The sequence below is a fragment of the Aptenodytes patagonicus genome, chromosome 4 (genome assembly GCF_965638725.1).
Source record: "Aptenodytes patagonicus chromosome 4, bAptPat1.pri.cur, whole genome shotgun sequence".
NCBI lineage: Eukaryota > Metazoa > Chordata > Aves > Sphenisciformes > Spheniscidae > Aptenodytes > Aptenodytes patagonicus.
In genome coordinates, this window is record NC_134952.1 from 7,121,301 (window position 1) to 7,698,016 (window position 576,716).

The 576,716-nt window shown below is 39.9% G+C and overlaps 5 protein-coding genes and 2 long non-coding RNA genes across 30 annotated transcripts; 2 read left to right on the top strand and 5 right to left on the bottom strand.

The window, feature by feature from the left end:
- Nucleotides 1-3,158: 3,158 nt before the first annotated feature.
- LOC143160008 (transmembrane emp24 domain-containing protein 11-like) lies at nt 3,159-8,731 on the bottom strand. The gene is given in 6 exon segments (XM_076337566.1): nt 3,159-3,308; nt 4,178-4,324; nt 6,568-6,693; nt 7,425-7,525; nt 8,414-8,599; nt 8,602-8,731. Coding segments are annotated over 6 exon segments (840 nt in total).
- A 5,516-nt stretch (nt 8,732-14,247) lies between these two features.
- SPON2 (spondin 2) lies at nt 14,248-21,013 on the bottom strand. The gene is made up of 6 exons (XM_076335746.1): nt 20,811-21,013; nt 19,786-20,011; nt 19,204-19,427; nt 18,744-18,935; nt 17,481-17,655; nt 14,248-15,296 (listed from the first exon to the last, which is right to left on the bottom strand). Exons 1-6 carry the CDS (start codon nt 20,976-20,978, stop codon nt 15,118-15,120), a joined length of 1,164 nt encoding a protein of 387 aa, XP_076191861.1. The 5' UTR covers nt 20,979-21,013; the 3' UTR covers nt 14,248-15,117.
- Nucleotides 21,014-81,613: 60,600 nt separating this feature from the next.
- Nucleotides 81,614-124,430, bottom strand: LOC143160009 (uncharacterized). Of its 3 annotated transcripts, none has more exons than XR_012995292.1 (4): nt 124,372-124,430; nt 123,122-123,232; nt 84,078-84,177; nt 81,614-82,091 (listed from the first exon to the last, which is right to left on the bottom strand). It is a non-coding gene; the product is annotated as an uncharacterized LOC143160009 (long non-coding RNA). The 3 variants fall into 3 exon arrangements; XR_012995293.1 differs by lacking the exon at nt 124,372-124,430 and adding an exon at nt 123,489-123,567; XR_012995291.1 differs by lacking the exon at nt 124,372-124,430 and having other exon boundaries at nt 123,122-123,567.
- A 21,105-nt stretch (nt 124,431-145,535) lies between these two features.
- Nucleotides 145,536-155,480, bottom strand: LOC143159235 (uncharacterized). Its single transcript, XR_012995154.1, has 5 exons — nt 155,422-155,480; nt 151,379-151,545; nt 150,604-150,920; nt 147,792-147,932; nt 145,536-147,710 (listed from the first exon to the last, which is right to left on the bottom strand). It is a non-coding gene; the product is annotated as an uncharacterized LOC143159235 (long non-coding RNA).
- Nucleotides 155,481-170,287: 14,807 nt separating this feature from the next.
- On the bottom strand, nt 170,288-428,202 carry CTBP1 (C-terminal binding protein 1). Of its 18 annotated transcripts, XM_076335756.1 has the most exons (12): nt 242,547-242,734; nt 241,940-242,101; nt 223,074-223,179; nt 218,666-218,754; nt 213,230-213,384; nt 198,283-198,427; nt 194,081-194,287; nt 187,918-188,132; nt 183,813-183,943; nt 181,457-181,584; nt 177,910-178,027; nt 170,288-171,757 (listed from the first exon to the last, which is right to left on the bottom strand). In XM_076335756.1, exons 4-12 carry the CDS (start codon nt 218,697-218,699, stop codon nt 171,571-171,573), a joined length of 1,320 nt encoding a protein of 439 aa, XP_076191871.1. In that variant the 5' UTR covers nt 218,700-218,754; nt 223,074-223,179; nt 241,940-242,101; nt 242,547-242,734; the 3' UTR covers nt 170,288-171,570. The 18 variants fall into 18 exon arrangements, with proteins under 18 accessions (XP_076191871.1, XP_076191869.1, XP_076191866.1 ...); XM_076335754.1 differs by lacking the exon at nt 223,074-223,179; XM_076335751.1 differs by lacking the exons at nt 218,666-218,754; nt 223,074-223,179; nt 241,940-242,101; nt 242,547-242,734 and adding exons at nt 367,326-367,486; nt 428,185-428,202.
- MAEA (macrophage erythroblast attacher, E3 ubiquitin ligase) lies at nt 427,135-483,135 on the top strand. 5 transcript variants are annotated; one of them, XM_076335770.1, is made up of 11 exons: nt 427,135-427,273; nt 434,998-435,095; nt 444,587-444,769; nt 449,740-449,943; nt 465,879-466,001; nt 466,883-466,996; nt 469,020-469,096; nt 475,599-475,707; nt 480,481-480,614; nt 481,332-481,527; nt 481,945-483,135. In XM_076335770.1, exons 3-11 carry the CDS (start codon nt 444,662-444,664, stop codon nt 482,038-482,040), a joined length of 1,161 nt encoding a protein of 386 aa, XP_076191885.1. In that variant the 5' UTR covers nt 427,135-427,273; nt 434,998-435,095; nt 444,587-444,661; the 3' UTR covers nt 482,041-483,135. The 5 variants fall into 5 exon arrangements, with proteins under 5 accessions (XP_076191885.1, XP_076191882.1, XP_076191881.1 ...); XM_076335769.1 differs by lacking the exon at nt 427,135-427,273 and adding an exon at nt 427,365-427,419; XM_076335767.1 differs by lacking the exon at nt 434,998-435,095.
- A 19,194-nt stretch (nt 483,136-502,329) lies between these two features.
- Nucleotides 502,330-566,988, top strand: UVSSA (UV stimulated scaffold protein A). The gene is made up of 13 exons (XM_076335771.1): nt 502,330-502,507; nt 502,776-503,106; nt 507,483-507,603; nt 508,776-509,210; nt 510,413-510,522; nt 511,143-511,271; nt 526,990-527,101; nt 540,254-540,431; nt 541,697-541,846; nt 548,047-548,230; nt 549,100-549,211; nt 554,974-555,157; nt 563,700-566,988. The coding sequence occupies exons 1-13, from the start codon at nt 502,410-502,412 to the stop codon at nt 563,791-563,793; spliced, it is 2,238 nt and encodes a 745-aa protein (XP_076191886.1). The 5' UTR covers nt 502,330-502,409; the 3' UTR covers nt 563,794-566,988.
- The last annotated feature ends 9,728 nt before the right edge of the window (nt 566,989-576,716 follow it).

The window sequence follows — 576,716 nt, forward strand, 5'->3', positions numbered from 1 at the left end:
TGGGCAGCTGAACTGGACTAACCACCAGGGCCCCGCGTAGGTGCTTCGCCACGAGCTCTGTCCTCCTCACAGGGGCGGCCATGCGGCAGGGGCTGCCATTGGGACAGCAGGTGTGTGGAAAATGGTAGTGGCTTTTCACTCTTTTAAATGCAGGAATCTGGGAAGGTTATTAATTTACTGTCACAGGTTTGTTGTTGCTTCTTTTGGTGGGGAAAAAAGTACAAAACAAGGATTTTTGATTTTCGTTTCTTACATTGAAAAAATCCCAGGGCTTGCTAATTTCCCTTGATGAAAATTTTAGGGGAAAATTCCCTTACAGACCTCCTTGCTGTGCAGGCTGTAGCTCTGAGTGTGACAAAGCCACGGACTGCATAGGAGGAACCTCCAGCTTTTAACTTCATAAAGACTACTGCCCCCAAAGTGCTTCCCAAAAGAGCTATGATCCAGATTCTGCTTTATAGAGTTAATTAAAAATCTTGAAGGAGACTGAAAACATTTAATCAAAGCAAAGATATTTATTATTATTATTATTATTATTATTATTATTATTATTATTATTATTATTATTATTATTATAGATAAAGAATGAAGCATTCGCAAGCTATAGTCAGGGCTCCAAGTGTCCTTGCTGGTTTGAGTATAGACCTAATTAATACTGAGGAGCATAATCAGCTCTGTTATAAAATCTGACATGGTGCCTGCCCTTTTGGTTTAAAAGCATAAGTGTACTGTAAGTGAGATGAGTTAAGTTTGTCATCGGGATGTAGTTAGGAGCCTTACACTAAATATCAGCTAAAGTCTGAACCACAACCTTGCAGCAACCCTTTATTAAACTTTCTTCTTGGACTTCATATACCATATGGTTGCAACACATCTTTCCTTCTTTCCCACCACCAAAGATGTTATTTCAAGACATGTTGGATGTCAGTGCTCTACAAAAGTGAATTTAATAACACTTATTTACTGGGCATTTCAAGTGACAATTTTAAAGTCTCAGAATTTTTAAATATAGGACAAACCTCAGTGAGTAGCTTTATGAGATTTTATTCTGATTGATATGGTCTGTAGAGCATTACTTTTTGTCTCTACTTTGTATCAACTTCATGGATTCTTACATACTCACAGCTGTATTTTCACTCCCATACTGTAAACATACGTGAACTTAAAGGGCAATGTCATTTCCTTGCTAATGAAAACAAAAGGTGAGAAGATAGAAAAAAGAAAGCAAGCAGTGCCTTTAAAACAATAATTGGTCTACAGATATTTCAGCTTTCACTACCTTTTAGACCAGCGAAGGGTCTGGAAAGACAAGTAGGAAGCCAAACCACAATATTCTGCTATCATAGTGCTCTCTAGAAACTTTTTCAAGAATGTCCCTTTACATGTTAACCAGGTGCTGAGATGGGTCATGTTACAACCACCTCCAATTCCTTCTTACACTACTGCTGCTTTGTCAAGCTAATTAACTGAATTTTTAACCACAGCTTTTGACTTGTAATTGCGTGATACTGTAGCTACTCTGCTAGTTGTACATAAACTAGCTAAATTAAGGCATAAAGATATATTCAATCAAGCTGCAATAAGTGAAATGGAAATACTTGGTTAAGTCAAAAACTGGTAAGTTCCTTAGACAGTCATGTTACAGTTGCTGAATAATGAAAATAAAAATAATTCTCCAACACAGAAACAGACTGAAGAATTTAGTGTAGGAATAACTTAAAATATATAGGCACAAATTCAGTGTTTACCAAGAAGCCTGTAATTTGGTTTACTTTGGCATACTTCATAAAGACTATAATTTACATAAACAACTGTGGGAAAGCTCAGATCTCAACTGTATAGCCTGATGTTTACGGCTTATCTGGGAGTAAAAAGTAAGTACAATTCCAAATTGTTTGTCTGGCTCTCTCTCTTCCACAGTAATTGCTACAACCACTGATCATAATATTAAGGGCGGGCTCCACTGTCACTTAAAACTTTGAAAAAGAAAACAGTCACAATTATATATAAGGAAAAGCTAGGTGTTACACATACATAGGTTGAGGTCAAGACACTCTCACCAAATTAAGCACCATAAGGGAGATAGTTGTTTCTCTGCCTACTATCTGAACCCTAGTCAGTCTGAAACACTGAACTGCTCACGCTAGTACAGAATAAGGTTACTAAGCAAGTAGATGTACTGGTTTTGGCTGGGATAGAGTTAATTTTCTTCACAGTAGCTAATATGGGGCTATGTTTTGGTTTTGTGCAGAAAACAGTGTTGATAACACAGGGATGTTTTAGTTATTGCTGAGCAGTGCTGACACAGAGTCAAGGCCTTTTCTGCCTCTCACCCCACCCCACCAGCGACTAGGCTGGGGGTGCACAAGAAGGTGGGAGGGGACACAGCCGGGACAGCTGACCCAAACTGACCAAAGGGATATTCCACACCATATGACGTCGTGCTCAGCAATAAAACTAGGGGGGAGGTTGGCAGGGGGTCTGCTGCTCAGGGACTGGCTGGGCATTGGTCAGTTGTTGGTGTGCACTTGTTTTCATTTGCATCACTTGTCTTCCTTGGGTTTTATTTTCTCTCTCTTTGTTGTTTTTTCCTCTTTTCCTTACAATTTGTTTTTACTACTACTACTACTACTACTACTACTACTACTACTACTATTGTTTAATTATTAAACTGTCTTTATCTCAACCCATGAGTTTTCTCACTTTTACCCTTCTGATTCTCTCTCCCATCCCACTGGGGGCAGCGGGGGAGTGAGTGAGCGGCTGTGTGGTGCCTAGTTGCCAGCTGGGGTCAAACCACAACAGTAGAGAACTTTGAAAAATTAGGAAGCTTTTTTTAGATTTCTATTTTAGATGTAACAATCCTGAGTTGAACTTAAATGTTTCCTTAGTCATTGAGCCCTTCTTCTAGATTTAGCTTTACATCTGCAGAGGAAAAGAAACACATAAAAGATGGGATTCAAGGAGTAAAATGTAAGGGGATGCCAGAGGCTGTGATATAAATGGAGAAAACCAGAGTTAGAGTAAGAACCAGAGTAGAAGATGAGAGAAGCTTGAGAGTTATATACAACCAATTTTCTCATAGATACTGGGTTTCTTTGGATGTTAGGTGTTACATGGTGTGCAATTTTCAAATCTGTGCATTTACTTTATAAAATTTAAACAAGCTTCTTAGATATAAAGAAATCTCTGAGAGATTTGATTTGCCAGATTCCAATGGAGATGAGGATTAGTGTTTGTACAATAGCCCACCACAAAATATTGCTGTTAGTTTCTTCACTTGTCTTCCGAAATTTTTCTTCACGCTCCTGAAGAAAAATCAAAAAGCATAATTATTACCTTTTGGCATCTGTATGTTTCATGCTGCTATCTGGGTAACTAGACAGGCATCCCTCTTCTGCATGGTAGTGAACAAACACTTTTTTCATGTCGATAAGAATGAAAGTTTGTTCTTATCCATAAGGTGGATATCTTTACAAATCAAAACCGAGAAGCAGGCACACTGTATCTTGAAGCAGAAAGGCAAACAGAGCTTTCCCTTGTTCATAAAATATATATTGTGCTAAATATGTTCCACTAGTACAAGCTTAAGCCTTTTTAGGCTTACAGTCACTTTCATATTGCAGTCAAGAACCTTTTTGCAGCCAAATTTCTTTTTTTAGGTAACTAGTCGATATATTTCAAACACAGTCTGACTGCCTGCATATGTATAGAAAAGTGAAAACAACGGGTGTACACTTGTTTGAAGGAGGGCTTTATTTCTACCTGCATGGAGATATATAAATATAGGCTCAGTCATTTCCTCACCCACTCCAATAAAGTTTACGCACACAGGCCACCATGGAAACAACAGCTGGCAACATCACCAGCAACGGTACCTGCCACCTGCTCAGCTGCTCTTACTGACTCTGACCAAGAAAACTATATTTGGAAATTCCTGCTTTAAAATAACACCTGTTGCACCTAAAAGCATGAGTTCACAGGGATTAATTAGTTTTTATGTTACAGCTTAAAAATATTTTGCAAGGTAATGTAAGCCATATTGGTTAAATACCAATAGATTTTTATGAGTTAGTTAAAAATAACACTGCAATTAAATAATAAACCTCATAATACTTTATAAATCAATAAACCTATGTACAATATTTTTAACATTTCCATTAGGGAACATACATACTCTTTCATAATTTTGTTCTTTGGATATGTGATGAATTTGCTCAATTAGATGTTCTAGTCTAGAGTTAACTTCATTCACTTTGTCTTTAGCTTGAACAACAGATTCATCCAAAAAATGTTCTCCAACTCTAATGTCCAAATGGATACGCTGCGAACAGAAATAATATTCCATTACTGTGTCTTCTGTGTTTTCAAAATTCCTTAGAAAAAAAGAAACAATGGATAATTTCCATTTAAGCTCATTACAGGAAAATAGTTTTAATTGCTTATAGAAATCCTTCCTAAAATTAGAATCAGATGGGATATTTAAAGTGTTTCTTAATTTTATTTTTAAATTCATTATATAAATTTAGAATCTTGACTACTGTTAGGGCATTATTTTATGCTAGTATTGATTCAACCACCATGAAAATGTTTTCTGTTCTTTGTCCAAACTAGTTAAAAAAATGAGTACCATTAGGACTGCTCATTGTGTTTCACATTCCATCCTAACATTGCAGAAATGGCACTCTTCAGTAGTACTGCAGGAAGCTTTTTACTGATGCATTTCTATGTTTCCTCCACTAACAGTTAGGAGTATAAGACTGGAAGGAGACCAGTAGAATCATTATTTGCAGTTTATCATAGGTATTACAGCAGAACCATCCATAAGGTATCTTTTTTCTTTCTCCACACACGGTTTATCCGGTATGAAATACCTCCCAATAGCCTATAAGCTATTGTACGCTCTATAGCAACAATGCCCCAAAGCTGCCAAGCAACAGAGCCGTAGAAAGAAAAGGGAAGAATGCAACTTGCAATATTATGCAACTTATTTTGGCATGAATGAAAAATTTTACTAAAATTAATAGGAGAAAGTTCTCCTAGAAGCCAATTTGTACCTAAGAGAAAATAAAAAAGTTTTAGCCAAACAGATAATCTGCTGAAATCCTAGAGCTTGGTATTACCACAATAGAATTTGGTCTACTCAGACATCAACCACAAATGAAGGGCACATCTCCTTTCAGCTCTCTTAGAATTAGCTAACTGAACATCTGGACATCCATCTCACAACCTTATGGTAGCCTTTGTCCTTTAAATTATTGAACTTTGGTTTGAAGCAGTTCAGATCACCACCACTGCATCTGGTTCTTACAGAACACATAAAGATTTAACTTACCTAAAGAATGTTTTTCCTTTTGTGATCTTTATTCCTGCAGATATAATTATGAAGAGCAATATTTTCCTTTTTTATTTCTGTGTTCTTAAGCTAAACAAACCACCCTATTTAATATTAGTGCTATTAATGTTCTCCTTCCCTGCACCTGTTCACTTGTTTTAAATGGGATGACCAGAACTGTACATGGTGCATGCATCATGTAAAATGATATTAATACATCTCCACCTGTAGCAGATAAAAATCGCCTGGTGTATCCTCAGAATCGCATTCATGGTGTGAAGTTAACTATGACCAACCAATGCTTTATCCCCCTTACCCTCTCTAGTTGCCGAGTGCCACAATTTTTTTTATTATTAGAACCTAAGTGCTTTTGCAATGTGTATGATTAAATTTCCACTCATTTCCATAAACCAATCCATAAGAACACCTACTTATTCCAGTGTAATAGTCCCACTTCAGTATTGTTAAGTCTTCTTGCTTCTGTGTCATCTACATGTTCCCAAAGCATACATCTAGGATGAAATTTGGCCTACCTCACTTAACACATTTACGAGATTTTATATCTAGCTGGTTATCTAACTCTTTTGCAGTCAACTAGAAAAAAAAAAACACCTCTAGAGAGTAATTCTCACCTGTTCAACTATCGTTTGAGAAGTGGTATATAGATACAATTTTCAAAACAGTGTTTATGAAATTGTTTGCTGAAATAGATCAGAGCCATGATATCACCTCTGATGGCCTCTTTTTTTTTTTTCAAAATCTGTATTAAGACCAACTTTGTCGGTAGCAGACAATATCAAGTATGCTAATATATTCTTAATTTGAATATCTTTCAAGAATTAAAATGTTAAATTTTCTTTAGGAATTCAATCAAAGTTAGTGAAGACATGGAATATCTTTACGACAAGTGTTTGTGTTAGTCAATCTTACATATTTATCTTTTTGAACCAAATAGTTGTTCTGATTGATCAGAATCTTTCACATTCAAAGCACTGTACAAACATTAAATCACTCTATAGTTATTTGTCTTGCCTCTTTAATCTTGACTTCTTAAATATCAGAACAGTCTTTTTATCTCTTCATCTTCATAATTCTAGGTTTGTCTTCTTTAATCATTAAAATGTTGAATTATCTGCTAGAAGTTAGACCACCTTCTAATCTAATTTGTAATCTCTGCAGTTTGTAAACAATTGATACTATTACAACAAAGAATATTTAAGAAATATACCTACCAGTTTACTTCCTGCAAATGCCATAAATCTTGTTGAGTTAGACTGTAGGCAGATAACATGCTCCCCAGATAGATAGGATGTAAAAGAAAATGTTCCTTGTGGCCCATACAGTTTTGACAATAGTACCTGCAATTTAGATATTATATATGTTGGGTATGTACATTATAAATATCAATAAAACAATCAAAAAACAGTACTGTGAATTGGATGTAAAAAATAATCAGTTAACCTCCTGACAACATTAAATTTACCTGGATTTCAGAATAGATTTAGAGAAAAATAAACGATTTTAACTCACAGTGAACATTGAAATGCTATAGATTTCTGCAATGTACAAAAGCCAATGCTTTCTAAAGCATTTAAAGTTTGAAAACTAAGACTTTGTCTAGGCACAGAAATAAATTGTCCGTTGCTGAAAAAGCTCAGGACCTTATGGCAACGCAGGCAGTTGTTATGCATGATGGCTATATGCAGCCTCAAGGTAATCTTGACTTTTGCAGTTTAGTTTATCATCAGCCTTCCTTTCTGCCGCTCAAGTGAATTTTCATTTTTTTTAAACTTAATTTTTTTTAAAAATCTAACCTGTTTTCTCAGTTGTCACTTACTATTCTTAATGACACAGTTTCCCAAATCCAGTAGTAATGCAAAAATTGTCCACACACATCATTATCAAACATTGTCTTTTCTATTTATTTTGATAGAAATCACAAGGTGCTTATACCTTTCAGCACCAAAATACTGAACTAGCTGATAGACTTACTTTTCCCCCAAAAGTGTCTATTATTTTTATAGTGCTGCCTGTCAGTGCCAAAAGTCAACTCATAAATCCTACAGAACCATTTGTAAAGCATATTTACCTCAGCAGAAGGAGTTGTGACAGTCACAAACATTCCCAAACCGGGAGCAGATTCAAGAAAGTCTTGTTTATGTATATCCCAGCGTTGTACTTTGTAATTCCCTGAATAAAAACAGATAAAAATCTGTTAAATAAAACATAGCTTAATATTAAATATCTTTATTGCTTTTCCAGCAAAAATATAAAGATAAATTATTAACAATAAAACAATATATGTATTTCATGTGCTTATGATTAAAATTGCTTAGGGGGCACTTTGTAACAGTGTGAAATGCAATAAATTTTTACTACACTAGAAAATGTTCTAGAATGCTACAAAAATGGTTGATTAACAAGTAATGCTTTCTGATTACTCCTAATGCTCTGGCAAGATTAGCATACAGAAGGCATGCTGAGACCTCCAAAAGCATGTGTGCTGTATTCAAATTACATTTTTAGGATTGTCTTTCATATTTATCACATTATTTTTAAAAAAGGTGATTATATAATATTTTTTACTGTCCCCTTTCAATCTTACATTTACAGTCTTGTAGACGAACTTAAAGTGCTTGTGTTAGCCCAGGTGAAACGGAACTTTAGTACATCTTGAATTGCTTCTTTCCAGACCAGTGTTAATCAAAAAAGTAACTCTTGCATTCATATGGGTAAAAACATGTTACAGAAATTCTGGTATGAATGAGTAAATCAGCCAGAATGTATAGAAGCACACACTGAAGAAGCAGTTCCACTGCTGTAGAATTAGAAGACAGTCTTTTTATTTGTCTAGTCAGTTAAGCATTCTGCAAACCTGCCTTTCTTTGTGTGAGGGATACACATAATGTGTGAGGACATTATAACTAGCCCCTGCTGCGGGGAATTAGTTTCAGTGTGCCCTCTTTCTTATCACCAGGATTTTACCATATTTATCAATCACAGATTTTCCTGTTACATTACAAGCTATCTTCATTATTGCATAGGTTAGATCATTGTATAGCATTGACAGATACCTACCAATTACCAATGTGTCACTGGGAACATCTTCGATTATACATTTCTCTTCTCTTTCTCCACTGTGAAAATATAAAGCGAGTGAAAAAGAAATCCAAAAGTTCATAAAAAATCCTATTAATTGGCTTTTCATGGTTTTTATGTATCCCAGTTGTACTGCTTTTGGAGATAACTATTTACAAATGTACATAGTCCTGTGGTCGTTCCTTGTTTGCTGCTTATCAGTGTATTTTTGAGGGCAAAAAAAAACTGTGAGAAAAGGCAGCTGGTGGTTACACACTTATAAATAACTACAGTATGTTCTGCAGAATGAGATAACATGAAAAAGATAACTTGTAAAATCTTTCTTCTTTCCCAGCATCTAGATTAAAATTTTATTTTATACACATAGAAGAACACGAAACTGGAAAGAACCTCTCAGGTACTTGAGATCAGTTCCCTAGATTACTGTAAGCAACTGCATTGGTTATCTCTTTCCATAAACTGCTCAATTTTCAACTTAAATGAACTTGTTAACTTATTTATTCTGGGTGATTATTCCAGAGCTTCACTCCTCTTTTATTAAGAAAACTTGTACCTAAATCATTGGACATATGTATACACCTGTACAAAACCCATAGGGACCACATAAAAGGGCTGAAAGAAATATGAAGAAGAAAGTCAAAAGAACTTGGACAATAAAAGACTCTGAAACACTGATGAATATGATACAGCAGGAAAAAAAATAAAATTAACACTTTCTGAATAAGATTTTTTTAGATAAGAATGTCTTTCTCTTAGATACTGCCTAATAAATTCTCTAAAGAAAGTTATAGTGTAAATTAAATAATGATAGAGGGTTTTATTATTCCCCTTTGTACTAATATAGACCAAACAATCTATATGCCTGATGATGAACTCAGTTACTACTCAAGTGTTCCTTGTCCTATAAACTGAGATCACTGTATCTGGAAGGTTGGCCTCAATGGGAGAGGGTATGTGGTCGTTTTCCAGCATAGGACCCACCTATGGGATCATTTCCAGTAGGCAGGAACCACCTTTGAGCTCATTTTCCCCTTCAGAAGCTCACTACACTCCTGTTGTAAGACTGTAGTTTGATCACTGACTCTCTACAACCCTGCCATGTTCCTCAGCAACACCTGGCATCTGCAGATGAAATTGTTGTAATGTCCTTGAATGTGTCTTGAACCTCTTAGTTCACTTCAGAGTTCTGTCATGTTGACTTCAAGGTATGGGATATAAGCTACACACACATGCCATATAGGTGGTATGCAGTGCCATAGACAGGGAAACCACCATCTCCTTGCTGGAATTTTATCAGCATTTATTTTGCCTGAAAAGGCGGTAGTTGGATTTTATGTTTTGGTTTTATATAGCTATCAAAAGCTCAGCTGCATAAGTTGCATCCTTAACACTATACACCCACCGAAGGATCATGACTAGCCCTTTTCCCTTATTGTTCAACACCTCCTCTGAATTCTTCTTTCAATTTCCTCATAGAATGTCCCATTTGCATTTACTGTTATTTGGTGACACCTATTTATTAGTAAATAAAACTATGTTGCTCTTCCTATCCATTTCTGAGCAGCCCTTCTGAGAATCTCTTTAGCAGGAGATGCATTCTGCTAGCGCTGGTAGCCATAGAATTGGCTCCATCATAACACAAGAACATGTATTTTCCTAGTATCAAGGAAGATGGATGGACAGCAACTCATCCTCAATATCTGTAACCTAAATACCTAAAATTTCAGGATGGATTATTTCACATCTACTGGTCTATTGCCCTTCACTGCACCTGCTATCCATAAAGTTGTCTCAATAAAAAAATGTCTTTGTCTAACACGGACAGAGGCTCACAACCATCATAAGTTCAGTCCATTCCACAGCATGAAGTATCTTCACAGAAGTTCTAGCACAAGTATTCGTTCACCTCCAGCAAAATACAACATCCCTATACTGATAAAGAGATTGTCAAAGACGAGGAGCCTTGATTCCTTAAACATTACTTCTTTTTCTTTGACTCCATATGGTTAAGGATAAAGGGATACAAATTGCATCTCATGGCCATTGAATCCTTAGGAGTCTCAAAGGTGATATTAGGACTCCATTACTACTTTAGCATTTATCCATCAGAAATAATTTTAGATTATACAGAATCTCATCATATAATTAGATTCTTACTCCTCCACCACAGGGAGATCTTGACTGACATGCTCCTGCATAAATTCTCGTGCCATACTATACCTGCAAGAAGTATAGATTTGTCTGCAGACTGTGAGCTGCTTAAGCAATCATCCTTTTAGCTTTCCATTGACTAATGAAATTTCCAGAATTCCGTGTTCCAATGGTAGGACGCAAGATGTACAAGGGGACGCCACTTTATCCTTCACTTTGCCCAGACCAGTTGGGACAGACACATTACTTCTGTACTTTTGGCTAGCAAATGCTAACATAGTAGGGCTGCTGGACTTCAAACAAACAAAAATAAGTCAGCCTCCAGGTGATCAGGTTGTCATGCAGCATATTGAGAGCTTTTTTGTCTCAGGCATTCACGGTACCTGTAAATTACCACGGACACAACTTCTGCATACTACATCCCATTAAACAGGATTTGGCCAACTTCAGAACTGCTGTATCAAGTGTTAGATTTATTTTCTGAGCATGTTAAATATTGTCATGGAATAGTCTGAGTTACTTTATTATGTTGGATCATTCATAACAGATCAGATATTCCCAATGTATTTCAATTACCTGGGACTGGGAATATCATAGAATCATAAAATCATAGAACAGTTTGGGTTGGAAGGGACCTCTAAAGGTCATCTAGTCCAACCCCCTGCCGTGGGCAGGGACATCTTCAACTCGATCATGAAATGGACTTTTTTGCCTTCAATACCATCAAGTACTCTCAGATCTTTTGCTCACATTCCAGTTATGTCCTGATGGGGACCGTGCTCATTCACTGATCAGAAAAGCTGGCATGCTTTCCGTTCCATTCTAGAAGTAAGGCACACATTAGTTTCTATGACCATGCTTAGTTTAGGCAGTGTGGCTAGGATATTAGAGCTGTTTATCAATGAATCTAAGACTGTGTCTCCCAAAAAATGATCTTTAACAGCAGACCCTGTGCCATTTTGACAATTGCCTGCAACTCTTCATAGCAGGCTCGGTGGACGAGATTTGGTCAGTTAGAGTTGGCCCGCTTATACAGTACACTTATACAGTGTAGGGTTGGCCCTCTGACACAGCTTCTCCTCAGTTGTGGGAAGGCATATTTACTGAGCAAAATGCAACAGGGCCTCAAACTGCAGTTAGTAAGTTTGTTTCACACACACACACCCTGGGCATCCATCCCAGTCATTTTGGAGTATTTGGTAGAACAAAATGTCTGCCCTCTCCTTTAGTCCACCTAAGGCTCACACAACCAACATTTATGCTATGGTACCTGGGAGAGCTTTTCAGTTCGGTTCGGTTCAGTTCAGTTCAGTTCAGTTCATAGATCACATCAGTCCTTCCTGTATCCTGACTTATCTACAGAAGTACTCTCTTTTTTCCCTAGTCATTAACCACCAAGGTGCTGTACTGGATGTCTGCAGAGAAGCCACAGCCCATAGAAAAGCATAAATATATCCACAGCTTCAGCTGGCATTCCTACCTATTGGAGATAATAGGAAGAGCTTTCATACGTTCACAGCTAATTGTCCTTAAATTCCTTAAGGTACTGGACAAGTTGTTCTCAGTAATGAGGTTCCCTATTCCACTATAGGAATTGAATTTGGTGTTTGTGGTTTTTGTAGGACCACAGTTCAAGTCTATGGTGACTTTTTTTGCTACTTCACTTACCTTTAACCGTGTCTTCCATTCTGCAAGAATATCTGCCAAGACATCAAAGCTGATTTTTCCTACAAAACTTTATTGCTAAAAAAATTTTCTTTACAAATCCATTTCAAGTTTCCTCCCAAAGTGTTTTCTGAGATTAGTTTAACCCAGAAATTAATTTACCTACTTCATTCCCTAAATCTCATGTATTTAGGACCACAGCATCTTGGCTGCCAGCCATCTGTAACACTGGATGTAAGGGAAAAGGAAGGAAGAGTTTCTCTGTGTTTCTTCGCTGTCCAAAAATTTTTAAGACAAATCCAAGACTGCTGAAAGTAAAAGCTACAAAGGCCTCACCATATCCGCAGAGGGATCACATACCTCACTAATCCATTTAATAAAAATATGTTAGGAGAAATGTGCTACATCATTAGAATGTGCTTCACCATGCTTCACCAGAACTCACTGTATCCACAGTCTTGCCAAGAAATGTCTCCATCCCTGGTGTTTGCAAAGTGAATACCTGGAACTATATTTATGGCCAAACATTATACTGCCACAAGGGCATCCTTAAAGGATGCCATATTTACCAAGGTCTCCTGAAGTCACTGCTTACAAAAAAAAACATATCCAGGTAACTGACTGCATAGGAAACTTCTGCTTGAAGGAACCTGCAGTGAATATTCATGTATGTAAACACTCTCAAATAGAAAAGTTATTTATCAATAACTGGAGTTTCCTGAAAGTGTTGGCCTTTTACATATTCCCTTCCCTTTCTACTCCACCTCCCCCTCTCATCCCTTTTCCTTCAGTGTCCTTTGGGAAACTTTTGGCTTCAGGAGTTTGAGTAAACACTGGGACTGCTCCACTATCAAATCATAACTTGCAGGACTGAAATCCTAGATTTGGGTTATGTATACAATTGCAGATGCAGATACTCTTCTACTGGACCTAGCCTTTCAGTTGTTCTGGACATGTGAAGAAGTAAAACCCTAGTGTCTAGAGAACTTCCAGGAAGGTTCCTCCAAGGATACCTTGTGGTTTGTGGGTTTGTTTTCCCTAAATCATAATTTTGACTTGCATCTGATTTCTGCCCAAGACCTTTATTGAGTTTAGTCTATCACTAGTTGATCAATCAATTTGAAATTAGTTCCTGTCCTCAGAGAATATTTAAATATATGCTTCAATATACGTTTAGTTTTCTAAGATGGTGATAACTGTGTAACTATATAGTAAATAAGTTTAGCAGAAAAAAAAGCATAGAATAATAAAAATTAATACAAAAAGAAGAAAGAAAAAAATTGAAAGGCAGAGAAATTAACTAAACACAAAATATGAAAATGATAGTGTAATAACACCATTTCCATTATAGAATGGAAACAGGGGAACCTGAAAAAAAATAGGTATAATAAAAAGAGTAAGTGAAACGATTTTGAAAAACAGGCAACTGTGGGAATCTGAAGAATGTAAGATGTAGAAATTCCTATACTTAACCCTAACAACTGTGTGTTTATCAGCATTTGCAGTACCAACTTAGTCTAGGCTGATAGTTTCAACTTTCTTTGGGTCTTTGCAAGATTCATCTCCTGGAAAAAAATATTGAGAACATTTTAAATGTTTCAACCCTACAGAGAATACAGTGTGCTCCTTTAAGTACATAATAAATTTTCCAATATTTGGCATATTCCAAAAAGAACCTACTCAAATCAACATCTCCTGTTCAATATCTGTGCTGTATATTTGTAAAATCGCAGTGTCCTGTAAAAGCTTTGTGGGCTGACTGTAAACATATTCTATTGGAAAGTGTTATTCCAAAATCCTTTTCCAGGTTTGTAACCACAAGTCTTTACAAGCCATATGTTACATTCGTTTTGTAACGGTTATTTGAGCATTAAAACTTGCAGTCAGGAAGAGTTTCTGACATACTGTGTTTTGTTATATCTGTGCATACCTCAATTTTAGATAATATTAAAACATTGGCAAGTTTTCTCTGTAAAAAGGTTACGATGACACAAATAGCAACAAACGCATTTAATAAACATGGACATATTTACTGCATATATAAAGACAATGATATAATTTATGTTATGGTCAACAGTGTTAACTTTGAGATAGTTGTCTCATGAGGGACACACACCAACAATCAGTCAGTTTTTAAATCTCAGCTAACGCTTTTAATTAAGTTCAGAGATTTTCTACTAGTATCCACACTTCTGATTTTTCCTAGTAATTTTGTTGGCCGAGTGTCCTCATGACAGATATTCTTCTCACTTTTGAGAAAAACAGAAAAGGAAAGACATTTTCATGTATTTATAAGTCTCAAGACAAGTTTACTCAGTTATGTTATTGTCTTAACCACACTGCAAACATCTGGTCACTCTGATTTATGTAAGTAGTTTCTGAAGAAACGCATGTTAGACATGTTTAGAAAGACAACAAAAATGCCAATAAATTATAAAAACATAATTTAGAGAAAGAATTAATTTCTAGGTATAAATAGCTGTAGATCAACAAATTACAGTATTTAAGAACGTTATTAGTTTAGATTTTGTAATTGAAAGATTTTTACGTGTGAAGTATAATCTTTCCAAATATCTTCTTTTCTGCCACTAGAGGGTACTCCAAGAACTTACAGTGTATTTATGGCAAGGATTTATCTGGGGGTTTTTGGTCTGTAAATGATGAAGTACTGTTGTCATACTAAACCTTAGGAGTTTAATCCCCCCAAAATCTTGATATTAAACAACTTTCAAAACCAGTCTGATATACCTTTTCAGCAAAATAGTGCAGCTTACCCAAATGATAAGGAACATTGACTGACATGTAGTTTAGATTTAGTTAAACTTATCCTACTTTTAAATTATCTAATTTATTATCTTTTCTTTATTTCAGACACAATTCTCTGGTTCACATCTTGTTTCTTCATCCAGATTTGGACAAGGCATTCCATTATTGGCAGGCTGAAGAAGTACAAAACGAGTTCTGATCTTGGTCCCTGTCTTTCTGCAAAGACCTCTACAGAGACCCCAGGAAGACCATTGTGAAACCTCACAGTCCAGTGGTGTTTCTGCAATATACACCAAAAAGAAAGGTAACTTTACATAAATTTGTGCTTAAGGCAAACACATAGCTGGCAAAGCATTAAGGAATGATGATCAAATAGCGTCCTTAAAATAAAAATCCATAAAATCCATATGCTGTCTCATAAATTAAAATATTTGGTTTCAGCTCCTAAGCTCATTGACATTGGTATTATTATTATCATTATTATTGCAGTCTAGAGACTGAGGTACTATATCAGTAGTGCAGCATATTATTTATTGAATTGGAAGTATAGAATTCCTGTCAAATAAAACTACGCTTAAAATAATTGCATTCAAAAGATTGCATTAAAAAACATTTACTGTCAATTTTATAACTCATTTGCCTTTGCATGGCTTACTAAAAACACCAGGATTAAAACCAGCTTTTCTCTGGTTTATTTAGGTACACTTATATTTCTTTGCAGATAGATATTGTTTCTATAGTTGTTCATATCAAATTCCATTTAACTTTTGATCCAATTTTCTTCAGAAATAAAGAAAAGTCCCATTTTTTATCATTAAATCATCTTGCTATTGTTTGGTATGTACGCTACAGTTCTCTTTGCCAATAAATATATTCTGTCACTAGAAGCTTTTTAATACTAAAAGGGTTTTCAATATAGTTTTAATTTACTGCAAGAAAAGAAGTCAAACTCTAAAATACTTTTCATAATGTATACTTCCATTGAAAATATCTCTCATAAAAATATAGGTGATTATTCCTTAGCAGGTTAAATAAAAATATTGCTTGTCACAGGAAATTGCATCACAATTGTGTATTACAGCATTTGTGGGTAAAATAGGTGTGCACAAAACCAGTTATAAATGCTGTACTAAATGTGTGACCTCTGGTATAAATTTCTGGTATTACAGTGGAACTCACCACTTCTGTTGTGATCACTCATTCCCATGTTTCTAGTCAGAATGAGGGACACAGTTTGGTAATTAAATCTGTCCTTTTGATTCTGGAATATGTTTTGAACAGACTGATTTACTGATTAATATACAATAAAGTGGGGATATATGATTAAAAATTATTTTTTAAATACCATACTTTAAATGCATTATTTTAAATTTATATCCTAAAGAAGGCCAAATCTTCCTTTCAAATGTCGTGGGAAAGGCATATGACTGAAAATGGGATATGTAGCACTCACTTTGCATATGTCTTGTTTATTAATAGAAATACATTAAAACACTATAAATTGATAGAGAAAAGCATTTGTGAAAGTATAAATCATGCATTATTAGCTGTGTAGGGAATAAGCTTTATTTTAGTGATTGTGAGGTGATTTTAGCACAGAGCTAGAGGCATACAATCTTCAGACTTACTCTGGAGAAGCTCTTCTTGGAACATAGCAGCTATTCTAGGAATACATTAGGGATTTAGCCTATTGCTGTCTCTAAAATAGTATTTAGGATGTCAGTCTTCTTATTCTTAACCCTTCCTCTTACACTTTGTAAAAATCCAGTAGAAAAGTATAAAGATAAAATCTTGGTGGACACTGTCCAATGGCTATCTTTCCCTTAGAGCAAATAAAGTATTTGTTAATTTGGAGATTTGAAAATTACCCTTAAATTGACTTGACTCAGTAGTTTGTATGTCTTCCTACCTAAACAAGGTTATTAGCTAATATTTTTAAGAAAACAAAAATGAGAAAGAACATTATTTTTTGTATGTTTTTATCACAAATATGTCCAAATCAATTGAATTATATCAATTCTTATTGCACATAACTTTCAAGCCCTCTGACCCGGAAAGAGACAAGGATAGTTCTTTTGCTCCATTGCCATGTAAAAACTTAAGGATGAGTATTTACTTCAAAGTTGCAAAGAATTTGGGAACTCTGATTCTGGTCAAATGTTATTTATTTCTCATAAAATTCACTGATCTATGCTGATTGCTAAGGCTTGAGAAACCCTCACTGTGGATATAACTCAAACCTTTGAACCATAGCTCAAATATGAAATCCCTTCCTTATTCTTTCAGGGATTCTCTTTTATGTCAACTGGCTTGTTTTATTTCCTATGTGTGAGTTTGGAACCTATTCCTATGCAGATAGGAGAATATTCTGCCTAATCACCTATTTCATCCACATCACTGGCCAGATATTTTCTGAATGAATGGGAATAACAGAATCGAGCATGTCAAAGTACTAATCACTTACCTGAGACAGAGTCTATTATTTCATTGCTTTTAGCTGGAACACTAAGATAAGGTGCAGGAAGACCCAGATGGTTTTTCTTTAATTTCACCATTGTTACTTGAGCAATAGGTGGCAAATTTTTGAGTTTGGGATAATAAAATGAATTTGCTGGGTGACTTGGAGAGGAACAAGTGATCTGTGAAATAAAAAGGGGAATCTTAAAGAAACTACATCATATTAGTAAGAAGATAACTGTAAAATCACGTTTACACATCATGCTAATACTTTTCAGCAAGTAAAATGCATATAACCAGTTTCTATGAACCTCAGTTCACACAACTACTGCTGGTAATCCTAGAATTTTTATGCATAATGCTTTGAGACTGGGCACAATGAATTGTGCCAACCTTTGGATAGAGGACTGCGGTGGGAGGTACTGAAAACAGTAATGTATGGAATGGTTTGATGGGACGAAGTGGATGTTACTACAAGGGAGAATACAAGAGTATTAAATAATAATATTAGGTATGCTACAGCAGCTGTCGTACGGATATAGGAGGCCAAATGTATTGTTTTCCAGCTTCTCTGTTCCTTTTCTCATTACTCATTAGCACAGCATTTGGCTCTAGAAAAACTGACCTTAAAGAAAGGACTGACTGAATGCTTACAGTATTCAAAACACTTGAATCAAAATGCTCTGTTCCCCAGCACCCTTAAATGACAAAAGCAAAGTATGAGGCATGTAGAGTATCGAGCGAGCAAAGGAGATTGAAAGGGGGGTCACCGCAATAGCAATGGAGAAGTTCTCCTCTGCTTTCCCTTAGCTCCTTTCCCTCAAATGTAACAGTTTCAGGTTTCAGCAATGCTTTTAAGTGAAAACTCCTCCCCACAGCAGTATTCACTACTAAGAATTTTCCTGTTTAGGTACATATTTAGTAATGCTAGGACTTTTTTGAATATTTTTATTTTCCTGGTGTTTTAAGAATTGTTAAAAATAATCTAAAAATAGCTTTTACAGAAAATACTTTAAATGTAGAGGCAAGTTTTCATGAACCATCTGCATTTACCTGATAAATTTGAAAGATACGGGAAATAAACAAAAGCAGTAACATTATCAGCTATGTAATAAATCCATATATAGAGAGCATCAGCAGCCTCAAATACTGAAATCAGTTTCACGAGAGTCTATTGTCTACTCATAGAATAGTTATCTTTTAAAGGGAGGACTCATACATACATACATACATATAGGTATGAAGTGCTAAACTATGTGTATACACCTACCTCTGTAACTGTGTCCTGTGGAATAGTGGCAAAGTTTGGGGAGGAAAATGTGAAACCACTGTCAGTTCCAGCATCATATGGAAATAGGTCTACTGATACTTCTTCCATCCAGTGGTCGTCTTCACAGAGATTTAGGCTGTCAATACCCACAAACCAGTCGGGGCTTGGAACAATTCGTACAACAAATGAAACCTAATGAAACAATATGATCCATCAGGATTGCATCACTTATTTTGAAATGCTCCAGTCCTGCTCATAGTAATTTTAACTTAAAATTTTTGAAAGAAATGTCATTATGCTCTTCTACTTTATAGAACCTGTACAGTGCTCCCTGCAATGTGACATGCTTTTTAGTAACTCTTTGCATTATATTGTTCCTACAAGTGAGAACTCAAATATTTAATTTTGAGTGCTAGTGACATAAAATAAACTTTTAAAATTAATATGTACATTTACTTACTAAGGGATGTCTTGAATGCACTTCTAATTCAGTGGAGGTTTGTCCTGTACCACTGGAAATGGCAGGAGCAGAGAAGATTCCATGTACACTCTGAATTTTCTCTCCAGCTTCTTCTATTTCTTTCATTAATACCCATGCTTCACCCTTTTCAGCAAAATCACGTACACCATTGCTGGCATATTCATTTTTTTTCCACATGCTGTAGTCAGAACTATGAGTAACACCTATTTGAGTGAATACATGGCATGACATAAAAGTCTGGTTTAGATTGTCCCTATTTCTTCAATTTCTCTGTTTTATTTCTGAGGTTAAAAAAATTGTGTATGAAAATGAGTGAACACTAAAACATTTGGCTTATCACTGTTTATTTCAGCTGCAGCCAATTGAAAACAGAAGTCAATTGAAAACAGTTGTAGACTTTTTAAAGCATTGTAGATACTCCAATTTCTGCATTTCATTCTTAATAACTTTGGCTATTTTTTTCCTTTTTCATTAGTTATCTTAAAAGTGACTACTAAGAAGAAAAGGATTACAGCGGTCAAGAGATTTATCTGTTCTTAAAACTGTACATACTTCACTTACCTAGCATTGATGACCATTGTGCTGGGGGCCTGTAAAGTGGATACTGCTTAGGGAAAGCAGTCTGACTCCATTTCCCTGTGAAGATTATGCTGTACTTAGCAAGTTCTTCTGCTGTGCAAATAGAATCATCACCCACAGGCAAGCTGCTGGCATAACCAAGTATTGTTACAAGTAATGTCCAGATAACTTTACAGGAGCGGTAGACAAACATCAGGTTTTCCATTGCCTTCCACACAAAAAGAAAAAAATATGTTAGCCATATTAGTCACTCTAAACTCAAAATTGAATAACAGTTACCTAATAAAATGTAACGTACCGTAAGTTATAACCAAAAAGAAAGCATATATCCGAAACACTAAAAATTGTTGTGCTTCTAAAAACATTATTATAATGCTTTTGGTTTTGATATTTCCATGCTATATGCTACAAATCTGTAACTCTACCTGGGACAAGTATTTCTAATGAAAATAAAAATATCTTAACCTTGTCCATAGTACTACCTTTGAGAAAAATCTGTTTCTGATTTTCTTTTGAAATCTTACTAGAGTCACATCTTGAATTAATTAGAGTAGCAACTGTTTCTGTGGAAAACATTAGTGGTATATTTATTCTTCTAAAGATTAAATTGCAGGTTACTTTGCCAAAAGAAATGATTTATTTTAAATTTGTGTTCTACAAAGGCATTTTTATGGCATAACATTTAAAGTCAAATACATTTCATATTTATATAAATTACTTTGCTGTCATAACTTGTGCATTAAAAAATACATTGTAATTGCTTCAGATTGTTTAAGCTACACAGTTGTTAAAAACCAATATTTTTTAAAAGTTGCTGTCATAGGTTGTGCAAATTTTGTTTTTAAATTAATATGGTAATTGCATCAGGCTGTTGAACTCCAGCAATTGTTTAAAATAACAGCCTTAAAAACTTATTTTTAAATGTTTTTGTCCTTTGAGAAAACTATACAAATATAACTAAAATGCTAATAAGATATTAATTTGTAAAAAGAGCTGTGAATACTCACTAAATATTTCCTCTGGAGCACTGGTAGGGGGAGAGCACCTGCTTTTGCTGGCAGCTGAGTTGGTCTGCAAGAGAAGACAGTAGGAGTCTTGCTATTTATGCCTGAAGAGGGTCCCTTTGGTCCAACAATTATTGTAATCTTTAGACTTTCCAGGTTTGTAAAAAGCATGCCATCTTCTTGTTTGCAATCTTTTTGGATGGACTATGACAGGTTTCCTGTCTGTCAACTGGTTCAGGTTCCTATCAGAAGACTGTGATGCCGAATAGACGAAATGCTTTAAAAAAATACCTTGGATTCTTAGCAACAGTTCGAGTTTTCTGGTGCCTTTACAGTTCTCTGCTCTTATTAATGCCTCCAAGCTATACAAATGAACTGATTCCAACACTGAAATAGTTCTAGTGAATACACTTTAAATGAGAAACATGTTTTCTTGTAAGTTTTATTGTCTGACAGATGCTCCTTCCAAACATTTACAGAGAGCTTGCTCACTCTCACACACCATATGTATGTGTTCAAATAAAAGGGGTGAGGCAGCTAAAAAAGTCAAGAGGAAAAAAAAGTTACATTTCATAATTGCACATACTCACACAGACTGCCTCCTGCAAATATGAATTAATTTAAAGTAGTACAGTGTATATTTTTGTGTTCTACAGTACCGTGTGCTGGATGATGAAAGGGCTCTGTAACATTGTGGTTTCTTTGGAAAGAGTGGTTTTGGGAAGCTCTGAGATTTTTCTTAGCTGTCTTCAGAGTAAAAACCCCAAGTAAAAATCTTATTATTACAGTTAAATCATACATCTTCTGTAGCACAGTACATATATTTACATCACTAAAATTATTTAAATTGTCTATGAAAAATTATGCATCATACAGTGACTCAATTAAGAGATAATGTTTAATATTTATTTTAAATTCTTTTCCCCACCACTTTTCAAATAAGGGAAAACAAGGGCTTTGCGCTATGCCTATAAGGTTAACAAATGCTATTGTGGCTGATCAGAAAGGAAGTTAAGTTCAAAAGTTTACAGCGAACCATGAAGAAAGTCTTTCATAGAGTCTTCTTTTCAAATTGTGAGGAATGTCACTTAAGTACTTCCACAGATCTCTAATATGATGGTACAGCACATGGAAAAAAAAAAACAGTTATTTTTCAGATGAAACTCCCAGGCCATCATAGGTATATAGCTTAAGTGACACACTATTGTCCACCAGGAGGGGGTTACCAAACAACCAGTTTGAGCTTTGTGGCACTTTAACTGGAAACTTATCCTTCCCTTCTGCCCCCCACCCCGTGGTAAATCAACAAGAAAAGCCAAGAGATGAATAAACTGGGATGTCTGAATGGAATTTCCATTGATTATTCTCCTGGCAAAATGGAATCTATTGCAAGTTTCAGCATAGATGGATTTGGCACCCATAACCACAGTTTCTGTGTATCTGGATAGATTATGGGAGTTCTGTAGCAGATTAAGCCATCTAGACATGGACATGCCCTTTATTTCCAAGGCCCCTTCCTCCATCCTATGTTAATGCAATGTTTTCCGTAATTTATTTCTGTTCCAGGAGCCAGACCCCACTAAGAAAAAGAACAAAGAGACTTCATGGATACTTTTATACCAGTCCTTTGAGTGTTGAAGGATGATATTTGAATTACATCCAGCTCACTCCCTCCTATGCACAGAATTCCAGATGCACAGGTTCCTTAGAGAATTGAGTCTACTTACATCAGAAGTGGGTGATCTTTCCAGCCCATGCAGCCCTCTAGAAGAAATATACAAAAGTCCCACAAATTTTAAAGTATATTTCTCAGAGCACTGTTAAAATTACTTAAGGCTTACTTAGTTATTACTAAGTAGCTTTAAACTTCAGTAGGTTTTATTGTTTATCAACACAATTACTGAACCAGCTAACTTCACATGTTGAAATATATTGTGACACTTCCAGGACAGCACTTAAAATGAGAACAAAGCAATTAGCTTTGGATCCAGCACAGAATTATTTAATATATCAGACTAGCCTTTTCCTTTCGAAGAAAAATTACAGCCAGAAGGCACATCACCAGACTAGATCATTCTGGTTCCATGACTACATGTTATGAATGTATCCAGGAACAGGACAATACATGCAGGCTGCATAGTTTGGCACAGCTGTTATAAGAAAAACTTACTAAATGATAAAAGAAACTGAATTGTTGGAAGTCATTAACTTGGGAAGTCATTTGAGGTTTCTAAGTACAGAGGAGACAAACAAATGTCAAAAATCACAAACGTTACAGTTGATTCTCCCTTGGAATAGGAGTGCATGATGCTTTGTACTGAGCATCCAAGAGGCTTTCCAGCTCTACAGTTCTGTGTAGTTTATCAGTTTATCCTTCTTCTAGAGCTCCATTACTCTAATTTCTTGAGGTTATCATACTCTCCAACATCAGATATGGAGTTAATGGAATATAACTGAGTCTAGATCTTTTACTTTCCTAACTTACCAGTGTGGGAATGAGAGACTTTGAAGCATTTTAGTCTGAAAAAACGAAGAGGCATTCTTTCCCCAAAGGCTGCAGATACTTACAGGGAAGCTGGATTATAGTCCTTATTCTTGTTCTCTGATCCTGGTCCAGAATGGAGGTTTTCTTCCTTATGATTCCTGCACTGGACCTTTCCCTGTTTTCAATGAGGGCTCTAACCGTGACAGATTTCTCAGGAAGGATTAAAATCTTCAGGACCTACAGCCTTATTCTTATCTTTGTTGGATTCATAATTAAATTGTTGGCAAAATACAGCGACTGTAAATTTTATTTAATTATCTTCTCTGCTCTCCCTGCCCCCCCCCCACCCCCATGGCTGAAGAAGGGGGAAAACAGAGAAAAACATACCTAGTAATGTTGTCAGAAAATACTAACTTGAGGAGTCCCAGTCTTATTTCTTTAAATAGAAACTGTGCTAAGCATAGTCAGTCTCTGACATTGTGAAGGACATCAAAACACCAAATTTAGTATCTCATAGATGGGAAGGAAAAAAAAAAAACCAGAAAAAAAACCCAGATTTCCACTCAATGGATTACTTTCATGGCTGGGAAGCCACAGATGCCAAATTTCTGTGGGCCAGCAGTTGGAGAAAAAAATTGCTGTGGGATCAGAACCTATGCTTGAATTCCTTCTTCAGTTTGTATGTCCCATTAGAAAGCAGCTGAAAACTCATGTAAAACTCAAAAAACCCTCTTCCATTTAGAAACCATTTTACCTGTATATAGAATTGGACTTTTTTCTTTCACTTTTACAGCAAAATAGCTTTTGTTTTTCAAGCTTGTGTCTCTTCAGGTACACCTATTTTCTATCCATATACATACCTCTGTAGACCCCTAATGCTTGAAGGAGTAGGCATACAAAGCTTTTTTTATTTAAGTGTCAGTGCCAAAGTGTGCCTTGTGTTTAATTTTACTTGCAGAAGTGTGCAACTTCTGCTGTTTCGTGTCAAGAAGACAACAGTCTTACAGTTCCTGCAGGCTTTACCAAGATTCACAGGATGAAAGCTGGAAAGTATAAAACAAAAACGGTGTCCAGATATTTTTGTTTTTTAAATAACAGTCATAACTGTGTCTAAAATATTCTGTATTTTTGCTAACCAAAAATAATTAATAAATAATTAATAAAACAAGAAAACAAGGAAAAAAGCCCTACTTAAAAATACAGCAGTACAGTCAATATCATGCTGATTCTTGAGTCATTTACACCATACAAAAACGGTTATATGAACATGTTTAGGCTATCACACAGGAATATAGCACATTAAAAGGGTGTAAATTCCATTTTGATTAGTCAGAGAATAATTTAGCCCTTTCTTTGGTAAGCAACAAGATTGGCATGATTAGTTATGATTTTCTATTAAACTATAAGATTAAGAGAAAGAAGATTTAACTAAAATGATTGATCTGAAGGTAGTTTGCCCACTTTTATTCAAAACAGAAGCTCCAGAAATTTTGTAGCTGTATTCCTGAACTATTACCGCACATTAAAATTCTACTAAAACAATTTCCATTTTGCTGGTAAGGAGTATATGTGCAACTTGGATATTCACAGGCTGTTTAATATGCTTATGACTAGATAGCATCTCTTTGTCTACCAGGAAAAATGTAACACTGTATTACTTAAGAAGGATTATATACCCATACTTTCCCTTCTGTAGTTACCATGGATACACATACGATTATGGACACTCAGCAATGCCAAAAAGTTTACATTCAGTCAAAACCCTCTGAGCTCTAAGTTGTAAAATCTCAGTACCAGCGTGGCGAGCAGCAGAGTATTTTATCATGGAGAAATTGTGGGTTTACATAGCATTTACATAGGAGAATAAAGTATTCCCAATATTGGATGGCACAACAGTAGTGAAGGTAGCTTTAATCTCTATTTATCTTTTGGGATAAAAATTTAGTTTGCAGGTTAAGGTACCTAAAATGAGTGTATACATATGAACTAGGTATGTAAACTGCCACTATATATAATGGAGATCTAGTCATTATAGTCGATAGAATCTAGAGAACTGTTCAGCTCACCCTTTAATCCATACCTGTATTTGACCAAATGAATAACTGATGAGTAGCTCTCTGGTCTCCACTAACTATATTGATAAGGTGTCCATTGACCAGACACCTAGCTCTCATGTAAGCATCTACACATAAGTACCTGATTCAGGCATCTCTATCTTTTGCTGAATCTGAATCCAAGTGGACTTCATTAGATGTTCTCACTGATTACTATAATCAAGGTTCAACCAGCTAGTAGGGAATTGCAAATTCACTCTGTATTTTGAGTTTAGAAATTTCCTTTGTAAGGGGGTTGGGGTTGGCGCAGGGGCGTGTGTGATTTGTTGTTGTTTTTTTTTAAGTTCAGGCTCACCAAGAATTCAAGCCAAGGTAAGGAAAAGGATAAGGAAAAATCCCAGTTTTATGGACCACAATGCCACTCATCAGCAACAAAAAGCTCTTCTATCATCTTCCATATTCTTCTGTCATCTGCATTTAAGTCACTTCTAGTACTGAAAAACCTAATATGTAGGCCAGCACTAGATAACCAAATCAAGGTCCCTTATGACAGTGACAAGACACTGTACTTCTCTTTGGGCTTCTTCCCCTGCCCACAGCTTAGGTTCACCCAAACTGTGCAACAATAGCAACCATGTCATCTTTTCTCTTTTCCAAAAGAATTTGCAAGAAGATACTAAAATCCCACCCTTTTCTGCATCCCAGCTTCTTATTTTTAGTCATAGGTTGGAAATTTAGGTTGGAAAGACCTTTAAGATCATCGAGTCCAATCATAAACCTACCACTACCAACTCCACCACTAAACCATGTCCCCAAGCACCACATCTACACGTCTTTTAAATACCTCCAGGGATGGGGACTCAACCACTTCCCTGGGCAGCCTGTTCCAATGCTTGACAACCCTTTCAGTGAAGAAATTTGTCCTAATATCCAATCTAAACCTCCCCTGGTGCAACTTGAGGCCATTTCCTCTTGTCCTATCGCTTGTTACTTGGGAGAAGAGACCGACACCCACCTCGCTACAACCTCCTTTCAGGGAGTTGTAGAGAGCGATGAGGTCTCCCCTGAGCCTCCTTTTCTCCAGGCTAAACAGCCCCAGTTCCCTCAGCCGCTCCTCATAAGACTTGTTCTCCAGACCCCTCACCAGCTTCGTTGCCCTTCTCTGGACACGCTCCAGCACCTCAACGTCCTTCTTGTAGTGAGGGGCCCAAAACTGAACACAGTATTCGAGGTGCGGCCTCACCAGTGCCGAGTACAGGGGCACGATCACTTCCCTACTCCTGCTGGCCACACTCTTTCTGATACAAGCCAGGATGCCCTTGGCCTTCTTGGCCGCCTGGGCACACTGCCGGCTCATGTTCAGCCGGCTGTCGACCAGCACCCCCAGGTCCTTTTCCGACAGGCAGCTTTCCAGCCACTCCTCCCCAAGCCTGTAGTGTTGCATGGGGTTGTTGTGACCCAGGTGCAGGACCCAGCACTTTCATCTCCTTTACACCAGTAAAAAGTGGCTACACAGTGAGACAAACTGAAGAACTGACCCAGTTAATAGCAAATCTTTCTAAGTTAGCTTTCAGTCAAATTAGTTCCTTCATTTGACTCACTGTTTGACACAAGAAACACACCAGAACAAGCAGCTCCCAGAACAAGCAGCTCCCAACAGAGAAGAGGATGGGAGCACCCATGTCAGTGGCAATACAGGATTCAATTTACATGAAAGTGCCAGTGTAACCATAGATTACACATAGGTTAGTGAGACTAGGGATTGTATCTGTCAGTGCATCCATTGCCTTGGAGTTCTTTGGCTATTCCAGTTTGCTGAGCTCTCTAGTACCCAAGGTGTTTGACTTTTCTGGATAGCCACCTTCACCAGCACTTTTGGTTTCCTAATCTATCATTTATCTTATTAACACAGAAGCTGTCTTCCACTGTATAAGTATCCTTCAGGAATAGACTACTGTTAGTAACGTCAAAGCCATTTTCTCCTGTTTCACCACAGTCCTTCAGGCATAATATGCACAGCTGGTCGTTCTTGACTCTCACGGGTGCTCAGCAGTTGGAACATCCTGATGACCTAACCATCAAGGTTATCTATCCAATTCATCTGTAGCAGAAACCATGAAATCTTGTAATCTCCTTTATGAGTAAAGAAGAGTTATCTTGGCAACAATGAACTCAACTGGAAACAAATAATTTGTGCCTTCACCAGCAGTATTAGCTCACTGGACTGTATAGCGTGCATGACTTAGCAGAACTTTGAAACAAGCTGAATATTTAGAAGATGCTGAAGGCAAATCTTGCAGACCTGAGTTGGACACTTGTGGGAATCCCTGCTTTTAAATTTACTTTGGATATTTGCAGGAAAACCTCTAACTGAAACAAAAATAGCTCTGAAGAGAATCTAACATGTACTTTACTACAGGTTCATTACAGTACAAGACAGGATATTTTTCTGGTATTGTGCACACACACAATGTAAAAAAAAGTGGTTTAATTACCATATGATTTAATTCCATCATTCTTTGGTAGGATTGAGTATACAGCCTGTGTAGAAATCCCTGTGGTCATTCCAATATGGTAGTTTTCAAGTTTACTGTACTTGTTTAACTTACCAGTTTTAGGGGTTTGTTCCATTCTTTCCAATGTGAAGAGATTTGGGCTTTTTTTGTTGGACTTTATTCTTCTCACATCCTTTTGTTGCTAATGGAATTGCCTTGATTTCTAACCTTCACTTGTTAATAAATTCAATAGTTTTCTATTACATCATAGAGAATATTTAAGATAGCTATCTTGTAAACAACAGTTTAAGAAGAAGAAAACTGAAAACTGGCTAAGGAAAATGGGGGACAAAACTACAGCAGGATAATTAAAAGAATAAAAATTAGTTCTCATTTTGTGGAAGGTATGGATTGCATCTTCCAACAAATCAAATCTTCCTATTATATCTCCCACTTCAATTGTAAAGTGGAATGAACCTGTACCATTAACAATTGTACTTCGTTTGCCATTGAATTTCCACTGCAGAAAGATTTAAACACTAAATAATTCTACTCATACCACTACAAAGGCTACTTTTCAAGTGTTGACTTTCTAAGACCAATTTGATGCTTTCTTTGCCTTGTAGAAATGTCAGTCCTTTATCTCTCTGGCAACACTGTAGAAGACCACCAAATTATATTTCTGAAGTAGTCACTATCAAAGCCACTCTTTGCTTATATTGTTTCCTGCTTCACAGTCAGTTTTGTCGGTTTCTCTTGTATTTTTTTCAAAGGTCTTAAATATATTAAATGTTGGCTGTGGAGCTATTAGAGTTACATCTTTAATTCATGTGAATAATGAGGTACTGTAAAAAATGAATTGATCTTTTCTGGGAAGTCATCCATATATCACAGTCTGCACATAGCTCTAGTTCAGTAAAAGATCCATTATTTGCCACCATAGTACAGTATCTTCTTCCCATCCCAGTACTGGTGAGGAGCCAATGCAGACTTAAGGGTAGCATTGGAATGAGGACTTGTGGTCCACTGGCGGTGTGGGACCACATTTTTGGGACCAAGATATATTTTTTACCTTCGCCCATGGAAATTATACAGGAAAATTGGTACAACTTTCCTGTTTACATATATAATTCTGTCATCATCCCTTAGCTTGATTATAAATATGATCTAATCACACTAAGAAAAACTAGGAATTTCCAATTTAATGACAGCTGATAAAAAAAGGTTATGTCATTCAAGAGCATAAGATCTTAGATATGGTAAAGACCTCAGGCACTTGCAGTACTGCATTCAGCATTCATTAGACCTTGTCTAGAATGTTGTATCCAGTATTGTGCCCCTCCTTAAACTCCATACAAGAAAGACATGGATAAACTTGAGTCAGTTCAGTGAATAACCACCAAGTTTTGTTCAGGCTGGAGAAGGGAAGGCTTTCAAGGGAACCCGATAGCAGCCTTCCAGTGCCTATAAGGATGTCATCAAGAAGATGGAGCTAGACTCTTCACAGTGCTGAATGTTGGGAGGATGAGTGACAGTGGGCATAAACTGAAGCAAGAGAGGTTCAAACTGGATATAAGGAAAAACATTTTCACCATCATAACAGTCAAGCGGTGGAGCAGTTGGCCCAAAGATGCAGTGCAGTCTCCTTCCTTGGAGGCTTTAAGACGAGACTGCATAAAGCCCTGAGCAACCTGATCTGATCTCAAAGCTGACCCTGCTTTGAGTAGGAGATTGGACTAGAGACCTCCTGAGGTCCCTTCTAACGTGAACTATCCTATGATATTATGAAGCAAATTTGTTTCTGATCTTATTCCAATGCTTCAGCAAAAAACTTTCACCTGTCTAATAATCTCATAGCCTCTCTCCACATCTGGGATTTCTCTTTCATAAGTAATACCAGGAATGTAATTGCAAAATTAAGGTTTGTAAAGGAGGGGGATGTAGGGCTGATTTCTATGGATGACGTGAATACATGTCTATGCCTCACAATGGAATTCAGTGCAGAACTCCCTGAGTTAGCACCAACCAATCTCTCTCCAAAACTAGAGATACTAAAGTTAAATGAACATGGTGAACATGGAGCTAATTAATTGACTGAGAGACGGGATCTATTAATTTAGAAACAGGGTCATGCAAACACGGTTACGTTGCTTTTGAGTTCTGAGAAAAGCTCCATGCAGCTATCTCCGCACATTGATCAATGACAGCAGCTTCCACAGAGGTTTTAATGTGCTTGTGGAGGACCTCTGAATGAAACACAAATAATACTGTAGAGAACTAAATGCATGCCCACAGAGTTTATTATGGGAAACATCAAGTCTTTTGTGACCCTCCTCACAATAAGTAATATTACAAGGCTTTTTTTTACAGCATTTTATAAATGTTGTGACGTCAACCCCTATCAAATGGATATTCTTAATTAACAATACTCCTATCATTATGCTGAAGGAATCAAATAGTCAGCCATCCTCATTTAAGATATTTGGAATTGGGAGATTATCACAGAGACATTGTGCTGCACATATAAATAATTGTTTTATAACTTGGCTATAAATATGACCCAATGCACAGAAAGAAACTTTCAACAGGGTTACCAACTCTGATAGCAGAAAAAAAGTAGCTTTCATGACACACATACCCAAGAGCACAAAAGGTCTAAAAAGTAGTACAGAGCAGAAGAAACAAGACTATTATATATAAGACATTATTGTTTCTGACCACAGGACAGAATCTCTTGTCTACAACAAAAAGCTTGCTCTTCTCCAGAAATAATGAATGAAATAAAATGTTCTATTTGCCCTTTGGTTCTCAACAAAACTCAGGGGTATGCAAAATGAAAGAACAATTTTTTTCTAAATCAGTATTTTTGCCAGTATTGCAGAAAGTAAAATTATTAAAAAAAAAGTTTGCTATTTTGAAATTGAAAAAAGTTGCTGTTTAAATAATGGGTTATATAATTCCTTGTAATTGTTACTGCTGTTTCAGATCCCTGCACTATTAATAATCATAAGTGCCTGAGTGGGAATTTTATTTATCAATTATTACAGTGAAAAAGTGATCTCAACAATGAGATGACAAATTTAAGTTTTCTCCATTATATTCTGCATTAACTACAAATTAAGGATAAATTGATATCAATTTATATTTCAGGAAGATGTACTGCTCGTTTACTTCTTTTACTTCTAAAACTAAATCAATGCCAAGTATGCTAGGAGGCACTGTATTGCTAGAAATGCTTGAATGGATTTTTAATTCTGAAACACTGGTATAAATATGAATTAGCATCAACAGAAACACTCTACGATTATGCCAGTGTGAACATAATTAGAACCTGACCTATTCTTTTAAAAGATGTAGAGCTCATATTGTAATTTCTTTTGTCAATAGAAAAGCTGTTGCCCAGACCACATTTTAATTAACAACCCTGAATTCTGTTTGCAGATTCAATTGGGAAAAGATATTATTCTTCACTGCTTGTCCTAACCTGTTCTTTAAAGTTACAATGCAGTTTACTGAATACATTATCATTTATGGGTTCTAGGAAACTGTTCTAGCAGTTGTTTGGACAACATTTTATAATTATGAATAAAATGCGTTATTAGAAGAAAAAAAAATTGCATTAAAGTATTACAGTTACCCTTAAAACTAAGGGTAAATGAGCACAGAACTGGGGAAAGAACTCAGTGATCGTTTACAGTCTTCTCTTTCTCAGTCCCCACATTTAGTTTGCTGTATGAACAGTAATAGCCCTATATGATCATTATAATATGACATATTTCTAACAGTCTCTAGAATCACTATATTAGAAAAAGCCAGAACAGTCAAAAATCATTAAAAGCAATGATTTACTCATCTAAATAACGGTCCCAATATTCTGTAATGAAATGCTCAAAAAAAAAGCAATGGAAACTAAACACTAATCTTGGATGTCTATAGAATGTAAAATAATGTTCTTTAGTGATAATTTTGACTCAGTAAATCTGTGTGGTAAGCACAAACATTTATTCCTAAATGTTTTGTGAACAATATTTAATCAATTTATTTTACAGAATCATAGAAACACCAGTTGGGAGGGACCTCTGGAGATCTCTTGTCCAACCTTTTATTCAAAGCAGGGCCTGACCTAACTAGGTCAGGCCAGCTCTGACTTTGTCTGGCTGAGTCATGAAAAGCACCAAGGGTGGAGATTGCCACCACCTCCATGGATAGCCAGTTCCAGTGCCGCACCACACTCCCTGTGGAAAAGTTTTTCCTCCTCCAGTTGAACCTCCCAAGGTGCAACCTATGGCTGTTGTCCCTTACTACATCATCTGCCATTACCAAGCGGAGTTTTGGCTTTGCTGTCTTTGACAAGAAGCATGCTTTAAGTGACTGCAGGCTGCTGTTAGGTTGCCCTTGACCTCCACTTCACTAGACTAAACAAGCTCAGATCCCTCAGCCTCTCCTTATATGTCATGTACTTTAGTCTAGCTTGTCTCAATAGCCCTCCACTGGACCCTCTCCAGTCTCTCAACATCTCTCTTGATTTGGGAATCTAAGAACTGAATACAGTATTCAGTGTGGCCTCACCAATGGTGAGTACAGGGCATAACAACTTCCCTCAGTCTGCTGTCCTTGCAACTCCTGATGTCGCCTGGTATGCATTTTGCTTTATTCACGATGAGTGCACACTGCTTGCTCTCATTCAGCTTGGCGTCCACAGTAATCCCCAAGCTCTTTTCAGTGGTGCTGCTATTCAGCCAGTCAGTTCCCATCCTGAGTTGATGTGTGGGATTATTTTGCCCCAGGGGCAGAGCTATAGACTCCTTGTTGAAGTTTTTGATGGTGGCTTCCTCCTCAAGATTATGAAGGTCTGCTTGGAGAGCAGATTCATTGTTTGTCTTGTTGGCCACTCTGCTGATTTAGTATTGTCATCAAATTTGCCGAGGGCACCCTGTTTCATCAAGTGCTAGATGCTTATAGCACACTGTAGTATGATGTAAAGAAAAAGGCTTTTACTTTTTTTCAAGTGTGGATCCTCTGCCTTTTCTGGAAGTCCTGAAGTCTTTCTCTGGGACTTCTCCTTTTAACAAGCCTTTGATAGTTACCCATACTCTATTTCTTTTCTGTTGCATCTCCTACTTTTCATGCTCACTATTTTGAACATTACATCAGCATTTGCTTTCCCTGCTGTTCTAATGCAGAAGCAGATGTCTTTATCTTAATAGTGATTTTGACACTTCTCTTGGCTAAGTGACTTTTGGCAAATTAGATTGTGTAAGCAGCTTACCACTTGTGAGCAAAATAGTCAGAGATACTGTGATGCCGGCAGTGAAAGAATTCTCAGAAGCATCAATTTGCCAAACTTTGGATCATAACCAACAACAATATCAATATTTTTCCTTTAATAATTATCCCTGTGTTATAAAAACTGATATAAATACAAACAGTCATGTCCTTGCATTTTGCAGGTAAGTAGACCTTTCCCGATTCTTAGCATGAGAAGTTACCTTTACAGATGCTTACAATGGTGACAGTACTGCCTGACCTGCCTTTTTCCCACCATAATAAAACAAAATAACAGATTTCTGAAAACAACAGTTTGTAAAATCTACTGTGAACCACATAGTAATTTTTGAAGGTAAGTCTGGACATGTTATATCACAAACCCCAAACCATTATCACAGGAATCCCATAACTTCACAGTATCAAATTATTTACACACTTTCTTTGTCGGACACCTCAACAAAGTCCCATCAAATACGGCAAATCAGACAATCAGAATTGTACTTATTGCCAACCATTACTCTCTTACACCAATCCATTGGCATCTCAGCTAGCTGGCATAATATAACAGGTATTAACAAAGCGAAGTATGGTGCAGCTTTGTTCAATAGAGACCATGCAGGTAGGACGTAAGTCACAATGCTTCTACAAAGCATGTGGCATCTGGATTGCATTTTGAGCTCAGTAACACTGTCAGTTATCCCAAAACAGGAAGGGAAGGGGGGTAAAAAAATGCATAATGCTTTATGCTCAGTTTACAGAGGGATCAATGTCTTTTGTTGATAGTTTGGTCCTATAGCTTATGCATTTGTTTTCCTGGTTTGTGCTAGGATTGCTTGAGGCGATAGGACAGCAGAGAACTTGGCTGACTGTATGGGGGCCCACATGTCTATGAATTTGTAATGTTGAACCACAGATTTTATACATAAATGATCTCTTAAACAGAATAGAAAATATACTTTGTTTGCAGTGTGTATTATATGATAGGTGCTTTCTTGGAGAACTGAAAGGTTTGATTTTGGCATCTAGAGATAGAAAAGCAGGTAAAAATTGAGGGAAACAGAAAACAGTATTAGAGTATGCTCTTAAATATCTCGTACTAACTAAAGATTATTGTCATCACTAATTAGATCAACTTCAAGAGTTTAAACAGCAAGCTTATTTTTCCATGGCTTCTAGTCCATTACAGTAGCTATTTGTCTTCTTCTACCAGCAGGACTGGCCAAATAAATTACACCAGGGATAAGTTACTAATATTTCTGTAGTAATTTCCAAATAAGGAAGAGAGGCCCTCCATCCCAGAAAGCTTATGTATAAACATTTGCCTTTGTGGGGTTTTGATGTGAGTCTGAGGAGGTCTGAGCCTTGAGGTAGTACTAACCAATCTTATCTGTAGAATGAGCATACCCCAAAACACTAAAGTAACTCTAATCTCTATGTTTTCTTAGAGCACAGACAACCCCTTAAAATAGAGCAAATACAGATCTTCTGGATGATGTAGATAAATAGAAGTTTTGAAAACAAATCTTCCCCGTTTTCTATTTCCTTTCAGAATGAGCCTCTCCTTCCAGATGCTCTGGGGTCCAACAATTTGCACTGCCTTCCTGGGTTGCAGCAACCTTCACAGTGTCTCCCTCTGGGTCTCTAGGAATGTATCCTCTCCTTGACCTCTGAGGTTTGGCTGTAGATCTGCTCCTTTGCAACAAGCAAGCCATGTGCTTTGTCAGGAGTCTTTCAGTCTGCAGGCAGACATTGTAATCTCCTCCTTTCCCTCCCCCCGTCCACCTGATGCAGACTGACCCAGCCAGGAAAAGCAGAGGCAGCCTTTCTCTCTGCTGTTCTGTCACACCCTTTTAAAACAAACGAGAAGGAAAAAAAAATTCCAACCATAAAATAGAGACTAAACCATGAACAAAAACCATCAGTTTTGTGATCTGTCATGAAGGCGAAAAGCAGCAGAAATTGGAGGCACTCTGAGTGCCTCCGTCTAAACTGCAAAGGCTTTCCCAGCTTCCAGGCTCAGATGTGCACCCTGTTCATTTTCCTGCCTCAGGTAAGACCTGAGGTGAGACCTGGACTCATCAACTCTCCTTAGGCCCTGGTTTCTGGGGAGAGAAGATGCAGGTGTGTGAGCTAGAATGGTTCAGGCTTACGCTCATCTTCCAGAGTCTGGATTACACCAGCGTAATCCAGAATGAGGATGATATGAATATCTTGGCAGACACCAAGTCATTCATGTTCATGCCCAAAATGTCAAAGATGACTGTATTTCGATAGAGACTTTCCATATGCCATTGATAGTGATTTTTCACTAAAACCCACTATGGTACTGCCATTATGAAGCCATTGATAGCATTTAGGATATATGTCAGGTTGTATCAGCCTTTAACAAAACAGATTTCCAACTCCAACTTTTGCATTGTAACAGCCATTCATAAACTCCATACATTTCTGAAGAGATAAAGACTATTTATTAAAAAGTAAAAAAAAAATCCCCATAAGTAGAAGTTTGTAAGATCTGTAGACCTCTTCATTTCATTTCCCAGTCTTCCCATTTCTCAAGCGAAACCCAATACAGATGTTTCAGAGATTGGACCAGAGAACATAGAAAATGTCCCACCTTTTATACCCACCTGTTCAGTATTCAGAAAAGGGAGACAGTGTTTCTGCAGAGAAACTAGAACAGAAGTCTGTGGTAGAAGAACACAAAAATTATATGTGCTCTTTTAAATTTTAAATTTTTAAATTGCATCCAAGGTAACAGGTATATAGATAAGCAGTCTAGGAAGCCTTGCTGTTGATAAGTAGCCTTCTATTTCCCAGGTCTTTAGAGACCCATGTTTCTGCATAGCAGAAGAGTCAATATGGCTAACAAATAGAAACACAGTGATTAAAAAAAAAAAATTAATCTTGCCCCCAAATCTGGAAGCCTTCACAAATTTAAAACTGGAGGGGAGGAGACACCATGAGAATAATTTCTAGGAAATGTTGTAAAATTAACAAAAGTAAACTGTGAGTATTCTCACCAATTATAAAGGGAAACTATATATATTTTAGTTAAAAATATTTTCTTAGACAGGTTAATATGGAGTATTAGGTTTGGACCTTGTAAATTTCCTGCCAAGCTATACTAAAAATGTAAATGGAAATATGTTATAAGCATGGTAGTACTTATACTAAAAGGACAGCTGAGGTGCTCTGCATATGCAGTACTGAGAGAAAAGAAGGGTAGTATACTTTTATAAGCCCACCTCCTTCAAATTATCCATCAGACTAGCAGACTCTGAAGGGTATTTATCATGTGTATTTATTGCTTAAGTATGTCAGCATTACCATTAGGATATCACAAATCCTTTTGGCAGTAACATCTGGAAAATGTCTAGAAGTATCTTAATTTTCTAGAGCGAAAAAAGACTCTCTTGAGTCATCCACAGTATTTGGTACAAGTCATCAAGGCTCTTAAGTTTTCAGTCAGAGACAAAGATAGGGAAAGGATGTGGATTAAGACATCTTTTCACCCAGGAACATGGCAAGAAAATACTAGAAATTTACTATTGTTATCTCATAACTGGGGTTCTAAAAAATAAACAAACAAATACATAAAATCCAGATACAAAAAAGTAATTTTTTTGTCTAAAATCCATATAGATTTTTCACGTTGCATTACTAACCTCTGACCCTATTCAATTCATTTGGGTGTTTTCAATTTCTGTTGTTTATATCCCGTATTTTTAACTCTGATGTAATATTTCAGGGCATGAAAAGGCTATTAGGATAACAATGAACATTCTTTTTTTTTCCAGCATTCTTTTGCTAACCTCTCTTGCGTAATGCTCATGTGTATTTATTGCTTAAGTATGTCAGCATTACCAAAGCACAAGAAAAAAAGGGAGGAAATCTAGATGGCTTAGAAAATCTTGTACATCTGCAGTCGTCACATTGACTCTTTTACTTTGGGATTTTTCTCATACGTACAGTGATGAAAGTTCATTTCATATTTTGGAAAAATTAAAATATTTAGGTTAGAAATATCAGTTCACAGAGCATTTCTCATCTGTCCATGATATTTCTCTGGAAAAAGTAAGAGTGACAAAATTAATTCATTCAAAAAAATGACACAGCAGTTAGTGGATTTAGTAATTCCAGAAGATCTTTGGAATATTTACCCAGCTGAAACTCTCGATCATATTTGTTCTTTGAAATTTTAATCTCTCTTTCACCTTATTGCATGGAAGTGTATTTAATTTCATAAATGTTTTTCATTTTACTCATATACTTAGTAACATTGAAATGAGACATTTCTTCTTTCATTTTCTCATCATATGGAAAATTCATGAAAATGTGAGAGCAATGCATTGAATGGAAAATTATTGCTTTCTCTCATAAACTTGGCCAAGAGAGATTTGGAATATTTACTAAAATAATCCCAGAATACAGCAATATTTTCAAATTTGGACAGGTGCTAAGTATTTTGTTTTGTTAAGTTGGCTAACCTTCCATAAATCAAGTATATCCCTTCTCAAGTTGGTTTTAACTGTTTCTATCCAGCTTTTCAGTGAGCTACTACAAAACAATCTTACCATGCTTTTCAGATGACCAAATCTGTTTACTAATACTAACTTTTCAAGCAAGGACATCGATATTCTCCACCTTTGCAGAGAGGAATCCAATTACTTACACACTTACTGGTTTGGTTCTAAGATTCACAGAGTAAGGCTACATCAACTTTTTAGCTCTGGTGTGATCTTTTAAAGAAGATTTCCAGATCATTTCCATTTACCATGCTTTCATTCATATTATGGACTGGTCTTGGAGCCCCACACAAACTGGATTTTGGAATGAAAGTGAGTAGAAGATCAGCTTTGACAAGCATTCAGTCCACAGCATATCTAGAACTAGCCCAGCATTAAAGCTCCCTGAAATGTGCGAATACCAGATCCTTAGTACAGACTGTTGCATTTTATTAATCTGCCTATATTGGTCTGTGCTACTTGCTAATGTGGACAGAGTTTCCAGCTGGACTTAGACTTCATAGACCCTCACAAGATGCAGAACCAAATTCTAAAGTGATTTAGGTACTTAAAATGTATATAGGACTTAAGGATGTGATCTTCTTTGGGATTTATGAAAATTTCAGTAATTGTTTATCTGCATCTTTAAATGCCTAAGTATCTTTGGAAATCAGAACCTTATATTTCTGTGCTGCAGTTCCACTTTCTTAAAATGGGGATAAATAATAATACGCAGTTTGACAGAATCTGATGAGGATAAATACGTTAAAAATTGTGAGCTGCTCAAATCATGGAATAAGAGGGTTCTATCAGCCCGTAACACAGATTGCTTTCATATCACAGATCAAGGTTAAACAAAGGCTAAAGCTCTGCATGCATGATTTGCAAATGCAGTTATGCTAATAGCATGATGATCTTAATTAGATGATCAGCTGCATATCTGACTTTTGATAATAAGTCCTAATGTGACTTGCTAATCAGTGTCAGATATGGGAATAGAATGTAGAATTTCTGACTAGTGAATCCATGCACTAATTGCTAAACCAGACTGCCTCCCTAATGTCACCCTTCATTTCAAAATGTTCTATCTCCTGCTTGTACTCATATCATGTATTATAAAACAGCTTTTTGTAGATCTACAGACTGTTAATACCAGAAGAATCCACTATAATCTTATTATTCTAAATAACATGGACCAAAGAGTTTCTTGCTATTTCATATTGGGAAATTATTATTTTTTCTTTTTACCATAAATTATCAGTCTTAATTTTTGACTGGCCTACAAAACTTTTTTTTCAAAGGCATCTAATTTTGATTTCAAGATTCCAAATGATGATGAATTTGTCACTTTCCATGAGAAGGAATGTCAATTATTAATTGCCCTCAATGCAGTGAGATGCTCGAAAAAAAGGTCAGATTCATCCTGGTTTAAAAAATTACATTTAATTACCGGTTTAAATGTTTCTGACTTCTGCTTTTAGCCATAGCTTTATCTTGTTATGCCTTTAACTGCTAGATTAAAGATTCCTATATCTCAGATCATAGATTACTGTATAAAGGAGACTATGAAAGAAAATTAATCACTTTAATCACATCGCTTAATTCACTGTGGGAAGTAACTCAGCTAAGAAAATAATAGAATTATTTTAGCTTAATTTGTTTGTTTGTGGGATGTTTTTTTTTCTTTTAGCAATATTATAGACAAATCCTAAAAAGGAACTGTTACAAAAATGGATTTTAAAATGAAACGGAAAGATTTGCCTGGATTCATACTTCTTTCCGATGGACAATCCCTGTATTCTATACCTGAAGAGCAGGGGAAAAAAAGGAAAGTAACCATTTTTTTCTTCCTGAAACCAAAGTGTGTAGTTGTCAGCTGTTTCTTTGGGTTTTGTTGACACATCAGAAAATCATCTGAACAACTGGGATTCCCATTAATTAACTCACCGGAATAAATACAGCTGTCAAAGCAAAATAGGGTATTGTGGAATTTCCCCACACAATAAATCATTACCCCTTCAACGGACGAATGTTGGAATTAGTAAAACTGAAGAAGTACATGAAGTTGACATGACAGCACACTGAATCTAAGCTTTGTTTATATAAAAGTATTACATGAAACAGTACCAAAATTTTATATCAGGATGATGCCGGTGTATAAAATTGGTATCAATTGAAAATATTCATATAAAACTGAAGAATAAGAACTTAACTTAAAGAAAATACAGAAGAAGGTATTTTTTCTTCTGAATGCATAGGGCTACATACACTATGTGTATAATATGCAATAATATGTGCGATAATATGTGCAAAAAAAACCCTGAAAAAATCTGTTATACCTGTATTTAATTTTATCACTACAAAATTAAATGTTAATAGCTCGTGGCCTAATTTTATCATGATGTGTTATTTTTCATCTTATGCAAAATTTTACTCCAGGGAAGGAGAAAACAGCAAGATGTTTCTCATTAAAAAAGTGCATGTTTGCTGCTGCAGCTGCAGCTGTGGCTTCATTTCATAGTTTGAGCTCTCAAAGGGCACAGAAAGGAACAGTAATAGCCACTATGGCCCCAAACTTATCACCTCCTAAATACAAATGGAAAATTTAGACAGGAAGAAAATTAGACTTGGTCTCTCTTCTAGTAAACAACTTTCACTAAAGAAAAAATACACATGAAGTTATATAGTTAAACCATTGCTAGTGAACAAAATTCTAGAAAAGAAAATAATAACTTTTCAGTAATTTTGAAAATGTCCGATTTCCTTTTTCTCCTTTTGTAATGCACTTTTCCGATCAGTCTCCTTTCCACCAGGAAAGCCTGTATGATAAAGAACTGTACGAGCAGAAGTTCAGCTCCCACAGAGGAAAAAATCCACCATGTCATGCTTTTGAATATGTACACATGTATACCAAAAAATTCCATCTAGATAGCGGTAATATTCATAGTCTAAATTAGGGAATAATATAAGAACATTCATTTATCATGAATTTTCAACTCCTCACCTTTGCGCTGCTCATGAATCCATTCCTCCTGGGATGAGTGGAACAGTACCAGACAGGCAGAAATCCACCAAAAGTGGGAGTTCTATGACACTGAACAAAAAGTTGATTTGCAAAGCGAAAATAACCTGAAAAAAAAAAAAAATCTATAGGGAAGTTCTGAAAAGTAAGGGGAGGGAAAGTTTCTGCCTTTCTTTTCCCAATTGCAGGATTCATTTCTTATTACTGTTTCCTAATTAAAACACATGACATAGAATAAATTTTAAAAGCCTGGCAAACCAAAATGCTACAAACACTGGGGTGGAAAATGGAAAAGCATGAACTGCAGATAAACAGCCTTAATCACAACTCTTAACTGTATACTGGCAAGTGCTCAGTGTTAAAAGGTTAATTTATAAATTCGAATAGAATGGAATGAAATCATGTATTAAATAATAAATGAGCAACTGGAAAATAATAAATTCCAAAGACTCTGGAAACAAAAATTTTAATAGTTTAAATAACAAAAGGTCGGTAAGTTTTATTTAGATAGAGTAAAATCACTTTTTGTTTTGTATTAATATATCTTGTAATTCCAGTGATTAATATTCTAGAGAAGGTACATCTTTGTTAAAGTTTCATTATGCTACAGTGTGAAAACCAGCCACATACATCCTATTATTATCCTTCCAGTACGCCCTCAGCCAAACCAGAGAAGATCTGAATTAAGTTCCTAATATTTACAAGATTAAAAATAAAACCTACTTTAAATTTATATCTGCTGACAAAAGAAAAAAGGTGGCCAATTTTAAAATGCTACCTTCTAGAAAATCCCCCAACGGCAGACACATTTCTGCAGGAATTAAACAGAATTATTTTGTGTATAATTAAAAGTCTGAAACCATTGCTTACTTACCAAATTTGACCTTGGTGCTTAGTGATAACAAAAGATGTAATATCTCCTTTGTCCATCCATTATAAACACACATCAAATATTGCAGAGGGAGCATCTGGTTTTAAGAGGCACTTACTTTGGAGTGACAGACTCAGACATGTAATGTACTAAAGTGATACATTTTGATTTCTATTACTGGCCTTCACAATTATCATCAGTATCTCTATAGTGTGTTTTTCCTATTCTGCCAAACAAACCATATTTCTGTTAATTATATGACTAAATTAGTCATTCCAAACTTAATACCTCCTAAAGCCATCAGCAGATGTTCCCTTTATAATCATTGATGTCATTCTATAAATGATTGAAAAGGAGACGTTAAATGGAGTGCTATGAGTAAATGCTAACTTTGGCGTTCTTCTTGTCTAACTTTAGCTGTCTAACAGCGTAGCATCTGGCCTGCCTCAGTCAAATGGGCTGTCTCCATAGGCAGTGACACTTCCAAAAGGAAATTTATCCTGTTTAAAAACCCACAGAAGAAACAACCCTGTCACACTCTTCAACTGTCTCTAAAGGCAGCCTTGATTATTTAGCCCGGGCGAAATTGCTACCTTTTAAACTGCAAACTGGTGAGACGGATGCCATCTTTTAGCTGAATGTGGTGACAAACGGCAGGACAGATTCAGTTCTCAGTTTCAGCTGATCTTGTTTTGTGTTTCAGTAAGATCAGAAACCTGCCCAATCTTGCAGGAGAAAAGGTGTCTCTGCATGGTAATACTCGTCTCAGCCACTTCCACAGGCGGCCTCCCAGTCGAATGCAACTGTCACATGAAGTCAGAGATAAATATTCTTAGACTGCTGATGCTTATTTTGAAGTCAAAATCAACAGTAATAAAGTTATCCCACTTATGAGATCAATATAAGTATTTAATGCAATATTTTTAAAACACGGAAGACACAGATGGAGCAGAGAGGCAACGGGAGGAAAAGGGATTTACTTGGACTTTCAGTTGCATCCTTTAAGAATACCATGTCTTTTCTATTCTCTTCCTTGCTGCTCCATCAATCTGTACCACAATTTACTACTGAATGAGTCTGCAGGAGAAAAAAAAATTACTGTTTTCCCTCTAAATAGCTATCAGCGTGTTCTTTCTCTACAAATCCTAGTGAGATCCCTGGTGGTGGCAGAACTGTTAACAAATACAGAAAGCGATATGGAATAGCTCCATTTCCCCAGCATATTAAAACTACAGTTGTCAGCATTTAATGTCTCTGATATCCTTAACCCCCTACAAGTTGTAGAATTAGCTAAAGCTTTGCCTCCAGGTATCCCATCAGGATGCTCCAATACAGAGATTTACATTCAGTGTAACTCTCCAGGAGTAAAATATCTTTTTTGACATACTTAATGCGTCATAATAACTGCAAATTTATTGTATCAAGCATTAGCCACTTTCTCCTTCATACATGCCTGGAGCAAGGAAGAAACATCACTATTACCATAAATATGCTACACTGAATGAACAAATATGCGGAAGCCTTACTGCAGACTTCAATCATTTACATTATTTTTAAATGATATAATTTTAAAATATGTTCTTTTTAGAGTCATAAATGAGAATGGAACAGATGGTTAGAGCTTAATTTAGAGTAATTTGTCTATTAAAATACACTGCATTGCCAGTGAGTCTTCATTATAACACTAACTCATTACAAGGGAGTTGTAATTTATGGGGTAGACGGAAAGGTATTGGACCTTTAGGAAAAGTTTACAATCTTAGAGGATTCACTAGGAGCAGTGAACACAGATGAGCATTTCAATATAAGGTTTTTGAGGAAAAAATGGGAAAAGCAAGAAAGACTTGAACTAAGATTTATGGTCCTTTCCGACTTCCCAATGTTCCTAGACAGAAAGGATATTCACGTGCACAAACAAAAGGACCTTCTTTGTATAATTTTATCCACTGATTTCTTAGTGTGCACTGACTTTTAACTGTTTATCAACGTAGAAGATTACTGTTTCGTATTACAACAATAAAGACATTTTTATAAGTAATATCAGAAGTATTTTGAATAAGCAAATGGTGCATATTGGAATTCATTATTGTATTGTTCTCTGTGTTAAAAACTTATTTTAAAGCTTTTTCTTTCTAATGTAAAAGCCCAATAAGGCTGTTAATGTTTTCAGTCTGTATTAGAATTAATTTTATGTTAATTATCTATCTTTAGGGAAAAGGAATGAGCAACAGGGAGGCAAAAAACACACATGGGATATAACAATTTGGGTTAATCAAAGCTAAAGGTAATGTGAGGGACTTGAAAGGGCCATAGAATATAGAAAGCATAAGTTTCTTTCAGAGAAAATTAACTGTTGATATAGTCAAATTGACATCAAGTGAAATAAATCTTTTGGGTTTTCTTATACCTTTCCCATGTCTAAGTTATTTTTTATTCCAGGCAGAAGATCCTTGTGTTATTGTGATCAGAGTATCAAAAATTTTTGTTTAATACTTAGCGGTTGTTCAAAAAATGGTGAGTAAACACATAGTTACAAACATAATGATGTAGAAAATAATACGAAATCTATTATGATGCTCGTATTGCATAACTCTACACACATATACACATATTCATATAAATATATATGTGTATGTATGGATATAACTTCTTATATGGAAATGGAGTGTTCATGTCTGGTTGTGGACTAGCAGCAATAAGAGAACACTGACAATGATTAAAAATATTAAAAACTGCAGTATCGTGTAAATCCTATAAATATTTAATTGCGATAAAGTGTTACAATAATTGATTAGGGATGGTGCTGGGGCCACAAGTTCGCATGCCCCTGCAGGCCTGAGGAAAAGCAAAACCGTAACTCCCACCTCCTAAATGGGGGCCATAATCACAGCCTCCTGGCTAGTTTCGTATTCTCCGTCTTTCTTGTTGAAAGATGCTCAGTCAAACAATGCAAGATTCACTGGGATTAAGACAAGCGTGGTTCTCTATCTAGTGGTTAGAGAATTATTTTAATGTGACATTTAAATTTAATGTATCATGCAAATTTATTTTATCAAGCATTAACCGTTTTCTCTATCATACATGCCTGCAGCAAGGAGGAAACAGAAGTTTAGGACAGAAGAGTCCTAAACTCTGGGCTGCTCCCAGCACCAGTTAAGTATTTTTTCCATGACTGTATAATGCCAGAGAAATATCCACATATCCAAAGACAATTTCTGATTGAGATATTTTAGAACTAGGTAACTGGTAAAGACCTGCTGTGCAATGTCTAATTTTCTAGTCTTACATGAAAGTGTTTTATTTGATGTAAACAAGGTATTCTGCTTTCCAAAATGACTGTATAAATTAAAGCTATGCTCAGTTTAGAAGCTCACACACAAATATTACTAGCGTGAAATGGAAAAAAATGAAATAAAAATCCATCCTACAAGGCTGGATGTGTAAAACAAACAAGTGTTTGTTTTAAAATGAAACACTAACTAAATTTCAAATAATGATAGTTTCAATTGGTAAAAAGAGCCTCAACTCATGGACTGTATAAAACTAGAAAAGGGAAGGAACAAGATAACATTGTATGATTTCCTCTTCTCAAATTACTCTGAAGCTTGCCAAATATGTATCTTCTCAAGCCTGCTGCAAAAACTTGAATAAGTGTCTAATATTCCCCATAGCTTCTATCTAATTTATAAAGTATATTTTACAAATATTAGTAGATATGTTTTATCTTTTTGTCAAATATCTAGCCAATTACTGAAGTGGAAGACATGGGTGATGACATTTGGTACTACGGTAAGAGAAACCATCTGCAAAATTGTATGTAATATGGACTTTTAATTTTTACGTAGAAATGAGCAAATAAACACAAACAAACCCCAAACACCAGAACTTGATGAACTAAGAAAAAAGGCAGTTTAAGATTGTTATGAATAAAATTTCAAGTCACTTCTTGGTTTGCATAAACTATTTTAATAAGATAATGATAAGAACTAATTTTTGAAAGTGTATAAAAAGCAAAAGAGTCAGAAATCTGGTCGTATATCCTAATGTAATCATTTTAGAGTTAACATCATAACTCCTAGCTGGTCACCAAAAGCACTCCTTCCACCCTGATTTTTTAGAGAAGCAGAAGTTTCATTTTATTCTAAGTTGGGCGTATAAAAGCAAGTCTCTCTTGCAGTCCAGTCTGTTTCTCCCTATTAACTACAAAGGAGCTTAAGGCGACCAGCTGAAACTTAAACATCTAACTGTTGGGTTCCGAAGTTCTGTGAAAGTAATTCCACCCTAACTATTTTTACAATGTGATTGTGTTATATGTCTTCCTTGCAGTATATCTAAATAGTAGCTTTAAATGAGCCATTTTAATATGGCATGAAATCCAATGCAAACCATTCCACTCTACCAGGAAACTATCGTGCTCAGCTAGTCCTGTCACTTGCACACACAGGGCTCTGACTTTCTGCATGGTGATACTTATATGTGTTCCGTACTTACCTGGAAAACAATATCTTCCACCCTAAATTTGAACTTCACTGACCTTGGCTACCAGCTGTTGGATATTGTTATGTAGTCCTCCTTTAGCTGAAATATATATGTACATATATATAAACTCTGGTATCACATATGCTTCTGCAAGTACTTAAAGTCTAAATTCAAGTAACATTTTCAAGCAGTAATCGTGCAATAAACTGAAGAGTTCAAGCTGCATGGCAGACAATAAGCTGTAGTTGGACATATTCTAATATTCTCCAAGATTTTAACACCTATAAAAAGTCTTCGTATGCTATCAATACCAAAATGAGACACAGTGTTCCTTTAATAGTCTCATCAAATATCATTTCTTCCTTCTTAAGAAAATCCTTCTAGATCAAAAATCATGTTGGATGTTTGTCAAATATCACTTGCTCAGTTTCAGTTAAGCATATTCAATGCTCCTTTTGGAGCCTGTGCTTTCCCACATTAGAGTTCATTTCCTAGAAGGTAGTTCTATATATAAGGAGAAATAATTAGCGTGAAGGGTATTAGACTACTTCCAGAAAGAATTAAAATATTATCAATAGTGGTCAATACACTTCATGAAAAATATATTCTGTGAAGCAAACCTGATATCATTCTATAACAAGACTAAGTCTAGTCAAAAATTTAACTGTGTTAAGTTTAAATGCATTTAGGCTCATTTCAGATATACACCTGTCTTCAATTAATGTCTTCAAGGCACACTGAGACCCTCAGGTAAGAAAGACTCTATTCCGTAAGTGGAAAAATACTTTGACATTATCTCAAACTTTGCAGAATTCCCAAAAGAGAACTATAATCCTCTGGCAGCTGACAATATTTTGTGGGATTTATTATATTGCCTGCAATAAAAGTCTTGGCAGTGTGGCTTCAGGGAGGATTGCAAGGATGGCCTTGGTCGCCCCGATACCGAACCCAACCGCTGAAAGTCTAGAGGGCTATACAGATACATGCTGAATGCCAGGACCCACACTCTTCAAGGATCCCCTCTGGACAGGGTGGACTTAGAATCAAAAAATAGCTTCAGGATGAACAATGAAAGGATTAGTACCAGTCCTTAATGCTAAAAATAGTGATGCTGTGAATGGACATAAAACCAAAGCTATTTGTTTACCTGTTAAATATTCCTCCCCTAAAAACATAGCATCCTATGTATTCCTGCTTTGCGAAGGTATCTAGAAATAAATCCAAATACAGACAAGTTCTGAAGGGCAGAAATGGAAATTCCCTCCTCTTATGTTTGGCCTCCCTGGAAGATTCAGCGTGCCAGGGCTATTAATTGTGGAGTGCTCAGCACCCTTTCAATGGGTCTTGAAAAGGCAGGGCTTCATTTAGTACCAGGCTTGCAAGCAACTGTAAATAAAATGCTCTGCTGTTTTCTCTAAAGAGTAACAACACTCTAAAGAATGACAATAATACAGAACTGTACCACAAATGGTTTCTGAAAGCAATAATAAATTTTTATAAGTTTAATAGAAATTTACTTTTCTGTATCTTACTGGTAAAAATGATAGCTCTGGATGATTAAATGAAACATGTAAATATTCAGAAAGGTTTTATAAACTGGAAACTTTTCACCTAGCCAAAACAGAGATTTTTCTGTTTGAATAGCAAACACACAATAAGATTTACTTTCAAAATCTCTTAGAAAATGGTCAGGCTAATGTCTCATAGAAATCATTTGAATGTAAGACCAGTAAAGCACTTATTTATTCAAGCATTACTTTCCAACTGCTAGGCAATTTCAAAGCTACATTTTTTTTATCAGTCTACTCCATAGTTTATATCTTAAAACATTCAGCTTACAAAAGCCTTCCTTTACAGAGACAGACATTAAGATTCATAGCGGCACATAACTGTGCAATGGATGGGTGAATATTTGTTTGGTCTACAGCTAAAATTAACATCTCCGCCTCAGATTTTAGTTATGAAATAATGGATGCCAGGGTGCAGCAGGGCCAGCAGCTCCCTCGGGCTGAGCACTGAGAGCAGCGGAGGGTCCCCACAGGGGGCCATCCCACTGCCAGGGAGCAGAGCAGGCTGGGGGGCAGCTGGGGACATCCCCAAAGCCAGAGCATCGGCCGTCTCCCTGGGTACAGGGACAGGCTGAGGCCAGGCTGGGACATCAGCCCACAGGTCCAGCCCAGCTCGGTAGGACCCAGGGTGGTGAGGGCAGGGCTTGGGCAGAGCTTGGAACCAGCATCCTACAGCATCGCTGGGGCAGGGACTGATGGCCCTGGGTTGAGCTGAAATGGGGTCCTGGGCCCATGGATGGGGCATGGTTGGGGGTCCCAGGTGAGGCTGCTCAGGGCCATTAACACCCACTGGTGACCTCAGGGTCATGACAGTGTAGATCAATTTTAAAAAATGAATAATGTAGTAGAAGAATGGAAAAAGCAAAATGCTGTTAGCAAGAGGAAGTCTTTAAGTGTTGGAAGTCACCTGAATAGAAACTTTTCTTTGTCCTTGAAAACGCTTCCTTTTCTTTTTCCTAACCAGAGTTTAAAATTTAAGTTCTAAACACAAGACTACGAGCCAAAACTTTGAGCCGAGCACCAAAAGTATCATTACCTGCACAAATCTCTCCAAATAAAGCCTTCTATTCTCTGTGTACTCAAAAATTGGTATAGTCCATTAATGAACTTATTTACATTGAACAGACTAATAGCTTCTGCTCCAGGATTTATAAGTAGCATCTTGGTCACTTGAAATAAGAGTCGGTGCCACTGGCTGCATCCAGTGACCTGGAAATACATTTTCCCCATAGCTTTTGCTAAAGCCTTCAAGCATCAACTACTTTTTATGACAATTGATGTTTCTCTGTAATGTACATCACTCTAAAACATTTTACAGTGCCCTGTGTCAGCCCTGAAGAACAAAGATAATTGAGTAAAGCCAACATAAAAAGTACATAAATTCTCAAAATACTTCAACTCTTCAATGACTGCGCCCAATACACAACCCACACATATTACTGAGATGATGTTAAAGTTTTATGTTACAAGCAACATCAAATACATCAGAAAACTTTGATTTATATACTCAATATTAGACATATAATTTTAAAAGATTAAGGTTTTTACTTATATTTGGAGGAAATTCATTTGAATGACAAGATAACTTGAAAGTCTTAACTCATTCCCCAGGAGAAGAGCTGCAGTCACACTTCACTCACCTCAATACAAAGTTTGTGCATAGGTAATTAACTCTTAAATGCTTCTAGAGAAAAAAAGAAATTACAATGGATTTTCCTCTTCTGCATAGGCTGTAAGACCATCACTGATATCCTGGCAACACAACCATATAAAAATCTGGGGTTTGTTCAACTGTCAGAAAATTAATTGAAACACTTCCTAGCAGCTTTTGTGCATGGAGTTTAGTACTTTCATAACTGTGCTGGCTGACCAAGTCACAACTGGAAGGAAGAACGAAGTAAAGGGAATAATTTAGGTTAGGAAACTTGCAGATACCATCACTGTAAGATAGGTGGTCTGGTTCATGTACCTTTTTCAAGCTATAGCAGAACATACACAAGGTCAATGGGGGCACCTAGCAGCTTTTTTTAAATCTTTTTTTTTCCCCTAGGACCCGTGACATTCCTGTCCTGGTTTCAGCTGGGATAGAGTTAATTTCCCTCTTAGTAGCTGGTACAGTGCTGTGGTTTGGATTTAGGAGGAGAACAATGTCGATAACACACCGATGTTTTAGTTGTTGCTGAGCAGTGCTTACACTGGTCAAGGACTTTTCAGCTTCCCATGCTCTACTGACTGAGAAGGCTGGAGGTGCACAAGAAGCTGGGAGGGGGCACAGCCAGGACAGCTGACCCCAACTGGCCACAGGGACATTCCATACCATGGGACGTCATGCTCAGTACATAAACTGGGGGAAAGCTGGCTGGGGGGGCCGCTGCTCGGGGACTGGCTGGGCATTGGTCGGCGGGTGGTGAGCAATTGCATTGTGCATCACTTGCTTTGTGTATTATTATTATTATTATTATTATTACATCATCATCATTATTATTATTACTACATCATCATCATCATCATCATTATTATTATTATTATTATTATTATTATTATTATTATTATTTCAATTATTAAACTGTTTTTATCTCAACCCATGAGTTTTTCTCACTTCTACTCTTCCAATTCTCTCCCCCATCCCACCGGGGGTTGGGGGGGAGGAGTGAGCAGGCGGCTGTGTGGTACTCAGTTGCTGACTGAGGTTAAACCACAACAATTCCCTAGACATCTCTGGTTTTTAATAGTATTCCAGCTGCCAGGCTTGTGCCGAAGTGCTCAAAATTTGAGAGACCTAAGATGTCTCTGCACCTGCTTTATGTCTGTAGTGTGGTGGGACTGATGACCTAAACATTTCCTGATTCATCTTGCCCTGACAACATACAAAACATAGACTAAAGATGGCAAGCCTCTGGAGGGTAGAGTATTTCTTTGAAGCGTACTTCATCCAGAATCAGATAGATCAGGTGGAGTATCTGCCTCCTTGCTACCAGTGCGCTCTAAGCCAAATTTATCAATTGGATGAGAAATAACCCACCAACTTCTGAGTCACCAAAATGTCATGTTAATGACATGTACTTTATCAGCCTCTGAGTGAGAAATGCTGCTGATTGGTTTCTTTGACCACAGTTTGCTGTGTGTACAGTACATTGTACGCAGTATCAAAGAGGATGTGGCTGAGCAGGAAGGGAGACCACCTGTTTGTCTTATGCTGCCTGTACACACTGGATCAGAAAGAACTCCCAGCAAGGAGAAGCAGATTTCTACTTCCTTGAAGACAAATTACCATGCTGAGCCTGCAGAATATTTTAGAATGAAGGTAGGGAGAGATGCAGGAAACTCAGAGTTTGTAGCCTTGAAGACTAAGGGGAAGAGGAGGATCTTCCTGCAACTGCCAGCAGACCTAAACTGCTCAGACGTAATGGAAAGATTTTCCTAGAAACACAAAACTGTCTGGAGTATATGGTATTTAACCCAAAATATTCTAACTTTTGGACACCCTGTATTCTCCCAAAACAGATACTTATCAATTCCCCTAAAGAGAGTGGGCAGGATAAGTAGTGCCCACTACTAGAAACCTCATTAATTATCTGGTGCATAATTGAATGCACCCTTAGCGTAGCAAAAAGAGTGGAAACATTCCAGGTCTCATTCTGCTTCAGATTCTTTCTCAGAAACAACACACGAGAGAAAAATAGCACAGCCTGCTTAAATTCACATCAAAAGAAAAAGGATCCAAAACCTCTGAATATCTTGAGCTGCAAGGTACATTGTTCTGCACATTACCATGTAAGAGTGACTGAGTGCCCAACACTCCTCAAGATACTGTTTTTCAGATACGGAAAAAATTGTCTTAATACGTAGACAGAGTTGGAAGAGAGAAACTTCAGCACTGGGAATAGAGGAAACCTCTGCTTGCAAAAAGTAATAAGGGTATGAGCAAAGTACTCTGTTTAGCAAAAAAAAAAAAAGTCATCTGTGCAAATGAGGGAGAAGAGGGAGAAGAACTGGTTAGGTAGCAGCTCGTCAGAAATAAAACTTAGGAATTATTGCAGACTACAAATCATCCTGGAGTCAATAATACACAATTGTAAAATAATAGTAAACATCATGTTAGAACACAGAGAGAGACATAAAATATTATTTAACCTATGCCTCACCCCTCTCTGAAAAGGCCACAGTTGGTATACTGCGTCCCATTTTAGACATATTTGTTCAAGAAAGATATAAATTGACAAGACTGCATGGTTAGGTGCATCCTGATGCCACACTACTAATTCCTGACATAGCTGTTTGGCCTTAGTTTGACTGGACACAGAGCTGCACTGCTATGCTTCTAGGGACTCAGTGCCCAAAACCAAAGAAAGCATAGCTGATATATTACATGTGTGAATTGTCTTCTGCCCACAGTTATCTATAATGGACTACATGGAACAGAAAATCAACATAATGTTTTCCTCAATAGCCTTCTGCAGTTCTTGACTTGCAAGATATCTGACTGGGCAGCTCATCGAAATATTTGTCCTGCAAATGAGAACCTACCCTTGACAGCACATTGCCATTTGCTCTTCTCACAGAATCAGTGATTTTTCCTCTGTACCTTGCAATACTAACAGTTTATGAATAGCATCCAGATTTACAATAACCTCGCCAAAAGATTATTCATTAAAAGATCATCATAACAACAGATCCAATTCAAGTATTTCTAAACCTCTTTGCTTTGCTAGGGCTCAAGGTCAAGAAACAAACATTCAAGTGCACTAAAAGTCTGGGCAGAAGAGCACTGAGGGACTGAAGGTCAGCAAGTGCTTATCTCCTGTGAGACATAATCCAAAGAGCCACAAGTCTCTCTATTCAGACTCAATTCCATCTTTCTTGAATTCTTATAATCAAGCTCAAGCCTATCTTTTTTACGTCCCCAGATACAGTATTCTTGCCCATTGGCAAATTTCAGACATTATCTCAGCTTTTCAGATGACATTTCCACAGATTATTATGCTGCAAAGCCTTCAACTTCTAGTATTCATGGTTTCTCATGTGAATATCGTCCAACAGTTAATCCCTTCTTACAACCTCTGAGGAATTGGAAATATCAATAGAATAGCCTGGAGCAGGTTCTGGAAAATTTCTCAAGTCTCTGAAAATATGGCTCACAAAAAACAAAAAAACAAACAAACCTCCCTGGCCCCATCAGCTGTTCATCCTGTTTGAATAATGATAGATATCTATTTCTACAAAGGGAAATGAAAAAAAAATCCAACCTCATTTATGGACCACAGGCTGATGAATATCACATAAAGACTAATGACTGAAAATCTAAATAAATACTTTATTTACAACAGGGTTACAACTTTAGCTATGAATCCAGTCACATAAAGATTGACTTCCAGCTGCCTCCTGCAGACTAAGACTTCTTGATGTATATCCAGCCTCCTTACAGGTTCTTTTATTGCCTTTTAAATACTGCTTTTTCTGTGTCTTTTTTCAAGTGTTTCGTAAGTTGTTGGGACTACAGATCACTGGAATGTAGATGATGTGAACCATCACAACCCTCCCAACCTGATAGTCTTCAAAGGCTTTCATGTCTGTGCTGCTATTAGTGGGAGTCACACAGTTATTTATGTCTTCAAAGTGTTTGGTGGGTATCCTAGTAGTTCTTAATAAAGTTCTTAATACAAGCTCTTCCTTGTCCTTTTTTGAGGCCCTCTGGCTGGCTGCCGCTATTCTGCTGTGGTTTTCAGTGTTGCAGAGACATTATAGAGTATTGATAACATTATCTCATGTTCCATTGCACTCTCCATGTCCTGGCAAGTTTGCCCTACACTGTATTTCCACCATAAGTGGCTTTTTTGAGTAACTTTTATTCTAACCTCACAGCACAGATGTTTCAAAAGCACGTATTTTAACCATTCAGGTACACTTGGTAGTGCTTTTTTATAGTCATTTTCTAATGACTCTGAGATAAGACTATAACTCAAATTATACAGTTATTCCAGATGCATTTTCTGAGCGTACTAGTCATCTACTGGCAACAGCTTTGGCCTGCTAGCTTTAGATTAGTATTTTTCCTAACTTGCTGTTGAAAATTACACTTTCACTCTAATCACTCTGCAGGATAGTAGCATTTTAGGGTTGTGGTCATGTTAATGATTTATTTTTTCTTTAAAACATTGGGGTTTTGAGCGCTTGACAATTTACTTGAAGGATTTCTCACCAGTTCTAGACAGCTGCCCTGAAAATGTCAAGGGTTGAAATGATGCTTTTTTTGTAGGCAGCTATATAAAAATCATAGAATCATAGAATAGTTTTGGTTGGAAGGGACCTCTAAAGGTCATCTAGTCCAACCCCCCTGCCGTGGGCAGGGACATCTTCAACTAGATCAGGTTGCTCAGAGCCCCGTCCAACCTGACCTGGAATGTTTCCAGGGATGGGGCATCCACCACCTCTCTGGGCAACCTGTGCCAGTGTTTCACCACCCTCAGCGTAAAAAATTGCTTCCTTACATCTAGTCTAAATCTACCCCCCTTTAGTTTAAAGCCATCCCCCCTTGTCCTGTTGCAACAGGCCCTGCTAAAAAGTCTGTCCCCATCTTTCTTATAAACCCCCTTGAAATACTGATGAGCTGCAATAAGCTCTCCCCGAAGCCTTCTCTTCTCCAGGCTGACCAACCCCAACTCTCTCAGCCTTTCTTCATAGGAGAGGTGTTCCAGCCCCCTGATCATTTTTGTGGGCCTCTTCTGGACCCGCTCCAACAGGTCCGTGTCTTTCTTATGCTGAGGTCTCCAGAGCTGGACGCAGTACTGCAGGTGGGGTCTCACCAGAGCAGAGTAGAGGGGCAGAATCACCTCCCTCGACCTGCTGGCCACACTGCTTTTGATGCAGCCCACGATATGATTGGCCTTCTGGGCTGCGAGCGCTTTATTAGTTAGAACAACATTAAAGACATTCTGTGTTCTTGTAGTTTTACAGACTGTGTGAGGAACTCTTTCTAGCTTCATCTTGCTTCTAGGTGTACCATTTCCTTGACTGTTGGTTCATGGGCTTCTTACCAAGATTCTGTATTTGTCCACTGTCTCTTGAATAGTTTATTATAGATGAACAACACTTGGCCTCACTTCTCCAGTATAATGTTGCTGTTTTCTGGTGTTCTTGGCATTAAATTGCGCCTGGCTCCATAAACCAGTGGCAACTAAATTTAGTCATTGGTCTAACAGCATAGTTGCAAGCATAGAAATGGAGTCATTGGCATTCTTCTGGAAAACTTCATCCTCGGCGTCTCTTAGTCTTCTAAAGTTAGGCTGAAGTTATCCTTCCCTTTACTACAAATCTTTACAGCCTTCGTGATTGTTATGTATTTTTTCCTTCTTGAGATAGCACGACTTTAGAGGATAAAGTGATTCTCTTTCCCACACATTGTGCTTTATTGCCTAAAGATAGAGCATTTTTCTTTCTGCCTTTCTGCACATTGTTTTCCACATAATGTGCACCATGACAAATATGCCTGTATTTCAGGTCACCTGTTTCCCTTCTTGATTCTCATTGAAGCCTTGTATTTTGAATTTATTATCCATGTAATTATGTTGGTATTAATATTTATTTTGTATTAATTTATTGTCTTGACCCTTTTACTGGGGCTTACATTTAATGTCATGTAGTCTGGAATGACATCTCTTGTATACAATCCTATCCCTAGTTAAGTATTTTTAATATATTTTTAACATATTCAAAGTTATGTGTGGATATTTTTTAGCTTCTTGGTTGTGGGTGTGAAGCCAGCATTCCTCCATACTCTTATTAGGTGCGTGTTGTTGAAATGGTATGATCTTAGATCCACTTCCAATAAAGATGAGGGACCTTACCGCCACTTGGGAGCATTCCTTGCAGAGATACTAATTACCTGATAGCATACCAACAGGATATTAGATGACTAGGCCTGCAGGCTCCCCTGTGCTACATCCACACTGGGGGCCACATTTGAAAATTCACTGATTTGGACATGGAGCCTAGACTTGAGCACAGCTTTGGAGAATCTCTTTAACTTCAGTATAGATGTATATAGATATAGATGCATCTATAGGCATGGATGTCTGAAATGAAAGTCTTATTTAAATATCTTTCCCAGCATTTTAGGTATTTTTCCAGACAATGACATGTTGCTGACTTATCCTTTTCATATTTTCCTTCATTTTCCTGGTTTTATCCCTCATTGTCTTTGTACAGACACCAGTCCTGCTTCCCCATTGCTTTCATGCTTGTAGAAGTAGGATTTTATCTACGTGATCATTCCCTGTGATCTGAGACTTTCCATGATACCTCCTAGCTTTGTTTCCAGTGCTCATTTGTTTCTGTTTACTACATTTCCCTGTTTGCTGATGCTTTTGCTAGATGGAGCACTGTCACACTGCTTCATTTACTGTTTGCTAGCTAATAACATGAACATACTTAAATCCTTGTAAAACTAAAGATAAGCCTGACATATGTAGGTAGCTAAAGATGAGTGAGATTAATTGCATCTAACCTATCAACTCAACTGTAAGATACAACAAAAGCTATCAGGATCACTTTTGCACAGGTTCTTGAATATTTTTCTGGTTCTTATAGTATATTGCTCCCAGAGATTTGTTTTTCCTGTTCCTATTGTAAGTGGAAGCACTCAAATCTTATAAAATCCCTGTTTACCATAACCTTCTACATCAAAGCTTTTCGTAGCCTGGGCTGCATAAAAAGAAGCATGTCCAGCAGGTCATGGGAGGGAGATGATTCTCCCCTTCTACTCTGCTCTCATGAGACCCCAGCTGGAGTACTGTCTCCAGTTCTGGGGTACCCAGTACAAGAAAGACATGGATCTGTTAGGTCCAGAGGAGGGCCACGAAAATGGTCGGAGGGCTAGAACACCTCTCCTGTGAAGAAAAGCTGAGAGAGCTGGGGTTGTTTAGTCTGGAGAAGAGAAGAGTCCAGGGAGACCTTATTGCAGCCTTTCAATATAAAAAAGGACTTATAAGAAAGAAAGAGAAACACTTTTTACCAGGGCCTGTAGTGACAGGCCAAGGGGCAATGGTTTTAAACTGAAAGAGGGTAGATTTACATTGGATGTAAGGAAGAATTTTTTTACAATGAGGGTGGTGGGACACTGGAACAGGTGGATATTGTGGATGCTCCATCACTGGAAATGTTCAAAGTCAGATTGGACGGGTCTTTGAGCAGCCTGATCTAGAGAAATATATCCCTGCCCAAGGCAGGGGGCATGGACTAGATGATCTTTGAAGGTCCCTTCCAACCCAAACCATTCTATGATTCTGTGATTCTGTGATTCTCTGTGACTGTTTGAATGCTTGCCATTCCCTTTTACACCTCCATTCAATCCAAACAGTTCATCAGGAATACTTTTGTCATTGTTTTGGGTTTCTTTACTATAAAGTGTAGATTTGTTGAAAATGAAACTTTGTGTAATGTATAAGTTTAATTAATTAAATTTTATTAGAAGACATTTCTGGGGTCCAGAATGAACTTCATAATAGGCCGGAGAGTTGTTGTCAAATGACTCATTTCACCAATCAAAACTTACCTGATTTCAGTTAGGAACTTGAATCGGGAGCTATTTGAAGTGGACATTCTACCACCAGGACCGTGGTTACTGTGAAGTGAGATTCTCATTTCCCCTGACTGCAGTTCTTCCACATTACATAAAAAAATGTTTATTGGAGCAGCAAATTGGACAAGTGCTTGACATACTCAGTGCAAGTTTCTTAACCATAGCACTTTTAAATAAAGTGAGGAGAATATATAGAATCATAGAATCATAGAATCATTGAGGTTGGAAAAGACCTCTAAGGTCATCGAGTCCAACCGTCGACCCAACACCACCATGCTCACTAAACCATGTCCCTAAGTGCCTCATCTACTCGTCTTTTAAATACCTCCAGGGATGGGGACTCCACCACTTCCCTGGGCAGCCTCTTCCAATGTTTCACCACTCTTTCAGTAAAGAAATTTTTCCTCACGTCCAATCTAAACCTCCCCTGGTGCAACCTGAGGCCATTTCCCCTCGTCCTATCGCTTGTTACTTGGGAGAAGAGACCAACACCCACCTCGCTACAACCTCCTTTCAGGTAGTTGTAGAGAGCAATGAGGTCTCCCCTCAGCCTCCTTTTCTCCAGGCTAAACAACCCCAGGTCCCTCAGCCGCTCCTCAGAAGACTTGTTCTCCAGACCCTTCACCAGCCTCGTTGCCCTTCTCTGGACACGCTCCAGCACCTCAACGTCCTTCTTGTAGTGAGGGGCCCAAAACTGAACACAGTATTCGAGGTGCGGCCTCACCAGTGCCGAGTACAGGGGCACGATCACTTCCCTACTCCTGCTGGCCACACTATTTCTGATACAGGCCAGGATGCCCTTGGCCTTCTTGGCCGCCTGGACACACTGCCGGCTCATGTTCAGCCGGCTGTCGACCAGCACCCCCAGGTCCTTTTCCGACAGGCAGCTTTCCAGCCACTCTTCCCCAAGCCTGTAGCGCTGCATGGGGTTGTTGTGGCCCAAGTGCAGGACCCGGCACTTGGCCTTGTTGAACCTCATACAATTGGTCTGGGCCCATGGATCCAGCCTGTCCAGGTCCCTCTGCAGAGCCTTCCTACCCTCGAGCAGATCAACACTCCCACCCAACTTGGTGTCGTCTGCAAACTGACTGAGGGTGCACTCAATCCCCTCATCCAGATCATCGATAAAGATATTAAACAAGACCGGCCCCAGTACTGAGCCCTGGGGAACACCGCTCGTGACCGGCCGCCAACTGGATTGAACTCCATTCACCACAACTCTCTGGGCCCGGCCGTCCAGCCAGTTTTTGACCCAGCGCAGAGTCCACCTGTCTAAGCCGTGAGCCGCCAGCTTCTCGAGGAGAATGCTGTGGGAGACGGTGTCAAAGGCCTTACTGAAGTCCAGGTAGACCACATCCACAGCCTTTCCCTCGTCCACTAGGCGGGTCACCTGGTCATAGAAGGAGATCAGGTTGGTCAAGCAGGACCTGCCTCTCATGAACCCGTGCTGGCTAGGCCGGATCCCCTGGTTGTCCCGCTCATGCCTTGTGAGCGCCCTCAAGATGAACCACTCCATAATCTTCCCCGGCACCGAGGTCAGGCTGACAGGCCTGTAGTTCCCCGGATCCTCCTTCCGGCCCTTCTTGTAGATGGGCGTCACATTGGCAAGCCTCCAGTCGTCCGGGACCTCCCCCGTTAACCAGGACTGCTGATAAATGATGGAGAGTGGCTTGGCGAGCTCCTCCGCCAGCTCCCTCAGCACTCTCGGGTGGATCCCATCCGGCCCCATAGACTTGTGAGCATCCAGGTGGCGTAGCAGGTCATTGACTGCTTCCTCTTGGATTACGGGGGGTTCATCCTGCTCGCCGTCCCTGTCTTCCAGCTCGGGGGGGCCGAGTACCCTGAGGATAACTGGTCTGCCTGTTAAAGACTGAGGCAAAGAAGGCATTAGGTACCTCAGCCTTTTCCTCATCCTCAGTGACAATGTTCCCCCCCGCATCCAACAAGGGATGGAGATTCTCCTTGGCTCTCTTCTTGTCATTAATATATTTCTAAAAGCTTTTTTTGTTGTCTTTAACGACAGCGGCCAGATTGCGTTCTAGCTGGGCTTTTGCCTTTCTCATTTCTTCTCTGCACGACCTAACGAGATCCCTGTACTCTTCTTGAATTGCCTGCCCCTTCTTCCACAAGCGGTAAACTCTTCTTTTTTCCCTGAGTCCCAGCAAGAGCTCCCCGTTCAGCCAGGCCGGTCGTCTTCCCAATATCTTTCTTGGACTTAGAACTTTCTGAATTACATTTCTGTATTTCCAAAACAATTTCAGTAAGTTGTTTCCAGTTTACCACTACTTCTTTTTCCGGGTATTACACTGTCATTTCAAATTCAAAATAGAAGAAAGTTGGAGACTTTGCAAAAATTCAGGAACAGTTGGGACAACCGTAGAGGAAACAAGTATTATGCCTAGTAGCAGCACACTAAATCCCACTGATTTCTGCATCAAAGTTATAGACATTATAAATATTTCATACAACATTGGTTCTTCATGGATATATCAGTAGTTTATTCTTCTGTACCCTAGTCTTAAGGAAATAGAGTAACACTTCACTGTTTTCAGTTTTGGCTGCCACAGATCAAGAAGGCTGAAGCTGAGCTAGAGATTATCCAGAGGAGAGTAAAAATAATAATCAGAAATCTGGTGTAGCTGTTAGTCTTATTCTTGTTCTGTTTTACATTTAACCATGTAGAAAAAGTAGAAGCAATAACTAAAAGATTTCCAAACACCTAAATATTAATTGTAGACATTACTTAAATTCATATGCAAATCTTGCACAGTATTTGTGACAGGGCTACAAAACACACTGTGTCACAGTCTTTCTCTTTTCTCATCTTCCCAATCAAAATAAAAATACAAGTCGTCTTCATCTTTTTATATGCCAAAGAGGCAACATCTTGTATTATTTAAGCTTGACCTCTCTTTTTATAGAATAGTAGTATTAGTGGGCATTAGAAAAAGTTCTTGCCAGAATTGCCTTGACTACAATTTTTTTATATAAAATATGAGGCTATAAAAGTAGGAAATACAGAGACCTTCTTGAGGGCCCATATAATAACACACTGGGAGGAAACATAAAGGCAAAGGATGCATAGCACTATTAAGAAATGCATTAAAATGACATTTTTCTTTATACATACTTGATGTTAATGCTTAATATTTAATGCCAGAAAAAAACCCTCTTATTACTATGTTTGGTAAGAGCCTACAAGTTTAGATGGGTATTAGAAGATAATAGGAATTTAACAGTGTGACAGGGTTCCTTAAATCTAACACAATCTCAGAAAGGGGTACCTTATGTAGTCTTGGCAGCTTCATACTTAGGTCAATTTTATTTAAACATATATAGGCCAAAATGCATAATACAAATCTTTAAAAATGTGTACTTTTCGTATGTCTCATGATATATATTTTGTAACATTATACCACAGTGTTTTAAAGAGGCTATAATCACAACAAAGGCAACTTAAAGTTAAATATATAATCTAATCAGGATGTATAATAGAAATATTTCCTGTGAAAGACTTGAGGAAGAGGAGGAAAAGGCAAGGACATGAAATATTACGTGATGTCCAACACTCAAGCACAAGAACTGAAAAAAAAGAGCAATTGCTTGAATTGTTCCATTTTGCAATTGTTCCATTTTGGACCTCAGAAGTGCCTAGAGCAGTTACCATCAGTGATTCTGATAAGGAAAATATAGTGTAGCACCAGCAGTCTCCAACACGTGTCAAATTTAACATCAATTGCAAAAGGCAGCCAATTTCATAGGCTAGCTGAGTGTCCTGATTTGGGCTGGGATAGGGTTAATTTCCTTCCTAGCAGCTGGTACAGTGCTGTGTTTTGGATTTAGGACCAGAACAATGTCAATAACACACCAATGTTTTAGGTGTTGCTAGGTAATGCTTACACTAGTCAAGGACTTCTCAGCTTCCCATGCTCTACCAACTGAGAAGGCTGGAGGTGCACAAGAAGCTGGGAGGGGGCACAGCCAGGACAGCTGACCCCAACTGGCCAAAGGGACATTCCATACCATGGGACGTCATGCTCAGTACATAAACTGGGGGAAAGCTGGCCAGGGGGGCCGCTGCTCGGACTGGCTGGGCATTGGTCGGCGGGTGGTGAGCAATTGCACTGTGCATCACTTACTTTGTATATTCTTTTTTTATTATTATTATTACATCATCATCATCATCATCATCATTATTATTATTATTATTATTATTATTATTATTATTATTATTATTATTTTATTTCAATTATTAAACTGTTTTTATCTCAACCCATGAGTTTTTCTCACTTCTGCTCTTTGGGTTCTCTCCCCCATCCCACCGGGGGGGGAGGGCGGGGGGAGTGAGCGAGCGGCTCTGTGGTGCTCAGTTGCCGACTGAGGTTAAACCACGACACTGAGATGCTGGAACATCTAAGTCATACCATTATCATTAATGGGTTAAGATGACTTAAAATCTGGTTGCAGTTTCATTTTTTTACTCTGTTCTATTTTTTATAGTAAGCAATTTTTAAATGTTTAAAAATTTTGTCTGTTCGTAAAGTTGGATCTTACTGATCTGGCATGTATTAGGCTTTTCATTTCTTTAAGTGTGGCACTCCCTGAAGCTAAGTTACCACAGCACTCTTGTACAGTTCCATATTTGTTACAATGTTCAGGAGATAAAGAAGGTTCACCCACTTCTCTGCACAGAAACATCTAGGTTTGGTCATGGTCATTACCAGTTTGGAAAAGACATCTTCCTGTGAGTAACATTAGTCACAGGCTCCTTAGCAGGCAGAAACATATGAAACCTTATAACAATCTAGCATTTATATGTTGTCTGAAGAAAAGACACATTTGTATGGAAAAGGAGGAAAAGTTATTATTAATTAGTTCTTTCGTTTCCCCTACGGGGAAAATCTTTACTGAGGCCTGAGTTTTCTTCGATTTTTTCTATTTCATCCCTTCCTCCGCTCAAAAAATATTTGAACAAGATCGTTAGGCTTCAGGATGGTTTTTTTCAGCATTACTGACTGGATAATAATGGAAAAAGGTTTCAGGCTGTGTTATGAATAGAATGAATCACAGAATCCTAGTATTTCAAGATGGAAAAGACTTCTTAATTCATGTGCTCCATCCTTTTGATCAAGAGACAAGCAAGGTCTTGTAAAGCAAGGTCAGATTCTTGGATATTATATTGAACTGTTTAAACTCTAGTACCCTCAAAAATTTTTCTCATGATTGAAATTAAAGAACCAAAGATCTTTTTTTTAACATTATCTCCTAAAGGCTTTATTTAGTCAAAAGTAAATGGGAGTCTTACTATCAAAGATGACATTTATGCTATGTCAATGAGAACCAAAATACTTCTGCTACTAAGAGAAATGAGATATTTATTTATCTACACACTGCTTTTGCTATGTAAGTGTTAAAATACAAGACAATGCAAAAGTTTATGAGTAAAACATTAAAACAAAGCACATCTTTCTTTTTAATTTTGCTTGGAAGAACAGAAGGGAAAGGTCTCAAACCCTTGTGCTTTCAGTTATGTTAAGCAGATGTGTTCACTCATGATCTCCCGCTTCAAAGATTTTTCCTACAATATTTATTTATATAAATTGCTGAAAGTTTTCTAGCTGCCTTGTACTTAGAGCTACTGCAAAATACATTTTTAAATATCATAGGAAAGATGAGTGAATCATTTTCATTTTTTCTACTTCCAAACTATGTCATAATGACTTTAACAGCGTAAGAATCTCTGGATTACCTTTGGCAGGGGAACGGGATGGAGGAGGGAAGATGCCGAGGTTTTTTCTCTGTATTAACATGAGTGGAATCATCTGGAGTTCATCAAGTATAGGTCTGTTTCTAGTATCAGTATTTTGAAACATACGTTAGATACGGTATGAGGCTACTCATAGCCCACTCACGCAGTGGGCCCGTGTGAACCTCATGAGGTTTAAGAAGGCCAAGTGCAAGGTCCTGCACCTGGGTTGGGGCAACCCCGGGTATCAGTACAGGCTGGGGGATGAAGGGATTGAGAGCAGCCCTGCCAAGAAGGACTTGGGGGGACTGGTGGATGAAAAGCTGGACATGAGCCAGCAATGTGCGCTCACAGCCCAGAAGGTCAATCGTATCCTGGGCTGCATCCAAAGAAGCGTGGCCAGCAGGTCGAGGGAGGGGATTCTGCCCCTCTACTCTGCTCTGGTGAGACCCCACCTGCAGTACTGCATCCAGCTCTGGAGCCCTCAGCATAAGAAAGACACAGACCTGTTGGAGCGGGTCCAGAAGAGGCCCACGAAAATGATCAGGGGGCTGGAACACCTCTCCTATGAAGAAAGGCTGAGAGAGTTGGGGTTGTTCAGCCTAGAGAAGAGAAGGTTTCGGGGAGACCTTATTGCAGCCTGTCAGTACTTAACGGGGGCTTATAAAAAAGATGGCAGCAAACTTTTTAGCAGGGCCTGTTGTGACAGGACAAGGGGGGATGGCTTTAAACCAAAGGGGGGTAGATTTAGACTAGATAGAAGGAAGAAATTATTTATGCTGAGGGTGGTGAAACACTGGCCCAGGTTGCCCGGAGAGGTGGTGGATGCCCCATCCCTGGAAACATTCCAGGTCAGGTTGGACGGGGCTCTGAGCAACCTGATCTAGTTGAAGATGTCCCTGCCCACGGCAGGGGGGTTGGACTAGATGACCTTTAGAGGTCCCTTCCAACCCAAACTATTCTATCATTCTATGATTCTACTCAATTGGAGCATTTTTTTTTTTCTCAGCTCAAACTCATTAACTGAATAAAATAAACTGCTAAGACATTCACAATTTTTTCCCTATAGCTGCCATGTCCATATGACTTGTCCATCCACAGATTCTTTCTTACGGCATCTGTCAGTATCAGCACGCAACAGCATTTCAGATTTCATGAGACACTACTCAACAAAGGAATGGGACAATATCATTCGTTCAAAATTGGCAAAATATATTTGCCTCATAAAGCCACTCTGTTGTTCATATACATCAGCTCATCCAAAAGAAATGCTGGTATAAAACATTTTCAGCCAAACTGTAGCCCGTTGTGTACAAAATAAAAATAAACTTATGGTGGGACATAGCTAGTACCATAGTACTGGGAATCAGGATAATTAAATATTTCTCTAATCAGTTTGTCCTGTTAAAATCGTTGTGTTGGAAAAATATCACAACTGAATGGAGGATTTTCAAGGCTTTCTTGAAATCCTGCAGATTTCTCAGTACTGGAAGACAGCAGATACTTTCCAGTGGTAGCCAGGGCCTCTCCACACTACTTACACAGTAACATGGATCTGTGAAGCTGTGCTGCTGTCTGCATTGCACACATCTGGCCTGAATTTTGATTTAGGGAAAACATTAAAAACAAAGCAGAATCCTTACTCTCCACCACCCCATGAGGCTCAGAAGCCTTTTTTCCCACCCTTTCCCATCTGTCAATATCCAATTTTCCCGTCAGTTTCTTTCAGCACAATGGCCAGGTGATATATTGAGGAAGTGTTTTACCACGTTCTCCAATTAAAAACATGAAGAGTTTGCCTCAGAAAACTTTTCTTTGTACATGTAGGTCCTGAAGAACTTCCATTAGCTGACTATAAACTGTGTAAATTTTCCTGCCTTGAACACTAAGAAAGGAAGAAATCTTTGGCTGCCCATCATCAATGTCATTTTCAAGGGCTGGGACTCACAGAATAGCTGAGGTGGGAGGGCACCTTTGGAGATCATCTAGTCTCTGCAACCTCTCTGCTCAGAGCAGGATCAGCTAAAGCATATTGCTTGGGCCCATGTCCAGTTTGGTCTTGAATTTCTCCAAGATGGAGACTCCACAACCTCTCTGGACAACCTTTTCCAGTGTTAAACCACTCTCACAATTAAAAAAAAAAGAAATATTCTTACATTTAAACAGAATTTCCTGTATTTCCATTTGTGCCTATTGCCTCTTCCTTTCACTGTGCAACACTGAAAAGAGTCTGGCTCCACCTTCTTTACATCATCCCATCAGGTATTTATACACATTGATAAGACCACCCAGTGACCCTTCTCTTCTCCAGGATGAACAAAACCAGCTCACTCAACCTCTCCTCGAGTGTCCAATGCTCCAATCCCTAATAATTTTTGTTCATCTTTGCTGGACTTGCTCCAGTATGTCCATGTCTCTCTTTACTGGGGAGCACAGTACTGGACTCTGGAGTCCAGATGTGTCTCACCAGTGCTGAGCAGAGAGGAAGGATCACCTTTCTCAACCTGCTGACAATGACCTTCCTGATGCAGCTCTTACTGAGGTACCTTTCTGCAAATCTGCTTTCCAGATGGTTAGTCATGCAGTCACACTTGAAACAGTCAGGATCTCCTGTGGCAGTATCATTGGTGCCTATGTGGAAGAGCAGCAGGAGATAATAATCCAAGGGCCATTCAAGCCTAGGCAGCCTCTCTACAATGTTCCAGATCTGAACTCCCAGCAACCAGCAAACCTTCCTAGACAAGCAGGTCTGGTCATCAGATGGGGCCTCCATCCCTTAAAGCAGTGAGTTGCCCACTGTTATCACTTGTTGTTTCCTCCTGGTGCTCCTGCATGACACAGGCTCATCAGATTTGGTTGCTTTGTTGGAGCGAACTCCTAGTCCCTCACCTGAAGCTAGGGCATTGAACATATTCTGTAGTCGCAGATCTGCAAGTGGAGCAGGATCTCTGAGAAGATCTGATCAATCCCTTTCTCATCATCTCTGATGCTGTGCAGTCTGCTGACCTCCTCCCATGGTTCTTTTACCTGGGGACACAGCTCCTCCACCAGTGCACAGCTCCTGCAGGCAAGGAGACCATCTCCCGCTGCCTCAGGGAGACTGGAGCTTGTGATTTCTGCCCCTTACATCTCGCTTGCGGTAAAGAGAGTGTATAACATGTCAACTTCAAAACAGATATGTCCTTCAGAATACACATCTGCTGATGGAGCTGCACATCAGTTAATGGTAACAGGATCTCCATGGTGTAGCAATTTCAATTCATGTGTTCACTCACAAGACCAAAATGGTTATTAAACTCAGCTTACCTAACAAGCAACACTGTCTGAACACATCACCCCATCACAAGCAGGCATCCCATGATCTAGTAAAAATTGCCAATCACATTTTTTTATTTTCCATTTTTTAAACCAGCTGCCTTGACTGCCTGCAGCCTTCCTCACAGATGTAGCTGTCGCCTTCTCTGACCTCTGCTCTGTGGTCTTTCTCTGTTCATAGAGTCTAGGCACTATGAATGTGAGCATCTTCTTAGATATTGTTTCATATAACTTTACTGTATACATATTCTCTTTATTTTTATGTCTCATTGATCCCTGATCACATTTCTAACCTTAGATGAAATCACATGTCTCATCATCTTAATTTCTATTTCCCCAGGCTGTCAGTTAAATAGGGTTGGGGTGAGACTTTCTTCTGTGTTTCTAATTCTGTGAAGTATTTTAAAATATGGTTTGTGAGAAGGAAAAAACAGTATGTGAAATACATCTGTTCTCTATCCTTTGCACTGAGACTTGTAGTTTGAATGTAATCTTATATTTTCCTGATTATAAAATCCCATGATTTTATTAGTCATTGTAGTGCTACTAACCTCAAGCACTCAAACACTGTGAGTAAAACCCAAAAGTCCTACGGTGAAGCTTAAAACCATGAAATCTAAAAATATATACACGAGGACATTTCATTTCCTGGGTTAAAGCCTTTAGGGCATATTGAGGTCAAATTTTCAAACTTTTTTGTGCAAACAGGAAGACTATAAATAAATCTCTTTTAACAAAAGTTTATCTATCTTCTTCCTTTCAGGAGCATGGACAATGAGAATCATACTAGTCACAGTATCATAATAAAAGCTGGCAATATTGCCATTTTCTTGCTGGTAGAGTGAACAGTTTGCTATTTTTGCTGCATGCTGATTTTTTTTGCCAAGCCAGGATTTGCAGATAACATTGAACCAGGCTTTATTTATTTCAAGTGTGATGGACATTAGGTCATATTCCAAAGGTGGGGAATAAACCCACAGACAAAAATTGCTTCAGACAGAGGAGAAATGAAGAGAAATACCCTCTGTGGTGGTAGAGATTTTTATCTATGGAGATGAGGCTCAACAGTACAGCCACTCAATGGCACAAAAGCTGAGACTGATAAGGCTTCTGGAGAAGTTAGAGGGGGAAAAAAAGGACAGGGAGGGGAAAAGCTAACATGAAGTAGTGGAGTGTCATTTTAGAAAGTATTACTAGTAGAAAATTGGGTCTCCATTTCATTTTCCACCATCTCAAGCTCTAGCCATCATCATTTGTTAATATAATTGGATAGTCAAGTTACATACTCAGATATTTTTGGCAGTTTTGCTGTCTCAAATACAGCTTTCACAAGCTACATGGTCTCCCTGCACTTGAATGACAACTAACCAATCAAGGATGGAACCAAAGCCAACGGAATGGAAATGATTATGAATAGTTTTGGGATGTATACACACACATAATGATAGCTATGTGGCTTCTGTAAGGCCAGTCTCTCTTGAGTTACAGCAAGATCATTAATGTTATAAAGGGGGAATAGAGTTATAGGTACACTTCAGCTATTGTTTTTCTGAACATGCAATGATTGTTACACTCTATCCATACCTAACCAGAGAAAGTGGGTAACAAAAAATGTAGGGTCTTCAGCATAAAGGCTCAAACATTTGATGAAGATTCAGATCTGCAGAAAGCAGCCAGAAGATATGCCATTCTTCTGGATACCTTGGGACTAATCTGAGCAAACACATATCTTAATTGCAAGACATAAAATACTTTTGGACATCTTCATTCCTCTCAAATGCTACTTTGATTGAATCTATTTCTTAGGTGGTATCCTGCCCATGCTGCTTCTCTTAAATAACATTCAGCTCAGAGAACCACCAGGTATAAAGGAGAAAAGTAGTCTATTTGAGCTAGAGCCACAAAATTATTTACGAGCTGCAATCATGAAGCATCGTAGATGTAATTTTTTTGCCCAAGCCACATTCACAACCCTGTATTAGGTGACCAGACTCTCAAAGTGATGCCAGGGAAGTATTAGACATCTCAAAATGAGATTCAAAACAGTGAAATCTCTAGGGAGGGAACCATTTAGAACTGAGCAAAAAGGAATACCTAAGAACATGTCCTAAATCTTGCCTCTTTTTTAAACCTGCAGAAAAGTACCCCCTAAGTTAAGGGTCATTTCCTGAACATAGGTATCTACCATCTCTCAAAAAGATGAGCAGAATTATTCTTTTCTTTTTATGTCCAACGGGAGCAAATTACCCCACCATTACTCCTCCCTCCACCTCACACTGTAACCCCCAGTACAAATCCGATTAGTCTCCTCAACCAGGATATGGAAGAGACAGGCTCAAATTCTCTCCTCTGTCTGAGGACATTTCAAACCACATCCTCCAACTTCTCTGGAGAGTATCTTCAGCACAAGGCAGTTATGAACCAGTTACATTCTCCATTCCTCTGGTTGAAAATGCTCTATTGCACAAGAATAAACAAACCAACCAAGATGCATTGGAACAGCAAAAGCAAAAAATAAGAGTGATTCTTCATCCTGGTGTTCAGGACCATCACAGGAAGGGAATACTGTCAGGTTCCAGTTTCAGACCCAGTGTCAAAGCCTGCTTCTGCATTTTATCCAGTGCCTGCTTCAGATAAAATGTATTTGCCATTATGAATTCACATTACATTTGCCATATAAACAAAGGATCCATTCAGTCTTCATTCTTTACTCATTTTCCGTATAAGGAAACAGGCACAAGTATAGCAACATGTCACTTCCTTGCAGAAACAGCATGGAAAAAACCATAGAATTCATCTACATCTAACTCACTCACTCACTCTTGCTATCAGTGAGCCAATATTTGAAAACAGGCAACAAAAATATCCATTAACAACTGACAGAATATAGCTCAGTTCCTACAATGAAGAACCCACTCTGGCCACACACGGTTTTAAGAGATTGCTCCCTTCTTTTTTAACCACCTCACTGTAATACAAACCAAGCTACCATACAACATAAAATTGGGCTTAAATACAGTGGTTAAGAATAAGGAATTTGCAAAACACTAAAATTCAAGCACACTTTTTACCAAAGTAAATAGTTTTATCTTTTTTCTTTTAATGTACTCAAAGATATTTTCGTAAATGTAACCTAGCATCTTAAAAATCTAGGGATATATTGTGTTTTATTTCTAATTCATACTTGGACTATAAAAAAAATAAATCTAAGAACAAAAAACTTATTAGATTTTTTTCAGACTAAATAAAATCTTGAATTAGCTGATTAAAGCTGGAAACAGACATTCTGACCTCAGCATAATTAAAACACCCTGCAAGTTATATAGTGAAAGACTGCTAGCTCTAGGTAGTGCTTGTTAAACGTGTTCTGTTCTTTCCATAAAAACATAACTTAATTTTCTGTATATGGTTTCAATTTGTTCAACTGTCTGTATAAATTACCAGTATTACATTTCATTTTTACTGGGGAAAATATAGTTGAATTTCACGTCAAGAAAAGTTGACTTTTTTTATTCTTTTCAATTCTTTACCCCACCCTGCTCTGTGGAGCTGCAGTTTTTCCTTTTGTATTTCCAAGTCAATGCCATCCAAATACAGGCTTCTCTTTGTTGCCATTTTTATGTGTAGCAGTGTCTCCTAGGAGCAGTCGTAATCCTCGTTAGCCCTTGCACAACCCCTAATCAAAAGGAGCAAATTATTTAGGCTTATACTTCTTGGCTCTCGCTCTCTTCCTCATAAAATGTCAGAATATCTCGAAGATCAGGAGATGAGCAGGTCTTTGCTCATTAGTCTGCCCTTAGTTGCTCACATCCTAATCTCATCCTTCAGCAGGATGCTGAGAATTCTGGCCCTAAACCCCCAAAATTCTTGAGGAAACCCATTGATATGAATGAGACTCCTGAGGTGCTAAAAGTTAAATATAAGCTTAAGTGCTTTGCTGGACAATGGCTGGAACATTCAGCACTATGAATACACAAACACCCAGACTAAGATCTGGGTAATTTCCTATACTTTGTATACCTAGAGAAAATGGCCTAATTCCTTCATGTAACAACACAAGGATCAGCAGAAGGGTCTTCTGTCTGAACCAGGAAGTTTAGGAGGAAATGCATGAAGAAAGAAATATGATCAGCATTTTTCGAAAGCTAGTAACTTAATTTTTTTTTAAAAAAAAAGCATGTTGCTATATTATGTCTAGTTAGTAATAAGTCCAAATCAGAAACTTCTTATAATTTTAGGGCATGTTGGTTTAAACTGTATAGGAAAATTAGTGCTAACTCCAAAAGTTTGGATAGAAATACTCATGCAGTGAGAGGTTTAGTTTGGAAATATTCCCATGTTCACTCTTTCATTAAATAAATAAACACCTTTGGTTTAAAAATTTTGCCTTAGTCAGTCCTCCAACTGTTCATTTTCACAGAATTGGATGTGATGTGTCAGCCTGTGGTCACAGGCTACATTAAAGAAAAGGTGCTGAAGATACAAATGCAAAGCCCTTAGACCACTAACCACCAGTTAGAAAAATAGTCGTTCGGTCTGAGTTGAAGGATTGTCACTAGCGTGAAACCAGAAATTTTTATTTCAGTTCTCACTGATATCAACTACCTGTATCTTTGACTCAGTTCACTGCTTTGCAAGAGAGGTATAGTGGTCCTGATACCTATCTCTATCCAGCATGGGATTTCAGGGCAAAATCGCTATAAAAAGGGGACAGGCGGGAAAAGGACTAAGGCTTCCCGTAAACAAACTTAATTACCTGAGAAATATGGCAAGAAATACTTGGCACATAAGGGAACAGCATCTAGAGACCTGATCCTGCCAACACGGAGGACCTGCTTTTCCACTTCCTTATGCTTTATAATGTCATGCTTACGTGAAGAAATTAGAAATTGCTTTACTCATGCTGGTAGCATTTTGCACTCACTTTTCACAGAGGTAAATGATGGCTTACGAATGAATGGAGAATGAGGTGTGCATTGTTGGGCTTGTGTTTCTGTCCTGAAAAATAGAAAGTGTTCAAAAATTTCCCCATCTCACCAAGAGTACAGGGCAATGACTAAATATCTGTGTTCTTAATCCCTTTTGCGTAGGTAGGTAGATACATGTATGAGTGTGTGTGTATGTATATTTATGGAGAGAGAGAGAGAAAAGACAGATAGTTTCTGACCAAGGACTTCATCATCTGTCAAGTAGAAAAACATTCATTGACCTCAGTGGTGAAGTACCAGGATCAAAGTTTCCGACAATCACATTTAGAATGTATGTTTTTTAATAAATGGAAAATTATTTTACACACACGTCTCTGCTTTTGTAATACTGTAGTTCTTGCTGGTTTTTTTGTTTGACTATTATGCCCACCAACTTCTTTTGATGTTGTAGGTACTCAGAAAGGTTGTAAAGCTCAGTGACATTTTCCAAGATGTTTCAGGGTCCTGCTCCTAAAAAATCATTAACATATCAGGGGAAAATGAAAAAGCTTTTCCTGTGATTGACTTTCCCTTTAATAAACACGCAACACCCATGACAGGCAGAAGAATGGTCTTTTCTAGACAATTTAAAGAAGGTAAATCTGTGTTTACAGCAATCATTCATAGTACATTTTGCTAGGAAGGTACAGAAATATCTGCAGAAATCTTCTGAAACAACTGAGAAATTCCAGGCTGTTTTCTGCCTTGTACTTTGTGTAGTCACTGTACTGAGCAGGCTGAAATGCTACTTCTTTTATTTGGTACTGATTCAAAGCCACGTTACACCATATATGACCTCTTAAGTGTTGAAATGCCCCTTCATAAGGTTTCTACAAGTTGAGTCTCCAAACTGTACCTCTCTCAGCTAACCATTCTGCTAGGTATTTTGCAAATAATTACCTGATCTGCAGATCCTTGCAGGGGAAAGGACTGAGACAGTCACATCTGTGGGTATTACAGTGAATTATAGAGGGAAAAAGAGATGTTTGAGTCAGACTGAAAATTAATGTTACCTGGCCTATTTAAATCTTGGAAAATTCTCCCCTCTCGTGGAATTTTTTTCAATACAAAATTAATTCAATATATATTTGCAATAGTACGATTACAAAAAGTAAATAAATAACTACTCTCTAATGGCCACTGATGAAGTAATTCTTATCTGAACTGATTTACTTGTACCAAGTCAGCCCTCCCAGGTACCTTGACAAAATATTGGTTCTGCATTAACCAGCTTCTGTCTCTGGACAGTAATTCAGAAAGTAGAGTGCATTATTACAGCACAGGGAAACATTACAAACTAATGGAGATTTTTACCCATTAATTAATAGAATAGAATAGAATAGAATAGAATAGAATAGAATAGAATAGAATAGAATAGGATTGGATTGGATTGAATTGAATTGAATTGAATTGAATTGAATTGAATTGAATTGAATTGAATTGAATTGAATTGAATTGAATTGAATTGAATTGTTTAGGCTGGAAAAGACCTTTAAGGTCATCAAGTTCAACCGTTAGCCTAGCACTACCAACTCCACCACTAAACCATGTCCCCAAGCACCACATCTACACGTCTTTTAAATACCTCCAGGGATGGGGACTCAACCACTTCCCTGGGCAGCCTGTTCCAATGCTTGACAGCCCTTTCGGTGAAGAAATTTTTCCTCATATCCAATCTAAACCTCCCCTGGCGCAACTTGAGGCCATTTCCTCTCATCCTATTGCTAGTTCTTGGGAGAAGAGACCGACACCCACCTCGCTACAACCTCCTCTCAGCTAGTTGTAGAGAGCAATGAGGTCTCCCCTCAGCCTCCTTTTCTCCAGGCTAAACAACCCCAGGTCCCTCAGCTGCTCCTCAGAAGACTTGTTCTCCAGACCCTTCACCAGCCTCCTTGCCCTTCTCTGGACACGCTCCAGCACCTCAACGTCCTTCTTGTAGTGAGGGGCCCAAAACTGAACACAGTATTCGAGGTGCGGCCTCACCAGGGCCGAGTACAGGGGCACGATCACTTCCCTGGTCCTGCTGGCCACACTCTTTCTGATACAGGCCAGGATGCCATTGGCCTTCTTGGCCACCTGGGCACACTGCTGGCTCATGTTCAGCCGGCTGTCAACCAACACCCCCAGGTCCTTTTCTGCTGGGCAAATTAAATTTAATGAGCCAATTCCATCCCTAATATGAACCCCTGAATGCTAGGTTTAATTTGATCATGTGTTTATTTGTTGAGGAATCTAGGCAATAAGAAAAAAAGAGGGTAATGCCAAACTTGGTGTCAATAACATGTTGGTTGTGCAGAGTACTTTCTAGAGATTGTCCACAACAGTTTACTTTTGAGAAATTATTACCCCAGTAACTCTGCCAAGACTGAGCAGATTATGTGCTACAGATGCATAACTTAGACTAAAGACTAATAAGATTTATGTACCTGGGGTGCTATTCTTAAACCTACTAAGATTATTGACTTCAGTGATAGCACAGGAAATGCTCATGATTTTATGAGGATGTACTTTGTGTCCTAGTCACAAACTTGCCTTGTGCTGTCGTTCCAGATGGCTCCTGTTCTCTCACCACATAACTATCCCCCTTTCAGCTAGCTGCTACAGCCCTCAGCCCTGTGCTGGACAAGGGACCTGCAGTACGCTAAGTTAACCCTGTGCTGATTACAGAAAAGTTTTTACAAAGTTGCATTGAGAAGGCATCAGACATTTCCCATTCAGTTTATAACTTGTCAACATACAGATCATGTACAGGACTTTGTAAACACAGAAAGCAACTGTTGTCCAAATCTGATGGCTAATGACTTTCCCATCTGTTGGCTGGAAGTCAAGGGCAATTTGAACAGCACTTAGCACAATGTATAGAGAGCACAAACACCACCCAGAAACTGTGTCTGGTAACTTATCAAACAGTTTATCCAGATATACAGCTGTTTCAGAAACCCACATTCGCAGAATGTTTCATTATATCACTTGTAGCTTTCTCCGTATACAGAAGTCTACCAGTCTAAGTCTTAAGGAAATGTAAAGGAATGAGTACTCAAGGACTGTACATAGTTTTCACGTCTCCCAGTTACCACTGAACTGTGGTTTATTTGTGAAACTCCCACAGCAAGTTTTTGTAGCTGACAGCTGATAAAAACTGTGGAATATCAAATATTGAGCAAAAGATTGCACAAGTCGAGGAAAATGTCACAGAGTTCAAGCCTGCAAAACACACCCCACTCTTGCATACATCTAGAAAACATGTACTTAATGATAAAAAGCTTGAGAAGTACCACTGATTACTTCCTGAGCTCATAAAATTTGTTGCAAGATGGAGTGAACTGACAGAGTTCAAGGTCAATGCAGGAAGCCAGAATCATTCACTGGCTTGGAGGTTACTGTAAATCCATAACCAAGACCCAGATGACCTGTTGGTGAAGTTTTCTTTGCTTGTCTATCTATAAATACAACATTTTGTGAACTGTCTGCTATGCAAAGCAGATACACACTTTTTCTCCTCAAATCTTTCTTCCCAAAGCATCAGACATCCTACAAGGCATTTCAATTCTGTAACTCTGTGTGAAACACCCACCTCCCAAAAAAACAAACAACAGGCCCGGAAACATTTGTTTTATTTTAAAAGATATTGTGCTATTTGTTCTAATGAGATTAACTTTTGCAATAAAGGAAACAGGAAGTGGGTGAGCAAAGGGGTCAGAAAGGTAAAAAGTTGTGCATATTTGTTTCTAGTCAATGTTGTGAAACCATTCCCCATCCCCTCCAAACTGCCACAAATCAACTCTCAACAAATTGCACAACAGTGCTTGTTTTGAACTGGAAAGATCACTCTCAGATGAGCAGAGAGGGATACCAGAAGATGTAAAACTGACCAAGACAAACAGAAATGGAGTGATATATGTCTAAGCAACCACAACCAAAGCTCTCACCCAATGTGCATGAAGCTAGTGCTTAAGTGACAGAGGCAAAGGAATGCAAAGACAGCTTCCATTTCATGCAGGGGTTTTGAGTATACAGTAGAAAAATTAAGGAATGTGCTAATAAAAGGGGTCTTTTAGATCAATCTTATAAAAGAGAGATTATATTCAGGAAGTAGATATGCAAATCTTAAGTTCAGAACAATGAGTCATGAGTGAGAAGGAGAAAACTACAGACAAAAAAAAAAAAAACAAAAAAAAATCCCAAGGAATCACTTTACAAGAAAAAACAGAAGCAAAATAAAAATATTCCAATGTGCAAAAGAAGAGTGAGTTCAGAATAAAAATCAGTTGTTTGCATATTTTATTCCAAAAGTTCTAGCTCTCTCCACCCATGTACTAATGTGCTTTCCAGGTAAAATGTATCTGCACAGCAATACCTCTAATAGACTTCATGGAGCCAGCCGAACTCCCTTCCCTGTCATAGGCACCACTAAAATCAGAAATCTAGATGTATAACATATGGCCAGAAACTGGATTTTTCTGCTTTTTTTGGTGCCCAGGCAGATTAAGAGAAATAAAACAGGATATTAGGTATTTTGACTTTCCATTTAAGTTAAATTATATGTATTTTTAAATAAGCTCTTTGGATTCTTTCAGGGACTTGTGTCATCAAATAGGGTAAAACAACGTTAGGAGAGCATTAACCACAACATGAGCCCCCCAGAAAGACACCACAGAAATTACCATTTGCTGGTCCCACTGCATACACTAGACTCAGCGCCAGAACAAGCTGCAGTAGCCTGACAACTCATCTCACACAGTAAAACCCACACACAACGATTCTCCCTCACAGTAAAACTTTCATTCAAAGTGAACTATTTTTCACCATCAGTTATAAAAGGGGAAATATTCCTTTGCCCTTCCAATCTTCCAAACGTGGGTTGATTATCATAGTATCTCAAAAGAAAATGACCAAAATCAGAGAAGGCCAATAAGCTCACTGGGTTGTTTCCTTCCCAATTTATTTTGAAGCAGACAAAGGTATTTGGTTACACCTGTCCTTTTAGCTGTAAGGCAGTAGGTGTAAGGGTGGCCTCAAAGCGAGGATCAAGGCCAACTTCCTCCAACATCCATATTATTTAGGTATTTACATGTACATTCATACATTTTTATGCGTGTTTATATACCGCTAAAGTGTCCTCAGAGCCTGCTGTGAAAGAGCCCATCTAGTGCACCCAGGAAATTAAATTCAGGTACATGGTATTTTAAGATGCTCTCACTCTTATCTGCTTTGTCCTTGCTGGGTTTACATCCACAACTCCCGCTTGCCTTTGCAGGAATGCCACCGGGAAGATCAGGGAGCCCAGCTTTAATCCAGGCTGCCTACAAGGACAACGGGTACATCTGCACCAGCATCCTACAGTGCCCTGTGTGAGCACAATTATACCAGGCGTCACCCCCTCCACCCAACTCTGTCCTCCAACACTATCCAGTCCACCTGCACACTCCTCCGACCGCCTTCTGCACCCCTCTGAACCTCAGCCGTGGTGTCCAAACACAGCTCTAAGCTCGTAGATTTTAAATTATTCCCAGGACAAATAAACTAAGATATAGTGTAGAAGTTCTTGTTATATTTACTGCCACTTTGGAAATTTCCAGCTGAATAAAATTTTCAGCAAAGAAAATTTCAATAGACTTGATAAATTCTACTGATAAAATCTGCTATGTTAAAGCATTTTGCATGCCAAACTTTGTTAGGTTATACTTTGTCCCTTCTCCATTTCTGATATCCTGTAAGAAAGCATCCAAGTCCTTTTCATAGAATCATAGAATCATTAAGGTTGGAAAAGACCTCTAAGATCATCGAGTCCAACTGGCAACCCAACACCACCATGCCCACTAAACCATGTCCCTAAGTGCCTCAGCTACACGTCTTTTAAATACCTCCAGGGATGGGGACTCAACCACTTCCCTGGGCAGCCTCTTCCAATGTTTAACCACTCTTTCAGTAAAGAAATTTTTCCTCATGTCCAATCTAAACCTCCCCTGGCGCAACTTGAGGCCATTTCCTCTCGTCCTATCGCTAGTTACTTGGGAGAAGAGACCGACACCCACCTCACTACAACCTCCTTTCAGGTAGTTGTAGAGAGCGATGAGGTCTCCCCTCAGCCTCCTTTTCTCCAGGCTAAACAACCCCAGGTCCCTCAGCCGCTCCTCATCAGACTTGTTCTCCAGACCCCTCACCAGCCTCGTTGCCCTTCTCTGGACACGCTCCAGCACCTCAACGTCCTTCTTGTAGTGAGGGGCCCAAAACTGAACACAGTATTCGAGGTGCGGCCTCACCAGTGCCGAGTACAGGGGCACGATCACTTCCCTACTCCTGCTGGCCACACTATTTCTGATACAGGCCAGGATGCCCTTGGCCTTCTTGGCCGCCTGGGCACACTGCCGGCTCACGTTCAGCCGGCTGTCGACCAGCACCCCCAGGTCCTTTTCCGACAGGCAGCTTTCCAACCACTCTTCCCCAAGCCTGGAGCGCTGCATGGGGTTGTTGTGGCCCAAGTGCAGGACCCGGCACTTGGCCTTGTTGAACCTCATACAGTTGGCCTGGGCCCATCGATCCAGCCTGTCCAGGTCCCTCTGCAGAGCCTTCCTACCCTCGAGCAGATCAACACTCCCGCCCAACTTGGTGTCGTCTGCAAACTGACTGAGGGTGCACTCGATCCCCTCATCCAGATCATTGATAAAGACATTGAACAAGACCGGCCCCAGTACTGAGCCCTGGGGAACACCGCTCGTGACCGGCCGCCAACTGGATTGAACTCCATTCACCACAACTCTCTGGGCCCGGCCGTCCAGCCAGTTTTTGACCCAGCCCAGAGTACACCTGTCTAAGCCGTGAGCCGCCAGCTTCTCAAGGAGAATGCTGTGGGAGACGGTGCCAAAGGCCTTACTGAAGTCCAGGTAGTTTTGTAACTCTTTTCTTCTAAAAACTGTGACTAAAAATGAAGAAAAATTGTAAAATTTACAACTTTTCTTACTTGACGTAAGTGTGACAATGGCAATGGATGGATCAGACAGATACAAATCTAATTTCTGCAGAGCACAGCTGGAAGAGTAGAGGTCTAAAACCATAGAATCAGTGCAACAACAGCAGTAGCCTTTTAAAATCTCAGACACGTAATACAAGTTCATGGCAAGCAGCTAAAGTTCATATGACCCATTAATCTTTGAATGATTTTATTTTTCTAGGCTTTTGAAGAGCTTCAGTTCATCGCTGCCTCCACAGCCAGTTTTTGTTGTTGTTGCTGGGGGGGTTTTTTAAGTAAGAGCATCCCGTCATGCGCTCTTTGCTCATTTTATTGAAGGATATTTTTTGTAGATCATCTCATGGAAAAACTCCATTTAATATTTTTAAACCATCCTTGGGAAGAATCTTTTTTACCCTGAGGACACATCACTGGAGTTAGGAAAAAGAGCTCCAGAGTTATAGCTACATCCAGAGTCCCACACACTGCATTCTCCTATGGGGTCCACATTACAGAAACCACAGAACAGCCATTCACTGATATGTTTTTAATTATGTAGATTTTTTACTTTACTTTGTGGTTTTTTTGTAGCTTTTACTTCTGTGACATCACTTTTTCTTTTTTACATTAAAAGCCAGGGACAGAAGGGGAAGCAGACCCAATCTGCCAGAAAAGTTGAGAAGGATTTTTCAGATTAAGACAAGAGTTTGCAAACTTTTTTTCTATACAGTTCCTAATGATGAAACATATTACTCTGCCTCCCTCCCTGTGTTATGTCTCTTTGGACTGTGCATCTGTACACCTCCCAGCACAGCCAGTTCTAACAGCATTAGACACACTAACAAACGGATTAAATGATGTGTTGTCTTTAGGAACTGATTATTTGATGCCTGAAAAAAAGGGCTTTTAGGATATTATGTTAAATTGTACTTACAGAGTAACCCAAAACAAAAATCCTACTTGTGAACTTTCTATTACTATATTTTTGGTGTGCAAAGGGACAAAAAATCGGCATAGGTGGCATAGGAAGTACTTCACACTGTCTTTACCCGGAGAGCTGCTCCTGCACTTACTCCTCTTTTTACCTGCCTTCTTGCTGACAAAGGAGTTTGTCAGACACGTTTGATTCACATGTAATAAAAGCCTGAATAGTTGCGGTTGCAAGGAAACGTTAAAAGTCTGTAAATACCAAGTGTGGTTCCCATCGCATATAAAAGAAAACAAACTGAACTTTATCTGGAAAATATCTTTCTCACTGTGCTTGAAAAAGGAACATCATGTCACAATGATTCACTGTTACATGCTGATTTCGAGTAAATACATGGAGAGTGCACAAGCAAAACCCTATTATCTATGTACCATAGCGTTGAAAAGGCGAGGGGCAGGCTATGTTATTAAGGCCCGTGTACGGTGCCCCAGGACCTACAAAGGGCGTTTCGGTCCACGCGCTGACTGCATGCCTTCCATTACACTTAGTGTGGGGCCCCGCATGTCCCCCAGCTATTTCATCATATCTGCCATTGCTAAGTTCTCCGAGCCAACAAACTCGGTTTTTTTCCTACTCTTTGTGATACAACATGAACTTTCCTTGTTTGGTTTATGTTCCAAGAGACAAATGATGGGGAAAACATTTCTGAAGCTCTTTCATTTGTCAATGGCAAACGCAGAGATTTATATGAAACACCAGCAAAATGGAAATATTGACTCCGCTCCTTCAGTTCAGATGAAAAGTGCTACCTAGGTGAAAAGTGTCATTATTGTTATGAATCAGCTGCACACACGTCACAGGCATAGCAAAGTAATGTTTATTGCTGGTAACCTTTGTAATAATCATAGTTTCCAATGAGGACTCTTTAGTTAACGATCAAACTCTACGGGTGAGATTTCAAGAGTCTGAGTAAATTTGGTGCCAGCTCAGATGGAAAATTGCTGAGAAATGGGTGCCTAACTCCCACAGGGCCTTTGAAAAAAGGCTCATCTTGCATTAATTGGAAGTGGGGAGGAAACAGAAATTCAATATAGTATCACAACAAGAGCATGAGAAAGAAAATGGCATATTGAGCAACTCTGAAGGAGAAGTTCTGTGTCAGTGAAGGACAAATTATTGCAGAATCTTGTTATTTACTGGCATTGTACTTTACTTCACCGCCAGGAGACAGCAGAAATTAAAAAATATGTCCTACAATGTCTCGGATCCTTCCTTTCAGCTCTCCAGAGCCTTTAGTGGCAAACTCCATTCAACCACAATCCTATCTCCAGCATTATTCAACTTCTGTAGAGAGTAAAGAGGAGGGACAGACAGATACCTCAGGGATGGGACCAGAAGGACAGCAGTACACGTTGCTGCTTGAGTTTCTCTCTGCCTCACATCACAAGAACATTGTCTATATTTTTCAGTATATACCTGGAGGAAAACAGTTAAAACTGTTGACTGTAGAGATCAGGGTGATGCTGATGAGATACATTTCAAGCAAAACAAATACTTTCCACAGCATCACCTAATATTTAGGCATCCACCCTCAGGTTGTTAAGTATCTCTTCAGGCCTTCTGTGCTCCTCATGCTTCTGGAAGTTCATTTAATGACAGCATGATGACCCACTGATTTGCATCTGAAATAAGATTGAATATTGCACGAGGCCAGATACTGACCCACATTTAGTGAGGAAAGATTTTTTACTTCCCTATAATCTTTCCTATCACAGCTCTATCCCTGAAATCTGTTTGCTGGGTTTTTTTTTAAACAGTTGAGACAGCAACAGAAGTCACCACAGGAACCACGTGAGTCTTTCATCCTCTGCACTTGCTCCCTGCTCTGCACTGAACAGACTGAATATTGTCTTGACACTCAAAGTCCTCCCTGGTTTCACTCTAATTAGCAGTTCCTTCCCTCCCCACTAACGGCTGTCCAAGGACATCTACTCTTCTGTGGATGGGGGCTCCCCTTCCTGGGGACGACTGGAAACTCTTCAGGGACTGTGCACAGCTGGGGATTCACCCCAACAAGAACTCAAGCAGCAACGCATCTGCTAAAGCAATCATATTTCCTCGAGTAGATGAAGGGTTGAGTGAGAGTATTACTGCCCTATCTAGTTTTGAATACTTAGCGGGGCAGATACCACAATGAAAGGATGCCCAAATAAGCAGGTACTGGGGCAGAGTCTTTCATGTGACTCACTTAGATTTACTTAATAAATGGGAATAAACAACAGTAGCCATAAGTTCGTGGATAAGAGTCTGCACTTAGAGTGTGCTTACTCTTTAGTCAAAAATTCAGCTATGACAATGAGCTACAGGCTCTTTATTCAACTCGAAAGACCATTTGCATTTCTGAGAAGCCTAAAGGACCTGATATATAGTGAAAATAAGCTCTGTAGTAGCAATTCAGAGACCACTGGAACATTTTAGGCAGTTTGAACTGCTTTCACTAATTTTCACAAAGTCCATAATAAAATGCATTCTGAGTTCTTGTTATGCATCCATATGTTAGAAAAATAAAAAATTATCATTAAAAAAATAATTTTTTAATGATTTAGTTCTCTCATCTTGCTGAGTTGTTTCATGAGTCTCCAAATTAAAATTGTGGTAGAGCAGTGGGCTAGCAAGGATTGTGTCCAGTTTATGTCAAGAAACAGCTGACTGCAAGACAAAATATTTCATGGGAACCTTTGTAACTCTGCAGGTGCCAACCCTCACAATTATTCCTGACCTTTCAACTGCATGCAGCTCCTCAGCACACTCTAGCAAATGCTGCAGCTTTGCACAAGAAGAGCTGAAAAACCTAATGATGACCAACAGGCTTTTCTGAGCGTGTTTTTTTTTAGTACTTCTTTCATTTCATGATCATTTGTTTCCTCCCATTTTAAGTTGTTCTTGTTGAACTTCCAGGTTTCCCCCTTAGTAGGAGCCTGCAATGGAAGTGGTCTGCTGCCAGGGAGTGGAGAGAGATGATGATGTGCGGCACCTCCTTGAGACCAACAGACTGCAATTAAAAGAGAAAACCATTAGTTACTATAGAGACCCAATCCTAGCATTTCAACTAGGGTAGAAAGATTCTTCCATTGCTGAAATTCAAAGAACAGGTAACTATCAATTGTTTTGCAGCAGAGCTCCATTTTGTCTTAAGAAAAAGCACTCAGTTAAGTTGAAGGCAGGTGTTAGTCAAAGAAAATTATCCTCCCTTCCAAGTTCAGTATTAGGTTTTGACGTAGGTTTTGACTTACAGGTTACAAGAAGGTGGCAGAGGTGCAATGTGATGAAAGGGTGGCAGCACTGCAAAAGTGGAGAGCTGGCTTTGCTGTGACAACTACATGATTTCCATTTTTTTATCTCTGCTGCAGTGATGTAACAGCACCAAGGTGGAAAATGCTAAGCTTGACCTTGCTCAGAGCATATGAAATCCCAGTGCTCCTGGGCTGCTGCAGCCTATGAGAAGGAGCAGGTTACAGGCCTAAAAGGAGACTGCAACCATGCTGGAAACCCTAGACGGCCTCATCTAGATAAGGGCAAGCTTTCAGCTGGAAAATAAACCCTGTGAGTATGAACCTGGAGCATTTGTGAATTACCCTACACATAGTGAATCTGGGACCCTAAAGGGACACCCTCCCGCCCCCCACCCCCAATATTTCCAGTATGAAAGAGGTCTCTGGAAAGATCTCTGGTGTAAGAAGACAAAATTGGTCTCTGAGAAAGCAGTGGAAAGCTGACTAAGATTTTTTTCAGTAGGAATATCAGGAGTCTCAAGAAACCTCAAACCACTGTTTGTATTTTATTTTAGCTGCATCTACTGATACGTATTGACTGCAGGGAACAATTTCTAAGCACTTTCCAAAAGTTTAATTGTCTATACATTTATACAGAATATACCAATATTCTGTAGTAAGGAAAGATTGGCAGCTAAGTTTGAAAGACTAGATCAAGGATTTGAGATCCAACATTTGCAACAATCTGACTGGGGCATTTAAAAAAAACCAAACCTGTTTATTTTGCAAATAGTTCTTATTTCTAGAGCCAAAAATTATTGTAAAAGAATTAGATTAGTAACCAGGAGTCTAAACAAGCTTATTCAGCTTATTTTACTGCTTCTGTTGATGACTCTCTCTTTTGTCTTTATCCAGTAGTGGGAAGCGCTTTATCATCTTCTGGTTTGGAAAAAGACCCAAGCCACTAATGTAAAAAAAATATATTCTTCAGTAGCTGCAGCATGATTAATTTTCCACCCCATGAGATCCCTGTGAGTTTGAAAGCACCCTAGAGCTTTATTTGCTACATTATAGTCATCAAGGATTATAAAGCATCTTCTTCCTTCCGCACCGCTAGCACTTCAGAGAGCCAGTATGGTTGAGTGGAATGAGCAAAGGGTTGAAAACCAGGAAATTTTTATTATAAACCTAAAACAGCTTGTGACTTGCCTTTGGCCTTGGTTAAATAATGCTGGACCCAGTTCTCTAAAGCAATACAGTCCTCTACTCCCGCTAAAGAAATTATAGACTCTAGCCCATATGACACCCAGGCATTGATATCTGCATTATAAAATGGGGATAATAATACCAATGTTTTTTCATCAGGCATTTTGGGGTTTATTGGTGAAGAGCAGAAGGTAACAGCAAAAGATTTTAATTAAGGTTTGTAAATCATTTTCAAAAGAGAAATTACTCTTTATAGTTATTCCACATCATTCCCCCCAGATAGATAAGCACATGGAGGAAATCCTGCACATTACATTTCCCTGTTGCTATACAGAAAGTTGGCTTGGGGACTTCTCCCTTTTCCACATTATTAGGACAGTCCAATCCCAGAACTAGTGAATTAAAAAACTGGGGTTTAGGCTGCCCCCCAACTCCCTGCAGCAGTAACCTTCCATACCTTAGAGGCATGGTGGTGCCTTATATGTACCGTGGTACTTAGAGGTACCTAAACCCCCCAGAGCAATAGCAGCCCTGATCACTGTAAAAGTTTATAAGCTTACCCAAAAGGAGTTGAGCTCTTCCATCAATTTGCAATTCTTCGTCTCCTATCGGGTAAAGGCAGCTGGTCAAATGGAAACACACCGTGGGCCAGACTGTCCCCTAGGACAGAGAGGGACAGACTGAGACAGGGTAGGTAGGACCATGCAAATTACCTTTACTACTGCCACCATGGAAATAAGCCAGAGAAAAGAGTATGTGTCCAGATTGCATCACCATGACGGTACTACTCTTGAGTGGCCTCCAAGGATGATCCCTAGAGAAACAGTTCCTACTAGGTAATGTATAGGGGGGGGAACATCAGGGAGAACAATGTACAGGGTCTACACACAGAGCTACTGTTTGGTGGATCCTTGCAACTTTCATATGTATTTAGAGAGCTGCACAGTTTGGAGCAAGACAACAGATTTATTGCCCTCCACCACTGTGGATACAGCCACACAGAAGCCATCAGAACTACTCACAAAAGCAAAAATTAGACAAGACTTTTCAGTATCAACATCCCAGTATTGACCTGGGTCAGGTCTGCCCACAGTTGTGCTAGAAAGAAACAGATATACAAATACATTCAGGACATGACCTTCAGCATTGCTTTTAAGAAAATGTGTTTCTCTTTAGCATCTTCTGGTTCTGCATCCATAAATTAATTATACTTTAGACATTCTGTCAGGTGACACCCAAAAAAAATTGTACAAATACTTATCTTCATGTTCTTCAGGGTGGTTTTGTTTAAATAAGAAAAAAAAAAAAGTATGTCATCTGAAGTTAAGGTTCATCTGCATCTTTTTAAAATGCCATTATACTGAATTTTTCCCCATTTATTTTTACGCACATAATTTTTCCCATCCTATCCTTCCAGCTCCTTGCTTCTCCACACGAATCTTCTAAATGCCAGCAGAGATCTGTTTGGCTGCGTGACTTTCAGTGAAAATGCAAAGTAAAAACCAGCAGTGTATGGAATATAAAACCCAATTTTAGTAGTGAAAATTTCTGAGGTATATTTCTCCCAGTGTACTTTCATATCAAAACTATTTAATTGGGTTAAATGTAGCATTAATCTTCATTTCACATATTGGATGCATCTTGCTGATGGCCTATAGTTGCGTAGCTCCCTGCTATACCAAGTCATCCCTTCAATTTACTTTTGTTCACTTTGTTCAGTGTCTGAGGTGATGAATTTAACACCTGGCGCCATTTTCCTCATGCCTGCTGTTCCCTTAAGGATATCAGTGCAAGCCACAACCCGTGAGTGTTTATGTTCAGCATCACCCTGGCACTGCCAGCTGAAGACATCATCGCACCATTTAAATAGATTAATTGTCTTGAGATGGACCTTGCTACTAGTCTCTTTTCCAGCTGGACAGAATAATCAGGTTGCCTCACCCCAGCCAACAGAGAGTTTAATCCTCAAGCCCTCGATCTTCCATAAATCTGTCTGCAGAGAGCCACTGCTAGAAATTCTTTGTCGTTTATGTCATATCTTGTAAAATCTGTTGAGCCTACTTCGAGCATGTGTCTGTTTTGACTTTTCCTGAAGAACAGTTTCTCTCTGGAGGGAAAGTCCGAAGCGGAGCATTTATCTTTCTGTGCATTCAGATAGGCAGTTGTGAAAGTCTCTTTCTCATGGGGATATTTTCCAATGAGTCAGACTTGCTTTCTCTGGATTGACAAGTTCTGACAGCAAAGTATTAATATTATCTTGCAATATTAGTCAACTGGACTCCAACCGAGAGCTGAATAAAAAGACAGACCTTCATCCTGAAGCTGATTCGCAGGCAAGGCTCCCATTAAAGAAAAACAGGACCTTTTCCTGAGTAATCAAGAGGGACTAAGAAGAGTAGGCAGGATTTCAGATGTCTTTGAGTGTGTAGGAATTGGCAGTTGGGCCCACAAATTTTCTCCATAAAATAACCCTAAAACTTATTTGTGTTCAAAATATATGACAAGAAACAGCACAAATGCACTCTTTTTGATAATCCTGAGCAGTCAAAAATCAGTAATTCATTCCGCTTCATAATCAAAGGCAGTTCACAACAAAAAGAGTTGGCAAAAAAAAAAAACCCGAAACATCCTTTTCCTTATTTTTATCATTGCAGCACAACACAGATAAATGAGACAGCTGAGCTAAAAGCTATAAAAGCAGCATTTCCTTTAGAGTGAAAATTGAAGAGGAAAACACAAGAAATGATCTTAATTGCTAATCCCCATTCATGCTGGATCTTTACCAGGTCCATACTAATGTCTTCCTGTTCTAAATAATTTCTGTCTTTCCTATCAAACTTCTTCCTTTCTGAGAACTTTTAGCAATTAGTTGTCATATGCACTTCTTCATTTCAGATTCAGTTCTGGTGTTTAAATAGGAAAATATAGTGTCAGATTATTCAAAGAAGTAATTCTTAGAATCACAAAATCTCCGTTAAATATTACAGCCCTTGTTTCTCACTAGAAGAACTGGAGCTTCATTAAAGATAATCAACAAACAAATTCTTCAAATCCAAGAGCAAGGTTATTCTTCCCAAAAGAATGAAAGAAAGGGAAAAAAGAGGAAAAAAGAGGACAAAGAGAGAGAGAGAAAATTAGCAAACCTGACTGGAACAATCTGGTCACACCTGAGCTCATTTCATTGAGTCCACCTGAAAAATAGCCACATCAGTAATGCTGTCTTTAGACTTGGCATTGCTACTGTAAGAAAATTATGGTTGCAGGTCCCAAGAGTGAGAACTGGAGTTCAAATACTTGCCAGCCAGCCAAGAAATGTAGACTGCCCCAATGATTAACTGCAAGCAGCATACCGCAGCGGGAGGACATTGGGGAACGCGACGGGGTAAAGGGCCACCCAGGGCCTGCTGCCATCCAGAATTGCCTTTCTGCCAACTTCAGAGGGGCATGGAACAGATCCCAAATCCACGGTGTGGATCAGCAGGCAGTGGTTATATTCTTTCCTTGGGATATTCAGAAAGGAAAAGGATGGTTTAGCAGAGGGTTACAACAGCTCAGAAAAAGCTGTGGATTTCAGAAATTCCCAGCCAGAAATATGATATGGAAGTGGTCCTTCCTTTGCATGGTTACCAACCAACACTCTCATCTATCTTACATATTCATACGGTCCCCTTTCCTCCTGCACATCGACACCTCCCAGTCTTGCAATGTTTAACCTTACAGCATTCTTCTCCATTTCTACATAGATTTTCCTTGGGCAGCTAAGGCAGAGAGGTTAAAGGTTGCAGGGGGGAAGGTGGTGGTGGGGAGGACTGTTCAGTACCAGAGCATTGTTATTGGGTCTTCAGAAGTGCCTAGATACATGAGAAACACAAGCAGCTGGGTGCAGAGGTGCTTTTAAATCCTCCCCACATACCTACTGCATCATGAAGTGCTTAACACCTCTCCAAAACGTGGCTCTGAAATATTTATGTCAGCTTGGTGATGTGGAGGGTGTCAGAGCGAGAAATCCCAGGTCTCATATTGGCACTGATCATTAGTTTCTTTCTTTCTTTCTTTCCTTTTTTCTCTCTCTCATTTTCTCTCTCTCAATGACCTTAAAATAATGTAGAACCAAGTAAAACAGAACCATATCTTTTGCTGGAAGAGGAGCAAAAGAATGGAAATTGACTCAATGTGTTCTGTAACAACTCACAGTTGAGATTCATGGAAGTTGAAATCAGACAAATTCAGACCAAAAATAAAGCTATGCTTTTTTCCCCCCCCTCCCCAACAGGGAAGATGATTAATCACTGGCACAGCTTAAAGCTGTCTGCAAGATTTTCCATCACTAGCAACTTATAAATCAACATTGGATGGCTTTTAAAAAGAAATGCTCAAGTTCAAGTAAAAATTAATTCAGGGAAGACCTATGACCTCTGCTACCTGGGATCAGATGGTCACAGTAGCTTTTTTTAGCTTTACAATCTATTAATTAGATCTTTCTACTCCTTTCTCTGGGATCACCCTTTCAGTTCCACTCCTTCTCAGCATCAGAGGTAATTAATTCTTGAGTTCCTGTAGATTTTTCTTCTCAGGCACCCAGACAGGAGGCAGGTCTATTAAAAATACCATTAACCCCTGCAAAGCTCATTTAGCTGCTGCCATGTCTCAAGTGCAGGACACCTGCTCATCAGATGACAGCACAACATCTAGAGGGAAAGCCCATCTTAGAGCAGCAAGGCAAGTCCTGGAAAATCCTTGTGGGTATCGGGGCATCACTCACATTGTGGAGCACATTTGCAGTGACAATGGCAGCCAAATGTGGCTGTAGCCCATTCTCAATCTTAAATTCATCTTCCATTTATAAATCTGATAACTATGTATGGTTTTAACTTTAAAGTGCTCTTGAAGAAGCCAGCCTGAACATGGATGGTAATTTATTCATAGAGCCTAGACAAATTAGGCACAGGCCAATCTACCAGTAGGTATATGAAATTTGACTCTTTATAAGCACAGTATGATTATTTTCAAGACGTGCTATAAGCAGCCTGACACTAATATGAATAAGAAACACTTCAGCCCAGTATGCTTGAATGTGATCATCTATTCTTCACTTAAAGACAGAACTCTTGCATAATTCTCACTGGCTATCCCCAGTAATCAAAAATCTATTCACTCTGGAGTTTTGCAAGAGACTAGCTAAGACCTGATTCTCCTTAGCAAAAAGGTTTTTCTTCCAGTCAAGTTTTAAATGGCCCGAGAATATTTACCTTGTGCTTTTTTCTCAAGATGCAATATTTTAGTTTGCAAATACCATCACTCAACATTCCTTGCCACTCCACGAAATGTATAAATTTGAGACACCTTTTCCATTTAGCTACACCCAGGTACCCCATTCTCCCTAGAGTGCTTCTACATTTCATTGCAGAATTAGCTAAAGACTAGTACAGAAACACCCAAGCCAGTTCTAAACTAACTTCTTCAGACTCTGTTAGTACCCTAGGGCAGCAGCATGGACTTAGGCGCACACAAATTTTTTTCTGTACCATGACTATAGAGTAAGAACATATAAGTCACCATTCAGCACATGTCAAGACTAAACTGATAATTCTACATGCATTACTCAGTCCCTGGGGCAGGCAAATGGTTTAAATTATTTGGGGTTTTGGTAAATAAGTCATTTAAAGAGACAGCAGCAATTGCTAGTGTTATCCTTTTTTACGGGGATATTCTTTACAAATGATGAATTAATAATACACTTTTTCTTATGACCTCAAAAATGCACCTTTTCACAGTAAGGGAGATTTTATTGGTGACTCAAACCTACAGCAGGTCATGAGGCCAGAAAGTAAATTAAAAGCTTCTCCCTGTATGAAAAATATTAGACACAATATTTTATGTAATATTATTGCACTACTGTTGGTTGCTTGGCATCAGAGGGACATGCTAAGTGCTGCCAGGTCAAAATCCCTCCAGCAGGGCAAGATTCATCTCACTTAACTCTGTATATCTACAGTGTGAACACCCATTTCAAAGCCAGTCACCTTCAGTTTCTTTTATGTCACTACACAATTTTAAGACTGAGTTCATCTGCCTTATTTTAGATGTCTACTGTAGTGTGAGATGAATCACAACCTAAAAGTGTCCATTTCTCCCCCCGGCTATAAAAAAGCCATTACAACTGGCTCAGCTGTAGACATCTGCACTGCAAACCTTTCCTGTTGATCAGCCTGTGTGGTTGCTGTCTCCAGCAATTGCCATTTTAATAGGTTGAGAGGACATGTGCCAAAATATCATTATTGAATAGCATTAATAAAATTATGTAGGCAGCTAGTGTCAGTCACAGAGCAGATGTTTAAGTGTTGCGAAAATGCCTTGACTTTCTGAAGGATGTAGTTGTAGGTGGCCTAGAAAAAAATTAAGCCATTTTTTATGCAGATACCTATTTCCATGCATCAAAGTATGACAAGCACTAGCTTAAATACTGAACTTGAAAGAATGGCCAATCCTACAGAAGAACTGCCAAGAATTCCCAAATAAAATTGTTATATTCACAGGGATGTGGATTGCACACTGGGTACATCTATTAGAAAATAAGTCATTTTATAAACTTGGATGAAATTAAGATCATAAAAGAGATCTCTCCCTTCCCACTGATTCAAATAATTGATTTATCTATTGATTACTAAACTATTGACTACTGTGAGAATAAGGAATATAAAAAAAACTTCAAAGCCTTTGAATTTTTATGCCATATGAGTAGCTTTGAATAGTTTCCTCAGAGTATCTATTTAGGCATTGAACCTGCTGGTTTTTTGCACAGGTAGGAAATCAAAGAATTTCAGTGCTTTTTTTACTGAGTTATTATCTTTTTGCCATGTTTTCTGAACTTGTATGTACTTCAATATAACAATCTACCATGACAAACTGTTTTCCCAGCTTATAAAACTACCATTCTTCGAAGCTGATAACAGCTGTTTTGTAGCTGTCATACCATATAATATGGGTAAGGTCACTCCCTGTAGCAAACTTGTAAGCTAAATTACAGAATTTGACCTGGTGCCAAATTCTAAAAGCAGACATACCACATTATTGTGAACTGTGGTGTCCAGAGTTTAATGTATTTCTTATTAAAATCAATGGAAAGTTTATTTCAATGAGGGTTGGATCGAGTCCTAATTACATGTCGACAAATGCTTCCCGTATGCCAATTCCAGTGTTAGAACTGCTGTTGATTAGATGTCCTTATAATGTACTCTTCAGTCCTGTGGCCAGTGAAACAATTAATTTCTATTGTCAAAATTAAATTTAATTAAAACTAATTTTACTATTGAACATCAGATAATTCACCCCGATATTTAATTAGATAGCAGTCTCACTTCATTTATCAGCAGTCCTGGCTAACCGGGGAGGTCCCAGTCGACGGGAAGTTAGCAAATGTGACGTCCATCTACAAGAAGGGCCAGAAGGAGTATCTAGGGAACTACAGGCCTGTGTCTGACCTCGGTGCCGGGGAAGGTTATGCAGCAGATCATCTTGAGTGCCATCACGCAGCACGTACAGAACAACCAGGTGATCAGGCCCAGTCCGCATGGGTTTATGAAAGACAGGTCCTGCTTGACTAACCTGATCTCCTTCTATGACAAGGTGACCCGCTTAGTGGATGAGGGACAGGCTGTGGATGTTGTCTACCTAGACTTTAGTAAAGCCTTTGACATCATTTCCCACAGCATTCTCCTGGAGAAACTGGCTGCTCATGGCTTGGACAGGTGCACTCTTTGCTGGGTAAAAAACTGGCTGGATGGCTGGGCCCAAAGAGTTGTGGTGAATGGAGTTACATCCAGTTGGCGGCTGGCCCCAGGGCTCAGTGTTGGGGCCAGTTCTGTTTATTCTCTTTATCAATGATCTGGATGAGGGGATCGAGTGCACCCTCAGTGAGTTTGCAGAAGACACCAAGTTGGGTGGGAGTGTTGATCTGCTTGAGGGTAGGAAGGCTCTGCAGAGGGACCTGGACAGGCTGGATCGATGGGCCGAGGCCAATTGCATGAGATTCAACAAGGCCAAGTGCCAGGTCCTGCACTTCGGCCACAACAACCCCATGCAACGCTACAGGCTTGGGGAAGAGTGGCTGGAAAGCTGCCTGTTGGAAAAGGACCTGAGGGTGTTTGGCATTACCCTCTTTTTTTCTTATTGCCTAGATTCCTCAGCAAATAAACACATGATCAAATTAAACCTAGCATTCAGGGGTTCATATTAGGGATGGAATTGGCTCATTAAATTTAATTTGCCCAGCAGAAAAGGACCTGGGGGTGTCAGTTGACAGCCGGCTGAACATGAGCCGGCAGTGTGCCCAGGCGGCCAAGAAGGCCAAGGGCATCCTGGCCTGTATCAGAAAGAGTGTGGCCAGCAGGACCACGGAAGTGATCGTGCCCCTGTACTCGGCACTGGTGAGGCCGCACCTCGAATACTGTGTTCAGTTTTGGGCCCCTCACTGCAAGAAGGACATTGAGGTGCTGGAGCGTGTCCAGAGAAGGGCAACGAGGCTGGTGAGGGGTCTGGAGAACAAGTCTGATGAGGAGCGGCTGAGGGAACTGGGGTTGTTTAGCCTGGAGAAAAGGAGACTGAGGGGAGACCTCATCGCTCTCTACAACTCCCTGAGAGGAGGTTGCAGCAAGGTGGGTGTCGGTCTCTTCTCCCAAATAACAAGCGATAGGACGAGGGGAAATGGCCTCAGGTTGCACCAGGGGAGGTTTAGATTGGACATGAGGAAAAATTTCTTCACTGAAAGGGTTGTCAAGCATTGGAAGAGGCTGCCCAGGGAAGTGGTTGAGTCCCCATCCCTGGAGGTATTTAAAAGACGTGTAGATGTGGTGCTTGGGGACATGGTTTAGTGGTGGAGTTGGCAGTGCTAGGTTAACGGTTGGACTCGATGATCTTAAAGGTCTTTTCCAAACTAAACAACTCTAAGATTCTATGATTCCAGTTCTACCAGCACAATTTTCCACATGTTGTAAGAGTGTAAATTTACTGGTACAATTTTTACACTAACTACACAACGACCAGTGTCTATCAAATTGCTTTGCAGATACAGCAAGACTATAGCAATCCTGATTACAGTTCTCTTGATTCAAGAGTGAGATACAGCGACCTTTTCTATATCATATTTCTTCCCTTGTCAATAATAGTAAAGGTTCTTAAAAATCTTGGACTGGACTACAGATACATGGTTGTGTTTCATGACCACTTGAAAACATGAGTCTGGATTCACCTCTTACCAAAAGAAGCATAAGTCTTCCTGCTGGTTTTAATGTAAGGTAGGTGAAGACATCGAGGAGGTAAACACAAGAAATAATCAAGGATTTTAGATCATAATGAATCTCTGTTTGATGTTACTGTAGAAAATGGCCACCTGATAACTGGACCTTATATTGGGCTGAAACTTTCTAAGAAATTATTTTTATATATATATTTCACGTTCTACTATGAGACTTGTCCCGTGTATCAATGTGTGTGTGCATGCGTGTGTGTGTGTGTATGTTTCCCAGTCATTTTTCTTAGAGCTGTTTTTTGATGGACGATCTTCCCCCCCCCCCCCCCCCCAATGAAACATTGTTCTCTCTTTTTCATTTTTGTCTCTCTGCATTTAATTTGTCTTCTGGGTTGGGGGCCACTGCTGGCTGAGGATCTATCCTTCTTGTAACTGCAACACAGCTATTTCTGTTCCTCAGCCCCTGCTGTGCCAGAGGATTTATTTGTGTGTGGCTGTTTGTTTCTGGGCATTGGATTACATTACTAAAGGAGCAGTTTGGGAGGTAAGGAATGCCTGGAACAGCTTTGTGTCAGCTCTGTTGAGCTCCAGAGCCTGGTTTCCAAAGTCTTCCTTTTACCTAACTCTCAGATTTTCCAAAGCTAGCTGTTGATGACATGGGACACCACTATTTTAGGAAATGTCTTTGCTCTGCCCAGTTCATAGTAATCTTTCAGGCACTTCCCCTTGTGTGCCTGCCTTGACTCTACACCGAGCAAAGGGTGAAGGTGTCCTCTGCAAAATTTCACTCAAAGCTCAAATGGTGCTACACAATCAACAGAATTATGACTATTTACACTAGGTGAGGATCTGCCCCATGTTGCTTCCAAGTATATGACAAAGAATTATGTTCGTTGACAGTACAATATGTTCATATGGAAATGGATGGGCTTTCATGAAAAAGAATAAAAAGTAAGGCTACAAATTAAGACTATTTGATTTGAAAAGCAGTCAGAATAACTTCAAAAGCAGCTGCTCAAGTCTCTAAAATTATTTCACCATCCATACTGCCTGGAGGAAATAAGAAGGTGTGAATTCAACTACCATAAGGGACCACAAGGTGAGCCCAGCAAGAATAAAACTTGTGAGGCTTGTAATGAATAATAAGATAAACAAATTAATCAGCAATTGTCACTCTGACACAATAATCAAATATCAGATACCCACAGCACCTGGGGGGCAGTCCCACTGAAAAAAAAAAATACATGAATAACACCTTAATGAAATAAAGACCATGAAGTAGACTGTATTCAGTAGAGAATTTCAATTCTTTGGCATTCTTGGTGAAGGAAACTAGAGCATTGGTCCAAGTGTTGAATAAAGCCAGCTAGTATGTTCAAGTGTAAAATCTAATACCTCCTTTATACAGTTTTAAATCTTCACTAGTTGGAAAACGAACAGTATGATCTAGCAACCTTTTTCCTTCCTAAGGAAAATGATCCCACGTCACTAATGCACTTCACAGTATATACATTTTGTTTTGCAAAGAAATGAACATTTAGCTATTTTTCTGATGGTATTATCAACAGCACTGCAAATATATCAAGTGAGCTGGAGTGAAGAACGACTGTAAGATAAGGCATGCATAGCGTAAACTAAATTAAACAAAGCAGAAAAGATTACATATGGTTCTAAGTAATGTTATTCTTCTTCTTAATCCTCAAATAGAGTCACTAAATTACACTTCCAGATTTAGTTATGATATTTACAAATGACTTAACTGTACATTTAAAGAGGGGAAACTGGCTACAAATGGGGGCAAGCTCATAATTTAAGGTCACAGTGGTGCCAGCACAGAGCAAATGCTTATTACTGGGGTATTTTTGGTCATGGGGAATTCTCTTTCCCTAAGAACAAATCCCAGAAAAGCATATTTTTATTGCATCTTCCAAATCTGGCATTCAGGCTTTATGTAAATATACAAGACAGAGGACCTTTCTTTTTAAAATGCTAGAAACTAGAGGCACAGCTGAGATTTGTCAGAGAATATTTCCTTTCAAATCATTTGTATGAGCAACCCAAAACCTAAAATATATTTTTTAAAAAAATGTAGAGAAAAATGAACAGGAAAGTGTTGTATGAAAAACATGGTATCTTGCTGGAGGCTACATAAAATCTCTTCTCTCTTCCTCCCCTAAATATAGCACCTCTAAGTATAAAAACAAAAAAAGTTCAAAATAAGGTTATCAGTTTTGTTTCTTTATAACTGAAAACAGAAGGTGCATTTTTTTTAAGATTGTATCATTCTTGAGTTCAGTTGCCCAATGGCTCTCAGAAATGTTCTCTCATGTTTTGACATCCATTGTCCATACAACTTTTTTTTCTCTAGAATACCTTTCATCTAACATCTGTCTCCTTTTTCTTGGTAGAGAACCACAGTGCAGACCTAGACTTTGGAAGAAGTGTAAAGTCCCAAAAACCTCAGATGTAGTACTGTGATTCACAGAAAATTAAACAGAGTTAATTTTGGCAGGAGCTAAATAAAGGTTATGTCATACAGTGAACTGAGCTGGGCAACACTCATAATGACTTTGGAGAGCAACTCAAGTCCAGAGAGCTCAGGTTAGTTTAATATGTTTTATTTTAGCAAGAATTTGGTGGGTAAAGAGAAAAACGGCAGCAGCAACTGTTGCTGATAGTGTAGGACTCTGCCAGTACGAAGTATAATGATCGGAAGTTACTCAGTTTTTGGGGATCTCTCTCCATCACGTGCACTTTGCCAAAGAGGTACTGGCTATCACCCACCACAGGAAATTACGTTCTTATATTTATATACTTAGAAAGATACACCATCACATTGTGGTACCTGAAACTGGCCCCAAACAGATCCTTGCCGTTCGGTGGGAGATTGCCTAGATGTCAGCAAGGGCAGAAGCTCCTGAAGGCTTTGTGCTTATAAATCATTTTACTTGAATTCATTAGTCCCATAGGAAAAAAAAAAATGTGCCTTGTGCTTCTGAGATTCATTTCTAACGATTCTTATGATCAGACAGCTTAAAGATGAATAAGTTTCATCCCAGTATGACGATGAAGTTGGAAACAAGTCCCACAGAGAACACAGAAACCAGTCTCCTCCCCTAACTGTCATTTAGGATTTCCTCCGGCACCCAGCTATGCAAGCTGAGAGCAAAATTCAGCAAAAGTTCACTTCCTGAGAGTTACTGTTCAGGATCATCCTCCAAAACTAACTTGGTAAGCTGAGCCTGCCTCTCCTGTGCTGGAAATTCCACTCTGAACCTTCTCACTCGTCCTTTTCCAAGATGAAAATACTCTCTTCTCACTCTTTTTTATCTTTTTATTCAGAATTCCCACCTTTTTTTCAAAATCTGTTAATGTTTCTATCAAGTATGCTTGTGATGATCCCTCGGTCTCCCCTCCTGCATTCAGTGGGATGAGTCCAAACACAAAACCCAGCCATGCCAGCGCAACCCTACACTATGCACAGCTTTTGGAGGTCATAATCTTATGTTCCTAGACTTAATCCTTCTAGAATGCATAGAAACTTCTGATAATTACAACATTTTTTAAAATGCCATAATAATTTAAAAATCACATAACATGAGTATTCATCACTGTCTTTCACTTGCTTCTGGGTCTCCAGTAGAGACAACACATGACAGATTAATCACAGAGATCTGGCATTTGGGGAGCTTTGTCTAAAAGCTTTTCACACCTCTCCCTCCAGGTTGGGTTAGCACTGGCTGCTCACACCTTGCCCAGATCTAAAGGTTGGCATTTCTTGCCTCCCACCACTATTTTTGCTGCCAGAGCGAGGTATGCGGTGCCCCAGCTGCCACGTCACAGAGTTTGTGGGTCTCTGAGCGCAGCAGATTTTTCTTTTCAGGCCAACAGATAAAGTTGTGTAGCTGGTATGCAAGCACTCTGCTTTAATGCCCCAAATCTAATAACCGGAAACTTTTTTCTTTCTGTTCCATAGAAGACGCTGTCCTTGTTCAGCTAATTACAACCTAATGAAATCATAAATGCAGGGTGGATAAGCTTCCCTCGGTGTTTAGGACTGACCTTAAGATCACCTTCAAGTCCAGATCTGCCGACTAGTTATTAAACAACCCCACAGCATGCCACACACATGTCCTCTCCAGCCACAACAGCAGCTCAGCTGAATGTTCTGGCATGCAGAAGAGCCATCTCTACCCTCTTCCAGCCACCCCTTTCTGCATTGCATCTGGGTCTGGAGCATTGCCTGCCCCACAGTGATCACAAAATCCCCTGTTCTTCACTTTGAAGTCTTCCTTTCCCTTCTCTACCACCCACAAAAGGAGGAGAGACCCTGTGTACGTAGCAATCACTAGAAGAGGTCTGGAAAGGACACGTTTTACAGCTACGTTCAAGAAACAAGACGCCTATTCCATAGGTTACACAACACAAAGAGAGAGGGAAAGGTAGCTTGCGTTTCAGACCGGTCAAAGATACAGAACTAGTACTTAAATCTCAAATTCTTCTTTCTGAAAAATGAGCAAGATAAAAAGTGATAATAGAGGGTTCCCCCAAACTACTATTTTAAAAAGAAGATGAAGAGGTCTGGGCTTCTCCTTAGCTAACAGCATTTTCATGTGTATTGACAAAGTGAGTCACTAAACTAACTATGCCAACCAAACACTAAGGTGTTTCTGGAATTGCATCATTTCTATGAAGAAGCTTGCAGCCTCAGAGCTGGCCAGTGAAAACCAAAAAGGCCAGTCTCCAGGTCTGTGTGCACACTTCATTTTTTGGTGGCTTTGTTCAGGAGGAAATTTCTCTATGCATGGCCTTCTGGCTCCCAAACAGAAGCGATTCGCTTAGCTCATTGCATTACAGAGTGAAGAAGCGAGTCAAAACACTTGAGGTCTTTCCCAAAGGCATTGCATGACCTTGGGCAATTCCCTTCAAGACTATTTGAAGATCTGATATTAAACAGCAATATCCCCATTTAGTAAAATAAATAAGACACTTTTACGCTAGCAGCTGGCGGGCATCCTCACCTTCCAATGAAAACCTGAAGACCTTTTTAATGAAGTGTGCTGGAGCCACAAGCCCGACTCGGCTTCCAAAAAAGAAAAAAGCAAGCACGCCTCGTTAGATGCCAATATAACCTTTCAAGTGCCCAAATTCAGAATCATGAGGTTTCTTTTCTTGGTACTTCTATTTTACCCTGTAAAATGGTGAGATTACATTTAACCATCAGACACAACATTTTGAGGTTAACTTGACTGTTTGGAAACTTCTAAAACTTTCAGCTGAAGAGCCCCACCAGGGCTTACAGCTCCGTAATAATTACTGCTATTAAAACACATATTTTGCTTATGAATTTCAGTGTATAGTGCTTCTACAAACAGCAGTCACAAGCCATAAGCAGTCACAGTCAGTCATGCAGGAAGGAGAAATGGTAATTTTGGAAATGGGCTTTTAGGGTGGCGGAAGGTTCAGGAAGGGGAACTCATATCAGTGAAAAACAGACACTGTGCAGGACCTATGCATGGAAAATTACCCCACGGAGACCTTAATAATTTCAATTCAGTTATACAAACCTCAACACAATTATCACATAGGGAGAAACAGCTGACCATACCTTATATGGTCCTCATACTATTTTCAAGTCTGTATTTTCTATTGATTACTCTAATTAGGAAGCCCACCGATGCGTAGGCAATGGTTCAGCTGCATAGTTCCTTAGCTATTAGTTCCTGAACTGATTAGTTTCTTAAGCAGACAAGTTACATCATAAAGATTACGTCACATTTCTATGCCCACATTCCTACAGATATCACTTTTTAAGGATGCTCATTGCTAAGCCAATACAAACTGAAATTAAATTACAGACTGACAGAAGAAAAATAAGAAATGCAAATGTGTCAGTCTTGAGGAAACTCAAGCAGTCAAGACCACGTCATGGACAATTGCAATCCAGAGAGAGTTTTGCTCAAAATAATATACACTGCATTTCAAACTCTTCATTTCTGTTCATTCACACTGGCAAAATTTCTTCTCCTTACATTTTGTTTTGTGTCTTATTACATTTGGGAGGTTATTTGTCTCAATTTATTAGTAATATCAGAAATTTCTGTTAGCAGTTTACTGTGCCATTTCTGCCCACAAAGAGGTCAGGTCTGCATCTTTTAATAGCTCCATGTTTTTATTTTTTTGTCTCAACAAACCTCTTGCAAACTCCAACTATACACGGTTAAAAAGGAACATGAAATCTAGCGGGAAGAGGTCCATTTGTTCATCCATCTTGCAGTCTCACAGTCATCTACTTCAATATGAAGCTATAGATATGTTTACATTATCTCTAGCAGTTGTAGTACATTCATGCTAAACCAACTCTCCTTAGTTTCCCTTTATCTGTATGTGTTTAATCCTAATATTCTGAACTGCACTGTCAACAAAATAGTTCTTTTCCAATGAGAAAATTATTAATTTTCATGTGACCAAAACTAATGAACATTTCCACATACAATTTTTAGAACTTGGTTCCTTCTCCTTGATGTAACCTTGAGTCTGAATTTCCACGGTTTATATTATTCAGTTTGGATATAACACCCCTATAATTTCTTTCCTGTTTAGTACTTGGATATATGTTCTCAAAATTAATCCCATCTCTAGAAAACCTTTTTGTCTTAGAATGTCTGCAAATGAATCACTGTATTCTTAGATAATGGAAATTGTTGGTGATTAAATTCAATTTGATAGGGTATGAGTGAAATTTCTCTGACTAGTTATCAACAATATCTTGATTTTAGGTTTGGCTTTATCATTATATCTCCTACATTTACAGCTGCCTGTACTTTCCTTCAGCAGTTCTCCATATTTCATTTTGCAGATTGTTTTCTGCAGGCTCATGAATATATGGGTATTTGGCAGTGATTTTATAACCTATAATCAGAACTGAAAATTATAGTGATCCCATTTGTGTTATTATAGCTTAAGAATGTGTCAGACTTTCCATTTTAAAGTTTTTACTGTAAATCTACAACTGGTCTTTCTTTACTGCCACATATTTCTGCAAAATTTTCAATAAGAATAATATTATTTATTAATTTGAAATTTTTCTCAGGACTTCTGGCAGTGTCACTCTCTGAGCGTCAGGAGATAGCTTCTTCTGAAATTCAAAGAAAAAAATATCTCTAATTTCCTGCCTTTTTATTCAGTGACCACATTTTAGCCAAAAAAAATTAGATGGGTCTCTTTTTAAAGACCTGTAGTATTAATGCAGTAGTGGATAGAAGGATTACTCGAGAATGGCTGGAATTATTTCCTTTCACTGGAAACATAATATGTTCCTTCAAGATAGTGCCAAGATTTTTCTGCTGGAGAAACAAGAGAATGGATAAGAGAATCAGCTCTCTACTCTGATCACACAGCCTTATTTATTTTTAAACATATTATCATCCAAAATAAACCAGATCTTCTCACACCCCACAGCATCCTCTAGATGAGGGGACTGTAGATGTGAAAATCAGAAAGTGGTCTGCTAGAGTTGGCGATAGGAGAAGAAGCCTGAAAAGAAACCAAGGTGAGTCTGGCCAGGAGACACGCTCATACTAGCTGCTTCCTTGACATTTCCCACTGACCTGACTAAAAGCTAGGATCCTTGCTCTGTGGCCCATTACAGCATCTCCAAATGTTGCATGTAACACGTCCTACCTTCTCTTCTCTTTTTGCCTTCAGCAGGAGGAAAAAACTGTACAAACGTAGTAAGATTTGGCCCTCCAGCCTCTTAAACCTATTGGTGAAATGACAGTGCACAGAAATCCATCCTAGAAAACAGTAGACTGGGTAACTGCTAGTATCTCTCACCTCATCGCTCAAAATTTTAGCTATTCTCAACTTTCAGGCCTTTTTTCTGCCTGAGGTAGCATAATCTAATTTCCTTTAAGTTTCAGCTGCCTATTCAACCACCAGCTCCTGTGGAACCTTGGGCAAACAGTATAACCCAGATTTCCAGGGAAGCTGGGAAATTACAGCACCCTGTGAGACAGGTCAGCTTGCTCTGGTCTGGTGAGTTCACCCCTGAACACTTTGGCCCTGACTAAATCTAGGCTTTGAGGATATCAGGGGGGGATCTCAAACACAGAGAGGCAATCAGCTGCCAAAAAGCTTTGCCATGTCCTCACTATGTCCATTTACAAATGAGAGATTGCGACAGTTTGACTGCAAGACCTCAATGCTATGGAAATTGGTTGTGCTGTGGGAAGAAAGAATACTGTAGAAAAAGTACCGTAGGAAGAGAGACTTCCAGCTTCATTCTGGTGATGCAGATCTCTTGGGTCTGTAAATAAACCAGAAATCTTGTGAGAATAGCCCTGGTTCTGAGGGGCTCTCTGTGCTTTCATTTCCACTAGTGCATGGAAATCCTACAATAGAGGATCTTGCCTCCTGATATTTGGACACGTCCAGTTCTGGTCCTGCTTAGTGAGAAAAATGTCTTGCTGAACTGGTTTTTTTGCCAGTTAGTTTGCATAAAATGCTGAGGATTAGAAGAACTCAGCTCTTGACATACTTAGCTCATATATTTTGTGTAAGTTTTAAAAAAGAAATAATAATTATGAAGATTATGAGATATCACATGCCAGTTTTTCCACTATGAAATACGTCCTCTTGTCAGTATCTCCATTCACTCTCATTGACTATAACCAACGGCAATGAGCATAAACACTGGAAACATAGTCTCGCCTTCAGTGGATTTTCTCCAAACGTCAGTACGGCATGTCTGACGTGAACACATATGGAATATCTATTGCCTTTGAACTAAAACCTATGGTGAGAGGTTCTTCAGAAATGCAGACGGCGAAGCTGCCAGCAATGTGAATGAGAGTTGGAAGTAAAGAATGAGAAAACTTTATAACCTCTCTCCTCTGTGTTCCCAGGTGATTCCCTGGCTGTCATGTTAGATCCTCAGCATCAAAGGTTGGTGTCAGAGATTAGAAGCAACCTTAAGCATTTGTATAAAAAACTGAACAAGGCAAAAATCCCCGTCCTAACGGGCACTGCCCTACAAATCTTATTTCACACCTGCGGTCCCTCTGATGTCATTGGGTGAGCTCATATTGCCTAAAACTCATCCATACAGCCAAGGGCCAGCTCTGGATCTTCTCCAACAGGTAAGCCATGTTTTAGATGGGGAAGAGGACTCAGTGGTGGGTTGGCACCACAACACACTTTGTCAAAAGCTGGCTGGCCAAGAGAGCCATGGAGGAGCTTGCCTGGGGTGGGTAAAGGGCTGTTTTTAAGAAGTTGTCTCTACCCTACAAAGTTAGCACTGACTCACTGGTTTCCCGGTGTATTGCATTCACTGAGCAAACTAAAAGCCCTGAACCCAGTGCACAAACCCACAGACGGCATCGCTTTCCCTCCCTGGGCAAAGAGCTCACTCCTGAATAAAGCGTTGTAGTCACAGGAGTCATTTTTTGCCTGCAAACTTTACATTGGAAACCCTCGTGAATGTGACCCGAGCTAAACAGAGAGAGTTCATAAGCTTTTGGGGGTAGCACAGTCCATATTTTCCCTGTAATTTATTGGCAAATTAATCCTGATGCATTCAAATTACATCATGAAGTGTAATGTAGAAATATTTCATGAAGGTTACCTTAATAGAGTGTGAAAACCTGATGAACGGTAATTCAGAGGGAACTGCTTTGCCCATCTCCTATTTACTTGGAAACATTACTGCCTTAAAAAAACCTTAAATATATTACTTGTTTTTATGGCTCAAAAACCTTTAATTTGAAGATTTTTATGACTCTCTTACAATACACATCGATTTAAAAAATGTTTTAAACTAAAACGGATCATTTACTGCCAACTGTGCTTCGGGCATATCATTGATTAGTCCAAGTGTGATAAAACAACCTTGTTTTTATTCATAGTTTAAGAGAATAATAAAACCTGCATACTTGGAAATACTGAAGCAATATCTTGGCCCAGAGCTATTTAAGTATGAATTATTCACGTCTAGTTTATTTTTTTCTTTTAAATTCATGAATCCCCAGAATGGTTTTGTAAAGTGTATCAGTGAAACCATATTTCTAATTATTAAGGGGGGGGGGGGGCGGGATCAGAATGCATCATATATGCAAAGGGGTCATTTTTTATCTGTCTTCTTTTTCAAACCACTGTGAATCTCCTTGGAAATTGGTTATTCAATATTCGCACTGTATTTTAACTTGTGGCCCATTAAGAAAGAATACAGATAGCATTACTTTGTTCAAATAACGTTTGCAAACAAACTTATTCTCACATCCTGTAACACTGGAACTGCCTAAATATACCCATTTAGGGATTTCACAGACAACCGACTGGGAGTCCATTGCCCTGAACTGGTCTGGAGTAATCAGAGGAAATTACAGAAATAGAAAGAATGTTTTTGCATCTTCAGCAGAAAAGGCTCACGTAACAGAGATAGGGTGTCTATCTGGATACTACACTGCTGCGAGTGGGACTTTTTCCTTAACTGCTGCAAAATGTCATAGACAGAAATATCTTTTGTAAGTGAAAAAAACAAAACATTAATCCTACTTTTGCAATCCTTCCATCCTGTGTAACCTAACAATGCTTTCTGCATACACCGTGGTCTGAACCAAGACAGCGGAAAGAATGAGACTGAGAGAATTCTCTTTCTTGTTCCATCACTGAATTTCAGTAGGACCTCAGCAAGTCACTTCACCTCAGTGCACCTCCAGTCCCTACACACACACACAAGGCTTTGTTTTATTTGGAGCATAAACTCTTCAGTCTAGAAAACACTTTTCTATGTATTTGTATAGTACTCCATGTAACCCTGTACTTGGTAAATACTGAATTAATAAAGATTTTTTTTCTTATACAATCACAGAAAACTATATGGGTTGGAAGGCACCCTGGACATCATCTAGCCCAAAAAACAGTTCAGAGCAGGTCCAGCTAGATCAGCCTACACAGGGACTTGTTGAGTTTTGCATGTCTCCAGAGACAGAGTTTCTAAAACCTCTCTAGGTCCGTGCTCCTGAGTGATCAACCTCACGGTGAAAACTGTTCTCCTTTTATCTAATCAGAATTTCTTCTGTTTCAACTTGTGTCCATTGCCACAGGACTCCAAGAAGAGTCTTGGTTTGTCCTCTCTATGCTCTTGATTAGCTTGCTGGACACAGCAGTAAGATCTCCCTTTGCCTTCTCTGTTTCTGCTCATACTTCATGGTCTCCAGCCCCTTGACCATCCTGGGGACTCCCCACTCACTCTGGTATGTCCATGCCTTTCTCGTACTGGGGTTCTCAAAACTACACAAAACTCCAGATCCTACTTCATACATAAGATGATGTTCTCAAAATCTTCTGATGTTTTACCTGTAGGTTTTTCTGTCCTTTAAAGATATTTGTAATCAGTAGCTCAGAACTGAGTACAACTACCATAGTTGTACACCAAGAATGATGCTGTATATATGGGGCTACCATACCCATAGATAAAATCCTAAGAATACACCAAGTCCTCAACAGTAAGACAGAGGAAACAGAATTATTAAGAGTTACTGGAAGAAGGGAAAAGCAGAAGGTAGTAAGCAATGGCTTTAGATGCTGATTGTCTCTGCCAACTTGAAAGGAACATCTCCAGACAGCCATAGCAGATAACATAGTCCTGTAGGATGGAAACCCAAAATTAAGGAGAGTTGACAGATGATACTCAAAAAATGAAAATTTTCTATGCCACTAACCACAAAGTGCCACCATATACCATCCAGTCTTACAAATAATAAAATTTCAGACAAAAATATATCATGGAATGGCATTAGCAGACTGTGTGGAGCCTCAATGGATCTATGCCGAGATTTGCAACACTCACAGTTCTCCCTAGGAATTACAAAATTATCTAAATGTTTGTTATTGAACACACCTAAATTTTTTTTAAGTCTGAAAAATACCAAGCAACTCAGCACAGAGCTTGCAACCATAAGATCTGCAAAGAAGCCAATCCCTTAACTGGGCTTCAGGGCCACATGTGGTTGTACTCTCCAGATGTATCTGCCATGCTGGGCTTAGCACAAAATTAGCCTGGAGGAATTGTGTCATTTCTCACTCTTACTCCATAGCCAGATGGGTTAGAGGACTTGTCTGAGATGGAGGAAGCCCACATTTAAGTAAGCTAAGCTCTTTTCACTGCATGGCTCTCTTTCTAGACTAAGGCAATTCTTCTGTACATGGCTACAAGCAAATGTCTGGAAGTCTGTGAAATTTTCTGTATGAAAGGTAGGTGTTACAGTAGTATCAATCAACAACCAAATGGGTCTTCAAGGAGCTGAGAGTAGAAACTTTAATGTGGTCTACGTTCTCTTGTGAATCTAGTGCCAGATGTTAATCTTTAAACAGACATTACCATCCCCAATACAGAACTGCATGTTCTGAAAAATTCCCAGCTCCTGGTTCAACCCATTGAAATCTATTAACCTCAAATTCTACATAGGTATAGTCCCATCACCACGATGGGACTTCTCTGCACAGTTTGAGGTAAACCAAGCCATGTGTTTGAATAGTTGCACTAAGGGAGTCAAACAACAGAGGTATTCTCACCTCATTGACATTTTCCTAGTTTTATTTGGCTCATGAAACATTAAAATGCTGGAATCAGAAAGTAAAAAAGTATTTTAAGCTGCTGGACATGATGAAAAGCAATGCCTTTGAGTAGCCGTCTGGCGAATCTGTTGGGGAGTGATTAGAAATTAATAGCAGCTTTGTATACTTAATAAAGTTTGTATAGCCAATTTGCACTTTATAAAGTCTGGCATTGTTCTGGAGTGTGGCCCTGGTGTGGACTTTATGAAGCATGCAGGAGGCAAAACAGACTTTATGAAGTCCACACGGAGGATAAGTATCAAATTAAGTAGGAAAAGCACACGAAGCCCTGATATGTGACTCCTGCCCATCTGCTCCCTGAAAGCTCCCGTTTCATTGATGCCATAGGATTGCACTCAAAACACAAGTCTTGAGCATGTTGTACTAGTATGTGAAATTATTTTAATATTCAAGTGTTCAGAATCTTAAATTCTAGTTGTATTAGGAAAAAAATCAAAGAAACTAGAAAACAGGTATGAAACACTAGTAGAAAAAAATTCATCAGCATAGTCATATGTGGTCACTCATAAGGATCTTTCCATAATAAGCTGTACAACATGGGGAAAAAGCATAACTGGCAAAACTTTTATTCTGTGGGTTTCTCCTGCAGACCTCCTTCTTCTGACAAAAATTATAAATTGCTCTTGAAAACCAGACACTCATTATGGGACAACTGATAATTTGCAGAAGGAAGGTTTATAGAACACAGCAGAGGAAACCTCTCTTGAATGTAAGCCCTGATCAGTGCAATAAAAAGCCATGGATCTTCGAGGTCTTCCTCTAATTTCTAAATTTCTTTCTTCATAATGGCACAACTTCAGCAGGACGCGGGAAGAGGAAAAGTGAAAAGGAGGAGGTGTGAAGATGCCACCTCTCAGATCAGCCAAGAGCCTCTCAGTTAGTTGCTCTCAGAGGAGGTAAGAGGTAGGTCTTTGAACCCCAGAGAATGAAGAAGGAACTGAACTTGGGTGTCTCACTTCCCAGGCAAGTGTCTTCTGACCTCAAGCTATTTCATAATATTAGAAAAAATAAATTTTAGCTTCTGAATGAGCACGTTTTGAAGCTAAGTCTTCTGCTTTGAACATTGGATGCAAATTTATCTTCAGAAGTACCGAGGCTGTTCTTGACACAGGCATCTTGTAAAAAGCATACATGCAGGGCAGGTATCAACCATGAAAGAACTGAAATACCCAAAACTCTTGGGCAGTGTGCCTATCTTCAGGCCCTGGAAAATGGATGAAGGCATTTCACTGCAACCTGAAGCAAGGAACCTGGGGAGGTGGGATTCAAGGTGTGACCTCTCTCTCAGCATTTGTTCTCGGCTCTTGGCTTACCTTGTTGGTTGTTGCTGAGGTCACCCTGGGGCACCCAAATACCCACGAATTCCCACTGTAAAGGGAACTGAAGCATCCGAACATGACTTCTGCTGTCCACGTGCAAGGAGGCCAGGTACCTGAGTGCACTGTCATGCTTAAATGTTAGACAAGTACATACCTTCCTGATGTCTTGACCCGTTTTGGTCAGCAGGACCTGACCCTCATGTCTTTACCTTCGGTGAGGGTACATACTGGTTCTGGACGGCCGTGCTCTAAGTTTCAAATTGGGCAAAATTCCCTTTATCCAAAAGGAAGCCCTGCTTAATGAAGGGCTACAGAGGTTGGCTCTTATAGAAGTCACATTAATAAGACGGTTATCAGCTCTTCCTCCTCACACCCTTACGATCTGCTATGCAAATCAAAGTAAGTTTGCGACTTTCCTTCAAAACATTACAAATGTTTTTATATCTCATTGTAAATATAATCTATATTGGATTTGGCTTACATTGCATATAGAGAATGAAACTTCCTTTTTTTTTTCTATTTCTCAACACATGGGTTGCCTGCGAAATATAGAAAGCAGACGGTTTATTAAAAAACAAAAAATTAACAGCTCTAAACGTTGTATGGATTTTTTTCCCTACTTACCAAGATATCGATTAGATTATCTTAACTCACTTTTGAGGACAACTGGCCATTCAGATCCGTATTTTGATTAATTATTCCACAAAATCTCTTAGTTTACAAATTGGTTATTTCAGAATTATAGTTTTAGTGGTCTCACATGCAACAGTTTAGCAGGTTTTGGGTTACTATGTTGTAGACACTGGAAAGGATCTTTTTTTTAATTCAAAAATTATTAAAGTGTAGCATTACAATGTAGACAACGCAATCTTTCCAGCTACCAAATCTATGAGCTAAGATGATTGATTTTATCTAGTTTAAATCAGTATGAAATTGATTAAATGACCTGGCAAATTCTGTCATTCAGCCTGAGCGAGAAAAACCCAGTGCAATGTTTCAACAGCTGCTTCATTGCTTGTCCATTACTTAACAACTAAAATACCGCAGTTTATGTATGACTAGGCGATGTACTGATATTGTTTTAGAGCATCATCATGAGTCTGGTAAATAGGTTTAGACTAGGGATATGAAAACAAACTCTCTGTAATTTTCTGTAGCAGTGTTTAAAGGGCTTATGATTGGCAGCATAACTGATTGTATTGACCAAAAGAGCCGTAGACATCTGGCTTTCTAGCCCTACAGATGAAAGACCATATGTTATAAAAAAATACAGTGTGAAGAGGGGAAAAAATAGTTGTAGGCTGAATACATGAGCAGGGGTCAAAACTAACAGAAATCCAATCCTGTCACCAATGTTGCTCCAGCAAGGGGTGAATGATGTAGGGCTGTTGAGCAATGCCCAAGTGTTGACTTGTTGACCAACACAGTTGAGCTGGTGGCTGAATATCTCTGAAAACCTCAGGGATGTCTCTGCTTCACCTTCCCTGATGATGACAAGAAGAATAGTTTACATTACAAATGCCTACAGCTTACCAAAAGTGTCTTATGTCCATACCTTCAGCTGTTTCACCCAGCTTCAACTGAGTACAGTCTAACTGTTTAAGATCAAATTAGGACATATCACAATTTTCAACATCAATCCCCGTTTTCCCATGCTTATAGTTCTGGAAACAATGCATCCATTCAAATTCATTGCAAGTGAGTTATGAAGGGACCGAAGCCCTCCGTTCACTCATAATTTACTGTTTGATGCCCTTTTTTCAAATGCTAATGTCAAAGTTGCAGTCATAAACTTAAAATCATTTGCTTGTGCTGTTCCCTATTTGAGCTCACAAAAAGACATGTGAATTTTATAGGCCCAGCTTACAGTGTGGGCTGTTAAAACAGCAATACCTCTACTGGTTCAGAAAAAAAACTTTATTTCTAAATGTAAAATAGGAAATAAAGATGTTGCTTTACGTAACACCAAGTGCTACACATAGCATACCTTTCATTTTTGTCAGTGATCAATGAAAAAGAACATATATTAAAATCGTATACAAAAATTGTGCTCAAGAAATGAGGGGTACAGATCAGAGATCTTTACTCTTGTTGAAGTCAGTATAATACATTTCAGAGACTAAATAAACAAAATTCACACCAAGTTGGCTGGCATTTTGAAAGGTGCTAACTCAGCATACTGCTGCAAGTTTCTGCTGAATTGAGCACTTTTTACTCTTTGAAACAAACATCTGTGATTCAGTGTGATGGAGTTTAATATAGTTAGACAATACAACAAGGTGTGCTTTAGAGGAAAACATCGGTATGAATGAATGGTTCTTGCAAGCTCCACAATACCCACTTTTAAATTATATTGAATAATAGATTTCTCTCCAGATTACTCTTATCAACTAAGAATAACCTTTTGTATTATTAAGTGAAGTCAGCAGAGCAGATAAAAGGGTACTTTTCCCCCAAACATGGTATCAACCATTTTAAATTGGAATTTTTACATAGTATGCTAAACTACAGCATTCGTGTATGTCAGTGGTTTAAGGTGACTTAATGCACTGAATTAAAAGGTGGCAAGGCACATGTAGCACAGCCAAGCACACTACAGATCGCAGAATCATTCACTTCTATTGTTTGTTTTCACAGTCTTACTAGGTAAAGTTACTCAAACCAGTTCTAAACAAGGGGGGGGGCAGAAAATTCATTCCAGGACTAGGAAAAGGATGTTATTCCTCACCTCCCAAGACAATTAGCAAATATGACCCCCAAGCCCAAACCAGCTTCAGTCTGTCTTGGGCTTTGAAGATTTTCCTAATCAATTTATTCCCAACCACCAGCTAGATGTGGCCTTTTACAGTTCTTCCCCCAGGTTTCATAAGGGATTTTACGCAATATGGGCCCCAAATCAGACAACTGCTTCGATTTCAAGGCTGTAAGCAGAGCATACGGTCATTGCTCCTTGCAATCCCAGACCTAGCATCCTCAAGGAAGCGTGAAAGTTCTCTAGATACTTGCAAAAGACCATTGCATAACATTTAACTTCATGTTCAGTAATCATTTTGTCACTGGGTTCGGATGATAAAGTAGATACAGATGTTCATTAGCAACAAAAACATATGCAAACAAGGAAGCAATCCAAGAAGCTGCTAGCAACCGAAAAGTCCAAGGCTGACCATCTCATGTTGCAGAGTCACAAACATCTATCTTTAGACCAAAAAAGAAATCTGACCCCTCCACCATCTATAGGAGTCCAAATTAGATTTTTCTCATCCTACTCATACTTCACGGGTAAGGCCATTTTATACAGGGTATATTTAAGCCTCAGTGGCCTAAGCATGCAGAAGAGTTTGCAACTTTCCAGCCAACCAGGACTTGCTCCTACAAATCTTTCCATACAGTCTTCCCTACCACACCTTTTTTCCAAAAATCTCCACTGGCTGAGAGGCAGAGACTCACAGCCTGGCTTTGCTGGTCTTATTTCTGGCAGCAACAATAGGTAGCAAGAAAGATTCATCCTGGGGCCTTTTCCAGAGGTATTTTCTCTCCCAGATTCCCAGTGGAGCAGGAAAACACAAAGAAGATCATCTGCAGGGAGCGACAGCTTCTGTTTGTCATGTCAAACATCCCAGACTCTATCCCCGTCCTCTGGAGGCAATCATTCACATGGAGAAGATTAGCCAAAAGGATTAGTATGCAGCCGGATTATCCAGACACACAGAGCAGTCAACTAATAAACCGGCACCTTTATGCATTTTCTGCCTTTTAACCTCTCGGTTTCCAGACTTCTGATGCTCGTGCCTTTAAGCATCACCATATTTTAGGAGATGCTGAATACACAATTGATGAAGATACGTTTGTGGCTAATCTGGCATGTCTGAGTCGTTTCTCATCAGCCACAAGATGTCAGTGTTGCTGAATGTTATTATTCTTACCTGCAAAGAAGCGTCTATAGATGTTGCTGAGGGTGGCTGTCAACACTGGGCTGTATTCAGTAAGACTAACAAAAACCCCAAGAAATAGCACACAACCAAGGACAATAAAAATCTGCATGGCAAAGTGCAATTTGGTATTAACCATAATAAATAAAACCTGAACTACATGGTTATTGCTGCCACCTTCTCCTAACATGCAAATCCTTGTGTCTTTTCACAAGTCCCAACTCATGCAACACTTGAGCTTGGTAGACGGTTCTTGCACAGCGAAATCACTTGGAAAGGAGCAACCAGATATGACACCAGAGCTGTTTCATCATGAAGAAATTAGTCCATCCCACCAGAAATGAGGCTGTCCAGGAACTCTGACTCTACCATCTCTCACTAAATATGTTATCTGAAATCAAAGAACATGCGAATAGCTATCTCCCCGTTTTACTCTTGGTATGTACTTCCACACCCCTCTGGCTCTGGCAGCAAACTCTGCCCACATGGCTCCATCATGGAGATCTTTCCGTGCCCAGACTTGTTTCCTCACTGTATCACTTCCCCAGTTGTTTAAGCACAAGTTTTTGTAAGGCTAAACTACAAATCAGTTTACTGGACTATCTGGTTTTAAAACACCCTTTCCTCTTCCCAACCCTTCCCAAAAGGCCAAGGTCAGGCAGAAGGGGAACTTTTGAACCGATATTGTTGTGGACTCAATGTATTGTGAAACTGCACCTTGGATTTCCTCTGCAGACCGACCGACCCATACGTCGATTATTTTTCTGCTTCCTTCTTGGTTGCAGGAGATTTGCTTCACCAAACACTGACTTGACTTCCACTTCTAAGTATAGCAGAGCACGGATACAATTAGCATGAGAATTCCTGTTTACACGATTTGCTGCCATTCATGTCCTCTGAACTTGTTTACTTTTGAAATCGCAGGAAGCATGACTTTGGTGGGAGTGGAGACAGGACTGTTCACCATGAAAAAAATTAGATGAATAGAGATAGATGAATTTATACACACTTGCAGTTATAAAAATACACAATGAAAACGTGGTTATCTGAGTTGGGAAGTTAAGTAGACAGTTTAATACATTTGATCCAGCTATACTTTCTTTTCAAAATCATAGAATCACAGAATCATAGAATCATTAAGGTTGGAAGAGACCTCTAAGATCATCGAGTCCAGCCATCAACCCAACACCACCATGCCCACTAAACCATGTCCCTAAGTGCCTCATCTACTCGTCTTTTAAATACCTCCAGGGATGGGGACTCAACCACTTCCCTGGGCAGCCTGGTCCAATGTTTAACCATTCAAAAATACGAATATATCTCCCAAAAGCAAATCCAAATATTTCAATTATGGGGGGCATATTTAGGGGGAAAAGAAGATTCTACCTAATTCTTACAACCTTTCCCCAGCTGCCTTCCCTGCACCTCTTTTTCTCCCCAAAACACAACCCATTCTTTGAAAAATACTGCCATAGGCAAAGCAACAAAAATAAACCTCAGGGAAAGTCTTTCCTGTTTCCAAATCTTCCCTCCACTTGTGCTGAACACCTCAACTAGGAAAATCCATTCCCAGTTTAATAAAAATCATTCTTCATAAAGACAACTCCTGACAGCTCCTCCCTGTTCCATTAAACAGTCTGGTTGTAGTGACCATAAATCCCTATATTTATCTCCATCCCATCTTTGCATTGTGTCGAAGGCACCGTCTTCTCTGCCGGAGTCAGAGATTCTGTTTGCTTGACACGTTCCTGCCTCCCCTGTTAGTGACAGCAGGCACGAACATGCCAATATTCACAGGTCTCAAGCCACAGGCGTGCCCGGCTGTTGTGCAGAGGCGCGGGCTGGCTCCTCGCTGTGTGCACAGTGACCATTTGTCTGCACTTTCCGGCTGCCTGGAAATCTGGTAGATTAATGCCCAAAGTGGTAGAGTTGGCAGGAGCGCAGTGGAGAGATTCTCAGAAAAGCCTGACAGTTTCTGTTGAACTAGCTTGCCTCATTAAAAAGTTGCATTTGCCGGGGTCATCTCAGGATGAGGATGACTGGGATTTTTTTTTTTCCTGGGGTCCCACTCAGTTAAGGATGTTTTCATGCAAATTCTAAAATTTCTAAGCTATTTACCAAAACTGCATAGGCTTGCTGAGACTCTGCACTACAAACCCCCCCTGGACATTAGCTTTTAATATAATTCCTGGAAAATTTAAAGAGGTGACTGAAGCAGGGTTATTTGATCCAGCTCATACATACGTAGCAGGCTAGCTTAGCTAAACAAGGTATTGTTCTTCAAATAACTAGAGCAGGCTAAGAGGTAAAGGTTGGGATGGCATGGGAAAGGATTTAATCAGCCCAAAATTAATAAAGACAGGGATGGAAATACAAGACTTAGAAACTAGAGAGTGGAGGAGTATCTAATTTCAGGCACTCTAGTGTAAAGGTGAAACAGCCTCATTAATGTGCACTCTGGCACAAGCCAGTTCTGACATCAGAGCCCTGCCCTAAGGGTATGCCTTTTTCACCTGCTTCCCCCCCAAAAACAAACCAGGGATTTTGCTGGTAGGGTGAGGCATAATCCTAGGGCACTTTTTTTTTATTTTTCTTTTTTGAGTGGGGACTTACAGAAAGAAAAATATAGTTCTTATTTTAAATTATAAAAGGGCAACTTCAGCTGCATTGCTTAATTCGGTTTCACATGCCATAACCTTTCAAGTGGTGCTTGAAAGTCAAGTCAAATTTCAATATAAATGACATCGCCAGGTTAACATTAATGTATGAGACACTGCCTTTTATGTTTCGCTATCGTCCCTTCGAATGTGTTGAACAGTAATTTTAATAGAATCATAAAATCTTCAATTTCCTCTGTAGATTTAACCAATGCTGAGAGCAGCAAGAGTTATGCTTCTGTCTCATTTGTAAGGTTTGCGATTATTTTAACATCTCAGTTTTTGCAGGTCTTGTGTACTTAGATCCTAAGCCTGTTACTTCTTTGCTTAGAAATACCTTCCCAGTAAGAACTGCTCGAACTATTTGGTCCTTACTTGCTTCTTTGAACAAGGATGTTAGAATTGGAAGCTACAAGTGAAAAAAGAAATGGGAGGTATGGAAATATCCTGACGCCAATATGCTTCATAATTTGACTTCAGTGAATATTCAGTGCTGTAAATTAAACAAGGGCACTGGAAAGTTATTTAAATATGTATCAGGTGTTGATACATGGTCAGGTTTTAACGTGAGAAATTTAAGCCCACAAAGTAATTTCTTGAGAAACATTCAAATGACAGAAAACAGCGGGGAAAGCAAAGATACAATCTCAGCTTGAACTACAGCCTTTCAGCACATGGCTCTGTCGCTGCAAGAGGGAAAACGTGTCACTGCAAGAACGACAGAGGCAAAGAAGGTGCAGGAAGGCTGCAGGAGAAGTGTCACCCCACAGCCGCAGAGACCAACTTTGGTGGCCCCAGCACCCCATCGCCAATGCAGCCACCTGGCTCTGGTACAAACAACTGTGCAAAGGGGTGGAAAATCAGTCCGTGCCAGCTGGGAGCCGGGGATACAGCCGTTTGTGTACTGGATGAACTAGCAGTGGTGGATCAGGCGTGAAGACCCTGACTCATCCTTTCGTGCGACGCGGCAAACTTGGCCATGAGCAAGCGCTTTGTCTCCCCAGCCAAATGCAACCCTCGCCCGGCACGGACGGGTGTCCAGGGTCTGTCATACCACCCTGCCTTCCCACACCCGGCGCTTCTCAGCCTTCCCGCGCCATGAATCATCCGCTCCGGAGATAGCTGTAGGTTTTGAGCAGCCGCCTCATTCATGCTTTCCTTGCCTGATTCGAAAGAGGAATCACTCGTGCCGGCTGAGTGCCTTTAGAAATGATAAATGCTGCACAAAGGAATATAGATTTCCATTTTTTAATTATTCTGCATTCAGGCTGTGAGCAAGACATGACTGCTCGGACAGAGGCAGCTTGATTAGCACTTCAAAATTCACAGATATGTGGATTCGCTTTAAACAAATTTTGGTAGGGTTGGGTTTTTTTTCCTTGACATGTCTGGGGAAAAGCTTTCATCAAAAGCTGCTCTGCTGTTTCTTAAGGAAAAATATTATTTTGGATATGTGAAAAGGCAAAATGAAATATTCCAGCTCACCCCAATGCTTCTGGGGCTTGAAATATGACAGGAGCATCATTTCAGGGATAGGCGAGGCATTTTGCTGCTGTTCTGAATATTTGCCCAAACTTGGCCAAAACAATCACTTCATCTTACACAGTTTCAGTCAACCCGTTAAGGTTTAAAAATGAAACTTCCAAAAAAACTGTAGAAGTGTAACTCCAGTCCCAGTATGCAGGTGCAGAACTGGAGTTCCTCAGGCTTCTTCTGCCAGATACTGCAAGCTGCCCTCAAAAAATGGGTTTATTAGGCATTAAGCCATAGGTTTCACATGTATTACAGGGCAAGTCTTCATGGATGACCACTAGCAGGTCATCTTATTTTTTTTGATGTCTTGCTACAGACGCCAGCTGTATGATTTCCATGTCTCTTTGCTATGAACACAGAAAGTACTATAAAAAACTAGAGGCTCTGAAATAGAATCTCATAATCATCTTATCCTGGTGCCTTTTTGACACAGAAGTGTCTGGCTCCATTCAATATCTATGATAGATCTAATAATGCTTCTTTACAAGGCCATTGTGAACAGAAATGTAGTAGTTTGGGGGAATTGTTAAGATACTGTAACAATGAAAAGGACAGAAGGAAGCCTAGGATGAAACTAATAATCCCATACTAGTTACCAAACAAAGCCAGAGGCCATACTTAACAATGGGACTAAAATACCTGTGATTACATCATCTGAGAGTTCAGCATGATGCAAAAGAATCAGTGTAAAGCTGGGATTTCAAAAAAATCTTTAATTATGGTATTTCTTAATCTTAAGCACTTTATTTACTCTTAACATTCACAGAGTGTAGGATTTTTTCTTGTACTCATACATTAGCTATGCAATGCGCCCTTTCTAAATTCACAGCATTTTGATCTAAAACAGCCTGAATATTTGGAAATGATTTATTGCATGCCTAATGAGTGACTTCTTTTCTAATTATGGACTAATATTTTAATTTCTTAAGAAATTCCTTTAATGTTTTGCAAGGTAAGCAATGATTTTGTACGATTGCATATCCTTACATTAGCATTAGCTACATCCAACCTTACCCTGGGTTTATTTTTAGTGGAAAATGTCCAAAGACTTTGCACTTTAAGCATCAGTCATGCCGTGAGGCTAACCTACAAGAACAATCTGGATCATCCTTTTTTCAGAAGGCCACATCTATAATGTCAGTAGACATAACGCTTTGAGTCCACAAAATGCTTAAGTGTGTTTCTGAATTGGGGCCTGGGTAACACATCGCTTATGGTTATTTGCAAGTTACATTTCAATATCCAGCTTTTCAGGCTGTGTGTTTTTGTAGTTGCAACTTTCCACCTCCCCCGCACTGATTTAAGTGATGTTATTCTTGGCTAATACTAATTGTGAGAAAATTGAATTCCATCTGCTTCCACCAAAAGCAGAAAATAGAATGTGAGAATCAATAGAAAACTGCACTTGTTATACACATTTGTCACAATCAGTGGCTTTGCTAAGGAAACATGTCCACAGGTATGATTTGCAAAATAAATAGCAAGTCACAGCATCTGATCACCAGCTGGCTTATTTAAAAGTCAGAGCCTCTTCTGACAGCTACGGATCATGAACTTTCAGATGTTGCACAGCTCCTCCAGACTCGTTCAAGGGGAAAGACATTTTTCACCATACAAATGGACGGATGAGAATTTTAATACACGTATAGATCTAGTTGCGCATTCATCATCAGAGTTTTGGCTTTACATCTAGTAGTTTCTCCATCTTAGATGATCATTTTCCCATATTCATGCCAATTACTCCATGTCCCTTGTAATTTCATATGTAGTTACTGTGCGTCATCAGAGATTTCTATATGACTAATATCGGCATCATTTCAGGTTTTCTCCTTAGTTAATGGTTGTCAGAATTGAAATCTCTGTGGCTCCCCTCAGCTGAGCTGTCTCATTCATGGTCATGACCAAACCACAAAGAGGCAGACACACAGCACTTTAATAAGTCCTAGCAAGCCTGTTCTTCATGTACAGGCACAACACCACTCTTTCTTCAAATCCATATTCTATCCACCTGGTAGGACATACCAGTGTCTTATCTGCATGTTTTTATCGCAACCATAAGATGGGTGGATCATTTCAGGAGTCCTTCGGCAAGAACTGCTAGATTCCTTCCCAGAGTATTGTGTATTTAATGTGTACCTTATCACAGTTCACAACACCTTTGCCTAATTCTGCTACAGTCTCTTTGTAATACAGCATATTTTTGCAGGTGGTGCTGTGACACAGCCAGTGTCAGCTCACAGTTTCTTGCTCTTTCAACAAAACCCAGTTTAGTGGTGGTAGCAGAGCATCTCCTCCAGGTACCATCTCCCTATCTGAGTGGGCAGTGCACCCTCTGCAGCCTGCCCCATCCCCAAATAAAGCACAGCTCTGGGGTGCAGGAAGGTAGGAGCCATCCTTCCATCAGACTGGTTGCTCTGTAGCTTGGGATCTCCTCAGCACTGTGCAAACTTCACCTTTAGGTCAGTGGCACAGGATGAAGCTGGGCTCATCTGCACCCACTGCCACCAGGAGGAGGACCACGGCCACCCCAGTCACGTTAGCCAAGAGTTCCTCCCGGGAATAACAGGCATAGCTTGTAAATTTAAAAGATGATTTGGGGGTTCCTCAGTCCTTACGAGACTTACAATCAGGTAACTAGAATGGTTTTCACAAAATGTAGATGCTCAACCTGAAAAGCTCAAGTGCCTTGAGCTTCAAAGTTAATGCCTGTTGTCTGCCAAAACGCATAGGAAAAAGGTGCATTTGACTGCTACACAGCAACAGTAAAAAAAAAAGTCATTAAAAAGGAGCATTGTTGGATGAATAATGCCATTATGTTAGTTAACAGTACGCCTTCATCTGGAACTCTGTTTGCCATACCTGGGCTTGAATTTTAGCAGAGCATACATGCAGTAAAACCTGGAAAGTCCAAAGTGGTTAATTACAATGTTCAGCAGCCTAAAAAGACTCCCATAGGCAAAGAGATTTAAGGCAGTATAACAGCCTTCAATTTAGAGGGAAGCAAGTAAAAGGTGACAGAACAGAGGTGTGTAACATAAAGAACAACTTGGGAAAAATAGGGTAAAATCAGGTGTTTAGTTTTTCCTAGAGGCTTCCTTATAGGTCAATGCAGTTATAACATAAAAATTCTTAAATTAGTCAAAGAAATATTTTCTACAGTGGCTAACTGCTATGAAAATGTTGGAGGAAACAAGGAGTCAACAGCTTTGAAAGAGGGCAGACACTTAAATTTATATCTGTAATTATCCTAACAGAAATAAAACATATGGAGATCGATCTGTAGCACGGTACAGAACAAAAGCCAGTTGCCGAACTCCAAGCTCCATATAATATGGTTTTATCGTATCAGCTGACAGTAAGGTGAAGCTGTTATAATGCCATAATAATAAGCCATAGTTCCATAGTACGACGAGTGCCGTATGTAAACAAGTTTTTCCAAGACTTACTTTTCATAATTCAGGGGTTTTAAAAATGTTAGTAACATATACAGTAGCAAAACATTCATAGAGGTTACAGAGAGAACAGCAGGTATTATTCCTCTCCCAGTCCATGCAGAGCCTCTCCCTGCCTTTTCCAGCAGGAAATGGCCAGCTTAGGAACGGGGACAGCACGTGGCTCCAGTCAAACCGAACGTAATGGGAAATGGAAAACACTGAATGGGGCAAAAGTTCATGAGTTTTGTGCCAGTAATTGGATACTTCTAAGCTTGTTTGGGTTTTGTAGGGGTTCTTTTTTAAGGAAAAAAACCAGTGAAATAAATCATATCTGGGAGGAAAATTAAGCTCTCCGAGGATGAAAGCATGAGTCAACTGAAGAGCCAAGATCTGAAGGTAAAAGCTGTGGCAGACCCATATGCTGCATTAATCAAGCAGATAGAGAGAGATGCACCACACTGACCAGCTGGTTATCTGCTTCCTGTCTACAGAGGCAAGATGTCCCCACCACACGTGCCCTAGCACAGTCTGAACTGTAAACCAAAGCCCACAAAAATGATAACCAACATCTATCTTGAAAACAACAACCGAACCCAGGATATCTCAAGCTGAACATGTGAGCCTCTACAGCCAAACGGAAAGGTAAATGTCAAAGCAGGGTTGAAACAAAGCCACATCCTCTGTATATTAGGCATAGAAGAAGGGAAACCTAATACACATATATATATATATAGCTGTATGTGTGCACGCAGATGCTGAGCAGTGAATTACGCCCACAATATTATGGGCCCAAGGATAGTAAAGTTTGAAAGGATTGGCATCTTCTCAGATGAGATTTCATTGACTGCCAGTTACCCATCTATACATATTCTTCCTTTAAAAAACTACTGCAGGTTCATATTAATGCAGTTTTTTAAATAACACAAAAGATAGAAAGTCCCCGCCCTTTGTTTAAGAGGTGTTGTAAGGAGTTTTTTGAAATATCCTGGTTTTAAAGATTTGGTGTCTATTCTTCCCACATGACTTTCTGAGTTTTGACTCTTTCAGGTGTACTCAGGTCTGATTTCCAGGTCACTTCTCATGACTGCAGGGAGCAGAAGCCAACCTGATTTTTAGAAACCAGTGTTTTCATTAAATGAGCTGCTCATAGGAGCTAAAGTTTCAAGAATGGTCATTAAATAATGCAAGATTCATAACTAGAATAATTTCTTAGCAATACTTCATCAGAATAGGTTATTTTAGTCACTTTGATACTGTCAAACACAGCTTTCAGTGCAGCTTGCTGGAGACCCAGTCTGTGCATACAAACCCACCACCCTCCCTGTTAGAGAGACTCTCTACTAACTATTTCCTGACAAACACAAACCATTTCACCTACTGAAGGGCTAGCAAGGCTGTGCCTGCTGTTGTATTTCTGTGCTAGCCCAAAAGAAGATAACCACAGGAAAGAAATTCACCTCTTCACCATCCCTGTCTTTCACGTGTACACACACACACGCCCCTTTCCATCCGGAAGGAAAAACAGGTTCCCCTTCTCTGTGCAGCTAAAGCTGGATTCTTTTTTTTACTACCATCTGCTTCCAGCTGCCTGGTTTCCCAGTCCAGTTTGTAGAGATATTTAGTCTTTCTGACTGCAGGCAGGTAAGTCCCCAGCATCTGCTGCAGCAAAGCTCTGATGGTCTGATAGTGAATGGTGTGTGACTGTTTCGTTAGGATGCTGGGACTGCCCCACTAGTAAAAAAAGACTTATATCAACCCAAGAAGCATCCAGAGGAGCCACTATATAAATAGATAGATAGATAGATAGATAGATAGATAGATAGATAGATAGATAAGTAATGAGATAATAAATTATATACATATGACTAAATGACATATATAGATATTAAAAACACCCTGAAATGGAGGTGTGCTGGTTCACAAGGTGCTCCAAAACAGTTTTATTCTGGCCCAGTAAAGATGAGTACTGACTTGGCACCCATGACAGCCATGCTCCAGTCTCCCAAGCTGAATTAATTAAAAAGCTGCGCTCTAGAAATTTTTATGATAAAAATATTATCACCACCACAAGCAGTGCAGTGGGACGGTTGATAGACTACACTGCTACATTAAACAGGACGAGTAAAGATAAAGAAAAGTGATCCAAGAGGCTGAATATTCCTAACTGCTATGGGACAGGGCTGTTGGTGTAGACAGGTGAGGGTTTGGCACTCAGCATCTTTCAAAAGCTTCATGCAACAGCGTGCACTTGCAAACTGTTGTCAGCGGTGCTGCCCACCATGCCACGAGCTGAACAGAGTTGGTATGATGTGAACCTCCTTGCACGAGAAGCCCTGTTTGCTCTGGGAAATCACCTCTCAAGGGGCACTCTGCTACTTCTCTCTTCTTCAGCAAATGTAACGGAAACAATTCATAAAGCTAACACCATTACTGAATTTCAGATGTATATAAACAAGGTATCAATGATGTTCAGCACATCTCTGAAGGTTCGTGTTGCACTGTGTGGGTGAGTGTCCCAAGTGAAGCAGCTCTGGTTTTGAGTAATTTGTGAAGAACAAAACTGGTTCCAGCTTGTTCTTGCAAGAGCATCTCAGCACAAAGCTTAGCCACAAAACAACATTTCCCGTACTGTGATACTTATCAGCCATGCAATCTGTAGAAATCCCTAAATTTCAAGGGGAAAATGTGGCAGCTTATTTGTTAAATGCAAGTGGTAAATGACTTTTTTTTACTACCTCTCCCTGATACATGCAGCTGAACACACAAATCTCCAAGTTCACTGGAAGTCTGGAAAAACTCACAGTTCCGGAGTTAATCATTAATACTGTGGGGTTACAAGGAGATATTTTTAAGATTGCCACAGCATGTGGGAAATTCCCACGTGCATTCCCTGCAGGTTTTCAAGAAATAGCCTTTTCTATTTGGCTCAGATGCTTTTGTAATTGTTTACATATATTGAATATGAAGTATCAAGGTCAGATATTTTCCAGAAAGCCAAGGAAAACAATTTACCATTCTGTTGTATGAGAAAACACCAGAACAATTCCAGCATTAGCCAACTTCCTTTTCTTTCTCTTGCTTTATGTGGTATTACACTATACGGCAGAAAACACTGAAACTCTGCTTACTTAAAAGAGTGTGCAATCTGTTGGATGCAGAAATCCCAAAATGAGAGTGGTAGCAACAAGTTTAACCTCACATACTCAAAGCAAGGCTATTTCCTTTCATTTTATTTTCCAGATATCCAGCACAAGCTGCAGTATCAGCTCAGTTCCCAAAAGCTTTGGGAACCTAAAAAATTATATTCATGCAATTATAATCGCTTATTTTTGAAGGGATCCCTATCTCCCAGTTAATATTACCAGTGGAGAGGATAGCCAACAACAACCTTTTTTTTTCCTCTCAAATAAATAAGGGGCTGAGTTCCTACCAAAGCTAAACCATTATCTGCTGACATTTTTTCCCAAGAAAACTTCACTCAGATCTTGATGTTTGGGCTGCCTAACCGCAACGGCTTGGGGTTTTTTTTGAGAGCTATGTAACTGGAAAAGACATCTAGCCCTTCAGCTGCCCTTTTCCATCCTAACCCTACTCAACTGGGTTAGAAACCTACTGTAAGACACCCTAGCTGTGATCCCTAGTGGGTGTTTTGCCACCGTCAATGGAGGTTTCAGGATTAAAGTAGCATAAGACAAGCCAAAAATGTCAGTATTTCTTCCAGGAGGGGAGAATCCTCTTGATCAACTCCCATAATATACATCTCACAAATTTTGTAGGGCTGTTTAGCTGAAGTTTTCATCACAGCTGGCTCTCCTGATCCTCTCTCATGCACAGGGGCTCACACTGGGAAGTCACTTCTGTAGATGTGCTGCTTGAGAAATTTCAGCTGAGATAGACAGCTGGAGACCAACATAGGTCAGAAAAAGGCATTTCTAAGAATTAGACATCTTTGAGAATGGTGCCACTATGTATATTTACCATCTTCCTTTCACCTCCTCTTTCCATTTAAAATTTAGCACTCCTTAGGGCACCAGAGTTCAGCAAAGATGTTGAAACTCCTCTAGTCTGTACTGCTTATCCAAACACCAGATCAGACCCAAGACTGGGAATTTAGCAAAGACTGTTTTAACAAAGGCTCCTGAAAATCCTTGCTGGAATGAGCAGCACACCCCTTGCAAAACAAGCATCGGGATGAGAAAATGCAGCCACTGAAACGTAGGTTTGGGCCCATGCTTTCAGGAAGGACACAGATCAATTAGTCTGAGTCCAGACGAAAACAACAAAAATGAGAGAAGGTTTAAACCCCATAAATTATGAGGGAAGATTAAAAGGATGGGATTTGTTTAGTCTAGAAAGGAGAAAACTAAGAGGAATCATGATAGCAGTCTCCAAACAGATGGACTTGTAGCTGTAGAAGAAAGGAAATGACCATCCCCTGTGCTCCCTGGGAGCCTGGGAAGAAGCAACGGTGTCACACTGTCCTTGAGGGGGACATGAGCAAGGCAGTAGGAAAGAAGTTTCTAACATTAAGCAGCGATAAGCCCTGAAAGCATTTCCTAGGGAGGTTGCGGGACCTCTGTCACTGGAGGTTTTTGAAAACATGTGAGGCAAACATATGCCAGGAGTAGTTAGTGTGAAGCCAATCCCACCTGGGTGAGTAGAAGGACTGGGTGACCTCCCGAGAGCTCTCCCAGCCCTATTTTCAATTATTCTGTTCTTCCTTTCTTAAGATGTGTGGAGCAGTGTGTAATTGCTTGTCACAACCCATTTATAAAAAGCAATTGTCTTACGAAATTCCAATAGGCTACCCTGAGACGGCACATTAGAAGCAAATGCTGAATCTTACCTCATTTCTTTACACGGCTGCCTTGACACCACAGACTCCGTTGTCCAGTCCTGTTTTTCCTCTGGCTGTCACAGGTTGGTTCCAAGATTTTTAGGAGCACATTCAGAAACTCTGGTAAAAAATAAGTCTCTGTCTCAACGAATAATTAAAAACAAAACTCCGGATGTATTTAGAAATAGAAAACATGGGTAACTAATGCTGTAATTGATGGTAAGACATTAGGAAGGAAAGGCACACAGACTAGGATATATCCTCCAGTCGTGTACTGCACTCTAAGATAAGCAAACACACAAATGAATTCAGCAATTTGGTTTTGATGCGCCAAAAACATCTCTGGAAAGAATATGAGTATATTGCTCATACATACTCCCCTTCCAGCATTCTCAGTAATTCAGGTGCAAAACTACTGAGGTATTTAAGTTTTTAACTCTATGCCACTGGGAACCAGGTAGCTAAGCATCACTGCAGAGCTGAGCCCAGATTTATACATCAAGTCAAATGTTAGCCTGAAGAGCCGTCCCAAGGTTGGCTGGCCATGGCAGGGCCCACCTAACGACTGCAAGTGTTGTTTGCCCACAGTTGTGATCATAAAGATGTTCCCTGAGCATGCTTTACCTAAGAGCAAACAAATCCACCCCACAACTTGACATTTCATGCAGGCCTGGAGCGCTTGGTAAAAGGTCAGAGAACCACAACAAAAACATTTCAGAATGCTTTTCATTACTTCCTCCCACCTAAAAATGTTCCTCTGTTTTTGAGGTTGTGATCTTTTCAGAAGCACAGACTAAAATCTTTCTTATTCCAGGTCCACATCTCTTTTTTTTTTTTTTTTTTTAAAAAAATCACCTCCCTTATTTTTCAGGAATTCAGCTGTCAATTCAAATAGTTTATTTTTTAATTAATAAGTTATTGTACAATGTCTACTAAAAATGTCTGAGACAACCATGCTGTTGTTTGGGCTGACTGTCTGAATTATGTCCCTTTTCCTTTCTTTTTTAAGGGTTTTGCTGCTTCAAAACTCCATTTAGATGTGTTGCGATTGTTTGGACATGTGTTGCGTCCTGCAGACACCGCTCTCATTTACAGGCTTTGGAAGATCAAAGAATCGTTTCTAGCCTTTGAAGCTCACCACTTGAAAATCTACGCTCCAAATTACTGGAAGAGTTTTTTTCAACATCCTGCCTTCCTATGCTACCTTTATAAGCTTCTCTCCCTCACCCACGTGAGCCCAATGCCTACTGTAATCTCACCATCGATTAAATGCAGTTGATGAAATGTGGTGCCTGTCCCTCTGCTTGGTCACAGAAATCATCCTGCTGAAACCCTGCAATGCAAAAGCAGGTGGGGGAAAGAAGAGTTTCTCCAGGCTGTAGCACACAACGTTCTCCAGCACCATTTCTATATGCCACGGTGCCTCCACAACCTCATGCAGTAGAAAACTTTGAATGGTGCCACAAAGGTTTCTGAAGGAGAGCATTTTCATTTCAGGGAGATGGAGATAAACAGGTGGAAATGCAGTTTGCCACAACGATTGCCCACTCAGCGTCAACTCCGTGGAAGTCTCTTGTGAAGCTCAGTCTCAGACATCCTGCGTGATAATTGATCTTACAGTGTATTTTTTACCTTGGTGCAACCCATCACGGTGGGACTCTTTCTCAGCCTGAGTGGTGACACAGGCTCACATTTAGCCATCCATAACTTTAATGTAATGTAGCCTGTGAAGCCATGTGTGTTTCTGCTGTTTTATGTGGATTGCTATTTAAACTTAAAAAAAAAACCAAAAAACCACTATGTCAGAATAACAATGGGAATATTTTAAACTAATGAAAGGATATGTTCTGATCATAACTCGTTAACTCTAAAGTGAATAGTGCTACTATCCAATAATCCTAATTACAAGTAATAACTTCTTTCTCCCTGGAATGGAGAATTCCAATTCACTGCAAATTCAAAGCAATTTAACAATAAGACTGACAGCGGGAACAAGAGAAGAGCCACATCTATTTAGACAACATAAAGCAGCGCTTGCTTTACAACAGTGTTTTGTGACTGGCTGAACAACTGGGAAAACTCAGCAGGGCTGCTTTTTGAAGGAAAAGATGGATATACGTAAATTCATTTGGGCATGACAAGCCAATAGTGAACGCAACAGCAACACAATTATCTGCCTTCAAAAGACAATATGGAAGGCACATTTCTTTATTCATGTGATGCCATTAAAAATAAACAAACAAAGTGAAAAAGGCATGTGGGCTGCAGTATTATCCCACCACGAAACACTCACTTCTAGAGAGACCTTCTGCAAGGGCAGGAGTCCCCCAGGCTCTGCTGCAGAGGACGCAGCCCCACGCTGCCGGGAAAAGCTCTTCCGCAGAATAATTAGACAACAAAACCAACTGTGAAAAGCTTTGGGAGTCTGAGTCCCCCGTCCTCATCCTTCACAGTAAATAAAGGGAAAGTGATTGCCTTCATGTGAAAACAACCTTCCCCTCCACAGCAGAGAATGGCAAAGGGAATTACAGAAACCTCCAAATTCGTACAGATCTCACGGCACAGTGCTGCAGCAAGGCGAGCCTGGAGGATTATGAGAGAGTAATTACTCTCCGCAATAGTTTCTCTTTGTGTTGCTTTGCTCTAAGGATGCTGTACAGATTGCTCTCCTCTCAGTTCCCAGAGCAAATTACCTCCCGCAGCCTGCGAGCCATCTCATCAGACGGTTTTGGGATACCCTGGAACAAAACAACTCAAGGCTGAGGTCTGCTAGGAACCTGGAGACGTGCAACCTGGGGTGTGTGTAAGTCTTCATGTGCATATTGCAAAACAAATGTCAAAAAGTTTTCAGTATTCACAGACAAACACAGAACAGCCTAAAAAAAAAAAAAAAAAAAAAGTGTGTGAAGAAATGCTTTACTGTTTCTTCTCAATCAGGATGAGAGGAAAGGGCTCTTCATGTCCCTGCTGATACATCAAGGATCCCCACTTTTCCCTGTTCTCACTTTAACACTGCACTCCACCCACCTCCCCATCTTGCTTCAAACCAAGGAGGACCTGCTGACGTTTCCTCCGAGACCACAAATATGATACCAAACACAGCAGGCAGAATCACAGACCATTATGGAACCAGATTTTGCAATTCTTTTTGCTCCACTTCCTCCCTTGAAATTAAAGCCTCATGTATCAGTGTCACAGCCAGAAGCCCTCTCCTCCTCAGCCCAGTTTCTTCTGCTCCAAGCCGACACCACTGCTCGTTGCCATCAAGGACACAGCTCCCTACAGCAGTAGATCTGAACGCTGGAAGAGGAGGTTGCTCTTTCCCCCGTAACCCCCGTGCTAGACAGCAGAGTGAATTCAATCCATAATACAGGAGGCTCTTCCCACAGCTTTTTCTGGGAATATGGCAGTTATTGATTTCTGCTGTTTCCTGTAAGGCTTATTTCCTGTGATGAGTTTGAAAGCAAATTTAGAAAATACAGTTGGCTGTATATTTTGTTGTATAAAACACGGAATACTCTTGTGTTTGGGGATGGCAGCTGAGGGGTTTTTGAGGCAGGTTTCAGCCTAAGCAACATCAATCTTAGAAAAAATTTAAATTACACTGTCCACAGTTGTTGGGATTAATTAGTCTTATTTTCTCAGGCTTTTCCCTTAGATTAATAGACTGCCAAGAGGAAAGAGCACAAAGGTGCTCATACCACCTCTTTTCATGCCCTTTAAACACCTTTGATATTTAGTCTTCCTAGAGCCCCTCCTGTAGCCAAAAGAGGCAGATATCTTAAAAAGGGCAGCGCAGAGCCCACTGCTGTGAGTGGGCAGTCAGCTCTCCCTGGGCAGTGCAGTGGAAACTTGCATCAACTTTTTAGATGCTTGACAAGAGATCTTGCTTTTGGAAGGCTAATGTTAGACGAGATGAGAGTAAAGGGATGTTTTTACTGCAGGCTTAGCCTGAGATCCTACCCAAGTGCTTTTTCTACTCTTATCCTCTCCTGTTTGACACAAGACATCTTGTACCGAGTCCTGCTGTGCCTTCGGCCCCTCCTGTCTGGCTTACTGGGGTGAGAAGGATCCCAGGTTCTGCTGGAACATAAGCTGGAAACCAGGGTTGGGAAAAAATTGCTGTCTCAGACAACTCTCGGAAATTAAAAAAAAAACAAAGCCAAACAAACTTGTCCCACAAAGGTCAAAATGTTGCAATGTGGAAAGGGCTAGCAAACCGAAAACACACAAAACTCAGACTGGTCAGTCACGGTACTTCATGTCTATGTTTCTGAGAAGTTGCAGTGAAATACCAATCTTTTATTTCTTTTTGTTTCCAGAAGGCATGTGGCAATTTCAGAATATTAATTTTGAAATGTCACTGTCTTTCAAACAGACCAATCTGCTGAAGCTTAAACTTTCCTGCCAGTACTTTCCATTTCAAACAATTGGCAGGTCCTGATGAAATAATATTTGGGTAAAAAAAAAAATTCTGACCGGTTCTGATAACCTTGCAGAGCACACTGCAGCATGGATGTAAGCTACATCAGTCAAGTGCAAATGTTTCCTTGGTTCCTTCCCACAGCTTCCCAAATGACACATATCAAATGGCTTGGTCAGTCCTTCCAGTCCGCCGGGAAAGCTAGCAGAGGACTTTGGGGCCCTTGCACCCCTGGTGAGTTCAAATAAACCACACAATAAAATAACCAGGCTGGTTATGTTTCAATTTACTCTTTCTCAAAATATTGAGCATATAGAAAGCTGGTTCGTAAGGTGGTGGCTTGAGAGGAGAAGCGAATCTTCTTTAATCATGGTTTAGATTCTTTTTTGCTAGACATAGGCACTGGTAGATATTAGCCTAGGGTATTTTAACTGTCCTTTCTTTGGATGACAAGAGTTTCTTAAAAAGAGTTAGCTTCAAAAAACAAGCATTCACGTTCATTTTCACTCGTCTGCATGCTCTACCTCACCCTTCCCCAGACCTCTCTGGCAGCTCTGTCCTCCCAGTTGCTAGCATGTGGCTGAGCATGTTTCTGCTTTGGAGGAAGAGACATCCTCCCTGGCTGCTGCCAAAACTAAAAGCAGTTCCTGATACTAATTCAAGTTCTTGGAAGAGTGCATCATTCCCATTTGCAGCTAATTGTCAGGTTAGAGATTCATGAAGGAAACTGATTCCAAAATCATATGAGAGGCACAGATGCATATCTTCGGCAAGCCTATTTATATGGCAAAAGCCCTATCCTGACTCCAAGCTACCAATGGACCAGAGCCGACATCCTGAAATCATTCTCACAAATGTTAAGGGTGCAAGACAATACCTCAGTCTGGGTGGCAAAAGGTTCAGAGATTGTACACCTTGAGATCACCTCCCAGGAGCAGATGTTCTACTGCGCATGCGCATAGACACGGCAGCTGGGCTCTCTGCACCCCCACCTTAAACCTGCGTGTAAGCGTGTGTTTATCTTCAGGCATAAAGATTTTTTTAAATGCTTTCATTGGCTTGCACTGGGAGGTAGATGGCAGGATTAATAGCTGTTCTTCAAAGCTATAAACTGCACGGTGTGTTTGCTCAGACTTTGAGCCATGAGTTACTGCTGTAATTAAATCCAGAAGGAGAGACCATAATAACATTCTGACTTGATTTCCAGTGGCAGAGCATTGATTAAGAGAGCTACATAATAAATGAGAGGCATTTCAGAATCACACTGTTGATGTTATCTGTAATTTTTTTATAATTAGAAAAGCCTAAAGAAAATTGTATATTATAATTACATGCATTATTAATCCTACTCTGTTATAATACGAATTCTTCTATGACTACAGGTTGCAGCAAGCTTTTTGTAATTTTTTTTAAGAGGTCCAGTGATTTAGTTTACAAAAGCCCCTGCAAACAACAGATAATTGTACCATACTATTTCAAACTCATGCAAAACCAGAGAAAGTTCAAGTTGATGACTCGAAAAGCCAAAAGGGAACAAATAGTTTAGAGGCAATCGTTTTCCTGTTTAAAGTCTGTGGCACAATGAAAAGAACATTCATATAGCTGTCTTTTATGCAATCCTTCACACAGAAGTCTTGAATAATTGAATGTGGAAGGAGGTAAGCAGGATATTTAATGATTAAAAACCAACAATTTATAGTTCATTCAGCTCCTTTTGAGTAAAGTGACCTGAGCACAGGGTTTTGTTCTTGAATAAAATTGTATTCTACCATCCTATATGACTTTTGGTGTATAATATATCTTTTCAACTCTCTTCACTTAAATAAAAAGGGAGTTAGCAGAAGATACACAGAGTTTCTTAATTCACTGAGAAAAGTGACCGCAACATACATAAAGGTCCGTATTTCCAAAGAAAGTAGAAACTCTCCAAAGTCAGGTTAATTAAGACAACCTCTCAGTCATATTGATAACTGGTTACCCTTACAAGCAGTCCCACTGGATTCAGAGGGATTGATTTCTCATATGAGCAACTGGTCAGCAAAGGGAGTAAAGGTTTAATCATTTGGACTAAATTTCTTCAGGTCTGATTTAGCCTAATTCATTTTGCTTGATGTAACAGATAAAACCCAGGCACCACTATTCTTTTTGCAGTTCTCCATGCCAACATTTTAGAGAGACATTTGAAGGCTCATTTTTGGAGATACCAAAAAGCATTGTAACATGAAAATTAACTGTAGATTAATAACTAAATTGTGCCTTTCATCACCTGTTTTCTATCCACAGTTTAATTACAGGTACAAAACCAATAGGATAAATGGTAAGGTGCATTGAAAGCCCTTTAAGTGCTTGAGGGTTAGCACAGCATCTCTAAGGCTTCATGCACTCGCATCAGACAGCAGGCAGATCTTGTACATTACTTGAGCTGAATTGTTTGACACGTGTTTGGGTGAACTTCAACATATCTGCTAATGTCTGATTCACACCTTAACTAATTTGATGAACAAACTCTATATCCAAAAAGAAACAAGAAAACTTTTACCAAATAGTAAAGCCAAAGCAAAGTACCTTCATCATCCTCATGAAGACAGAGAAAACAGGAGCCACTTGTAGTTAACCACAGACCTATCCTGAAACATCAACAATGAGAATATGAAGCTACCAGAGCATGAAAGTGGGAAAGTGCAAACACAAATAGGCAATTCTCTCATTTCTGACCCCACAACATCAGTAATCACCCAGCCTCAGCAAGAACAGCCATCATGCAGAATGGATCCCAAGATCACTTCTTCCCAGAACTGGAATCCACGTGCCAAGACCACCAACATCGCAGGACCACCCAATGCCAGCCTTTGCCAGCCAGAACCATACAACTCCCATTTGGCTCGTGGAAATAAGGCTACATTAATGCCTGGTAAAGACTATTTGGAGAATTGTTAAAAGGAGGTTCTGAACACGTTCCAGTCACTGAGTGTTGATTCTGGCAGGCGCAAACTGAGTCATGCTTGGTCCCACACTGAGCCGCTGCACTGCAGTCTGGGGCTCCCTCCAGATGGTTACAGATGCCTCTGAATGGGGACCAGCTGGTTAATGTTTTCTTGCCTTGGTTACATGCAGATAAAACCATTTGCGTCATGGTTACTTTTGACAGAAAGTGGTTTTGCTTAATTCTCTTTAGGCTCAATAAAGGGCATTTTTTTAGCTGGAGACAAAAGGGTTATTCTGGCAGGTTATGGAAATGTTTTGCAGGTTTGCCTGTGATTTAAATGCTTGATCCAATCTTGACTGAACTCTCTTAAGACAGACGTAAATGCCCCAAGTGATGCTGTCACATTAAATGCATTGGTTGTCTTGTTCACTTATTAGTTGCATTTTGCCATAACACGCACTGACTGGTAACGAGCTTTGATTTCAAGACTTCTGGCAAGACTCCAACCTAGAAGAGCATTAGTCACCATCTGAATTTTGTCTTCATCGACTTTGCATGGTTTTGATTATGTCAAGGTAATGTCATTCTCACAAATGTTAAGGGTGCAAGATAATACCTCAATCTGGGTGGCAAAAGGTTCAGAGATTGTACACCTTGAGATCATCTCCCAGGAGCAGATGTTCTATTGCACATGCGCATAGACACGGCGGCTGGGCTCTCTGCACCCCCACAAGCCTCTCTGCTTGTAGACGGATGCATGCTCATATGTTGCCATGTTAACAGGAGTTATACAAACATTGATCATGTCAAGGTAAACATTGACAAGATGTTTACCTTGAAGAACAGATTCTTCTAACCCTAAGTCTTGTAGGCAAGAGATTTCCTTCTTTAATTTTTGTAATTATTGATAATTAAAAGGGGTGAAGAAGCAATATGTAGGAGAAATCTTTTTGCTCCCCAACTGCCCAGGATTATATCAGAACAGAGGTTCACCTAGCTGAAACAACACTGATTAGACTGGAAATTGGCACTGTATCTGATCTTACCTTGGAAGTTTCAATGCCAGATCTCACTCCCAGAACATAGTTGACTTTTATCTTTATTATAAAGTAAAGATATCTTCCAGCAAGGAAGACCTTTCAGTTTTTCCCTCTGTTGTGGGAAGAATTTACCTTTGTCTGACCTGCCAGATCCCACTGTATCAAAACTCCCTTTACATAGGATTCCTCCATCCAAGAATTTTGAAGCACAGGAGTTCTTCTTTATGGATTAACTGGCATAACCCAATTCACCTGACCAGATTTGAATGCCAACTGATGACCAACCAGTTAGATTTCCTTTCTTAATTCATAGATTTTCTTAATATTACTATTAGGAAATTATTAATTTCTTAATACATTATTTAAAATGTTAAATATTAATATTTTCCTTGCTCATCCACAAACAGATCAGATATCTCATGCTCTAAAGTACTTCTTATTCCCCTTTGACAATGAGGTCAAGACACACAGCATCAGGAGTGTAGATGTTTATTTTTGGTCAGATTCATCCTTGGTGAATCTGGATTTGCATATTTGAACCTTGAGACTTAGAAAAACAGGCCTGTTATGAGCACGAAGAATAGGTGCCACGGTAACAACCAGTTCATTTCAGCAGGAAGAAATGATTTCTTGTGAAGTGTTATCATTAACAACAATATAAAAATAACCACAGATTACTTTACCTGTGTTAGGAAATGTGCTTTGCTGGTACCCTGAACATGGAAGTGCAGTATAAATTGTGTACATTTTCTTTTTCCACTAACTGCTTTCTCTGCCATAAAAAGCGTCTCTGACTGCTAAAGTAAATTGATTCCATGTGCCAACACCCGCACAAAATTAGTGAATCTACTAGTAGATGCACTGCCCCTTTATGGAAACCCATATCATTTACTGCTCTGGGAATAAGTCTGATGGGGTGACTCAAGACCATCTTACATAGCGCACAAGCAATTATTGCTGGAACAAGAACTCATTTTATACAAAGCTGTATTTATCCTTAGTTTGAAACGACGCTGCTTCAAATTATCCGAGTGACTCTACAGAGACTATGTTCAGGCAGTTAACTCATTAACATTGCAGTCTCCAGATGGGCGAAGACAGATCACACGGATTTATACGTTTAATGAATAGCCAAATACGGCAGCTCTTTTAAAATTTTATCTAAATATTTTCTAACATAGCTAAGAGGTCACTCTGATCAATTTTAGTGTACTGCTTACAAAATCTATACTGCCTTTGAAAGCAATCCATGGGCTGGTTTGTCTTTAAAGGTGCTGTAATACTTGCTGAATATAGTTGGCCACATTACTTGCCAAATTATGGCAAAAACTGACATCCCCTGACTTTGAATAAACTTTGCTTCATGCGTTTAAACTTCAAATGTGACTAATACCTATGGTTCATCTACACGTGGTTGTATTTCAGCTCCTGGCCTGAGTGTTCGAAGCTAAATCAAGTCTGACAGACTGAGACGTGCCACTATATTCCTACTTAAGAGACTGTGGAGCTCATAAGAGAAGCCCAGAAAATATTCAGTTCTGCAGTATCCCAAATCCTAAGGAAAAGGTGAATATAGAATTTAACTGAGCTCTTTTGTAGCCATTTGCTTTAAAAACTAAAAAAAAAAAAAAAAAAAAAAAAAAGAAAGATTTATTAAAGATAAATCAGAATAGGAATGTTAAAATACTTACAGACGCCGGAGTTTTCATTCCTGGGAGGACCAGAACATGGTACAAACCTACTATCTAGAGAGCTTCCCAATTCCTGCATCAAATCCCTACACCAACAAAACACTACTATGCAGGAAGGCACTGTGCCTGTAAACAGATTGTTGTATCATGCAAGGCCACCACTTGTCAAGCTGTATTCTCAGGTGATGCCCCGTTGTCTTCATTTAAGCCTTTTCCCAAAAGAAAGCACACAGAATTTGGCCCGTAATTTGCTATAGTACCCTACATTGCTTCAGCAGAGGTACAATCTGTAAACACCTACAGGACTAAAACCAGAGCTTTTCACTGCTACACAGCAAGATTCACTGCTTAGAAACTGAAGACAAGGCAAATCAAAACAATTATCATCATTATAAACATGTCTTCAAACAGCTGGAACAAGTTTCCCAGTGGTGGTAAACTCTGCCTCCTCCAGCACCCTAGTGAAGACAGATATTGGCTAGAAATCAATCAGAAGTTATGGAGAAAGGATTCACTGGGTGAGGGTCGATGGCCAAGGTTGTGATTTTTTATAATTTGATGATATGTTTTGGATCAAAAATCCATTAATCTAAATCTTTTCAAGTGTCATGATTTTGATTAATTCATCCCTCGCCCCTCTTTATGCCACTTCTAAGCAATTCGCAGGGCTCTTGCCTGATCCTTTTATCTCTCCTAAGAGAAGTCTGCTGTTTCACACAGAGAAATGCGTGAGGTAATTTACTCATGTGTTATTAAAGCCTCTCGGCTTGTAGACGGATGCATGCTCATATGTTGCCATGTTAACAGGAGTTACATGAAACATGGTCTCATTACTCATTAGAAGCTCCTGGAATAAAGAGATTACTTCAGCTACACAATACTGATTTTTTGTGATTGCTGTACATCCCATCTGCATTGCTTCCTGACTCCAACAGTCCTATTGTGAATGTGAAGATCAGAGAGAAAGAAAAGGGAAACTAGCGCCTTCTTTAACTTTCAGCCTGATGCCAATACTCTTCTTACTGCAAGACAGAATAATCAAGGACCCGAAGTAAATTAATTCTCTATTCAAACATTCCTATCAGAAATTATGTATGGCAGAGTTCCCTGAAAATCACCAGCATATGGAGAATTTCTTCAGAGATTTACAGGTCCCCAGGCTCTCTCAGATAAAGACAACATATTTAGAGAAGGGAATAGCAAGTAAGAGAGTTGGAGTGACTAACAGCATCACGTTGCCTTAACACAATGTATACCATCCAAATGATGGCATCTTTGATCAGTTGGAGCCAAGCCCTCCCATAACGGGGTCTGACAACTGCCCTCCCCCGGCTCACCTCAGGTATTTAATTACACATAAGTGAATAGCAATAAACAAACTGAATTATGCAAAGCAGTACCCTCTCAGGAAGGAGATAACAGCACGGCCACGAGAATTTCTCCCAGTAAGTCACTTACATCTCTGGATTTGCACAGAGTCATCAAACAATAGCCCTGGAAGGAATCAAAGATGCCTTTACTTGAAGGCGCTGTTGGCGTATGTCACTCCTGACAGATGTTTGTCCAATCTGTTCCTAAAGACCCCACAACCATAGAAACTCCACAACCTCTCCAAGCAACCTATTCCAGTGCTTTAATGCCCTTGCCCTTCGAGAGGTTTTCCTAATGCCCAGTTTAAATTTCTCTTATGTTAATTTAAGTACATTACTGTTTGTCCTAACCATCACAAACACAGAAAACCTTCTCCTCTTTGAAATGGCCTTTTATGTACCTACAGGCTGTCGTCAGGCCTCGCTTCAGCCTTTTTTTCTGCCACTAGATAACCCCAGGTCTTTCAATTTTTACTCACCGATCAGAGGTTAAAAAAAAAAAAAAGGCAAAAACCCCACAACCTTTATCAGAAGAGGGCATTGAACTTCGTCCTGCCCATCCACAACTCTCTTAAAAATTCATTGATCAAAACTGGCCGTAGTATTCCCACGCTGAGCAGAGCAGAGCCCGCTCCTGTCTGAACCTCATAGTGGGATGTTGGTCTTTCTCACAACAGCATGCCATTGCCTACTTTCGGTTAACTTTTGATCTGTTATAACGAAAGATACTTTTCTGTAGAACTGCTTTCTAGCTAGTTGTTTCCCAGCCTATTTGCTTAGCAAAGTGTTTCTGGCTAAGAGTACTTTGCACTTGTCCCCTCCTGAATTTAACCCTGTTTTTTCAGACATTAATTTATCACACAAATGTAACCCCTTCCTCCAATATGCTTGCAGTCCTTCTCAGCTTTATGCCTGCTGCAAAGTTACCAAGCAAACTTTAAATTTATTTAAATCAAGCTATGTGAACTTTGTTCCTAATTCAATCCGCAAGGGTTTGTTTTGCAGTAAAGGGAATTAAAATGGTTTAGCACAACTTATTTTTTACCAACCTATGTTGACTGTTATTCATCTTCCAATTATTTTTGTAAATGTTACAGACAATTCGTTATGGTTGATTTTTTTTTTCCTCTAGAACTGTTGTTAATCTGACTGGACTATAATTCCCAAGCTACTCTGGGAAAAAATATTTTTTCTCCTTCTCCAGTATTCTTCAAGCTTATTGTAATTATCTGCAGACAGCTTTCATTCTCCATTGAGTAGCAGACCAATCCCCCCTTTGATCTTCCTCATTCTATTAATGGTTCTTACAGAATTATTTCTGGTTATCTTTGAGGTCTCATTTTGTGCCTCAGCCTTTCTGGTTTTATCCCTGAATGCTTGTGCTGTTCTTTCAGATTTATTCTTAGAAATCTGACCTCTTCTTTTTTTCTGTGTGTTTCTGTCTGGCGTTAAAGTTGCAGAAAAACCCTTCATCGTCTACCCAGCTTGGCACCTACTGAATTTCCTATTCTTGCATTTGGACAGTCTGAATTGTGCCCTTAGCTTACTCTGAGGAACCGACGACTTTATTTTATCTTCCCTTAGCCTTACCTCTTGGGAGATCTGATTTACCAAATTTCACTTTATTGACATCTGTCTTCTTGAAACCCGTTGCTTTTATCGTGATCTCTCCCACCTTCCCCTTCTGATACAGAAGTCCTGAGGCAATTTAAAAAAAAAAATTAGAAATCATCCAGTAAGCATAACAGTCCCCCATCATTTAATGATAGCAAAGTTGAATATATACAGAAACAAAATGTAGCACTTCAGCTGCCAAGTAGGAAGAAACAGTAGTTAGGAGGGGAAGCTTTAAGAGAAATGGGAATCTACCAGTATGTGCTCATGTAGTGTCAAAGCAACCCATAGCTTCGGAGAGCCTTAGAGATTGTTTCCATCCAAAACAGTGAGAAATTTTCTGATTCTTGATTCAGTGACCCATGCTCTCTCAATCATAAAGGTCTGTTCTTCTGATTACCCTCAAAAATCAAAGTAATAATCTCGATAGTGCAGCCACTACAGAAAGCACGAGCATGACGCCTCTCCTTGAGCAGCGGGACCGTATTTCAACACACTCTCGGTACCCGTTTGCATCAACAGCTTTCAATTTCTTCTGTGGACAAAGCATAAGTTTTTAACCTTGAACTTCTTAAGACTCATTTACGCAACAAAGCACTTCTCTGTGCCCCAGCACAGAAAGGGAACTTATCTGGATCTCTTCCCAGGTGCCGCTCACAAGTAGGCACACGAGACTTTAAGCGCTTTCTTAAAGACACAGCTTCCCCTGATGGGCCATTTAACCCCAAATGGAATAACTTCAGAAAACATGGCAATCAGTCCCAATAAGCCTTTGACTTGCAAGCATTTATCCACTACCCAGAAGTAGATATTTGAACAACTGTATTTTTGGAACAGCATCCCCCAGTGCTCAAAATAACCCAGCAAGACCTCTCGTTATAGAAATCAGCACTGACACCAACCCCTTCTTCTGCACTACTTACTCCATACCAGCCTTCCCTTCCTGGACCTGCTGCCACTTCTCCATGGATGGAAAGCGATAGAGGTTCATCATCTTCACAAGGGAGTGGGACCTGCAATCTGCCTGGCAGCTAAACAGCTCCTTGTTGAGCTTTCATTCCTAGAAAGAGAAAGCCCAGGTGTGTAACAACCCTCTGGCTATTCTGCATATCCCCCTCTGGCTGTGGGATTGACCCTGTTCGCTTGCATGTAGTTGCCTCTCCTCCTGATGCTGCCGAAAGAGAACTGAGACCCCTTTTCAGCTGGTGGGGAAGGGGCACGCCTTTTGGAGGCTGTCAAGGACTGGGCATGGCGTGTGGCAGCTGGTGCCCGTGGAGATGATGTCTGCCAGCAGAGCTGGCTGCAGCACGCAGCATACTCCAACAACGCACTACACACACGTAGAGGTATTTCTTTGGGTGCCCTTATCACCGCAGTAGATGGATACCTGTTTCGGGCCTTCCCCTCGTAACACAAGGCTTATGACATTTGAGAAAGAGGAGAAAATAGGGATGGGGTGTTTTGGATGCCTGTAAAATAATAAAAATAATCAAGCTGGGAAGAACAGAACAGCGTTAGCCTTTCTCTTCAATATGCCTAAAAACATATTAAGAGAAAATCTCTCTTTTTTTGGCTTTTTTGTGCAGTTAGACGTTTTACTCTCTGGCCTATGGAAATACAGGCAACAGCTGCCCTTTTGGCTGGACAGACGAGCCCCAAAACACTGTAGGCACACCAATGGCCAGTTATTTCTGGGCAGGAGTCCAGGGGCTGATCTCAGTCACCAACCTTCTGCAGGGCTTGGGAGCAGCCTCTGTAGGAAAGCACAGGCTTTTTTTTCTCTCCTTTCGGGGTGATTATCAGCAAAAGCCACTCTCAAAATGCATCACTCTCAACATTTGAAGAGGCAGCAGAATACCCTCAATCGAAAATCCCCACATCTGAAAGACCCTGTGCCTGGAAGCTGGCCAGGGCTTGCTGGCTTGCAGACCAGATTGCGAGACTCAGCTTTGCAGCCAAGAATTTTCCCCACTGGACCAAAGAAATGCAGGAGTCCGTTTCCAAGCAGCAGCAAGCAGAAAAAAATGTGCATGGGGTGAGATGTCCACAACAGGCAAATGTAAGCTGATATTTTGCACCTCTAGCCCTTATCTGTTGTGTGGTCCAGGTAGCATCGGTGCGCCTATGTACGTTTCCCAGGAAGGGGATGGTAAGAAACAGCAGATGTTAAGAAGACAACAAACCTGAGGCCTTCCAGGGAGGGCTGCCTGCACTGACCACGGGAGAATATCAAGTGAAGAATTGGGTTAAACCCCTCTTCCTCCTTCCCAGCAATGCGTACCACTGAATCCACCGACTCTGTCCCAGCACTTACGCACCAAATGGTCTTCTCTTGAACAAAGTCCAGCCAGGGGAGACGGTGACTCCCTTTACTCAGTCATACTCTGGATAAATTACTCAACTGAGACTTGGGTATGAATCCTAAATTAACCTGAGATAGCTCAAGCCCCAGCTTCCACAAACTGTGCAGTATTTGCCTGTGGGACTCTGTTAAATCCCTGAAAAATAACGTAAGCATAAACGACTTGGAAGCAACTTTCCCTATCCCACACCCTTTTCTTAATGTGCTTGTCAACAACACAATCCTGTGTAATGCAGGGGGATTAGGTCTTGTAGGCATCTGTTGCAGATAGCCTGTTGAATAAAAGCCTGTTTACAGTATTGACATTCAACCCAGCCTGCAGGATCAGTGCGCAGCCTTGGTGGGGCTGAGGGATCGCTGCTCCACCAAAACTTCATAAACTCGTTCTTCTCGTTACCGCTCACTCCCCGCAGCAGCTCTCGTTCCAGCTGGGAAAGGAGTGTGCTGAAAAATTAATGAGGAGATTTAAATATCTGACTAAAAGACAGGTAGATGGAGGAACGGTAAGGGAGAAGGAGGATGATATGTTTTAAGGGGAGAACAGGTTTACGGATGCCTCTGGTTCTGCCACCTGGTAGGTGTAACTTGTCTCTGCAGTAAAGATGGATCCAAACGTCTCCTCTACTTTAGAGGAGAGCAGATTCATGGCTGGGTCTTGCTACTGTCCACTATTTTCACGAGAGGTCAAAAATGCTCTTCCTCGCAGTCCATACTGGCCTCTGCTGCTCCAGATTTTGTTTAATATTTTCTACTACTTACTTTTAACACATTGTAGTGGTCAATACCAGGGGAAATTAGGTTTCCTTTGCTTTCCATAACAGCGTCTCCCACAGTTTACTGGGCCAGACCAGATGTAAGTTTTCATTAGTAATTAAACCAGTTTCATCACTGCTTTAGGGGAACGAATTGATTGACCAGATTTGCAGGTACAACTTTGTGTGCCTGCAGGCTTGAATCGGTCACTGCATTGACTGCACTCTGCCTAGAAAACTTTTCATCCATTAAAGCTGATCATATCTTTTCCCCTCCTTTGCTGAGAAAAGAAAGGGTAATTAAAAAAAAAAAGTCATCTGAAGTAAATTAACACTACAATAATGAAATAAAACGATATTAAAAGTAGAGTCTCATGCAGAAGGGCATGAGAATTGAGTGTTCAGAGTGCCACACCGTTCCCAGTGGGCCTCTGCACTGGGTAGGCTCTAATCAATGACACATGCCATTTCTGCAAAAGGCAGCCCAAAGGCACGCCAGGGTGAATTAGAGAGACAATTTCAACCCTATCCTGATTTTCCTGCTTTTATGAGTTTAAATCTGATCTTTAACATTGTTTGAAAACAATTTTTGTGGTTTAATTAGATATAGTGACAATAAGTCAATAGCCAGTCTAACATTTTCTGGTCTCCAGCCTGGAAACAGTGAAGTACTGAGTCCGTGGCAGAATTAGGAGTCTATCTACACATCTTAAAAGCCTTTCAAGCCTGCAGTTTAGCTCACTTTTCCATGTGTACCAATCTGCTAAATGTCCTGATACATGCTAATATTTTCAGATACCACCTTCTAAAGCTTGAAATAACATATATATGTTTTTGTTCTAAACCCACGTCTAACAGTCTGTGGTTTGATAGTCTACATCTTCTCTTCCATTTGTAAAGCCTACATTAATTTGCAGGGGTGGCATGATTCAATCTGAACCTTATTGATAAAACCAACTAATGGCTGGAATTTACATAAAAATAATACAGGCATCAAAAGCTATCCAGGAGTTTGAAGCATCAGAAATAATCACAGTGCATTGAATAAGATCATATGAATAATTCAAGAGCTTCAGCATCACAGTTTTGGATTCCTGTAAGATCACTGGTCTTTTTTTCCAGAATTGTAAGCTTAAAAAAAAAAAAAAAAGGAAAAAAAAATCACATCAAGCCTTGTACATTTATTTAGCTCATCTTAAAAAATATTACACCCCCCCCCAGTGGCTCCCCATGACTGTTAAGAGTAAATGTAGGTGTGTCAGACCAAAACCAGTACTTTTTTAAGATAAAGTTTTCTAAAATATCTACTAACCGCAAGGCAGCAAAACTTCTGATAAGAAATAAAAAATAGGTATCACCCTTAATTTTTTTTTTTTTTTTAATTTTTAACAATTTGCCCTAAATATTTCTGTCCTGCTCTACCACTAACCACTGCTATTAATGTGGGACAAGGGCAGAGCGCTGGGCTAGCTCAGGGCACCCTCTGGCTACTATAAATACCCTTTTTCAAACAATCTCAGGCAATTCCTTCTTGAATGCAACCTGTGTGGGAGCTGCACCAAAATATTTATTGCAGTGATCGTGCCCAGGGCTCTGCACTCCCCCTGCGTTGGCTGGCATGGTCGCAAGCTGCCGCTCGGTCGCGTCCTCTCCCCTGGCCCTCTTGCTAAATGCGTTTGGGCATCTTTCTCACACCTGAATTTCTGCGTGGCTCTATCGGCCATTTTTATTCTCTATTGCCCTTTCCTCAGTGCTTCAGCCCGCGTTTTCTCAGTGCTCAGCAGGCTGCTTTAGCCCTTGCGTTGCATGGAAAGGGTGGCCCAGATTGCAGGAATTATCTGCCCTTGGAGAGGGGTAGAGGGCAGGCCCGGGTTTCAGCCCCGTCTCTAAATGTATTTATTATAATAGATACAGCAGGATCTTGTTTGAATAAACAATAGGCAGGAAATTAACAGTTATGGCTGAAACTCCAGTCCTTCATTCCTGTGATTAAGAGAAAACAGATATGCTGAAAGAGAAAGACAATTTCAGCTTTCGTGTAGCTCTGTCCTTCAAAGAGTGCTTCACATCAGGCATTACTTCTCTGCAGAATTTAGCCATTAATTTCCTTCATTTAAAGTAAAAAGCATCCACAGAAGATTATAAAATGCTCTGTATTCCCAAACAGACAGATCATAATGGCTCATCCTGAATATGCCATTCTGGCCCTCCACACAGATATTAAATGGCTGAGATAAATCATGGCTTGGGGGTTTACAGAGGCATCGTGTCAGCGATAGCAATGGATTACAAACTTCCTCCTTTAGACAGCAAACACCCAATTACCAGCATCATCTTCCTTCATGCTTTGAATAGTGAAGGAGGGGTTGGCATGAATAATTTTTCATTTCTCAATAGATGGAGGCTGATACGGTAATGCACGTTGCAACTGAACACATTGATATCCAGAGTCATTCATAAACAAAATGCCACATTGCACAACCCATGGGGACGTTACGGTGAGAGCAAGGAGCCTGCTCCATCTTTGCATCCCTGTATAGCGTGGGCATGCGTGGGGAGGCATGCAAACACTCTGGGCATGTTTGTGCCATGAGCAAATACAACGCCTGTGATAAAAACACATTCTTCAACATAGCGCATACAATAGTCAGGTCTGATCTCATAGCTGACCCTGTTTTGAGCAGGAGGTTGGACTAGAGACCTCCCGAGGCCCCTTCCAACTTGAATTATCCTATAAAACGGAAGGCAATGGCTTATATCAGGCGGCTGAAATCAGCTGGGTCTTTAATGTTTGTTCTCTCCATAGCCCGGGTAAATAGAGAGTTCAAAGAAGGTAATTATACTGAGCAATAACAGTTAAATGCTAATTACTTAATGAGAAATTAAATGTTTATCAGGAAATAGGGGGGGTGCCAAAAAGCTCTGTGAATCCATGGTGTTTCCTTTTGGCTACATACAATAGCAGGGGTCTTTGAACAGTGACCCTGGTGAACGCTCTTCTTCCAGGACAACAGAAAGACAATACGTGTCTTAATATCCAAAGAGACGTGCCACCCTGAGCCTCTTGCCACAGCAAAGCTCACCAGCTCCTTGACCCCTTTTCTTTCAGGGAAGGGTGCTGGAGGACCCAAATCTTTACTTCTCTATGTGTTTTTTAAGCCAGACACATTACATAGCAACACACTGCATCCTACCATCATCCCTGCTTGGCCAGCTCTCTGCACACTCTCACCAAGTTCACACCACCACCAAACTGGATTAAGTGGTTGTCACGTTGGAGGACAGGGCACTATCCAGAAGGACCTGGACAGGCTGGAGAAAGAGGCTGATGGGAACCTTGTGGAGTTCAACACAGCAAATACCAAGTCCTGCATCTGGGATGGGATAACCCTATACAGCAGTACAGCATGGGGGCCAGCTGGTACTGTAACTAGGGCTGTGAAATCTTCTTCTTTGGAAATAACCAAAATTTGACTGGGCAAGGCTTGAGCAACCTCAGCCTATTGTGAGGATGGCCTGCCTGTAAGCAGAAGTCAGACCAGATATCTTCCAACCAAAATAATTCAGTGAATTCAACTCTTGACCTGCCCAAGTGCTCCAAGCATGGGAGAAGTCTCCTAACTGAATTGTTATAAGCTCTTCTTTGCTGGGTGATATTAGGCTTTTCAGTTCAAGCTTAAAAAAATGTTCTTTAGAAACTTGCTAGCAATAAAATGCGAGAGAGCTAGCTGGAAACAATAATTAAACATAAATGATTAAAAAAAGATTGATCCCACTTGCAAGCATTTAAATATGCCAGCTGCTAAATTACAACATTGGCACAGACCTGGATGCCTGTGCCCATTTTAAACAGTGCTCGATGAGATCTGTGTGGATAGCAGGCTGCTTGTGCTGGCCCCCATCCTGTGAGCAGATCAGCATGCTTGAACCCTCAATGACCAGAACATTGAAGTAAAACCCCCATGACTTCCCGGGGACTCCAGGATGAGACAAGTATGCACCAGTATGGCCTGGACCATGGGATCACGACTTAAAATGGCCTGGTGCAGTTAGAGGGGTCTGTAAATTCCTTTTAAAGTTTCTGCTTGGGGAAAGGCACCCAAAACTTAGAAAGAAGGTAATATAAAGCAAGTGGCATCTGGAAGAGGATGGTTAGCAGGTGGGCACATCTGTAATGCTGTGGTTGTAACCTACGCGCATCAGGTACTCCTAAGTATTGGAAGTAAATCCCACACTCAACTCCAGCAGAATCCAAGCTACCTCTCCCAGCAGTTGCCCCAATCCCATTTTTTGCTGCCCAGCAGAAGCCTTCATTTCATCAAGTATTAAGGCACAGCACTGGACCCTTCACAGGCAGACATTCTCGAGAACAAACATAGGATAAAGCTGCAGACAGGAAGGAAGCAATCATATACAGGCATTAGCCCCTGTGAATAGGGACCACACATACAGGTTGATTTGATCCCTTACTCCACCTGCTCCATTTGCAGACTGAATCATTCCAGCATGAACAAGAACACTAGAAAGGGTACAGGGCCTCATACGAGGGGGCTCAGCTTCCAGTTAGGGCTCAAGGCACACACTGTTTAACAGCTGAGAACATAGCACGAGATTTCTGTACACCCACGCTGCCAGCTGGAAACAAAGGAACGACGGGCACGTACAGCCCATCCTCGGGAATCATCTCAGGTCCCTTTCACCATCACTTCTGCTCACAGGCGTGTATCAGGCTGCATGTCATGTGCATCTCCTGCTTTTGTTAGTCATTTCATTGGTAGGCAAGGGATCACGTCTGTTGCTCCCTTAATTATGGAAAAGTTGTCTGTGCACAATTTAAACAAGCCCCTGTTCTGCTCTTTATCAATATTGAACATGCTTCCTGTCTCTTCAATGCTCCAGCTTGCAGCTACACAACATTTGTTCATAGCTGCAGGCTATGTCAGCAAGACTTTGATAGAGCAACAAAAGAGTTCCTCGTTCAAACAAACAGCACTAGTGAATCGACTGGAGTGTTGCAAACGCTGTCGGGATTGCAGCCGACTGGAGCTGTACCGGCTTGCGGCTAGAAAAGGTATTTTTCAATATCTACAGTGAATACTGTTACAGCACCTGCATCTCCCTTTTGAGGTGTTGCCGGTGCTCCCGTCCAACCTGGCCTTTCAGCTGTGAGTGAGCATACAGGCATGTATCACAGCACTGCAGGAGGCTGGGGTGCTACTCTGCTAGACGTCATATGGATGTACAGGAAAGGAAAATCTCCCTTGCAATGGAGGGTCACACCCATCAAGTACCCTGAAGGCCCTGCAAGTCCTTCCCACCCTCCACAGGGAAATCAAGCTCTGATCTTAGGCGTCTAATTTAAGCATGCAGCGCTCACTTGTGTAAATACCTCCGGGAAGCACTCACAGTGCTGCAGGACAGGGCACAAGCAGTGAGAAAACACAGCCCAGGAACGAAGCATTGCATCCGTGCGTTTGCCAGAGGTTCCTTCTGACCTTCTCCAGATCTGTGGGCACCACCAACAGTGACCAGCAAGAAGAAACCCTGAGGACACCAAGCTAGCTGGTTGCTGAGTGGCAACAGATGATATCTAGGAGTACTTTTTAATCACAGGTGATGTATGTTGCTCTAAATTGTTGTAGTTTGGCAGCAAGGAAGAAGGTTGTCTGCCGACCTTGTCCTTGCAGCTCTGGTGTGGGCAATGTAGAAATACTGGGGTGGACAGGAAAGCTGTGTCTGCCCCAAGAGCAGGCAAACTTGCTCATCAGGGTCTGCTACAGAGGCAATGGGCAGTTTTGCTTGCAAATCTTTGCCTCCTGCTCCCCATCCCCAGGAAAACTGAGCTCTCTAGTTCTGGTTCATGTCCAGAGCAGATCTCGCTCTAGAGATTTGGTGGGTGCTTGCTGGGACGCGGGGTGCAGGCAATCGCATCCCAAGGTCAGGCTCTGTCTCACAGAGGTGGGGACGAAGGCACAAAGGAGCCCAGGAGAGACGTGGCTGACCAGGGCCTGGCACTGCCAGCAGAGTACAGCAGCAGCCGACAGCATCGCAAGCAAGTGGGAAGATTGCAAATGGAGGGGGTCATGTCCCGGAGCCCCCGACACATACCTCACCTTCCACCTCTCCGCACGACACGCATGGTCTGGATGCCCAACCCAGGCAGCTACAGCTGAAAATGCTATCTCAGTAGTCACAGAGGAACCAAAACTCCACTTAGCCCATCTTCAATGACAAAGGTGTAAAGTTTGTGATAATTTCTCTTATTTTACTTCTCTTCAATTAGAAGAACACTTAAAAACATGAACTACACACCAGCATTATTGCGCACACTGAGAAACACTGTATTTATGCCTTGAGTCATTTCATCACAGAGGCAAAATCAGGCCTTTGTTGATCGTCAAATGCCGGGAAACTTTTATGAATTGGTTTTGTTATACCAGATAAATGACATCAAATCTATCACACCATGAGGGCTTAACTTTCATTTGCATAATGATTAAAGCAAATTTGCGAATCACATTATTACAGAGGTAATAATTATCTGCAGCTTTTATGCGAGGGTTGACTTATTTCTGGTGGCTTTAGCGCCAGTTTTTCAGGTGATTGGTGATTTTGGACCCTTCTGTTCTGAGCTGTCCAGCCTGACCTAATCTTAAAAAGGCTTCGAAGGTCAGCACTTTCTGAAATTGAAACTTCGCTGAAGTTATCCTCCTGCGCATACAGAAAATCACTACTTGCTATTTCAAACCCCAGCTGTCACTGCTCAGTCTCATGACTATATATGAGCAAGAATCAAGGAAATAGAAGATCTGTAGGCCACAAAAATGCTAGCAGGGTGTGACTGTTTTACTGCAGGAACAATACTAGGGTGTATAACTCAATATACAGAAGAAAAATTACACTAACCAAGACAATCCAAACAAATGTCACATCCCTGACAAGTGCTGGCACTTGAATTTTAACTTACGTCATTGGGACTTGCTGCCAGGTAAACTCCAAGTGTTAGAGCCTGAACATTAGTCAGAGCAAAGGTCCATCCAGAGCCCAGCGTCTTGTGACTTGCACGGGGAAGGAGAGGACATAACTCTTGGCCAAACTCCCAAGCTTCCGGCAAACCAGGAGTTTAGCAACAGCTTGAGCAGGAGGTTGCATCTGGACCCCTGGGTTTTTTCGGGTGCCACCACATACTGACCTCACAATTTGTCAAAGCCCTTTCTGAGTCCACCTTTGCTTCTGCAACAGCCTGTGCCAAGAAGGTCAGTGACCTCAGTTATATTCTGGGTAAAAGCTACTTCAGTCAGATTGTTTTGTTGCTACTAGTTCTTGCTTTGTGCAAAATAGCAATGAGTCAAGATCATCACACTCGGCTGAGCAAACCTTAATCCAGGAGAGGACCTCCTCCGAAGGCCCTCGTTCTTCCAAAACCTTGGACCTTTTCCAGTTCTACTTGGTGCTCTTGAGAGAGTGTGACCAGATCTGCAGGAAGCATTTAAGTTGAGAGTATAATATGGCTTTATACAATAGTGAAATGAGGGTCATTTTACCTTGCCTGGAGGTGTTCAGATGCATTTGCAGACACCTTCATTTCAACTACTTGAGGCCACAGATGAGTCTGCAGATGCAAAAGCTACAGATTTATGTGGGCTTTCAGAAATTATGACTCCAGGTCTCCATTGCACCTCGAAGTGTAGTGCCAGGGGCCAAGAAGGACGCAATCCTAAAACTTAAAAAGCACACTCAGCATGTCAGGGCCCATGTACTTCCCACCGCTGGCTGTTATCTCAGTTCAGCACATCCAGCACCACACTTCGGGGAAAACAAGCTTCAATTATCTGTTGGTGGAGGGGCTGTCGTGCACTGATGTGTCCAGAGCACATGAATGAAACCTCGGGTCCAGCAAAAATGGGCCAACAGATGATGTGTGCTCCTGCTTCCCTTCTGGAGCTTGAACCGAGGTCGCCTTCTGGCTTAGTTTTGAGGTTTTGCAATATGACTGATCAAGTGCTTAACTCAAAACTCCCTCCCCTCACTCTGCCTGGCTTTGGTACAAGCTAAAGCCAGAACGTGCAATTTTAATTTATACCACTAGAATAACATCCTCAGTTGTTCCACCAGCAGAGAAACACACGTCTCAGAAATGTCTTTTGCCAAAGTCTCCCTTTTTTTGCAACAAGCCTGCTGGCCGATCCGTCGGCCAAGAGTGCTTTTTATTACTCTGCAGCAGACCCCTGGCTCCCCTCCGGCACTGCAACTCCAGCAGAAAAGAGGGTCACCAAAGCACAGCAGGCAACACAGCTGCCCCCTCCTATTTCTCACCAGGCACACATCCTGCCTCCACCGGGGCAGAGGGAGGAACTGGGGGGATCTCTGCAACTCCAGAGGCTTGTAGGCAGTTTTCTCTTTCAGGATGACTGGGACTGCTAAATAAAAATGACCATGTGAGAAATGAGTCATCAGAGCCATTTTCCACCAGATTGGGTAGACAAGAAGCATGTACACACCGATGCCAGCAGCTCAGCCACAGCTTCAGGTCCTTGCTGGGGCAGGCACTGCTGATGTTCCCACGGGGAAAGGACTACAGCAAGCTCTCCTCCAAGGGCTGATGTGAGCACAGCAAATGCTGTGTGTACACAGCCCCAGCTCTGCAAGCCCAAAAAGCACAGATAGAGTAATAACATTGTTTAAGGTTGTGTAAGTAACCACATGAATATGCAGGAAGCCTATAAATTCTTTTCAGACTGCTTTGGTGCACTCACGCTTGCAGATTTCTCACGCAGGAAAGGTGAGGCAGAGAACAGTGCTTTATAAGCTGCAGATAAGGACTTGACTAGAAGGTTTATTGATGGAAATGTGATAAGCTAGAATGAATGGCAGCACTGAAAAGATGGTCCCGCTTCCAAAGAGTGAAGAGAAAAGAGTGTTTAGCTACCTTTGTAATCATGTGGCTTTTATTTCTAGCTGCAATTAGATACCACCTGGTGTCTCTCTCAGCTACGCAGAAATTGGGACTAATACAATAAGAGGTCCTTTCCCATGTGCAATTTTCAAGTGCCTGTAGGATATTTTATTGCTGAGATGATAGCTGACTTCCAAAGGCATGTAGGTCAGGTAGGAATGCTTTCCTTTTCAGATACATACGACTTGGATCTCAATCTGCAGGGTATTAGGCAGTTAACTTTTGGTAAGGCATTCAACTTTCACCAACGTTACCGAAAATCAAAGTGGGATGATTAAATAGGAAAAAGGTGTTAAGAATCTTTCTCTACCAGGGTCTTAGGAGTTTAAGTCCCAATGCTCTTCAGCTTGAAAAGTGCTCTGAAGAGCCAAAACTGATTTCCAAAAATGGAGCTACAAACCATCACCATGGGGTCCAGACTGACCTTCCCACCTCTACCACAGCAGCCAGGACTTTTTAACAGCCTCTCAGGACTCGCATCTCGGTGCCCTGAAACCCTACGATGGTACTTCAAGCAGAGCTGTGGGAGCACAGGACATCTTGTCTCTTGGTTTATTCAGCACTACTGGGACCTTCAGCTGTATGCTTCATTTTCCTCCCTTTACATCCAAATGCTTTTTAATGACACACCTAGGAATCAAGCAGCACTGAATTACCCCTGATGTTTAAATGCCTTTGGTTTACATTATCTATCCATGCAGAAAAGTGTTTGAGCAGTGGTTTTCTCTTTTCCTGGGATATCTTAAGATGTTTTTTCCACAGGAGTGCAGCTTCTCTCTAAGACCACTTGGAAGATGACCTTTTGGCACGAAAGTGTGCATTGGAACATATGGCCAGTCTTTATCTTGGCATGCTGGGGAGGTTAGCGGAGGTCGTTCCCAAACCAGGTCACTGCTGCTGCACACCTGCTACCCAGCTGGAGCTGCTCTCGCCGGACACAGCACAGCTCCACAGTGCAGAAGGGGCCATCCCGTGCACAAGGGACCACTGCGGACAATTTACAAAACCCCAGACAACTTCTACCTCCCATTCCCAAATCACTCAGCTCCTCAAAGCCTGTTTAATTGAACTAACCACTCTGAAATTTAGGCTTGGAGTTTAGTTGGATGGGAACTTGCACTGTAGATGTCAATAGCTCTAAGGGCAGATTTTAGTGTCTAGCGTTTCTGATTCAACCTGGAAGTCCATGGAAATACTAGAGCATTTCATTACTCCTATAAATCCCAGTCAGTGGAGAGGGCTGCAGCTGTATGAAATACTGACACCACTCTGAAATTATATATCCCTGCAGTACCGGCCTTGCTCCGCAAGCTGGAATATCAGCCCCACAGCTGAATATTTCTAAAATGGTCATCAGATGATTCATGCAAGTTTCTTCTTCAGGAAAATAACAGATGGGGTGGGTGAATGCAATAAAGGCCAAAAAAAATCACAGCAGACACATTTTCTCTGAAGCCTTGCAAATACAACCGAGCCCTAACAGATTGTGGCAATGCACCTGCCAATATAACACTCTTGTACCATCTCTTGGCACCTAATATAGATCATGGCCTAAAGTGTTATGTGCATTGAATGAGGTCAAACACTCTTGGGGTTCTGGTGATACTGATGACTTGAGAAAACAGAATTCACATCTCTAGATGACCCCACAGAAAGTCATTTATACTCATTTAGGGAGCAGCAATTCCCTGACTCATGAAGGTGCTGTAGGATGAGCAGTGATTATATGGTCCAGCCACCTTGGCTCCACTTCTACAATGTAGCTGCATCTGACACCACAAACAGGCTACGTGAAGCACAGTGTACTCTCTGTCCCTGTATCACTAGTAGCCCTCAGACACTTGTGCCTCCGTTGCAGAGGTATCCCACATCTTCTCTGCCCACTGTGTTGAAGCCTTTAGGAAGGAGTCAAGGCTGTTTTGTTGACATGATACCATGGGGTATATAGCAGCCAACTTAAGTCAGGCCCTTGCTCCTGACTTATCCCATAAGTAGGAGCACACTTGGGCAACAAAAAGAAACAGTCTGGACCCAAGTTTCTGTCCCTGCTGTCTACAGCTCCTGCGTACCAGTTCTGACCTGTACTTAAAATAGCAATTAGGTATGGCCTCTGGTGTTAACGGTTATAAAAGCACTTGAGATTAGACAGACATCACAGTTTGTCCCACTTAAAGGCAGCTTATTTTATCAGCAATCTGCATACTAGACTTACTTCTATTAGAGGCACTAAAGAACCTCAGATCCCAACATCTGGGAATACCACTATCAAGACCAGTAAAATAAAAGATGTTTAAAATACAGGTTAAGAATAAGACACTAATGGGAATGCAACACATGTATCAGCACTTAATACTTACCTAATGTGAAACGTGGCATTTTACAACCCTGTACAAACTCAACTGATTGGTCAAGGCTGGCCTTAGACCATAGGTAGATGAGCCAGTCCCAAGAATACGCTGCCAATGCTCTACCACCTTCATCAATATTTCTGATGTGGTGGCTTGGAGGAGAGAATGTGGAAGAGTTGTTTCCTATCCTGCTGGTCTTTCTGCCCCAGCAGAGGGGCCAAGAACAGGTCCTTCCTACTGGTGCTTCTCAGTGAACTGCCAGCAGGACCCTGCTCCAGGACGTGCCTCTCACCTCCAGGGCAGCCAAAGCTCTGAGCAGATCCAGCCTGGTGGGAGACATGATGGAAAAAAGTTCCCATTTAGGGGCAGCCCAAATCTTCCCAATCAGCCTGGATTCACCCTTAACACATCTGTTCTTCCCAGCTAGTTGGTCAATCCTGCAAACAAAGCAGAATTCTGCAAGACATTTGTGGAGATCCTTGCAGACTGGGTTTGCTGCAACTTGTTATATCGCTGGTCATCACAATCATCTATACAACAGATCACTGATGTCGTTCACTGTTTGGTTTCCAGCATCAGTGTCATGTTACTGTCTACTGTTATATCAAATTAATCACATTTACCTGGTTTTGAGATGCACTTGGAGACTGGTAGAATAAGTCCTCTATGCATAATAAATATTATGCATGACTTAAGTGGAAACTGTTTAAATAAAATTTGGTATTCCGGAAAAAAAGCAACCCAAAAGAGAGAGATCTTGAAACTGTGATCAACTGGAACTTACCTCTTAAGTAGATTTTCACCAAGTTCAGAGGATCAATTCCATAATACTTTCTTTGGCCAAGTTAACTGCCCCACAAGTACTGGTGTGTGATTCCAGATGGATACAAAACTGAGGACTCCACTGAGCAGGATAAGTGTCCAACTGTGCTTTTCAATGCCATGAAAAATCTAGAGAAAAGCCAGAGTGGATGGATTCCAAAACATTTTAAATCGGCAAACTCTTCAGTCCAGACAGCTGAGAAATTCATTGATACATGATTAAAGCATGAATGACAACCTGAAAAACTGTTATCAACACACCTTGGAGTCTGTGACAACTTAATTAAGAGAGGATAATAATCACTTTACAAGGAAAAAAGGCAAGAAAGTCTTATGAAATTTGTAACTTTACTGAGTAATTTTGGGGTGGATAATTTAAAAGACCTGTTCAACCCTCTTGTAATTAGCTATAGCTGGGGTAAAAAGACAGCCATGGAACAGAGTGTCTTCATCTCACCAGACCTCAACGTCTGCAGTGTAGGTGTCCGGCCAAACTCTGGTACCCACTAAGAATGGGATGAAGCGCTCTGACATGACATGCTTTCATCTCCATTGATCATAAAGGGAGTTTACATGGCTAGGAGCTAGAGCTATCACAAGTGTGAGCAACTTTAGACTATGGCAGAAGAAAGTAAGGTAGGAGGTAAGTGGATTCAAAGTTATTACAATTGCAACCTTTGGAATATTGTTTTCACGTATTAAATTGCTTCAATATTACATGAAGAAAACAAGGAAGCGAAGCTTGTCTCATTGCCAGCAGGATTTGCTGATTTAAGTCATTCCTTCATTAAAAAGTAGCCTCTCCACCCTGTAGGAGTATCTTGTATCTTTTTCATCTAAACTGTGACAGAGTATTCCCATTGGAAGGGAGAAGCAAGGAAGGGGTGCTTCACATCTTCAGTTGTGTCTGCTGGCCAGGTTCTTTGTGTGGACTATGCAGCATTGACAGATTCCTCCCAGCTGGAGGAATAACTTCAGGATATCCCAGGAGTCCTAGAACCATCATGAACCAGGAGAGACGTCTTTCATCCAGGGAGGCAGTCAAACAAGACAAGGACAATTCAACACCCTGACAATTCAAAGGGACACAAATGAATGTTGAATCAAGTAGGGAAAAGATCTCAAAATTTCGAAGACAGATGTTCTGAGCAACACAGAGGTGCACGCGTTCCCATTATTGGTGGTCTTCCACACAACCATACCAGGGTTCAGGTTTGAAACCTTGCTATGAAATACAAAACCTTACTAGTACGTAAGCAGCTTGTTGTACTTGGAGAACATCACCCCTTCCTTGCTTCTCCCTTCCCATGGGAAGACTTCAAATTGCCTTTTTTCCTCCAAAATTCCTGCCATGATGAAAAGCACAAACACTAACTGCTCAGGTGTTTCTATCAGCGACTGGTTGATTAATAGAAAATTCCTTCCCCATGTCTACCATTCACGCAGCTAGCAGAGAGATCCTGAGAGCAGTAAATCAGAGATGTAAGGAAAAAGCAGTGGGAAGGAGAATTTCCAGGGCTGTCCACGCTTTGTTGGCATATCCCATTTATAAGTGGCATTGATCCACAGCTAACAGGAGCCAGCTGAAGCACAAAAGCTTAAACTGGAGGCAGCCACCCCCGAAAGAGTTTGGATTCACTTTTAAAAAGAGATTTTTATTCTTATTCTGGTAGATCCAAACCATGGCGAAAGATGTTGTTTCCATTTTACCAATCAAAGCTGGAATATTATTTTTTGCAGAAACTGCATTTTCCATCAAAGAAATTTTCAATTGAACATTTCTGATTGATTTTAAAATTGTTTTAATGTCCCCTGTCAGTATCAGGATTGGTTTCTGTATATACTCTGTTTATTTTACTTTCTTGCTTAGAAGATATAAAATCTGATGCAGTTTGAAACTTCAGTAGTATTTTTATTGAATGCTGAGATTATAGTATTCAATAAATGCTATAAATCTAAAATAAAACAAATTATAGCTGCCAGAGACTGAATTGTTTAAACAAACTTTCCAAGGCCCCAGTGAATTTATCTCCAGGAGTGGATTGAGATGTCAGGCGAGCAAAAACTACTTGATTTTGTAATTCAAGAATTACTTTTTACTCATATAAACTTAATGTAGCCCAGACAAACTCACAAAGCATTTAAACCATGTAACAGTTTAAATATGCAGTTTAATAATCTACTTGGTGTTATCTGCAATGTCTGGAAATGCAGTATTATATCTGGAAAACTTCTAACCAGAAATGTGGATTGCCAAAGCACCATGCTCTTTTGCTCTTTTGGGACAGTCTTCAGTTAGGGAGGTTCAAAAAAGATCACACTCTGTAAAAACACATATTATTTCTTCTGATGTTACTTATACTGTTCCACATGGTTTCAAATATGAAAACATATTTGAATAAATGCACATTTAATATCTTAGATTTGACTCTTCGAGTTGTAAAGTTGGATTCTATTGTTGGATTAAAACTTGAATATTTTCAGGCAAGCCTAATAATAACTCACCAGGCATGTTTGTAGGTCAGATCTTTGTTTTCACATCATGGGACACTGATTAGACCTTGTCTTCTTGCACCAAAGACCAAAACTTAAGCAAGGTCTTTCTGTCGCACTGAGGTCACAGAGCGAGTCCATCTCAAAGAAGGAATTACTGTGGAGGAATTCTGTACCAGCCTTTGACACTGAAGTGATACATGCTAAAAATAAACCCTCAAAATAATTTCTTTTAAGAATTTTTACCCCAAATGATTTCAGCGATCCGGTTACAGGATAGCACCATCAATAGCTGTCTTGGCACGAATAAAGGGTCAGGAAAAAGTGGCTGGAAGGAGGAAGGTATTTCTTACACCAGCTTTGCCATCAAAGCCAGCGCACTGTGGACAAACGCCCGTCTTTACCCTCCAGCTGGTTTACGAGCACACCTCCAGCTGACCTCGGGTACCGGCTTCCAGACACGACTGCGGGGAGCAATTCATTAGCGACCCACAGTGCCGCTGGCAAGTAGGACAGCAGGACACGAACTTGATTAAGGACGCTGGCAGGCCAGGGTGGTACAGTTAGATCAGTATCAGTGTGATAAGGTACTCACTGCTACTTGCTTTCCTCAGCCACCACTGCCCCATGAAAACACGTCCCTCCTGACACCAGACTGCCTCCCGTTTCTGTGGCCGCTGCTGCCCCCAGAGTCACAGCCTACCACAAGATCAAGCCTAGCACTGTAGCAAATCACTTGTTTTCTCCACCTCCCAGCTAAGATGTTTGGGACTTTCCAAGGGACCGCATGCCATCCTGGCGTATTTACCTTTCCCGACTGTGGTTTGCATACCTTGCTGGTATCACCTAACAGTAAATGAGGGAAAGAGGTATTCACTACATCACTTCCTGCATACTTTTTTGTTTGACGCTTTTATGCTGTTAACAAGTTCAAACAGCACCCTGCGACAGGGCTCGTGGGCATATGACCCCACCAGGCTAATGCTCAGCACGTCCATGCTGCCCACGTGCTGCTGGAGGGTGCTCTCCAAGGCCCTGGGAACTCCTCACACCTCTCTCCCACTTACGTTTGTTGTCTTTTGCTACACAGGATGGACAAGCCTGAAACCCTGCTGCTCCAAAATCAGGTTCAGCCTCACAGGGTGAGAGTTTCTCACCTGAAACCCTCCTGGATGCCTGACCCTCGCTGGCCTGAGTCTCCTCGAACAGCACTTCCAGCAGTACCACCATGTCTACAGACTGGTCAGAGTTTAATTTAATTTTTTTTTTTTCATATAAAGAAGAAAACAGCTAGATGATTGACTGCAGCGATCTCAGCCAGCCCACACTCCACGCAGACAATCTGCTGTCACGTATCAGGCCCTTTCACAGCGAGGCAAGCGGGAGCAAGGCCAAGAGAGTTATCTCAGCTGTGTCCCAAGTGAGAAAGCATTTGGGGTTTGCAGCATTTGCAGCAAAAGCCCTTGGTAGTAGGTGAATGCAGTGAGCAACTTCCCAGTGCAAAGCACTTACCTTAAAAGCAGAGCTTTGAGCACACGACATGAATCAGGTTTCTGAGCGCTGCTCATCCTTTACTTTTCTCAAATCCTGCTGGAAAGGTACAAAAAGCTCAAGTTACAGAGTACCAGAGCTGCTGATTCACAGCAGAAATGAGCAATAACAACAGAGCCCACTCATCCATAGCCTCCTCTCTGTGCCCACTTGCCGTGACCCTCTGCAGAGGTCCAGGACTGGAGAAACCTCCTACAGCGCAGCTTTGATGGAGTGATGAAAAGTCCAACCCGGTCTATGCCTCACGATAGCCTAAAAGTGGAAAAAAGCTTTTCTCCTTGTTGCGCCATGCCTCAGCACCTCAGAAATTCGGTGTGGCTGCTGGGGGATGTGCAGAGAATCACACGTGAAGCTGCTGCTAGAGCAAAGTCGCAGCATTTTACCCCGGCGATGAACTTTTTCTCTCATTTCCATTTTCATTGGAATATCAATTTGCATTTATTAAAAAGCCCTTACCCTTCTCTCCAGAAAAAAAAAACACCACCCTGATTTAAAGAAAGAGATTGGTTTACATAAAATCCTATTAGTTTAGCTGATTGCTTCCAAAACATTTCTGAGAAAGCCTTCCATTACCATACAAATGGTGCTGGGCCTTTTTGCAGGCTAAATGCTAGATAGCGTAATGATTTGGGCAAATATTCATCAAGACAGCTGCTTCTGCGAGCGCGGATGTGAGCCTGCCGCACACCATTTAAGAAAAGAGCAAGAAATAGCTGATCACCTCCGTGAAGCCAACAGCTAAACCAGCAGCAGCCCTCGCCCCGCATCCCCACTGCAGCACACATGGGGAGCACACGTGTGGGGGAGCCTGTGGGTCTGTGGAAAAGGAGGAGGAGGGGGACAGAGATGATGGGAGAATTTGGGAGAGGAGAAGGCGGCTGGCAGCCCGGCGTGAATGCGTGCGGGGATCATGTGCCAGAGAAGAGCAGCGAGGTAGCGTGCCCGCCGCCTTGGCTGAGGGCTGCATTCCTCCTCGGTGTCATCATTTTCTCCTCCTTGTTGGAATAACCACGAGATCCCGCAAGCTTTTCCTGGCCGATGAAGTCAAGAGAGCTAACAACACTATAATTTTATAGACCTCTCTGTAAACAGCTCCTGGAAGTGTTTGCATGAGGCCCATCCCTGTGACACAGCTCACTTGGTCGCCTCTTTGGGATTGCAGGGTGCAACCTGCGTGATGTGAAAACAGCCGGGAGTGAGGAGATCACCTTGGTGGCTGGGCATTGTGGTGGGCAGGAGGTTCTCTGGGTTTGTAAAAGGGAAGCTCACCACTGAAGGTCTAGCAAAATCTGGAAAGACTTTGCCAAGTCTGGGCTTTTGAGTCACTGGATAAATACGGTCCTCTGCAGTCGTGTGGGTGCTGCCTGCCCCTTTCCTGTAAACACAGAGCATTTCTTAAATACTCCCCAGAGGTGCTTTTGTGACTCAGACAGCCATGTGAATAAGGCAAGGATCCAGATCTAAAACACCATCACAAATTTGGTGAAGATCCCAAATCTGGGAAAAGAGGCTGCACAGAGCTCATTTTTTTTACTTTAACAATCATTGCAATCACCTTCGAGAGAACAAACATCTCATTAGTAGCAGTCATGGGGTACAACAGGATGCAGTAACAACCTCTGTAACTACTGTAATGCAGAAAGCCACAGTCAGCCTCATTAGCCTTTAAGAAAAAAAAGTGGAGGGAAACAAAAATCAGTGACGACTAAAGATGCAGCATGAGAGAGCAGTAAAAATTCAAACATTCAGCAGCTATTCCACATAATGTTTATATGTAATTTCCTGTTCGAATAAGCCAAAATGGAAAATAAAATATAGAAGAGCTACGGTACCAAGGAGATATCATCAGCCATTGCCGAAAATAAAATAAAAAACATCAAATCCCCGGGACTTTTCATCAAGGGGGTGAGTGAAGGGAACTTGCAAGTCCTAAGGCTGTGTCTTGACTTCCCCGTGAGCACCTGGCAATCTCATACCGCCGGCTCCAGGCGAACGAGCTGAATTATCCTATCTGGGTCTGACCAGCACTGGTAACCAGTGGCTCCTCACTCCCAGCCTGCTTTAGGAGCGCTGCGTGAAAACCAAACACAGGGGGATTGTGAGGTGCTCTTCCATCTCAAGCATTTGAGCGACCAGTATGCACCAGTGACACAGCACCGGCTGGGCTGTTAATGAAAGCCACCCAACATGCAGTGGAGGTGTGTGTTTTAAAATGGGCACCCAGTCAATTCAGCAGCTTTGTCCCCATTCCGGGAAAATTTTCCCAAACGACCCCTCTTCCCTCAATTTGTAATTTGCTGGAGACCTAACACATCATTTGGAGGTCTAAATGGCACCAGAGCTGAGCAGGCACCCTCCTGCTTTTTTGATTGAGGTGACAAAGCACAGAGGGACCATCCAACAAAAGAGACTTGTTCACATCTCGCCTTAATCCCGACTTACAGAGGAAGCTGGAGGGACGGATGCGTTGAGGGACAGCCTTCCAAAGCGGTGAACTCATGAGCTGTGTGTGCCCCTGTGTTTATGCTGTACGAGGTAATTAATCAGTTCAGCACAGCACTGTCAGCACAGCAGCAACTTCCATGCGTGCTCACGGCCATGTCTGCCGCGGCAGGAGAGCACACCACCTATTTGCAGGTCAACGGCTATTCTTCTAACAACTGACCTAAGCTTTCTGGGAATGCAGGACTTGGACTAACCAACCAGGCTGAGCTCAGCGGCAGGTCTCAGACCTGACACTGAAGATCAGCAGATGCAGGAGGGACTACCAAAAAACCAGTTTCCTTCACTTGCCTGCTCCCAGCCTGGCTTTCTCTGCAGCCGGGATGTGTGAACAAGGAGCAGCAGACAGGCAGCAGACAAAATAACTTTCTCGTTCCCCACACTTCAAACCCTGTCCACGATTTTCCAGCTGCAGCCTGTCCCTGATGCCATGAGAGAAGTAGAGGGGAGCCGAAAGGAAAAACAGAAAAGCCCTTTCTGAAGACATCAGGCCAGTTATACACTGGGAGGGAAGACCCTTGCTGATTTGAGCCCCCTTCCCATCTGCTCCATGGAGGTGACTGGCTGAGGCAGCGGAGCATGAGATTTGATTATAATTATTGTCTTAACGCAGAGCTGAAATTGTTCCGAGCACGCGGAGCTTCTGGGAATAGGCAAGCATCCAAAATAATCTTTGGACTGCAAACTCTGTGACGAAGAGATGGTATAAACTGACAGACATCGCAAAACCCTTCAGAGTCTACTTCCCATCGAGCAGGGTTGTCCCCGTCAGTCTGCAATTTCACCTCCAGACAGCTCCTGCTTTCGTTCCGGCCTTGGCAGACACATTGTTTTTCAACAAGGAAGAAAATACCTATATCGAGGGACCATAACCCAGCTCAACCCAATTAAATCAAACCCAGTGGCTGCCGGGCTGTGCTTCTCTCCACAGTCAATTCCGATCTGGTGCCTGCCACGCAAACCCAGTGACATTGTGGACTGCATCAACACAATTAGGACTGAAGCCCAGATTTATAAAGGTATTTAGATGCCACAGTGGCCGTTAGACACCAAAATATCTTTGCGGAGTGACACACAGTTCTTGGGACAGAAATAAGTTTTCTTACAAAGACGAAACCGGCTCTATTATCACGTATATTCCTGAGAACTCTTATATGGCTCTTTGCGTTGAGCAACACCCGTAGCTCAGGTTGTGAGAAGCCAGATGCATGGGGGCACACCACCTTCCCATTCACGCCTTCTTTTAAACTCCAGAGGTTGGAAGCATTTACTACTCCCCTGCTCCTCATAAAATAAGCCCGACTTCCTGGAGGCCGTGCAAAGCTTTTAGTAGTTAGCAGCACAAGGTAAACCAGAAATAACGGGTTTGCTGGCTGGAACGTATCACGCTGTACATCCCTGGGAAATACGTTTGCAGTAGTCCACATCACGAGCGGACGCTTTTTGTCTACTAGGTGGTTCCTGGTGGTATAGCAGAACTTGGTGAGCATTAGGGGGATTTTACACGGTAATTGGCCAGTGTGCACAAGGCTTAAGAGTTTTGGCTGTTGGTACCAGTGAAGCAGGATTTGGTCTCTCCCCTGAGTTTTGCTAATACCCAGACACTGCAAAGGAACCTAAACGGCTTATGCTATTCCAGGTGGGCAAAGCACTGTGTAGGGTAGGAGCTCACATACAGTCGATCCAGGAGAATTAGTATTTTTTCTGGCTGTTGTATCCTGCCTAATTCTAACTCCTCTAGGAGTTATTTCACCGCAGCATCTGTACAACGAGCTCTGAAATTCCTATTGCGCTGACTTGGCTATGGGTACCCCTGCAAAGGAAATTCATTTAAAACACCCTTCAGAGTAATTCAAAGTTGGAATGGACAAGGATAATCTGCAAGGAGGTTGCATGGGTACTGCTCTGCGTTTTGAATGAAAGTTCCCCTCAGTGCCTTTATCTTAAAGGTTTATTTTTGTGACTCTCAAGTAATGCACAGCCATGTTTCCCTCTTCCAGCATGCTCCTTCTGAGTCACATTTTCTCCTGGTATTTGGAACAGCAAACGGCAGTAAGGAGTGTGAAACCTCTGTGGCCTCGCCGAGCGTGAGCCAGCCTCCCCGCTGGGAAAGGTTCTAGGAAAGGACATTTTGGACAATGGAAGCAGGTGCTGCCAATATTCAGTTCTAATCTTTTTGTCAAGTGCAACATGTTTTTGTTAATTTTACTGCTGTGTCAGACCTGCGAGCCCTGCCTGCTGTGCCCAGGCTCCTCTCCCAGCGATCCCACGCCATGCTGATTTGCTTAACCTCCGGTTTGTTGCACATCTCTATTACTCTGAGCAGTCGGAGAGAGCCCTGTCTGTTGATTATAAATGCTGAACATCTTAAAGATATTTTATATCTGATTAAGCACTTTATAACTCTGTTCATGCAAGCATCAGGCCAGATTTCTCATTTTGTAGGCACAAGAAAATATTTTTTGCTTAGTTCAATAAACCCATTTGTATTCATCTTTACTGATTCCACTGTAGTTTTCCCTTGCTCAGCAAGATGTATATTACAGCCTGTTTAATTGTGTGTTTGATCTTCACTACTTAACCAGATCTATTTATCATTACAATGCATCAGTACATTATAAAGCTTTCAGGCACATTTACCAGCATAACAAAGCTCCCACTACAGAAGAGTCCTCCAGGGAAATAAAACAACAACAACAAATACTTCAATGCAATTCACTTAACAGTACAAATATTTGTAATTACAAAAATCTTTAAGTGTGCTTCTTCCATAAATGGCATGTTTTACTTAAAATTGCTTTCATAATGTGATAGTGCCTCCAATTTATGCAGCTGATGGTTTCCTCATGTTAAAGAAAGCAAGGCCAAGTTACCGGTTTCTTATATTTTCCCTTTTGCTAATGTGAAGGCAGAATTCAAGTTCACTGAGGTGCTATTGAAAATTTGGTTACACCTAATAAAATGAGAACATTTAAAAAACACTAGTGCGTGATTAATAACTGCTATAAATACATTACAGCGTGAATGCAATGTTACAGCTAGCTGCAAGGCATGTGTGAACTGAGTCTACAACAATCAATTAACCATTAATTGTAATGTCTGTTAATCATTGGTTAACCCTTTATAAATAACAAATACATTACCCTTGCTGTAAACTGGGACCACCAGGTTATATTACAAAGCTATTCATGTTTCTCATGTGTATCAAAGACAAATACATGTTGTCAATCTGTTGTAATTCCAGTGCCATTTTTACATATTTAACATTCTTGGAAAATATGTTGTTACTTCATTAACGGGTTATTTGTTTTTGCTTTTGCCTCACAGGAAATTATTGCAAACTGAAGGACACCCCAGGAAGTCAGCTTTTACGGCTGAAAACTGTCATATCACAAGAAAGGCCTGGGGATATTTGTTTTTTCTTATCATGCAGTGAGTCACACTCAGATTGTCTATGGAAAGTGCCTGACCCGGGCACTGCAACTGCAGCTCTCTGCTACAGCACGTGGAAACAGGACCCGGTAGCACTGGGCCTGACCTCAGTAGGCATCCAAGGGACCATGGTGGGCAGCTTAAACTGAGCTCTAAGCACCCTGTGCTTTTTGTTCTGAAATCAGGGTAGTGCCCAGCAGCACTTCTCAGACCTCCAGCTACCCTTCCACCTACAACGAAGTCCCCTGCCTCCAGGCAGCGGCAACGGGAGACTCACCTTCACCAGATCCATCACACCATTAAAATAGCCAGAACTGCTCGAAGCCACAAGAACTAAAAATGAAATTATGAATACAAATATTAGAATATCAGCACTAAGATTCTGAAGGCAAGTACTCAAAAGTTAGCAAAATCCAGATTTCCAATATTCTGTGAAACCTCAGTGTGGCCACATGATCGTTATGATGCTTAAGTGACGAGCATCGTGCTGTATTTTCCATAGCATTATATATAGCCTTCCATTCAGAAGACCATTGATCCATTAATGAATGACTGGTCAAAAGTCTGCTTCGCATCCACTGTTTCTGCTTAGACCCGACCTATTGCCATTGGTATTGTGCCTAATTTTAACACGTAGACTTTAATGTCCGGTCTGCCAGAGACAGGGAGAAGCAGGGGAAATCTAATTCTGCCCATGTTTCTCATCGTTCCAGAACAGGACATTCCCACCACATTCCAAAACATGATATTTCAGACCATCCTTTTGGGGCAAAACAAGTTCTCTGCTCTTCCAAGCAAAACCTTTGCCGAGGGAGAGGGAGTGAACATGCCACTGAAGGCCATCACAGGACCTAGGTGTGCAGCGGATGAGTTTGACGTCCCAGCAACTATGAAGAAAAGGTACCACTACCCAAAAAAGGTACGATCAGCAGAACAGTAAGGTGCACAGCTGCAAGTAGTATTGTTAGGGAACAGGACAACAAGGGCAGGACAGGCTGGGATGCGTGAAAGTTGTCTGAAAGGAGCCAGCCAAGAATGCTGCTGTCACCATAGAGAGGGAACTGGAAACTTCCCTGTGAGGGCCCCTGAAAGCTATTGAGAAAACAAAAAACCAGACCATGATGGAAATCTGTAACTTGAGACAACTCCAGTAGGCAAAAGCACAAGGACGTGTTCCACAGAGGACAAAATCTCATAGAGTCAGGGGAACAAACAGCGTAATCTATGCCCAGGCTTTAGAAAATGCCTAGGGTGTCTGTGTTTCCCCTCTGTTTTTTAACAAGCCTTCGTATTTGTGCCTGTAAAATATCTGGAGCAGGGACTATCTTCAAATATTCATTTACGTGTTTATAAATACAAGAAAGCATTTACAGAGCCTCTACCCTGAACAACTCCCAGGTCTTTGAGCCGTCTGTAATTTAAGAAGGGAAACGACACCTGAACTGTGATTCACAGGTGAGCCAGGACTGACACAGCTTTATTAACAGTCTCACCAGGCTGTTTTACACGTTACCCTCTTCAAACTCTGTGATATGATGGCAAATTCTGCCGCTGAAATGCTCTGGGCAGGCTTAAACCCTGAAAGACCGATATGTAGTTAAGAATGGGAGCATTTACAGCTTTTAAACTGAAGATTCTCCGTGTGCAGTATCTAAATATGCCATAATAGCTTATAAAAAATAGTATTTATAGAGGCGGCTTAAAACGGTCGCAGGGGAAGCACAGCACGTTGTTCTAACGGGGGGTTCGCTCTGCAGTTTCGATGCACGAAGTGTCTGTTTTGCCACCTAGTGGCTACTGCGGAGAGATCGTCGGTATTTTTGTGCCTTTGTCATCCAAAGTGCCCATCAGCTCCCAGATCCTGGAGGAAAAGAGCAGAAGGAGGTAGGAGCAATTAAAAAAAAAAAATACCGCATATATAACAATCACAAACCAGGTCACCTGCAATTCTTAAATTCAGCAGCGAAATCGGTAGAAAAGCTCATGTATCGCAGCCCAGATGCTCCAGAGCCAGAATACAGCCCTGGCTCGAAACAGCGAGCAGCAAGGGATTTTCAAGAAGGGAATCCGAGAAAACAACAGTTCAGCATCTGACTTCGTTCCTATTGTAAAATGCAGAGGTTGGCATGAAACAAGCTTAGAAGCCAAAGGTTTGGGTTGGTACCGCAGCAGCTGCCACTCGGCGCCTCCACGAGCTCAGGCTTCTCAGATGGGAAAACACATTATTACATTACATTCTTCTATTACATTTTCATATATTTGACTTACCACGAGGGTCAGACTGCAATTTCTATCCCCTGACACGTTCAGCCAGGCGAAGGCTACAGCAGGCAAACTTTCCCTCCCCAGCCTGAGCAGACACTGCATTTCCGAAAGGCCAGACCCCTGGAATGAACATACTAAAAAATAATTTAAAAAAATAACGTATCACAAACAACAAAACATCAACCTTTCTACCCAGGAATCTACCTCCCCAAAGGGATTTCAGAGGCTGATGGAGCTGAGCCTAAGCATCTGTTTAAAAGCATTTCCAACATTTGGAGTTTTAAACCTCACAATAATAGATATTCGGGATGAATTATCAGATGTGGGTTATCAAAGTAGTTTTTCAAAAACAGCACCACAGGTTGGAGAAGTTTCATCCTTCTGTGTCTTCTGGGGACGGATTTTCAGCAGGCTGTAGGTATCTGGAGAGAGAGGGGATAAGAAGCAGTACACAGGAGTACCTCTTCTGGATGGCATTTCCTTTCTATAGCGTGCATTTCCTAAGTAATGAAGCCACTTTGAAACTAGGAAATTACGATTCATTGCCATGAGAAGTTTACACCAGACACACTCGGATCTGCAGAGACTGTCCCTGGTTTATTCTGCTGTAACCTCAGGCACTTAATTGGAAAGACTATATACGTGGGGAGCTATTCCTCTTAACGTTTCACTTAGGTCACAGAAGGCAAGCAGAAAAGAGCCCAGACAGATCAATCTAGATTCAAGAGCAGCCACCATCTTATGACTAGTCAACAGCCTTTTCAAAGGCAAACCTGTGGTGTCTGCTTAGATCCGAACTCACAGCTGTCTTTCACAAATACCTCACAAGCTACTGGGAGTCACTGGCAGCTCCACTGACAATTAATTGCAGATGAAAACTAAAATGCTTTGGGGATCGCAGCAACATCGGAAACCTTGTCCTACTTCCAGCAATGTTGGACATAACACATAAAGAGAGTTCTCCAAATGGTGAGGGTTCAGTCCCAGAGCCTGTGTCGTCGGGAAAGACTGGAATGACACATTTTGGTCTGGGATGCATATGATACATTCAAGCGGGATGTGTGTCACAGTCCAAGGGGTCACAATTTAATATGAAAATTCAACAGACTTAAGACTTTCATTTTTCTGTAAAATGGGATCAGATCTCAGCTACTAGTTACATGATGCAAAACTGTGCCTTTATACTTTGAATTTACAGAGGCTGAAAACCTCTCAAAATGAGCTTTGAGTCACAGTGGAGATTTTTCATCTCTTACCTGTGCTTCTTGCAATACGAGGGCTGTATCCTGCGCCTAAAATGGCTGGTCTGCAGTCGGAAAGGAAAAAGAAAAAAAAAAAAAAAGACATCTGCTCAGAATATGAATTCTTGAAAACCTCTAGTTTCAGCAATCTGTTTCAAAGGACAGGCTTTCCACTTCATGCTTGGAGTGGAAAGTGATGGCTTTGGAGTTAATTACAAATGGCTATAACTTAAGAGAGAAAAATTAATCTATCACCATAACCTCATAACATGATAAACACATTTCACATACACTAGGCCTTTAAAAAACACGGGCAAGCAAATAGCAAAATGACCAAAAACCCATAGCAAGACGACGTTGGAAGTCCCCTGACTCCATTTTAATATGAAAACTACTGGTGCTGATAACAGCAAATACATTACTGGAAAACACCAAAAGCAGATACTCTTTCTGTTGTGGTTTAAGAACAGTAAAATACAGCTCGTACGTAACTTTACACGAGGGCTTAACCAAAATCCTACTAAACGGCAACAGAGACTTAAATGGGATTTACTCTGATGCTTTTAAGTGTGCTGAAGAGCAAGTACTGCTGCTTGCTGAGTTCCCGGGAAGGGGGATATGCTGTGAAGCCGACAGCTGTGTTGGAGGCAACTGGCTTGAGAATTCAATCCATTGCATCGGGTGGGACATTTTGAAAATGGCTGGAGGGGTTTGGAAACACAAGTCTGAGATGTCAGCTCTTCAGGAGATTTATTTTTAGGTGTTGATTCGCTGCCCTAACTCTTAGGGTTTATCCAGGGAAGACCAGCTCCATAAGCTTTTCCCAAACTATACAAGGACTCTACTTTCACAGCACAGATGAAGAAAAAGCACTGTCACATTGACACGTAATTCTCTACTTCTAATACATCAAACTTGATAAGTAAAAAAGGTTCTTGTGGCAATTTAAGCTAATAATTTTGCTCCTTTTTATTACTTTAAATCTTTGCAACTCAAAACATATTCAAGTATTTAAATGTATTTTCTTTTAAACTTCCTTACTTTATTTCTTAAGCAGATCATCAACGCTTCCAACTGGCAACCACTTATCCTCTTTAGGCAACACATGAAAGAAGGGAGATAGATATGTAGTTAAAGATTGTGCAAGTAACAAATGTCTTCAACGGACTGGCATGCTTGGAGAATGATCTACATCATCTTGGAAATGTCTCAAATGCCTCTAATCATCCCAAGGACATACTTTAGACTGTTCATGGTGGTCTTGACACAGTGTCACAACCCCCCCCAAAACAAACAATGCTCCTTCAAGAAAACACTCCGTTATGACTCTGAGCAGAAACGTAAAGGCAAAGAAAAAGCGCTGCGACTAGATTTGAAGAGCCATAATTGTTTCTGTAGCACAGAAAACGAAGGAAGGAAACTCCAGGTGAGGAACTGCATAAAAAAAGACCAACTGGGCGATCCCAAGCCCAAAAGTGGACATAAAAAATACAATACTGGATATGGGTTTAGCGAGGTAGTGTGCATGGAGGTCAGCCAAGGAGAGAGCTGAAAAACAACTGGTCTGTGTTGAGCTGGAACTCACAGATGAAAAGTAGAACCGACTAAAGGACATTTCTTCTAAAAAAGGGAAGAATTCTAAAAGTAACGTGCCAGGTCCCCTGAATGCTAGAAGGAAACAAGGAAGAAGGACAGGAGGCAGATGTTGAGGGACAAACAGCCCGACACAAGGTACGAGACCCAGATAAGGTCTGTTCTGCAAGAGGCAGACACACAACGGGTGCAGATGGTGGGATGAAAGCGAGCACTTGGACTACGAAAGCAGGACCACTGCATTGAGCATCTACTCAACGTGGAGCTTTTGCTATTAATGAGGTGCTACCTAGGCAAATGCAATTTGAAGACCGAGAACAGGATTAATCAAGTTCTTCAAGCACTTGTGACTTTGCAGGAAAATAGTTTACCAAGGAAATCGGAAAGTCAGTGGAGGCAAGAAGACAATAGCTGAAAGTCTGAGAAGATCAGAAATCCTGCAATTTCATCTGCAGAAGATAACCATATTGGACTACGTAATTCGAAAGGACAAAAATACAGAGCCACAAAGGAAAGGATGTACAGTAAAATGAAAGAAACTGGAAAAGAAAACAGATGAATAACACAGTTTGGTCTTCCTGGAAGATGTGTCACTGACCTCAGTACAAAGGCAAATTGGCTAAAATGTGACATGCTCACTAAATTCAAGTCAGCCTACATGACCTCATGTTCAACACGAAACAATAACTGGAATTTAGAGACAGGGAAAGCCAAATTAAATAAACCAGTTTAAAAATTATAGTGACGGTTATCCCCCATTTAAACAAACTATCAAAGGAAATGGCAAAACCCCATTGCTTGACATTTTAATATAAAGACTAGAAATCTTCCTGAAAGATTTACTTCAGTCAAAACACAGTATCAGATTTAATGAAGAAGCATATCACATTTAACGGCTTTACTAAGCGGTCAGACAAAATGATCTAATATTACTCTCTGCCCTTAAAACCGATGACTGCTTTTTTTTTCCCCCCCCTTTTTTTTTTTCAATTTACGAAAGGTAGAAAGGTTGGAATGAACTGAATAAAGGAAATACTGGCAGTGCTGCCTTCTCCTTCAAGCAGAACAACTGACATTATTGAAGCATCTGCTGAGATTAAACAAGAGAAGAAAACCTTTCATTCTGAGGCAAGGAGTAAGCTGGTACCAGCCAGACTACAGCAGTCACAGCCATTTGGAAAGCCAGCCTTAATCATTTGAGGTGGAAGGCTGGACAAGAAAATAGTAAGGCATTTTCTCAAAAAAAACATACTAAAGGAAAAAGCCCTGAGGCTTGTTATAAAGGAAGCTGAAGTGTTTTACCCTGAATGGAAAAGGCCTCTAGTTGGTTTGGTAGCAACCTTGTATGACCTTTAAACAATGTTCTCACACTTTGGATTATAAAAACAAAGTTGTTAAAAAAAAAAAAAACAACTCACCAAAACCCAACAAAACCCCAAACACAAAAACAGAACAAAAACCCCAACCCAAGCTGCAGGGACTTCAGGACTGACTCCCAGTCACCCCAGCTGGAAACCTGTCCCAGGACCTCCCTGCTGACAGAGATCTTTTCCTAACCCCCATTTATGCTTCATATATTGGTATATTATGGTTCATATACCAGCATTTCTTTAACATTTCTCCCTCCTCCTCAGCATTTACTATTTACAGCCATTTCCCCAGCTCAGCCTTCACTTTAAGCTGAAAAAGCCGAGTTACTCTCATTTCCTCTCACGATAGGCCCTCCGCACCTTCAGTCGTTGAGAGCCGGTCTTTGCTGACTTCAGCTCGAGCTCACACTTACAAAAACGGGTGACCAAAACTACACATCAAACGCTCCAGGTCCTGTGTAGCATCTCTGATCCATTCTCATCCCTACCAAAAATACTGTGCCAGATGCCTCTGCCATCACACTGTTCTTTTCCACGGCTGCCCCACAGCGGCAATCAGTCAGTCCTAACGTGGGAAAACACTACGGCTCCTTTTTCTGCCAAGTTTTTGTTTTGACTTGCAACTACCTGACTTTGCATTTGCACAACTGGTATCTTTCTGCTTCTAACAGCCCGTTCTTTGATACCGTCCAATTCTTGCGCAGGCTCCAGAGCCTCCTGTGCACTGGTGATGCCTACGATCTTTGAGCCAGCAGCAGTTTCAGTGGCTGGCCGCCTTCTTGGCCAAGATCCTTAATGCAAGTAACAGCACCAAAAAAAATCCTGACTGTTTGGGGCAGGCACTTTGCTTACCTCCTCTTTCACCTTCCAACGCTGCCTCAGTAGCCCTCTGCTGCCACTGCCTTCCCCACTTTACATTTTCCCACTAACTGCGTCTTCTTCTGTCTAAACTTTATTTAGCACATCCTTTACCAGACAGAGGAAACCTAATCACATTTCCACTACCCAACAAAAGCAGTTGCAAAAGATAAAAGGTTAGCCTGGCCTAACAGCCTTTGTTTATTAGGGTACACTTTTCCAGTTAGTCATTTACTCCAAGCCTTTTTTTTAATTCAGCTTTTCAAGACCATAACCCAGAAGTCAGTACCAATCGGTCTTGTCATTGCCAGGGTGGCTTTTCCTTTCTGCTCCAGAAGCAGCAGGAAACTGGATTACTCTCCACCAGTCAGACCGACAGATGTATTTCAAGCACTAGCATAAAACCACTGAACATGTTACCACCACAGTGGCATTGCCCTTCCCTACCCATCAGTGCAGCATTTCAGGCTCAAATCCCGAAAAAGTTTGTGCCTGAGCAAGCACGGATGACGGCTCAAAAATACGCAGTTGAAGGACAGCAAGCTTCAGAACTGCGCCCGAGAAGTGCATGCAATAGATACTGGTGCCTTCATTTCTAGTTCATCAATTTATCGATTCACTGGAAACAAAGCTTACTTACATAAGCCACGTCCAAACTGATGCAAGAGAAGGAAAAAAAAACAACCCTCTTGGTTTTCCTCAGGAAATTCGGTTGCAAATGAGACTGTCAGCGATTCTTAGCAGCCAGATGTTAAATGTTTGTTTTACATATGCTAAAGAAGCATCTCCAGCCTGACAAAGAAGCATCTTAAAACATGAATTACCAATGAAATATGAAATCCTACTTCAACCGCAGGAGACTGCATTCGGTTTTTTGCAAGTTCTTGGCCACGGAGCTGTTAGAAGTGTCTTTGCTGGGATAACTTGCAGCTTTAAGGCTGCTTTCTGTTTTGTTTCATGGAGGGAATAGGAATGGTTTTACCGTCAAATGAATCGTAATGGATGACGTTTTTGGCTCTAAATGTTCAAGGCAAACACCTTCCTCCACTCTTCCACGGAGGTAAGATTTCACTTTATATAGTGCTCCTTGGGTACCGCCCTGCAAGTGTCAATCTTTCCTGACTTGCGGCCTCCTAACATTGTCCTAACAGAAGTGGAGGCCACTCGATAGACCTGCAGGAATGGGGGACAGTAACTTTTCATACATCCCATAAAAACAGCTCACTAACCTCAGGTGCACAGTTACTACTTCAGATTAATAGTGAACAAATAGACAAGAGACTACCGAGGAGGTTTACGTCCAGGTTCACTTTTGCCCATCCTGGATTTCTTTCTTGCAGCAGCTAAACTTTTGTCTTGCCTTTTTAAACTGCGTAGGGATGAAGGACATCTTATCCAGGAGCACAGGAAAGGCCAAAACAGCTTCCAGCTGAAATCCAACCTGCCTTAAAAACACTTCTGCCCGTGTTCAAAAAAACAAACTCCTTCAATATAGCAAATACAATTACGTCCTGCTGCACGCCTCCACCATCACAAAAGCAAATAAAACAATGGACACTTCTCATGTTGGACTTCGGCAAAAGACGTTTATTATTATTATTATTGTCGTGTTGCTGTTGTACCTCCTCTGCTCTGCCCACAGTGGTGGCATAAATGCTGTTACCGTATTGTAGCTGATGATGCCGGTGTACAAATCAAAATCCATCTTAATTTCAAACTCCATTAGAAACACAGGAAAAAAGATCAACATTTACGAAATGTAAAGGGAAAAATGGTATGGAAAGAATTATTATTTTTTATTTTTCAAGCTTCCAAGACAGTATTACAAACAACAGAGAGCAAAGTAAAGCTAGAAATGAAATACTTGACAGCATCTGTTTAAAAATTACAGCTAAGAAACCTAATAAAAGTTGAATAAACAGTTACTAGAAATAAAAATTTTTACACATATGATATTTGTCTGGGATTTTTATTTCTTTAAAATAATTCATACAAATGGTTACAGTCACAAACATGATTTTAACCAAAAATATTGCTAGCCTACCACATTACCAGGAAGGAATCAATGTAGGCAATGAAATGCTGCTACTTTTCAGTAGTCTAGTGCCTTTTTCGCATACCACCAATAATATATACTTTAACTGGTGACAAAAAGCACAATGCTCGTTTATACAAAACCTTATTTTTTTTTTCCTCAAAATCTCTTTGCAAGGTTGTCTTCATTTTGAAATAAGGGAATTCATGCCAAAATTAGGAGAAACTGTTTTTCTTTTGTTTACTAAATTATTCTAAAAAATAAGACAAGCAGGTAGAAAAAACAATGCACTGTGTGGCGTAGAAAGAAAAATGGGAAAAATTCATTGTCCTGAGAAGTTTGCCAACTGCCTCATTTTTGGGCATGTTTTAAAATATAAAAGAAAGGATTTTTAATCTCAAAATTGGTTTGTTGAATGCCTCCCTTATGTTTTTCCTTGTTGACAGCTAAGCAAACAAACCCTTTTTAATGTTCTAAAAACTGTACACAGACAAGTACATTCATGATATAATTAACTACTAACTTCTCTTGCTTAACAAAGAACCCATAGGACACAGAAACAGTGAATCAGTCCACTGGACAGGGACAAACTACAATTTATACGGAGGAAAAAATGTTTCCAAATCTTCTTTTTGTCTCCCACCTTTTCCTTTTATACTGTATATTGGACCAGTTTCTAAACCAATAATCGTCTCCTCCTGTAAGTTCATGGTTTTGCCTTTAATCAAAATCCAGGGTTTTGTTTTGTTTTGTTTGTTTGTTTTCCACACGCTGACGTTGAAATCTCCGATGTTGGGAATGCTGTTTTTGTAGGCTACAATTGGTCGCTTGGGTGGTCTCTATCAGCTTCTGGTTTGACAGTTTGGCCGGGGGAAGGAGCATGGGGCGGGTGGGCTACAGCAGGGAGGCCGTGTGATAAAGACATAGGGTTGGGGACTATTCCTTCTACTGCTGCAGGTATGCCAGTTGAAGCCACGCTTACAACGCCTGGGGGATACCTGCTGAGAAAAGAAAAGGAGAACATACATGAAAACCAAGGGATGACTGGCCGGAAAGCCCGCCTTGCCTCCTTCTAGAGCTAGAGAGGTGCTTCTTTTGTTTTCAGACCAGTGAGAAAGACAGTTGGTTAAGCTCCAGATGAGATACCATATGCAGATGCTGTTAAATAAAACAAAAAAGTCTGTCTTTTACCCAAATGAGAAACAAGGTTTGCTAGATTGTTTCTTCAGATTTCAGATTTAATAGCATGAGTGGCAGCACAGCAAAGGAAACAACCGGGAAGTACTGCTCCTCTCAAAGTATGCCTCAACAAGAAGTAATTCACAGGCTAGGTTCGTGCAATACCGATCTGTTCTCTCTGACTTTTCCTCAAGTTGACCTTCGGGGATTTTTTTTCTCCTTCATTCTCACGCAGAAATTTTGAAGTATCATTGCTGTGGTTTGAAAAAATATTTCTTTAAACTAATCTTGCAGTCGTAGCTTTCTGATAGCTGCCCAAAAGAGCAATCATACCCACACACTCTTAAGATGACAAATTCAAGCCTATTACACCCAAATAACTTTTTCAGCATCAAACTTGCCACTGTACTTGTCTGAAAAGAGAACCGGGACTAGTTATACAGAGGACAAGTGCTTTAGGCAGACTGCAAGAGAGAGAGATGCAAACACAAAACACTGTGGATGGTTTTAAAGATTTGTTACTCCTTCTGGATGAACACCGAGGCCTGAATATTTTACAAATTCAACAAAAAAATCACCCTCTGATTCAGCTTGATTTTATGAGGACTCTGGTATTATCAGGCTAAAAAAAATTTTGCAAATCTACTGCTTCAGTCCCGAAGTTCAGCTGTAATTGATGAACACTGTTATTTCACAGTGCCATATACTGTATACTGTAAACTGTATACCGTAAACAACAGGTACACATGAACACTTTTAAGCCAAGTGCCTCAATACCAATTTGCAAGTTACCTCAGGCTGGCCGCTTAACACTGGCCCTTTGCTTCCCCCATCATAAAGCTGCACACTCGTCCCTCGCTCTCTCCTGCTGTATTCTGCTCACCCAAGCATCCTAGCAAGAGCATTATCCATTTAAAAGCCTAAACAGACGAACCTACCACTTACTCACTGTGGCGTTTGCTACCCTAGTGTTTACTTAGAACTAAATGGGAGAAAAGGCACTTGTAGTCTAGTCAAGCTTTTTTCAAATATCACATTATTCTGCTGTTGATTTTCTTCTCATCAGAGTTCAACGCTGAACGCGTCAGGGAATTTCACCCCGTTTCAGTAGCATCTTTTCTGAAGTAACGCATGTTTGTGCTGCTCATCCTCAGTTCCCTCAAACTGATAGAAAATTAGCGCAGAACTTACGCAAAACTCAGAGGAGGAAAAAAGCTGGATGAAAGCACATCGATTTGTTCTTTTTTTCTTCCATCGCAGAAACACCACGGGAACTGCTTTTTGCAAACACTGTGCCAGAGGGGCTCAGCACGGCTATCCGACACGGCACAGGGACGATGAAGATACCATACACTGGCCTGGTCATCCTGGGAAAGATTCCTACAGACCATACCACTGACTGTAATCTGGGATGGATAACCAGTATGTGAAAGATCACACCACCTGTAGGCCAGAACTTTGTTCCCAATGGTACACATATTTGCAGGGCTTCCTATGCTAATTCCTTCTCCAGAGAGGTTCCTTAGAATTAATTTGCAGTTGCTAATGGAATTAGTTGCTTGTTTCAGTACCTCAATTTGAATCTTATTAATCAAATTTGCTTCAATTCCTATGAAAACTGTCAGACTGGGTATTGTTTTATTTATTCAAGTTTAATTTTGAAACAGCTTATCTGTTACTCTAGGTGCTTCGCAAAAAACACAACACGACACGACGAAAACTTCCATTTAAAAGCCCAACACAGCAACCGTTTCCAACACAGAATCTCTACTTTCTAACAACATATTCCCCAAGCATCAACACACCGGAGCTGGGAGAAATCAAGATGAGAGCAAATTCTGCAACTGCATTTCCCGCAGGAAGAGAAGTCAGAGCCTCCCCTCGTGAAAATGGATGGTGCTGGATCAGGAGCATTAACAGTTACCTTATCAGCACATTAAGCAGTTCAGACTACACATCCGTAATTCTCCTTTGACATCAAATATTCTTTCTGTATATAAAAACATTCCCCTTGGAGACCAAGTCATAATAATTAGGATTCTACCTGCCAGCACCTCTCCTCAGACACGGGCTTCCTACAGACTTTTAGTAACATCCAAAAGCCCTACAACTGTTTTTCTTGTCCTAAAGCTAAACAGTGGCAGTAGCCAAAATACAGATAACATACCCCTCTACAGAAACTGTATTTTGCGTGACAACTCCTAATCCTGTTTTGCCATGCTCTTTTCATAATTTTTGTCCCTTTTTAATTTAATCATCAGTGTTGTGCAAATCGTATCTCTGAAAGGAGAACATATAAATTCAACAGCCTCCATACATGGGCATTTTTACTCTACATAACCTTCCCTTATGTTGCTATTTATTGCTCTTCTATTCTTAACCAGCAAATACATTCCCTACAGCACTTCATAAAGTTGCTCCCAATCTTCCTCCTCTGGTAGCAATAAATTGATACGTTTTCCAGGTAAAATGTCCACTGAATTGAATTTTTGCGAAAGCAGAAGCGAGAGATCAGTTATACCTCCTCTGCTACTTCATGCTCTTCCTTCCCCTTCCCCCACATAGTCTTAATTTATGAAGAAAAATACAGTACCTCTCAATTACAACTGAAAGGCAACTTTAATTTCTATGTTAATCTCCTATATTTTTTAAACTACAGAAGCACCTTGAAGCACCATGTTAAGCTCTGTTCAAGAAACTGAGTCTGTCCCAAAAGAGCTTAAAAATTTAACTGCGCATGAAGTAACTCCTGAATTACCAACACCTAACTATTCTCATCCAAGTACCTCTTCGGTACCTGGATCTTCTACCTGTTAGAAGGCAGAAAAATATGTCAACACGTCTGTAAATGGCACAATCACTGTTTACTGGCTGTCGAATTTCACTTTGCCTATAGCCTGCACACTCTGGGACAGAGGAAATGGCAGGGGGTTATCTAACAGGCAGCTCAGTAACAAATACACAGTAATAACACAAAAGCGGGCTATGGGTATATTATGCTGCTTCCCCAAGACTATAACAAATAGTTCCTTCTCAGGAATATCATTAATCTTTACTCATGGGATAGGTCCCGTTTGCTTGACCTTTTGTGTTGATAGGGCATCTTGCATTTCACATAGTAAATGGGTTTGTTTTCCACAGAATACGATGATATTCAGAAGATCTAGATTATATTCTGCTGATGAATGCTCCATGTTCTTTGCTTGCGATAATATCTGATAATTTAAGAGTTCTGTCCTACATCAAAATACAAGTAAATGATATATCCAGAATAAAATAACCTCATTAGATTTAGTTCACTGAAAGAGCTATTTGCATTTTTTAACATATAAATTATTATCCCAGGTCTTATCTTCTAATACAATTACATGACTATGATACAGTTATTAGCACATCTGAAACATCATACTGCCTGTGAAAGACTCCAGAACTCAGCTAGTTGAACCTGATCTTGGATTGCAAAGAGAAGACAGAAAAATTTGTTTTGAACAAATCAGTCCAAATTCTGTACTTAATCCAGGTAGGAATTAAGTATCAGCAAAAACTGCTACTGAAACCAAATTCTTCATAAAGCCTGAGCTTCAAGTTCCGCATATTTTATACTGCACAGAATAATAACAACTGCCTTCACCCACACTCAAACACTATTCTATCACCTCTCCAGAAAGAAGCTTTAGTATTTGTTGTATGACTAACTTCTCCCTCAAAATTCCCAAAATAAGTTTTATTTTGCATTTGAAAATAATTGTCAAGTCAAAATTTTTTTGCAATGAATTTTCTTTATTGAAACGACTGAAACAATGTCTAAAAAAGGCATTCAGTTCTGTGCTTATCCTGCTTGAATTAAATACATATGGTCTTTACCTTGTAAATCATTAACTCCCAAAACATTCCTAAGTTAAAATCCATTTCTAGCTGTGAAGCCTGTTTCTGCTGGACTTGTGACCCCCAAAATGAGAACAAACAACTGCATTTTATTTGGGCACGCAACCCTGTTCCTAACTGCCATGACAGGGTTGGAGTTATTACCCCCTGTTCAGCAACACCTGCCTTTAAGCCTCAATTGCATTCAGCTCTACCCTGAGTACTCCAAACTGAAGTCAATGAAACCACATGCTGTGTGGAAGAGAACACATGTGCTTGAAATTTTCATTTAAGCAAATAAAAACACCCTTCTTCAGATATTTAGGGCTGCGGGTACTTTTTAAAAAAGTAAACGTCTTGACGTGATGTGAGATATACGCATGTTGATCAAATCAAAGTTTTTCTTTTCCTTTGGTGCACTTACAGCTACTGAAAAGGAGATTATGGCAGAGGGTGGTGACGCTCCCCCCCATCATCTCTCCATCACTTCCTGATGAGACTGTTAGAACTCATTGGGACACGAGAGCTTTACTTCACTTCTCAGCATTGCACAGCTGGGTTCTCATATGGGGTAACACACACAAAAAAATCCTGTATGTATTAAAAGTATGGGATAGCCCTCCTAAAGAAGGACAAAGATAAGAAAGATGTGTGAAGAAGGACAGCGGAAAGATTACGACAAAGAGGTATAAAAAAATAATGGAAGTACTGCACTGTCCCTTCCCTCAAGGCGCTGAGGGAAGCAGGTGTCTGTAGCTGTCTCAGCCCCTTTCATTCTACTGATGAGTAAATACCATACTGGAAGATAAAAAATTGCAGATGTTTTTCATAAATAAAAATTATGCGAAGCTGGCTACTCAGAAAAATCTGCTGCTAGAACAGCTGCTAGGGATAAAGGGACAGAGAACAACTCTCAAGCAAACAAAGTAACTAAGGACCGTACCTATTAGACATAAAAAAATTGCCCCTTTCTATTAATTATTAAGAGCTGCCTTCACAGTTGATTGAGAATACATAGATCAAGTCCCTCAAATGCTTTTGCTTAAAAATTAAACATGTGTCGTGGTTTAACCTCAGCCAGCAACTGAGCACCACACAGCCGCTCGCTCACTCCCCCCACCCCGGTGGGATGGGGGAGAGAATTGGAAGAGTAAAAGTGAGAAAACTCGTGGGTTGAGACAAAAACAGTTTAATAATTGAAATAAAATAAAATAGTAATAACAATAATAATAAAAGAATATACAAAGCAAGTGATGCACAGTGCAATTGCTCACCACCCGCCGACCGATGCCCAGCCAGTCCCCGAGCAGCGGCCCCCCTGGCCAGCTTTCCCCCAGTTTATGTACTGAGCATGACGTCCCATGGTATGGAATGTCCCTTTGGCCAGTTTGGGTCAGCTGTCCTGGCTGTGCCCCCTCCCAGCTTCTTGTGCACCTCCAGCCTGCTCAGTCGGTAGAGCATGGGAAGATGAAAAGTCCTTGACTAGTGTAAGCACTGCTTAGCAACAACTAAACATCGGTGTGTTATCAACATTATTCTCACCCTAAATCCAAAACACAGCACTGTGCCAGCTACTAGGAAGAAAATTAACTCTACCACAGCTGAAACCAGGACAACATGTAATTTAGAAAACACTAGTTTAAACATATTTTCATAATCAGCGCAGGCTATTCCACTGTATTCACTACTAAGTTATTTGTTCTCTTGTGTGTCTGGAGGCCACAAAACCACATAACAATAGTTTATTATTAAAAGTCTTTCTGTAACCTACTGCTGTATCATTACCTTCAGCAAAAGGAACATAAACTTCTACTGCATTCACTGGAGATGACCAGAATTGTTTTAATGGAATACAGAAAACACTGTATATTGTTTAGATATTACTGACCACACAAAAAAGATAAGAAAAGGAAACGTACTTATGCGCTGCATGACTGACTTCAGCTAGCAAACCAAGATCACTCTCCTGAATGCAACAATTATGAAAACAATATAGCTGGGTCCTCATCCAAAACCACTTCATTTTTTTAATAGGAAGGTCTTTTATTTATTCTGGAATACATACCTCTGAATTAAGGAGGTATTTCTTTTACACCTGCAGCACGCTTACCTGTATGCAGCACCATTAAGCTCTGGATGAACAACTCCAGGATCCATGCTGGCCCAATGTGTAGCTGCAGTCAAATGATCTTTGTTAACACAGTTTTTCAGACTGTCTGGAATACGACCTAGGAGGAAGTGAGGGAGAGGAAATAAAAAACCATAAAAATTGTATGCCTTATGCTCTTAATGTATCTATGTTAAAAATAGTTACAAATAGTTGCATATTTAAATCAATACATAAAAATCACACTAAGAGCTTTGATCCTCACCATTCCCCTTTTGTCTGAGACTTAGTTAATAATGGGTAAAATGCTCTGCATAATTTTTAGTTCTCTGTCTCTGTCTTTTGTATACAGGGTCTTAGTAAAACCATAATCAACAAGATTCATGCTTTCCAAGAAGCTATATCTTGAATATAGAGCATGGCTGCCACTCAAATTCAGTAATGTAGCCTCCTGCTCTCTGTCTTTAACTTCATTTTCCTCCCTTTCCCTCCACGTGTAACAGCAATAAAAACACTTATTGAAGAATGTAGGATTCTGAATGGAATTTTGCCATAAACCTGAATATGACCGACACTTTTTTCATGTCCTCCTGATCTTCCCCTTCTTTATCTCAATTGCTCTTCACATTTATTTACTATGATCTATTAATCCTCAGCCATCTCTTTCATTCCTACAAAAAATGAAAATACACCAGAAAACCCCCTTCTTCATTCCTTCAACTTTTGCTTAACCTCTGAAGTATAACTAAAGTTTTAAGACACAGATACTGGAAAATCTGTCAACCTGATTCAGCACATATTGGACAAGCCTCTGACTGTCTTCTGCAGAACTATCTCCAGCCCTGCAAAAAATGACATGAACAGATACGATACACATTTTCTTCATGGCAACAGGAATATTTCCACCTATTTCAACGGGAGATCAATCGGAGCCTGTGTTTTTTCTGACATCTGTTTTAATGTATCCTTTCTAAAGTCTACTCTTACTGCGCATTTGCACGCACAGAAGTAGAAAGAGCCGAGTTCGAGTCTACCTCTGCTACTGCTGGCAGTAGTCCTCCAGAAACGCTTTCAAAAATTGACCATGCTCCATCATTAAAGAATTCAGGCTTTTTGTCTCTGACTTCCTACTGGAAATTTGATTAAGGACTTCACTACTTTGCCTGCTCTTTCTGTCCATCAGCCTGGCCACAATGGGGCTGTAAAAAAGCCTTTTCACAGAATTGCTTTTTGTCTAGTGGATACTATCAAATACTTGTTACTCCGTGACTTGCGCTTATGTCACTAAAACTTTCCCCATCTCCTATGCACAAGCCGAAAGGGCTTCTTAGTTCAATATTGGACAAGATGAGGTACATGCTCCGTCATGGGTGAATTCCTACTATTCTCCTGATTAGAAATCATCTTCAAAAGTTAGTTGAAATACATATTCATCTAAACTTCTGCCAAGATTGTCCATAAATTTGAATAGTATCTTTCTTCTTCCAATGTTTATCCTTCAAACTGCAATCCTGTCTTCCTCCTTGCCCCTCTCAATTCTTCATTTTGCTAACTTCTGTAGGCGTGTTCTACTAGTCTCCCCTTACAAAACAGTATTTATTTATTTATTTAAAGCTTATTTCAGTAATGATCTTTTCACTCGCCTTCCCGTTTCTTCCATTACTGTTTTCAGTGGTCCTCCTTATTTAATAACTTTGGATGTTTTGATGTTCAAAAATATATTTAAAGATATTTAATCTCTGCTTATTATTTTTAGTTTATACATCAGAACGTCACTGACTTTTTGGGAACAGCAGAACCACTTAACATCTTTATCATCAGATGGTAGTCATAGCCTGCATTCCTTCACTGTACACCTTTTTCCAATTAGTTTCTCTCTCTACACCCTCTCTCCTCTGTGTTCCCCTATGGCTTTCACGTATCCAGCTTTATCCCACACTTCCTGTATCTTTCCCACATTTGTTTCACTGTAATTCAATGTCATTCTCACCTCCCTAATGTTGGCCTCAGTTTGATCTTACTACAAACCATGTGCAAACACTGAAGTGCTGACAGCTTCAATACAAATCAATGATTTAGATTGCTGATAGCACAATCACACATTGAAGAAAATATAGGTCTGTCATCCCAGGCACATATGTTTGGGCTATTGCACAATATTTAACATAAAACTAGCTCCGTACTGCTGACTCTTACTCAGTTTTCACATCTTAGCCTGTTAATGCTTATTTGCACATCAATCATCCCCCAAGTAGGTATCGTATGCTGGTTTGTGCAATCGCTCCCAGAGCTATTTGGGAGCAGGTAATAGTTATACAACTTAACGAACATACTATTAGAGTTCTTCTGGAGTATGAGCAAAGGGATGGTCAGACTCTTTTAAGTTACCTCTAAAACAGAGAGAAATAGTCCTGTAAAGGGCAATTCAGACCACGAGTTTAAGAGGTGCCTTTAATCACCATCCAGAGAATCTTCTTTCTGCACAGGCTGTAAATGAAACTAAATTGCCCAGCCTCTCTAGGCACAAGATACAGGAAAAGCTACTGCTAGTGCTTTTCGCATAGCAGAGCAACGTGTTGGCACTGAGCTACTCTCAAGGTGACACAGATGGCCCTTCATGTCTGCAGAGCATTCACCCTATATTGCCAAGGGGGAAACAGCAAAGTCCTACTAAAGAGAGAACATTAGTGCTTAATGAATCGTTTTCCAGTATGAAAATCCTTCCTTTCATTTTAGGCTACAAGGGATTCAAACCCATGCCAAATGGCTCGCTCTTCTCATTTTATTTATTAGCAGTGCATGTTCAAGACATAACTGTTTTCTCTTATGTGAACAGTTACAATTACATGGTAGTTATATAACAAAGAGACTTTGCTCTTTAAAATGCCAGGCTTCCTTAGCAATGCTTTAAAGAGAGGAACATCTAAAATAGAGCACCCGCCCAACAAAATACTGAAAACTTTATTTTGACATAGAGAATGAGTTGTCGAGATATGAGCATTACTAGGAACAGCATGAAGCTCTAGATGCTTTACCTCTGAACATTACAGCCTTAAAGACACTGAAATTCCAGACCGTCCTCTAAGACAAATTTGGATGAAATTTGGAAAATACAAAGGAGCCAAAAAGAGAAGAATAAAGGAAACAGAACTGCTCATGACAAGTATAAGGGGGCATCTAGGAAAACCTATGAAAGATACCAGCAATATCTGGGTGACTTGCAGTCAAACCCATCAAATGGGTAATATTTACAAGCAACGACAACAAAAAAGTGGATTTTTTCACATGTAAGTACATTTCTGTTATATGGAAAAAGTACTTATTTTTGCAGTGCCTGCCTTCTCTTTGTAATTGCAATGAACCTCCAAAATGATCTGTTCCAGTTCTGAGAACAGACTTAGTGGGTATTTGCTAGTTTCTACGTTCCAAGTATTAGAAGTGGTAAACAAAACCTAAGCTTGGCTCTTTTCAGCGTCTTTCAAGACTGAAGAATGAAAAAGATTGTTAAAAAGAAATACGCAGTGAAGGAGTTAATAAGGTGAGTTAGTACCTGTGATCGCCCTTCGGATCTCTCGTGCTGCTTCCTCCCGCATCTCAATTGAGGCTTGTTCACTATACCAGGCTGCATGTGGGGTACAGATCAGGTTTGGTGCATCCTTCAAGGGGCCCTGACTAAAGCTAAACGAAGATTTAAAACAAGATCAAATGACAAAAAAATACTGGGGGGTGGGGGGGGGAGAAGAAGAGGGGAGGGAAGAAGGAGGGGGATCCAGATGGATTTGTACATACACAGATTAATTTCTACAACAGAAAAGAACTGCATTTCTATTCCTTGTTGGGTTTGTTTTTAATTCTGTCAGTTAATTTAATACACTATTCATGGTATTAATAAGCAACAATCACCTCTCATAGACTCAAAGGGTAAAATATATACTATACTCATAGACTAAGTATAGTAACAACATTAGCTTCTGTCCAATGCACTTACTGCTAACTACAGCCACTGCCACTCCAGTTCTGGTGCAGAAATGCATGAAGCAAGACCCGAATCAATGCAGGATGTCATTCCATTTGTCCATTTCATCACAGTTTTACTTTTACTGCATTAGCCAACAAAGCTCTGTTCTCTCAAGAGTCACTGTCAATGTGACATTTAGTCATTTAAAGAAAAAAAATCTTACAATTATTTCCAAATAAGAAGTGTGTCCACCAGCAGCCTTAACTTTTTTTGATAATTCAATTTTTTTTTTCTGTTATTTTTAACTATTTTTTCTTTCCTGTTCCTTTATAGAAACTTCACAGAAAGAAGGAAATTTACTTTACAGATTGATTTTCAGGGAAAGCAATGAATCTGTGTAAAAGTGCTATCACAGATACAGAGTAAAGAAACTGAAAATAATGGAAACTTGCTCCTCCTATTTATTTCCAGTTTTAATAATCTTACAGTCAACTGTAACAACAGGAGAACAAATATTTTAAGACAAAAGCGTGCTTTCAGAGTTGGTCATAATTCATATAATGATAGATCTCATCTGTAGTTCAATAAACATCAGAGTATCTGGCAAAACCCTTGAATAAAGAGTTGCATGCTGCGATCAGATAGACGTGCAGCACTGAAGCCAAAGGAAATTGTGGCTGTAATCCTGCAACTGAATCTCTGCAGATGGCATCTCCATGCAGCAAATGGGGCTTCCTATAGGTGCAACGGTCTGCTTGTGCAGATCTGAGATCTGAATTGGGAAGAATGTACGCAGCTGAAAGTCCCTTGAGCTGTTAGACTCTGGCTTTGCACAACACTACTGCATTGTAATGACTACATTTAGAAGTAAATGAATGCAGGGTATGCATAAATAAAATTAAATATTTGTGATGTGGCATTGTGTCTCAGTAGATACAGAAATTCTACCTAAAAGGGTACTATTCTATTTTTTTAAAGCTTCTAATCCCCCACCAAGCTGATACGAGAGAGACTGTCCTCTCTCCAGTCTTTACAACCTGCCCTCAAGTCCTGAATCTGTTCCTCTTCAAAAACTTCTGTGGATTGTTCCAGTTAAAATTAACATTTCTGCCCGCCCAGACTGAACAACTGAAAAAGGCTTGCCACATACAAGCACTAAGCTGCAGCAGTCTATGCTCATAACTCAACTCAGAAGTCAGGCTCAAGACTCAAGGACGTATCAAATAGGCTCGTTTCTGATTAGGAGTGCTGATACCGTAACACCGATGCCACTTTGGGGAGTGGTCCGTTTCTGCCTAAAACGCTGGACTTCTCAGTGTCATTCAAAAACTAAGGCTTGTGCTACCAGCTCTGCTAATGTCAGCAGAGTTACTACTCCCCTGATAAAGGGTAAAACAAAACAAAACCTGCACTCTGACCACCTTCCTTACCTTAACTTTTTTTGCAACCTGTTACATTTATGGCTTTCCTGCAGAGGCAATCTGGACAGAAGTATGTCTTTTCCTCCAGAAAGGTGTCATAAAGTAGTTATTTCTCACACCAAATCTCAACTCTTTGCCTTCTGAAAGAGTCTGTTCAGACATCAACATTAGTTGCGTCCAGAGTGGCATCAATGACAAAGGAGCACTCCCCTCAAAGCCATGACACAAAGCCATGCCCAGGATTTGAACCCAAGTCCCTGCTATTTCTACTAAATAAACCCAATGGATTTTTTTTTTTAAGGAATTAAATCTTGGAAGTCACTTTTTTCACTTCTGACCACATACACAAGCTCCATCTACATTTGCATTAGTCCAGTGCTGCACAGATTCATGTTGCTTTACTAAGGAGTATTTAGCTACCAAATGAAGGGAAAACTCAATTTACTTGTTGCTGTTGATTGTATCATGCACTAAGACTTAAAAATAAGAAAGTGAACAAAATAAAAAGAAAAGAAAAGGAAAAGCACCTGAATGGTTCTGACTCATGTACATCTAAGGCTGCCCCTCGTATCCTTCCTTCCTTCAGGGCCTGTGCAAGTGCTTTTTCGTCTACTAACCCACCTCGAGCTGTGTTGACCAGGAAAGCCCCTTGTCTCATCTAGGGAAAGTTAAAAACAAGAATGATGAAATAAAAATAAATGAAATAAAATCGTTGTGGCATTAGTTTTTACTCAAAAGAAGCATCCATTACAACAAAGGCTATTCAGCTGATGTAACCTGTGACAGTTGTCTTCCCTTTCCATTGGAAAGTACCACAAAATGTGAGGCTTCTAACATAAAATGCTATTTCACAGCACTTAATAACCTTTTGTTTCTTGTAAGTAGTGTCTTTTAATAGAAGCGTTGTTTCAGATATTGTGCAGTAACATGATCAACAGATACAACTGTGCATATGAAAGTGACAGATCATTTTATGCCTTTTTATTTCACTGTGAAATTGCATGAGACAGAAACTACAGCACATTCTTAAACAAATTCATATTTTGTGGTTTTCAACTTTCACACAAATAAAAGCCTACATGAATTTTTCAGAAAAATCAATGCTTTTGGATTTTCAAACACTTTTCCCTTTAGTTGCCAAACACAGTAGATCTAAGTTTTATTTATTTTTGCTACTTCAGCTTCCTCCTCCCTGTGAGACTTTTCAAATAAAGGTCTAAAGAATTCTTATATTATTCAATTAAAAGGCATGAAAATGAATTTGGTTGAGAACACTGTGTGCCCAGGAGAGAAGCTGTGCTGCGCATTGTGCAGATTAGCATTGTAGATGACACTGTGTGGGGAGAACTACGAGAATTTACACCATAATATATCCACAACTCGAAAACAAAGTGGCGGTTTAAATAAGAGAGATGGTACGGAAAAAAAATAAATTACTACATCCTGCTTCCAGCCACCCTAATACTTCATCTTTTACCAGATGTCTCAAACACAGCTTCTGAACTCAGAAGCATTTCTGTGCATGAAGGTAAGCATATGAAGAGCAGGAACCATGGTGAAGATGAATGCTAAAAATCTCATTTTGTACTGACTCCATCTCTCACCATAAGAACAAGAAAACCCCAACATTTTGACACCAAGTCAACTACTTGAAACCTACACATCAAACCAAAGCTTATGTAAATGGATCCTTACTCTGAAAGACTGATTCAAAATGCCAAATTCATGAACAACAAGGAGGTTTGGATGAAAGTCAGCTACGAGAATTTTTTTTACATGAGCTCATAGGAAATATTAAACAATTAACATGCATATGCTTGCAGTAAGGTTATAACGAAAAAACCCACCATTTTTTACTGGCCAACTCACTAGGTTTAGTGTAGCCCTGCCTCTCTCTGTTTGCAGACTCTTGGGCTTACAAAAGAACCATCTACTGGCCTGTATAGCAAAACCAAAGTCCACTTACAGGAGCAGAACTAAGGGGTACTTCTTTCAGTTTTACGTAATTAACTTGGGAATTAGAACAGTGAAGAAATGGTGGCATGATCTTAAGTTGGTGTAGTAACAAGACATTCCTGATGGGAACCATCATTTCATCTCCACTACTTAAGTCTGCTGTGAGGGAACCATCACTTCATCTCCACTACTTAAGTCTGCTGTGAGAACTAGATCAAAACTAGCACAGGAGGGCTCACGCAAGTGACAATCACACCTGCTGTGCAGACATGCCATATAGGCTCGTGGGAGCTTATATACCCTTCCTATTTCTGTGCTCTTGCAATAGATAATTTGAGCTTTAAGTATAGCTTAGTGTATTTATATGCCCTTTGAAGGACTTGAAAATTTTAATCAAAGTGAACCCTGCTAAAATTTTCTGTCCAATCTTAATAACCTTGCTTGAGTTTTCATTTTAGGACTATTTACAAAACTCTAAAGCTAGTACTAAGACAAGCCCAAATCAAACAGAACATGGAGGCATAAATGCATTCTAGTGGGAATGAATTACGTGACTCATGATAAACTATAAGGGTGGATGCAGCTGGAGATGACCCTGAACAATGGGTGGAAGCTTGAAAGAGCTTCACAGCTAGAACTGCTGATGGCTGTTAAATTCACCTACACTAAACCTGCAGAGCTGCTTTAAAAATGTATTGCATTTAAATTGCAGTGTCTTTTTCTCAAATCTGTAAAACTAAAGATGATCTCAGCTTCTCTTAAGAGCACCTGATTACCATGGGCTCAATAAACACAAGCCTGAAACACTTCTCTGAGCTACTCTGGGTCTACAAGACCAAGCACGATGGCTACGCAGAATGCTGACTAATTAAAGGGAAAAGCTACTGAAAGAGAAGACTGACACCAAATTTTCAAAGACATTTCAAGGTTATGTAGTTTCAGATTCTAAATAAATTTCAGGGTGAGACTTCAGTGAAATAAGATGCACCGTACTTCTCTGTACTGTTTAAAAACTGGTTATTACATGAGCATGCAATATTGGACAAAAGTGGCATGCAATGCTCTCCAAAAATTTTAGGCCAACTCTAACATCTGTCAGCCTAAAAAACCTATTCTGCTCTTTTTGATACATATTCAGAAGATCTCCTCTACATAACCTCAGCAGTCAGAGGTGTTACAATTTTATGGTTTTCACATCAGCTCTTACAATAGACTGCTTCATCCAAACTTTTATCCAAAGCAAGAACTATATTCTAATGTTTTAATCCTTGCTTTAATCATGAAGGATAACAAATAGCAAGATAAATGCTTATGACATCCTTTCCAGTAAAGACTTTATTATATGCATTTCATTTCAGATGGTATCACTCAGTTTTAACCTGTTTTGTTTTGTTTGTTTCTCTAATGCACTAAGCCCTCTCCAAAGCTCATCGCATTTATCCACCTCCACTCAAAAACTTCGCATGACACACTGGCCCAAGTTTTACAGTCCACTGCATAATGAGTGACCACTGCTAAGCCTCCAGGCGGTCCCACTGAATTCCATGTGATTCTGTCTGGGCCTAGATGTCTGCTTGCAAAGACATCTAACCATGTAATAACCCTTAAATGTACCTGAGCACACAACAAAAGAGAACGTTCAGGGCAGGGTGACAGAGCTCTGTTCTCTTAGAGATTCGCATTTTAAACTTCTTAATTTTTTAGAGTTTTAAATCCCAAACCCTGATTTTATGTTGGGATAGATCTGCAAAATCCCTAAAGTCTCAAATCAAGGAGTGTGTTATATCGTCAGTTTTCTGCCATGATCCTACATGACTGTGGAACACATTCAGTAATTACTTCGGTTCTCCTAAAGTTCAAGAGTAGTAGGTGCAAACTATTTCTCAGAAGCCAAGCAATGATTTTACTGCAAAAGAGTGCTACTGTCACTGTTACCAACACATACAAACACCACATATATAAAAAACAGCAAAAGCAACTACCTTAGAGTTTCTTTCCTGTACACTATCTACATTCTTACATCTCAACGTTGTATTTCTTGCTGTTACCTACACTGAGGTTGAAGTCAGAAGCTAGACATTTAATGAAAAAGCTTACTATCAGATTAGTCAATATCAGAGCAGTTACTACACCTAGATTTTGAAATTATTTTAGTATTACCTAAAACTTTAGGGAGAGGTTAGTACTAATTCCAAGAAACATTATTTTTCCAAATAATGCAATGCTGTAAACACGATCCATCCATGAAGCGCTCTGCAAGCATCAGGACTGAGCACAGGGGGGAGCCATTTAGTCATAATCCTTAAATTGCATCTAAAGAACTCAAACTGAAGAACAAGATTGAAAGGCAGAATTGCTACCTGAAAATACACAGGTAAAGGAAGTAGCTACTACAAGACATAGAAAAAGTGCTTTTACATAAATGCAACTTTATTAAATCCGAACAACATTAAGAAGAGCAAATTATTTCCACAAATGTAATGTTACTGAGCAAAAAAGACAATAGAAGCAACAACACATAAGCTATTTCCTAAACAGTTATAAACCTGCTTGATCTCAAAGTAGCAAAAGGGAGAGAAACTTCTTTCAAATGAGAATCTGCCTGTTGACATCAATAAACGCTATACAGTGTCAGCCACCAGCACCGGTGTGGAGGGCGCCCACAGAGATTATTACCTGCTTTATGGTGAAGTCATTAATAAGATGATGATTGTGTTCATTCAAGTTGCAGTGCAGGGTAACACAGTCACTGTGGAACAGCAGGTCCTGCAAAGTGCTCACCCGCTGCAGTCCCAGAGCACGCTCCATGCCATCTGAGAGATATGGGTCATAGAAAATCACACTGAAGCCAAAGGCTTTGGCACGTAGTGCTACTGCTTGCCCAACACGCCCTAGAACAAGATAAACATGCAATGAGAACAGATGTGAAGCAGCTGGTGTAAGGTACCCTCCTCCTTCCTATTGCAAACGCTTGTATCAAACCACACTGTTTTGTACAGCAACTGGAAGAGGATAAAAAAGAGGCTGCTCCCATCCCACTTGAAACCATCACTAAGATCAGAAATGTTACATCCGAGTTGTTTCACATTGCCTTGGTCAACACAAAGCAGGAGGCTTGCACCTTCTGCAACCAGAGATCTGAAATGCCAGAAGATGTCACATAATCTGCAATAATCTGTGTAATACAAGGGCTTGCCTGCTGGGCCTGTTTATGGTAAAACACTACTGCTTGTGAACACATCCTGCCAAGGACTTATTCTTACCCATGTCAGACCAGCTGGCTTTAATAAAAAGCTATAAAATTAATCCTCAAAAATGGATGCAATAAAAGATAAAAAAAGATAGCTTTAATAAAAAGCTATAAAATTAATCCTCAAAAATGGATGCAGTAAAAGATAATTTGTTTAATCTGAAGCTCAACCATTCTCAATGCATGGAATCTCCCTTCTGAACTAGTATTTTCTTTCATTTTGAGTAACATCCTTTCAGCATTAAAATACCTACAAGAATCCTGTCATCTAAGGCTTTAAAAAATTTTGTATCCATTTACCTAAATGATGAGTAAATACAGTCCATCATACGGCACCTAGTTAAGAAGAGTGCGGTACCATTTGGTATTCACATTGACTTTAGCTTTTCTCTGTTCCACTTTCCTTACTGTCATATTTCAGAGTTGTGCCTGAAACTGCTGTTTGGGCATGACTGCATGCCACATGTATCAGGAGGTGTGTATTTCCCTTTGACACACTACCAGTAAAACACAGAGAAAAAAAGTGAGTGAGTACATCTAGTGAGAAAGAGTATTTTGAAGAACGAGAACTAACACACTTTTCAGGTTAGAAGACTAAACGCTGGATACTCACGTTAGAGTATTACAAATGTTAGATAAAGACATTTCAAAAGCATCACTAGACACACCATAATAATCGTGTCTCATTTAAAAAAAAAAAGTCAACAAGTTTTCTTTTGTAACATCTGAGTTTGTTCAAAAAAGCATCAAATTAACACAGGGAAATCCCATCTCTTTCCAATTGTGCTTGAAGGGATTTCCCTCTGCTTTTCAGTTTCTCTTTGAATAAACTTAAGAAGCCACAGGAAGAAAGTTTTTTTGCTGATCATTTAACCTGAACACAGCAATTCTGCAGTGCTTAGTGAGAGATGTGCTTGGAATATTAAACAGTATGTCAATCTGACGGGGGCTGTGTGCTTTTCTTCGGGTGCACCAAGTTAAAATACTCTTCAAAATCTTTTATTTCAATACTTGCATAGATGTTATTTGTTTGCTTTCCAAGCTGTTTTTTATAAACTTGAATTAGACAATTTTCAGCACAAACACTGTATTATTTTCAAATTTTGGCACGTTCACAGCTCAAGGAATCAGTCACACAACAGCAAACTTTTTTTTTTTTAAACAAAGCATATCGCTTTTACCCCAGCTCCATTCATTTTCACATGCAACGTTCTGTCATCTGTTCTTTTTTTACACTCTTTACAACACCAATACCTGAGGGGATTCACAACAGTGAAATCTCTTACAACAGACTCTCCAGTTAGAGTTATACTTTCCATTCATTGCAACCAGGCTAATAAACCAAAGCCTTCTTCAATGTGTGCAAAGTTTCCTTCTGAAAGACCTGGGAATCACATGAGTGTACTTCTAGCCAGAATTGTCCTGTTACAATCATTTTATGGGATAAAACTCTTCCGCAATTGACAAATCGCATTTGGTCTTAGTCGTTAGGCAAATACATACACAGACACACGTAATTTGCCAATTCCTTTTTAAACTACAGTCTGACAATATAGTACAACCACAAACCTATGACGGTTTTTTCCTCTCCTGAAAAACTTCTAAGACTCTCCTGGGTATGCGGGGTGGCTCAAACCTACCTCAGCACATCAAGAACAACAGAACAGCACACAAAGCATCCCACCTTCGGGACAACTCTCTCTTAAAAGCATATACAATTGCTATGAATATTCATGGCTGCTTCCAGGGAAGGCAAATTCTGAAGTTCAAAACATCAAATGAACTTCTTGGTCTGTAGTGTGGGAAGAATGCAGAAACCACACATCGCATACAACTGCAAAAAAAGCAGAAGCAACAAAAGCCTATTTTGGAAATTAGAGATTTAGATAAAGCTCTAGCAAAGCCCATGGATCATTTCAGTGACACCAGAAGTGTGAAGAGAGACTCATCAAAAACGCCTGGGTCTCCTGTTACAGTCTGACCCATCTACTCCCCCCAAGCCTCCCAATTCCCCCTAAGTCTCCCAGTTTGTAGGGGTCTCTGACCTTGACCTTGCCAACGACCTGATTTGAGTGTGACAGTATAGTAGCTGCAGTTATCAATGACACCCGCCCAGCCCTTGGGCAAAGAATGAGCATCCTATGCTGGTATTACAAAGTTTTATAAAATGCCCTTGATACCGTGGAAACGTTGATGACCTGCCTGTAGACTTCCGTGGAAAGAAAAAGCGCTTTCACTTAGCAGCTCTCTCCTGTCTATGCAACAGTAATGGAGAATCTGGGTAATTTTTCCTCCCTCTTGGAGAACTCTGCAATGTGGAGAGTGCCATTTTGTTACATTTGCTGCTGAGTACATTAAGAGAGCTAGTAGGACTGCTAAGGGTACATCATTTATTGCATGGTAATACTACCCAACTCTTACGCCTTAATGTTGCCTGATAATGCAGATCAGTACTTTGGCCAACATCTAGTCAGGACCATGGGACTGTTGAGAGAATACAGCAGGTGAGGAAAGACAAACTGAGTGATGACATTCATTATGATGCGGAGACAAATGTATTTGGAGAAATTTCACCTCTCTTGAGTGAGGAAATGCATTAGCTATTAGTCATCAGCATTTGTAACTGGGAAGGAAGGGGAAGGGAGTGTGCCTTCACTGCTGTAAAATTACCACAGCAGAACCAGGTCTAGCTATCTATTCATCCAAGTACTTACATGGTGCTGCTCATAAATATTCTCCTTTAAAAAAAAAACCTAAATGTCTAGATATGAGATGAAAAGGTAGCTTTTTTTTAATACAGGGCTTACTATCCAAGCTTGTGATGCATCACTTGAAATATAGGACACTGGATAGTAATAAAGATTAAAAAGTGACAAAGACAGCTGTTTAATGATGTGATATTATTATTTATGTAAGGCTCAAAGAATCACACACTTCATAAAGACAGAAAGAAACACAGGCTCTGCCCTAAGGAGCTCAAGAGGCTAACCAAACAACAAAACAATGACGAATGGTATCCAACAAGCACATGAAGGAGCCATTATGCTGTTGAGTCTCTGCTTATCTTCAAGCTCAATACAAGCAGAGGATGAGAGATGGGGTTAACTTTAAAGGAAGAGCACGGAGTAATAGGATTAAGCAGGATAGACTAAGTGTCAAAGCAGGAATATGCATGAGAGGAGGCAAAGAAAAGAGAGTGGGTGAAGGAAAGAAAAAGGCAAGTGAGTCACGAAAACTTGGCTAGACCAGTGGATAAGGAAGTGAATAGCTGAAGCTTTGGAGGGAATGACATAGTCATTCCCTAGCACAGAGATAGGCAAGAGCTAGGGTGTTTCTCTTTGGCAAAACAAGAGAAAAGCCCAGGAACAGATGTGAAGAAGGTCTGGAGTTAGCTGTTGCAGCAGCAAAGTGATAAATTTAAGCAACCCACTGCTGAAGAGACCACAAGTTTAAGACAAGAATAGAGAAACATAGCTGTGGTTGAGATAGGAGATGATCACAGATACACATTAATGAGAAAGGACAGAAACAGTGATACTACACAGAACTAGAGAAAAGAAGGACTTAGTAACAGATGATGAGAATTGTTTATTTTGTGTGCAATACATTCACTTCATAGCCTCTTAGTGGTTCATCACTTCTGACATTGACATGTCTAAATAATAAATAATAATAAATTGAGGCAAAACTACAGACATGGGAAGAGGCCACTAGTAGAGAAACAAAACCTAAAGGCAACAGTCTTTTGAAGGTAGTTGTAAATACACATTTTAGTCTGAAACTAGAGACAGGTAGCCTCTTGCAGTGATCTATAATAGAAAAGAGTGTATCACAGCCTACGTGCCTGAAGTGCTCAAATGTAAAGTCTAGTACAGCCCTATTTCCGTATCTTCTAAGACTACATTTTTATTCTTCATTAATACATAGCTACATAGGAGTTTGTTAGAACAGGTCAGAATCAAAATGTTGTGCCTATTCATATACATGCACAAAAAGAAACAGTGGAAGTTTCCAAAACTGACTTTAAAACTTAATTTTCCTTGAAATTGTGAATATTCTATTGTAGGAAAAGAAACAGGAACAATAAAAGGCTAGAGAAACTGACTGGTTAATAACTGTAACAGATGTGTACCTTTAAAATCAGATTTTACTAGCCTTTTAACATACCATGCACACAAAAGGCTTGCTTTTTAAAACTAAAACCAAAAACTAGCATTTTACGTAGCTTTACACACATATTGGCAATCTGATTAGCCATTTGTTTCTCTACACTTTTCAGTCATTTACAACAAAAACAACACACACAAAATTCAGTTAAGAAAGTCAATAATGAATGACATTTTTTTCTAATCTCAGTCTGGAATTTGTGCAATACAAAAAATGCAATGCCAACAGGACAGATATCTTCAGCAAACGTGCACATACCATGTGAGCCAAGGCTTAAGTTTCGAAAACTAGGTATGCATGTCCATTTTTAAAACACTGCAGCTGATTGTCTATTATTTATGTACAGATGCTGTGACTGTGAGTGCAATAATCATTGTGTGTTTAAATGAGGTGCATAATTACACGGGCATAGATTTGAGAAAGCAACTTCATGACTAACTTCCTGAAAGTCGTATTTTAAAGGCAATTCTTTGACTGTGAAGATGTTTTTGGTGTGTTGCATACTCATTTAAGTACTGTGTAACGCCAGGCTATTCTCAACTTCCAAAAGTAAGAGTTCATGGCTTGAGCTGTTTGACAGCAGTGTGTAACTGGAAGTCATTTAAGTATCATGCCTTGTTGTCAAAATCATATTATTAATTCCTGTGGATGAATACCACAGCAATTACATCCACAATCTATCAGATCTTTGATAAGACAAGCACACGACTGAGTAATCTTTATATAGAAACTGACTTGCTTGTTTTTATTCTCTACTTCTGTAACAGACAGTAATTAATTCATCTCAAGCAAGCCTGTCCATCTGTTAGATGCTGAAACACATTTAGGGCCATTCAGAGAGGTAAGTAGGTGATTTTATTAGGTCTGGAAACATTTCAAACTTTCTTGCATATATTTTTCCTCTCTTTTGAGCTGAAATACAATTTTAGATGCAGCTCAACCAAATGCACGAAATAACTGCTCTGCAGGCTGTTACTACAGCAAAGACTTCTCAGGTACGTTAAAAACAGTAAAAGGAAAAAAGCACAAACAGAACCAGATATGACAACGGATGAGAAATACAACATATACAAGTGACACCGGGTTGAAGTAGCAGGCTCCTTGTCCTGGAAAAGGGAAGTGATGGTGTTTCCTCTTACAACCAGTGTGCCTGACTCCAGGCAATACGGTGACAGAAAGGTGTACAGAAATTCGAAGAATTGAGAGAATATCAGCAACAAAGTAAGTTTTCTGAGGGAAATGGCGATGTCTAAGGGGAAAACATTTGAGACATATAAACACCAGGAATGAAGTGGTATTATACAGAATGCTTGACATGGAAAGGAGTGAACTAAGTGTTCCATTTTTATAGCTCAAATCTTCATCATTTTTTTAAAGCAACGGAAAGCAAGGAGTGTTAAACCACCTCTCAAGCCAACATACCTAATCCAATAATTCCCAAGGTCTCCCCTCTGATCCTGGCAGCTCCAGAAGCCACTTCCCGAATCTGTTCAACGCTTTGTACTCTCGTGCCTTCTCGCAAAGCCTGGTGAAGCCAGGTGGTTCTCCTGTACAGGTTCAGAATGTGGCACATGGTAGAATCTGCTGTTTCTTCTACCGAGGCAGCTGGCACATTACACACTGCGATCCCTGCAAAGAACGGAAGGAAAGGATACCAGTTGCCAAACGTTTCTTACTTTTTCCCATTTAACAGCAATTCAGGAGTATGATGTTTAAGTTTACAAGTATTTCAACACCTGTTTTGCACAAATACCAAGTTTCTGACTGTAATGGCAGACAGAAGACTTGACATAATAGTTGATAAATATGTGCAAACATTTTTTTTCTGATTTTTTATTACCATTTATTGCGTTTGCAAACTAAGGCAAACAGTAAACGGACCACTGAAACCACAAAAGGAAAGTACTGAAGATGTCAAGTAGTTTAGAACACAAGTCTTGGTAGGCGTTTTACACACACACTGAGCTAGGTGTTTTGAATAGCAAAGAGAAATCTGCCTTGCTCTCAACAGTGCAGTTAATGATCATTGTTTAGATTTAATTGTGTGAGTTAGCTTTCCACCACTGAGCAGATACCCTCCCAAAAGCTATCTATACAAGTTATAAAAAAGATAAAATAATTTATAATGACAGAAACTCTTATAAAGCCCTCACAGGATGACTATTAGTATTTCCAATTCATGTATGGGTAATTATGACACAGGGAGGGACAATTTGTTTTGTGTTGCACATGGGTTTGTAGAATTACGACAAACAGAACCCAAGCCCTTTCCTGGTCCCTCAAATCAAAGAGATAACCCACCTAATTGTCAATAGGGAAATATAAAATCTGCTTCTGCATGGCATGTAAAGGTAACGCAAAATTAAGTCCATGTTCCTAATAGCTGAAAAGTTACTAGTTGAAAAGGGTGTAACATCAAGGAGCTAAAAGACCGTTACAGATTTCCACAGACAACTGTGGAAGGTGGATTGATTCAAGACTCACAATACTCCTTTTTTACTTCAAAAAACAGATCAGGCAACAAGTGATTGTAATTGCATACAAGTTATCCCATCCTGCTTTTTACCTTCCAGTACTCAATATACAGCAGTTCAGCAAAATGTTTTCTAGAAAAAGTTTTGTATCCTTTTTGACTTGTCTCTCTCCATTCTTTCTATTTACTACGTGTTCTCTCGCCAAGTATCAGCTCCCACAAATGTCTGTGTCCCAGTTCTGCTGACTGAGATCACAAACAGTATACAGTATAACTTCACGGTGGAGGAAAAAAAGTGTTTGTATACTAAAAAACACCCTAATACTGTTTTTACTGTCTAGTTGTTTGGGGTTTTACCTAAATAAATATTCAATGAGTCCTCAGGTAACACCACTATATCTTATGAAGCAAGAAAGAAAACACATTCTCTTCAATAATAGTAATAACAATAATCTGACAAATAATAAGCTCATACCATATTTATCTACATTTTACAAGTGCCTCCATTCTGCTGCCCAGCACTTTTTTACAGCTTTCTTTAGATGAGTAAAAAACAACATAAGGAACCTGCAGAACTATTCTTCTTTTCTCTGCTGTAGAGAAAAGTGCCTGCTCAGTCACTGCTCTTAGATTTACGCAAAGATAAACCAGTGTCATTTGCTGGAATATTAATCTTTGCATCCTGCTAACATCAATGGTAGTATGAAACTCACCATTTTTTAAAAATGGGGCAAAAAGCGCGAGTTGGGGGGTAAAGTACAAGACTGAAAAATAACATCCCTTTAAGTCCATCATATTAAACAGCTGCATTTGTTTATACAAAAAGTCTTTTTCATGGAGCAAAAATGCAGGTTTTAGATGGCAAAACAAATTTAATAAGTATGTCCCTTGAGAGCTGGCATCAACAAAATAATGCTTTAAAAGGAGTTTAAAGAGTTCTATTACGTATTTGGGAAGAGAAATAAGGAATTGAACTCACCTTATACCTTCCTCCCTAATAGGTTTCCTTAGGAAATTTGGGGGAGAAGAGTCAGATAATTTCTCTCCTAAACTGTAGGAATTTCTTTTTCCCTATTTTCCCCCAACTCTAAAAACAGCTAACTTCTGAAAGGCAGAGACATGGTGAACCACAAAAGGCAGCAAGAGAGAGGCAAGGATATGAAGGAAAGAGACATTTCACATAGGGAAAGACAGCACACTCATATCCATCGCTTCTACCACTCCCTTCCCTTTCCCCTTTTCCCACTGGTTTCAGCGATCTTGTGCATAGGTTCAATGCTGAAAAACTCAGGAGTCAACAGGCATCACCGTGACTCCCACTTCTTCACTTGCATCCAGCTACACTCACAACTCGTACGTATTTTCTAGTCAACAATTAATAAACTGGAGAAAAAGTAGACCAGATCTTAAAGATTTTATCCAAGAAACATACGTTTTCATGCATTTTAAGAAGAGTAAAAGTGCTAACATGAAAATAATACTCAATAGGAAAAGCTGGTAACAACCCCATGAGCCAGCTCTATGAAAAATAACGCAAAAAGTTAGTATGCAAGTTCAGGCATATGTCAGACTTTACGGTCTAGCTCGACACTGTATTTCAAGAGTGAATCAAAGCTTTTTACAAAGAGCAATTAACTCTCATATTAACTCCTCAAGATACATATTATTTGTACTAGTTCAACAAATGGAAAGTGATTTGTCCCAGTAGTGGTGAGTTAGTATTTAATTCCAAACATTTCACCCTAACTATTAAAATCAGAGATTTTACACAGTAAGCCTTCCAGCATTTATTGGCTTTTGACAGGGTGGACAATTGTTATTTCGTAAATACTGGAATGCAGGAACAGGATGGATCCTAACTGTATTAACTCAGTCTAATCACAACATCGGAACGGAATGATTAGGAATGTGGCCATTTAGCATTTCATACAAATGAGAATTTCCCAAATCTGCTGTACTCCGGCTTGAAGAATTATGTGGATGCATTTAAATTATAAGCTTGGGTTACAATCCAGCATGGAGACTTGCAGAAACAGCCAACAAACCTGCAAAGATTTTCCTCTTATCAGGGATTCTCTGCACAAATCGGACTCCTGACTGGTCGGAGCCTTTCATCTGTACCTAGGTTTTGGTTTTTGATCTTGGATTTTACCCCAGGCCAATCTCTGCATGTATACATGTTTTCTTGCGCTCACAATGCATGGGCCTAACTGTGGCACTAGTTACAATACGTAGGAACACAGCCTTGCATGCTTTCAGACCTGATCTGTTCTTTACAGAAACTTGTAAATAAGTTGTTAGCCTCTGCCTGCTGTGCAAACTACATGCCCATTAGAAACAGGTGATCATTTTACTATCATTTACTGATACACAGACTGTATTACAGCTCCTCACTACACCAATGGGGTTATTACTAGGACTAAGTACTGTCACACTGAAATAAATATTTCCAAGGTCTTCCCAGAGCATAACTTGGGAAACATACTTGGTCACCTCAATCTTAGAAAAGAAACAAAGAAAATGTAGACATTTATTCCGAGTGTTAGTTTGACCTGTAGATTATAGGTAAGAGATGGTTTATCCTAAAGTAAGAAAAGTACAAATCAGACTGTGCTTTTTTACAGTGAAACACTAAGCACCATCTCTTCATAGTTCCAGTATCTGAATTTATTCTGAAGCAGCAACAACCAATTCTCCTATAAAATTCGTATTTCTATTTTATGGAGTGGTTTAGTACTAAATCTCATGCATCATAAATAAGTCTCAGACAGTTGATAATGATCTCATTTTTTATTCAAACAGAAGCAGTATGCCATGCTGATGGAATTATATTTTGTGATTGAATTACAGCAGTAGTAGTTAAAATATACCATTGGGGTAAAAAAGAAAGAGATGAAAAATTATGGCTTACTCCTTGGGTATATATTGAACAGGCGGAATGTCATTCTGTCACAAAGCTGTTAATATTATCACTTAATTAACTAATGCTAGTATCTCTATAACGATTTTTAAACACTTTGATGAGAAAATTATACAGCTTACATACTATGTTATTATAAATTATACAGAAAACATTAATGCAAAGACTTAGATGCGATCAGATTTCTGGAGGCAAGTATAAGATGTAAAATAATGTCTTTAATAGTCATACCTAAATCTCCAGCAGATTTGATGTCAATATTATCAAAACCACTGCCAATTCGGACAATTATTCGAAGTGCTTTAAATTTCTCCAGGTCTTCTCGTGTTAAAGTGATAGTGTGATACATCAGTGCACCCACTGCTTCATTTAGTACCTATAAATAAAATGGAAGAAAAAATACTTATTTTTTTTCTTTCACAGGATCTCAGCTTAATCACGTATACATATTTTCAGGTATAAAAAGACTGTAAAAGCATTAAATCCAGGTCTTTTGTTTTAAAGGTTATTTCTCCAAATATCTTCCAGCCTCTTGTTAGTCTTTTTCATCTGATGTATCCGTTCTAGCACGATGAAATTAGCTTTACAAGAACTAAGTGACCTGTATTTGTGTTCTTATTAAGAGGGAAAACTCTTCTCATTCCACAGGAGATGCTCTGCAATATCGAACCCTAAGTACAAGCACCACCAGACTGCATCTGCACATGCAGATGAAACACAACATGGGAGCAAGCACCCACTTTAAACAGTAAGTATTTTTATGCTTAGGCAGCTGACATTCAGTTTTGAATGGAATCACAGAGCAGTATCTCTTCACCATACACGCAGTGGTACAGGCATTCACTGCGCTATTAAACCACTTGATACCTGAATAGAAAACATTCAGTAATTATTACAAAAACCTTAGACAACAGACTGAAATCTGTCAATTCATACACAAGAACAAAGTGTTTGTCCCTTAGTCTATTGATACTGCAACTGTCTAAGCTCTCACTGATGGAAAACTGAGTATCATATAAATTTGTACAACTGAGATGCCAAACTAGACATTATCCAGAAAAAACAGCACCTCTAATAAATAAGAAATTGTACCAAAGCAAAAATGTCGCAAAAGAAAAAAAACTTGTGAGAGAGACCGAGCCAAAAAAGCGAAAATAAATTGACAGGATCTGAAAGGTCCGAGTGTCTTTCAAATTATGTTAAGAGTGCATCCAACCTACTCAAGAAAGGTTAAGAGGAAGGGGTGTGGAGGAGGGGAAGAGAGCCTTGCACACCATGCCCAGCAGTTTCAAATTCTGCTACCAAACAAGCAGTGACGCTGCACCCTACACAGCTGATACACGTTTATTGTTCAGAAAGCAGAAAATATTTTTCTCTTAATATGCAAATTAGATGATTTCACTTTTTCAAAACACTTCTCTGTGTTTCCACCTTCAATGCACTACCTAATACCCTAATCGTTCTACGAGATACAAAACATGCACAAATCATTTCAACATCTAAGCTAGCTGTAATGACTTCAGGAGGTTCCTATGACGCACTTCATATAAAAGTCCTGCAGAGGCTCTAAATTTCTTATTCAATACACTTTTGGGTCTGGTACATGTACAAATTCTGTCATCTAAATTATATCTGCTCATATGAGCATTTTCTAGGGTACTGCAAGATCAGTAACTATAATCAACATCAACATAAATCGTTTAGAAAAAACTATTGCACCAAAACACAGTCTTGCACACAGAGGATTACAACTGTTGGAACCCAAGATCTGCAGCAGTAATTTTTATAATTAAAATGCACGAATAAAAATTTTAAAAGAAAATAAAAACAAACTCCATAAAAATGAAAGAAAACTGCTTCTTACTGAATACTTCACAAAATGATTTATGCTATTTCCATAGGTGTTTCTGGATTGGTAACCCCAGTTCTAAGTCAGATAAAGACCAGAATCCTTTGAGCAGAATTTGGATTTACTTGTAAGAGTAAGAATTGAAAAAAAAATTAGAAATTACACATCCTTAAAGAATGCTGCTACAACATAATTCAAAGAACAGCTGTAGGCTCTGATCTTCTAAACAATTATACACACACAAAACTCCTTGATTTTGATCATAGAATAGTTTGGGTTGGAAGGGACCTCTAAAGGTCATCTAGTCCAACCCCCCTGCCGTGGGCAGGGACATCTTCAACTAGACCAGGTTGCTCACAGCCCCATCCAACCTGACCTGGAATGTTTCCAGGGATGGGGCATCCACCACCTCTCTGGGCAACCTGTGCCAGTGTTTCACCACCCTCAGCATAAATAATTTCTTCCTTCTATCTAGTCTAAATCTACCCCCCCTTTAGTTTAAAGCCATTCCCCCTTGTCCTGTCACAACAGGCCCTGCTAAAAAGTTTGTTCCCATCTTTCTTATAAGCCCTCTTTAAGTATTGAAAGGCTGCAATAAGGTCTCCCCGGAGCCTTCTCTTCACCAGGCTGAACAACCCCAACTCTCTCAGCCTTTCTTCATAGGAGAGCTGTTCCATCCCCCTGATCATTTTTGTGACCCTCTTCTGGACCCGCTCCAACAGGTCCGTGTCTTTCTTACGCTGAGGGCTCCAGAGCTGGACGCAGTACTGCAGGTGGGGTCTCACCAGAGCAGAGTAGAGGGGCAGAATCACCTCCCTCGACCTGCTGGCCACGCTGCTTTTGATGCAGCCCAGGATATGCTTGGCCTTCTGGGCTGCGAGCGCACATTGCTGGCTCATGTCCAGCTTTTCACCCACCAGTACCCCCAAGTCCTTCTTGGCAGGGCTGCTCTCAATCCCTTCATCCCCCAGCCTGTACTGATACCCGGGGTTGCCCTGATCCAGGTGCAGGACCTTGCACTTGGCCTTGTTAAACCTCATGAGGCTCACACAGGCCCACTTCTCCAGCTTGTCCAGGTCCCTCTGGACGGCATCCCATCCCTCTGGCGTGTCGACCGCACCACTCAGCTCGGTATCATCTGCAAACTTGCTGAGGGTGCACTTGATCCCACTGTCTAGGTCATTGATGAAGATATTAAACAGTACCGGTCCCAATATGGACCCCTGTGGGACACCACTTGTCACTGATTTCCATCTGGATATTGAGCCACTGACCACTACCCTCTGGATACAACCATCCAATCAATTCCTCACCCACCGGACAGTCCACCCATCAAATCCATACCTCTCCAGTTTAGAGAGAAGGATGTTGTGGGGGACTGTGTCAAAGGCCTTACAGAGGTCCAGATAGATGACATCTGTAGCCCTTCCCGTGTCCACTGATGTAGTCCCTCCATCACAGAAGACCACTAGGTTGGTCAGGCAGGACTTGCCCTTGGTGAAGGCACGCTGGCTGTCTCAAAACACCTCCCTGTCCTCCATGTGCCTTAGCATAGCTTCCAGGAGGATCTGTTCCATGATCTTCCCAGGCACAGACGTGAGACTGACTGGCCTGTACTTCCCCGGGTCTTCCTTTTTCCCCTTTTTAAAAATGGGGGTTCCCAGTCAGTGGGAACTTCACCGGACTGCCACGACTTCTCAAATACGATGGATAGTGGCTTAGCAACTTCATCTGCCAGTTCCCTCAGGACCTGAGGATGGATCTCATCAGGTCCTATGGACTTGTGCACCTTCAGGTGCCTTAGATGGTCTTGAACCCGATCTTCTCCTACAGTGGGTGGCTCTTCATTTTCCCAGTCCCTGCCTTTGTCTTCTGCGGCTTGGGCGGTGAGGCTTGAGCACTTGCCGGTGAAGACCGAGGCAAAAAAGTCGTTGAGTACCTCCGCCTTCTCCATATCCCTGGTAACCAGGTCTCTCGTTTCATTCTGGAGAGGGCCCACATTTTCCCTTGTCTTCCTTTTATCCCTGACACACCCACAGAAGCTTTCTTGTCACCCTTGACGTCCCTGGCCAGATTTAATTCGATCAGGGCTTTAGCTTTCCTAACCTGATCCCTGGCTGCTTGGACAATTTCTCTGTATTCCTCCCAGGCTACCTGTCCTTGCTTCCACCCTCTGTAGGCTTCCTTTTTGTGTTTGAGTTTGTCCAGGAGCTCCTGGTTCATCCATGCAGGCCTCCTGGCGTTCTTGCCTGACTTCCTCTTTGCTGGGATGCATCGCTCCTGAGCTTGGAGGAGGTGATCCTTGAATATTACCCAGCTTTCTTGGGCCCCTCTTCCCCCCAGGGCTTTGTCCCATGGCACTCTACCAAGCAGACCCCTGAAGAGGCCAAAGTCTGCTCTCCTGAAGTCCAGGGGAGTGAGCTTGCTGTGCGCCCTCCTTGGTGCCCTAAGGATCTTGAACTCCACCATTCTGTGGTCACTGCAGCCAAGGCTGCCCTTGAGCTTCACATTCCCCACCAGCCCCTCCTTGTTGGTGAGAACAAGGTCCAGCGTAGCACCTCTCCTCGTTGGCTCCTCTACCACTTGGAGAAGGAAGTTATCATTGACGCATTCCAGGATCCTCCCGCATTGCTTATGCCCTGCCGTGTTGTCCCTCCAACAGATGTCGGGGTGGTTGAAGTCCCCCATGAGGACCAGGGCTTGTGAGCGTGAGGCTGCTCCTATCTGTCTATAGAGGGCCTCATCCACTCTGTCTTCCTGGTCAGGTGGCCTGTAGCAGACCCCCACCGTAATGTCGCCTGTCCCTGCCTTCCCTTTAATCCTGACCCACAAGCTCTCGGTCATCCATCCCCAGGCAGAGCTCCATGCACTCCAGCTGGTCATTGACATAGAGGGTGACACCCCCTCCTCGTCTCCCCTGCCTGTCCTTCCTAAAGAGCCTGTGTCCCTCCATCCCAACACTCCAATCATAGGAGCCATCCCACCACGTCTCCGTGATGCCAATAAGGTCGTAGCCCTGCAGGCGTGCGCACGTCTCTAACTCCTCTTGTTTATTCCCCGTGCTACGTGCGTTTGCATAGCGGCATTGAAGTTGGGCCCCCGATGAAGCTGTCTTACTGGCTGGAGTTCCTTTGTGCTGCTCTTCAGGCACTCTCCTGCTGACCCATGTTCCTTCTCCAGGCTCTGGGCATCTATTGCTGGCCCTGGCATCAAACTGGTAGGAGTGGGATGGATTGAGGTTCCCCTCTCCCGGCATCTCTAGTTTAAAGCCCTCTTCACCAGCTTGGCAAGCCTATGACCGAAGATGCTCTTCCCCTTCTCCGACAGATGGACCCTGTCAGCCCCCAGTAGAGCAGGTTTCTCAAAGCGAGTCCCATGGTCTAAGTAGCCGAACCCCTGGCTGTGGCACCAGTCCCGAAACCATTTGTTGATTCGCCAGATTCGACCGGCCTTTTCAAACCCCTTCCCTTTGACCGGCAGGATTGATGAAAAAACTGCGTGCGCTCCCGAGTCCCTTACCGCCGCTCCCAGGGCTCTGTAGTCCTTCTTGATAGTCCTCAGACTGCTCCTGGCTGTGTCACTGGTGCCCACGTGAAACAACAGCAGCGGATAATAGTCAGTGGACTGTATGAGGCTCGGTAGCCTCTCGGTGACATCCCTGACACGAGCCCCCGGTAAGCAGCACACCTCTCTAGATAGTGCATCAGGTCAGCAAATGGATGCCTCCGTACCTCTCAGAAGAGAGTCGCCTACTACTATCACCCGTCGCCTTTTCTTAGTTGTGCTAAGGGGCAGATGTAATCTCCAAGGGACTTGTTTGCACCATTAAGAAAAATAATAGCGGAAGTTTCTCTATTTTGGAATTATTTGTATAAACTGTATTGTCAGTCATTACATATACTAAATGCACACAAGGAAGTTTGACAAGCTTTTCAAATTAGTAAAATCAAAACCAGAACTAAATCTGAGTATAACACATGAAACTGAAATCCAGCATAAATGTGAACAGTTCTGGAAAATGAAATAATCTTTAGAAAAATAGCTGTGCATAGGAGTAATTTACAGATCACTTCCAGAAGCACACCCAGTGGTGGATGCGTGAGAGAAACAGGGAGTATATGTGTTTTTTTCATAATTTTCCATAATGAACTTGATTGATACAACATTCACCAAATTCTAGTACAATTTTATTACAAAGATATCACCTTGTGTCAATTTGAGTGAGATAACATATTCAACAAGCAAGCTAGACATTTCAGATCAGCCCAAATATGTGGCAGTCAGACAATACTCTTTCATGATCTCTCACGAGGAAAGGCAACGGGCACAATTTGACAGAGAACAAGCAGAGCTAGCTGCGCACCTTCAACAGCCATTCCTGCTTTCATCAGAGTACAACTGTGCTTTTCGGGAAGAAAGGATCTGAGGTAAAAGTTGAAACACAGGACATGAGTTGGCTTCCTTCTGTTACCAAATGATTATGCAGCCCATCTGCATATTTCTATGCCTTCAGAGTTACTTCCAGATGAAGCTACAGCACGCTGCTTGTTGAAAGCCTTTTTCATACCCTCTTCACTGAGCTGACATCCTTTCCAATCACAACTGCTCGGACTGGTCTTTCTGCTGTTCTTCAACCTCAAAATGACCACTCTGCTTTCACAACATGCCATGTCTCCAAGGCTCTTAGAGAACAGATGACACTGTAGTAGGAGACATTTCTATTTCAAAGAATTTAACAAATCTCAAGTACTGAATACTGAAGGTTGAAATCCTTTTTAAACATCTTCCTATTTACCTTTTTCACCTTATTTCAGCACCAGGCTATTTTAGCCATCATGCCAAACATCGCATGGTCACCATTGCGACACACATGCCTCATATTATTTGGGGAAGAACTCTTAGCATCTTTTTTTATTTTTACAAAAAAGCGTAAACACATTGTAACATACTAAGAATAGAACAGGGAGGCCTCCCCTTCTTTGGTCATCTAAAGATACACTACTATATTTTACTATGAGAGACTGATCTCAGAGGTTTGTGGATCAAATCTAGAGTACAGAAACATAACACAGTATGTAAAATGCCAAACTACTTCAATGCAGAGACAGAACATATTTATAAATTACATATTGAATATATCATAATTTTTAAAAAAAAGACTTCTAGAAAATCATAACTAGAAAGTGCTATATTTCATCTGGTTCTAGAAACTACAGGGTATTGCATTTCTTGGACTTGGAGTTTGATGTGTCATCTCCAAAAAAGTATGTTCCAGTATCACCTACAGACTTGAGATATTTTGCACGTTTGGGTGGAAAACATGTATTTTACCTAAACTGAGTAGGCCTTGCATTATTTGACTTGCAAAAAGCAGCTGCACATCAAATCTGTAATCAATAGTCTGCCACACAGGGGAAGGCTGCAGCAGACTTGTAGCTGCTCTCAAAGCCTCACTACAACATTACAAAGGGTCCATGTGAAACTAATGCCATTAAAACTAAAAAGGAAAGCCAGTGTGCTCAAGCGGTATTTAGTAGGTCTCCAAAACTCCGCTAGTTTGTGCTGATTTTTACAAGTTCCTGTTTCTCTTTACGAGACTATCAGCTCAATGTTAGGTTCCTATGATCCATGGCGCTGTCAGTAACCTACCCATTTCACGATATGCACTTTATTCAGCCAGAATACCATCTAGTGTAGACCCTAAATATTAATACTTAAGTTTATATTGTACATAAATACAAACAAGTATAAATATTTTATACAAACATAAACAAAACTTACTTGCAGGCTGCTGAAAACACTCTAAAACCCTATATATCCACACACTGTATAAAGTACCTATATATACACACACGTGACATATGATAGTGTATTTCTAGTCTTTTTGAAATATACTATTGAAAAATATATATATACAAATACACACAAAACTATATAAATAACCTGCACAGCCTATAGTAAACTTCCTTTTAAAAACTATACTGAAGCCAGTCTTTCAAACACAGGATTTACTGACAATTATATGCAGTTTAATGACAGAAGTCAATTTGAGAATATAGACTCTGAAAACACTTTTACTAAATAAAAGGCTGTAATGAAAAATCTTTAACAGGAGTTCTGTGTGTTAACTTGTATGTTCTGTTAATAAGGCTGAATTGTGTTCCGTTTCAGTTCAAGTCTATCAGACGCTGCGATGGATTGAACATCTATACCAAAGGATCATTATGTCATGAAAGTCACTGACGACAGTGCATCAACTCACACAACTCTGCCTCAAAAAACCTGTCAATAATCACCAGCAATTTTCAAGCCCCAGTGATCCTTAGTAAAACCTGGTACTGGGAAATGAAGGAAAAAGTTCATTGATAACCAACTATATTAGACTCTAATCTGCCTGTAAGACTGATATATGCTGCTTCGTGGGCACAGCAGCACTTCCACTCTGCTTTTTAAAGGGTATTAGTTCAGAGGAGACACTGGCAGCCTGCCCCTTCCTGTAATGCTGAACTTGACCTGTAAAATTGCCACTGGCAAATCTGACAGATGTTGGCAGAAGGGTCATTGAATACAAACACCGCTTTTGTATACAGCCTTACTGTGATAGCTGTATGTTAACTACTTTGTTGTATAATGAGGTGCAACACAAGTTTTTAGGTTTCCTTTTGTTAATTTTTTCGAAGTCTTTCATAAGGAATCTGATCCAAGGCTCATTCAAATACCTTCAGTAAATTTACGGGGTTTTAGATCAGCTCCAAGGTGACAACTTATTCCCAAGTATACATTACTGTTTAGAACAAGGGGGCTTCATTTCAATCTATACTCTTTGAGAATTTATTTTTGATGGAAAACTAAAATGCTGCAACTGCATCATGAACATAAACAGCACTGATGGTACAAATGCATGATTGTAGCTTCACTGCTAAACAAAGAAGAATCGGAAGCTGGAAAAATTCTTATTTAACCATCGATATAATAGGAACAAATCAAAGATTCAGCTGAACAGCAGCACTGTTCTTGATTTGTTTGTATCAGTTTCAAAACATTTGTTGCATTATGAAAGCTCTTTGGCTCTTCTTTGAAACAGTCTTAGATAAAACTGTAATGACTGGAAATGTTTCTACATTTAATTCCTATGTAAAAGCGTGACTGAAAAATTTCAAGTACTACACTTGAATAGGCAGTTCAGCTTTTACATTTTTTTTAACTTAAACTAAAAATATGGAAATGTAGTATCCCTGTGAAGATGATTTTATTGTGTACTTTTATTACAGGTGTCAAGGGATCTGACACATTCTAACTTAACTAAATCACTTGTAAGGCTGGAGCATAGGTTTACCAGACAGACTATTTTCCCACTTACAACAGAGTATCCTATTCCCTTTGATGTTCTGGTGAACTGAGTATCTGCATGAAGCAGTAAATCCAGTCAAAAACACACCCATTTTTTTCTTCTAGCTGATTTGAGACAAGATGTAGGAAACCACATAATTACAGAAAAAGAGAACGAGAAAATGTACACAGCTTCAAACAAACTCTTGACTTCTTTCCAGCCTGTACGTTTTGCTTTAAAGATCATTCCTAATCAGCTGTGCTTCCTGTCTTTTTCATTTGGCTTTGCAAGGATCGCTTTATTTTCTCTCTGCTTGGTCGAGATGTCTGTTACCAGATCTTGCATATTATGTTTATGTTTAGCCCTTTGGGACTACAAAGTGCACTCCAGGTTACAGAATATACAGCAGAAGTCAGGAAGCCCAAAGAGTAAAGAATTTGAACTCCAAAAATCTTAGGCAACACAAAGACCTCAAGGGTGTGCTTGAGTCTGTGGTGCCTTCAAAAGGTACAGAAGTAGAAAGAAGGAGCAATACTGCAGAAATCAGAAGTGCTGGGTAAGCTGCCAAGGAGCCAGGAAAAGCAGTAAACCATGAACGGCACTGAAAGGAAGAGGGACTGGGGAAATAAAGAGGGGGAGAGACAAGAGAGTATGAGACAGTGAAAAAAGCAAGTTGACTTGGAATGAGGATGGAAGCAAGCTAATTATTTTTAAATAATTTTTTTCGGATGAGCACCTATATTTTTGGCAGAACAAACCAAAACACCATGTACGTTTGGAAGCAGTCTGAGATGGTTACTGAAAAGACTGGTTTACACATGATTAATTGTAAAATAAAAAAAAAATTTAAACACAGTGAGTAACTTTTATTGACAGTAATGCATTCTCTAATAAGAAAGAAATTTAACCACCAAAATCTTAAAATAATTTTTACGCTAAATGACAGAAGTTTCCTTACAGGATGCAGTGAACCCAGTTCCCAGTTATCGCATGATATAGTTTGACAAATGTAATGCCCAACTTCACACAGCCATATGCAACATCTACAATAAAACAGAACTTAGGAGTCAAAGCATAAACATATATATTGCAGCCTTTCAGACTGGCTTGAAAACAAACCACTTTTTCTAGGGCGGGTGGGGGGAAAAAAGAAAAATCAGAAAAACTTCCACACGAGTAATTTCTGAAGAAGTGTAGTAAGTGTCCTCTAAATACGAATTTATTTCAAAACTTTGGGTCACTCTCAGTAAATGTCAGTATTCCCTTAAGCACTGGCAGCCTGATTTTCAAAAGGAAGGAAACATATCTTCGCCATCCAACTTGCCTTCCAAAGCAGTGGCACAGGGAATGAATGCTTTGACCTGAGATGAAGCAGAGTTCTAATACAAGTTATTATATACTTGCGACCTTAAACAAGTTACTTATTTTCATACTTTAATTTCCCCAGCCATAAAAAGAGAATGCCAAATGAACTCTCCGGCATAAGGAAATCGCTACAGAACTGCAACTCAGGCATTACCCAATTTGGAGAAAACTTGCTTTAATTAGCATACATAGTAAGGTATAATAGTATTTGCTAACATCCTGCTTTTGACCCTGTATACAAATGGCATTCAAATCCTCATTTCTTCTCCTCCTTTCTGTATGTATTAAAATCTCTCAGCCTCCTTGCTTCTCTATAAAAAAACATCTAGATTGTGCTTTGCTGGCACCTGCCTCACAAACTACTACTATTTCCCCTTTTCCACTCTATTTCCTTTGTTGTCTAGCCATCTTAAAACACAGTATTTTAAACTATCATCCTGCCCCTGAAACCTGCTCATGACCAGCAGAAATCCTTTCTCTGGATTCCAAAATGTTTACTCTTCTAACGCTAACTCCTCACACCCCTGTGATCAAGGCCCCACAACTGCGCAACCGAAGTTTATACCCACTCTCACTTTCCTAGCCATCCCTTTGCAGTCTTCCACTCCTTTCCTCATCATCCGATTCTCAGTTCCTGTCTTTTTTTTCATTACATTCATCTACAGCCACCCATCTATGTGTATCAGACAATGTCAATCACCTCTTTCAAACCCCACCCTAAATTTCCCAGTCTTTGGCTTGCCTCTTGCAACTTCAGACTATCCAAATATATCTGTACCTGCCACCCTATTAGATTCAGCATCTCTTCTTAAAGACAGGAAACGTATGAAAGAAAAACTAAATTTCACCTTCTGCTTTCAGCAAGCTCTTCTCAACACTAAACCTTTTCCTGATTTTCAGCCATCTCTTCTTTCACAGTGGGGAACAGCCTTTTGCAAATTAACATCCATTATCAAAATCTGTATTTTAATTAACAGGACACCATCATTTAGTATGGCCAGGAACGTGCATTCATAAATACAGGAGCATTTTAGATACCACTTTAAATATGCGACTTCTAATTTTAAAACTTTTCCTGAAAACAATTTTATATTTAGTAAAGCACCATTTCCAAATAAGGTATTATACAAGCAGTACTAAAATACAGATACTTCTGTACTATAACTCTAAAGATGTGTGGAAAATAGCCATTTTTCACTGCAGATGAACAGTGGAAGTAAAAAGTGAATACTTTTCACATGGAAGTGAACAGTGCTCAACACTTCGTAAAACTGATCTCTCAGTCTATGTTACGGTAATACAACAACATGACAATGAATTAAGGCTTGTGATTTTTGTTGCCGAAATTTATTACCTGGCAGGACAGTGGTACTTTGCAAACCCAAATATTTTAGGATTACATTACCCTTCGGACTAGTGAAAATTTGTATTATGGTAATGTACTGATTGCTAGTGAAAATACATTTTCCAGATATCTTACTGAGCCCACTGGGAATGAATTCTTTTGGTATAATAAAAAGCAAAGGATGCAAGCTTTAGTACATCCACTAAATACAAACACTCTTGTGAAGATCAACAATAGATTACCTGTGTTACTCATTAAGCTTCAATTATTGTAGCTTTTCCAAAGCTACAATTTGAGATACACACACTGACTTTCGGTCTCAAGATGTGAAAAGTTAACTTGCTACACCCCACTGATAACAGAAAATAGAGTGTTTCTAAGGCAAGGCATTCATGTCACACAGGAATTCCCCAGTCTCTATGCATCAGAAGTAAATGATGTTGATGTCAGTAAGCAAAGCAGAGGACTATCCAGGTGGTGCAGTTGCCAATATTACAGTGTACACCTGAAGACTGCTATTATCTACTAAAAAAGTGGAACAGCATTTATATTACTTATTCTCCATGTGTTATTTAGTCCTTGTAAATGGAAACCAGCTATTTCACATATTAAACTTCTGACAATGGTGTGAGATAGGAAAACAGTAAGATTAAAACAACTTTTAAACATGACTAAGAAGAAGACATAAATAAAGCATTATATCACATTTTAATTATCAATATATAAAAAGATAAGAGAATTGAGAGAAAAAAGCTTGTGTTGAATATTTCTCTAAATGAAAAAAATAAAGTATCATACTTATATTATTATTGTCTTTGACCCTTACAAAGGAAAGCTTTTGGTTTGTGGGTTTTTTTTAAAAAAACACTATCCATTTCTATGCATCTCCAATTACCAATGAAGACAAGTTTTCACTTCTTTGCATTTGTTCTCTAGTTAGTTACTTTTAGGTCCTCATTCATTGCCACAACATTGAGTAGCCTTAGTTGTATGCACAGCAAAAACACTGATCTTTTTCAACAGGTGTTAAAGAGGTGGTCGAAATTTGCGTTAGGTTTTGGTAAAACCTTACTGTTTCAAAACAGAATGTCACATCAAAATAGAAGTTCAAGTTTTGAGTTTATGCTGTCCCACTGACCATCCACTGTAAAGATGGTCTTCTATACGACAGTGTAAATCTATTTTAAAAAAGGCACGAGATCAGAACTATAATATTGCCAACTCTGAATCTAGCTTACAATTCAAGAATAATCTAAAAAGAACAGTTTTGACTATCCTGTGAGAAACAACTAATGAACAGAAAAAAAAGGGTGTTTAGAATGCAAATTATTTCCTAGTAGGAACAATTTTATTTTTTTCCATTTTCCTATTCACATTAGACTTTTATTGTACCTAAAACACAGCTGAACAAAACAAAGTAGTGACGTTAAGCCAGTACTGATGCGGCAGAAAACAACCTTAAATATCATTCTTGACTACTGTTCTGACAACAGCTTATTCCCGTGTGGGGAGGGGGGCAGAAGGGTAAGACAGGAAATCTGAAAGTCTGAAGAGATATCCACCAAGGAACTACATAGAGGGCTTCAGGAGAGGGGAGTCATCTCTTGTGTTTGCCTGAACCGTGAGAATCGGCAGTTCTAGTTTGCCGTGTTGATACAGCATATAACTCTTTAGTCTTCTCTCTATTGTTTAAAAAAGAAAAAAAACCACAAGGGGGGAAAAAACCCCTACCACTTACAAGTTTTGAAAGTTTTAGCAATGAAAATGTTTTTTTCAGAATAAAAATATTTTTCTTAAGAAATAACAAGCTGAATAGTTGGTTGATGGGTTCTCACCAGGAAGATGCTGACATGAAATGGACTACAGAAAATGAGATTTATTCACCTGATAACAGAAGGAAAGTTAGCATTTGTATTATTTTCAAGTAGCTGGCTTTGTAAGAAAGTCATCAAAGAAAAGATTAAATCTTTCATCATATACAGAGATTTTAAAATGTTTAACAGTGCTATATATTACAAGAACATGAAAAGTAAATAAACAATTAAACCAGTTATGAATTCAAAATAGTGAAAAGCTTCTGAAAACCTGTCACAAACCCAAGGGCTGCTATAATTAGCGTAGGACAAGTCTAACAAGGTATCTGCAGAGAAACAAGAATACTGGTGCAATTCAGTTCAGCTGACAACTCCTTAACACCCGAATCACACTCAGCAGTATACAGTACCACACGCACAAAAGTGGATACAGACACTTACCTAACAGGCCTTAAAGTTAATACTTGGATCTGCACTTGTCTATCATTGATCTTTGCTGGAGAAGAAGAAAATAAACTCCCTTGGAAGGGACCACTGATTGCCCTCCTCTGCTGTCATATTTATTACATTTTTTACCTCCATAGAAGCTGTTTTCATCCTTTATTAGGTGAAGGAATACTTGGTATTTGAGGCTTTCTCTGCTAGCCCACAATTTCACCACAATTAATTCTACCTCCACAGAAATATGGATGTGAAAAGGTTCTCTTGCTGTCTAGAGAGCAGCGAGGATTTGGGGTAGACCTGAGGCCTTCATGCTGAAAAAAGTCTCTGAAGAGAAAATGTAGGTATACGGGCCAGCTGGCTCCCTTGGCTATCATCACAAAAAATGGGTATCCCTCTAAGAAAATGAGAAAACCTTTGACAACATTAAGAACCACTTTTACAGCTCCCAAACCACCAGGAAGGGTGCAAACTTCTGGAGTAACATACAGTTAGAATACTTTCTAAAATTCATTTTCTAAATAAACTTTGGGTTAGCATTTGTTTTGAAACTCTTCTGCAGTGTCAATTCTCAGTGCAAAAGGCCTCCTAACCCGATTTGCACAATTCCTTGGCTAAACAGAGAAGTTTGAAAGTTCCTCACACGGCCGACCCAATACTGAGATTTGGCTTTCCAGCTGAAGGCTTAGCAACAGCGTTTCCAAGAAGCATTTCAAAACATCACGTAATAATATAGTTTTCCCATAGGTAACTCTCTCCACGAATCTAATTCAGTAGGTAAGCACGTGGACAACATCCAGCCGAAGATACACTGCACGAAAGATACTTCAACACAGACATTTTCATCTTCGTTTCATCATCATGTTTCATCACTTATTGGAAACGACCAGTAACTCACTCACTAAGGTAATCAACCATTAACTAAAATGCAATAGCTAAACACGTTGTCATAGCTAACACAACACTGCATCTGTTCCTAATCATGAAAATACTTGCATTTTCTAAAACACTTTAATTATACCTCTAAATATTACCTTTTCGTGAATTTCTTGTGTAGACTGAGCATCACAAAATGCCACTGTGGCTACATCCTTCAGAATAGGCATTTCTACTGTACAATCCCTGCCATCCAGCAACGCTACCAAAGGGCGCGGGTGCATGGGCCCATTCATGATCGGAGGTCGAATGCCTATGAAGAAACAAAGACGACTTGTTATTCAAGCCATGCAAATGTAGTAAACAAAATAGGTTATAGCTAGTCTGTTTATTCTGATGGCAGAAAAAGATTTCAAAGACTGAAGCTAGTAAAACAGGAACAAGTTTACAGTCAGCAATCAACCAAACACAGAAGACCTAAGAAAAAAACATGCCATGGAGGCTCAGGAGGCTGAACAATGGAAGATGGATAAAACCACTAAGGGAATAGTGTATTTGTTTTTTAAAGCAACATCCTTACTGCATTATTAAGAAGTGTCTGTGCAATCTATCCAACGTTTGTTTTGATTGGATTCCACACCTTTGTGAGCTCTACACAGAGTGAGAAATATCTTGTCCAGGCTTGTAAGAGTGTAGCTTATTGAATATCATAAGCAACTCAGTGAGGATTTGAGTATTCAATTTACATATATGATGATGATCTGCTGAGACTAAAATTTAACTAAAAAACCCCCTACAACAGCGAAATACTGAATTTACTGAATCCAACGTCCAAGTGTACAGGCTAATTGCTGATCTCTGCAGGTCTGCTTAGACTTAAAAGTTTTGTAAAACAATTCTGTATAGCTTAGTCAAACAAACACATCATACTTAATCCACCATTGAAAACTCTTACAAAATATGAACAAAATGTCCCTCCCTAAATCAACATCATGCTTGGAACATCGTAGAATGACAAAGAAATACATGTTAAATATCTGAGGGAAAGAAAATCAGTTGAATGTGCAGACTTCATTTATATCCTCTTTATGGAGTCTTAAAATGAAAAGTAATCCTCGTAAGATATTTAGAGAGCATCTTTTTAACAGTATAGATGCTATAAATATACAAAAGTACTCAAGGGAATAATATTAAACCATTACATTTACACAAAAGTAGTTAAGCGTGGGTGGGAAAAAAGGGACTTCCTGAAGAGCTAAGGAAAAGCAAAAACAAGAATTAAGTACATGATTTTTTCCCTCTTTTAATATAAGTAGTTTTAAACACTGCAAAGTGAAGCAGGCTAGATATTTCTTCTATGCAAATTTCAACATATTTTTGTTGCAGTGTGAATTTAAAAACATTGCTTATTGCTTGATAATACAAGTTAGTCCAACATTAATGCAAAAGACTGTGGTTCCCCAGCTACCTTCTACAAGAAATCCCTGCATCTTATGTCCCAGCCTGTGTCAAAAAGCAAGCCCTGAAAGACTGTTATCTGCATTTCAAACGGATGGAAAATTAGTAGAATCCCAGCTGTACAAGATACCTGGTGAAGAAAAACAACTGCTGGGAAAAAGAATTTTCACAAGTCAACAGAAGCAGTGTATTACTTCCCCACTGGGACCAAGCTCAGGTCTGGGGCTGAAGGAGTACAGCTGAGGAGACTGTTACCCTCAGTCTCAACTGTCCAGCCTGCACCCGTAAATTTCATGTCCACCTGTAACCAAGTCAGGATGCCAGACCAGCCCTACTACAATCTGCCATTCAAGTTCTTTACCTATTCAAACAGGTTTTATACTTGAAGATGACTGAACAAGGGTCACTGGAACTTCTCCTATATGCACACAGTTTCAACTAGCACCCTACCTGCAAAACTCCTAGAAATTGCAGCTGGCTTTAATTTAAATGTTACTGCACAACGCTTTAAATTGCTTATTCAGCAGCAAACAGCAAAAAGATCTTTCAGAATCAAGGCAGGAGGACAACAGATCCTCACCAATCCTTCTGCATTTGGTCACTAAGATACATATGGTTCTTTTCTGTTCTAGTCCCAGCATCTCCCAACAACTGATTATGCCAATGAACTGCAGTACTGTCACCGCAGCAGACAGGAATTCAGATGTGAAAACTACTCACCAGCAGAGTACAACACCCATCAAAACTATTCTATGTTGTAAATCCATCAATTCCTAACCTCTACTGCAATAGACATGCTTAGAAATAATGCACAGATTCTTTCAGTAAACTAGTGTTTCATATCCAGCCACCAAAATTAAATGGAAACCTTTTTAATACCTTTTTTAAAAATTGTGCATCTTGATAACTTACTATTGTTACTTGTTTGAACCAGAAATGGCCACATAACCTTCATACAGTCATTTTTAGCAAATGAACCACACACTAATGATGCGGTACAGGACACAAACACTACAACGTAAATGCTCCATAGTTATCCAGACGATAATTACTATCCTTTAATGGGAACTTAATTATAAAACTCCACATTAAATATACTGAGAAACACCCTAAAATAAAGCATGTTATAGACTTGTTCATGTTTCTTTCAAAACAGTATATGTAATAGCATTAATAAAATGCAGTTATGTTTTGAAACAAATGTAAAAATGACATTGCAAGTCCTATTCCTATTGAATATAACAACTGTGCTCATTTTACAACTGAAATGTTATGGTCATTGTCTTAATTGTCAGTCCAGCAAAGCCAGGATTTCAATGACAAGTTTGAATCCTAGCTAAAATAAAATTAAAAAACGAAAACAGAACTTTGATACTAAAGTTGTTGAAGATGAATGAGGAAAAATATGGCACAGATGATTCCCTTAGAGCTACAACTAAAGCACCTCTGTCAACAGAAGAGCGCATACAGTCCAAACAGATAACAAAAGATGAGATTAAAAGCTGTCACTTTTAAGTATCACTTTTCTGACTAGAGCTATCTCAAAAAATCGTGAAATACAGTACCACAAAACACAACCCTTTAAAATAATGACTTCTTTAAAATACATAAAGGCGTGGTCTGGTTTTCCCCTCATGCCAGTATATTTATCGATTTCAACCAAGTTACTTGTGTCTAAGTGGCGTGCCAGAACAAGCTCCAAAGCATAGAAACTAAAGTCAGAAAAACAACTAGAAGGATAAAACCTCCCTGAGAGAATCTCAGACTTTGTTAAGAGTCCCCAGAACTCAAATGCATCCAGTGACCTTGACCACGAAAACCCTACAAACCTTTGCTTGCCAAAATCCTTTCTGAACTTCAGCATAGACTTCCCGTTGCACAATCTTTCTGCCTAAATACCGTATCACTGAATCGCAGACAATAACTCAACACTTAAGTAAACTTACAGTAACTTAATCACAGTGGCAGTCACTATTTAAAGTTTACATTTGGAAAGACACAGTTTCACTATGAATCAGAATGCTTTGAACAAAAAACTACTTCTTCCACCATTTAGATACGTTCTGCCTGTTTCTTATCTAGAAATGTCATACTGCACCATGTGTTTGCCTTTGCAGCAGACCCTTGGAGTGGCAGGATAAAGCAATGTGTATTTAAGAGCAGTATTTTCCATGCCTGCATTAACAGTAAATCATGCAACTCGGTGCCAGAGAGGAATAACTGTAAACCGGTCAAAAGCGACATTCAACACCACAAATGTGAAACTAATTTAAAAAATATAATTTCACTTAGCTGGCTTATTTAAGAATATGGTATAGCATTTCACATAACACAGATAACAAAAATTATACCATCCACCCCCACATCCTAGAACCTTTGTTATGGGAAAACAATCTCAGTTTATCCTAACTTGAGACTTTCAGGAACCCCTACCAACCTGACATTTCTTAATCTGAGCTTGATTTCCAGGGTCATGAATTCGATTTCTCAATGCTTTACAATCTTCAGTATTCTGAGGCAAAATAGCAGCCTGTCATTCCATCCTCATTTCCATGTCTTTAATTTTTCTTGCAGCCTCCTGTAATCTTGAACCAAAGCTTTTAAACTTCTTATCCACTGCAACCTCTGTAGCCTGGATGGTGTTCAAATTTTTACTAAAAATTAAACACAAACAATACATTAAAACAACATTAAGGGTCTGACTTGTGCTCACAGAAGCCAGGAAACTCAAAGTTAAAGCTTCTCACTGCATCTGTACCCTTCCCCCTTCCGCTGCTGGCTTTCCACCACACCTGCTGTGCTGCCACCGGCCATTAACATACCAGGGAAACCAGCGGACTGTTAAGACACACACGGCACCTTGCGCAGGACAGCAGGTGTATTGTAAACAGACGTACCTGGAACAGTCGGGGCACCACTCATGCGGCAAACGTTTTGCCCAGGTGAGCAGGGACCTGAGGATAGTGTGTGATCTCCGATACCACCCGTGCTGGAGAGCCAAGCGCTCCAGCGAGTACTGGAGATGGAGTGAGAAGCCTTAACTCTGAACTTGCTGGTTTTGTTGGGTGTAAGTCAGGCCCTTAAGGTTATCTAAATGTATTTAAGGAAAAGAAAAAAGTTTCCCATGACAGCTCTAATCCAGCTATTAGTTTGGGTTTTTTTTTTCCTCCAATATGGAAATAATCTGGTGGTGAAGCTCTTGCCCCAGTAACAGCTACCGTGCCAGTGACTGCTGGAATTTTTCTAAAATAGTACCAGGTAGAATGTGCACACACAGACAGAGCAGTTGTCCATATGGAGCAGCTATTCGCCATGCGGCTAACAGAAGAGTGCCTTTTCAGAGCTGCCATTTGGACTAGCTGCTCTTGGAAAAAAAAAAAAGTATCGAAACCTTATTCTAGTCCAGCTTTTATGGAAAAAATCTTGGAAATTGAAAAAGCAGTTTTCAGCTGCAGAATCTGACAGGAGGCCAGCCCCATGCACAAGCATTTCAAGTGATTGTGGCTCTCACAAACCAGAGGATTAATGAACTTATACCCAGCTTCGTAACCAAAACTGGAGAGGATGGCTCATGAATTATTACCTCCATACCTCTGGCAGCATGGGGACTTACAAATTAATCAGACCAACCTTAGCACAAGATGTATTTTTTTAAACTTGAAAGGAAAAAAAGAACTACCTAAGTGGGCCAGTTTCCTCCCCCCTCCCAAATCCTACCTCCTGTCACTCCTGAAACAAAGGTGCACCTTTGTGTATCACGCTCCAAGGGGGAGAGTTGAAGCCCATACCATTTGACATACTCACAACTGGAGGATAAGAAAGCTCTAGGCTGTTGTAATTTATTTTAAACCTTTTGTAAAACAACCTTTTATGTTACAAACTGACAGTAACTGAGGTGATCCCATTGCACAAATAATAGAGATCTCAAAGTAGGCTGTCACTGTTTGCTGACATTAGAAAACATACCAAAATGAACAAGGTAAGCTATTAAGATTAACGATGATTAACAATGTCATTTTCACATTTTTCTGCCACTGATTAATATAACATCATTAGGATCAGGAATGTCTCAAATAAGGCATACATGTCAAAAGTAAAGGACATTGTCAGGTTTGTAGGCCCAAAATTTGACCTACCTTTCATTTTCTTAAATCTGTTTGCAAAGTCCATGTAATTCTTTAAATGTGTTTTTCTTTTTTCAAAACAAATGCTTCAATTCTTTTTTCTGAAAAATACATCAATGCCAAAAAGCACAACACTTATCAGTAACCCTATAATGACAAACCAATATGCACATGAAATGGAGGACAGCAGCCTGGCAAAGGAGTTCTCATTTTCACATTTCTGGGGATTTTTACAAGTGCAAAGATTAAATAAGTAGGAAAAGTCCCTTGACAATGTCCTTTTAAAAGAATTTGTCCTACAAATCTTCCCTTATGCACTGTAAAACATCAAAGTGATTTAAGTTTTTAACAAAATGCGAACTACTGAAAAATCTAATCAATATTTACGAAAATAAGACCCAAAAATAACAGGTTGGACATTCAGCTAATTTACAGTCTTGCACATGTAACATGAGACTAATCCCCTGTGGCATTTACCTTTATTTTATATTCTTACTTAGGCTATAAATTTGGTCAGAGCTGTCACTTATTTACCATAAGCCCTCAAAAAAATTTACATTTTTTTTAAAATAAATGCTAATATTAATTCAAGTAAAGAACGAGTTGTCAAAACAAACAAAAAATATCCTACTCGTACCATGAGCACAGAAGCTGTTATGAATTAGATTTGCCAATATGCACTATTAAAATTCCTAGAAACGCCATACTTTAAAAACATATTTTAAGGTTCGTGACACATCATGAATTTTTAAATTTCAGACTTTGTTTTGGTAGTCTCATTGTCTTCTGCACCGTGACCTCAAGTGACGTTTAGATTCAAGGTAGAGCAAAACTCTAAAAGCAGTCAAGTAGAAATAAACTTTAAAGTACAATGCAGGTACACGGATCAGTAAAATGGATGCAAGAGAAAAAGAGCGCTTACTAGCCTTCAGTATTTTGATATTCAGCATATTTAGATGCTGAATATGCAAAACAAATCTCCTGATTCCACCAGAATCAGAGCCAACACCTTTTGTCACCACCTTCAGTATGAGCAGGATGCAATTTCCCATGATTTGGGATGTGGGACTCGGGGCGGAGCAGCAGAGGGGGGAATATTTTTAAATAAAGAACACCAACAAGGGGTACGTACGAAAAGCTGACAGCTACCCTCGGAAGCCTGAATTACTTGGCAGATTAAATTTAATTTCGTTCTTTTCTTTTCTCACTTAATGCTTCTAACTGCGCTTCCTAAGATTTTAGGAACCTGCTATAAGTCTTATTGAAATTAATAGGAACAATCCCAAATTGATTTTCAAAGGAGTAAGATCTGGACTTCATGATATACAGACAAGAGAAAACTAAGCATAAGCTTCACTTAAAGCATATGTGCAGTCTCTACTGAAGTCTACAGGGCTCAGAGGTTAATGCTAAGCATGCTGAAACTTTACTGGAAGAGCATAGCTGATAAATACTATTGCACTCTATGCTTTTTATTTACCCAAACTCAGTAAAAACAAGTCATCTTCCTTCTTTTCTTTTTAATTTGCAAGAGACCAAGAGAAATAAAAGTGGTTTCCGGCACTGTGTTGACCCAATGATGTGCAGAGCAGTCACACCCACTTATATCCTCTTGCTAATTGCGAATATTGAAATACACCCAGCTGCTCTCCAGGACATTCGCAGCTCATTCCCATACACAAAACATATAACCAACACCACTAGTATGTAATTACCACCCTGGTCCATAGACTTCCATGGTACGCAGATTTATGCGCCCATCACATGTTTTACCACCTGTGAGAAATGAGCATGGGTATCCAAGCAATTACTACAGCATACAACACAAAGGCCTCAACACAGAGTATTCTGAGACAACTATCTCACTTGATTTTCCCTTTTAGTACAATCGAAACAAAATAAGCCAATGATTTCTATTTAGAAAATCCCACACTTCCCTGCCGTTACTGGAACCTGAGAGTCAAGATTCCGCATTACTTCTCCATATTCACATAGCAAATAAACTTGCCATTCTCAGATATTAGTCTGATAACTGCGAGAAAAGGGGTTTCTGTTGTGTTTTTAAATAGTGATCCCTAACCAGGCTTTTTAAAATATCTAGTAATTCTGCTGTTATTTGTCTAACATCTGTCAGTATGCACACAAAATCCTAAATGCCTGTCAGGGTACAAAAAACAAAGGTCCCGCAAGGCACATCTTAAAAGCCTATAATCAGAAATAAAGTTTTGTTAAGGGGAAACAAAATCATCTGGCAACATTTTCTATTACTACGTGTATACTTCAAACATCCATGTGAAAACTAGAAGTATTTCACATCTGTCAAAAAATTACTCAAATTACATATTGGGAGCATGCTATAACGATATGCCTAATCTTAACTGATACTTTTCAAAATAAGACTGACATTAAATAGGTGTGATTCATATTGTTTTCAAACGAATAAGCAGTAATAGCACAATGCGTTACTGTAAAATGTTTTAATTGTCGTATCGCGGTTTAAAAAGCAAACCTAATGACAATATTCAGTAACAACTATATCAAGTACTAAAACGAGAACGCCTAAGTATCAGCAATAAAACATATACGAAACCCAACATTGCAGAAGCACTGTTTTCAAGTAACATACATGAAAGCAAACCCCAGAGAAAGGCAAAACATTTTAAAGGACTGAGCTTTTCCTGCATAAGCAGCTTTTCAGTGCCTGTCCACAGTAAATGCTTCACATTTCAAGTATTTTTAGCTTTATTAAGTAAAGGAAGGAGGAGGGGGAGAAAATAAATAAATAAATAGGCAATGGTGGAGCTGCCTGAGCTGAGTACACTCCCATTAACCCCAGCTTCAGAGAAATTCTGGCTAAGGCTGCCAATTTTTGTTACTTATCCCGCAAGTTGTATGGTGACTGTGAAATGCCCCTGCCCATGCACACTGTGGCGAAAGCCACAAACTACTTAATAACTAACAGGAATCACTGCAGTGAAGATGAGGACAGTACCTACAAATTAAGAATCAAAGAACTTGAGAATTATGACACTCCAGCAGCCATGTTTGCCCATAACTAACTATGGACATCGATTTCCCAGTTACTGATGGGGCAGCATCTCTGAAATACAGAGCTGAATGCATGACTTGAGCCTGCATCAAAGACATTCCCACAAGGCACCATATGCTGGGTGTGTATCACGGCATATACCCACTGTCGTCTTCTCCCGGAGTAGGCTGATAATGGCAACTGGGGTGGAACCCACCTTAAGGCGCACCGAAACTCTACTTTAAAATACAACCGAGTTTACATTTCAGCCCATAAACTTTATAGGTTGGTGGGTGCGACTTTAAAAGAAAAAAAAAAAGGCCAGAAAACTCCTGCTGACAGGAACTGGAAAAACAATCTGCTTCAACAATTGTAATAGGAGCAGAATGATTAACTCCCCGAGCCATTCCAGTAACAATACAGATCATGCCAAGACTTACTAAAACACTTTCCACGGAAGAAGCAGTCCTGGAGATTTTGAGGACAATACTTAGGATACCGAACACAAGCCTAGAACGGGTTGGCAAAACAGGGCTGTGCTGCCATATGAAGTGAAATACATCAGTGGCCCTTACCCTCACTCTTTGACCCACATATTCAATATAAAGAAGCATGCAAGCGTTGCTTTTTCTTTTTTAAATCATGTTATCAGAACTGGCATCTTGGCTGTGATTTTGATAAAAGCTGAACAGTCAGACAATGTTAATTTAAAATGTAATACACTCAAAGACTCTTGATTTGCCTGTAAAATATTATGTATTTGAACTATGACGGAAAAAAGAAGAAAACTAATTTTTTTTTCTCTCCTCCAAAAATGTTTCTCCTACAGCAAGTTATTTTATTCCAGCAGGTCTGGGGTTTTTTTTGTTTTGTTTTAAGCCACCGCCTGAGCTGTAAGTATGCTTTGGGAAAAAAATTCCACTTTTTAGCATTCTCAATACAACCGCTTTCAGAGTATTAATTTCACATTATGTTTTAAAGACACTGCCAAGGATTTATTACAGAATATAAATTTCTGAATGTAGCCTGTCCTAATGTCTACTCTCTGTGCTTCTTTTCTCATATTTTAGATGTTGTACAGAATACTGTCTCAGAGCAAGAAACCCAATAACCCCAGCGGAGCCAACATCAAAGGCTTCCTTTATTCTGATCCCAAACACTGAAAGCAATTTCTCTAACAGCACACCTGTACTTTGACCAAGAACGTTAAACTACTACCTGGGGCACTCCTTATTTTCCTTATCAAAAAGTCTGAAGATAAGCAAGTGTGGAGCCTTGGATAATCGAATTAGTTTCACAAGGTTTCTTTTTTTTTTTTTTTTTTTTAAGTCAGCAGACTCGAATGACACTAAAAATAACAATACGGAAGTATTTTACATATTGAACACTGACCTCTCCATTTTCTTTGTAACAACTTTTTTTTTTATTTTGGAAAAGCATCTAATGTGATTCACCATCCTCTCAGCTGAACATAACGGTGCTATACGTGTCAGCAATCCTAATAGTGGAAAAGAAAAAAAATACTATTGACTCTCTTGTTTAGGGATCGGAAGAAGGGAGGAGAGCTAGAAACTTCCTCTAAGATATACAGCTAAAACACTTTTTAAAAAACAAATAAATATGTATATAGCCCAGACTTTTAAGACCAGCGTAATTAGAAAGTGACAATTCAACACTGTATTAAGACTTCTGGTAAACGAGGATAATAAACTCCCTCTTGAGCTACACTCCATTATGTTCTGCTGAAAACCAAAGCACCTCTGACAAACACTGGACCAGTGCAAAGGGCTCCTTAAAGCTCTTTTTTCTCTCTCCCTTTTCGGTTCCTCCCACAGCCACTGACCTCTGCTGCTCTCTGTCAATATTAAGAAAATGGCTGATGATGATTACAAACTAGACAACAGTTTTGTTGTAAAAATGAGAAAATGAGAAAGTCTGGAGCACGCTGAAATCAAAGTCCTGCACCTCCCATCCAGGGTCCTCTGCAGCCAAACCAAGCTTGAATAAATAGGGTTTTCTGAAAAGATGTTCATTTTGAAGGTAAGCAAACAGGATGTATAAAAATGACAAGCTCACTGAGAACGGGCCAGTAACAACAGTCAAAGTGCCAAATAAAACAGGCAGTTTAAGGCAAAAGCTGGGTTTATATTATCATGTTACATTTAATCATAATATAATAAAAGCATATGATGTAAGAGAGCTGTTCTACTGAGCTTTTCTTCAAGTAGAGTTTTGAGTTTCAGTTACAAAGGCTCTGGGTCCCAATATCACAGTTAAAGCTGTACTGAAAAACAGTTAAGATCGGGAGTTATTCCCATGACTTGATGAGAGAAGCAAAATATTTCTTCCCACACATACCACATACTAAAGGGGTTTAGAGAAGGTTTTTGAACGCTTTAAGTTGTTTCCACTGAACTGGTGAAAAGTCAGAAGTGTTTAAAAATGACCCATATTTGCATTTTTTCACTAGGCTTTATGTTTCTTTTAGTCTCTGCAGTTTAACCATTTTCAACTTGAAAAGGGTCAATTCACATGCATAAAAATGCTTTGTCTGCAGATAAAGGCTTCAAATTATGAATTTTTCAGAGCACAAATCATGTTCTATCTCTGTAAATTGCATAAAACATTTATCAGTGCTAAAAGCATCAGTTGCAAGAAAGTATTATAAGAGGAATTATTGACTCCATTATTAAGAGTTACAACATCTTCAGGCAAAGGGCTACCCTTCATTCTTCATAATTTCTTAACAGGTTCTCTCTCCAACTGTATATTGTCGGTTTGATTGAGCACAGTATTTTCGAAAATGAATTCACTATTACACTTCTCAGCAAATGAAGTTAAGATGTCAGTTTGTAGGTTTATTCTAGCCTTTTCCATGTATGCTTTATCTTAAAAAAAATAAACTTGTTACAGCTCCTGTGTCCCCCAATCTGCAGGCAGAGACATTTACAAAATCTGCCCACGGCACATATGTGCGTCACACAAATGTCATCTCCCCCTCTCGCAGTGACAGCCTCAAGACTTCGGCAGCGTTACAGTTTGTGAAAAACGGACAGTTACAAAAAACGGACCCCAGCAACTTCCTTTCAAAACAAAATACAGATTGACAACAGATTGAGAAGCAATTCGAATGGAAACCAGACCAATGTATTAGATGCAATAAAGAATTTCCAAAATAAGAAGCCTTACTCTGTTTTTTCTACATTTTCTGAAACTAGAAGCGGGAGGGATGTCGGTAGCAGGATAAACAGCAGCGTGCTGAAAGGCTTGCAGGAGCATTATATTTCTAAAAGCAGACAGTCACAGGAAACACTCAAGTGACTTGGAATTTTATCATCCAAAGATAATCAAAGGATGACCGACTTCACACAAGTAAACTCAAAGCGTATCTTGAAACTCATTCTCTTGTTCAGAAAATGAACACGGCATAGAGAAAGATACTGGAAAGCAAGTCTAACTGCTTCCTGCTGGCTGTAATTTCTGAAAAAAATGGGAGGGAATGACAGCTTGGTGCTTGCCCAGTGCAAAACAACAGCTATCGGATAACTCCTAGAAACCAAGAAAGCATTAGGACTGTTTTCCAGAATGTCATGGGAGAACGTGAAGCTAATCCTTGCTCTCGAGATCGAGAAACAACGACAGAGGAACAGGTCTTCCTAACACATTATTTTCCCTATTTTCTGGATGTAAAGCAAACCAAATTAGTGCAGGTGTATCACCGCAAAAGTAAAAAAACAGAAGTTATTACTTCTGCTCTCTAACTTTGGTTACTACCACTCTCTGTTTGCTCATTGGGTACTTCAATAGCACAACTGTTATTTCAGAGGAAATTGTAGCTCTTACAGTATTTTCTTCAGATCAATCTTTTCATTCTTTCTGCCCCTCCTGGGTCAGGACTGTCATCCCAGTTACAAAAGGAAGAGTAGAAACGAGTGCTGAGAATAGCAGAGGAAATCTGGAAAACAACTCTCTGTAGTGAAAATTCTACATTGACGAGTAGCCCAGATGAGGGTCATCTATTAGGTCTGCAGTGTAAACCAGATAAAATAAGGTACGTACAAACAGTGAATAAGCTGGTCAAAGAGCTAAATGCTTTAAGAGGCAAGTCCACCTGTATGTTCTCATATTTTCGAAAAAATAATGAATTAGCATTATTTCTTACAAAGTTTACACCACCACAATACATTGCAAAATGTGACCCTCGGAGGCTTTTCTGAGCTGCTACTCAAAGTGAAGAATACTGATAGTGTCCAGCCTTCCCACCAGTATTTTCATCAGAAATCTGCTTTCCGAGTTTGGAATGCTAGTGACTATAAAATTACCTTGCAGCAAGTTGCAACATATCAACTTAACAAAATATCATTAAGACACTTTTTACCGCATTATTACCTTGCAGACAACTTTGTTGTTTTCTAACTTCATACAATGCCTACCACAACCTCACAGCAGCCAAATGACTTGCAAAATGAATGGTGTTACTGAAAACTGCACAACTAATAAAAGTTTTAGTCATTTTTTCCTTTAAGGATATAAACTTTTTCTAGCAACATTTCGACACCTGTCTATGTTTTGATACATTTCTTTTCATACTTATTCTATAGGTACTTTCCAAAACGCTTACATAAAATACTCTACTTAAGCAGGACTATATATTCCTTAAAGCACGTTAACTACTTCATATAAAGATAATTAAACTTTTATGTCAAAAATATTTAAAGGACAACACAACCAGCAGCTTAATTCTCTGGGAGGTCTGGCAAGCACCCACAGCAGAATATGGGAGAGCTTCCCAACAGAAGGGAAGCCTTTGATTTCAATGAGTTTTGTATCCAACCTGTGGATAAATGAATTCGAGAAAGATGTTCTCTTCCAACACTGTGGGAGAGGAGGGATCATGCGACAACAAGTACACTTGACTTACTTGCTTTGTCCTGAATTTTGGAGGCCACCTTATCACAAAAAGATACAACACAACTGCCAAGTGCTGCGTGAACTTAACGTTAACCACTGGTCAGAACTAACGAGTTGTGAGTGCTGCAGGACACCAACCACAGACAACAATCCGGTTAAAGAATCAAAAATATGTAGAAAGAGGCTATACTGATTACTGAAAATTTAGTTCCAGAGAAAACATGAAAGAAGAGATCAATCTAAGCCAGAAAAGTTACAATTCAGTACGGGGATTAAATTGATTATAGTGGGTTTTCTCCCCCTCAATGTGGTTCTCACCACTGCCCTTCCTGGACCAGGAGTGCCATTAGGCACTTCAGGGAAGGATGGGGAGGAAAAAAAAGAAGCAGTTTACAACAGCCACAGAAGTGCAGCTTGTCTCCAGTTACTCTGACAAGTAAACTGAGATGATAAAAGGGTGGCACCCATTTATTCTTCAGTCTTCTCTGCTAACAGACCCATTTGTTTATGAGAGAATGAAGGGGAAGGGGTGGGGGGGGGTGGGGGGGCAAGGGGAGAAATGGTTTTATTCTGTGCGTATGATGAGATACTGTCACACAGGAAGCGGCACGGCCTAACTTCTTTTCACAGCTGCAGCATGGTTAGTAAAAATCCGATCTTTAAACTGCTGAAAGCAAGACAAAAAGCCCTCATCTTCTGTACTAAACTCTCTTTCTTAACCTCCGAGAAAACCACTTGCAACTACAAGAAAGCTCTGAACAGTTTCGGTAGAAGGGTTTGCTATGAAGCAAACTATTTCTTTTTCCACTGAAGTTATTTAAAGAAAATACTAAATGTGAAAATGTGGGGTTTGCACCTATAGGGTTTTGTTTGGTTTGTTTTCTGATTTTTTTTTTTTAAAAGTCTCCAGAGGGAATGAGCCATATGGTTGCTGAGTAATACCATGAAATTCATAAAATAGGACTAGCGGCATGAACAATGTATTCCTAATCTGCAGATCTGAAGTTCTTTTATTGAAATTTGCCAAATCCTGCATAGACTTACGTTTTTTTAAATTGAACTGCGTGTACTTTAACTTAGGGAATAAAGAAAAAGCAGTGCAGCAATACACCCAATAGGCCAGATGAACTGATTGTTTATTAAATATGTAAAACGGAGTTACGAGCAGTATCAATTGAATTTTTTTGTTTTGCATGCTCCCTATGAAATGGTTAGTGAAACAAAGTGTTTCAAGTCTGGAACAGGATGGAGAAGTATGAGCCAAAGTAAATTAATTCAAATCTCATTTTTATTCTGCATATCCAATCTGTATAAAGCTCTTCAGACAACAGTCTGTAGCTATTAGAAATTAGAATGAGATTAAATCTCATCCTAAAGAACTTGAAAGCATCTACACTGAAAGCAGACAGCCTGCACCTGCTTATAGCAGGTCTTAAATTAGATATTTAGTTATCTATACTTAAAATAGTATGTATTCAGATACAGTTTCAGATTTCTATAAATGTGAACAAACACTAATAGTCTAACTATTCTTCACGACGCAGACGTGTGATAGTGCTAGTTGTTTTTCTCCAAGCAGCAGTCCCTGCAGCATACCATCATGTCACCATGAATACTGCTGCAATAATTATAAAAAAGGCCACAAGTTCACTTTTGCCAGTATTGTGGTATTTCAGAAGCTGCAAACTCCACCAACTACAGTCACAAAATATCAATGGAAGTATTCCCCCACTTTCGTCAGTACTGATCAAAGCAAACCTCTAACCTTTTTCAAGTGAAATTCAGCAAAGCCTACAAGAAAACAGGGCTCTCTTGAAATAAAAAAAAGGAAGGGTAACATCAATAAATATGTTAATAAAAAAAGAAACGGAGTGGTGTGGCTTCGCATTCTTGAAAAGTGTTACATGCTTTCTGGGCTTAAACTAAGATTTGGTGTTAGGCTTTGGTTCACTGATTCTGTCAAGTTATATGTATAAAAATAATTTTTATACAAAGTACTGTCTTCTTAATACAGTGTACATGATGCAGCAGAGTACTTTTTTTTCCCTCTTTAAAAAAAGAGTACATTTTCCCCTCTAAGACAGCAGGAAAGATAATTTACGTTGCATCAGAAAGCATGCAAATATTAATGATGGGGAATGATGAAGAACATAAATAGTTTCCATTTTCACGTTCAAAAACAAGTACCTGCAAATTAATGCTAAAAGCAACTGGCCTATAAAGCGGCCATGTTTCCATGCCAACTGATCACAGAAATACAAATAATTCAACAAAAAATTAATAACCTACAAAACAAGAAAATAAAAAGAAAGCCAAAGTGCTGGAAATCAAGATCCTGACCATACCCAACTATTTTACAAGAATAGCAAAGAACACAACAAAGGATGCGATTTAAGATGCGAATGGTATACAGCTAATGGCACTTCATCATTACAATACTTCTAAAAGCTGTCATTCTCTAGTCAACAAGAAAAACAGGATACAGAACACCTCTATTAAGAAGGAGGGAACACTCGTACAATAGTAGCAATTCTTATGAGGGTTTCACAGTTGTAGACACGAAAGCGCAAGATACTATTCAGTGCACATCTTTCATTAGGATTTTATTTTTTGTCTTTATCCAAGGTCTTGCTTTGTTCCTTATTCTCACTGAGTTGTACCGGGATTCTGCAATCAGGCAGCAGAGCTGCTTGCAGAGTAAGGCAGTCCGCTATTTGAGTGTTAGTTGCAAAATCAAGCACATTAGGAATGAGCAGATATGTATCTGCACACAAGCGGCTCACATAACAATGTGAACATACATATCTGATGTAATTAAAACTTTGTATGTGTACGAGCAACTTGAACTTCACAATTCATAAAAAGATGCTACCACTTTCTGTACTACAGCAAAAAAATAAGTTCATACACAAAATCATGGCATATATGGTCCACACATGTATGCATTTATATGTGGAAAAAAAGACTTATTTTAAGCAAGGAAGCTTAGAAATATTGAATAGAAAAGAATGCCATGGATCTAAATATAGCCGGTTCCAAGATACTGACATTTACATGCAGTAAAACCAGCAGTTCAAGTATTTGTTCTTTAAAACCTAGAGAAATAAATAACCTCCAACTAAAAGGTCCATAAAACCTATGTTCTAAATGAATACAAACTGAAGACAGGACAATAAATTTCTGTTACTTAATGTGTCTTTATTTTATCAAGTAAGCAACAGTGTTTTTCTTCGTATTTAGTTCCTGAAAACATATTAAAAGGCATTAGAGGCTTAAAGCAGATGAAAAATTAGGGTCACAAAACTGGAAATCCCACCTTTAATGCATTTTAGTGCATTTGACTTTTTCCTGTTTTGCTGCATTTCGCATGAATAGAGAACAAAAAATTACAAGTGCTTGTACCCATCCTACTGACTTCATATTTCTGTGAACATACAGATGACGTGACAACGGGCCTACACACTGCATGGAAAAAATGCAAAGTTTACATAAAATGATTTTTAGGTTCATTTACTAGCTTCAGCCTGCGTAGGGACCTCAGTGACATCAGTGGATGAAAGGGAATGATTGTAGGGCCACGTCCCAACCTATCCAGCTACCACGAAAGATTAAGGGTTTCACCAGACTTTCTTCCTCTGTCAATTCAGAATTTACTAAGAATTGAATCTTTAGATGTGACAGCCGCTTGCTGCCCTCTTAAGCATCGATAATAAAAAACCCCATGCATTTTCTAGGAAAAACTTTGCCATTTAAAGGCAACACCCCCAAAAAAACACATTCTAGTAGAAAAGACCTAAGGTGAAAAACTGCTAAGTCACTAAGATGATTTTTTAGTAAGAAGTGTTTATATCACAGCCCACGAAAACTGCAGATTAAACATTTAGCATCTCAGAAATTCTCTCTGTTTCTGACTCCCTTTCCCCAACCTTTACCTAAGGTTGGCCGCAGCTAACTGACCCAGCATTACTGTAGCTTTTGTAGAGGCTGAAAAATGGTAATTCATCTGGGTGGAGAGGCCATGATTTCTGCAGAGTTCTTCACATATAAACTATTACTTTGAGGCAGTACACATTAAATTCCTGTTTGGGATTCTCAAAAAAAAATTATATAAAAAAATCTACACATACACTTAAGACACACTGAATATTCCTAATTGATAAAACTCTATATGCAAAGTTATGCACTTCGCAATAACCTTTGCAGTACGCAAACTGTTCAGCAACTCTGAAAGTACAAAGATATGAATTCTAACAGGGAAAAATGTATTTTAATAAATTCCTATCGATCTTTATTATAAAAATTACCCCTACTCAAAACAGCAGCGGCAATTGAAAGCTGTCAGCCAGCCATATAGCAGACAGTACCTGCACACCCGGCTCCAGGCTTCCCTGACAATTTATTCCTGCTATGTTTTGGAAGGACCGGGGGTAGCAAAGCAGAGTGAAATGAAAGGTCAGTTCAGCTTCTCACAGCTTCACCTCTTTTCATCTATTGTCAAAGAAACTCTACTGTTGTACAAACACCTTTCTACTTTTTTGAAAGCTTCTGAAAGTTAGTTTTGTACTAGCTACATCGCTTCAGTACCGTGTATGAAATCATCTGTATGAAATCATCTGTAGAGCGCATCGATTTTTCATACAGCACTGCCTTGGGCAAGATCCTAAATGGTAACAGAGCAGAAGACTCCATGTTATTTAAATATAAACAGGAGAACAATAATGAAATAAAAAAATAAATAAATCATTGTCAACAGAGCAACAACTGCAAGGGCAAACAGCAACAATTTCATGTTCAGCAACACTTCTCCCATCGCCTTGGCCAGCACAGTCTGTTTATATAAATGAAAGAAAGAATGCTGCCCTGAACTTGCCCATTATCCCACAGAAAAGGTATTGTGGGAATGTTAACTTTCACCTGGCTGACTTCCAGGTGCCGGCAGGAAAAAACGCCCTTTTAAAATTTTAGCCAACTGAAGAATACTCCACATTTTTCACATTTTCCAGTTATTCCAAGTTATGTATAAACTAACATAGGCCTTGAACTAAATCCATATAAAATGGAGGTAATAAGATGATCGACTACTCTGCAAAAGAATGAATCAAGGGGTCTTCTGTCCCAACCAAACAGCCAGTATCATATTTCACAAACTACGACAGCTTTTGAGAAAGCCAGTGCATTTCTAGAATAGCAGAAATGTTTGCAATGTCCGTAAGAGCACTTACTGGACAATGCGAGTAGGAACTAAAAAAAAAAGCGCCGTCCCGATTTCAGCAAGGCAGCCCAATGCTGTGATACAGACCTGGTACCGTGTGACAAAGACGTCGTTTGAAGCCTGCATTCTGGCATACAATTAACAAGAGAGAAACGCATCTTGCTATTCATCTAATATCTGAATGGGCGCCACGACGGAAACTGCAACGCTTAAGAGAGCCAGGCACAGCAACTGTGTGGCCTGGAGAAGACCCCAAAACAAAACGAGCAATAAGCCCCTTTCTGTTTTAAACAGAAGGCATTTTTCTTGCTCTTTTCCATCTGGCACTTCAAGTAGCTGTCTTTACTTAACAGTCGTCTTGAAGTTTTTAATAGTCATACAATGTGCAAACTCAAACTGAAAGAAATTATCCCTTACTACTTCTCTTCCAAAGTTCAACTGTTAAGTAAAAATAGCTTGTGATCATGTCTCAGCTCCAAGCCTTCGTATCCCAGCAGAAGCAAGAGTACTCCGTGCTAGCATAACATCCCCATATTTCAGCGCACAGCACATGGAGCTGCAGCCTCATCGCCTACCAGTATTTTGCTGGTTTGGTTGCATGCATGTCCTGTCAAGCTAATTGGTGAAATACAACTTCCTGATTCAAATATACAGGAGGGTTTTTTTGCTGTTTAAAGAGGAAGAGCTTTAATGGTGGAAAGTACATTTTTAATTTGAAAAAAGTAAGCCCTTCAATCACAGCAGAATGTTTTGCACGACTTTGTGTTCAGTCAAGGCACAGGTTGTCTTTTTATTAAGTGCATTTACCTTAATTCAGTTCACAACAGAAAGCACGCTGCCTCCCCAAACCATTGCCGTGTGTTAGACAAGACACAAACAAGACCTACCAAGCACCTACTCAAAGCACCATTAACAACAGAATCCTACTCTAATTTGGTGCCATTTCCAACAGCTCCCAGAGAGCTTTCCCAGGTAATCTCACCTTCGCTACCTGCACTGAATGCACAGTGGGACTGGGCACAGAGAAGTGAAGTGAATTATCCCAGGTCACTCCTGGGGCTACTCGCAAGTGGGAAAAGACCACCGAGACCACCTGGGCCATTCCACTGCCACTTAATGCATTTGCTAGCACTGCTGTCTCTGGTCCCCTCTCTTTTCCAATTCTCCTGTCAATAATTAGACCAAATTTTCCCTGAAAGTCAGCTACCCTGCACTTCACCTTACTTCAGTACTTACCTAAGATTTTAAGTAATGTGAAACTTCTTGCATAACCAAAGAAAAAAAGAGAAGGTCTTCAAGAAGGTGATTTAATTCTCATGTAGGGCATTAATGTCCAAACATAGGTGCTTCAGTGAAGTTCCTTTTATAGAGGTACGAATCCCACACAAAGAAGTTGTATTTATCCTAAAGTATGCTTGTAAACCAGAACACAAATACCCAATATAAAGTTGTTGCAACGTACCACATTTTGATTTGGTTTTGCTGATTCCTAAATATCTTAATGCAAATATGAAATAAGCCTAGTTTACACTTAAACAAGAGTTCAAACAGGCTTGCACTAGCTTAACTAACTTGATTTAGAATTGTACTTAATTAAATGTGAGCAGTTTCCCAGGTATCATATGGCTTATTCATGGACTGCTTCTTTCACTATGTGTTTTTGTGATCAAAGAAATCTTAGATATAACAGACGATGTTATTTACTATTTATAAAAATAATCACTTTTTAATGTTCTTTTTGGAATTAGTTTTCTAAAATGAAAACTAATCTTCACTAATTGTCTTTGAAAGTCTGAGAGATAATTAGATGATTTTTGAGGTCCTTTCTCTTCCTGCACAAAAAAAATCCCATCCTGCCAATAAATCTTTAGGGCATTTCAATAGCTGCTAGACTTGTGTAAACCACACTTGGAAAAATTCATCATTTCTATAAGACAGTATCCCCAAGACAGTCAAAAAACTAAACTTTATTTTCAATTTCTTGGGTTTTTTCCCTTTGACTCTTTGTGGGTATTAAGAAAATATTTTCTATTTATGTATTTTTAACAGATTTTTGTAATTTTTTTTTTTTAAATAAAGCCACAAAGCTCAGAAAAAAACACTAACAAAATTTAACAGGCTTAAAAACAAGTCCAGAGGGAAGATGCTAGCAAAGTATGAAAACAAATGCAAAATTGTAATATTCACAGTACTTCAGGTTCTAAATTACCAAATCAATACAATATACTATATTGTAAACTTTCTTTATTCACAGGACTAAGAAAATAAGATTCATGATTTTGGAGAGTCCTCATAATCCCAGTTCTTTCAACTGAGTGACAGAACTTATTCCTCAACTGCAGGTACTGAGCCAAACCAACCTTTGAACAAAATTTTAGCAAAAGGGTTATCCTGTAATAACTTGGGCTTAGCATGTAGCATGCAGCCAGGATCCTACAGATTTGTAAGCCCACTCCAATTCCCCTTGATATCAATTGGAAGCCAAATAACTCAACATCCTGCAGGATCAAAATCTGCTAGGCAAGGAAAAGTTGTGCCTGCAGCTTACTGTTCTCCAAATTCCTACTTAAAATCCTTTTTTATTGCTTGCTTTAAGGGGATAGTTCTCACTGCTGAATACATAATGCTAGATTTAAATTTTAGATGGCTGCAGGGTGGTCATGAGATAAATACCAAGTGTACTTGTATGCCTCTGTATTTACAGTAAGAATGAAAGTCATCTGGATTCAGGGATTCAAAACATGAAACCCTTTGAATAAAGACATGGTAAGAGAAAGCCTTGAACAGAGGACTGCCAAATACAAACAACATACACAACCAAACCTGAAAGGCAATGTGTTGTGAAACCCTTTCAAAACCATACAATACTATGGGAATTAAGTAAACTTAAAACTCCCCTGCAATACAGTCGTCATCGCTAATTTGTGATTTCCTGTACGCTCAGTACTAACAGTACAATGGAGCCTCTATTGTGAGCCTCCTCCCACAAGCTTTTAAAAAATGCAAGACATTCTTTTTATCTAGACTGGCATGGCTAAAATACATCCAGCTCTACACAGATAAAAGGTTATTTTCTTAGGTGTTGCTTTTGCTTGTAAAAATAAAAAATAAAAATCTGCTGTCTGGTCGTGCTGAGTTCAGACTTCACAAAGGAGTAGTGCTTTAGTGGCTGAACTGCTGACCACGAATCTCAACCAGAGCAGATGTAGGAAGCCGCTTTAGTTTTAGAGTAACAAGAAAAGGTTCCACATTAAGAACTATCTGCAAATTCAACGCAATTCAAATAGGCTTTGACAGTCTCACAGAACCTGAAAAATCAACGAAAATTTGACAGAACCAAGGAATAAAGCGACTGCAGTATTAGCTACAAATCTTGACTGAGGGTGAAGGTAGTAAGTCCTTTAGGTGCAAGTAACTGGTTTACAGAGGTACTGAAAATTGATATTGCAGTTTTCCATCTTAAAAGATCCTGAAAGCTAATGCAAATAAACAAAAATGAACAAGACTCTCCACATCAAAAACCGGTGGCAGAAGTGAAGGACAGCAAACCTGGCACAAGGCAGTCTAGAAAAGGAGCACAACTAGCAGAGGTAGACTTTTAGCACGCAGGAGAGAATTTGGTGAGGACGCAAAATAAAACCTAAAATGCTGCAGTGGCTTTGGTCAGTATCTTAAGGACCTTTCTTAGTCAAGAAATAGTATATTAAGGTAGAGAAAGACTTAGCTAGCCAGTTCCAGTCAGCATGGGAACGTACACATACAACACCGAATTACCAAAGATCACTTCTCAGTAATGCTGATTATATGAACAGGAAAATCAACATGAGAAATGTTGAGATACACATTAATACTATTCAGTGAAGCACTAGACACGCATTAAGATGGTTGGTAGACCACAAATGTGAAAACGCTCATTATCTGGTTGAAAATAAACAGTTTAACATATCTGGTACAACACATTAAAGAGAAAAAATATTTAAGTATCAGTTTAAGAGTTTGGAGACCGGCTTGTGGTTATCTCTGCTCAACACTTTTGTCCTGCATGACTCTGCAAAGACCGAAGCTACATACTCAGCAAGAAACAAACTGGCTGCAACCATCTAATGAAATTTGACTCATCTGGGAATTTTGATGAAGTGCTCCACACCACTGTTTCTGCTAAGCCATACATTTTCTTTATGGGATTGAGAGTGCCATGCTGCAAATATGCAAGAAGTAATGGTAATTTTGGACAGTTCGGCTTAAACTAGAGGGCTAATTCTGAAAAATCCATATTCAGGTAAAAATCCCACAGAAGCCAACAGAAATTCTGCAATTATAAATTAAAGCTACTGGGATCTGCACCAATGGCAAAGACATTATTGTCTGTCAGCCCCTAGCAGCACGTCTCACTGACTATAGGTATGACTAACAGCTGCTGGGGGCAGCAAATCCTGCAAATCCTCCTGCGGATCAGCCCAATCTGACTGGAGAGCACGCATCTTAGTATAGCTTCTTTCTGGTTCATTCTCCCAACTTGTGACTCACCCAGGGGCATCGATGACATTCTGCAGAGTGAAAAAAATGTATGTGTAGTAGAAGATGATGAAAATACCCTGCAGTGCTGCTTCTCTCCTGGCTTTCTTCCGAGTTCTGACTCGCCAGTGCACTGGCCGAGCATGATGCAGGACAGCACATCGGCCATTCCTCTGCTTGGCCAGGTACAGGGCTTTATGGCACACGGTGTATGCTCTGGCCATAGGAAAGGAATACGCTTCGATGGGAATGCAGCAGGGAGAGCCTTGGAGAGTTGGATTTGCCATTCGTGCTGCCATCAGGAGGCAGCCATGGGCTAATTCCTATTCATGTTTGGAGGGCGGGAGAGAGGGACAATCCCCCACATGGCAGCGGCAACCACAGTCAGCCTGGCTTTCCAAGGCTCCAACATGAGCAAGACGGAAAGCAGGACCACGCTCTTTTGCTGCCCTTAGAACTCAGCTAAACCACTACCTACTTTACCTGTGTTTAGACTCTGCTCTGACTGTCCAACGTGGATGAGGGCCTACATCTCTCTTGCACAAGACCAGACACATTTAGGTAAACCTGCATAACACTGGGCTGCCCAGCGTGGTTTCCCAGCTACAGACATTTCTCGCTTCTGAAGGTCACATGCCAACCGAGCACAGAAGGTGGCAAAAGCAACGTTTGCTTTAAAAGGCAGCAAAACAGTTGCACTCTTGCCATGATCCGCATGGTAGTGTGAGAATCAATTGCAAAGCTTCCAGCGTCCATCCCCCGCTGGGACAGACCTCTCCCCACTCTTATCACAGGGCGTGTCCATGTATGACAGCACAAGATGGAATCTATCAAAAAATATTGGGGCTGTTCAGGAAGACCGCTAGCACACATCCAACAGTAAGAAATTTGGACCGCATCCAGGAATTTGGAATTGTGACTCAAGTCAAGTAAGAAATGTTTCTCTGCTTCCTTCCTTTTTTTCTGTGAGTTGGCATCAGAGCTCCCCTAAAAAGACTAAAAGGAGAGGAGGGGTAACGTGGTGAGTTCTGGCATACATACAGAGTCAGAAAGCGTGGACAACTTTCACTGCAGACTTATGCAACTTTGCCAGTGGTGATACAACTCGCTGAAAGTGATTTGGGCACAAATAAGGGACATCCACTGACCTGTAAACAGAACTATTAAAATATAACTTAAAATACCTAACGTGAAGCAAAATTACATAATCACATTACCTCGTGTTTTAATACCAAAGCTACAAAGCCTGCATACGTAACAGAAGTAAAAAGCTTTCTATTAAAAAAACCCTCAACTTTACAATTACTCCGAACAATTGTCCCCAGCCCTGAGGCTGGCTTTTTCTGCTTTCTGTAGAGAATCCCTTCTGGCTCACTACCCTGGCAGGTACACTGCAAGGAAGATCCTCCAAAAGCCCCTTGAAAAAGGCAGGTATAATAAAAGACAAAAATGCAGAGATGAGCAACAGTCGTCCAAAATAAATACCAACATGAAACATGCTATAGCATTAGCAACATTTAGTTCAAAGAAAAAAAAAAATCAAACAATGTCAATTTTCAATTATGTTGATTAGACACAAACTGGATAATTAGTAAATGGAATAATACCGGAAACATGATATGTTTGAGATGAAATTACAAAAATATTTCATAAAAGAGACAAGTTAATTTATAATAATCTTCCTCAGAAATTAAATTTTTGCTCTGCTGTAACAAACAAACATGTTCTGTTTTGCACATCAAAAAACAATTAACCTATTCATCTAATCTATAGATATTTTTCAGGAGAGGTTTCTTCTGAGTGATTTCTTTTTATTTGGGATTTAATTTTACCTTGTGAGCTTTTTTTTTTTTTTAAAAAAAATTATTATTTCATTACTGTTTTTTTCTTTTCTTTTTAAAGATGCTGCCTGTTGCAGCACCCATATAGGTAAAGGCCTCGGTTCGGGTAGCTGTCCCCCCGCCAGCTAAGCGAGCAGCGCTGCCAGCTCCCGCCTGGGCTCTGGTGCTGGCGACAGGCAGAGCCCAAGGGTGTGGCCGAGGCACGCTGTGCTCCAAATACTCCGTCCCCGACGTGGCCGCAGATAGCAGCTATGAGGCAGCACAAACTAGACGAGCCCAGGGACTGTCTCATATTCCTCGAGGAACCGGATAGGTGTCTGGTCAGGTTCAAAAACAATCTGCAGTTTTCACTCCTATCAACCATCAAACCAAAACCGAACATCAAAGGACAGAGACCCAAAGGCACCTAAACCAGTCTAATCCAGGGAGTCACAGCACCCTTTTTCACGCCGTGAACAGTCTGAGACACTTACTCCGCTTCCCCCTCCCCGCAATACCGCTGCATAAGGTCGTACATCAGTTTCAGCCAGCCAACACTTTGATGCTGCCAGATTCCCAAAACACTTCTGAGCGCATTAATCATTTAGGGAGATGGGTTGAGGATTACCGTGCCTTGGAAAAGATCCTACCGTAATCACAGCTCACAGATCCTAAAGCGCCCACCACGACTGGAAGCGCTGCTGCACTTCTCCAGTCTTCCCAGAGGAATACCGGTGAGGGAGCAACGGTTATATTTCAGCAAGAAATGTTAATTTTAGGTTTATCTGTAATGAATGTTTGCTATCTTTTCCTGATCAATACACAGATTAAAATGAATCATCATCTTTGCTCTCAAGGCGGTAGGAGAGAAGAGACCCAAAAACACAGCTGGGAACTTCTGTCTTCCCAAACTGTAAATCCGTTGCTACGCTGTCTGGGAGTGAGAAAGCACGTGCGGCAGGGGGACTAAGGCTAAAGGGCTATGTACTACAACTTTTATCCTCACCTTAAATTTTAGGACATGTATTAAAAGTGTAACTCCATCTCTACTCTCTCACTAAATAAATAATTACAGGGCCAGAAGGTTAGGGAGCCTCAGATGAGGCTGCTATGTTGCTATACTGCCAACTGCTATGGGATTTGAAAGCTTGACACATGCTGGAGAGTATCACCTCATCAATATTCCCAGCTGGCTTGGGAGGCGAAAACCTAAATATTACTCTTAAAGGCAGGTCTCTAACACACAAGTAGCCAACCTCTCCAGACAAGTTTCACAAAACACAGTTATTACAAATGCACGGTAGGTAAGGAAAGACAAAGTGGCAACAAGCAACTGTAGTCCAAAATATTTGCCTGGTTTCAAGTAAGTGTTATATTTCACATAAGCAAATTAAAGATCATGTTGCTTCTCGGCATCTTTACTTAAAAGACATTTAAATCTGTGCCTTTCCATACACTTACTGCTGTTCAAACTATTTACTTGTAAAATAAGCTTTTTTTTTGTTTTGGGTTTTGTTTTTTTTTTTAATACTTATGGTATTCATGTGAACAGGTACTTTGGGATAATGTCAATTTTCTCCCCAAAAGGGACTGCCCAGCCTAGTCACCGATTTGTGGTAGATGTTCTTATTTGATAAGGAGGGATTGACTTTACGTTTCAAAATGTTGGCCAGTACGCTACTGTATCTGTATGATAACACTTCACAGTAGCCAGCCCAATCCTAATCTCTCGGATCACACTTTTGGCTAAGTACTGCAACCGCTCTGTTTACATTGTAAATAAAACAATAACTCTTAGAAACAGAGAGATTAGTAAATTGAAGCATCGGGCATTTTTAACAAAGGGCAGATGCTATTTATCTTTATGATACAGAAGGACAAGTCAAGAGCTAGCCAAACTGACAAACATAATGGCACTTGTAATTTGTTTTGTCACACTATCAGGAACTCCGCATTATGATAAAGTACACATAGCGTACACAATATTTACGATGATGAGCTTTTTACACACAATATACCGTGTGCTCAAACGCTGCATGCTCCAGCTACTCCTTAACTACATGACAACACTGAACTGAAAAATTCACAAAGGTGACTGTAGTAGTTTCATTTCAAAATAGTAGTTTCATTGACTAAACTCTCTTACGGAGCACGACTACAGCAATTCTCAGGATTATTACTATTTTATTTACCAATTCAGTAATGAAATAACACACCCATTGATGGAGAAATACTGGATCTACATTGGGGGGGGGGGGGGGGGAGAGGCTGTGTGTGTTTACAGACGGACAGAGAACACACCGCTGACTCGGCATCAATTTATGCCCTCCATCCCATTAAATAAACACAGAGAAACTCCATTCACGTCCCAAGTATTATTTTACATTAACAATGACAAAAATGAGGGAACAGTTCAACTCTCCCTTTTTCTCTCATCTGTTTATGAATTGCAGCCACCCCATAAACACCTATTTCTTGTTCAGACTGGAAAACTGTGGCAGGTTGGGGGCAAGTGGTTGTTTGTTTCATTTTGGTTTGAAATACACTAGTGAATTGTAAGTGGACAAAATATTTTGTCACTAGCTTACTCTTGGGATGGTTGACATAATAATAAACCAAAGAGGATATTATCTGTCAAACGTTAAGGAATCCCAATATTGAAATCTTGCCGCCTTTGGGGGTCAATAAAGAGCATTGTTATAAAATATACTAAAGTTAACAGTTTGGGCTGCTAATTCTACATGCCTGTTTCACCAACGCACAGCTAAAAATACATAAAACAGATAAGAACACAGAACAAAGAGATGCAGTGGACAATTACCTTTCTACTGGCATAGTCTGCTTTATAGTGAGCTTTTTAACCCTTTTTATTTATGAGGGATATAGATTTTTAAAGTGTTGCTCAATGGGATTTCAATCTACAACTGAAATTATTTAAAAACAAATTTTATTTTTCTTCGTATTTTCTTGTTCCCTCCCTAGTGGGATACAATAATGAGATTTGAAATATTTTAATAAGGGTATCAGGCTACTTGCCAAGGGGCTCAAATGCTAAATAAGAATATTAACATCTTCTAAGACCCAGGAGAAAGAATCAGGGCGATTCATTTGAAATATGTATGTACATCGCAAATATTACAGTTCATTTTAATTCACTGGGAAAAAAGTACACATTCACTTCAGTTTATTAGGCCTCGTTATTTTCAATGAGGCTAAAGGGATGATTATCTTTAGCTGCTCCATCATGGCCTAAAAGCAAACACTCTTCCTGATAAGGACAACAATTATTAAAATATAAGGCGACATTAAATTGTTTAAGTTACAACAGGTGAAATTTTGAAAACCACCGCTGATAACAGTGTTTTCTACCATTATTCTGTGCAGATCGGTACTACGAGTGAAATCCTGACTTTTGATTTTAATTTTTTTAGAGGAAAACAAAGCAGCATAGCAGACTGAGTCATATCTACACAGCAAAAAAGCTTATTCTCTGCTTTGTAGCCTTCTTTTGGTATCATTTGCTTACAAAATAATAATGTTTATAAACAGAATCGACATTCTGTCTCCTTATGTCTGGGGGAAGGAAAAGAAAAAAAAAAAATCACCTTCAGATTAACATGATAATTTATGCCAAGCAGTTCTGGAGGCATATCTGTAACCAGAATCATGCGTATTATTCATGTTACCTTAAAAAACAGCAGCAATCCATAAACGCATTTGCTAGCCCATGTTAAAAAAAAAAAAAAGGGAAGAGGAAAGAAAGAAAAAGAGAAATTCAAATTTACGGAGAATAGTCTTACCTCTCGGATACATAACCCGTCCGCAGATTTAGCAAAATCATTTCAACAGCCAGGCCTTAAGCACTTTTTACAGCAATAAAACGCCGCTTTTAAACTTCCTGTTTATTGAGATATCAGCAGACCTTTTTTCCTCCGTGGCACTTTACCAGCATTTCTCTGCAGCTAAAAGCCAGGGCACCGCTCAGCCCAAGAGCGAACGGGACCGGGGCAAAAAAACACCCCAAATTAACATTCTGGATGCAGTTTTAGCGCCCTTTGACTTTTTTATTTAAGGATGAATTACACCCGCAGCCGACCTCCAGTCCCCTGACTGCGCCTCACCCGCCTCCCCGCGTTTAATTTTGATTTCTATTTATTTTTTTTATCCAAATATCCCAGCTACCGCCAGCGGCTACCAGGCGAAGTTGCGCTGGCGACGCAGCCGTCAGGGGAGCCCCGCTCCCCGCCGGCGGCCGGGGGGGGGGTTGCGCGGAGGGGCCGGGAGCGGCGGTGACGGGCACACAAAGCGCGGCGGCGGGGACCGATCGCACTCCCCCCCCCCGCCCCGCCGCCGGTCCCCGCCGCCGCGACCAGGCCGGCGCGGCGCGACGCGAGGCGAGATCGTTACCTAGAGGCAAGCCCTTGTTTAGTAAGTGAGAACTTCCCATTGAAACGCTACGTCCGCGCTCGCCGCGGGGAGGAGGCCGGGGGGGCACCGCCGCTCCGCGACGGCGAGGCTGGCAATGAAAATACAAGCCGCCGCGGCATATGGCGGCTACTCCGTGGGCGCCCCTGAAGTGAGGCGCCTCGGCGCGCGCCCGCGCGCATGCCCTCCCGCGCGCCCCCGCCGCGCGCACGCGCGCCGCCCGCCGCGGGGGGAGCGGCCGCGGCCGCGGCCGCCGCCACCGCCTCCGCCGCAGGCGGGGCTTCCGCGCCCCGGCTCGATCTCCTGGTTCTAGGTAGGCAGCGAAGACAGAAAGAGAGCGGGGCGGGCGCAAGCGGGCCTAGAGCCTCGCGCTCCATTCGCCGGCGTTTGGCTTGGGGTGCGACAAGCCTGCGCTGAAACCTGGAACTGCTTTTAGGACCCAATTCAGACACTTCGTTTTGTTTGAACTTCAACACTAGCTGCGTTCGACGCCCTCCCTGGCACCCCAAAACATCAGCGCTTCTGGGGTGTCATTATTTTTTGTGATGCGGCTAAGGCTCTTCCCTCGTATAAATTGACAGGGATGAAAAAACATCCCCACCCAGAACGCTCTTCATTTTGCTCCCAGTGAGTGCGAGTGAGGTTCAGTGCCCCCTGCGCCGCTGGGCCGCCCGCGCTCGGGGCCCAAAACCGTCCCCCTGGTCCCAGCGGGGAAGTGGCAGGGTCGGCACCGCCGCGAACGGGTTTTTAGACCCGCCTTTTTAGAGGAAAAGCAGCAAATTGGGCAAATACTGATATTCTTTCCCATCGGGGGTGTCGCCGCGCACTCCCATTAAGTCCAAAGCGCTGGGCGATCGGCGCCAGGCCCTCTTCAACCCTCACCCTCGGTCCCCCAATGCGAAAGCACCACTTTATTAATAATGAACCGTCTCTTACGTATTTCTCGTCAAAACGCCCCCGTACCACCACCACAGCCGACCTCGGGGGGCCCGCTCTGCAGCTCGCAGCCCCTTTCCCACAGGGGGGGGTCCCCAGGGCGAACGCCCGGACCCGCTCCTTGGAAAGCCCCACGGACTGCAAAGAGGGACCATTCTGCTCTAACCACACCGTCCGGCAGCACCAAACCCATCACAATTTATCTTGTGTGTAAGCTACTCGCCCCATCCCCCCCTCCGCGGGGGGCACGTAAAGAAATAATAAAGCATCGCCCCAGCTTCCGACCCTCAGAAAAGGCCGCTGGAGCCAACAGGCGCCTTTCGGGGGAACAGAAAGGCCCTAACACACCCAAACGCCGCCCGCTGTGCTGAAGCCCCGGGGTCACAAGCCCCAGGGGTTACGGGTGCCGGTGTCCCCGCTGTGTCACCCGGCCGCCCGGCCTTCAGACACAGCCCTGCTCCCCCGTCACCCCCTCGGGGGGGACAACGCCCGCCTCCACTGACGAGGGAAATTAGTGGAAATCCAGCATTTTGCCTCTGCGCTGCCCAAAGTGGAACCGAGACTGAGATTTGGGTCAAAAACAGGTGTTACCGCCAGCGCCCAAACCCCGGCGACCCCCTTTTTCCCCTCTCCGTGCCACCACACGGGGGGTCCCCCCGAGAGCCCGCCATTCGCCTCCCCGCCGAGGCGGCGGCAGACGAAAACCAAAGTCGGCGCGGCGCCCCCGCGGCCGGCTGGGTCATCTGACGGCAGCCCCGCCCCGCCCCGCCCCGCTGAGGGAGAGGGTGAGGGCGGCGGAGGCCCGTGGCGCCGCCATGGCCCGGCCCCCGCCTTTCCCCCGGGTTTCTCCTCTCCTCAGCCCTGGGAGCTCCGGTTCCAGCCATCCGAGAAACTTTTACGCCTCTCGCACAGCCGCCCCCCTCCTCCTCCTCAGCCGCGGCCGGGAAGCGGAGCCGCGGCCGGGAGCAGGCAGGGTGTTCGCTCGTTCCGTCCCCTCCCCGCAGGCGAGCCCGGCGGGCTTTGAAAACCCCATCTTTTGCTTTTTCCAGAAATAAAACGCTCGGTTTCTGTCAGCTGTTCGCGGCAACTGGCCCCGAAGCCTGCGCTGCCACAGCAGCACCTCAGGGGTGCCAGGGGACCCGGCGTCCCCTCAGATAACGGCTGGGGGGACACACACGACAGGTCAACCTCGGATAAAATTGAGATAGCGCTGTTTTCTGAGCTCTGCGGTAAGTCAGGGCCCGATTCTCCTCAGAGGGAAATGGCAAAGCTCTTACCGACTTGGAAGCGAGGGCAAGCGGGCTGCCAAGGCGGGCCGAGGTGCAGTGTCTGGCCACCCCAGAGGAGTTTGGGGTGCCCTCGCTGAGGGGGAGCGAGCTGGGCATACATCTGTCCATGCCGCCGTGTTACTCCATGCCAAGCTCCCAGCGCGAAGTTTCAGTACCTCCTCTCGGGCGGTTTAAACGTTTTGCGGGATGATCTGAGAGTTAATTCTGCTGACTGCACTGCTGAACTCGGGACCGGGGGTGGTTTTTAAAAACTAGCGCACGGAAAGGGAGGGGGTAGACACGAAGATTTCAGAGCTTTTTTGGATTCTGCAGGATTGGTCTGCAATACTTACAATACCCGTGGTGACAGATGTATTAAAGGTAGCTTAATACAAATAGCTAGTGGGACTCTTGGGCAGGAAACGTTAGTAATTCACTTTGATAAGTGACATGCCTGATACTAGGAGCAGATCATCTCCTCTGTGCTTCTATATGTGCAAGCTGTAGATTTTCCTGTGTTTCTTTGGGGGTTTCGTTTGTTTGAGAGGGGAATATTTGAACCCAAAGGTTATAAAGGTGGTTTCCGCCTCCAAGTTGTGTGGATTTCAGGAATCCATTCAGGGCACAAGTAAAGGATTTCAGCTTATAGGCAGCCTTTAGCAGCTTGGCTCCAGCCCCCTAATAACTTGATTTTCCCCATCGTTCTCCAGGTAGTGTCCATTTCACAGGGTTATCCGGCAGGATCGGGAGGTAACTCCCAGGACAAGTTTATGCAGCCTCTGACTTTCTTTCTTTTCCTTGTGTATTCATGGGAAAGCCTTTTGTGGCTCAGTACAGACGTCTCAGACATCCCTCAAACAACATAGCTTCTTTAGAGTCTCACTGTGCATCACTAGGGCAGCATCTAGCCAAGCGCCTCATGTGGGGTTTGTATAAATAAACAAATTTGGTTTTAATTACTTTGAAGTGGTTAACCACTTTATTGCCATTTATAGATGTTAGCAAGTATAAAAATATATACAGATCAAAGCTGTAAGAAGAAAATCATGACTTTTTTTTTTTTCCCCACTACTTAAGTTGCCATGTGGCAAAGCATCAGCAGGAATGAGCATTGGGGGTAGAACATGCTTAAACCGCAAATGCAGTATCTCTGAATACCGATATGGATATGGAAGCGTCTCCGGGAAAAAATAATAGCGAAAAATGAAAATTTAGAAATGAAATTAGAGTTCAGTTACATTTTTTTATAGAGAAACGTAAACAGATACAGGCAATGAGACCACTTCCTCGGGGTTACATGACTGGGCAAATGTTTAGTTCTAAACTGGAACTGCTGCTTCGAGGAGGGAGGGGAGTGTGGTACAAAATATTGTGACAAGGGGAGTGCTCTAAGTGAGGATAAGTTGGCATGATGAACAGATGGAGTATTCAATAACAGGAGGTTATTAATACTGCAGTTTGGTATTCTCTACGCTACTTCATGAAGGGATTCATATGCTTGCTCTTTTTCCTTTCTGATTGTACGCAGACTTAACAAATACGCAACTGCAGGTAATGCCAGACTTATTTCCCTCCCAGCGCACGCGCGCACACATCACAAATTCATGTTTCCCGGGAAAACATCAAGGGCTGGATCCTCAGCCGCTTGCAGCTGGACCAACTGTGTTCCTTTCCATAGCAGAAAGCTGATTTGCACCTGCTGAAAGAGGGAGGTTATCTGACCCTGTCTCCCCAGTCGAAAGGTCCCTCCACCCTGCTCTTTGCCAGCTGCCACGAGGCACCTGCTCTAGAGAATAAACTATGAAGGCTCTCAGGATGGAAAAGAACAAAATAACCCAAAAGCAACTGAAGTTTTCCTTCAGAACACAACACAATGCTGTTTCTGTTTAAGAAAACCAACCTTGCTTTCGCCCGGAGTTCAGTCCTCCTCCCCTACACGGCTTTCGGTGGCCTAGTTTTAGCCCGGACATGAGAAAATCCGGGAGCCGACCAGGTGACTCCAGTCAAACCTTCCACTACCCCTATCCACTTTACTTCCTATGCTCTCCAGCTTGCCTCTGGGTCACCAAACATTCAGTCATCTTCACATCTTTTAGACTGTGACTTGTATGGCTACAATCTAACTAAATCTTCCACAAAACGTGACAATCCCCATCCTCTTACCACATTTTGGCACTGCTGTCACTGCCACTATTTTTTTTTTTTTAACAGTAATGTTACACAGCTGAGTGTCTTCTGTGTTTTGCACTAAGAATTACGGCATTTTTCAAAGCCCCCAAACTGTTTCTTGGCTTCTGAAGAGTCAGCTGGAGGAGCACATGTGCTGAAGAGTAAATACATTGTTTTAAATGTATCTGTTAACAGCCATATGTATAATTTAAGTACAAGTTTTATTCCCCTCAGAATGTCTAATCATAAGGGCATGACCTTGGGCTTTCACAAATCAGATACATTAGGGTATGATATCTTTAGCAGATGTGACTTTGAAGATACTGAAAGAGGAAGTTTTACTGTTGTATCGTATAAGCAACGAGCCAAGATACTCGCTGAATGCTCTCTGAAGTGAATAATGAGGTTTGACAGTATTCTTACATCTAGATACTGAGACTGTGTACTTACAAATTCGCCTTAGTTTGTCATAGCTGTACGTACTGGCTCTTTCATGCATGTTTTTGCTTCGTTACCAAACATGCGTCATTCATTGTAACAGTTTTTAAAGCCATCGTTTTAAAAGCTTTGTGCATTTTTAATCAAAATGTTAAGATTATATTTCAAGGGAATATCTTAACTTTTGTGAACAGTAAAACTTGCAGATGCTATTAGGCGATCCTAAAAGGGATTTATGTCAGAAGAGAAGAATGGTTGGATAAAGCAGGTCCAACATTTAAACCTTATCCTAAAAAAAGATCTTTAAATTGTGTAATCAAAATAAGTCAGTAACATTTATTTAAAATCTGGAAAGAAGACTTCGTTTGGATTTAAATCTTTCCTTAATTCTTTCGCTCAGATCCTGAAAAGCATCTGTTTATAAAACACACACATAGGGATCAGTCTACTTTCGCTTTGCAATTGCGTATTTTAATTAGAGCTTCTTTTTTTTTTTTTTATGTATAACTTCCTCTGTGTTAAACTTCCCGCTGTAGGAAGTTAATGCTTTCTGGTTGATGTGAAAGAGAAAGGCCATTTTGGAGTAACATTTTCAGCAGGTTCTGAGGGGAAAATGGAAAAAAGAATAATTGACAAAAGGGAAACACTTCATCTTTACGAAATGGCGGTCATCACGAGCATGAAATAAAATAGAGGCCCTTCTACTGTTAAAAAGAAGGTTTGCTGAAGGATCAAAGTCGTAGATTAAAGTTCCACTTAACGAACAAGAAGTTCAGCTGTGTCAAACATTCAAAGTCATTTTTGAAATGCCAAATGTGCATTGCTCCTTCCTCAGAATGGAATGGCTATACCAGCTCTATGCTGGAAATAACAGCCGTACAAAAGTGAAAAAGCTTGCAGCGTGCTGAATGAATGGAAGAGTAAATTCCCTTCAAACCAGTGAACACAAAAAACCTCTCTCCTCTGATGTTATCTGTATTAAGTGACTAAGGGATTTTCTTCTTGATCTCACCCTCTTCATGCAAGCACTAAAAACACAAGAACCAGGGTGGAATTAAATCCTCTGCATTTTCTGGTTATCGTGAAATGAGAGGTATCATTTTCCATCTAGTCAGGAGGAGTTAACAGACCGTTTCCAGGAAGGTCTGTGTTCTGGCTGAAGAGAAAAAGATGATAGAGATGAACAGCAGAAGAAACCTATCGAGAACCATTAGCGGATGTCAGCCATTGTCCATCTGTTCACAGTGGAATAAATCCAGACCTGAAGGAACAACTGCAACCTGCCCCATATGGTTTGCTCCCTTCTGCGCTGGCAGGACTTCTTTGGGGATATGACATTGGATGAGGTAAAGGAGAAGCGACGCAATCTGCGTTCCCAGGAACAAACAGCCAATTAACATGAAAGAACAAGAAGTGGGTTAGTAACCCAGGGGAAGGTTTTGTCCTCCTCACCTGTCTGAAATCTTGGAGCTCGTTCAAACTGTGTACATTGCAGAGATACTATGCTCAGGCTTCTACTACTAATGAAGTCCTTCAAAATCTAACCTTAGCTACTAACAAAATTATGTGGGCAGTGGACAGCCCCTCAACTGGTGAGTGAGACCACTGATCCAGCTGTCTCCCAAGGTGCTAAAGAAGGCATTTGGAATATATTACACTAAAAATTCCATTAAAAATTATAATGCAATATGCTTTCAACATAATGAACCAGCATAACAACATTCTGCATTTACTTTTATAGAACTGGATTGTAGCAAATTACTATTGAGTAGTAATTTACTTCTCAAGTTTTAAATCAGCCTGGGGCTGGTCATGAAGCAAAGTATTATTTTTTAGATGGTTAAGGGCAGTAGGCTCAGACCCATACAGAATAGTCATGACGTGATTGTCTATAATTATAACGAAAAATAGATACTCCTTGCAACACTGCATTCTGTATGCAAAGAAAGAGACATACATATTGAAGCCAACTGAAGGGACCAAAAAAATGCAAGTTTGTAATAGTTTCAATGGTTATTTGTGTTTGGTGGTAGTAATTTCACAGGTAATATGGAGAATAACTAATCACCCAGTGGCCTAAGCAGAACCAGTGGATGTCCTGAGTGAACCTGCTATTGTGTGTATGTCCTCAGTCTTAGGACAATCTGCTGAGAAACTCAATGGATGCAGAAAATCAAATTCAGAAGCGATGTGCAAGAGGTACATTCTACGTAATGTACGCACCTCTTGCGTACCTGCAAGAGGTGCCTACACGGATTCAAGGGCAGGCCACTGCCTACACCGCTTCCAGAAGAAAGGAGAGAGATGCTCAGCCTGGAGGCTTGATCTCTGCTCTAGCTCTGAAGCCGTAAGCAGTTCAGATCTGCTAGTGTTACTCCAAATGTGAGGCGATTGATTATCTGCTCAGAAGTCGGATTAATTATTTTGGGCCTGGCACCATGCTAAAGCAGCAGTAGGGGCATCTCTGGGAGATGCTGTACGTTCATACCAATTTGGGCTGGCAGTAAGTTAGCGGTCTCTGCGCTGCAATGTAATTTGCACTCTATTATCCTCCACCTCCTCTTTAGTTCCCTTATAACACACTTGGCGTCGCATTTTTGTCAAAGTTGCACAACAAGTAGCCAGGAAAAAAAGCTACAGTTGGATCAGAGATAATTTTAAAGTTGCCAAACAATTATATTCGTATTTATAAACTAGATGGTGTAAAGAACGTCATCCTTCCTTGTTTGAAACACGTACCACAAAACTGAGGACCCCCTCAGGAACGGTAAAAAAGGGTGTCAAATCAAAGCAACATCTCGCTAAGCATTCATCTAAAGACTTTCCTCTCAAACTAACCAAGAGGCTTACCAATCTGAAAAAATAGCAAGGATACTAAAGGATGCAAGAAGAAAAATGTTTGTTACATGAAAATGTCCATTTGCTGTCAAGGACCTTGAGCGCAACCACGCACTGGGACTATATACATTTATGACGGTGAAACGAACTCTCGCGCTTCATCAAATTTACTTGGGATGATTACAATTATCAGTCTTGAATTTCATCCTCTTCCAAACTGAACACTGCTTTGTACCGTCGTGAAACACTGCACCACCAGCACTCCACTATCACCTAGCACCAGGGTAAGAGAATGGTTCATTAGTGAGCAAAAAGTGACCTCTAGTGAATCATCACACCAGTTCCTGAGACACACAACATCGCCCTGGCAGCGCCTTGCCTTTCACTGACCGATCACATCCACATACAATTAAAATCTGATAATGCTACACCATAACACTAGTCAGCATCCCTGCACCATCGGTTAAGCACTTCAGATACCTTCAATAACTCACACTTTGCACAGCAGCTATAACGAACAACAGAAAACATTTGCACATCAAAAAACCTGAACATGATAAAATCTACCCACAGATAACTATTAAAGAATTTAATGGACTATAATAAACAGTGTAAGCTCTAACTAGATTTTTTTTAACTTGTTTTAATTTCATTTTAGAAGTAGCGTATCCAGAAATTTGTAAACAAAGTAAGAAAACCATCCTATTAACTATGTAAAAATAATAATAATCGCAACGAACAGCCCTTTGTACTCTAAGAAAACAGGAGAATTAGAGTGGAGAAAAAGAGCAGCAGAGAGACGGGCAGTGAAAATCGATTCCATAGTTACAACATATGGAACAGTATACAGGCTAGGCAATCCATAACAGCGAATGGTCAATGATTTTAGAACAGTAAAAAAAAAACTAGCAAGGTTTCATGAATAAAACACATACCCCGTGGGCCACAGAAAGACATTTCATATGTTGTCTGCCTCCATATATCTAGCAACACACTAATATTTTTATACCCCTCCTAATATGTATATATTTTTCTAACTAACATTTTACAGGCAGTTATTGGGAGGTACACCTTTTTTTCTTTTACTGAACCAAAATAAAGACTCTTGTGTAACTTTTTTACTCCCCATTCTCAAGATTTAAAACTCAACAGCTGAAAAGTAAACTGCAAGAAATCCTTATCCCTATGCAAGACTCTTAAGATACAATTCAAATCCTAAGGGACATCAGTTTACATGCCAACTTACGGTAAAAAAAGTTGGTATATAAAAAAAATTGAAATATATTGAAAAAGCTCCCTTTGTATTGTTGTATAATGTAAAGAGAGAAGCGGACTGTTATCCTAGCAAAAAGACTGCCTGATCATACTACGTATATTCCTATAGCATCCAACTTCACTATAGAGGAAAAGTCGATCCAAATAGGTGATAATCAGTATCAACAGATTTACTACTACTTGAGCTTATGTCTATTGCCGAATACCCTGACTTACAGACGAAGGCAGCACTGTGCATTACGATAGGATGGTATTATTTGAAGATTATTGGATCAACTTTCCAAAGGCCTTACCATATTACATGAAGAAAATGCTGCGGAGATACACATCTCATGAAAATGTTTGCTAAACCGTTGTCTTTGGAATGGTCCAACCCCTCTACACAGGAAAACACCGTCTGACAGAGATGCTTTGTTGATTTTGCATGGCAGCACAGCGCAACTGTGGCCCTACAAGTGTCTTTTGGGAACTCCATCATCTCACAACGACCATTACTCTCGACAGCAGAATGGTCGGTGCAATGTTAAAGATAGTTGCTGTTGCGCCAGGCAGGCGTTGGCAAGGCGGCCGTGCGGATACCTCTGCAGTATTTGTGATTCATGATGACATTGTGGAGAGCCCACAGAGAGTTCATCATGAGCTATAAACAAAAGGCAGTAAAATAAATAAAGGAACTTTCTATGATAGTTTTAAAAGGTAAATTTCCTATAACAGGATTTGGAACATCATGTCAGCTTCTGAAACCAGCTTCAGTTAATGCACCATGTTGCTTATCTTAACTCTTCTCAGTTTGGGGGTTTTTCCTGTTTACTTTGTCAAGGCAATTATTCAGTCTCTTAACATATGCTGTCTTTTTCATGAAGCAGGGTATCTAATACTGCTTTTGTGTAACAAACTATTATTTTTCACTACACTGATGTGCCATTTGAACTACCAGGTCACAAGAAACACAATAAACAATTAAAAATCTGCAACACTGATGCAATCAGTAATTTTAAAGTTTTCATTTTTATCGCATAATTCTAGGGAACGTCTTAGGGTATACAAAACCTATTTTTTTCCTTGCTTCAAATTCTCATGTTTTATTTGGGTCCTGTTTGTTCTTATGACCAGCAGAAGAGTCATTGATACTAGAATCATCTTTTATTAATTTGTATTACTTTATGTATCTGAAAGAATGATCACAGCACAGGCTTGTACATCACTACGGGAAGAGTAAAGTTCAGCAGACATACACAAAAAAGGAAATACTACCATGCAAACAGATGGGGTTCTTAATTAAAATGATTCGATACGCTTTATGAACAGTACGAGTTATATCACAGACGATGAAGTTACCTTAGGAAAAATGTACATTAAATTAACTAGTGGAGGCTAAAGACAACTGAGCTGTAATGATAAGTAAATGTATATAGATAATGTACAAATAACTAATTAGCTTTTGCTGAAAGACCTGGAAACAAATAAGAATACTTTGTATATCGTTGTCCTGTGCTGATCTCTAACTAAAGTGGCTTCTGAGACCCATGACCCAGAAAGGTTAAAGTTTGTGTCTTTCCCAGAGGCTGCACCTACATGATTAACATTACAGAGAAACCCACATCAGAAAGAACTACCACCAGAGAGGAATGAACAGTAATTCATGTCGGTAACAAATAGTCTAAGGAGAATAAAACCCCACCCTACCTTGGTTCAATAAGAGTATTTTGAATGTTTTTCCTTTTAGGCACCACAACTGTAACTTCTACTGAATACCAAGTACTGAGAGGGAAGGGATGATTTTTTTGTTTGTTTCTTGAGGTTTTGCAATCACAACCAGAGTTAAGTGTTCGCAGTCTATTCCTGGATCTTTCCTGACAAGAGATTTCCAATTGTGCTAAAATCTGTGGAAGTTTTGAGATGTAGACAGATGTCTGTGAGGCTGAGGTCATCAAACTCATCTCATTTGTGACCTAAGCCTGGTCTCTTGGCTCTCTTAAAAAAAAGAAGGGGGGGGGGAGGGGGGGAGGAAGAGATGGAAAAGACACCAAAGAAACTGTTTGCTAATTTATCTAAGAATTTGTTCTAGTTAATTTTAAATCTAATAGCACACGCAGATTTTTGTAAGATACGGCCAACATGATGCACATTGAGAAGACACATATTTGGTCATCTACCATTACTACTCCTCACAGTGTAATTATTGTTTCTGGCATTATAGGCAGGCAACTGTCTATCATTTCCTGACCATCTAACCAACCAACTTTTCAAGAACTTGTGTTTAAATCTCATTTCAAAGGCAGTTCTACTGCACTAAGTGTGTGAAACTGCTTAAATTTATACATATTTTACATAAATCTTTATTTATCAATGAACGGTTCCATTTCTCAGTTCTTTAAACATCCAAAGAAAAAAGTGCCACGCTGATGCTGACATCATTTCTACTGCTTAAGGGAAGATAAAATTGGGTCTCTCAAAGCTGCAGGCAAAATACTACAATGGATAACAAATATTCCTTGTGCATACACGATTGGAACGGCTGTCTCCATTGGGCGCTGACTGTACGTTGTGGGGCACAGAATGGATTCAGAGGAGATTTTTTTGTTAGAATCAGTTCATGTGTACATGCAGTATTCAAACAGCTTATTTTATAATCACTGCTACCTGCTCCCTGACCCCAGAGATGCCTGCTTGCTTAAAACAACCATCAAACCTCCAAAACACTTACAAAACCCCCACAATGTAAACACATACATATACTCATTGCACAGGGGGTTCTATTTTAAAAAAACCCAACAAAGATAGGTTGGTAGTAAATTTTCTGAATCTTATTCCCTTTGATGGCTGCAGGGTACCCTAAATTTTTACATATAATCCACTGTTACGATCACCACTGTTTCCGTTCTGCTCTTAAAAAAAGAGAAAAGGAGAAAAAGGTTTTGTACAGGAGCATTAATAGTTCCACTTGCCCTGTGGCAAATGGGGAAAATATGTCAATGTGAATTATTGTACTGTCTCCATGGATCAAGATTTCTCTTAGTGCTTTCAAAATTCCACTAACAGAAACAATTGCTAAGAGCATTTGCTACTTAGCCTGCTACGCTGGAATCAAGTAAGACCCGAGGATCAACTAATGCTAAAATATTATCTTTTATATTGATTTTTTCCCCCTACATTAACTAAGGAAAGAAACAGCTAAATAGTTTTAGCCGGAAAGAATGGCATATCGCTCTCACAAGGACATTCAAAGAATTTAAATAGTCAAGATAATTGCAAAATAGAATTTTGAGCAGCTCAGACTACCAAAAATGTGAGACTATCACAGTATAATTTTACTTCATTCTGACCAAAACAAGTTGTACTACATATTCCACTTACTACACACAGAGTTACAGTGGGGAATGTAGTATCTCTTCTCCGAGGACACCCACACAGATGCATTAGAAAAAATAATTCTAATTTTGTGCAGTTGCGCACGCACATTCCGCTTCGAAGGAGTGAGCCAAATGCTAATAAAGAGATTCCAAGTCCATTTGCTCTACTGGAAGGCTATTTTAAGGGAATTTATTAAATTCTTTTTTTATATCTCTTTCCTAGTACTAGATTATGGTCTCAATTAATTAACGAAGTACAGTTGTAGAAATTCATGGGCCACTGGGCAGATCTGGTATGAAAATTCATTTCTAAACTTCTTGATCTGGCCAACAAGAATGAACAACCGATGAAATCCAGACACTGTTTACTTACACATTATTGATTATTTCTACCAAATAGCAGATTGTTTTCACTAGAAAATAATCATCTTGATTCTTATACTACATTCATCACCAGGATTCATAAACGTCTAACAGATTCATCTAAGGCAACCATGCAGATGCAATAAATTACAGTTTCGCAGGGTGTCTGAGTTAGCACTACTGACATTCTGGTTAAAAAAGTTAGTGCTACACAAAACTGATAAAAACAAACACATATTAAAAGGATTACGAATCAGTTAGCTTAGGACACATTTGTCAATGAAAAACTCTCTCAAAAGAGATGTTTCTAATGGGTATCTGTCATCATCTTTACCAACGATGTGGACACAGATAGAAAATTTTTGCCAAAATGACTGTGAACATCACAAAAACAATAGTAACTGTCTGTAAAAAATAATAGCAGCAGCGCAATCACACAGTCATTTTGGATCACGGATAAATGAAGATCACAGAAACAAAACGTGCTTTAATAAAACCAAGATGGAAAGCTTTGCCATTAGAAAAGACTACTGTCACACTGACAGAGTAGGGAACTAGAGCCTTAAGTGATGTGTGACTCTGTGAGCTCCAAGAACCACACCTCAACAACAGGAGGTAACATTTTCCTTGAAGAAATAGTTAAATTCAAATATAGAGGAAATTTTTGCCATTGCAGATAGGATTACTGAGATGATAAATAGTTAAATATTGCTGCAGCTCTGGCATCCATGTTTTGTATGTTCAAAAGGGTGCAAAAAGAAAAACTCAGTGCTGGAGAAAAATGCCTGGAAGAACACAACGTATTCAGATTGCCAATAAAAACCTGAGAGGTAACGTGATTACGCTGTCTAAGTACCTTTGTAGGGAGAAATACCAGACACTAAAGGACTGCCTAATCTTAGAGGAAGACATAATAAGAAAGAGCAGCTTAGAAGCTCATTCAAAATCTGTATTTTCTAGGTTGTTTTTTTTTTTAAGTGGATACTATCAAGGGCTACGGTGGTGTCTTCATCTCCTGAATACTTCAAATGCCTTTCTGAAAGATAAACATGAGTCTAATAAAAAATTTGGGGCTGAACTGTATCAGGGATATACGTGATACAAAGGGGTTCAAGGTAACCTGGAACTTCCCCCTGATCCTACACTCTGGGGAGTTACAGCTCCAAAAACTTAAAGATGACTAATTGTTGGTTAGTGCCCTGCTCCCTGTAGGAACGAACAGATCAGATGATCTGTCTTTCATCATCTATTGATATAAATCTCTCCCTGCTCGTGACGTCCATTAACAGAAAGCAATTACTACTGAGAAGCTGTGATGAAGAGGAATGTCTTACCATAAAACAGCTGAATTCCAGGAGAGAGCTAATGGTGATCCCACTGAGAGCACTACGGGCAGAGTAGACACATTTCAACTGGATTTCAGTGGGAAGCCCCACACAGCATGTGAAACACTGAACCCAAGGACTTTCAGTACTAAATTAATAACAAGTTGCTTTTACTGTCATTAAATAATAACTCGACGACTTTGGGGTTCATGCACTTGTCTACCCAAGTGCACTGAGGTCGGGGTGTTTGGAGACTAGCAATGAATAAACAGATCGCTGTGCCAGGTCAGACATGCTCAAAGCCCGGTCTGCTATGACCTGAAGTTTCTGTAGCACCTTCATCACACTACACAGGGTATGCTGCTGGCAGAAATGTTTTCAGTAAGAGAGGATGAGATGGCAATGTGTACTTCTTAAGTACCAATGCCACTGCCTCCTTGCTCGGGTTTAGCTCAGTTAGTGCTTCTTTAAGCACCTTCTCTATCATGCGCTGCAAGACTATTCTTTTATCTGACAAGTAGAACTGCACGTTGCCCGTCAATTTTGGTATTTAAGCTGCTGACATCTTAATTAATGACACAGCATAGTCTTTTCCACGCAGTTTGCAAGAAAGTTGCACAAGATGGAGCCTAGAAGAATTCTGCTGGCAAGTGCTTTTGTGACGGAACTGAGGCATCTCATAACTGGGAGAAATTAGAAGGATTAAGGCACTAGCCAAGATTTGGGAGAAGTACAATCAGTTCCTGATTCTGCCACCAGCCCCCTAGATTCCTTGTCATCCTAAACCACTTCCATTGTATGCATCCAGGTTCCTCATCTTTAAAATATGTACAGTATTCGCTTATTAAACACTCATGTTTGCTGTGAGAGCAAATTCATGTAATATTTAGACATCCCACTACAACCAAAGAGTCACTCTCGGTACGTCTAACGAGACCAAGGACAGGTATACATTAATCGGCAGTACAGACCTTAGCTGTGTCAGCGATACGTCATCACTCTAGTTTCAAAGCAGGTATGTAAAGCTTATCGTGCTACCCTACAAAGAAACATCTTAAAACAATCTGTAGGAAGCAGGCTATCTAAGCTGCAGTTTGCACTCCCCCCGTCGCGCTGCCTCATGCTCCAGTAGGTCTCCCAGTGTTCAATTAACTGAAGTTCCTACAGCTAGCAACAAAATATAATATAAATTTGCAGGCCTGTAAAATTAAATTTGTTTTACTAGAACAACTGTGTTTTGGAAATATCACCCGAAGCAGCCTCACAGAGAATCACATGCATATTTTAATGTACTTTTTGGTGTCTTCTACTAGTGCTGAACATTTTACTGTTACATGAAGAGTACAGTTGAGGAGAGAGGAGTGGTCCTTTGTAAGGTAGATAATCCTGGCAGGTCCAGATGAGGAAAACAAACTTACTTTCATTCTAACACAAAAAGCCAATTAGGAAGCTAAACTGTAAAAATGATGATAGAATGCTGTCGGGCAAACACTTGAAAGATCACCAAAAGTAATAAATTAATCATCTGGAGACATGGAAAGGAGAAATTAAGATCAATAAAAATTGTATTCATCTGTTAATGAAACATTTCCGCCACCAAAAAAGCTACTGTTGTTAGAATAAGAAAAGACTATCAACACCAGTCTGGTGTATACATTTATTTTTTTAATGATAGGTAAACCTATGTTGTATAGAAGAACTAAACACGGCGGGCGTAAGACAATACTGCTTTCCTATGAGATGGCTATCTCAGCTCCTTGCTCTTAGCAATCTGTGTAACTGTACTCCAATCACAGCCGTATTCATTAATAATACACGTCAATGCCTCCCTCTGCCTCTACACTCTTCTCATCCTTAACTTTGGCTTTATCCAGCAAAAACGTGTGCGTGTTTAACTTAACACGCGCTGCAGGCGGTGGCGCAGACGTCCCATCACTCAGGTCCACACGCACACAGATCCTCTGAACCCTGCTTAAACCAAAGTCTGCCCCACAGTCGACTCCCCGTCACCACCACCCCCCCCAGTGCTACCATTAATTGCATAAAACACTTCTTGGAGAATGAAAATCTTTTTCTGGGACCTGAGAAGCACAACATCCACTAATCACTTCTGCAATAATTATGGCACATGAAGTAAGTGTGAACTATGTATTGGTCTGCAGTTTCCACAATCAATTTAGCTTGAAAACAGCATTTTTCTGTTTTCCAACTTATTGGGAAAACTAAGAAGGTGGGTTTTTTTTCTTTATGGACCAAGCCTTGATGTTACTGAAATCAATCAAAGTTTGCCATTCAAGCATACAAGACCCCAACATGCTAAGACTGAAGTTTCAAGCTAAATTTGTAACTACTTACTACAGAAAATAACAATTAATGCAAGCTAATTTCTGCTTCCCAGAGCTCTAAAATAATTCTGAACATGAAACAAAGATCACTGTTATTCAGACAAGCAGTTTTCAGGTGGTTAAACTGAAAGACTAGAGGGATTCAATTAAACATTTAATAACTGTAGAGGACAGTACAGTTCAGTGTGCCAAAATAAACTTCAGCTCACACCTGTATTAAAAATTTGAAAGATTTGCAGTAAAATAAATCCTTATTTTATTAACATGCTTGCTACAGCTGAAGGAATAACATATGCCATCATAAAATAAATGTTTAAATCAGTACTGTACACTGTCTTGGATATTGCCTGCCTTAAAATCAACTATCTCTGTAACTCATTCTGATTTTTAGAAAAATGCAGGTAAGAACAATCTTTTAGCACACACAGTCTCTCGGCTAAACTCTCTCTCCCATTACAAATTAGCTGTAGGCAAGATGATAGGAAAACCAAACACCAGCTGTAAACAGGCATTTGTGGGACGAGAAGTTGGCGTCTGTGCTGACATCAGGCGGGGCAGCGTATGCAGAAGGGGATGATTTTTGCGATGGATGAATCCTTTCCAGGGAAGTCCTCTGAGCCCCAGAGCTTGTTGCTCCTCCAGCCAACCTGCCACCAGGATCTACCTTCTGCCCACCATCAGGTGAGGGTAGTGAAGCTGCGTGCACTTGTCCCATCTTTTCGCAAGGGCTAAGCAGAACCTGACGCCTTGCTCGTATTTCATACTTTAACTGGTGATTGGTTAACATTAGCTAGCAAATTCCCTGAATGTTGAAAGAGCTTCCAAGAGAAGGGTGTTAGTAAGTTTATTGAGGGAATAAAATCTTCATTGGCTCTGTCCTACGCTCCTGACTGTCCTTTAATAGAGTCGATGCTAACCTCTTCTCAGTGAAGACCTATTACAGAACCAAACAAGTAAGACGCAGGAATACATGCAAGTTTTGAAATCTGAAGATACTGGTTATAGTCAAAAGCTGCAGTTCAACTCTAATATCACTGGGTGCCTTCATCTATTACTGTTAAATAAGCAGGATCTTCTAACATGACAGACCCCTGCAATCCTCCACTTGCTGCCACCTCCAGGTAGAGTAGACCCCACTAAACACGACCTCTGAGCCCCATCATTCAACCAGAGTTTTACGCCTCTGGTTGCCCACCAGACCACAACCATCCCACCACAACCTCCCAGCTTGAATAACCCTGTGGGAGGGAGTGCCCACAACCTTGTTAAAACCGAGGGAAACGATGTCCACTGCTCTCCCCTAATCCTCAAATCCAGGCAGGTTTTCACCGACGTGAATCTGCTCGGACAGGCAGGATTTATCCGTGATAAATTCATGCTGACTGTTCCCGGTCACCTCCTTCTGCTTCACGTCCCCAGAAACATGTTCCCAGTCCTCATCCTACCAATACAGTGGCAGAAACTTTTTCTTGCCCTTGACATTCAGTCCCAACTTGAGCTTTGATTTTCCTAACGCCACCCCTGCATGCCAGGGCAGTATTTCCAAATTCCTCCTTTGTAGCCCCTCCGTCCTTCCACCCATACGATGCCCTTAGATTTCCAAGTTTACTGGAGGCTGTGTAACGACTCCACAGATATAATTCACACATCTCGTTTCCTGAACAATTTGTTTCCACGTTTCATTCAAAAAGAAGGTTTTTTCTTTTTAAACAAAGCCTAACTTAAGACGCACTGACATCTATAACGGGACCTGGATGGCAGCATGTGAGTAGCATTTAAAAGCCTACTGGGAGCAAAATTATGGCTCTTAAGAAGAGTGTGGCTTCTAAAATTTAACTTGACTGTTGCCTAGGCCTCTTCTTAAATTCTTATCCATGCTAAACAATACAAGCAATGAGGTGACTATACAGAAAAAATATCCATTTTCATTTTTTAGGTGCAAAAATGCAATTTGGGTAATAAAAAAAACCAACCGCCCAGATTAAGCAATATTTCCTAGAGTCTTCTCTTCTGGCAGCCACGCAAATATCATCCTTTGATACGTCTTTGTAAATGTAATTATAGGTCCATTTATATATATGACATTTTAGTAGTGATTGTACAAGCACAGCTAAGTAATTGTACTTGAAAATTTGATGATGGAAACAACTTTTTCTTTCTTGCATTCATCACTATTGAAAAGAGGATGCAGTGGGTTTTTTTAAGAAATAATAACCTAACCTAATTTCTGGATATTCTTCTAAGTACAAACCTTGTGATTTAAATATAATTCGGTCTGCTAAAGGTTCCTATGAAAGAAAGATAATTTAAAACTCCATCAAGTATAACTGATGACAAACTGATTTTTGTTTTAGTAAGGAGTTTGCTTGGGTTAAATAGAATTCTAATTTTTTTTCACATTTTGTTTTATTTATGGCAAATAAACTTCCCTAGAGATTAAAAACGTGGCCAGATTATCAAATATTTGGTCATAAATAATGCATAAAAATATTATTAGACTGATGACAGTTGTTAGACTGATGGCCTTTTCATTCCTAATCACTAATTTCAGATAATTTTTTAAAAGTACATTTCACATAAGTGATTTCAATGTTCATCACCTCAGACCACATGGACCAAATCACAGAAGCGCAGCCCAAAAGAGGTACAATAGTTCTGACACAAATCGCCGAATTGAGTAGGGAAATGTAGTAGGGCACTATGCCAAGGTGGGGTTTGTACCTGAAATCACTACACCTGTAACTTGTAATAATGCTGATTTATTTATCTTTCTCTTCACAGGAAAATGTTTCAAGGAGGACTTCCCCCCCTTGCCTTTTAGCGCAGGGTTGGGCAGGGTGTTACTGGCTGCTTTGCAAGAGAAGTCGGTGATCTCGGCCGTGCTCCCCCGGGTAACCTTGGCAGGTCTGCCCTTACCCTCAAACTCCTCCCCGATGTTTCCCAAGTTGAAATACTAATGATTTGCTCCTCTTAACTTCAATGGTTAAAAGGACCTAATTGCAAATTTTGACATCTCCATGAGATGGTACGAGATGAAAAAAAAAAATCATAAAATAGTTTGGGTTGGAAGGGACCTTTAAAGGTCATCTAAGTCCAACCCCCCTCCAATGAGCAGGGACATCTTCAACTAGATCAGGTTGCTCAGGGCCCCGTCCAACCTGACCTGGAATCTTTCCAGGGATGGGGCATCCACCACCTCTCTGGGCAACCTGTGCCAGTGTTTCACCACCCTCAGCATAAAAATTTTTTTCCTTATAGCTAGTCTGAATCTACCCTCTTTTAGTTTAAAACCATTCCCCCTTGTCCTGTAGCTACAGGCCCTGCTAAAAAGTCTGTCCCCATCTTTCTTATAAACCCCCTTTAAATACTGAAAGGCCGAAATAAGGTCTTCCTGAAGCCTTCTCTTCACCAGGCTGAACAACCCCAACTCCCATCCTGCAGAAAGTAACATTTCTACGTCCTACTTCTGACGCAAGAGATCTGTTGAATCTTGATGATGTTACCTCGTTGACTTAATGTGAATCAATCTCCTGTAGAACCAAACTGAAAGATGAATCTGAAAATTCTCCCAACAGTTTCTCAAAACACACACAGATTTATGCTTTCTACTTATTCTCCAATTTGAACACCTTTTTTTTTTAAAAAAAAGTGTTAATTTATATAACAAATTCATGAGTTACAATCACAGACTTCACAGTAACTTTGGAAAACCCACACAGATTTCTCTATCCTCAACATAATAATGAAGAAAACACCACAGACCTCTCACAAAAACACAAGCTTTGAAGTGTATCCTAGGGATGACAAAATCTGGACTTTGACCACAAAAGGAACAAGTTCCACAGCTCAGGACCGTGTCATGTCCTCCTGCTAACACTTTTCTCCTCCATCCTTTGGCAGCTGCAGGTATCACTGGGAATCGCTTACACCAATCTGTTGCAAACCACTGCTTCTGCATTTCAAACTGAACATCATCCAGAGAACTCAACATCAAACTCTTCTGTCCTCTCACCTCCTGCTCTTTAAATGTAGCCTTAACTTCATAACGTTGCTCTTGAGGAAAGGGAGCAGAAAAGGCTTTCAGCACAGAAAACTGTTCCCTAGATGTCTTACATGCTAAGCTGCATGGCTAATGGGGTTTCATGACCCTCAACCCATTACTGGTGTATCTCATCCCACCACTTAGTTCCAAGACTGATGCAGGGTCACGCAGGGCACCACCCGGACCAGCGGGCCGTCTCCATTGACACAGTTAAGAAGAATCAATTTACCAAGGGATATTTGTATGCTTCCCCATAGGAACCACGCAGTGAGGCAAGCCCGCGTGCACTGTACCCTGAGCACCTCTTACACGAACGTGTCCGAGACAGGCAAGGAGAAGCTGAAGGTCCTGAAGACCTGCTACATTTTGGGTTTGTACGACCATATTTAAGCCCATGTAACTGAAGTTTATTCATCTCTTGGAAAATAATAACATACATTTCCATTCTCGTATTTACAATATGTACTTGACAACAGGATTTTCGTCATTTCTGCCTTCACTTTAACAGCACAAATATTTTGACACCGAAGGTTGCAAAGCAGATGAAAAGATTTCATGTCAACACAGACCGGTATGAAAACAATATACCCTTAGGTCATCCGATTTACTTGAATTTTCTGTCTGGTTTTCAACAAGGAGATTTCTTCCTGTGAATGCCCATTTCATGTTCAAACTAAAGGGAAGGGCAATACAGCTGTGTCATTTGATTAAAAAAATCTCCAGGAAGTAAATATTTGCTCTTTGCTGAATAACTAGCATGTTTGGAGCTTAAAAGGGATTTTAAAAGGGAGTGATCTACTTAGAAGGTATAACCAGGCGTGCAACAATAATTTATATAGTGACTTATTACTTTTATACAGTCACAGAACATAGCACTCCCAAAAACCAGGCCAAAAAACCATTGTGTTGGATGTTGTGGAAGGCAAGAGGGAAAGGAGAGGACCCCTGAAAGCTTTGTAATGTAAGTATAAAGCAAAATAAAAAGTGCTCCTCATGCTTCAGACATTAAATAAATGTAGAACAGTAATGGCCAAATGGTACCTCTCAAATCCTCGTGGGGGTAAGCGGCTTTTCCTACTGAAAGTGAAATACTGGACTAGATGAGACATTACAGGCCACATCCAGTATCTAACTCCATACAGCAGAAGTAAAACAGGCTACAAAAAATATATATGCATATATTTGTGTGTGTGTGTGTGTGTGTGTGTGTGTGACACGTCAAAAAAACAAACTCAGTGTTTGGGTACCAAAACACAAATTCAATGGATGCAGCTAGGCCGTCTCAAGGATGTTTAAATAGGTGTTTATCATTCTTGTATGAGACAGAAGCATTACATTTTAATTGCTAGCCTTTATACCCATGTAACAAAATACTTCTAATAACTGAAAGCACAAATGTGATGATTAAAATATAGTCAATCTTACTAAGTCGTCCTCTAGCCAAATGCAGGGAAGTAATTCTTTTCCTGAATTATTTACTAAAGACATTTGCAAGAGGCAATGCGCTTGAGTAATCGCCACTTCAATCTTTGTTTCCTCTCTTAACTTAGCCAAGGGAAAATCAAGAAGCTCAACTGACAATGCATACAAAAGGAAGAAAATAGTGTTTGCAAAACAAATATTACATTTCTCCCTTCTGGAATCTTACTGGGTATTGGTACTGTGTCATTTGGAAAACTGTAATTCAACAGATCTTGCAACACATTTCTTGCTAGCTTCTGGAGATAAATGGCTTTGGTGCAGCACTGCTCGTGCTGATGCAATACAAAATGTAGGTGGAAAATAAAAATGCGATTCATCTGTCAGACAATACAAGGAAATATTTAAATATGTATCTAAAACATTCAAACCCTGAATCTCTTCTGGCCAGGATGTCAGTTTTTCCCAGACTGGGGAATGCAAGAGGCACACAAGGTACTAGAATATTATTTCCACCTGCAACATCCAAACATGGTAACAGACTGAGTAATGCTGAGCGATATTCAAATGGTGGAGTTCAACTGGAAGTGGGTGGGTTAAGTACTGACCTAGATACACAGAACTAAGTACTTTTTCTTAGAAAGAAATAAGAATTAGAGAGAATTCCTCATTACGCATCCTACCCGAAGGTACCAAATGTCTCTGTTTCACCTAATTACGTCTTTAATGCTACTCCTACTACTTGAGTTTTTATTTCTTCTAATGGCCTACATGGTCCATCAATCCATCAATACAAAAATTCAAGAAATTATAATAAAAAGTGTTTCAAGAAAAGTAGCACTGACAGCATCAGAGAGGAAATGCAGTCTATTAAATAAAAAAGATGACTGAGCATCAAAATAATTTTAAAAAATTAGAAACAGATGGGAGAAATAGCATCAACAGAATGCAAATAACTTAAGTATTTTAAAATACTAATGAGAAATTGGAAAACAAATATTGAATATACATTTGATTAATTATAAAAAATTGAGATTTTGTGTGTTATATACAAAATAAAATACAATCACTGAAGTTTGTACATATTCCAAACATTTGACTACTTTGACACAAAGTATCTTTATGTGACAAGAAACTAAATCCAATAATGAAAAGATAATCAATGGTTTCCTTGCCAGATATAAAAGTTCTAAAGCTGCAAAGTGGTTTTGTCATGAATTTTCTTTTCTTGTATCTGCAAGAGCGGGGTACGAAAAGCAGAATGTGTCACACATCACCCGGCTGCCTGCGCTTGCGCTCCCCAAACACGTCGGCATCTGAACAAGTGCTCCGCAGGTGGGCCGCCCCAACCGTCCTACCAAACCGATCGACTAGACCTGACCCGAGTTACCTTTTATGAGATGGTAAGAACCAAATACTTTGGCCATCAAAACCTGAAAATGGATCTGGAGTTCGGGGTTGACTGCTAGAGTGCATAAAACTCGTCCATCAAGACTTTGGTCCTGATGAAGTGAAGAATGCTGTACCCCCAATAAACAAATATCAAAAAAACCCCAAACCCACAGAACCCAGAAACACTGACCTTAAGACACTGAGGGAAGAAAGAGGAAGGGAAGGGAAACAAATGTTCTGCTGCAGTGGGAACGCTGCCCTAAAAGTTTAGGGGGAAAAAGGTGAAGAAGGCATCTCTTTGCTTTAATTACCACTGAACAAGTGTTCAAGGTCAGGTTGGACGGGGCTTTGAGCAAGCTGATCTAGTGAGAGATGCCCCTGCCCATGGCAGGGGGGTTGGACTAGATGACCTTTGAAGCTTCGTTCCAACCCAAAGCATTCTGTGACTGTAAGAACAGCCAAAAGAACGGCTTCTGATCCACTGTAAATGAAAGATGACTCTGCCTAAGGCTGAGACACCCTAACGAAGAGTGACCGACCTGTAACATAATCAAAGACCATCACCTTTATAAACCTCTTCTGGATACTTTCTGCGAACAGCACAGTGTCCCCCCAGCACTGGTGGAAACATCAGCCTCCCTCCAAAAGCCGTTTCTCTTGACCTTGGTGCCCAGTTTCCACACTGCCACCAGTCACAGCATGACTCTGAATACAATCTTTAAATAAAAACTTGGCAAGACGACAGTATTTTCAACTGGTCATTTATATGAAAGCGTATTTCTTCAGGTGCTTCGTCGGCCCTTTGACACAAACAGCGTTATTACACTTTTGCACCGTAACACAAGCAGGTCTGGGGAGGGAGTGGGGGTTGTTTTTCTAGACACCCTTTAATTTTTTTTGTTTTTTAATAAAGACAGAGCAGCTGGAACTGTCCTTCCTTCTTTTGCAAAAAACAGAAGAAAACAGACTGAAAATTTGCACTTTGGGTACTGTCTGATGCAAGTTAAGCGGAATAAACAAAATACACTTTATTTTTTTTGTTGAGTCAGCAACTGCAAGAAACCAGGTGACCTCTGGAACAAACCCTAATATGTACTTATAAACAGCAAGTTTTCACAGGGTTTTGTTTTACTTATTTAATTCCCACTATCTCTTTACCACCTGTCTGTAACAAGAAGGTTTTCTTCTGACCAACTGAGTAGTTAACACAATGCAGCGGACAGGCTGGCTTATTTGAGGTGGGTGATGGCGAACAACTTGGACATCCTGATGAATGAGATACATGTCCTGGCACTCATAGCTTATTTGATTATAGGGAAAATTACAGTAAAAAATAAACTATTGCTGCTATTGCACGGTTCTCCTCTTTTATTTTAGTTTTCCTGGTAAGAACAACTTCCCTTAAAAGCAGATGCTATTCTATTTTATTCATTTAATATGAAAAATGGCAAATTTCTATGTTGAACTGCTATAAGCGTCCACAAATACATTTACTGTATTTGCAAACACATTTAATTCTTAACATTATTCTTGAATCCTGGTGGTGGTCCATTATGTTTAGAGTGATAAAATATTAGTAGGTGGTTAATCCCAAATGAGTTTTATATCATTTTTACCTGGTTTTATACTAGTTTTACATCCATTTTACACGATGTTTTTACATCAACAGTTTCAAGATTTACAACTGTACAAACACAAATCAAGTTTTGCTCTCTGCCAATATTGTCTTTAAAGAATTAGGAGAAACTTTGTATATAAAATAATGAAATATATTTTAGAAGTCACATTACTGAGTTCTGCTCTGAAGCCAGTATTAAGGTACAACTAAAACTTACTTGCTTTTCATTGAGAATGTAAAATGCCAAACACCACTAAAACCGACTTTCCTTTTTGTTAAATATTTTGAACAGTACTAAAAAGAGCAAGTACTGTATTTAGTGACGGTAAAACTCAACAGCTTCAAGAATTTCTTGCAGTGAATGCCTGCAAGGCTCAACCACTACCTTACCAATGAAGATACAAAGTACTTGTGAACTACATACTTTGCAGTTGAAGACACGGCAAAGGTGAGTAGGCTGCAAATGAGATGCATAATTTTTTAGTTTCATAAATAGATTACATCTCAGATGCACACGATGATGGTGTGATTCATTTTTGAGCCAAAGCTCACCCAATAAAAATGTGCACATGCAGGTTTTTGGATGGTATATATATGTACAAATTCTATATTTAAGAGAAATTAAGCTTCAGCATAGAGTGGAAGGCACTTACGCTGCAACGGAAGCCAAAATTAACTTGGAAACCTGCATTTATTGCTGGAAAATCAACCAGCTGAGAAATAGGGTATCTTAGAAATTTTCCAAACAGCCTATTATTATCCCTATTCTAGTAACATCTAAACATGCCAGATGAAATCATAGCCCCATGGTGTGAACTCAGAATGAGCAAATGTCTCTCGTTAGAGATGAAATAGATAAGACAAAGGGAAAAAAAGGCACAGCCAGTTGAAGTGACTTGGTTGACGTCAACAAATCCATCACTGGCCAAGCCAATAATATAAAGCCAGTCAGCTTCTTACACCACCATGATCCCTTAAATTAGTATTTACAAACTGACATATCTAGGCATGCCACTTACTTGTGCACAGAATTCCTCCTCCTTCCCCACCCAAGACCCTGAGGACACTTGTGCAAAAAACAAGGACCAAAACATTTGACTTGTGGTTTTAGAAACCAACGATAAGACCATTTTTTATGTTTTTCTTCATGCCTTTCCCTACTCATCTAAAAATAAAAAGTACTTTCTAAAAACAAACAGCAATAACATTTCTTCTGCATTTCTTATCCTTAACCCTTTAATCACCCATGGCACCACTCACACAATAATCAACAGAGGTAATTACATTGTCAACCACACCAGGCCAAGAGAAAAAGGTAGCAACAAGAAATTTTAGAAGTACTTCTGGTTCAGATAATTTTAGTTAACTTTTTTTCTGTGTGTGGGTGGTCAGTCCTAGGTAGCCCTCTTATGAAACACAGCAATTCCTTTGAGCTCAGTCATATGCAGAGCCCAGAGCCACTGGGTTCCAACGGGGAAGACTTGGACCTCTGCAAGGCATTTCACTGCAAAGGAAAAGTAGGGCTCAAGGAAGAAAACGGCGCTGGCTATGGCACTGCTGTTCCTAATAGCAGCTTGAGAAGGGGAGGATTTGGAAGAGCATTGGCACATGAAGCCAGTTGAGTTGGCTTCCAAAGTGATCTTGGTACAAGCACACATCAGAAACACGACTGCATAGCTGAAACCCATGCCAGAAATTCAGCCTCCTTCTTCCAACTTGGTAAACCGAAAGCACTGCACGCTATGGATCTCTCTCAGTTAGCTTTCTAGACTTGTGCTCATTTGGAGAGGGGAAAAAGCGCAAAATTAAGTTGCTAAAATATAATTTACATTGACGAAAAAGAAAAACAGGAGGAAAAAATGGCCTCCATTTTATTGAACACAAATTTATCTGCAGTCTGACCAAAGAAAATAAAAAAGGATGGCAGCATATAAAGATGCACATTAAAGATTTAGGAAGCGTCTTTTATGCACAAACTCCATGAAAATCAGACTCAAAGCATGTCAGGGCTACTGCCTACTTAGCAGCACAACAAGAAAAGTGGAGCTGCATGTTAGTTAGAAGCCTAAACCTCCTGTTTCGCCTTTTGTAATTTATGAAAGCACACTTCAGCTGATGGGGAACGATAATGTCTCTGAAGAGCAGCATTAGGAAGGCCTAAGTACATCAGTCTTTCGTATAGCTGAAGAGAAAACCAGAATACGTTACATTTCCAGCTCCAAATGAAGAAAATCTACTGACTTTGGGTATGATAAAAATATTACCATATACTGTCACTTTTTTCATTGCCTTCAATTAATTTTTCTCTCTGTCACATCCAGATAAATGCTGGCAATCCTTACTCCTCAAGCCTATAAGCTGTTTTTCATTTTTGATATTACAAAGTCTATATAATATGTGTGTGAGAAAGAGTATGATTTAAGAGTAGTGTAATACTTTAAAAAGGTATTAATATATAATAACTTCTCCTATTTAATCCAAGACATTTTTTAAATTAAAAATACATCAAATAAAAATCTGTGGGACTTTTGTCCAAAATGACTCAAACCACACAATAAATCCATCATAAAACTATCTTCTTTGTGTGACGGAGTCATGAAATGACTCTGTCACATGCATATATAATTGTACATTTCAACCTTTTGAGGCATAGTAAAATATGTTGAAAACGAACTTATTACATAATTTTGAGAAACTGCAGTTCTGTAAGTCTAAACAGAACGTGTAGCAAAATACTTGCAACTAAATATATTAAAATTAAGCTCGTTAGGTATCAAGCAATTAAGTACAGAAATTAAAGTAAAGCTCTGAAAGCATCTAAGGAGAAGATAAATTATTTGTTAAAAACCCAACAGCATGATTGTATACTTAAAAATATTTTCCAGCTGTGCTTCTTGACCTGCTTTTGAATACTTTGTCACTTTTCTTCCTCGGATCATGGGAATCCTCCTTTCCCACAGCTGTCTGATACCTACTCTGATTAAAACCACAAGAATTATTGTCCTAGGTCAGCCCACAGATTCAGACAGCTCAGCATGCTGTCTTTCGCTATGGCGAAACATGAATGCCTCAGAAAAGCATGAAGATCGGAGTACCCATATAGTGATACTTTCCCAAATGTGCAATAACTTGGGGCTCAGGGACCTCCAAAGCAAGAGCTGATGGCTGGGTGTCCTGGTTTCGGCAGGGATAGAGTTAATTTCCTTCCTAGTAGCTGGTACAGTGCTGTGTTTTGGATTTAGGGTGAGAACAATGTTGATAACGCACCAATGTTTTAGTTGTTGCTAAGTAGTGCTTACACTAGTCAAGGACTTTTCAGCTTCCCATGCTCTACCGACTGAGAAGGCTGGAGGTGCACAAGAAGCTGGGAGGGGGCACAGCCAGGACAGCTGACCCAAACTGGCCACAGGGACATTCCATACCATGGGACGTCATGCTCAGTACATAAACTGGGGGAAGAAGAAGGAAGGGGGGGACATTCAGAGTAGTGACGTTTGTCTTCCCAAGTCACCGTTATGCGTGATGGAGCCCTGCTTTCCTGGCGATGGCTGAACACCTGCCTGCCCATGGGAAGGAGTGAATGAATTCCTTGTTCTGCTTTGCTTGTGTGCACGGCTTTTGCTTTATCTGTTAAACTGTCTTTATCTCAACCCACGAGTTTTCTCACTTTTACCCTTCCGATTCTCTCCCCCATCCCACTGGGGGGGAGTGAGCGAGCGGCTGGGTGGGGCTTAGCTGCCAGCTGAGGTTAAACCACGACACTGGGGGTTTACCAATACCCAACAGATTTCACTTTTACTTGCCCAAATCATGCCAGAATAGTCCAGAGCTCCATGTCACCATCAAGATGCATCTTCCTCTACCTCAAGCCCCACCACAGATCTTCGGTCACAATTTACACTCTACTTTTTGAGGTAAAAGAAGGGGGAGAAAGCTGAGCTCTCCGGTTACTCCACTGACACTTCAAAAGCACGAGGAGAAAACACAGCACCAATTAACTTCATTTACTACCCCAAAAGTCACCCAGATTCTTCAAGCAGAGCACTTTTTAAGCAAGTGTAATATTTAAGTAAGGAGAAATTATCTTGGGCTAGTAAGAAGTGATTAGTTCTGGAAATATGTATAGTTAGGCCAGAAATAAAAAGTTTAAATGTTATCTGGGAATCGGGAGGACAGACTGGGAGGTGCTTTAATTGCACAGATGGAGCACACACGAGGCCAAGAAATCAAGTTACAACTGATTTTTAAAAGTTGAATTATTCACCTCTTACAAGCCTCTCACTACAGTCTGCATTTTTTTTCTTTTCATTATCACACGTATGAACAAGAGGTTAAATAATGGTGAAATTAATTGAGCTTAAAACAATTTTCTGGAGCAGGACTGTAGGCAGATAAAAATCATAGAGCCTGAAAGGCCGACTTTAATGATTTTCTACTCTCGGGCTTAAAACAGGAAAATAACCACAGCACAAGACAACAATCTCTTCACCTGGCAGTAATATGAATATAAAAACAGATGAAGACAATTCTCTTCCAACATTTTCTGGCTAGACCACAGTAAATATCCAAAGAGAAAGGAGAAGGTCTGCCTAGAGATGTCTGTATAGATTGCATAGTTGCTTATTTGATTTGCAAAGTATTCAAAGAGATTTAACACTTCACAACAGTTAGATGTAAGTATGGCTGAAAGGTGATTTTTAACCCTCACAGAGGTTTCTATTGATTTTTACCTCCAGAACTGAGTCCGTCCTTCATGTAGGAGCTTTTTCTCCTCACTCTGCACCCATAGAGCCAAAAGGACGTCAGAGAAAGTTTGTCCACCACCGAGAAGGATTAATGCTGGATGTAAAAAGCCTAAAACCCCAGTATTCATGTCACAGGTGTTCTCAGAGCAAGCTATTAATGTCAAAGATGTTTAAAAGAAAACGGTTTAGAGATTGAAGTATTGAGACGTTTTGATTAAGGTTAAGTGGAGAACTCCAGGACTGGCATCTCAGGTTGTGTATATCCTACATATTTGAAAGGTCACATCAGCGGTATCAGGAATTTTAAAACTTGCATATACACAACACTGAAATACATTCGTTTGTTAATGTGCAGAAAGAACTAGATTACTGAGGGTACTGGAAATCAGATGCATGCTCAAAATACAGCTTGCTGCAGTCTGCTGCCCTGACTTTCCGCCATCCGTAGCTGCTGCATTTCGGGTTATTAGAGGATACGTCCCCACCTACTGCTCTTAAGTGCCCGTGGATCAGATGTCCCAGAGTTTGTTCTGTCCGTTTTTCAGTCTGTCTGGCAGATATAATCTACCTCCACGATCTCCCAAGGCAGCAAGGTCTAGATGTTCACCGCTTGCTGCGTAACTCATTCATTTCATCTGGTTTATGCCGGTCTCCCATTAGAGTCATTAAACTGGCCCCCTGCTTCTAGTATGGAAGGATTTGATGGAACAACAGCTCTGCTCAGCCATGGATTTACTGAGACTTGTAAAGAGTCTCTATAAAAACAGCAGATTAAAAGTCAAAGTTCATATTTTAGAAATTAGTGCTTTTGAGAGGGGCTGTTGTACACGTGGGACTCACAAAGCCATACACCCCAAAATCGCTGCAGCTTGCTTTCTTTAAGCAAAAAGTATCCAACTCTGGAGAATCACACAGCACTTTTTCCCCAAGTAAAACTACACTTGCACATTACACTGGGATTCAATGACAATTCAAATAATAACACATTTTTTTCTAGCCAAGTGTGGGAAGGATGTGTGTATATCGCTTTCCCCCCAAGTATTTTCTGGTACACTACTACTTGAAACGCTCTTTTATAAGGAACACAGCTTAGATATTTTCATACCCGTTAGAGATGGCTGGCTGTGGAAACGCACATAAATCTAACAAGAGTACAACACAGTTTGCTATTTTTAAAGCTGGAATATTTTATTCTGGGGTCTTTTACCACATTAAAACACAATGAAAGCTAGGCAGCTAATTATCTAAGAGGTAACAAAACTTTTAAACTACACACAGATGTTGAGCTGCACTAAAAGGACAATTATTTTGCCAAAATCACTGCCAAATTAAAGTTCCTATTTGGAAACTTTCACACACTTGTGTTTGGTGCAGCTGCAGCTGTTTAATTGCACATAAATTTTGTTTTCCCCTTTCCGATTGTTATTCAAATGACATTAAAGAGCAATTACAGCAGAATGACAATAACTAGTCCGTTAAAAGTTCAAATTGTAGAAGATCTGTTTTAATTTAAATTCAATAAAGTATTAGAATAGTAAAATAAACGGATCTCTGTATGCACATAAATGTTCTTTTCCTTCATACACGCACGTATGTGTATTCAATATACATATCTATTGTATGCGCACCGGGTGTAACTGTCAGCCCTGGCTGCTGTAGTTGTAAGCCTTTGGGTTGACGCTCATCTGCAGATGGGCTCGCCGTGCAGAGAGAAATGGGCGTTTTTGGGGAGCAATTTGTTTGATCAGAGACTTCCAGATGGAATGAGATAAGCAGCGGCCACGGTGCCACTTGCACAGACTACACGGGCGTTGGGGGCGGCTGTATCAGATATATATGTTGCAGGCACCCATAGGTGGCCAGGTAACTCCCACACGATTTTGGACCCTGGTTTTGGCAGGGTCTGACCTCAGCGGGTATATACCCGATACGGATGCTGAGCCTCACACATCTGATCACCAGGCATTTCGTTTAGCTGACTGCACAAATCTTCAGACCACAAAACTCTGCAGACTTCATCATTTCGGTATTTATACTGCACCTAACTACTCCCAGTGGACTTGATTACCTCTTGTACAAAAACCCCTCTTAAAATTTGGCCTTGGAAATAGATCTGGAGGATATAAATCAGCACGACTGAACCAGACCAACAGACAGCACCGAAACATGTGTTGGCGCAGCACCGATTAGGTCCCTAAGGGTTCTCCTTATCAAACTGGGCAGATAAAACAGTACTGCGTATCGTAAACCTAACGGATTTATGAGATTTTCAGCTGTACACCAACATCAGTGTGAGCATTTCTAACACCGAGATGGCAATGTACTCATGTTCACCATACAAATATTTGCTGTATATTGTTCTTTAGCCTTGGTAAGTGGAAATGAGGTACTCATTTATCAATGTTTAAAGTTTCATGACAAAGTTATGTTTTAAAACTGCAATTTCCTATTACATACAACTATAAAATCAAGATAAAGAAGCAGCTACATTCTTAAATTTAGGAAATAAACTAACCCTTCAAAGATAAGGTGGTTTTTTTTTTTTTTAGGGATAGTAGTTTTAAACCACTTATATTAAAGCTGGGAGAAGACTTACAACTACATATTTCTCTACACAGCCATCTAAAGTCAAAATCATCATTTAACATACCAAGACAACATTACTTAAATGTCTGACAAATACAAAATTCCTAAAAGTAATTTAAGCAGTGAAAATGTCATCTATAGCATATTTAGTTATTTAACTAGAAAAAAACCTAACATTTGGTTTTGTCTGTATAGGAAATTTTTTTTTTTTACATTTTTTCTATTTTTATTAGAAAACTATACTTTCCTAAAAAGAAAAAAAGGCTGACTTTTCTTTAAGTCAAACTCAGCCTCTTCTACTTTCAGCCTTCCACCTCTTCTCTCTCCCCTCCCCAAACACAAAAATGACTGCCAATTAAAAAAGATAAAGGACAACTTCATATTAGATAGCAGAGACGCTGAGCAGCATTACCTGTGTAACCCAGCACAGTTATCCTCTGCTATTCATACAATCAAGAAAAAAAAAAGTACACCCAAATGTTGGGCTTCCTCAGTCTAGGCAAATTAGCTGTTTTTCATAGTGTTGCCTGGAAAAAAAAAACCTCTTGCTTTAGAAATACCAACTCATTCCCATCTTACCTGTAAATCTCTAACCTAGAGATTTACGCATCCTCAGACACGCAAATACTTATAAATTGCATCATTAAAATGACTGGATTAATCACATCCATATGGGTGAAAGCCATACATTTAGGTATACCAAATCAAATGCCCCAGTCTCCAGTTTCTTAAATCATTATCTCCACTACTTATGTCGAACGCTTAAGGAGAGATATCCTATTTCTTCTTCTTGGCTAAAGGGGATGGATCCCTCAGCTCTCACCCTACGAGCTCTCGTTGCCTGCAATGTGCTATGGTCTACTTTCCCAGCCCATATTAAGATGAATTATCATTTTTTCAATTGATATGCTTTAAGAATAATTTTTTCAGACTCGGCATAAGTTAGGCAGTATTCCAATCCCTGACAAATATTCTGAAGCCTGCAGATAGCAAATCATTAAAATTTTGAAGACTCAGTAAAAATGGAATCAGATTTATCAGCCAAAAATTGGTCAATCTAGTCCCCACCCTGACTCTGGAAGTTGTCCAAGCACCTGATGTTTGAAAAGCAAATTTTCTGCAAGTAAGGAAAAAATATGTTTATTTCTGACTCGCATTGTCAGTCCTCCTCATACCACGAAATCGGAGGGTTTTATCACTCCTAAAATTTTCATTTGCATACACTGTTTAATTATTCAATTATTTAATTATTTGATTATAAATTCTATTCTGTTCTAGTCTAAATGGGCACCCATGAAGCAGTTACATTTTAAGCACAGTCCTTTCCAAGGCTTGGCATCAATGCTTTTAGCGATGCTAATAACTAACCAGCTCAAAACCTTCTGTCCTTTAGTAAATATGCACTTATACCAACCAAATTTGGATTATTTTTTTTCCAACCGCTGCAGGATCTCTCATGATCAGAGCTGCCAACTCTATTTGGTAGTGTGTTGCAGACAGATAAATATCAGATACCTGCACTTAGAGGAATTGTCCTTCAGGAGCTATAAACTGTTCCCTACAGGCAGAGCAGACAGCTACGTGGAACCAGGTATTCAGAAAATCAAGAATCACCTGCAAGTCCCGGGCTTCACAAAAACCCCATGTCTTATAACACCATCTGATCTTGAGTTTATCTTGAAGAAATTGGGTACCAACTGTTATTTTCCCTGGGCAGCCAATAAAGGTTATAATATCCTTCAAAAGCACTTCTTGCCCATTTCTGAAGCTAAAAAATTATTTAGTTTCTTTTTGCGAGAGGACACAGAAGGGCAGAATGAAAAGAATTGGGAAAAGAGGAGAATATCTCATTTCTATGAACTCTAGGAATCCTGTCTGTGGCCTTGAGATGATGTTAAAGAAAGAGTGAAAGCAAGGAAAGTGTTCTTCACCTGCGCAAACCTGCTTTTCTGGGTATTCTCCAAGTAAAGAACTGAAACAAGATTAAGATCTAAATTGCTTTCTCATTTCAGATTCCAGAAATATGAGTGATATACCAATAAGCTTTTAAAAGTTGCAACCCAAAACAAGTCACGTCTTTCATGATAAACACATCCCTCAAAGAACAAAGCAAGCATCACCTCTTTTTTATATATTATAGAATCATAGAATCATTCAGGTTGGAAAAGACCTTTAAGATCATCGAGTCCAACCGTTAGCCTAGCACCGCCAAGTCCACCACTAAACCATGTCCCTAAGCACCACATCTACACGTCTTTTAAATACCTCCAGGGATGCTGACTCAACCACTTCCCTGGGCAGCCTGTTCCAATGCTTGACAGCCCTTTCGGTGAAGAAATTTTTCCTCATATCCAATCTAAACCTCCCCCGGCGCAATTATGAAATATTATAACCTAGAAGATCCTTTTGTGAGTACCAACGTAAACAGAGATCTTCCTTTGCCATTTGCTCCTCTGTTTCAGAGCTTGAAGAGATACACGTATCGCTTCCTTTCCCTCATAAATCAGAGATGCCAAATTTTAACATCTCTATACAGCAAATTCATCTATACATTTAGCAGCATTGTTCCAGGAAAAAAAGTATCTTATTTTACTACTGAAGTGTGGTCATTAACACTCTAATTGGTGAGCTAGCTTCAAAACATGTCTGTGAAGATACAAGTAGAGAAAAGCCTATGCAATACATAAAAGACTGTTATTTCATGGGAATCTTGAGTTTGTCCACCACGAGGTCCAGCAGCTCTCAAAAGAGCAGTGGTCATCAGGTATTAACGGAGGAACACACCTGGTCAGAGACAGGAAGAAGAATAGCTCAGTATCCATCTCAGTGCCACCAGCTAAAAAAAAAAAATGTTTTGAAGCATAATCCCCCGAAATAAGGGTGGAAGAACTTCCTTTACTGGGAAGGAGAAAGAAAGGCTGAGGTTTTACAACCATTACAAGATCTGAAAAAAGAGGACAGCTCTCTCTCCACCAGAACTGATTTTCTACTTGCTTCCCTCATTTTTCCAGGGTTATCACAGGCGTGACTTTTAAATGGCAATGTGCCTTACATAATGACTTGCTAAATATCTCGTATATCCATCACCAGCAGAGTCATCATCTAAATCTAATAAACAGGAAAGCATCACAGAGAAAATAAGGAAAATAATATGAAATGAGAATTTATGAAAACATATACTTTGATGAACGACTAACCATCTCTCTGAAGTTACTTACAATATTTACATATGAAAAGAGGATTGCACACAGTTTCAGAAGTTCATATAAGCTCTGATGTTATATCCATCTCCCGTAAGAACTAATTGAAGGACAGATGCATTTGGCCTGAGGTACTGGATGGGAGATAAAAGGATAGTCAAAATACAGATGGGGCTACGATGGTTATGGCTGGTGAAAATAATGCCAGCGTCCCACAGACAAGTACATGCAACACCAAGACTCGGTTATACAGAGCAGCTTTCAGTGCCAGAGCACGAAGGCACCACACCCTAGAAGAGAAGTTCATTTTATAGAGAGCATTTATTTTAAAAATTAAATAAATGGGTTTGGGGAAATGCTGGAAGGCAAACAGAATGGCCATTCAAAAACTTTGCGATCAATGAACCATTCTTCAGACGTCTGTTGCTTTAAACTGACAAATTTTTCTCAAATAAAAGCCAGACTAACTAAGACAGGTTTGGATAACTGATGGTTTAGACCTCCAGGATTTCTTCAGAAAATCTCACATGACCACCAAAAAAACACAACTGCTTCTTTGTGTGCCTCCTGACATAAAAAATATACTTTCTGCTAAAAAGGCTCAGCTAACATTAGCATTTGTTTCCACTCCATTTTATCATGCTCTCTGCTGCACTGTTTGGAGGAGAATGATATATAACATTTTTCACAAACTGTCATACGCTTGCAGATCAGTGGGTTAATGTATCAGCCTTTCACCTTTGGAAACCACAGTTCAGCAGCCTGAATGACTTTGGTAATAAATGTAGTATTGTCTTAGCTCAATACCAACTTGTATTTGAAGAACTGTAACAAAATATTTTTACAACCTTGTGGAAAAGATAAGTTGGCAATTCTCTTTTATGCCATAGATTTCCTCTGTAATCTCAAGAAAGCTAATTAAACCCAGCTTTTGAAAATAATTAGGTATCTAACACTCTGATTTTACTAAGTCTGGTTTAAATAAAACTACTTTCTTTGATAAACTAAGCTATGATATGAAATAACTATAAATTATTTCCATAAATAGGTTTGCAGCAGGTAAAATAGATTATAGGCCAATAAAAATAAAATGTACATCTAGCTCAGGTAAGAGCTAAAAAAATGGGTTTCTTTTCAGAATAGGGAGAAAAAGACATTGTTAAAAATCAGATTTTCAGCTTGAAACCAGTTTCCACATCTCAATAATAAAGCTGTGAAAAATAGAGCTTGTTAAAAAAAAAAACAACAAACCCACACTGGCATACCTTACAATTGGCAAAGAGTTAGTTAGCAACCCTGTAACATCTCCACCTAGCAATCATTTTGCTCACAAATATATAGCACCATGGATTTTAACTTCAGGTTCACCCATGACTATATATTCCATAGAGCACAGTGGTCAATGTAATCTTTCTAACCAGTACATTTAACAGATTTACAATGTCGTTAACATCCATCCTTCCCAAAAAGTGGATGGATTTTTAACTTAATATTGATGTTTTTAAGACGTCAGAGCCCTAGGCAGGATATATTGTTCCTTAAAAGAAAGGCAAAGCCTTCTGAAACCAAACACACCGCAAACAAGCGCACAACCAGATAATTTCTCGCTTTCGTACAACTAACGGGCATGTTAATTCTTTTACTGTAATAGGGATTATAGAAAAACCCTATTCTATTGATTTTAATGGTGCTGTCACTGTAGCAGAATAATACTTTTCCAGTATCGCTTTGCATTACTGCTTCAACCTCTGATGACAGATGAAAAGTACTGAATCTTAGCCAAAAGCTGAATACGCCATTATCTCTTCTTGCCCAGCTGCACAGACAGACCCTAATACAGAGCGGTGCTCTCTACCATTTTGTTTAGGGCTTAAAAAAAAAAGAAGAAAAAAAAAATCCCATATCCTAAAGGCAAAGACAACCTGAAACTTTGCTCAAAGAAGCATGAAAGCACAATTCCTTTGCAAAATGTACGACTACCTTATAATGTCACATTACCATACTTAGAGTTAGTAATGGGCGGCTGAACTCTGAAAATGTTGTTTGGTTTTTATTCTCCCTTTGTTCCAGTCAGTTCATCAAAGTCCAGAAATGGGATAAATAAATGCATAAAGGTTTATATTAACTCAGCCTAAGTTATAATGTCATTCAGATACTATTGGGAATAGAGGCGCATAAGCCTGAAAGGGACCTTTTGGGTCACTGGCTCTAGTTTTGACCGCTATTGACACTTAGTTCATATAAGCCCTTTAAAAAACAGATCACACTCCACTTTAAACCAGCTCGGTGTCCAGACCCGCTGTGTCTCAGATCCATCACTCATGGTCAGAAGCCTCCCAACATCAAGCCTAAAAGTAGTAATTGTCAGTCTACATCAATTTATTTCTTATGCTAATGTTGGCATTCAGCTGAAGTAACTCCTCGCACTCCCTACTACTTTAGTTTTCTGACGTTCTTGCAGACAGCAAACATATACATGCTCTCAGCCCACATTTTGCTCTGCTGCCAGCCACTCTTGTCTGACCTTTTCAGGACTCTCATGTCCATGGTTTCCTCCATCATGTTAACAGATCTTCCCTGCCTTGTCCTGGTATGAATTCTTCATTTGTGAGCGTGATGACAAGAGTAATGCACAGCGTCTGAGATGAGACAAAAGCCCGATTCAATGACATTATGCTTTCCCTCTCTTTACTGGAAGTTTCTTATCCAGTGCATCATACTTGACCTCTCTCATGGCTAGATTTCATTAGGCGCTTGCAGCTCACCTGCAGTCATCTACCACAACTAGTATTTTCTCTTCCTTTGTCATTTCAAACAATGGAATAATACGAACTGGGAAGCTCATCATTAAAAAAAATAAATATATATATTTATATATAAAAGTAGTCTCTCAGTGCATATCCTTGCAGTTCATGGTATGAAATTTGATACCATTTGCATTTTACCCATCTTCATCATCTGCCTCCCAGATATTCTGATCATTTACTATACATTGGCAGTTCTGTCCTACTTCACATCCTCAGCATATCTCATTCAACCAATCTTCCTGCAAGTTCACTAACGAAAATATTAAATAAAACACACACCAAGACCAATTCACACATAGCTAACAATCCTCTTTCTGCCTTACTTTTCTTTACATCAAGTCCTCTATCAGACTCTCCATTCTTTAAGTAATTCTCATGGTCTCCAGTTTCACTAACAATTTCCTGAAGTGATGTTTATTAAGCACTTCAGTGAAGCCCAGACTGAGTAAAGTATCAGTTATTTATTTTCAGTAAACTCAGACTATACTTTATGCCATTTCTACCTACTAGATCAGAAACTATTTATTTCCTCAAAACACTTTCCAAAGGATGTAACTGAGGTGCGACGAACAGGTTGGCAGTCCTTTTAATAAGCTTCCCTTCTCTTAAAATTTTGGTTGTACACAAATATTTTCCAATTAGTAATTGCTTTTTCTCTATCCTTATTGCCATTAGCCGCCATCTCCACCATTTTCCTTTTGAGAAAGGAAAGAGGTAATTTGGGGATAACCAGCTGCATTTAACCTCAACTTCATCCAGAATTAAGGTAGTCCCACTTCTATTTTCCTGATTTTCTTTTATTAACCTCTAGCTATCATTTAAATTTTCTTTTGCAAGATTAAGTGGCTTGACTTCTGCTTACTCTCTCTTAATCACTACACCTCTAAGTTGCCACTTTTTCTTTTCTTGCTCTTGATTTCCCTGCTCAGTCTGTTTTTACATTCCTCGGAGGCTACTCATTCCCAGTACCCTTCTAGATGTTGCTTTTCATCTCAGCCAGGCCAGAATACCTCCGCTTTGGCTGAGGATGTAAGATACGAGTAGTGTTTATAACTTTGACCTCCAGATATTCTACACCTCCGAATTCAAGAGCTCAAACAGCTTGGCCCAGCTGACATCACCAAGTTGCTCTTTTAAAGTTTCTGAGCTGAAAACCTCACACTTTTTTTTTTTAATTATCCTCAGGACCAGCAACAAGACAGCACAGATCCACACCCACGCCTACGCGGACACCAAGAGCTCATCCATCTCCTGCCACGCTGCTGACCGCAGTCTGGCAGGGTGGTAACCCTCCCTCCATCGGTACAGGGGGCCCATAACTCCATCAACCACCTTCAGACTTCTGCCCAAATATTTTCCAAAAGAGGAAACGTAGCAGAGGATGCTTCATGACATTTTTAACTCAGTTTGACACAGTCAGAAGTTAACACGTTCTTCAGCTATCATTTCTTCCCAACAGTTTTATTGCTGACACCAATCCAAGGTCTACTGACAAAGATGACAAAAAATGGAGCATTTAAAGCACTGGCTTCTATTCCCAACACTGTTTCTATCTCACTGAGCAAATAACTAAATCAACCTACTTCACCTACAAAAGCAGGTGGTTATAGTTGCCCCTGTGGCTCCCAATGTACTGCTAAATTCCACACAAATATTATATAGTGGTAACAGAAAGGCCAGAAGAAATTAAAGCATTATGGGAGACCCTCACGTAAGTCAAGGGTATGTGATCGCTATTATAAATTGCAAGGGAACAGCCATCTCATCTTGCTAATGAGGAACAAAGAAGAATATTAACTTGAAGGTGAGATGTATCTTCTTACACAGCAGTATTTTGCACCGCTGTAGCACAGCTGCTTTTGCAGGGGACTGCCACTGCACTCTGCTAAGACAGCAATAATATTTTCCACAAAACCCACGTGTAACCTGAGTAACTATTTTCTCTTTTTAGGTAGGGAGGGAGACTGCTGCCTAGGTATCAAATGGCGTACAGAACGAGGGGGAGCGTTTCAGGTAAAAAAGCCAAAAAAAAGGCAAAAGATAAATTAGCAGAAATGGAGAATGTAGGGGAGGAAGCCCGAAAAGCAAGACTTTGACAAGTTTCCCACTCTCCAGAGGATCTTTACTAAATTCTAACCCAGCCTGCTAGAATTTGCTGTTGGTACTATAAAGTACCAGTAGCAACACGAACAGTCCTCTGTGATATTTAAGTTGGTTTGGAGTACGAGGTCTCATACTAGCTCATCAAGACTGTGAAACTTTTGGTAAGGTTTTGTGTGTGTGTGTGTGCATATATATAAAACAACCTGATCAGTGTCACAAAATAAATATGTTAATACTGTGACTAAAAGGCAGCACTCTCATTTCTACAGTTGTTTCAGTAATTTACTTCTTTGTTGCTTAACTAGAGAATAAGAACTAAATTCATAACCACAGAAGAAAGTACAGTGTTTGTCACGGTTTATTGATGGGAAGTCCTCCGCATATCTGTGTTCAGCCACCTGCCTTCAGCAAATTATAGCACAACATACGTGTATCCACACAGAACTGCGCCCAGGTTAGTAGAAATAAAATACCACCCAGTGACGTTGTCTCTGAAGTGGCTTAAGCACAGTCTAGTAAAATAAATTTGAACAATAGGCTCAAATTATAAAAAGAAGTCCCAACAAGCCTCCTGTTCTTTATTCTTATGTACAAGGACAGATAGTTTCCATTCCCATGTGTGTATTTTTAATTTTTTTCCGACCAAACCATTTTATTCCACTGAAAATGGTATCAATATTGCAGTTAAATAGTCCTTTTCTTTACACAATGAGTGGTTGTAGAGCTAAAAAGCTGTCAAAAAACCCCAAACGGTTACCACTGACCTAGTACGACAGATTTACAATGTAACCTTCTCCTTAGAACAAAAATTCGTTTTTCCTGCTAAAAAAGTCTTAATTTTGTTGCTAATCCTGTTAGCAGCACTCAGCTATCCTTATCTTATTCCAGCATAACCAACTCAACAACCTAATTTTAAACCGTAGTGGGTGGGACATCCAGCCGGGGGCACACCAAAACTCCTCTGCAATGTAATATTTTCATATTCAAGAGATGTAATGACAAAATCCCTTTGCAGAGTGTGCAGCTACAAGTGCCTGGGGGTGGGAAAGCGCTCCCCCTCCGCAGCCTTCCCAAACCCCAAAGCAGCTCTATCAAGATGCCACGTGCATGCGGTGCGATGGTTATCCTAGAGCATGCACAAGCAGCTCAATTTAGAAGCTCACGGTGGCCTCACGGTTGCAAGTCTTCTTGCAGTGTAACAAAAAAAAGACAAAAAAAATAAAGATACAGTGCTGAATTCATCAACTGAGACATTAGCAAGATAAGATTTGTACTCCAAATTATCTGAAAGCCAAATTTTCTGGAAGAGAAAACGGAATCAGTCCTTTCCCATGGACGTTTTTCCATACAGAAGTAGACTGGCAAAAAGCTAAGTCAGTCTACACAAAAAAGTGAAGTCAACCTGGGTCCTTTTTGGGGTGAAATGGTCATTAAGCAATGAAAGTTAGAGCAAGTCATGCACACCGCTACGGGCAGGACTGGGAGCTGGATTAGACAGACGGGGAACCATGGCACTGAGCAAATACTGAGCAAAACCAGGCTGAAGACACTTCCCCTCCCCCAGCTCAGAATAAGTGCATTCAGTATATTTTCATCCAACTATTTATCATGCTCTTTTGCTCCATCTGCTGGCTCTGCAACAGCAGGCAATGTATTCTACACCTCCTGTAATTACAATACTAATAAAAAAATGAAGATAAAAATAATTGTAAGACAAAAAAACAACCACCACCATTCATCAGTGTATGACGAACTTTCATCCATGTACTGTCTTTGCATTTACACACAGATGTCTAGTTGTTGTGTCTTTTACTTAATGAATTTATTCTAGCTTTTTGGGGTTTTTCCCCCCCTACGTACTGTGAGCATAAAAACCTATTTTGTCACTTACACATTCAAGGAACAGAAAAATCTTATTGTGAGTATGAAGAGTTTTCAGAGTTCAAATTCCTTTATTTCTCGATGGTATAATGAAAAATGAGACGTGGAAGGAATTTCTTACACCTTAGAAATCATAGTAAGTCTGTATAAAAATAGATTATCTATATAGAGACTTAAATGGATACAGGCACTTATTTAATAAATCAAATTCTATAAAGGAAAAGTGTCTTTCCAGGGTGTTTTTATTACTCCCCTAGAGGGTATCGTATTCCACTGTAGAATCAAAAACTGGGACCGGATGGGATCTAAAGAGGTCCTTACTCTATCCTCCACCTACAGTAACACCAAAGTTACCCCTTCAAAAAACCTCTAGATGCCACCAGCTCCTAAAGCAACTTATTCTACGGTAGTATCAGCAGTGAAACAAATTTGCTGAACAACTTAATTGCTTTAAAGCTATAATTTAACACAATGTTCCACACTCGGAGGTGGATAACACATGAACACATAGACTGTGTTTAGGTGGCTGACAGTACGTCACCTTTGAGCTTGCTGCAAACCAGAAGTACCCGATTAGCACATTAATGGAGCAACCTGCAGCCCTGGTGAGGAGGGGTCAAGCACGTCATACCCTCCTGCCACCCGCAGCTTCTGGCACAGGTTTAAGCAGGTTAAGGTGCACAGCGGAAATGCACACATTCTTTAAATTCTATTCACTTTGGCATAAAGGAATAAATAAATTAATTGCCATGCTGATAACTTTTTGGCTCTTCAAAGTTAAGCACATGCATAGCTAGTAAGTAGGGGATTTTTACTTTTTATGTTAGTCTTGCAATTTCATTTTTCAATTGTCAAAAGCACATACAAATTTGACTACAAAGAAGCCTGGTACGGGTTGAAAATACTGGTATTCTTGTGAATGAGAGGCATAGGGAGAATCTTCCAGTTATGCTCAAATTTTCTTCTTTTTATAGTAAGCATAAAGAAAAAAAAAAAAGGAAAAAAACCAAAGCCAGAGTTTAAAATCCTTTTTGCAATAGGATCTTAACTCAGATAGTAAAAGTTTTATGATATGAAGTTCAATATTATTCCAAAGTTAGTTCTCCTTGAAATTTGGGGCTTGTGGAATAAATCACTACAGGCTTGCTCTGCTCAGAAATTCCTCCCTTAGTATCTGATCCTTCTCAGAGACGAGGAGCCAAGTAACTCGGTACTTGGTTTGACAGGGTGCTGCCATTCATAACATTTTTATGTTCAAATACTGCAAAAAGATGAAGCTTCTAATTTTGTATTCAGATCATATTAGTCCATGCCTTTCTCAGTGGTACGGGAACGTCTCTCACATCCTCTGATAGAGCAGGTTAAGATGAGGAAGTCGCCAAACAATGTCTAAAGAACAGTAATGACATTTTTTGGAAAGTGAAAACAAACATTCAATATTTCAAATCACACTATTAGATGGCTGCACAACTCAAATCTCAAAGTATGTGCAGACCATATAAGGTGCCATATATCTATCTATATAGCAGCTAAATAATAACAGGGGATGTAAATGTAAAGAAATCAGAATTGTGTACCTATTGTCGGCTTAGTGTGATTTCTAAAGAGACAAAAATCCCTTGAATATTATTTTTTAAAAGCTAGTACAGAGGAAAATATTACCTGACCTTAATAAATTTTTCTTCTGCAGATTTTTTTTAAAATGTGCCTAATTTTTCACTTTGACAGCTCCCACATTATTCATTTTAGGTCACGCAAGAACATTACAAACAGAACAATGTGCCAGAGTAGTATATTGAATAACAGTCAAAATTGCATTGTTTAGCAAGATAACAGAGCGCAGATGCGGCAGCACAACAGCAGAATTCGCCTCTTTCTGCTGCTTGTTGTTAAGGAACAAAATTGGCTCCATCCAGATGAGGGTTCTCATAGCACCTCATCGTGAAGCTACAGGTGTTCACAATGTGGTGAATGGAGTAAAATCCAGTTGGCGGCCGGTCACGAGCGGTGTTCCCCAGGGCTCAGTGTTGGGGCCGGTCTTGTTCAATATCTTTAGCAATGATCTGGATGAGGGGATCGAGTGCACCCTCAGTCAGTTTGCAGACGACACCAAGTTGGGCAGGAGTGTTGATCTGCTCGAGGGTAGGAAGGCTCTGCAGAGGGATCTGGACAGGCTGGATCCATGGGCCCAGGCCAACTGTATGAGGTTCAACAAGGCCAAGTGCCGGGTCCTGCACTTGGGCCACAACAACCCCATGCAGCGCTACAGGCTTGGGGAAGAGTGGCTGGAAAGCTGCCTGTCGGAAAAGGACCTGGGGGTGCTGGTCGACAGCCGGCTGAACATGAGCCGGCAGTGTGCCCAGGCGGCCAAGAAGGCCAATGGCATCCTGGCCTGGATCAGAAAGAGTGTGGCCAGCAGGAGTAGGAAAGTGATTGTGCCCCTGTACTCGGCACCGGTGAGGTCACACCTCAAATACTGTGTTCAGTTTTGGGCCCCGCACTACAAGAAGGACGTCAAGGTGTTAGAGCGTGTCCAGAGAAGGGCAACCAAGTTGGTGAAGGGTCTGGAGAACAAGTCTTATGAGGAGCGGCTGAGGGAACTGGGGTTGTTTAGCCTGGAGAAAAGGAGGCTCAGGGGAGACCTCATCGCTCTCTACAACTACCTGAAAGAAGGTTGTAGCGAGGTGGGTGTCGGTCTCTTCTCCCAAGTAACAAGCGATGGGACGAGAGGAAATGGCCTCAGGTTGCGCCAGGGGAGGTTTAGATTGGATATGAGGAAAAATGTCTTTACTGAAAGAGTGGTGAAACATTGGCACAGGCTGCCCAGGGAAGTGGTGGAGTCCCCATCCCTGGAGGTATTTAAAAGACGTGTAGATGAGGCACTTAGGGACACGGTTTAGTGGGCATGGTGGTGTTGGGTCGACGGTTGGACTTCGATGACCTTAGAGGTCTTTTCCAACCTTAATGATTCTATGATTCTATGAACACTAGCTGTAAATTAAATAATGAGTATTGGGGGGGGGGGGAGTATGGGTTTGTTTTGATCTTTCCTTTAGAGTCATAGGGTAGCAGAGGGTCTGTGCTACCTACTGGACCCCCAGCAATTCTGCACAGGGAGAGGGAGGTGAGTGAGGAGAGGATGACCAATGCCAACTTTAAAAATATATATCAGAAGTAAGAGCTAAATTCCAGTCTTCTTTAAGCTGTTTCATGTTTGTCCTCTGTTCCTCAGTTCCTCATGTGGTAAAAAAAAAGCTCACAGTACTTTTTATACCTTTAGAATAAAATACTATATATGCACCGCCTGCTAATTATTCAATACTTTTATTTATGTACATCCCTAAAATACCTCTTTAGAGTTTCACCTGATGGTATTACAGAAGTCTGTCTTTGAGAAGTCAGTGAGACAGCAATTAGCTACAGGCTTAAATGAAGAGTAATGCATATAGATTCTATATTAATTAGTGACAAGTCATTTCTACAAGGAAAGATTTTTTTTTCCCTCATCCCTGTAAATATTTATGCACTCATTTAAAACCCAAGTGCAACTGTGTAATAAACCAGCTTAAAACAATACGATTGAGCTTGCTTAGAACACAAAACAATACGAAATTAATTTTTGCAGTACTGAAATCTAACACACATTTCAGGGGAAACAAAGTAAAGCCAAGAAGCACGACTGTTTCTCCTGGGCTTCAGTACTAATTTGCTTGCGGACTTTGCAAGACGTTAGAAACGGCGGAAAACCAGAGTCTTTTCTCAGTGGAAATCATGAGAAAAATATCATTTCTTCTGACCACAACAATAAATGCTTTTAAACACACAAAGTTGCCAAAAGACTTTCTAAGCAACTCAGAAGAAATCACTTCAGACAGGATTACTACTTTATATGTATATCCAAAGCCCTGCAGGCATACTAGAGTCGTATTTTTTAATTCTGCGCTAGTCTGCTTTGACTTTACCACGGGGCTTTTGAAACATTAAAAAAATTGGTTGAAAACATGAAGCTTAAAGAAAACTCATATTGCCTTATACTGTAAACATCCTATATCAGGAATTGGGGACGCTTGATGCCCGTGCCTTTTTGTTTGGCAATGATCGGTCTGAACAATTTTTCTCCTTTTTTCTTTAATGCACTTCCAACTGCAGAACAGCTCACTGGAGAAGACTCACCAAAACGATGGAAAATCACTGCAAATGCCACAACACAGGACCCTGCACATGATTCCCACATGTGCATAAAGCTGTTCTTTATGCACATGAGAGCGGTTCATCTTGAGAGCGCTCACAAGGCATGTGCGGGGACAACCAGGGAATCAGGCCCAGCCAGCACGGGTTCATGAGGGGCAGGTCCTGCTTGACCAACCTGATCTCCTTCTATGACCAGGTGACCCGCCTAGTGGACGAGGGAAAGGCTGTGGATGTGGTCTACCTGGACTTCAGTAAGGCCTTTGACACCGTCTCCCACAGCATTCTCCTCGAGAAGCTGGCGGCTCACGGCTTAGACAGGTGGACTCTGCGCTGGGTCAAAAACTGGCTGGACGGCCGGGCCCAGAGAGTTGTGGTGAATGGAGTTACATCCAGCTGGCGGCAGGTCACGAGCGGTGTTCCCCAGGGCTCAGTGTTGGGGCCGGTCTTGTTCAATATCTTTAGCAATGATCTGGATGAGGGGATCGAGTGCACCCTCAGTCAGTTTGCAGACGACACCAAGTTGGGCAGGAGTGTTGATCTGCTCGAGGGTAGGAAGGCTCTGCAGAGGGATCTGGACAGGCTGGATCCATGGGCCCAGGCCAACTGTATGAGGTTCAACAAGGCCAAGTGCCGGGTCCTGCACTTCGGCCACAACAACCCCATGCAGCGCTACAGGCTTGGGGAAGAGTGGCTGGAAAGCTGCCTGTCGGAAAAGGACCTGGGGGTGCTGGTCGACAGCCGGCTGAACATGAGCCGGCAGTGTGCCCAGGCGGCCAAGAAGGCCAAGGGCATCCTGGCCTGTATCAGAAATAGTGTGGCCAGCAGGAGTAGGGAAGTGATCGTGCCCCTGTACTCGGCACTGGTGAGGCCGCACCTCAAATACTGTGTTCAGTTTTGGGCCCCTCACTACAAGAAGGACATTGAGGTGTCAGAATGTGTCCAGAGAAGGGCAACCAAGTTGGTGAAGGGTCTGGAGAACAAGTCTGATGAGGAGCGGCTGAGGGAACTGGGGTTGTTTAGCCTGGAGAAGAGGAGGCTCAGGGGAGACCTCATCGCTTTCTACAACTACCTGAAAGGAGGTTGTAGCGAGGTGGATGTCAGTCTCTTCTCCCAAGTAACAAGCGATAGGACGAGAGGAAATGGCCTCAAGTTGTGCCAGGGGAGGTTTAGACTGGACATGAGGAAAAATGTCTTTACTGAAAGAGTGGTGAAACATCGGAACAGGCTGCCCAGGGAAGTGGTTGAGTCCCCATCCCTGGAGGTATTTAGAAGACGTGTAGATGAGGCGCTTAGGGACATGGTTTAGTGGGCATGGTGGTGTTGGGTCAATGGTTGGACTTGATGACCTTAGAGGTCTTTTCCAACCTTAATGATTCTATGATTCTATGATTATGAAGATGATCAAATATGCATGTGTTGCATTTAGAAAATCCATCCCTCTACTTACTTAGGAAAACTAGCACGGCCAATACACCCAGTGAAACTTTGTATTTTGCACTACAAAAGCCCAACCCTTTCCCTTTCTCTCCATGTCTCTAATGCCTGGACTACAGAAGAAAGGCAGGCATCCACAGAGTCAGAGTAATACACGGGTTGAGGTTGGATATACCACTTATGTTGGCATCGCTCCCTTCTTGCCCTGGCTCTTGACCCTTCCCACCCTCCGGCCATGGCTGCAGCACGGATGTTAGTTTTCAGTGCAAACAAGGTCTAAAATTCTCTTATCCCAGATATAACCCAATCAACCCTCATCTGGAGTTGGCCTAACCCACAAAAGATGAGCATCTTCTCATACGTTCACAGAGCTGCACTAATTGGCAGTCCTGAAGGACTCATCGCCTATTGACTCTTTGGGTAAGGACAGCCCTACCTTACCCAACCAACCTCACCACGTCTAACACCTCGCGCCCGAGAGCAGGCACCTGCTTCTGAAGATTTAGAGCATTTATTGAAATTACCAGTGACACCAGGGATTGAATCTTATCAAAGCACACGAGGTTTTACATTATTTCTACTCCTACCATCTAGTCCCAATATGAATGAGAAATAAAATCATGGATCATAACAACGATTTAAATCAGTCATTCCTGGTTTTATCAAACAAAAATATACTTTTCCAACAAGGACTACCTGTTTATTTACAAATGGACGTCTCCGTGCCTTTGAATAAAATGTACCTCGCAGCCTGTCTTTAAAAGTACATAGATGCGTTCATCCATAAACACAGCTCAGTTTTATCCATATATTCAGTGTATTTATCCATGTGCAAAGGATATGACGAAAGAGCATTACTAGTCACACACATAACTAATGCATGAAGTAACTGAAGTAAAATAAACTTCTGGAAGGTTCTTATCACTAAGTTACTTTGATAGCTTTTATAGAAGAGAGGAAACAATCCTGGGAAGGTATTAAGGAAAGTTTTCTCAAGCCTAGCTGCAAAGCTGAAGGCTGAGAATGTCACAGTGCAAAACTGGTAACAACTTCTCCGCCAGCATTGGGTCATTCAGTGCAGGAACACAATCACTTTTAAAAAACCACTTGGTATCCTTAGAAACGACGACTGTCTTTGTCAAAAGTTACTACTGCTTGGGCCTGGAAGTGATGATAATCCATCCTCTGAAAAATCAGATACTTTCATGTTCTCACACAGACATAAAAGGTACCGAAATTTTCCAGTTAAATTTTAAAGCGTTGGCCCAGAGGTACACTTGGGAACTATGAATATACCGTTCCCTTCCCTGCCCGAAACGCTGTTTAATTGAGTTAATAAGTAGCCTACTTCTCAAGTGATTTTAAAGCAAAATATACTTTTTCTGTACTTTTCAGGATATTCAGGTTTTCTAATGAACAGCATAACAACAAAGTACTTTCATATCCTAATGTTTTCTCCCTTGATTTCACTGCACATCAGACGTCCCACTGTTCCAGTCCATCCGACAATATACCTGTTGTTCCCAGCACAAGCGCTGGCGTGACTAACAAGGCTCTGCTGTTCACATTTCAGTTTTAAATGCCACATTCTGTATATCCTGAAATAGTTTGTTCTGATTTCAGAAGAAAAATACATAATTCAGGACATACTGAGAAAAAAAAAAATCATCACAGCGTTACAAGTACCAATTTTCTCTCAAAAAACAATGGCCACATTCTCACCTATGTAGAGAGATTTGTACTTCTAAAAGTTCTGTAATTTAGAAAGTCCAAAGGAAAATAAACTTCAAAATCTGCACTTTACTAGCACTCAGTTGGTTTTCCCACACTAATCCGTACACAACAAAATATACTCATGCACTATCTATGCAAATGAGAAGCTCACCTGGGCAATGAAGCTTAAACGACACCTAAACATACAACGATGAAGCATACAGTGATTTAAACATCACCAGCAGTGGAAGTATGGAGCGAAATTAACGGGCTCCCCTTTGAAAATTGAACTCATTATGAAACCTCGGTTAGAGAACAACTTGACTGTAGCCTACCTGACCATATCTCATACCTTTTGTGTAAGCATAAGCAGAAAAGATAAATCCTGGTATATGTAGAATAATACCCTGTTTATTTATTAGAATGTGCTTCTCCCTATATGAATGTGTTAGATCCATATTAGGTTCATTCCTATTAGGTAAAACTAATTTATTTGGTATAAGGCAAATGGAAAAAAAATGAGACCATTTTAAAATTGCCTAAGGTCACTTCATGGGCAAAACAATGTATTTAAACTGCAGAGATGACAACATGCTTAATATGACTACACAGAAATTGCTTCCTTGATGACAATACATTAAAATCCTCATTGAATATTCATAGAATTTTTGACAAGATTGAGTGACACGTAATCCCAGCCCCAGCGAGCACCGACTTGATAGTCTCACTGTGCGAGGATGGATGCCACACCAGCCAGGTCATCTTTGTTCCACACAGGGCCAGGAATGGCTGCACAAAACGTCCCGGTTTCCAGTTTTTAATATCGCGTCAGGCTGACACAAGTAGAAGAGAAGGAAATCAAACGCACAAAGCTCCTCTGTATATTGGATGTCAGGGTGAGGAAGAGCCTTTATCACAACTGTACGATAAGTGAGTGGAAGAGCTGTAATTTCCTTATAGCGTGGCAATGGAAAATTAGAGGAATAGCAAAGAAAAATCCTTCGAGTGACTTTCACTCACTAAGTTATGACCTCTGCATGATAAATAGGTAAGCAGAGTTTAAATGATGTGAAATACGTCAATTCAGAATGCATTAGGATGCCATTAACAGACAGTAGCTTAGACATCAGGAAAATATTAAGATGGATAGATCACTTAGCAACAATAGGACAAAGAAGGTTTTAATAAAGGCAATGCAAGACAATGAGACTAATACCACCGGAGTGCCTTTTTTTTTTTGTCAGGTATGTACCAATGTGATAAAAAACAATTAGCGTTGAGACAAACAAGGCTAGACAACTGAAAAACATTCAAGCCAAAGCCTCGTTTATTAATCAAGTAAGAAATTGGACTGCTAAATCCCGTACCAGTAATGGAATGTGATTAATTCCGTATTTCAATCCCATAATGAAACTGTTCTATAATTTCATAACTGCAAAAGTGATACATAACATATTCCTTATGCCATCACTCCCATGTCAGACGATGTTTATGACACCATAATCCGGTAAGATTTTCGGATGACCTAAGGCCATAGCGGCAAAGCACTTGTTTGCATCATGACAGTTCCCAGCTACCTGTATCACACTGGACGGTGCATCAGGCCATGAAGCAATTGATGAAAGAGATGCGACAAACTTGTGAAACTGTACTACTCCTCTTAAAAGCAGCAGGATCTGACAGAAGTTTACAAAAGACAATGAATTATATATAACTGCCTTGCAGGGCAACTTTAAAGTGATGCACTTTTGTTTGGTTTTTAAGCTTGGAAACAAATGAAATTTTAAAATACTTGCGGAAATATCAGCCTGGCATGTGGGAGAGTAAGGAAGACATACGTGTCTAATACTGCACAGTAACAAAAATGAAAAATAAAATCCAAATAATTTATTTTATCTTGTTATTTTCTTGTAAGCCCCAGGCTGACAACTTTGCAACAGCTCCAGCCACACAGTTACACGTGGCACATGCAAAATTCTCATTTCTATTGTCATTCCAGATCACTACCATTTACCTTTTATTTTTACACTACTGACTATTCACATGAGCTTCTCATCAAAACACCTTATCTGCAGCCAATATGGGGGGTGCTAGTACTAATCCAAAGATATGGGGGTGCCCAGCAATGCCCCTTAAGCCCATCACTTCTACTGCAAACATAGACTTGACATGCAACGGTTCAGAGACTACTTTTGAATCTGCCTTCCCAATCTGCCAGCCCCTTTCACTGTCAGTCAGCCTGATGATGTGAGTATGTATGTGAGTGACGTTCGAGGATATTATAATTCCTCTAGTGTGAACACTTTAAAAAAAAAAAAAAAAAAACCTCTTTCTGCTTGGAAAATTTTAACATTCATAGAAAAAAAATCATTTGTGACACAGGAGGTTTTGTGAGGCCAAAGCTCTGCCTTGTTTGCATAGGCAGTAACATCAGCAAAAACAATCGGGGCAAACATTTTGTGCGTGGAGCTGCACAGCACAGCTGGCTGCAGCTGCAACACCAAAGCCTGCCACGTACCCCCCCAGAGCCGGGGCAGTAGGGACGGAGAGAGGGCAAAGCCTCGGGGGCCACAACCCCTCTGATAAATCCACTCCTCATTTTCAACTACATTGTTTTAAATAACTTTTTAAGCGAAGAAAAAAAAAAATCATAATTTGCCAAACTCTTAGCTACAAGTGACAGGCAGAGCCCAAATACAGCAGCATTTTTTTTTTTTTTAAAACCACTTACATTACAACTGTAACTGCAGACACCCAATAGTACCGATAATGACAGTAACATGCTGCTCTAAGCCATGTACCTTTCGCAGACAAGCTTTTGCTTTCATCTGCTACCCAACCCTGCTCAATACCTCACATAGCTGCGAATAAATAATAACGCATTTTAGGGAAATAGCTCCATGATAAAGGTAAGGAAGGGACCGCTGTGCTCCTGTAAACTGCAGAGCTCGTTCCTCTGTTGCCAACTTCCTTTAAATAATTCATCTCTCACATCCCAGTCTCAGTTCCCACAGACAGCATCCTTCTGCAGAGGGGCACATATTGCACCCCAACTGCATTACTGGGGGTCCCAGCGGAAGGGAGCAGAGTTTTGCCATCAGCCTCCGTTCCTCATACACTTTGGAAGCAGAAATAGGTTCATCACCTTAAGGAAAATACCAGATTTTGAACTGCAAGAGGAAGTTTTTTTGACAAAAATTGTACCATCACCTACGATGCAGCATCTTGGACAACTGCTGCCTGGGACCTGTCTTGGAGCAGGCTCACCACCGTGCAAGCCCCACCGCGACAAGTCATAGAATCATAGAATCATAGAATCATAGAATCATTGAGGTTGGAAAAGACCTCTAAGATCATCGAGTCCAACCGTCAACCCAACACCACCAGGCCCACTAAACCATGTCCCTAAGCGCCTCATCTACTCGTCTTTTAAATACCTCCAGGGGTGGGGACTCAACCACTTCCCTGGGCAGCCTGTTCCAATGTTTCACCACTCTTTCAGTAAAGACATTTTTCCTTACATCCAATCTAAACCTCCCCTGCCGCAACTTGAGGCCATTTCCTCTCGTCCTATTGCTAGTTACTTGGGAGAAGAGACCAACACCCACCTCGCTACAACCTCCTTTCAGGGAGTTGTAGAGAGCAATGAGGTCTCCCCTCAGCCTCCTTTTCTCCAGGCTGAACAACCCCAGTTCCCTCAGCCGCTCCTCATAAGACTTGTTCTCCAGACCCTTCACCAGCCTCGTTGCCCTTCTCTGGACACGCTCCAGCACCTCAACGTCCTTCTTGTAGTGAGGGGCCCAAAACTGAACACAGTATTCGAGGTGCGGCCTCACCAGGGCCGAGTACAGGGGCACGATCACTTCCCTGGTCCTGCTGGCCACACTATTTCTGATACAGGCCAGGATGCCATTGGCCTTCTTGGCCGCCTGGGCACACAAAGTCATTAAAATCCCACTGAAGTCCCCATTGCTTTTAACCAGCATTTAACTAGATACAACTTTGCAACTTCTTTGATGAAATCTGTTTTTTTCAGTATTTGCAAATCGGCCTTTTGGAAACAACCCTTGTACGTAACATTCGCTCGTTTTCACTGTCCTTCACCCTGCTGGGAGCACAAGAGGTGCACACTCAGTATATTGCCCTGTGCTCCTACTCCAGAAGATGCTCTCAAGACTGTGGCTTCTTCTGCAGCGTGAGCTGGAGCTCCCACCACCATCATCCATCCAACTCCTCCTGCTGTGCATCCCCCGGGCATACGGACGGGAGATGGTCTGTGGGCTATGAGGACAGACAGCTTCATCTGAAGCAAACACTTGGGAAAATTTGAGTAAAATCAGTCCAACCACTTTTTAAAGTTATTTTCACTCACCCCAGATAAAATACAACGTTGCAATTGAAACTGCTTACAGAATTAAAAAGTGGCTCAACTAAAAAAAAACCCAAAAAAACCAACACTGCGTTTGGTTTGTTTCACAGAACTTGCTAAAAAAAGGACAATTGCTGATATCTTTAGACAATTGGCCTGATTACACTTAAAGCTCGAAACAGCTTTTGCATGGTATTTCACAGCGCTTTGAACATACAGCCACCTGCAACATAAGCAGACGGGGAAGCCGTTGCCAGGTCCTTCATGGGTTAAATTATACTGTTTATGTGTCACACTTCTTAAAGCTTTTTTTTTTTTTTTTAAACTTTCATTTCCCTTTTTTTTAATGCAGACAGCGCTAAAGATTAAAATGCATTCAGGAAAGAGGTGCTGAAAGTTGGAAATAAACCCAGGGAAACTTTGCAATAGCAAAGGAAATTAAACATTTCAATCACAAGTACTTAAGTGAAGCCTACTGCAGCACGTACTGATGGGCTCTGATGCATAATAATAACAACAACAACAATAATAATTGCTGATTTTCTTGTAATTACATCCAGTGTGTATTTCTATACTCTGAATCACCTTTACAGAAGAAACAGGATAAATTGGAAAAACATTTTAACAGTTTATCAATTGCATGCTTCCAAAAAGCAATATATGGAATGCAAGCCCTACCTGGCAATGGACTCTTAGACCAAGATTAACTCCATCTCATTTCATATATGCAATATTTTCAGCAATATTTTTTGCATTCACTAAATTTTAACACACTATATTTACTTCTAAATAAACACTAACTAGTCATGCTAATGTTTTAGTTAACGTAGCATTAGATGCCACAAGTTTTTAACTGTTTCATTTCTCAACCTTAATTTAGCACAGACATTCAGTTTTTGCATTTAATAAATACACTGTTTTATTCACTAGCCAAGTTTGTTCTTTACACAACATGAAAGCATATCCCCAGGAATCACCTGAAGCCAACGTTAACATCTGTGCAAAAATTTACTCTCCTTTAGAATGTCATCTGGAAATTTTCCTCAGAAAATATTCCTTTCCCCACTCCTAAATATTCCACTGACTCCTTCCCTTACCAAAAATCCCCAAGAACAGTCCAGCATCATTGGCACGGACTGACTTGATTTAGTTAGAAGTTGCTTCTCTGGAGAAAACATCTTCATCAGCGTTAGCTTCAGTGCTTGCTCAGTAAAAGGTTTTTGATGTATGCAGCAATACCTTTGATGCATAACAAGAAGTTAAAACAAGTTGGAAATTTAAGTATCATCAAAAAAAAAAAAAAATCAAATATGTCACTATTATGCACAGACAGGTACCAAAAAAGATCAAGTCATGAAGCCAAGACAGCATCTAATGCCTGGCTGGTGCTTACAGAGCTAAAGTCTATTATTTGTTACTGGTTTTAATTGCAACAGCAAAGCTGTAGCTCTAAAAAAAACAGTGCAACTGCAGCCGTATTATCCAGCTACCAGAAATGGTTGGACAAGTTCTCAGGGTGCACGTGATGTTTGTGAGCCTGAGGGTCTTTCCTGAAATGGCACATTTGGAAGAACGGTCTTGCAAGGGGAAATCCAAACTGCATTTTAGAGACTTCAATTCAGAGCAAGAATGCAAAAAAGAATCTCATTTTATATCGTTAAAACCACCTTTTAGCAGGGATGGTGACGAGGCTGACGTCTCATCATGCTGCCAGCCGACTACAGACACGAGGCACAGCCAAAAGGGCTCCCGAATTATCCCCTCCCTAGGTAAGCTGATCACCGCCTGCACAGGCTCCTGGCACAGCACCAAGATGTCAAGAAGCTTTTTCTATCAAAAACTTCAGGAATAAAATCACAGAAACTCAAAACGCTCTTCCAAACCTCGCTCCGAAAGCACATAAACCCCCATTCATCACCACTCGCTTCACAAGCACTGACGCTGAACTACGCAAAGTCTCCAGCTATATTTAAAAAAGCCTAAAGTAACTTGATTCAGTAGCTGCACGAGCTTTACGCTATTTATCCAGCTGCAGGGCAACTGGGATAGTTTTTTTTTAAATACGTGAATTTTTTGTAACGGAATTTGTTAATGGTTTGATAAAATAACATGATGCAGGAGTTGATGAACTCATTGCACGTCTCTGAATTTGCCACCTCACCCTTTACCCAAGCTTTCTCTTTGATTCTGGCCATCAAACCTATCCATAAAATAAACCGTAGATCTCGACAGATAACTCGCTCAATAGTTACCTGTGGCACATAAGCAATACAATTCCAGCAAGGAAAAAGGGTTGATATTAGCCTTCACAGTCCAGCAACTGTATTATTACCAACACACTATCAAACAGCAATTACCGATTTGCCTGTTACGTTTTAGTTGGAGCCTAAAGAAGTTAATAGAGAGCACAGCTGATTGGGACGAGGGGCTGGTTTTGGTTTGTGTTTTGCTTGGTTTTAAAAAATCTTAAATATTTGGTAACTCACAATTCAAAGCTTCAAAACTTTTAACTGTCACTGTATAAAACAGTGAATTTTCCATAATAGAAAACATAAACAAAGATGGGATTTAAAAATTAAAACCCTAGAGGAAAGAGTAACATAAAACCAAGCAAGTATGATTTCTAATGACTGCAACGTGTGAGTTACAAGTGCTCTATCAGCTCCCCCTCTCTGTAAAAGCTTATGGGGCCACCTCAAATATCTTTCATGGTCTACAGTCCGGACCGTTACAAGAGCAGCTCTCCAAACACGCCAGAACATCTTCACTGCAGCGCTTGATGTCTGGCTGAAACTTCACACTTTCAAAAAGTTTCACTTATTTTGGAAGGGCATACAACTTGCACAGATCCATAAAGAGCAGTCACGGATGCTGGGGAGGGTTAACTTACAAGACATACGCGTGGTGCCCAAAATACCCAACCCATTTCTCAGATCTGTACGTGGAGTCTGTTGCTTCTGAAGCTTCTCCTCAACTGTACACGCAGAAAAGAAAACTGCTGCAGAGATGTTGTTGTTCTTACACAGCTGGAATTTGCAAATGCATGCATAAGTTTCCTGAATGGTACACATATATATTATGGCTACGTCCTTCTGCAAAACCCCATTACATTTCAGTTGATAAATAACATTCACACTTTAATTAGAGAGAACCAATGCCTTAGCATAGATGACTAACAAGAAAGTTCAGCAACCAAGACAGACAAACCACTATTTTTTGCCCCAGATTCCTTGAGCAGAAGTAAGAAGCAATACATCTCCAAAAGAAAAAATTAGATATTAAGCCACAAGTAGGTACTAGAAGTAATTACAACCTGCTGACCTGTGCGCGTGAAACACAGAGATGTAAAAGCAACCTTTCAGTCTACACTGGCTTTGTAAGTCACGGACAGAGAAAGTATAAGTGCTTTCACCTATTCCACAAAATTCCACCAAATTTTTCAATCATCAGTTAAATGCATCATTCAACATCCCTATTTTAGTGTTTTCTGAGACATCATGATGTCTGCAAGTATCTGCATCCTTTATTTAAAATTACTTTCCAAGCAGCAGAAGAAATTGAAATAAACTGAATGAATTTAAATTCATTACCAATTAAGTGTAATTCAATTCATGATTCTTGCAACTTTCTCATGAGAATTGCGAGCTGCAGGAGGGATGCATACCTGACTGACGGAGCTTGACTCACCACTCCTGGCCCCTCAGGAAATCACATATAGCTATATATAGCTATCAGAAACCTCTTGGCCCCAAAAGAAATGTTTACAAAAATAGATTTTAAGAACAACATCTGCGTAAGAACTGAGCATGTTTCTAAAAAGGTAACAGCATGCCAGTTTTTAGGAAGATAATTAACCCCCCGAAGTTAGCATCCAGGATGGTTAATCAGAGAGGCTCCAGCTCACCCGCCAGAGCTGGGAACCTAAATGCTTACGGACATGAAAAAGCCAGAAGCAGCTAATAAACCAGACGAGATCCTGATGAACCAGATTTCAGAGGTTATAGGTGTAAAATATGTTAATTACAGGTACGTAAAATGCTTTTTCCTGATTTCCACCTCTGTGTGCGACCTAGTGAGCCAGTCAAGGTCTTGGCTTAACCAGGAAACAACGTAAGCAGGTGTGTATCACCTACAGCCCTATAAACGGAGACGGCACCCCTAACCGAAGAAAAATCGACGGCAACCTGCGGTTCAGCTGAATGCAGAGCATCGGACCGGCTCTTGCATTTTCACTTGCTTCCCACAGCACTATTGCATGGGTTATACCTATATTCCCACTGTGCACTGAGAACAGCTGATAACCACCAAACGCTGCCGATGGCAGAAAACCACACACGCCGGAAAACAAGAACAGCAATTATTTATCCCACACCAGCTGACAAATACATCTTTAATTCTTTTGGCACAACTGTTTATTCCTTGGTCCTGCCTGGTTGCTTGTTTCTGGTGTGAGATGTGCAACAACTTTTACCACAGTCACCCTCCACCTTGCACCCAAGTATGCACCATCCAAGTGCCAAGAAATATGTAATCATCTTGAGTTAAAATTTAACTTTTAGTTTGCGTTTTGTAATGCCAATTTAATAAATATAAAAAATAAAAAATATCTTTAAATAAAAAAAATAAAAATAAGCAACTTCAATGATTTGCTCCTGGCCAGCAAAGGAAAATGATACGGTCTTGACCCAAGCTCTTGAGGAGTTACCTTTAATAATATATAATATAGAATAATGCCTAAATAAGCTATAACGCACGGAACTGGCAAGCACTTGTGGGAAAACAGGAATGTCCAACTACTTGTCAGAGACAACTGGTGAAAAAGATGCCAGCACCCCACAAGAAAGGAGAATCCCAGCAGAAAAAGCTTTGCCCAGCCTAACTCAGCCACGGAGCCTCGGCGGGAGCATGCTGGTCTCGTGGCAGAAAGAGATGCGAGGAGAGCTGTGGAAAATCTGCTTTTCCTAATTCTTTTTGCATCCTTCTGAGGCATCTTAATTCTGCTTGCAGGGGCTGCGATGACTGAAGAGAGTGGTATATATAAAATAGATTACTCTCCATGGGTTTAAAAGGAAAGCAGTAGGTACAGGTATGAAGAATCTGGTCAGGAATTAAATTTGACACAGAGTGATTTCAAAAATAACAAGATAGCATATGCGAAATGCTTAAGATTCAAAAAAGTCTTAATCATGAGACAAATTTTTCTTCCTTTTTTTAAAATTTTTTTTTATTTTATTTTTTCAAGCAAAGAACACCTTCCCCTAGCCCACCTTTCTTCAAGGTACAGAAGAAAAGATTCCACATGTGCAAATGTTAGGTTTAAAACAAGTTTTTCTAAAATATATGAAAGAATTATAGTACCGCAACTGGTCCCTTAAAAAATACAAGAATATCAAAAAGTTTTTTCAGCATCTGGAACTGCTCCACTCGGCCACTCAGGGCTGCTCAGATACTCTTCTGCTATCAACTCCCCGCTCAGGTCTAATATTTCAGCAGAAAAACAATGAAGTTGAGAAAACTCACCAATAGTCAACTATAAACTTTGCAGTAAGTGAAGCAGATTTTTCTTATTATCTAAGCTGTTACTCCTTTAAATTAGATGACTAATTGCATGACTATTCCTTTAAATTAGATGAGTAAGAATGAGAGCACTTTTAACTATAGTGAAAAAAAAATCTTTAAAATACTTCAAACTCAGGTAACTGAAATTCCCACCTTTAAAACCTGATATCGCACAACTTCATCGTAAGTTACAAGTAACTTAATAAAAACATTGACTAATGAAGTTTATCTCCCACATCAAGCAACAATCAGAGCAGCAATTCAGCTGCAGAGGACTATTTTACTTGTAATACTTCATGCTTTGGGGGCAGAATAATTTCTTGTTTCATATACTAAAATGGCTATTTTTATACATATATACACACATATATAAATTGTTATATATATTCAAATATATTTATTTTTATACATGTGTGTGTATATATATAAAATATATATGTGTATATAAGTGCAATTTTTTTTCTTTTGCCCATGGTGCAATATATTGCAATATTATATATTTACTAATATATATGTATATTTATATATATGCATATAAAAAGATGTGTATATAATTTCAATATTTATTTATGTGTGTGTGTGTATATATGTACATAAGCTCAGTATCTTTTTCTTTTGCCCATGGTGCTCATTTTACATGAACAACTGACATGCTAATGCTAACAGCATACTGGTATTCATAAATCAAGAATAACGTCCTTCCTTCACGTACGCGGGACATACATGAATTAGCCTGTGTACGTGTAGCAGCATCGCCAGGGAGGGCAGGGGTAACTGCAGAAGCCACCCAAGAAGCTGGGTTAACGCAGAAGCAGCTCGTTCAGACTGAACTCAGCGCTGCTGTTTGACGGGCTGCGACATTTCAGCTGTTTTATTTAAAACCAGCTCAGTATGTTTATGGGAGCTGCAAAACGCACCTAATAAATACCACGCAGAGATACCCACCGTAACTCTCCTACACTGCTGCCAGCACCAGTTACCTGGCACGGTATTTTCTTGTGCTATGGAGATCTCCAGCTAGATAAAACTCTGGTCTGCATTCAGACTTTCTGCAGAGCTTTTTGCAAATGGCTCAGGTAAACTTCAGCTGCATCTGGGCTTGCTCCACCATAAAAGGTGGGTTCCGCACCAGCCAGGCATTTCTATTACCCTATAGCTCACAGTTTCACAGCTTCAGGTTTTCAGGTGGAACGGCTAGCAGAAAATTCAGACAAAATTGCAAGCAAAAATTGTTGATTTTCCAATACTGAAAAGAAGCATACAAAACCCAGAACCTTGTTAGAACACATTTTAAGTAAATTCTATGAGATCTAGCGATTCTTATACATACTCCCAACATTTGTAAAATTCTAGAATAACAAACTGTAAAAAACCCATCTGTAATATGCAAAGGAGCATGGTTGAGAAAGTGCTTGCAATGTCTTAGGGGATTATTTAAGAGTCTTAACGAATCATTTAAGAGTCTCTTGTCTATTTGCTTAACAAAGACCACTTTTACCTAATAACGTGTAGAGCGAAAAGGTATTTGGAAGCCTCTCACTTTAAATTCAATGGCAGGAATTGGCATTATAGAATCACATTTCTATTACCAGCCGTTTAATTTGAAATCCTTGCATTCATGAAGTATTTACTGCCACAGCACACAAGGCATAAGTGCACATTTCCAAATATAATCCCCCATCTGATCTATAATTCATTTTTTATAAACTCTGAAAGTGCTGTAGTAATGCCATTCAACAACCTTATTTTCAAACTGAATCACTCTATACTATCATCTAGAAATAGTTTTGTGATCTCCACTGTCTTGCTCTCACCAGACGGCTGACTGAGTTCATCTGAGCTGAAATACAACGTCATGAACTCAGTAGAAAAATGATTTAACGTATCTTCCATGTGCTTTCTCCATACAGAAGCCAGGCTGGATGATCTCCTTCCTTGTGTAAACAGCTATATACAAGTCATGTGAGATTCCCTGGACAGAAGTCAGGTCAACGAAAAGTCTCATTTGTTCCTCCACGTCCATCCTCTTGATAAGTCCATCAACAATGGCTTTACCAGTGTCCAGTGGTGAAGCTAGAAACCTCTGGTTTCGCTTGCTGAACCTCTCCCCTAAAATACTACCAGGTAACAAAGCAGAGACTAATTGAAATTGATTTTTGCTGAAGCGATTTTAACATCTACAATTTTTTTTCTATGAAGAAAACAAAGGAGCCGTTGGCAAACAGCTCTTGAGCAGCAGTCGGAGATGGTCAGGAATTCACAGGCATAAGAAGAAAAAACATTTTTATGTTTTGAACGAATTATCATTTCTTAAAAAGAAACAATCTGGAAATTAATAGTACTAAATCAAACAATGGCAACCAGTCAAAAATGTTTGCCAAGTCAAGGTGGCCTAAATGCCACCACTGTGGTGGCAGTGCTTTCCACCCAGCCTGGCACTCAGGTCCCCGGGGAGGGGACGGGCATCCACGCACCCAGCAGCTCTCCCCTCGCAAACCCCTGCCTGCCTCTGCCGCAGGCACAGCGCGTCCGGCTGGGATGCCGAAGCTGGCAGCGTACGCCACGCGGCGCTCGTTGAACACCAACATCTCGAGTTATCACAGAGACGCTCCGTGTGCCCACGCAGAAGCCCACTCTTTTGGAGCAATGCGCAAAACTAGAAAATAAATGTTTTTATAAGTACATCTCAGTAATAAAAGATTATCTGCTCAACTATTAAATAACACTGCCAAAAAGATTTCACCCTTGGAAATAACAACATGGAAACAGAAATTTCAAGAATAGAAGAAACACCTGGAACAGGTAACAACTGCACACCTACCACGAGGGAGGGCAGAAAACACACTCACAAGGATGTTCAAATAGCTCATTTCTACAGTCCACCCTTATTCAGCAAAGCAATTTCAGTCCACATTTAATCATGCCGACGCATATGCCTAAGCGCTTGCCTTAAAAAATACAGTATTTCCTTGTGTGGTTGCTGTGCTTTTTCTTAACACAACTGAAGTATCTTGTATTACGAGTCCAGTTAACAGTATCACTGCGTGCTGTACGGGCTAAAGCTTTGCAGTTTAACTCCACAGCTGGCTTTCCTCCCGAAAATTCCTCTGCTCTATACATTGCTTCGTTTTCCTTGCAACTACAAGGAACTAACGGCATAAAACCAAAAAAAAAACCAAACAAAAAAAGAAAAGCAAGTGCCTGCAGCAAGTATTTTTGGTTAGCGTTTAGCTGCTGCTGGTTCCCAATGCCCTCGGAGAGTGACGAGTCTAACTTTAAAATCGTAAGAAAACAAACAGCAAGCTATCAAAAACCCCAAACACTACTGTACCACACATTATAGTTTTCTTCTGTGTGGGCCCTGGATACAAGCATAGAGAAACTAAAAAATATCAATTGCAAAGATAGCTAATAGAACCAAAACTTCATTTAATAGGAAAGAACTGGGAGAAGAAAAAGAAGAAAAATGACTCGACTGTTCAGAATTTCTTTATAATAATTGGGAATTTTACTGTAACATATTTTGAACAAACAAAAAAAAAACCTGCCATATAACCAAGTCTGATGACGCTATGGAAAGGTTCATCTCTTTTGAATATAGAAGTTATTAGCACACACTCAGCTACTGAATGGAAGTTAGGCCTAAGCCCAAGAGATATCACTGGAAGTTACCACCATCCACTCAGAGCTGGGGGAGTTTTTTTAAAATCTGTTCTTCTATTCAGTGGCAGAACAGTCAACTATTGCCTCAGAAACTGTAATATTAACCCCACTTTAATGGAGAGATTCTACACCGGTGACATGAAGTGAAGGTCCCTCCACGGTACAGCTCAGAGCACTCAGTGAACACAACCCAAACCCCGCATGTCTCAACGTAGGGGGACGCGTTTGTCCACCCTTGTGCGTTTTTAAATATAAAAAATATCAAATATGAAATATAGTTCCTTGATGTCAATATTAACACAGTCATTACTTAACCAGTTTGTTGGAAGACTTTTAGACAACTCAGATTTGGGCAGACAACATAGCTCTTAAACAAAAAGAAGTTACCAAATATTAAAGTGAGAGATGAATCAACTCCAAACCCCACTACGCAAGTCTTACTTCACCTGGGCCAAAACCAAGGGGGTATTAACACAGAATACTACACATCCAACTAAAACGTCAGTTTTTTATTAACTTCCAAATGAATTAGCAAAAAAGCATTAAATGGCTTAGTGCAACCCTCATTTTTTCTTTGCAAGAAAGTTAAGGGTTTTGTAACTCAACAGTCAACTACATTTAAAAAAAAAATCTCCAAAGGAACTAAGTCACATTGTGCCTCCATGATTCTCTATTCCCTGAAGATTTAAAGCCCAGAGAGGTAAAATCAAAGTCACTGAGCACATCCGCTTTGTACTAAAACTATCATGTAATGACAGAGTTGAAACACCTCTACACCTAGAGCGGACAAGCGGTATGACAGTGAGAAGTGGCTGACACCTCCTTGGCAGCTCTACATCTACATCAGTGTCTGTATTAACCAGTGACCTGTGAAACAACACACACAACTGGTTATGGATCCACTGCAGTTGACATTCCACCCTTATTCATTAGTTACAGTTACCACAGTCTGCATTTAATTACCTTTTATGAGCAGGAGGCTCAATTAGATGAGTAAGGCTGCTAATACAATAACGCTCCATTTATGCGGATTCTATTATTATAAATCAGAAAATTAAAAAACTGAGATAGTGCTTATGACTCCTGATTAACGCTTCGTAACAAATAACAGCCATTCCTTTTCAATCTCGATCCCCACGTGGCTCATTGCCAAGACCCTCACACTCAGGTCCCCAATCCTGCGTGGGTCAATACTAATACAGCAGTACACCAGTGCCCATCCCCGCTGGCCCGAAAGGCATCTGCACCCAGATGAAAGAGCAAATTCAGCGACAGCCCATGTGAACACTAGAGAGCATGTTGATAAAAGCAACCCGTTCATCCTCCACTGAAGTGCTGCCACCATGGTCCAAACCCAAACCTACAGAAGATGGGGCTTGCTCGCCCTCCTCCGTGTTGCAACCCAACAAGATCCAGAAAACTTCAACCTCCTCTTCAGTCATAAAGCAAATAGGCAAAGAAATGTAAAAGACGGAGAAGCGACAGGGAAATCCCTTTTTTTTCTTTCACCTGCATCAAGTTGAATGCTTTTAAAAAATGTCTTTTTCTGTATTTTACATTTAATGCATTTAATGTTTTTAAGGTCTGCCTAAATTCAGATTTTTTTTTTTTTTTTTGATCAAAAGTTTGCCAGCTGTTTGGCTTGTTTTGCACCGTGTCTGCCATGGCGCCGCTACCATGCAGACTCTTACTACTCTAAGTTTAAGAAAACAAAGTACTTTTTTTTCAAAGTAGAAAAACAAAGAACTTAACGTTTACCATATGATGGTATCAAATGCAGGGAGAAAAAAACTATGCCTTGATTCCCTTTTTGGGAAATCAGATGAGGAGCACAGGATGTTTTAGCACAGAGAAAAACAAGTCTTTCCCCAAAAGGCAATAACTGGGATGTACCCAGGGTCAGGGTTACAGAACCCTGGCAAACGGTGATTGATTTTCCTTCCAGCCGGGGAGTGCTGGGCACTCCGGCAGTCCCGAACGTGCCTCCGTCCCCCATCGGGCGCTTCTCACCTTCTCAAGCTAAAGCCTCAGGGAACAGCAAAAGGTTTTCGGGTTAGCGATGAATGGTGCTACTGTTTGGTTTTTAACTGGTGGGAAAAGCCTTATTCCCATTTTTTCTGTTTTTCAGTTTCAGTTTCACTGGCAACTAAAAAAATCTCATGACTTGACATTCTTTAAGACAGCTCTAGTTAAAAGTAAGACAGTGAAACCAGTGCTATGATACAAAATATATTTGCTCATTCAAGCACTGGGCTCAATGGGCACTTTGCAATTCTGAACTGGACTTGCGGATTATTCCTGAAAAAAATACTGCATCTATAAAGCTTTTCGTAATTTTATTGTGAATTTTAAAAACACCCTCTTTTCCCCCCTCATTGTTAAGAAAGCATCCACATCTGAAAGAAGTTATTTTCCACCCACGTAGCAATTCCACCTATAATAAAAGGTCACTTATTACCCCACTTTGCGAACACAAAAGAAACCTCCAGCTGAATGGGGTCTCCACCGAGGGGAACAGATGGGCCAAGCGTGTAACACAGCACTGCTGTACTGACTGGTGATGGAACCGAAATCGCATCGCCATGGCAACTCCTTTACTGCCTCCTCCCTCAAGACAACAAGAAATAGCTCACGAGAGGTATTTCAGGAAATCCATAAAAAGAGAAAAATTGTGTTTCCTGCTTTCCAATTATTCAAAACGTACCTACAAAAGGTGCTTTCAGGAAACGGCTGGATGGCATTTGCTTCCACAAAGTGAAAAATAATCTCTGCCTGTGCCATAAAGACTTGCGATGAATGCCAGGTATCGACCATCCTTCTAAAATGTTAACTGCAAACTTTATGGCGCTTCCACTAAAAATCCTTACGCTGATTTTCTGATGTATCTGCTTTGTCGGGTTTTTTTTCCTAATGAGATAAAGACAGCCGCCTGAAGCGAGGTCTAATGCAAACCAGCCTATTTCTTCTCTGAAAATGATTTGAACTTATCCAAAGGCTACACCCACCTGTGATGCTCACGTCATTTTTTGTATCACTATCGCATTTAATCATCACAAATGCTGAGGAGTCCTTTTGCTTTGCAAAAATCCATTAGAAACAGAAAGGGAATAAGACTGCACCAAAAACAAGACCAAACTCCCTGGCGCAAGGGAGGGAATGGAAAGTGGGTGGGTGCCAGCGAACTCCAACTTCTTTTAAGCAGGATATCCCGAAGCTTTTAAAGAGTAATAAATGCTTCATTCTCAAAATACAGTTCTCTGAAGTGCTTGTTTCCTTCCAATTGAAATTAATTGGGTTTTAATTTTCAGTAGAAGATTCCATCTCTATTTTCAGGCTTGTTTACAGCGATATACGCCACACAGACATCAAAACTACGATAGATGTTATTTCTAGAAGGATAGATCTCCGAATGCAAACTGCTTATTAAATAGTCCTAGTGAAATTCTTGCAGAAAGCTTAATAAACTAATAAACATATTTGATTTTTATAGCATTACCTCAAAACACCAGGAACATAACCCAAAGCAATTCCAGCTGTTTCATGTATATTTGAATAATTTTGGAAACTTTCATTTCTGACGCACCCCTGAAGGGCCCCACTTAAATTGTAAATGTTTTTGTTTTGGTTGGCAGAAGCCCCTGTACAATCTCTGATTTAATATCAGCTTTAAAGCAATAATAAAAATAAAATAATCTCACTCACATGCCAAACCACCCATGCTGCTGCAGAGCCCAGGGGAGGGACCGGCTGTGGGAATCCGGCTCATCAGTTCCCATCGTGTTTTCTTAACTCTCTGCAAATTTGAAGATGCCGTAATGGAGCCTTCCTCGCCCTAACCCCTGGGCAGCTGAATTCAGTCACTTTCCGTAATTAAGCGGTCCCAGCACTGGCACAGTAGGCTGTGTTCAGCTGTTGCAATTCAGGGTAAGAACAGCCAAACTACATATGATTTCTGAAGATTAAAGATTTTCGGGGAATGGTCACAAAGCTTCCCAACGTTAAGTACAGCAGGCAACAGAAACACAACACATACTGCTTGGCTGCTCATTTTCTTCTTGTTACATTCTGAAACTCTGGGTTTTTTCCCCACATCTAGGAAGTGTCACTATTTAAAATGTACGTGGTTTTTGTTGGCTTTTGCTTGCTTCTTTTTTCTTAAGGCATCAGGCGTTCTCCTTCAAAAAGTCAGAAAATGGCAGAAAATCTCCCTGCGATACCTCATTTTGGCCATAGCTCTTCAAAGAAAGCTCTGGAAGCTCATGCTCATCTGCCAACCCATCCTAATTCAGAGTCGCTGCTTATCGAGATAACCCACCATGCTAAGTATGACATGTAGCTTTTGCTTCTGTGCATCAGACTTCGTCTTTCAATGTATTAAATCATATATTAAATTAACCCCATTAAACCAGGTGATCCAGAGCCATCTGTGCCTATGACTTCTTCTCTTCAGTAATTTCCATCTTTGTATCAACTACAAACATCATCAATGATGTCTTTACAGGTTTTTTCCATACCATGGATAAAAATGTCAACAAGGATTAAGACAAAAAATGATTCTCTACAAGACTCTGGTACAAACTGCCCATTTTTAATTCACTTAATCTTTACAGTGTTCATTTTGTATCATTCTAGTTTTCTCATTAAAACGTTGCATGGTATCAAGTCAAGTAGCTAGGTAGAGAAACCTAGCTTGTTAAATCAACACTATTATCCTCATTAAAAATAATCCTTTAAAAAGACCCCGCAGTTTGATAATTTATATACTATAAATCTGGGTAGACTACTGTTAATTTTATTCCTACAGTTTCAACCCACACCGTTATTTTTCTAACATGTGGCAAGCAAACTAGTAGTAGAGGCAAAAAGAACTTGTAATCAGCAGAAAGTAATTCACACCACGGAAAACAATTACTCAAAACCTTTCGAAGCTAAACCTGAGAGTTAAACGAGGCACCACTGAAAACAGGTGTCTGAGTTGCAGCTATAACGTCATTTTAAGAACATCTACCTCAACCAGTGACTCCCCTGATGCACCATTCATACTCCTGAGGCCGAACCAGTTGTTTCAAATAGGAGGAATACTCCTTATCTTCAAAAAATATCTTTTGGCCTCTTTATTCCCGAGATCCCACGTCACTAATTAAAAAAAAATGCTGTTGGACTTGGTGGAGGAAGAGAAAGGCACAATACTATTCACAGAGCTGCGTTGACACAAAGATATCGCTACATTAGGAAACTCATTTTGTCATTATATCACACTGTGTAAATAGAAAACATAATTAATAAGGACAGGGATGTTAATTTTGCTTCCTTTCAAAACCTGGAAGCAAGGGGAGGAAAGGGGGAAATGACAATATTTGGCAACAGGAAGAAAAACAGTTGCAAATGAGACATTTTTCAATGCCCTTAACTAGCTTTAGTAACAACTGAGAATAAAAATAAACTTACAAACACTTTCGTGTCCTTTAGAGTGCTCAATTTAAACAGCATATTTAATCTAAGTCATATGTAACATTATAACAATGCTCTTTTTGCCCTCAATGTGAATTAAGAATATTAAATATGTATGTGAAATAGTAGCCCATGCTGGAATGTCTCCAGCATGAAATTCTTAATATGAGGGTTTTTCCTCTCTCTTTTCTTCCCCCCCCCTTTTTTTTAACTTCAAGCTGCAAAGATATTCAAAACTAGGTCAAGCTTACAACACCCAACAAAAGTAAAAGGATCTGCAATTTCTTGTATTATTTTTTTTTAAAGTATCTTCCTTTAAAATTTACCATAAAAAGATTTTCCATTTCCTTCGTAAAAAGGACAAATACAGATATGGATTTCTCTACCTCCCTGGAAACAAGCATACACAAAAATAAGGTTAATTACTAAACCACAGCTTTCTTCCTATCCTTGGTAGGCATAACCGCTCTGAAATTACATCTACTATCAAGTAAAGTCACTCAAACTGTACGTCCTCTAGAGATTAACCAACTGCACAAAACATAAAGAATTTCTAAGAAATTAAACGAAACCAGATACCCAATTTTCAGGAATAAATGTGTATAAAAATCAACGTGACTCTCTGGGACGTGACTAAAACAGACATACACAGCAACCTTAAATTGTCAGCAACTGCCTCTTCATTTACATTTTATCACTTTCTAAATTCTAACAGATGCCAAAGTCAACTTTTATTATTTTTTTTAAATAGTAAAATAGACTTAGAAAATCAAGGGAAAGAGGCATTACCTTCCCATCTGCTGTCTGTCCCACATGCCCCTGATGTGCCAGGAGACCCTACCCATCTCCCTACCTGAGAGGCAAATCATCTGGCCACAGACCGTTGTACAGATGATGGGATACATCTTCTGCCAGCAAAATTGAGGAACACCACAGTTCAATTTCTAACAAACCCTCGCTAGCCACTCTTTCCTCCATCCCCATTCATACACTGGGTAGACAACACGGCACTTCCCATTCACTCCATGGACCTCCACCCTTACCAAAAGACATGTTTTTCACCTTTTTGTGTAGTGTTCATCATCATTCTTGCAAAAACCTGCTTGCCGTTAGATATGGCTTGCAGATTCCCTACATTACAGCTTTCATTGGAAAAGCGATTTACCTAACTAAAAACGCATTTAACAAGACAAACTCTAAGCAAGTGTAAATTTAAATTTCAAATTCCGTCCCTCTGAAAAAATGCTGCAGCCAGATCAAAGAAATCAAATTGGCTGGATTGCTGCAACGCATGAAGAACACCAGCTCCAACTGCTAGAGCTGTGGAAGTGAAGAGGTGGGATGCTCGAGAGAGGAGAAGCAAAACCTGACAAGGAGGAGACCTGTAATCCACCAAGAAACTAACTTCAGACTCTGTAGTAGATACCATAAGGATCTCGTGCAATGAGGGCACGCAGCGAAGGAAATACAGTATCAGATATATGGAGCCTGGGTGGAGGAACCTTAGTGGTGAACCTCGTCTTCACTGCAGTCAATGACAAATGAACAAGAGAAGACCTCTGGTTGTGTTGGTAACGGGGCAAAGTAAATCTTAATAGTGATTAATAAATAAATGCTGGTCTACTAAACTAATGGTCAATGCTGAATACCCAGGAATGGCTTTGGATCCCCACCAGTACCACCAGTAGCAACCAGTGGAACAGCAATAACCTGGAAAGAAGAAACAGACAACAAAGGATTAAGATAAAACCTTAGTATAAAATCTTATAACAACTTCGGTTGGAAAGGAGCACAGGAGATCATCTGGTCCAACCCAACCTCCTTCTCAAAACACGGCTCCAAAATGCAATTCGTACAGCACTAATTTCTGGTGATTTGGGAGACACATACACTGGTCAAGAAGTCCAGGTAATGCCATGAAGCTATAGTACCACCAGTGACAGAAAGATGCTGCAACATAAGTAACTAGAAGACCAAATCCAAGTAGTGGGCAAGGTTTATTAACAGCTAGTGATCAAAACAGTCAAGAGATGTGAAGCCATTTACAATGCTTAAATACATCACTGTGGATTAGTGCCTCATTAGCACAGTAGGTTTTATCAACAGGATGAAACTTCCTTGAGGCACTTGGGAAGTGCTGGGGATAGACAGGATGAAGAAGGTGCCAAATTGTTGATAGACCATCAAGTGATCTAGTTGGATCAAGACAAAAACAGATTTGCAAGAAGACCTAATAAATGAAGTGAGGGGCTGGGCAAAAAATGCTGGATTCCTCTATTACGGCTTGACATCCTCACCCCCAAAAAATAAACCAGTGCTGTGACAAAGCTAACCTAAGGAAATGTGTATTGACATAATGGCACTTGTCTTGAGCTGTGTATTCCTGGTGTTAAAAAAGGTGGAATTGTACCGTGGAGAGCCTGCACCAGTTTTCCCTTTCTTTTACATGGTCTACAAAGAGTTAAAATGAAAATTGAAATTTGTGTTTTCTAAGGGACCTGCGGACCAGCAATGCTGAAGCTGCTGGATGAGTGGATCTGAAGAGTGGATCTACATCCAAGAAAGCGCTCAACAACCCCGGTTCAAAGGCTCCCATCGGACTGTTTCCACCGTGAGCGGGTGGGAATTCGGTGCCTCGGTCCCCTCCCTGCAGCCTGATGGACCAGCAGCGGGAAACTCCTACCACCGCCAGCTAAAAAGCCTTTCATATTAGGACAACCTTCTGTCAGAACCCTTTTGTGACAATGACAGATAATCACACTAAATTATGAATAAAAGAGGCAATGACTTCTTTCTGGAAAAGCATCAAAACTGAGGGGAAAAGGCTCATGAAAATATTTCTAATAGCTCTCTGAAAAATTGTCTACAGCTTATCAGTGAACACATCTTGGCATGAAGAATGTAGAACTCCAAGAGCATTTGTTATCTTGACCTAATTTATGTATATACAAATATATTTATACAATATAAAATTATATATTTCTATTATATAAATTTACATCGTATAAATTTACACATCTATTTTATATATGTGTGTGTATATACACATAAAAAAACAACTTTTAATTGAAAGACACACAGCCAAATTAAAAGGGAACAATGTATAAGACTTAAAATACAGTCGCTATTCCCCTGCCTCTTGTAGGGCTTTTCCTGACTCGTGAGGAAAGTATAAAGCAATCCCCACACTTCATTCACCAAAATACATTGCTGATAAACTACAGCGACTTTCCAAGGCATTTCCACAAGTCCCTGAATCACTAGGAGCTTTAACTAACATGCCCTCTCAGTGCAACCTGGTTCGCTTGAAAAAAATTACATTGCAGTTACGCAACGCTTCTTTAAGCCATGGAAACCCAGGCAAAATTTTGTTTATTGGTATCCGAATCCTTGTATAAAACAACGACGTTCAGATATTTCCTGGCAACCGGCCCCACAATTTACAAGCCCACACCGCTTTGCAAATATATACGGCAAGATATTTATTGCAACCCATCCAAAGTTTCTTGACTGTTGATTCAGTATCTGCTTCCTGTACTCCCGCTGAACATTTACATAAAACGATTGCTTTTAATCTTTATATATTTGCTTTAGATGTGCCCTGACAACCACTTAGAAAAGTGGCACTTTCCTGACAAAATGAATCATTTGCCTTCTACCACCAAGTTGCAGATCTTTGTTACCGAAATAGAAAGGCTAGAACATGCCCTAGGAAGCCTCTTTCTCCGCTTTGAAATTATAGGGAGCAGATATGCTCAATTTGAAAATCCTGTGATAAAAAAAAAATTAAAAAAGAATTAAAAGTGACACGATTTCCAGAAGCATGGGCTCGTAATGGGAACAACATATTGTGATGAGTGGATTGCAAGAGGAAGAATACAGCCTGGAATTGCACGATTCCTTTCTAAGTCAAAGTACTGACACCACGTTCTGCCGAGAAAACCTTTTTGTCCCTCTGATTTAACGATAAATTTCATGTGACTTTTCTTGGTTGGAGAAATGGAACAGAAACAAAACCAAAACACTGTCCTGACGTGTTAGCATTAAGCATCTCCTTTAAGAAATAAACTTCATCTCTTTTACTGTTACATAAAGTTCTATTTTTGGCCTGAACGAGGGAAAAAAGAAAAAGAAAATAACCACAACCATTCTCAAAGCAAGTATCCATTAGAGGTCTAAAAACATAAAGGAGAAATCCTTTTTAAGGAAGAACAGACTTTGATTTCCAGCCCTATATTCCAGTTTCCACCACCTTTGCTTGACAAACGGTGGTCAGTGCTAAACTCCTCCTCGGCCAAAGCGTCCGTAACAGTTTCACCCTCCTCAAACTCCTGTCCTTTCACAGTATTAACCACTTCTGGTTTTTTAAGCCTTCACCTCCTCAAGGCTACCCCTTCCTATTTGTATTTTATTTCTGACATCCCTCCCTTCCCAGAAACGAGTCCTCCTCCTCCTCCTCCTCCAACATCCACTGAGGTTCAGATGTTGACATCTTGCTTTTTCCTCTGCCCACCCTGTTCCCTGATCTGAGCAAACTCCATCACCTTTATGCTGACAGCTCAAACTCTGTGTTTCTCCAAGACGAAACTAATTTTAAATTTTGCGGAGGTACAGAACGTGCACTCAATAAGATCACAGCAGAACTATCACTTTGTTCTCCATCCTCCCCTGAGACTTCAGCGGTCTCCAATTACTTGTCTCATCAGGCCGCTGCTTCACAGGAAAGCATCATCAGCAATTCGTCTCCCACTCTTCCTGGGTCTTTTTGGCTAGATATTAAGTTGTACCACTTCTACTTTGCAAAGTAGAAAAACTGATGAGGAACACAATTCTTCCTTATGACCTTTACGTCATCTTCTACATGTTTTCCCAATGATGAAAACCACGTTCCCCCATCAAGCCTTTGCCAAATACTTGGTTATTTTCTTCCCTTGTTCTTTTAATCATCTCTCTCTTTAAGCCCCTGCATTTAGCTGGTTTTTGGTGACTCCGGCACAACTCAAGATTTTTTCCCCATTGCACGTAAAAGATGTAACTACAGTTGCTCACCTCTATTTGCTATCTACTAAGGATACACAATACCATTTGCCTGCTTGCTGTATTCACAAGCAGGCAAATATATCTTTTATTATATAACAGTTATATCTAATATGTCTTTTATAGGCAGCATTATTCCTGAATATGTGATCTTTTTTCCCTTAACAAAAAATCCCACACCAATGCCTCTTTGTTATAATACTCATTGTTATTAGTCAACAGCATAAATGTCCACCAAGTGACACGTGCACTTCTGGGGGGGGGGGGGGGGGGGGGAGGGTTGCTGAAAAACCATTTGCTTTAAAGCGGTTTCCTACTACTAGCTTACTTCATCTGCAAGTTGAAATACAGGGTGACGTCTCCATATGGCACTTTCAACACACGGAAAAAAAAATACAGATGCACAAATGTTTTGTATAAACCAGAGAGAAACTGCAAAGCATCCTTCAACTTCAATTTATCTCCTTTGCACCGATACCATAATTTAGAGAAATTAAAATGTTCCAAAGTTGTCTTTGGTAATAACTAAAGCACTTTTTCAGAATGTTGTTTTTGAAAGAATGGACTATAAAGGTCTTCAGTGGTAAGCAAGAAGATCTTTTGTGACGGAAGATGCCAGTTACTGATGCCTATCAGACAATCAAATGTGCCCCTCTGTGGGCATGCACTCTCTTGTTCTCAGAACAGACTTGTTGATGACTGAGCTACTGCTTTCAGAGAAATTATTTTTTTCCTTCAAAATCCTTCAGAAAATTGTCTTGTTTTGTTTTAACAATAATTCCAAAATATTTCAAATCATGTGAATAATGATCTCAGGTTATTTAACCAAAATGTGTCATAACATGGGTATAACCACAGAGACAATCGTCTTTTTATTTTCCATGAAAAGGAGAAAGGTTCAATAGCGTAAAATTAGACCCATATGGAAAAATGGCAGGATGAAGTTTACTAATATGTCCTAAAATCTGAAAAATAGACTTGGTAAAAAAAAAACCAAACCCAACCCCTCAGACTCTTCTACCTGATCCTCTGCGTTCAACAGCTTAAAGCAAGAGATGTACGTAGCCAGGTACTTCTCAGTATGTTAGTAGCCACAAGCAGAAAGATCTAAAAGCGTGAATTTACTGTTTTCCCAGAGGCAAACAAAATAACATCATCTTCCCAAGGTGTCGCACTCCCACTCCGCATCAGGGAATGGCCATCCCATACACTGCCTTTCCCCCGCAAGCGCAACATCCGCACCCACAAACAACCCGTCTCCAGCAAGGGATGCAGTTCGGTGGTCTCCGAACAGCCGGCCCTGAAGGGTCCCAGCTGGATGAAGTAAATCTTCACGAGCCTCTACCGCAGTAACCTGGACATGCTGCTCCCACCAATCGAATTTCCAAGGTGGCCGAGTTGAATGTGTCATAGGGATGTAAAAAGCTCCTGTTCAGGCGCTTCCTTTTTAACAAGATAAAAGCTTTTCTTGCAGTATGTTCTCCAGCCAAAAAAAACCAAAAAGGCACTGGTGGCAACACAAGCAGGTGATGTTGGGGGTATATAATCCAAGCACAGAGGCTGTTGGGAATATTAATCCAACAGGCTCCACCTGCTCAAGAGAAGACGGCATGCCAGGACTCGGAAAGGACTGCTGGAACTTTAGGAGCATCCGAAAACACGGCACTAGGCCTGACCACGATGCAGTACGGCTGTTTCATAGTAACATCGCTCCATCAGGAAAAGAACAGTAAAAGCAAATGAAATGTAAACTCCGCAGAAAGCTGATTTGAAGAATGCAGGTAGTGTGTCATTCCATCTTCTATCACAGCAATGTCACTATATGGTTTATAGCTCACATTTTTTTCTTGACATAGATCTACCTATTAATAAAAAATTTCCTCAGCAGCAGCATACTCAAACTGTAACTAGCTGCGTGTGTTATCTCCTTCTCCTTATCTTCAGATGTTAAAATTGAGTTAATCTCGCAGCAGCAATGCACGGATTGCTGTCCTTGTAACACGTGTACCATACCCCATACAAGCCTTGTTGATGCTACGTGATCACCGACTGGGGGAAACAAAGCACTGCAGGATAATAAAAACTGGAGGCACATGTGGGCCAGAAGAAATAGTCCTTATTAATAATTTTTCATGTCAGAGATTCTGAGTTTACATCTCATTTTCTAATGTCCCTGGTCAGGGTACTTTCCTGGTTATTTCCCTATGATCCTGTTCAAAGGGTTGATCCATCCTTTCCCCAACTGCTCCCACAAATACCTACTGCCCCATACTAAGTTCGGCAAGTCTGGATGTGCTGCACTTCACCATCTGCTCTATTCCCACTTTGATCCAGCTCCCACCTGGCTGGCAGAGCCCAAAGTCCTGTGACAGAAGATAGCTGGGCACAGCAACCTGGGGCTCAGCTGGGAGCTTCCCATTGAGAGACTGCCAACATTTCCTTGAATCCGCCCTTCTTACTATGCTCTCCCATACCCACAGCAACTGTGAAATCGTTATTAATTATGCCCTTTCGCCTGACCCACTTATCTCGAAAGAGCAGTATCTGGGATGGGCTAAAAACAGAAAAAAAAAGAGGAGGGAAGCTGCATATTTTGCTGCCTGGATAACTCCTCTTAGAAAAAGTCAACTCTGTCCTGATTTTCTCCACTACTTTTTCCTCTTTCTTTCCTTTCTTCTTCAACTTCTCTTCTGTATCTTCCTTTGGTTTCTCTCTGCAAGAAGAGGAATCAGGTTAGGAAACAGGAACGATGGAGAACGCTGACCTAAATTGCTTCGCATCTTCAAAAATGTGGAGAGAAAATGATGGGGCGTGGGAAGGGAATGGAGCCCTGTGGGTTTTCTTTTCCAGAGATGACTTTCTTTTTCCTTCTGGCTCATGATTGAAGGAGATATGAGAGAGTAAGAACTGCTGGAGATTTTGGCAAATATTGGAAAAAGGAGAAACATGCAACTACAATTATTTGGAGAATAAGAAGCAAATGCTAAAGAAAAATAAACCCCACAAATATAGACTATGGTTTCTTTCCAGAGGGAAAAGGCTTTATTCAGTCTGAATCAAATCTGTTTATTTTTCACATTAATTCAAGCATGGATTTCATATAAAATTCACAAATACGTGTGTCAAATACAGCAGTGCATACCAGTTTAGATGCATCAGAAAACATTATTTTATTATAAGACGGAAGACACGCAGTTCTGTTTCCTGAAGGATGACAAGGAACCAGAAAGAAATAAAAACACGACCTTAATATTGTAACTAACAACGTTAAAATGTTCTTGTCTGCAAATTCTGAGGCACCACGATGCACTTTTTGTTTACACTGATTTTTGCAAGGACAATAATATAGATTAAAACAGACCCCGGCATTCTGCACTGTTGTCTGGAACAAGGTTCACTTCTGGTTCAGCAGAAAGGACCTTCATAATAAAAATACAGTACATGAACATGCCCGGGACCTGAAACACAGGTTTTGTTCCTGCAGCACATGAGCCATTTTCCAGCTACCCAAGCAGAAGGCACCGTGCTAGAGCTGCCAACAGAGATCCTCATTTCTCTCTAAAACGGCTAGCAAGCCTTTTGTCGTCACCCTTGCAAAAACCAACACCGGAATGTTAACCTACCGACACTGAATGCAAATACAGAAAGTGAGTATTTATTTAAACATAAGCTGTTCTTGGGGCATCCTTTTGTGATTTTGTTTTCTAACTTGTGACCTTGGGGAAGGAAGGACACATTCAAAGCCTCAGTCGCTGTTTGTTTGCAGAAGTAATATCATTCATGTAATAGCAAGAGCACCTGATTATTTGCCTTCACCACCCAATAGATCAGTGAAAACATTTTCTGTTTGTTTTTAACTCATTTAAATTAGAGGTATCTTTCACCAAGTTAAAGTTTTCAGGAGGAACGGGGTTTGCACTTCGTGACATTTTCAGAAAGACACGAGAAATAATATAAAATAACTACTACTTCTGCCTCCTGACAGGGTTGTTGGAGTATTTTAAAACAGCTTTCTAAAATAAACCAACTTTTTTTCCTGCACAGATTTGCCATCAGGGAACCAAATCCTATCCTTATAAGGTTACAACAAAACAAAAGCCTTGAAAAGAAGTACAAAATCAAGCCCATTTTTTAACTCAGGAAACAGGGACACTAAGATACAACAAAGTTTAAAATCCGTTTCTTCAGAATTAGCAATAGTCAGATGGTTAAGAAAATAATCTTCCCAATGATCACCCTCTTGTCCTTCACCCCAAATCATTCCTCTCCATCTAGTGAGATCTTAACCTATTAGAGCTACAAAGCTAAAGCAGAGATTTTATATCTACAGGCAGTATTCAGGCTTTACTCACTGAAATATTTTTATACACACAGACGTGGTTACTTTTACCATTAAAGAATTCAAACTGCTATGGCAAGGCAGAAATTACTTAAACAACTTAGGCTACGAACACCAATTCAGAACCTGCATTAGAACCACATTATACACAAAAAGAAAGGAAAAAAAACCTTAGGGTTAAACATTGGAGAAAGATCTTAAGAACAACAGACTCTAAAATAGTTTACAAGAATCTAAAATAACGTCTGTGCTAAGCTAACACAGAAATCAAATTATTCGAAAAGAAAATCAATATTAGGATTAATGTTCCAGTTCTCTCCAAGGAGGACAAAACACAGGAAAAAAAAGCTTGAAAAGTCGTTTTCTTTTCTTTTTATTAATTTTTTGCTGTGGACCTTATTCTATTTAAGAAGTTGCATGAGGAGCAAGTTGCTCGGAAGCTGAGCTGAACCTCACCCCAGGTTAACTGCAACACCAAACACAGGCCATTTCCTTCGGCTTCTGTTTTTAAAAAGAAAATATTACCTAAATACAAAGAAACAAAGGATGCTGCTATGGCAGCTCATACAAGCACGTTACATTTCTGATGTCAGTATTCAAAGTCTGTGTAAGTAAACTTTAAGGGATACTGAGAAGAAGAAGTTATTTTCATCCTCCTTTTCATTTTCCGACACTACAAGTTGAATCATATATAAGATTTAACTGTACCACATACAAAAGCAGCGGCACATCAGTGAGCACTTCATTAATTAAAAGCCAGAAAAGGAAGTTTGCTAAACGAAGCAAATGTTCTTATCACTCCTATCTATATTCATTAAAACTGACAGGAAACCAAATATCACCATCTGTCTACTTGCAATAAAGACACTAAAAACAGCTCTGGGGTAGAAGAATAATATAAAGTATAAAACTGCAGTTTTTCAAGTTTCAGTTTTAAATGGACAAGAGAGAAACTGATGTCAGACGGGGGAGAATAAAGGATGACAAGGAGCTGGCACGTGAGACTGGCAAAGAAATTACGTATTTTGGAATATAAACCGAAGCCCCTTCGAAATCTCACAAAACAAACCACGAACCTAAAGTTTCCTCTGTATTCCTCATTCAGATCACCAGGTCCACAAAAAGCCAAGTATTGCAACGGCAGCTCATTTTGCCTATTTAGAAATAACTGCTACCAAAAAACATCAGGAAAATTATATTACGCTACATAAACTGCAAAGTTTTAATGCTCAAGCAAGTCCCAGGAAACACTTCTGCAGTTTTATTATGTACTGATGCACTGTCTTTATATTTACGAGAGAGAATTTTTTTAGCTATTCCTATATTTGGATTTTGCTTGCACGTCGGCAACTCGGTATGAAAGTTGAATCAGGTTTGATGAAAGAAGGAGGATCGCAGAGGTACTAACTTAGCTCTGAAAAAAATACCATGGCTCACACCAGCGGTTGCAGAGGTCAACCGAAGGTCACTGATTTAAGGCGGTTTCCAGCAGTTGTACAATTCCTACCTTCTAGTAATCACCCTTTTTTGCACTGCAGGAGAGAGGAAAGAAAAAACAAATAGATGGTAATAAGATATTTAACGACAGAAATGCAAATAAACTACAGCTCACATTTTCACCAGCATAGCTCCGTATTGTTAATTCTGCGCCATACCCCAGCTGCATTTTGCATAGCAATGAAAAGTGTTTCCAGTTCCTCTCAATGCTGCATAACATATTAGCTCCGTAGTCACAGTTTTTAAGACTAAATAAGGTTCAAGTAATTTAAGGCTGAGATAAACAGAAAAAGAAAATTCATTGTCAAAACTGGCACCCGGCTCCCGGCCCCCTGTTGTGCCTAGGTACCGGAGCACATATGGTGCGGAGCAGATTTCTGTGATACCTACAGGAAGCATAAAGGGGGTTAGAAGAGGAGGAGCGATGAGTTAAAGACCAGATTGAAGGCTTACTGATTTTTATTATTGTGTTCCTCTAGAACGGTACTTTTTTTTTCTTTGTCGTTTAATTTTCTTTCCTAAGAACAATAATTCATACATCTAAGGCGGCTCTCATTAATATTCGATGAGAATACAATTACAACACAGCAATTCTTATTCTTCTGTTAATACTCAACAATACTAACAGACCCATTAACAGCTCAGCACAAGTATGAGAGGCATTTAAGAAACAGAACTGTAGGACTCTCTCTGTTTACTAAAGGAACCACAACAAAAAAGAATTACAGGAGGTAATAAAGCCTGAGTGTAAAAAGTTACTGTAAACCGATGTGCAAATGAGCCATCAGAACCCCCTTCAATTCTGAGGAATCTTCTTTTGAAAGTCAAGTGAATCTATAAGGACATAGGAAAAGTAAGATTCTTTAACTGAAGGTTGAAATTCAAGGGTAAATTCTCTTTTATGTTAAATATATAACATAGAGACGCAGCACATCCATTATCTGTCCACGCCAATGAAATCACTGGGATGTTTAGAGAGGACTTCGGAAAGCTGGTAGGCAAATGTGGAGATGCGTATCAGAAGAGAAAATACAAAGCCATCCATAAAAAATTCCTCCGTGTGGTTTAAAAATGCACCCACACTGAAGCTGGAGAATGTTTGTTTATTCTAAGGGGGTGGTACGATATCTTTAAAAAAACAAAAGAAACATTATTGCGATAGGGGGGAAAAAAGCAAAATGCTGACAAGTTAGCTTTATAAACCTTTTAATAAAAAGCTACATAGTAAGAGTAACAAGTATATGCCAGAGTATTATATTTTGAAAAAATTTTATTTTATATACACCTCATTAGAGCTCCTATTTTCCTACGGAGAGTAGAAATTGTGGAAGTTGCATTTCATTTTATTGACTGGTAAGAAGCGTACAAAGACTCAGGTTCTCCAGGAGCACAGATAACCAGCAGAAAAGGTACGCTTCCTTGGCGGAAAGAGCGAGCACAATTCACTCCTGTACTCCTCCTGTCCACAGCTGCCACAGGAACAAGGGGGTGCAAATCAAAGCACCTTCTACAGCACGTATTTGAGAAAACCAGCACCAGACTCCAGGCTCCCTGAATTTGAGAATGCCGGGCTCGGAGAAGCCTTCTGGGGAACTGAGAAAGCATCAGTTTCCTACAATCCTCTTAAAAAGGCAAATGAAGCTCATTCCTGAAACGCATGGTGTTTCTTAGTCCCTCCTGTTCCTATACTGTGAGGCTGTTTCTGAATTTTTTTCCTTTCACCACATGAAACTTTGTTCTAATATTATATATACACAATACTATCAACACTATTAATTTATAGTATGCTTATTTATATATATATGTATCAAAATATGAATTTATTAATGACCAGTCTGTATTTTTTTGATCTTGTACCTACCTTGTCTACGAGCTGAAACATTTCCTTTGCCTGATCTTTGCCTACAGATGAAGCTATCCTTCCTATAAGGTCACCATAAAGCACCCACTTTTCTCTGGTTGTAACCAACCCCCCTTGGCTCATAGGACTATGTACACTGTGTTTAAATTCAAGGTGGTTTTTGCCCTTTTGTACTCAAACGTATCACCTTCTCTTCATCCTGATACATAAAATAAAACCCGAATTTGTCAAGTTTGATACTAGCTTGCAGTACGACTTATTTTGGTGAGCAGATCGCTGTGACACCTCCTCATCGGTATTATTCTTGAATTCACTTCAGACAGTCAATAACACTTTTCCATACACCTCTGTAAAAGCTCCTTAAAAATCTACTTTTAAGAAGTGAATGCTAAAGTGACAATATCCTAGTCACAACGCCTTCAAGTCTGTTATTTAAAGTACAGTACCATTACATCTGTACGCCAGTAATGTAAGGCTCATCATGCTTTTGCTCTATAGCATTAAAAAACCTGACCCAAGAACAAGTCCATCCTAGGAGTACCTTTTAATCCACACGCAGACAAAAATCATAGCAGAATCATAGAATGGTTTGGGTTGGAAGGGAACTTAAAGATCACCTAGTTCCAACCCCCCTGCCATTATTACTATTTACATTGCTTTAAGTATTTTCGAGTTGCTATTTAGATGGCCTTAGCAGTAATGACTGCAGCAAGCCAGAACAGGTTTGCCATAAAACAGAACCCAGGCTAGCACTAAAAATAAAATCTGGGTGTCTCAAAGGCTGGGAAAAGTACAGCGGTGCTACAAGGGATTCAGTGCAAACCTGCAGAAGATATTCCCTAGACATACAATACTTATTCATTAATTTGAATGGACAGATGTTTACAGACCAAGAATAACCCGGAGCTTCTACAGGTTTCTTTGACGCTCCCATCACTCCCGTCCCCCTTTCCCATCTGTTTCTTCTCTCACACTTCATTCTTCTGCCCTCTGCCATCTTTCTTGCCTTGAACCAGGCTCAGGCCAACTATTTCTCCATGTCCTGGTTATGCCCTACTCTTCCCCACGCCCAAATGATGGGACGCAGGTGACGGCTGAAAGCCCGTCAGAGCAGGGTCTCGGCGAGCTCCAGTGCAGGAGGCCCTCGCCTCTTGGGTAACGCGGCAACCTTCTTCTGCCATTTCTTTACACTATGCAGTAATTATAGCCCCTTTTTTCTTTTTCCTGGTCTATCCCATTATTTCTCTCTATCTTACATACTATCCATTACTTCTCAGGTTTTTTCCCTCTTTTATCGCTATCCATGATAGCTATCGCTATCATGGTCTTTAAGAGAAAGCTGAGGCTTTAAGTACTGCACATCTGTCATTTCAGCATTATGATTAGGAAGCAGATTCTGAAAATCCTGGTACCACCATAAAACTGGTAAACTAAGAAACCTCACCTTAGATTTTATCACTTTATCACTGTTCTTGTACCCTTCCCTACATACCTGCTGCTGATCACCGTCAGAGACAGGATATTGAATTAGATGTGCTCTATCTGTATCAGTATGGCTGTTCTTACAGATTTATTGTTAAAACAAGTGTTTCCACCAGACCTAAGAAAATCAGCAAGAAGTAAAATTACAGACTTTTGCATTTTACCACAAGTATCTTTGTTGTGTGGTAGTCCCCCATTTCATCATCTACATTCGTTAGACTACTATGCAAAGAAAGTTAATTCTGGTGATGATCGGCACATATGTAAAGTACTCGGGTATTTTTTTTGATAGTGGTAGGAAACGTTAAGTGTAGGAAATTTAGCACAAAATGTTTTTCATCTGCTGAGAAAAATGGGTGAAAATGCTTTGAACATGATTTCGTTAAGAGCATTAGCATAAGAAAGAAAACCGATTTGTCGGGAAACGTCCACCATTTAAGATATTCCATGTTGTTTTCCAATGTTATTTTCCCAGAGACACCGAGCATGGGTAGGTTTTGTGGTTTGGGCGGGGTGGAGGAGAAAGTTGTTGATGTTTTGGGAAAACCTACCAAAGCTTGCTTTACTTGCTTGCTCCTGATCCTCAGCCACAGAGAGAACTGGCAGCTAGAAGACCTTACTTCAAAGGCCAGCTGTAGGGGAAATTGTCATTATTTGGTCCACTAAATCTAGAATTTAAAAACTTAAAAAAAAAAAAGATTCCAGGGAAATAGTAGAAGGTTTCCTCAACGGCAAAGTCCAAGTCCCACTGGCAAACCCTTCCAATCATATACCCACCCTTGGGTTCCAGGTCCAAGTAAAACTCTACTCCTCCCCACCAGCCTTATCTTGCCAAATTCAGAGCAGGAAGAAAATACCCAGAGGACTGGCGTCCAAAGGACTCCACACGGAGCACTGACACACATGGCAGCGCTCCCAGGAGCCGGCTCCCGCAGTTGGTTTTGATTAAGGAACGCACACGCTTCTGCGCTCCAGTCAGAAATATTCGGGGGCTCTAGCGCATGAACAATAACTCAATAACCACATTTCCTTCTCTGTATCATAAAATAAACACCATCTCTGAGATAGACTCTTTGGATTTATGTCCTTTCGAAAGAATTTAGTAATTGGGAGGGAAAAAAAATAAAACCACAAGTAAAGTGCACGGGTTCAAAATGTGCAGTAAATGCTTTTGAAAGCAATGTTCTCATCTGGGAGTATTGCAACAGATGTTTATCATGAGCTACCGCAACAGTTAATCCAACTCCGAGCCAGATTAACTCTTTGCCATTGGAAAGGAGCCTTTTTTCCACAGGCAGCCTACTGAAAACAAGGGGATGTGCCAGCACTGCTGACAACAAGCAGTTAACTGAGCGAAGGGGGAAAAAAAAAAAGCCATAAAGCCCAACCAAATAAACCAATGTCTGGCCCAAAAGACTTAGATGAACAGGTGTATGTGTGGGTGGGAGTGGGGGGAAAAAAATAAAGAAAAAACATTTAAACAAAGCCTCCACTGACATTCTGGTCACTGAAGTGGGTACACACAAAATGAGCCAAACAACATTTTTGAACAATTCAGCAAATAATGGAATTTTTTGTTTTGTTTTGGGGGGGACAGAAAATATGATTATTGATCTTGGTTTTCAAAGTGCAGTACCAATATATCACAGTAACAACTCAGAGGTTATTCTATTTAAAGATATTCTGAGTAAGAATGAAAATAGGAAGCTACAAAACTACAATTGAAATATGGAACATTCAAACAGCAATTCAACAGTTCCAAAACATTACAGTATTTTGAAATACTAAGAATTTTAAAAATCTAGCTTAGATATCCATACATGAAACGGTGGTAGCCTACGAGACTATTTTTCTCTTTTTTTTTTTTTTTTTTTTAACTGAGTCATTTAATGGCGGGGTCTTAATTTTTATGTAACTAGTTATAGTACCTATGTATGCATTCTGGTATTTACTCCTTAAAAATACAAATGCAAATCACAATTTAAAGGATCGTTACTTAAAGCCGAAATTGCCATTTCTTAACGGGTGCACATCAGATCCCTGTTTGCAACCTTTCCTGAAGGCAAGCGAAGGGCTAGTAAGTCACTGCCCAGAGCCATTCCTCTGCTCCTAATTTACAGGCATTTAATTCTGGGAAATCTTTGAGCATATATGGGTCCCGTGAAAAGAGCGAGCAGACCATCCCCTTTCACCATCCAAAAGAGACCAAGCAGAAGACGTAAGTGCACCATGTTCTCAATGCGTTTGCCTGAGCATCACCCACAGCTCCCACATCCCCATACCGTAGCTGTACCGGGATCCGTGTAAAACTGCTGGGAAGCAGAGCTGGTTTGAGGATTTACAGCCTTGCACAGCTTGCAAGGCTAGACACAATTTTCATCTGAGGCACACACCTTCCCCTTCATACTCCCAGCTGCGGTAACACAAGAATAAGAGTCACAAATTCTGGAAACTTTGGTCTAAACTTCCTGACTGACTGACGAAAATCTCAGCTTGTTGGTCTGTTTTTTGGATTTTTTCTAAAACAGAAAAACAAATGCCAATCTGTGAAGTGTAAAGACAATCTAAAGAGGTTTTGTTTATCTAATTGCTAGGCAGAACAATAAATGAATAAAAAGCTGTAGGAAGTCCTTTCGACTCTGCAGTATTTCTGCTGGTAATGCAGAACAAGTTTCTTTCTTGGTTTTACTCCTAATCAACAAAAGCAATGGCAAACATTATCAGTCCTTTTATATTTGATGACGAGACTGATGCTATTTCTTCAAGAAAATCTTTATAAATATTCCTCCGATTCTAAAAAGACCCATGACCACAAAGCCACGTGCTGGCAGTACCTCTACCCAGCCCTTTCCTTCCTATATTAAGGCCACTGGAACAGCCACCCATTAGTCTGCTGACTAAAGTACAATCGTTTGCAGCTTGGGTTTTTTTTCCCCCCCAGATATCAAACATCCCAAGTGCTGAGAGAAAGGTTTTGTTTTCTAAATTTTTAGTATTCCAGAGAAATATACTATTACATTCTGCAAGTCTTGCCAAGAACGTCTTTTGTGTTCACAGCTTCAGTGTTGATGATAAATTTTGAACATTAACAGTACAAAGTATGATTTAAATCAAAGTCTAAATCATAAATGTAAAAGTAATTTAAACTAGTGAACTGGAAACCTTGATTTAAATAATTTCATTTTGCAAATATAGTTCTCCTAAAGAACTATTTGCTTTCAATGGTTGTTAGTTCTCGCTGAGGAGGTAAATAAACTACATGCATCTATTTAAATGATTATGAAGCCTAATATACCCTAGATCTTTTATTTTTTACACTTTATTAAGTAGATAATTTACTAGGCAATTATTTTTTTAACTATGATTCCTAAGTGCTTCAGAAATATTTAATAAGTCCTAAAGCACCTTTTATGGTGATGATCATTCCCATTTTATAGAAGGATAACCCAAAGAAGAGATAATTCTCTAGTTTGGACTCTTTCCTTCAACAGATTAAACCAGCTCTAAGATAATGATTGATCTGCACTGCAACAGCTACCTGTTGCACATAATTTTTCACTCTGACCTAGCAATCACAATAATTTGCAAGTATCAGTAAAAGAACAATTAGCAGTAAAGCCTCAGGAGGCAGCAGCAGAAGGCTGGACTAAATATCTGTACAAGAACGAGGAGGTTTTGCTGGATGGTTTCACCAAGATACAACACTTGGTGTTATTTTGACTTCACTTTTCTAAAATTTGGATGTAAAGGTAACACACGGCACAGTCTCCTGCTATTCTTCACGACAACACAGCTTGCTTTATGAATGGCCTCAATTATTTTGCCGTGAATAATGATGGCAAAAATAGCAGTGAGCATTTAGATCGATTCCACAGCCCAACCGAACCATCACACCAGATTTTCCAAGTTGTACAACCTCTAGTTTGAGTACTCGTTTCTTAATATTGTGCCTCAAAAGCTGCAGGATGTTGTGCCAACAGCGCTTACTGTGAATGTTTCAGAACAATTTCCACGTACTGAGTGTTGCATATCCCCACGTGCCAGCCAGGTTGAGACCTTACACATTACACAGTTTCTGCCCTGAGGGACGGTGCCAGATCTGAAACCTTTACTAGTCAAGATAGGTGATGCATGAAAAGTGGGAGGAGAGGTACAGAATTATTTTTAAGGTTTTTCACAGTCTCTCACCATTGTGCCCATTTTTCACTGGTATTACAAGCTACTTGCGACCCAAGTTGGCCCATGATGGGAAGCTGCATCTTTCATAAAGCACCTCCTGATCTTTCCCCCCAAGCCAACCCTTACTGAGGAGAAGCATCAATATCTCTCAAGCTACTTTGTCCTCCTGTAAACTTGCCTTTGCTGTGATGCTTACAAAAATTTTACCAGTTAGACATTAATGACCATCTCTGAGCTTTGCTGGGAGGGCGAGAGGCAGAACACCAATTGCTGGAGGAAAATAAACCAATAAAAGACACAGTGGTCCACAACGAGACAAATTTGGTAGGTGTAACCACATAAAATGTCAGCTCTTCCCTTCTGCCTGAAGCCCTAGCCTCCATTAAGGGGGTGACCACTAATATGCGTGTAGAGAAAGAAGGTCTCGAGGAGACAACCCATCGCTTGGATGATGAACCCCACACCTTGCAAGGTCCAGCTGGATTCACCCATCTCATTGCAAGTCCTCATCTTCAGCTGCAGGAAATACGAGTGCCGTTCTCTCCAAACTAAATTGTAATGGTGTGTGCCAGACCCCAAATCCCGCTCCACAAGCGTGCCACATGTGCCACCCTTTTTGCCTACGCACTAGCTCAGGAATTAGGGGGACGAGGAGAGACCGCAGGGACCAAGAACGGGATGAGCCAGTCAAGGGTCAGGGACCTTGCTGCACCTAAGCAAGTCACCCTCCTAAAATGAAAACGAAAGAAGGTTTTATTCTTAGAAACATCTGCATTTCCTGCACAAGTTTCCCAACAATATGTACCAAGTGAATCACTTCACTGCCCCGGTTGCCCGTCCACCGCGCAGGCTCCATGCCCTGCCATGATGCTTTAGACACGACGCTGCTGCTCTGTGAAGCGAGCGGTCTCCGACGGGAACGCTGGCCCCGAAAGGCAGATGTTGTGTAAATTCATATTTCATAAACATAGTTAATTGTGACAAGAGGGCTATAAAAATCCTTGTACCGCTTAAATTATTTCTCCACTTAGAGCAACTCTACCACCAGAAAATGTTACACATTGCACTTCATACTGAACTGGCAGCGCTCGGTGATAACATTACAGCTCTATTAAATAACAGATAGAAAAATCACAGATCTTTAAAAACTACAAATTAATTTTTCTGATGTCATTCAAAATAACCATTTAAAACCAAACATGCCGTGCAATTGTCACTAAAAGTTTTCCAATCTAACACTGCATGTGTTTAAATACGAAAATTATACTTTTGAAATAAACATTGCTGCAATCAGAGAAAAGTGCTACAGTAAGTCACATCGCTATTAGACAGAAACTACCACTTTCAAGAAGTCAATAATCCCTGACACTTTACAAAGGAAATATTCTCCCTCCATCCAACAAGGTCACAACAAAGGAAAAAAGCAAAAAACAGCATCAAAACAACTAAACGATACCTGCTAAAACTTTGATCCTTTCATTCAGACACATCGGTAGGTAAAAGATAGATAATTCAGAGATGATTTTTTAATAAATTTATGATTTATGCATTTACTGATGCTGATCCTCCAGTAATCTATGTATAGCAGATTCATTGTATCCCCATGAATCATATATTGGAGTCTGAACTGTTATCCAACTCATATAATTAGGAAAAAACCCCCACCAACTAATTGAGCTTTACTTTCTCTAGCCTGATTTTTTTTTTTATGCTTGGTTATTCAGAAAAATACTTATTAAGAGTTTATTATCTATTTATATTTGGGAAAGATTTTTTTTTTTTTTTAGTAACACGCATCTCCTTTAGGTAATAGTCTACACTTACTAAGTTAAGTGCAAGAGTAAGAAACAGCAAGGTTTTCTTCAGCTCTGTGGGGCCACTGGATCTGTACATGGTACCCGGTAAGCAATCCGGTACCGTGCGACAGGGAAGGAAAAGACTTTGTCTGCTCTATCTCACCTGTCTGGGTGAGAAAACAAGCAGGAGGCGTGGAGGGGTAATTCAGTTCTGCAGTACTCACGTCATCTTTGATATTTCTGTTACCACCACAAGCAGGCAACGCCTGCCAGCCTGGCTGCAGTTTGTTTACACACTATTAGAAATCAGAATTTGCTATTTACGCTAAAGAAGTCTCAGGAAGTATCAACAAGACACAGACATTATCCTGTCTGTTTTCTGAGGATGCTCTGGAAAAGTTTTATATAAAATATTATAATTATGCATGCCATTATGTAATGAAATCAAAAGGCAATAAAATGTACGCATGGATATTTCTACTTTTAAACAGTAGTTACTGAACTGGAGCTAGCTTCATTTTAAAAGCATATATCACTTGTATAAATGGTATTTATTTCATAATTAAAAAAATACTTTATATGTAGCTATCTGCATTTCTCATACACTCAAGTATTCACAATCATTTGAATACAATACACTGTTAAATTCAATTTAAATTCCCTGGATATCTATCATTTTAGACTAAGTGATTTGAGTAGATAATCATAAAACTGCAGGTATGTCCCATTTTTTCTAGGAGCTGACGAATCACCGGTGCTGCAACAGGTGCCGTTTCCATTCATCGTTACTTTTTACAAAGAGGATCACACTGGCGCAGTCCCTCTCGGCCGTCAGGCTGCCTGTGCACCCATGGGTGCATGGGCGAGAGGTGAGGACCCATCAACCTGTGGCGGCGCGGCTCCTCCGGCCGCTTCCCACGCCCCAGAGGCGCAGGGGCTGCTCCTGCTCGGCGGGGCCAGACTGAAATTCTTCCATCACTCCCCGGAAAAATCTTTACTGCTTCCTACGGCTTCAGGCTAGCAACAAAAAATGAAGTTTTTAGGCCTAGCAATAGACCTGGATCCACACGCATCCTTCTGCCTCTACGACGCCCATCAAGGGGTTAACAGCATCGCAAGCAAACTCAGGTGTAGATCACACTGGCTTCACTGACAGCACCACTGATTTTAACCCAAACTTCTATATAGGGCACCTTAAAGGTTCAGTGGCCATTTTATTCAAAAGGAAAATTCAGGCATTGTTTTTTGACCTGCTCAAATCAGGTACTTATATCTCAAGTTTCCACGGTTCACTTATCTCACAGAAATGATCATGCAAACATACTACAATTTCAAGTCCTGCCTCCAGCTGGGGATGCTCCATAGCATATTTAAATTTCTAGCTGACTCCTAGATGGCACAGAAAGCACGCAACCCAGTCGTAACTCAGAAAACGCCACGGAGAAAAGTTGCAAAATCTGTCAGAAGATCTTTCTGGCTTAAAACATATCTCCATCAGAAATAACTGAATATATCTCATCAGCTATAACTTTTGCCATGAAAACCACTAGGAAACTCAGAACTTAAAAAGGTGGATGTGGTTTTAATAAGAGATGAAATATACAGAAGAAATAGAATAAATAGTTGACTGTAACACGCCTCATGAAAAAGAGACGATACTAACTATGTTACCAAATAATATAGAGCCAAATTTGTCCCTGAACCATACAACAGATTTAGAAGACAGGATAACAATGGAAGATATTTAACTTCGCATTTGTTATTTTAAATTTAAACCAACAAAATATGTTCGGATAACAACACACAATCACGTCCATTTCCAATTAGCTATAGTCTCAGACTGAAGGGGAGACAGTAGTTTAGTATCTAGCAAATCCAGAAAATAACTGATGGGAAGGATCCGGGACTTCCAGCAGGGATCCGAGGGCAGCCCGAGCCGACCCCCATTTACTTTCTGCCATTCAACACACGCCGACCTCAATTTTAAAACCAGAGGAGAACCCGCAGCGCAAGCTCCGCGTTCGGAAGGTGAATTTTTGCCCCAACCTGCGCAGCATCAGCGAAGCCGGCCGGAGGCTACCCGGCACCGAGAGACCCCCGCCGGCCCCGGCCACCCAAACCCAAACCCGGGGTTCCGCCCGGCAGCGGTGGTAACGGCAGTAATTTTCAATAAAATAAATTGACTCGAGCCGCGCTGGGGGCATCTCGCATTTTAAGCCCGTCCCGCTGGCGCTGGCTGGGCAAACTTCTGCTGAACGGGGGCCTTTGTGCCCCCCCCCTCCCCGGACCCGCACACCCGGCCCTTCCACCCACGCACAAAGAACCCCGTCGTGTGTGTCCCCCCCAAAAAAAAACCCCCCACCACAACCCTGGAGCCGGGAGGCGAGGGGCGCGCTGGCAGGCGGAGGCTGGCCGCCCGGCGCCGTCCCCCCGCGGCGCAGGACGCGGCGTTGCCCGGCGCCGGCGGGGCTGCGGCTGCCCCGGCCCCACCGCACCGCTGCGCGCTGGCGCAGCCCGGGAGCGCAGGCACCCCGCCCAACGCGCCGCCGGAGGGGGAACGATTCAAAAAAACAAGCTAAACCGATCGACTCGGCCGCGGGACGGTGAGCGGGGCCGGGGGGTTCGGACGGCCCGCCGCAGGCGGGGAGGGACGGGGACCCCATCCACCCACCTTGCATCCCCGCCGCCGGCTCCCCACCGGAATACGCCGCTGCTGCTGCTGAAAATACGGGGCAGGCGGGCCCGACCAATCGGGGCGGAGAGCCTCCCGCCCGCAGCCAATGGCGGCCGCCCGCCGCCGGCCCTCCGCCAACCCCAGCGCGGCTCATTACCCGGCCGGCGGCGGGGCGGGGGGGGGCGGCGCGGAGGGGAGAGCCGCCGCCACCGCGGAGGTGGGGAGGGGGCTCCGGACCCCAGCCGGGCTCTGCCCTCTTCTCCGCTCCCGGCCCCCCCACCTTTTTTTTTTTCTTTTTACCCTTTTTTTCCTCTGTTTTTTTTACCCTTTTTTCCCCCCTCCCTTTTCCTTTTTTCCCCCCTCTTTTCTTTTGCTTTTTTCCCCCTTCCCCCTTTTTTTCTTTCCCTTTTTCCTTTTTTTTTTTTTTTTTTTTTGGGGGGGGGGGGGGGATGTCCACGTAACCCCCCACCCAACCCAACCGCACCTCATACAGACCAACCCCAGGAACTCGCTCCGCTGCGCGGGAAGGGACACCCCCGCGTAAATCAACACCGACTGCCGCTAAGCACCAGAGCGTAATATTTCAGAGAACCCAGAAAGATGAGGGGACGAAAAACCCTACAGCCTACTCCAGCTAAAACCTGAGCCTCCGAGGAGTGTCTGTTCAGGCACCGCTTTTTTAATAACGCCGCACACAAACTCGGTGCACGACTGGAACGAGCTCCTTGGGTGCCAAACCCGGCCTTTAAACATGCCGAAACGAAACCAGCAGATGTTTCAACCACACCACTTCAGCATGCAAAGCTTTACACTGTATCACCGCTGCAAAATTATTAGCAAAGTCAATATTCTTATTAAGTCCAACAATTTGGGGAATAAATAGCTGCTTTACTAAAAAAAAAAATGCACAGTCTTATTTTTTAAAAAATTGAAATACATTAGCATTTGTTCATAAAACTAAACTTTTCAATCAACAAAACTCATGACTGACTGCTGTATATTACAGCAGAAAACTATCAACTGTAGAAGAGGGGACTTAAAAAAAAGCTCTGATTTTTATTTTGTTGTTCCAGCCTCATGACTCTAATCATTCCTAAGTTTAGAGTGAACTAAAAAAGTGAGAAAATCTGCGCCTCCCATTTCTAATGTTGTGCTCCTTCTGACCTCACGCCCAGCATTTAAAATCACTGATTTTAAATGGTCACTCCAGCAAGTGACCACTCTTGCCGGAACAGGCCGTGTTACTCATCTGTTCACAGCGTTTGGCTATTACAGGATAATACATGCCATGAAGTGATAAACCTGGTACCAACCCAAGTCTTGATGATAATTTACAGGAGAAAGCTTTTCTTTTGCAGATGCAGAAAGACCTATTTCTAAGGTGCCCCAAGAGCCAAGAACTCTGTGGTGCTATGAACTGCTGACAGGCAACGAATAACTGTGACAAATTATACATTCATGGCATCTGCAACAATCGATAAACTGACTCACCAAATTAATAAAATATAGATCACAAAGCACACATTTTTATTAAAGAATAATTTCGTGATAACCAAGTAATGTGGATGCTTCCAAGCATAAGATTAAATTACACGCTGAGCAAAACTGGCATTTTGTGATAAACTGCAAAAACAGTCTTTGCAACAGCAACTGAGGAAGAACATTGCTGACATAGTCTATAAACATGTTTTATAAAGCATAACCGAAAGTAACAAAAAAAAAAAATCATTGAAGTGGTAGTTAGAGAATTCACTACCATATCCGTAATAATTACTTTCTAGACTTCTCCTTGCTTTGTAATTTATTCCTTCAAATATGTTGCTGATTTTGGTGTTAAAAGTAATAAAACCAGATTACCTACATCGGGGAATATTTACACCAAATTAATTCCTTAACTAGTCAGACTTCAGCAGTCGTCATCATTGGAGTACACAAAGATTTCTAGTACAATTAGGATGATGAAAATTTTACTTAAATACATGAAATGCAAGTGTCTTACCTGACAGATGGACATCGTTTATCAAAACTTTGTGCCTGCTGAGTAACTTTAAGTATTAAGTATTTGCTTGAATTTAGGAATACAATGAATCCCATTGGACTTGAAGGTCTGAAGCTATACATGTGGTTAAGTATTTTCCTGCATGAATATTTTCCACTACTGAGAAACGCATCAAGAAGAGCTTTTCCAACCTCATGTAAAGGTATCGGAGAAGTCATTCCTTCCCGGGGGAGGAAGACCGAGCACCTCTGAGGGCAAAGGCTTTACTTCTGGGAAGAACGCACTTAGGCACATCCTCAGGCGCCATTATCCTGGCTCGGTTATTGCTATACAGCTTTGAAACATGTCCCGAACGAAGTATTTAAACTACTGAGATCCTGTTTATTGACGTTTACAATTATTAGTTCGTGAAACTCCTCAGTACTCGGTCTCCGCAGGCTAACTATGCCACATCAACAGCAACAGAAGGCTGTCCTGAAATTAGTTTTAATCCTCTATAATGACAGATCCGTGGCGCTCTCAGGCAGTCTTCACACGATTAAAGCCTTGTCAGGTCTTCCAAATACTTCTTTTGTAGTAAAATATGCAGCATTTCCTGGAAGCGTACTTTCATACTTGCAATGCTTCAGTGACTCAGTATTTTACATCCATGATGTTTAGCCACTTCCTGAACTTCCATGGATTTCCTAGCTAAACACACGATACGAGGTCTTTCCTGTCCTTCTTTCTAGCTAGTAAATAATGGAGTCTTAATTCTGAAATGCTGTCATGAAACAAAAATCAAATAGAGCCTAAGTAATATAAAAACAATATTTGTTTATACTAGACCCAGTATGAGTTGAAATCCTTTTTTAAACAAATGGCATTTAATAAGATATTAAACACGTAAACAGGAACATATTTGGAGTTATAATTCTATCAGCTCTCTCTCATGACATTCATCTTCTCAAAGGCCATATCCACATTTCAATCTAATCATTTACAGAACGTTGTTAAGTTAATAAACAGACATGGTACCTTAAAAATGGCTTACTGCTTAGATAAGCTGCTGCCTTCCCTAACTACGGCAACCTAGATCAGTTTAGAAAAATCCCAATCTATTCTCTGGTATATTATTAGCACCTAGAAATTTATTATAAATTGTTACGTTCTTTCAGAATGAAATATCTTTATTTGGAAAATAAACCTAACTATTCCCACTTACAAATCACCATTTATTTCAATATTTTACAGATTTTCTGCACAGCGACCATTTAATTTACTAAGAAAATACCCACACTGCTATGAATCTTTTCAGTCACCAAAACGTGACTACAGAGAGCAGCAATGCATATTTTAGAGAAGCAGCAAAGAGGACCAGCTTCAGAATTACACCCACCACCCTCAAGATAAGATGAGGCGAGAGCATTTTCTCTTGCCATAAATTACCACTCCCTCCTATCAGCAATTATTTAACTTTCAAAAATAGCTGCAACGCAGACAAATTATGAGCTATAATTACGCAAATTTATCCCTGATATTGACTGCATACATGCATATATGTATACCTACTTAGTCTATTCTAAAACGTATCTGCATGCATAATGTTAAGTACTATAATCAAATATACCAGGATGTCTTTACCTTATCGCCCAGAATGACAACGTTTCTATCCTAAATAGCAATTTCAGTGGTCAAAAATGCCCACTACTGCTTTTTATCTGGATGGTACCAGTCACTTGATCCTGGTGCATCTTCTGATAAACCTTCCTCCTTCCCAGACAAGAATGCTGAGACCTAAGTTCATAGGAGTGAAAAGGAGCACCGGCCACGCTCCCAGAGAAAGGAAAAAAAAGAAATAATAATAATAATAATAATAAAAAAAAATATATATATATCACTGAGTGCAACACAGAAGCTGCATCAGGTTCAGAAGTCCATATTCTGAAAATACCTGAAGGCTGGAAGTATTAGAAATACCGTACATAGTTGGCCTGTTCTTGGCTGCTGTTGGGTACAGGACATTGGGCCAGACTGTGCTTATGGTCTGATCAGTTCAACAATCATTTAATGAAGTACTTCAAGACCAAGTCAACTCATTCTTTTCTTGGAAAAAACAGAATTGTTGAATACCTTAAATGAAAAGCAAATTAAAATTTGACCATTCCTACAAGGCAAACGCCTTCCACGTTCAGAAAGGGCACTTCGCCAGAGGTCTTGGTAGGACCACAGTCTGTCTCTCCAAAGAGCCAACACTTCTGCTAAATCTCTATCATGCTGTGAAGTGCTGCCTCTCAAAGAGATAGCTGCATTTCTCTTGTTCATACGTCGAATTATCCAGATACTCATCTTAGACATGGGATAACACTGCAGATCTTTAACAGAAGCACTGCTTTAAGGGCACTGTTTTAACTCCCATGGCTCTCCAGAGCCTCTGGTCCTACCTGTATGGCTTTACGTTCGGCCATTTACAGACCAGAGCCTGTTGGGTGAGGGAAGGGAGGTTATACAGGAGGTAGCACCATGGGCAGGTTTGGGGCGGGGGCTAGGCAATCTCTATACGCTCAGTGATCACAACATTTCTTTCACTCACTTATTAAAATGTCAAATTTACAGCAGTCATTATGCAGTAGAGCATTATACGACGAGCTCAGATTTTTTTTTTATTTAAGCATTTCTTATTATTCTTTGCACTCTTATAGGGCTCAAAAATCCCAGATTCCCAGAGATCTAGGTTCTGCACAGAAACTTAAAAAAAAGGTGGCAACCCATTACAGTTGTCTTTTTCCACGCTGGTTTTCAACGGTCATAGAATATATTGCTACAACAAAAAGCCTCGATACTTTCTGATTTAAAGCACAAGAACAAATGCTATTTTTGAAGTCAAAATCTGTTATAATGATAGGGTTGGGGTTTGGGGTGGGTTTTTTTTTTGGAAGAGTAAAGATCTGGGTTTTTTTACTTACAGTGAAAATTCTGAATATTGTAGATGCACATTCACATCATTTTGCAAAACTGTCAACACCAGATATACGCTTCCTTCTTTGAACTATCTCCCTGCATTGCAACCCTCATCTAAATTTGAAAATATTTTGGTAAACATAGCTGACGTTTCATGTGTGTAATTTTGAGACCATAAGGAATTTAAGAAAACAGTTGATACTGTACTAAAATCTAAAATAGGCTTTTAAGAATTTACCAGCTTTCTCAGAGCAGTAACTAATATGATAACCATCTAGAAATAAGGATCTGTAGCCCATCTTCCTCCTACAGTTTCCTCCCTGGAGTTTTGCTTTGGAACTTTTGAGCTCCTTTTGAAGGATATTTGTATATTCTATTGTGGTGACATATTTAACATTAGTTAAATATATTCTTCTCTTAACATTATACATTTAGCCTATATATCAATGTACTTGTATCACAACGCTTATCACAATGGGCTTTTACTCCAAGAGCAGATTGTCTCAAAGATGTAATAGTTGTGAACATCCATGCTTTTCTCAAAGAAAATAGTTTGAATAAAGCATTAAGAGTGCTACTGGCGTAACACATTTCTTAGAAGTACGGGTCTGAGATGTTATAGAAACTATGTAAAATAGTTCCTTTCATGAACTTGAACTTCCTACTAAGGAAACCCCCACATTTTTTGCTGTCCCTCTCCCTAGAAAGCTGTGGTGGGATTTGGGTGCTCTGCCCATCAGGAATCCTCTTCCAGCATTCAGCCTCAATTCATTCAGCATTTGTTGGTACTATTTTTTCTTCTGCAGCCACTGGCTTTCAGTTCTTTTACTTTTGCTCCATACCATATCTGTCTAAGGACGAATACTCTATACTCCTCACGTCCCCCTCTTACGTGATAGTCTCTTCACCTCACTCATTAAACTGTTCAGAAATGATGAACTCACACTGATAGAGCAGAAAATTCTGTTCACTTGTTTTTATGCATATCACAGGGACTGCTAAAGCACATCCCATGATCATCCAAGTACTATTTATCTGTAATGAGGATCTTGTTGCAAGTTCCTATTTTACAGAACTCTGCTATTACTCACTTAGAAGATATGACCTTCGATTTTGCATTTTGAATTTTATTCCACTTCTATTAGCCCAGTTTTCAATGTCATCTCAGTTATTTCTGTACAACATCCTGATTCTCTTCTATATTTAGGATGCCTTCCAATTTTGTCAGTAGCACAGCCCCTCTACTGATGCCAGGTGATCCACATGAAGCAAGTCAGGCTCAATACTCCACTGGTAACCCCTCCTGCATACCACACCTTTTAGAAAAATATTATTTCATTTTGAACAACACCTGGCAGTGAACTTATGCAAGAAGACTTAATTCTTCTTTAGTTCAGTTCTCCAGCTGCAACCGCTCTGCTTGCTTTCGGGTTCTTCTTTAGGCTGAGTTAAGATATATAGAATGAAATTGTGCCTACAGTTGCTTATACAAGGACCATGTCTGGCCTCCGCAACATCATTATTCAACAGATGGTCGTGAGTAACATGTTCTGGCTCAAGGTCTTTAACAACACTGGGTGCATACTGAGGAATTGGCCTCTGTGGTTGGAGTCACACACACACTCGTGCCTTGTGGATGCTTTACTGCAACACCAAGGTCTCACCAACCTTCAAGAGGCAGGCAAAAACCAAAACTTAGCTTGTTTCTTCACTTCTGGTAGCTTATAACGTAGAAGCCTATAATTCTCAGCAGCAGTAAATACTAATTTTTATGAGTCTTGAACCAATTCACAATAAGCTCCTTAGTATTCCATAAAATATACAACACTTCTAAGTGCTGAGGGCTGAGCTGAAGCTTTTTTTTTTTTTTTGGAACAAGAGATAACCTCTGGATTTCAAAACACGGTTGTGGTTTAGAAATGAAGAGTGAAGACTCCGCCAGGGAGGTGCAAGAGGCTGCCCCACACACCGCAGGGCTGCCTTCAGCATGCCGGAGTCTTCAGAACCTCTAAAAAAAAAAAAAGGTTCTGCCAAAAAAAAAATTAACTAGGTTTAACCATTTTTAGAAGCACTGCCAATACCAAGGCGTCAAACCAGAGTCTTTGCCTGTACCTGTCTCCCTATCCCTAGAACGATCAAACGTTATGATTAAATCACGCAGCATCGTTAAAGCAGTTCAAGACCACCCTGGAGGCACTGGACCCAAGAGCCGCAGATCTGCGGGCAGTCACGGCGCAAGGAACCCACCGCCTCTCCCGAGGGGAAGATCCTGGGCTTGAGCAGGCCAGCGCGCATCCGTCCTTATCACCAAAAGGGTGGGATTTCCGCAGAGAGATGTCAGGTAGCTTTAGGAGCTCTGCTGAGGCGTGTTCAACGAAATGTTGTATTTTAATTACACAATTACACAGAACTCAAAGACCCAGCTCTGAAGTTCTGCAGACACAACCCTCTTTCCTGGCACAATCTACTTCAGCGGTTAAATTCTGAAGTCACATGCAGGGCGAGAAGATTTTTCTTAAACCCATCCAAACAACATCAATAACACAGTCCTATTTATGAACTTCAGTTAGCTTTGTGCTCATTAAATCCCAGCTGTTTCCCCTTGATGTAGTCTTAGATCAGACATCACTAAAACTGCCTCTGTGTATGTATACAAATACGCTTTTCCCTTTGTTCTGCAAAAGACTTTTAACAGAAAAGTGTTTATATTAAAACTAAGTAGAATTAAACGTCAATTAACAGTTAATAATAGTCTTAAGATAACATTTCAGATCTATCATAATCCCATAATAAACTAACTGCAGAGCTGACATTGTTTTGGTTTCAGCTATTGTTTTGACTTGGAAGGAAACTACCAGTTGATTAAAAAACCTGCATGATTCTTAAGCATTAACATCTCAATTGAAAATGCTCCTGAGCTTCACTATTTGCTCACAAGGAGGTCAACACACCTCATTTCACTTGCCTACCTGCTCATCGCAGCTCTGCATACATGAGGAAAGGTTTGGGGTTTTTATATATATATTTATTAATTATTGCTTCTTTAATGGAAGCAGATGGACTTTTTCCTACTCCTCCAGTCCTTCATAAGCTCTTTGCAACACAGGTAACACAGAACCTAGCACACTGCAAACAACATAACCCATAGGAAATACTATATATGGCATAACGTTCTACTTAGCCTATCTGGAATTACAATATTGTTCGATTTGGATAATATAAACCTATTTTTCAATGAAAGGGATGTGTTTGTTTTCAAAGCTGTCTGAAATGCAGAAAACAATCCACTAACTGAAAACATAAAACTAGGTAAAATATGCAATAATTAACATCCTTCATTGCATTTTGCACTCACACTCTCTCTAGAGTAAGACTTCTCTGGTTTTTTTACCCAGTTTTGATGGGTAAATCAGAAACAACAGCTTAAAATTTATTCTTAAGATTGTCTGTTCCTATGTGCCTTTTTGGAAGAGTTTAATAGTCTTCAGAAGCTCTAAAAATGGTTCTGCCAAAAAAATAAATAGGCTTAACCGTTTTTAGAAGCACTGGCAATGCTAAGGCTTCAAACCAGAGTGTTTGCCTGTACTTGATGCTTCTTTCTATGAATACAAGACCTCTGTAATTCTACAAAAAGCAGCAACTGATACTGTAATGAAGACTGAACTCTACAATACTCTGAAGCATCCCATTTCAGTTCTTCGCTAAAAAGTTTTGAAGCATGAATACATTTCAGTTTACCACCATACTTCATGCCCAAGTTCATTTCTATGTGAATTTACCTTTAGCTTGTAGGAGCATTTAATGATGTACCACATCGTCTAAATTCTATATGCTATGCAATAAGCATTTTACTACCTTTGGAAAAGGAGATAAAACTCAACAGCTAGCTGTATTCATCTTTTTCCACCATTAATCTAATGAGAAGGTGGCAGATGAAGCTAGAGTGGGCTATAAACATCTTCTGGAGCATGCTGCAGTACGGCACATGTGTTCCGGGTCACCTGCTGTAACAGGAGTGTGCATCCTTATTCCACCTCCAAAAGACAATGTCACTACAATCAGCTGCTTAGGAAGTACCCGGTATGTTATTTACAGTGAACTAACACTGTTACAGCGACTGGAGTGACTCTCGGTGAATCTGTATGTATTTTACACGGAGTATATATGGCCTATCATACTGCCCCATGGTCAGGGTTAAACGCCTTCTTTTCAAGTACCGGCTAAAATGTGTGTTTTGCGCACTCTTTTGGGACAACAAAAAATAGTAGTGTTTTAACTTAATCCTTGCTGTAAATCCCGGCTCCTGACGCATGTCTCTCCTTCTCAACCACCTGAATGCACCTATGATTGATGGATGAGGAAGAGCAGCTTCCATCGCGTCCCAAAGACTTACATAGGACTTACAACACTTAGATTAAATAAAAAGATAACCTTGTTCAAATAAACACAGAAGAAAAACTCTATCGAGTTTAAAAAGAAAAATTGGGAGTAGTTAACAAGGTAGAAAAGATCACCGCAGCAGTCCTTGGCATGGACAACACTTAACAAGGGTTGAAAAGCAACAGCCTTTCAAGAAGAAACTAGTTTCAACTTGTTTGAACTAGAAACTCCCTACACGAACTAAGCAAACATCCTTATCCTTTCAATAACCCGAACACTTGGAGCCAAAGTAGCAAAGCAAACAAATACGTTCAGCAGTATTTTGTCATTTTGTAGCATCTCATATCTGGGGCACCCAGAATTTTCTGGGTAACGCTAGGACGTATTATTATTGTTTTGCACCAGTGAAGAAGCTAGAAGAAAGATTTTAGTCCCATGAGAGGGTCCACATCACTTGACTCGGTCTCCACACATACAAACTTCACAGGGTATACATAACTAAATGCCCTACACAGCCATTTAATCATATTAAGTGTCAAATACGTTAGAAAAAGAAAGCAGGAATCATTAAAAAAAAAAATAATCGGATTTAACAATATGACATGCACAAAATTAAGAAGGTAAAGGATTGATTAATGACAAGCAGCAGGACGATGATGCAAGAATAAAAATTAATCTTAATTGAAATTACTGCATTTTGTGCAGAAAAATCTTTGCAGACCACCACACAGTAGAGAGGCCTTACAAGGCTGACGTCCACAGTACCTCGATAGGAAATTCAGTCTTATCCCTTCTCTTAAACCCAGCACTGTCTAACATACTTCCTACTATAAATACTTCAAATGTCCATAAGCAACAGCAGTATTGACATAAGTGATTATAAGATAGCACTAATATACAAAAACGGATTTTTATTTTTATTATGAAATATTATGAATATTGTGCCTAAATAATTTCTGAATTGTGTCTAGAAAGACTGGACTTCAGTCTTTTATTTTTTTAAAAAGGTGCAATGGGTGCAATGAGAAAAGAAAAAAATGTCATATCACAATAATATTTCAGACATGAAATACCATTACAATGACAACATGTCATTTGATCATTTAACATCAGATAAATCAAAATCAAGAGACACTAAAAAAAGTCAGAAGTGAAGCTATCCCCCTCATTGTCCTCCAACTATTTTTAATCAAGTTCTCATTTTAAAATTGTTCAGTTATTCCATTTGCTGAGCACAGTATATTTTGAATCTGATACTTCCCCCAACCCCCAAGAGGAAATCACATCACCAACGTGGTAAACTTGTTCTTTAAAAGTGACTGTATTTGAAAAGACCAAACTGTCCTTTTGGTCCATGGGGCTTTTGGGGGGAGGAAGATTAAAATATCTTAAATTTACAGCATCAGTAAACAAAAGCAAGAGAGATCTATATTAAATGGCTCACTAGAGCATGTAACATTTTACAGAAATGGGATTTTACAAGGATACAGAAGAGTAGATTTTCTATATTTGAAGAGTCAACCAAAAGGCATGCAAAAACCACAAGAAAAAAGATACAGTATGAGACAATAGGGAAGTAACGTGAAAAGCTTTGAGGTTTAATATACTTATTTGTAATTTTTTTTAATGAATTAGCTAGGTATTGTTACAATGGAGATATCTGCTTAGAAATTTGTTTAGAATTTGTGCAGCTGAATAGGGGAATTAAAAACACATGGAATCACTTTTACTTCAGGATGAAAAGGATCTACACACACTCATACAGCCAGTACTTTAGCAAGTGATAAACACCTTAACAGAAGAAAAAAGAAAAAAAAAGAAAATTTTCTTTAAGCTTGCTTTATACTTTTTTAATGTAAAAGTAGATGAACAGAAATATTTATGACCACTTCTTAAAGAAGTGGCAAAATTGACATTCAACTTCAGAGGATCTACAGGATTAGCAAGCGACAGGATCCATAGCAGGCACAGCTCAGCAGCAGAGCTCTGCCCAGAGCTACAGGATGTAAGGAGCGGAGCAAAGAACCTGTAAGGTTATAAGAACTGACCTTACAAAACTACTTGTAACACTTCCTTCTAATCTCTCCAGTAACTAAAGAGTTCAGGACCACCTAGGACAAGCCAATGCATATTTTTGTACAATAAATGTTTATTTTCTTTCATTCCACCCACCCCCACACTGAATTTAGACCATGTTACAGTCTAGCTCTTTAAAAAAAAAAATGTATCTCAAAAAATAGAATAAGAATACAGAGCCTGTATTTAAGATAACATGTATGGTCTCAATAAAGTATGTAAGCCAACTTGTTATGGCTCATTGTGATCTAGCCATGATAAAACAATTGTCTTTGAAGGGACTGGCTGTCAACAGAAAAGATGAAGAAATTTAATGATTTTAAAAAAACCACTCATTTACCTAAAATTTTCTGATCTTACTAAAGCTGAAGAAACAGACCCACATTACCTATTACTTACACAAAACCACAAAATGCTACTGCTGAATTAGAAAAATAGAAGTAAACAGAGATTGCATTGAATTAGTTAATGCTATTTTGGGTTTCTCATATTTCCCTGTCATTGAAGTCTGCAGCAAAAACAGAAATGTAAGGAACCTAGCACCTCAAGCATGAGGGGAGATGAGGGGGAGAGGAAAGATGTGTAACTAAATGTGTCCTCTGGAAGCCAACTTAGCCTCAAATGCTTTAAGGTTTCTGACACTCCAGAAAACCAGAAACTAGAGTTACTGAGGGCTGTGAAGTACTACATGTGTGGAAAACACAAAAGTTTTATTGATTTGCTCTGGTTTTGAACAGATACATTTCTTTTTATATTAGTCAATGAACCAGTATCGAAACTATGTAATTAAAAGGTGTTGCATATGAATGTAAAATCCGCTATTGAGTAGAACTGATAGGAAGAACTATAAGGTTATTTGCTCTTGGAGTATATGAATTGCTGCGGTTGAATCTTGACTGTTTTCTTCAGTAATGTTAGTAGAAGTACACATAATTGACATCAGTGAAACGATGAAGGCATTGAACAGGAAATATGAACTTCTGACATCAATTTTTCCTTCAGACTAGAACAGGTATCCAGCTACCTAAAGAGACCGTGTTGGTTTTTTAGGGAACAGTTGACATGGCTGATGAGTCTACGGTGGGTCAGAAAAGGTTGTATCAGCCATTGGGGAACAAGAAGTGACCAGGATCACCGTCAGGATCTATATAAACTCCCATATATAAAGGGAAACCAGGAAAGGTCTTGAATTTCATTACATACTCTGGGTGTCACCAAGATTAGTGTCTCCTTGAAGAAGAAATTTGAAGAAATCGCTTCAGAGGTGAAGGAGAAATTGCTGTTAGGAAAACGGATGTACTGACCAGTCCTGAGAAGAATTGCAGTGCATTATCCTACAGAATACAGCATCTCACAGTGATTCCAGAAACGCAGCCTCATCCAAAGAAGTTGAGCACCCATTAATCTCTAAATCTAAAGGTATTTTTAAGCTTTTATTTATCTTAGTTCATAGGATTAAAAAAAAAAAATAAATCCCTTAGTATACTAACATACAGAAACTAGTCTAAGAATTGAGCTGCACAATAGGGTGAATGAATCGTTATTAAAATAAGATCTTGCTGTTAGTACTGGATAAACACACATCCCCATCTATGACCTCCAACAACCCTAAAGGGTAGCCGAGTCATTGAAACTTTCCCCTGTGCATCTCCGATGTGACAGGACGCCCAGCAGAGACACCGATGTGCCCAGGACTCTCACCCCATATAGGCAACCAAAGACAACCTGTATTGTCTCCGTTACAGCTGGAAGTATTCTACAGATGTATCAACTTTTATCGCCTCAAATGCCTTGCCAAAAGTTGTATCATCCGAAGCTCAGAAAACACGTTACAGTTCTCTTGAACACACCGAGTATCTAACAGGCCTACATGATTTACATATATTGGCAGATTTCAGATTATTTAAAGTGTCAATTTATGAAAATAAGTTTTGTTGAAAACAATAAAATTATAGATGTGCAACTTTGTCTTCTAATAATATTACTTCCTTTAGCCTGTTATATATTACATGTTTGTTATATTGCTCACACAACAGTGGATTTGCTTTCTGGAAAAGCATGTAACTGCATCTTCTTTCATTTCATGACAGATATACTGTCTCTGTGCAAGCGCATGTCTCCATAGAAAAAAAACCCCTACCATACTACCAGTTTTTAACGTAAAGGTTAAGATGCATTTGCTCTCAAGCTCGTTCTATTAAACTTTTTTCCCCTCCCTGATTAATGATTAACCAGCAAGAAGTTTGCACTTTTTTTAGTGATATTTATTGCACATTACAAGCATCGTGCTGAGCAGCACATATGTAATAAGGTTTATTTCTATTTTCATGCTACTCCTTGCCAAAAAAGCATGGTGAAACCCATCTGTTGTATTTCCTGGCTGAGGTTAGACAAGAAAAGGAGACTACACAGCACTCTATCGCTGCAAACGATATTGATTAAAGCAGAGTTTAGAGATGGAATCCAAAGTGCTTACTCAGAGCAGGCATTCTGCCTCATTGATACACCCAGATGAAAATATATATAAAACGTAACACACACAGAAGAAATACTGACAAGGAGACATGCAGCTCTGGAATCTGGTCAGGCAGGTCTCCGAGATAAGGACCTAAGTAGAGGCTGAAGCTTCAGAGAATTGTTTGTTTGTCCACGTGTACCTTCAAATATGCAAGTTTTTTGTACCAGTATTTTTCATTTTGTGCCAGTTTTACAAATGAAGTATCTACCTGAAAAACTGAAGTAGATTTGGGATGTCTTTTTTTGTACCTTGTACTCTGATAGGGCATGCACACTGCATATTTTTTTTCACTTTCTCAAGGAAAATAGATACTGTCCTCTTTCTTTGCAGATGGCATGCCTTTACAATGTTTTAACTGTACTAACTTCCTCATTCAAGACATAAGAAATGTTCTTCCTTTTATCTGTCAAGCAAATTGATGCAACACATAATTCAATGTTACTTTAGTGTGTGAAGGAGCATAAGTAATCAGGTTGTTGGTAAAATCAGTTGAGATGATGGAAATTGATTCAGATACAAGGAGGCAGAAGGGCCACCAAAATATCAGACTTAAAGGGAAACAAAAATACCTGACTTATTCTGATGGGAACAGGGGTGGGCAGAACACCCAAGAATGGCTGTATGTTGACTACACGGGGAAAGTAGGTATTTCAGAATTAGAAACAGTTTAGTATTGAGGAAAGCAAGGGTATGTAAACTATAACTGAAACATATAACTGTCAACCACACAGCAGACAGCTCCAAATGAAAATTACAGAATAATTATGCAACTTACAAGGGTCTCAATTAAAATAAAGCAATTCAACCTCAATGTTAAAGTAGTGCCAAATTTTGAGAAACTGTTTGCAGTGTGGATGCTAATATCAACACGATTGCAAAACCTAGGTTTAGGCATAAACACACAACATATTTTTCCTCACCCCCGCTTTGAAAAGTGACCACGCGCGTACTGCTTTTAAGGAGTGTTGCTTTCAGAGTTCCAAAAAGTAACGTTCTCAATATTAAAAATACGGCACAGTCAAGAGCCCAAGATACACTTGGGCTCCTTAATGCACTCCGATGCAGGAATAAGAGAGTTACCTCTCTTGTGAAGATACAGTAACATAGCCAACAGGGTAGCTTTCAAGAATAACCGCTCTCCCATCTAAACTTCAGATCCAAAGAAGTTGATCTGAGCCCTTCTTAGGCTCAGATCCTTCCTACCACCTAAAGCACCTAAACAAGGTACCTTACTCAAGCTAGAAATTCCTTTATATTTGACTGGAAATGATAGAAACTTCCAGATCATGTAATCTCAAGTAAAATCCTAATCACTTTATAGACTATCTTTCTTCCTCTGCTCATTAGCAAGCTGGCTTAACTTTGGCTCATCACATCACTGCTAAATTCAGGTACAGTATTCCAAATTCAAACCAAAAATAAGTTGTTCATACAGCAAATTTCTGCAGAATTTATCAAGCCTTCTTCTGTGGGTCAGAGTCAAAAGGTACTTCCACCCCCATGGTTGCTGAACTAGTGTCTCCTCACTGAAACTGCCAGCAGGATTATCAACCGCTATCAATGGCAGTGAAAATGGTAATGCAGTTTTGGTAATACAGACATTAAACAGCATCTTGTCAAAACCCAAAAATTTGGTATTAGTACTAATTATACTTCAACAACGTGAGAGATTACATTTCACCAAACCAGAAAGTTACCCTTTTAGCTGGGGATCAGGTTCTTTTATGCAGGCATGTTTGTTTTGATTTCTTTGACTCTTAAGTTGAACAAAAAGTTTCCTTTTATCATGTAGATGTTTGGGGGAAGGCCAAAGCAAACAGTTATACCAGCTTCATTCTATGCATCTTCACATCTCTCTGTAGCTCTATTACTTCTTGGACTGACATTAAAGGCTCAGTCAGAAATGCAACAAGTTTACCGGATATTTCCCCATTCTTCCCTTGACTTTATCAGTGCAGTGGAAAGATGTTGTTCTTCAAAAAAACCCATACTGTACACAATACTGTATTGTGCAGCCTATAGACCCGTCAGGCAGATTTTACATGTTTAGGAATATAAAGAATGCTTGGCACAGACACAGAGTTGTAATTGAGACCATCTCCGAGACCGAGAAACTGTTCCAGAAACAACACATCAACCCCTTTTTTTGTAGATGCCTGTTAGTCAATATTTGCATCACCGTCCTTATTTTAGTGTATGATTCTCAGTTCAATGCAATTTACTGGTAGTTACATTTTTAGTGTTTTTCCAGAGATAAATCTCATCCTAATGAAACCATACCTCCCTTATCTAGTGCCTAAATCTCTGGCTATTTAGAAAGATCACTTTCATGAGGTACTGGATGGAGTCCGAACCTGAGAAATTACTTCTACGTACTAACTCTCAAACGTGTTAGAAATCTTGGAGAACTCTAGTAGTAGTTTTTGTAACTGTATTACTAAAGCAATAAAATCAACAGAGTATTTTTACTATTTAATAATAGCACTTGACAGCCATAGAGCACTGTAACAGTAAACTGAAATCCACCTAAATTTTTATTACTCCTGCTTCAAAAAAAGAAATAAAAGATACCACTCATAAAATTCTTGTACAAAGTAGTCATAACTTTCCTCATTTTCTTGATGTAGTTTATATAGCTGCCATTATAGTTAGACACTTGATGCAATATTTAAATAAAAGGACAAAAAACCTGTACCAATACAACCAATTTGTTGTTTAAGAACTTTTTAAATTACTGTACACTGCTAACATACATAAAATCAGTCAGAAATGTAACAGTGGTTTCCATTTGAAAACTCCTGAGTATAAAAGAATCTGTCCTTTACGCATGATAAAATCTAGTGACACAGCAAAATATTGCTACTGCAGTGTCCTCAAGGTATGCCCTTCGGAGAGTCCTGCACTGCTTGCTCAGAAGTGCTGCAATAATCCATTAAGTAAAAATCATTTACATGCACAAAAACAGCTCAACTGCTGAATCATGAAGTAAGTATATAATAATTATGTGTTATAGCTTTTTAGCTTGATAATACTATTATTTTCTTTCAAATTTTATCTGTAAATATATTTCAATTATTCCTTAATAGAGACAGTCATTTGGATAGACAAATTATTAAATACTAAGTAGCATTATTCTGTAATAGTTTGTTGGGGGGGTTCTGAACTATACAGACTTTTCACCTTGCTGTAAAGCCTCAGACAGTAAAAGTATCATCATCATTTCACAGCTAAGGAAACAACTACAGTGGGAAATCGCTTCCACAAGGACTCTAAGCACAGCTGGTTAAGCCTTGTTCTGGTCTCCTGTATCTTTAATCACATACCATACCAATTCTAGAGATCTGATCACAGATTTGTTACATACATCGTCCACATGTTGTGCGTTACCATAGGTAACTGATATAGAAGACCATTTTTTATTTTTCTTTGTTTTCAGGTATCCTACCTCTCTTTCTTTAAACACTTCAGCAGTTCTGAGTTAGACAAAAAAAAGCAAACTTAGAAGTGGTCTCTAAAATTATATTTCTTCCAACACCTATAAAATACATATCTGAAGTCATGAAAAGCAGTATTATTTATAATACTGACAGACCTAATGGAAAAGTATTAGAAATGCACAGCAGCATGTACCTGAGGTCCTAGACATTGATACGCTGGGTTAGTATACCGATGCACTGCAAGTAGGCAGTGTTACTTTAATTTTTGACTCTAATAATGAGGCTAATGAGGCTGGAAGCCTCAAAGAACGGGAGAAGGACCCTCCAAAGTTCTACTAAGCTTGGCTGAGGAAAAAAGAAGCCTTCCACAACCAAGGGTGCAAGAAAAGCTTGTGATGGGTTCAGACCAAAGGTCTATCTTGCTCAATAGTGGTTTTTTTCCTGCTGCTAGATTCAGGAAAAGAACAGTAAGAAAAAGAATATGAGAAAAGGGCAAGACCAGTAATTCATCTCCAGAACGTCTCCTCTCAATTTGCAATTCAGGAGCTGTGCGAATCAGAAGTGTTTCAGCAAACCCAGTGGATTTTTCTTCCACAAACGTACCTACTCACTTTTTCCAACCCTCATGAAACTTCAGTAACCTACGATATCCTGCAGCAGAGAGTTTCATAACTCACCTGATTTGTGAAGAAGTGCTTTCTGCACCTACAGCAGCAGTTTCACCTGATGCCCGCTGGTTATCGCATTGAGAACGGAAAGAGAGTCGCAAAGATAACAGGCGAGAGGTTTCAGACACATTTGCGGGAAGTAGGAGCGCTGCTTTCTAACCTAGGGCTGAGGAGAATATTTTAACTGCTACACTTTCACTAAAGTAGGTCAAAATCTTCTTGCTTATTCCCAGAAAGGGACTTGGTGTTCTGACTATCAATAGCGTAGAGTGCAATGCTGAGTCAGGTACTTTTTCAAGCATAGCTCATCAAGACTTTCCCAACGAGAAAAGCTATTGCTCCCTACCCCCGCTCGCCAGCTGGATCCACATGCAGTCCATGGTGAACAGCGGAAACTCCAAGCAAGTCCTGAACTGCTCCCTAAAGGCACCTGTTTTAAACCACAACAGCCCTCACCAACCTCCCTGGTCTTTACAAGATGCCGCACATAGCTTGGATACCTGAAGTAGGCAACCTTCAACTAAGAAATCCTGAGTGCATAACTTAATTCTGTTATGAGTTCTCACCCTCAAACCACGCTAGCTTTTTTAATTCTTGTTTCCTTCATTTGGCTGGTAGCAAACTCTGACGAGGCCAGAATACAGACAGGCCAACAGTCTCAATTTAGGCTCCAGCTACAAAATCAATAATCAAGATACTGTCAGCAATTTGTGATTTAATTAAAATATCATGGACATTGCTGTATGCCCGACATGAGGTTAGTATGTTTTTTCCTTATTTTGAAACACAGTAAAAAAAAATATGAAAATGAGAACTAAAAGAAAATAAAATGGCCAGAGAAAATAACTGAAAGGAGATTAACGGTTTCCTAATTACCTGATTTAGCTGCCAGCTAGCCACGCTCAATTGCTACACAAAACATTTAAGGTATTTTGTAGATACCATGGTGTAGGTACAGGTATCTTAGTAAAAATTCTGTAACTCCAATAAACGCATTTTCCACTATCACTTCTGAACTGACTAATGCTGCATTCAGTGAATGACACCCTGGTTTATCATGCAGTCCTTAATTTTCTTCCACTTTATTTTCAACCAGTTAAATGCTTTTGGAGAAGAGGTATTGTCGTGACATTTGAAAAAAAAAAAAAAAAACCACCCCAAACCTGAGGAGGATTATACTTCAGCTTCACAGAAACTGAGTTCTGAAAACATCCCATCCGGCATACACTGAACGCATCTATCAAATTTTCTGCCATTTAAAAAAATATGCTAATCTTAAGCATTAATGGAACATCTTCAAATGGTGATTGTATCTTAAAATAACCTTACCAACTGCTGAAACCTCAAGTCTAGATATATTTTTGTCTTAGTAGCAGCTATGCTGATTCTCTACTTGCTGATAACATCATATGATCAATATGATTTCTTAAATAAACCTATAATGAGAAAGCTCTAAGCTTACCGATTACCTTCTGTAGAGACCAAACAAAAAACCTTTCAGCAAGTAAAATAAAATTGAATCAATGTCTCTGATTTGAGCTAAATATTAAAAAACATTTGTTACTACTTCACTATTTGTGGAAAACTTATTTAAAAACAAATTTAGCATCACAGGTCACGACTGACGATGGAGCAGCTGCAGCTGAACACTAAATCTATGCTTGAAAGAACCTGGTTCAAAGTCCTGGTTTTAGGTATCATAAAAGACAAAATATTGACAATAGCGTCAGCATTTCTCTTGTTTCTTGAATGGTCATCAGTAGATGAATATTGCTTTTTGGGGAAATTAACTCCCTCTACAAATTTATACTTTTATACCAAATAAGTTTTTATCATCTTGCCCTATAATCCTTTAATGCTACTAGAAAGACCTAATGTAAATATAATGTAACTGATAAAAAGGGAAATGTGTCATTAATAGAAAACACCAAAAACATTGTTCTCCCTATTGACATGTGCATAATGTCATCTGGTTTTGGATGGTTAGGCAAAGTAGCCAGGCATTACTGCCACTCTACAATACAGATTATACTACTAATGTCAAGGATACAATGATAGCTTGAACTTGCTTTTATTTATAATTTAACTTTTGCTCCCTCCCCCTGCTCCGTCCTTCACAGCTAAGGAATGTCTGCTTGGAATTACTTCTCTAGGAGTTTCCAGTTTGCAATACATTTAGTTAAAATCTGAAGTTATAGCAGTTTTTTCAAGCTAAATTGTTTTAGATCAATTTAACCTTTCACATAATAAAGTAGCCCAGCTAAACTAAATATGAATTTATGGACTTCCTACAAATCATGAAAACTCTGCTTCTACTATTTTATAAAGTGTTTACTTAAAAGACAATTTAAGGTTTATAAAAGCAGTGGCATCTGTAAACCTGGCAACCTAAGTCGGGATCTGTCCCATGCTTCAGCTACATTTGAAAACTTCTAGAGAGACACAAAAAAGCCCACTCATACTGCAGAAGGAAAGGGGAAGTATCCAGCAGCCTTTGAAAATAACTGCTACTAATAAATCAACCTCCTATTATGCGTGATATAAGTGTAGTTCAATTATAACACCAAATTAAAGTGAGATTTTCAACAGAAAAATATGCCTCCATGCTCCTAAAAAAGAAACGCTGATAAACCTTTAATTTCTGTACTTCATGGCAGTTCTGACCTACAGAAGTATTGTAAACAGGAGATGGATTCCAGGAACCAGAGTGCCAGCTTTGATAAAACAAGCAGCTCTGCAGTACTCAGGCATGAAGAAAAAACAGAAAGGGGAACAGGTACAAACTGCATTCAGACCAGAAAACCGCACAAGCAAAGGGACAAAAAAACTGAATGAAAACAAACTTGAAGCAAATCAGAGGTCATAGCAACTCCAAGACTAAAGAGACGGGTGGCAGGAATACCATAACTACATGTTTAAACAAGCTTTTTTAATAAAATCTCATTTTTGGACACAAAATATGTGGTTACATTTTCAAGTGATCTATATTGTGTATGTATACTCACACGCACTTTAAAGGAGTTTTGAAGGAAGTATGAAGTTGTTAAAAAATAAGTACTCCAAAATATAATAGTGTTCTCTTGTCTGTGCTAACTGGGCTCAGTTATCACAATTATTAATACAAACTTTTCCTGTTAAATCAAGCATTCATAAGTGACTTGTATAGAATGAGGCTAAAGAAAGTACTTTTTTTCTTTGAACTCTGCCTTCCTACCCAAAAATTTTCTGTCAAATTTTATCAACACAAAAGGATAAACTTGCCTGTAAATCATTTAAAAGAGAGCTTTTAAATGTGCATACAATCTAAGGCTTTTATCTGGAACAATCCAACAATCTTTGTTTAACAAATACACTTTCCAATTAGATGATTACATCATGTCAAGGAGGTACCAGTCAATCACGCCTCTGGAGCACTTCATGACTCGGGGAAGACCAAAACTTGTATCTGACAAGCCTTTGGCACAATCGGTGCAGCTGACATGGAAACCCCATTGGTATTTCTTTTGTAAAAGAGAAATCCACAACTTAGGGGCCGGAGTGCTTTCCATGCGGAACTCAGAAGTGGAGACTGAAATATAGGCCTGTAGCATGGGTTTCCTCCAGTTAATCATGCACAGACAGAACGAGAGATGGAATGATCTACCGTATTTGCCATACAAGTCTCCAGACTTGCTAGCTTTTGGAGACATAAGCCAGTGTCAGTAGAGATGGTTGTTTCAGAATGCTGCTAAACGTTTTCCCAGCTAAATCATCTCAATACCACTGTCTGCAAAAAGCTTCAAGTCGTCTTCATCTAAAAGGACTTTAGTATACCATTCAGTAAGCAGTTAAATATTTTTCAACTATGTGGAAAACTATGCTTTTAGGAACATATTTGCAGGTGCTTCTGTTCATAAAGGATTAATGCAATAAAAATCAGAGTAAATGAAATCAAGTTAAACATTAAATTACAAAATTAACATTTAATGCTAATTGATTTCCAGTGGAAATCCACTTGCATACCACCAAACAAAATGAATATGTCATAAAGAATATTTTAAGAAACATTGGAAAACAAAGAATGAAATAGAAATTATTTTATTTCCTCATTAGAAAAGAGAACCAGAAAAACAAGGAAAAAGAGACTCAGAACTGCAGGAAAAAAGGCAGCTAAAGACCACATTTGACTGCAAGACCACACTCTTCTTTCTTTATCACCAGATGCACTGGTGCTATTAACTCGGTATACCAAGGCCTTTAAGGAGTTGCTCTAAAGTTTCTTTCACCAACTATTCCAGGATGCAACCAGGCATTTGTTGATTACTGTAATCACAAGGAACCTAGAAAATAACCACTGATTTATGGTTAACACAGATAAAAGGAAGCAACTGACTAAAAAATTCTTCATTGGATGTTTTCAGCGCTGGAATGAACTCCCTTTTACTTTCATGCATCAACATCTTGGACAAGGGGCAAAACTCATCTAATCTTCTGACATTTTGGGAAGTTTCACAGACTGACACTCGAAAATTAAACAGGAAAGGATTTTGTAAACTTTAAGATTATATTAACAAGCGTTTCAGAATTCCAGTTAAGGATTAGGACCAAAGAAGAGTTCAAAACAAGCTAGTGTATTTCAAAACCATCGCAGTTTAATTTTATTAAGATACAACTAAGAGATACGGGAAGAATGAAGAAAACGTGGGTCTGGAGGTACGATACGCTGGTTTTAGAAATACCTTATCAGGGCAAGTTTCTTATGAGACTAGAGGGGAGGAGGCAGGGACAAGAATAGCCCTGATGGGGGCCTCACCTCAGAGAAAAGAAACAGTCTAGTTTTAAAGTTTCCGCAAAATTATGTACACAAACATACTAGAAACAGGGAAAAGAAGCTTGAATTTCCCTTCCTGAATTAGAGCACTCATTACTGAGCTCAGTTTTCCCTTTTCTTTCTGGCACAGTGAATTGATCTTGCATTACCTGGAACACAGATAGCAGCAAACCACACAGAAAGGGTAATGAACCTCCCTTCAAAACACTAATCATCTTTGGATTGATGATGATCTAGAACCCAAAGTTTCTCTGTTCCTGGGCAGGCACTCTTACCTAATGAGGAGCCAGTGTTAAATGCCGCTTTGCAGAAAAAACTTGAAGACTCCCTAGCACTGGAAGGGAACATGATTTGAGTCCAGTGATGGAAGGTGCTTTCTTGGTCAAGGAATGACCAGGTGGCACTTCTTGTTTCTGTACGTAACATCTGAGCACCTTTTAGACAGATTTTAAAAGGAAACCAGGCTTATGTAATTGTGTCTGTCCATCTACCCGCTGGGCCCTCCTTAATTAAATCCTTAACTCACCAGCCAGTTTCAACCAAAAGCCGCCAGTAGTCTCAAGGAGAATTAAGTTCATGCAAGTTTCATTAAGGAGGGGAAAAAAAAAAGGCACCCAGATGAGAAGACAGACTCAAATTAGAGGCCCCGCTTTGTGAAAGGCTGCGGTAGGACATGAGCGGTAATCCCTTCCATGACACCAGCCAGTCGCCAGACACACACTGACTCACAGGCACACAGGCATCTCAGACCCAGCCAACTGTTGCCTTGTATGAGAGATGCTGGACAGGAGGCAATGCCCATGAATTTCTTGAATAAAAGCACCATCATGCTTGCTATCTTTCTACAAAACAGGGTCCAGCTGATGTGTGCACCTGTCTCCAAAAGAGCTAATTCTGTTTGAGGATCCTGCCTTCTCTTAAGCACAAAATGCACACTAAACCGCTCAAGCCTGCAAGAGGAGAGAAAATGAAGATGATCCTAAAGTGCGGAGGAAACTTAAACTTCATCCATAAAGTACAAAGGGATTTCAAGGTGCTGATGCCCACGGCAGGGGGGTTGGACTAGATGACCTTTAAAGGTCCCTTCCAACCCAAACTATTCTGTGATTCTATGATTTAAGTGGGCTTTGAAGTACTAAGACATCTACCTTCCTGGTAACCCATGACTTTGGGTGTCTATATCCTTTTGCAGATCTGGACTGAAGCACGTTGCTAGGCTGCCAACAACTGCCAGGCAACAAATCACAGCACATAGATTGAAGTCACGCTTACAATGCAACATATTGAGCATGTTTTATTGTTAAGAAATTGATAATCTGCATTGCCATAACCAAATGTAAAATGTGATCATGTTTTTCCCAGGGGGAAAAAAAATAAGACTAAAAAACCCCTGTAAATCATTCTTATTGGCCTTCCAAAGTAAAACTTATGCACCCATTCTTCAATCTGTTATAAAACCAAATTAATTTCAATATTAATGAACAAAGCCACTCACGTTCCACAACATGTAATTAAGATTCCTACTACTTCTTTCTGAGCTCCTTCTATTCATTGCCCTACCAAATTATTAAAACAAAGCAGTTACTATGGTAACTAATTCATTCTCCGCATTATTATATTGTTTCTAAACATTAGCATCTAGTCATTTAACTTATATGCCCTAAATTCCAGTTTGAAATTCTAAACTTTCGCCTTGTTTGTCAGAAGAGCCCTTTACAATCTATGCATTCATGCAGATAAGGATAGCTAGAGTGCAGCTGCTTTTGTTTATTGCAAGAAGTAGTAACTGTTACTAAATTATTTGGAGTTTGATAAATTGATGGTGCCTGCACGCAAGCGCAGAGCAGCGCTCGGGGAACAAGCATGGGAGTTTGTGGAGCACTACACAAACAGGCAAACATGACCATCTGCAGGTTAGATAAACCAACAACAACAACAAAAACTGACTGGCAGATGTTGTGGAAACCAAGTAACACCTGCCTAAGTGGTATTTGATACCCAGAAAAAACCCACATGGGTATGACTGATGCAATCTTCAAGAAAGAAAGGAACAGCAGGGAACAAGAAATAGTGATAAAATTGCCTGGGAAAAAGTTTAATTAGCATTTAATAAAACTATTTCTTCAAATGTACACTCCTTGACAAAAAGAGACATTTATCATGTATTTAATTAACACGTATAATTATTCTTAATTACCTATTAACAGGAGTCATAGTCTATTTGTATTTGAGTGTCATCATATAGCACATGAGGAAACTTTCTGAAAAATACAGGTAGGATCAAAAGAATAAAGAGTCTTTCCCTCTTCATCTTTTGCTGTCCTACTGCCACTGCCTGTAATTTTTGTTGTGTTTCTGGTGCGTCTCCATTTAATTGGCAGAATGAGAGGTTTGAAAATTCACTGCATAGGATGCTACTTTGAAAAATAAGCATCAGGAAAAGGGAAACATGAGTAATTTTGAACAGCTAATTTCTGGCTTAAAAACAAAAACACATCTAAAAGTCACAAGCAATTTAAATTCAGTTCTCACAGGAAAGGAAGGAAGAAGGAACCTTCTTATTTCAGCATCTCAGCAGGGTCACGAACCACTGCAGAGTTCTGGATCTACAGTGGTACCAATGGGCACGCTTTTACCTGCTGCAAATGCCAGGTACTTTCTGTTAGCAAAGCCTCATTTTTTAAAGGGATTCCAAGAGTATTACAACAGTCTGCTGTTATTTATATCGCAGTAACTCTGAAAGTCTCCACTGTTTTCTGTCAAAGAAAAAGAAAAGGCACAGAGGTGAAAAGGCAACTTTTGTTTTCTAACCTGCTATCTGACTTCGGAAGAGCTAAAAGATAAACCACAGGTTTCTTAACTCCAAATGACCTGTCCATCAGATCACAATGACTTTTCTAAGGAGGAGAGAGATCTCCACAAGATATTCTTCCCCTGCCAAAGCCTCCACGCAATTCCTCCTGTTTAAGGAGAGGCACCTTTCAAGTTCAGTACTGACCTCATGGAACAAGGACAGAACAGCAGATGCCTTCAGCACTAGAAGACTGTCTCCACTTTTACTTTCTTGTTTCCACTTGCATAACCACACTCCCATCCTGACTGCACTAAGGGAGGAAACAAAATAAAATCCTTTTTTGCATCTCAGACTGCACTTCCCTAAGGATGGGAACTGCCTCTATGAAGGCTGAACATGTCTGCTTTAATTAGATGACTATTTAAATTTTTCAGTATGTTTACCTAGACACTTAATCTTTGTACAGTTCAGTTTTCCAGAGCAATGTATAAATCTAGGGCTTGCAGAGCATCTTCCCTGACCCCAGGCAGAAGTAAGTATATGTTACCACCAAGTACTTAGACTTCTAAAGCAATCATCTGCACTGTACAAAAGCGAACTATCTTGTCTGAAAAGTGTTTTAAATTCTCTGAAGATTACTCAGGAATTAGATGACTAGGTGTGGTTAAGTATTGGATTCTGATTCAAATATATATGATATTAAAAATACAATGATTACAACCCTGTAAACCCAGTGTCAAGCTATATTGTTTACTGTATTTAACACTGTGACACTAACATTAAATAAAACTATTTTGACTTTATTATAGCAGTAAGATGTAGTGCTCTGGATATATAGCTGGACATAGCTGCTGTCTGTCACAAGCAAGCGGTGTATTTTATTTCAATATACCAATGAAAATATAACTATAAAATATGTAAATGCTGGACACCACAAACACACAGCTTTTCTTTAAAACATTCATAACTTATATCAGTGACCTGAATGGTTCAGCAAAATTTAAAAATCTCATTGAGATTCTTTTCTCTGTAGGTTCCCCCCCCCCGCCCGCCGTTTTCTTGCTAAAATAATGCATTTCATTAGCAGCTACTGTTCAGCATCATTTAGGGCAAAATGGGCTTTTAAGCTAATTTTCTTTTCCTACAGCTTGCATTGTTACTAGCAATACCTCTGTAACAATGTAGTAGCTTAAGTGCATGCAAATTCAAAAGCTGTTTAGGTAGCACATAATGAAGATTCAAATTACAAAAGCAGGTTACTGCAGCAATCCGAAAGAAAGCCAAAAACACTTTGCACCGTAAATACTGAATGTTAAGGATAAAAACAAAACCCAAACGTAAGCCTGTGCATAAGTATTTCAACTATAATTGTAACGAGATAAAGGATGTTTTTGCATTGGAGTACACATACCCCGAATATACAGGTAACTTTCCTGAACGTGCGGTAAGTGGCAAATGATCTTGTTATGTAACCATCCATGGTAGAATAATTTTCATTTTATTATTTCAAGGTCAACTTATCTTAGTCCTTAGAATAGCCTCCCCGTTCTTTGAAGACAACTCTTATATAACAGATTAAACATTTTACCTAATTCTCTATATTTCAAGCTCATAAAAATATTTTCAAAGTTCTTACAGGCAAAACACAGAAAAATAGTGCTGAATCGTTAAAACACCCTTGTATGCAAACACAAGAATGTATGCATTTTTATTTTAAGACACTTGTATCAAAGTAACTTGGGTGACTTATAGAATATTCTGCTTTGGTTATTCATAGAAAACTCTGCTTGCTTAAACACTTTCATTTGTTACAGCTGAAAGATTTGATGGCTGTTCTTGCAGAAAGATTTTGGTAGCTTTTACTACCTGATCCCTAATTTAATATATACTGGATTGCTAGGGAGAAAAGGAATTTTCTCCAGTTCAAAATCCTTGTTTAGTTGCTGAAGGCACTTAAGGTTAGAAAATCACATTTTTGTGAAGGTTAATTGGTACTTTATGAAGGAGCAACTTTCACTTAAGAAACAACAAATGATAAAATATTAGGAATCTTTTAGCTCCCTCTGCTGCCCTAATCCTTCACTAAGCCTTCTTCTGAAGTCTGTCAAAAAGACACCAAGCAACTAGGCAGCCCATTAATCTCTTTTTAAGAAACGCTTGGCATATTTAGTATGCTTAGTACTAAGATCAGTATGCATAAAGAAAACCCTACAAAGTACTATGTGATTTACAATTGTCTGCACATTTTATTATTTCCTTTCTTTCTCTGATATCTGCAGCGAGACAACTACGAACATCTTTGAATTTGGATGTCAGTTAAGAAAATGGATAGCTCGTTTTCCAAAGAACTTGACATCTGCAATTCCCACTTACATAAGAAAGAGCTAAGTGTACTCACTGCCTAGAAACATTTATTCCTCCTTCCTTTTATTTACAGATCAACTTACACAGTACGTATCAACTTTAGTAAAAATCCTTTTTTAAACTCAGGGAAAACCCAAGGACTGCCAAAGTAGGCCATCTCCCTCATTAATATGCAGAAAACTTGTCTTAACTGCCCAATTTCACAAGTGCAATGGGTCAAATCACGGTTTACGCAAGCCAGATAGGCTCCATCAGTGGTCATGAAATAATACTTGGTATTTGTCAATCTGGTACTTTCCACTTGTTAAAAAGCCAAGCTCTCTATTACATGCACAAGAAAAAAACAATCAGGAAAGAGAACGCGGTTTTTAAACTAAGTCACTCTGTATTTCAGGATTTTTTTTATGAATTTGGAAAGAAGAAAACCAAATTCAATTCATACCTGCTTTTTTCTCTGCATTCCTCCTGGCACCATCAATATACCACATCAACTATGAATTGAAGATTCACCTTATTAAATCTGATGCTATGTAGCACCACAAGCAGAAAAAAGAAGCTTTAAAAACACAGATGTTTTCTTATCGGGAGAGAAAGCCTAGACCACATCCTTGAAAAGAAACTATTCCTTTAGCGTGCACTTTTACTGTCCTTCAAAGAGCATAACACTTGGTTATTTGCCAGTAATCGGACATTCCCAAAGGCTGCCCTTCATAGGAGCAAAAGATGAGAGATTTTATCTGAAATCTCAGAAACTCATCCCATTAATATGCACTTTCTTTTCCAATTTACAATCCCGACCAAGTCATCCTCTTTTCTTAAGTACTAAAGCAGCACTGTTAAAATAGCTAAAATACATTTCAGGTTTTCTTCTGGGCACTTTTAAAAAGGAAGAGGCAACCTGTGTATAAAGAATAACCTCAAGATGTATACCAGTGCTGCATAAAAAGGAAAAAGATTTGTAATGATTGTCAAGAAGATCTGAGGTGTGTAAAGCTGCTTTTTTCTTCCTCAAAACCAGAACTAGAAAAACATAACATCTGTCTGGGGGCATATAGGGTCTTCACAGACTTGTACTTGCATACACTACAGTCTTTGCTATAAATATCACATATGACGTGCTCTGGAAAGAAAGTTCTGGTTTCAAGCAATCATCAAACTGGAAAAGTCACTCTCAATTTTGCAGTTACATTTCCAGTATTGTGCTGTAGTTGTTTAATCCCTAATACCTGTGTAAACAAACAAGAACACATGTAAGAGGAGGCACTCGTCTCTTCCTCCCCGTTCCACTGATGTCCCGAAGCTCTCCCCTTTAAAGAGTTTCCTAGAGCTTGGAAACCCACCAAAAGCAGTGGCGGACTGAGCACTATATATTATACAATGTAATGTATTTAGAGAAAATTCACTATGTTCGTCAAGCCCATTCACAGACAACTCAGACGACATAGAGTTTTCTTCGCGCTGCAGCCACCTTCTGTTGCCTTCCTACTTCATCTATTAGCTCCCAGCAAACTCAACAGAGGTCAGACATCCCCAAGGTAACTTCCAAGCAACGGTCAGTAAAACATACACACATTTAATTAAAGATTTCTAGAATATAAGCAAATACACAGCATTGTTTACAGTTTTGTTACAATATAAAGTACAATAATACCTTAATTAGAGATAACAACTTTTCAAAATGCCAAAAACATTTAGAATTTTTCAAATTACCCACAAAATGAACACATTTTATTTTTGCACTGTGACACTTCCAACTGTTCTGCCAAATGTATACTACTATAATTATGCTTCACAATCACCAGCATCACCGGAGAGGGGGACAAAGAACAATATAATCAGGAACTAATTAATCTTTCACATGCCTTGATACTATTTATCTTCAAGGGAAGAATCCTAAATGTTATTTTATAAATCATGAAGTGAGTTTTATATTAGCATCTCAGAGTGCCTAGAATCACATCTTTATGCCTAAGTATAATTCACATCTACTGGTGGAAGTTAGAAACCAGAATTTAGTATTTGGCTTTTTCAAGGGACAGTCTTCAATTTCCATCATCTAAGTAAACTCTAGTTTATAGAACTACAGAAACTGGGATGACAAAGCACATTTTATACCACCCTTTTGAGATGATATATGCAAGAACATGGCAGACCATTGAAATGTGCAAGAAAATATAATTGCAAACAGCTTCAGGATTAAAAGCAAATATTCAATTTCATATTTAAGAAATCACTGAAGGGAATCATAGGTACCTCAGAGACAAAATTACTTACTCAGCTACAATAAGAGAACTAATTGCTCCCAAAGTAATAGAATCAGGTTTTTTTCTGCATTGAGTATCAACCGAAATTTAGTAGTACTACTACCACACTATCGTTAACTCACAAGGTAATAGTAAATCCAGTGATGCCTGTTCAATTTGTTGCTTAATTTGCATGATTAGTTACTATAAGCAAGTGTGCAAATTACCTAAAGCCACAGGAAAGCAATTCAACTCAAATTTGCATGCAGTTACCTAACTTACAAGAGCATTTGTGGCAATCCATTAACTCCACAGAAAAAGCTGTGTCCAACCCTGTGCACGTGTTCCTAACATGAGCATTTCATTTTGAGAATCAGGCCCACACCACTCATTTTTCAGAAACTGAATTTCAACTCATTATCATCCCCTCCTCAAACAGGGATACAAACAGTAATGAAATGCTGTATGTCACCACCAGAATGACACTGGCATCTCTTTATGGATATAATAATGTATTAATGTCTGCCCATCACAAGTTTTTATGTTAAACAACTTATGAAAACATATATAGTTAGTAATAGCACTAGTTAGGAAATCATTGTAGCCCTTTTTAAGCAGAACTTGCAATAAAAACACAATGCATCTTAAAAATAATTCTATTCTGAGGGAAAAGGTTAAGAGAAGAAAGCTATACACAAACTGATGACAAAAAAGCTGACAAAGAAGATAAACCACCTTTAATAGCTATACAGCTCATTAAGTTTCCTGAGCTTTGTGAAACATTATGCATATTTCTAAAATATAAAATATTTACGTTGTGTTATGGAAGGCACATATATCAGAGAACAACTCTGCATATTTAATTTTTAAACCTGAACAGGACCATAGGTAGAGAAAAGCCTCTTTAAAACAAACCAACCCCCTAGTTTTTATCCCGGTTTATGCAGTTGCAGGGATAGTGATTTAAAAACATCAGCCAGAGACATGTTTAAAACCTCAAAGGACATTTGGAAATTTGAACACACAGACACTCAAAAGCAGAATACAGCTCGGACATTTTAAAGAGCCAAATTGGATTCCCCATAAAACTTCAAGTGTTTTTCCATATCCATTGTTTCATCCCCTCCCCTCTTGTTCATCTTCTGCCCGGTCTTCCCACTCTATTTTTCCAACACGGCTATTTGTCTAGCACATGGTAAATGGGATTAGGAAGCAGAGGTGGCTAAAAAAACTTTTTTCCTACATTATTTTTCAACTGGATCAATTCCCTACACAGCATGGCCGCACAGATTTTACCAGTAGGATGCAGTGAATCGTGCAGGGCTAGGAAAAACAAGCCAGACAAAAGGCGCTGATTAAACAGCATCACTAGATGTGAACACGAAGCCTGGGGGAAGCCACTGCTATTTTAAACAGACACAGTCGCTACTGCTCTGTCACCTCTGTCCCTGACAACATTCCTTGCCACATCATCACACACTCTTATTTTCCTCTTAAGTTGTCCCGTTGATCAATATAGTAAGACTAAAAGGAGGCTGAAATTCCACGAAGTGGGTTGAGCTGATCTAACTGCTGGCTGCCATCAAAAGGGCCAGGTTTCCCTGTCCTCCTCACAGTTTGCCAATTCAGCTCACTAACACAGGCAAAAAAGAGAGTTAACATTCTGCATTTTTTATTGAGGGGTCAAATACAGAGACCCTAGGATGAGGACTTGAGACGACGAACAGAGAAGAGGACCATACACTGCACCAGCACACCCCTAGGTCATTTCCAGATGATCCAACTGCAGAGCTGCCCGGAAAGAGGGGCAGCCTTCCCAAATTCCCCATCCTCAGCAGCCAGTTCCCCATTTCTCTGAGCAGGGATTAGTCTCCAGGGAGCAGATTCAACTGACTGCTTGGCCAACCACTCTAGGTGGGACACAAGAACAGTTCGGACCCGGCAATCGGGGCAGGCTTGGCCGGTTTTAGTAGAGACTAACAGGGAGATTAATCATCTAAACCGAATATGGAACTGCACCCTTTGATACTTTGATGAAATGTCTCTTTCTCTGGCTACGTCAGGGTAAACAGTCCCAGCGCCCCTCGTTGATCCTTTCCAACTGCCCCCTTCAATGCAACCGCTTTGTCAGCTGAACAGTGACCTGGACTGAGGAATTTACCTAAATGGAAAATATACCAACAAAAAAGTTTATTTTTAGTATAAGTCATCTTCTCAATCTAGCTCATTATGTGGTTACACTCATATTGGCACAAAGAAAGGGGAAAAACAAGGACAGAAATCAGCTGCCAGCGACTGCTTACACCAACACAGCTGCTAGAAAAAAGTCTCAGGACCACTGTGTGGAGGAGCAAATGTTTCAACTGCAGTTCACTGCTTCAGTATTAGACATGATGCAGAGACCATGTGCCCACAAGTCTGTACACTGTCTCCCATTGTATCAAAATGGGTTAGTAAAGAAATTAACTATTCCCTTGCCTTTTAAGGAGATGATAACATTTTAATATAATTTTAATATAAAAATTCATTTAGCCCCAATCATTCATATATATTCTTAAAAATAGCACACCTTATCCCTCGACCTGCTTTCACACCAACTCTAAGAGCAAATGAGTAAAGAATACTAGGAATATACAACTCAGTCATTTGTGACTTAAGGTAAATGATTGACCCAAATGATGGCACTCCTTTCATGAGAATTCAGGGTATTTTTATTAATACTCCTTAAAGTTTAGGGGTCTTCTGGGATTTTTGTTTTGGTTTATTTTCATTTTATTTTCTACTTCCTTCTTAGGATCAGATACAGGCTGTTAAATCAATCTATATGAAGCATGCCTGCAGAGAAAGACCCTAGAGAGCATTATATGGTCATCTTACCCTTTTGCGATTTTTATTTTATATAAAATAGCAAACTTTCACAACGTTTGGGTAGAATATTGTAAAATACTAAGTTGAAAGCAAACTTAACTGTAGAATAGTACAGAGTTCACACACTAGTTGCTTTTATTTGTCTAGATCTGTTTTCACCCAAAACCAGAATTTGTGCACAGTTAATATAACCCCAACAGGAGCTGCAGCTCAACTAAAAATACACTGAATGACCAAAAGAAAAGAGTTCCAGTCTCCAGAAATATTAGTAATCCATGAAATTAATTGACACACTTAGAAATTGAAAAAGTCTAACCTTCAAATATGCGATCCAGACGTTGCCGCTTCACTTTGTGTTTGTCCATTAGAGACATAAGAGTGGAAGCTCAAAGAACGTCTCCACACAGCTTGGTGATGGTCTTCTCAAGCCAGCCACAAGTTAGAAATGCTTACTGTCTTTTAGAAACTTAATTTCACCTGTTAACAGAAAGATAAACTTCTTAAACTTTAAAATACAGATTTTTTTTTTTTTCCACCTCTTTCCAGAAAGATGACCTATATATAATTTAAGCAATTAAGAAAAACCACAAAGTTCTTAAATCACATTAGGTAACCTGGTATTTCACAACAAACTGCCTTTTAAACACGTAAAGATGCAAGCACACAGCACAGCTCAAACAAGCCAGTGTAAGAAATGCTCCAAGACAGCTGCTGTTTTCTGCCTTTTGACTCTCAAATACTTTTTCCCCCTTTCACTGAACACGCAGCCAGCTAAGGAAGATATCTTGGGCAGGCACAGGTACATGCTTCCCATAAAATGACAGAAATGTGGCCACCTGGAATGAAACAGTAAAGCCATACATACACTTTGGCATCCTAATGCTTGCAGCCATCGAGAAAATTCTTTTCATTCTTAACTTTTAAGCTTTCGATGTTGAAGTAAACCAGAGATTGATACTTGGAAGCCGAAGGAAACAATTCAAGGGGCACAGACCCGAGGAAATGCATCACGGTGACAACACAGAAGGCCAACATCTCTATCAACCAAATGGCATTTAAAGCAGGTTTATGCATGACTAGGCAAGCTCTTTGGCAGCAAATACAACTAAGCACTTTTCAGATACTGTGTAGCTGGGCAAGACAGCATAAGGGTATTGCAACAAGCAGTCTGCACTTTAAGCCAAACCACTGAGAAGCAGGAAGGGGGGATGGGGAGGGAGAGATGAAAAAGCCCTCAAGAAGAATCTAATCAAAGCAGTAGATTATAAAATGCACACAAGCAAGTGGACGGGGTAAAGCTAAGTATACAGATCCTCTAAAAAGCATAATCAGAGCACCACTTTTATCCTCCTTTAAATATCTCAATAGACTTTGAGAACCAAACTCAGAGAATGCTGTATTACAAGCACAGCGCACGTTAAAACAAGCCAAATAATCCACTTCCCTGTTTCTTTTTATTCCTGCCCAACAGCTTTCAACATCAGTGGATAGCATTAAATGGCCTTACAAGTGACTGAACCTAGAAATCTGCTTGTTTCTTTCTAGAGGCAAAACTTTTCTAAAACCAAACATAGGCACGTTTCATCAGCATATTCGGAAGATTCACATACTCAGAGTGAAATGATAAAGAAAAATATTTTGAATATCAGGAACTGCACATTTGCATTAAAATAGGTATCTTTACCAGCACTACCCTGCTTGGTGCATTTGGACTTTCAACAAAGTTCCTTTGTTTGGGTTTATTTTCATTTAAAAATGGGGTTAATGTGCAATATTCATCATGCTTTTAACACTTTATTTAGCCTCATCCTCCTCTTCACTTTCCCTCCACACCTCTTTATCCTCAACTTCAAGATTCTTCTGCTGTTTTGCATAATGTCTGATTCCAGCTGAATGTAACATCCCATCATGAATGGGAGAAGAAAAATTGATGAAGAATGCAGAAGCCCAGTTTTTTCTCTTTAAAAAACAAGAAGAATGTTGCCATTTTAGGAATTTTCTATTACATTTCCCAACATTGATTATTCTTAAAAAATACAACATTCTTCACTATTGAATATGGCTCTGTTATAAGACCGCACAAGCATTACATCAAATCTAACATGCATTCTAAGACCTTAAAAGCCAGCTTTATAGCCACCTGCCTTTCCTTAAGCCAACACCCCAAACTCGTGTGCAGGATCTGTCCTAAACTAATCTTTCATTTATTTGCTTATCACTTCTGTTTTATAATCTACTTCCTTCAATAGTCATGTAGAAAGATCTAGAGGATAAGAAACAGAAACCAGAATACAATGAACATTTTAAATGCTAGTCTTGGTTTAAATTTTTACAGCTTAATTTCCATCTTGTAGAAACATATATGCCTGCTGGCCTCCTTGTGCTGTTTTGTTTATTTGTTCAGCAAAAGATTTTTCCACTGTAGTCATTCTATGTACAGAGCTGGATGACAGCTGTAAAAAACAGACCATCTGTAACTATTGACCTACCACTGAAAGTGTCACCAGATGTTTTCTATCTGTCTACAGTAGCTTCAAAGCGTACCGTATAAATCAAGTAGTTTTTCCTTTTAAACATTGTTTTAAAATTATTTTTATCCATAGTAAGTTATCGTAAGTTTCAAAAAAACATTTTTGAGCAAACAATTAACTTGTTAACACAGTTCTAAATTTAACCCTTATACAGTTTTATTATACTTCATGTTCTAATACAAAGAAAAGATGATGATATGGGAAGCTTTTCCCAGCAAAACAAAAGCCTTATAATTACGGGAGCATTAGTTACTGCAATTACTAAACCACAACATGAATAATTGTATTTGAGAAATTCACTAAAAATACAAGCACACTGCCTAATGAATTAAAAATCAGAACACAAAATACCAAATAGTATTTAAGAGCAGACTTCTGAGGTTCAGTATTTTAAGATAAAGTGAGAATCCAAGTGATTTCAGAATATATACTGCTTATCATATGTCAAAGCTACAAAGCCATCTGAGATACCATCAATGTACAGAACTCTTGAGCAATACAAATTTTATATTAAAATATACACTGTTGAAAAAAATATTAGAGGTTTTTCTTTCAGTTAAGCAGATGGATTCCAGTGTCTGGAAATATTTTTAAAGACAAGATGCCTCTGGGTATTGCAACCTGGAGCATTTAGCTCTTTCTTGAGAAAGGAAGAACTTTACTCTTTCTGAGACTTCAAGATAAAAGGAAAAGGGAATCTCCAACACTTTTATAGGAGAGTGAGCAAATCCTACAGGCTAAAACAGGAATGCTAAGTCAACTTTGATTTCAGTTTTCAAAGCAGATAACACTGGTAATGGAGTAAAGGATAAACATAAGCTGCGAGTGAGAAGATTTGAAGCAAGGCGCATTCAAAACCCACGATCTTCTCTCCACAGAAAGAGGATGAAAAGGAAGCAAATTAAGAAGTTTAAATTTTTAAAAAAGGCAAACCAGTAGGCTAATTATATACATACTTGTAGGTTGAGACAGACTCCAAATTACTAGGAAAGAACTCCCATCAAACCCAAAAGGTTGCAGCGTGCAGTGCAGAACCATTTCCTCTGCATCAGTCTAGTGGGAGAATTTTGCGTGGACCAGATGATGTTTCTATTAAATTTGAGCAGGTTGGGAAAGCCCACCAGAAAAATTGTAAAGGGTATCATGCATAACCTGATTAGTTAGCCCACTCGCAAAAAGATTCAGAGTGTAAACTCTTCTGAGCACAGACTTTTACCTATACAGCTAGGAATGGCAAAAGGCTGATTTCTACCTTTGCCTCACTGTCAGCTTCCGCATGAAAGGATTTGTAGGCTGTCCCAAATCAGATGATGAAGCATAAAAAAAAATCCAAAACAGAAATTAAATTCACAGAACAGACTGATAGATCATTAACACATCAATAATAAGGTCATGAAGTTTCACGTTACCCTTAGGAATCTCAATCTGCATTTAATTTAACCATTTTAATATATGCTCTTTCGTCTGAAACTACATTGGAGCTACTGAAATATTTTTTCTTTCTACTATCAACCTTCAAAAGGTACAAAATAAGGCTATCGTAAGAAAAATTTAAGTAAGTTTACATTCCATATTCCATTGCCATCAGTTTTTGATGACTTAAATTAAATAAAATTCTTTCCCTCCCCCCCAGTAGGGATCAGTAAGATCCCTATTTTCCATGACACCTCACAGGCCTTGAAATGTCCATTCTGCAGAGCCCTGGAAGCAATAAGATAATGAAAACTTTGTTCCTCTAAAAAATAAATATTTTAATTATCCTAAATAATTATACATTTTGCAGTAGCCATTTGTTTCAGATAGTAAACAGATCATCTAGTCCAACCCTCCTGCGATCGGCAGGGACGTCTTTCACTAGATCAGGTTGCTCAAAGCCCCATCCAACCTGACCTTGAACACTTCCAGTGATGGAGCATCCACAACTTCTCTGGGCAACTGCTGCAGTGTCTCACCACCCTTATCATAAAAAGTTTCTTCCTTATATCCCAGTCAACCACACCTAAGATTTCATGGCAAAACAATCACAGCCATCGGTGAGCTGGACGGTACGCTCAGGGCAACCGGGGCTGCTCACTAAGCAGAAGGATGCCTTCCGCAATGACTATTGTTGCAACTGTATGACCACCAATGTGAATACCTTACCTCACATTTGTTCACCTGAATGGGTGAGAAACAACACAGTTTTGGGGTTTTTTTGTTTCTCTTCCCCACACCCATTGCTATTTGAATATCTCTTCAGTGAAATGACCAGGACTCCCAGGATGTACACCAGCTTCATGGCTGGATGTCAGATATTCCTAGCATCTGAGATACTCTGTGCCACAACTGGTTCCCCAGCTTTTGCAGCTAAAAGCAGAGCACTGGAGTACAAATTTAAACCATATGCTCTGGAATTCTGAAATCTATTTTATGGACTTGACTCTTCCCAAAGCATGAAGTAGTAAGCTTTTCTGCAAACCTAACTCAATGCACAACCCACAAATAAGAATTACTCACTCTACAACAACTATGGATGTTCCTTAGAAATTAAGTTTCAAGTTTTCCCCTTTTTTGGGAAAAGGGGCAGGCTATGACATATGCTGAAGACAACTTAGACTGTGAGAAAGACTGTGAGAAAGCTATTACTGCGAAATGGAAATTTACCTAAATTTCAAAATATTTCTCTAGTACAAAACAACGTATCTTGTGTTTGGCAAAAGAGAGGATAGTATCAAGTTGATAAACAGCAGAAAGTAAAATGACATCTAAAAATGCTAAGTCAGAGAAATTAGCTTAATGTTCAAATAAAAGCAAGATGCATTACATAGTAAAGAAGTCAACTTTCTGAGGCTCTAACCATCTAGAGATGGGCTCTAACTCTGAGAAAGGGAAAAATAAAGCTGATGATGTACGAGAGAAACATTCTACTTGAGAAAGCTCTATAATTTGTAGTTGAACATTTCTAGTGTCAGTAGCAGCAGTATTGGTTCTGTATAAAAAAAATTTTGGATCAGAGGAATAGTGGTTCATAATGGAAGTTAGGTGATGCTTCTGTCTCGCTGAAGTCACACAGTGTACTACACCTAAACATAGAATATAACTTTAAGATTAATATCCGAACTCAATTTTTTTTCTTTCTGAAGTTCAAAAATATTATTCAACAGTATTTATCACTAGGAGTTTGAAAAATGCCCAGTTTAAAATATAGAGGAACCTCAAACAGGAGGATGAGAAAAAGACAACAAAGACTTTTGTTTGCAAGTTTCTTCAAAATGCAGCAATAGTAAGACAACAACACTGGAACATCCTATTCCCAAGTTCTGCAGGACAGCATTTGTTCTTACATTTTATTTCATGCTGCTATCCTTTTCTGGAGACACTGTGACTTGTACTAAAAACTTCTGCAGTATAAAACCATCACACCACTTTCACTGTACTCAAAACTACTCTTGCAAAGATTTAAACTACATTTAGAAATGTGTGGCCCAAAGAGCAGAACAAAAAGAGATTAATTGCCAGAAGAAAGAGTATTAGGTCAGACTTTCTGTGCAAAAATTGAAGTTATTCGATCTTGTCTTACAAAAATTAATACTGAATTAAGAAGAAAATATAATTATATTTGCCTGTCAGACAATTTATCTTGCCATTAAGTGTGGTTAAGCCACTTTGCCTTACCATTAGATGTCAGTACAGTCTAAGAGAAACTGTACAGAGAGCTTCAAGATCAATAAATTAATCTCAGAAGTGAAGGGATTACTGAATTAGACGCCAAAAAGAATGTTAGATACTATTCAGAACAGGACTAAACCCCCAAACATTATAATGGCATTACCTAAATCTAAGATGCACCTATCTCAAAAAAGATGGAGAACTAGAAAAAGTGCCAGGACAGGCGGTAAATACGGTCCAAGGCACGGAATAGCTTGCTGAAAAAGGAGAAAAAGAAATGCACTGGTACTCCCCAGCCTGAAGAAGACACGACTGTGGGGAATACAACAAATGCATATAAAATATGCACCGTGTCTCAATTCAATGTCTAGGGAGCACACAGTGAAATAGTAAGCCAGCATATTAAAAACAACAGGAAGTTTTGTCACCTAGTGTGTAATTAAATTGTAAAATCTGGTGTCACAGGTATCGTGGTTGCCAAAACTTTAAGTTGTTCTTAAAAGGAATTAGACAAGTTTATGGAAAACCCATCAGTGGTCACTGATAATAATGGCCACAATGCAAACCCAGGTCAGAAATCCATAAGCAGGTAAATGCCAAAGGCAAGAAAAATGTCAGCGCGTGCTTGCTTTGTTCTCATACGTAGCAATCGCTGCCCTATGTTACGCTGACTAAATGTCCATTTAGCTCAGCATCCAACAGTTGCCATGAAGGGAGATGCTTCATGAAGAGCAAGAACAGAACAAACATGATACTTTCCTTAAGCATCCACTAGTGGCCACTCTTGAAGACAGGACAGATGGACCCGCAGTCCCTTCTGACATATGGGCACACCTGACATTCTTAGGAAATGCAGATATACTACGAAAATGGACTGATCCAGCCATGCAGAAAGTGAAGTCCACAGCTCACAGGGATGCACAAAAAGCATCCTAAGACAAAAGAAAACTGAAACGAGTTAGTACTATTATGCCTAAAAGATACTGTTGCAATCATCAAACTGACAGTCTCTCCAAAATATATCGTAAGAGACACCTAGACAATCATCATAATTAAAAAACTGCCAGTGCCGTAGACTCCACCATAGTACACATTAAGCTTTTCCAACAACAAGCATCCTTTATTACTGTCTGGTTTTGCTTAATTATCAGTTTAGCTTAAACTTCCAGTCATCAGAGTTTCTTACAGCTTTGCCAGACAGATGGAAGAACTCCTTGATGTTCTTTGCACAGGTACCTCTTAGGTATCTCCAAGCCATCCCTTGATCTACTTGCAGAAGAGACCAAGCTCCTTGATACTCTCCTAGAAAGTCATGTTTCTGATCCCAAATTGTGTCAAACCTTTGCATCCTTAAATTCAACAGCAAGTCACTAAAGTACTGGTCTGTGAGTGCTAGAACAAGACAAAGCCTTGCAGGAGCAGTTATATCAATGTCCGATGCAGAAGAACCTTTACTGCTCTCCTTCACAGTCCTCGGATACCTGCTGGGACCACACCTAAGATGAAAAGACTTAGCACTTGGTTCAGCAGTTTATTCATCACCAGTGCAAACAAAGCTACTTCTTTTTAGGATGAGGTTCTCTGCCCTGTGAGTACAGCCAACAGTCTCCCATTCTGTATTTATGACCTAAAATTTGAACACGATATGATAGAGTACAGCTTATCAAAGCAAACTTGATTGCTCTGCAGCACTTCCATCTCTTTTTTTTAATCACATCAGCAGTTTCTATTATATTTATCAGTGAAGGTTGTTTTTCCTGTTGATAAAAATGTTCAAAATAAGGCCAAGAATTCCCCTTGTCAGCACGCCATTAAAAATAAAGCTTATGGTTTTTGACCTATTGTCCGCTATTTTTTAATACTGTGAATAACTTTTTTGTACTATTCTATGGTTTTAGTCAAATTACATTAGTACCAAATAAAATGTCTTCCAAAATATAATGTAATATTTTGATAATCATAAGCCCTTATTTTTATGGCACAAGATTATAAAATCGCCTTTTTGACTGGGAATATGGTGAAAATAATGGAAGAGGTTGTGATAGTAATTCTGTCATTATAAGCTTTTTATGAGATACTTGTCTTCACCATAAGTTTTTTTTCCAAAGCTTTTTTTTTCCCCTTAGTAGCATTCTCTCTCAATTATAGATCTGTCCACAAGCCAAAAATTACTCACTACTGAAAATGTATTACTGCAGATGTGTAGGACTACAGACAGATGGGAAGCATCTCTGCTAACTCAGATTTCTAGGTCATGAATAAAACTTCATTCAGAAGCTCAAACTACGATTAGAAAATTAAAGGCTACTACCTGAGGCACCTACATTTTAAGTAAAATTAAAAAGAGATCCTTAGTGCTAGAAAACGCTCGCTCATTGAGCAATATGACAGCTATGCTTCTCATCAAACAGTATTTCTAAAAACTTCATCTCAGGTATTCAGCACAAGCTTCTTCAGAAAGACTGGCATTGCGACAAGCCTCAATCTTACTCACCAACAGATTTAAAGGAAATGAAAATGAAGAGACTGATGTGGTCTTTCTAAGATTATGAATCCGATTCACTCATATGGCGAATTCCTGGCTTTGCCTCTTACTCTCAGACCTGAGACACGCAACCTGGTGGGTGCATTCTTCCTTTCATCCACCGCTGGTGTGGTTTGTAAAGCAACACACACAGAGATACCCCAGCGCGCCGGGATACTGCGATAGCTACTGTTTTACAAAGTACTTTAAAACTCCCAAATGAAAACCATTTAAAAATGTCAAATAAGTGGGTTGTTAGATCATTGTTAAAAGTAATCACCTTATTTTTTGAAGTCTGAAATGAAAGAAAATTACATTGAAAGAAAATCAATCTCCACTCATTTTTTTCTGAACAGGCCGAAGAGCTGAAAGCCTCCCTCCCTTTTGGAAAGTTGGATGCAAGAGACAGTAACTGTGTAAAGGAATGAAACAAAATCTTAGGGATTTTGAGAGACAACAGCAGTGAAACTGAACTGCCTCTACAGAAAATAATTCAAAACACAAGATTTTCGTTATTTGAATCAGAAACTCAAAATTAATAATATGTATTTAATATTTTAATGCACCTGAGAAAGCATAACAGGATGCAAACAATTAGTCATCGCTCATGACAATAAGGCGGCTAATGCCTCAGTTAATGAATTCTCTAGGAAAGGAAACAATTACGGGTGCATTTCATGAATCTCCATTGCTAGAAAGGATTTGAACCAGCAGGGAGAAAAGACCGCTTTTAACCTTTTATTGATTTATTGCCCCTTAATTTTTTTTCTCCAAGCAAGACACAAACCCACACCAAAATGCCAGGCACATGGACTGCGTGCATACTCCACACGTGAAACTGGTTCCTCTGTCACAGATCTCCCACTATCAGAAGTACCCAGGGATGTCCAAAAACCTGTGCTTTACAGATTAAAACGACTGATTAAAATAACATATGCTTGTTCAGTGGAAAAGAAAGAGTGGGGAAAAAAGAAAGAAGCTATCTTCTGAAAGTGAGTAAGAAATCATGCCTAAAGACATTTAGGTTAGGAAGTTAGTAAAGGCTAATTAAGTTTAGAAAAAGAACTGTGGGACTTGTGTTGTTTTTTTCTCTGCACCAAAAAGCGTAGTATGTTGTATATGTGCACACATGCTGCTGTAAGAAAGCATGTTAAGTACTGGGAAAACATTTTTTGAGATTGAATACTTGACTTTCCACTTGAACAGTAAACTGTTTGTGTAATATTTAAATATTATGATTGCACCTCATTTCTTCAAAATTGCTTTTATACCTAATAAGTATTTTAGTGAACTAACTTTATTCATAAGGCAAATACGATTCTTGGCCACATTTTTATTTTGCCCATATTACTGCCCTGTGGCAGCAACATACCACCAGCAGTATCAGTATCACAACAATAGGCTTTTTTAATACTGTTTACAAACCTTAGAATATAAACTTTTTTCATACAAAAAGCTAACATCTCGTATTTTCAAAATGTGCAGTACTACAGCACTAGATTGGATACACCTGACATCCTTCACTTAAGGCATCTTTAAGACAAGCAAGTATAAATTAATCTTTATATACTTTGTGTATATATATACACACTATAATACTTTGTGTTAATTAGAATACACATTATAGACTTTAAGAATGGAAGTTTAACTGTTTAACCAAGTAACTACTGCAGATATTATCATTCTTCCTCAATTACTAGAAGAAAGAAGAAAAAAAGACACTTTGCATCATTAGACTTCCAGAGACTGTGTTTCCAGTTATGCTCTGGCTGAAAAAAGAAAATACCAAGGATAAAGCTTTGCTACTATAGCTCCTACTCTTAAGACTATGGCAACTCATTCCAGTCAGAATAAAAGATACCTGGTCTGGGTATTCATCTATTGCTTACTTAGGTGTCCTGGTAAAACTACATTTTTTAGTAGCACATAAATTACAAATGTATTTTTAAAAAATTGTACGTAGCCATATATGAATTACATCTCTGTGGTTTTTTTAAATCCAGCACAAATGCTGGACCATTGCCTTCTCCCAGTTTAACAAGAAGACAATTTCCACCACCTAAAAATAGTAAAATGCTAAATATCAAGTGCATTTACTCTGTATTTCCCAGAAATCAACATTAAAAAGATACTTAATTGTGCAATTTATACATGATCATTAATAACATTTAGCTGTAGCATTTCTACATTGCTTTGACATTTCTGATATCAGTAGAATTATGTATCTGGTGCATAAATCCTTTGGAGGTTTGTGGGGTCAGAAAAGATAAATTTCTTTAACGAGCAGGTTAAAGAAATACCTTAAGAATAAAAAAAAATTTTTTTCAAGTAACACTAGATATTAGCAAAATGTTTTCCCTCCTTACTAAGCAAGAAAAATTTGGAGATAAGGCAATATAAGACAGGAGACCAAACAAGTGACAAGTTCCATTTACTTTAAAAGTATTACCCTTTATGTTTTAGTTTAAGCCATCTTTGTCAAGCTTTGCACCTTCACCTAGAGTCCTATAAACCACAGAATGGTTTGGGTTGGAAGGGACCTTTAAAGATCATCTAGTCCAAACCCCCCATCACGGGCAAGGATAACTTCCACTACCATCAGGTTGCTCAAAGCCTCATCCAACCTGGCCTTGAACACTTCCAATGATGGGACATCCATGGATGCACAACCGCAACACAGTATTACATTTTATAGATCAAAAACAGTTTGCAAGTGTTGTAAATTGTAGCTATGAAAAACCCGACTATTAGAACACCTACTTGGCAAAACAGAAAATACTACTGAACTCTACAAAAATACCTAAAAGTATAATTGCCAGATTATTCCCGCTGTGGCTCCCTCACCCTTGGACTCCTGGAAACTGCTATCTAGCCTCGAAGGCATCACTTCCCGCAATCAACTTGCATACTCAACTAGAGAAATGGTTTAATTGGTAATTCTTTTCTCCACATTTTGGTGTCAATCTACATCTCCTGACATGACATTTCATTAAGAAATTTCCAGCCAACTACACTCCCATCTCAATCACAGTAATATGGAGCATTTTCACACCTTGCTAAATTCTATAAGCAATCTCCATCGCAATTACAGGAATTGCTTATGTAGAAGATTAATGCTAGTGGCTAGGATATAGTATCCTTTCACGCAATTAAGTGTGGGGAAACAAAGAATTAAAAGTAAAATTAGATAGTCTCATGCATCTGAGACTGACTGACAATTGTATATGATATAATACATGATAACCATCACTAACTCACACTACTCATTTTCTAAACTGATTATGTTTTGTCTGTATTCAGCATTTAAGCTCACCTGCTCCTTCTTTCAGTAGTGGGAAGGCAGAGGAGACAACGAGAGTTACTACAGGCTGCTTCACTATGGAGTTCTGCAAAATTTGCTTGTTAGAGAGATACAGGGGGTATAGCTTTTAAATTGGATTTTCCCTCTTCTGTTCAAACACAGCGGTGAGATGTAGTCTCTCTCAAGAGAAAGGACCTTAAAAATTTGGGAATCATGTTCTTTACCTCTACGTTCAAAAGTCACATTCAAGAGCTCTTGAATGTCACAGAGCAGCAGCTTGCTTGGTTTTTGAGATGCACTTCAATGCAAAACTACTTTATCTTTACCGTAAAACAATTTTGAAATTTACAGAAGGGGACAAACAGGCAATTATGTTTTCACGCACTGAGATCATTAGGTAAGCATTAGAAGTCTTAGAAAGCTTCTTCATGCACACATCAGGATGCAAGATCCCTGCATTATATATACCAAAAAGCTGGCATAGTAAGGCAGTCTAAATGCAACAAGCTATTTTGTTTTATTCCAAAAAGGTTTTATTGCAACTACATTCATCATAGTATCTCAGTATCTTTCTGCAATATAACTGATAGAACCACACATTTTCACAGTTTATTCTCTCTCGTATCTGGGAAGAGAGTTGTATGCGCAGCCTGCTATTTTTAGTTTCCTTATTTGAACATATATGCCGTTTTGTATCCTGTTACAGAAGAAAGATCAAGCAAGAAGTGCACTTGGCAGCTGGTCTGGAAAGTGATAAGACTGTAATAGTCTTTAATGGAAATTCATTTCAGTCCTATGCCACGCTAGGAAATAAAATTTCCAACCCATATTAACTTGAAGGTTAGCTCTTGATTAATTAGAATGATCCTGTTACTGAAGAGGGCAGTTCTTATCTAAAAGTTTTAAACTACTTCAAATTCGTAACATTTTACATGTTGAAGATAAGGCCAAAACCCTGAATCTAATGTTCTCTCACAAACTAAGTAGAGACTTTTAGAAAAGATGTAAAATGACTGAAAGCTAGACAAAGTAGTTTACATTTCTCAAGAAATGCGTTCCCTAGTTCTGGATGAAAGCCGAGGATGTGAGACAAGAGAAGTAGCACTGCTCACTATATCCAGCACCCAAGCTGCTAGTTCACATCCTCAAACCTTTTAACCAGTTATCAGGCAGATGACTATAGCTGAAGGAAGAATTATTCCTCATAGGACTCCTCATAGAAGATGTGGTGGCGGCATACTGTGTCACTATATACTGAATATGCTTCTTCAAGAAACTCTTGAACTGTATTAGTGTATTGATCTCCTGTCAGAGAGAAGCATGACATTTCTTGCCTATGAGAATGCCACACTGTCACTGAGAACAAGAGGAGACATCCACTCGCCACCCATCAGTAGGTCCCTCAGTAGTACCCTATGCTGCTTTCCAAGGCACATTCTGCCATAATGCTGACTTTTAAAAAAGTCTAGACAAAGATTTACATCAATTAGATGAACTTCCCATTGATTTCTGGTGCACTATGAGCTCCTCCAGTAATGTCAAATGAATGATAGTTGGCTGGAATCAGAGTACCTGGAGAAAAAAAAAAAAAAAAACAGAGTTTTGCAGTATTGCATCCAGGAGGAAAAAGATTTCTTCCATGAAAGACTCGCTGTGCTACGTTTGATTATCAGCAGCCCAAGTTGTTCATAACCCTTCTGCAGGCCAATGACTCCAAAAATACAACTCAAAGGGTGTTTGTCAGATGATCTGCAGGGATCACTGTGCAAAAAACCTGCTCTTGGAATCTGCTGTCATAGCTGGGAACCCTAGTATTTCACATTTTCCTTATTTTCAGAGCTTCACAATACTTGCTGTCCTCTCTTCTCCTCACTACAACTTCCTTACCTCCTCCTCAAGATGACTCCTGAACTCTCCGCAGGCTATTGCTTACTCCTCCTTGCTCCTTCATGGTTTTTAGCTACATTACTGGGAAAACAAAGCTCCTAAGCCCAGCAGACTGCCTGGATTATCAACTCAGTCCTCTGTAAGGAAAAGCAAGAACTGAGTGAAACTCTGGTTCTCCTTTTAAATATGGGAGCCTGTATGGAAGTGATTCAGAACTGGTTATCGATTGCCTCTTCTCCTTCACTTTCATAGCATTAGCATCTCCGCTAAAATACTTAGAACTGTTTCAAAGCCTAATATTAGAACCTAAATAGCCAGACGATATTGTCCTGTCTTCAGAAAACAAAGGAGGCAAAAACCAAAAGCAGCTTTTCTAAATACCAAATTCAAAACAAACTTCAGGGGAGACAATCCCAATGCTCCTTCCAAAACAAACACTAGGAGATTCTAGTATTACACTTTTACTAAGAAAAAAGATATTTTCCTCCCCAGGCTCTACAGTAATTCATTGTAATGCTTTACAGGAAGAAGGCAAAAATTACTTTCTAACTCTGAAAATGTGTTCTACATTGCATGAAGTAGTGACCCATTCTATGTGGGGGAGAGTATCTGCCATCCCTTTACAGAGATCTCCAAGTTGCCTAACCCCAACCTTCATGAACTGTCATCTGGGCCAAAATAATCTGAGCAACTCAAATACATAAGAGGTCAAGAGCCACCAGATCAAGCGTGAAAAGCATTGTAACAGGAATCCATGGCTGAAGAGAGGTTGCGGCAACTTTACTAAACCATACCTGGAGTACGGTTAGAACTGCAGCAATACCAAAAAAATCCTGTAAGAGATCTCCTGACTCAAAAAAAGAATTTTAAATAAAACATAAAAACATCAGAATAGAGGCTTAGTCCTCAAAGACTTTCACTGAAATATTCTGCTTTTACCTGCTAGAAGCAAGAAGTGAAGTAACTGTCAATAAATCCTACAGTGACAAGAGTAGCAATACCACCAAAATTTGAATTTTCTTTTCTTCTTTCAGAGACAACCAGCATATTTTTACAGGTGTTTAATAAAGGAACATTAGACAGATTGCCTCACTAACTTTCTCATCATCTTGTTTGCTGTAATTAAGAGGTTGGTAACAAAGTATACTTAACTGTAAGCAAAAACCAAAAGGTTTACAAATATATGCAGCTACAACTTTATTTTCCAGTTAGTTGAGCTGCTGAAAACTGATGCAATTCCAGCTTTGCCTCCCCAAAAGTAAGGAATAAATGATATATTGTTCTACTATTTTCTAATGGATTTAGTTTGCAAAATTGTTGAGCGCTATTTTAGCACATCTATGCGATTTTATGAAACAATAATTTCATAAAATAAGATGTGTCTCACCATTGATATTGTTAAGCTTCTTGTTCCAAATCCATTTTCAGTATAACTGCTCACATGCCTCTGCCACATTTCATTCACCTGATCACAACTTTATCTGTATTTTGATCAATTACTATTTTTCACTGAGTGAGACAACAAACAAAGCAAGTAGCCAACAAAATAACTCTTTGTTTTTAAAACCCTCTTAAAACAAATAGACTTAAACCAAAAGCAAACAGTGGTCTACAATATGACCATAGGATCACGTCATCCATCAAGTTCCTGGAATGCGCAGAGGACTGCTTCCTCATACAGATGTTGGATGTGCCAACCAGGAATGAGGCACTGCTGGACTTGCTACTCACAAACCAAGAAAACCTGCTTTCTAGTATCTCAGTTAGTGATAGCCTTGGCTGCAGTGATCACAATGTTGTGGAGCGCGGGATCCTGCTGAGCACACTGAAGGTTAGTACTAAGACAAAGGTTTTAGATTTTAGAAAAGCGAACTTCAGCTCGCTCAGAGCTCAGTTGGGAGGGATTCCGTGGGAAGCTTCATGGAGGATAAAGGAGCTAGCGAGTGCTGGGAGTTTTTCAAGAACGCTCTCCTGGAAGCACAAAAACAGTTCATCCCCTTTAAAGGTGAGGGAAGTAGGCAGAGCAAGAGACCCCCTTGGCTTAACTGCGAGCTTCTGAGTCTGCTCAAAACCAAAAGAGAAGCGTACCAGAGATGGAAAAGCAAACAAATACCTGTTGAGAACTACAAGGGCATTGCCAGGGCATGCAGAGATGCAGTTAGAAAAGCAAAAGCTCAGCTCAAATTGAAATTGGCCAGAGATGTCAAAAACTACAAGAAAGGGTTCTTCAGGTACGTAAACAACAAGCAGAAACAGAAGGAAAATATCAGCCCACTGTTAAACAGGAGAGGTGAATTAGTCACCAACAACGCTGAAAAGGCATAGGTTCTCAACAATTTCTTCACCTCTGTCTTTACCAGCACTGTTGGGCCCCAGGCCTCGGGAACAAAAATCCAGGCTGATGCAAACACAGACCCACCATCAGTGAAGGAAGAGTTGGTATGTGAACTATTACAGGAGCATGACCCTTACATATCGATGGGCCCTGACATTATCCACCCGAGGGTGTTAAGAGAGCTGGCTGACTTCGTTGTGAGGCTGCGCTCCATAACCTTTGAGAAGTCGTGGAGATCGGGGGACGTCCCAGAAGACTGGAAGAAGGCTAATGTCACCCCCATCTACAAGAAGGGCTTAAAGGAGGATCCAGGAAATTATAGGCCCATCAGTCTTACTTCAGTCCCTGGGAAAGTTATGGAACAAATCCTCCTGGAGGCTATCGCAAGTCAAATTAAATACGTGATTGGGAAAAGCCAGCACGGATTCACCACGGGCAAATCGTGCTTGACAAACCTGATAGCCTTCTACAACAAAGTAACCTGCTCGGTTGATGTGGGGCAAGCGGTGGACATTGCCTACCCGGATTTTTCCAAGGCTTTCAATACGGTTTCCCACAGCCTCCTCCTAGAGAAACTGATGTGTTACGGGCTAGACAAGTGGTCCGTGTGGTGGGTGGGGAACTGGCTGACAGGCCGTACCCAGAGGGTGGTGGTAAATAGCTCCTTTTCAAACTGGCAACCTGTCACAAGTGGGGTCCCCCAGGGATCAATATTGGGCCCAACGGTGTTTAATATCTTCGTAAGTGATCTGGATGATGGGATCAAGCGTACCCTGATGTAGTTTGCTGATGATACCAAACTGAGTGAGGAACTGGACACTTCGGAAGGGAGAGCCACCCTGCAGGAAGACCTGGATAGTCTGGAAGAGAGGGCTAACAAGAACCTTATGAAGTTCAACAAGGACAAGTGTAAGGTCTTGCATCTGGGAAAACATAATCCAGGAGCGCAGCACAGGCTGGGATCTACCCAGCTGGGGAGCAGCTCTGTGGAAAGGGACCTGGAGGTGCTGATGGACAACAAGCTCAATATGAGTGAACAGTGTGCTGCTGCAGCAAAGAAAGCCAACAGGATCCTGGGTTGCATCAACGAGGGCATCACCAGCAGAGATAAAGTCATTATCCCACTCTACTCAGTGTTTGTCAGGCCACACCTGGACTACTGGTCCCCACTACGCAAAAAAAGATGTGGACAGGCTGGAGAGGGTCCAGAGAAGGGCCACAAAGATGATCAAAGGAGTGGGAAGCCTGCCATATGAGGAAAGGCTGAGAGAACTGGTTTGTTCAGCCTTGAGAAAAGAAGGCTTAGGGGAGACCTTATCACCATGTTCCAGTATTTAAAGGGTGGCTACAAAGAAGATGGAGACTCCCTTTTTACAAGGAGTCACATGGAAAAGACGAGGGGTAATGGGTACAAGTTACTCCTGGGGAGATACTGATTGGACACAAGAGGAAAATTTTTCCCAATGAGAACAATCAGCCATTGGAATAATCTCCCCAGGGAAGTGATGGATTCCCCAGCATTGGACACTTTTAGGATTCAGCTGGACAGGGTGCTGGGCTATCTTGTCTAGACCATGCTTTTGCCAAGAAAGGTTGGACCAGATGATCTTTGAGGTCCCTTCCAACCTGGTATTCTATGATTTTCCTATGTAAAGAACCAAGAATGCAGAGTATATCTTATGGTCTCATGATAAACGCTATGATCTTTATGTTTTAATTTATTGTACATAAAGGAATTTTAAACCAGGTAAAACTGTAACTTAATAGTTATGAAATCTGTATATATAGAAAAACATGGGAACTGGGGCACCAATTTCTATAAAGGAGAGGTAAATGTTAACCTTACTTTGACTGCTGGCATTATTTCTCCAGAAGTAGTTCAAAGACTGCCCACAAAAGACAAAAACCCTGAAACCTTTTCCTGAATATTTTCAATATAACTGAAGAACAGCACTCCCTATAGATAATTAGATTTAAAAATGTAAATGTCTTTTGCTTGAATAAATAACATCAGGAGTTCAACACTCCAAGACAAGAATATTTGCAATTATATTACCGTTCAAAAACAAATGAAAAACTGTCCTCTGAAAAATCAAGTCTTAAAATAGACCAAAAGTACAACATGTGCTTTTGTTTTATCTGACAGTGTTGCATATCTGGATTGAGACTGTTAGCTTCTTTGTGTCAAGATCTAGATGAAAATTATCTGTATAAAGGGAGTAAAATGTCAAATTCTGAATTATCTGACAATTCTACAACAGATGGCCTAAAATATTAGTGATTCAGTTGTTGTTGGCGTTGGGTCAGTTCTTTACTTCTTAATTAAGGACCTTAATTTTGAACTATTATTTCTCTAAAATGCCCATCAGGGAAAAAAAATTTAGAAAATGCATGGCTAAAGATTTTATAAAGCTTGCTCTCCATTTGTGCAAGAATTTCCATTCTGGCTGATTAATAAAGTTCCAGGTTGAAAAAAAAACCTCCACTCCCAGTTGTTTTAATAAGATCCAGATCTTGCCTTCAGTAAATACTGGCAGTACACAAGTGCAGAAATGCTCGACCCCATCCATTTCACCTCCCATGCAGATACATTTTACAGTTTAAGATCCTCAGATCTAGGTCTCTGGCCTCTTTCTTCCAGAGGGCAGACTCTGGGTTTGGGAAGCAAGTCAGAGGCGGGGTTACAAGAGGCAGCTAATTCTGCTTTGCAGAAGAGATATCCAGAGTCTGTCTTTCTCCACCACAGACTGTGTGGCTGTTTGTCTTCCTCCTGTCTCCCTGCAGGCCAGTGCTGGATCTCCATCTCCTCTTCCCTGCTGCAGCAGAAAACAGAACATCTGATCTTCTCTAACTTCACCAAGTCTACCACGAGTTGCCCCAAACTGCTCAGAGCAGCTCTAGGCCACCCAGAAAAATGTCTGTCACACTCTCCCATCAGCATAGTCTCACGTCTGACTTGGGAACTGTCCCAACAGGGAGTTGAAGGGTTGCCATGCCACAGACTTGTAACACTTAAGTGGGTTACACATGAACAGGTTATTGCACTGGAATGAACTAAGGAAAAGTGAAATGCCCGCAAGAGGTAAAATTCAGTACTGCAAGAGTAAAACTGATTAAATCCAAGACCATCCTAAGTTATATCCAAGTTATCCTATGACTGAGGAAAACCAAATGGCAAGTAGTAGCTACACAACAACAACAACAAAAATATCTCTCTTACCCCACGTCCTCGGTATTTTCTTTCCACTGCCATGACCTCTGGGTGCAAATGCATTCCCCCAAATCACTTCTCTAAACTAGTCTTCGTTTGCACTGGTGAGGAGAAAGCTTCACCATCAGTTACCACTGGGAACAATTCCTCAAACAACTTGAAGCTAAGGTTTGCTCCCTGAAGCATCAGTTTGTTATCTGATGCTTTGCAATCTATCTGCAAGTACGCATATGGGTTGGCAATTATATGATTGGGTATTTATAAACTCTTAAAATATTAACATATTTTAGAAAGGAAAAAAATTACAACTAAATAAACTTTCACCTCCCATTAGATGTACAGTCCATGGAAAAAATACAACTAGGTAGTAATCAACCTATATAATATATCTTTAAATGAAAGATACAATTACTTTTTTTTTTTAATACAAACAAATTTAACTTTAAATGGGTACAAGATTTTCAAGTGTTACTTTGCAACAATAGATTTAATAGTAGCCAGAAGATGCATTTGAAGGAAATGGAAATATTAAGCTGGGAAATCTACTAACTTTTGTGATTTGTTTACTTTACAACAACTAAAGACCCAAACAACACTCAAATATTGTGGAGCACTGCTTTACTTTTAAATACTAGGCATATCTTTGACTTCTGTATAAGGCAAACATAGCAACCTCAGACCTTTTAAACTAAGCCTGGAAAAGTATTTCACTTCATTTAGAAGTTAAACTTATTGGCAGTTTAAAAAAAAAATATATATTAGTAAGTACAACAATCAACTTTTTAAAATGTGTCCTTTTAAAATAAATCCTTCTTGACACATTTAATTTTGATTTCTATCAGTGTAAAAGGAGTTATCTAATGTTGTAACATAAGCTATCTATGCAATTCTAGAAGTTATATTGGTCAGACTTGGTAATGGATAAAATCACTGTTTCTTCACTTTTAGTTTTGACATTAGACTGCCATTTGTAGCGGGCTCTTTTTGCCCCAGTGTGTCAAGCTGCAGAAGTGCACGGCAGAAACACAACAGGTTCGGAAAGCAGCAAAGCATCTGCCACTGTTCCAAAAGTGAATCACTCGTTCCATTCTAGTTCTTAATATTCTATTGCTTATTAAACATATCAAATTTGACAATGCAGAAATAAACAACAGAAAATTAAGAATCAATAAAACATCCTATAATCCTGAAAACAAATGGGTGCCTATAGATCCAGCGTGCAATTTTTGATCACAGCAGGTAGGATACTTTTTACTGCATATCTTAAGGACTAAAATTGCCATGGCATAAATTAATAATAGTGAGTCTATAAAGGTTGAATTGATACTGACATCTTGGATATTATTACTGTAAATGACAGATTAATGGACAAAGACACGAGATCCCAAAAGTCGTCCTAGATATTTAATTACTAGGAAGTAACCAATAATCATATTAATTAGCACAGTTAAAAATCCCATAGAGCAGTAAATGATTTCAAAGGAAATTTTGGCTATAACAATGACAAGTTAAGTAATAACTTACACCGATGCCAGCACAGAATAAATGATTTAATGATCCCCCTAGAAAGTTTTATTTTACTGAGATCAATATCTGACCCCTATTATACACTAAAAGCCATGCCTAAAACCAATTATAAGAACTATTGTTGGGAGTCTCAATTACAAAGAAACTTCCTTCTCAATTGTCATTCCATCAAAATTAAATAGATAATATTAAACCAAATGCATCTTTTCAGCATCTCAAGAGCAATAGCAACTATTAATATTTTAACATTTTATTAAAAAAATTAAGTGTGAGTCTTTGGTACTCAACATCCTGGATGATTAAAAAAACAAAGTATTTTGCAGCAGTATTTATTTCCATACACAACATACTATTATCATAGCTAAGTGAACATCAGTAGCAATAATGATTTAATATTGCATGTGAAAATTAAAGAAAATGCTGTGAACTTAAGATTTTAATTATTAACAGTGTATTTTCAAAAAATAATCCCTTTCAAACTTGACTTCCATCAAATGTAACAAATACTCTATACAAAAACAAAGGGGTTTGTGATGAAGTAAAATTTTCTAAACTAACGCTACATAGCTATTCTTTACCTTTATGTAACATTTTTAGAGGTAATACTCTTTGTACCTAAGTTTTGCAGAAACAGAAGTTATTATCTGAAGATAATGGAAGGATGGAATACATAATTATCTCTTAACTGTAAAAAATTATGCCCACATGCCAAAATTGATCATTTTTAAACAGTAAATTACTTTTTGAAATTCTATTTGCCAATAAAACTGGATAAGATGCATATAATAAAGGTAATATATACAAAGTGAAAAAAGGTTAATATTTAATTGCATTATAAAATATTCCTATTCCAATTTTACACACGGCCTGTCCTCAGATCACATCCTGCCTGTGCACACATCCTGCTTGTGGATGATACCAGGCAGTAATAAGGATAATTGTCACATGTCAATCAAACACCACTTAAAAAAGCAGTTAAACCGACAAAGTATGACCTGAATGATAGAATGTTCAATTAAAAATTGAGAAGTAATGGAAATAAGATTCTCAACTAACTCGCCTTACCTTATGTTTGCCATGATCTAAAAGCAGGCTGAAGATACTTATTACTGATCAGCTGTTAACGTGTTAAAATAGAAAACTAGGTTATTTCAGATTTATATATTTATATGTGCGTAAAGCATCTAAACCTTCAAATATCTTCATTAGAAAATTCCTACTGGGTTTATGCAGTAGGCACTTTTAAAAAACTTACTGGTTATTTAAATCCAGAGGCATTCAAATTTTGACATTAGACCAGTTGATTCATATGTTCATTCAAACGTATTATTGTTTCGAGATTTATACCTGCTACTCAAAGATGGGACAGAAGCTAAAGTATCTAAAAACAAAAGCAAAGAATTTATATGCCTGCTTTTCATGTCAATATTCAATTTGTACTACTTACAGTATTGTTTTCCTTCTGTGAGCAATTCCCTTAAAAGCTTAATTTTTCAACCAAGTTTGTTTTCAGGAACAGAAATATAGCTTCCAGAAATGATTTGAAGAACAATTATTAGTCTCTTAACTACAGTGCCTAGTACTGATAAACTAGACATTAACCTGTAAATGCACCTGGACAACCATTATGGAAATATGTGAACATTTGAGGTACCGCATCCCTTAATAGAAAGACTTAAATAATGAATACAGATTTAATGGGGAAGTTCTTCAGTTCCATTGCAAAATTGCAATTTAAACCAAAGGCAAACTTATAATGAATTTCAGAAAAGGACTTTCCTACAGTAAGTTCATTAATCGCTTTCAAGTTTTTTAAATGGACAAGAGATAAGAATAAAGCATCCATATAAAACATAACTATAACTGTAAAAATCCTATGTTATTAAAAGAAACGTGCAGCAATTAATCTAGACAGTTGTCACTAATGCTACTTTATGATTATTGAGGTTAAAACATGGGATCATGAAATAGAGAAGTTAAAGATTAATTTCTCAGAAGTTTCTACAGCTGAAAGTGGACGACAATAGATTAACTACAAGGATGAGAAATCTAGACCCTATAAGGATGAGAAATTTAGACCATCTATATTATATCAAGTATTAGTTTGTGCATTATGCTTGGCTTTCCATTAAACTCTGGCCCTTAAAAAACCTTTTTTGTTTAAAGCTTTAAAGACTACAGCTGTTCTTGTTACTGGTTTTGGAAATCACTACTCAAAACCTTCTTTAAAATAGAACATACCTGAAAAGACTCAGCCAAAATGATACTTCTAAAAAAGTGTGTATCTAAAGTCAACTTTCAACATTCAGAAGACAAAAATAGCAAGAGCAAATAATCAGGATAAACACAACTGGTTTAGAAAAACTTCAGGAAGAAACTAATAAATATGGAAAAACGATTTAAAGAATTACAGGGCACACTGAATATTGGTTATTACTGCATATTGGAATATAAAGCACAGAAGGCTTTTCTCCTCTGAAAATATTTGCTTAAAAGAAGGATCTGTATATTGGATTTGAACTTATCATACCTGCTGCTTACTCTGAAAGTTAAATTAGAATGAACAATTCACAATTCCAAAATAACTTGGAACAACCAATTACAAAATTACAATAAGAAAATGTTGGCATTCATTTAATTCACCTGCTCCAACCTTTTTACTAAAGTAGTAAAACAAAGTTCATACAAAGGTCCTTTATTCTAAAAACAGCAATAAAGAAAATACCTGGTATAGATTCTAAATAAATACATCTATCAGAAAATAGAAAGGATTTCCTACAGCTACAAACCAGCAGCCTCCCCTCCTCCACACACAATATTTTTTGTTTTAATTCTCAAATATATAACAACAAATGTACAAGAAAGCATCTCTCATGGCTTTAAGACCTAAAATAAGTTTGGAAATCAATGTATCTGAAGCAGTCTTATTACAATCCTTACAATAAAAATTATAGCTAACAGAATCAGAAGCAGAGTAGCTTTATTGCTCTGAGGTTGCACCTGAGATAACCAGGGAGGAGCTGTAAGAATTAATTAGCAGATAAGCATAAGGCAAAATGGCTCAAAAACCCTGCTCTGTAAGACACTGTCTTCTTTCCAACAAAAGAGAACCAAGTTTTTAGCTATTAAACAATTGCCCATTGAAGATCAGAGGGACAGCAAAGAAAGGGGATGTCATGGTGCTATTCTGCATATAGCAAATTTCCCGTGGTCATGCCGAAACATTCATCTTCAGTCCACTGAAACCAGCCACACTCTGCCTCCCCAAGAACATCCTGCCGTAATACTGCTGAACAGCAGCCTCAAAGTCAAGGTGCAAATGTGAACAGGTCACTGGGCAAACTGCAGATTTTTCCAGAAACATGACAAAGACTTGCTTTGTTGGGATCCAAAATTGTAACTGATAAAGATCAAGTACTCCCACCTTTGGAAAAGAAAAAAAAAAAAAACAAACGAAACCACAAACCTCAAATTACTTGCACTGCTTCTAATTTTCAGTACTAAAATGTACATGAAACCTTACAAAGTAAAATCTCAGAGGAAAAACAACTTTACTCATTATGAAAAATCACCACTCTGAGAACAACGCCTCTCCTTTTTCTACCAGCAATGAGGCAGACTTCCACTCTAGTATGTTCAGTATAGTGCATTTTCAGGTGATCTCACATTTATTACACAAACTTAAAATGGAGCACCATACCTAACAAAATGAGATTCAGCTGATTCTGCCTGTATGCCTCTGATTTAGAATAATTTACAGGCAAATTACTGTCCAACCGTTTTAAAGTTTTTAGTCTGAAGAAAAACTCAGAGGGGAAAAAAAAATCAAAAAAGGCATGAGTACAGGCACCTCAGGACTCCCTAGTTTTACATCATCCAGTAAAAAGAGCTGAGGAATGTGACAGCCAGTCTTCCTCTAGTCTCTGATACCTTGACGTCTCCTCCTAATGCATTTACTCCAGTCTGACAGTAACAAGCTGAAGATGATACCTTTTTCCCAGCCCTTAATTGGGCTGGGAATTGGGCCCTTAATTAGACACTAAAGTCCCTAAAGAGACTAATGCAAGTGAAAATAAACTTAGTTCCTTTACAAAGGCCTAAGACATCAAATATATAATTAAAAATATAAACATTGTATCGGTGCCTATCTACTAGGATTGATTTAAGCTCATCTGAACACAGCAAAGTCAAACATGAAGTTTTTACTTCTTTCTTTTAATTGTATTTACATAAGAGCAAAGACATTTTATTCAGATATAATTATCCCTAGAGAGATATTTCAAATTTTTTTTTAAAGATGGTGAAACTTTGAATTTCAGATGCCTATATATGATACATTAAAAAACCCTTGAAGAAACATTTATGTTCAGATAGTAGTCTGATAATACATTACCAACAAGGGAAACTGAATCTACAAGTCGTGAAAAAACTTGGAGGCCACCAGTTTAAAATCTCAGTTTGCCATTTCTGCAATGATTAGAAATTTGCTCTCTCACAGCATAAATTCTCTCAGTGTACAAAGAAAAAAGTGAATAAAGCAGTAAAAAAAGGCCCTTACTGTTTGATATCGATCCTCTTACAGTTGTTCCAAAGGACCGTGTTTCTTCTTGAAGATAAAATATATACTGTCTTCCCTTCTATCGACAGCCATACTAACTCAGCTGTCTTCTATTGACAAACGTGTCATAGACTTGTGCCTGCTAGAGCAGTTTTTTTCCAGGAAGAGACCTCAGAAATGTATTTGTAATAATTTCAGTGATTTTTTTCGCCCTTTCAGAGAAGTTAACCACATTTTTACCTTTTGTTCTATCTTCCTTCCCATCCGTCCTGTTCCTCTCAGCTACAAACAACTGAAAGCACCATTTGTAACTGCAAAGCAGTGTAAAATGGTATTTTCTTCATTACTTCCCATCATAAACTACAGTGTAATAATGCTGAATATTGTTCACAACTGCATCGCACTCCAGAAATGCCTGTAGTACTTCCTTTTTGGCAAAGTAAACTGTATCTCTACATGGACAGATGTGTTTTTCTTATTCCAAAAAAATCCCAGCATTACAGTTACTGATTCAAGCATTTCTAGCACATATTTATTGTGTCCTCCTTGTCCAAATATAATTTATATTTGGTATGTGCTGCAAGAAAACAAAACATTGTAAGGCTAGTCTAAAACTAGCTAAGGCCTTTAAAAGCGATGTCTAACCTCTGTGACCCCATTCAATCAACTCCAATTAAATTACTCTGTAAGGATGGATTGTTCCTATGAGGAAATACTGCAGATATTAAGTCATTACACTTGTTTTGGGCAAGTGAGATATTCATGTATTCAGGAAATTTATAGAACAGTGCAATTAGGAGAGACCCAGAAAAAAATTATTATAGCTGTGCATCATTGATAAAAACCGTAATGGATTAATAGTGTCTGTTTCAGACAAACACAGGTTTTGATGCATGAGCACAAAAAACTCAGTTCTGGAGACATGTAGTTGTATATACGCACCTAATAATCTACTACCAATTTGAAGATAAAACTAACTTAATCCACATGCTTCTGTTATAGGCATCAATTCTGTAAGTGTTTATTAGAATAATTCCAAATATTTTTCTCTCTCTCATAGTTACAACACACTACATTGTTAAATTCAAAAGAAAAAAAATTACCAAAGACATTTCAGACACCCTTTGCATCCAGAAATTCCACCCAAGATGACTTTAGATGACTTCTTATTATACAACCCGGAGACATGAAAGACCTGTTAAGTCATCTTAACAGAGAACTTGTCCCTAGGGTGTCTTCTGCAAGTGATTCATTTCATTGACTCTGATAGTAAAAGGGTCATAAGCAGAAGCAACAAATATGCAATATAGCACTGAATGTACATTCTGGATTTATTAGAGAAAATGGAAAGTATTGCAGCACCAAAACCTAATACAGCATTAAATACAGCATAACACACAACAAATACCTCTATACCTTACTTTTATTATATATTTTACGAATATTTTAAATCACAGTGGATTAAGCTATTTTACTTTCAGCATAGGGTTCTGGAGGTGATACATGAGAGCTACACCTTATTTCTCCACTTCAGAATGTTATTTATATTTCATGTGCAGTTTATCACAATTTAAATAGCTGTTAAATAATTGTTAATCCACACACTTTTTGTTCCTCAACCCATTATATGCTTTTACACTGCATTCAAGAAGTACAGTACTTGGAACATCTAAGTTGTTTTTCTGTATACATACCTAAAAATATACAGGCTTTAAAAGACAGCAGTCAGTACACATCATTGCAACATATAATAGCAACGGGTAATACCACAACATTTGTAGAAAGCATGAGATTCAGTTTTCAGTGTGAAGAACAAAGACTGATGTTGAAATATGTTTCTTTTTTGTAAGTTGATAGGATAAACACACCCCTGGAACATTCCGTCCATGGCAGGAGATTTAAAAAAAAAAAATTTCCAAATTAGGAGTTCAATGCTGACAAAGTGAGTGGGACTTTGCCCAAAAAAACCTCACATGCATTAGAAAAATTCAGTCAAAAAACAAACTTAGTACTACATATTCTTTGTGAAGAATGCATCTCAATCTTCTACAGATAAACTCTATTTGTCCAGAAAAAGCTCAGAAAATGGGGTGAAGCACTCTCAAACACAGCGATGGACAAATAAAGCCATCTTTAAATGCAACTGTAGAAACAAATGCAACTGTGGAAACATAGTATAAAAGGTCACCGAGAAGAGAATGTGCAAATCCTCCTAATACATGTTAGTCTGAAACCTCTTCAGAGTTTTCCGAGTAAAATGAACAAGAACTTTAAATATATATTCAAGCACTGGCTTTTCCCATATTCAATAGTTGACAAAAGGCTCAGGATTCACAAATTTCATCTCTAACAGCAAATAAACAGAATGAATACAAGCAAAATTTTATCACACAAGTTCAGATGACACAAACTGAAAAAAAAACCAACCAAAACTTAAGCTGCTACTGGGTTGTTGTACCCTTTGGAGCTTTTTTTACCTTGTCTTCTCAGAGATATTAGATTGTGTCGTGACAAAGTAGTGCAGCTTTAATTGAGTTTAAAATAGCAGGCAAAGATTAATGCAATACAACAGCTTTTATGAACTTACCAGTAGTGTAAAGGCTGGAACTGGAAACTCCAGAGACATACATACCCACAAAGACACCCATGCATCTAGTACAGTGTCCAGGTCTTCACATGTTTGTTGGTTGTTTTTATACTAGATATGCTTTTAGCTAAACTTCAGCATTTTGTATAGTTCAAAGACCTGGACTTACTCAATTCAGTTCATTTTGTTTTTACGTGCTGATTCTGAAGCACAGTCATAACCATATCTAGCCAGTGCTTCAGCACTGAATACATGAATTATAAAAAACTTTAGATCCTTGCTTGTGATTTAGCTTTTTGCTGATGGCATTTATACAAGATAGGCACAATAGACAAATCATGCAGCAAAAAAAAGCAGAGGCTTTTAAAAAAAGACCAAAATCCGTAAATTTTAATTGACTTTGAATCAGTGATACCTCACCTTCTGTCCTCTAAGACAGAAAAAAAGGCCACCAAAATAAGATGTAACTTGCAAATGCCCCCAAAAGGTAAGTGCCTGCCTATGATGCATCAAAAAAATATAAACCTTCTTCCCCATAACTATGTGGGAAATACCTTCCCGATTACATTTGTTAGCTATTGCTACATTTCACTCTTCAAAAGCATTCATAAACTATTCAAAAACCCTCAGCTGGGAAAATGTAGCCATTTACCAGAACACTAACACTAGGTTCCTATGTATCTAAGTCCATTGATTTGATTCTTTACCAGCTATATAGATAAAAAATAAAAATAAACTATTTTATGAACATCCTGCAGTTCCTCTGAGAGCAGCTGTTACTGTAAAGATGTTTCGCTAGAGGCAAATTCTGTTCTTTCTCTTTTCATATAATTCCTGCTTTCCTCTAATTTTCAAGGCTGCTGTAGTAGGAATAAGACAATATGCAGCCAAGCCAGATAGCACTGTATTTTACGTTTTACAAAAATGTTTTCCCACACAGTAATACATATTTTATGCAGCCAAATCTTCTTCCAAATGCTGAGAATGCAAAGTTTGAGTCAATTCTTTGTTTTGTTGCAGTTTTTTTCAGGGATCACTTTTACAAACCATCACAAGCTACACTACTACAGTACTGAAGCTACTTTCTGCATGAGATTTTGATTTACTATATGAATTCTGCTTATTTCAGTTACAGTTTAGTTTGTATAAACATTTTGCTTTATTATAAAAACAAAGAGGAAATATGTTCTAGGTGATTTTTCTGAATTCCCCCACAAAACCCAAGCAAAAACCTGCTTCTTGGTACTGAAGGGGCACTGGTGCAGGAAGGGATTTAATATCGCAGAGATCATACATACGCTGATTGTTTTAGCATTTACTAATACGACAATCATCCCACATTAAAGTATAAAGACACAGAAGCACAAAAACACATGAAGAAGGTATTTATGTACAGTCAACATGGATTCACCGAGGACAGATCACGCTTGACCAACCCAAACACCCTCCTGTGACAAAAGACTGTGGTTTGGACAAAGCACCGCCTCTCACAGTGGTCTCATTTGGAAGGTGAGGAGGCACGAGCTGCGTAAAAGTGTTACACAGGCTGTAAACTGGCTGCCCTACTAAGCCCAAAGAGATGGAATCAGTGGCTTGGCTGGTGGCATGTAATAAGCCAGGCAACCCCAGGAGTTATTACCGTTTGATATCTTTATCAGTAAACTGGAGGAAGAGACAGAATGCATCTACAGCAAATACAGTAACAATATCAAGCTTGGAAAGGGGGAGATTGATATGCCACATGGTAGAGCTTCAATTCAAAGGAACCTTGATAAACTAGAGATCTGGGCCCAAAAAAGGGTACCCATAAGAACTAGAAAATTGCACACCTGGGCCAGAATGACCCCACACATCAGTACAGGCTGGGAACAGACTGCAGCCCTGCTGAAAAGGTCCTGGGGATTACTGCTGTGGATGCAAGATGAATGTGAGCCAGCTCGGGGAACAACAACTATCATGGAGCCAAACTCTTCTCAGCAGCAGAGAGAAGAACAGGGGTCAAAAGAAAAGTTGCAGCTTCGGAGGTTCAAAATAGCCTCAGACTTTTTCCCCAGGGGTAGGCTGTGCAGCAGTGGAATAGGTTGCCCAAAGAGATGGTAGAAGCTGTACCCTGGAGGTCTCCAAAATGAGTGAGACAAAGCCAGAGCTGGCATGACCTCGTGCTGTCCACAGTTCTGCTTTGATGGGGAGGTTGGACGAAATATGCTTCAGAGGTCCCTTACACACCATAGGTTTCTGATTCTAATCTGCAAGAACCATTTACAGGTATTCTTCCATATCTTAACAAGCCATTTTCCTTCAGCAAGGTTCTCTACATTAGCCAAGAGAAGTCTATTTCACATCAAATTTATTTACTGTAAGACGACATTTTCTCATGCAAGTACAATCAACTTCTGCTATAACTGTATTTGTTAACTGTTTCAAGTACTGTTACTGAGAAAAATACCTCCAGATTTCAGCTGTTAAGTAACTGGTACAGTAACATCTCCCTAAATCTAAAGCAATATTGCTGTTGGGTGGAAGGAATGTCTGTGATAGTTGCTATGTCCAAGCAAAGAAAGAACTGCAAATTTACCTCCATAGCCTCATCCTCCCCCAAAGCTTCTGTCTGTGAGAAATGTTCAGCATTAACTGAAAGGTTGACCTTAGATTAATTGATTTATTGGCTTGTGGCACAGCAAAATATCTCAGTCTCTTGAGGATAAACCTTGGCTGCAGGGTTTTTCTTTTTTTTTTTTTTTAGCTGAACATTAGTATGTATCTGTGTGGTAGGAAAGACAAAATTAAGTCTTGGTCACAGTAGACATCATCAGCATCACATTTACGACTTAACATTGGAGCCAATTTTAGACTCAGGCCTCTCCAGGTGCTCACATTCAAGCTAGGTCTAAATACTGCTGATTCAAAGGTTTGTTATTCATATGTAACTAAAATTCCAGTCCAGGCTGTTACTAACAGACACTTTCATTATTTCATTGTGTGGGTTTTTCTCTGACCTGAAAATACAGACCTTCCCTTCTTATAGCCTCCAGCATGCTACTATAAAGTTTACTTGGCTTACCTTTTGAATATTTCATCCCTTTTCCTGCCTGCCACCACTTCTCTGTTACATTGAATAGAAACTATTAGACTGCACTCTGAAGACTTCTGTAGCATACCCCAATGACAACTACTGTCTCTCACTCAATAAAAAGGAATTAACTTATCTTTTCCCAAAGCCAGACTCCATCAACACACTTGTGGCATTTTCAAACAAGCACCTCTGAGCTTTCTGCTGTGAGATGTCTCCGTCACACTTGGGAAAAGCTCCCATATAAACATTAACAAATTCACTTAGCTATGGTGGTTCATAACCTTGTACCAATCCAAACAAAATCTAGAGTACCTCAATGCCTGAGTGACTAGTAGGCACCCTCAGAGATCAACTATAAAACCAGGTGCTCCACAAGGAAAAAGGCAGAGAAAGATTTAACACCATTCCCATTTTATATACAGCATCCCAAAATGCTTTACTTCAGCTGAAGGATTAAAACTCACAGCTCTCACCTACAAAAGTGTTCTCGGCAAAGCAAGTCTAGAATAGGGTATCTTCCACCCATCTGGTTACATTTGAGGCATGGCACAGGTAAGAATTCAAAGCTGAAAGGGGTGGGAGAGAACGTATAAGAGACTACTCTGTAAGAAAAAGGACACCCAGCTGAGACAGACACCTCAAATTTGGTTATCTGCTTTCAAAATCATTTCAACATTTTGTAGAAAGCACTCAGGATATTCAAAAATAGGCAAATTTGTCAGTTCAACTTCCAAAGCAGGTTGTTCAAGATGATTATACTGTTAAAGGTAAAGAGGCAGTGTTCACTTTCCTACTTGACAGCATACAGACAATTACTGCAAAGCCAGCATTCCTAGTGCCTCATTCTCAGGCTACAGAAATATTTAGAAAAAGTATCCCACTAAACCAGTAAACAAATACATGTTGCCACCTGCTAGAAATGGGAAACAACTGTTCACAGCACACTGTAGAAAAAGTAGTGCAAATCTCTATTTGTGCCACATATAGTAGCTGTAAACTACTTGTCTAACTTGGCAAAGGGAATATTAGAGAAACTTTACAAGTCTTTGCACTTGTTTATGATGAGACATTAATTTATATCATTCCTGATTAGATCCATGCAAATACTTCTGATCTATAAATAAGACTCCCCATTGAAGCGCACGAAGCTACTTCAAAACAAGACATTCTTTTTCTGGAATGTGAGCAGCTGTGCAGAAAATAATTGGGATTGCTCGTCAAGGACTGCTATTTCAAAAGTATTCCCCATGTAAACATGGTTTTTGTTATGCTACTCTATTATTCTCTATTGTACTTCTATTTACAGTATGATATTGTAACTCCCCGATATCATTACGGAAGAGTTAAAGGTAGAGAACCTTGTTTCTCTCAGCAGGGTAGCCACACCAGTGTCCCATCCTACCCCAAATGATCTGTTACCAAAGCAAGGATCAGAGCACAAAGCAATACAGTTTCATCCCACAGAACACTCGTACAGAATAATCATCATACAACTATGAAGAGCTTGAAAAAGCAAACTCTTAAATGTGCCCAATAGTGACCCTTGAAGCACTTCTTACTATTTTCTCTCTCAGCAAATCTTCTGATGTACTTTATACCTACCTTATAATCTGACTTTAATTTTCATTCCATTCCTGAAACTCTGCCATCTGTTATGCCTGAATCACTGGATCAGTCTCTCTATTATGCTAGCCAAAAAAAAAAGTTTCTGACTTTGTACAAGTCTCGGACACGAATTACAATTTCTCCAGTGAATAAAGCAAAAATTAAATTTAACCTCTCAGCATGATCAAACATACTCCCAGTGCCCAGGTATCTGGGCTCTGAAAACACAGATTTGTCTTCAGAACATTTTTGAAAAATCAGCATTTGCTTCCTCTGACTGTAATCCTCTCCTTGTTACTATGTCTCTTGGTAGTCTCCAGTTACAGTAGTTACACACCACAGAAAGTCGAGAGCTCAAATGAATTTTTCTTTATACATAATGTTTGCAATAGGAAATGTGTTGAACCAATTCTAAGTAGGAAGTTACAGTTTTTAAACTATTGATAGACCTACAGTTGGTCAAAAATACTCTAGGCAGTTTGGCCAAAAAAAAAGTGGTTTAGGGTTACTTTTCAAAGAAGCAGCTGGATTGGTAACTCCCTGAAAATTTCTTCTCCAGAGAACACACAGACAGAAGTTGGCAAAACGTCTGGTAAGCAGCAGTAGTTATGAATATCTCTGCCTGTCAAATTACTGGAAATCCAAGGCATGAAGCTTGCACACCAGGCTGGTCATGAGATGAACACATCCCAGGCAGTTGTTACAGCCATGAGCTTTGCTCAGTGTAAGTAATCCCAGAACACAAAAGAGGCAGAAGCGCTGGCTTTACGAGCATGAGAATCCAAAATCACAGCGAGGCAAGAGGAGACGGGGGCTAAAAGAACGAGACTGAGCACAGAAATTGAGTGTGGTTTTACACTTTCTCTCCTATATAGTTTCACAATTTTGTCATCAAGTACAAAATCCTGCAACAACTTCTTAAACCGATTTTTGTAAGCAATCAAGAGATAGTTCCCTGGTAATGAAACTTCTATTTAAAATTACTTTACCACTGGTTATAGCATTATTTTTTAGTTATTTTAATTCTAGCTTTATATGATTTAGTTTTTTTGAAAACTCTCATATTTAGCACCTATGTATTGAGATAAGTGATTAAGGTGATCAAAGAATCAATAATATTCAACCAAAGAACCAGCAGTATTTTGCATACCTTATATTAAAATGCACATAAACTTATTTACTAGTAAAAATAACATGGTTAGTACATGTATGCCAAATTCTGGTTTTAAGGCTTGTTCTTAGGGTGTCTTTTCAATTATGTTTTATTGCACAGAAAACTTACCTGACACAATTAAATCAGATTAAATGAACATGATTAAGGGCGCAAAATCAGGCATGCCAAAGTTAGGAAACATTAACATTAGAAAGCAACATGCTCTGCAGTTTTCTAAATGCAAAGAAACATTGTAAGAGAGATCCTGCTTTATTCAGCAAGAATTTGTTTACTGTACACTATTCAAACCCTGCTCTGAAGACAGACATTCCTAATGTGCTTTTCTTTGGCACTTTCCACTGTAATACCTGAATACTCATACATTCATTAGCTGGGTAAAAAACTGGTTGGACAGCCAGGCCCAAAGAGTTGTGGTGAATGGAGTTACACCCAGTCGGCGGCCGGTCACAAGCGGTGTTCCCCAGGGCTCAGTGTTGGGGCCGGTCTTGTTCAGTATCTTTATCAATGATCTGGATGAGGGGATCGAGTGCACCCTCAGTAAGTTTGCAGACGACACCAAGTTGGGCAGGAGTGTTGATCTGCTCGAGGGTAGGAAGGCTCTGCAGAGGGACCTGGACAGGCTGGATCCATGGGCCGAGGCCAACTGTATGAGGTTCAACAAGGCCAAGTGACAGGTCCTGCACTTGGGTCACAACAACCCCATGCAACGCTACAGGCTTGGGGAAGAGTGGCTGGAAAGCTGCCCCGCGGAAAGGGACCTGGGGGTGCTGGTCGACAGCCGGCTGAACATGAGCCGGCAGTGTGCCCAGGTAGCCAAGAAGGCCAATGGCATCCTGGCCTGTATCAGAAAGAGTGTGGCCAGCAGGAGTAGGGAAGTGATCGTGCCCCTGTACTCGGCACTGGTGAGGCCGCACCTCAAATACTGTGTTCAGTTTTGGGCCCCTCACTACAAGAAGGACGTTGAGGTGCTGGAGCGTGTCCAGAGAAGGGCAACGAAGCTGGTGAGGGGTCTAGAGAACAAGTCTGATGAGGAGCGGCTGAGGGAACTGGGGTTGTTTAGCCTGGAGAAAAGGAGGCTGAGGGGAGACCTCATCGCTCTCTACAACTACCTGAAAGGAGGTTGTAGCGAGGTGGGTGTTGGTCTCTTCTCCCAAGTAACAAGCAATAGGATGAGAGGAAATGGCCTCAAGTTGCACCAGGGGAGGTTTAGATTGGACATGAGGAAAAATTTCTTCACTGAAAGGGTTGTCAAGCATTGGAACAGGCTGCCCAGGGAAGTGGTTGAGTCCCCATCCCTGGAGGTATTTAAAAGACATGTAGATGTGGTGCTTAGGGACATGGTTTAGTGGTGGACTTGGCAGTGCTAGGTTAACAGTTGGACTTGATAATCTTAAAGGTCTTTTCCAACCTAAGCGATTCTATGACTCTATGATTTATTTTCATAAAATATCTATGGTGAAGGAGGGGTATTTTCCAACCTGCAAAATAAGGAAACTAAGGCACAAGAAGGTTAAGATCAAAGGTATTAAATGACTTCAAATAGCCAATATGAGATTCCTAGACCTGATTTCTCACAGGACATGATATTGAGCAGTGATTCATATATTCAAATATTCAAGACCTGTGTTAAAGTACACTGTACCATTCCAAAGGTATGGTCAGTCAGCTAATAAGTCGCTCTAATAGCTCGCTGCTGCTAAAGAAGGTAATCATTCCTCTCCCTTCCATTCTTCCAGACAAGAGATTCCACTCTTCACTTGTACAGCTTGGTATTTGACTATTCAGCAAATCAAGATATCCTAAAGAACAAAAATAAAACTAAGATAACCACAAAAAATTATTAGCTTCTGCTGACTCAGTGAGCTAAACTAGTTTGTCAAGCAGTCTGGCAAGCAGAAGATTTGATGCAAAGGAAGAAAAGTGATACAGCTCCAGGACAGGGAATGGGATTTCCCCTCTTGAAGGCAATCATCTGTTGGATCAGGTCATACATCGCACCCAGCTGAGTGACTGGCTTCTTTGCAAATTGGACTGCAATGGCTCAAGGACAGACTGCCAAAACTGGCAACTATCCCAGGAAAGACTAGGAGTCACAAATCTTTCCAGCATTGCATCAGGAAGTGAGATGGATTTTTCTTTCTTTTCCCCATGAAACAGATTTTCTGATTTTAATTCTAATACTCACCATTACTGCATTCCTAGGGAACACATCTATCCACAGGAAGAACCTACTTCTTGGAAAACTGTACGCATTCCAGTTTTTGCAATACAAGGTAAAAGAGCTCATAAGCAATAACTTCTTCTACCATAGTTTTGCAATGACCCTTCTACACATCTGACTGCTGGGCTTCCACAGATAGGCTGCACAGAAATCAAGCACAAACAAGAAATTACACCTCCCGCGCACTGAATAAGGCAGAAATCCTGTTAACAACAGGATATGTAGATAAAAAATAAAAGATGTCATCGTAGTGAACAGCAGATCCAATTTATTTTATCAGAATTCTAATATTTACCAAGTTCTGAGGGTTTTATTTTGGAAACTTCGTAACTTATTTTAATACTTGCTATGCATTCGCCGAGCCCCCCAGCACCCTTTTTTAAAACAAAAGAATAAAAATTCTGTCACATGGAATATTACTGATAGTCAAAAGTTTCATATTTGCCATAGTAGCTATGCCACATGGACAGTGACAACTTCGGACTGAGACAAAACAAACATGTAAATTGTCTCTGGGCAACAAGACCAGGCCTTAGGGCTTCACTCCATAAATACCCCCAGCTATGCTGATGCAACTGTTCGCAGGAATGCATGGTGGAACACAACACTGAAATGCTGGGGGTTTTTTCAATTTAAAACCAACAATAAAAAACCCACCAAAACCCACCTTTTAAGCACAGTTTACTTTACTTAGTAAAGTTTATACAGCCGAAAGGAATTAAGACTTCAGTGGAAGATAAGGGAGGAATGAAAATCAAATTGTATTTTTTACATATGAAACATCAGAACAGTATGTCACTAGTCCTGCCACTGTATATTTCTTTTCCCCGATCTCGATTCAACATGTGCCCTTCTCATTGGGAATGGTTAAATCACTGAAAGATTCAATATTCCAAACATTATTGTTGTTTTCAACTCCTTTGTTCTTCTTTTGACAGCAATGTTATCTTAATGGACCACAGGTTCATAGCCAGAACCTCTTTACTGACTTTGAGGTTTGTATTTGCATGTAGTGCTCTTTCAGGTTTTGATCAGAATACTTGTGCTTGGGGCAAATTCCAATAAACTAATAACCAGATACAATTCCAAGAGCAATCATCCCAAATTTCTGAGAAGCATTGGAAAGTCTGAACAACTCTCCTCCTTTTTCAGTTATTCCTCAGCTGGCGATACGCTTCATTCTCCTTACCCCCTTCTGACATGGAGAAATACTTTCTCCATGGAATTCTTGAAAATATTCTTGAGATATTTCTAATTCGACATGCATTTTTATTTTAATGTCAATTTTTAAGTTGCCTTTTTTATTATTTTTCCTTTTATTTTTTTTATTTGCAGCATCCTACACTAGTATAAAATTAACAGTTGACTAATATGTTTATGATGGATTCGTTAGTCACAAACTGCTTGTTCCAACAATATTATAGGTGACATTAACGACCAAGTTGCAAAATATCTTTTTAAATCAAATTAAGGCTTTGTCATTTACTTGGTTTTTAACAGCAAAATCCCTGACTGAGCTATATTACAAAAGATGTTTGTTTTAAATACTGGAAAGAATTCTAGTCTGCTGTTTCCATCCTTTTGTTCAACCTTTGGTATGGTAAATCAGATCAACTCCTATGCTGATGTCTGGCAATCAATAAACAGTATTCAAGTCTGTACAATTTTTGGCAGTTTATTGTTACTTTACTGGCTGTAATTAAAATAACAAGCAATCAAATAGTAATCTAAGTATTGTAAATACTGAAACACACAACTTGTTAGCCAGCTTTTTACAGACTTAAACATCCAAATGTTTTTCATATACTTTAGGTACTTCCAGAAAACAGCAAGCTTATCACAAAGTTTCACAAGTTGGTTTATTCTACTTTTCACCCCTAGTCGTGCTGAGTTGACTTGAACCATCCCTCTTACTAGTCAACAATGAAAGACCAATTCTCATTCTTCAGAGCTCCTACAATTCTATTTCCCAGAAGACTAAAAAAGCATGAAAATGCTTGACAGACATTTTAGAATACTTGAGTTTTATTTTCTAAACTCCTTCTTAGCAAAAAATGTATAATCCTCATATAAAAGTGTTACCATTCTAAACATTTCAGAGTGAGAGAAAAGTTCAAAACAACTGACAGCATTCTCTTAGATTCCTCCTTTCCCCTCCTCTTTAAAAACAACTGATTCACAAGCCTTCTTAGTGTCAAATATTTGTGTATTCCAAATGCTTAAACTAGAAAAAGTTCTGGTATACTATTTAAAGTAATCTTCATTTATTCAAAAAATGAAAAGATATTTCTTAAAATATATGTTCAAACTTGAATTTAAAGCACTTGAGAATTAGACAAATTTTAATCACAGAAAGGAAAACTTAAAAAATGTTTCTGAGACTCAGCATACTTGGTCCTGCAATTTCCCTGTAGCAATGTACGCACTGAGAATGAAAAACAAGGAATGTAAATTTATGAGTAATTCTAGTAATACAATGAGATACTCATTATTTTAAATTACAACATGCAAGAACATTTACAAAACAGTCTGCATATTCTCTGTTCCAGCTTCTCCGGAATAGGAGTGAAACAATATAAGCTGTAATTTAAGATTTAGTTACCACATATATACATTCTTGGTTTGTTTTTAATATACAAAAGAGGTTCAGCCGCAATATAAAAAGTAACAAAAAAGACAAAGTGAACAACAAAGTAATACCACCTACATTTTTTTTTTTGTTACAGGTTTTTTATATCAATTCTTTCTACAGGGGAGATTTTCAGAAATCATTCTGATAGCCTAACATGATTTATTAGGGATCAAACTACTTCAAAAATAGCACAAGAATTTCTGCATGTCATTTCTTTGTGTATTATGTACCTATTTTGTTTTCTAGTTAATGTTAATGAACATCATAAATTTACTACTACAACACAGAGCCATTGTCTGGAACAAGCCAGAAAGGAATGCAAAATATAGAGTAGTGGACTTAATGGGAACTCAATTTTCAAGCAACAGTAGCACTTAGATCGATCTAGAGAATAGTCTGTAATAATGAGTGAGATCAACAGGGCACACTAGCCCTCAACAGAATACAAGATATAAAGCCCAGATCCATTTCTGAACTTGAACAGACGGCTAAGAAAACCTGCATGATTCTAGGGGAAGACACCAGATATTCTACTGATTTATCTTTAAAATTTCTTGGGTAAGTGGTTCCACCTGTTTGGATATCTAGAAACATGCTTTCTGCTACGGAAATTTCAAAGTAAGAGGGGAGGAAAAAAGATCTTAGAAGCTTTAGTAGCTTCTGTGGGCATAAATCAATTTTAATTTAGGAACAACCAAACGAATCCCAGTCCCTGCCATGCTAACATAGCACATTCCACATAGCCTTGCTTTCGATTTCATTAAGTACTGCCATGTTTCCATGGGCTATTTTGGCAACAGAAAGCAGACAGTTCTTCAAATCATCCAAAAGGAAGTTTTCAAGAATTTGACCCTGAGAAAGAGGCAGACAAAAAGAACCAGGTTTGAGAGTACAAAAAAAATTTTCATTCCTACGGTAAAACTTTAGAATTTAGCTGCCAATCAGCCATTGAAAACAGTCTAGGAAATAATCTTATTAAACCTTTGGATTAATGAACAGTTCAAACTGCACAGTCTAAACAGCATTTAAGTATTTCCACATCAAAAGTTTGATTTTTTTTTTTTAAAATAGCAAGTGAATGTATTTCCATCCAGACACTTTTGAAGCAAATCTGCTGTAAAAAAACCAATGGTCTTTTGAGTACAAATTTGCAGTAGATAAAACCTTAAATAAAAAAATAGTCATTATTGGGTGCCTGCTTTAATTAAAAGTTCATTTGACCAATTTCATCTGACTATTTCTGCAAGTGGGCCTCTCAAGATCCAACTTAATGAGATCTCACAAAACACTCGGGCCATGAAGAATAAAAGAAAAGTTACTGTTTCTCCAGCATAACTTTGGGTCATCTGTCCAGACACACCATGAGATAATTAAAAAAAAAATCCATCAGCCCTAAAATTGTAAACAGAATTGTCCTTACGGTTGAACAACAGATAAATCTAGTCAAATTTCTGGGCACAGGTTTCAGGTGGAACAGTAAATACACTCATTCTCCTTCAGAGTCTCATTTGGTTTACCATGCATGATTAAGACTATGCTGGGAGGACACTAAGATTTTCTCATTAAGTCCCACACCTTTGGGGGGATGGGAGGGTAGAAACCCAAAAAAATAAAAAATGAGGGACTCTCAAACACTTCCAGAAGTGCACACCAGGAAGGGGTGCAAACAGTGAGAGTGGAACCTAGTCCACACACCTGAATTCCCACCCACCCCTCCTGGAGATTCAGCAGTCTAAATCAGTGCATGCAGCTGAACGAGAAGGTATGCAAATGCTGAGCTTTTATTGCATAAGTAGTAATCGCACAATTACGTAACAGTAAGTCAACAGCTTTGGAAATTAAGAAGAAAATTCTTTAAAAACTCCACTTTCAAAGAACACGACTTCATTCATGTGGAAGCATGAACATAATGAACTCCCAAATGCTTTAGCGATATAGTCATGAATAAACTCATGAGGGCTGAATAAGCATTTACACAAATGCACTTAGAGAGTTCATAAAATAGCAGGCCACACCAGATTAAAAAACCCACAGGATGAAAATGCTCCAGAGCTATGGCTCGTATCTTTAAAGCCAAATTGCAGAATAGGAAAAGCTGGCACGTTCTGAAGAGAGATTTTTCAAAGGCAACGAAAAACGAAACACAGATCACACCAACTCATTGACTGGCGCTCCTAAACAGCTGCATACTAATGTCCTTGCATACATTAGAAAGTATTAAAGAACCCTTTGAAATGAACAGACAACTTGAATCTTGGCAAACTAACTGATAGCATATAGTACTTACAGCTTCATTCTGGAAAGTAGTTAAACATGCTAGTTAATGCTGACAGTTAACTGCCCAAGAACACATATGCCAAACAAACAAAACTGTTGAATTGAAGTTATATCCCTTTTGTTAAAAGGGATATAGCTGTTATTTTTATAAAAAAAAGCAAGAGGTACTGAAACTTTTCATGGCTGTCCTATTCTATTCTTAGGTTTATAGAAAAAGAAACTGGAAGAGAGAGCTCAAAAGGTCAATCTGGCCCACTCCTTTCCCAAGCCCGGATCATCTATACTTCTCTCATTCCTGACAGAAGTTGTCCAAACTGGAGCTTAAGGTCTCAGATAACAGAGACTGTGTAGGATTTCCAGGCAGCTGATCCTAGAGTTTCTGTATTATTATGCTTAAAAAAAAACCCTGTTGGTTCGATTTTAATAAAGTCCAACCTGCCTGACTCTCTCTTGCTGTGATCTAAGTTCATTATTTCTTGTACTCTCCACCATGACGCTACAAAAACTTCTTGCACACCTGAAAGCTGTTATGTCTACCCTTAGTAACCTTCTCTTCAGATTAAACTCTAATTAGTCCTTTTATTCCCCCTTCCAAGTCAGGTTTTCCAAGACCTAGGTCTACATGACAGTTTCATACAATTTAATTTAAAATTTAACAAAATTTAATACAATTTAATACGATTTTATATGTTGCTATTTGCAATGAAATCCAGAGTAAAATGGAGTACCATGAAACAAAAAATAAAATCTTGAAAGAATCCTAGAACAACCCCTCGCCAAACAAACGTTTTAAAAAGCCAAACATGAGAGATTAAAGGGTTTCTTTGGTCTCAATATTTTAGCCAACCTCAACATCATCACAGGTGAAATAATACATCACAATTTTATCAGTAACTTTCACTGACAAAATCATGAGCAAAGGGACGAGCCAGATGCTTTTTCTCATACAGCTATCACACTGGCAAGCACCCTCTTACCTTCATTGCTCACCTTCCCTTATCCTAAAGTACTCGTACTGATGGAAAACAAATAACTATGAACAGTTTGTCAGAAGTGACCAACCACCTATACTGCTTCAGTTCCACAACTCATGTCTGGTTTGGAGCTCACACGTCCCTCTCACTAGCCATATTAGTCTATGTCACTTCACAGAAAGACATTTCTTCAATTACAGATTAATTTCCTCAATTTTGTCTCAACATTAAACATGTTATATTACAAAAACACCTGACCCAAATAAAAGCCAAGAGTAGCTGCTATTTTTTAAGGTAATTCTTCCAGAAATCCATCACAGAGAAATAGAAAAAGCTACAAAGTTTCTTCAAAGCAGAAGTGAAAACTTTTTTGTACATAATTTCCAAATCTTAGGTCATCAAAATTGAAAATCTAGTCTCTAAATAATAGGTCTAATTATTGCCTGTTCTACCTGAGAAAAGGACTTTATGTCAGCCAGACTTCTAGTAAAAACAACTTGCTTTAACACCTCAGTTGATTTTTCACCAATATTCAGGCCTACATTTTTGGACACTAATAGGCAATACCAGAAAACACATCAGAAGGCAAAGTGCACGAGTTATTTCTGGTTGTTTAAAAAAAAAATCTAGTAAAATTAAACTGAGAAGGAATACAAAGGAATCCTAAGGGCATTATCTTAATTTCATCCTAGCGATCGCTTGGCGACACCATGACTTACAACACAACACTTCTAGAGCACCAAGATTATCCCCTACTGATTCCAATGGAAATACAAGGAAGAAACAATGTTCAGCTTTAAGAGGAATGAGCCATTATAGTACCGGTGATACGTTTTGATATCAAACTGATGTTAACAATGTTTTATACTGCTTGGCAGTGTTTTACTGTGCTGTAAAGCTGACTAAGACGTAAAACAGAGGTGGCAGTTATTGCCTTACCTTTCAGGTCTACGTCATCCTTGTAGTTCATCAACTAAAACCCAAATCCATTAAAACCATACAAAACTACATAGAAAGCTAGAAATACCATATAAATGTGACTATCAATTTAACCTATAATTTGATCAGCATCAGATATGACAATAGTTTTATATGACAAATTGAATCCAGAACAAAAAACTTCTATGTCATCTTTAAATGACATATTTTCTTACTGCCATCTTGAAGTACAGAGATCTATACCTCATAAAAGCAGCAACCACTTCAGCCAGGAGCTCCAGGGTATCAGAGTCTTGTTTTAACACAAACATATGGAACATCTGAGCGTTCATCTGATTTTTTTCAGTGACCAAAGAACAACCTAAGGATCTCCAGCATCAATTCCTCACGAAAAAAGCATTTTTCCCCACAGAAGTGTACATCTGTCTAAAGTGCATGCCCACAATCAACGATCTTCCTAAATTCGATCTGGAATTAGAAGTAAATGTAATGGTTGTTTCAATGTTATAAAATCAAGTATGAACCTCATCCTCCAAAACCAGGTAGGGGAGGGAACAAATTCCCTTTCTCCTCCTCCTGTTTCAGAGCTCACTCAAACACTTAAAGCAAAAAGTTACATTGCTTAAAAACTTGAGTATCATAGCATAATTCTTAACACAACCCACATGGAGGCAATGACCCACAATGAAGATGGTCTACATTTGAAACATGGAGAATTGAAAACTGACAGCATCCCTTTTTTGGTTATTCTGCTTTTACATGTGAAGTATGTTATAGGGTTAACAAAGTTGACTAAGTTCAGTCTTCTTTATATAACCTTTCCTCTCCCCTCTCCCCTCCAATTAAGAATATTAAAAAAATGCTTGGGTCAACACCAAATTATTTTTTTTTTAACACCAAATTGTGAGACACCTGTCATAACATCTCATATTAAGCACAACTGTGTCCAAAACACTTTATTGCATTATTGATCTTAACACATACATCTCCAAGCAATCTATATCATGAAATCTTTCTTTATAAGCCTGTGTTTAGAAAGCAAAAATAAGCAAATACAAATGATTAGTAGTTTATTTCAAATCTTCTTGCAATAGTAAATCCCCAGACAAAAAGAACAGTAAAAGGGAATCATACCTAGTTTGACAAACAGCAGCCACAAAATAAGGTGGTACTTTCACACTCCCTCCGGCTCTATAATCTAAGTAACTATTGTATGCTCCCCAGATAAGGGACTTCCAAATGTCAAAGAACCATCACGAACTAGAGAAAAGTAATCCAAAGAATGAATAGGGAAGACTTCTCACTGGGGAGGACATGTTACACCAACACTCGCTATTCGAATGCGTAACAGTATTTCCAGCCTCAGACAGTGAATTTTCTGCTCTGCTTCAATAGGTATTAGGTCTTAGCAAGCAATCCATCCACATACCACATGGAAGGGAGAAGACGAAGACTGTAAAGTTTAGAGCTCTAGCACCAAAAGCAGCTGGTGAAAAGATGTCAAATGTTTTCTCTAGAGAAGGGGAAGGATCACATAGATCATCAGATGACTACACAACTTGCTGTAGGACACTTTTTGCTCTGAAGGAGCAAAAAGATCCATTGAAACCTTCCTCTCTAAGCCTCTACAGGGTACAGAGACACTGACGAGGCTGAACCTTCTTTCTTACCAGTATGACAAAAAGAAAGGTAGGTATTTCAGCCTATCATCATCTTGCCTGCACTCTCTCATTTAGTCCATCAGAGCCCATGAAAGACAGCCTCTCGCTACCAATCAGCTTAGCATATCCACTGCACATTTGCTGTACTTCCAAGCAAGCGTCACTATAATTCATCTGCACCGCACATCAGGCTTGCAGACAACTTTCTGTTAATAGTCACAGCTACATAACTACTGTTTGTGTGAATCCATCTTCTGTTTCCTGTTTCATACTCTGACAGACTCTTCAAGGATATACATTTTTTTTCCCAGATTGACATAGTGTCCAGTAGAATAGAAAACTGGTCTATAACTAGGTTTAATAAGGCACTATAATCAGGCTAAATATATATTCTGGATAGAGTAATCTCACACAGGATTTAGCACACATCTCTGAAAATGGAAAACTCTCAAGACCCTTTTTGGATTGTACCAGGATCTCTGAAAACTCAAACAATGGAAGCTTTTGGCCTGACAATTCAAATTCCAGATTCTTGTTGGATCTGGGTTTTGCAATTGGCGATACAACAAATTCTTTTCCCACAAAAGAACTGTAGCAGAAATTCCCCCTGATGCTTACTTAGCATAACCTTCCTAATTACTCAAGAGTCAATGCTGAAGAGGGAATCCTTCATCATAAAGTCTGCTCTGGGACATGCAGCTGCCAATTGCCATGGCATGTTTGTCTTTGACAATGTAAAATATTTTTGGATGAATGTAATGTTATTTGTTTTGGTAGCAAGACTAAAGAGGGACAGGATGTTTGTTTATTCTGCTGACAAGCTGCACCCATAAAGCTTAAGGGACATACCGCATTTGACAAGCAAATATTGCTGGAAACCACCTACCTTGCCACATCACTTATTTATTAAAACCTCATGTATTACTCATTTTGTATATATACCAGTTTCATTACTCATAATGGTTTTATGAAAGAACTATATTCTTCCTTAGAGGATCAGCACACACATAATAAAAGACAATTTCTTTGTTACAGTATAGTGATAGTTAACGTGTCAATATTTTATTTCATTTAAAATTTAAACTGGATTTAGTTTTAATTTAATCTCGAGTTAACTATCCTATCCAGAGGTATGTATCCAGATGCTGAACAACTAACAAAAATGGAATGTTGAATTACAATCTAGTGCCTTATCCTACTCTTTTTATGAGACCTATTTTTATTGTCAGTCTTGACATCAATGTGAACACCAAGTTGAAAAAATACTGCATCAGGCTGCAAACTCTGTAAAACTTTCACGGCAGTGAAACTAAATAATGCAACCATTAGTATAAAGAGAAATGGATTATTTTGACAAGTAGCTGGGCATAACACTGTTTCTAAATTAAAATTTTACTGCAATCCCAAGCTGATGAAATACATAACATTTTTGCTATCAAAGTGCACCAAGTCTAAGCCAGAACTCCTAAATACCTCTTAAAAAAATCACATTAAAATTATCTGATCTTTATAATACCTATTGTTTACATCATGCCTTTCATTTCAAGGCTCTAAAGCACAGGCAAAGACTGCTAATAGCAAAAAAGCTAATTTAAGATAAAAACACATCACGAGATAGGTTCCTTACTCTAGGCTAAATTCTTAAGATAATAGGACAAATTAATATCTGCACTGCATATCTGTAGCCACTTCGCAGTTAATAGTCTGCTTTAGATGTTTTTATTGTGTATTCAATGGTTACTGTTTGCAACGACAGCGACTGTCATTTTTAATTGGCATTGGGTAACAGCCTACTAACATAAAAGACTTTCTATCCTTACAATAAATAACCGTTAGCTCAAAAAAAGCCTTCATAGCAACTTTAGGTATACACTGGCTTCCTGGACTTCAACACATACACACACTAACTTCTTCCAGAACTACTCAAACTTGATTAGTGCCAACTAAGACCGATTTTATACCAATTATGAATTTAGGAAAGAATGCTGAAACTACAGCGAGCATACTCTTAGAAATTAATGCTCATACCTCTAAAAAAGCCCCCTGTGAATCCATTAACGAAGATGATAAATGGTAAAATGTTTTAGTAATTAAAGTTTAAAGCCAAATGATGAAATTAAGACGATACCTTTCAGGATACAAAGTTAACCCAGTCTGAACATTACAGTTAAGACTCTACACAAAACCCCTCACTTTTTATAACACAAGGCTATTAAATGTATCATGAAGGAGGGGTACTCGAACTTTAAGGAAGAGTTGAAAAATTGACACTGGATATTAAACAAGTTACTGTTCCATGTCCAGATCATTTCTTCTCAAACATTAATTTCTAATTATGACATTGTCAGAATTCACAGTAAATAACATTATGGAAATGGCTGTCACTGAAAGAAGTGGCTTCCTGAAAATGACACCAGTTCAACTGTTCACACTACTCCCAAAACATACAGCAGAAATACATAGCATGGTGCTCTGCACACTTCAACCTTACCTTTCAAGTGTCAGAATATGTCATTGCCTCTTCCCAAAACACTAGAAAAGATTTTGGACTCTACCCCCATTGATATAATCTGAGGATCTCCAGCTGACTATACTCTATCTGATTCATCATTATTATGAAGATGGAAAAATGCCAACAAAATCAAAGCATTGGGATAGAAAACAGCTGACAAAAAGTTGTTTCTTGAGACAGAAGCGAACATAAACACACTGAGGAACTTTCAAGACTATACTCATAATTTTCATTAGAACATGCTGCCCGTATGCTAGGAGAAGGGTCAGTTTAGCATTTTATCCTATATACCTCTATAACCAGAAAACACCCACTTACATCTTCAGGCTTGCTAACAGACTACCCGTTTCTCCCAGGATGGATCTGGACAATCACAATCTATGAAGCACCTCAAGACTAGGCTGCTGTGCCTTTCCTTACCTAATTCAGACATTGCTCCATCTAGAAACACAGCCAAAGGAACAGAAAATCTTATTGGCATTTCTGGGAAACTTGTGACTAGCAGGCAAAGCTATCACCAATGGGTTCTAAATCAGAAAAAAAAAATTGTATAGATACACATTTAGAACACGCTACTGCAAGGCAAAACACTGTCAACCAACCATAAACACTGCAAAAAATAATGTGGAACAGCAGTAAAGATGTAGTCAAATACAGGACAAAATAGCTTAAAATCAAATGCAAGCATCCAAAAATTAGAATGAGATTAAAGAGTGCTTAAAATATCTGCTATACTTATCTATGTATCTACTAATTTTGCTGTACAATGCTAATTAGAAACTTGAAACTATCTATTCTTAGAACTTGCGCACTCTACCACTAACTTCTTGTCCTCTATAGGTTTATACTGCTGCCCCCCAGTCACAGCAGGAGCAGGCAGTCTTCTCCGTACAAGTTTTCAGCACTGCCACAGGTTAAGTCCTCTCTTAACTGGGCAGGCAGAGGTGCTCAAGTTAAAAGCAATGTGACCCAGATTTAATTAAGTCTTATGCAAAATGGTGTTGGGTTGACGGTTGGACTCGATGATCTTAGAGGTCTTTTCCAACCTCAATGATTCTATGATTCTATGAAAATAAGTATCAATAAGGTCCAGAAACCTTGATACACAAACAGGATGCAAGTGTGTTTATTTTGATATAGTCATGTCAGGATCAGAAAAGTTAAATTTTGAATTGCTCATACAGGGATGAATACATCACCTTGTTTTTGACATCTTCACCAGCATAACAAAATACAGGGCTGAAAGTAATACAGTATATCTTAAATAGATTAAAGGATTTCATCTACTTAACTTTTATAGTGCAATGACTCTACCACAATCTTCACTTTCTTCAACCTGACTTCCCAGGAGGTAAAAATCTGCAAAATCAATTTCCTGTCCCACAGTTATTGAGTAGAATGGGAAATGGCAATTTTTTCTCAAGAGAATCTTTCCCAGATACTTTGACCCTAAAAGTAAACAGGATCTTTTCTTTAATGTCTGTGCCAGCATTTGGGGAAACACATCAACCCGTGCACAACAACATAAGTGTAACAGATCTCTTTGTGTCTCACAGTCTGAACTCCACTAGTCACCTCCTCTCTCAACTCACATTGATGGATATCATGGACTTTGTTTTTTGTATCTATTTCTACCAGACGGCCTGGGGAATGATATACTAACTGCATTAGATCAAATTCACATCACTTACAGGGAAAAGTCAGAATGACTATGACACTGATATCACTCCCTCACTGCAAAAATGCAGGGTGAAAGAAGAGTGGACGTTCAGGAAAAGATACTATGCTTAGAAGTACTTAGAATAATATATTCTTTCAGTATCAACTTCTATCTCTACTTGTCTGTCACAGTGCAGCATAAACAAAGTACCAAAAAAGAAGAGGGCGTACACATACATATTACAATTTAAGAGGAGATATAAGAAAATGTCATGCCATACTCTTTCTGGAGGCGTATCGGGAAGCAAAGCAGGGAAATGATGAAAGATCTACAAAAAAGGGCACACAAAAGCTTTCAAACTGTCATTATTTCCTTGCAAAACACATGGAAGATATTCCAATTTGCACAGGCATTACCAGTTCACACCATTCTCGCTGGTTAACTTTCCTCTACAAAACCCAAGCACAGTTATCTGAGAAAGGTGGAGAAATACATTAACAACATAGCATAAGCTATAATGATTTCCACAGAAACCTTACCTAATCTTCACTGTTCTAAAGGGAAACTGTCATGCCGTTGATGCTCTAAGATTTACCAAGCTACAAATGACATAATTTACTAGACAGAGCATGCACTCAGTTTCTCAAAGCTAAAAGAATCCTTCTCCATACACACACACTTCTTACTGAGAAACATAAACAGAAGCTGTTTAGATACAAAAACTTTTCTTTATCCTATTACTTACGTGCAAAGACATACTCCAGGCACTGTGTAGACAGAAAATACCATTGTATAAACAAATTTTACAAAATAAGCCATATTGGCTTGTTCTCCAGATGAAGAAAAATATTCCTGTCAATCGGAAAACTGTTGGAGAAACTTGTTTTTAAGATTCTAAAGTTCTTCTTAGAATAAAATCTTGTTCTTTGAACAACAAAATAAAAGTATATTTTAAAAAGTGTTTGGGGCTGTTTCAACTATATCCAAGAACAGAAAACAGCAAATAGCCATTTTCAGTAACAGAATACTGACTGTGCTACCGATAAAGATACTAGTAGATAATTGAAGCAGAGTAGCACATGAAGGAAACTGTGGAAATTTAAGACACAATTTGTACTTCAAACTATAATTTCTTAAATTTTACCACCAAATTTAGTATTTAACTGCTCCTCTCCGGCAACTGATTAAACGGATCAGTCCTTGGCAAGTCACAAGTGATAAGCCTTATTGTGAACTGTGATGAATAACCTGTACAGGCTGACAGTCCACTCTAATTCTTTCTAAATTTTGCTTCATGCTTTTTCAGCATTAAGCTATCCTATATACCCTGCATTGCACCTGAAACCAATTTACACAGTTTCATATGATGTGCAAATGGAGCAAGAATCGTCTCAAAGATCTTGAGATCACGTCAGACTTCGCATTGCATTGGAGAATTTCCATGACCATGCACAAAAAGAACAAGATAAATACTGTAAACTTTAGTCCTGAAAATCCTTATTCACTTCAGTAGACCCAGTGACTTAAGTGAAACTATTCAGCTGTTGGAGATTGAGCACAAACATGGCTGTTTGCACTGGAATTCTCAATCTTGCATTTCTTGTTTTTGCAATCTACAAATATAATCGAGAAGGCCAGAGGTTCTCCGATACTACTGTAAATCGTCTCATTAGGGAAATGGAGAGTTCTTTTTTTCCCAACATCCTAAGATGCCGCTAAAACTACACTTCTGGCTGAATCCCAACAGAACAGCTCAACAAGTCAACGAAGGCCCATCTTTTGTTTGAAATTTTAAAACAGGGATTGATAATCTGTCAATACTCAATAACAAGGTACTAACCAGCCAGCTGATATTCAGCTACCTATAAAACTTCTAAATTAGCAACAACAGTCTGGAAATATCTTATCAGCACTATCCCTGAGCTTTCTTCTGGAAACACTTTATTATCAAATCACTAGTGTTTTAATTCTTTTAATGCTTAATGACTTTTGATGCAATTATGTGAGATCCACCATCTACTGGTCATGTGTGCCTCTGTAAGACAAAATATTGCTTGTCTCGAAATTTCATTGATAGATGATGATTGGTAGATATTGAAGTACTTTAAAAAGGAATTACCATTATACCCCTTCCGTAGATGGAAAACAGAAACAGAAAGGTGAATTGACTTGCCCTAATCCAATAGCAAAGCAAGGAAAACACTATTTGCTCCGATTCAACTGTCCTAGCCATTAGGTTGTACAGTGTCCTGTGCCTGAAATACTAGATATATCACTTTAAATATAGTACATCCTAATAAAGAAGGGTGATAAAACAATTTCAAAATACATTGAACAATGAAATGAATTGTCACACATCAATAGCTACATCTAAATTTTGCTCTAGTTTATGGAAGCTTTCTGCTTCAATCTAAAATAGCAATCTTTACATAAATAAAAATTTTCATCTGAAATAATAATCCATTATTAATGCAATAACAGTGTACCATTCCATTCAAATGTCAACTCCAACAATAGGGAAAAAAGCAAAATACTGTCCACTAACAGCAGCAAAGGAATTCCTTTTCCTTCTCTTCCTCCCTATTAGGGCAGAATACGAGTGAGTTTTCAATACTTTTCAAGAAATCACAATTTAAATACAAAAATCAATACATTTTGAGTTGATCATTTCTATTGTGAAAACAACGTGTAACGAACATGAATTACGTTGCTGTTGGGTCTATTATTTACCATTTTGCCTGAAGTCCAAAAGCGTACATTCCATTCCCAGGTTTAACCGACACTGTTGCACCGCAGCAGTGAATGCTGTCTGCTAAACAGGTATCCGATAACACACTCTTAGAACACTTGAGAAAGGGAAGTGTGGGATTATGACCCACAAAAAGCTGAAAGTGTTTCCTAGCAAATCCATAAACACCTTAAAAGTTTTAACACTAAGTGTCTAGACTATGCTGAACTGCAAGTTCCCCTGTGGACTTCCCATAAGACAAGTGTTTTTCAACCACTGTGTTGGGTGGGGGGACAGGGAGGAGGGGAAACTCAAAAATTTAAAACATTTTATTAAAGATATTTCTAATACATTGCCAAAACCCCAGTACGTTTTAACCTCTATTACTAGAAAGCTGAACATACCCTAAAACCCCAAGATGCGTCTGCACTGTAATAGTGAATGTACTTTTCACTATCATAAGGAAACGGTCCTTCTATACTGGAAATTAAACCTGACCTCTCCCCTTTCGGTTTCCTAAGTATTCCAAATAGCTAATCACTAATTAGTATCTCTGGTGGTTCTCTCAGAACATACGACTTCTATGTGCAAGCACGACAATCCTTCCCATATCCTTCTGAGCTGATCAGCATAATGTGAAGTTCATCCATGAAAAGCTCAGGGTAACGCTGAACCCTCTCAACTCAAGGAAATCAGAAATATGGTCAAAGTGTCTCTGGCTGCAGGTCAAACTCCCCCAGTGTTTACCAGCTAAAACACTAAGCTCTGAATTTCTTTTCCACTTCATGTGACCGCCATTTTTGAAGTTTAAAAAAAAAATCCTAAATACATATCATATGCATGCTTAAAAATAGGAATGCTATGCAATCCAAATAAATCAGTATCACTTAATTCTGCAAGAACCTAAAATGAGTTAATTCAGAATATCAGACTTTACCTGATCTTATGCTGCTGTCACTTGGTAATGTAAAAATCTATGCTGGGTTCTGTTTTTGTTTCCTTAGAGTAGGAGGATTATTTTAATATGGAGAGGATTGATTTCATTCCTGTATGCGTGAGCTGCTGTTGATATTCCCAACCAGAAAGATTCCTTTCTAGAATTATCATCAACATATATTACAAGAGAGTGTTTACTTCCACCCTGCCTCTGTTCTATAAGCCTCCTCAGTGTTAATTCCCAGAGCAAGGCTACAGGTCTCCTGCTCAAAATTTCTCTTTAGGTTTTCTAATCCTTTTCTCCTTAATCTCCATTATACGAAAAGAAATCCACATATGTATGCTCTGTGAGAAGCTAAGTAACTTTACCTCTCACCATAGTTACCACATCTGATTTAACCACTGGCTCCGGACATTGAATCATTGTCCTTTAAGATTTAAGATTTTATTTGTGTATGCCTCGATACATTCAACAAGCACAAAATCCTACACAGAGATTGATTTTAATATCATTAGTAGACAATTACATGTCAATTTATGCGACTGTGAGATAACATACCATCCGCCTCTGCTATTTCTGTCCTGTGTGTGTTGTTTTCCAAGATCTCAGAAGCTAAAATGTTTAAATGTGTTACTATGACTGTTATTAAAAAGATTTTCTGTCTAATTCAATTCTTCGAATGGTTCCAAAACAATTTTACATTCAGATTTTCATTAGGGTGCTCAACTATTCTATCAGACTTTTTTGTTTCTCATGGTAACCAATTTTATTTGACTTAACAGAAGCTGTTCAAATATTTAAAGGCACTCCGAGATGGCAGGAGTTTATCTAGCAGCATACATGTTGTGTCACAGATATTCCTTTCCTTGCTCTTACTTGCCTTTTTTTTTCCTTCCTCAAAAACAGTAGCAAACAAATGAGATCTCGACTAGCCACATTGTACCGGGAACGTGCTCACTTCATCTGTTTATGTTAATATTCAAGTTACAATGGGCTCATTTCGAAATCACAAGCTCGGTAGTTAAAACAGATGCTTCTTACGTTCCTTCATATGCACTGTATCCCTTTGCCAGTATCGTCAGGCGCAACGCAAGAACTAAAGTATAAACATCTGCAACACCTCTCTGTTTTGTTAACATTCTTTCACACATTTTCTTGCTAACTCCAAAAAGGCTCAACGGTGTAAAAAAACCCAGCGAAATTGGAAACATCTGCGAGATAGCTACGGAAAACGGAATGAAACATGAATAAACAAAAACATGGCGAAAGTGGCCTGGGGTTGTTACACTGTCAGATCATTTTTCCAAGCCCAACATCAAGGCTTTTGTTACAACCAAAGCGGTCATTTGCATGGAGAACCAACAGGGTTTCTTCTTCTTCAGCGTTTCCCCGGTCGTAACACACACTCGCTCTCTCCGATGCACACAGAGGCAAACCTCCCCTCTTGCAAACAAACAACACGGCTAAACGCACACGTATCCGCAACTACGGAACCTACAGATCGCGAACAACCCTCCGCATACTGAATAGTTTGCTACCAAGACGCAATTTAGGTATAAAAATAACAGACAAACCTTTGGAGCGCTGCCCCAGCCGGAGTTCCTCTCCCTCCGCTCTGCTGTTACTGACAAGATCAGGCTGAGATTAACAAGTCCATGCTACTCTGACAACCTTGCTCCTCTGGCTTTTGCACACACGTCGTGGGCTTTAAATAATATCAAACTTTCAGAAAGTTAAAAATGGAATGAATTAAAGGAATGTAAAGCACAATGGCAGGAAAGCAGCAAACACTGCCTGGACAATTATTGCAGCAGCACGCAGGGCACTGCTCTGTAGTTAAGGCTGTGTCAGCACTTTCTTTCTAACCCCCCCCCCCCCCCCCCATTTTTCAGGGGGCTGTAACTCAGAGCATAAACCAAAAACTGCTCATGGCTAAAAAAAAAAAAATCACTCACAGGTAAGCCCCCTCCCCTTTGCATGTTAAAACATCCATTTAGACCATTCAGAAAGTTAGAGGAGTCTGTGCACTCTATCAGTTCAGTAAGTCCCACATGCCATTTTTTATGCAAATACAGCTCTTCTTTTTCAAATGAGATTTCACAAGAATTTGAGCTACATTGTGAATTTTGCCCCCTCCCCCCCCCTTTTTTTGTAAAAGCAAGTTAATAAACACTTTGACACCTGGAAACCGGTTTGCGTAAACACGGAATAATTTCTAAATAACTTTCACACACATGCATTGCCTGAAAGGTACCAGATTAGTAACCGAGATATTAAATTGTCTGCTCACACAGCTGATTCAGCACAGACAATGGCCTCTACTGAGGTCTCAACTCTAATCCATTATGGCAACTCTGTAACCTCAATTGCTGAGTGCATCTACATTTTCCCCTGATAAGGAAATTGTCCTTATAATCATGCTAAAATAAGGAAACAAAGCATTTGATCTGCAATTACTACTTTACAACGATGCTCTAAACTGTGGCACGTCAGGGCAATCTCTCCTGCTGTTGTTAATCGCTGGGTTTTGTTGGTGGGGGCTTTTTTTTGTTTGTTCGTTGGGTTTTTACACTCTTGGTAATTTCCTCTCAGATACAGAAATAAAAACACCAACTTCTCCAGCCTATTTACATAAGCCAGATACACTAATACACTCTTCAGTTATAAGCTTAAAATTACAATACCAGAAAAGAACTATACAGTCATATTATTACTTTCTTTTAAAGTAAAAATATGCACTTAATGCAAAAATTGTGCAACAGCCTAAGTCTGCTGGGCAAGAAAACCAAAGTGTAAGTTTTGCCCCTTTTGACCAATATGGAATAGCCAAGACAACAGGCAGCTCATTTGATCCTTACAAAACTCAGTATATCAACACTTGTTCATCAAAAGGTGTGTCTCTGCTCTCTATGAATTTCTGACTCTGCAGTAGTGTTGCATATGTATTATATAAAAAGAAGTAGCATCCATTAAAATGGAGCAATCCATTAAAAATGCTCAGTTGCTGTGAATAACGCAGTGAAGCAACGATTTCCCCAGTAGGAATTCTCTCAAAATACTCCAAAAGCTTACCATTTTCCAAATCCTCATTATCTTCTAAAAGTCATGACTCTTACTGAATATCTGTCTCAAGGTATCTGAGATTAGTACAGGTCATCTCACATTTCTGTCTTACAAAGACAGCTGCCTGGCATATTTTGAAGACAAGCTGCTTTGATATTAACACCTTATTCTGTACAATGCTGTGCACAGTAGTTGTTAAGAAATACCAAAATTTCTCCCATTGTTCAGAAGAAAAAATTAACATAGATTAAAAGTAAGGTCCTAGATATTTCATAAACATCATAATTCACCAGAACAATACAGCGAAGGCTTCTACTTCTCCATTATAAGATGGACAGTACGATCACCATCATTCTGCTCAGGGGAAGAGAGCTCTTCTGGCCAGTGGGGCAACCTGTGCTGATCCAACACAGGACCTTACATCACTGGCTTATGCCAGTCTCATCTGCTAAAATGAGAAATGATGGTGACACGCATTCACTTCTGCCACCCTGGCACAGAGGTTATAATGTCCACAAAGAGGAAAAAGAAGCAAGTGCAGTAAAATCTCAGTCCACAGCAGTTTTCTTGGGCACGTGGAAGCAGAGCACTAAGGTTTCTGCTTTGCTCCACCAAATAACGTACAGAGTATTTATGTTTTTGAAAGACACATAATTTGCATGCAATGCTTAATGGTAGACAGGTGTTCTTTCTCTCATCATTAATTTGAAGCAAAGCAGAAGACTATTGGAAATATTTTTAAGATACCGTCAAATGAGTAAGGTTGTCCTAAAGGTTCGGAGTATTCTGTACGCACTGCTTAATTTTAACTAATTGCTAATTCACATTAATAGGACACCAAATGAGGACAAACATTAATAGATTATGATTCAACTGGACAAGGCCAAGAAATACAAAATGGAAGCTGATTTTCATTCTTCCTTTTACACCACTAGGGGACAAGGAAAAATAAACAAGATACAGTACACAGACCTTCTTAGTAGATCCAAATTTGTATTTCCTATTTAAGAATAAAGCGGTAGAATTTATAAGAACTGTAAAAGCAAAGTTGTATTGGTAATTAAACTAAATTTAATTAAATTAAGCCTCGGCTTTATAACTTTGTATGGTAGGTTAAGCAGAAGACATTTATTAACCTAATATTAAAGAACAAAGTACAACCTCTGTATATGAATAACCATACCCAGGAATAATAATAACCATAAACATTTTGTCAAATTCAGCAGGAAACTACAGATTTTAACCAGTTCAAAAGATCATTAGCTTAGTTCTTATCTCCACATTTATCATGCCAACATTTATATTATAAATCAACAGCTGCAACCTAAAGTTGAAAACATGCCAGAAATATGCATAGGTTGTATCAATATTTGCACATGGAGACTAGAACATAAACTAGTTGACACTCAACACTTAAAGCTTCCTCTCTGAAGTTGCAATATTTAAAGGTTAAAGATTAGACATGCTCCCTCTTGTGTTAAACCAAGAATACAGGGAATACATGCTGTTTTCTCTGACATGATGGTTGCTTGGCCATCTGTTCCAGTAAGCAAACCCTTTAACTTTGGCTACTAATGTCTGACAAACCTTCACCAATAATTCTCCAGTTTAAAGACAGATATAGTCTGAGCACGTAACCTGCATCCATAGAATGTTTGTGTTACATTAAATCAGCTACTGTATTATCAGAAAGCAACATTAAGGAATTACATACAAAAAATCTGTTGCAAGTAAGTTTTTTTGACAAATACACATATGACTTGGTAAATTACATGGAAAGTCACACTTCTTCAGTCCCACTAAGCGTCACAGGCCTAAGGAGTTAAAGTATGCCAAGTTCAAGCTGTTCAGTAACATCAATGATATGGAATATTGAACAGCAAATTTCCATCTAAGTATTAGCTTAGAGAATATTTAAGACAGACAGGAACAACAGGAAGAATTCACAATGCCACATAATTACATTTGTAAATACAGCAACAATCGAGCTAAGTTTTCAGTCCTCCACCTGACAAGCTCAGGTGAACCATTCCCTGCACAGAGCCTTAATGGAGTCAAAATCCTCCTTACACAAATCCTCTTGCAGAATCCAGCCCCAAGATCCTGTCTAGACATGAATGTTAATCCCAGGTGTAACTAACACAAATGTTTTTACTAATATAGTTTTTAAACAAAGGCTTTGCACCTGGTGTGGGCTTGGCAAATTACATTTAGGCATACATTTGCTGATTATGGTCAGTACCAGACTGAATGCCAGGGCAGCTGACAGTAAACACAAGTAAATAGTTTGCAGTCCAAAGCTGAAGAGAATCTAATGCTCGACTACATGACTTCACACATTTTCTTTTGTTTACCACCAGCCCTTTGTGGTGGATAGAAGATGCTCTCAGTGCAACGGGGCCTATGCACATTGAAAATAAATAATGTTACCGAGTATCCTAAGAAACACACTTGTTAAATATGACTTGCTCTTTCAAACCATGAAAGTTGAATGTGTTTTATCTTCCTGGAAATATTTGTGTTTATTTTTCTACAGTCTTCTGCAGACCAGAAATAATATAACCACACAGTTTAGGAAAGACAGCAAAAAACACCATGATTATTAATGGACACAGGTTTTGGAGTCTCTTTAAAGCCTCAAACCACAACAGCACACTACCTGAAACAATGGCAAGCACCTGCATGGAGAAACACAACTTTTGCCACCAACTTCAACAACAGAAGAAAGTTTGTATCACTGCACATACAGCTCCTGATCAGTGTGTTTCCACTTTCTTACTGTTATGCTGCAGACCTAATAGCTTCAAGGTCTGGCAAAGTGCCTTCCGTCTCACTCGCTAAGGTGTTCAAATCCCAGTGAGAAGCTTCATGTAGGGTACTAAAAGAGGACACATGTCATGGTTGAATCTCAAGACACTGCCCTCTACATATTATCAAGAAAATAGCTTTTATGTCAATAGCCAGAGGATTAATAGTATCCAAGAGTGGTTTTATTCCCTCAGACACACAAGTAGAGGCAGTCTGCAGGATCGGGTCCCTTTTTATATGGAAACATTCACATACACTCGGCAGAGGAATTATTGCTTATTTAAACCAGTGCTTTTCACCTTACGGCCCACCAGCTCCCATGGACCACTCTCAAGGACCGAACAGAGGTCAGCAAGACAAGCAAGCCTTTTGAGCGCGGCGTTACACCGGCCAGAGATCCACAACTCCCTCCACATACAGCTGGGAGCCCGCAAACCCAACCAACAAAAAAAAAAAAAAAGAGAGGAAAACCCCCAAAGTTTAAAACCGCTACTCTAAACTTGTAGCGCATGCCGGTACTTCGGGCACCGGGCGGGTGAGGTAGGGCGGGGGGGGCAGCAGCAGCTCCCCTCCCCAGCCTGGCTGCGAGGGCAGCGGGGGTTGAGGTCTCCCCCCCCCCGCGTGAGGGAGCTGCAGGGCTGCGCCGCCCACGCACGCCCGGCCGCGGGAGAAGGGCGCTGGGCCGGCGGGAGAAGCTGCTTGCCGGCCGGGCGCGCTCCTCAAGGGCCGAACGGGAGCCAACCCCCCTCCCCACCCCCCTCCCCCGCGGGGAAGGCGAGACCGGCCCGGCTGCTGAGGGAACCGCTCCCGCCCCGCGCCTCGTCTCACCGGGGAAACTTAGCGCCGGCCGCCCGGCCGGCCCGCCCGGGAGCGGGGCCCCGCCGCGGCCCTGCCCTCCCCTCCGCGGCTCGGAAGCGGCTCGGAAGCGGCTCGGGGCCGCCCGCCCGCCCCCCCCCCCCAGCGGTGAGGGCAGGCAGCTCCGCGGCGGGCTGGGGAAGGGAAGCTGCGCCGGGCGCCTCCGCCTGCCCCAGCAGGGGGAGGGCGGCCCGGCGCCGGGGAGAGGGACCTGAGGGGAAGGGGACTCACGCTGTCTCCGCTATTTAAACCTCTTCCCGCCGCCTCCGCCTCACTGACTCTCACTCACTCTCTCCTCCCCACGGAACTTACTAGGGGCGGCCCCCTCCCCTCCCCTCCCCAGCCAATATACACACAGCCACACGCCGGGCCGCCGCCGCCGCTGCCCCGCCCATCCTCCCCAGACGCGCCATACATTCGCTCAGCTCTCTGCCCGTCAGCAGGGCGGCGCCACAGCGTTGGCTGGGGACCCTGCCAATCAAAGCGCCCTCCGCCCTGCCTCCCTCGGGCTCCGCCCCTCGTCCCGCCCCTCCCCTTCCCGGACACCTCAGGGGGGTGTTAAAACGGCCGTTTTAAGTCACCATCAAAATTTACTTTTAGGTCCCACCTACTGAGCTCTAGCGAAGGTTCTGATTGGAGGACGGGAAAACCCTCTCTATCGCGACCGGGTGGCTGGATGTCCATCACCCCCCAAAATCCCGCCTATCTCGATGCCGTAGTTCCACTTGATTTGTCCGCACATCCAGGCGACCCCGCCCATTTCCACATCGCTGCCCAATCAGGCGCGGCTTCTCAAGCTCTAAGGCGGTGTCAACGCTCACGAACGGAACGTGCGAGAGGGCGGCCTTCATTGGTTGGTGCCCCTCGCCCCGCTGTTGCTCTTCCACCACCGTCCCGCGGAGCGTACCACGCCGCTGCGGCGGCGGGGGTGAGGGGCGGGCCGCGGTCGGGAGCGAGCGAGCGCCGTTGGTTCGTCCCGTCTCCATTAGGGATGGGGCGGAGGAAGGCCTTTATTGCCCGTCATGCCGCGCGCGCTGTAGGTAGCTCCCTCCGGTCCGGGCTGGGGGAGGGCGGGGGAGGAGGGGGAGGGAGGAGGTTGGTGCCTAATCCAAGATGGCGGTGCAGGAATCAGCTGCTCAGCTCTCAATGACTTTGAAGGTGCAGGAGTATCCCACTCTCAAGGTGGGTGCCGAGCCTCCCCCTCCTCTCCCGGCACGGGGGAGAGGGGTGAAGCCGCTGGTGTCCCGCCGGAGCAGCGCCGAGGGGGAGATGAGGGCTTGGCGAGGCGGGCGCCCCGGCCCCCCTTCCTTCCCGCTCCCCGCCTCAGGAGCCCCTGGGCCCCCCGGCGTTGCGGGGTGGGGTGGGGGGATTCCCGCCACACAGGTGCCCGCCCGTCCCCGTTTTCCTCTGCTTGACGTCTCGGCTTATGCCGGTGCGGCTTCTCCTCTTCCCCTCCCCCTCCGCTGAGGGTGAGGGACGTGCCTGGAATATGCTGCTCTCCCCGGGTGTCTCCGTGCCCGGAGGTGAAGGGGGAGGCCCCCGGGCCACACCAGGGACAGAAAAAGGGTCCTTGAGAGCTGGAGGAGTTGGCCGAGGAGGGAGGGGAGAAGCCAGGTCTTTGGGGCAAGGCGAAGCTGTGGTCGTAGGGGGGATGTGAGGGGAGGAGAGGGCTCGGACGGAGTCAGGCTGGGGGAGAGGGTCTAGGGGCGTGTGAATGATGGCTCAGGAAGACCGAGGGTTGCTTTAAATGCTCATCCCAGATGATGAGCTGAATCTACGTGGCGTTGTTAGGAGACGTGTGAAAGGGGAGGGAGTGGAGGTGGTAGTAGAATATGGTTCCCTGGCTTCTTGGTCCCCCAAAGATGGAGATGAGCTTAAAATATAAAAAGGGACAAATGTACTGGAACAGGCTGGAGGCCTGCAGAGGCAAATAAGCGAAATACTTACGGTTTGGTGAAAGCATGGGGTGTTCGCTAAGGTACTGGGTCTATCTGAAGGATGGTGGTTTCCCCAAGACTGCGTAGCTGGTCTTTGGCTTTAACTAGGTATTGTAAAGCAAATGAAGGACTCGGTACTGAGCGTTCAGGTCATCGCCTCTAAGTATTGTTGAACTGGAGGAATGATGCTCATAGGAATCAATGGAAACCTTTGTTTGAAGTAGTGTTGTATATACAGTAGGTCTACCACATGAATAGCAATAACTGTGGAAGGGAGCTAGGAGAAGGATCTCTATTGCAAAATGCTTATTTAAACATCTCTCATGTCAGTGTATCAACATTTTTTTCATCTACAGAAGATGTTTATTCAAAGTAAACTTTGTTGTACTGAGATCGTGCTGCGCTTTCACACACTGAGTACTGTGTGCTCTTTGCAGTGTTTGTTTTGCAGCCTTTCTAGCCATGTTCTTCTTCTGCATGTCCTCCACTCTCCTAGATTCATTCTACTTAGGTCCAAGAAGCTGAAGGACAAAGTGTTGATTCCTGTTTTACATATGAAGGCTTCTTTCTATCATCGTGAAGTACTGTAAAGCTGACAGCATCAGGCTTAAATTTTGAAATAGCTGTAAAGAGCGCTCTAGCACTTTCCACAGCCGGAACAGTGTGAAGGCATTTAATGTTAAGAAGATCATTTTAAGACTGCATTTTAGATGTATTCCAGTTGTTATCACAGTTTTGCTGGTTACATTCCTGAAAAATTACTGGCAGTGAGGATCCGCAAGTTTTTGTTTTGCTGCTTATGACTTAAGATGAATTGTCAAGGTGCCAGCCATTTAAAAGGTAGAGAATATTTTGGACTGATTCTTTTATTTCCACAAGCATTCTTTTTCCCTGAAAAATCTTAACACAAATATACATAAGAGAATGGAATGTTGTTTGTAAAGTTGGGAAGCTAAATAGTAAGAGGGTGAGATGCTCTTGCACTGAAACTCTTAATTTCCTAGCAAAGGTGATGTTTATTGATTCTTCCCAGCACACATTCAACTTCTGGGTTGTTCCTGTAATCTTTAATAGCATTTTTCATTGTTTAAAAAACCTGCCAGAACAGTGTCTGCTCAAATCTTTTGAATGCATCCTCTTAAATTTTCTTAACTATGAGTCATATATCAAAACATTTTAGTGGTGGAGATGAAAAAGCAGCAGGGAGAAATGAACACTAAGGCTAAAGTCCACTAAAGTCAGTTTGATATCAAATCCCATTTTGTTCATTAGGAAGCAGGTGCCTAAAAGTTTCTGTGGGACTGAGCCTCTGTGAATTTTTACTTCCAGTTTATTCAAACACTGTGTGAAATGAATGTGTATCACTTATTTTTTTAAATTTTGTCCACCAACACAGTAGCTCAGATATTTCTCTTGGAGCTCTGGACACTGGTGATTTTCCCTGATGTGAGTAAAATATAAAAGATTGTAGACTTGTATTTATATCCTTCCTGTTTCCTCCCTTTAGCTTCCTCATGCCAACACCACTAGATAATAGTTGTGTAATAGCTCTACATTTACAGTATGTTCCACAGAGTGCCTTTCATGTGAAGGAGTGCTTAAAACTGCAAAGGGAAATCCCTTTTCCATAGCTGAATTGTGGTTGCTGCAGGAGTGGAAATGCTTCAGCCATTCTTGCAGCAGTTCAGCTCAGGGGGAAGTAAATAGACTCCTTCAGCTGAATCTAGGGAAGCTATTTAAGTGTACAAAATAATACTTGAATATTCCCCCCAACTCCAATCCCTTCTCCCTTCTCAAGGACAAGAAGGTTGCCAGCTATTCTTCCTCCAAAGTGCTGTGGAATCTTTTTTTTTTTTTAAAAAAAAAGGCCTACTGATAGAGAATTATGCTAGTCTCATCTGAGAGCATGTAACGTGAAAGCTGGCAATCTAAAAACGAATGAATGTGAACATTGTTATCATAGTTCTTTGCTGAGATGCTAATAAACAAGTGATGACAGGAAGCTAGATAATTCATCTGTATTTTTGGAAGTGTGAATAATTATTAAACTGAACTAGCAAACTATATGGAGTAAGACCCCGAAACTGGAAGATCAAAGACCTGAAAGCAGAGATGATCACTTGTGAAAATATTCTTATTCTTATCTGGGCTGTTCATTGGCAAGAGTTTAGGGTTAGCTGGGCTGCAACTGCTTTAAAAGACAGCTGATCAAAAGGAGAGCTGTAGAAGCACAGAATACTTGAGCGCCTTCTCAGAGCTGCTGTTTGGCTTCTTTTGTTGGCAGCTGTGGCAGGGGAAATACTGGCAGCAGATTTAAGATGATATTAATTTCTCATGGAAATACCATGTTTACCTGATTGCAAAAGAGGGGAACAGATAGGAGAATAGGAGTTTATGAAGCGTATATCCTGAGTCCACAGAACACAGAATAGCTGAGGTTAGAAAGGACCTCTGGAGACAGTCTAGTCCAATAGCCTCCCCTCAAAGCAGGTTGCTCAGGGCCATGTCCAGACTGTTCTTGATAATCTCCAAGATGGAGACTCCAGCCTCTCTAGGCAAACCTGTTTCAGTGTTTGACCTCTGTTACAGTATTAAAAAAATAATAATAATTTGTTTACATGGAATTTTCTGTATTTCAGTTTGTGCCCATTGCCTATTGTTGTTTTACTGGGCACTGCTGAGAGTAGTCTGGCTCCATCTTTACTCCCCCCATCAGGTATTTATACACATTGATAAGACTTCCCCCGAGCCTTTTCTTCTCAAGGTTAAACAATCCCAGCTCTCTCAGCTTCTCTTCATATGTCAGATGCTCCAATCTGTTAGTAATCTCTGTGGCCTTCTGCTGTACTCACTCCAATATGTCCATGCTTCTCTTGTACTGGAGGTCCAGAACTGGACACAGCACTTCGGATGGGTCTAATTCATGCTGAGTAGAGGGGAAGGATCACCTTCCTTGACATGCTGGCAGTGGTTTTTCTAACACAGCCCAGGGTGCTGTTGGCCGCCTTTCCTGCAAGGGTACATTGCTGTCTGATGGGCAACTTGTCCACCAGGACCTCCAGGTTCTATTCTGCAAAGCTGCTTTCCAAGCTGTTGGTCTCCAGCATGTACTGATGCATGTGGTTGTTCCTTCCCAAGTGCAGGGATTGGCATTTCCCTTTGTCAAATTTCATGAGGTTCTTGTTTGTCCATTTCTTCAGCCTATGAGGTCCTTATGAATGGCAACACAACCATCTAGCATATTAACAACTCCTCCCAGTTTTGTATTGTCTGCAAACTTTGGAGGGGCACTCCGACCCGTCACGTAGGTCACTAATGAAGATGTCAAACAGTTTAGGTCAACTTCTTTTCCCACTGAAGCAGAAAAGGTGCAAGATTAATTTTTTGCATAACTGGTTGCACTACTTTATTTTTTCCCCTGTTTATAAGCTTCACTGTAAGTTGTTCTTGAACATAGTGTTGTACTTTGATACTATGAGCTACAGAGTACTTTTGTCAAAACTTTGAACATACAGCAGCAAAAGCTGCTCAGTGAAAGCGGTTCAGGCAGAACTTGAGGAGGACAGAAGTAACAGAACTTGCAACATCTAGTGCACTTTCAGTACATCAGTATACAAAAAAATATATGGCACTTCTAGATCATTACCCAATTTGTGAGATGTTTCTCAAGTAGAAGGTTGACACAATAAGCAAAACATGGACATTAGTAACAGTCAGCTCTGTACTAACTCTGTGTGAACATTCATATCTCACACTAAATCTGTCTTCAGACTGGGTGCTCTGACTCACCAAGTGTGCACTGAATGTCCCTACCGAGCATCCGTGTGTTGCTGAATAATGCACTTCCTGTTTTGACACATCATGTGTGCATGTCACGCTTGTTTGCTGACATCTTTTGTACTGCTGCTGTTCTTCTGCACTGGGCTCTGTGTGCCGCTGTGTTTTAAGAAAAATCTGATACTGTGGGACTTCAGAAGAAGCTTGACATTGGAAAGCAGCTAAAGTAGGAGTTGGCTCCTGTGGGGATTGGTCTCTTTTCCACCCCTGCCCACGCCCTGTAAAATGCATTTTAAAGTGATTAATGAAGGAAGAAAACACAGTAAAAGGCAATAAGTAACAGTGTGGCCATGAGATAGAGATGTTTGATTATCAGTACTCCATTGTGCCTGTAGAAAAATAGTTCAAGAAAAATACTCTCAAACATTTTACAGAAGACTTCCTGTTAGTATCTTCAAAGTGAATACTTATCTGATGTTGCAATTCACAGTTGCAGCATACTCGATTTGTAGTGTTTTCACAGGACAGTGCCCTATGATCTTGTGAGTTTGGTTTGTGTATGTTTTCTGGTATAGAAATAATGTTTGTATGGTAGCTAACATGTTGGGGTCTTTAAATGTTGACATAAAGCAAGAATATCTGTGAAATATTTGATTCTTTGCATAGTGAATGTTTTTCAAGAGCTGGGAAACAGGAATAAAGATGAGCTTCAAGCATTTGCTAGATACTGTAATAGGAGGAAAACACTTCACAACTTAGTGTGATAGGAGTGGAGCTCTTACTGGATGTTATGGACCACCCAGTGTCAATTTTTCTTATCTCTCTAAACCTCTTCCCACGGTCTTTCATTTCAGTAGTTCCTATATTGATCAGCATAATAGTGCACCTTTTGGGCCCATAGATTTAGGAAAGTACTGTTTTGGCAGATGGGTATTTTATATAAGGGCATGCTGGCAAAATCCATCAGTCCTTGTAAACTTAAGAAACTGCCTTCATTGTACACTTGGCCTCCCATAGCTTACAGCCTGAAGAAGCACTATATCGGAAGTATTTGCTAACCCAGAATGTGAAAGATGCTGTATTACTTGATTGCTTACAATACATTATTGTTTATTTAAATAAAGCAAGTTTTTGTTAGGATATCTTTATTATGATAGCCAGTAATATAACGGCTTCACAACCTGCTTTTGATTCACCTCAGCTTTTTTTAAGTGCTCTGTGGATTACCTGGAGTTGTAAACTAGTGAGAACTAAAGTAAAACAGATAATATATTGAGTAGAACTTTGGTCATTCATATATTCTGATATAGGTCTGCTGAATCAATAATCCTTAATTATTTGTCTTGGGAGAAATGTTGTCACTTCAGCTGGGATAGGTTATTTTGGGAGCAATCTGATTGGAAATGGGATCTGTAGCCTAAAGGCTCCAGCCAGTATCACGGTGTCTGGACTCTGCAAACACACAGGAGGACTGTGATTAAAATGAGCAAATATTTGGAGAAGAAAGAAAGATCAAAACAAATGAAGGGACTTGCTCAGGACATAAACCTGCTGTGTGACCTTAGCTTAGCAACTCAACCGTTTCTTTGGACAGGGAGGAATGCTTAGGTTTTTGATAGTACACAAATATTTCTACTAAAAGGGGAAAAGCGAAGAAATTTCTTTTGAGGCGTGAGTCCAAGATGGCAGCTAAGAACAAGTGTAGTGAAAATGACTGGTCTCTGATGTCTGTAGTGTGGCTCTAGATAGGACTCTAAAATGGCTGTCAATTTGCTTACATAAGGATGCAAGACAGTTTTATATAACTGTAGGATGGCTTTGTAAAGCACTTGATTTTGTTGTTGGACACCTTGTTCAAAAGTTCATAATGTATTCAGTAATAAGTTACTAGCAGTCTGTGTGAAAGGATAATATTTTGAAGGATTATAATTGCTTCTGTTGAGTAAGTATGTGTGTAGCAGATGGATAGTCCAAGAATTTTCATTGCTAATTCTCTCCTGTATTCAAGGAGCAGCTTTGAATATTATAATGATATTTTCTTTCTAGACACAGCTGCTCTAGAATACGCAGTACTGTCTTCCGGAGTTGTAAAACTGACATGTTTTTAACTAAGGGAAACTACTAGGCTTTACGCTTCAAAAACATTGAAACTGTTTTTTAAAAGAACTATTTTCTTTAAAATCCAAATGATTGGTTTAGGCTTATGAAATTATTTTGTCTGTTTTGATCTGTATCTCTTCAAGAGTTTATATTAATGCTTGTACCTAATTAAACCTAACCTAAATCTAGCCATTATTCTAAGCCTCTCATTCCTGAAATATTACTACTTCTCCTTTCTTTAACTTTCTTTTCCTTTTCTGATTTTGCCTAGAACAAGGAAAAAATATTACTATTTCAAGGGATTGATAAGAGCTACACATCAGAAGAATTCATTCTTTAAACAAGTGGTGATATAATTTACATTTTGGATGAGTTCAGTGACAAGTAATGATGCTGACTCAGTTCTGAAATAATCCAAGAGTTATAGAGAAAGTGTATAAAAATACAGAATTTCAGTAATTCTGTATGAAAATGCTTAATTGTTACTGGTTTGAGGGAAAATTTGCAATAATTTATTGTACCCTGCCTCATTTTTCAAATGGCATCATGTATAATAGATGTCCTCTACTTTTCTGTTTTGTTGAAGGTGAGCATGGTGATCTAATTCAGTCTCAAGGAAACAGCTTAATGCTCAAAGGTGTTTCTTGCTGGGTTCACCTCTTCTCTTGACACCGTTTGTTTATTAAAACTATTTAGGAGATATTCCCATACTTCCTCTTTCCTCTTGCATAAAGTAGAGCTATGTTGTCTTTGCTTCTGTTTCGTTGAAAGACAGTTTCATCACTGCACTTCTCACTTTCTTTTCCCTATCTATCTGTGGCTAGGCTTAATTTGATATAAGGGCACAGTATATGGCATTTGAAAAAGCTTATTTATACCTCAGAAAGTCTTCAACTGAATTATCTTGGAGACCTGTAGATTCATAGAAATCTCTGGTGCTTTTCAGGTGTTATAAGCTAACACAATTGAGGAGAGGAAGCACATCATTTTTCTGACCCTTGAAAGGAGAGCATAGTTCTGTAATGGTTCCCCCCACCTAATCTGGTAGGACTCTTATTTTATTTTTCTTGAAACTCTTTTTCTTCCCTTCCCACTCTGACTTCATATTCCTGAAAAGATTTTTTTAAAATCCATTTCAAAATCCCTCCTGCCCATGATTCAGGACATTTGAAAAAATACACAACGTAGGTACGTGTTTAAAAAAATTCTACACTTTATGTGGCAAGGGGTTGCTTTCAGCTGTGAGACTATAACATTAAAGAAGGATGATTCACACCAACATCAGTAAAATCAGGATATATATTTAAAACTTCCCTGCGTGTGAGTTGGTACTGCTGTCAAGTTAGACCTGATTAACTTCCTTCTCCCAAATACAGGAGGAAAGTGGATGTTCTTTTACAGAATTGCAAACCTATGTAAAAGATGCTTGTTTCTGTTGTCTGTACTGGTTTCTGTGAAAATCAGTTTTTAGAAAATAAGCCTTTGAAAATTCCTGTCATCAGAGGCTGGGGAATGATTCACGATCTTACTTTCACCACCAAGTAATTCTTCCTTCAATTGTGATGACTTTTTTGAAGTATCAGTCTTACTCTATATATAATTTCCAACAACCAAATGATAGCTATGCAAACTGTTTTTTGCTTTCTATTTCTTTCTGCTACATCTGAACTAGTTTCCTGTATGTGGTCACTGGGGGGTAGAAACTCTTTTTGATTAATGTTGTGGTCTGAAAGAGATTGGGTTTTAGTTTCCATTTTTATTTGGAATTCTTTAGCTTATGTTATAGGATGTGACCAGATCAGTTTGAGAACTGGTGTGCTAAAGGTTGAGTGTAAGGCTAAAGACTCGTGGGAGGATAAAGGCTTACATTTTTCACAAAACTTTAATTAGAAAGAAACATGTGCAATTCAATCTTTCAGTATTACTGTGTACCAGTTAGGAAAACTTGTGGGCAGCATCAGGCTGGTATTTGAAGTTTCACGCAGTAGCCATTACACTTTGGCCATAACATCCTACACCTCTAAAGGAGCAGAAATGCAGGATGTAACACTTTCTATAAATAAGCTTATTTGGCTTAGGGAGAAACCCTTTCTCCTGTGGCCAGTCCTCCCCTTAATTTTCTGGAAATTCTCTGATAAATGCTGGTAAACACATTTTTCCTGAAGCAGTCTGAGGAATTTTTTTGATAGCTATGGAAGACAGACAAGGTAGAAGACTTTGTTTCAGTGCTTCTACTTTCTGAAGTAAAATTTTAGTGAGATTCTGAATACATGTAATTGATTTCTCTTCCAACCGATGGCTTATTGATGCAGAAATACTATCCTGACTAATCAAAGATGGAATAATGTACATCAGTTAATGTGACTTTTAAAAAGGAAAGTCGTGCCATGCAAAGATACTGGACTTCTATGTTTAGAAAAAAAAAAGGAGGTAATGGTGGATTTAGTTGATTGCTTATTCGTATTACTGAATGTTTTTCGGAAATACCCCTTACTAGGAACTCTTGAAAGAAAAGACAGAAGTCTGTATGTGGATAGGTAACTGGGCAAGATAAGAAATGAACATCAAGATTTAGTAGCCAGCCTCTGTAATGGAAGAAGGTTAGTGTTAGGGTTCTGCTGGCATCTCTGCCAGTACTGCTGATAATCAGCTGCTTGAACAGCCTGGAGAAGAGAGTGAGTGCTGAGATGATCTGGTTTCCTTGATGATACTAAGATAATCGAGGTATTACAGATACAACCCAAGTATGAAGCATTAGAGAAGAATGAGAGACTGAATGGCTATTAAAGTAGTAGGTGAAATTCAAAATAGACAAGTGTAGTGTGATACAATTTTTAGGTACTGTGGAAAGAAAAACAATCCTAATCTTATATATGCAATAACTGAGTTGGAAATTACCATCATTGCTCAGTGGGATCTTGGGGTTATAGTGAACGTTTTCTGGGAATGGTCAGGTTAATGTTGACAAACGTAGGACAAAAGTGTTGGGAAGAATGGAGAACCTCATTACGTAGCAATGAAAATACATGGTTTCTTCTCAAGTAGTACGAGTTACTCTTATTTTCTCCCTTCCCTTATCCTGAAAAAAAGATGTAGTAGAACTGGAAAATGTCTACAGAAGGGCAAGAATGATTAGAGAGATGGAAAGACTGTCTTCAAAGAGTGGTTTAGAAAGAGCCTCTTCAATCTCAAGAGACATGAGAGGCATAGAAGAGAGTGAATTTTCCCTTTTTTCTTCCAAAACAAGAACAAAAGGATTTCAAATCAGGCTAGCGGTTGACAAGGCAAAACCAAGAGTGTTTCTTCACACAGTGCATTAGGCTGTGAAATGTCTCACCACAGGATGTTGCAGTGCTAGAATTCTACAGGTCAACAACAACCAGCAGAGCTCATGGATAAGAAACAGCCTGTGGTGTTTCTGCTATAAAACCCCCACCTCTGGCTCAAGAAGCCCAAAGAGACTATTTGGGATTAGTAACTTTATGTTCTTGCCTTTTTTTCAAGTGCCGTCCCCTTTCTGGATGTTGTCAGAGAAAGGATAGTGACAGAGGAGGGACTTTTGGTCTTACCTAGTATGGCCATTCATATCTTCATATGGAGATGAATTTGGTGTCTAAATTAGTAATGGGGATCTATGATCCAGTCTCTAGATGAATTCATAAAATTAAAGTAGCGAAGGACCTCTGCAGACTGTGTAGTTCAGGCTTCTGCTTGAACCTGGGCTAACTTCAAAGCTAATTTGAGTTGCTCAGGGTCCTGCCTAGCTCTGAAAGTTTCCAAGGGTGGAGATTCCACCACCTTTCTGGACTGCTGTTTCAGTGCTTACCAACTTTTCTGGTTAAAATATGTTTTTCCGTATGGTCAGCTGGAATTTTCTTTGCTTCCAGTTGTCAACTCTGCCTCCTTCCTTTTTGCTCTGTAACTCTGAGAAAAGTCTGGCTAGCTCTTATCTATGACCTTCACCTTTAGGTAGTGGAAGACTTCTATCAGACTGTGCTGCTCCTAGCTCCCTGTAGCCTTCCCTGCTGCAAGTGAAACAAGCCTGCCCCTCTCAGCCTCTCTTTGCATTTTGTATCCTCTAACCATTGTGGTGGTTGCTTTCCAGACTCTCCAGTTTGTCAGCATGTCTTCTTTGATGGGGGTGGGGAGTGACCTGAAAACCAGACTCGGTGTTCCAGATAAGTCTGCATGAGCACTGAGCATAAAGAACAATCACTCCTCTCAACCCACTGCCTTTAATCTTGCTAATGCAGCCTGGTATGTGGTTAACTTTCATTGCCGTAAGAGTCTGTTGCCGACTCCTGTCCAACCTGCTGTCCATCAGAACCTCTACATCTTTTTCTGCAGAAGTGGTCCTAGCCAGTTATTCCACAGCCTGTGCTAATGGATGAGTGGTTTTGTGCCAGGTGCAGGGCTCTGGTTTTTGCCTTGATTACATTTCCTAAAGTTCTTGGTCTGTTTCTCCAGCTTGTCATTTCTTCTGAATGGCAGCTCTGCGACCCAGCATTATCAAGCACTCCACCAGTTTGTTGTCCTCTGTGAGCTTTCTGATTGTGTGTTCTGTTCCATAGTGCATGGTTGAAGAAGACGTGTATGTTGGAGCTGATAACATTCCTCAGGAGTCAAGCAGTACTTGTAATTGGCCACCAGGTAGCTTTTGAACCACTGACCATTATTCTTTGAGCCTGGCTGTCCAGTCTGTCCCTAACCCGTGTTGTATTCCAGCCATTCAGTCCACATCTCCCCAGTTTGGCTACAAGGGTACTGTGGGAGACAAAGTCAAAAACCTTGCTAAACTTAGTATGAAAGCCTGTCAGTGTGCTCCTCTCATTCAGAGGTGTAGTCATTTCATCACTGAAAGCAAAGTGTTGTCAAGCTTGATTTGCTTATGGCAAATCGAGGCTGTCAACTGTATGAGCCTGGAAATGGCTTCCCTCTGAAATTTTTTTTGCCATAATTTTCCCAAGAACTGAGGTGAGGCAGACCAGCCTGTAGTTTCCATGATCTTCCAGGTTCTCTTTTTGGAAGAGAGGCAAGAAACTTGCCCTTTTCAGTCACTGAGGACTCTTCTTGTTCACCATGACATTTCAGAGACGATAGCAGCTTTACAGTGTCGTTGGTGAGCTCCCTCCCTTCTTGTATATCTTCAGCTTGCTTTAGACTTCTCGTGTGAATAGTACCTCTCTCCCCAGACTCAGTTGCTCATACACTATCAGGAAGGCTTAGGAGAAGACCTTACCAGTAAAGACAAAGAAGGCATTTAGAACTGAGACTTTCTGTTGTCCTTTGTTGCTAGGTCACAAACTCAATTCTGTAGATGCTTTTCTTCATCTTCCTTATGCTGCTCATCTGTCTATAAAGCCCTTGCAATTAGAATTGCTTATTAGTTTGAACTTGAGTTGAATAAAGTGGATGTATATGTTGGCCATGATGGTAACAAGTGCTGGATTTCTAGCTGTGACTCAGAATGCTTTTCCTCCATCATCGCTGGAGGACTTATAACACCTCTGCAAAGATCTTGCCATAATTAGTATTTCTTTTGTTATCTCGTACTTTCTCCCAAGCAGAGAGCCCTTCAGCAGTGTATGTATTCACTTTGTTTGGAAATCCCAGGTGCTTAATGAGTGAGGGAGTGACTGTCTGTCATGGAAGCTGCGAGTGTGTGTCGAGGCTAAAACATTGCCACGTTCTTGAGATGCCGTTAAGCTGCTTAGTGGAATTCAGGGCGCTAAAGCCAGCATAAGAAGTCCAGTCTGGGTGTCTGACTCCCACCAACATAAATACCATTGAGGTAGAGGAGATTTTTAAGCTTTGATCACTATCATTAATGAACTTCGATGAGGGGAAAATGATTTGCATTCTGCTCTCCCTTTCTATATTGTTAAAGGCTATAGTTGGTATGTTCTCACGGCATGTTTTTTTAAAGCCAATTTTCTCTGAGCCTGTAGAGAAAAGCATTGGCTGAGGTGAGAGTACTTATTGGCAGTCTGTTTCTACAAATTCGATTTATGGATGGAGTACTAAGTGTGTGCACGTAGATACATAAGAAGAAAAGAAAAATTAAGAATCTTATTAAAGTATTGATAATGAATGTAAAAACAAAGGTAGATACGCATTGTGGGATGCTGTGTAGAGGATTGACTAGCTTAACTTGATATTACTTGTATTTCTTTAAAGATTTTTTTACAGATGGATAATAAACACTTGGGAAGTATGTACAGTTTGCCAACCATCAGGATACAATATATGCAAGCATTTAATACTGTTTTTTTCTAGTTTTAATACGTATTCAGAAAAATCAAGAAAATGGTATTACTTCGTAAATGAATGGCTTATTGAAAAATTTATTTTGATGGAAACATATTTAGTAGATAACGTCACTATATTTAAGGGTATTTCAAGTTAAATTTGATGCAGCTTATTAAAAGAAATATTACCTACAGTTGCACAATTTGAACAGTTTTAGCTACTTCATGATTTTAGAACTAGTCAGTCTTGCCTTGGCACCTTATTAGCGTTCATGGGCTAGAAGAGGACTGTGTTTGGGCTGAAGGCCAGAGAGTTAACATCACAGTTGAGTTCCTAAGTGTAAGCTTAAAAACTGCCTCTGACATTCTTAGCTCTGCTGTTTTCTACTCCCTCCCCTCAACTGAACAACCAAGGTATAGCTCTCATGGCAGTTCTTCCTCCTCCAGTTCAAGCTTTTAGACCGAGGAGGATCCTCTCCTAAGTCTTAGCTAGAGCTTGTTGGAGCATGTTCTGGGACAGCACACCAGAGTTCTCTGGCTTTCTAAAACCAGAGTTGAAGTAACTCCTGAAATAAAGAAAATACTTGGATCGGGTTATTCAGTTGTCTCTGCTGCTCTGTTAGCACTTAGCACCTGGCAACAGTCATATGCTACGCTTGCAGAAGCCTCCAGCCAAGCAGACTTTCCTTCACATTGCAGTAGCAAAATTTTGATCTTGGAAAAACTTGTGTTGCTGTACTTCTCCCCCTTGTATAGGCTGTTCTAACTTAAGTCAACTTCCTTTTCATTAGGTTTAAGTTTGACCTGGTTTAGTACATGCTGAAGTTGAATAATGTGTCTGCAGCTGTGGAAGCTGATGAACAAAAGAAGCAGAATCTATTTAGTGACACTGGATTTAAATGTGCTGCCCACTAATACTTTACATCTCTCCTTTGTATCCTCTTCTATGCTTACGGCATGAGCCAACTGAGGTGTGGCTTTTCAAGCTCTAATGAGTAGGACAAGTTGGTATTGTGCTTTTACAGAATACATTCTGGTTGGTTCTTGCTGCTTTATTTCAAATTTTTTCAGTGTTTAGTAGCTGGTTATCCTTTTTTTCCTTAAGGTAATGCTTCCCTAGTCTGAGTTCTATAGGCCACTCTTGTCCTTAAAGAATAACTGTAATCCAGGCTTGGTCACAGAATGGTACTGGCAGTAAAAATTCAGTCTCTAATAGGCTTGTGGCAGCTAATGATAAGTAAATTTTGCAGCTGTATCTTGGTCAAAAAAGTTTGGTGTTCACTGTTTTATAACTATGGTACCTGAAAATTAAAGTGAACCGTAGTTAAGAATTTTTAGAACTACATTTTCCAGAGCATTGTTTTGTTATGTTTTCCTTCCATTTACTTTCATTATTGGAGAAAAAAATAAACTTATTGGTACAGTGCCTGTAACTTTTGAAGAGTTCTGTGGTAAAGCAAACCAGTACTGGGAAACAGAGTCTCTTTTGGAGCATAGGAACTGTATGAGTAACAAAAGAACCAGCTGATCAAGATGCAGAGTCTAGATAAGATGCTTTCTCAGTAAGGAATTTAGCGGTTGCAATTTCTAAATTTTGGCATTCATAGACTCTCGTCCTGTAACGTAAGTGTAAAAGCTGTACCTGGATACAATTTACAAATATTCTCTAAAAACTGCTGGGTCTATGGTAGGAAACAAGTGCCTATGCAAATTATGAAAAACTCTAGTAAGAGTATTTACTGTCAGTTTCAGTGGTGCAAATAATTTCCTTGTACCTTTAAAGTCATTTCCCTTGTTATGGTACACTAAAATTATGTTTAGCAATATATTTATTTGTATTTACTTTCAGAGTTTATAGTAAAACAGTTCAACTCTTAGCCTCTTCCACACAGGATATTCAGATCTTTTTTTGGGGAGGAAAAAAATATATGGATAAAACAAGATTCAAAAACCTATTGCACCTAGACACGATATAAAGATGCCAGCTGAAATTGAAAGTCCAATTGTTCTAAAAGTCATATGAACACAGACTGTGCCAGAAATTAGCATGCTAAAGAGATGGAGCATGGGAAATGGGAAGTGTTATTGCTCTTGTGTGCAGATAAGAAACTAGGAAAAAGGGAGATTAAAGCTAAGCTTTTTTCAAACTGACTAGATCTGTGTGTCTAGTTCAACTGACTGCTCAAAACTTAACAAAACCACTCTTCGTAGTCAAACAGATACCTCAAATCAATAGTAGCTTCTGAAAGTCTTGATTGATGTAGCTTTTCAGTGTGGTGTGGAAAGCTGATTAGCAAAGTACTTGCAGAAATTAAATTCAGTAGATGCAAGTAACTGAAGGAAACATGTTTTTCAATGAATAGTAAGAAAAATGCGGGGGGCGGGGGGGGGGAAGGGAAGAAGTTGTCTTAATGCTGTCTGGCATCAAGTCTTGGAGTTGGAAACAAGCTTCCATGTTCAAAAGCATGAGATGTCAAAATAGTGGCCCCCCAAAACACACGTTCTATCTATGGGGCCTTAAAACCATTTATCTTCTTTTGTGGAAACGGAGAAGAGAAATAAGATAAGGGCTAAAGATGGAATAAAAAATGGTTATATAGACAATTAAGTAGGTGTTGAAGCCTATTAATTGTGATGTCTTACGTGGTTTGAGTTTGGGGGGGGTGCAGTGCTGGGATTTTAGGGGAGGATATATAAGGAAAATAATTGTTTTAGCTTGATACTTCCTGTGGTAAAGGCTTGTTCTGTCATTTGTTTAGGTCTTAGTTTGAGATGCCAAAAAGCATTAAATAGATCATTCCGGTCTTTCTGAGAGGAAGAGGAGCCCTTTCATATCTTATCAGGAGTATCCTTGTGTTATACTTGTACTGCAAATAAGAACAACTTATTGTAGGTCATACAAAGTCTTGGAAAGCAAGTACTTTGGCTCATCTTCCTTAGTCTGAACCTAAACTGTTTCTCAGTGCATCTCTAATTTGTGAATTGCAATGGTTATGTAGTAACCTCTCTCTGAATAGAGCCCAAAAGGAAAGTGGACCCTGGGGATACTTTCTTGCATGCAAATGATTAGAAGGAAGAAAATGGAGGCAATCTTGATATAATTGATTAGAAGTGATATACTTGAAAGATTTGTAATCAAACATATACGTGATATGTACCAAACAGAACACTGATTTGCGTTTCCTGTTTTACCTTTAATATGTGTAATCTGGTTGCTAGCTAAATTATGCCTTTGATTAATGGAAAAGCAATCAAGATTATTGTAACTACCTGAAAGAACTTCTCATGGACTTCTTCAAGATAAAAGATATGGATGAATTAAGCGTATAACACTGGCATGCTTTTAGTTCTAAAAGTCCTGTTTCTGTGAAGTAATAGACTTCCTGTCTAAATTGCTTATGCTGTCACTGTAGTGGAAGCAACATGGTGGGAGCAGCTTAACATTTACTATAAGCTTCCCCCAAATCATTCAGTACCCTAAAATTTGACCAGGCTGTAGACTACTCCCACGTATGTTTTTAATGGCCATCAGTAGCAGTTTTGATATGGCTGTCCCATGAAGGCATGGGACAAGTAGGACAGGAGACCTCCAAGGCTGGTTAGTCTCTAAGCCAAGGAGTGGAGTCTTAGAAGAATTTAACAAACTTCGTCATACAGTGTAGGCTTTTTTCACCAACAGAAAACTTACATGGAGTTTCTCTTAGCATTCATTATAGTCCTACTGGAGTTAATATTAAAAAGTATTAAAAAATAGGTAGGAGACCTATTAGATTTCCTGAATAACCATTGGTATACTATGTATACATTTTTTGGGAGCCAATATGTGTTATACATGCTTTCGCAACCGTAACTTTCTCTTTTGTGAACTCCTGAAGGAAAGAAAAGTAAACTTAAAAAGCCGTGTTCTGAAGGGTGATCTCTTAGTTGTAGTTAACTTGTAGCTTTCCTTTTTTAGATACACATTTGTCTTTGCTTTCTGTTCTCCCTGAACTGTTTCCATCAGTGCTTGCTACAGTCAAAGCAGGATAGGTGAAATTGGTATCAGAAGAATCTACCAGCTTTTATTTCTTGTCACTGTTTTTTCATAATCTTTGAAGTGTTAGCGCATTTCTGAGAGGGCTTAAATAAGGGCTTTGATATGAGAACTCAAGTTCAACTAATGACCTCTAGTGTCCTGGAACCTAGGTGTTCTTCTGACTGCATCAGATAAAATCATCAGTCTCTAAACTCTAGGAGACCTGACTTTTTTTTAACAGAAATTGTAATGACTTTATACTTCTCATTTAGGTGCCATATGAAACACTGAACAAACGGTTTCGAGCTGCACAGAAAAACATTGATCGAGAGACTAGCCACGTTACAATGGTTGTGGCAGAGCTGGAGAAGACGCTGAGCAGTTGTCCTGCTGTGGATTCAGTCGTTAGTCTCCTGGATGGAGTAGTTGAAAAACTCAGTGTTCTGAAACGGAAGGTAAGTGCTGTTCTACCTTATGATTGCTTTGTCTTTGTGAAGTTAACAGAAGTCGTTTTCTGCAATGCTGATTGCTTGAATTTTCTTTTCAAGATATAGGTATTAATGGCACTGTAAACAAAGGCCTTAGAATGCAGAGCAAACCACCAAAACTTACTGTATCTTCCTTCACTGTGCTTATGAAATATGACTTGGTGTTCCATGATTAAGTATAACAAACCTCTGTTGAGAGGTAAAATTAATATGTATTTATAGTCCTGAAAAGGAATTCCTCTACCCGTGGAAAAGAAATAGCAGCAAAATGAATTGATTTCTATCAATTCCTGCTTGTCTATTGGAAAGATTTGTGCGGTTGCATTAATTGACTGCTTGAGGGGGGGAAAACAGGTAGGAGATGAGTCTGAAAAACGTTGAAACCCCAGTGGGGGTAGTTGTATGCGGTATTGAGGCTTCTTTGCAGAAGAAAGCGTGAGTTGTCCTGAATTGCTGCTTGAACATTTTTTTTATAAACACTAAACTTGCAGGTTGGAAGGTTCCTAGGGAAAATTACTAAAAGCATTTTAAATAAAGTTTAGCAAGATAACCTGCTTCTAGCTGTTAAGCTTGAATGCTTGTATGAAATACAGCCAAACTTTCGTGCCTTTACTACATCTTGAGGGTGCTCACAAGGCATGTACGGGGACAACCAGGGGATCAGGTCCAGCCAGCACGGATTCATGAAAGGCAGGTCCTGCTTGACCAACCTGATCTCCTTCTATGACCAGGTGACCCGCCTAGTGGGTGAGGGAAAGGCTGTGGATGTGGTCTACCTGGACATCAGTAAGGCCTTTGACACTGTCTCCCACAGCATTCTCCTAGAGAAGCTGGCAGCTCACGGCTTAGACAGGTGTACTCTGCGCTGGGTCAAAAACTGGCTGGACGGCCGGGCCCAGAGAGTTGTGGTGAATGGAGTTACATCCAGTTGGCGGCCAGTCACGAGCGGTGTTCCCCAGGGCTCAGTTTTGGGGCCGGTCTTGTTCAATATCTTTATCAATGATCTGGATGAGGGGATCGAGTGCACCCTCAGTCAGTTTGCAGACGACACCAAGTTGGGTGGGAGTGTTGATCTGCTCGAGGGTAGGAAGGCTCTGCAGAGGGACCTGGACAGGCTGGATCGATGGGCCGAGGCCAACTGTATGAGGTTCAACAAGGCCAAGTGCCGGGTCCTGCACTTGGGCCACAACAACCCCATGCAGCGCTACAGGCTTGGGGAAGAGTGGCTGGAAAGCTGCCTGTCAGAAAAGGACCTGGGGGTACTGGTTGACAGCCGGCTGAACATGAGCCGGCAGTGTGCCCAGGCGGCCAAGAAGGCCAATGGCATCCTGGCCTGTATCAGAAATAGTGTGGCCAGCAGGAGTAGGGGAGTGATCGTGCCCCTGTACTCAGCACTGGTGAGGCTGCACCTCAAATACTGTGTTCAGTTTTGGGCCCCTCACTACAAGAAGGACGTTGAGGTGCTGGAGCGTGTCCAGAGAAGGGCAACGAAGCTGGTGAGGGGTCTGGAGAACAAGTCTGATGAGGAACGGCTGAGGGAACTGGGGTTGTTTAGCCTGGAGAAAAGGAGGCTGAGGGGAGACCTCATCGCTCTCTACAACTACCTGAGAGGAGGTTGTAGCGAGGTGGGTGTCGGTCTCTTCTCCCAAGTAACTAGTGACAGGACGAGAGGAAATGGCCTCAAGTTGCACCAGGGGAGGTTTAGATTGGACATGAGGAAAAATTTCTTCACTGAAAGGGTTGTCAAGCATTGGAAGAGGCTGCCCAGGGAAGTGGTTGAGTCCCCATCCCTGGAGGTATTTAAAAGATGTGTAGATGAGGCGCTTAGGGACATGGTTTAGTGGGCATGGTGGTGTTGGGTCGATGGTTGGACTTGATGATCTTAGAGGTCTTTTCCAACCTTAATGATTTTATGATTCTATGATTCACATTTTTCTAAGAAGAATGTGTTAAAACATAAACTATATAGTATAAGCCATCCTTATTTTGGATGGGAATATTACTCATCCTGAGACTCATCAGAACACTTACTTGAAACAAATCTTGCAGAAAAATGAAAATAGCTCTGTTGCCTGGCTTTAGAGCAGTGCTTCTCCAAAAATAAACAGACAAAACAAATGGTAGCAGAGTCATTTCATTAAAACTTAAATGAAATAACCAACAGATATAAATCTTGAGACTACATTAAGTGAAGCGTCAAAATACCTTGGAGGTTCGTAACATGAAAATAACACTGTCATGTATGTTGATTTGGGGTTTTCTGCTTGAACAGGTTAGCTAGGTGTTGAAAAGCTGATCTGCAAAACACTGCATAAATCTAATTGCTGTTTTCATCTTTGGTTTGTGAGACTTAAAGAGGTCTTAAAGGATAGGTTTTCTTCACTTCTGTTTTACAGAAAGAAACTACTGCTATTTCTGAAAGAGGTGTTAGATTTTGCTTGTAGGTGTGTAGTAATGATGTGGAGGAGTAAGTTATTTACTTGTTAAATCTTTGCTGACTGCGGGGGTGTGTCTGAAGGCATTGCTGAATGTTTTGGGTGCAAGGCTCCATTTTAGTGTAACTGCTCATTTGTTTTTGACTGCCTGAAAGACTGTGGGGAATCTTAGAGCTGCTCAGAAAGAACAAAAGGCAAAAAAATCTGTTTAACAGTAAAAGTCTTCTGAAATACAAATGTCTTGTTTCTGCTCCAAACTCTCAACTCCAGCTGTCTTTTCTGTAATCTCTGCCCCGAGCAAAATGATTGTTTTCATTAGGGCCTTTGGACCCATGTGGGATCTCTGTTTCCTCCTGTGTTTAGACAAGGATCTGATGAACTGCTGAGATGGCCATAATAGAATTAGATGGTTCCTTTATTTAACACCTTACTCACTCTTAAAGAGCTTTTCAACACAGCAGGTTTCTTGGGTTCTGAGAATGATCCTGGGGAAACCTAGGCCATTGTTTTCCCTTTTGTATGCTGTTTAATATGCTTGTTCCCTCAAGTTCTATTAATGTCCAGCAGGGCAAGTCCAGATAGACTTGCTTCAGAGGGTTTTGAAAAGGATTTGTAGCCTTTCTGAATGCACTAGAAGGATCAAAAAAACAGCAAGAGCTGTCTAAGTCCTGATACAAAACCATATAAGGAGACCCCTTTGATATGAGAAGGGGCTCAACCTTTGTACCTGGCTGCCTTGAATTCTCCTAGTGGTATTCAGAATAATTCTCAGGGCTGCCTTTACATCTGATAATACTGCAGACATCTAACAAGTGAGTTTTGGCTTGAATTAGCATTTGCTTGCTGAATAGGAAAAGACCTGGTTTATAACTTAAACAAAATACTAATTTCCAAACCATATGTTACAAAATAAAGCTAAATTCAGTAATAGAAGTAACTCAGAGTTCAGTAATAAAAAGAACTCAGGCTATAGTCTTTTACTAAAATTTATGTAAACATCTATCTTGTATAGTGGCTAGAGTTTTTTAGATACTTGAATTTTATATCAAGGGCCAGATCAGAGCCAGGCTTAATTGGGGCAAATGCTTGGTAGGCTTTTTCTTGCACAAGTTTTCAGTTATTTCACTTTGCTTTTCAAGTATTGATCCTTCCAGAAGAAGTCTGTAAACGAGCATACATAGTAAAAGCAGTTAGGACCAACCTGTGCTTCCAGACCTGGAGCTGTTATTCAAGGATGGTACTGTAGCCTGAATACCTTGAGTACTGGGAAGGTAGCCGTGCCAGCATGGAGTGCAAAGTGGGCTGTCAAAACACACCCAGGTTATTTGGTCTGTGCTTGGCTGGCAAACCTGCATGGACTTTCTTGTTGCCATAGCTGTGCAGTTCTTCAAACACAAGCTAGTGAGTTTAAAGTCACCACAAGTAAGGCAACCCAACCTGAAATTGCATCACTAGTGATATATTGCAGATGGGAAAGGTACTAAGCCTCCATAGTCTTCTGGTTTGCTTTTACCTGAGCAGGCATATAAAAGTACAGCAAGTTTTCTTGTGTTCTGTAGCCTGGCATGACCCACAACTGTCATGTGCTGTATACTGAGTCAGCTAGCTTTGAATTACGATATGTCTGTAATAAAATTGCCTGGTAAAATTAGCAGCATAACTAATCAGCCATATAACTTTAAGGTTGAAAGAAAATAAGTACGACCTGAGTGTTTGTTTTTTAATTTAAAAAAAAAAAAGTAATTGAGATATTTTGGGGAGGGGGGGTGTTTTGCACTTGGCATGCCAGTATGTCGGTTTAAAAAAAAGTCATTCTGCTTCCTCTGGACAAATTTATTTTCTTAAGTAAGGGTCCTAACAGTAGATCCATGTTTCCAGAGTAGCAGAGGTAAGTAAAATAATACCACTTTAACAAAGCTGATAATTTTTTAAAAACTACTCTAAGATCCTTGAATTAAAGGTGCCAAGAGGCTAAATGTTTATGTAATTTTCATTATTGCATGACTGATTAAAAAGGCTCCAGCGTATTAGAAGTAATGTGGGTTTACTCTGCATCACTCCTCAGTAGAACTAATTCGGTAGGACAGCTGCTTGAGGAAGAAGCCATGCATAGGTTAGAGGTGGGAATTCATTATTTTCAACTGTTTGGACCAGATGACTGCAAACCTTCACAAAGCTCTCTGCAGACTGTTACAGCAACTGCTGCTGTAGTTGATACATTGCTGTTTTCAGACTAACTGCTCATTAAGCAGAAAAATGCTCATAATGTTTAAATGTTATGTAAAAACTTATTTATATGCAAGAATATCTCAGAACTGGACCAGCCACGCTGAAACTTATGCACTGCCGTAGGAAATGTCTTTCTAAATGAAAGAAATGCTATTGGGAGTTAACTGTATAACATGTAAAGAATGCTTACAAACAATTCTTACTGTATTTTGCTTTAAAAGCAAATTGAAAATGTATAGGTCTTATTTGTTCCTGTTAATTTTTACTTTTTAGGCAGTTGAATCAATCCAGGCTGAAGATGAAAGTGCGAAACTCTGCAAACGTAGGATTGAACATCTGAAAGAGCATAGTAGTGACCAGCCAGCTGCTGCAAACATGTGGAAGAAGAAACGTATGGATCGTATGATGGTGGAACATCTTTTACGCTGTGGCTACTACAATACAGCTGTAAAACTAGCAAGACAAAGTGGTATTGAGGTTGGTAGCAATGTGCACTAACTTACTAACAAAATGGTAGTAAAGAGGAAGTTGGCAAATAAGAACAAGCTGCTTTAGCCTTGTAGCAACTATTTTTATGTATTAGCATGCCTTTATTACTAATGTTTATCTGTTAATCTTTTTAGGCCTGAGTTTGATCTGCTTACTTGACTTAAATTGTATTTTAATGCATTAAATAAGTCAAAATTGAAGGCAAGTCAAAATTGAAGGCATAACTTTTAGTCACAAATTAAATGCTTTAGATAAACACCTTGCCCTATTAAAACTTAAAATAATTCTCAAATGTCATACAGAATTTCTTGTTAGAGGCCTTTAGGCTGCTGATTAAGCAGTTGGTGGAGCTTCCCATCTGTCTAGCCACACTTAGATGATATGCGTAGGTGACCAGACTGAGCAGAATAGCATATGCTGATTGTAGGAACAACTGTTTTATTGTACCATCCTACTGTTTAATGCATCGAGAGGAAAGCTGGCTTATACTCTGGAAAATAAATCTTGATACAACTTGGGTTTTTAGTAGCCAGTATATCTTGCATGGTCCATAGAAACTTTTTGCTGTTTTGCGTATTTCACCATCTACGATTCTGTGGTTGTCACTTTTCCTTTTCATTGGCTATCTAGTTGGTTTTGCTTTCCTTCTGTCTCTTATGAAATGTTTGGCGTTTGTGCACCTTGTTGTAGCTTCTTTATGCAGAGCAACGTATCCACACTGTGGTCCTCTGACAGCCACAAGGACATTAAAACTGATTCTTTAAGAATTTCCTGTTTATGTAGAGAAATCATCTTTTGATAATTTTAGGTAGCATTTGCTATTTGATCCTCAGTGATTCTTGAATTTTAAGTTCTTTTGATATTACTGATTCCAGAAGGTATGCCACTCTTTTGGTGAAAATCTTTGTCCTATAAAGATACTGAGAGTTTAGTTGTATTATGTGACTTATGTACTTTGCCTATCTTAGCTGACATAGTTGAACACATCTCTGAGCTAGTTGAGGGGAAGACATCTTTGTTACTGGTGTCAAATTGCAGCATTTGTACTGGTTCTGTCTTGTACAATGAGCCTATGTCACATGTTTCTGTTACTCCTTGGCTGCTTTACCAGTCTGATCCTGTTCAACCAGCGGGGATTTCAGTAAACACCAAAAAGGAAACAGCAAGTAGAGGTTGAATGGAAGGGAGAGGGGGAGAAGTGGGTTACAAACTATTAATAGGAAATAGTCCTGAAGAAATTAGTGAGGCATAGCAGCCTCTTCAGTGAAAGATAGCCCATGCATGTGAATCAAAAAAACCAATACAATTGTTCTGGGATAATTGCATCTGAATGGTCAGCAGCTCTTCCACTTCTGGTAGATGTTTCCCTCTGTTTTGAGCAGGAGCTCATCTCGTGCTGAATCATCGTGTTACTGTACCTACTAGGTCTGCTGAAAAAGCACTATGGAAATATTTCACTTTCATAGCAAGTTCTATTGTGCCTGATTAAGTAATGCTCAGCTTTGGTTTAGACATGAGCGTGGAAGTCCATCATGATACACTGCAAGACCGTGTGGTATAAAGCGTTGCACTTGTGAAGCCTTAAAGCTTTTCATTCTGTTTGCTGAATAGAAGCTTTTGTGTTTAAAAAAAAAAAAGTTTTAAACAAGCTTATTTAACTTCTGCCTTCAAGGCTAAGTATTTTTATTTGCATAACATCAAAGTAACTTCAATAACACAGAACTTAGTTGCATATGTTGAATGCACTGAGGCCATATTTCTAGTTTGCTAAAATTATGCATTTTACTCAACAGGAAAGTTTACATTTCGGCTAAATGAGGATAGGCTTCCTTCAGTCTCTCACAGTTGTACTTGGTCTTTCTTACTGTATGGTGATACTCATTGTGAACAGCTTTTGTAATGGTGAGATACTGAGACTTGATCATTATACAGAATTTGTGGTTTTGCTGGTTTAGTAAGACAACTTCTCTTTCTTTTTGTTCCTTTCTTGCTGAAGGATATGAGCATTGAAACATTCTCTAATGCTTAATAATGTAACTTTGTTGTAGAGATTACAAAATATCATGGTGTTTTTCTCTCATCCAAAGTAATCTTTCTGTTTACTGTGGTCTCAGCTGTAATTTTGATAAATGTCTCCACCACTGCAGGCTTCAGAAGCACATTACTGTATAGTGAACGTGGTCATGTCTATTACCTGATTTTTTTTTTTTTTTTGATGCTTCAAGACAATATTGTTACCACTGGGTAGGCACTATACCCTAAGTAGGAACCTGAAAAAAGCGGGGGGTTTTGCTCAACTTGTCCACCAGTCTGAGGTGAGGCTGGTGGAGAAGTGGAGCATGACCCAGCAATGCGATCTTGTAGCGAAGAGGACTCAACAGCACTCTGGGTTACATTGGGACGAGCATCACCAGCAGGAAAGGGTGGTGATCCAGCCCCTCTACTCAACACTGGTTAGACCCATCTGAAGTGCTACATCTAGTTCTGGACTCCCCAGCAGACACACTGGGGTGTGGAGTCTCCCTGTGCTTGGAGATACTCAAACCCAGATTGGACTGGGGAAGGTCCTAAGTAACCTATTGTAGATGACCCTGCTTTGAGCAAGGGGACTACGCAACCTCCAGAGGTCCCAGTCTCAACCATTCTGTGATTCTGTTTCTGTGATTGCAGGCCAACTGGCTAAAAGTGCCCTTTGCCGCTATTTGAAAAGGCTGAAGGAAACAGCTCTTTCCGTTTCAGTTGCAGCTTGTGGATCTGAGGTTAAGCATCTTTCAGTAGCTGTTAGACCAGTCTTGGGAGCATGTCTCAGCCTGCTTGTTTGAAGTTCGTTGCGCGGCTTCTGAATGCTAAGAGACCTGCAGAGCTGCTGAGGTACTTCATGGGTGGAAAAGTTTAGAAAGCATTCTGTTTCAGTGACCAAAAGCAAACCATTAAATCATTCATATGTTTGCCAGTAATACACAGCAGACAGTTTGCTCAAAGATCGACTATGCACCATAGTGTCCAATTCTAGTAGTTATTGAAGGGCTGTGACAAATTCTAGTCTGCTTTCTAAATTGACTACCTTCATAGGAATGATATTCTTGAATTCTTGTCATAGAAGATAAGTGCTTAAAAGCCATGGTTATAAACTAGGAAGCAAACAGCTATGAAAAGAAATGCTGGATGTGAAAAATCATAGGGAAGTTTAAATATCAGAGTTATGAACTAGCTCAAGTTAGGAATAACTTATGGCATGTGGTGCATATAAAGCATAATGTTATATGGCAATATAAGAAATGAACTACAAACATGTAATGTGTGTGATATGTCTTTAAAGAAAAGTAGTGCTGCTTGGGAAAGTAAACCAAAATGTGAGTAATATTAAAGTAAGAGCTGACAGTCAAGGACAGAAATGTCACGTTTGTGCCAAAGTAAATATGGGGTGGAGGGGATTCTATTGTGGACTTTTTTCTTGGTGTCTTCTGGCTTGCTAATGATGTGAAAAACAGTTTGGGTTGAAGATATAAACTAGATGTTAAGTTTTTGTTATTGCATACAAATGAAGCTCATCAGTATCAGCTTGTTACACTTAATAATGATCTTATTTTGACTCTATTATGACCTTGGAGTGCAACACCAATATAAAAATGCATATTTTCATCTGCTGATTCATATATTCAGCTAGCTGGCAGTGTTGTCTGTTAACTTAAACTTTGCTATTCTATGTTCTGCTATGTTAAATGCTATCTCATTTCTCTGCCATTAATTGATAGGCAAATCTAGTTTTGGAAATGTGGTGTTCCAGTAGGAAGTTGGTTGCTGTTTGTAGATAAGTTTTATAATCAGGTTAGGTACGTAGTGCTCTGTTTGCTGTTATTAGGGGTGAGGGTTTTTAAATTTCATGCTTTTTCTAGCCCCTTTTTTAATAGGCTAGGAAGAAAAAAAAAAAAAAACATTTAAAGTGTCCTTATGTTCTTTGCTTAATTATGTAATAGCCATAGTGATTTTTGCCTATATGATTGAAAACAAACCCAGATTCTGAAGCTGCCAGTCTCTCTTATCATATGCTGTAAATTCTCTCTCTGTCTTTGCTTAGTTTATTTTAGTAAAAGAATGTGTCCTTGCCTTAATGCCCATACTATACAAAAATTGTACAAGTGGCAGTGTTTTTTCTGTGGGGAATAGCATAAATTTAAACCAAGTGTCTGTGTGTTAGGGCAGGGAGCAAATGATTTAGAAATCTATAAACCACTGAGGGACAGAAGAACTACTACACCCCCAGGGAGGGTGGGCAGTGGCACTGTAAGGTTGCAGGTATAAGAGAACGCTTGAGTTGAAACAACTCTTAAATAGCTTAAAACTGGTTAACTTGACCTTGCATCATGGATTATGCATGCCAATCAAAGTTTTGCAAATTAATGTTCTTAGATCAGTAATTAAGTAGGTGCATCAACCTTCAAAGATACTTAACTAGCCATTTGCATTAATACCACAGTGTGCTTTTTGCTTTTGAAAATTGAGGGGAAAAAATTTGAATATTCCATAGACTTCAAAAGTTTTGTCTAGACACATGACCATTGTAAACATTGACCTGTATTAGAAGGGCTTCTTGACACTTCAAGCAGTATTAAACCAGTTGACAGCAGTCCTAAAAAGGTAACAGTTTTCTTGAAGTGGGAGTTCAGATCTTCAGTTTTTGTCAATGGCTTCCTTCTTGAGCAGAATTTCTAAATCTGTGGTAACGGTTGTTCCCTGGAGAATATCAATGCAAGGCAGATATTGCAAAGCCGTTCTGAAAATACTTCATTATCTTTCAAACTGGTATAGTAAATATATTTTTAAAAAATAAATTTTGAATAGTATAAATGAAAGGAATAGTAGTCACTGAAAAAGCTGATTATCCTCCATTCTCCCCTCTCTCCAACTTGGTCCGGTTCTTCCTCTTTTCTACTGCATAAAGGCAGCATCAGTTTTCAGAATTTGGAAACTGTTTTGAATGGATTAGCCTAACTAAGTATTTGGAAAGATAGCTGCAACAAATTCAGGTGTGTTCCATCATCTTAATTTTGTTATGGAAAGTCATGAAATCTTATTTGATGTCCTTTGGAATAAGAGAAACTTGAATTCTTCAAGTCAAGCTGCATGGCTTTTAGCCAAGTACCTGATCTCTTCTTTGTACTATTCTACATCATTGTTCCTTTTTTCAGCCCCAAAGTTAAAGATTCTTTCCTTGCTTTATAAAAGTGTTCCTCAACACTGTGAAATGGATCCTTCAGCTGAGACCCTCAGTAGAAGACTGCTGAATGATTTCTTTGTCTCTTATGGGGCAAAATCTTACTGAAGCTACCACTTTTGAAGTCATCCTTTCCCTGAATAACTGTTCCTACTTGATGACTGTCTCAAAAAATGGGAGATGGAAAATGACCTGCACATCTGAGCATCACAAACAGGAGCAGTAGTAAGTCTTAACTCAAAAAGTGAACAAAAAATGCTCACCAAGAGTACTGTTCTAATCACAACGTGATAGGCTTGGGTTTGCTAAGGTCTGTCTGAAGCTCACCTCCTGGTCGTTGACAGAGGAGAGCAGATGGTATCGAACCCATAGCTGCTTGGATTTTTAAGGAAGGTTCCATATTTGAGAAGCTGATTGTCTTTGCCTGTCCCACTGGACTGAAAGTTTCTTATGCCTGTGTAGCTGATGTTCTTGCTCTGAGGGATGTGCAGGATAAAGGCATTCTGTGGTCAGTATATGTCCACGACTGCAGGCAGATGTGCATATCAGGAGGAATGTGCAGGTAAGATATCGCTTCCGTGTTTCTGGAGACTGATCTGTGCTCCACTGAGTCTTTTAACACTGCTAGAGCTGCATTCCACTTTGTGAATGAATTGACTATCACCATAGCAGACTGAAAGTAGTATATATGCATGGAAGAAATAAGCATGTGCTTTGTTTGATACAGCTGTATTCCACCAGTCTTCTCCCCAAAAGCCTGAAACGGTTAACTGTTTAACTTACATGGTTAGGGTGAAGTAGGAGTGAAAACTTAAGTCTAGAGTGAAACTTAAAAATCTAGGAAACTTAAAAAAAAAAAAAAATCTAAGACTGAAACTTAAATCTAGACTTAAATCTAAAATAGTCATAACAAATAAGCTACATAATACAGTTCAAGAGTATTGGATCAGTAAACTTAATATTTGAGCAGGATGGATGTCAGTAATATGTGACTGCTTCAGTAAGAAATTCATATGTATGTTTAGAAAAACTTAAGTTTGAGTGAAGGAAGCCATATGATCTTAAAGTTAAAAGCTGAATAAGTACTTCTCAGCAATCACACCAGTGTACCCTTAGAAATCTTCCTTGCTAAGACACGTAGTCCAAGAATGGCTTTAGGCAAACACACAAATATGTATTAAATTAATTCATCAAAACAAGTTTTATATTCATAACACTTCAGTTTTAAATAGGTAAATAATATTCAGCATAATGCTTGAATGTATTCTTTGCTTCACTGTCATGCAGAACATAGACAAGGTGACTTTCTAAATGTGGGCTGAACGGCAAAAGGTGTCTTTTGGCTGGAGCTATTTGTGTCCCTCTCCTATGACTTGCTGTTCCCACACTAGAGATGTTTGAGAAAGCTACATGTGAAGGAGGCCCTAAACTGGCATGGTTTATTTAAAGGTGCTGGGATGGTAACTTGTGCTGTTTTGAGTTACCTTACAGTACCAGGACGAGCAACTCAGAAAAATCTTTTAAATGTGTTTTGGCTGTTTGTAGCGTAGGCATGGCAACTTTCACTAGATTGGTATAATGAACGTCTGGGTGTGTTCATCTGAATTTCAAAGTGCTGTAATTCCTGAACAGCCTTACATCTGCAGTTTGTCTCAAGCATCTTTGGGAATTAGAATTATGTAAATGTGAAATAGTCAAGATGGATGCAGAATAACAAACTTTCTTATTACAAATCATTTGACACTTCAAAAGCCAACAACATGAAGTGTGCTATGATGTTGAATGTCTGTGTTTTCAGTCCTTTTAGACAAAATGGGTTACCTATAGTGTATCATAACAGAGCTAATTTATTACAAAATACTTAGTCTGGAAGGCTAGTGATTCAAGAAAGATTCTTGAATTGAAATTTTATCTGAAGGGAGAATGGTGTTATCACCTGTAGATTGCCTGGATACAGAAGAGGTTTGGTTTCAGTTATGCCTCTGAGATTTTTCTTATTGTACGTTCTTCCTGCCAGACATTCCTTCAAAGTGTAAATGCTACTTTACAGTTAACACTTTCTCTTATTACTATACTAGATGTCAGGAATTCGCTTTTTGTGAATGTGTGTAGCTGCTAATACAGACTGATCCTGCTTGGACAAAAGCTGCAGGGCTCATGCTCAACTGGCAAAGGATTAATTGTCTTTCCTCTACTGGAAGAGGCAACAACAGAAAGCAGCCAAGGTAGAGCTAAGACCAGAGGCTTTTGTTTTTTCCCCTGCCCAATGATGCATCTTAAGCTCTAGAGGCTTTGTCACATTACTCTAGCGTAGTCATTTATTACTGTGCTTAGCGTGGTATAATGTACTGCTGGATAAGGTGCAGCCGTTTGCTGAGCTACAAAAATTGCTGAGGCAGGAGTAGAGGATGCATTGGGAAAACAGCTTGCTAATAACTTACCTAAGTACTAGCTGCAACTGTGAGGTTCTACCAAAGTGGCTTATGTGCATGAGCAAAAGTAGGCGGATGAAACATTACTCTTTATTTGGCTCTGGAGCAGTCAGTACCAGAATATGTATAGTTTTGGTGACCACACCTTAGGAAAGCAGTTAGAAAAACTGGAAGGAGATGACTGGAAAAATGTAAGGGGGTGGGTGCTTTTGCTAGGTATGAGAGCAAAAATCATATACCAAGGAACTTGATAATCTAGTGCAGAAAGGCTTAGGGAGGAAACAGTACACGGAATCAGAAGTCAGAAAAATTCAAGTTTGAAATCAGACACAAGGTTAGAACATGATTTAATCACTAGAACCAACTACCAAAAGAAGTACCAGCATCTCCTAATTTTAGATAAAGACAATAATCTTCTGACAGATAATCAGTCAATGTAAGTTACTGGGGTCTTTCAAAAATAACCAGGTAAAATTAAAAGGTCTGTGCTATACAGAGGTCATGGAAGATGCTTTCATGTGAAAGCTTGACTGTACACTGTGTTTAGTTTGTAGACAGAGACTTCTCTGGCTCTTCTGTTGATGAATCTGTGGTTTGGCTGTCTGTCTGTGCTTTTTTCTAACAATTAGCTCTGCAGCTGGCTTTTGAGTAGGACATTCCATCAATTACTCTGTTTATTTTCTCTGTAATCCTGTTAATGTGTGTAGCATTATAACACTTAATAGTAGCTTAATGAACTTCAGACAACATTATTTTATGAGCAGAGAGTAAGGAGGCCTCTTAGTTTGTGCCTCATTTTAACTGATCTTCAGTAACTGTGATGTTGCTGTATTGTCACCACCTCTGCCATTGTTTTCTTAATAATTTGTGTTTCCCTTTGATCTCAATGCAGTTTATCCATACTCTGCATCCACTCTGAAGGATTGTTCTTGTAACCAGCAGCCTTTTACTCCTCCCCTTGTATAGGGGCAGAGGAATTGACTGCGGGGGGGAAGGTCTCTCTTCATGTTACTGCCATCAAAACCTATTGCCCTGTCCCACTTTTCATCTGTCCCTCATCTTTTTTTCTTTCTGTACGTGTTTCCAACTAGGCAGTGTTACTGTAGTGCATTCTACTCCTCCTGCCGACTGACGTGTTTTTCACTGTTTCCCCACTGAGGAAATATGCTAACCTCTTTCTTCTTCCCCAGGTGGTCCTGTTGTCTACCTTGTAGCTCCTTGCATCTGCCTTCTTCCCAAGTTGGGTAATGATAATCATGGCATCTAGATGATCCCTGGACTTGCTGTGTATTCATCACAGAGGAAACTTTAACAAACTAATATATTAATACAGAAGACTAATTAGACCTTTTTTCATAACTGTTCATTATTGTATTTCTATTTCAGTTCTATAGCTGTGTCCTAAATTATATTGAAGGTTAGGTTGCAAGTTGAGGATATGTAGTCAGTATATGAGTAGTCATTGAAAACTTAACACAGCTTTTTGTTGTTGTTTTAGAGTGGTCTAAGTAAGTGTTTATTGTATTTCATATACAAGTAGCTTAAATGAATGCTTATCATACTACTGAATGCTAAAGTGCATCAGCAAAGCCTTTTTTAATATGAAGGTAGTGCTCTTATGCATGTAATATGTATAGATAGTCAATCTTATTAAAACTGCCGTCGGTGCATACTCTTGGCAACAAGCCACTGATAGCTTGAGGCATACTGGCCTATTTTCAATTTCATATTGATGCTAGTAAGCAATTAAAAATAAACAATTTGCTTGTTTAAAAAAATACATGAACAGCATCTTATGATATTATGAATCACCTATTTTATACAACAAATAGCCTATTCTATGACTGTTTTTTTTCCCACCAAGGAAGCCTTCTCCTCTACAAAATGCTACCTTTTTTCCACCTGAATCATATCTTTTTTTTTTTAATCTTGTCACAAGCCTAACTTTTCTTTTTGGATAAATCATCTTGTTTTGAGGATAGCTCATGAGGGATTTGAAAATATCAAGTACTGCTTGTTTTAGTACTTGTTTCTGTGTGGTTTTGAGCCGTGTTGAAGATTCACATTTCATGTGTGCAATATTCTTGATTTTATTTTACTACATAAATGTTCATGTGACGTCTAAGGGATTTTATCATGCATTCCTTCCGACAGCTTTCCAGACTTGTGGCTGGAGATGTCATAAAATAAAAGTACTTCAACTCGTGTGCAGAGTGGAGACTGATGGAGAGGAATGACTGTTGACCTGACTGCTCCAAATCTTAAAATATGTTACATAAATTAAAACCCTCACATGAACACTACAGAAATTTTGAGCAAAAGCTGTATTGCTACTAGCAAAATGATGCTTTTGTTCTTTTTAAGCCATTTTTGACATAAGATCAAAAGCAAAGTTGCTGAAATGTATGAGCAGTTTTCTTGGTGAATTTAAAGAGCCACACATCTAGATCTGAAACTGTATATTGAAGAGTTTGGTTTTTACATTTGGGAATGGACCAATCAAAACACTGTCTTCTATATTAAAGAGACAAAATCATTACTGACTCTTTAAAAACGATTTGTAGTGAAGTTCAAAATTTTTACCTGCTGTGAAACAAACTCTATTCTCATACTAATCTACATATTGCTGTCTTTTATTTATGACTGTGAAACTAATGAATGATTGTAATTTAAGTGAAAAATTTTAATTTGCCTGAGGTATAGTTACAATGTAAAGATGTTTCACTTTTTAAAAAAAAAAAAAGTTGGATGAAGGCTTCTGCATATGTGCTGATGTCTAAATAGAAAGTCAGAGCTTTCTAAAGGCATCCCAGGGACGCTCTTGAATTGCCATGTTTGAAGAGGTCACTGCTAGTATGTGACTGAAACAAAACTCTCGGGTGAGGCTACTGTTGTTGAACTCTGATATCTTACTTGGACTACTGAGATGCAGTTAGTTTGGAGTGAAGTGAATAAAGTTTGCTTGAGGTCTTTTGGAATAAAAGAATCCTGTGCAAATACGAACATATTATCAGTAGTTGCACAGCTCCTACCAAAAAATAAAGGCAAACAAGTTTGATAGGCATTCATTATTTTTGTATTTACTTATTTTCTGTAAATATGTGGACCTACTACTGCTTTTTTCCAATTTACTACTGAATTCTCATAACTGTGCAGGACCTTAAAGTTACAAACTTCAGGCTTAAATTAAAGGTAGTCGACAGCAATATGTGGTTGCCAGATTATCACTTGGTTCACAACTTTTTAATAGACATACATGTGTTTAATTTCAAATTCATGTGAAGCTAAAATATCCACCAGTTAGAAACAAATTACCCTACTACCTTTATCCATCTTCTCATTGTTTCACAGGTATTACTCTTAAAATAACCTTCACTGTGTTTTTGTGAATCACTACTTCTTCCTTTCTGTAGCACAACTATGTAAATTCATTAAATTCTGGGCCCATTTTCATTTTTCTCTTAGTTTTGATGTCTGAAACTAGTGTTTAAAGTAGTGATTATTTTTCATTACAAAGCAGTTATTCCATGACTTCTAGAACTGGTGGAGCCTGGCTTGCTGCAGGTTTGTCCTACAGCTGATGTAAGCTTTATTCTGAATTGCACCCTCTGTGGAGAAAACCTGCAGCAGATCTTTCCAGCGTTGACTCTTTGGTATCTAACTAGTAAGTGTTTGCTGCAACCTCTCCCTCCAGTAAGGGCAGGTGCTGGAGTCTCCTGAAAACAGGACACTGCTAAGGAGAGAAACCTGGCAAAGAGTGAGATCCCCTGAGAATTCGGCCCTTGTCAAGTCCTGCTTAAACTGACCAGAGAGTCCAAAAGCTGTTCGAAGGAGGAGGTGTGCATATACGTGTTTGGGATGGTCTTACTAAGAAACCATCTCAGAAAATGGAAATGCCATACAGGGATATAGCTCTTATGTTGGCCAGGAGTATGTATGTAGTAATAATAATCATAAGGGAATCCTCATTCTTCATAGTATTTTATACCTTAATAATTGGAGTTCTGTGCAGAATCATAGGGTTGGTAACCTCCCTCCCTGGAGGCACTTGCAGCTTAAAAAGAAGCAGTGATATTTTAAAAGCTATATATATGTAAATCAGGCAGAGGTGATGGATAGATGTATTCTTTGTTTAAATAAGTCTCTCTGATTTCACTTAAGTGTCTTCAGCCTTCATGTGCCATTTTCTCTAATAATAAATGTTTTTCTCTGAAGTTTGAACCATTGTAATGGAATTAAATAGTCCTTTTATGATAAAGTTCATCCAGTGCTTAAATAGTTACCTTCTGATACCTGGTTAGTGACTGTTGAATAGAAGGCAAGGTTAGTCTGCTTTAGTCCAATAGTGTTTTAAGCAGAAATGATAAAATCTAGGTGGTGCTTCCTTGCTTGTGCTAGAAGGAAGAAGAATGCTGGTGCTGTGTTCCCCCCTCTTTAGTGTTTGGATAATTGTCAGCAATGCTTACGGACAGAGTTTTCTCCTCCTTGAGCTATTTGAAACTATTTTTCAGTACAATTGTAGAAGCCTAACTAAATGGAAGTTTGATGTTAACGAGTCTTCCTACCCAGCGTCAGGTATTCTGCATTTGTAAGCAAGTTAAGGCAAGGTAATTCAGGCAAAATTACCGTGGCGATGCATAGGAGGCTGGCAAGTCTGTGCTAAGAGTTATGGTTTGATAACAATACTGAAATAATCTGTGTGCAGTGCAGGGTTCTCCTATACTTCTGCAGTACTGGAAGTAAAGTATTGCAATCACTTTTACCATGTGAAAACTAAAATTGTGAAATGAAGGAAGACTTTATAGTGTTGCAAAAGATAGTAATTAAAGGCTTGAGAATTGCTTTTTAATTTATATACAAGTCAGAAAATGTTTGCCATGATGCTGAATGCTGTGTCAATGGGAGGGGGAGTGTGCGGCAACAGATTTCTTGCTTCAGCTTTTTCTCCACCTGCAAAACCGGTGGCAATATTTCTCTAAAATTGCATATTTACATTCATTCAATTTTATATGTAAACAAATTATATAAGAGAGGCTCTTCGTAACAGCATATGAAATCTTAATGCTGTTTTGGGAACCAAGAAGAACAATGTTTCTGTATAGTGTACGGCCTATGCAACTCTGAATTGCAGAATACCTTCAGAAAACTATTCAGAATTGGGGTCTTAATGGGGATTTTTTCAGACTGGAACAAGAGATACTTCTTACAACTGCTAACACTGTTAACTGGTTTCCATTCATACAAGATGTGGCAGACAAGCAGTACTCCAGTACTGGCCTGTGTAGAAGAGCTGTGCTGGTTTTTAATAAGCCAGATAATCCTCTGATATTCCGTTCTTCTATTTCCTTTATGCTGGCTAATGAAATACACCATGGAGAAGCATCAAGAGTAGGCACCACCAAAAAAGGAAGATAGGAAAGCATGATCAGGTTAAAAAAAAAACTTGGGTGACATGAGCATGTGTGGGTTTTTTAAAGGTTTATTGCCAAATCATATCTTAGTATTTTTCTTCTATCAATCTGCATGATTAAGACTTCTGACTACTTTTTATCAAATGCAAAAGCTATTTTTTTCCCTACAAATGGATTTCTTAATGCTTTTTTCATATCATTCCCTAATTTTCTATCTACTCAGCAGAGAAGAAAATCCTATTTATTGGTGCAATTTAAATGTGATTGTTAGTTCTGAAAGAAACTCTTAATTAAAAATGTTCTCCTCTGTTTTCTGGATACATACCATCTATTTAATAGACGGCTGCCAAGCTTTGACTTCTTTTGGCAACCATGAATCTAATTAGCATTTCTGTACCAAATAGAACCTTTTTTTATTTTAAATTTGCAAAAGGAATGTAGGAATTCTCTCTTTATTTACAAGTTTTGTCTGCCTCAGCAGCAACTACAATCTTTTTGCTCATAATTAAGGGTTACTGTACTAACACCTGGATTGATAAATGCATATAGTCGGGATTTTCTCACCAGCTCATTGACTTAAAACAAATGCTGCCCTTATGCTTCTTTAAAAAATAATTTTTTTCGTGATGAAGCTTAAACTATAAAAAGCTAACAAATGAGATGAAACCAGTGATTTGTTGTCTGCCTAGCATATCCAGTCCTTTTTTTAATGTATAAGAAAATGCTTTTGCTTTAATTTGCGTAAAAGCAAATGCTCTTCATTAAGAGGACACATAACTCAAATAAGCTTGAGGACATGTATGGAGATGTTGTTATTTTTTTAACCCAAATTGAATTGTCTTTCCATTCAGCAGCTGTGTGGAAAAATACGCAAGCAAGATAATGAATATGGTTGCATTATATGTCAAATTACTTATACAGATGAGTTACATGGGCAAGAGGTTTTTATGTCATCACTTCATCACTCACAGGGGAATAATGCAGTTCTTTTTTCCCACTTGAGAATACAATCAGAAAAACTTCAGACTACCAAAAAGGAAGATTACTGTCATGTTCTTGTAGGAAACCTTTAAAAAAAAAAAAAAAAAAAAATCCTGTTGTGGAATAGGTTGGCATTCTTTCAGTCCGTTTGCCAACACATTGATAAAATAGATTAAATTTTTTTTATCCTTAAGGGGATGGGAAGAGTCAGTGAAAGTTCATTATTAATTTTGTTTTATAAACTTGTAACTGCTTTAGCTCAGACTCAGTCTGACTTACCTGGTCTTGATACTACTAGAGCTGCATGAGGCCCTTTATTCTTTTGATGGTTTTGTTGCTATGATCATACAATCTATAAAATGTAGTTGCATGTCAGCTATCCTTAATATTTTGTTTTTAAACTCACATTCAAGTCATAAGAGAGAAAGCTTTAGTAAAAGCTGCAACTTGTGTTGCACTTTAGAAATACAGGTGGCCTGTTTACATTTTTGTAAAGAACCCTTCTGACAAACGTAGCATGAGCTGGTCCATTTTTCCAATACTGTTAGACTTCTTGTATTTATAAGGAAAAATTGGCTAATGAGATGCAAGATGTGGATGTGATATGCCTGATGCTACTTATATTTTTCATCTTTGTCTCAAGGAGGTATAAATTCTAAGACTAAGTATATTCAGCTGTTCTAACAGATGAAAATGCTATCTATTTCTCAGAGTGGTTTTGTTCACTAGAGCTACTGTAATATTTGTGATATTCAGCATTTCAGTTGTATAATTTTCAGCATTTTGCTGTGAAGTTACGTAAAAATGAACTTGTTCAAAATTAAAGTGCATACTAATCAAATACTTCAGTACGGGATTTCTGTTTGTGTATTGAGTTACGGTTTCCCACAGTGTTTTTTCTTCAGCAAAGTAGGAACTGTCCCAGCATGACATATTTATGCAGCTCCAAAATAACTTCTGGCGGTGTCAATTCAGAATGGATCCAGTTCATGTTGTTTAGGAACATCTACCTAAGTCTCTTTTTCATCAGAAATGTATGGGGGAAAAAAATTCTTTACCCTACTAGATCTTAAATTGTATTCAGTTGCATTTGCTTTGATTGGTATGAATGTGTAAAACTGCTGGTAATTAAAAAGTAGCATAGGCCTATTACAGGTTTGCTCTGGGCAAATGTGGTACTAGATTGCTGCTTTTTCTTCAAAAATATCTGCTTGTGATAAGCACTTGAGGAATCTTTTGGCCCACCCGTTGCCTAACTGTTTTTTGACATAGTAACTTTGTTTTATCACCTCAGTGGCGGATGTTGTAGACAGAACTGTTGTAAGCAATTGAAGGTCTAGAGCTTACAACATTAAGCAAGTGAGAGAAAATATATTGGAGACTTCAGACCATTGTAGGACTTTGCCTAAACTCAGTAGTTATAGATGGCTAGGTAAAGTAGATTTAGATTCTCCTCTCATGTAGTTCTTGCTCACTTTAGCAAATGTTATGACACTGTCATGGTCCAATTGACATAGGCCAAGTTTTGAGGAAACCAAGTACTCCTGTAAGTGTGAACTGCACCGAAGTGATCATGGGATCTGGTCACTTTCTGTGCAAAGCTCCTAGGTTTAATCTTTACTCTTCTTTTTTTTCTAGTTCTGTTGTATAAGTAGACTCAGAAAAATATTGACACTATCACACTATCAGAATATCTCAGTGTATGGGAAATGCAGTCTTTAAAATGTACTGTAATGTCTTTTTGTAAAGTACTATCCTGAAAACCAGAGGTCTCTAGAACAAGGTTCTTTTGTATCTCTGTATTCCAGTTCTGTTGAAGAGTGGATTGCTGTGTAAAGTATCAGTACAATTTAACAAGACCTGGTTTTCTTTTTGTTTTTGAAGGACTTGGTAAATATTGAGATGTTTTTGACTGCTAAAGAAGTGGAAGAGTCATTGGAAAGACAAGAGACTATGACTTGCTTGGCTTGGTGTCATGATAACAAATCCAGGCTCAGAAAAATGAAGGTATGAAAATGTAACGTGTTCATGTTTTGCTTAAATTTGTTTTCTAAACTACTTGGATATTTGATGTGGTCAATTTGGTTTAAATTACAGGTCTTGAATGAGGCCTTGTATAAAAGTAAGGACAGTAAGTACAAAACTCTTCTTTTAAGAAGGTGTAGGTAGTTGGAGCTAAACTAGCTTGTGCAAATGCCAAACCTGAAACTGAGTGATAGGTCATCTTATGGATGCAAGTGTTGTCTCAACAAATTATGCTCAAATAAAATAATAATACTCAGTTGGTTTTAGTGTGATTTAAAATGTCTAAATGCAGAAGTATGTAGTGCCTTGATGCATGTGAACTTAGATTTATAACTCTCTGCATCCTGCTGAGAATATAACTCAGTTTATATATGAAGGTATCTTAAGAGTGAGACTAATTGGTAAACCTATGTCCTCAGGCTTAACACTGAGAGAAATTTCATACAGATTTTTGTCTTAGTATTTTTTAAGTGTTGTTTGTAAGAAAACAAAACTTGAGTAAAGAACTAACTTTCTGTGAGAAACTACTGCTGAAATGGTTTTTCAAAAACAAAAGCTGAGTCTAATCGAGTAATAAACACAGTAAGTCTTTTTCTAGCCATTGAATACTATGACCTGAACATGCTGTATACTTGTTCCTATGCAGTTGGTTTAAATTTCCTTGTCTCTTAAATTCTGCATTTCAAAACGTGCTGTAATCTTTTATAGGGCTTGCAGAAATCTGTTTTTAACTGATATTAACCAAAATCCCTGCCTCCCTCAAAGATGTTTGTGTCTTATTTTTTAAACTAAGCGCTTTCTTTAACCAAAAATGTTTGAGTGCACTTAATGATAAGCAAAGAGTGACGTTCTCTGTCACTCAGGGGCGCCAAAATGAGAATGAACCGAAGATGGGACGCAAAAGTAAATCGGCCAGTGATTACTCTAAAGAAAATGATGATCTTGTTATGGAAACCATTAAAGGAAAACCAGAATTGGTATGTAAACACTATTGCATAATTATACTGCTAAAAAATCCCCCTTATGTAATCTTAATATGTTAAGTAATATAAGAAATAAAATCTGAATATCTTACTCTTTCATCACCAATCTTCAACAAACAATAAATAAGGAAAAATCTTCCCCATCCCTCTTTTTGGAAAACAACAACAACAAAAAAAATCTATTTCTGCAAGCCCTACTTTTTTTTTTTTTTAACCAAAAACTAAAGCTTAGGCTGTGAGAGATCAGAGTTGGAAGAAGAGAAATCACCATGCTTCTTTTTGAAACACAAATAAACATTTCTTCTGTTTCTGGTTGCTTAGCTACTTATCAGTGATAATGTTCTAAAATCCCAGCCACCACCTTAATGCAAGCCTAATCTAAAAATTAAACTGTATGTTGGCCTGGGAAAGCACACAGTCCTATAGTCTTTACAGATGTGAGCTATCTAAACTCTTGTGAATAGCTGCCGTGGAACTGTTTGAAGGTACACAAAGTTGAAATGTATGCATCTGATTGTCTAGGACTTTTCTTCTAGTTACACTTGTCTGCAGAACCCATAGAGCCATTGGCTTGCAGCTTACTTGAGGATTCATAAAAACGAAACCCAAACTCTGAAGGTTGTTTTGGGATATGCATTTTTTTGCCACTGAAACATTTCAACAAAATACTAAGCCCTAGGATTTAGTATCACTAACAATTTAAAAGCTTGATCAATTTTTTAGTAGAAATGAACTTAGTTAAAATTCTAAATGAGGGTTTTGTGTAGATTTGAATAACAGGGTATTTTAAAATAGCCCTGTTTGAAAATTTCAAATAAAGTAGAGAAGAAATTTTTATTCTCTGCTAAACATGGGCTTGAGTACAGAAAAATGCATAGTTGGAAAATAATTCGTGTTCTATTCCTTAAACGAGTCTATTTTAACATGTGACAGAATGAATCATTTTTATGTTCAAATGGCTTACATTTCACATCTTAAAATAAGCAATTGTTGCAATGTGTGCATTAGTCACCCCAGGCAGCTAACTGATACAAATGTGGAGTTGCTCAAATTCCTACTGAAGTCACTGAGGAATTTTGATATTACTCTGCTGATGGACAATAAACAAAAGGCAGCTATTCATTAGAAGCATGGGGGAAGAAGAAAACCATTTGCCAAATGGAGCAGGGTAACTCAAGGAATACAGTTCTTTTCAAGATTCAAAGAACTTTGGGTTGTCGTTGTTTTCTTAAGGTAATAAAACAGTTGACTGTGTCCCTATAAAGAAGCATAGTGACTTGTTCTTTTATGGGGGGAGAATCTTTTTCTTTTTAATTCCACATATTCAAAGTTTTTTTATAGATTTTGTGAACTGGTGATGGAATTTGATTTAAAGGGACATTGTCAACTTCATTAGGCTTCAAATTTTACCTTTTTCCAAAAACAGGTAAATGCCACTTGGTTTTCTTGTTTGAGACTTGTTTCCAGCATGGCTTTTAGATGTTTGACAAGAAGAGCGGGATAGAAGTTTGAAGAAAGGGAGGGAGGGAGGGGACTGTAGCAACTTAAACTCTGTGCTGTTTTTCGTTAATATTGGGGACTTTCAAAATAGTGTTCAAAGACTTGTTTCTTCCTTGCAGTCTTCTGGGTAGACCTCTCTTGTCTAAATTATCACATAGCCCCAAACTTCTGTTGAATCTACTACTTTAAATTGTAAGAAAGTACAAAGAAACCACCTGTTACTCTCACCTGCATCTCAGGTAATGATGCTTTCAGTCATTAGGAAAAAGTTCATCCCTGCTAAATACTGAAGTTTTGAAGGAGGCAAGAGGTTGTTGTTTGCTTTTAGGGAATTCTGTGCTGATGTCTTGTCCGTAAAGTCAGCATTTCAACTTTTTTTGCATGAATGCCTAAAAGCAAGCAAACAAGGTTGCATGTTATTAACACTTTCTTTTTTTGTTGTGCACACATAGTACTTAACATACTGTGCAGTGCAGTTTTGGCACCATCTAAGACCCTGTCTTGTCTTTAATCTCAGAGCTGTCTGGAGTTCAGCCTAAGGATTCAGGAGTTCATTGAACTCATTCGACAGAACAAGAGGCTGGATGCTGTGAGGTATGAAATTAGGATGCTTACCAAACAATTTTCTTAAGATGGTATTATGCTTCATTAGAAACATGTGACTATTATTGCAACACCCAGAAGCCCCACTGCTGTAAAGGATCTTGCTAGTGTTGTGATCAGTCTTTGGATTTAAGCTGGGGTTGAATTTTTTTTTAAAGGCAAGGTGTCATTCCACAGATGCACCTTTTTAAAAACTTAATATTGTCGCTGAAACTCTGCATCTTCTTACTCTTCAAAATCAAGGTTTAGAAAATTAATCTGTTTTATAAAACAATTGTATTTTCTGGTGGCATACAATGTAATGAACATATTTACCCTTAACTAATTTTCAGGAGGTACAGCTAGCTTCTCATAGGAACTCATTACAGTTTTAATCACAAAAAATACTAAGAGGTTAATGAAACACCCATCTAAAGCTTAACATTTCAATTTTGACTGAATTCTCTTCTGCTTTACTGTCTTCATTTAAACTTTTTGTTCTACAAGTTATGCTTTAATACCTTTTGTATTGAATGGATAATTTGGAGTTCTGTATTGTCATGTATGTGAGAATAATGAGCTATGTTATGTTACCCCCACTCCCTTCCCCTGGCCCCAGATGAAGAAACCAACTCAATAGCCATTTTTACCTCTTTTGAACTAGTTCATTGGGGACTGCTTTGGGAAGGAAGTAACACTGCCCAAGGTGGTGTGAATCTGTAACAGAACTAGAGTCAGACCTGAAGTCTCTGCCTGACTTCAACCACAAGACAGTCTTTCTGGCAAAACTTATCAACACATGAAGCAATTTATGCTTTTAAGTTAGTGGTCCTGATTTAAGGTGTTGGAATAAAGTGCCAGGGTAACACAGGAAACCAGTTCTGCTGACATGAGTGGTATTTCGATACTGGGACTGTAAAATGTGTTGGTAATTCTGATAAGCAGTGATCTTGCCAGCACCACAAAGTATGATGCAGGTGGCAGAGCTACTGGAGCTTACACATGGACAAGGGAGAGAGGATCTCATAGCAGGTTCTGTTTTGTAAGAATATTCAAATCTAGGGAGAGATGACAAGTTTTATGGCCAGACTTGAAGCTTTGCTGATACATTCTGGTGATAACACTGTTGCCGCTTAACATTTCCAACAAGTTTTATGTTAAGGAAGTTGCAAGTCTTACTGCCTTTAAAAGCATACTAGGTACTCCAGAAATTGAAACCAGCAGGAGGCTTGTATTTGTGGCAAAGCTGCTTTTTGGTCAGAGGAGCACAGAGCTATAGAAAACACATAAAGTATCATAAGCACAGACTGAAAGCGTTCTAGTGCGTTCCCAAGTCTTAGATGTAAAAACTGTTCTACAGGGCAAACCACAGAACTTTTCTTGAATAGAATGGTGAGAAAGACTTAGTTGTTCAAAAACAAGAATAAAGGAAAAGGTAGTACAAGTATGTGGAGAGGCTAGTCTAATACTAACACCACCCCCAAAGTTACCTTAAGTTTTAGGGTTATTGCCAGTTGTTTCTAATTTCATTCAAATGTGGTGCTTGCTTTGAGCTAACTCACATCATTCCTACTTTGCCCTCCTTGCACCTAAATCATCGTTGTTTTGGTCCCAGCCAATGCAAATGTGCAATCTGATAAACTCCAGCTAATTTTAATAATTAAAAAAAAACCAAATAAACCACCAAACCCCTACATGCTAGCATTTAGATATGTGCACTTACCCTTTGATAGAGTTCTCAAATCCTAAGGAATTGTCAGGTACTTATGAAAAGGTTGAAAGACACTCAACTACATTATCTGTCTTCTGAAGTCCATGGTGTTCTTTATATCCAGCGAATACTGTGCCTTTGTGCCTTTAGCTTTATTCTCTGCTAAGTTTGCTTCTTTGCCAAATGTGCAGTCATGCATCTTAGGAGTGAGTAGTCCATGCTCTAAAAACTATTTTCTTTGAGCTGCAGCTTCCTTATGTAGCTTGGAAACCAGAGGCAGGCATAGAGCTGAAATAAGGAGATAGGCTGAGAACTGGGACAAAGTAGTTAAGGTCATTCTGTATTTTATTGTTGTTACTGGATATTTGTTTCCCTCTGATCCCTTTTCCACATCAGAACTGGTAAAATTTGCAAGTTGTCAACCCTCAAGAGGACCTAGCAGCCTTGGCACGGAATAACTTGTGCTATCATAGCCTCTGAGGTTTAAAATTTACAGCTCCTATCTACATTGCAAATAGGCATCCATATTGAATGTTGTTAGGGGTGAAGCATGTATATTCCATATACCTATTGAAATTCAGGGTTGACATATATTTTATACTCAGCTATTATAACTTGCCAGTCATAACAATGCTGCTTCAACTTCATAACTTCTTGTAAAATGAAAAGGAGCTACAGAAGTCCTATATCTTAACTCACTCCTTTCTAACACGGTGAGTTTTGATAATTTTGTACATTCATAGTTCAGTATCTCAATGCTTTCCTTAATGTGGCTTAAAAATGTTAGTTTTCACCATCTCATTCTACTTTGCTTCAAAATAAATATGTAATGAATAAGGGAATATATTTTGGGAAGGTATAGCATAAATCTCATTGCTTCTAGCAAACCGTTGGAACTCATGTTTTTATTAGCTTGCTTCTGTTAAGTGCCTGCAGCAGGATTCTTTCAGTATTGTGTCCATGGTGCAATAAATAGGTCAGGCATCCATTAGAAAGCAGAGAAAGAGGCTGTTTACCAAGTAGTTTCCTGTATGAGTGGAACTCGGAGAACTGACATTTTGTTGAAATGCAGCTGGTGTTTAAATAAGTTTGAAAGCTTTGCTTACTGCCTGCTGAGAACCTCTGAAGTGACATATTGCTTTAGGTTAAAATTAATGTGAGCTTTAAAATTATACATCTTATTAAAAAGAGTTTGAATTTCTGTAGCTTTTTAGAATATTAGTACAAACGGACTGTCCTCTAAGGTAGTTTATCAGAGTAGTCTTGAAAGTGCCAGTTTCAAGAATGTACAAAAACTATTTCTTGAATACAAAGAGTAAATCTCTTAAGCTTAAATACATCACAAAGTGTTTTGCCTAGTGTCGTTAGCCTTTAACTCCCACAGTCTCTTTAGGTTTTTTTTTTGTAAAGCTCATACCTATTACAGTAACAATGAATGACTGATGACATTAATTTCACACTTTTAGGGCTCTCACTAATATCTTTCTGGGAAATCTGACAGCATTCTGCTACTTTGCTCTTATGGGATGCTAGAGATACATGGAGTTCTTAGCTAAAAGCTTAACAAAACACCCTGGGCGCTTCTTGTTCTTGGGATATAAAGGACAAAAGCAGTAAATAAAAATAGCTGATGATGCACAGAGTTAGAAAGTGGCCACAGTCTATTCATTTTAGTAAACTTCTCTCCTATAAGGGTGAATAAACACAGCTTGTTCCTTTATTTTTATTGTGGGATGGGGTGTAGGGTTGAACAGGTGTATAGAAATAATAATAAAACTTCTGAGCACTCTGAGTATAAGTTTTGCTAGTAGTCATAATGGTCTCCAAGATAAAGGCATGCAGGCATCAGTCAGAAAGACTGAGCAGAAAGAACAAGTCATTTCTTGATAACGCCTTATGTTTGTGTTCAGTTACTGCTACTTCCTGATAAATATGTTCATTCCTTATATTCAGGCATATGTAGATATACACATACACACTGTACAGCTTATATACTTTTTTTAACAACTTAATGTACCCTTAGTAGACAGTAAACTGTAAATCTTCCGATCTTCATACACATCCTTTCATTCTTGGATTTGTCAAGTACAATATGTCTGCTGTATCTGCATGGGCTAGAGGAACAGCGATTTCAAACGAAAGATGATGGACTTTGTCCCCACAGAGTTTACAGAATCGTTCCAGGATTTGAAAAACAAATTTTTCTACCTATTACTTGGATCTGTCATGAGAATTTAGTTAGTGGTTTCAGTGATGGTCCACTGGTCACGATTTAAAAAACATAATTTTTGAAAAAATTTAGCCCCCTGCTCTAGCTATACTGACTAGTGTGTGCTAATAGTGGTGAAAACATTGTAAATAAGCATTGTAAGGTTCATATATACCTCTAAGAGCATAATGTTTGCACAAAGAGATGGAAATAGCTGAATGAAAAGGGAAGGGGTGAGTAATGGCATGAGGGCAAATAAGGTGTTATTTAAATGTTGTGCATTCATGAGTACTCACATAGTACTGTTTCTTGCTTCCCGATCTAAAAAAGACTTGAGTGCTATGAATTAACGAACTTGCTTCTCTTTTAAAGGATAACTTGCTTCATTTTAATTTCTCTGTGTTGGCACTCAAGAGGATGAAGTTCAGACATTAGCATGGCAGGCTTTGTGGGAAAACTTCCTTGTTTTCTTAAGGGGCACAGGCAGAAGGGAAAGTCAGGAGATGAAGACTAACAGAAGGTCACTTTAGAAAACCTAGTTCCTTCTGGCTGAACCTCAAATGGCCACCACATCCCAGTGCGTTCAGTACTTTGCAAATGATGGAATTGTTGGATGGCTAAGCACTTTTCCTTTGAATGGCTAGCACACACGCAGTGATTATATATCTTACATACACAAAACAAAGTGTTAATTCTAGCTCTTCTTGAACACATGCAGTAAATGTGGCCAGTGTTGGCCTGCTGCAGCTCGGGGCCTTCCTATAAGCAAGGGGGATGTATTGCTGAAATGCTGTCTGTAAGAGCAAATTGTCAAGGCCTGACGGGGAGTAGGACCACAATACTAACATGGCTGGTGCAAAACTGGAGTACCACTTCTGTTTTAACATCACAGAACACAAATGCACAGTGATCAGTTCTTTTAAGAGGATTTTTTTCTCTTCTCCCTCATGCATGCACACACAGTAATTTAGCTTGACTGGTAGGTCTGAATTTTTTGCTTTGCCTAAGCTTTCTTTTAAATAGCTATTGCTTTCATCTGCAGCTGTGCACTAGTACTTATTTTAGCTTTCTTCCAGTATGTCCGGGCTGCGTAGTCTCTTCTCTCAGGCCACAGGTTTTGTACTTCTGCTCTCATAACAGTAATCACCTGGGGAACCATATTTACATTCCTGAATTGCTCACCCAAAATAGGAAGTTGGGTGGAAACAGTCTGTCCTACATAACTTCCATTGCTTCCTGGTTTGGGTGGGAGAGGAAGTAGGAGTACTGAAACACTGCTAAAGAGACTGTTCTCATGGTATCGATGACCTAAGTGTAGTTTAGTGGAACACAGAATTAGGGGGAAAAAAAAATCTTGATTTTTTTTTTTTTTAATTCGATCCATTAAATGGGCAATTGGAAAATACTGTATGTTCCTAAAAGTAATTTGTAACTTTAAATAGATTTTAACAAGACTCTTTAAAAGTTAAAAAGAGCAAACACTTACCGGAGTACTTCAGAGATGACTTGGTATCTTTCCCATAATAAAAACTGTGGAGAAAATATGGCATAGGGGTGACTTTTCTACACTTATGCAATGCCAGAAATTCAATATAGTGCTGATTCCGTACTCAGTCTACTATGCAACATCTGTGCACCACTGAAAACAGGAGCTTTTAGCAGAAATGCAGAACTAATCATCCAGTTTAAAGGCTGGAGGGTTTTCCTGCACACTTAAACTCCAACTTGAGAACTGATGATCTTGGGAAGACTAGGTAGGGGAGGCTTTCATACAGGGTTTTAAAGTAGTTGAATATCCTTATAATCTGATAATAATTGTCTGCTTTCTTAGTATTAATTTCCTGGAAAATATTAAAGTTTGTATTTTTGCTTTAAACAGGTTTCTGGTAATTCTGTCACTGCTTTCAAATATCTAAGTTTTCAGCCTTGTGTGTATCTCTTATAATCAGTATGTGTTAAAGTACAAAAACTTGTACTGCAGTTCTACTTAATTTTTTATTTCCCTGGCAAAAAAAATTTGCTCTTAACAAGGTGTTTTCTACTACATTACCCTGCAAAATTTCTTGTAGTCTGCACAGAAAGTGATATTGCCTTCTAGCCTATACCACCCCCTGCAAAAAAAAAAAAAAAATTTATTCAAGAGTAAACATTCTCTCAAATGTCAGTATAAACAAGGTAGATATTTGAACATTCTTGATGTTTAATGGTTTGGAATAGCTGATTATCAGACTGCATTTATCTCACTTGCAAGTGTATGCCAAAGGAGTGTGATACATTGAGCTTGCATAAGGAGAGACATTTCTTCTAGTAATCATGGATCTGTCATTCTAGATGTAGGTGAGGTAAAACTTCATGCTACAGTAAGAAGTTCTGGTTTCTAAGAAATTACAGTGTAAAATTGCTAGTTCTTAAAGTCATTTTTGCATTCACATTTGCAGGATTTATTTTTTCAAGCCCTTTAAATGCATCACCTTTTGGAGTTCATGTATTGAGAGCAGAATCTAGAGGTTTTCTCTGAAATCTCATGTAATTATGTAAATTTACTTGATTTAGAGACAAGGCTATCTAATAAAGGTATAAATTCTGTATTTCAGACATGCAAGAAAGCATTTCAGTCAGGCTGAGGGAAGCCAGCTGGATGAGGTTCGACAAGTGATGGGAATGTTGGCCTTTCCTTCAGACACTCATATCTCCCCCTATAAGGTAATGTTATGTTTGAAATTCCATGGTACAGCAGAATAATAAAATACATGTTGCAGTTCTTTTTCCTTACAGGAAAATGCATTGATAATCTGAAGATCAAATATTGCTCTAACTTTACTTTCTAAAATCCACCTTTATAATAGTCCTTAGTTTTAATAACCAGTCCTTGCCTGTACATTAATCCAGGTAGTATTTGTATTGTTGCAGTTGGATCTTAATAGTAACAGCCCGATTCACACTGAGCTAGGCTTACCACAAATCCAGCACTAAAGATCTGTGGGACTGGAAATGTGATATGCAAATACACAGCAAGAGAAAGAAGATGGGGAAGTACAAAGGAAAAATGAGATAGTTTTGTTCAACATACTAGGCTGTGGCCTTAGTAGATTAGCAGCAGTTCTTAATTCTACTTCTCAAATTACTGTTCTTGTGGTTGGGCTGAAGAAAGGAAAGATGATTTGAATGATCTGAAAGCAGTATTTTTGATGCTTAAAAGTAAGTGTTCGTTTATTTGCATTATACAGATTGATGTGGATATTAGTGGTGATATCTACATCTAAATTTGAATCAAGCAAAATTCATAGGTAGTTACTGTTTCTACAGATTTTGAGTTTGTTCTCTGGTTGTGTGCTAATTCACTTTTTTTAACTTGGCATTGGAGGCAGAAGGTAGACAAGAGTTGAGCTAGCAAAGCAAGACAAGAATCCTGTGAAATGCCAAGCCAATATGTGGCAATGCCAGCATAAACATGTCTTTTAAACAATTGATGAAATCAATGGTTTAACAAAGCAAACACAAAAAAAACCAAACCAACAACCCACAGAATTAATGTGAATTTCTTTGCTAATCCTGGAGCCCTAGAAGGATCCTGGTATTTTGGATTCTACGTTTGATGTGAGTTACGAGCATAAATGATAGATGTGTTAGAAGACTGGGTGTAAGACAGAGCTTATCATTGTTTTAGTATTAGAAAGAAATAGGCAGGACACAAAAATCCTGTATTTTGTTCTAAGGGCTAGTTTGGACAGAATGTTTCAATGAGGGAGGGCAAGGAGAAAAGCTAGTATTGTTTCACCTACAACCACACAATTGGAACAAATTCCCTAATACTTCTTATGGATTTCACTTAAAACGTTCTAGTTTATGGAAGTTGTGTTTTGGGTCCTCTAATAATTACCTAGGTAAACAGAATCATAGAGTGCATGCTTGTTTGGAGATACCTTTAATATGTTGACTAGGAGTTCTGTGCATAAATACTAAAGGGGGGTAGATTTAGACTAGATATAAGGAAGAAATTTTTGATGCTGAGGGTGGTGAAACACTGGCACAGGTTGCCCAGAGAGGTGGCAGATGCCCCATCCCTGGAAACATTCCAGGTCAGGTTGGACGGGGCTGTGAGCAACCTGATCTAGTTGAAGATGTCCCTGCCCACAGCAGGGGGGTTGGACTAGATGACCTTTAGAGGTCCCTTCCAACCCAAACTGTTCTATGATTCTATAAATGGCTTCTTAAAATGGCTTTAAGTAAAATTACTTTTAAATCTGTGAGAAAGTTTGTCAGATCATAATATCTCTAATCAATTGGGTTTTTTATTAATCCAAGGAAAGAAGCATCTTCTATAACCAATGAATAGAACTTTCTCCAGCTTGTAGTCCTATCTTTTAGGACTTTTAAGGAAAACATATTTAATGTTTTGGCAAAACAAGCTATTTTCTTTTGATAGCCTTTGAACAAGCTTGTGTAGCTGTGGCTGGAACTATTCCAACTGGACATTTAGTAAGCTGCTACTTTTGTGTCCCATCACCTAGGCCCTTAATCATAGGCTTTTCTTAATCATTAGTAGTACTTCATCTCTTTATTACGGATCTGTTGTAGGCTCTGTCTGTTACACCTTCTCAGGAGTTGCCTTAAGGTCAGAACAAAAGCTTCATCCTGGAACACCGGGAACATTCTGGCCTTAGATGCGGCAGGTGATAGAGCAAACAGACATGCAGTCTGGTGGTAGAAACGGTGCTTCTTGCTTTAGTTAGGGCAAGATAAGTGTGTATATTTACTTTTGCCCCCATCTGTATAGGTTCTCTGCCTCAGTTCTGCCTGTTGGTTTGGAGCATTTAGAAGTCAGACAAATACTGCTTATGTCCAGGATTCTTTCCTTTCCTGTGGATTTGCCTCTGAATCTTTCTGCCTCTTCCTCGTGTGAATTCTTCTTTTGTGCTGTTTTTCTTCAACCATAGGCCCACAGTTGATCCAGCTGTTTCTGCTGCCAGACTTTTTCCTTTTCTCTCTCGTCTTAATATTTCTGGTGGCTTTTTTGAGTCTCTTGAAATCCATCACTTACACTTGCACCCTTTTTCAGCTTCTGTGTAATTCTACTTTCTAAACACTTGTCAGAAAAACACACCAGGACTGGTTTATGTGAGCTGCATCTCTTCCCTCCCTCTGTTGATCCTGTCTCCAATCCAACAGTTGTTTTGTCTGTGTCATGGAGACATGCAACTTCATAATCTCCGCTAAGATTTACCAGTTGTATGTAAACTACTTCTCCCCACTGTTCAAATAGTCAGTTTTTAGTTAGAGAGAAGGGATGGAGAAATAATTCTGCACTTACTCAGACAACTGCTGTCAAAATCCAGTTTAGCACTTCTTTAAATGTTGGCCTTTTACAGTTCTACAAGGTATTTCCCAAGTTTAGTTGAAATATAGTTCTGTTAACATGTAATTTTAGGATAATGATAAATTTATTCATAAAACACTAAAAAAAAAAATGTATAATGGTACCATCAAATCATTTGGATAAAAGTTCTCGAGCCAGTCTGATCTTCTTGGGGTGGCGGAATTCCAGGATACAGGCTACAACAAAAGGTAATGCTGGAGTCCCTCCTTCTCCAGTGTCTTGACTTGAATCAACAGGGAACTGAGAGGCAGAGTGGGCCAAAGTGGTACAGAGCAGAGCATAAAGACTAGTGTCTACATCATGGCAAAATCACTGCCCAGTAATTTTGGTGTAACGTGTTTTGAATTTGATGCTGCTACTCTGTGTATTGTCTGTCACTAAGTCTTTGATTTTCTTTAAAAGCCTGTTTTATAAACTAAACAATATACTAAAATATATAATTGTTTCTGCTACTTGCCTGAAAGTGTAGCATGCACATATGAACTTACTTCTAAGATAAATAAACATTGTCATTTCTCATGACCAAAATGCAGGTTATGGATACAAAGGAGAAGGAGCGCTAGCAGAAGAAAGGATTAGGTCTTTGCCTGTATATATAACATAACAAGTATATTTTCAAAGGGTCTTCACATCTTACATGACTTTCACAGCATTACTTTTAGGGTTCAATATATCCTTCACCTGTGCATTTAGTTCTTGCTTCCATGAAAAAAACATCCCTACTTTAACTACTGTTCCCTGTTTTTTAGGTAATGCACAGCATTACAATATGTATTAAAGAATTTTCATAGAATCATAGAATCATTAAGGTTGGAAAAGACCTCTAAGATCGAGTCCAACACCACCATGCCCACTAAACCATGTCCTTAAGTGCCTCATCTACACGTCTTCTAAATACCTCCAGGAATGGGGACTCCACCACTTCCCTGGGCAGCCTGGTCCAATGCTTGACAGCCCTTTCGGTGAAGAAATTTTTCCTCATGTCCACTCTAAACCTCCCCTGGCACAACTTGAGGCCATTTCCTCTCGTCCTATCGCTAGTTCTTGGGAGAAGAGACTGACACCCACCTCGCTACAACCTCCTTTCAGGTAGCTGTAGAGAGCGATGAGGTCTCCCCTCAGCCTCCTTTTCTCCAGGCTAAACAGTCCCAGTTCCCTCAGCCGCTCCTCATCAGACATGTTCTCCAGACCCTTCACCAGCCTCGTTGCCCTTCTCTGGACACGCTCCAGCACCTCAACGTCCTTCTTGTAGTGAGGGGCCCAACACTGAACACAGTATTCGAGGTGCGGCCTCACCAGTGCCGAGTACAGGGGCACGATCACTTCCCTACTCCTGCTGGCCACACTATTTCTGATACAGGCCAGGATGCCCTTGGCCTTCTTGGCCGCCTGGGCACACTGCCGGCTCATGTTCAGCCGGTTGTCGACCAGCACCCCCAGGTCCTTTTCCACCAGGCAGCTTTCCAGCCACTCTTCCCCAAGCCTGTAGTGCTGTATGGGGTTGTTGTGGCCGAAGTGCAGGACCCGGCACTTAATTTGCACTTAATTTTGTCCTTAAATGCAAAGCTTACCCAAGCTTTCTCTAACCTGGGGTTGTGCCAGCTCTTCAAATTAAAACCTTTTTCCAAAATACTGTAAACATTATATATTACAAAGAGGTATCAGCAGAATTAGCCTGACTTGAGGTAAAAAACGCTTCTGACTTTTTCGATGTTAAAGGTTCAGAGGCTATAGAGCAAATATTCCACAATACTAATGTTGCTTCATAAGTAGGTCAGCATTCTAGAAAACTAAATGCAAGAAATAGCCTTACCAGGATTTACATACCTTAATTAGAACACTTGGTAGATGACGGAGGGAGATTAAATATTGTTATGCCAGCTATTTTAAGTAATACTTGATTTAAATCATATTTCTAGTAAAGTAGTATTAAAAGGTACTTTCTAAACAAGTACATTCATACTATACATTAGCATGTATACTTTTGTTTTGTGATGGATTCAGTCTAGTGAGTTTTGCACAATTTACCACTCCCAGGCTTTTCCCCACAAAGTGCAATTAGATTGAGAACAACTTATAGTTGTGTTGTTTTTTAACAGGATCTCTTGGACCCTGCTCGATGGAGAATGCTGATCCAACAGTTTAGATATGATAACTACAGACTACATCAGCTGGGAAACAATTCTGTTTTTACTATAACACTCCAGGCAGGCCTTTCGGCTATAAAAACACCGTATCCTTTAATGCAGATACTACTGTCGAGTGCAAAAAAGCATTGTGGGTTTTTTTCGTTCTATGTGTGCTTTTCAGAGAGCTCAAAGAGGAAATGTGACACTTGAATAGTTTTGCTCATGAGTTGTTTAAATGGAGTTTGAATTGGTCTCTCTGTTAAATTAAGGAGAGATTATAATAAATGGCACTATGGTTTAAAAAAAAAAAAAACAAAAACCAACACAAGCCCAAACCAAAATTTTAAGGTGAAATCTGCATTGTGTTTGCATACTAGGCTATCTTTCCATGTGTCTTAAGTTAGTTGAATATATCTGCAAAAGTTAGTGAGCTGGGTCAGAATTTTTTTTTTAAGCACTCACACGCAGATTTACCCTGTCTGTTTTTATGTGAATATTCAAATATATCCTGCATCTTTTGAAACTTAGTTGGATTTGCTACTCGCTATGGTGTGTTAGAGAAGGACTGGTGCCACTGAAGTGTTCTACATCAGAAACTTTACCTGTAGAGGGTGCCAGACACTTGTTGCTCACTCTCGTTCCTTGAAACAAAGCAAGCACTTGATTCTTACATCTACATGTCAAACTTGAATTAAATGGTCCTGTACGCTCTATAACCTAGGCTGTATTTGCAGAGTTTACTATCTTTTTTTCCAATGTATGTCATCAAATAGTTGTTGTTGCCTTCTGTGGTGGTTGTTTCTTAACTTTCTGTTAAACAGACAGTGTTATAAAGAGGATGGGAGCTCAAAAAACCCAGACTGCCCTGTGTGTAGCAAATCCCTGAACAAGCTGGCTCAGCCTCTGCCTATGGCACATTGTGCCAACTCCCGACTAGTCTGCAAGATTTCGGGGGATGTAATGAACGAAAATAATCCTCCTATGATGTTACCAAATGGATATGTCTATGGATACAATGTAAGTGTTGAAATCAATGACTTACTGAAGTCTAAAATAGCAGCGATTGTAATAACTTTCTATATCAAAATAAGAGCTTATAAACTCAGTCAGAAGCTAGAAATCTCTTTTATATTAACAGAAGAAAAGTAACTTCTTGCAGTAATTTTTAAAGGACTGTATATTTATGTGATTAAATTGGTCTTTAAAGAAGGTAATGTCTGAATATATGAATTTATAATGTGAAATCAAATGGCATTGGAAATCTTTCCCTCAGGAGAGCAATAACGTAGAATAAGTAACTTCTGTGGGCAAAGATATTTTGACCTCAGACTATAACATCTTTTTTTTTAATAAAAAAAGTTTATTTACTAAACAGTTAAATAATGCTTTGAGTTACTATTGTGAATATTATCTTTTGATTTCACTCTTTTTCAGTCTCTGCTTTCTATTCGTCAAGATGACAAAGTAATTTGCCCAAGAACCAAAGAAGTCTTCAACTTCTCACAAGCTGAGAAAGTCTACATCATGTAGGTCCATAAAACACATGATGAAGTGCCGCTGGAATTTTGACACAGTGTATATTGGCATACCCTGTACAGGGGGGGGCCTTAATGTGTGGCAAAGAAGCAAAACCTGCCACCTTGGGGATCAGACCTGTCGGTGGCATTATTGTTTCTTGCGACCAAAGATCAATGAGCAACAATAAACACTCTTTAAAGAAAAAAAAAAAGAGAGAGGAATTATGACTTAAGTTTGTACTTGAATAAAAACAAAAACAAATTTTGATTGTTAAGGTTTTGTAACATAAGGTCAAAAATTGGACTCTTCTCAAAAGTACTTTCATCTTCTAAAGGATAACTTTCTTTAAAGATGGACACTTGCACTGAGGGAAAAGTTACAACAGATTTGAAATTAAATCCATTTTTCTTCCCTCTTTTTCACGATTGTCCAAGACCCTTTTGTTATCAAAGATTTCAGTACTACCAGTGTGTTCTCCTTTAAGCTCCTCTTTGCCTTCTTTATGATCCTCTCGTGAAGTAATCCTGAACATGAATTATGTAACTTATTTCCATGGGAAGATACTGATGTCTTTGACACAAGACTGGCTTCTCTGGAGGATCAACTAGGGACTGGTTTGAAGGAGTATGAAGTCTTTTTCCAAACCCAAATATTTTAAGGAGGTTGCATAAGTATCAAGAGGAACTGGGAACATTTCAGGCAAAATCCAATGCTTGTTTAAATGTTCTTTTTCCAGTCTACCATAGTGTTAAAGTCCTTCTAAAGTTATTAGTTATGTGCATAGGGTTCAATATGAAATCATTAGTGCTACTGCCTTATTTCTTGCTTTGAGAATGTACTCACATGAAAATGAGCTGGTATTCTTAAGTGTTGGGCAAAGTTTCTGAAGATGCCTTGCAGGATGATTACATAATTTTAGGGTCTAAATAGTACTCATTACTGAAACTAATAGTTCAATTTTAACAACTACAGAACACATCCTTATGACTTTTCAAAAGAATTAAACCATTGTAGTTTAAACAAAACCATATTGTAGAGGTTTGTATTTAGCGCTTATTTTTGCATGTTGATGTTGATTAGCTAATAAAAGATTGTAAATGTAAAACATGTTAATAAAAATTGTTTTCCATTTCTTGATTATATAAAATTAGAAAGCTGCTTTGTATTTAAGTGTAAAAAATTAACTCTTTTATAAGGGTCTTTCTTTAAAAGGAGTGCAAGTTCCAAGTGTTGTTTTTCAGTCTTCCGCAAGGTTTAAAAAAAAAAAAAAAAAACCACCCAACCAAAACAACAACCCACACCAAAAGAACACCACCACACCACACCCCTAACCGTTGTTCTTCAGGCTCCACAATCACAGCATCTCAGTCAAATACCTATTGTTGGTTTAAACTTTTCATATGTGAATAGTACACTCCAGTCTGTTTCTGTCAATTTTTTTTCTGTCGCTTCCTAGAAGGCTGCCTGATGTCCTGGAGCCTTTCTGTTAAAAAGCTTTGTGGAAGATGCTGGATGTGAGGTTTTGATGCTTTAAAGAAAGCTAACAGAGAATGCTGGAGGGACCACAACTTCTATTCGTGTTCAACACTTAGAGATCACAGATACATAAACTGATTGTATGAGCCATTCTGAAGCTGTAAATACAGTGGGATTTCCCGTGAGGTATGTCTGAAAAGGTTCCATTTTCAGTAAGCATGTGTTATTGGTGCTGCTGAACAGGTCTACCTGCAACGCTGCAGAGCTGCCAGCTTGGCAGAGACTGGTGTTCCTGCACTTACTGCTGCAAGGGTCCGTTTCCCTCAGCGTTTTCTAAACCATTTAGCCATTCTTTAGAACAAAAGCAGTGTGCCAAGAGTAAGTGGAGGCAGATAGTGAGAGAACTTGCAGCAGTAACCAGAGTAATTGGCTATCAGTTAAGCAGTAACTGATCTCCCTTCCTCATGGGGTAAGGGTTGAAGCAGCATCGACTCAAAAGGGGAGAGGACATCACCCTGGGGAGCAGCATCTGTTTTTCTTTGGCAGACCATTCACAGCATCGTAGCAGAAAGGCAAGGATAACTTTGAGAATGGCAACCTTGCTTTTCCCTGCTTTACAGAAATGCATAAAAGGCCACAGCAGGGAGGAAGGGGTAGATTTCTTACCGGCCCTGAGGAAACGCATGGTAACTGCACAACAATTGTAGGGCATGGAGATTGTTGCTTTTGCTTCTCTAAGTACTAGTTAGAGCTGTGGTTTCCTGATACTTAGGCCACAGAAAGCAAAAAGGGCTGAAGTGGAGTGGTGGAGAAATCCATGCTCCCAAAAAAACTAGTTTGGGGGAAGGGAGGGGAGGAGAGCAGCTGTTCTGCAGCAGCAGGGCCTCTGTTTATGGGAGGTGTCATTTCAGAGGGCCAGGGCCGACATGAGGTCTGAGTCCCCGATGGTGTGTTACAAAGAAGGTGCTCCAGAAGGAGCCTAGGGGAGCTTCAGCTGTTTGTTAGCCGTGATTGCTCATTTTAGAAATCTGCAGTCAACCAACCTATTTTGACTACAGTGAGACCTGTTTGATACAGGCAGTTTCTAGCCCCCCGGCTGACCCCTATGGACTGTGTCCAGTACATGCACCTATAGGCTGGCTTTCATTCTCAGACTTGCTCTGGCATGGCTTTAGAAGCCTTCCAGCTTTATGAGGGTCAGAAATGGTGGCAGGGATGGATTGCTTTGGTGCAGCTTGGAGTTCTGGTTTGCGTTCCCTGACTGCTTTCCGCAGCCTTGAGCTCAGAATCCAACAGGGGTGTCAGTCCATAGCTCATATCACAGGTGGCTTCAGACATCAAACCAAGAGCAGTATGTGACTCATAGTAAGTGTAAATTTGCTGCCTGTAAACACTATGTTAATAACGGTTCTCTCACTGCATTGATTCCTGCCTGTGGGTGTGCTGAGAAGAGGACTTTGAAAGTATGGCTTGTGTAACAGTGGTGGAGGTGGGGCAGGGCTACAGAGCCTTTCCTCGACAGTTGAAAGTTTCGGTAAAGGTCTTGTTGAAACTGTCTCATCCTAGCAGTGTCTTGCATAGCAGTAAGATCATAAAATATAGGATGAGGAATCAGTTACACAACCTGACTGTAACCAGATGTGGAACCTTCAACAAATATGGCCATTACTTGCTATATAGAAACCAAGTCTTTTCTGCAATTGTACGTCTTGTTGTGTTACTAGCGATGCCTGTGTGTCAATCAATCAAAAAGTGGCCATCAGCTACTTTAGATGAGATTCTCAGTCTTTTTTATGGATAACCTGCATTATCTATATGCCCGGCAGTATACTGAGGTGGAAGACAGAAGGCAATCCGTTTGTTTCCTTAAGGGTACAAGTTGCTGCCTGTACAATGAAGGACATCCTTTTGAAATGGACGAGATTGATTAGTAAAGTGAAGACTATCACCTCTCAAGATCTGGCTGAGCTGTAAATGAACAATATCCTTTACTGTGATGTTTTTTTCAGTCTTGCCAAGCAATTTAACAAAACAAGACTTGAGGCTCTGGATTTTGGTTATGGTGTTCCCATTTGAAGGCAACACTTTGTCCCAGTTGTGGTCAGGACAGGTTTCTCCAGTTTCCACATGGAGCTTGAGAATTGCCTTAACCTTTCCTTCTATTTGTTGTGGTCCAAACCCCTAATCTAAACGCCGAAGATTCTCCAATATCGCGAGAGAGATGTATTGGTAACTGTTCGTATTGGTGACTGTTCACGACGCGATGGGTTTCTCCAATACCTGTTTCAGCTTGAGGTATTCCATCATCTACCAGGCTGAGAAGGGTTCAAGATGCTGAGATTGCAACGCTTTGTAGGTAGGAAGTAGTGAAGCTGATACCATGTTCAGGCAAGACATTTTGTAGGAAGCTTTAAAGACTGATGGGCTGCTATGGTTTGGGATTTTTTTTAATATTAAAGGCATGTCCTTTCCTACTCATTAATAAGATTACTTCTTGGACAAAAAGATTGTTTGGGAGAGGAAGAATGAGAAAATTACATACAGCTGGTAATCTGCCAAAAGGAAGCCTTTGAGCATTCTTAACAGACCACTGTTCAGAAAAAAAAGTAATACTTTGGCTTTCTTTTTTGTCTGCTTCGGGTAGCCTGAGCAGAGTGTGTTGGGAGACACACCAGGCACTTTATCAATGCATGCTTTGAGACCTGTGACTACGCTGTGATCTTGTGCGCTTGGGTCTCCCGTAGCACGATACAGAGGTCACTTGGTGTAACAAAGTAAGTATTTAAATCTCTTTCATCCTGGTTTTCCATGTTCTATAATGAGGTATCAGATTCTGCTCGGCATGTTGTTTCTTCCTGCTGTGTCCTGAAGCCTGCAGGCACGATTAACACTGTCCCAGCGGCAGGCTAATGGGCCTTTTTGGCTTCTCTCTTTCAGTCTTGTACTCCTTAGGCCAGGGTTTTTGGTGGAGTGTGCTGGAGAATACAACCCTGAGGGCTATTTTTTTGGGTTTACCTGGCTCTGAGCAGTGGTTTTTCTGTGGCGTGACTTTCTGGCATTTGGTACAAATAATCTGCATCTTTAAAGGCAAAACCAGGCTTTAGTGACAGGGTGCTGTCCCAGCTGTCTAGCTCCATGCTTTCTGAATTAGTGCACCAAATAAACCCCAGCCCAGATCAACAGGCTAGTTGATCGAGTCTGATCTTTATCTGATCCTTAAACAGATAAACTGCAAGTAGTTTCTTCTGGTCATTGAATGCTATGGTAACTATTTGTTTCTATTTGATGATGAGGGGCATCTGCGGGTTAGATATTCACCAGGATCTCCCTGCCATAATGCTTTTCCAAAGACTCTATGCCTGGTTGGTTCTGCAATATGCATCAGCCACGCTGAAAGGCAGCATTTTTTTAATTTACTCATTTATTTTAAAGAATTGGCCCTGTTAACTAAGCTTTGAGAAGTTTTCAGCAGCTCAGCTTTCTCCTTGTTTTAGGAAGAGATCTAGGACGGGCAGAGGTGGACAGCAGAATCTCTTCTTATCTCCTTACTAACCTATCTTCTTCTTATAGCCAGGTAAGTTCTGTACGTAGAATAAAGTATCTCTGGCGCACAGTCAGGGGAAGAAAATTTGCAGTCGTGGCCAGCAAGAGGGAGCAAGAAGCTATAGCCCAGTTACTGTTGGATGCGAGGGCTGAAGAGGTTTTCGGCACAATGGCTATAGAGCCAACACAAAGTAGTTCTACGTTAGAGTTGGCTTTTGGGAGAAGTTCAACGCCTATCGGGGGTAGTCATTGAAAAAAACCTCATCTTAAGAGATCTAGTCCTGATTTCAGTTTGAACTGAAGTTCTAAGACTGTGTAAATGGAAGTTCTTCATTTTAAAAATGAAATTAGTCCTTATCATTGCTAGCTAGCGACAACTTAATTTCACTGAGGCGCTCACAGGTTTGAATAAGATATTTCAGACTCCACCATAAAATCCTGCTATTAGACCATGTTAAAATTATCAGAGATCTGTATCCTAAGCCAGAGGAAATCAGCTGTAGGATAATTAGCATTGCAAGAAGAATAGGAAATAGCAGAACAACAAGAAATAGAAAAGGCTGCTGAACAAGAAAAGCTGTTTGTTTTGACTTACTAAAAATGAGAAGAAGTGTCAGGGTAGAGTTAAGAAATGCTATCAGCCAGCTATCTTTCAAAGAGATTAAAATAACTGCAGAAGTTTTTAAAAGTGCAAGTAAGAGGAAAAAATTAACATGAAACGACTGTGTGGTAGAGATCCAGACTTGATTGCAAAACTACACCCAGCACCTTGCTGCTTGCTCCTAATAAAGACAGTGATGTTCAACATTGGTGGGCGGGGTGGAGAGGGAGATACACTGAGAAAACCAGAAATAACCTAGCAACTTGGAAGTGAAAAAAAGTGTGCGCAAGTTATAGAAACCGAGTGATCGCTCTCCTGGAATTGTTAATTGTTCAGATCTAACGGAAAGAAGCTGTTCAGTGTCCAGCCCGGGGATGGTATCGCATGAATGGAGAGCCTCTACTGCAGTCGCTGTTTTTTAAGGAAAGGGGAGAAAAAATCAACCTGAAGGGTAACTGTAAGTGAGCATGAAGGGGAGATGTTTGCTGAGGATAATTATGCCATACCACCCTGATGACCACTGTCGTTAAGATGAGTCTTCTCAAACAAAATCCAGCTGCAGTGCAGCATTACGTGTGACGACATTAGCTAACAACTGGAGAGGATGGGAATCAGAAGTTGCATGAGGATCTGGCTAAGGGAGATAGGATAAAAGGTAGCTTGAAGGGCAGGGTAACCGACAGGATTCCTCGGGGATCTCTTGTGGAGCTGATACTAGTTGTCATTCCTGACGTTCCAGAATAAGCAGGAATGTGCTGATGGGACAAAAATAGTAGACAGCCTCAGCCCAGAGGATGCTGGAATATTACACAGGAAGAAAAACGGGTAACCTTGAGGAGTGGAGTAACAAATAAATGAGATTGTTTCGGCACTAGAGTTCATTCAGCTGTTGATTAGGACCTCACTTGAAAGAGTCCTCGTTATACACCATGATCGTGGAGGGCTTTGAGTCTCTGATGTGTTGCATCTTCGAAACAGAAATGCAACCCTAACGTGGTGCTACCGTCGGGATGAAGGAGCGAGGGCTGCAAAGGGGCCTGGCGCTACTTTGCTGGAAGCTGGCGTACAGTCCTGCTTGCTCATCTCCATATCTCTTACACTGAAGCTGGAGCAGAGGGAGCACTGAGTTGGTCAGTGGAGTGGACCAGAAATCCCTTCCCAGCCCAGCTGGCTCAGGGTAAGACATTTCCTTCGTTCCCGAATTAATGTGGAAAACCAAAGCTGGTTAAGTGGAGATAACACCCAAGGGGCTGGAGCCTACATCTGTACCTACCCCTTTGACCCTATTTCCTATCCCGTAAGATTAACTTTTATGTTGTGCATTTCTCGAGGAAATAGTTTTATCTACCCCACAGAGCAGAGGAGCAGATTTTCCCAGGGAGATCATCTGAGTTCCCAGCCAGGACTTTTTCCTGACGGAGCCAGAAGGAAGCATGAGGAGAGAAAGATGATAAAGTCTATTCACTTCAGGACAAAAAGATCATTAACTAACTTAAATATTTTGTTCCCCACGGAGATTAAGCAGGATCATATAGACAAATTCCCCAAAAGGAAATAAACAGATAATAAAATCAGTAGACAATTTCCTTTTCCTTCTTTGCAAACCACAGCAAGACAAATAGCTCAGAAGAGCTAAGACCAGAGCTGTGGGAAGTTCTTCAGGGTGCACGTGTGTACCCCATATGGAGATGTCTCCTCTGTTTAAAGCAGCAGCTTTAGGGACTCAAACCACAGAAGTATTTTATTAAATATTGAAGGGAGTCAGGGGGAATTGGTCTTAGGAAAGCTCAAGTTGCCCTGGATGCAGTCATTAAGGAAAACATTATACAGGGCTCTACATTAATTGTTTCCAGGTAGACCATCATCCTGGCGTTGTGCTGTAATACCCAGCTAACTTCTCAGCTGGAACCAGGCCCGCTCCCCCATCTCGATCCCCTGCTGACAGAATTGCTGTGCAGGAGGGTGAAAACCCCATAGGCAGGTTTTGAACCATTGTCTGCTTCTTGCTGACCCTTCTCATTTTGGAAGACTGGGTGGTTCCTCAGCATAAGCTGTTTTGCTATGCGGTGTGGGAGAAAAGGCTGTTTCTCCACGAGGATTGTAACATGATTTTCTATTTTAAACTGTGCACACTCAGGACGCCATCTCGTTGTCCTGCTCATCTGTGCACTGGATCTCACGGCCACCAGAAATTATTTGATCCTCTTCATGGCCATAAGGAACATCAGTTTACAGGGCTGACTTCCACCATAGGAAATTGAGAAGAATTCAGGCCGGGTGGTGCTCCAGGAGAGTGTCTCTGTGGGTGGCTGCTGGAGCGAGTGAAGAAGCAGCACTGGCTTGTGCTGTCTCTCTGCCAGCTGTGGAGAGACACCTGAGCAGTATGAGGATATATGGTGTGGAGAGAAGGGTAATCCGCAGCTCTGATCAATTCAGTCTAGTGTAATATTCCTGTTTCAGGAGTATTACAACCTGCTTTCCGACTCTTTTCTGGAGTCAGCGTGAGGCTTGAGCAGAACAGGCTTGAAGTCTCCGGAGTCTGTAAATGGATCTTGCCCTCAAAGCATTTGCACCTTCTGGGTACGGAGGGTGCCTAGAGCAGCTATGCTGCTAACCTGCGTGCGTGGAAACCAAGACACAGCCAGCTCCAGGAGCAACAGCCCTGGAATGGGATCAATACCATCAAGTGTGTGATCTCATCTTGTTAGATGGTCAGACAGTGAAGAACAGATGGGAATTGATGTTGCTGATGCAAATCTGTTGGGTTTTTGGGTTTTTTTGCAGGAGCACTTTGTAAATGTTCATCTCGGATACACATACGCTCTGATGATCCAGACCTTGTGGTATCTGTTTGTTTACTTTGAATTTCACTGTCATATCCATTGCCAGCTCTCTAGCTTCAGTGATGCATTATCCCACTTCAAAAAACAGTGAATAAAAAGGGTGATGTTTTTATAAGAGAGCTAATCAGCTTAACTACTAGATATAGAAAAAAGCACAGTAGCTACAACTGAATTGCTGTTTTGCTCCTCCAGTGAATAACAGACCTTCTTTGACACATCTAACGTGTCTTAATTTTTATAATAATTGGAAAGAATGTCACCTGCCCTGTTAAGAGAGAAATTATCCTACCCTTGGCCAAAACATATGCCCTGTCTCTACGTTTGGAGCTCTCCTCTGAGGAGGTAAAATTAAGAATTCCTCACTGAAGTAAGATTAGCGGTTGCCGCATCCAGAAATACCTCTCTCACGCTAAACCAATTAGCAAAGGATAACAACTGGTTTCTTTGCATCAGGAAACCATAAATAACATAGCCTGTGATCTCTGTGTCTGAGGATGTGAGATGCTGGATTAAATTTTGATCTGAATAAGGTATTTGTCTTAATTCTTTCCCTCCATGCCCTGTGTTTCCAGGAGCAGCATGAAAAGAAATCAGAGTGCCGGTACCATTTTTGTCGTCCAGGCCAAAGAAGCCAAGAAGAACATTTGGGCCAACAAATGTAGCACTGAACCTTCAGGTGTCTCTTTAAAAATTATTACTGCAAAATAATACCTCCATCTAGAATCTGGCAAGTTTAAAATGAATCATTATTTTCATTATTTCACCCCATAACAAAAATCAAAACATCAAAATTGTTCTAGCAGCTAGAATAAAGATTATGGTCTGGCTGCACATTGAAAGCAGCAAAACAGAGCTTTGGGCTCCTCCAGAAAGTCTCACGCTCAACTGAAGTGATACTAAATTGTCTAGGCTGAAACGTAAAGTCTCGTAGTGCAAAGGTTTCTTGAATGTTCTAAAACTTTGCGCGAATCCCATTAAATATACCGGTATGGATCAATTCCGTTAAAATCCCAAAGATTGAAAATGCAACCTCACAACTTCATCTGCTCCAAGTAGTCCTCCCTGCTGTGGGCAGTTAGAGGGGCTGCTCTTACGGTTTCCACCGTTAGAGGAACCTTCCTATCACCCTTATCTGTCCTTAGGTAATTGAGTCTTGAAATTTGGAACATTCTCGGAAACTTACAGTAGTTGCTTTTAACTCAAGTACTCTTCAAAGTGCCAGAATACCCTTTTTCTTAAACTCTCTTTGCAAAACACTCTCCCTCTATCCTGTCCTCTCTCCAGGATCCACTGACAACTTCATAGCAGGAGTAGCCGGGGCTCCTGCTTTAACATTTACTGTCTAAACCAGTCACCAGGTTTTTCACGTCCTGCCACCTCTGTTTTGTGCAAAAAGTCTTCTCCGTAACTTAGTGCCTTCCAAAAGAGCCAGGAGCGATAGATCTTCGGTGTCCTGATTTTAGATGTCGAGTCTCAAAACTATTTAGAATCCAGAGCTGTTTGGTTAGAGCACATCTGTCAGAAAAACATCATCATGAGACAGAGAATCTGTTCCCTCACTGGTAAAATATGTGCCTGGTTTCCAGTTTGAATTCATCTTTTGTTTCTTGTGTTTTTGGCTGCTCTACTCAAGATCATTTAATATGTGATATTTTTCCCTGAAGATCCTTTTATTTTGTGAACAAGTTACCTCTCAATAACCAAAACCGATTTAAATCTTTACTTATAGGCACTATTGCAACTCTTTTCTGCAGTTTGTTCTTGTACCCTTCCTATATGTCACTGATTTTTTTTAAAGAACTTTGGAAAACTTACATGATTTTAGTATTGGCCACGCTGTTTACACGTTTTACAGAGGTAAATGTCCACTACTTACAGCTTTTCGATATTGCTCTGCGACTGTTTAATCCTGCTGTTGCCACAGTATGATTCAATACAATCGAGACATATTTGAAATAAGCTGGCGGTTCTGACACAATGAGACCTGCTGCTTTTCTAAGCAGTAAACCCAGAACACGGATCAACCTTGAAGTGCTCCTGTGCAGTTCGAGGCCAGTTACCTGTGATGCTTGTGAAGAGGCAATAGAGTGGATTTCTGCAACATACGCATTTGTTTTCCTACAAGCACTACAAACAGGTTTGTATTGCGCCATTTGAAACAGAGTCCAAGCAGTGATATAGGCATATGGAGATGAGAGCAATCATATTGACTGTAGATAATTTGGATTCCTTGTTTGGAGTAAGTAAACTTACGTTGTGTTTACACACGTGTAAGCGGACTTCTCGGCGTTTCCATCATTCGCTCTGGAGCCACTTTAACTGACTGGGGGTTATGGTGCCCATGGCAGCATTTTGGCAGCTCAGCTGTGATTTCAGTTCACCATTGTTGCCCTTCCAAGAAAGAGCCACTTCTCTGCCAGGTGCAGTTATTTCAGTTTTAATACAAAGGGAAAAAGAAGTTTTTGCACCAGCTTTTTGGTGCAATCAAGCTTCTTTCTTTAATTTCTTAACAAACCCAGATATCTTCCATGCTTTTTTTTATTGGCTTAAGAGTTTTGGGGTTTTTTTGTTGGGGTTTTTTTTCGGGTTTGGGGGGTGGTTTTGTTTGTTTGGGGTTTTTTTTATGGTGTCCAGATAAAAGGCAAAGTGTGCCACTAGAAACTTTTAATGCTTCTATGTTTTTCTAAAGTTTTACTACATCCATTTTCCTCTATAAGCACAGGGAAAACAGTGAGTCGTTCTGCTTGGAATATACCTCCACCTTCAGTGCTTTCTCAGAGAGAAGTGTTCTCTTTTTAATTGTCATTAAAAGTAGTTTCCTTGATGTGATACTCAGAAATGCCTTCTTCAAATTAAATCTCTTCCTTGACTATTTTATTAGAATCATAAAATCATAGAATGGTTTGGGTTGGAAGGGACCTCTAAAGGTCATCTAGTCCAACCCCCCTGCCGTGGGCAGGGACATCTTCAACTAGATCAGGTTGCTCAGAGCCCCGTCCAACCTGACCTGGAATGTTCCCAGGGATGGGGCATCCACCACCTCTCTGGGCACGACTCTGATCACGTTAAAGACCCTGATCTGTTTAAAGACTTATTCCTGGCCTGGAAACAGTGTGGCCTTGCACATAGATAGAAGATGCAACAAGAGAATATATGAGAAAGTGTCGCAAGCAGAGTTCTTAAGCAAAATTTTATGTATATATATGTGTGTGTGTGTGTGTATACAGATAAATATAGTGTGCCACATTTATATCTATGTGACATATGCGCATATATATTGATGTGTGTGTATACATGTGTGTGTATAAAAATTCTAATTTCCACCTTTGATTGCTGAAAACCCCTGGGCACTTGGATATCCTCACAGGTCATCCCTAAGGTTTTGGATCTGGGACACCAAACCCATTGCCACAGGTCCGTGCTACAAGCCTGTAAGTTCCAATCCCACACTTTAAAAACAAAATGAAAGAAAATAACTTGCTGAGAGCGAAAACGGTTTGCTGCCTTGCAGGGCACGTTGCAAATAATGAAGCTGGGTTTCCGAGGCGGTGCTTTTTCCCCAGGAACGTTTAGCTCAGCCCCGGCTCTCGCCTTGCTGGAGGGGCCACAGGTTTTCCTGCATTGCCATCTGCTGGGGGCTGCGCCCAAACGCAGCCCCGGCCGCCGGCACCTCCCGCCCGGCAAGCGGCTCGGAGGGGCTGGGGCTGGGGCTGCTCTCCCCATCTCACCGCCCCTCCTTCAGCGAGCCCGGCCTCCAGCGGTCCTCCTGCCTCTGGGTTAAAAACCGGCAGAAATGCCGTGGGCTTCGTACGTAGGGGAAAAGAGGTTTAATTTGTGCCTGTAATTAACTCGGCACGCTTTTGCCGAAGGGCGAGCAAGCCCAGAGCTTTACAAAGTTCGTTTTCACTCTTACCTGAAAATGTCAAGTCCTTTATACTTCCCATAGCTTTGTGAGCTTAAATAACCAGTTATATCATTTTTTTCCTAAAACAGATATAACTTCAGAATTTTTTTTAGATTAAAAAAATAATTTCTGGATAATTTTAGACATTTTTTCTAAAAAAATCAGGAAGCTGTGGCTCTCAGTGGCTGTGCCTCTCTCGTGGCCATGTAGGAATGCAGTGACAAAGGCAACGACAGAGTATTTTCTGTGATTTAAGATGAGAGGAGGCTGTCACAGGTACCCAGCTCAGACCACCACTGGCAGCGCAGTTTCCTCTACTATCCCTATAAATGCATCTTGTCCATTTGAAATTACTGGGTGTCAGTTTTGTGTTTAGATTTAAAAAAAAAACCAACAACAATTTCCTAGAATTCAAGTTACATGACCTGGAGCAGAACTGGACGCTCAGAGCCCTGCAAGCCCGTGCCGGAGGCTGTTGAAGGGGTTGCTCCAGAGCAGGCTGGTGCATATCCGCAGATCACAGATTCACACAGATTCTGCCAGAAAACAAGTCTCACCCTGGCTACGTTTTACTGACGTATCAATAACTGACCCCTTTTTTTTATGGAGGAAATTATTAGGGGATCAAAAAGCTTGGTCTTTCCTCTATTGTCCCTCTTGGAGGGGTTGACCTTTATGCTGCTCTTAATAGGAAGTCAAGAAAAGTCTGTGTGTAGTTTACCGAGGCATATTCACCACCACTGCTTTTTCAGTATTCGATGTAATTTTACTGTCACGACTTGTGCAAAGCGGAAAAGTAGCAATGATTCATTTAAGAGGCCTTTTAACGCTTGTGTGAAACAAGCTGAAACACAGAATACGGGTGGCTGCATGAGTAACGCTGCCGCGCTCGCACTGGGGCAGGGACGTGTTGCTGGAGGTGCTGCAGCTCAGGGGGTGGAGTCAGCACCCCGAATTCTGCACTCAGCTATTCTGGGAGGCTGTCGCATGGTCTTCTTAAAAGCACCTTATTCTTCGCATGTGTTGACTGTATCTACAAGTCTTGTTCCACACTCTATAGAGGTTTCAATTGCCTGAAAGTTTGTGAAACATTTGGGGAGTCTTAGTAGTACACAATATAAAAGAATAGCTGCGTGTTGGTCAGCGGGACTGTCGTGATGCGCTTGCTGCAGAAACTGAGGGCACGCAAAGGGGTCCTAATATACAAAACATGAATAAATATTTTCCCGTTCTGCCCCAACTAAGGTATTGAGCCACAGAAGTGCAAAACACCTCCTTAAAAGCACAAATAAATTAATGGCTCCAGACAGTTCACAAGACTTGCTACCTTCTTCTTTTCAAGACACTTCCTTCTTCCTTTTAGTTATACTTCAATATTTCCTTCTCTCTCAAACTGTGGTCTTTGCGCTCTATTTTTGTCCCAGCTACCTCGTAATCTCCTCAAGTCAGGGACTTTACTTCTGCCTGCAAAAGCTGACCTGTATAAACAATTTCTTCATAAAGACAAAGCGTTCTTTTATCATAACAGTGAAAGAAATTCCCTAGAAAAGTTTGTTTCGATCAATGAGGCTTTCCTGGTTGCTGCTTATAAAAGATGATGGAAATCCCAAAAAGGCCTGAAGGCTGAGAGCGTGCTCGTTTGGGCACTCTCCTGGTGCTGAGGGAATACAGTGGATTTTGATGGATGACTGAGGACCGGCTCCTGTGAACGGGTGATTGCAACGTCACTGTGGGTTCAAGCTACCTGGTGCACGAACAGGACAGAGAAATCTGAAATGGAAAACCACTGACCGGACGGTGTTTGTGCAATGGCTGTGTGACACATGCAGACCCACCGCCTGTCCGTGTCCGACAGCGATGACAACAGTTTCACATCAGGAATGGACTTAATCGCTCCCATTTTAACTGGAGGCAGTGCTACAGCTTGTGGCAGCTTCAGAGCAGTTCTCTCCTTTTCCACATCCTTGAGAAAAGAAGAAAACAGCAATTCCTTTGGGCATCTGAAGCTGCAGCTCTGTGCAGTCTCTCATTTGGAGAAACCAGCTCGAGCGACTGCAGTTCTACTACAGGCTGTGGCTTTCCAAGGACGGGACAGCTCAGACGGCAGGCAGAAAGAGGTTCAGAAACGTACCGTCAATGACCCAATGTGACACCCAAATCAGTCTCTTTAAGTTGTTTAAGAAACTTCTGCTAACATCGTATGTTTGAAAGCAGGTCTATTTGCATATGCGTGAAAGTGGCATTTCTGTCGCTGTATGATTTAGCATCAGAGGGTCTTCAAGCAGAATTTGGGCTGGATTTCCTCTTACTGGAAGCTCGGGGTTCTTCTCTTCCTCTGCACTCTCCTTTTCTACAGGTTAACAAGCTTCATGCTCCTCCTTTTCGGAACTGCCTGATCTGAGTCCTGCCTTTAAAGGCTGGTATCCCCCAGACCCCCAAAGACACCTGCTTGCAGTGCGATGGGGCGTGCCTTGGTCTTCTTTGGGCGCATTCATGTAGAAATACTAACTTGTGATGTGGACATATATTGTCTAACACAGAAGAATGCTCATTAGGTTCCAGTTAGAGTCTGCATAGATCTTTCCAAGGAGGAAAAAGCAATTTACCCTCGTTGATACTAGTCAAGTGTGTCAATGCTGGCGTGCAGTTTCAGGAAATGCTGTAGGATCATTTTTAAAAATTATTCTAGACATGAATATAAGCTACGTGTAGGAAGGTGCTCCTTGATTTGTGATGGTTCTCCTACAGCTATTCCTGCTCCATCCAACTTACAAATGGTTATTTAATTAGTGATCTAGACCGTACAGAGCAGGTTCATTCATCTCCTCCTATGACAGAATTATAAAATGTTACAATAGGCTGAAGTGTTGTCACAGTCAATATTTCACATAATTAGAGGAGGTCGCCAAGTATCTTTGGCCTTGCATTATTGATGGTTTAATGAATAGACTATTCCTCCTTTGAGAACATCTGTTTAAACATAGTCCTTACCCTTCACGAGGTAGTTCAGAGCTTTCAAATAACTGTCATCCTTTTGCTCGAATCAAACCAGTGGTTAAGCATCTATTCATCTCCCACGGAAGGTCAGCATTGTCTTTGCAACCCAGCTGGCACAAACTCTGTGACAATTTAATATCAGTGTTTATCGTGTTTCTGCATCTCCAGGCCTGAAACTAAAGTTATTTTATCTCCAAATCATTTGTAGGGAAGCTTTTTTGCCCAAGTTCCATTTTGGCACAAAAATAAACCCTCCTTTTTAATTTCATATCATCAAGCCAAATACAGCTATTTCAAAAGTTCAGTGGGGTTTCTTTCTGCCTGATGTGCTCTTTTATTGTGCAGTTGGAAAACAATCCCAGGCAAAGAATCACCTAGTAAAATGGTGGAACTGTCTCCTGCCTAGATTTTTCTTTTATAAAAAGACTACACCAGAAAATTTAGTATTACACAAAAGTCTGAAACAATCCTTCCTAGAGCCATCGGTTTGACCTTTTACATTTGTGATGGAACAAATGGCTCTTCTTTAATGTAAGAACCCCCAGACCCGAATAATTGGTGTCAATGGACAAAATTCTGGGGTTTTCTTTGCCTGTGTATTTGGCCAAAGATACTGGACCAGCTGGAGATGATCTCTGGATGGACCAACTGGTCATGCCTGGAGATACCCTGTAGGAGAACATTCCCATTGCAAATGCCTCTTGCCGATGAGGATAGCGTTGGGTATCCTGGAGAGGTGGTGGACAGGACAGTACTTCTGGAAGAGTCTCTGCTCCTGCAAGGTATCGCTCACTTTGGAGAGCAACGCACAAAGCGTAACTGCGTTGCTCTTGCTGATCTCTCAGCACGGAGGTAAGAAATGCAACTCCTTGAATCAACAATCTGTCACGATCCACGACACGAAGCAGCAGACTCAGGCTTTGCTGAAACCAGGTGTAAACTGAGAGTAACGCTCAGCCTCGAGGCTCTGAAGGGGTAGCAGGTGGTGTTCAGTTCTGCCTCTGCAGACCACGGCGTCCTGCGTTCCCCTACGCTGACCAGCCCAGAACAGTCGTGTCAGGGAAAAATCAGTGCAGGTGCAGAGCGGTTGTGACTTTTGCAGCTAAATGAATTCTTCGGTGTTCTGGCTTTCTTCAGCCTTTTATCAGGTTGCTCCAGATGAAAGAAGTATAGAAATATTTGAATGGTGGATATTTACCATGTTCATTAAAAAGGAGAAGGGGAAAGAAACTCAGCAACTCGAGCAAACACAATTTTATGTAATTGTCTTTGATTTAAAAAAAAAAAAAAAAAGCTTAGCTCTCGCTGGGACCTGCCTAAGGGACTACCATGAATGAGTTACACAACCCAGCATTCATTCATCAACTGATTCTTTGCAAAACCATATGGCTCCTTGCAGGGATTTCTTTAAACATTATGCATGGATATGAAATTGGTGCCTTTGTAGATGTTAAGTATGTTGCTTGAGGCTCATTTTGAAATACTGTTTCTAGCTAGTACAGCAATGTTAATTTTGCAAGCAATAACCTAATAGAAAGCAGTTGTTCAGGCACTTTCAATCAAATGAAGAAGAGAAATAGAAAAATAAGAAATATTGCAAGAGTAAACTCATCTAAACTTTAAAGATGAGCTGTGCCATTCTGTGTGGCTTTCACATGGAAATCCATTTTACTCGATGGAAGGCAATGAGGAAAGGAGAAACATTATTAAAAAGTAAGATGTCATTGGTTTCACCTATCAAATCAGAAATAACAGAACCACTGCAAAATGTATATATTCATTAGCTGCAGTAAATTTATTTGAAAATATGAGTTCATTCTTGTAGAAAGTGTTTAACGATGTCTTCCCTTATCACAGGAGCCAGTAGAGACGGCTGCAACACCAATTCCCATACTTTACTTCCAACACATGCCTTAACTGTGAATTAATGGAAATACCATTCAAGTATCTAACAACATTTTCAGATGCGAAAAGGTATTTTACATGTCTCCCTTCTTTAGGATGTTCAACGCGGGCACCTGCAAGGGCTTGATCTTTCCCAGTGGTTAATCAGTGCTTTCAGAGATGGGGGCCTGCAGAACATTTCTAACTGAGCACCCAAAACCAAAAGCAGGTCAGGCGCTGCCAAGAGCGAAGCCAGGGCAGCCTCACGATCTCCAGTAACTGAACCACGCTCGTGTGGCTGGTGCAAAGGGAGACCAGAACACGGACAAATCTTTCAACCTCTCTCACCCCATAGGTGACCCTATGTGGTCTACCTGGACTTCAGCAAGGCCTTTGACACCGTCTCCCACAGCATTCTCCTAGAGAAGCTGGCAGCTCACGGCTCAGACAGGCGTACTCTGCGCTGGGTGAAAAACTGGCTGGACGGCCGGGCCCAGAGAGTTGTGGTGAATGGAGTTACATCCAGTTGGCGGCCGGTCACGAGCGGTGTTCCCCAGGGCTCAGTGTTGGGGCCAGTCTTGTTCAATATCTTTATCAATGATCTGGATGAGGGGATTGAGTGCACCCTCAGTCAGTTTGCAGACGACACCAAGTTGGGTGGGAGTGTTGATCTGCTCGAGGGTAGGAAGGCTCTGCAGAGGGACCTGGACAGGCTGGATCGATGGGCCCAGACCAACTGTATGAGGTTCAACAAGGACAAGTGCCGGGTCCTGCACTTCGGCCACAACAACCCCATGCAACGCTACAGGCTTGGGGAAGAGTGGCTGGAAATCCGCCTGTCAGAAAAGGACCTGGGGGTGCTGGTCGACAGCCGGCTGAACATGAGCCGGCAGTGTGCCCAGGGGGCCAAGAAGGCCAAGGGCATCCTGGCCTGTATCAGAAATAGTGTGGCCAGCAGGAGTAGGGAAGTGATCGTGCCCCTGTACTCGGCCCTGGTGAGGCCGCACCTCGAATACTGTGTTCCGTTTTGGGCCCCTCACTACAAGAAGGACGTCGAGGTGCTGGAGCGTGTCCAGAGAAGGGCAACGAGGCTGGTGAGGGGTCTGGAGAACAAGTCTGATGAGGAGCGGCTGAGGGAACTGGGGTTGTTTAGCCTGGAGAAAAGGAGGCTGAGGGGAGACCTCATCGCTCTCTACAACTCCCTGAAAGGAGGTTGTAGCGAGGTGGGTGTCGGTCTCTTCTCCCAAGTAACAAGTGATAGGACGAGAGGAAATGGCCTCAAGTTGTGCCAGGGGAGGTTTAGATTGGACATGAGGAAAAATTTCTTTACTGAAAGAGTGGTGAAACATTGGAAGAGGCTGCCCAGGGAAGTGGTGGAGTCCCCATCCCTGGAGGTATTTAAAAGACGTGTAGATGAGGCACTTAGGGACATGGTTTAGTGGGCATGGTGGTGTTGGGTTGACGGTTGGACTCGATGATCTTAGAGGTCTTTTCCAACCTCAATGATTCTATGATTCTATGATTCCTAAGGGCAGGAGGACACACGCCTGGGACATGCCCTTAGAGCACAGCCACACACAGAGTAAAGTGCTGGATGCTTTCCTGCATCCAGGAAGCACTGCAAAGGAGCATTTTGGTCAACCGCATCATCTGACCGCAGCAGAGTACGTACCATGCTTTGAGGACGGGACCCAGGTAGGTAACACCCCCTTGCTATGCAACCTCCACTTCTCTTACTGCTGTGATCCTTCATCAACTTCTCTCTCCATACGCCGAGGGGTTCCCTATAATGCCTGTCAAGCGTTCTGAGGCTCTCAAGTGGAAGGTATTGTATAAATACAGTTATGCTCTAATACTCCCCCTGACAGTCCTGACAACTGGGCTGTATTCACCATTCGGTTTCCTTCCAGGCATAGCTCACATATATAAAAGTACCATTTTGCTACAGCTACACAGTAACAATCCTCTCATCCCTGCAATAGTCTAGAGCCAGCGTAACTTCCAAGTGCTGCAAAGTGGAGGACCTGTCCCAAAGAGAAAATCCATCATTTATACCACTGGAAGCCAAATATGACAACGCACTGGGAAAAAATACTGTAGTTTTGGGTGGCGAGGACTGGATCGTGCTCGCTTACTTGCTCCTTCCACCATAACCTTGCATCTGCAACCTCCAAATCCATGGTAAGAAGCTCAAATTGTGTCTCACATGGTGTACACAGAGCCCACGGGAGAACGCCAGTCAAGCTATTGTGAAAGACTCCGCAGACCCTCCAGGCTCTGGACAGCAGCACCTACTCAAGAAAATTCCCTTCCCGATGCGGCAGTGAGCAGGGGCCGGGTTACAGGGTGCCACGAACGAGGGCCTGGCTCCCGGCCTGCCTCGCTTCATTTCCCGCCTCGTATCGGCTTCGTAGAGAGAAAGGGCCGCGGGCGGGGCGAAGAAGAGGGAGGCGGAAGGTTTGACCCCCCCTCAGGGCTCTGAGGAAGCCCCGTCATAAGGCGGGAAGGCCGGGGGGCTCCGCTCCCCACGCCTGACCTCTCACCAGCGTCACCCAGGGGGGCTCAGAGGGGCAGCACCTCGCGCGCCTGCCACCGCCTCAGCACCCAGCCCTCAGTGCCTCCGCGCCCTCCCGGCCCCTCCCCAGGCCCGGGCCCGGGCCTGCCCTCCAGGCCGGGCCGTGGCCTCGTTTGCCCCCAAAACCGCCTTTTCGAGCGATTCTTTGGCAATATCCTGAGTAGGTTTGTACGCGGGGGGGCACTGCGGGCACACCTCCGCCCCTCCAAAGCGAGGCGCGGCTCCTTTAAGGCCTTCCCCGCCTTCCCTTATTCGCGCTTCCGGCTGGTGTGACGTCACGTGGACGTCACCGCGCGGAAGCGGTGGGGGTGGTGGCGGGGCAGCGCGCGCTTAAAGCGACAGCTGCGGCGGAGGTGGGGCGGTGGTAGGCGGGGCCAGGAAGGTGCCACCCGCCGCGGGGCGGGGGGGGGGGGAGCAGCCCCTGAGGGGCGGGCAGTGGCGCCGCGGAGGCCCGGCCCGGCCCGGCCCGGCCTCCCGGTGCGCTGACAGGGCTCCCCGGGCCAGAGGGGCCCGGCGGGGCGGTCGTCCCGTCAGCTCGGCGTCTCGCTGCCGGCAGAGATGGACCAGCGCCTCGCCGAGCTGGTGGAGGAGCTCACCACCTCGGGGGAGCCGCGGCTGGAGCCGGGCAGGATGAAGGAGCTGAAGAAAATCTGCAAGTACGGCCGCCGGAGCCGCCCCGCTCGGGGCGGGAGCCGCGCCGCGCTGCCTCCCCCGAAAGCGACGCTTCTCCCCGGGCCGGGCGGCCGCGGAGGCTGTCCCCGAGGGCCGTCCCGCGGCCTGCTGTTTGAGCCGGGCGCAGCTTGCTGCCAGCACGGAGGCTGCTGGTTTAAAATTTAAAATAAATTTTAAAAAAAGTGTTTTCATGTGCTAAACCTCTTTTTAAATAACTCCCCCTCCTTTTTTTATTTATTTCTCCTTTCTCAGGTCTTCAGACGAACATATCAGCCATGCCTATCACCTGCTGATGACGCGGCTCAACGAGGAGCACGCCGAGGTGCGCTTCTCTGCTTTCCAGATCGTGCAGGAGTTGTTCATCCGATCCCATCAATTCCGGGCGCTAATCATTTCCAACTTCCAAGAGTTCTTGGAGCTCACGGTGGGGATAGACCATGACCAACCTCTTCCCCCACCCAAAGAGGTGGCACAGAAACTGAGGAAAGCGGCCATTAAGTCGGTGCAAGACTGGCATGAGAAATACGGAGAGGCCTACAAGAAGCTTTCTCTGGGGTACCGCTTCTTAAAGCAGAATAAGAAGGTACTCTGCATTTTTACTTCTCTCTGTGTTTTTAGGTGATGATCGCTAGGAGGTGTTTAAAGCGAGGAAACCAATAAATATGAAAGAAAAGCTGTTGGAAACGACATTGTCTTTAGGAGATACCCTGTTGAGCATGGTCTTTGAAAAACAAACCCCAAACTTTTTGTTCATTTTGCAGTATTGTAAAGTCTTAAAAACCCGGGGCTTGTACTCGGAGCTGGGCTCAACTAGCCTTTTCTCAGGGTGCGAAAAGTGTTGCTCACCAATAGGCTTTTACCCACTGATTCCTACCTGAAGCCCCAAAGTCTAGCCTTTTGAGAAGGAGAATAATGGTTGCACCTTAAACTGAGGATAATCAACTACTAAGTTTTTCTATGAAGGTTTAAACTACTAAGTCTTTCTATGCAAGTTTAAACTAGCCTGATTTCCGTACTGAGCTGTCTGGTTCTAGCGTCCTTTCACTGTACGACAATGACAGTAAGTGGAGGTGCTAGCCCCCCTCAGCTGCAGTGTTACTCTGCGTCATAGAAGTTTTATTGAAGAGGAATTTCTTGTATGTAAACCCTTGCTTTTAGCTCTCCCTTCTAGGCTTCAATTTATTATGTTTTGAACATTCTTCTCCTTCAGTATCTCTTCTGAGGTGCAAACAATGAAATTGGGAACGCTGTTCTAGCATTCACACTATCTACAACGATAATATCAGGCTTTCAGTAAACATTGATTCTCTTTCTCTTCAGAAAAACAAATATTCAGTGTTCCTAACAGTAGATCAAAAACTTTTGTGATACATGATGTATTTCTGTTGTTCTGGTTCCATACTAAGCTAATAGCATACCCTACTTGTATTATTTATCGTACTGTGTTCTTTTTCTATACAATTTCTGGCTTCTGCTCGCAAAAGGTGATTGTCTTTGAATCCTCCCTTATTGTCTTGTTTAATAAAGGAAAAAAAACCCCGTAAATGGAAGTGACAAGGGGAAATGCAAGACTGAGGCGGGAGAGCTTTGACACATAATACAGATTTAGCAGATTGAACACAGGAGTGTACGACAAGTCTGCTGAGGTTTGGCGTGTTTGTCTGGGCCCCTGTGGTTAATGGCTGCTCCCCAGTTACGACTGGATGATCACTCTGTATGTTTGTGATACTAAGCTACCCAGCAAGGTTGGCTGTACTGTTTTCTAGAGCAGCTGAATATAAGTACTTCTAGAAACATTAGCACCAATAGAAACAATCTTACGTAGTTTGATAACTCCTGTACTTAGAGTTGAGATGAGCCGGCTGACTTAACTGGCCTTTTGCTAGCTTAATACTGGAAGTGTGAGAAGCAACCAAAAGATTTGAGGAGGCATTTGTACTTTCTAGAAGTAAAGTACATCTGCTGTTCTGTATTACAGGTTTGGCACAGTAGTATAGGGCAACTTGGGAGGAGCGTTAGCTGTGTTTGTGGTTGTTGACTGGTTTTTTTGGTTTTTCTTTTTTTTTTTATCATCACCAAAATCACCTTATAAACAGTTGGTCAGAAGATGACAACTGCTGCTCTTTTAGGGTGTAAACCTGGTGAGCTACCCACTGTTTTAATGTTAGTAGGTCCATATTAGTAGGTACCAAGTAGCTACCTATATAAATGTTTGACTTCAAGAACGCATAATATTTCAGTTTATCTGAAAATAATTGTTTTCAAACTCCTGTCTCAAAGCTTAAAAAAAGAAGAAAGGTGTGAGGGGAAAAGATTTCCAATATTTCCAAATGTTTGCATATTTAGGCAACTGAGTCATATTATAGCATCTTTGCGTTTGAGGAACGCATGGATGGAACTACAGTGAGCTGCAGTTATGGAGTGAACGGGATTTTAAGGAGCTCAATATAGAGTATCTTACTGCTGTACTGCAACATTTTCTCAAAAGTCGCAGTAGTTGTCTAGGCCCACTACTTACACCCTTCAAATCAAGAAAAATTGTTTGCAACCCATCACGTCCAGTTCCATAATTGCAGACCAATGGTAAAAGGCTTCATGTAGCCAGCACTGACAGAGGCAGAACAACAACTCTGATCTCAGTCTATAGCACCTAAATGAGGTTAGATGTTTTCTGACCAAGTTTCTGAGTTATTGCTGAGCCCAGGTAGCGAGTGAGTCCGTGCGCACATCTGTAACTCAGGCCCTGAGTTATTCTCACCTCGTGAGGCTTCTGTAAAAGGCCGGTGTGCCCTGTTTTGGGCAACTCAAAGCTTTGTTGTGTGCTGTAGACTTGGTTGGTGATAGATATCTAGTATGTGAGGTGCGCTCTCATTATCAATGGCAAAACATGGTGATTTGGCAGATGTTGTAAGAGGAACATCTGGCCAAGTGCTGAAGTATGAAACAACACAGCAGAGCAGCACGTGGCTAGTCCTTTTGGGACAGAGAAGGGGAAAGAGTGGGGAAATGACTTCACTGTAGGTATTTTGGTATGAGGCAGAAGTTGTGATTTAGAAAGCTCTAGCTGTCTCTGTTTTTTTGGGCAACTCCAATCTGACCACCTAGAAACGGTAGCTGTAGTGCCTGGGTACTGTAGCTCCTGGGCTCTGTATCTTTGTTCCATTTTTGAGGGTGATGTTGCTCTTTGGGAGGATCTGTTTCTCCTGCTGCTGTGTGGAGAGCTATGTGAACTTGGTAGAAAAATCACATCCTGAAAACCAAAAAGCTCACCCTGGTGATGCACGTGCTGCTATAGGTTGTGAAACTAGCTCTTTTCCCTACCTCCCCTCTGCCTCCCCATTCCCTAATAAAAAAAGAGCTTGGTAAGTGTGCTTCTCTTCCTAAACCAATGGAGACTCTCCATGCCAGTTTCTGTGAAAGCTGAAGTATCCTTTCGCTCCTAGAAGCTTTTATATAAAAACCATTTGTCTTTAAAGTGTTTGCATAAATAATACTTGTAAAAACCTTAAGGCCTATTGCACACTGTAGGGATTATTCAGCAATAGGAACACTTATATAGCAAAATACTTTACTCTAGCACATGGTTAAGCCCAAGTTCAAGCATTTGTTTTTTTAACTTCCATAGTGTTTAATGGAGTTACCTACTTGCTTAATGCTAAACAAATATGAAAAAGTTTCTGTAATTTTGAGATGAGAGACCAACAAAATTCTTGATTGTGCAAAAACTATGCAAACTGCAGCTGTAGGATGAACTACTTGGTTTGCTTGACCCATGGCTAGTAAGTTCGTGTACATATTACAGGAGCGATCTTCTGGGACTAGATAGAAAGTGAGACTTAGTTGTCCTGTGTAGAATGATCTCAGCGTTGTCTGGACCTGTACCTCGTAAGTGAGATTCAACTTCACTGTTTTATACTCTTGTGTGGCTCCAAAGCATTGGTGTAGGATGTCAGTATCTGGGAACCATTACAGTATGTTGACAAGCTTAATCATCTAGCAGTGGCAATAATGACAGTCGTTCAATGGGTACTTGTAATATAGACATAGCACCAGAGTCTGTGGACTTTATTAGCAGCAAAGTACGGGCTTGCTCAGCACTCAACGTAATCTGTATTGAAGTTAATGAAAGTTATGTGGTAGCAATCAAAAGGAAATACTGTGTTTTTCTTTTTCGAAGGGGTTTTCTTATGCAATAACACAATCAAGACTCCTTTCCTTAAAACAGAAGTGAAAAATATTTGCATTTTCAAGCCCTTCTAAGAACAAACTAAAAAAACCCCATTGCAAATATTTTAAGAAACAGTGTTTTGAATCACTCAGATTTATGTTTATATTTTAGTCATAAGAAAGTAAAGTGAGACTGAATGATAACCTTTCCCTCAGTCCCCAAATCCAACAAATGTAATTGTAAAATCCACAATTTGGTCTTTTTTAATGAATTTGAATGTCTTCTCTTCTACTTTCCTTGCTTACGAAGTTCTTCAGTAAGTGATATGTATACTTGTGGTAATAGTGCTTACAAATTTTCCTAAATTTCTTTTACTAATAGCAGACCTAGTGTGACGTTTTCATATAATTTGAATACTTACCCTGTGTAGTCTCTTCCTGCCCGTTCCCCCTAACCCCGTGCCTCCAATGCTGTGACAGAGGTCTCCCAAAGCCTAGTTTATTCCTGCAATTTAGATGTAGAAATCTAAGCGTTTTGTTTTTCTACCTTATGATTCCTTTCTGAAAGCCATTGATTCTCAGCAGTCCCTTATTAGTAGAAGTAAAAACTCCGTTCAGAATTACTGTAGTTATTGATTCTAGGAGGAGAAGAGATAAAAGGAGGTACTGCTGAGCTTCTGGCTGATCGCTGATGTTAGAGAATTTTTCACCAGAGATAAGGAGCTTAGGAAATGGATTTTCTATATATTTCTTATGAGGAACATTACACTTTTTTCTTCATTTCCTCCTTAGGTGGATTTTCAAGATGTGCATGCCAGAACCGTGGCTGAAAGGAGGAGGGAAGAGGAGAAGCAAAAACGATTGGATAACATTTACAAAGAAAAAGCCAAAAGAGCTGAAAAAGAAATGGAAGGTGAGTTGCTTTGGTTCTTTTGGGGTTTTTTGGTTTGTTTTTAAAGCAACCTTTTTTAAGGTTATATAAAACAAATTCTAAGAGAATAGCTATCCAAATATTAGCTGACCATAGAGGGCGAGAATAGTACATTTGTTAGAGCTTGACCCTCTGTCTCTCTCACCTAAGGAATATCAGTGACAGTCCTGTGAGCTCAGGTAGTATGAAGAGATTTAAAAAAAAAAAAAAATGTTAGCAAGATCTGATCTGTAATTCGGTAAAGTATGAATGCATAACCTCAAGCAAGCATATCATGAGACTTTTTGGAGCTAGTGGCTTAATTTCTGAGTCTATGACTAGGCACAGACTTCTCAATACCTTGTTGGCTGATGACCTTAATTATATTGTATGTAGAGTCATCATGTTCGAGAAGTATAGGCAATGGTCTGCACAGGAGTCCTGGATGCAGTGTAGGATGTCTATGAAAAGTATCATACTGCTGCTAAAAAATGTGTCTTAACTGGGGGCTGAATCTCTAAGCGATACGTACATAGCAAACATATTTCTGTAATACGAAAGAAGAACAGAGATAGTAAGTATATTATGTTGCAGTTACAAAGGGTGATTTAATTAAATTACTTTGGTATGTGCAATGCATCCAATTGTGTCTGCATTTATTCTGCATGCTAGAAATGTTTTCATGCGTGAAGGTGGAATTTTAAAGAGATTTAACCTTCTTAAAGTCACTTTTATTGGTAGTATCTCTTTGAGCAATAGCATATATACGTGGCTACACCTACAAGCACCTATAATGTTCATGGCTGTAGAATGAATACTCACCAACATCTCTAAGAATATCCTCACTGAACCTTGTTCTCCTTCAAATTCTTTGAAGTATTTGTGTTATCTTTGATGCATAGTGAAATTTTAGAGAGGATAGGAAAAGGAGGAACACTGATTTTAAATTTGTTGCTCAGGAAGTTCTACATTTCCTGTTTAAGAAAACTATTGTCACTTTTATAAAGACAATTTCTGCAGTGGAGAAAGATCTGTATGGATAAATTATCACTGATTACTGGATAAATGGATTACCCCTTTGGCAGTTGCATTTGTTTTGTAAATCTTTGTCTGCTCTGGAGACATGAGCATTTTACAGTGTTTAACAATATTCTAAACCAATTGTCTTTTGATAGAAATGTCCCAAGAGGTTGCCGACACACTGACAGAGATGGAAAACTGTTTCCGGCTTCTGATGCCAGATCCTTTCGACTTCGCTGTGAGTGACACGGAACTGGAACCCAACAAACAAATGACTGCTAATGAGGACAGACCTGCATCCCCCTTGTCCTCCCAGATGGAAGTTAACCAGTCCTATTTTGGATGCATGGATGATGAACAGCCATGCTGCAGCAAGGACATTCTTTCTGTTTCTCAGTGTGTTAGAACTGATAAAAACAAAGAGTCAGAGGAGAAACAGGAGAAGCCTGAGCAGAAAGAATTAGATGGAGGCACATGCTTGGAAGTTCAGTCTGGTGTCCCTGCTCTCGATGATGATGATTACCAGACTTTTGTTAGGAACCATGGGCTTATTTCGCATAAGTATACTCTAGACCTTGAAATCTCCACAGGTACCTGGAAAAATTTTTCACATATAGCTGGAGACAGCCTTTGTCTGAAGTGCTTTGTAGTTGTTTGGTTTGGGTTTTTTTTCCTATGTCTTAAATGCTTGGGGTTCCTGAACACCATTTATTCTGCAGTTCTTTTCTGTTTCTCGTTCATCTAGTAACCATTCTTAGGTTTGGGTGTCCTTGTGTGCGACTTACAGATTTTATTAATTACCTTCTAAGATTGAAATTTTGTATTGGTTATTGTAACCATATTGCAGCAGTTCATAGCACCTGGAATAAGGTGAGTTTCCTGTGTTTAAAAAAAAAATTACAATCTGTTTACAGTATATAATTTTATTTTCTGTATGCTTCATGATTCACCTCTTTTTTTTCTCTCTATAGCTGGGATATAAGCTACTAATTTAAAAACCTTACAATTGGCTGTTTCGTAAGCGCTTTTTTTTTTCCTTGCTACTGACAACTTGCAAGAAGTAATAAGTAGAGTTTTGCTAGGAAGTCTTAAGGGTTATGATTATACCATTTTTTAGATAACTTTGCTAATATGAATTACCTCTAGAAAAGTTAGGGTGGTTTGTGTTTTGGTAGTCTAAGTGAAGTCTCTTGCAAATACAGTCCTAATGGAATATCGTGTGCAAACAGCCAGTAAGACAGGTACCTACTTCTGTGCTTGCAGACAACAGAATTGGAAATGTGTCTGTGGGGCTCATGAATGACTAACAGGTGAAACTTAACTGTTTTTACTAGAGTAGTGGCATACTTGGCTTCCTTGACAAGCAAGTCCCTATTGCCACTGGGGCAGAGGGTTTTTTTGTTTTTTTTTTTTAAATATTGAATATGCAGAAACTGGTACAATGAGGCCCAGTCCATTGATTGGAACTTAGGACAAGATTTAATGTAAATAGTAAGACTGCACTTGTCTGTGGTTTATTTAGTGATTCCTTAGTAGTGATGGCTTAACAACTCGTTCTGTTATCACTGGACTGAAAGCTTTTCCTCTGATTTTTTTTTTTTTTTTTTAATGTGTGGGTAACAGTAGAATAATTAGTACTGAACTGTTTGTAATGATGTTTGTAGTTTTCCCTGAAGTGATCAAATATTTTAGAAAGGTTCGCATCTACTTCTTCTGCTTAGCTTCTTTAGCTCCTGTAGTGAAGATACTATAAACATGGCGCACTAACTCCTTTTTCCCCTGTTTTGAGCAGATATAAAAGTGCATGAAAATGAAGATAATACTGCCATAATAAACAATGTCATGGACGCTCACAAACTCCTCAGAAATAAGTTCTGGCCTTCTGTGCAGTCCTGGATTCAGGTGGGATAAAGAGACAATTTTTTCATTTTTTTTTATAAAAAGATAGAGAAGCAAGGAGTGGGGTACAGTAAATCTTGAGGGAGAGTGAGCAAAAAGGAAATTAAGGTTGAAACATTGGTGCAAACAGAAAAGATTTCTAGTTCAGTAGGGGTGGACAAAAGGAGGCTACAGGAGCTACATAACTTGTTTGATGGCTCTCAGCATTAGGTATGCTACCTACAGTCATACTTTTTTTTTTTTTTAAAAGATATAGTAAAATGGGGCTTCTTTGCAAAGGGTTAAAGTAAAACACAGCTCATTTTTGTCAGACATGTCTGTACCAGAAAAACAGCGTGTCCTTTCTGTCAGTTGATATTACTGCTCAGGAGCCTCATGCATGGAATTTGGCCTATAGAAGGACACTCTCAGGAGATTTTTATACCAGCTGTTCATTCTTTATTTTTAGTAGTTGCCATTAGCTTTTATGTTCTAGGTAGAAAAAGAAGTGGCTTCACTAATTGTTACTTGTAAAATAAAGGAATTTGTGACAATGTTGTTTCATTAATTATGCAGGAAAACTGAAAATGGTTTTTGGCTCAGCTGCCTAGAAAAAAGAATAACAATGATTTCTTGCTTTGCAGTTATTTACCAGAGCAGGGATAAATGATGATCGGCTAAGATGTGCCATTGATCTCAAGAATAAATTGGAAACTGCTATGAAGAAATACAAGGAAATGAACATTTCCTTTAAAGCGAGAAAAAGAAAAGTGGTGAGTTTCTTAAAATTCTGTTTTACTAGAGGGGACCATTAGTAATGCTTAGCTTGTATTCAAAAAATGCACTTTCTCTTAAGCCTTAATCTGGGAAACTTTCAACACAAGTTTTATTGAAAAGTACACTAATTCGGCTGGCTGTAGCTTCACTCAAGGAAGTTGCACTGAACACCTGTAAAGTATGCCAGGGGCCTGGTTATTAGACAAAACCATGTAAGGCAGCACTGTTGTCCTTTAGGATAGGGAAGTGGTTAAGTTCAGATTTTATTTACTCTTAGTTTCTTCATGTGTAATGCTATGTCCTCAGCTTCTTCTGTGCATATTTCTCAGTAAACACTGTATTACTCGTGTTCTTTTACAACTTGCTAAACTATGCTAGTGTCTCACAATTCAGGAAAATCCTGTCTCTGCTTCAGAGCATTTACTCTCTCTAGTGAGCATGTAATGTGACTGAGGGTATCTTGAAAGTATTAGTTGTTATATAAAGCTTTAAAGTGTCAAAATATATTTCACAAAGACAGTTTTTGTGAAATAGGTAAAACTTGCGAATAAACAGAGGCTGAAAGATCAAATGCTTTATTCAGATCCAAAAAGGAGTCTATGGCTTGTTTATGTAGCTAAAAAGCAGAGCTGCATAATACTCATTTCTGTTGGTTGCAATGAAACAAAATTACTGTATAGCTTGACATGAAAATAAGTGTTTTGGGTTGGGGTCCAGAGTAAAGTTTGGTTTATGACTGGATTGTAAGAATTTGATCTGGACATTATACCTTGGACTAAATTGTGGTAGCCTCGTTTAGCCATGACTGAGTGTTGTAGACTTTGCTTTCACTGTGCAAATGAAGCTTTATCAAGATAAATCTGGTTCATCACCTTAATACCTACTGATGTACCACACCAGTCAAAAATGCCAACTCTGAATGAAAAGTACTGAAAGACTGTCTTGTCAGAGGTTTTTTTTCTCCAGTGAAATATGTGTGCTACCTTTATGCAACCAGCTATGAAGGAATCCAGACATCTGCTGTCATTCCTGCCATTTGCTTGACAGGACTTCATTTGCTGCAGCTCTGCATGGAATATTGGTTGCTATATTTCTTGAAAGATATAAAGGACATTCAAGCCTTGATTTTTGTGTGTGTGTGCGTGCATGTGTATGTATTTAAAGTGGTATTGTTACCACTTCTGGAGATTGATCAATGCTATCTATATAAGGTTTGAAAGCTCATAAATTCCATCGTTAGAAGGAAAAAAAAAAAAAGGAAAATACATAGCAGTGCTCACAAAGAATCCATTCAAGATGAAGCAATGCAGATTGAGGTATTAACTTAGGCATTGAAAACAATATATAATTATTCCTAGGGTTTTTCTCCAGTGGAAAATACCCAAATTTAGTGTTAGTGCTGAGTTACTTTAAATTTATAACCTGAACACAGAGAGCTTTGTACTGCAGAAGGAAACTGTATAAATTATCTTTTATGCCCGTGTAAAATGACTTGGTTGAAATGTAAAAACACGGTAAAATGACAGTCTGATAGAACAAAATAAACAGCATCTCTTAGACTGTGATTATTAAATCCCCATCTGCCAAATATTTACATGTCAGCATGTGAAACAAACACTACACACAGCTCCTCTAATTCAGCATTGCTGCTTGTGTTGTGTGTTGTTACTTCTGTCTGTACACCCTTGCGTCATTGGAACTATAGTTCTTGCCATGCCAAAGTTTTGCTATCTTCTGTATCTTTAGATCCAAGAGAAGAAGTACTGATAGTCTGTCCTTCGAAGCACTGGCTCACAGCCATCCTGCCCCGACAGAGCTCGGTGCATCACGGATGTTACTTGTTAGCACATGGAGTCAGTGAGCGCTGTACCTGCTCATGTGGAGATGAGCACAACTAGAGTGAAGGGGAGCATTTAGTGAGCAGAGAGAGAGAATGTAAATAAAGTGTCTGAGTGCAGAGGGTCCCATGTAAATTGTCTGGTTTGTAGTTGGTCTGTGACATCTCTACGTTTGCCAGTTTTCCTGGCAACTAGTGACTGCAATTTGAGGTACCTGTGGTGTTAGCTGGAGAACATGAAGGTGAATTGTTTGTGTACTTGCTCATTTTGAGTGTAATTATGATCCTGCACCAAGGCAAGCCTTACCTTCAGGGAGAAAGTGGTTTTATTTTATCTGCAAATATAAAACAGAACAATAGGGACTTGGAAACTTGGCTGGGGACTTGGGCTTGCCCAGTCAACTCAGACTTTCTGGTTTTTCTTTGTGCTTATTCTCTATGCTTCTGTGGTCTCTCATTTTCCCCTCTTTTCATCTGTTCTATTCTGTGTTTTGTTTTTGTTCTGTCCGGGGATGGGGGGAGTAAAGGCTTTACCCATCCTCAAATTGAGATCAAGAAAGTTGATAAAGGGAAGGGTTTAGTGAGAGACAGTGAAACTGGAGATTTGTCAGTATGAACTCTACTGTATCTCTCAATCCCGCAGAGATTGAAGTTGCTGCTTGAAAGAGGGACGGTCCTGGAGTCCCTTACCATTGCCACGAGTCATTGGTACTCTTGTTTAGCTGAGCAGTTATACATGCACATGGCTGAGATGCAAATAAGGAGTATATATTTGGCGTAATTCTTGATGCTATTGCTCAATATGAATGTACCAGCAATGTAGCTGGATGTAAATTACATTGTGAGGAAGAAGTTGGTGGTTACCTGGACTGCCTTCACAGAAGAATTATTTGGTTGGTGCAGGAAGGTGTCTGCTTTTGGCAATCCTCACTATTGCCTCCATGCTTTCCATTGTTTCTCGCTTCATCTTTCAGATGACGGAGCACTAGTCTGCAAGGCAGCATCCTTAGGCAATCAGAGCACGTTAGAAAATTAGCACAAATTATTTTCTCTGAAATTTTTTTGCCTTCATCTTTATTGAAAAATGTAAAAGCCCCACTGCTTTGCAAACTACAGAGGAACTTTCTGTAGGTTTATGGAACTTCTCCTATACAAAGTCACTTGAAGGAAAGCACAGAACTTTAAGGCAAAGTGTTTCACTGTATAAAATGGTTTATAGTGACATGAGATATAACTACTTCTTTCTTTTCTCCTCCATGATAGTGAAGAATTCAAACCATCAGAAAGCCTTAATTATAAGGAGGGCCGTCATTTTTACGTAACACTTAAACCCTGCCAACACAAGCAGGCTATGGCACCATTCTGCTTGTACCTCTCAGGAGCTGTGGGAGGAGGGAACAGAACGACAAAGGTTATCCTTTGACTGTCTAGAAACAAATCCCTTGCAGCAGATTTTATAAATGTTAATATATCCCAGCTGCCCAGAGCACGCATTCCTTCTTCCCATTGCTGTGCCCCCAGCAGATCAGAAGTCATCAAGACATTTCGTCCTGAGCTGTTACATTTCAAAGAGGTGGTGGGGGATGGACAAAAAATGACAGTCTTACCGTGTTGGTCAAAAGCAAATGAGTTTTTGTGTGCTTACACAAGTTAAGTTCACTGTAGTTAAATACTTGTTTGAGGTGTGAATCGGGTGTTGATTTCTGATAGGAAATGTATTTTGAGAGTATAAACAAGAGTTTTGAAATCCATTTTTCTGTGAATCTGAGTTTTAGCTGAATCTAGGGGAGGAGGGCAGAAGCTGTAAAAGGGCTTTTGTTTCACGGTACCTGGATGCTCGGACGTCTCCCTTTCTTTCTCTGAATGCCTGCTCGGGATAATTTCAGTGCCCAGTAGAGGGAGTGCATACTGCATGCTCGACATTTTTTCTCTATGCCACCTTTATCCAAAGCCAGCCATCATCTCAGTCTGTGTTTGCAGGTAAACTTACACCAAAAGCAATACACCAGAGACACTTCGAGTTAATTATTGACTCTATTTAGATGAATTATTATAGAAGTACAATTGTAGTTATTGGCTGAGATTGGTGTTTAAATAGAAATTCCTGTTTCCAGAGGTTTAATTCTTTTGTAGGAATAACTTGCTTATGGCTAAAATGTTCCTTTAAAAATATTTTTTGCTGGTTAGAAATAGTTTCGTTTGTTAATGTCTTCCTCCTTTTCTTAAAATACTAGATCTTTATTTTTTTTCTTGTTCGGTGTCTGATTTGCAGCTGATTAGATGCAAATGATCTTGCAATTTTAGAAGTGGTGAGAGGACAAGTGTGTACTGTATTTTAAATCATGCACACTAGCTTTCACTCACATCATTTCCATAAAGGATTATCCATTAGGATAATACTTGAAGTCCTCACATTATTAATAGAAAGGTAACTCATTAGCTATATTTTGTACACTGAGAGTATATTTATCTCTTATGTAATTACCTTTGGGAAGCCGTAAAAGGTTTACTACTCAGGCTGGCTAAAACTCGGACAGATAGAAGCTAGTAGGGATTATGATGTGAGAAACATCCCGCTCATTTGTCTGTCGGCAGAGCGATCGTTTAACAGGCCTAATACATTTTGAATTTTTAATTTCAAGTTCTATTAACAACCAGGGAGATACAGTTTTTCATTAACAGTCCTCATTACTTTTTGTTTCACCTTTTCTTATCTTCTGTCGAATCTAAGCGTGTGCTTGGATCTTGACTTATTCGTGTACTTAATTTTATCCATGTGAAAACATCTGGTTGAATTCAATAATGCCATTAATAATTAGATTTGGAGAAGGCTTGTCCTTGTGTTGTCCGGAACCTGATCTGATCCCTAAACCTTACTGCAATACAAGTCAGATTTTTTCTGAAAGAATAACGTCAGAAAATTGTTACAAATTATATTTACAAGTTAAATATTTGCTGGTTATAATTTAGTCTTAAAATATTTTAATACATAAAAGATTAAAATTTTAATATGTAATAAACTAAGCTAAGAGCTCTACCAATTACTTGGCAGCAAGACTATTGCTGATTTTTTTTTTCATATCTTCAACTACAGCTTCGCATTTTATCAATGCTAATGAGTTACTTCTACCTAATCATTTTGTACCTTTATAACCAGCTCTTTTGTAAGTCTGTCTTTTAGTTAAGTTAGTGCCTGCTTTAAAAAAAAAAAAAAAAAAGTCGCACTTGAATTTTAGATCAGAAGCAAAGGCTGTATTGTTTTCTCTTTCTTTCTGTAGAAAGAAATAGAGAATCCAGTCCAGCTGACTGCTTTCTGCTTTCTGTAACAGCTTCTTGTACTCACATCCTCCTTTTTTTTCCTCTTTTCTTCATTTTAGAGAAATTGTTTCGGGGGGGGGGGGGTATAAGTAACTGTCCTTAGTGGTCCCTCGCCATGCCTGAACCCACATCTGCTAAAACATACTCAGACCAAGGAGCAAGAGAGATGCCTTTGTAAAAGAAGTCTTTTCCCCAGGTGATGCTTTTAAATTGCACGCAAACAAACCCCCTAACTTTTAACAAAGTTGCCCTTTGAAAACCAGAAGCGTTTAATGTTGAGATTTGAATAGTAACTTGATGTTGATTGTTAGTATGTTTTCTAAAACTTAAGAGAAATACAGGAACATTAATTACACCTAAAGATTATTACACCTAATAAATCAGCATTACACCTAAAGATGTCCTTTATCAGTTTGTATACATCATCAGCATGTAATGTGTTCAGAATAAATAAAGTTTAATAATGTTTGTATGGACAAAGTAGTAGCCCAGGCAACATTTTGAATTATTTTTTTGTCTAGCTAAGATTTATCAAAAAAGCCAGGTCAATCATGACTGCAAAAGTAAACACAAAATATTAAATAAGTCAGATACTTACGCTTCCTTTTCCCTCCTTCCCCATGTTAGCCATCATATGATAATTATTTCTATCTGTGAAACGTCTCTTTTGTAATAGCTTTTCAGCTAAAAGAGCTTTTCAGGTTTCTTAAGACTTATCAGGATGTAGGACTGATATATAACAAAACATTGTAAAATTAACCCTCAGAACAGTACTCTCTTGTTCAAGTGTCTAATCAGCTAGTGTGATGGTTTTGGTGGTTTTTTTCTTTTCTAGAGCTGAATGTTGCTGTGGTATATTTTATGCTTTGCACTGGCTATGCAGCCCGCTGCTGTTACAAAGTTATTAAAAATATCTTGTTATGCAGATCTAGCCATGAATTCTTAAAGTTGTCACTGTGACGACCTCTGATCCCTATCTGATTCGCAGGTCGCACAATGCAATTTGGAGCTCTTCTAATAGAGTGTAAAATAAAGTAGGATGTCTCTATCATCAAGTTAACCCTTATGTTAAGTATTTAAGTTTTTCAGGCCGAAGGGTCATCTCCCTTGATTCATCTATGAATACTGAGCAGTGTGTTCTCGGTAGGTAGCAGATATAAATTTGCTTCCTGCTTTTTATCCATCCTGTGTTACAAGGGGAAGCAGTATATGGAAGTCAATTGAATATATTAGTGAGGTTTATAAAGGTATTATGTGTATTTATAAAAATGGAAAAGGAAGAAAATTTTCAGGCTTGGAACACATACTCATGCATTTAAATTTAGTTAATGCAGTAATGTTACAGTAAATGTATTCACATCTAATGGTATCTTTGTGCCTAAAATCCCCAATCAGGAATATATGTAAGATTATGTGTGTCTTGCATAGGATATTTTGTTGACTTGTTGCCTGTAATAAATTAGGTTTCTTTAATTGAGATGTATATTTATCTGTTAAAAATACAGCATCTGGAATAATTTTTAACAAATGTGTAGTTCAGATTCATTCATAAATGTGATCACTAAAGTAAGCTGCAATTTAGTTACTGATTTTACAGCATATGTGTGTGCAGACTATGTCCTGAGGCAGGGGCGTATACACATTGGTGGTGGATACAAAGTTTTAGCAGCATGAGTTTGATCGGGTCTAAGTGATAGGTGGTAACCCATCAAATGCAGTAGGCCTTTTTTGCACGAGTGAGTGCTAATGGGAATCTTGTTATATCACATTTTAGATGAAAATCACATTTCCTAAAATTTCATAAAGAAAATTACTAGTAATGAGATCCCCCCCCGCCAGCTCTAAAGTTTAGCTTTTATCATGTATAGGCCTCTGAATCATAAAAAAATTAAATAATTCAAAATATTGCCTAAAATATTTCAAGGGATCATAGGAATACTGTTCATCATCTCATAGATAACTTGGACTAGCTGAAAAGCACTGGAAAACGTAAAGACTTCTCTGTAGAGGGGGAAAGAGAGAGGTATTTTTGGTTGACCTTTGAGTTATCAGACCATAAAACAACTTTTTGGTCCAGAAATGGATACAGCCAGTCCTGGACCTCAGCCTTAAATAATGGCTTTAAACAATTTCATCTGGACTGGTGTGCAGGGAGCAAGCACTGTGTAGAGGAAAATGGTTAGTCCAGAAAGATGAAGGGAGGGGTAGATCAGGTATAGTGGCTGTTCAGGGTAACGCTTGTAACCTTGACAGTGGCTATATGGCAGCTGCTTTCTTCTTTAGTGACAAAAATGAGGGTTTTCCTTCTGCTTTTAGGAATGGGAAATATCTTGGGAACTCTGCTGTGGGTACGTTCCTATCTGAGCATGGACTCTGAATGTGATTTCACGTCACTTGGCTTGTAGCTTTGCTGGCTTCATCACACCTCAGCCTTCGAACCTGCAAACCTTTCCTTTTATGTTAGGATGAATGAAAAACTGAGTAGGCACTTTACGGAGTTTCCTTACTCATGGTTATCTATGAGTTAAGAAGAAACCAAGTTTGGTTTTCAAGGCACAGGTAATGTGTGCAACACTATTTTATGCTTGCCTCTTCTTCTGTTAAAATTATTTAATCCATTCTACAATTTCTGAAACATTAAAAATTAAATTCTACCAGGTATTTCTTAGTGTGTTACGTAGTTACCAGATCTACTTCTTAGCAGGCGGGTTTTTTGTACAGGTTGCTGTTGTACTACTTGTGGGAGCTGAACAGGGAAGCAGCTTATATATTTCGGTAGTGATTTTATGGTTGGCTTAAAGATGTTCTAAACACGAGCAGCAATCAAAAGGGGTAGTCCTGTCTGTTTCCTCCCCTGATGATTCCTAGTGCCTCCCTTGTACCAGCGATAGAGCTGCTGTTGCAGCAGGGGCCTGAACTGACTGGAACCTAATCCAGAGAAGATGATTTCAGTAGCAGCATTAAACTCAGATAGTGAGACTGTCCCTTTCAGTAACTGAATAAACTCGAGTAATGCAGATCCGATTATGAAGGTCAATCTTTACTTAATCAGAGGACTCAAATTGATGGAGTGATAGATGATTAGCTCATCTCCCAGTGTGAATGAAAACCTGGATGAAAAAAACATACCAGATACTACTGTTACAATATATTCTTTTTTTACTGTGTAATATGATGTAGTGCCTGAAGTATATACAGTAACTGCATGGCGGAAGTACATTCCTGTACTTTTAAAAGTAAGATGTAACCTTTATTTTTGTATAAATATTACACAGAGACATTTAAGGGACTAACGCTACAGTCACTTTTGATAAAACAAATGAAATATAGGTATCAGATGTAGGTGGTCAGCATAAGTTTTGTAGGAGGGGTTTTTTTATGTTGGGGAACTTTATTAGCTTTAATAATGAAGGGTAGCAGACTTCTGTTTTAGCTCTCTGGGATGCATGGAAAGGAAAGGCATTGTTAGACTTGGAGATCTTTGGTAGTTTAAATAAAACTGTTACACCTCCCCTGAATGTGGTATTTATTTTATGAAAAATTTGAATTATGCAAGATAACTTTGCCTTTTTAATGTACTTTAAGGTTTAAGAATATTTATGCAACCAAGTACTGTTGATTTTGGTGGATGGTAAGAGCCCAAGTAGTGAGGTACGAAAACACATCTGAGGATACATCTTGAGTCATTACTGCTAAAGAAGTACTAAACTTGCCTTGCAATATCTTCCTGAGATAATAGTTTTGTTAAATGCACCAGTTTTCCAGACTACCTTTATTTGCTGTCCTCTATGAAACTGTAAATGCACATGCTAGTCCATTGGGTATATTGGACATACTAGCTTCTTCTGAACAATGATTCATTAAGATCCAAGGTTTTTTGAATTGTCTCATACCTTAAGACCTACTGGTCTTTTTGAGTAAATTTTTGCTGCTTTTCATTAAAATTCCTCCTAAGCTTATCTGGGACCTTGAGCCTGCTATGGTCCAAAGATGCAGTAGCTAGTAACACAGAGTGATACAGGTTTTGTGCAATGTGCCTTGCCGCTATTGACCTCCCAATGCACATATCCAAGCTCTGTTTATCACCGGGTGGAATGCAGAGGCAAGTCCTGAGTAAACCTCAAGCTTGCACCTCCAGGACTGTGACAATACTCACAGACTATGGCTCTCGTACATTGCTTTGAAGAAAAACTGGTTCATTGGGTAGTTTATGTTGCTAAAGCAATTTGGAGCAAGGTACACTGGCTCTCCAGCATTGTACTTAGGCTAACTGTTGGGCTGGAACCCTTTAGGCATTTTTACTGATTTCTGGAAATTATGAAGTAGTGTGAAAAGTGCATTCCTAAGTAAAAGTCAGACTGTCCAAGTAGCCCATGTGCTGTGAGCAACTACAAATAGAATGAATGGTGATACTTTTACTGGTAAACATAAAACGTGATTTGCCTGGACCACATATCTAATTTGCAGTCATCTAGGTTTGAATTTATGCTTAAATCACGGAGCAAAGGGGAGGGAGTGTGTGTGGGAGGTCCCTATAAATATAGCTCTTTTAGCAGTTTATGTTTTCCTTGTGTTGCACACAGGAAAACTCAGGCACGGTTCTGAAATCTGTCAAAATGCCAGCATTTATTTCCTTTTCATCCTGTGTTGGATAATATAAAAGGATGGAGAAGGAGGAACTTGTAAAAGTCCGTACATGTAAGATACACTGTTTGACTATTCAGTTTCAGTTACTGGCACTGAAGAAATTATTTTTACCCCGTCAGTGTTTGCTTACGTAGAATATCCCCAAATTTCATTTAAGATGACTGAAGCCTGTTTTGTGTTGCGGTCGAATAAAAAATGTATTTGCTTAAGGTTGCCCCTTTAGCTAGGTTCTGCGGTGATAAATATTCTGGTTCCCTAACCAAAGTCTTCTGCCTCTAGAAAAATATTTAGTTGGCTTTGAGTAGATGCACATGAGATATTGGCATGGTGGAATAATTTGCAAGATCTTCCAGTGAGGGTATTAGCATATAAATAGCAGATGCAATGACGACCATCACAGCTGAGTACATTTAATTTTTAGTTTATAAGATAGAATGGGTTTTTAAATGCATAGCCATCAAGCCTGCTGAAAGACAAATGAAGTTTAGAGTTCACTTGTCTGAGGATGCCTTACATCATTTTTTTTTTTTTTTTTTAAAAAGGGAAACAGACACGCATAAAACTGAACAAAAGTGATTTCTTGGGTGAAAAGTAATTGAGATTGCAAACCAAGTTAATTAGACCATGCAAAATTTATTTAATGGTCCCAGCTGTAGTTTGCGAGTGGTGTTTTAGTAAGTAGATATGACTTCTTCATGTGCTATCTTTTCTCTTCCTTCTTTTTCTAAAATAGTCAGTAAATGCTGTACATCTAGTCCTATAAACTGATTGCATTGTATATTTCAGTCATTTTATTGATTGCTTTAATTATGATTGCAGAGGCTCAGGTTTTTAAATCCTCTTAACAGAATGTAGTAATCAATTTGTGTAAAACTGGGAAAAGGACCAAAGGCTTTTCTTTACATCTTTCCAAGAGTTGTGTGGTGGGTGGAGGGTTTTTTTGCATTTATTACTGGTTGGGACGGATGAGCAAGGCATTTAACTGGAGCTGTGGTTGTGCTGAGCTACACTAACAGCTGGAGGCTCTTGGGGTGTTGGCTCCAAAGTAAAAGATGCAATTGCATTTCTACTGGCATCCAATATTTGTTTTCAGTATTGTTAACAAGATGGAGACTGATAAGGAAACATCTGTTTTGTTCAAGTTTTTTTAGTGAGTTAGGAAGCAAATGGTTTGATTTACTTGTCTAGCTGGAAAAGTCAGCACTATTTTAAGTTTTTAATGAAAATTAGGAGAATTGAGGAGGCATTGTTCTAACCCTGATTACAATGAAAATAATGCATGTATATTTTTTGCATTTTTTTTACTGTATTCTCATATGCAAATAAGTTCAGGGAATTTTCCAAGAATCTGGAAATTGTCTAGCTAAATCCTATTTCTTCTCACAGTGAGATACCTAGTCAGGAATGCTACCGTGTTAACAACAAACCCACATAGTTTCGCAAAACCATGATTCATTTAGATAGATGAATAAATAAATAAATGTCAGCGTTATAGAGCAGGTTAACACTGAATGGAAAAACTTTTCCCGCGCTGTGGTGCAAAGAGCCTCTGATGTCTGGGCATCTGTTTGGTCTCCCTTCAGGTGGACCATCCTCTAGCGACAGAGAGAAGGTAGTTCACCCTTCGTCTCTGGTAAGACTGCCAAACTGTGTTAGTGACTTTCCTCGTATCGCCTGATAATTAGAATGGATTTGAGAACAGGACCTTTTTTCCCATGTTCTTTGACAGGTTATTGAGAAACAAGCAGTTGCGTGACTACTTATCTTACAGGTATTTAATTCTGTACACTACAAGAAAAGCTTTACATCGTAGTATTTATCATTTGAGCTTATACTTCCCTTCAGATATGGCATACTGCTTGTTTTTATCATAGTCTCATTTTTCTTGTTTGCAAGTACCTAACCACTCATTCCTAAAAGATTATAATGTACTAATTCTGCCACTCAAAATGTTGTCTTAAATATTTATTTCTTCTGATTTACTTGTGGATTGTTGAGTTCTTTCTTTTTTAATTGACTGAAAAAGTTTACCTATAGTGGAAAAGTAGATAATAGGTGGCTGAACTTTCATATTGCATCTGTAGAGCTTGCTTTGGGGCTTTCTTCATGTTTGAAAAGTGGAATTAAAAAAAAAACAAACCTACTTTTCTGACTAATAATGTTGCCCATGAGCTCTCCTCCTTTCTGTAGAAAGGGAATGGAACAAAACAGCATAAATGGGATGGTTCTGATGAAGAACCACTGGAATGAAGTAAATTGAGATATAACTACCCACTACTACCATGCAACTTTTTGAATTTCCACCGGTGATGGCTTTAAAATATTAAAAATAAAAAGATAAGTTATCTTGTTAAAGATTATATCAAAATAAAGACTTTATGTCTGTTTGAAGGGAAAAGGGGGCTTAATTCCTTATAGTTAGCTAAGCAGTTAATTTTTTTTACAGGAAATCTAAATTTAATAGAAGACCCCAGGGAAATTCAAGGGTGTGAACAATAAGCATAATATTTTATGAAAATGACCCCCATATTTAAAATCTGGCATTATATGTTATGCATTGTAGCACCAAGTCCACATCTACCTTTTAGAAAATTAAAACACATAAATTCTGTTTAGTGTTTGATATGCGCTGCACTAGCTGAAAGCCATAATGCCCCTAAAACCTTGGGTTGCTTTTCACCTTTCATAAATTCCTGGGTAGATTCTATACAAAAAATAATTTTCAGCTCCGTGGCTCATTGTTATTCAAACTTGATTGATCGTCGTCATTTACTCAGTGAGGAAGTTAAGTGCTCCTGTCATTTCCGAAGAGTATAATTGGGACGTTTCACAGGTCAGCGGTAGTGACAGGTTTCCCTTTTGATTAGTGTTAGACTGATAACAAAAATTACAGTTTCCTATGATTAATGTTTTCTATAGTACTTCAATGCACAGTTCATGGATTGTACCTAAACAAAGTGAATTTGCATCTGATTATGCCTTTTCTCCGTCAGGCTTTTCACATGCTTTAAAGTTTCAGACCATGCAGGTAAGACAGCAAAGTTGCTTCTAATGCAGTTTTCAAGTTGAGGATTAGTGAAGCCCACTGAATTTTGGTATATTAATGTGCAGAGAGTGACGTGCCTCCAACAGCATGTGAACAAATTAGGAGAAATTTCAATTAAAGATAGTACTCTTCTGAATTCTTCCTAGTCCCCTCAGATATGCCATGCACCTGAGTACTTGTATTATACCCACAGGTATTTTAGGTATAATCTGGCAATTTAAGTTAAATGATCACTCTGAACTGAGTTTTCTTTCTCTTACTAGTTTGACCTTATTTCTCAATTCCTTAAACCTGTTGCTGTTTATTTGTTTACAGACTACTTCTGAGTAAAAACTGTGGAAATACACTGAATTTACTTTCCCTGTTTTATAATGTGAAAGTTAGTCAGCTTTTACATTATGGCACAAAGTTGTAGGCTATCATCCATCACAAGTTTTAGCTTGGTGAAATCTTTTTTAATAAATAAATGAGAAATGGAACCTGAGTGTGGAAAACATGATGTTGCCCTGCTTCTAGCTGGAGAAATAGGAGTGGATATTATTTCCGAACTTAATTAAATTGCCCCTAACAGATAAAAGGGGATGACAACACCAGCAGAATTTTGAAACCAAAATACAAACAAACCAACTTCTCTTCAATCTCTAGCCTTCTCCTATTGTGCAGGGTACAAAACCTGATGATGTTTTTCTTTCTAAAGGCCATTGGGAAGGTCTTCTAAAAGTTGCAGTTTAACACAGATGTTCTTTCATGTCTAGTGCCTTTGCGAGTTTGTGATCGGCGGTAGAATATTTGACCCTTGCTTTGCTTTAGAACTCTATTTTGGTTTCTGCTGGGAAGGTCAGGTTCTGCGTGCATCTGTCTTGGCCGTGCCAGGTAGGGCCTGAATTCCTTCTTTCCTTTCGATGAGGAAAAATGTTTGCAGTGGGAAACAAAAAGTAAAGTAGGGTGCAGGATCCTCCAGCACAGCCTGAAGGTTGGCAGCTCTCGAGGTAGTCATAATTGCGCTGAAGAGACTACGTTGTGGTTGCTACCTGTCTTTGGCAGCAAGGTGCTTTCAAACATGATTATGCTGGGACTTTATTTTAAAATGAAGACTAATTAGATGTTCTCTGGTAAGAATGCCGTAGTAAATCTACTCTATTCGTCAGGAGAGTAAATAATTTTTTTTTTTTTTTTTTACTTTTTTTCCACTGGAACTGCAGCTTTCTTAAATCAAAGTCATTTTTTAAACAAAGGGAAGAATTGTACGTCTAACTTGTACCATCCATTCATTATATGTTAAAGTGTATCAATATGTGTGTTAATATCAATTAATGATCTTTATTAAAAATTAGTTCAGTCCAGCTTACAAGTAATACTGACCAAAAAGAAATGCTGATTTTTTTAATTATTTATTTTAACTTTTTAACTACATTCAATAAACCAAGATTGGTTTCTAGGTTTTTTGCCTTCAGAATATATGTATGATTTAAAGGAACTCAGCTGTGCAGCTGTGACACACGATTAGAGTAGTGAATTAAATTGGGAAAAATTCTGCTGCAGGCAAAACCTGCAGTATCCTCCGGTGTCTGTAACAATGAGTAGTTGATATGAATATCAACGTAAGTCAGATGCAGTAAGAGAAGTAAAGAACATGGCTGAAAATAGTAAAAATGATACCATTCCTTATCTATTGCTTTGGCTTGCTGCAGTGGAGTTGAAAAACTGTGGTAAGGTTGGTTTTAGTGGATACCCCTTATTATTTCCTAGACTTGTGAAAGTGCATGGCAAAAACAGAATAATATGCTAATTATGTTGTTAAGAATTAGGGTGACTCCCAAGGTGGGCAAAGGAAATAAAGCATAAAACCTTCATCATTGCTGCCTTTTTAGGGTAGTTGGCATTTGCTATTTTAAAGTTCTGATAGTACAGGCCATGTCTGAGGTGGCACAGATTCTTTTAGCTTATGTGTAGTATAAAAGAAAAGTTCATTTTCAGGTATGGAACAAGCTTAGAAAAAAATGTAGAGACTTGCTGGCACATCTAGCTGAAATGGTATATAGGAAGCCACTTACGTGAATGAATTACCCTGGTTGTTAGTTAGTAGGAACTCCATTTCTATTTTTCAGCTAGTCATAGATATTCAATTTCAGACTGCAATATAAACCAAGTGCACATTTGAAAAATCCCGTTTTGTTGGTCTTGACCATAGTAATGTGTGCAGTCTCATGGTGTGAATGGTTAGGATGTACTGAATTAGTTAAGAAATCACAGAATCATAGAATAGTTTGGGTTGGAAGGGACCTCTAAAGAAATGAATATATCAGATTAGTTTTAGTGCTATTGTGAAGGAACACAGTGAAACACTGTAGTATACAGATCTGAATATTCTTACTTTGGTCAGTATTAGCTTGCCAGTCCCTCAGCTTCCCCTCCTGTTTGCCTGCTCTGGTTTTGAGCTCTTAAACAATTTGTGGTACTATTTAACATGCCACAGACTATTTGGGTGCAGCTAAATGAGTAAAATCAGCCAAAGGAGAAGAGATAAGGCTATAATTTGCTCATTAAGTCAAAATCTTGATGTTATTTTAAGATTCTTTGGTCTTATTTTATAGCTTCACACTTTCTCAGACTTCACCAACTGCATGTGTTCTAATGGATAAAAGGGGCTTTAAAGAAGCCCTTAGGATAGAGTATGGCTTTAGAGATAAAATGTTAAGCAAAGGCCTAATCTTAGGTAAAGATTAAATACATAATTAGGGAAATACTTTCGACATAGAACAGTCTCAGTAGGGCTATCAAGATGTCTGCAAAATATTTTCAGTGTGAAGGGAAATGAAAAGCAGCCTTCACATTTAAAAAAAAAACATCAAAAATATCTCTGTAGATGAAAGCCTCGGATGACGATGACGACGAGGAGGACGAAGATGAATTTGTGGAGGTCCCTGAGAAGGAAGGTTATGAGCCCCACATTCCAGACCACCTGCGTAAGGAATATGGTGAGTTTGCCCAGCTGTGACGAGCTTTATCCCTGCATGTTACTGCTGCACTAAAGTAAATAAACAGCCATTCTGAAGTAATAAAGTGATCAGCGGTGTGGGTAATCTCTGACTGCTATGAGGAAGTCACTACATAGATACGGGAGCAGCGATTGGCTCTAGATAAACAAATACTTTCTACGAGCAAGAGCAACCAAGACGGGAAGCTTATTTCTTTCCATCATGCTCCACTGTAGTTTAGAGCCAGAAGCAGCACCCTGTATGCTTGTAAGTGTGCTAAAAACATACTGGGAGTGAAGGGATTGCAAAGTAAAGCTATAAATGAGCCTGAATTTTAGAAATACTGGTAACTGTCTGGTGAGATGGGATAAGGTCTTGTACCTGCATTAATAGCAGTTGGAGATGCGCAGCCACTTCCTCCCATAGGGTGACCAACTTGCAGCTCAGAAAGAAGGCTTTTTTTTGTTTGGGTGTTGCTATCACAAGATGTTAAATGGAGCTCAGCCTTCAAGTGCAGAATTACAGCCACTGAGCACATACCACATGACAAAATATAATCTTGTCTTCTTTTAATGCATTCTAAAGATTTTTTTTTTTAAATAAAGATATAATGCGTTTTTATGAAATCGAGAGGGGAGTAACTCAGGAAAGTTCGTCTTAAATAATTAAATATCAGTGCATTGCTCCTTGTCCTTTGTACATCTAGCTTATTGTCTGCAGCTTTGCCTCTGTGCAAATCAGAAGACTTCAGTACATTGTAGAGAAGGAGAGGGTAGCTGCCATCACACAGAAGCTAAAAACCTTGGACACTGTAATAAGTTTCTTGCTCCTGCATTTCTCCATGAGTATTTGTGTAAGACTGGTGCTGTGTTGTGCCTTTTTCAGTCCTGTTCGTGCTTATTTTTAACTTATCTGTGGTTTGCATCATAAAAATCAGGCTGCAGCTATTACCTGTATAAACCAAATGTTTCTTTTTGCTGAAACAAGGGGCTGTGCCTGTGTAAACTCAAGATGATGTAGCTCAAGTGACCTTTTTACTGTCTTCTGCCATCAAATTTGGCTACAGACAGGGAAAGATGGTCAGTAATGATAACCTGTAGTGGCTGGGGTCAGCTCAAGGACATCTCCAGGAATGAAGTCCTGCTACTGCCTCAGTCCATCTACCCCATCTAGACTTAACCTACCAGAACCTACCTAACTTCCCCACCCTGCGAAGTAAGGCCTGCATTGATTATCTGTGTTCCCCACCTAAGGACTTGCAGCAACTCCAACTGGCTGGTTCCAGTTTGTTTGAAGGAGGTAGATGTCTCCGTTCCTCAGTGCCTTTAAAAAAATGTGAAAATTGGCAAACTATATTATGGAGAACTGAGATTAGACTAGTGCCCTGGTGAGCAGGTAGCTGCAATGTGGTTTGGCATGACTCTTAGCATATGAGTTGCTTGAAACGGTCTGTAGGCACTTACTTTGTCCAGCCAACAGTTGGGGAAGGTGAAGTGGAACTGGGAGTATCGAGGTAGTGAAATGGAATGTGGATGTGTGTGTTAGATGAGAACACAGAACAGTGGTGAAGGGCTGTAGGACGCAAACTCAGGAACTGGGCAGCTTTTTGGTTTTTTGTTCATGGAAAAAAATGTTTTATTTTGATAAAATTATACCAGTATATGTTGGCTATCCCAACTACCTCAGCCTTGTAATAAACTCTGAAAAACTTCTAATTATTGCTAACAGTGGGACTTTCAAAAAAAGAATATAATGGAAGAGAGGGGTAGCAGCCTTCCAGACAGTTGTGAAAAGCTTCTTAGGTATACATGGCTAATGAGAGTCCAAAAACATTGGTATGATAGTAAATGAATGAGCAAATGAGGTTAGTTATTAACATAGCTATGGTTCTTTGTTTTTTTTCCTTCCTCTGGCAGTATCCCTTGTGCCAAAACTGGTATTTTCTTAATAATTCCAGGCACTGGAACTTGTTTTTCCTATCTTAACAGCAGCCTGATGAATCCTAACATGCGAAAGTTCTGTTTATGCTTGTCAACTTCCACTGAAAGTGAAATGTACTCATCTATTCCCTCTCTCCCTTTCCACCCCTGTCTTCCTCATGGACATACATTTTTAAAAAATAAAGCATCTTACCACCCTTTGTATCACGCTAACACAATACTTCACTGCTATTTGAATTACTCCTCATGGAAAAGGATAAAAGAACAAGCCTACTATCTACTCAAGGATATTTTAAAAATCTATATAAAATGGATTAAGAAATTCCCAATTTGTATTTAAACTATTGCTGATAGGAAAATATATTATAGTGAAGAAGCCAATCGATCAGAAAACAAAACCTCTCTGATTTTGTGTACATGTAGTTATGTAGGAGCTAATGGTCACACTTGGCTGTTCTTTACCTGATGTGTTTGTTAAAAATAGCATTTTGAAAGAAATGAACCATTCTTGATGTTCCTGAAGGCGTTCAGGTTTTCTTGCTGCCATTTAAAGTTATTATGTAAGCTCCCAGTTCAGGAAAAAGTCTGAAAAGAATTCAGAATTCCTGAAAAGAATTCAGGCAATCTTTTAAGCATGTGTTTTCTTCTATCTTTGTGTACTTAAGTGCTTTCTTGGACCAAGTGGTCAGTTACTAGCTCAAAATCTATTTCAGAAGCCAATATATAACTATTGCGTAAATCAACTGACTTCTGTGTAATTAACTTCGGGTCTGCATGAGGAAAATGGAGAACTATATTTGCTCTACTGGATTCTGTTCTGCATGTGTTTTTAATAAGCAAAACCAAAATAAGCATCCCTTTGGCACATTTAGAAAAGTGAGTTATCATATTAAAATACACAAGAATATATTGATTTCATAGTAGCATGTTGTCATCAAGAGTTGGCTGTGTTAGGCAGCCACCCTTCTAATTAAATATGGTTCTTTGTTCCATATGCAAGTGCAGTTATCATAGCAGTGACTTTAGCTTTATCTTAATATAATCCAGGTGAGGTTTTGCTACATTTCTTTAGTTTGCGTTTAGTTCATGAGGACTCTGAGCTAAGAAAATGAAAGTCTGTGCAAGTGGTATGTTCTAACTAGAACGTTAAACCTTCAGTGTCAAATAAAATCTCAGTGTTATGTAGAAGGTGTGAACAATTTAAAGCTTTTTTCCTTGTGTTGTTACTTTTCCTGAACAAGCCAGGAGAAGTGAACAGCTCCTCAGATTAACTTTTTATATAAAACAGGCAAACAAAGTTGTAAAACATGACTGTGAAAATGGGTTAAAACGTGACATTTAAATTATTAATTTAAAAGTCACTTTATTCCCTTTCACTTCTCTCAGGAAAATGGAACTATCCTACCAACAAGGTAAATTTCAAGCTGAGATGCTATTTCTGATGACACATACGTGTATTTGTGGTTCTCCTGAGATCTGAAAAGTTTGTGAAAAATGAAAAAATATTTAGAGACGCGAGAAGTTTTGTACGCATAAGTATATAGACATGTGCAGTTGTATTTGTGTATAGGTAGTTGATGATCTCAAAATTGATGATGGTATTTAACATATAAGGCAAAATAAGCATGGGTGCAGTTTGGGTGGAGGAACAATTAAACAAGTCAATTTGAATCTACATGTATAAGACGAAATGTAAATTTGTTAAAAGAATTTAGGTGATTAGATAACTGAAGTGTGAAGATATAACCCATTAGGGGTGTCATGCCAAATTAGCATTACCAGACTTTTAACGACCTCCCATTTGTATAATCCTTATTTACACTTGCACCTGATGTCTGCAACAGACAAGAGACTAGACATCCTGTGGTACTGCAGAGCCATTTTAAATACATTGTGTTGCTAAAGAGGCTGAAAAAGAAACAGCGCTGTGAAAATAATTTTCATAGGGTTACGCTGGTTCTCAGCACTCTGCACCCATGTTGCTTATATCCATTGCCCTTTTATGGCTAGTATTGCTAACCCCTTAAAAACTGAGGCGTTATTCATTTAAAAGAAAGCTTTAGGGAGAGAGAAAATCTTGTTTCCACTTGAGATTTCCCACATTCCAGCCTTTGCTGGTCAGCTGTCAATTGCATTGGCTTAAAGCCTTAAGTTGGATAAGGTAAGGGATGGAACTGTGCAGCTTCTGACGTTGTTCTTGTGTGAGACAGAATTTGGTGCTGACACCAGGATAAAAGATTCCTTCCTGCCCTTGGTCTTGGCACAGCTTGCAGCTGAGCTCTGAACCGCATGGGGAAGTGATCCGTTTTGAGAGATGTGCTTTTCCATGTGAAAATGGAACAATTCTCGGATCTAGTTCAGAGCACCCACCTCCAGCAACTCTCGTCTGCTAATGGGTTTTCTCAATTCATAATTCTTGTCTGTGTCTCAATGCATGCATTCATGAACTTACTTATGCAATACTACTTTGAAGTACAGGGAAGTGCTATTGCCATTTTACAAGTGGTGAGATGAGGAAGCCGTCTGACTTGGGAGTATTAGCATGGAAGCAGTTTCATCCTTATGCAAAATTATATGAGAAATGACTGTACAGTTAAGAACACAAACCATTATTTCAAATCTGGTTAATCAGATTATTTCTCTTGTATTTGAGCCTTAAGCCAAAATGTTTTTAGGTCCCTGATAGCTACTTCAGTGGTTCACATTGCATCTTAAAGCCTGCTTGGGATTTCTTTCATATCGGGATCAAAGCTGCAGTTCTAAAATCCCAAGGGTTAGTTCTATCCATTTCAGAAATTCTTCCCCCTTCCCATCACAGAGTGATGTGCCTTTGTGGGTTAGATGTCCCCACACTGCCTTTCCTAATCTGATGGTGTCTGGGTCATGCCTTTTCTGTGTGTTAAGTAGGTGGTTTTTTTTTTTAGTATGAAATGTCATAGCAACATGGGAAAGAAGGCTTATACCCCAAGTGAACAAATAAGGTGTACAAAACCAGGCTATTTCCTTAGTAGAGGAGTCGCCACCTGTTTTTTTTACATAGAATTAGGAGTGCTTCAGGCTACACGAGCTATCTAGTGCAGCTCTCGCTGAGCATTTTCAAAACATGAATAAACTTGCTATTGCAACCATTCATTAAAGGTGTGGGGGTTTTATAGCTTTTGCATTTTCTCTGAACATTAAAAAGCCTGTATTAGAAATAACAATGAAGTACTGCATAGACTAATGCATGATTGAATTTTCAGATTTGAAGCGGTAAAAGTCATGCATTTCAGGGCATTTATTCAGAAGATTGCACTTGTTTGTATTGACCAGGTATACTCTAATCTGTACCTAAGCAGCAGACTTCCATGCATATTGTTTTTAAAAGTTTTATTCTCTTGACTGGCAACTATCAAGACATGCGGGGGACACAATGATTAAAAGCAAAAATGCCTCGAAAATGTGGAATATAATAGAATCATTACGGATTAAAAAAATAGGAAAATTAGTAATTAATTTATTGGAATCTGATTCTTTTATTCCCTGCAGAAAAGATTTTCTAAATGCTTTTAAATGTTTTTGTTCATGTGGTCAAGTGCTAATGTTTCATCTGTGTCACACCAAGAACAATGGCACTGAATTTGAAGCCTTGCCTGTTATCTAACTGCATGTGTTGCTGTGTAGCTTCACTGTGCTGACTCTTTCTTAGCTCTATTTATCTCCTTCATTTTTGATGTAGGAAGTAGGGAAAAAAGTGGTTTTAGTTACTGCATGCAATAGTAACGTGCTCTTTCATCCTACATCTAAATGAAGTTTCTCCCATAAAAAGGCTGGTTTGCTGTTTTATATAATAGATTTAAAGCTAAACATGGCAAAAAGAGCACGTATGCAAGTGTTGATAAGGCAAAATAGAAACCACTTATTTTGACCTGTGAAGAAATGATGGCTTTCATACTGGTCTTTTTTCCTCCATAGAAGCATCTAACAGATTTTGTTGATACAGAATGATTATCTGTTGATTTTACAGTTAGGTTTTCCTTCATTCTGTGTTTTTTTTAATAGTACACATGAAAATTTTCTGGAAATCACAGGGAAAAAGCACAAATCCTAAGTGTTGAGTTTACATCCCTAACTACAACATCTAAACATCTCTGAAATACTCAGTGAAAGACTTGTTTTCAGTGCTTATTAGTCTTTTAGGAAAATACTTTGTTTAGTTTTCTATTATTAGGATTGATTAAGGTTCCCTGGTGGTAGGCATATTTGAAAAGCTTACTAAAAGTTATTTTGTAATAGCTTTTTAAAATGGTAGGGTGTTGATCAAGTCTGGGCTTCCACAGGAGAGAGCTTGATTATCATGGCAATGATCATGAAGTGGACTTCACTCAAGTGTGACTCAATGCGAGTAAGAGAACACGAGTGTGGGATCAGTACAGCAGCTTCTGTTGCTAATAGGTAGCTATATTTCAAACAAAATGTAAGGCGGATTTATTTGGGGCGAGATGTATGTCTGAAGAGCAGTCTGGCCAATTGCTTTCATCAGCTACAGGCCATAAAAATGTGCATCACTGTGATTAACCAAATGATTGTGCCCTACGTTAGTTGTAATGAAAACAAATGGTTTTGATGACATCATTATTTGGCAATGAAGTTGCTGAGGTTCTAATGACTGTTGAATCGCTAAATAGACACACATATACTGGCTAAATGGGAATTAAAAATTATACTTAAGCTTTTTCTTTCCTTACTACAATGATTTCTCAGTTTGTCTGGGTTCTGCTTTAAAAGCCTAATAACTTTTTAGTCTGGTTTGATTTGTCTGGTCTCCATATCTCAGGAACTTCCTGAGGGAATTCTTCCTGCATGTGAAGAACATGGAGAACAATTTTACATGGAGAAACAGCTCAGTGGAGACCACAGCGAAAACAAACCAGCAGACTTCAGAGCGTATGAAACACAGTTCTCAGGAACTGAGTTTGAGACTTAAAATTACACTATCTAGGCTAAATAAGGACTTGTGGGTATTACTTGACTTCTTTAAGGGGAAAAAACAAATCACATTTTGCAGGGGGAAGGACAGGCAGAATTATCTACTTACCTTTCACTGCCCTGTGAAACTTGGGTTCCTTTTTCCCAAATTTGGAAAATACAATTAACACACAATTAACACAGTTGTGTTTTTCTCCCTAGACAAGAGTCTAGTATTTAGAATAAGGTTTCTATTAAAATTACTATAAATCCTTCAAAAAAAAATCATAGTTGTTACATGATTGAAATAACATGCATTGATTTACCGTAAATGTATAGATAACAGATACTCAGCGCTGAAGTTAGGACCCCAGTCCTGAACTGCTATAATCAAGTATGTGTTGTGTGGTCTCAATTTTTCTTCACGTATACAACATTAGAATTATTTAATTACAAGTTTACAAGTGAGATTGCCTCATTATATTAGTATGTTTTGAATATATATGTATATGGACAAACACATGTTCTATATAGGTACACTTAAGACCATAATTGAGTAAAACTTATTATAATACAGTATTTGGAATGAAGATAACTTTGCACATTTACTAAAAAACATGATTTACACTTCCAAAAAAATACTTCTACATCCATGTAGTAGTATTGATTGTAGAGATTTCTTCTGATGCATCCTAATCAGTTGATCGTGCAAACCCTTCCTCACTCTCAGGCAAGGTCCTTCTGTGTAAATAAGGTTCCCAGAAAATTTGACAGGACGAGGGATATATTTGATTCCTACTAAAGTTCTTAAAAATTAATAGTCACTGCACAGGATGCTGATAATAATTCTGAGTGGTTTGCGGTAGTAGTGTACCTCATAGGAACTATACAATGGCCAGGGACTGCAAAATGATAAGCAAGAAGTTTTAAAAGATCAAGATGTAAGGTGTAGAAAGGTTTTCATCTGAACTCTGCTTCTTTGATTCATTCTGATTCTTAGCTATGATTGTAAAACAACAATAAATAGGGTTAATTAATGAGAATTAACATTATAACAAATTAACATATTCTGTAATTCCAGTAAGCCAAACAAAGTATTTATGTAATGTTAATGAACTCTTCTAGTTAACTCATATAGTCGTTACCTTTTTTCTTTAATTTGAATTTCCAAAGTAGAATTCTAAAATTTTGGACAAATGTAAATGAGCATAGCTGCATTCAAAGGCACTGGGGTCATCTTTTTTGGTTGTTTAAAACCTCTGATTATAAAAGACCCCTTGATGACTTTTAAAAAGTAGTGTAATTTATACAGAAATATTAATATGTGCAGTTGTCCATGTGATAAGTTGCTTTGAGTGCACACACGGCTTATGTGTGCTGTGAGAATATTTGCTAAAGCCATCTCTGGCATTTCAGCATCCTCCCCGAGCAGCTGCAGACAGCAATTTGTTTAGTGGAGTTCAAGAGTAAGATAAGAAACTGTGCCTATATAAAATTAAAGAGGAAGTTTTCTACCACAATAAATGGTAAGAGTTTTAATCACTGTTGTCCCTGTATGAATAGTTTTAAGGTTTTGTTCGTAACAGATAATTTTTTTTCCTCATTTTAGAGTTCTGTGTAGATGAAGTGATACTAACAAGAAAAGAGACTGATTTTTTTTTAGGTAGAGAGAGATGAAATTTGATCCCAATTAAAAAAAAACAACTGAATATTCCTTTAATTTGTGATGGCTTCATAAAGATCAGATATCTGTCAGGGTTGACATATAATTCAAATCTCCATCCCTTATGAGTAGCAGAACCTTTGGAGATAATGAAATCTTCCTACCATATGATCACCTATGTTAATTTTGTTCACGCACACATTTGTGCATGAAGAGGTATAGCAGAACTGACCTGGGAACACTGAAGCTCTTTGGAAGCAATGCCCCAGACTTTGACTTGAACCCTCTGGTCTGCAAGTCCATATGAAGTAAGCTTTGCAAAGTTCTGTTCAGTTAGCAGTAAAGCTTCTTGTGCTTCCTGAGTGAAATACATGCAGGTTTTTTTCATTAGGAGCACACTAGAGGGTAAATGGGGAGATGCTGTACCTGAACTGCTGGATTTTCCTGACAGTCTTAGAGAGTGTCTGTACTAATATAAATCGCATACATCCGGCTTGACTAAGATTCAACAAATGGGAAACAGAAATTATTATATTTTTTTCAGGAAAGTTGAAGTCCATAATACTTGTTCATATTCTATCTCTGTTTTTTCAATTAAACTTAAGTGAATCTGAAGTAGCTAGATTTCGTCTAAATCCACACAGCTGAGGAAACCTGTGCTTGCTCTTTCTCTGAATTTTCACTGAGGGGCTTTTATCTCCCCCTAATCCCACCATTTCTGTCAGGACATAATCTCTTTCTCAAATTTACATTTTAATTACAAGGCCAGCTGAACTAGCTAAAATCAATAATGTCAGCATTCAGCAGCCTAACTTCAGCTGAAACCCCAGCCTCTCTCTTTCCTTCTATCGATTTATCTTGTGAACACGGTCTACTTTATTGCTTCAGGCAAATAGGTGCCATTTGGTCAATTTAAACAAAAAAAGGGGATTTAAACATTTTTATGATTCTTTCTAAAAGCCGCTATTGGAACAATGTGAACCCAGGTACTGTATTTGTGTTAATAAAATACACAGAACAGCAGAACTCTTAAGAGGAATTTTACTTTTAAAACTGCACTTAATCCCATCTATGTCTTAAAAACAAAACAAAAAAACTCCACCCTCACGCTGGATACCATTCAGCTAGGGCTGTCTGCATGGTGACTCTTGTCTTTATCTTGTTAGCAAAAACTGATTTTATAAACAAATATTTTTTTAAAAAATCCACAGTAGAGGTGCTGTTACTGATGTCGTAGTGTATTTACCGTTAGCCATTTTTCTGTTAATGGTTTAAAATAAGAAATCAATGGGAAAATATTTTGTTCTTGTAACTCCTAAGAATTCCTATATTGATCTTTTGGATGTGATTTTATCTACCTAAATGTCACATTGTCCATTTATCTCTCTTGCCTTTTCTTTGTGTTGCTGACTGCTTGTCTCTGCTGTTCGCATCCTCTGCCCCCTAAAAAAAAATAATCAGTGTAGTGAATGAGCAATTATGCTTTCCATAAACATCGTAGGAAAAATTGGAATGAAACTAGGGTTTCCTGAGAACTTTTAATACATAAGCACATATTCTCTCTGGAGAGGAAAAAAGGTGTGAGACACACATATCTGCTAACTTCTGACTTCAACATAGTTTGTAAATAGTACACATACAAGTGCTCTCAAAACTGTTGCTTTAAACAATGCTTTTCAGAAAGGTATTCTTGTCCTTTAAAAAAAAAAAAGAGAAAAAAGGCAATTTTAAATGCTAACTACAGTCTAAGCAATTCTACATTACAGATAACAGTCTATCATGTATTTTTCTCAGCTAACCTTGTTCATGCCAAAGGGCCTGTTTGTTTGTAGCTGTTTCTGTCATAAAAGGAAGTTTACTTTTCCAAATCCTGATGATTCTAAAGTGTGGTTATAACAGAATCTTTTGGGTTAATTCTGTTTCACTTTGATACAAAGCACCTGAGAAGGGCTTTTTCCCTGTCTAGCCTATGACAGGAGCCGAGATGGGGAGTCCTATCCTGCCCCCTTTCCAGATACATAAATTCAAGGTGGCTCCTTTCAGTGAAATATTAAGTGCTGTTGAAAAAGCACTTTTATGGAGGCACCATTATCCCTCTTGAGCGGCAAGTCCCCAGCCTAATAAATGTCATGAGATCATTTCGTTTGCTATTTAGCCTAGATATTCCTCTGCTTAGTTCCATCCTATTACGCTTTTATACGTCCTTTGTTTTGAAAGAGGAAGGGGAAGCTATCTGCCACAGTTGTCATTACTGGTCCCTGCCCTGAATCGCCTTGCCCTTAAAACATTTTCCTTCGTTGTTACCAGTATAAGCCATACTAGAGAGAGACATGGGGTCTCAGATGGTCTTAGAAGAGTCCTCATCTTTGAGAGTATTCTGGAGCTCTTTATTCTCTCTGGAGTCAGCTGTGTTCAGAAGATCTAGCAATGACTGAAGTGGCCATTCACTGTATGCAGCAAAATTTAAAGGCTACACAAGCCAGATCCAACTGGATGTCTGCTTTTGTTTCCCATCTCCTTCTGAGGGGCTCTAGCTTTGCGGATTTTGAATTGGGATTGTCAGCTCCCTCCAGGGAGAGGATGTCCAGGAAGTAGGTTAAGCAGGGGGTTGACAGGGCATCCTTCTCAGTGCCCTGAGCTTGGAGCCTTGGAAAGTGAGGAGGAGATGTCATTCCCTGCGCAAGGACTCAACTCCTGGTCTAGGTACTTGGAAAGTTTAGACCCATATGTACCTAGGGGATGGATCTAGAAGGTTGCCAGCTCAGCAACTTGACCTGTAGCTGGAGTCAGGCAATGCCTTCTGTGTGGTTGCACCCCATAGGTTACAGGGAACGTGTGGTACAAATGAATCAAGGTCAGGATGAATTACTGGGAGACCTTATAAGGTGGAAAGAAGGGGTCAGGGCAAGTTGCTCTGATTTTGTTTATGAAAAATATGTTTTTCTCTGAAATGAAAATATTTTGTGCACCAAAGCTACCTGCCACTATGGGTCCTGCAATTTCCCACTCAGAGGGCAGGTCATACCACATTACCTTTTCTTTTTTTAGTTGGTATCTTGTGATGCATTTAATGATTAGCAAAACAAATTAGCAAAGCAGCAATACTTCTGGATACAGCTTCAGGGCTGGCTAGAAGTGGGCAAGAAACTAAAAGTCCCGATTAAATAATAGCTAAATCACGTCAAGTAAACTCAGGCTGCTTTTCATAAGAAGGCTGAGATAATTTGCTTAAAATTTTAGTCTTGTGAAACCATAACTTTTTTGTGTTGATTTAGTTTTTTTGGGGGATGGGGCTTTGCATTTCAATTTTTTTTATAAAAAGGCTTTCTGAGGGGGCAAATGTAGTCTATTGCATTAGTGTGAGGGATCACATCTCTCCATTTTTAGCTGTCGTTGGCTGAAAAGTTCTTGTTACTACTGCCAACTAATAGAGTTGCTTCTCTAGCTCAGCAGGTAGAGGCATGTGCTGTCTAACTGCTCAGCCTATCTAATTGCATCATTACAGTCCATGCTGACTGTCTAATCTAGCTGTATAAAGTAATTAAGTTGCCCCACCACTGAGCTGCTGGTGCTGAACGTCAATGCCTGGTGCTGCCTTGCAGTGGGCTTGTTTCTCAGGTGTAGCTCAGGCATTTACTGTCTCTTGAGCGTACTCTGTGGGTATACTCATTGCTTCTGCCAGCGCTTAGGTGTTTTATCTTGGCAAATTGTGTGTTTTAGCATCTGTGAAAGAAGAATGTTCTCTAGATAATTCTGTTTGCAGATGTTTTTAGGAATCGAAACTCAACTATTCTCAGTGGTGCTGCCCCTTAACAAATCAGGAGAAAAAAAAAGATGATTTTTTTTTTTTTTTTAATATTCTCAGCTCTGAAGGGTCAATATGGTAGCTGAGAATCATCAAAGAACAGGGATGTGCCTCACACACTTTGTTTTTTCACCGGGTGTGCTTCCCTGCCAGCCGTGCTGGGTGATGATGGTTCCCGTTCTTGTCAGTCATGTGTTGCAGTGAATCCCTTGCCCAAAAGTGGTTTCTCTTTGGCAGGCTGTAAGAGTTTCAACAGGACTTTTTTGCTGAGACACCACAAAGAATTAATCTTAGCACACAGGAGTATATGGATGTATGCCTTTCCTTTTGCTTTTTACTGCTCTTAGATGTCTGTCGGGACTCTAGGTGTTAAACAGTAGTGCCAATAGTTCCTTTCTCCTATTTTACCTTGATATAACCTTGAGTACAGAAATGACGTATCAGCAAGGAGATGTGACACTAGAAACTTATATACAAAAAGCAGTATTGCAGTTTAGGCAAACATGTATTGTTAAAATCCTTCTTTCCAAGGTGAAGTAACATCATTCTTTGTTGTCACGCCATGTCATACAAATTTAAAAGTTGGTTTGCTGTAGTTAGCTACTCAGTATGTTTCTGTTCCAAAATAAGAAATATTTCACAGGCAGAAATATCACTCTGTCTCTGAGTGGGCTTGATGTCTAATGCAGACTGAACGCAGTAAGACATGTAATCAGCATCCTGAGCTATTTGGGCCTGCTGTGAAGCGCTGAGGGTGGGAGAAGTGAATCGCTCCTAAACATGGCATTTTTTTGCAGGGCTAGAACCCCAGTCACCTCCAAAAGCACTGGTGGGGAAGACATCAATAGGACCAACTCCACTGAGCTCCTGTGCCCAGCTGAAAGGGAATGAAGACGAACTGGATCCAACCTGTGCAGCTGCCACACTGAAACTTATTAGAGACAAACTACCAAAGTTACCATGTCCACATGCCAGGTTATCTTTCTTTTAATTCTTGTAGACACCTCTGGCTCTTACTTGTATTTATTAGTCATGAAAGCACACAGAAAAGCACTTATGAACTAGGCTAGCTGCTAAGGCTGTCCTGGTTTCATTTTGAAGTTACAGTTCTTTTACTGAGATGTACTTTCACTGCTTAATATTGGGGATTTTGGTAGTGATTGCACCAGCTCTTAAGGAATCTTTTACTACTCAGTTTAGGTTTTATTTGGTGTAAATGGCCTCTATGAAAAAATAAAACGTTTCCTTCTGTCCTAACAAAAAAACCACATCCCTATTTATTGGAGTAGTTTTTGGTTTGCAGCTAAACAGAATATATCCTAATACTAGATTAGAAAGTAGTTGCAGCCATCTCTTGGTTCCTCGTGACTTATGCTGGTAGTGCTGCCTGGAGGCGTGTTTTACTGGTTCCAAAGATGTATTTGTTGTCAGTCCTATTCAAAGCTTGGTAAAACTCCAGCCTTGTCTAGCATTTATCTGTGATTTGGGGATAAGATTGGAGTAATCGACTTAGTGGCATGTTCCTGAAAAGACACTTCTGCACTGGCCAGGAAAGCCCCCAAAACCTAGCAAACTGGAATGTAATCTCAGAAAGAGAAAGGGGTTTGCTTCGTTAGAACTCTGAAGTTTGGAGCATTCAGGTGTACATTTCTATTTCTAATCTTTAAAAAGTTTAATGTTTCAGTAAGGTGACTAAGACCATTTGCAGCTCTATCAGTGAATAGCCAAGGTCTCCATAGTAGTACTCTGGTTTTTGAGGACTAATGAATTCTGTAGTGGTGTTGCACAATGAGTATTATAAGTCTGCAAGGTGGAATTTTGTCAACAAAAACAAAGACTGCCACCTGTGTGACTGCCATGCAAACATGGGCATGAGTTTACAGAAGCAAGATCTTTCTAAAAATGGTTTGCCACATCAGTAGCTCTTGTTACAGTACAGCGTGTGTGATCCACTACTGCCCCCGTTAGATCTCAAGGCTTCTACACCCATGGTATAATACATTTTATCTAGCTTTGGCTGAATGTGCGGTTAAGCTTCATGGTGCAGTGTGCTGTACTTAGAGAGTGTGGTGTTATGGTCTGTATCCTTTAAAAAAAAAAAAAAAGGACAACCCTGTAAAGGTAATTGTAGTCCTAGATGTAAGATAATATTAGCATTGGTGTGAAAATCTAATGAAAAAAGAGAAAAAGTTGTTGTGATCATTGCTGTTTTGTATTGACTTTTCATCAAATTTCTCCAGTGACTCTGCAACTACTGGAGCAGCTTTGGAAGAGCCTGACAGCAAGAGAAGAAAACTAGAAGAAGAAAGAGCTAAAGCTCCCCTCATGCCTTTTGGATTAGATCTTCACTACTGGGGACAGGATCAGCCAAGTGCTGGGAGGATTCTCAAGTAATGCTCTTTTTCTTTTAAGGCAAATTAAACAAATATATAGATTTACTTGTACTCAGAGGTCATGCAGTGGGGTGACTGCTATTTCTTTTGATAATTACTTTTCTTCTTTCCCTTGTGCTGTAGGACCCATAAACAAAGTCAGAAATTCTATCTTAAAATGTTATTTGTTTTGAGAAGATGTGATACTAATTAAATATCCTTTCATGCTTCAAAGCACATTTTTTCTGCTCTTTCATGTTTGTATATTATTTGCAGCATGGCACCACTTACTCCAATTTAAATTGGTACCTCATTATGTAAAATGCTATGCAAGTGCATGACAGACGGTCCCTCTGCTGGGGACTTTATGGCCTAAATAAATAGCAGACAAGGTAGGAGAAGGACTGGGGAAGGTGTCGGGGGTATTTTTCCTGACTTTACAGAGTGGTAACTGAGGAAATTGAGATGCTTGTTCAGTCACAGAAGAACTAGGTGGCAGTTACAGGATTTGAATTTGGATATCTCACTTTCCATTCTTGTCTGGGAAGGTTCTGTGTTTCTTGGACATGAAGCATTGCTGGCTATGGGAAAGCTTTAGCAATGCCAGGGAGTACAGATTGTAGGTATAGATCAGAACTTGTTTCTAGCAGTCAGTTTTTAAAACCCCTTTTTAGCACTAGTATTTTTATATGAAAGCAAAGGACTTTATGTGCAAAGTCCTCCCTCTATGTATAAATTTCATTGAAGTCCACCAGAACTTTAGTATCAGTGTGTACCATACCTGGCTTGGAAAAGGCAAAAACGATTGACTGGCTGGGTTGCAAATCAAACTCATATATTCTCAGCAGTATTACTTTAACTTAGTTTGTTTTCTTATCAAAACAAACAAAAAACCCCAACCCGTGATCGCAGTGTGAAGACAGTGTTTGCAGAAAAAAAAAAAGAGGAAAGTGTTGCCCCTGTACCTGATTGCATAAAATGCTGAATATGTTTTAAATTGTTGCAAGCCAGTGAAATCTGATACATAATAGTGCTTTAACACAGTCACTCCAAGCTTTGGATTTTGTCTGGTGTGGTGTAAGCTCTTCAAAGCCTATAAAATGGTTAAGATTTTCAGCAGGGCTTTAAGAAGCATTTGTCTGTGATAATGCCAAAAAGGTAGTAAGGCTTTATTTTACATTGCAAATGAGTTATTCAAGTCATAAGTGAAATCAGAAGCATATTTCACTGCCTGTCTGCCTTGTGCTGTACTGTTTTATTTTTATGCTTTCCAATAAAATAGAGGGCATGCTTCTGAACCTTATAGTCTATAACTACAGATATGCCAATCTAACTAAAGATAATTTAAGTAACTCTGCACACAAAATACCATCGACCCCTGGATATAAAATACATTTATTGAAAAATTAAGGTAGTCATTGGCCAACTCCTTTAACTTTTCTATATGCACGCATACTGTCTCTATAGGATGCCTAGGAAAAAAAATCCAAACCCAAAAACCAGACAATAAATACGGAATGTGTATGGAATTTGAATTTTTAAAATCTGAGGTGGAAAAGTCTTTCCCCTTCACCTATTTAACACTATACTTACTTAATTACAGCATTTATAATAAATTAAGATTTTGATAATGAGAATGTAGCTACCAGGAAGATGATTTTCTAAAGAAGTTTTGTTTAGCTGGTAAATGGTGAACCGTCACCTTCTCTAGAAGGTGACAGTAACTGTGGGCTTTACAAAAAGTTTGGGCCAAACCACTTTCCCCCCTTCTGCCTTCACTCACACAACTAATTAAGCTAGTTTAAGAACTCTTAAAATGAGTTTATAAAGCTGTAGTAGTACTTTTTTGGGGGGGATGGTGTATACTGCACAGTGTTGTACTGTATAGAGACTGCTATGCCAGCTTAACCAACTATTTTGGATAGCATGGGCCTTCCAAACTCATCTACCCTCCTCCTTGAATTAAATTAGCTTACTTTTAGGATCAGAGTAAATTAGCTGGTGCAGTGCTTTTTATGACTGTGACTAGGATATTTGAATTAGCTTATTTAGTGCTTGCTCCAGGATCTCTGTATGCATCATACTGGTTTTAGAATTTATATTTACTCAAGCTTTTGATAAGCTTCCCATCATCTTAGGAACGAAGTTGATATAAATTTGTTGAAAGAGGGCAACATTTCTCCAGAAGCTGGACTTTCTTTTAGATTTCAGTTAATCACTACTTGTCTCTTATTCCTCCTAATGTATAGCTATGTAATTTCCATAAAAGCCTCTGTTACTTGTCTAGATCTGTAACGCTCTTTCTGTGAGTGTGTGAGGTGTCGATCTTCTAGTTGATTATCTGTTCCCCTTTTGATCCCTCTTACAGAAAGGTTTTATTTGTCACATGCATCATTTTTTTCAAACAAAGATCTCACGTTCTGCCTTTTTAAAGAGTTGCTTAAATTACAGCAGCAGGAAATCAGAAAACTTTGGGATTTAGCACTGTTTTATTCTTTTCTCACCTGCTTGTAAGTCATGCTGGGAGAAAATAATTTATATGCTTGTAGTAAACAATAATATTTATTAATATCTGTGCAGGAATCGGGCTATTTTAAGTCTAGTTCCCAAATACTGATCAATGATACATAGAGTAAAACATAATTTTCATTTCCTTGAGATTTGTTCGATGCGGATTTTTTTTGGGGGAAGTCAAAATATTAAATAGAACTTTTTCCTAATTGGAAAGGTTGGCATGCACAACTGTTAAATGCTTCTTCATTCTTATGTAACTGTAATTTGATAATTTAGGGGGGGAGGGAAGTTCAGACCACCAAAGGACATGAGAATTTTACTAAAAGATTCAGTAAGACTCCTTTGCACATAGGAATCCTGCATGGTGTCTTTTTAGGAATGCTTTCTCCTCCTTGTGTCTGTGAGGTTAGTAATAGAGCTAGCAGTCAGGTGTGTTTTCAGGATTGTATTAAAACTAAGCAAATAAGAAATGTATTTCATTCTTTCATTTACTGTCTATTGTACAATCTTGCCACATAATTTCTGAAGCTGAAATACTCCACCATTCAAACGTTTGAGTGAAGTCATATAGGTATATTTTAAAGATTCTTAGAGCTTTTTTGTTTAGGCTATAGTTTGCGGAATTGTGTGGTTGAAAACTTTTTTTTTTTTAACCAAAAATTGTGGAAACGTATTTCAGTGTTTAATGTTGAACTAGCCTCCACTATAACTCTTTTGCCTTTATCCCCTAATTTACCAGAAGAAAGTTATTTGTACTTTATAGCAGGTTAGAATTTTTCTGGCACTAGCGAGGTATATTGAATGAAGAAATTATTGGATAGCATGAATCTCTTTAACAAGGATTTTGCTTGTTGAACATTTTTCTGATGATTTGGCAAATCACAGAATGGCTTTGAAATTGCTTAATCCCTTTCTTTAACGTAGTTCTAATCTCTTTACATAGTTTTAAGTGGTCAACTATTGCAGTAAAACCAGCAGCTATATATGTTGTAGGTTGCTAAGGCCAGATAATTTCCTCCACTTTTTTTTTTTCCTTGTCATCTGCTGAAAACTTGCTTGGATAAAATTCATCAAAACTCTTCAGGCCCACTAAAGTAATTCTTTAAGTATTGGCTTATGTGCTTTGCTGAATTGAGATCGTTGTGATTAGTGAAGCCAGTGTTCACGTATATATGGCTCTGCAGTCTACAGAAGGCAGAGTCTCAGAAGTAGGAATGACACCCAAGGATATTAACGAGTGAGGGGAATTGGATATGGATAAAGAAAATCCTCTCAAATCAGTCTGGGACTGATTGGGTAGAAGAGCTATGTGGAAGAAAGGGACTGTAAAGTGTCCTTTATGAATTTTAAGTCCTTATCAAGACACCTATCATCTAGATATCTCCATTTTGCTTGTAATAAGCAGCAGACGTGCAGGCTGGAATTTTTTTTGCTTAGTTTAGCTGTATTTTTTCTCTTTTAACTTCATATTTCCTTAAATTTGGGATGGGATTGTTGTTGTTTAACTTCAGATGTCTTAAATTTAGATATCTAAGCTTAAGCTGGTCACCCTAATTTCTTTTCATGATTTGGAGAAAGAAACATTTACCACCAGAGGGACAGTCATTGCGTTCTAAGATTAGCATCTAAAATGAGTCAGGTAATTCCTCTCTGGGGTTGTCTGTTTCTCATTATAGACTATTGGCAGCCTAGGGTGGCTAAAATGAAACGATATGAATACTGTTGAGAAAATTTGAAAATGCTACACCACTCAAGAGTCCTTGCTCCCCTTCTCTCCCGCTCCCCACATTCACTGGCGTGGTACTAATCTTCTTTACACCTGATTAACGAAGAGTGTATTTGCCTATATATGTCTGTAAATATAGGTAAGATCTCTAATTTTAAAATAGATTTTCAATGGATTATCTTAATTTCCTAGAGGAACACCCCGTAAGTTTCTCAGACCCATGGACACTGTATAGGAGAACCTGGAAGAAAGAATCTCTATGAGGCTCAGCTGATCATTTGCTTTCTTCCTTGGTCCAAGTATATTGCAACATACTCTGATTTCAGCTTCTGCTTCTCTGCTGCTACAGGCATACAGCTACCAGGAATAAGATCAGACAAGTTAGACCAGGGAGGAAACAGTTTGATCTTATCTTCTGCGTTTAATCATAGAAGTATTTTGTTATGAAGAATCATAGAATCATAGAGTCATTGAGGTTGGAAAAGACCTCTAAGATCATCGAGTCCAACCGCCAACCCAACACCACCATGCCCACTAAACCATGTCCCTAAGTGCCTCGTCTACTCGTCTTTTAAATACCTACAGGGGTGGGGACTCAACCACTTCCCTGGGCAGCCTGGTCCAATGTTTAACCACTCTTTCAGTAAAGACATTTTTCCTTACATCCAATCTAAACCTCCCCTGGCGCAACTTGAGGCCATTTCCTCTCGTCCTATCGCTTGTTACTTGGGAGAAGAGACCGACACCCACCTCGCTACAACCTCCTTTCAGGGAGTTGTAGAGAGCGATGAGGTCTCCCCTCAGCCTCCTTTTCTCCAGGCTGAACAACCCCAGTTCCCTCAGCCGCTCCTCATCAGACTTGTTCTCCAGACCCTTCACCAGCCTCGTTGCCCTTCTCTGGACATGCTCCAGCACCTCGACGTCCTTCTTGTAGTGAGGGGCCCAAAACTGAACACAGTATTCGAGGTGCGGCCTCACCAGTGCCGAGTACAGGGGCACGATCACTTCCCTACTCCTGCTGGCCACACTATTGCTGATACAGGCCAGGATGCCCTTGGCCTTCTTGGCCACCTGGGCACACTGCTGGCTCATGTTCAGCTGGCTGTCGACCAGCACCCCCAGGTCCTTTTCCGACAGGCAGCTTTCCAGCCACTCTTCCCCAAGCCTGTAGCGCTGCATGGGGTTGTTGTGGCCAAAGTGCAGGACCCGGCACTTGTCCTTGTTGAACCTCATACAGTTGGCCTGGGCCCATGGATCCAGCCTGTCCAGGTCCCTCTGCAGAGCCTTCCTACCCTCCAGCAGATCAACACTCCCACCCAATTTGGTGTTGTCTGCAAACTGAGGGTGCACTCGATCCCCTCATCCAGATCATTGATAAAGATATTGAACAAGACCGGCCCCAAAACTGAGCCCTGGGGAACACCGCTCGTGACCGGCCGCCAACTGGATGTAACTCCATTCACCACAACTCTCTGGGCCCGGCCGTCCAGCCAGTTTTTGACCCAGCGCAGAGTCCACCTGTCTAAGCCGTGAGCCGCCAGCTTCTCTAGGAGAATGCTGTGGGAGACGGTGTCAAAGGCCTTACTGAAGTCCAGGTAGACCACATCCACAGCCTTTCCCTCATCCACTAGGTGGGACACCTGGTCAAGAATGTTAACTACAGAATGACAAAGTTATTCACTGAAACTGGATATCGGATAACTTGCTCTGAATGTCAGATCGCAAACTAGAGCTAAGACTTGTAATAGGTTAGCAGGTTAAACAAGAAATCAATACTAGACAGGCTTTGGTGATATTTTAAAAACATCTTCATAATGTAAGAGTCATAGGAAAGAATGGTAGATTCCTAGGTTTTTCTAATTCACTAGTAAAGCTTCCCTTCCTTTTACATGTAAGTTTACCACGGGATGATACTGGCATCTTTGTGTGTTTTCTTACAGCTTTGTCTGTGAATAATTTTCATTCGTTGTTTTCCCAGATTTACTTCTGAGCATCGATTTTGGGCACCCAGTGAAATAGAAGAAGAGGTGGAAAATAAAGAAATAACTGAAATGTTAAAAACTAGATATATAACATTTGCTGGCAAGTTTGAACTGGTGAAACATAAATGTCGAGCACCAATGCCTGATGGAAGTCTGTGTGAAAGACAAGATCGGATTAAGGTGTGCACCAAGTAACATAACTTCCAGGATATGTGCTATGTGGAGAAGATCTCGATAAAACATGTCCGTAAAAGTTTATTTCACATTGTAAATATAGCTCAAGGCAGTGAAAGAAAATTGTCTCTGGAGAAGTTTGCTGTTGATATGTGCTTCATATGAGAAGCATCCTTTCTGTAAGGAAGCTGTAAACTTTTAAAGAACTCTCAAATATTTTTGGCATTCATCATAGGTATTTATATTATATTTATTACTGTGATGTTTGAGTACCTGACAGTGAAGCAGAGACAGTTAGTTGTTTGCCAAAAAGTTTTCCTCATTTAGAGGCGTATTTGATATTAACTGTTTTTAGAAATGTGGGTGTCTGAGGGGCAAAGAGATTTTATTTACAAATTAGGATTTATGAAAGCTAAGTCCTACACAGCCTCAAATTATAAGCCCTATTGAACAGAAATACTTTGCTTAAATACTTTGTTCTAATATCCCTGTTCTTCCTGTATTACCTGAGGTTGAAGGATCTGAATGCACTAAAACACTTTAAACAGGATTGTTACAGGATAGGGATATAGCAAAAACAACAGAATACAACGCAGCATTGGTGCCCTGGTTCCAGAGTTGACAGGCTGTGCTACCTGGCCTCTTGAAATTGGATATTCATATCACAAAGAGCTTATTTCTTTGAGATTCTGAATATATTAAACACATGATGTTTATGGGATCCTGATGCTTTCTAAGGGGGACTGGGGATCAAGTGTAAAGTTTTGTTCCTTGATTCCAGTGTCTGGCTAAATTTCAGCTATGTTGAATAACATGTAAGCAATTTCTTCGCATTCAGAAGTTTTGAGATTTTTTTTTTCCTTTTCTTTCTGAAGTGCCCTTTCCATGGAAAGATAATTCCTCGGGATGAATCTGGGATTCCCGTTAATGCAGAGGACAGAGCCAGAGAAGAAAAGATGCGGTTTGAGAAGCAAGCGGCTCAGCCAGGTTTGTGCCTGCATAACATCTTAAAAAAAAAAAAAAAAAAAAAAAAAAAAAAAAAAAAAAAAAAGTAAAAATATTAGACAGAGCTTTACAGGTAAGCATAATATCTTTATTGTATATGTGTTTGTATATATATTGTATCCAATATTTACAATATATATTTACAATCTATACAATAATTGTATACAATTATCTATACAATAATGGTATAGATTATATCTACATTGTATCTCTATAGTGTGTATATTGCATCTACAATATATTGTATCTACATTGCATCTATATATAGATACAGTGTAGATACAAGTTGGACAACAATCTCAGTATACAGTTGGACACCAAAACTTGGCTACCAGGAGGAAGAGACCCGATTCTTTTGTTGCTAGAGGCACAGGTTGAGACCCACAGAACTGGATCATATTTCTGTTTTGCTCCTAACCCCATTCTCTCATTTAAATTCCTGTTGATTTTAATTTGCAGATCATTTGCAGTGATTCTTGCTTATGTGGTAAATATGGATGCACGTGTACACAGAATAAGGTTAACATTGCGTTTATTTCCACTAGTTATCACAATGTTCCTAACACTTCTCAGACGAATTACAGCCTTTATAGAATCATAGAATAGTTTGGGTTGGAAGGGACCTGTAAAGGCCATCCAGTCCAACCCCCCTGCCGTGGGCAGGGACATCTTCAACTAGATCAGGTTGCTCACAGCCCCGTCCAACCTGACCTGGAATGTTTCCAGGGATGGGGCATCCACCACCTCTCTGGGCAACCTGTGCCAGTGCTTCACCACCCTCAGCGTAAAAAATTTCTTCCTTAAATCTAGTCCATATCTACCCCCCTTTAGTTTAAAGCCATTCCCCCTTGTCCTGTCACAACAGGCCCTGCTAAAAAGTTTGCCACCATCTTTTTTATAAGCCCTCATTAAGTACTGATAGGCTGCAGTAAGGTCTCCCCGAAGCCTTCTCTTCTCTAGGCTGAACAACCCCAACTCTCTCAGCCTTTCTTCATAGGAGAGGTGTTCCATCCCCCTGATCATTTTTGTGACCCTCTTCTGGACCCGCTCCAACAGGTCCGTGTCTTTCTTATGCTGAGGGCTCCAGAGCTGGACGCAGTGCTGCAGGTGGGGTCTCACCAGAGTGGAGCAGAGGGGCAGAATCACCTCCCTCGACCTGCTGGCCATGCTTCTTTTGATGGAATATGTTTATTAAGGACAATTAAACCTATTTCCTGGGAAACGCTCAACAGTAACTGTTCCCATGCTTCTGAAAAGAAGTCATGTAATCTTGCTGATCCCTAACAGTTGTGATTTGCGTAATGTAATTATAATATTATTAGGATCACTGTGTTACCACAAATATTGGCAGAGTGGTTTTTTTGTCACATTGTGGGAATTTTTTTTTCCTATATCTGTTAATATCCATCATATTCTATATTTCCTATATCTACTCATTTACTACTTGTGTTTTAGAAGGAGAATTCTTGGCCTTGTTGTGCTGTGCATCTGTGCAGCATCGCTAGAAAATAGTCTGAAGTAGGGAAGCCTTCACCTTGGGCTTTACTTTTTTGGCATTAGAACTAGTCTGGATGTTCTAATAGGCGTGATGTTTGTGATGGGCTTGAGGAAGGCAGCAAGCAGACCCGTGCTGTTTAATTGTTTACAGTTTACTGTGCAATACTCTGGATTTTGTTTTTAAACAATGGGGATGGGCAACAAAACTAATGGCCTTCTCCTCGGATCCTGGCTGTTACTTTCAGGTGTGGAATGTTCTGGAGGGAAGGCTCATCCTTCCCCAAGATTATTTGGACATTTTTAGGCAGGATAAAGCTCTGGACTGCTAGGTAAGGAATGCAGGCAAAGAGAAAGACAGCAAGCAATGAATACACAGGCAGGAAGACTTCCAAGGGGAATAAGAGACTTTTTTGCAATAGTACAACTAAGCCCCATTAGTTATGGACAGAAGGTAGATTTTCACAGAGCGCTGGAGGGACTGCAACCAGGAAGCTACTGGAAGTTGATGGACTGCAAAGCAAGATGGGACAGAGGGATCTATCCAGCGAAGACATAGTGTATAATTGGAGGGGACAGATTTGTTTTCAAAGCTTTTATTTCATCTGCCTTCCTTCAGCAGGTCTTAGTTTTCTCTGTTTTAAGCTATTTATTCTAGGTGAGTAGTCTGCATTCTAATTAAACTTACCCATAGGCTTAATCATTTTGATATCTTGTAGTATACTCCCTTTAAGGAGTTAGTTCTGTCTTAAGCGCTGACTCAATATTTCACCAGTTTCACAGTCATATGTATTATTAACGAGGCTACTGAACCTTCCCCGAAACCCCTTCAAAACATAAAGAACAGCTGTTGATCTGTTATACAAAAAGCTCTATGTCGAATGAATGTGCATTTAGACATACAACTGACCCACCCATATTTGGGTTTCCTTTAATCCGTATTTGGCCGTCTTCGAATGACTTTGCTTGGCAATTACCAGCACCACGCGAATGCAGCAGTTACTGCTCACCTTCTGGTGTCTGCATGTGTTGAAGTGCTACGTTTGCAGGCAGTTTCCATCCTTGTCCAGGTGGAATTAAGTGCTCTAAGCTGGCATCCAGCCAGCAGCATGGGCACAGTTGGACTGTCACAGCAAAACCAGGCCAGGGGTGTGGGTGTTGTGCTAAAAAGGGAAGTTCCTAATTCAGTTACAGCAAACTAAAACTAGCAAATTAAACTAGTAGGTGTTCTTGAGGGACTAGTTTCTAACTAGAAACTAATACTCTGGTATAAAAATCACTTGCACTGAAACATATTGATTTTTTTTTTCCTGTGAAATTGCCATTGCTGGAGGCTAGACATAATATTTATTTTTATTACAGTGTCAGCTCGGTGTTGTTAGAGGCTTCTCACCTCTGGCCCACAAGGATGTGTATGTTAGTCCCAAACCAGTGTTGACATTGCTGCGTTGCATTATTGAGTGCGGTTGTTAAGCTGAGATGTCATACAAAGGTCCATCCATCTGGCTGGGGAGATACTGAACAAGCCATGGCACTTAATTTATTGGACAAAACCTTACAGGTTTCTAAAGCCATATGTATACCAGGTGTCACTAAATACTTCTATCCCCTGCTTTTTGTTGCTTTCTTTTTTTCTGTGCTTCAGTGTTTTTATATTTGTTTTATAATATTTTCATCAACCTTTTAAAATGGTCTTTAGTTTGTTTATTTTGGGCTTATGGTTGGGCGGGGGCGCGGTTCATTGGTTTGCATTGGGGTTTGTTTTTATTTTACAAAGGACTTGAAGCAAGTCTGAGCAGTGCTGCTATGGAAAATATACAAATGGGGACCCACTCTGTACAGTAAGTGCTTTGGTCATTTGCTAATGATGACAGTTTGAAAAATGCCAAACATCAAAATTTGGGGAACAGTTGCCTGGTTAAATTCCACCAAAATTCTTCCTACATCTTTTTCCCATTGGATGGTAGGGTTTTTTTCATCCTTGTGTGGTTGAAGGGGAGAACAATTATGTAAAAGTAATACAGTTCGTGTGATAATGACTATGTTTTGACAACACTGTCATTGTTATTGTGGAGCATTTTTTAACTTTAGTATAAAATTTTAAACTCTAGCTAATGTCCACAAAATGGTGCTTTGGGCTCTTTGGTCCTGAAACAATGAATCAGGTGGGATTACGCTGACCTGCTAATCTGCAGTGTTCATCCTTTTCCAATAGTTCGCACGCAGGAGCAAATTAAGTGCCTATTTTTTGTGTCAACCCTGAAGAGTATCTGGTTTTTCAGCCCTTAGTGACTTGTTAACAAACAGGTATCAGGACAGGCTGGTGAAGGCAGGCCGCTGGCCAGTCAGATGTGAAATAGCATCTCTTTACTAACTACAGTATTGATTCCCGCCTACCCTTGCAAACTGTGTAATTTTCTTTTCCCTGCTGCTAAACTCAGTAACAATGTATGAAGAGCTTTAGGGGCCCATCAATGCTCAAAAAGGCTGCTCTTCCCTGGCATTCTATTGATTTTTCTCAAAAGCTTTTAAATTGCTCCTTCATTTTACTCAAATGCTCATTTCATCTCTACTGGATGCCGGCATTTTTTCGTTGTGTTTAAACAATTGCTCCATTCACTGGGTTCCTAAACTGTGACGCCTTCTTATTACTGGGAGATAAACTGTTTAGACAGTTTTCCTTAATCTTGGATTAATCGTTCCTGTATCTGAATTGTGCTGTTCTGTATTCCTTCACTTCAAAAAAAAAAAAAAGAAAAAAGTCTGTGAGGTTTTATGATCTATCAAGTATATGTGTTCTATTTTCTCCCCCTATACTTCTGCTCAGTTCTTGCACAGCTTCATTTTCCTCGTGCTTTTGGTGTGTTGGATTTTAATCAGTCCTTGCTTTCATGTATCATAGTAAGTTAGATCTAACCTTTCCTTGGAAAATTGCTCTGGTATTCCTGAACACCATGTTCTTAAGTAGGGACATTGCCTCTGACCTTCCTGAAATGTTACTGCCAATATTTGTCACACTCAGTGGCCATCCTGGTATATAAGTGAAATTGTATAGTCATTTAGGACTGTTTATTTTTCTATTTCTACATCGATGTTACATAAGGGTAGTAGACATTGGGTGTTGCAATTTCTGCAGGCAAGAAAGGCTGACTGACATATGGGAAACTATATGACAAATGACTGGCAATTACTGGTTGTTAAAATACAGAATTCTGACATTTATGCTGAGGTTGGACCATGTTACTCTTTGAAGTGGTGCTTGCTACATTTTTTCCCAAATCATATGCTCAAAATCTTTATAATGCAATGCCATTTTTCTAAATTTCCACTTGAAGATATCCATCCTCTAGCCACATTTTTACTTCCTACTTCGTACTATGTTACCTTGTTCCGATATGCAAGACTCTATACTAAAGGTGAAAGACCGCTGCTTCCTCAAAGAGTTCACAGTCAAAATTGTTCATGCTTTTTCCCATGGTGGCGTCTATGATCAGAATCCATTTACAGTGTATGGTTGGATTCTGAAGCATTAAGGTTTTGATAAAACTGTAAAACAGGTTTTTGATGAGATAAATTAACTCCTGTGTGATTGTCAAGAGAAGAAACTTGATTTAGATAATTAAACTGAGGAAGTGTGGGATACTTAAAAAGTAATGTCTTTTTCAGATGCAAAATTGGGCTCATGGCAACAGGATCATGTTGTCTTATTCAAGAATGCTATTTAGGTGTCAGATACCAGTTCATGTTTTGAAGCAAATGTGATTCTTTGATGCAGAAAAGTTACAAAGTTGTCACCCCCACTCTGCTCAAAAGTTGACAAATTCCATTTTTTTTAGGTTTATTTTTAAGCTTACTCAGAATTTATTTCTGGAAAGAAGTTCCTCGGCTACATTGTTGGCATTTTGTTCAATTTCTAAATAATAATCACTGTGTTTGTGTCACCTCTCCTACATGGAATAGTTTCCTTGGAATTTTGCTACTGTGCTACTGCGAAAACTTGACTTAAATCTTCCTACAGAACAGTTTTATCTACAACAGCTAATAATAGATACTAATCCCAGACTGGCAGGGCTTTTTCATCAAGATCTGTCATTTTGGCTATCTGCTTTAGCCTCCCCTTTCTTTGTATATGCAACTTACAGCATAGTGACTCTGCCCTCGCCTAGCGGTGACAAGAACCTGTACCTTAGGAGACTGCAAATCCTACCTGGGTTTGGAGTTTCAAAGTGCGTGCTTTTTCTTTTAAACAGAGTGGCGAGATCCAGAATTCATGAGAGAAGTTGAAGCAGCTACGGGAATGGATCTTGGTTCCTCTAAAAATAATGGAAAAGGAGGGAAAAAGAAAGGGAAGAAGAAAAAATATCCAAATCTGACAGACCTGAAGCAGCAGGCTAATACTTCTCGTTCCCGGCTTGAGAAGAAAGTCTTCAATAAGTAAGATGCTTACGTTCTCTAAAGCCTGTTAAATTGCTGTTTCCCTTTGTTTCAACAGTACTTTCTGTTTCGGCATTAATGTGCACTTACTAAAGAACTTTCTTTGCTAACTGCAGAGCAGGAATGCCTTCCATATCTCTGGAGGGTAAAGAGTAGCAGGTACTGATGACCAAGGTTATTTCTTTGAGAATGATTTTCAGCTAATTTACAAAACTTCCCTATGAAAGATTTTTTTTCATCCTTCTCAATTTTTTTTTTTTTTAATCCTTTAATTGCTGTAGTGGCTTCTCTGGATGATCATTTATTAATCAGATGGATGCTACTTTATGTGTGCAAATAGTACTGGATCTGGAAAGAAGATGATGTGTTCTGAGTGACACAACTTACAGCATCAGGCACACTGTATTAGTGTAGATGGAGTGAAAATGAAGTTTTTCCTTTTGAAAGCCTAAGATGGGCTGCCCTGAGCAGAACTTCAATTAATAAAAGGATCTGTCAAAAACCCTTGGCTTTTGGCATGTAGCAGTGTCTTGGCGGTTGTCCTCAAGCCTCTGATGTATGCTCAGAGACCTTCCCAAACTTTTGACTGCTGCCTGGGCTTCCTGTGTATTTTCTCTCGCTCTTGGGTACACTAAATTGCTAGCTGGGCCTGATGCAGTGCCTTCCAGTCCAGTACGTACACACAGTGATCCCTGCCTGTGTATTACTCAGTGGCACGCTGCCATTGCATTTTTCTCCCCCTTTACCGAGAATGCATTCAATTGGTTAAGAAAAATATTTGGATCCTTGTGTTACGGTCCTTGTTCACTTAACCCCTGCTGTCTTTTGTAAATATCAAGGACTGGAACCTGCTGCAGCTCTCTTTTCAGTGTAAGAGTTTGGAGATGATTATTCCCTGTGCCAAAGACATGCGGACACAGTATTCTTCCCACGATGGTGCCGTTTCTATACATCTCCCTTTCCTCTCAGCACATGTGCAAACAGTAGCTCTTGGCCTACATTTAGCTGGAGAGGAAACTGTTAGGATGGCATTGGCATTTAGACATTTCAAAGAAAACTGTGTCCATGACTTATGTAGACGTACGTGAGTTAACTTTACAGCAGGCACGCTAGCTCAGATGGAAGTGGGAGCCTACCAACCCACCAAGCTCAATGGGTTTTAGAACGTATAGTAGCTTCATGTGTCCACTCTGTTATGCCGTTTCTGATATCTAGTCTTGGTTAGATGTGGCTGCAACATGAATTTGCCTAAGCATGCTCTGGTCTTTATTAAATGGGAAGCAGCTGCAGCTATTTAAAGAGTTTCGCATGTCAAAAATGAAGCAAAGGAAAGTGAAAAGTCTGAAGTTGTCAAATCAAAAAAACAAAATTATTATTATGAAATCATCAATGCTGGGTTATTCCCTAAACATACTGGATGAGTTGAACAGCATCCGAGGCACAATATTTGTTTAAACTCTATTTTCCCTTTTCTGATGTAATGGTTATAATAACAAAGCCAAATCCACATTGCATTTAATTACAGAAATAGCACGTTTTCTGTGAAATTCTCATGTTACCTGATCTTAGGTAGAAGTCAGAGACATGTAGTTCTAATGATCAGAATTTCGTATCAGCTTTAACAAGATAAATTTTAAAAGCTGGTTTTGGTTTACTATGGTTTGTGCTAATGACTTCGAGTGTGTGTTAGTGCCAGGCATAGGGAATCGAATCTGTCATGTTTTAATAGGTTTCATGCTTTTCAGCACTAAACAAGATGATAACCTTGGCTCCTTATAACAACCCCAAATTACTTGAAATGTATAGGTGATAAACCCAGGCTCTAGTCTGCCAATAAAGTTAAGTGAAATTGCACACAGATCATCAAAGTGGGATCTCATTTCATTTACAGTATCGCACAATCCAGTGGTGCTAATGTAAAACCTACATGACATGAAAGTGTCAAGGCCACTCTGCGCTGCTAAAGGCTCACTTTTCTCCTATCAATTAAGCAATATTTGAAGTGCAAAACCATGACCACATTTTCCTTACTCTGGTAACTTTATTGGCAGAATTTTGTTAAAAGTACACCTCTTCCAAGGTGTTTTTTCAGAATGTTGGTTTTCATTACAGTTGCTGCTGAGAAAATCTTTAATCCCACCATTTAGAAGCGTTATTAAGAAGTATCCTCTGTTTTCAGATGTTTCAAAATGGCCTTTGAAATGAAGCCATTACAGAGAGCAGTTGGCTATAAGAGAAGTCAACTTGCCTCTGAGATAACCACAGGAGCAGAGCTGGAATAGTGTGTAGGGGCCTGATCCTGGAAAAGGCTGGTGCACATTACCAGGTGGATGTCTTGTTTTCATTTTACTGCACAGCCTGCAGCATCCTCAGAAGTGATAAAGGCAGACTGTGACAACACAGAGTCTAACAGCACTAGACTTGAAACCATCTACTTTGTGTGATGGAACTTGCCGACTGCATTTCTGATGTAGAAATCAAAGGAGACATCAATCAGTGCCGTGTTCTTAAATAGGACATAGTCCCTCAAACCAAGCCCTTAGCTGATACACCTCCTACGTTGGCAGAGTGTCCAGGTCTTTACAGAGATGTGTTAGGAGATAACTTCCTTCTTCGTAAACAGAGGCAGGGTAACATCCGAACACACCTGCAAATATCAGCCTCAGATTTCTGAGCTTTTGTGCTAGAGGCACACAAAAAACCAATAAAAATTGAAACTCTAGAATCCAGCAAAGAACCAAATTCCCTAGGCAAGATGCACTCAGCTGTGCACAACAGCTACCATAAGTTTCTGTGGGGGCAGATGTATGCAACAGAGCATTCTCTTGACTTCTCCTACTGCCTTTCTTCTGCTTTCTTACCCCTCTGGAATCATGAACCCATTCCTCTGCCTTATCAGTTAAAGGATATATAGCCCTGCTCTCTCTATGCCTTTTATGAGAATCTCCTGCTCCTATTCATGCTGTCTAGGCATCATTTTCCTCACCCTCAAAATCTCAGCTGCGTGATCTTCACTCAAAAGTTTGTGGAGGGAAGAAAAATGCAAGTGTCTTCACTCACCCAGTTCAAAAGCATGGCAGTCACTCCCAAAAGAGGAGAAATCTCTGGGCACTATCTTTACTGGGAGGAAACAGTGGCAGCAAATAAAAAGCAGCATCAGGGGGGCAAACCCTCATCAGATTTAGGAGCACCAGAAAGCTTAAGAGCTCCAAAGTTCATTCCTTTATTTTCTTTTTGAATCTGAAGAACACTCCAGAGCCTTCTTTAAGCACAGCAGGCACTGCAGAGGGCACGGATGCTTGCCCGTCATGAGGTAGCAGAGATCCCATTCCAATTTATCATAGAATGGTTTAGTTTGGAAAAGACCTTTAAGATCATCAAGTCCAACCGTTAACCTAGCACTGCTAAGTTCACCACTAAACCATGTCCCCAAGCACCACATCTACACGTCTTTTAAATACCTCCAGGGATGGTGACTCAACCACTTCCCTGGGCAGCCTGTTCCAATGCTTGACAGCCCTTTCGGTGAAGAAATTTTTCCTAATATCCAATCTAAACCTCCCCTGCCGCAACTTGAGGCCATTTCCTCTTGTCCTATCGCTTGTTACTTGGGAGAAGAGACCAACACCCACCTCGCTACAACCTCCTTTCAGGTAGCTGTAGAGAGTGAGAAGGTCTCCCCTGAGCCTCCTTTTCTCCAGGCTGAACAACCCCAGTTCCCTCAGCCACTCCTCATAAGACTTGTTCTCCAGACCCTTCACCAGCCTCGTTGCCCTTCTCTGGACACGCTCCAGCACCTCAACGTCCTTCTTGTAGTGCGGGGCCCAAAACTGAACACAGTATTTGAGGTGCGGCCTCACCAGTGCCGAGTACAGGGGCACGATCACTTCCCTGGTCCTGCTGGCCACACTCTTTCTGATCCAGGCCAGGATGCCCTTGGCCTTCTTGGCCCCCTGGGCACACTGCTGGCTCATGTTCAGCTGGCTGTCGACCAGCACCCCCAGGTCCTTTTCCGCCAGGCAGCTTTCCAGCCACTCTTCCCCAAGCCTGTAGCGCTGCATGGGGTTGTTGTGGCCAAAGTGCAGGACCCGGCACTTGGCCTTGTTGAACCTCATACAGTTGGCCTGGGCCCATGGATCCAGCCTGTCCAGGTCCCTCTGCAGAGCCTTCCTACCCTCGAGCAGGTCAACGCTCCCGCCCAACTTGGTGTCGTCTGCAAACTGACTGAGGGTGCACTCGATCCCCTCATCCAGATCATTGATAAAGATATTGAACAGAACTGGCCCCAACACTGAGCCCTGAGGAACACCACTTGTGACCGGCCGCCAACTGGATGTAACTCCATTCACCACAACTCTTTGGGCCCGGCCATCCAGCCAGTTTTTTACCCAGCAAAGAGTGCACCCATCCAAGCCATGAGCAGCCAGTTTCTCCAGGAGAATGCTGTGGGAAATGATGTCAAAGGCTTTACTAAAGTCTAGGTAGACAACATCCACAGCCTGTCCCTCATCCACTAAGCGGGTCACCTTGTCATAGAAGGAGATCAGGTTAGTCAAGCAGGACCTGGGCCTGATCACCTGGTTGTCCTGCACGTGCCACATGATGGCACTCAAGATGATCTGCTCTGTAACCTTCCCCGGCACCGAGGTCAGACTGACAGGCATGTAGTTCCCTAGATCCTCCTTCCGGCCCTTCTTGTAGATGGATGTCAGCAAATATGACTTCCCGTCGACTGGGACCTCCCCAGTTAGCCAGGACTGCTGATAAAGGATTGAAAGTGGCTTGGTGAGCACTTCCGCCAGCTCCCTCAGTACCCTTGGGTGGATCCCATCTGGCCCCATAGACCTGTGTGTGTCTAAGTGGTGTAGCAGGTCACTAACCATTTCCTCTTGGATTATGGGGGGCTTCATGCTGCTCCCTGTCCCTGTCTTCCAGCTCAGGGGGCTGGGTACCCACAGAACAACTGGTCTGACTATTTAAGACTGAGGCAAAGAAGGCATTAAGTACCTCAGCCTTTTCCTCATTCTTTGTCACTATGTTTCCCCCCACATCCAATAAAGAATGAAGATTCTACTTGGCCCTCTTTTTGTTGCTAATGTATTTATAGAAACATTTTTAATTGTCTTTTAAGGCAGTAGCCAGATTAAGGTCTAGTTGGGCTTTGGCCCTTCTAATTTTCTCCCTGCATGACCTCATGACATCCTTGTAGTCCTCCTGAGTTGCCTGCCCCTTCTTCCAAAGGTCATAAACTCTCTTTTTTTTTCCTGAGTTCCAGCCAAAGCTCTCTGTTCAGCCAGGCTGGTCTTCTTCCCTGCTGGCTCATCTTTTGGCACATGGGGACGGCCTGCTCCTGCACCTTTAAGATTTCCTTCTTGAAGAATGTCCAGCCTTCCCGGACCCCTTTGCCCTTCAGGACCATCTCCCAAGGGACTCTCTCAACCAGGCTCCTCAACAGGTCAAAGTCCGCCCTCTGCAAGTCCAGGGCAGCAGTTCTGCTAACCCCTCTCCTCACTTCTCCGAGAATCAAAAACTCTAGATATTTTGTGATCGCTATGCCCAAGACGGCCTCCAACCGTCACATCACCCATAAGTCCTTCTCTGTTTGCAAACAGCAGGTCCAGCGGGGCGCCTTCCCTAGCTGGCTCACTCACCAGCTCTGCCAGGAAGTTACTTCCACACACTCCAGGAACCTCCTACACTGTTTCCTCTCTGCTGTATTGTATTTCCAGCAGACATCTGGTAAGTTGAAGTCCCCCACGAGAACAAGGGCTAGTGATTGTGAGACTTCTCCCAGCTGCTTATAGAATATTTCGTCTGCCTCTTCATCCTGGTTGGGTGGTCTGTAACAGACTCCCACCATGATATCTGCCTTGTTGGCCTTCCCCCTGATTCTTACCCATAAACACTCAACCCTATCGTCACCGTCATCAAGCTCTAGACAGTCAAAATACTCCCTAACATACAGAGCTACCCCACCGCCTCTCCTTCCTTGCCTGTCCCTTCTCAAGAGTTTATAGCCATCCATTGCAGCACTCCAGTTGTGCGAGTCATCCCACCATGTTTCCGTGATGGCAACTATATCATAGTTTTCCAGCTGCACAATGGCTTCCAGCTCCTCCTGTTTGTTGCCCATGCTGCGTGCATTGGTGTAGATGCACTTCAGTTGGGCTACTGATCCCACCACCTTTCTGGGGGGAAGAAGCCCTAACTCCAGCATGACCATTGTCAGGCGCTTCCATGGTTTCTAACACATTCATAACCTTTGTGTCTTTGCTGCCGCATGGATCTCCTTCCCCTGCCTCCACTGAGATGGCAGACCGAAGGACCTCACTGGCACACCGTCCCTCAAACATTGGCGTGCCGCCCCCAGGCTTATCTCTAGCGAGCCTGGTTTTAGCTCTTTACCCCTTCAAATCTAGTTTAAATCTCTTTCAATGAGCCCTGCTAACTCCTGTGCAAAGATCCTTTTCCCGCTTTCAGACAGGTGTACCCCATCTGTCGCCAGCAGGCCTGGTGTCGTGTAGACCGACCCACGATCAAAACCCCCAAAATTCTGCCGGTAACACCAGGCTCGGAGCCAGGTATTGATCTGCTGACGCTTCCCGTTTCTTCCCTCATCGTTCCCTGCAACTGGAAGGATAGAGGAGAACACTGCTTGTGCTCCTGATCCCTTAACCAGTCGTCCCAAGGCCCTGAAGTCTCTCTTGATTGCCCTTGGACTTCTTGTTGCAACTTCATCGCTGCCTACCTGAAAAATCAATGATGGATAATAATCTGAGGACTGTACCAGGGTAGGAAGTTTTCTGTTCACATCTTTAACCTGGGCCCCAGGGAGGGAGCAGACTTCCCTAAGAAGTGGGTCCGGTCTGCATATTGGGCCTTCTGTTCCCTTCAAAAGGGAGTCTCCTATGACAGTCACCCATCTTCTTTTCTTTATGGAAGCAGTTCTGACACAGGGCATAGGCCGACTTAACCTTGGCGACACCTCCAAGCTAGATGAACCATCGTCCTCGTTATTGTTCAGTTCTACTTGCGGAGCCTCATACCTATTAGGCAAGGGCACCTGGGAAGGTGGGGGAGTCACAGAGGAGACGCGCCTGCTGTGCTGGACGGGAACTTGTCGCCATTGCTCCCTATCCCTTAAGTTGCTGTGTTCAGCCAGGGGGAGAAAGGATAGGGAATCCTCCGTATCATGCGTCCTGTCTGCCTGCTGGGCCTGTCCCGCGGAAGGTAGGGTGCGATTAGAGTAGTCTCTCTCTCTCTATCGCTCTCCTTGATACTCCTCAGCCTATTCACCTCCTCCCAGAGCTCTGTCACTAAGCGGAGGAGTTCCTCTCCCTGGTTGCACCTCCTGCGGGTGTGCTCACTGCTGCCGCCCGCTACTGGCGTGAGAGCAGGGCACAGCCCGCAGCCTGACTCCTGGCTGGCAGCGTGTTTCCACCGGAGCTCTGTCTGGGAAGCTGCATCGGTCGTGGTGGGTGCAGAGCTTAGAGGGGCCATGGCTTTCTGCCCAGTGGATACCATTGCTCCCTGGTCGAGCTGGCAGAGCTTCAGCACCCTTCCATGCAAACTGCCGTGCCACGCCCTGGTCGCCAGCGCTCCCTAAGGGCTTCTTTTATACGTGTGGGGGGCTTGGCCGCCGTTGCTCCTGGCCCACCCAGGTCCCGTCAGCTGCTGTTGCATGAGCTGCGGGCTCCTGGCGGCATTATCGGCTCCCCCTGAGGTTCCCCCGGTTTGGGAAACCCCCTGTGCACCACGCTAGAGCGCTCCACTGCCAGTCCTACCGGCACTGGAGCTGCTTGCCTCGGTGACTGAGAATAAGAATATAAGAATAAGATATTGGACATACTGTCCTGACTATGCTAAACTCTAAGCACTGAGCTGTTCTGCAGCAGTAATTTATTCCTCTGCATAGAGATATGTGTCAATCTCTGGTGTCTTCCTAAACTAGAGTTGTGCTCGTGGATTAAAATAAATAGTTGCTGCTCAGAAATGGGGATGCTGCTGAGGTGAGTAAAAGGGAGTTTTACTCTGCCCACAGCTGATGAAATGGGTTTTTAGGAACCTGTGAAAGTTGCTAAATGAGTTATAGTTACATGAATTGAACAGCAAGCCCTTCCCTTACAAAAACATTCTAGATTCTGCAGGTTAGATTTTGTAAGGGTTTCTGAGCGTGGATTTTTTTAGATCCTGTTAGATGCTTTTAGTTATTTTTTCCCCAAGAGCAGTTAGGTGCTTTTGAAAATCGAACTTGGTATGTGTGACTATCAGAAATAATGCTGGGAGGGTGGAATGCACAGCCATTAAACTGAAAGACTTTAATTTGTTTACTCCTGTTAATAAAATCATGGCTGATTTAAACTATTTGTATTGCTGCAGCTAATGTAGTTAACAAGACAAATTTGTTCAGCCTCATCAGTGCAGTGTTCAGAAGCCTGGTAGTGATTAATCATAGTTCATTTTTCCCCCCAACATTCATAAACATTCTCTGAGATTGTGTAGAATTAACATAACTGGGTTGGTTTGTTTGTTTCTCTTTCAGAGGTGCTATGAAACGCGTGGTGAAAGCAATGAACCGAGTGGACCAAAGAAAACATGAGAAGTTTGCCAACCAGTTTAACTATGCACTGAACTAAATTGTAATAAAATGGAGGGCAAAAATGATTAACAAGAGTGCAACCTTTATCACAGACCCTCATATTTACACTAAAATACTGTGCTGTATGCATTTTTACTGGGGTAATTTTAAAAATTTTTTTCAACTTCTAACTTATTTGGTAATGAATGTGAATTTTGACAAAGATGTGGTGGTATAGAATGGAATACATTTAACAAGTTGATATTTATTTGAAATGTACATGAAACAGAGCATGTTTTATGACTTGTACATACTGAGTAAAATGTTCAGGGTTTTGTTTTTTTTTTTCATTTCCTAAGGGACTCATGTAACTTATACCTTGTTTGTCAATATGTGTGTTGTAATTTGCCTCCACTTTCATGCGTTCAGAAAAAAAGATGCTGTAGAAGCAATTAGATATCTACCAGAGATGGCAATGCACAGTTGCTCAGCTTACCATTCTAGAAAGCGTACCACAGCAAGCAGCACACTGGCTCCTGCAGTACCTCTAAAGACCTCTTGTGTACATACTAAAAAAAAAAAAAAAAAACAAATCAATTGATGTCTTCTGATAATGAATGGAATGGAGTTTGATTTCTGCAGGTCCAGGAGCTAATTCAAACTCAGTAGCTGTGGCACCAGTGGAGAAGCTGAAAAGATGGTCAGCTTGGTCAGCTTCTTGTCTAGTCAAGATGTCTCCCAGTATCTTTCAGAACTACATCTGGAAAGCATGTTGTGAAAGGTTGTAGAGACACTCAGTATGTGCTGCAGTTTAAAAGATACCAAAAAAGGTATCTCTTTTATCACAGTACAAAGTGAAAGTATGAGGTTTTTAAAAATCATTGAAGTAGCGTACTGTACTAGTGAACTGCATGGCTTGAATCAGTTAAAATTTTATTAGTCTCAAGCCTGAGAGTGCGTCTAAGGATCCAGATATAGACACAAGCATCTGGACTCTTCTGACTCCAGAGGCAGTTAACACACATACTGAGATCAAGCAGCTGGATCCAATGTGGTTTGCTGTTATGGGCTGGGTACTTAACCAGGTCCCCCAAACCTGCTTTGCCAGCTCTAGTCATGTTCTTAAGCAGAGTAAGCCAAACATTGACCAGTTGTGCTCTTACAGGGTTTCATACAGCTTTATGAGTGAAGGAAATCCAGGGTATCAAGGAGGATGGAGTGTTTGAAAACTCAAAGTGAGCTGCAGAAGTCTTCAATAAAATACAGAATACAAATTAGAATGGATTCTCTGCAGCACTGGCTTAGTCACTCACCTGTTGGAGGTGTGTCCTCATGTATCAAGAGACTCTTTAAGAATTAAAAAAAAGGGAGAAAATGTGAAGTCCTCAGTGTAGCTTCTGACGGCCTCAGACAAAAGCTAATTTACAGCTCTGCCAGATACCTTTAGACTTGCACGACTACTGCTTAGAAAGCAATTAATGCTGAATCTTGATAGTTTATCTTGCAGAGCTCTGCAGTTTGGAAGACTTCTTCCTCTTCAACAGAGGTAGTTGGAAGATGTACTTCTAAACTACCAGAAATAAAATAATAAATAGCCAACTGAAAGCAAGAATTTCAAAAGATATCTACTGCACTGGAAAGCAAAGCCAGTTCTACTATCAGTCTAGCTAATTTGGCAGTGAAGGCTTCAGGTGAAAACATAGACAAGGACAAACCAAGTTCACTGCCAGGTCAGTTGAATCAACTGCTAAACTGATTTTATTTCTTAGCAAAGATAAAGACAAAAAAAATTGAAAACAAACAAAACCAGCAAAACCCCGCACATATGAATGTAATATAGATCATTGGATGCTGGGATCCGAGAACAGTCTAAATGAAACTGTTTGATCTTGGAGATTAATATTCAGAAGAGCCACAACGGTCATGGTGCCACTATTCCAGAGATTCTTGAGCTTGCACAGACTGAAGGTCTTAATTTATAAGACATGTTTTCTCCTCCCTGTAAAAAGAGGGAGGAACTTACATTGTGCAGTGGCACTTAACCCTTCTTTGCTGTGGACATGAGGTGTCAGCACTAGAAAGTTTCCAGCAAACAGTAGGTGGACTTCACCCCATAGAATTCCCATTTTGGGCTTTTAGTGAAATAGTTAAAAAAAAAAAAAAAAAAAAAAAAAAAAACAACAACAACAAAAAAAACCTAAAGACTGAGATTGGAGAGGGAAATGGTAGAAAGCTGTGAGAAAAAAAGCATGCTTAGCAAGTTATGCTCCATTATACTCAGTCACATCAGTTCTAGAATTACCAGCTGAAAGTTCCTATCTGGCCCTGAGCGTCTGATCCACCAGTTAAGCCCGATCCTGTGGTGTGATCTGTATGCTCTCCCCCTTTCTTTAGTGAAAACACAGGCACGCAAAAAGGTGTTTTTCTAGAGTGCCTCTTTCACGCAGAAAGAGAATTTGCAGGCTTAAGGTTTCCCAGCAAGTGACTTGGAAGTGGCTAACTCAGGCACAGGTGCATGGACTTTGGGCCAGGTTAGGGATGACCTTTTTTAAACTCTTCTATTTCCCCCCTCCCGCCCTGGTTTTGTTGCAAGAACTTTTCTTGTCAGGTGGGGAATCTATATACCCAGTTGGATATGAATTTTTTTTCTTCCTTTTTTTGCCTCGAAGGAAGAAAGACCATTGACTCTTCATGGGAGAATGTGCTAAACACACATCCTCTGTAGCACTGCCTTCATACTAGCCTGGCCTCTTACCAGCATGCATCTTCCCCTTATCCAGTGTTTGAGAAAATTGCCTCATTCAATCAAATTATTTCTCTACAAGGGCTTCTCAGCATATATACATGCAACAGGTCTTTAATTTTGCCACTTAAGCGTTCTCATTAGACCTGGTCAGACATAATTCAGAGGATTTGGGGAGCTTTCTCCTTTTCCTGGGTTTATATCTGTAGCTCTGCTGGAGGAAAATTTTTAAAAAGGCATCTATCTCCAAAGGTCCAGCATACCTTCATTAAATAGAAATCCTTTTCAGTTCAAAATAAATTAAGCTAATTTTTAGATACATCACACCTCTGTGCATCACTTTACTTACAGCAGCTTAGAAATTTGAGGTCTCTCAGCTCAGCAGCTCTTCAAACATCTTAGCTGCTAAACTGTCTGTGTGACATTTCTACTGGTACTTTTCTACTCCTGTCCTCAGGGCTTCTGGGGAAAAAAAAAAAGAATAAAAAAATACAAGTATCATTCACATAATCTCTGCTGTGTGGTTTTGTCTTTATAACTCACTCAAATGCCTTTGCAATTGTACTATACGTCTACTTATGGGGATACTGCATGTGATTTCCAGGTACCTAAACACCTTGGATGATTTGGCCCTTAGAGTGTTGTTAAGGTGAATAGTTGTAATACAGGCTGAATATTCTGTATCTCTAAAAGGACACGGTAACTCTGAGTTGAAGTGAGCTGTGCTGGTGCATTTAAGTCATCCTTTTATAACTAGTGCTGTTTCAGTGGTAAAACAAGAACTGAAAGCAAAGACTTCTGCATGATTATTCTTACCTAAGCACACGGTTGCATCTGGGAAGTAAAAGCCTGGAAGGAAGAGACTGTCACACGTATGCATTTAGTGCTGTTTAAGGTTGGAATGAAGGGTCTGGCCCTCTAATATAAAGCACTTAGTGACATAAATGAGCTTGGTATGGAGTTTGTGAGCCGGGCTTCTGAATAAAAACAATCCTACAGCACATCCCCTCTGAAGTTACTGAGGCAGGATGATGGGTCCATACTCATCTGTTGCATGATACCTTGCGATTTCGTTTTCTCTAAACTTACTCGAGGCTCGGCTTGAGCAATCCAGGTCTGGCTGAAGATTTCTGTTAGAAAACTGTGACCCTTAAAAGCTCTTAGAAATGATGTTTAAAAGATTTATTTGGGGTTTTTTTTGGAAGCAAGACAAAGGGGATTTGTAAGCGGTTCTGCAGGGACAATGCATCATGCCACGTAAAACAGTTTGCAGGTTGAGGAGGGCATCAGTGAGTTCCATGTGGACATTATTGAAAAAAACATCTTTCATGCAAAACAAAAAATAAACTTGTTCCACTTAAAGTGGCTGCGGAAATGGACGATAAGGCTGTTCCTCATTATAAGGATCTACTAGCCAGAAGCAAGAAGAAGTATTCACTCTTAGGAATCCAGCCAGCAAAAACCCAATTCGGCATGTATCAAAATAGTTTAGCAGAGATAGCCATCTGGTGGTCTCTAACACTCATGCAAATACCTGGCTGTTCGTGCAGCTAGGTTTGTGTCTCATCCAGTGCTATTAAACACATCAATGGTTTTACTCATGGAGGTGATGTGAATGCATCTGTAGGTTATGCAGCAGAGCAGGTAAGGACATCTGGACGTTAGAGCAGTACTTAAGTGATGAAAACTGGTCATTTAAAACCACGCCTTCTGAAATGGTACTGCCATATAGGAAAACTTCATGCCTTTACAGCATAGTCTGACCATGGATAGTGGCAAACAGGCATAGAAAGGGACTTTCTGCAAACTGGCCCAAGAAAGGTCTAGGTACCCAAGTCCAAAACTGCAGCCCAAGAAACGCTTAAGGTCCCTGGGCCCCTAAGGGTCTGTACATGCCCTGAACTGCACTGGCCTTCCCCCCTAAACCAGAGTTCTTGCTTAGGCCTAATGAGACCCAGGGGAAGAACCGTACGAGCACTTGAGAAGGCTTGCTCGGGCATGTATTTTCACACCTTGCCTAACACCCACCAAACACATACCTTTAACAAAAAACACTTTTTAAATAGGCAGTGGCAATCATAGCGCACGTAACAGCTATAATGCTGGAGCACACGTTCAGATGAGGTGGAGTTCCCGGTCCCTTCTCGGCCTAAGGGGTGACAGTCCCATGTCCTGTCTCGGGAGATAGCCCAAGCCATAGGTGACTTAAATGCAAGGGAGCTGGAAGGAGACGGTTCACATCATCCGTTCTCCTGTGGGAACTGAACCACAGTGGAGCTAAAAATGCTTCATGTAGGAGACTATAGACAGAAGGTAAAAGAGAGCCTTCCAGATTACAGTCCCCAGACTGGGGGAAGGGACAGCTGGATCTGGATCCTTATTCCCTTAGACACCTACCATTAAAAACAGCACTGAGTTTCATGGATTCAGGAAAGAGCTCCCTCATAGCAATTGTCACCAGCTAGAAGATCAGCCTTTAGGACGTCTTGGACACCAAAGCCTGAGAAAAAAGGTGTTACTCTGATAACTACTGGAGAACAATTTCTCCATGTCTGTTTTGGGATGCACTGAGACAGCTACATTTAAATAAAACCAAAACAATTAACAATATCCTGCTCCTAGGTGAAAATAACACTTGAATTTGCATCTGGAAACATGAAAGAGAGTTCTGCCCCAAGCAGTGCCCAAGGGAAACCACAGTGCTGGGAGTGCAGAGTGACATCAAGTCCATAGCAAAGCGAGAAAGAAGAAACAGGGTAGAGACTCTAGATGTCAGGGAGAGGTGAGCCAGGAGCAGAAGGCGAGGGTAGGAAGGGACAGTGGCCTTCCTGACAAGGGGCACCATCCCACAGTGCCCTGTCGTGGTTTAACCTCAGTCAGTTGGCAACCGAGCACCACAGAGCCACTTGCTCACTCCCCCCCCCCCACCCCCAGTGGGATGGGGGAGAGAATTGGAAGAGTAGAAGTGAGAAAAACTCATGGGTTGAGATAAAAACAGTTTAATAATTGAAATAAAATAATAATAATAATGTAATAATAATAATAATACACAAAGCAAGTGATGCACAGTACAATTGCTCACCACCCGCCAACTGATGCCCAGCCAGTCCCCGAGCAGCGGCCCCCCCGGCCAGCTTTCCCCCAGTTCATGTACTGAGCATGACGGCACATGGTATGGAATGTCCCTGTGGCCAGTTGGGGTCAGCTGTCCTGGCTGTGCCCCCTCCCAGCTTCTTGTGCACCTCCAGCCTTCTCAGTCAGTAGAGCATGGGAAGCTGAAAAGTCCTTGACCAGTGTAAGCACTGCTCAGCAACAACTAAAACATCGGTGCGTTATCAACTTTGTTCTCATCCTAAATCCAAAACACAGCACTGTACCAGCTACTAGGAAGGAAATTAACTCTATCCCTGCTGAAACCAGGACATACCCAAACAAGAAAACCAAGTTTGGTGATAGTAACAGAGCCAGCCACCAGTCAGCAATTACCTGAAAGCCCACCAAGATAAAAGGCAGGTCTGGAGCCAAGTCAGCAAGGAAAGATCAGGCTGAGGGTCAGTAAGGTACAAAGCCAAGCACAGCAGCTACCCCACAGCTCAGGCAAGGGACTCCACCTACGTGCAGTTCCCCTGCAGCCAGCTGGAGGGTTCAGGGTGGAGACCCCAGTTAGGTCTCCCATAGCTTAGCTGGTTTCATGGCAGCCTGACCCAAGGAGAGGCAGCTGTGCCGTATCAGTGCAGACCTTGAACACCTGGCAGGGTGGGGGATGCGGATACAGAGAAGGATTACAGAGAAAGATGGTGAAAGGCTAGTGAGAGAAATTAGAGCCTGTTGGTACATTCAGAGCCCTAGAAGCATCCCTCTTAAACGAATGTGGTGACGGTCCTTTCTCTTACAAAATTCTCTACAGAAATTAAAGGACTTAAGAAGGGGTGGGAAGCCCCGACAGAGGCTAAGGCCTCAGAGCAGCAGAGTAGATCAAGGCCAGTCTGGATGCTCCCCATCCAGCAGCACTGGTTAGCCCTTCAGCTGGGAGAGATGCTAGAAATCCCAAAACTTAGCACACCCCCTGGAAAACAGATGCGGATGAGAGCTGGCTCTGCCTGGCAGCTGGACAAATCGTGACCCATGGGACAAAGCTATTGCCCTTCCAGCTGCAGGAGTCTGATGCTACTCCTGAAGGAAAAGAAGGGGAAAGAGAGATTAATTACTCCTGTTTCTGAGTTGATGTTTTCCCTTCTCTTCCTCTCCTTCAAAGCTGATGGAGTGGAGAAAGAAATTAATTCATGTCCTTGTTGAGCCTTTCCTATTAGCTCGGTCTGGGTAGTACAGAGCCTAAATGTAGTACCAGGTCAGGAGAGCTGTCTGGGAGCAGGCTCTGTCGTGCTGGGAGGAGGGCATGGCGGTGTTTGTGTTGCACCAGCTGGGAGTGCAGAGTGACATCAAGTCCATAGCAAAGCGAGAAAGAAGAAACAGGGTAGAGACTCTAGATGTCAGGGAGAGGTGAGCCAGGAGCAGAAGGCGAAGGTAGGAAGGGACAGTGGCCTTCCTGACGAGGGGCACCATCCCACAGTGCCCTGTCGTGGTTTAACCTCAGTCAATTGGCAACCGAGTACCACAGAGCCACTTGCTCACTCCCCCCACCTGGTGGGATGCACCAGAGCCTGGGCAAACTGAACTAGACTTTACTCCAGTGCAATCTGTTTCTCCATCCCTAAATGTCTGTAACTTAAATATCGTCATTTGGCTTTTTGGGTAGACTTCCCCTTGCTTTTCTGCCTGTCGGTGCCCTGAGCAAAACCCCAGCGCTCCTGTGCCAAGTGCTCATACGTTTTTGCATTAGCATCAGGAATCCCCTCTGTCAAGGGGTTAAGGAAAAAGCTTATTAAAATTGTTTAAATGTGGTGCTAATTAGTTTAGACATAATGAGCAGCATTAGGCATCTGGTTACTTTGAAAGGGATTGTTGAATAACCATTTCTGCCGACATTCCAATTTGCATAATGACAAGGTGTTGGCATTGCATCCACCATTAATTTGCTATATTTATAACGCCATTATGGAGCCACTCTTATCCTCGCGCACTATAAAAGGTATATGGAAATATAATATATGATTCTGCTTGTTTGGAAATTGCTTTTGGATATCTTTGAATTTTTGTAATAGTATTTTTCGCAGTTGAAGGCTAACAGCACCAGGAGAAGAGTCTGCCACACGTTTTTACTAGGGCTGAAATTAGACGTTGCTTCCACGTGTGCATGAGCCTTTATTTTCCCCAGTGCTGAAGCAGAAGCGGCAAACGAGAGTGTGATCAGGTATGCTGCAGAGCGTGCTCAAAGCAAACACACTACCTCACTCAAAATCATCACTACGAGGCGTAGTGCTGGTGCTGTAAGTTCCAAAGAACATTCTTAATCGCAAATCTCAACATATTTAACAGGTCATAGAGAGCGCAGCTTGGTACTACAAACTCTCGGTCAACACAAGGAGTTGAAAGAGCCCTGCCAGCAGCTCAGCCAAATGCTCTCTTCCTGCGCTTCTCTTCCGCTCGCACAGTCTCTGGGAACCAAGGCAGAGGACATAAAGCTTGTCACCCTACCTGTATTAAGGATGGAAAGATGGGAACGAGTCCCTTTATGTGCAGGACAAGCTCTTGTAATGTGTGTGTGTGTGTGGTTGTGGGGGAAAAAAAAGAAGAAAGAAAATGAGCAATAATTGAGATATTTGTACTAAGGCTGGTAGATTTATTTTCCTTCTCTTGAAAAAGCAGCAGTTTACCAAAGAGGGGTGAATCTTTACTGTGTCAATCATCATCTCACATAAATGTTTCTGTGACTTGCAGTTCTTTGCTGTAGTGTCATCCCTCCTTTATTGTCATTGTAAAATGTTTCTGGTTTGTGACATTACAGAGAAGGAAATATAAAAGATGTATTTTAAAATAAAGTCTAGCACTTCGGGTGGAGTGACAGTTTTAGCTAGCTGAGGATTTGTCATATAATGGGATTAAATTAGGAAATCATATATCAGATTTAGCTGCTGTTTGTCACATTGCCTGACCCTGCATGCCCAGACTTTTGGGTCCTGACCATGAGTTGCCCTCTGCGTCCTTGGTGTTTCTCTATTGATACAGGGTGCATCCGCAGGATTTCCAGTGTCCACAGGATTTCTCCTGAATGGGCACTGCAGATTTAGCAGCTCTAGATTTCCAGTGCTGTGACAACCTCCCGAGCTGCTTTGAAGCTTATTCTGTGTGATGAATTCACATCTCTGCCAGACAGCATCAGGAAAGTAGAAAGAGCTCTTACTGTCAGAGTTATTTTCACTGTGACAACTGTCATTCTGTCCACCTGAGATGTCTGTGTAACGCGAGCGTGTGGTACAAAATGGTACAGGCAGAAGGGAAAAAAAGAGTTTACAGAAATGCACCAGCGTGCTGCTTTTGGCTGGGACAGAGTTAATTTTCTTCCCAGTAGCTAGTAGGGGGCTGTGTTTTGGATTTGTGCAGAAAACAGTGTTGATAACACAGGGATGTTTTCGTTACTGCTGAGCAGTGCTGACACAGAGTCAAGGCCTTTTCTGCTTCTCACCCCACCCCACCAGCGAGCAGGCTGGGGGTGCACAAGAAGTTGGGAGGGGACACAGCCGGGACAGCTGACCCCAACTGACCCAAGGGATATCCCACACCATATGACGTCATGCTCAGCATATAAAGCTGGGGGAAAAAGAAGGAAGGGGGGGACGTTTGGAGTGATGGCGTTTGTCTTCCCAAGTCACCGTTACGCGTGATGGAGCCCTGCTTTCCTGGCGATGGCTGAACACCTGCCTGCCCATGGGAAGGAGTGAATGAATTCCTTGCTTGTTTTGCTTGTGTGCGCGGCTTTTGCTTTACCTGTTAAACTGTCTTTATCTCGACCCATGAGTTTTTTCACTTTTACTCTACCGATTGTCTCCCTCATCCCACTGGGGGGGAGTGAGCGAGTGGCTGGGTGGGGCTTAGTTTCCGGCTGGGCTTAAACCATGACAACCAGATAGAGAAGAATGAGGTTTATGTAGACCCACTTTGTGAGACAAACTGATTAGGATCCCATTTGTTTACTTGCCTGTCCCCTTTGTCTTCAGTGTCCACTCTGATCTCTGCCTTGGTTTACAGCCCACAGTCTGGCAAATCTTCCAATATCATAACAAAATCTTAGTTTTATTTGCTCTTAAGAAAGGCTCTACGACAACCATATACGCTTGCTTACTCTTTGAGACAGAACCTGAAGACCAGAACTGCCCAGACATTGTAAAATAATGTTCCTTTGAGTATTTAAATACATCTATGTTTGAGCAGAACAATCTTATACATGTAACACAGGAGTTAATGGATATTTGCCAATATAGCAGACTACAAGCAGACATCACAGTGTATTTTTGGGAAATGGATTTAAGTTCATACAGACAAAACTTTATTTTTAACATTTTGCTGATGTAGCATAAGAATAGAAACACATAACATGACTGTGAGTTCAGTCTGAGACAGAAGGTCTACCATACGTGTGAAAAAACCCTAAGAATTCATCTAAAAATGTAACTCACTAAACCCACATTCCCTGCTCAACTGGAAATAACACCAAAAAATTTTGGGGCGTGATAATACAGAACACTGGTTTCCAGTGATTTGGTGTAACATCACTGACTGCTGTGTGTAAGCAATGACACAAAATGTTTCAAAATATTTTCGGTTATCTCCCAATCATTTGAAATCTATCTGTCTGTATTTATGTGCTTTTTTTGTGTTATTTCAATTATAAGACATTTCACTGCTGTTTATTCAGCAAACGTGAACAACTGAAACTTGTTCAGTATAAGTTGAAATATTTGAAGTAAAATAGATGCAGTTTCCTTCTGTTTTTACCTCATTCAGTCATATAGTGAACAATGGTAAGATGCAATCAATATCTGACTCATTTCTCACTAATACAGGCTTGCACCCTTGGATTTAACATTGACTTCATGGGAATTAGTTCAAAAATACTCCGATGCCCCAGATCTTCTTTGGTGCGTGCTGAAGACATCACTTGAAAATACTGAATCAGACTCCGAATGTGCTGCTCAGTGCATCAGATGAGAACTTGTCCTCTGGCAAACGCTTTGCTAAATGTCCTCTTGAATGTGTTCCGCATTCTGAATCCCCTAACACTAAATTTTATGAATGAATAATAAAGTAACTAAAAAAAAAGTTACCTCACAGAATGAACCAGAGCAAACACCTCCCGCTTCTGTCGTAATCATCTTTCCCTCAGTCAGTAGATTCTACTTACACTGTACCAGGGTCTCCGTTTCTCATGGATGACTCACCGAAAACAAGCTGCATCCCTCCAAAAAGCTCCGTGCAGGAGCACAGACCACTGTGTGCAGTGCAGGAGGTCCGTCAGGTAGGATGTGTGGGGATCAGCTTTTGGGCCTTGCTGGGTGGACAGTATGGGAGCTTTGGGGGCTTTTTGTGACTATCTGGTGGGATTCCCTTGGTATGATAACCTCAGGTTGCTGCATCAAGCCTGTAACCAGTTTTGTTCTCTTAGAGAGCTGGAGTATTAACGGGCAGGAACACGGATGACGGCGTTAGGACGTTCAGGCAGGTGAGAGCTTTAGCTTTAGCACACCGGGTGCTGAGCATTCGGACCAGGGGTGTTTCTCAACGGCTGCCCTCTGCTTATATCGTCAAGCTTCTCACTGGCAAGTCTGTAACCATGCAGTCTGATCCAATGCCACGAACCAGCTGCAGAGCCGTGGTCCAGAGAGCATCGTTTGAGAGTTAGCTCTTCGGTGCTGATACTCTCAATGGCCTCTGCATACAGACAATATCCTGTCACTTGAGAGTACGGCGTGCTCTAGCCTGCTGCACGGTCTGCACACCGGGGAAGACCAGCACCAGAGCTGGGGCTCTGCAGTTTTGCTCTTAACTTCTATGAGATCAGACCCTCTGGATGAGGCATTAGAGCAAGGATTATCAATAACTTCCTAAACTACGCTGAGAAAGATACCTGCGGTTCCGTTTTCAGCACTGCTATAAAATGTGAGAAGCCTTGTTACATTGAGTTTAGTGACTAGGGGTCTCAGGCTAACTGACTCCTTCATCCAACAGCTGTGAGCAGTAACACTCACACGAACAGGTTTCACTGGCAGGATGCTAACTGACCTGGAGTAGGAAAATCATCTACTCCAAAGCTCTGAGCAGCTCCCTCTTGGAGCTGAATTATTTTCCACCTGGGGGAATTGTTTGGAGTTCCCGGTGCGTAGACAGGGTTTGACGTATCTCTTAATTAAGCTGGGTCATGTCCCATCCGAGCTAACCGTCCAACTGCTAGTAGCACTGGCTCAAACCTGGTCGGTAATGGGTTAGTTGTACAGTGTGGAAGAGTCTCCCGAGTATCCGTTTCCCAGTTTAGCTGGTTTTCTCCTACCAGTAAAAGCTGTGGAGAGCTTGTTCTCCAAGCGCTACTTGTAATGTTTGCCCTGAAAAATTTACTTCAGAACATCTTTTATCATAAAAGTTCTTATTTTCACACATGCAAACGAGTCTGCTCCGAGACTTCTGGCGCTTGCACGCTTCTGAATGAGGGGAGATGGATACCCGGAGCGGAGCTGGGGTGCCCGCATCCTCCCTGCCATCTCCCCCGCTCCCCGCAGGCCGCTGTGCTTCGGCACCCACCCGGGCAGCGGAAACCACCCGTCCCCGCGGGGGTCCGCACCGCGGGGCCGGCTCCACTCGCCCTTTGCCTGCAGTATCAGCGACGGCGGCGGATTGTATGTCCACGGGAGGGCTGAAACCTTTTATTTCTAGGGTGGGTGCGCGGAGGGGGATGCGGCTGGGGAGCGCCGGGCCGTGCGCCGTCCCTCTCCCCCGCGGCGCCCCACAACCTGCGGCTGCCGGATCTGACCCAGGTTGGGGGACCCACGGAAGGGGACCGGGAGGATGGAGCCGGGGGGGGGGGGGAGCGGGACCCGGGCACCCGGGCAGCGATGCGGGAGGGGAGGGAGGGGGGGAAGGGGGGGGCCTGCAGCCGACCCCGCGGGGAGGCGGGGGGAGGAGATGATGCGCAGCGCTCATCCCCTCTCTTTGCTCCCCAAAATCGCTCCGGAAAACGCTGGTTTCTTAAAATTGCCCCTGGGGAAGGCAGTCGTCAAATTTCCGGGCCGAAAAAAAGAAAAATTTAAAAAAAAATAGTGGAAAGAGAGAGCTCTTCCCCGGCGTGAACT

Coding starts and splice junctions, on each gene's coding strand:
- SPON2 (XM_076335746.1), bottom strand. CDS start 20,978: ATGCTTTTTACAAACCTGGAAAGTCTAAAGATTACAATAATTGTTGGA. Junction 20,012..20,810: donor TGCTCCAGAGGAAATATTTA/GTGAGTATTCAC, acceptor TTTGTGTGGAAG/GCAATGGAAAACCTGATGTT. Junction 19,428..19,785: donor ACAATGGTCATCAATGCTAG/GTAAGTGAAGTA, acceptor TCACTCAAATAG/GTGTTACTCATAGTTCTGAC.
- CTBP1 (XM_076335747.1), bottom strand. CDS start 244,889: ATGTATGCCCAGCTCGCTCCCCCTCAGCGAGGGCACCCCAAACTCCTC. Junction 178,028..181,456: donor GATCCGAAGGGCGATCACAG/GTACTAACTCAC, acceptor ACTTCCTCCTAG/GTCGTATTCCAGACAGTCTG. Junction 171,758..177,909: donor CTTAATGGTGCTGCATACAG/GTAAGCGTGCTG, acceptor TTCTTTTCTCAG/CAGGTATCCCCCAGGCGTTG.
- MAEA (XM_076335766.1), top strand. CDS start 427,351: ATGGCGGTGCAGGAATCAGCTGCTCAGCTCTCAATGACTTTGAAGGTG. Junction 427,420..444,586: donor AGGAGTATCCCACTCTCAAG/GTGGGTGCCGAG, acceptor CTTCTCATTTAG/GTGCCATATGAAACACTGAA. Junction 449,944..465,878: donor CAAGACAAAGTGGTATTGAG/GTTGGTAGCAAT, acceptor TTGTTTTTGAAG/GACTTGGTAAATATTGAGAT.
- UVSSA (XM_076335771.1), top strand. CDS start 502,410: ATGGACCAGCGCCTCGCCGAGCTGGTGGAGGAGCTCACCACCTCGGGG. Junction 507,604..508,775: donor AGCTGAAAAAGAAATGGAAG/GTGAGTTGCTTT, acceptor GTCTTTTGATAG/AAATGTCCCAAGAGGTTGCC. Junction 509,211..510,412: donor AGACCTTGAAATCTCCACAG/GTACCTGGAAAA, acceptor TGTTTTGAGCAG/ATATAAAAGTGCATGAAAAT.